Source organism: Mesoplodon bidens, assembly GCF_964165515.1.
Source record: "Mesoplodon bidens genome assembly, chromosome: 1".
Lineage (NCBI taxonomy): Eukaryota > Metazoa > Chordata > Mammalia > Artiodactyla > Ziphiidae > Mesoplodon > Mesoplodon bidens.
This window is the reverse complement of record NC_138176.1, coordinates 136666795-137243510: the sequence shown is the minus strand read 5'-3', so window position 1 is coordinate 137243510 and position 576716 is coordinate 136666795. Positions and strand designations below refer to the sequence as shown.

The window sequence follows — 576716 nt, the reverse complement described above, 5'->3', positions numbered from 1 at the left end:
ATCTCCATGTTACAGATGAGAAAACTGAGGCTAAGGTCTCATGGCTAGAAAGAGAGCAAGATTTGGCTCCAGGGTTTGTACCTCTTAACCACCACACAGTATTGTCTCTCTGACTTTATACTTCTGGAGAATAAAAAAACAACTTCTTACTTGGATTTCTGCCAGCTCTAGTCATAGGACTGCTAGCATTTATGAAAGCTTTACACTCTTACAAAACCACTGCATAAGAGCTTTAAGGGCATCATGTCACTTAACCTCAAATTCTGCTACTCCCAAGCCCACCCACAAGCCAGATGCAACCCCATTTTACAAATGTGGAAACTGCATCTCCAAGATGTTAAATTCCTTGGCTAAGGTCATAACATTAGTAAATGTCAAAGCCAGGCCACAAACCCAGTTCGGCCTAACACCAGAGTCTGTGCTCTAAACCACAACACTTTGGGTCCTATTCAAAGTGAACTAAATTAGGTTTAAACCCAACCCAACATCTAGCCACCTGGAACAATCACCTATGTTATTATGAAGTCAGAGGTTGCAAACGGATGACTTCTGGGTTCCAGGCCCTCTGGTGAAGCATGTAAGATCCAACAGCACAGAGTGCATGCTGCACGTGCACATGACCCTCAGATGGAGCTGAACGGTGACAGCTCCCTTGAATCATGCAAGCAAGTACTCAGGCCCCACCCAGTCCACTTCACCCAACTCTGCCAGCTGCCTGGCACCTGCAGGCACTTGAGTTCCCAATCCCTAATCTAGAGATGCTCAGGCCAGTGCTGGGTCTCATAAGACCATTGCAAACTGGTGCAGAATATGAAATAAATTCTTACAAATTGAGCATAGTTTTCTACCATATAAAGCAGACATTTGGAGTGAGGAAGTTCCAATTTTTATGCCCCCTTGTCATTAGGCCAACTCTATTTCACAATCCCACATCAAGGGTCTAAGAGATGGCTCTTGGCAACAGATGGGTGGCACTAACTCTGTTCTCTCGGGAAAATGATTCTCCTAACATAGGGCTAAAGTCAACCTCTATTTGCATGTGTGGTCTCAGCAGTCTTATTTCTCTCTCTGTAGATTGTCATCATACGGCTACATAAGCCTTCCAAGCCTTCTCTTTTCCTCAGGACCTGGAGGGTAAGGATAGTCTGTACTGTCAGCATGATTCATGTGTTAACATGGGGAGGTGCTCATCTGCAAAGAGAAACTTGGCTTCCAGGAGCTCCAGATAAGACATAGGATGTGTTGAGCAAAGGCAAAAGAGGGAGAAGGGACACCTAGTCTCTGCAAACAGAGATCCGCTGAACATGATAAGGCTGGACAGACAGGGGATTTCTACCCAAATGTTGGCTATCTGAACACCATGTGGCTGTCAAAAACATATTTGGGAGCAAGGAAAAGAATAATATGTTTCCTCATCCTGACACATTTTGGAAACTAGCCAATAGTCTCATCACTGAGATATTTTTCTTTTTTCGACACGAGGAAGATTAACAGAAGAGTCTGACATTTTATTTCTCTAGGCTATAAATTTATATACAGGTAGATTCTTCCTTTCTGGCTATAGAATACTTAGAATTCAAGTTATTACTGACTTAACAACAACAACAAAAGACTTTTTATTTGTTTAGATAACAAACATCCAAGTGGTTCTGGCTGTAAGTGCAGCTGGATCCAGATACTCATATGGTGTCATCAGGAATTAGTATCCATCCCTGGCTCTGCTTTCCTTTATGTTGGATTTCTTCTCTGGCAGGCTCCCCTCCTGTGGTAGCAGGATGACTTCCAGAAGCTCTGGGTGTGCGTGCTGCCAGTTTAGCAATCCCACGGATTTGAGCAAGAGGCTCAGGCTTGCCTCTGTCTGATCTGGCATTGGTCAAGGGCCAGCCCCAGAATTAGTTACTGTGACCGGAGGGATGTGGTGTTATTGGTTGAAACTGAGTTCCCACCAGAGCCAGGAGGTAGTGCCCTCTCCATCCAAACCATAAGATCAGGGTCAAGGAGATGTGATTTTCCCACAGAAAGAGATGGACCCTGTGGAGACGAAGGGCACTGGGCAGGCAGACCACAGATGGCCTCGATAGTATTCTTCACTCAGAGCTTGGGGAGGCTTCATTAATTCATTTTTCCCCTGGTCCTTTTTTCGGTATTGCGTTCCTTAGCTTCTCAGCTGAACCCACAAATAAACCAGAAAAGTAAAAATTATTATTTTCATTAGATCGCTCCACCAAATACAATAAAACAGGAGCCAGTATATCAACAAAGGAACTCTTTTCATGAGATTTCCTGGCTAGTCTTACAGACCCAGTAGTTATCTCCAGGTAATAATAAGCATCAAAACGTTATTCACCCAAACTCCCACATATTAATTCTGAGGCTCCACATTACTGGTATAGAGCCAACTCTTAATTATTAAATGCATGGAATATGAGAAACCATGGATAAAACCCAAAGCTTGCTTTAGCCAACAGATTCAGCCTCTTTCCCAGATAAACCTTCCCCCCAGCTGCAGGGAGCAACTGCGCTAATTTGACTTTCACATCTGGTGGAACTACTCCCACACATACCTAGATAGGTCATACACTCCTCTACACACTTCACAGAGTCTGATTAATTCCTATCAATTTACCCCAAATACAAAAGGGGAGCATTTTATCATTTTGGCAAAAAGACTCAATTAACCGAGACTCAAAAAGCCAATGGTGAAAATCAAGTCCAAAAGGTGACATTTTAAACTGAATTCCTTCCTGCCCTACCCCCATCTCCAAGTTGGCCAACATTCTCAACCCTCTTTCCTCCCATCCTCATAACAAAAAATCACTTCTTTCTCCTCTGTCCTTAATTATTCTCTAAGTTTCTGTAACCACCGAAGCATAAACAGATCACCGGGGAGAGGCTGTAGACAAGAAATGGCAAAGGTAGAAGATAGAACCTTGAAGGCAGGAGGATGAAGAGAAGCCAGCTGGTCAGAGATGCTGGATGGGCCGTGGAGGGGATTTTCTGAATGGAGGGCAACTTAGAAGGGGCTGCCTATGGCATCCCACTTAGTGGTCAATTTCATGAAATTCTCACCCCATTCACTCCAACTGCCAGATAACCTCGTTGTAATCTTCAGGAGCCTTCTCCATACTCTGTTTGGGAAATCTCTTGCATATTGAACCCAGTTTGATTGCTAACAAACTGTCCACTCCTTTTTTTATAAAATTAATTTATTTATTTTTGGCTGTGGTGGGTCTTCATTGCCGCGTGCAGGCTTCCTAGTTGCGGTGAGCGGGCGCTACTCTTCGTTGCGGTGCGTGGGCTTCTCATTGTCGTGGCTTCTCTTGCTGAGGAGCACAGGCTCTAGGCGCGCAGGCTTCAGTAGTTGTGGCACGTGGGCTCAGTAGTTGTGGCTTGCAGGCTCTAGAGCTCAGGCTCAGCAGTTGTGGCTCACGGGCTTAGTTGCTCCACGGCATGTGGGATCTTCCCGGACCAGGGCTCGAACCCGTGTCCCCTGCCTTGGCAGGCGGACTCTTAACCACTGCGCCACCAGGGAAGCCCCCAAACTGTCCACTCTTGATGTTGATTTGTGCTGCTGCCTCAGCTCCCTGCTAACATTGACTCAGGCCTCCTGTGTGCCAGGCACAATGTCAAATGCTGGGCATGAATTATTTGATTCAGTCTTCACAATACTTCCACAGAATGAGATACTCTTGTTATCCCCACTTTCCAGATGAGGAAATTTGGCTTAACTTGCCCAAGGTTAACCCATTAATAAGTGGCAGAGCAGTGACATGACACGAAAATGCAGAGAAGAAAGAAGGGACCTAGAAAATCCACATATTGCCTCATCTGTTGTCCCACGATCAGACTATGTTTATATTTTTAAGTAAAACTATGATCCTCTTTTTAGAACGTCCACTAAGCAAACACTTGATATAAAAATTGTATAGTCTGTATTCTTTGATGTAAGGCATGTTAAAACATGAGGAATAATTAAAACTATAGGGCGGACTGGATGAAGGTGGTCAAAAGGTACAAACTTCCAGTTATAAGTAAATACTAGGGATGTACAATGTGGTTAATATAATATATATATATTATAATGTACAACATGGTTAATATAATTAACACTGCTATATATTATATGCTGTTCTTAGCAGAAAATCCTAAGAGTTCTCATCATGAGGAAAAAATTGTTTTTCTTATTCTTTTACTTTGTATCTATATGAGATAATGGATATTCACTAAACTTGTGGCAATTATTTCATGATGTATGTAAGTCAAATCATTATGCTGTACATCTTAAACTTATACAGTGCTGTATGTCAATTATATCTCAATAAAACTGGAAGAAAAAATAACTTTAATTCAAATTTTATATAATCTATTCTTTGACCCAGCAATCCCACTTGTAGGAGATAACACTTCAGACAGAAAAGCAAAAGGACAGAAAGATGTATGTACAGAGGTATTTATTAAGCATTGAAATAACAAAGAAGAAAAAAATTGGAAAGGCTGACTAAGCCATGGTCCATCCATGGCACAGTGGCTGCAAATGTGAGTGGTAGAGTGAGCTGTGTGGGTGATAGAGCTGAACTGACTGAGCTGGGGTCCTGGCTGCACTAATGTTTATGATCCTGGGCAAATCACGCAGCCTCTCAAGGCCTCAGGCTCCTCCCTCTGTTAAATGGGAATGAGAAAAGTGGTTACCTCAGAGGTTGCTGTGAGCATTAAAGTTAGTTAATACTTGGAAATGCTTAGAAGAATAAATAGCACGTAATAAACTTTGTTAAATGTCAACTATTTTGTAACCATTTTTTAAAAAGAAAAATTCTAAGTGCTAATGTAGAGAATCAAGTAAAAAACAGCAAACTGCATCCCATTCTGTTTAAGAAAGCAGGTGTGTGTGTGTGTGTGTGTGTGTGCGTCTGTATAATTACACAGTTAAGAAAAGAAATGAGAGGAATATACACCTTGTTTGTTCACAATGTTACCTCAGGGACATGAAATGAGAGAGCTGAAGAAGATACTCTTCTTATATAATTTGTTGAAGTGGTAAGATTATGAATGATTTTTTTTTCTTTATCATCTTTAAATATTTTTCAAAGAAATAAAACGTTACTGTTACTTCAATCTCATGCTCCATTGGAAAGGGAACTTCTCCTTTCCTAGGAACCCCTACAAAACAGATGCTAAGTCTCCTGGTTCTCTAAAGGGTCTGAGGAGCTATAAAGAAGGGCTCCAGAGGGGTTTGTCAACATGTCACAAAGCCTAGGAAAAATCATGCATTCGCTGGTAAGAAGGCAGCTTAGCATACCTTAAGCATCGTGTGTCTCTTCTCCCGCCCCAGATTACATTAATTCAGCGTGATCACACGGATTACATCAGGCTGATGAGGCATTCAGAGGGGTAGTTTTATTTTTTACAAATCATGATTAATTATAAAGAGAAAAACAACTTGGCTTAATAAATGTTGCTAGTCACACGAAGTCTTTCAAAACGGAATTCAGTGGATTAAAAGATGGAAGACCGGGGCTTCCCTGGTGACGCAGTGGTTGAGAGTCCGCCTGCCGATGCAGGGGACACGGGTTCATGCCCCGGTCCGGGAAGATCCCACATGCCGCGGAGCAGCTGGGCCCGTGAGCCATGGCCGCTGAGCCTGCGCGTCCGGAGCCTGTGCTCCGCAACGGGAGAGGCCACAACAGTGAGAGGCCCGCGTACCGCAAAAAAAAAAAAAAAAAATGGAACACCAACAGGCAACAGGCCTGTGCTGTCTGCTACCATTTTTAAGACATTTCAAAAACCTCTAGGATGTTCCCTTTACCGAAGCAAATGAAAGCAGTCTCTCTTGGCTGTTACTGACTGATACTAAGAACTCCTTAAAGGCTTCGAGTCAGGCAGCAGTTTTTGCCAGTTAACAACGTGGTAGTCTCCAGGTCCAGTGTAACCTTGCCCTAATCTCTCACTTATTTCCACCAGATAGGGAGTAGTCAATAATACACTTCAGCTGAACTGTCCCTCTCTGAAGTTACCTCTGGCCCCTCTCTCCGCTGTGGCCATGGCCTCGGCCTCTGCCGGTGAAGCCCAGCATGTCTGAATGTTTAGTCATCACTTCAGAGCCACTCTTCCAGGAAAAGCCTATTGTTCCTGCACTTCCTGATCACTTACTTCCTGTCATTTTTTTTCCAAAAGGGAAAGAATAAAGACCCTTCTAAAATCACAGAAGGTTCTACTCAACTTCACAACTGCAGTTTATTGGATTATAATTATTTACTTGATTTGGAGGCATCTAAATATACCAGTACTAGCCTACCCTTATCAATAGTGTCCCTGAGCCATGGGCAACTTCTACATGAGTCCCTACAACAAGCGTCATCACCTTTTCACTCACAAGTCCACGCGGCTTGCAAATTATTTTGCTCCAAGACGTCAAAGAAAGCTTGTAAGGGTCTCCACCTTATCAGTACTGCCCCAGGATCCATTTGATGAAGAAGATAATCAGGTACAGAAAGGGTCAACCTCTCCCCTGGCTGGAGAGGAGGTGGCAGGCACATGAAAACCTGGAAATGCCTCCCCTCCCCTCCGCTCCTGCCCTTCCCTGACTCACACAAAGATAATAACTGGGTCAGAAAACTGAGTCTACTGCCTAGACAGACTGAGTCATTGGGAGGGGGAAAACAAAGAGGTGAGGGCTCAGGAAACCAAGAACCTGGGTTTGAATCCTGGCATGCACACACACATACACACACAAATGCACACATACATGTACATACATACATGTATACACACACACACATTTGTTTAAGGGCTTGCTGCGTGCCAGGCACTGTGCTATTTATATACACCACCTCAATTAATTTTGACACCCCCCCATAGGGTAGGTACTTTTAGTCTCCCAATTTTACATATTAATACACTTGTCCAAGTTCACATAGCTAGTAAGGTAGTTCACTCACGCTAGTCTGACAGCAAAGTTGCACCATTAACCCCTCTATTTGCTGTGTGATTTCTGTGAGTCACCTAACCATGCTGAACCTCAGTGCCCTCATCTGCAAAATGGGAATCATAAAGCCTATAAAATCTGCTTCCATACTGTGTTGAGAATTAAATGAATTTATGTATATAAAGTATTCACCACACACAGAGGTTCATTTCTCCTCCTTATCTCAGGTTCAGTTTGCTTCTAGGTAAAATGCTTGTATCACCAGGTTATTGTAAGAATTCAGTGAGGGGGCTTCCCTGGTGGCACAGTGGTTGAGAGTCCGCCTGCCGATGCAGGGGACACGGGTTCGCGCCCCGGTCCAGGAAGATCCCACATGCCTCGCAGTGGCTGGGCCCGTGAGCCATGGCTGCTAAGCCTGCGCGTCCGGAGCCTGTGCTCCGCAACAGGAGGGGCCACAACAGTGAGAGGCCCGCGTACCGCAAAAAAAAAAAAAAAAAAAAAAAGAATTGAATGAGGAAACATATGAAAATGCTTTGGAAATGATAATTTGCTACATAAAATTGGTAATTATTATTCTTAGATATATTTTAAACTAAGATACTTGAGCAGGTAGTCTAAACTAACCATAGAGTTTGCCAATTATCAGATTGGCAAAGATCCAAATGTTTGATACTACACGTGTTAGGGAAGTAAGGGGCATGTGCAAACTTACGGGTGTATAAACTGTAACATCCTCTTAGGAGAGAAACTGGACGACATTTGTCAAAATTAAAAATGTAAATAAATATTATTTGATCTAGCTTATCCAACTGCATCACTGTGATAATATAAAAGGCTATTTATTATAGCATCATCTGTAAAAAGTGGGCAGAAGAAAACTTGAAACAATCTAAGTGTCCACCACTTTTGGGCTGAAACATAATGCAAGCTGCAAATGTGAGCCACATATGTTAATTTAAAAATTTCTAGTTGTTACAAAGAAAGTAAAAAGAAATGGGTAAAATGCGCTTAAGAATATCCAAAATATTATCACTTCAACATGCAATCAATACAAAAATTATTTATGAGATATTTTACATGCTCTCTTTCACATGTCTTTAAAATATGGTGTGTGTTTTACACTTACAGCGCATCTCACTTTGGACTAGCTACCTTTTGTGTGTTCAGTGCAGCTATATACGCATCGGCACATACAGCAGGGTGTCCTTACTGGACATCGCAGGTCCTCAAAAAACTGATAACAACACAAGAAACTGATAACAACAACAGTTGCCTCTGGAAAGAAAACCTCTCTGGGGATGGGGGTAAAAGGGAGGATCAATTTTCGCTCTATTCCTTTTCATGTTCTCTTAATTTCATGCCTTGTGCATGTGTTGCCTTTTCAGAATAAAAAGAGTAAAATAATTTTGACGGCAACTCTTTACAGTAACTTCTTAATCACCTTGGCATACAAATAGAGGCAGATGATTCATACAACGTGAAGACAATTATCAGCGAGGAATGACCCTCCTATTCCCTCTACTCTTGTCATCGTTTAGTAACTTAAAGGATCTGTCAAGGAGGTGACAGTGGAGCCATGGCTTGCCACCAAGAGAATGGTGTCAGGCGGGGAAACATTTCTAAAGTGTGGAAATCAGTCAAGTTAGAAAGGGGGGGTTGTAACTAATTTACAGCTGAGTAAGGGGAATTCACAATGATCCTGCCTGGTGGGGATTCTCTCAGACATTCCCACCGTGAGCTCAGAGAAGCCTCACGGCAGGTCACAGAACAGGAAATCGCGGGGTGCACACGAAGGCAAAGACAGGAAGAGGGAACAGGAAGGACAGGTGAAGAAAGATGAGGTTTCCATAAACAGGAAACAACCGTACGGCCTCTTTGCCTCTTACATTTTATGTGGAGACAAGCGGAGAACCCCACTCCCAACCAGGAGAGAGGACCTGCCTTCTCCCATCTGGATTAATCCTGGTAAATATTCAACTAGACTCAAGTGAAGTAAATAATCTTCCTCTGATTCTTTCACAGTGGGGTAAGGTGGGGTTCCTGAGGGAGAAGAAGAGCAAGGTGGATTGGTTGGTTGAAGGGAAGGGGACAATGAATGTGCCATGGAGATTTTATGGAAGTCAGGGGGACATGGGATCCAGGAGAGCAGTAGCCAAGAAAACAGTTATGGCTGTGCACAAAGATTTAGCCACCAGGACATTTATCAAAGCATTGTTCATGATCCGGAAACACTGAAGACAGTCTCAGTGTTTTCATTTGGGGATTATTTGTGATATAAATCAGGGGAAAAGCAAATTATAAAACAATAGGACACTGTAATTCCACTCTTAAAAATAATTATACATACACACATATATACACCTACATGCACATGTGACCTCACTGGACGGGTACTTATTAAAATAAAAAGGGAAAAAGGTGGGACTCTAGATATTAATTTTTCCTTTTAGTTCACCTGTATTTTCCAGAGTTTTCAACAATGAACACACGTTCATTAGCAATAATATAGAGTGGAGTCAAAAATGTATCTCACAACCATTGGATACACAGAGAAGAGGTAATTTCCTTATTTGATCTGTAAGTAACCCATTCTTCTTTACAATAACCACTTATTAGAGGGAAAACATTATTTTTTCATCCTTTCTACTTTAAAACATAGTTCAATTCAGTACATTAAATAGCCCCTCTAATATATTCATTATCCAGTATGGTAGTCACTAGCCACTTGTGGCTATCTAATTTTAAATGTTAATTAGTTCATATTTAAAATTCAGTTCTCCACACAGCTGTATGATTCGATTTCCCTTTGAATTCTTTAAAATAATTCTCAAAAAACTACAAAACAAAGTTTATTTTCACTGCCCTTTACTCAGAAATATTTTAGCTCTCTTCCTAGATATCCTTAGAGATAAAATAATTAAAAGTTGATTTTTATCTTGAATGTGTTGATTTTAAAAATGTAAAAGTACATATACAAAAGAATAAAGACTCAAAGATTATATACAAATAACTTTATGTTAGGGTGTAAGGATTATGAGTGGTACTGTCTCCTATTTTTTTTTTTTTTGCGGTACGCGGGCCTCTCCCTGTTGTGGCCTCTCCCGTTGCGGAGCACAGGCTCCAGATACGCAGGCTCAGTGGCCATGGCTCACGGGCCCAGCCGCTCTGTGGCATGTGGGATCTTCCCGGACCGGGGTACGAACCTGCGTCCCCTACATCGGCAGGCGGACTCTCATCCACTGCACCACCAGGGAAGCCCCTGTTTCCTATTTTAGTAAATTCTCCTTTTATATTGTTAAATTGTTTTTTTACAATAAAAATAATGGTTAAAAATGAAAAAAAGTCATTTCCTCAGAGTCACTAGCCACATCTTAAGTGTTTAATAGCCACACGTGGCTCATAGCTACCATATCGGACATTTAGAACGTCCGCATCATTGCAGAATGTTCTATTGGACAGTACCGCTCCAGATAATGCTCAGTCTCAGATTTCTGAGCCATTCAGCTCCTCCCTGGCTGGACGGGGACTGGGTGAGGTCTGGAGGGGGTCTGCATGTGTGGAGAAAGGAGTGTGACTTCCCCTCCCCCAGGAGCCAGGTGGTCTGGTGCTGTTCTTCAGTGAGTTCAGGCTACGTCAGCTTTGGGGTCCCTCAGAAGCCTTCGGGTTCCCATACAAACATCCCTCCCTCAAATTCCTGGCTTCGGGGCCTTACAGAGGCCAAGTCTCTATTCCTTCCACTGACATGGTCCTCCAGTCCATAAGCAGGCCTGAGAGGGGTCAAGAGGAGGCCTGCCAACCTCCCACAGCCGACCACCTTCTGAGACCTACTCTGCAGCCTAGGCCCACCAGATTCTCTAGATTGTCCACCACTCCAGCCTTAGCACCTCAAGAAACTGGGAACCCTATTCTACCAGAAGCCTCCCTCAGATCTCAAGTCCGAAGGCCGCCCGGTTTTTCCAGAGTCTGATGCACTGAGGGCCTCTCTCAGGAGACTACAATTGTCCCAGGCTTTGCCCACAAAGCAGGGCAGGGCCCAGCCCTCAGACTCCCTGAAACTACTCTGGCTGCATTTAACACAAATCCTCCCTCAGAAGTTTCAACCCAGAGCAGAGCGGACAGGTTCCTGCTTCTCCCCCTCTCTCCCTTTTCTCTCTTGCTCACTTCTCTTCTTCCCATCACTCCTTGGGGTAGAAAGGAGTGGGATATTCATTTACTACCCAGTGTTATATGGCAGAGTTACTAAGCAGGCTTTCTCATCCCTAGTCAAAAAAGCAAGGCCTTTTCCTTTGTGCATTTTAGGGGGAAATGAAGGAATGTAGAAAAGCCCTCCTCAAAACAACGGCTCTCTGTAGACAGAATGCAATTTTATTTGCAATGTCAGGAGGGATTGTTACTTGCACCTTTGTCTTTGCACTTTATACATAAGATTTCTAATCTCCACACCCTCCCCTCGTGTTTTCCCACCCCACCCACCCAGGCAGATGAATGCTCTGCCTGTCCCACCAGAGTCAAGGTCACTTCTTCAGAAAGATGAATACTAAAAAGCACACGAAGAAGTTCCAAATCATCATACCAGCTACGATGAGGAGGAAAAATGTTAATTAAAATGTTTTATTATGATTGTTGGCTTTGACTAATCAGAGACTGTCTTTAGAGAGGAGGTAATTACCAAGGTCACATTTTTTGATGTAATGTGGGAGAGGTCAAAGATGCTTAAAAAAAAAAGGATATTAAAGACTTGACACCCCAAATCTTCACCACATTACTAGCTCTGTGACACTGAGTAAGTTGTTTTACCTCTCTTGGCCTCAGTTTCCTCATCCATAAAATGGAAACAATAATCATGCTATCATGCATTATTGTGAGAATTAAATGAGATTGCGTATGTAAAGCACGATGTCTACAACACAGTAGCCATTCAGGAAATATCCCATGATAATCCTACAACTAAAAAGAATAAAGAAAACAACATCAGCAGAGGAAATCTTATAACAAAGAGTAATAGAAATAGCCTAATTCCTGCTTTTTGGCCCAGAATTATGGTTTAAAATGGTGATAAGTGTAACCATTAGAGTAAACCTCAGATATCTCCAGAGAAGGGGAACTCACTACTTCCAAAGGCAACGAATGTTCTTTTGAGTACTGATGGTTCTAATTCTTTCCTTACATTATGTGTTACCTTCTCTCATTACAACGTTTCCCTCATTTATTCTTAAAATAAATCCATGATAATTCAAATAACACGAGTTTGTAATATAAAGTATTATGAAAGTTTGTAAAGAAAAACGTTAAAGTTCTCCCACTACAGTCCACCAAATTCTACTCTCCAAAGTATCTCCTCTTGACAGTGGTTTTTCCATTCAGCGTACTCAGACGTTTTCTATGTGTACACAAAGTTATATATGTGTGCATTTTTATATAAATGGGATCAGAGTCTATACATACTTCTGCCACCAGCTTTTTTTTTTTTTTTAATACTTTTTGCTGCGCTGGGTCTTTGTTGCTGCACGGGGGCTTTCTCTAGTTGCACCGACTAGGGGCTACTCTTCATTGTGGTGCGCAGGCTTCTCATTGCGGTGGCTTCTCTTATTGCGGAGCATGGGCTCTAGGTGCACGGGCTTCAGTAGTTGTGGCTTGTGGGCTCAGTAGTTGTGGCTCATGGGCTCTAGAGCACAGGCTCAGTAGTTGTAGCACACGGGCTTAGTTGCTCCATGGCATGTGGGATCTTCCCGGACCAGGGCTCGAACCCATGTCCCCCACATAGGCAGGCGGATTCTTAACCACTGCCCCACCAGGGAAATCCTAGTGACATATTTTTTAAGGAAAAAAAAATGTATCAGGGAAATAGGACCAAAATTCTAACCAGCACCTACTACGTGCCAGTCACCATACCAGGATTTTGTTTTCCAATTTTATTGAGATATAATTGACATACAGCACTATATAAGTTTAAGGTGTACAGCATAATTATTTAACTTACATACATCATGAAATGATTATGACAATAAGTTTAGTGAACATCCATCATTTCATGTAGATACATCATTAAAAAAATAGAAAAAAAATTTTTTTCCTTGTGATGAGAACTCTTAGGATTTACTTTCTTAATAACTTTCACATATAATGTACAGAAGTGTGAATTATCTTTATCATGTTGTCCATTACATCCTTAAATAAATGGGACCTAATTAAACTTAACAAGCTTTTGTGCAGCAAATGAAACCATAAAAAAGACAAAAAGACAACCCTCAGAATGGGAGAAGATATTTGCAAACAAAGCAACTGACAAAGGATTAATCTCCAAAATATACAAGCAGCACATGCAGCTCAATATCAGAAAAACAAACAACCCAATCAAAAAATGGGCGGAAGACCTAAATAGACATTTCTCCAAAGAAGACACACAGATGGCCAACAAACACATGAAAAGATGCTCAACATCCCTAATTATTAGAGAAATGGAAATCAAAACCACAGTGAGGTATCACCTCATACCAGTCAGATGGCCATCATCAAAAAATCTACAAACAATAAATGCTGGAGAGGGTGTGGAGAAAAGGGAGCCCTCCTGCACTGTTGGTGGGAATGTAAATGGATACAGCCACTTTGGAGAACAGTATGGAGGTTCCTTAAAAAACTAAAAATAGAACTACCATATGACCCAGCAATCCCAGTGCTAGGCATATACCCTGAGAAAAACATAATTCAAAGAGATACATGTACCCCATGTATTTACAGTAGTTAGGACATGGAAGCAACCTAAATGTCCATTGACAGATGAATGGATAAAGAAGATGTGGTACATATATACAATGGACTATTACTTAGCCATAAAAATGAAGGAAATTAGGTCATTTGTAGTGATGTGGATGAACCTAGAGTCTGTTATAGCAAGTGAAGCAAGTCAGAAAGAGAAAAACAAATATTGTATATTAACGCATATATATGGAATCTAGAAAAATGGTACTGATGAATCTATTTGTGGGGCAGGAAAAGACATGCAGATGTAGAGAATGGATTTGTGGACACAGGAGGGGAAGGGGATGGGTGGGATGAATTGAGAGAGTAGCACTGACATATATACACTACCATGTATAAAACAGATAGCTAGTAGAGAGCTGCTGTATAGAACAGGGAGCTCAGCTTGGTGCTCTGTGATGACCCAGAGGGGTGGGATGGGGAGGGGGTGGGAGGGAGACTCAAGAGTTAGGGGATATATGTATACATATAGCTGATTCACTTCACTGTACAGCAGAGACTAACACAACATTGTAAAGCAATTATACTCCAACAAAAAAAAAATAGAAAATATTTTTTCCTTGTGATGAGAACTCTTAGGATTTACTTTCTTAATAACTTTCACCTATAATGTACAGCAGTGTTAATTAGCTTTATCATGTTTTCCATTACATCCTTAGTGATTATTCATCTTATAACTGGAAGTTTGTACTTTTTGACTACCTTCATCTAAATCCCCTCCCCACACCTCCCCTGCCTCCTCTGATCTCTTTTTCTAGGGGTTTGTGTGCTTATTTTTGAAGTGTAATTGACCTACAACTCTATGTTAATTCCTGGTACACAACATAGTGATACAATATTTCTATACATTTCAAAATTATTACCATGCTATATCTCATTGTCATTTTTCATCATACAAAGATATTATACAATCATAACATAATTATTATTATATTATTATATATTATTATAATAATTATATATAATCATTACATAATCATTGACTATACTCCCCACACTGTGTATTTCATACCTGTGACTCATTTATTTTGTAATTAAAACTTTATGCCTCTTAATCTCCCTCACCTATTTCTCTCTTTCTCCCATCCTCCTCCCCTCTGGCAACCACCTGTTTGTTCTCTGTAACTCTAACTCTGTTTCTGTTTAGTTATTTTTTAAAATAAATTTATTTACTTTATTCATTTATTTTTGGCTGCGCTGGGTCTTCGTTGCTGCGCATGGGCTTTCTCTAGTTGCGGCGAGCGGGGGCTACTCTTCATTGCGGTGCGCGGGCTTCCCACTGTGGTGGTTTCTCTTGTTGCAGAGCACGAACTCTAGGCTCACAGGCTCAGTAGTTGTGGTGCACAGGCTTAGTTGCTCCGAGGCATGTAGGATCCTCCTGGACCAGGGCTCAAACCTGTGTCCCCTGCACTGGCAGGTGGATTGTTAACCACTGCACCACCAGGGAAGTCCTGTTTAGTTATGTTTGTTCACTTGTTTTGTCTTTTTGATTCCACATTTAAGTGAAATCATATAGTATTTATCATTCTCTGTCTGACATTTCACTTAGCATAATATTCTCTAGGCCCACCCATGTTGTTGCAAATGGCAAGATTTCATTCCTTTTATGGCTAATATTCCATTGCATATGCATATATATATATATATATATATATATATATATATATATATATATACCACATCTTCATTATCAGTCTATCAACTGCTGGGCACTTAGGTTGCTTCCATACTTTGGTTAATGTAAATAATGCTGCCATGAACATAGGGCTCCATATATCTTTTCAAGTTAGCATTTTTCTTTTCTTCAGGTAAATACCCAGAAGTGGAATTGCTGGATTGTATGGTAGTTCTATTTTAATTTTTTTGAGGAATCCCCACGCTGTATTCCATAGGGGCTGCACAAATTTACATTCCCAACAAGAGTGCACAAGGGTTCCCTTTTCTCCACACACACATATTTTTATTCAGTTAATATTAATTGAGCACTTACTGTATGTCAGCCACTGTGTTATGTGCTTAGGAGACAATCTCTGTCCTCAAACAGTTCACCAATTGATTGACCAACAAATTGGTGGGCTCAATATTCTCATCCTATTTCATGGTCTATGGGGATACATAGGAGGAAGATACATAGGCAGAAATGGAGGCTCAGAAAAGTGTATTTTCCCAGAGTCACAAAATGAGTAAGTAGGGGAGTAGGATTCTGATGCCCTGCCTTACACCCAGGAATCACACGACAACTGCTCTTCCCTAGTGTAGAGTTTGGCACTAAGAAGCCTTTCTCCTTACTGTTGCCTTGGAGGTGATTTAAACTACAAGGGCATGTTCCATTCATGGATCTCAGGCTGAGTCACATCACAGCAAACTGGCCGACTGACTACTCAGGTTTCCTTTCCTTGGTGTTTTCTTATCTGTCTCCCACCAATGGCTTAGCCTCTATGGGTGAGTGGGGTCAGGAAGTGGCATACAGTCTCTGTTTTTATTCTCTGTGTGGAAATTTTCTAATTATAGGTCACACGGAGAGTTTCCATTCTCCCCCATGGCACTTCACTCTGTTTATGTAACTTAATAAGCTAAGACCCAGAGCTTTTTTTAAAAAAAGACTTAAACCATGAAGCTTTTAATGAGGAATCAAACTCATTCCCTTATCTTTCTGATTAGTGAATAGCCATGTCTGTTATCTGCTTAGTCTGTAGCTGAAATTACGATCTCTCCTCTGGTCGGGATTTTATAGTCTGATTGCGCCTTAAGCTTCCTGTGTAAGCCATCAGGGGAAGTAAGAACATTAACTACTGCCACCAGCACCACCAAGAAATAGATTCACATACAGTCCTCTAAAACACCAGCCTTCATAGAATAAATAGGTGATAGGGCACAGTACCAAGAAACGAGTTATAGTTCAGGATGGATAGAGATAGCATGGCATCTGATGCAAGTGAAGGTGCCCATTTAAGAGCATAAAGGGGAGTGAGATTTCAAACAGTCGTTATGCTTTGGAGAACACATGCTAAAGGCCAACACTCAAACAGCTTTATTTTAATTATGTGGCCATTTCTTCCCTAATTTAACTGCCTAAAAAGAAATTCTAAAAGTATGCCATCTCAGTCTAGGATCTACTGGAAACGTATTCAGTAATAGTAACTTTTAGGCAAAACTTTTAGCAACAAATCGGTCCCACAGAACAAACTGAAAAAGAAGATCTCACAAAAACACATTTTTAAGCCAAATTTTTTTAAGTCAAAAAACAACGATGTAGGAAAGATTCTGCTCTCTCCCTGCCAGCAGTGTGTAAACAGAAATCTTTTTTGCAGAACCTCTCAACAATGGAAGCTGAAAAGGAAATATAAAAGAATTGGGATTTTGGTAGAAGACTCTGACCTTGAAGAGCTACACTAATATTAACTATTATAAAATTAACTTTTTAATTATCCTCTAGGGGCTGCAGAACACACTTAAATGAAGGGAAATGAATTTATGAAAAAGGCTGCCAAGTAGGATCAAAGAAGGTGCTTGCTTTTCAGGAAGCAAACAGCACCGAAGCAGGTATGTAGGTCCCAGAAAGACAAGAATTAACTGACCCCAGGAAAGTCACCGAGCTTGGCTGAAGTGGCAACAGTAGCAGTCTTACCACTAAAACTTTTCTTACCTTCCTCCTTGACAAGGTGAGGAGTGGATGAGGTACCATGTGGTATGTTCCTGACACAGAGCCTGGCACAAAAATCGATGTCATCACCATCATCATTATTGCTATTATTTGGGAATTCCCAATGTTCACTTAGAAGATAATTGAAACCAGATAAACAGACATTTTCCAGCCTTTGGTTTCTTTGCCAATTTTGTTTTAATCCATGTTCCATTTTGATAAATGGAAAAAATATTACCCAGTGTCTCAACCAGAGTTTATTTAGTATGTTCCCTGTATGGGAATAGCCCTAAGAATCCCTGAAGAGTCTATCTTCCAGGCAGGAAAATTTTGTTGAGTTTTACTTTTTTGTTGATTATATAATGAAAAGAATACACATTTTCTATTATTCCGTATAATACAGAATATTTCATGTACAGAGTCATATACTGCTTTATATATTACTTAATATATTTTCATACTGAACATGTTTTTCCCAAGCATACACATCTATTTTCTCCTCTCCTCAATGCCCCTCACCAAGCCCTTCATAAAAATCACTGCTTTAGAACTTAGCCTAGGAGAATTATTCCATCTGTAATACATATTGCAGAGTGGTTTTCTGAAAGAAGCGGGACTTCAGGAGCTTGCTAAATTCCTGTGAACTGAAGAAAAGTTGGAGGAGAGGAGGAGGATTATTATATTGATTATATAGACAGGTTAAAGACAAATAAGATGCTCTTTAGCCCTTCAACAAAATGAAAGTGGTCATCTGAGCCACCAAAGCCTGAATAATGGGTGAATAATAATAATATTCAAGTGAATATTAATAATGGGTGAATCCAAGTATATTTTAATGTCATTGCCAGGTCCACCACCATCCCACACAGTGCATTTAGGCAAATTAGGAAAGCGCACCCATTCCTCAAAGCACTACTTTCATCTTCTGAAAAATCATTGTAAGGTATTGATTTTTTTAAGAACAAGAAACTTAACTCCCATCTACTTTTGAAATGTCACGTAAATTTGCACAAATCTACAATGTCTGTGATGTGAATGATGCTCCATGAAAGGTCCTTTGTTCAGTCTACAACTCAAGCTCAATGACACACAGCTCTCCTGGGAATCACTTGTTTAAGTCATCACCCATCACCCCAACCATGAGGAGCTGTGTCTGTTTTATGTATGCTCAGTTCATCTAGCTCAGTTTTTCATCTAGCTCAGCTCCTGGTACATAGTAGGTTCTCAATATATATATCCACTGAATGATTGATTGAATGAATGAATGAAAGTTCCTCCTTTAATACAAGAATCTACTACAGAAGTGAAAACTAAGGGGAATGTATATTGGTACAGCTGCTGTGGAAAGCAGTATGGAGGTTCCTCAAAGAACTAAAAATAGAACTACCATATGACCCAGCAATTTGATTCCTGGGTATATATCCCCCCCAAAATGAAAACACTAATTCAAAAAGATACATGCACCTCAATGTTCATAGCAGCACTATTTACAATAGCCATGCTGTGGAAGCAACCTAACTGTCCATCGACAGATGAATGGATAAAGAAGATGTGGTACATATATACAATGGAGTACTACTCAGTCATAAAAAAAGAAGGAAAATTTTCCAATTGCAATAGCATGGATGGATTTGGAGGGTATTATGCTGAGTGAAATAAGTCAGACAGAGAAAGATAAATACTGTATGATATCACTTAAATGTGAAATCTAAAAAATAAAACAAACTAGTGAATACAACAAAAAAGAAACAGACTCACAGATACAGAGAACAAACTAGTGGTGACCAGTGGGGAGAGGGAAGGGGGAGGGGCAAGATAGGGATGTGGATAAAGAAGTACAAACTATTATGTATAAAATAAATAAGGATATATTCTATAACACAGAATATAGCCAATATTTTATAATTATAAATTGAGTATAACCTTTAAAAATTATGAATCACTACATTATACACCTATAGCTTATAAAATATTGTTCATCAAATATACCTCAACTTAAAAAAATCAAAAAAAGTGAAAACTAAGCATGGCTAATGTTCACTGACCACCTTCTCTGTATCAGGCCCTATGCTAAGCACAGACATGCATTTGTAGGAAAACCCTGTGAAGTAGGTACTATTTCTCTCCACACCCCCAAAGGCTTAAAGAGGTTAAGTAACTTACTGATGTCATTCCACTTATAAGTCACAAACCACATGACCACCATAATCACATTCCTGACCCCTCCACTGGCAAGTTGGTCTGGGGTCTGCATTGCCCCAAGCAGCTGCTACACTTGTTGGAAACATAGAGTTCCCTTGTGTGGCCAGTCCAAGGAAGAGAAGGCACCAGAGAATCCAAGGTCTGACTTCCTTTTCTGTTTATAGAGGCAACACTATGCTCTATATGCAACTCAGGCCAGTAAAGAGGTCACACAATATTCCTGGTCCTGGCCTGCATGCCCAAGACTCACCTTTGAAATCAGTTAGCAGCAATTCCTTCAGCTACAGAATAACAGGCCCTTTTGTCATCTGTGGGTGCAACACCCAGGTCCATAGCACATTCTGAAATGTCCTGGCCACTAGATGGCACTGAAACTCAAATGTCACAAAACTATTGAGAATCCTTCTCCCGCCATATTTTTTTTTCTTTTTTCTTTTTTTCTTTTTTTTTTTTTTTTTTGCGGTACGCGGGCCTCTCACTGTTGTGGCCTCTCCTGCTGTGGAGCACAGGCTCCGGATGCGCAGGCCCAGCGGCCATGGCTCACGGGCCCAGCCGCTCCACGGCATGTGGGATCTTCCCGCACCGGGGCACGAACCCGTGTGCCCTGCATCGGCAGGCGGACTCCCAACCACTGCGCCACCAGGGAAGCCCCTCCCACCATATTTTAATTGAGATAATAACAACAACATAGTAGCAGCATTATTAAGCACTTACTGTGCCTCTACAAGCATTATCTCATCTAATTCTCAGAGCAACTCCATGGAGTCGATCCCTTACTAATTCCACATTACAAATGAAGAAACTGAGCTTTAGAGAGGCAACTCTCTTGAACAAGGTCCCATGGCTAGAAAGAGACAGAGCAGGGACTCTAATGTAAGCAACCGGACTTTCCACGGTTCTTACCACTATCGTGCTTCCTCCCATGCTATCATTGTCCAGACGCTCAGCTGCTGAGCACAGGTTCAATACGACCACAGGTTATTTTGAAACTCCTCTTGGGAAATCCTCTCTCAAGAGGGAGGAAGAAAACCCCCATTCAACCCACATAAGCACGTCAGGCACAAGCTAAGATTCAAATGGACTGGAGCTGTTTACTCAAGGGCACAACCTCAAAAAGGCATTATCCTGGTGGTGGGAAAAAAGGGATCCGGCCTGTGGTGCAATGAAGCAAAGTTGGCTGGATGCCGCTACAGGGTCTCACATGTTAGAGGAGCCCTGGCAGATGGCCTGAAGGTGAGCCCTGGCTCTCCCTTACCATCACGGGATCTAGAACAGGCCCTTAGCTACTCCAGCTTTCGTACTAAAAGGGGTAAATAATGCATGTGCCGTCTCCTTTGCTGGGTAAAAATAAAAATGCGTAAAAGTCTTCACTCTTGATGTAGTTTAGTGGTAAGTACAGTATCATTCTAAGCCTTCTCGACTCCTTTTCAGCTAAGCAACCTCTTTTTTGACCTTCCTGAAGCCAGTCTTCTCTTTTCACAACCCAAGTCTGTTTCCAGAAAAGGATTCTTAAAGAACAGGTCTTAACCAGATCTGCTCCTGCCACCCCCAGCCACTGATTCTCTCCCCAGTTTCAAACACAGTGACCCAGGCCTTCCACTGCCCACTTCCAATCGGCCTCTCCTTCCTCATCTCTCCCACCTTAGGCCCCTCCTTTACTTTATGCGTTAGACAGACTAGATTCTCTGCGATGCTCAAACATGCTCCTGATTTCCCGACCTCTGTGTCTCAGCTGTTCCCTCCACCTGTCTGTGGTTGGCCTTCGATTAGAGCTTGTGATCTTCCTTTAAGGAATGACTCCCCTGGCACTGCATTGGCCAAGAGGTGGACACATGATCCAAGTCATACCTGTCAGGCCCTCTTACCTTGAAATTTGTACCTGGAGAGGAGTGACCCAACCCTATAGTGTTGGAGTTGACCCATCCTACAGAGCACGCACTGAAAAAAAATCGGCCACCAGTCTCCATACATCAATCCACAGTGCCTGTTCCCTTAGAGGTTCAGTTTTTATTTTAATTCGGGAGCTACTCCCACAATCCCCAATAGATTCCCCTCTTTTCCTTCCCCCCTTTCCTTTTCAATTAGCCATAGTCCATCTCTGCTGCTTGCAGCCACCAAACAATCCTTCAAGATTCTGTTCAAATGGCAACTCCTTCATGAAGCCTCATCTCAAGCACATTAGAGCAGTCACTTGTATACATTTTTATTTCCCCTCTAGATGATTTACTCAGATTCAAGGGCTGGGGCTTGTTCATCTTTGTATCCCCAACAACCCCCAAGTATAGTGCCCAGCACTTTGTCCTTTCTTGATAAACAGTATTTGTAGACTTGGCTGGCAAGCCATTTAAGGAGCAGAATTTAAAGCAACGGATAGGATTTGGTGGAATTTTAATTCTGTATTCCGTAGTGTTCAAACATGTTGTGAGGTAATTGAATTTGTTTTAATATAGAAATCATCTATCCGAATTCTACAATCATTACCACATTTTCCAGAATAGCCAGGGGCTACAGTGAATTTGAAAGTGCTGCTCAGACCCAGAGATTTCTGACTCTTTCGTCCTGTTTCTCTCCCTGCTGAAATGTCAGGCCTCTGGCAGCTGCCACCATCAAATCCCAAACAAGCATGTGAATAACAATGGGAAGTGTGACAATTCCCTAGGTTTTTGTTTTTTTTTTTAAACCTTCACAGGAAGAGCTTGACTATGAAGAAATCTATGTTTAGACTGTTGTCTTTTGTATCTAGTTTAGTAAACTGCATTTCAAGGCCCCTAGGATGCAAGTTATACTCATTATAGACAAAAACAATTTCCCCTTCAACATGATTTTCACGTCAGAATGATAAAGGGAAACCAAAAAGTAAGAACCATTGTAGTACGAAATGGACCCACAGTTAATATGAGTACAATTAAACTGTTTGTTGAAGTATGTGTGTGTGTGTGTGTGTGTGTATACTATTTTATATATAAATAATACAAAGCCAAGCATGATTTTTGCTATCACTATAATGAAATGGTGTTTCTTCTCTCTTTCCAGATTTGAGACCATTTTGAAGCAAAGGAAGAGGGAGGGAGAAAAGAAGTTGACAACAAGGTTTCTGAGCCAACTGCTCCTTCCCCTCCCCACCAAGAAGTCAGCTATGTGGGAGAAGTCCTGATGGCAGCAGCCATCTAGCAGAAGTGTAGGAAAAGTTTTAGATCTACTGTAAATATTAGATCACCCCTGCCCTAAGTTATGTCTTATCTACTTTCAATAATTACACTGAACATCCATCACAGCAAGAATGAAAAATCATCACAAAAAACTATTTCCCAACATACCCATATTTCAAAGGTTGTCCCATAACACAGAAAAGAATAAGGTTGAACCTGACCTGAGGTCAGTAAAATCCAAGGACATTATCCACACAAAAGCAAAATGTACAGTTTGGGAAGATGGCGTAGAGATACTTTTCCCTACTCCTCCCATTAACTATATCTAAAAAGCCAGACATTATATATAAAATAAATATTAAAAGACTCTGAAAGGTGAAGCAAAGAAGGCAGATTGAGAGGAAGGAAGGAAATAATAAAGATAAGAGTAGAAGTCAATGAAATTAAAAATGGAAAAAACAGTAGAGAAAAACAACAAAACAGAGAGCTAATGCTTTGAAAAGATCAATAAGATTGACAAACCTCTAGAAAACTAACAAAGAAAAAAAGACAGAAGACAAAAAATGCCAATATAAGTATCAGAAATGATAAAGGGATATCACTACAAACTTTGCAGACATCGAAAGGAGAATAAGGGAAGACTACAAAAAACCGTACACACATTTAACCACCTAGACAAAATAGACCAACTCCTTGAAAAACACAAACTACCACAATTCATACAACATGAAAGAGATAATTGGAATAGTATCCATATAACTATTAAGGAAACTGAGTTCACAATTTAAAAACTCCCAACAAAGAAATCTCTAGGCCCAGATAGTTTCACTGGTAGAGAATTCTATCAAACATTTAAAGAGTAATTAATACCAATTCTATAAAACCTCTTCCTAGGAAATAGAAAAGAAGGAAATTCCTCCCAATTCATTTTATAAAGCTAGCATTACTCTGATATCAAAATGAGAAAAAGACAGTACAATAAAAGAAAACTACAGACCACTATCCTTCATGAATAAAAGCAAACATCATTAACAAAATATTAGCAAATAGAACTCAACAATATATACGAAGAATTATACATCATGTCCAAGTGGGGTTTATTCCAGGGATGAAAGCCAGTTCAATACTTGAAAATTCATCAATGTAATCTACCATATTAACAGGCTAAGGAAGAAAAATCACGTGATCATATCAATCAATACAAAAAAGCATTTGACAAAATTCAATACATGTTAAACACTCTCAGAAAAATAATAGAGAGGAAATTCCTCAGCTTGATAAAAATCATCTATCAAAACTTGCAACTAACATTATACTTAATGGAAAGACAATGCTTTTCCTCTAAGATCAGGAGCAAGGTAGGATGTCCACTCTTAGCACTCCTATTCAACATAGTTTTGGAAGTTCTAGCCAGTGCAGTAAGGCATGCAAAGGAAATAAAGGACATACACACCATAAAGGAAGAAATAAAACTGTTCCTATTTTCATATGACATAATTGTCAACATAGAAAAACCCCAAGAAGTATACAAAAAATATCCCAGACCTAATAAGTGAGTTCAGCAAGGTCACAGAATACAAGATAAGCAAACTAAACTCAATCATACTTCTATATACTAGCAATAAACACACTAAAATGTTAAAAATATAGTTCCATTTATAATCACTCAAATAAAATGAAATGCTTAGGTATAAATATAACAAAACATGTACAAAACTTCCATCATGAAAACTACACAACACTGAAGAAAGAAATTAAAGATCTAAATAGACAGAAAGACATACCATGCTCATGGATTGGGAAACCACTATAGTCAAGATGTCAACTTTTTCCAAATTGATATACTGGCTTAACAAAATTCCTAGCAAAATCCCAGCCAGGTTGTTTTGTAAATACAGATTATTTTAAAATCTATGTGGAAAGGCAAAGGAACTAGAATAGTTAAAACAAATTTTAAAAAGAAGAATAAAGTGGGAGGTTTAGTGTACCCAATTTCAAGACATGATATAGCTATAGTAATAAAGACTGTGAGGTATTGTCACAGGGACAGACATATAGATCAATGTAACAGAACAGAGAACCCAGAAATAGATCCATATGAATATGCCCAACTGGTTTTTAACAAAGGTGCAAAAAGTTCAATGAAGGAAAGATAGCCTTTTCAAGATGCTGGATAAATTGGACATCCCAAGGGAAGGGAAGGGAAGGGAAAGAGAAAAGAAAAAAAAAATCTTAACCTAAGTCTCATACCTGATATCAAAAAACAACTCAAGGGCTTCCCTGGTGGCGCAGTAGTTGAGAGTCCGCCTGCCGATGAAGGGGACACGGGTTTGTGCCCCGGTCCGGGAGGATCCCACATGCCGCGGAGTGGCTGGGCCAGTGGGCCATGGCTGCTGGGCCTGCGTGTCTGGAGCCTGTGCTCCGCAACGGGAGAGGCCACAACAGTGAGAGGCCCGCGTACTGAAAAAAAAAAAAAAAAAAAAAAACCTCAAAATGGATCATAGACTGAAATGTAAAACATAAAACTTAGGAGAAAAGGAAGGAATTTGATACACAAAAAGTTGACACAGAAAATTAACTATTACCTTGGCATAATGCACCAATATAGCTGCTGAAACTCAGCCATCATGCCTCATTCTAAGAAGCAGGAAGGAGGAAATGGGCAAGGACAAAGGGAGTGTGACAGTTTCTATTTCTCTTAAGGAATTTTCCTGGCAATCCTAATCAATATCTTCTGCTTACATATCAGGTGGAAACTGTACAATTTTAGTTGGGAAAACCAGCAGTCTGCCAAAGTAACTAGTTCTAGATAATCTAGGCCCCAGAGTGACTCTTTATATTTATCCTGCTTGGGATCCATAGCACTTCTGTATCAGTGGCTTGACATCTTCCATCAGTTTCAGGGAACTCTGATCATTATTTAAATACTGAGTTTGCTCTATTCTCTCTTTCCTCTCCTGACAGTCCAACCATACACGTGTTACCTCTTCACATTACATCCCTGTCTCTCTTACATTCAATTTTGTATTTTCTGCTCTTGATTCTTCAGTCCAGATATTTTCTTCTGATCTATCTTTTTTGGTTTTGTTTGTTTGTTTTGCTCTAATGTGCTTTTTAACCCAACATATTGACTTCTTAATCTCCACTATTGAAATTTTCAGTTGTAAAAGTACTGTTTAGCTTTATTTCATGCTTTCCAGTTCTCTCTGGAAATTTTCCACCGTGTCATCTTATCTCTTGATCATATCATTTTAAACCCTTTGTCTGCTACATCAAATATCAGTCTATATTTATTGTCTGGAGTTTTTTCCCCTTGATTTTTGATAATTTGGTTTTGTTTGCTAGTATGCCTGGTAAATTGCCAGACATTGGGGATAAAAACCTATGGCGATAATTTGAGGGTCTGTGTGATATTACAGTCCTCCAGAGATGATTTACTTTTGCTTCTGGCAGGTATTCAGAGTAAGAACAGACCACTTTAATCCAACTGAGCTGGTGTGATAAAGGATTTTGTTTTTTGTAAAGGCTGTCTATTTCTACTTCATCCTTACTCCTAGGGTGCAATCTTTTGGGGATTCCAAATGAAAGCCTGGAATATTTTGTTTCAAGAGTTTCACCTTCTTGGTAGGCCCTAGATTCCAATATTGTTTCTCCAGCTATAACACTGGTAGAAACTCAGGCTCTTAGCCACCATTTTCTGTTCAGCTTTTTCATGTTTCATCTTCCATTTGTGAATTACCCAATGCCTTAAGAGAGAAACTGGCAACAAAAGTTGGGTTCATTTTTGTGCTTCTCTTCTTTCCAGCACCTTGGCCCCTCAACCTCTGTCTTGGTAACTCTCAGATGTCTTCAAATATTTATTTTTTTAAATTTTATCCATCATTTCTACTTGTTGTCAGTTGAGGAATTAATCACTTTACCAGAAGCATCCTGATTGATGAATTTTGAATAATTGCCCTAAAATGAATCATAATCTCTCATAACCTATATTTGTCAAATTGACCCACTGACTGCCAAATCTCCACCTCACTTTGTGCTAAACAGCCTTTCCCTCATGCTGCAAGGTGTTTTAGAACGTTGTGACATTCTTGAGTTAACAGAGAACAAGAGGTATTACAATATATGCTAAGTTGGTATGGTACATTAACTCATCTGAATTAATTTTCGAATAAGTCATTTTATCCTAAGTCTGAACTTTCATTTTACTTTGAGTCTGAGAACCCCACTTTGTTCTAGGAACAGAGATGCATATACTTTAAAAATGTGTGAAATATAAAACATTCTGTCTTCTAAAATAGCATTCAGATTACTTCATTTATCTAGTCCTTCTCACATGCAAGGCATTGTGCTTTTTGGGTTGTGAGAAAAGATTACAGACCACAGAACTTTAGATCTGGAAGAAACTCAGAGATTGTCTAATTAGACTCATTTATTTTGCAGAAGACTTATTTGTCCCGAAACAAGATCTCTGGCTTTTTAACTCCGGTTCAATGCTCTTTTCATGATGAAGTACATTTGTTGGTTCGAAAAAAAAAGATTCCTCTCTATTTCTCTCCCCTTATCCACTATGGACTCAAACTTTTAAAAAGACTTTACTAAATAAAATATAATTCTGAAATTATGATTCATGTAATCCTAATATAAGAAAAGCATATTTTTTCTATCAGGCTTTTAAAAGTTATGAACATAGCTCAAAAAACAAAAGACCCATTACTGAGGAACTTAGCAGTATAAGGAATTGTCTCTTCCTCATGGATGGATCTAGAGACTGTCACACAGAGTAAAGTAAGTCAGAAAGAGAAAAACAAATATCATATATTAATGCATACATGTACAATCTGAAAAATTTGGTATAGACGATCTTATTTACAAAGCAGAAATAGAGACACAGATGTAGAGAACAAACATATGGATACCAAGGGGAAAAGGGGGGGTGGGATGAATTGGGAGATTGGGATTGACATATATACACTATTGACACTATGTATAAAATAGATAACTAATGAGAACCTACTGTATAGCACAGGGAACTCTACTCAATGCTCTATGGTGACTTAAATGAGAAGGAAATCCAAAAAGGAGGGGATATATATATACATACAGCTGATTCACTTTGCTGTACAGTATAAACTAACACAATATTGTAAAGCAACTATACTCCAATTAAAAAAAAAAAAAGAACTTGTCCCTTCCTGCCAGAAGTTTACAATCTCTATGTAGAAAGACATATAAATGAAGGATCATACTCTAAGGCAGTATACATTTACTTTAGATATGTGATACACACATAAATCACATTAGTTATGTAACACAATCGTGTATGTGATATATATGATTAAGGTGGTCATGTTATGTCTGTCTTCCTTGATAGATTAAGAGCCTTTTAAGGGTAGGAATTCTGGCTTTTCACTGTTAGCCTCAGCTGAAGGTCTGCAACACAGCAAACTGTTAAATAAATGAGATCTTTTAAATCTATACAACTGGTCACAGGAGGATAGAAAATTCTGAACTGAAATCACTGAGTGAAAACATCATGAAGATGCAGGTTGAGGTAGACTTCCATCAACATTTGAGCCAAAGTGGATAGAATTTAGGTAGCCTGCTATCTGGGGTAGGATGCTGTATTTATTAGTCTCTAATTGAGGCTGAAACCAATGACCACAAACCTAGCGGATTAAAACAACACAAATTTATTACAGTTCTGAGGTCAGAAGTCTGAAATGAGTCTTCCAGGGCTAAAATCATTATTTTGGCAGAGTGCTGTTCTTTCTAGAGGCTCCAGGAAAGAACTTTTCCTTGCCTTTTCCATCTTCTAAAGTTCACCTGAGCTCCTTGGTTTGTGGTCCCTTCCTTCCTTCATCTTCAAAGTACATCCCTTGAACCTCTGCTTCTTTCATCACTTCTCCTTTTTCCGCCTTTGACCCTCTTGTTTCCCTCTTATAAGGACCACTGTGATGACACTGGGTACAGATGGATAATCCAGGATCATCTCCCCATCTTAAGATCCTTAACTAAACCACAGCTGCAAAGTCCCTTTTTTCATGTAAGTTAACATATTCACAGGTTCTGGGGATTGGGATGTGGACATATTCGGAGGCCCATTATTCTACCAACCACGGATGTTTCCACAAAGGTCTAATGCAGTGGCTTTGAACCAGCGGCATCAGCACCACCTGGTAATTTGTTAGAAATGCAAATTCTCAGCCCTCATCCCAGACCTACTGAATCAGAAACTCTGGTGAGGCCCAGCAATCTGGCTAGAGCAAGCCCTCCAGGTGATTCCGATGCACACTAAACCACTTTGAGAGACAGTCAGAGCGTCTGGGGAAAGGCAAAGCAGGTGCAGAGGTCTTGTGAGTAGACAGACTTCACGGGGACAGAGGATTCCTAGAGCATAAGAACATGGATGGACTCAGCATGCAGAACCTGGAATCTCAGGCAAAGGGTCACATACATGTAAATTTCTGTCTCCAGATATGAATTTGGTGGCCTTCCTACACATTTCACAAAAAGAAATAATGTACCTAACTGAAAATCCTCATTCATTTCATGAGGCATAAAATTAATCTGTTCCAATTCATAAATTTAACAGACTGACCTAGAAAAATAATTTTTTTTTACTTTTAAAAAGGTAAATCAAGGGACTTACCTGGCGGTCCAGGGGTTAGAATTCCACGCTTCCACTGCACGGGGTGTGGGTTCAATCCCTGGTCAGGGAACTAAGATCCCACATGCAGCACGGCCAAAAAAATGTTTTTTAATTAAAAATAAAATAAAATAAAATGTAAATCAAAAGTTTATTCTAAGAATTTCCAGATTAAAGACATAATTTCGTACATACCCAAAATAAATAAAATACAGAAATATTCGAAGGATTAGTTAATAATATTTTCATTCCAGAACGTCTTCCTCAAATTAGCTGTAATTCATCAGCAATTTTACCATTTTCATTTTTTCCTCTAACAAGCACACACAGTGAGGAATTCTTAACAACAGTGTTATCTCTAGAAGGCTGGGCCCTCCGAAGAATCGCAGGTGACTTCCCAGGAGGGTTGATTAAGAGCAGAGGACAATTGCCTTTCCAAAGGCAGAGAACCGGGGCCATTTCGAATTGTGCTCTCCCAGAGGCAAACAGGAAACAGGAAGCTCTCTGTCAGCCATTATTACCCTGCCCCAGAGCAGGAAAAGCAGTGGCAGGAGCCGTATCAGTTACTTTGACCCAGCCCAGGAAACAAGATGGCTTATTCGTCTGCAGACCTGGGCTGCTAGGTAGAGCGCAGACAGCACCTGCAAATCCACTGCAACTCTCCCTGACAGCCAGATAACATCCATTCAGTTTTAATACTGAGGAAATGAAAAGGAATGTATACTCAAAACACATTTATTAGGCTTTAAACAAAAGGGAAGGGCTTCCCTGGTGGCTCAGTGGTTGGGAGTCCTCCTGCTGATGCAGGGGACACGGGTTCGGGCCCCAGTCCAGGAAGATCCCGCAAGCCGCAGAGCGGCTGGGCCCGTGAGCCATGGCCGCTGAGCCTGCGTGTCCGGAGCCTGTGCTCTGCAACGGGAGAGGCCACAGCAGTGAGAGGCCTGCGTACCGCAAAAAAAAAAAAAAAAAAAAAAAAAAAAAAGGGAAGATAGTTTTGTCAACTGGCAGTAAACAAGCAGAAGATAAGCTATACACCTTCCATCTGCAGAAGTCTTTTGCTGGGCCTCAAACTCTCCGGATGAACACCACCCTAAATCAACATAGCACTCAACTATAAGAACTCAAAATGAGCAGAAACAGTAAGATGAGTTACAATGCCTCCTAGCAAATGTAGCAGTAATGAGAGAAGTTATCATGCTTCCACATATATAGTGCTGTACCTAGCCTTCTGGACTTGGCATAGTAGTGCACCCACGGCTTAAAACAGTAGTGTTAGCATTTCTTCACAAGATTTAACAATACTCCAGAATAAACCTCAGTTTAGAAATAGAAGAGAGTTAAGTGTTGAATGTGCCAAAATATACCAATATATAAGTATCATCATGATTAAACATTTTCAAACGAAAAGGATCTACAAAAGATCTACATCACACAGGCATAGTATAAGTGATCCATGCTTTGAGATCTATCTGTAGAAGAAAAAGGAGCAAAGTTCAAGTCATATAGCAGGTGCTGTTAATTAACTCAAATGCTGGTTCTGACTGGGGCCAAGTCAAACCAACTGGTCATATGATTTAAGATATTTCCAAATATGTTTTTTCTCCAACCTTCTCATTAGCAATGGCATCAGCAACCCAGGCACCCAAAAGAGAACACATTGAGCCATTCCTGTCTTTACCCTCTCCTTTACTATCTTCCCCACGCTCCTCATGCACACACGCAGTTTTAGTTACTTGAGACCCTATCTCATACTTCCTCTGAAATGCCCTCACCTCTGCCTCCCTCCATTCCCAGTGCCCTACTTTTGGCCCCAATCACCTTTCTCTCTGGACTACGAACGCTGCCTCTTGACTCACGTCCAACTCCTTAAAACCTTGACCAGAAGGGGCAAACCCCCTCAACATAACAGGCCAAATGTTCCTCACGTGTGCATCTCATTCTCCCAGGAAAAATCAACGGTTCCCTCATCAATGTTTCCATACCACTCTCTTTTGGTTTTAACATAATCATTGTATAAAATTATTTTATTGAGATTTAACTTACATACAGCAAAGGGCACAAATCTTAAGGGTACTGCTTGATTAATTTTTACATATGTGTACAACCTGTAGCCACCACCCAGACCAAGATATCAAACATTCCAGCAGCTCCTCAAAGTTCTCTTGTACACCCTCCCAGTCAATACTTTGCCACCTGAAGGTAACCACTATTCTAACATCTGTCACACTAGATTAATTGGCCTGTCTATAAGTTGTATATAAATAGAAGCACACAGTATGCACTCTTCTATGTGGTATTCTATTTTATGAACATACCACATTTTATTTATCCATTCTGTGAATGGATATTTGGGGTGCTTCAATTTGGGGGCTGTTATAATTAAAGCTGTCATGAACATTATTGTACATATCTTTTTTGTGGACTTATGCACTACTTCTGTTGGGTATATACTCAGAAGTAGAATTGCTAGGTCATAGCAATATATATATATATATATATATTCATATGTTTTACTTGAGCATGCACTGGTAAACAGTTTTCCAAAGTGTTTGTACTTAAAACTTTCTATATCTCTGAATTATTTCAATAGTTACACTATCTTATGGTTAGTTCTTTATGTGTCTATTCTCCAGTTACACTTGGGCTCCTTGAACATAGGCTCCAACATGTTCAATATATAGCTTATAGTTATAATTAAATATTTATATTACATACAATAAAAAATTAAATGCATTCATAAAGCATGATGGGGGAGGAGGGCTTAGGAATCTTATGTTTAGCTCCCTTCTGGACCCAGTGCAGGAGTGACACATGCCTATCCTAGCGCTGTCAACACCTCAGTCACCCAAAGCAAGGTGGAATATTCAAATCAGTTCCCAACATCCCCAGTCCCCACAGAGTTGCCCAAAAGCCCACTTGCATCTATCTGCCTGGTATTACTGGGTTTTAAACCTGCTGATATGTATTTTGTCCATGATTAAATTGCTGGAAAATTTAACAGGCTAGAAAACCTCCAACGTTCAACTCTCTTTTTCCCTGTAACTTTGTGCAGATTCATTCTGAAATATGCTAAGGAAACCGTATTCATTAACTATCCATCCTGCTTTTAAGGTGGAATTAATTGGTGGTGAAGTCCTCCACCTCAACCCAGAGATAGAAAAGGCCTCCCAGAGTAACACCCCCAAAAGGTGCACATCCCTTGATCTGTTTGCGCAGATGGCGGGTATTAGTTACACAAACACATGGAGAGAAGATAGGATTACGGTAGGAAGTCCTCCAGCTCTCCCTGAAAGTGAATTTCTTGTCCTTCCTGTTTTTGCTTCTGAGTCTCAAATTTTTCACTGCTCTTATATCTCTGAGAGTGTCATGGCAGGAACCACTTTCTACTCCTTCTCACAGGGACTATTTTCTGCATTTTGATGTCACTTTTAACAAAACATTGGTTCCAGACAGTTTCAGCAACCACATCCAAAAGAAGCCCTCTGCAAACCTGAAACCGTAACCCTCCCCGAGTTAGAAGTAAAACAAAACTCCTAAAGATAAAGCTCCATAAACTATGCAAAATGGAAGATATATATTGCTATTATTTTCCTTCACCTCAAGAAGTAAAATTAAAATGTTCTTTTGACTTTAAATAAGGATTTTCTCTTTTTAAAGCATTATTTAAATGCTTTTTATTTATTTATTTATTTATTTATTTATTTATTTATTTAGGCTGTGCCAGGTCTTAGTTGCAGCATGAGGGATCTTTAGTTGCAGCATGCTGACTTCTTAGTTACGGCATGCATGTAGGATCTAGTTCCCCCATCAGGGATGGAACCCGGGCCCCCTGCATCAGAAGTGAGGACTCTTACCCAATGGATGACCAGGGAAGTTCCAGGATTTTTTTTTTAATTGAGAGAAACTGGGTGTGTCTGAGTTAGTCGCTTATTGCTATCCTATCCAATAGGAGAGGTTTCATGGGAAAAATTCTGATCTGGCAGCAGGCAGACATTCTGTGCAATAGAGGCACCTCATTCGTCTAAAGAGATGCTTCTAAAATGAGTCCAACAACTAAGTATTTCTGAACACCCTAAGGCTTTCACCAGCCTTCACCTCTCGCTGCCCCCTTTCAAAATCACAGTAAAATGACAGCTACTAGAATTCACTGAAACCTGGCAAACACTGTTATTTACCCTGGGCCAGGGGTCAAGTTACCATGGGCAGAGCAGTATGCACAGTGTAATAATCTGGCTACTTCTTTAGGAAAACCTCAGGCAGTTTAAATAAAGTTATTTGTCCTGTGACATTTTTGTAGGTTTTACAAATGTCCCACCCACTCCTCCTTGACAAGTCATTAGGCCACTTACCCTCAGGACTCCCAATAGAGATGGCATATAATCTCCAACTTCTTTTATAACGCCTTTTTATTTAAATATCAAAAAATAGTGGGCTTCCCTGGTGGCGCAGTGGTTGGGAGTCCGCCTGCCGATGCAGGGGACACGGGTTCGTGCCCCGGTCTGGGAGGATCCCGCGTGCCGCGGAGCGGCTGGGCCCGTGAGCCATGGCCGCTGAGCCTGAGCGTCCGGAGCCTGTGCTCCGCAACGGGAGAGGCCACAACAGTGAGAGGCCCGCATACCGCAAAAAAAAAAAAAAAAAAAAAAAAAATAGTGGCAGGGGCTTCCCTGGTGGCACAGTGGTTGAGAGTCCGCCTGCCGATGCAGGGGACACGGGTTCGTGCCCCAGTCCGGGAAGATCCCACATGCCGCGGAGCGGCTGGGCCCGTGAGCCATGGCCACTGAGCCTGCGCGTCTGGAGCCTGTGCTCCGCAACGGGAGAGGCCACAACAGTGAGAGGTACGCAAATAGTGGCAAAGGAAATACAGATATTGAGGTGCTTTAATTATCATTTAAAACAAGATATGTAATTCACAGTTGTCTGAATGTTTCCTACAAATTCCAACCCAAGGAACCTTCCCCTCTTTAACCTCTTTTACCTTAGATATCACTTCCTTCACCTCTTACTTTTGCACCTACCTCTATCTTTTCCTCTCCCTCCTTCCCCCCAACATACACACACACACGGCACACACACATGCACATGCACACACGCGCACACACACACACACGCTTTCCTGCTTTGGAATGCTTGTCCCCACATTGCCAGGACACCACATGTAACTGATGTTGATCTGAACAACCTCAGGATATATAACTGTTCAACCCAACATGCTGGTCTCTTGTGAGAACCACCCTGTACCAGGCAAGTACCCCCTTTACATATCCCTTCTAGGTCCAAGGTACAAGGAGACAGCAGAGTTCACACTGTCATCCAATGACTCAGCCATGGAATAATTACAATTCTACCAGGCACCATATTTTTAAAAATAAATTTGACATAGAAATGTTAAAATCAATAGCAGCATTAAGTCTAGTAATGATGATTATAATAAATTACACATAATCCTACACCACTAATACTAATTTTACTTTGCATATTTAACTTTACAAAATTGAATATACTGCATGTGCACGTTAATTTTACATTCGTCTTTTTCCACTTAACATTATGCTAAACATTTTCGTATGTTTCCACAGTCTTCACATTTCATTTTTATAATGGCTGTGCAGTATTTTTACCTAAAATTCACCTAGTTTTGTCACCAGTAATGTCAACTGGATACCTTATCTATTCTAAGACTATACCACTAAGCTGCTTAACTTGATATACAATAAAAATAAATATATGAAAATATTAATAAATAGTCGCTCTAGGGGATGGGACACTGGGTAATTTTTCTTCTTTCTGCTTTTGTACTCCCTAAATTTTCTATAATGAACATGTATCTTTTTATTTGAAGACTTTATTTAATAATAATAACTACCACTTACCAAGTGTTTACTATATAGCAGGCACTCTTCTAAATCCTTTATACAATATTCCACCTTCTAACATTTAATCCTTATAACTACCCTAAAAAATAAATACTGTTACTATCCTCATTTTATATATGAGGAAACTGTGGCACAGAGCAATTAAGGAAGTTACACAAAGTTACAGAGCCAATAAGTAGAGTAGCGAGGATTTTAACTCAGGCAGTGCAACTCAGAGTCTACGCTCTTGCCCTATATGCTATACTTTAAAAAAAAAACACAAACAGAGTGTGCTTTCTAAATATATTTAAGGTGTAACCATTTTAAAATAGTTCACTGACTGGCTTCATGTTGCAATGGGACTTCGTTATGCTTTTTGGTATTTTGAGATTGCTACGTGCCCAGTGTAGCACCATCTGTTATCACCACCACCACCACGATCATCATCGTCATCATCATCACTATCAAACGTAATACTACCATCACTTAAAACCCTTTATTGGGCTTTCCTGGTGGCGCAGTGGTTAAGAATCTGCCTGCCAATGCAGGGGACACGGGTTCAAGTCCTGGTCCAGGAAGATCCCACATGCCACAGAGCAACTAAGCCCGTGCGCCACAACTAGTGAGCCTGTGCTCTAGAGCCCACAAGCCACAACTACTGAACCCACGTGCCACAGCTACTGAAGCCTGTGCGCCTAGAGCCTGTGCTCCACAACAAGAGAAGCCACTGCAATGAGAAGCCTGTGCACCTCAACAAAGAGTAGCTCCCGCTTGCTGCAACTAGAGAAACTAGAGAAAGCCCACAGCAACGAAGACCCAACACAGCCAAAAATAAATAAATAAATAAAATAAATTTAAAAAACAGAAACAAAAACCCTTTATTAAGGTTTTAGCATGTGCAGAACACTGTACCAGGCACTTGGGGAAATACAAAGTATGTAAAATACATGTTCTTTACTCTTGAGAATACCAGAGCTAGGCTGAGAACAGCTTCAAAATGAAAAGGCAGTAAGTAAGTATCCATGAAATATGAACTGAAAATTTACATAAATATCTGGAAATTATAGGCAAAAAATAAAACTTCTACCTAAAATACAAAAATAATTGCAGATAATGCAAAATGAAGGGCTTTTATTTATTTAGGATAATAGCTTCGGATCTCCTTTCCATCTTACATATATAAAGTTTTACAAAGAAAAAAAATGAAGATCAAAGTAAGCTGCCTAAAAATATACAAATCAATTTTCTCTGCAAAGTAAAGGAGCTGTTACAGTGGAGGATTACTGGACTGAATGTCAATACTATGACATAGTATGAGTGTGTTTCATGTTTGGTAATTGCAGTCATTGTTGCTTTTGTTGTGGTTATCCATTTACAATGCTTGGTGTCAATTGATTTATCTCTTGTAAAAATAATACACAGTCTGTGTGTGTGAAAAAAAATGCAAAAAAAAGGTAAGCTGCCTATACTGCACCATTCTTTATGATATTTTCAGCCTGGATCACAATATTCCCTAGTTCTATGTCAAATTAAAAATAACTATTTTCATATGTAATATGTAATAGTGTACAACAAGCTTAATGAAATAAGATTCTGACCCTTTATCTTCCAAAATATTCTAAATACCATTAGCAAAAGGAAGTTTCTAGTTCTAATCAGTAGGTTGCAAGTCTAAAATTAAGTAATGGCTCTGCCAGTTTATTCAAATGAATGTGCTTGGCTCATATAACCTATCTTGCATTTTTGAAACCCACTTGATTTATATGATATAATACGCTAAAAGTATATATATATTTTGAAGAATAAAAAGCTTCTACTTTGTACTAATTAATATTTTTAAAGATTTTATATATGTATATTTACCTTCAAAATAAATACTAAAGCCAAACTAATAAAAATGAGGTTTAAGCTGCATGGCACAGGGAGATCAGCTAGGTGTTTTGCGACCACCTAGAGGGGTGGGATAAGGAGGGTGGGAGGGAGATGCAAGAGGGAGGGGATATGGGGATACACATATGCATGTGGCTGATTCACTTTGTTATACAGCAGAAACTAACAACACCGTAAAGCAATTATACTCCAATAAAGATGTTAAATAATTAATTAATTAATTAACTAATTAAAATGAGGCTTAGAAGATGGCCTTAGGAAACTATTTTAGCAGATAATAAAAATAATTTGTCTGTAGTATATAAATTGTATATAAAATGTTTTTCTGAAACACTTGAAGGTGCTTAATTATGATTTGTACTCTCAAGCACTTTAAATATCTTCATGGCATCTTGTTTAGACTATTAAATTATCTGGCAATCCTTTTTTTCATAGATACAAAAGTAAACTTCCATGAATTTGGAACCCATGGTGTCCAATTAATGAGAATGTCTTCAGATTAGAGTAAAATCCCAATCATATTAGACTTCTCCATCATTTCTCAACTCTGACTTTGTAGATATCCTTGACCCTGGTTCTAGTGAAACCTCCTTAAGTGGAGCAGATTTATTTTACTTTTATATCAGCTGAGTATTCCTTTTGATTTTTCCTGACAATTTGTTTTTTGCTGTGACTTTAATCTTCACCAATCCATACAGCCAGCTTCTCATTTATTCCATTTATAAATCCCAACAAAATAATGTCTTTCAGGTTTTATACATATTAAAATTTAGTGGTGCCCTTAATTTAACAAGTTTCCTTTCTGTGAAAAACTGGAAGTTTTTCGAGAAATATCCAACCTCACATACTCATTTTTTAAAATAATTTTTAAACTTTAAAGGCTGGTGAATATGATTTCTCATATGGGAATAAAGCTAAAAAAGAAAAACAAAAAAGTCCTGGGTTCACAATTACCCTTTAGATAAAGTCTTAGTATTTTACTTAGTATTCAAAGTCCATAACTTGGCCCCTAATCTGCCTTCCTAGTCTTATCTTCCACTCCATCTCAAAACTATTCTCTTTGATACTTAAGTTCAAGCTATTATTCCAGGGTCCTCAACTGTAAAATGGGTTAATAATCTTTATTTCTGCTAGTTGTAGAATTTAACGTAAATTAAGCACAAATGTACCTAGCATGGAGACTAGGACATGGTAATTGTTCAAAAAATGGGAGGAGGCATGGAAGTCACACAGAGTTGGGCCTAAATCTCAGAGAACTGCTCATGGTAACACTACTCTTTCTGAGCCTCAGTTTCCTCATCTGTAAAATATAATTATACTATTAGATAGGGCTCAACATAAAGCACTTAGCACAGAAGCTGGCACAGGCTGAACGTAGACACACATCATGAGTGAATAAATGAATGCTACTATCCTCCAAGGAAAGCAAGAGAAACAGACATAGACTTCCAGAGATTCCCTTTAAATCCCCTGAGACCAGTTCTCCTCTCCAAGTCTGAGAACATGGGCCCTTGGAAGGCAGAGGCAAAGCAACTTCATTGGAATTGCCTTCCAAAATTTATTCTAGAGATTGGCTTTGCTCAGAATAGCTGATCTGAAATCTGGCTGCCTGTGAGTACTGAGTTTTGGCACAGTTAAAAACGAACAGTGAGATACCTTAGTCAAAGCTGGCCTAGACAATTACATGAAACAATAATCAGACAGATTAATCCACTTATAAAGTTTACAAGGGCAATTCTTATCTCTATCAGACCTTCTATCCTTGGCCACCTCTCCATGGAGAAGGAGAAATGACAAAGCTAAATAAAGTAAAAGGTACCTCCTTGTTTTTTGAAATAAATAAGAAACATTAAATTTGCCAGTTTTTAAGTTTAGAATCAAAAGCTTAAGAGTTTATGTAATAAACACAATGTACTCTTAAAATGGAAACTTCATTTCTCTATCAGAGTCCCAAGAGACAGACATTTGGTATCAAGAAGCAGGGGAAAGGGTAAGCAGCTAGTCAACTGAGGGCGAAGAGAGGAAAAGACAGCAACCGAGGGGAGGAGAAAGAGGGACTGAAGGAGGAAAAAGGGAAAAAGAAATGACCATGGAAGAAATAATAAATTCATCTAACAAAGAGGTGAAGTTCCGATGGTAAAGAATCAGATCCAACAGGGAAAGGAAAGAAAATGAAGTACCCGGGACCCAGAACTCAGTACTTTCACATTTGTAATTATGACTCTTATATTTCAGATGAGGAAAATAAACAGTGACTAAATCAACTTTACAGAGTGATTAGAACAAAAATTCAGCCAGTTCTCTCACAATGTAAGAAAAAAGAAGGCAAAGAAAACAAACCACTATATTATGTCATTTGACCCTCACTCATGGTCTTTATCTCAGCAGCAGTATGTCAATGAGAAGGGTTGTTTGAATCAAATACAGTTGTGGGAGAACATACCTCAGCTCTCCCATGTGTTGGCAAAGACAAGATCATTCTTTGTTCATCTTTGTTCTCTTGAACAGTGGCTTATACATAATAGCTACATCATGAAAGTTAGCTGAATTTAACTGAATAGATTATATATTACTAAAGAGTGTCCATATTCAATTTTTTATAACAACAAACAAAGGCTTAAGGCTTTAGATATGGCGAACTCTCATCTTCCAATCAAGGACCCCAGAAAATATCCAAACTCCTCTCCTGCCTCTGACTTCCTGCCATGAGTTGCTGATGCCATCAGGATGAATAAAGTTAACAGAATTCTTCTTATAAAAAATAGATGCAGGAAAACCACGCTCCTGGTGCATTTTATTATCTAAACCTTAGTTGCATGTTAGTGTTTTATATCCTTGGTTATTTGCCTATGATTCTATGTCTGGTTCTTCAAAATGAATTGTGGCTTTTTAAGTCTTTTTCCTTCCATGTATCCTCCAGGCAGACCGGCACACTCTAGGGGTTCAATAAATGCTTCTGGATAGTAACAGTCTAACGCAGAATTTAGAAAAGTCCTTCCTCTTTCTGTCTGCTTTTTAAAAAATTATATTATGACCCTCATTCTGCAAGTGTTTCTGGCAATCAACCTTTTTTAAACTAAAGGGAAGAATTGAGTAGATTAGGTTAATAAAATAGTCTCGAGTCCCTTTTGTTGTCCTTGTTTAGGCTCTTCTTATCTCTTGTTTGGATAAGCTCCTTACCTGGTTTCTCTGCCCTCGACTTCTTCCCTTCCACTCATCCTTTACATTGCTGCCAGGACAGTGTTTGTAAAACACAACTTAGTTCAGGTCGCTGTCCTCCTCAGAAAACTTTAACGGCTCTCTCTTACCTGCAGAATAAAAGTTCAGATGTCCTTGGTATAGTATTCAAGACCTTCCAAAGCTCAACACCAGCCTTCTTTTCCTACCTCAATACCTTAACTCTATCCATCTGCCCCATATTCCAAGTTCAACTGACCGTTAGCTGAATATGCTGCATTTTCAAGCCTCAGTATCATGTTCATTTCATTTCTTCAACCTAGATTGCCCTTCTCTATCCTTCATCTACCAAAGTCCAACTCGTCCTCTAAGACTCAAGTTAAGTTTCACCTCTCTATAAGACCACCACAGAGATCCCCAAGTAGAATGAATTATTCCTTTTCTGGGTTCCCACTGTATTATATGCCACAAATAAATACTGATTTTCTATGTATTTCTATAATGGTTGGTTGTGTAATGGTTGTCCCTGCTCCTACTCTAGAAGTTCCTTTGAAAGCTGGCATCAGGAATTTATTATTTTCATGTGTTTCCTTCACAGTGGTGAGCCCAAGGTCTTGCACAGAGATTGATAAATGAAAATGAATGAATGAGTGAACGACATAATGTAGTCAGGGAACCATCAGCAGTTCCTTAAGCAATGGAGTGAGACATTGGAAGTTTCTGATGGAACACTCGCCTCAGCCCTTTCAGAGACAAGAGAGCAAATCGGTGAGCTTAACTGACAATACACATTTGGCTCAAAATGACGGAAAGGCGTCCCCTGGTGAAGATGATGGCTCATCTTTAGGGCTGGTCTCCTTAAATATTAAATGAAAGAAGGCTGTTTTCCCCTCCTTTTGCCTCCACCTTGTGCTGTGGTTGCCCTTGGCCCAATTTGCTCAGTGCCCAGCAAATGGGAGGTGCTTAGTAAACACTTGCCCTAGCTTCTGCCTGGGCCTGAAGCCCAGTTGGCAGTGATGCTCAGACCAAGAGGTTCTGTGTTTTCCTCTGCAGGTCAGGATCCCAGTGCCAGGCACTGACACAGCTGCCACATACCAGAAGAAATGATGGACAGAAATGAAGGAGTCAGGAAGGTGGTGGAGAGTGTGGAGAAGACCAGGACAGGGGGCAGCAGATAGCAAAAGCTAACGGAGATTCCTTGCTGAGGGCTGACGGGCTGTGGAACTTTCCACTTGGAGGCTGACTCCTATGGCTGGCTCCTGAGCACACCCCTGTGGCCTCTGGTGACTCTTGGCAAGCCAAGGACTTGGATCCCAGCTTAAGCGAAGCCTCCCCTTGCTAGAACCAAATGTATTCGACACCATGTGGGAAATTAAGTTTGTTTTCAACCACTCACCATACCTTGTTGTTGTGAGCCTTGGTGAGCAAAAAGCGGGTTGAGGGGAAGGCTGGAGAAATGGGGTGTCTTTAACTCTCTTACTGTGTCAATATAGTGTGGTGTTTTTAAGAGTATTTATTTTAGCAACCTTAAAATTGATGTGACTTCAGAGAGGATTTCCAACAGGACAGTGCCAAGCGAAATCATGATCATATTAAGATCAGGATGGTCAGGGGATTCACAACAATATGGCACCATGGATAAGAAGCTTAGGCCCTCTGCCCCGTTAACCCAATCTGAGTGTAAAAGGGAAAGAGTAACTCCTGTTCTAGATTGTAGAATTTTGACCATAAGTAATTAAATTTACAAGAAACAAACATCCTATTAAACAGCCCCATGACTCCCTGATTATGGGGGAGTGGCTGCTCCTGCTTCCTCCAAACAGACCTGGAAAATAGATCCTCATGAGGCAACAGAAAGGAAGACGCTTAACAGAACTCATGATCAAAGTATCTAGCTGCCTGTTTGGGGAAGCTCTCCAGGCTGTGTTTACCAACTCCTTGCCTCCCTTCCTCCTAAACACAGAAGAAAAACAAAGTGGAATCCTGAAGTGCATTTCAGAAAACTCTGTGCAAATTTCAGGATTAAAATCAGGGACAGTCAGAGCTATACAAACCATCAAGTGACTAGGTCAAGATGGATGCTGACACAGAGGCGCAGGAAATGTGGGAGACAAGATCCGCTATGTAAGCGGAAAAAAAAATAGGCTTCTTAAAGCCTATTTTTGACTGATATTTCCCCAAAACCTTTGGGAGCTATAGTTATCTATTTAGATGAGTGTTTTCCCTCTCATTAAGGAAGACAAGTCATCTATAAAAATAACCAACAGGGGGAGGTAAGTTCTCTAAGATTTATATGTAATTTGTGTTTGATGCACAGAGGGAGAGACTTTCCTAGCTGGGGGAGTGAAGATGACTTCGTGGCAGGGGTAAGGGGGCACATGGACTGTATCTTCAATGATTTTGACAAGCAGAGGTGAGGAAGGGCATTCAAGGAGAAGAGAATGTGAATAAAGGCATAGAGACAGTTCAGATTGGCTGATGGGTAAGGTTTGTGATTTAGGAGAGTAATGCAGAATGAGAATGGAAAGGTGAGCTGGGACCAGATCATGAAAAGGCCTTTAGCACAATAAGCCTTGAGCACAAGAAGCTTGGGCTGTACTCAGGAAGCAATATGGAGTCATTGAAGGTTCATGGGCAGTAAAGCCATGAGTTTTTGATTGGTTGATTATTTGCTTATTTTCCAGGTGAGAAGGCAGGGGATAGATTGGACCAGGGAGGAGAAGGAGGCAGAAAGACCATTTGGGAGACTATTGCAATAATCTGGTGAAAGGGGATGATGGTTTGAACTAGAGAAATAGAAACATCTGATGATGCTACTGACACTGATGGTCTGGAATAAGCAAAGAGACCTTTAAAGTGATTAAATCAAGCAGAACTGTCAGTATGAGCATCTCAGTGGGACCCAAAATGCTTTTGCAGTTCATGGAACTAAAAGACAAAGTCCACAGTGATTGGTTTTCTGAAAGGCTAACATGGCTATTCATGGGGCAGCCAAATATCCACTCTCCATTGGGAAAACAGGCATTCTGGAAGCCACAGGCCTACAGGAGCATCTTTGAACATAAAACACAATAAACGTATTAAGAAACAGATGGTTAAATAAAGAACTGTCCTAGAATCCACAAAAGGAGAAGTACCAGTGACCTATAATATTTTTTAAAAATATAAACCTCATTGCCACCAACTCTGATTCCTCACTGCCTTCCAGAAGAGACCCAGGAATAGTGGTTTCCCAGCTCTGACCACAGCGGGTGGGTAGAGGAATAAGTAAAAGAAGAAGGGAGGAAAGGAGAATGTCCAGGGGAAAAGGGGGCTAAAGCTGACTCAGGTAGGCTAAAAGAGCACAATGAGAATAGTAAAAAAAAAAAAAAAAAAAAAAAAAAGAAGTTTTCATCATAATCTGGACTCTGAGAGTGTTTGCAGTCAGCTACTAGTAAGACTGTATTTTTTTCCTGGCAATGGACTGTGCACGCATGCCTCCTCAGACGTTACAGACTGTAACACAAGATTACAGGTAGAACGTGAAATAAACTGCTAAATGTTCAGAAAATAAAATCTCCTATTTTACACAGAGCAAAAAATATACATATATGTATATAAACCTCACTAACAACAAAGCAAAATAAATAAATATATAATATTTCTTACCTATCACTTTTTCAAAGATTTTAAAAACTCTTTAATACTCGGGTTAGTGAGAGTGCAGAGTCATTGGGCAAGAGTCTTGAAACTGTTCATACTCTTTGGTTCAACAATTCTATCTCTAGGAAATGACACTAAGGAAATAGTAATTGGGATTTGTAAATATTTTTGTTTATATTACTGAAAATTGGAAGTAACGCAAAAGTCCATAATTGGGGATTTCTTAAATAACTTTTAGTTCATCCATACAATGAAATACTATGTAGCCATTTAAAAGTATGCTGCAAAACATTATGTAGTGGCTTGGAAATTAGTCTGTTATACATTAATTGGAAAATTTGTGAGCAAAACAATATATGAAATACAATATCATTTTGAAAAATATATATGATTGAAAAACTATACGATATACCATGGCTAAAGTTAACCATGCATACCTCTGAAGGGTAAAGTAATGAGTGATAGTTATTTCTTTCTATCTTTTTAAGTAAAGTTTCTATAACAAACATTTACTACCATAATAAGAAAAAGGGATATTTTAAAAATAGAACTGGTCAACAGGCCTCATCACTATGATTATTGTAACAAATATTTGTTGAGCACCTCCTATGGGCCAGGCACTGACCTTGATGATCGGAAATCAGGCAATATCCCTGCTCATGTGGGACTTACCATTTAGAAGATTTCATTTTTATTGCTTAGTCAGTTAAAGTGGGGAAGGTTAAGTGCCTTTATATCAAGACTCCATTCGTTGCAAAAAACAACATCCAGTTCAAATTGGCTTTAGCAAAAAGGAAAATTCAGGAGTTCACAAAACTGAAGTCCATGGGTAACTGACTTCACACATTGCTAAATCATTTGGAATCTTCAGAACTTTATATCTCATGAAATTTCAGCCTGCTTTTCTTTGTGATCACTCCATTATCAGTAAGGCTTTCCTGATAGTGTTACGATGGCTGCCTACCACTCCAGACTTGTATCCAATGTCCCCAACAACCACAACAGAAATACAGATACTAGCTTTCCAACAGTTAAAAAAAAAAAAAAAAAAAGGATTGAGTCCAGTTGGTTCTAACAATATCACGTGGCAGCCCTTGAACCACTCACTGTGGCCCGAGGAGCGTAATGCCCTGATCAGCCAGTCCTAGGTTCATATAACCTCCGCTGGAAATGGACCGAGAGTAGAAGAGACATTGTCCCCAAAGAAAATCACAAGGCTGTTACCAGAACAAAATATGGATGCTGAGATGGTAAAACAACTGAGATGTCCACTATGGCCTTGCGGTAGAAGCCCAGAGGCAAGATGAACAGATCAGAGTCCTGGCTTCAAAGGATGAAACTTCCTCCGAAACGCCAAGCTGCCTTTTGACACTGTATCTGATGCAAGCAGATGATGTGAATGTCACCAGGAAAATTTACTTTTAGACTGACATCAACCTGATTGTAGATATATTTTGAAAACATATGTATATTTTGCTGTAAGAATTCTGATCTCATACACATTACAGATAAACAGAGAATCAAGCATATTAGAAATCTGCTCGTTTGACAGATGATGTGAGGGGGACCCAAAGTCTTGTTGCTACTTAACAGCAAGGCCAGGCTAGAAGCCTAACCCTTCTCTTTACTCCCAGTGTTTCTGCTGCACCTTGAGGACTCTACCCCACATAACTCCAGCCAACGATAACTCCTCAGACTTTTAAGATTTCACTGTGAATGAAGCACACTTAAACCTTTAATAGATCAGCTCGTAGACACCTCATTTTTGTTCTGGCTGAAGATTAAACAGTGCCTATCCATAGGGATAACTAGCTAAGTGGCAACATATGTCCCCCGTTTATTCCCAAAGCTCACTTTAAGTAAGTTCTTCCTTTATTAATTATTTTTCATAAGTATTTTAACATTTCAAATCTCGCACTTAATACTAAGAAACCAGGCTTGCCAAATACCCTCACAGTAGAAGATCTGTCACTGTATACCTAGCTCTGCCCGTTGCTAAACTCGTCTCTCCGTAACTGGGAACAAGACTAATATTCAAATCTAAGACTTGGTTACATGGAAGGCACTGGGTTTTGGGAAAAAGATCAAGATCCAGCAACTAGGATTGGGCACAAGATCAGAACTAGTCCGATAGAAAGTCTGATTTGATGCTGAGCGAGTGAATCTAAGTCACTGCCCTTAATAGCTTCCTTTCCACCTGTGCACTTGGGCAAAGATCCTATAAGCAGCTGTATCTACGATTCCACGGTTCAGGAACTTCCTCCAGCTTCCACCTCCCATTCTTTACTTTGAACCCTATTGTTTTGGTCTGGTTTCCCTTGTTCCTTCCTGTTTCCTTGAACCTGGATTTTCCCTCTTTGCCTATTCTCTTTGGGTTGATAACTGAGTTGCCTGGCTTGCCTTGCTCCATCTTGGACCTCCAATGATATGCTCTGTAGCCCTTGGCAAGTCCTTCCTACCCTTCCCTGAATGTGGCCATGGTGATTCCAGCTGGGCTGGAGCAGCCTGTGTCCAGTGACCTGGCCTCTTGCTTGGCTGGGAAGAGAGACTGGACGCTGAATTCTCTTGGATGGAGTTCCTGGTGTCCCTTTAGTCTAAGATGAGGACTGAATACAGCTTCATCAGGGGAACTCAGTGACAAATACTAATTGAGCACCTCCTATGTGCCAGGCACTACCCTATGTGCTGAGAATACAGCAGAGAATCAAACAAGGTCTCTGATCTCAGGGAGTTTAGAATCTAGATAGAGGGTGGGAAAGACAAGTGTATGAACAATTAAGACAAAATAATAATTACAAGTCGGGTTAGGATTATGCTCTAATGAAAATAAAACAGGGTGGCATAGACAGATTCTGGGGTGATTAGGGAAGACCTCTTGAGGGGAAATATGAGTGACAATAAGGAGGAAGCCTTGGGAAGATTTGGAAGAAGAGAGTTTTGTAGAAGAGGGAGCAACAGATATAAAGGCTTTGAGGCAGGAATGAGCTTGGCATCTTCCAGGGATGGAAAAAAGACCAGCGAGGTTGGAGTCACAATTGACAAATAAATAATTTGCTTTAAATATGAAAGTGGGCTCAAAAAGTCAGCTTAAAAACATGCCAATTTTTCCTCCCAATTCAACCAGATTTGCTACATAAATGTGATGAATAATTGTACACGTTTGTATGGGCACAAATCTTATTGGCAGTTCTGGTAAATAAATGTAGGATCAGTTGAGTCTCCTTGACGCCTATCACAACTGTGAACACGGCCTCTGATAACATTGTTTTGTCACTTTTCACTCCCACCAGCAAAGAAGACAGATAAATGGCTTCCTGAGACAAATGGTCCCACTTTCCAAGGCCTGGGGCTCTGAAGGAAGGAGACGTGAGCCTTGGAACATTTCTCAGGGTGCCTCCTTGAAAAGTTCATGGCCACAACCTCTCTGAGTCTGCTTCAGAAGGAGCTGCTGCGTTAAGTCTTCTGAAAAATTATATTTTGTTTGCAGTCCATTAAAATTTCAAAAGACTTAAGAAATGAATTCCAGACTATGCGCCATTGCAATCTGCAACAGAAAATACCTGATTATAGCAGTAATAGGAAGTTAAAGTGAAAAATACCTTATGTTTTGCCTGTATCTCACCACAGTGCCCTAGAAAAGGCAAAAAAGTACCCTTTCTGGGAGTGGATTCTTATGCAGTAATATTCTTTCCAGGTATAACAGCTGTGGAGGGTTGAATCGTAGTCCCCGCAAAATTCATGTCCAATCAAAACCTCAGAATGGGATCTTATTTAGACATAGGGTCTTTGCGGAGGAAATTATTTAAGATGAAGTCACACTGGATCAGGGCGGGGCCTAAATTCAATGACTGGTGTCTTTATAAAAGAAAAGAGAGGGAGATTCACACACACATACACACATGGAGGCAGGCCATGTGAAACCAGAGGCAGAGACTGTAGTGATGCAGTTATAAACCAAGAAACACCAAGGATTGCCGGGTAAGCACCAGAAGCTAGCAGAGGCAAGGAAGGATTCATTCCTGCAGACTTCAGAAGGAGCAAGGCCCCCTAACACCTTGCTTTCAGACTTCTAGCCTCCAGAACTGTGAGAGAACAAATGTCTGTAGTTTCAAGCCACCCAGTTTGTGGTAATCTGTTACGGCAGCCCTAGGAAACCAATATGCCAGTCATGGGCGCCTTTGCCCCAGCACTGGAAGAGAGGGAAACTACCAGGTATTGGGAAATTAACTGAATCTACATTAGCAAAGTAGAAAATTGAGTACTTATTTGATGAATTTGACCACCAACAATTTGGGAAAAGTGACTTAAATTGGACAGGGGTTAAAAGTTGGGGCTTTGGGGCTTCCCTGGTGGCACAGTGGTTGAGAGTCCGCCTGCCGATGCAGGGGACGTGGGTTCGTGCCCTGGTCCGGGAAGATCCCACATGCTGCGGAGCTGCTGGGCCTGTGAGCCATGGCCGCTGGGCCTGCGCGTCCGGAGCCTGTGCTCCACAGCGGGAGAGGCCACAACAGTGAGAGGCCCGCGTACCGCAAAAAAAAAAAAAAAAAAGTTGCGGCTTTGGAATCAGAAAGTCTGGATTGGGCCTTAACTGTATCCTTCACCTTGTTCAAGTTACTAAACTCTAAGCCCCAGCTTTTCATACGTAAAATGGGAACTTACCCCATAAGGTGGCTGTGAGATTTAGAGGGGACACCTCTGTGTAGAGTTTGGCAAGTGCCCATCCCATAGTAAGCCCCCACTAAAACGTAACTGCTCTATCATTATTATATTGTTATCACTCTTCCATATTCAGAAACACCTCCTATCCCTGTTTTTTTTTTTTTTTTTTTTGAGGTACGTGGGCCTCTCACTGTTGTGGCCTCTCGTGTTGCGGAGCACAGCCTCCGGTCGCGCGGGCTCAGTGGCCATGGCTCACGGGCCTAGTCACTCCGTGGCATGTAGGATCTTCCCAGACTGGGGCATGAACCCATGTCTCCTGCATCAGCAGGCAGACTCTCAACCACTGCGCCACCAGGGAAGCCCACACCTCCTATCCTTGAAGGAAGGAATGAGTGGTTATAGTCAGATGTGCTTTTAGAGTCCAGTCCTCTTCTGTCCTTTGTTCAGCTACTACTCAGCAGGACCCATCTACAAACTAAAAGCACTCAGTGTTCACCAGCTCTGAATGAGAGACAGCCTTGCTATGTGCACGGTGAACCCAGACTCCCCCAAAACATATTTTTAAACAATTTCTTGCCTGTCTTAAGATATATTTTTCAAAAACATGGGTTCTCAGGACCACAATATATTCAACAACAATATTTATTGAAAGCTCATCATTTGCCAGGCATTTCCTAAAGGTCACCTCATGTAGACCTTACCACAGCTCTGCAAACCAGGTGATAATCATCTGGTTTTACAGATGAGGAGGCTGAGACTCAGAAACTTCTGAGGATTCCAGACTGACTCGAAATCAAAGCAAGAAATAGAAGAAATGTTGGAGAAGAAGTGGGGCGGTGGGCAGGGCTGCTGTCGCAAACACTCATCTTTCCAAAAGGCAGAAGGAAGTACAGACAGAAGAGCCAGAGCTAGGCACCGCCTGGGCTCTGGTCTGGGCTCCGGTCTGGGCTCCACCCTCACCCGGCGGAGTGAAGCACTGTTTCTCTCAGGGCCTCAGTTTCCCTACCTGTGAAACAAGGAAAGTGAACTAGATGGTCTCTAATAACACATTCTGCTGTTAACCAAAATCAAGATTTTTTTAAAAAAATCAAAATCATAAAATAAAAATCTTCTGATATGCAGCCTCACGAATCTTAGGCAATTTTTTTTAAGGGACGTAACGTGGAAAAAAGATGAAAGATGCTGAGGTTGAAGTTTTCCAAACGAATTCATAATATTTACAATATGGTATTGTAATTTTAGTTTTCATAACACTGATCCTACTCCTTTATTTCTGTAGTTAGCTCATATCAAAACAAAAGCTGGGGCATTTTTCACTAAAATCCTATTTTTTTTCTTTTTTGGTAGGAAATTCTGAGTAATAGAAAAAATAAAAATAATAATTCTTCACATTTAAATAGTATCTTTGATCTGAGGCCTTCCTGTATGGTATTTTTATAAGCCATATGTGTTATTATTTTTTTTGGTAGGTCACATTAAAGTCCTAGGATGTCTAGACCACTGATATTATGGGAGCTCTTCAAAGTAACACAATGACATTTAATAATAAACTCAGCTTTTTCTTCAGTTGTACCTTACATCCAGGAAGTGCTGAACCTTTTAGTTTTAAACAATGTTTCATCACCCTATGTATTTTAGTTTTTCAGCTAGAAAAACTGAATCCAGGCAAATTCTAAAGAAGAATCCATATATTTGTGATGTTTATTAGTAGCAGAAGCAAGTAATTATGAGGTGTCTACTCTGTTCTGGTCATTGTTCCAAGTGTATTACAAGTGTTAACCCATTTAAGCCCCTCAACCCTATGAGGTAGGTTATGATGCCCCCATTTTACAGATGAGGAAACTAAGGCAGAGAGAAGAGAGTAACCTGGTTCAAGAGCTGACCACTGGTTACTCACAGAGTTGGGACTTGACTCCAGCAGTCTGGCTCCAGAGCCCACAATCATCACCTCCACCCTCATGCGGGGAAACTGAGGCTCATTAAAGGTTAGTAACTAGAACATTTTCCAAAAATTCCCATATACTCACTCCCCCATGGTAACATTCCATCAGCATGCCCACTCAAGAAGGAAATAAAAAGCTCTCTCCATCAGTATTGTTGACTGGCTCCACTAACTTGCATTGGTCTTCATTTTTAGTGAATACCAAGCTGGAGATTCCACTAGACCACATTACTCTTTTGTACCTGATAATAAATGCTTCAGCTATCAGATACTGGATCCTCACATATATTAAAACACACAGCAAGAAAGAGCAAAGTGTATGCTAGTCTTGATTTCTGAGCAGATTGAGTTTCACATCAAATATTTCATGTTCTTCCAAGATATAATCCAATTACTTCCAAATCCCCATTATTATTTTCATTGTATATTCATGCATTGCAAGAAATTAAAAACAAAAACAAAAACACCTGAAAAAACCTTCAGGAATGGGTCAAATCCATTTCTGAACCACTTATTGCTATTTTTTATTGGATTACTCGAGGTCACATTGGTTAAAACTGCTATCATCTGTGAAACATTTTAAATCCCTTGACTCAGAAGCACACTGGTCAAACTTGATTTTTAGTGAGTTCTTTTACCAGACATTACCTTACCCCTACGATGTCAACTCTAGCTCAGGGAAACAGACTTCTTTTCTCCCCCAGAGGAAGATGGAATGACCTCTGAAGCTGATGTAACCGCAACTGAGGAGCAGTGATAATGACTGCTCTAGAATCATTCTTTATGAAACTTGTAAGGACACAGAGTTTAGCAGCAAAGAAAGCTTCTGGGGTATTTAATTATTTTAAATTTATTTGATCACTTATTTCTTTATTTCATGCCTCGCTCCACCAAGGATTCAAAGTTCATCCTTTTTTTTTTTAAGGTATGCTGCTTAAGAATTTTTATCTTCCAAGTGACAGATTTATTCATAGCTATAGGCAATGCTTCCCTTATTTTTCTGACGTTCTTCCACTCTTATGACAGGTAAGATCTTAGATCCCCCAAAATATGAATGTTCCTCCCAACAGTATCCCTCTCCAACCCTGCCTCCCCACCACCAATTTCCTAGGCATCTCTTTAAAGGAGTCCAGAAATTAAATTTAGAACTATTACGCCAAGCACAATAAAACAACAAAAAAGCTTATTTAGTGTGTGGAAATTGGCTTTATCTCTCATGCATTTGCTTCTTTTATTAAGGAATCCATGAGGCCTACCTTCTCCCCATCTGCCAAAAAGGGCTGACATCAGTTTGAGGCATTCAAAGTTATCAAGGGGTGTGAGGGGAGGAGGGGCGCCAGGAGGAGGGGGCGGACCGGCGGGCTTGCAGAGCCCGGCCATGTCATAAGCATTCTTTCCAAAGGAAACCAAGCTAAAAGGCTGATAAACCCCAATCTCTCTTCACAGCTTGCCTTCGGAGCCCCTTAATGCAACTCCCTCATTTGTTCATCAGCACTTTATGAGAAAATAAACAAAAACACGGCCTGTTTCCTCATTGTCAGCACATCGGAACACTTCCTGCTCAGAGAGGCCACCAACCCACCCAAAGAGTCAGGGGACCACTCTCTATTTTGCCTCAACTTTTTAACAGCTCGTTTTCTAAGCTGAATTCCAAGGGCCTAATCAAATCTGAAGCCCCCTCTGGGTGGATTAGATGTCCTAGATTCCAATGCTCTGAAGGACAGGAGGCTCCCCTGGAAGGATCAGTGGGTGAGCTACGCTGAAACCACGAGGTTGCTTCCTGTTTCTCCATTCTTATTTTACCTTAAAAAAAAATTTTAAAGTGGGCTAAGGAAAAGGAGAAACGCTTAAAATAATTAACTTTTCACCGAATCACCAGTTCTATAAGGTACGGTAAATTCTATAGCTGTTGTAACATTCCCCAATCAATTCAATCCTTCCAGATTTTTCACTCAATCTGACGGAAAAAAAGCAAGCAGGAAAGAAAGGGAAAGGAAGGAGAGGAGAGGAGAGGGGAGGGGAGGGGAGGGAAGGGGAGGGGAGGGGAGGGGAGGGAAGAGAAAGGATAGTCACTGAAAATATAAGAGCTGTTGGGTTATGACTCTTATGTTTAAATTCCCGACGGGATAAACAGTGCCTGAGATAGTCCTAGCACTGATATCTCCTTCTTGAAAAGATGTGAACATTTGAAAAGGAGAAGCACAGACAGTCTAGCTGGAGGGTGCAGCCAAGATTCCGGATGGATGTTGGAATGCTCCAGTGGCTCGGAGGTGTGGTGGGTTCCCACCATGCCAACTTTTAGGGGTCTGGCATTTAAAATGCATGAGTACTGTGGAGCTGCAGTTCAGGCCATGGGCTCTGGAGCCTGACTTCTTGGGTTCACACTGTAACCCCAGCACATGCTATCTCTGAGAACTTAGATGAGTTTCTTAAACTCTCTAAGCCTCCCTGTCTGCCTCATAGGGTGATTATGACGATTAAGTGAGGTGGTGGATGGAAAGAGCAGGGGCCTGGGCCACTGGGCTCAAGAAATGTTTACTGTTAAATATCAGATGACACGCATGACTTCCAACATTTCTTACACTGTGCAGATTATGGGCATAATCCTAAGGGGCTGTTTTTCTTTAAGAAAGAAAGAAAGAAAGAAAATACAGACACAGTGGAAACTAACTTTAATATATTTGCTAAGGAGTAGAATTCAGGGTAAGTTGCATCTATCTTAGAACCCACGCAATAGGGGCTTTATTATCACAAAACAAAGGCTTCGTTTAGAAACAAAGCAAACTCTTGGCATGAGCCTGGGGCCCTAGCATACTTTGGAACCAAAATCCTAGAGAAATAAGTGAAGATTGCCACTGACTGTGTAATCATGTGCTCTTGGACAAGACACTTAACCTCTTGGTGTTCTCATCTAAAAAAAAATGAGCTGGATGAAAAGGTATCAAAACTCCTGAGAGGTCTCATTTCACCCTAACGTTCTATAATTCTACTTAATGCCATGAACTGTCTGAAGTGGAATAAAACCAGATGATGAGAGTAATAGCCCCCAAGCTCTCACACCCTAGGATAAACAATTTAGCATTATATCATTTAGACTATATCATTTAGACTCCCGTGAATATGCTATTGTTGAAAGTCTTTTAGTCTTGTCTCCCCATCTAGGTTAAAAACTTTGAAGACAGAGATCATGCATCATTCTTCTCATTCCTCATTGTCCTCTGCCCAGCATTAAATACGCAGTAGCCATCAGGAATGTGCGTAAGTAGAGCCTAATTCCAAAAGCCACCCATGATATGACTTCATAGGCATAATTCCATAATCCATCCATGTTATAACTTCACAGTCATGCTGGATACCTGTTGCTCAATCACAGCAACTTAACCCAAAACAGGCATCAGTGAGAACAGCCAGGCATGTGACGCAGTAAATCATATTTCTAGCCTTTTATTTGTTCACAAATATTTATTTAATAACCGTGATTATCAGGCCCTGTGCTAGACATCAGGAATGCTCTACACCCCCATCACAGCCCTGAAGGTTCTCACGTAGACAATGCAGAAATCACAAATGTGCACCAGTGGAGCATAACTAGAAACCAAACAGGGTCAACAACGCTTTTTTCTCAAACTATGCCCCCCGCCCCGTGCAGATGAAGGGGCTTCCCAGTTCATCCCTGGAGTTTTATTAGTATTTACTATGTCAACAGGTACAGTATTCCTAAGTTTAAAGAAAAACAAGCATGCATCTACAGGGCTTTGTACAGGTCTAAAACCTAGTGTTTATCAACAATATTTTGATCTTTCTTAAAGCGGAAATGTAATACTGCAGACTGGTGACTCTTATTCCTAGAAGCCTTCTGAACTTAGCATTTCCTGCTGCTGTGTTTCTGGTCTTAAGTACATCAGCAAAATACTCTGTGGTCTGTAGATTATCTGTAAACCAACTGACAGGTATCCAATGCAGACCATGCAAGGACATTACTTCACCCCTATCGCTGCCCTCAGATGATGTTGTGAAAAGTAAAAGTTCATCAGATGCGACCGGGTTCACGATAGGCCCGCACTGTGAATTCCTAAGGCTGAAAGGCCGATTGCAATTTATCACTCCTCCTGCTTATCAGCCATAGAGTGACTTTCCTCCATTTAAATAGCAGCCGGCTTCCCTCCTATGGCTCCATCCCTGTTGCCAAGGTTCTCTAAATGCTAATGAGGAGATAGAGAACACTCTGTGATCTTGTAAAGTGCTCACCCAGCAATTTGGCAAAAACAGAGTGTAAACATCATGCCTGGATACCTGCATTTGTTGGTCAAGGATCAATACAGAAATGACCACCACAGAGGCTGTGTTTGCCACCACAAAAAGAAACAGAATATTCAAATGTTTTTCTAGAAGTTTCAGATGTGTTGAACATAATACTAGGAAAACCAATATACTTATATCGATGATTATTTGTGGCAATAAACAAGGACAGGGGATTGAAATTATAATTCTCACAAACTTAAGCATATTATATAAAGACATAACTTGGTTCTATGGAAAATATTTGAGATAGGAATACGTGAACGGATCCAAATGATGTGAATAATAGCATCTGGATGCTCAGTTAGCAAATAAGGGAATCAGCAATACTATGTTTGACAGCTGCTGTGGTTTCCTGGATAGGAAAATCAACTTGGAATTGAGAAGTCTCTGTTTGATTCAATAAATGTTCATTGAGAGCATTCCCAGCTTCATCACAAATACAATGAGTGAACATTATAAAGTCATACCTAATCCCTAAAGTCTTCAGTGAAAGGATCCAGGCTGAATAGGTTTCTTAAGGCTCTGAGTCATCAGCAGTATTTATAAGAAGTATGCAAGATAATCAACCAACAGATTATTCACTTGAAAGCTAGAACAGAATTGTGTGATGACTTCTTTGAAAACTCACCTGCAAATTTTAGATATACCTCAAGTGTCGCAGAATCTCAGAGCTGGAAGCATCCTCAAGAGGTCACAAAATGAAGTAACACTTGACATATAGCCATATATAAGTAAATCCACCTAGACAGAACAATTAGGAAATCATAAGGGACCCGAAACTGCGCAGAAATCAAGATGAGATGATTCCCAGAAGGAAGCAACAAAGATAAAATGCTGAGCTAGGATTACAAAATCAAAGTTAACCTCAAAACCATCAGAGAAATATGTCCTCTTGGGAATGCTTGTAATTTCAATTCAGCATAACTTCTTTTGAATTTTTATTCATTAATGTCAAGCCTGGTTTTAAACTTAATGGCTAAGGGTCAAGTTCAGACACAAGAAGCATAGGCGTGCAAGTAGATACAACCTGACGTGTTTATCTTTTCAGCGCACACTTTCTGCTGCAGGCGTGTGCCAGATGTAGCAGCAGCTGTAGGAAGTTGTTTATCTACCCTCTTGACCTTTGTGAAGTGTTAGGAGATGGTAAAAATCATGTTTTTAAATTATAGGCGTCTCCTTTTAAACCAGCGTCTTCTTAGCATCAGTCAAAACACATCAATAAAGGCATAAGAAGGTCAAGAAGATACGATTGCATCCCAATGATATCTGTAAAAACATACTTCTGCAATGATTTACAATGCAACAAGGGCTCTCTGCTTATTTCCAAATTCAGTTCATTTATTCAACATTCAGTAAATATTTATTGCACTCCTACTGTCTGCCAGGCACAATTAAAAACTGCAAATCAAATGAATTCTAATACCTGTAATATTTGTGTCTTGCCTGAGTTTTTACAAATGTCATCTGTGCTTTGCAAATTTATCCTTTAAAATTTTCAAAATCTATTCATATTCCAAGGATGAAAGATGCCTCAAAATCTTTAGGTGTACTTATTAAGAAAACAGTATTGGGGGGCGGGGGCAGTTCACAGCCAAATGTAAAGATGTCAGAGGCAAATGCCACATCCTTCTTACAGAGAAGAGCGCTTTGGCCAAGCTTCAGGGCCACACAGCTTCTGTACTGATGGGTCACCACTCAGGTCTGGAGGGATTACACTAAATGCAAGTGGGACTGATCTATCAACCTAATCACTCATGAGAAAAAAATAACAATGTCATTAGCTAAGTTTCCAAAACAACCTAGTTCCTGCTTGAAAGTCAATCCCTCAGAAGCATGCTAAGACTTACTTTTGTTATGACATTTGGATGAAGTCACAAAAGTTCCTTTGGTCTTTCTCTGTCAACGTCAACGTCCTCTGGGGAAACCAGTGTGGTGATATCAAAAAACAAAAGGAAACAAATCAGAGTCTCCAAAGAGAAAGACGCAAACAATAATTATTTTTAAGAAACCCAGTTAGGTTTTCATTTTGGCCAAGGAATAATTAGAAAATATACTGCTTTCCCCAAAAGGTCAGCTTACAACCAAAATCAAAATGTATTCTCATACTTCTTTCAATCACGGCTATTTATTTGCCAGAATTCTCCTAACCCAATAAAATATTTGTGAACATGGACATTCACATTAAACTATATTTAGACATATTTAGTATGTGTATATAATTTAATTATATAGGTACAGATAAATTCTTTGGGACTCTAAGTTAGAGAACTGACACAAAATTTTATTTGTCTTTGAGATGTGTACACATACGTGTGTCTATGCATGGCTGCGTGTGTGTGTTGGCAAGGATTGCCAGATATGGCCCTTGCCTTCAAGGAGCTCTTAATCTAGTAGTTGCATGTTGAAGCTGGTTCACTTGACATGATTTTCTCTGACAATCTTTGTTTATACAGTAAAAGGCCATTCGTTCACTGAGCAGTGATAGGGTGTAAGATTTTGACTTTTCATCTTTCACAGTGGGCTGTCTTGTTTTCCATTCAGTTAGCCTTAAACTGAAATCAGCCTTAAAACTCTCTGAGACTCAACTTTTTGCTATCACTTCAACTTGCCTTAGAGAGATGACATAAGTCTTTCAAAACAACAATTTTTAAGCACTCTGTGGCAATGACAACCTGTTGGACTGAATTTCCAGTTGCGCAAATCGTAGCTGCTCCATCTGAGGGAATGACTGTGGTAGAACTAAAAGAAACATGAAATAAATTCTGAAAATATTTTCAGATGTCAAAGAATGAGACTATCATTCGATCATTCAATAAATATGGCCTAGATATCTACTTGGTGCTAGTTGTTGCACCAGAAAATTGCTTCCAAATGTCCTCTTCACTCACTTCAGAGCCACAGTAAATCATGATGACCAAGTCTTGGCCGTGGTCATAGAAAAACAGCCCAAATTGCTGTCCTATGAATTTTTTCTTAGGATTCCTATGAGTGTGTTGATGGGGACAATGTTGAGTGTTACTGAAGGCAAAAAATATGTGTATGACTGGAGTGATATATAGACTATTCATATGGTGTGATTTATATAAATATGGTGTGATTTTAGAAAAAAGTTAATGGTCCCTATGACACCAAAAGCACAGACAACAAAAGAAGAAAATAAATAAACAGGACTATATCAAAAGTCCAAACATCTGTGCCAAAAGACACAATCAACAGAGCGAAAAGTCAAACCATGGAACAGAAGAAAATACCTGCAAATCATAGATCTGATAAGAGGTTATTATCTGGAATATACAAATAAATCCTACAACTCAACAACAAAAAACAAACAACCCAATTAAAAAATGGGCAAAGAATTTGAATAGACATTTCTCCAAAGGTGATGTACAAATGGCCAATAAGCATACGAAAAGATGCTCAGCCTCACTAACCATTAGAGAAATAGAAATCAAAACCACAATGAGATACCACTTTATACCCATTAGGATGGCTATCAAATAAACAGAAAATAACAAGTGTTGAAAAGGATATGGAGAAATTGGAATCTTTGTGCACCACTGATGGGAATGTAAAGTGGTCCATCCCTTACAGAAAATAATATGGTAGTTTTTCCAAAAAATGAAAAATAGAACTATCGTATGATCCAGCAATTCTACTTCTGGGTATATATTCAAAAGAATTGAGAGCAGGGTCTCAAATATTTTTATACCCACAACCATAGCAGCATTATGCACAATAGCCAAAATGTAGAAGCAACCCAAATGTCCATCAATGAATGAATGGATAAATAAAATGTGGTATATACATACAATAGAATAGTATTTAGCCTGAAAAAGGAAGAAAATTCTGACCGATGTTATAACATGGATGAACCTTGAGGACATTATGCCAAGTGAAATACACTAGTCACAAAAAACAAATACCATATGATTCTACTTATGTGAGGTATCTAGAGTCATAGAGACAGAAAGCAGAATGGTGGTCTTCAGGAGCTGCGGGGTAGAGAGAAAAGGCAAGTTGTTGTTTAATGGGTATAGAGTTTCAGATCAGCAAGAATAAAGGAGTTCTGGAGATCTGTTTCACAATAATGTGAATATACTGAACACTACTGAACTGTACACTTAAAATGTTAAGACGGTAAATTTTATGCTACATGTATTTTATCACAATTCAAAATAATGATAATAAGTGAATGATCCCAATGCAATTTTAGAAAGTTGATTTCTTTAAACAAATACTGTTCTCAATGTTTTTAAAATCTGCTATGTATCAACTGGAGTCAACAGAGGGCCATCAACCCAAAGGGAATATGGAGTCCTAAATCTAAGACAAAGTCAGCAAGCATCTCTCCTCACAATTGATAATAGTAAAAATACCACAGGACAGAAGGGATCTGGGAACAACTGATAATTGAATTATTCAGGGTCCACCAGAGAAGCAAAACCAATAGGATACATAAAGAGAGATTTACTTTAAGGAGATGGCTCACAACTGGCTCATAATTGTGAGGCTGGCAGGTCCAGAATCTATAGGGCAGGCTGCAGGCAGGAAATTCTGGCAAGAGTTGATGTTGTAGTCTTGAGTCCAAAGGCCAGAAACTTGGGCAGGGTTTCTATGTTACAGTCTCAAGGCAGAATTCCTTCCTCTTTAGGGGACCTCCATCTTTGGCTTTAAGACCTTTGACAGATTAGACGAGGCCCACCCCATCACAGAGGACAATCTGCTTATTCAACTGCTACTGATATAAAATGTTAATCTCACTTAAGAAGAATAATCTCATTTAAATGTTAATCAGTTAAAACTTAATGTTCACCTCATCTAACAAACACTGTCACAGCAACATCTACACTGGTACTGGACCAAACAACGGGTACTGTAACCTAGCTAAGCTCACAAATAAAATTAACCAACACAGTTATGACAGAGATTTTCTTTTAAATGAACCTATCTGCATTTGTATAAGGGAAGTTTTAATTCCAAGTAGTGAACTTGGGAAATTATACACTATTTCACTGATGCTTTCTTTGTTCTCTTTTGCTAAGTCTCTGTACAAGGCAGAGCCAAACCCAAGCAAAAAAAGAAAATTAATCTCTTTGCTTATAGTAATTTTTAAAAATAGCCAAAATGCTATTATTCAGTTTATTGAATTATTCCGTTAAAATAACTTTGTTCCAAAGAAGTTGGGACCATTTTTAAAAATCAAATTCACGGGCTTCCCTGGTGGCGCAGTGGTTGAGAGTCCGCCTGCCGATGCAGGGGACACGGGTTCGTGCCCCTATCCCGGAAGATCCCACATGCCGCGCAGCGGCTGGGCCCGCGAGCCATGGCCGCGGAGCCTGTGTGTCCGGAGCCTGTGCTCCGCAACGGGAGAGGCCACAGCAGTGAGAGGCCCGCATACAGCAAAAAAAAAAAAAAAAAAAAAAATCAAATTCACTTTCAAAGTTGAAAATTTACCACCCTTGAGAATTTTTAAAAGCATGTGTCACTAGAAACCACTGCACAGGTGGCATTTAAAAAACTGATTCAAATATCAGCATCACTGGATTTAGTGTAGCGCTCCCAAAGGTAAAATCTTCCAAAAGCTGCCCTCACTCTTCCAGATGTATAAGCTCTGGTCATTTATACTTAAACCTTTGAGCTAAATTGTAACTATGAAGTTGCAGTATTGGGAATTGTGATGTGCAAGAATATCATAATAACAAATATAAAAGATCTCAATCACCCTGTTCATGATAGGGAAAACTATCTATAGGAATGTGATTAAACAAATGATAGTACAAACTTAAACTGGATAGAATACTGTGTAGCTGTCTAGAATGGGATAGGCAGGGACAGGGAATGTACAGTCTCTATTCAGGCAGTGAAACTTCTAAGATTTATATGCAACTTTTGCATGCATGTTCACTTTTCTAGGGCAAGAGAGCCTAACTCTGAATCAATGTGTTATAATCCCCCAAAAAAGTTAGGAAACAGTGTAGCAGAAGAATATTTAATGCAATGGTAAAATGTTCAAGTTATATTGCTAAGTGAAAAGGCAAAATATTAAAGAGCTCATACAGTGAGCTCATACAGTACTTAAAACATTTTGATGTATGCTTTATAAGTAATAATGGAAAAATATACACCAAAATGTTAGTAGGAATAATCTCTGAGTAGTGGGATTACGTATAATTTTTGTTGTTATTGTCTTATTTTGTTTTGCTGTTGGCTTGTCTGTATTTTCTCAATTTTCTACAATGATATGTATTGCTTTTATAAAGAAGAAAAAGTAAAAATTTAAGTTGGAAATGGAAAGTTGGAGAATGATTTGTCAGTATGTCATCAACACAGATCAGACTACATGAGTTCTAATCCTAGTCAACTGATCCTTGTTGATATTAATAGTAGCTGTAATAATAATAAAGTAGCAATTATAATGATAATAATAACAAACCATTTTATAACAACCTCTGTAAATGATCCCCCTGTTACTTGATTGGGCCTGGTATGTGTATAAATATAAATCAATTTGCTGGCATTTGGGTTTATAAATTAGTTTAGTGTGAATGTAGTTGACACAAATCAATCTCCCTTGGTCAGTTCATCCATGTGTAGGAAGAAAATCAAATTTCTGAACTTGCAAAATTAAAATACCCATATAGTTGTACCTGTGATTCTCTTGTGATCCCTCAAGTTTGAAAAAGGTATAAGATACAGAAAATAATGGCAGTCTCTCTCAAAAGAATCAGATTCATGAATAGATTAACTCCATTGCTTTTTTTTTTTAGTTTCTGCTTTATAACAAAGTGAATCAGTCATACATATACATCTGTTCCCACATCCCTTCCCTCCTGCGTCTCCCTCCCTCCCACCCTCCCCATCCCACCCCTCCAGGTGGTCACAAAGCACCGAGCTGATCTCCCTGTGCTATGCGGCTGCTTCCCACAATCTATCTACCTTACGTTTGGTACTGTATATATGTCCATGCCTCTCTTTCGCTTTGTCACAGCTTACCCTTCCCCCTCCCCATATCCTCAAGTCCACTCTCAGGTAGGTCTGTGTCTTTCTTCCTGTTTTACCCCTAGGTTCTTCATGACAGTTTTTCTTCTTAAATTCCATATATATGTGTTAGCATATGGTATTTCTCTTTCTCTTTCTGACTTACTTCACTCTGTATGACAGACTCTAGGTCTATCCACCTCATTACAAATAGCTCAGTTTCGTTTCTTTTTATGGCTGAGTAATATTCCATTGTATATATGTGCCACATCTTCTTTATCCATTCATCCGATGATGGACACTTAGGTTGTTTCCATCTCTGGGCTATTGTGAATAGAGCTGCTATGAACATTTTGGTACATGTCTCTTTTTGAATTATGGTTTTCTCAGGGTATATGCCTAGTAGTGGGATTGCTGGGTCATATGGCAGTTCTATTTTTAGTTTTTTAAGGAACCTCCATACTGTTCTCCATAGTGGCTGTACCAATTCACATTCCCACCAGCAGTGCAAGAGTGTTCCCTTTTCTCCACACCCTCTCCAGCATTTATTGTTTCTAGATTTCTTGATGATGGCCATTCTGACTGGTGTGAGATGATATGTCATTGTAGTTTTGATTTGCATTTCTCTAATGATTAATGATGTTGAGCATTCTTTCATGTGTTTGTTGGCAGTCTGTATATCTTCTTTGGAGAAATGCCTATTTAAGTCTTCTGCCCATTTTTGGATTGGGTTGTTTGTTTTTTTGCTATTGAGCTGCACGAGCTGCTTATAAATTTTGGAGATTAATCCTTTGTCAGTGGCTTCATTTGCAAATATGTTCTCCCATTCTGAGGGTTGTCTTTTGGTCTTGTTTATGGTTTCCTTTGCTGTGCAAAAGCTTTGAAGTTTCATTAGGTCCCATTTCCATTACTCTAGGAGGTGGGTCCAAAAGGATCTTGCTGTGATTTATGTCATAGAGTGTTCTGCCTATGTTTTCCTCTAAGAGTTTGATAGTTTCTGGCCTTACATTTAGGTCTTTAATCCATTTTGAGCTTATTTTTGTGTATGGTGTCAGGGAATGATCTAATCTCATACTTTCACATGTCTCTGTCCACTTTTCCCAGCACCACTTATTGAAGAGGCTGTCCTTTCTCCACTGTACATTCCTGCCTCCTTTATCAAAGATAAGGTGACCATATGTGCGTGGGTTTATCTCTGGGCTTTCTATCCTGTTCCATTGATCTATCTTTCTGTTTTTGTGCCAGTACCACACTGTCTTGATTACTGTAGCTTTGTAGTATAGTCTGAAGTCAGGGAGCCTGATTCCTCCAGCTCCGTTTTTCGTTCTCAAGATTGCTTTGGCTATTTGGGATCTTTTGTATTTCCATACAAATTTTGAAATTTTTTGTTCTAGTTCTGTGAAAAATGCCATTGGTAGTTTGATAGGGATTGCATTGAATCTGTAGATTGCTTTGGGTAGTAGAGTCATTTTCACAATATTGATTCTTCCAATCCAGGAGCATGGTATATCTCTCCATCTATTTGTATCATCTTTAATTTCTTTCATCAGTGTCTTATAATTTTCTGCATACAGGTCTTTTATCTCCTTAGGTAGGTTTATTCCTAGGTATTTTATTCTTTTTGTTGCAATGGTAAATGGGAGGGTTTTCTTGATTTCACTTTCAGATTTTTCATCATTAGTGTACAGGAATGCCAGAGATTTCTGGGCATTAATTTTGTATCCTGCTACTTTACCAAATTCAGTGATTAGCTCTAGTAGTTTTCTGGTAGCATCTTTGGGATTCTCTATGTATAGTATCATGTCATCTGCAAACAGTGACAACTTTACTTCTTCTTTTCCAATTTGGATTCCTTTTATTTCCTTTTCTTCTCTGATTGCTGTGGCTAAAACTTCCAAAACTAAGTTGAATAAGAGTGGTGAGAGTGGGCAGCCTTGTCTTGTTCCTGATCTTAGTGGAAACGGTTTCAGTTTTTCACCATTGAGGATGATGTTGGCTGTGGTTTTGTCATATATGGCCTTTATTATGTTGAGGAAAGTTCCCTCTATGCCTACTTTCTGCAGGGTTTTTATCATAAATGGGTGTTGAATTTTGTCGAAAGCTTTCTCTGCATCTATTGAGATGATCATATGGTTTTTCTCCTTCAACTTGTTTATATGGTGTATCACATTGATTGATTTGCGTATATTGAAGAATCCTTGCATTCCTGGGATAAACCCCACTTGATCATGGTGTATGATCCTTTTAATGTGCTGTTGGATTCTGTTTGCTAGTATTTTGTTGAGGATTTTTGCATCTATGTTCATCAGTGATATTGGCCTGTAGTTTTCTTTCTTTGTGACATCCTTGTCTGGTTTTGGTATCAAGGTGATGGTAGCCTCATAGAATGAGTTTGGGAGTACTCCTCCCTCTGCTATATTTTGGAAGAGTTTGAGAAGGATAGGTGTTAGCTCTTCTCTAAATGTTTGATAGAATTCACCTGTGAAGCCATCTGGTCCTGGGCTTTTGTTTGTTGGAAGATTTTTAATCACAGTTTCAATTTCAGTGCTTGTGATTGGCCTATTCATATTTTCTATTTCTCCCTGATTCAGTCTCGGAAGGTTGTGCATTCCTAAGAATTTGTCCATTTCTTCCAGGTTGTCCATTTTATTGGCATAGAGTTTCTTGTAGTAATCTCTCATGATCTTTTGTATTTCTGCAGTCAGTTGTTACTTCTCCTTTTTCATTTCTAATTCTATTGATTTGTGTCTTCTCCCTTTTTTCTTGATGAGTCTGGCTAACGGTTTATCAATTTTGTTTATCTTCTCAAAGAACCAGCTTTTAGTTTTATTGATCTTTGCTATCGTTTCCTTCATTTCTTTTTCATTTATTTCTGATCTGATCTTTATGATTTCTTTCCTTCTGCTAACTTTGGGGGTTTTTTGTTCTTCTTTCTCTAATTGCATTTGGTGCAGGGTCAGGTTGTTTACTCGAGATGTTCCCTGTTTCTTAAGGTAGGATTGTATTGCTATAAACTTCCCCCTCAGAACTGCTTTTGCTGCGCCCCATAGGTTTTGGGTCGTCGTGTCTCCATTGTCATTTGTTTCTAGGTATTTTTTGATTTCCTCTTTGATTTCTTCAGTGATCACTTCGTTAGTAAGTAGTGTATTATTTAGCCTCCATGTGTTTGTATTTTTTACAGATCTTTTCCTGTAATTGATGTCTAGTCTTATAGCATTGTGGTCGGCAAAGATACTTGATACAATTTCAATTTTCTTAAATTTACCAAGGCTTGATTTGTGACCCAAGATATGATCTATCCTGGAGAATGTTCCATGAGCACTTGAGAAAAATGTGTATTCTGTTGTTTTTGGATGGAATGTCCTAGAAATATCAATTAAGTCCATCTTGTTTAATGTATCATTTAAAGCTTGTGTTTCCTTATTTATTTTCATTTTGGATGATCTGTCCATTGGTGAAAGTGGGGTGTTAAAGTCCCCTACTATGAATGTGTTACTGTCGATTTCCCCTTTTATGGCTGTTAGTATTTGCCTTATGTATTGAGGTGCTCCTATGTTGGGTGCATAAATATTTACAATTGTTATATCTTCTTCTTGGATCGATCCCTTTATCATTATGTAGTGTCCTTCTTTGTCTCTTCTAATAGTCTTTATTTTAAAGTCTATTTTGTCTGATATAAGAATTGCTACTCCAGGTTTCTTTTGATTTCCATTTGCATGGAATATCTTTTTCCATCCCCTTACTTTCAATCTGTATGTGTCTATAGGGCTGAAGTGGGTCTCTTGTAGACAGAATATATATGGGTCTTGTTTTTGTATCCATTCAGCCAGTCTATGTCTTTTGGTGGGAGCATTTAATCCATTTACATTTAAGGTAATTATTGATATGTATGTTCCTATTCCCATTTCCTTAATTGCTTTGGGTTCGTTATTGTAGGTATATTCCTTCTGTTGTGTTTCTTGCCTAGAGAAGTTCCTTTTGCATTTGTTGTAAAGCTGGTTTGGTGGTTCTGAACTCTCTCAGCTTTTGCTTGTCTGTAAAGGTTTTAATTTCTCTATCAAATCTGAATGAGATCCTTGCTGGGTAGAGTAATCTTGGTTGCAGGTTTCTGTCCTTCATCGCTTTAAGTGTGTCCTGCCACTCCCTTCTGGCTTGTAGAGTTTCTGCTGAGAGATCAGCTGTTATCCTGACGGGAATTCCCTTGTGTGTTATTTGTTGTTTTTCCCTTGCTGCTTTTAATATGATTTCTTTGTGTTTAAGTTTTGACAGTTTGATTAATATGTGTCTTGGCGTATTTCTCCTTGGATTTATCCTGTATGGGACTCTCTGTGCCTCCTGGACTTGATTAACTATTTCCTTTCCTATATTAGGGAACTTTTCAACTATAATCTCTTCAAATATTTTCTCAGTCCCTTTCTTTTTCTCTTCTTCTTCTGGAACCCCTATAATTCGAATGTTGGTGCGTTTAATGTTGTCCCAGAGGTCTCTGAGACTCTCCTCTGTTCTTTTCAGTCTTTTTTCTTTATTTTGCTCTGCAGCAGTTATTTCCACTATTTTATCTTCCACCTCACTTATCCGTTCTTCTGCCTCAGTTATTCTGCTATTGATCCCATCTAGAGTATTTTTTGTTTCATTTACTGTGTTTTTTTTTTTTTTTTTTTTTTTTTTTTTTTGCGGTACGCGGGCTTCTCACTGTTGTGGCCTCTCCCGTTGCGGAGCACAGGCTCCGGACGCGCATGCTCAGCGGCCATGGCTCACGGGCCCAGCCGCTCCACGGCATGTGGGATCCTCCCAGACCGGGACACGAACCCGCGTCCCCTGCATCGGCAGGCAGACTCCCAACCACTGCGCCACCAGGGAAGCCCCTATTTACTGTGTTTTTAATCGATGCTTGATTCATCTTTAGTTCTTGTAGGTCCTTGTGAACTGTTTCTTGCATTTTGTCTATTCTATTTCCAAGATTTTGGATCTTGGAAATAGAATCTTGGATCATCTTTACAATCATTATTCTGAATTCTTTTTCAGGTAGACTGCCTATTACCTCTTCATTTGTTAGGTCTGGTAGGTTTTTATCTTGCTCCTTCACCTGTTGTGTGTTTTTCTGTCTTCTCATTTTGCTTATCTTACTGTGTTTGGGGTCTCCTTTTTGCAGGCTGCAGATTCGTAGTTCCCGTTGTTTTTGGTGTCTGTCCCCAGTGGCTAAGGTTGTTTCAATAGGTTGTGTAGGCTTCCTGGTGGGGGGGGGGGACTAGTGCCTGTGTTCTGGTGGTTGAGGCTCGATGTTGTCTTTCTGGTGGACAGGTCCACGTCTGGTGGTGTGTTTTGGGGTGCCTGTGGCCTTATTATGTTTTTAGGCAGCCTCTCTGCTAATGGGTGGGGTTGTGTTCCTGTCTTGCTAGTTGCTTGGCATAGGGTGACCCGCACTGTAGCTTGCTGGTTGTTGACTGAAGCTGGGTGCTGGTGTTGAGATGGAGATCTCTGGGAGATTTTCTCCGCTTGATATTATGTGTAGCTGGGAGGTCTCTTGTGGACCCGTGTCCTGATATTGGCTCTCCCACTTCAGAGGCAGAGCACTGACTCCTGGCTGCAGCACCAAGAGCCTTTCATCTGCTATATATCAGGCATTGTCCGTGACACTTGAGATCCAACAGCAATCCAAAGAGACAATGACGCTCCCCCAAGTGGCCTGGTATTCTCTCCAGGGTCTGAAGCTCCGGAGTAAGGTTGGAGATCGCCGCTAGCCTGCTGGCCTGTAAGCCGGGGCTCCCAGCCTTCGCTTTGCCTCGCCTCGCCTCGCCTCCCCCGGACTGTGTAGCTTAAACCCTTAACTCCATTTTTAAACTGTGTATCTCTTTCTAACTTTTTCTTAAAATGTTGGTATTATCACCTATCTGCTAGCAAATATTAGCAGCTAACAAAACAAATGATAAAATGGCAAATAAATATTAATAAACAATACCTAGTTCAATAGCTCATTGTTATTTTTTCACAGACAATAATGTTTTAGGTTCTGCATCAGTTTGGGACCTCCAGGAAATGGGACTTCCAGGAAACAGAAACATAACAGATTTACTGGGGGAAATGTTTATGAAGGACAAAGGGGAGTGGGGGCAGGAGTAGCCCAAGAGCGACTCAGACCGTGTTTCTAGAGAGGGAGGGAAGGAGGACATGGTCCAAGAGCCTCAGACTGCAGTGACCTTTGTGAAGGTCTCAGCCAGACTTGTGGGCGCCTCAGAGAGACTACTGCCCATTAAGAAGTTTCACATTGAACAAAAATAGCCCAGCTCTAGTACCTCCATTATGCCCAGCCATTAGCTGGGGAAAACGTGGCCTCAGGGTGAAGGCCAGAGCAGACCCCAAAGGTGCAAGAGCTGACGGCTCACCGTTTCTCTGCAGCAGGCTCTCTCTCGAAGGGAGAGCTGAGTGTCATATTTAGGTCGTTGCCACAGGTTGATTTGTTTTATAATCATACATGTAGGTTTATGTTTTGCTACTGAAATTGTTCTTTGTTCTTGTGTTGGAATTAAATATACCATTCTGCCCCCATGTCCCAAAAAAGAGCATGATATTTCCTAATTGAAGTCTACAACAACTATGATTTCCAGGTGTGTTACCACTTTAACAATTTTCAGACTCTATTCTGATTTCAAGTCAGAAGATTTGGACTCAAATCCTAGCTTCATCACTTTCTACCTATAATGTCTTGAGCAAGACACCTGACCTTGCTGAACCTCAGTTTCCTTATCTCTAAGGTGGGAATATCCATGCCTTACTCCAGAGGATTGTTTTAAAGACTAAATATAATAACATATGTGAAACCCCCTGGCACAGAGAAAGTGCTCAATAAATGTTTGTTTTTAGAATGGAAAACAACAGCACTAACCGGTACTATTGCATGTAGCTTGTCAACATTACCTTACTTTACCTGGACAAGTTACCTAACTCTTACAAGCCTCAGTTTCCTCATCTATAAAATAGAATAATAGTTCTCCCTATGGCACTGAGTTACTGAAATGATTAGATGAAATAATGTAAAGAGAGGATTTATCACATTACCTGACACACAAGAAGTCCTCAGCAAATGGGATTAGTAAATAATTAGGATTACTTACTATCAGTAATTCATTTTCATTTTGAAGTTCAGAAAAATTCGATTTATTATATTATAAATTACATGACAATCTTAGTCTCATGGGAACTAATAATGTCTCAATTGTTATTCTCAGACTTGACATTTCCTTTGAAGTAAGTGCACACAAGTACCCCTACTGTCGGCCCTTGGTATCTGTGGGTTTCATGGATTGACTGAATCCACAGATCAGAGGGCTGACTGTATTAACTGTATGACACTATTTTATATGTAAGGGACCTGAACATCTGAGGATTCTGGTATCCACAGGGACCCCTGGAACCAATCCCCCACAGATACTGAGGGACACTGTACTTGCCAAAGATGACCCAGTGCTGTAAGATAATAACTAGACAGAGATAACAAGCAGCCTTCCTTTCTTGATCATCTGTTTTCAAATTCACTCCTCTGACAGAAAGACATGCTTGGCTTTTTCCACATAGATTTTGACATCTGTTAGTCATGGATTGTTATTATTACCATTAAAAATAATAACAACAATGATATATTTTTTTACCTGAAAGCCTCAATTTCTTTTAGGTATTTTTCTCTAGTTTTGGAGCTTCAGCTGGACGTTTAAAACATAAATTGGATCTATTTTTCCTTCTGTTCATCTATCAATTTTCCCCTGCCAGTTTATCACTTGAAACTTCAGAGAGTTAGGGACAGGGGAATATTGGGGGATAGGGGACAGAATGGTTTAAAATAAAGACTATAGAAACATATATTCTATAATCACTTGAAAGTAGGATGAGGATAGAACAGGAAATAGCAATGGAAGCTTCCAAAGCCAGAACTACAAACTTTCACGTTAACCACTGAGTCCTGGAAAATGAAAGATGGTTATAGATAAGTCATGTTTTTTTCCATGTATTTCACAGATTGACAGTTCCAGACTTCACATGGCTAGTAGACCAGACGAGGCTAGTCTCTAGACTCCAGGGGGGAAGCCTTTCTTTCAAAATTGGAAAAAAACAAAAAACAAAAACAAAGGAAATCTCATTATGTTCAGTCTTTAAGCTCTTGGGTAAAATTGTCAATAAAACATGCTTGTTCCTGATAAGGAAATCAATTTGATTAAAAGTGCACTAAGACCATAAGTTTTTCCCTCCTAGAGCCAGTAAGCCATCACCCCTTAGTGAGTAATGATTTTCCACACTAATCAACAGAGCTTAAATACAGCAACTAACTCAGACATAAGCCTTTTATTAAATTAGTTATTGATTCAAAAATCTATTACTCAAAATCTAGATTTTCAAATTTTTATTCCAAGTGTATAATTTTCCACCATCACACACACCAAGAATTCAGAAATATGGGTCACCGTTGACAAACATGCAACAGAATTATACCATTACAAAGCATAGATAATTTTTCATGAAGTAAGAGTCAGGACTCGTCTTTCATTCCACACCACAGTCTATGAAATGCAATTACCTGGCCCTCTGTCTCAGATAGATAATAAGAATGTGGGCTTTGTCTCCAGACATAAAAAAGAAAAAGAAGCAGCTAGAACTACAGAGGTTGATGCAAGTTTAAAAACACAAGCACAACTCGTGATAGAAGTCGACTTGATGAGCAGAAGAAGCCACAGTTGGTTTGAGTGACTGCCAGATGTGTATCATTCCTTCATTCTATTATCAGACATTTATGGTATGCCAACTGTATGCCAAGCTCATGTGGAGCCGGACAGTGTTAACCACAGTGCAGAGTTTCAGGCAACCCCCAAAAACTATCATTCAAGTAACCAGTGTGCTGCTGATAACTAGTTTGATTCATGGTAACTGGTCCCTGGGATTTTTCTGCTGTAAAGTGTCAAAAAATAGGTCACTGTCCCCCCAGCCCCCCCATATCTCAGATGATAAAATTTACTTCAAGATTTCTGTGGTTTAGATTTCTTTCAGGTACAAATTGAAGATCTAAACCAGATGTTTTTCTATCAAGGACAAAGAAACAAAGCTAAATGAAATATAGCAATCTTTCTCCTTATCTATCTCACCCCTACATGCAGATTCCTAGTGTGCATAAAATTCCCAACATAAGTCACTTGACCCTCTCTTCTAAGTCATGTCCTGACTGTAAAGAAAAAAAAAAAAAAAGAGCAAATCTAGTGAGAGGTAGGAGGTAGGTTAGGTACAGAGCACACCACTCAGAGAGCTAAGGATTCAATGCAATTTTGTTGTTGAAGCTTGGCATCTACAGTACAGGCATGGGAGGAGGTAGGATTCCTGGTGGTCATGGTGCACCCCCAGGTCCCAGCATGAACATAATTACAGGAGCTGTAAAGTCACAGGAAAACGCTTGCTATTCTGGAAAGCCTCGCTCATCTTGGCATTTCAACAAACCCTAGTATATGTTTGCTTCCCTTTTATGGAAACAGCATAATGCTCTTAGCCACAAGTCATTAAGAGACCACAGAGGACAATTTTAGTGTCAGTTTTCATTTTCATCCCAATGACCCTCATTCTTGTCATCTTTATACATCAATTACCCACTCAATTCCTTCTGCCCGTCAGATCAGGAAAAGCAATTCCCTGGAGGAAACTGAAGGGAAAGCAAAACTGATAGGGCATTTGAAGAAGAGATGAGATCAAAATGGGTGAAGAGAAGGTTCATATTCCCTCAACCCAAGAAATAATCAGGTCAACTCAGAAAATCCGCCCTTCGGTTAAAATCTGTGGCAAAAATAGTACAAGGCAGCTTTGCCACAAAGTTTGCATGACTGGCTTCCAGGGGACCTGGTAGGTTAGGACTGGTAGAAAAAAGACTAAGATAAAAATAAAGAAAAATGTAATTAATGACTGTGTTTAGAAGAAATTTTCCATAAAACCACTAATTTCAATAATTATTTAGTCCGTGCTTAGTAAAAGCCAGGTACCACATTAAGTCCTTTACACAGATCGTCACATTTAATTCTCACAGAAATCCTATGAGGAATGTACTATTATTGTCTCCATTTTACAGATGAGCACACTGATATACACAGAAGGGAAGGAACTTGCACGAGGTCAAGACGCTAATAAGTTCCAGATTCTAACTCCCAAGCTCCAATGGTCAACTCGAGCCTAGGAGTCTGGCCTCTCCCCAGAGGAATTGTTCCAGTTATCTTCTGCTATGTAATAAACCACCTTAAACATAACAGCTTAAAACTCTATAATTTATTCTTCTCTCTCATTGTTCTGTGGGTTAAGTGAGCTCAGTGAGGCAGTCTTTGCTTAAAGTCTCTCATATAGTTACAGTCGTATGTGATGGTTGGGCCAGAAGTTATCTGACTGCATTGGCCATTTAAATGATGGAGCTGGGCTGCATATCCAAGATGGTGCACTCACATGGCTGCCAGGTGATGCTGGCTGTCAGCTGGGAGGCCAGGGAGGGCTATTGGCAGAGCACCAATACATGACCATACACGTAACTTAGGTCTTTCATGGCAGGTGGGTTCCAACAGGGAGAGTTCTGAAAAGGGAGCATCCTAAGAACAAGGATTCCAGAAAAACCAAGCAGAGGTTGCAAAGTTTCTTATGATCTAGTCTCAGAAGTTCTGAAGCATCATTTCCACCAAATTCTATTGGTCAACAGTGAGTACAAGGCAGAGCCAGATTCAAGGGGAGAATACTACAAAGGATATGAATTCTAAGAGCTGTTGGGTTGATCTTTGGAGACTCACTACTATTGTCATATCTGTGAAGCACAAATCTTTATGTTGCCCTCTTGGGAAGAAGCAAAAGAAGGGAGTCTGGCCCCCATGAGGCTCTGGGAATGGGGACGTTCTTACAAAGATGTTAAGCCAACTACATTACTAAGAAGCAGACACGAAAACAATAACAAGAAAAGCAAACACCAATTATAGACACAAATTTTAAATCACACAAATAATGAACTCCTCAGTATCTTCCCCAAAGCACTGCCATAAGGATAGTCTTCTGAAGGCCTCATATGTTTTGTGGAATACATGTAATTTCGTCTTTTTTAACTTATCCTCCCTTTACGTATCCTACTGACTTAGAGGCATTATGGTGTGAGTAAAAAGGTAGGCTTTAGAATCAAACAGCCCTGAATTCAAATTCAGACTCTTACCAGTACTCTGAGTCCTTAGGTAAGACTTAACCCCTCTGACATTCTGTTTCCTCATCTAAATAACAGGAATAATAATATCTGCATCTATAGCTGAGTATACGCATATCTCTCTACGTCACTGATACACACAGTCATTGTATAATTCAGATCCTTTTCTCTAAAGCTCACAATTACCAAATAGAAAAAAATCTGAATTACATTTATATCTCATTTTATAAATTAAAAAAACAAAGAGGAATTAAATTACTTATTAAGAACTTCAGGAGCTCAGCAGCCTCAAAACTCTAGCCCCTAGGGATCTTCCCTGGTCCACTTTGCTCAGTAACGGGGCCTCTGCCCGGCAACGTATCTAGGAACACATGGTCCTAATAGTTCTATACCTAGACAGGAAGATCATATGAGGCAGGATAGAAGGAGAGAAAAGTCATAGCACAAAGATTATTTTCATTAGTAATGAAAATAATTAAGTACCTGTCTCAGAGTAGACATATAATAACACCGGTTGGGTGGATGGGTGGGTAGATGGATGCACAGACAGTTGGAAGGGTTTTAGTTGTAAATGTTTTTCCTCCTGTGGTGTCAGAAGATGGAATCTCACTTCCACCTCAGGAAGCTCCCAGCCATTCCATACTCCTTAAGCAGAGAGAGCAGCAGACCATCTCTTTCTTCCCCGCAAATGGTCTCTCTACCTCGATTTGTTCTCTTGACACATATTTTCTTCTTTCCTTCTCCACCTGCCATAGAATATTTAAAAGAAGAGACCAACAGCCAACGGAGATAATTGTGGGCTCTTAGGCTATGGAGGGGGAGCTTTCCTTTCCTCTTTGTTTACTTCTGAGAATGTGGTCCTATCCTCCAGTTTCTACATCTGGCATCAGGCCTAGTGTCAAAACTCTGGAACTTTTCCCCTAGCAGGCTGTTCTTATATCAGAAGACGTTGAGTAGGACTTTTCCTGTTGCCCTGGAATAGGGACAGGGTTCATGGCCGAGGACAAAAAAGGACCTAAATACACCACCCGTTAAAGTGAGCTGACAAAGGGCTTTCTGAAAATCGCCAGAACTACTAATTTTCTACTACCATTACCAACATCACCCCAACCTCCCCACCCCCTGCATGCACAGAACCTTTTTCAAGGTAATCTAAAAGAAAGAGAGGGGATACAGAGTTGGAATTGAGGTCTACCAACCTCATGGGTTCTTGGGGAGAAACATTTTTAGACTATACTGGAGAGGTGTGCTTCCTCATAAAGCCAAGAGATGGGCAGGTTGCAAGATAATCACGTTTAGAGACTGAGGGTATATGAAAAAGGGGAAGCTGGCACCTCACCCTTACAATCTTAAGTCCCATACTGGGATTGCCATCCAAGTAGAGTGTTGTAAGGTGTCTCCTGGGAGAGCTTGATGTACCTGACATGCTTCCCCTAGAGTTTGGAGACATCCATGAAAGTAGAGCTTGGTGTCTCACGCTCTTCTGGAGATTTATGAAGGCAAAATCCTTGCTAGGAAGAAGATGGAGACAACCTATGAGAGGTTTCTCAAGCGTGCTCTAGAGGTTCCCACGGCTACTGCACAGGACATAGAGTTACAGGAGCATGGAGTTAGATGGAGGAGCAGAATTTGGGGGCTGCTCAAAGGGCTTTCAGGCGAAGGGAAGTGAACCCATTTACCCTAGGGCTACCCCTTCCCCTGAGAAAGTGCTGGAAGCATGGATCACTTTGCTGGGAGCAAAGGAAGACACAGCTACCCTCTCTAAGTTCATCCTCAACAATAGAAAGGTCCAAAAGAAGATGAACAACAGCCTTAGATTTTCAATCACAGCGTCTTTTACAGAGACTGACGCACAGAAGCAGAAAGATCCATATGAAGCCAGACCCAACCAGAAGACAAGCAAGGTTCCTTCCCACCCCTGACTCAGGCCCAGGAATCTAAGATCTTGTTCCTCCGTCTCTTCTCCTTGGCCCCAACCTAAGAAGGTTCCAGTGGTTCTCAACCAGGGCAGAATGGCTCCTGTAGGAGGTGTTTGGGAAAGTGTTGTATGTCATAAAGACTGAAGGGTGCTATGGGAATTTGTGTGGAGGTCAAGGGGGAAAGTGTTAAGTATTCTGAAACGTACAGAACAGTTCTATGCTACGAATTGTCCCACCCCCAAATGACAAGACGACTCCCTATAGAAAAACATACTGGTAGACCCAGGAAAGGGTCAGACTGTAGACTGTAGACTGTAGACTGTTTCTCCTCCATTGCCCCCCTACTCCTGCCTATCAGCCCCCTCTCTATTCCAAAGTGCTGGATTTGTGGGGAAGTGAAAAGACAGTTTATACACTCCTGCCCCAGATCTCTCAAGCCTCAGCTCAAACCCGTGTTTGGGACGAGGGAGGAGATTAGACTTAAACGGAGTCTGAGATTCTGAGATTGACACTTTAAACCACAATGGACTGAAATTTTTATTACCGAAAGAGAGCAGAGAGTTATGGAATCTGCCAAAGATGCTAAAGGGTGGGGAATGGGAATTCAGCTGAACACTTCAGAAATCAGTCACTAGAAGAAACACAAACACTTCATGTTTATACCCCACTTCGTTACAACTCCTCAGTTGCCTCCTCCATAAAGCGGGGTAGGGTCCTGGTTTTCAAACACGCAAAGGAAGGAAGGTCACAGAGAATGTTTCTGTCTGCCTCACTGACCACTGCAGATAAGCCATTGCTGCTCACCCCACTTGGAAGCATTACATCCTGTTTCCGCCACGGGATCTGGGTGGAGCCCAGGGGTTGCCATCTAGGGCTGTGGCAGTTGGATGGAAAGCACATCGGAAGCCTGGTAGGGGTGCCGGCCCACGGCACAGATGCTGCACTCCTGCTAAGGTAACAATGGGTAAGGAATAATCATGAGATGGGTTTTCCTCTCCCCCTGCCATGGCAGGTGCTTGATGTCAGAGCCCACTGCCAAATGACCCAAGAGGGAAATGCCCAGGTCAGGAGAGGCTGGGCTGGGATGAGGAGGCCTGGGGAGCATGTGCCTCTCATACACATCAGACATTGCTCTGTCAGGGCTGTCTCAGCTCGCACAAAATGTACGGCTCAAATCCCATCTTTCCTTAGGATTCTTCCTAACTCCCTTCCTCTCACTCCCTTTCATCCACATTTAGAGAAACAAATAATTGGAAAGTGCCCCTATTAATACCACATCAAAAATACCTCACCTAATAAAAAATACCAGTTGGTATAGACATTTTCAGGACAATTTAGCAATATCTATTAAATTTTAGTTGTGCTTACCCTCTGACCCAATGCTTCTTCTAGGTATTTATCCTGTGGGCGTGTCATTCTATATAGCTGTATTCCCTGTGCTTAGAGCCCTAGAACTCTACCAGGTATATATATGTTGAGCAGTGGATGCTCGATTAAAATGTGTTAAATATTAAACAAATGAACATACCATTAAAAAAAATTGGCAAGCAGAACAATACATAAGTTATGTTTCACCTAGGCTTATAAAAAGCACAAATTATATTTTCCCTGCTGTTTAAGAAAAAATGTTGTGAACTTTTTCAGTTCACAGCACATCATCAGAGGTACAGAAGTTGGCATGCTCTCTGAGCACCATTGTCTCTTACCTTATTCTATTGTGCCTCTTCTTCCCCATCACATCCTCACTCCCATTCCCTGCCCACTCTAATGTGTATAGTAAATCTTTGCATCTGTATGTATTCCTGAAAGGTAATGTTTTTACATATGTATTCTTATTTTTCATATTGCAAGTGATATTGCATAACTCTTATTCACTTTCTTCCCTTTTTCACTATGTTTTAAAGTTCAATCCATGTTAAACCATAGGTACATCTAGTTCATTGAATTGTGACTGCTATATAGTATATCTCCCATACTAGATGTCCACCTTGGTTTACTTACTCATTCTCATTGCAATAGACAGAGTCCCTTCCAACTGCCTACCACCACAAACGACTGCCAAAAAAAATAATTCTCCTATGCCGTCTCTATAGAGCTGTGCAAGAGTCTCTCTGGGGCCTATGACTAGAAAGGGAATCGTGTAGTAGAGAATATGTATGCTTCTCCGTTTCACTACGGAGCCATAGACTGGTTTTCAGAATGGCTGTGACAACTCACCTTCCCGTCAGAAGCACATAAAAGCTTATCTTTCCCCGTGTGAACCTGTCTGACCAACACTTGGAATTACCAAGCCTTGCGATTGTTTGTTCATTTTATCACTGTAAAGTGGTATCTCATTGCTCAATTTGCAGCTCTCATTTCAAGATGCATGTTCCTTTGTATGTGATCTGCTTTCTCTTTCTGGAAGATCTTAGAATTTTTTATCCTAGTCTCAGAGGAGCTTTACTTTCACTCTTTTTTTTCCTTTGGCCACGCCCTGCATGCTTTCGGGATCTTAGTTTCCTGACCAGGGATCGAACCCACGCCCTCGGCAGTGAAAGCACGGAGTCCTAACCTCTGGACCACCAGGGAATTCCCTTTTTTTTCTTTTTTTAATTTTCACTTTAATATATCTGATTGATGGGTGTCCTATTCTCAATGATCTTGAAGAGTGATAAGTGGCCGAGATTATCCACACATTTATTAACGGTGAACAGATAGATCTGAGAAGGCATTCATCTTCCATGCAAACTGCTTGCCTTATGTTGAAATTCCTTCTACAAGACCTTAGTCCAGCACTAACAGGGTCTCTGCTTGGTATGTCCAGTTGCCCACTCTGAGGGAATTCCTACCATAATGATGGACATTTCAGCTTTTTGCCCATCTTCCTTAGGTTGAGTTCAAATACTTGTCCCAGCGCAGCGGCTGGTACACAGTAGGTCTCAGTAAATAAGTGCTTCCTTCCCTTCCTATTTTTCTATCTTGGGTTACAAATCTTCTGTCTTGGGTTACAAATCCTTTACATATCTGAAAACAGCCACCATGTATCTCTTAGTGTTCTCTTCCTCCAGCTTAATATCTGCTGCCCACAATACACCTCGCGCATCAGATTTTTTAAACCACCAGCTTCCTATTGGTTCTTTTAGCAAACACACTGATTTGAAAGTCTCCTAGTATCACTTGAAATACGGTGACCTGGACCTCCAGGTAAATTCTAAACAGAACAAAGCACAGTAGGTCTATGACCTCCTACAATTCCCCTGTAATTCTATTCTGCCACGTAAGAACACTTTCCCTTCTTAGTAGCAGCAGCCGCCTGATGACTCGCTGAACTTGAGGTCAGCTCAATTCCCCAGGCCTTTTTCACATGAACGGTTGCTTATACCCATGGAATTTAGTTTGGGGACTGCTTAGATGGCTCAGAGTGCAAAATGGAATCAAAATCTGTGGCAAGTGTTCTCCTCCAATTTAATTAATTTAACATCTGACTTTTCTCCCTTCTTTCCTCCTTTCAGCTGCTGTATGGTTGATCAAACTATAGAACTAAATAGACCAGGGTTCAAATCCTGCCTCTGCCTCTTCCTAATCCTGTAGCCTTCGAAAAATGCTTTATTCTCTCTGAATTTTTGTTGCTTTGATTGCCTTGGAAATAATAACCTTTACTTCATAGTAGTGTGAAGTGCTATAAAAGTTAAATGAGATCTAATATTATAAAACATCAGACACATAGAAGCCCCTCAGCATTCTAGTTTCCTTCTTCACACTCCTTGCCTTTCCTGCCTGGATCTCAAAAGGGAAGAGAAAGCACCCAATTCCTCCCAGATAGTCTCGACTCCTGATTCCCACAACAAAACATACCCATCTGCTTTCATACTCCCTCAACTCTGTGCACTCTGGTACAAAACATATTAACTGACCCCAGAGGATGCAGGAAGAAGTCCCAGTGGATCGAGGTGTTCCTCTTCCAGGTGACATTTGCAGCTTCACAGAAGTTTCCCAGATTCTCAATGCCTTAATGCTTTTAGGATCAAAGTCAGAGTGTTAGGGTACAAAGTCAGGCAGACGGGATTCTTCCCAACATCATTGGTTTGATGTTGGCACAGTGTGGCCGTGATATGGCTCAGTGGGAGACGGCAGAGATGGGGGCAGCAGACTGAAGAGCCACACTGGGCCAGTGGCCACCACAGATGTGAGGAGCTCTGTGGGGCTCTCCCATCAGCTACTACTGCACAGGCCTCTGGCCACATGTTTGCAATCACACATGAGGTTGCCCTGCACATTATCAGAAACTCTTGAGGGGGAGATGGAGGTCTGCAGCAAATTGTTTCTGCAGTCCTTGACACTCCCTTCAGCCCACCAGATTCTGTACAGTTCCGTGCAACGCCAGATTCCAACTCAAGCTCCTATTAAAGCATCCCCAGCTTTTCTGCTCAGGGATTTTCTCCAAAACCAAGGAAGATGACTGAGCCTGCATGTAGCCATAGCCCAGAAGAGAAAGAGAAATAACACCTCCCAAAGCAACCCTCAACAGTTGGGGCCCCAGGGTCAGTGGATAAATGCCCCAGCTTCCTGCCCATTAAAAAATTATTCTGAGGTGCTTTCTACAAATTTCTTCAGAGCCCCAGTTGCCCACAGCAGCAATCAGCTCAATAAAATACCTGTACTAGATTTTCTTCCTTTCCTGTCTCATCCTCCCTACTTCCTCACTGTGCTTCCTGGGATCATCTCTCCCAAACTACCTGTACCATGGTTTGTGTCTCACTCTGCCATTGGAGCTACTCAACCGAGGTCTTACATCAGCTAGAGCAGGGGTCCCCAACCCCCACCCCCCCGGCCGCGGACCGGTAGCAGTCCACGGTCTGTTAGGAACCGGACTGCCCATTAGGAGGTGAGCGGCGGGCAAGCGGGCAAAGCTTCATCTGCCACTTCCCATCGCTCCCCATCGCTCGCATTACCTCCTGAACCATCCCTCTCTGCCCCCTCCCCCCCGCCCCCATCAGTGGAAAAATTGTCTTCCACGAAACCGGTCCCTGGTGCCAAAAAGGTTGGGGACCGCTGAGCTAGAGAAATGGTGACTTTTTTGTTCCTGATAATATGATGCCACTTTGTCTTCAGACTGCTGTGGCCTGAAAGATATAGAAACTTCTTAAATGGTATACTTGGTTATTCTGTAACCTCCCTTCTACTGCCAACAGAATTAACTGTTCTTCCTTCTGCGATCTTCATCATCTTGTATGTGCTTTTATTACTCCCTTTCAACACTGCAACACACAGTTACTTGTTAAACATCTGTCTCCTTCTAGATCTAGAAACACTAGATCTATATCTGAAAAACTATATCTGATTCCAGTTTGTACCTCTAGTGCCTAAGCCAGCACCTGGTATATAGTATGTGTTCAACAAGTGTTGGTGAATTAATAAACTCCAAAAGATAGTGAGCTTCCAGTTCAAGACAATAGGCTAAGAAAAGTTATTTCCTCTCCTTTCTGGACTCCATTAAAATGAAAAGAAAAAAGTATTAAAATGATATAAGCTCGCAATAACCAAAGAACACTGCAAAGATCATGAGCACTCAAGAGAGTTCAGCAAAAGTCTAGAAGATGGAAAATACACGGAAGTCTGGTGATTGAAGAAGGAGAGAAAAGAAGCCACAGTTTGGGATTTATGCTACAGGTGGGGTGGGAGCAACCCACCCAGCAGAGCTCCAAGGAGACTCTGGATTTAAAGAAGGCAGGTACCAGGATGATGGAAGTGAGAAGTGCCACTAAAAACAGCTATGACTAAAGATCTATATAGAGAACAATTCACACATCCCCACTCTTTTCCTGCCCCTTCACAAAGAACTGCCCATAGCTAAACCCAGGCAAAAATCAGAACGTTCTTCTTCAAGGAAATCGGACAAACTGTCCCGGGAGAATTAAGTTGACTAGCTCAAGCATTAGTGCTCCAAAATAAAGGCCTCCCAGAGCTGGCATTTACTCTCCACCCCTGTACTGGCTAGCTCCCTAGGGACTTGCTAGAGCAAAGCATGACAGTCAAAAAGCCATACTGATATAAAAGGAGCCTTTCTGTCTCCAAATTTGAGAAAAGTCTGTACCATGACAGAAAAATATTACGACAGACAGAGGGAAAAAAGAGAGGGGGAGGGAGAGAAAGAAAGAGAAGGAGGGAGGGAGGGAAAGAGGGAGAAAGCGGGTAGGGGAAGAGGAGGAGAGAAAACTCAAGAGCTAATAAAAGAGACCTTTTGTTTGTTTGTTTGTTTTTGCAGTATGCGGGCCTCTCACTGTTGTGGCCTCTCACTGTTGTGGCCTCTCCCGTTGCGGAGCACAGGCTCCGGACGCGCAGTCTCAGCAGCCATGGCTCACGAGCCCAGCCGCTCCGGGGCATGTGGGATCTTCCCGGACCGGGGCACGAACCCATGTCCCCCGCATCGGCAGGCGGACTCTCAACCACTGCGCCACCAGGGAAGCCCCGAAGAGACCTTTTTTTAAACGTTGGCACCTTTTCAGATTTTAGAAGAGACTGTATCTTTATAAAAAGAACAAGATGCTATTTTTCAAAGTATAACTAAAGAATTAGTAGAAGCCAGCGTTTAAAATATAATTGCCAATATAGAAAGTTCAATAGAAGAGTTGGTAGGTAAAGTTGAAGAAAATTCTCAGAAGGTAGAGAAATACAGACATGTACAATACACATAAAATATGAATACATATGGAAGAAAATATGAGATGGAGACCAAACCAGAATGTCCATTACCCAACTAATACAAGTTCCAGAAAAAGAGAACAAAGAATACAAAAAGGATGTAATTATTAAAGAAAATCTTCTGTAAGTCAAAAAATACACAAGTCTTCAGACTGAAAGGAGCACCACATTCTCAGAAGGATGACTGAAAATAGACTGATTAACTAGACATATCCACATAAAATTTTTAAACACTAAAAATAAATATATATTTATATAAGATAAACAGATTTATACATTTATATAAAGATATTTTATATAAATATATAAAGATAAATATATTTTTATATACATAAATTTCAGAGAGAAAAAGCAGGTCACCTACAAAGAAATGAGAATAAACATAGTATCAGATTTCTCATCAGCAATACTGGATGCCAGAAAACACTAGGGTAAAGCCTTCCAATTTCTGAGGAAAGATGATTTTCAACCAAAAATTTTATACCCCACCAAATAACCAATCAGAAAAGAAAAATAAAAGCCATATTCAGTCATGCAATGATACATCAAAGAAAGGAGCACCTTTACTTAAGAAGTTATTTGAGAATATACTCCCATAAAAGAAGGGAATAAAAAAGAAATGAAGGTTTTGCTTTTGAACTTGAATATAGATATACAACTATATTGAGAGGAGACGAGGCATGCATGAGGTAGGTGGTGTAAATGAGTTAAATTATCAACAATAGAAAATACTAAATTGGAATTAAGAACTATTTCTAGGAGTACATTTTCTAGGTTCATGAACACACTGCCCAAAAGAATCCAAAATATAAACTGTTGAAAGCGATTGCTTCTGGAGAGTGAGAATGGAGTAGAGAGAAGTAGACAAGAGAAGTACAAGTAGACTTTTTATTATAAGCTCCTAGTTCTATATTAATTATTTAGCAAGTGCATTGAACACCTTGATGAAGTTATTTTTAAATACTTTCAAGATTTAACAGTACCTCAACTATGAACACCATTCATCAATATGCTGATAAATGGCTGAAGTACAAGTTAATGAGTCATTCCAACAATTATATTGCCTCAGTTTCTACGTCTCTAAAATGAGGATAATAATGCCTACTTCACGGGGATGCTGCAATAATGTTTGAACTGCACGTAGCATGATGCCCGGCACATTATCAGCTCTTCATTGAATGGTAGTTACTAGAAGACACATGATACAGTTGTTGATACTAATCCCATCTCTGCCACTAACTACAAGCTGTGCAGGCTTCTATAAGTCTTATTTTCCTTATCTGTAACTTGAGAATATGGTAGCCCTGCCTCGAGTCAAAGCATGTAAAATGCTTATCACAGTACCTGTACTAAATAGATACTCAATAAATGGTGGATTATTATTATTAAATAAATCTTTATTGTGATTATTTCATTTTGATAGTTTTCCTCATTAGGTGCGTCTTAAATGACAGGGCATCTCCAGATGCCCTCAGATCCACAAGAAAGTGCCTCCTCTGTTAATTCCCTTACACTCAACATACTCTACTCTGCTTCTTGGACTAATCACCAAACTTAATATTCTGTTTATCAGTCTTTCCCATCCCAAATTTAACAACGAACCAAGAAGAAAACCAAGTAAATTATCTTCCGTGTATTCCCGTGGGCCCCCAGTGTAAGGAGGAAGAAGAGTAAAGGGGAGAAAAACTTGATAATGCCCCAACTTCCGTTATCAAGGATGGGAATGGGGATAAGTAAAAAGTGATTAAAAACATGCATTACTGGGCTTCCCTGGTGGCTCAGTGGTTGAGAGTCCACCTGCCGATGCAGGGGACACGGGTTCGTTCCCCGGTCTGGGAAGATCCCACATGCCGCGGAGCGGCTGGGCCTGTGAGCCATGGCCGCTGAGCCTGCACGTCCAGAGCCTGTGCTCCTCAACAGGAGAGGCCACAACAGTGAGAGGCCCGCGTACTGCAAAAAAAAAAAAAAAAAAAATGCATTACTGCTTAGTGGGAAACCTTGCTCTAGTACATGTGATACAGGTATTTCATAAATAATGCCATAGAATATGTTATTTAAAAAGCCCACGAGAGCATGCAACAACAATTAGTTGGACATTTTCCCTTAGCTCCTGAGCAGGATTTTTTCTGAGTGCTCAGAATGAGAAAGATTCATCCTCTGTCAGAGAGGCATACATGTGATAACTAACCAGAAACAGGAGGAAGAGGGCACCAACAGTTCATGTGTGCTCCATGCTGGACACTTACAATTACCTCATTTAATGCTCACAAATAACCCCCTGATGGGCGTATGTTGGACCAATGAGGTAAGCAAGGCTTAGAGATATCAAATAACTCATCCAAGTTCATGCAGCTAGTAAGGGGTAGAACAGAGACTTGAACCCATAACTCCAGAGTCTATACTCTTTTCACCAGGCCTCCCAAGATGTCAACCAGACCTCCGCCACCTCTCAGGGTGCCCTGGTGAGGGAATCTGGAGACAAGGGTTTAATTCCTGGCTTGACCAACCAAGTAATTTAGGCCAATTTATCCTTTTAAGGCTTTTTCTGACTCCACTCAAAATATAATTGTACTCTACATAGCATCATAAGAACTCAGAAAGAATGAATTCATGTTTATAAAGTACTATGTAAAGCCTAAATATACTCTTATTTTTAAAATATTCTTATATACAGATAAAAATTATACTCTCAAAAAGACATTCTAGCACCCCAAACTAAGATTAGATTTCAGTGTCTCCATTTCTTGACTAACCAGACACCAAATAATGTCATTCCAAACAGCATAGATAATGGTTTCTTGGAGCCTAGAAAATAAATGTCAATACTTGCGGTAGTTTCTGAGAATTTAAAAGTGCTAACCCCAAAATAAATATATATAAGGGGGAGAGGTAATACAACCCAGGCCAATAAATATTCATCAAAAATGCTCACATAGAAAACGTGTAGGAATCTAAGTGTGTTGATTCAAAAGAAAGAAAATAACTTGATGCTAAGATTGAGCTGTGATAGGACTTTAACTTAAGCCCGTCCTGACTGCCTGTGATGACACTGTTCATCTTTGCTCAGAAAGTCAGGGCCAGGCCGGAAACTCACACGTTCGTAGGGAGATGGAAATGCACTCCCCATGTCTGAAACAGCCTTCTTTTTACGATCATGATAAATTGGAGGTGGGTTGCACTAATATAGGTGCTACAACCACAGTCGTGTCATTCTATATTCCCAGAAACATTAAATATGCCTGGAGGGCCTCCCTGGTGGCGCAGTGGTTGAGAGTCCGCCTGCCGATGCAGGGGATACGGGTTCGTGCTCCGGTCTGGGAGGATCCCATATGCCGCGGAGCGGCTGGGCCCGTGAGCCGTGGCCGCTGGGCCTGCGCGTCCGGAGCCTGTGCTCCGCAACGGGAGAGGCCACAACAGTGAGAGGCCCGCATACCACAAAAAGAAAAAAAAAAAAAAAAAAGATGAAAAATATGCCTGGAAACTATAGCTAATCCATAATCTTCCTTATCAAACCACCACTAGAGGTCTGGTTCTAAAGGTCCTAAGTGTTGGTAATCCAAGCCTAGAATGTTCCAAATTCACCAAGCGCTGAGTCACACTTCCTCCCGTGTCAGCAAGGCTACCTGCAGTGTATGCTAAGAACCTGCCACAGTCCTTATTTTCTGAGCCTTAGTGTGATGGTTAGTTTTAGGTGTCAACTTGGTGAGGCCATGGTAGCAAGATATTTGATCAAACAGTATGCTAGATGTCTCTGTGAAGACATTTTTAAAGCAGAGATTAACAGTTAAACCAGGAGACTTTGAGGAAAGCAGGTTGGCCTCCACAATGTGGGTGGGCCTCATCCAATCAGTTGAAGGTCTCAATAGAAAAAGACTGCCCTCCCCAGAAGAACAGGGAATCTACCAGCAGACTCAAATATACCAGTCCCAGACTTGAGTTTGGATTCAAACTGCAACTCTTCCCTGAGTCTCCAGCCTGCCGGACTACCCTGCAGATTTTGGACTTGCCAAACTCATGTGAGCCAGTTCTTTAAAATGAATCTTGATACGACGATAGACAGATGGATGGATGGATAGATAGATAGATAGACAGACACACATCCTATTGGTTCTGTTTCTCTGAAGAACCCTGACTAACACATTGGTTAGAATCACAGAACAGACAGTGACACTAAAAGGGCCTGAAGAGCATTTGCAAAGTGGCTTGTCTTCCAACACCTGCAGGATTTGGCCACACGTATCTCACAGATATCTCAAAGGTAATAGGTCCCAAACCAAGAGGCAAGGTTCAAATTCTGGCTGTGCCATTTCTTAGCTGTGTTACTTGAGGATATTACCTGACATCCCTGTGTCTCAGTGTCCTCTTCTGCCAAAGAATAATAGTACTTACTGTGTAAGGCCATCATAGGGACAAAATAAGTTATACATGAAGCATTTAGAAGCACACCTGGCATAGTATAAGGGCTCATTAGATGTTGTCATAATCCCCTCTCAAACACCACTGGGCAATGCTCATTATTGCCCAAAAAGTCAGGGCCAGGCAGAAAACTCACTTACTCCTAGGAGGATGGGAACGCACTCCACAGATCTGAAAGAGCCTTCCTGTTACTTTCCCTTGTACTCCTGCCCTAGTAGGAGCATCCCAACCATACAGACACAACACCTAACTCCTCATCTTATCTTCACCTTCTCCCTTTCTCTCACCAAAGTCCGCTCAGCCTCAGAACTTATTGAGTCTATGTCCCCAAGATCTTTTCTGTCTGTGCTGTGTTTATTCATTCTACAATCATCTACTGACCACTATTTCTGAGCCTGATACTGGTTGTGAATACAAAGATAAGTAACCAAAGGCTGAGTACTGTACAGTGGAGGGGACTTTGCATCCCCATTGCCCCTGCCTTTGGTCATTCTCAACCCTCCTCTCCCTTGGATTATCAATAGAGCTTCTTCCTAAGCAGGTTTCCAGTCTCTCTCCCTACAAGCCATCCTTCACTGTAACACTTCCCAAAACTCAAGTCAGTTGCTTCTCTTGGCCTCGAGAATAAAGTCCATGACTGTCCCCAAACAATCTTTCTTTCATCATCTCCCAAGATTATTCTCCACAGTGGGCTCTGACCACTGCCCCAGAACACTGTGCTCCTAGGTGCCTTGTGACCTGCTCCTGCAGCTGGCCCTCACTCTGATCACCTGCCCAATGCCTTCCTTGACTCTCCCAGTCAGAAGCCCCTGCATTTAACATTCCAGCTGTCATTTATGTAGCTGAGGCCTGGCTTGAACCCAGGCCATCTTCACTCCAGGATAAAGACAGGGCCTGGGCAAGTCTGGAGGGCCCCTGGGATAGGTCTGCCAAGGTTCTAGTACATGAGGGTCTGGGGAGCCTCCTGGGAAATGAACTCATCCTCATGGGAGAGAGGCCAAGTCACACAAATCCGTTCCAAGGACAGTCAGCCAGTGTCCGAGGAGGGGCTCAATTTGAGTACAGCAGGGTGTCTGCCACTCAGCTTGCCCTTGGCCAAGATCACAGGGACGCATGCCTGAGTCACGCAGTAATCCATTTGCACTTAACAAACATTTAGTGAGTTCCTACTCTGAGTCAGGCGCTGGACTGGGCACTGGGAATACACAAGTGAGCAAGACAGACCCATTTCCGACCTTCGGGAACTTAAAGCCTAGTGGGAGTTCTAAATAAAGGGGAGCTTCAATGTCAGAAGTGGGTGGTTTTTGTTTGTTGTTGTTGTTGTTTTTTACAGTTTTTTATAATTTTGATTTTTATTTGTAATTTGAATTCCTGTAGGACTCGGAGAATAGAAGGCACCTCTGATTTGTGGTCTATCCGTGAGAGTGTAACAGAATTAGGGATAAAGGATGATTTTCCCTCTTGATGTGAAAGTTGGGGAAGGCTGAGGCAAGAAATGGCTCAATGGTGTGAGACTGGAGCTGGACCAGCCAGAGGAGAAACAGGAAATGGCATTATCGTCCGCAGCATCCAAGCATCTGGGGTGACCAGCAGCCCACCTCCACAGCAGGAGCAGAGGAAGCAGCATTGGTAAGGGGTGTGTCTGGAAGCTCTGTGATCCTGTGCAGGTCAGGACCCTATTTCCCCCTCAAGAGCACGTCTCAGGGAAATCAGCATTTTTTTCACTTCTCATCCACCAATTTGTCATTTCTGTAAGGGCAGGTACTGTATCCAATTGTTTGAAGAATCAAATCAGTAACTAGCCAAAGTAGGTATGGAACAAAGTTTTGTTGAATTAAAATGAATGTGAAGGATGTTCATAGCAGCACAATTTACAGTAGCCAAGATACGTAAGCAACCCAAGTGCCCATCAACAGATGATTAGATTAAGAAGATGTATTGTATACAGAGAATGGAATATTACTCAGCCATGAAAAAGAATGAAATAATGCCATCTGCGGTAACGTGAATGGACCTAGGGATTATTAGGCTTAGCAAAATAAGTCAGACAGAGAAAGACATATACTTCAAATACTCTACAATATCACTTATATGTAGAATCTAAAAAATAATACAAATGGATCTATATGCAAAACCAAAACAGACTCACAGATACAGAAAAAAAAAACCTAGTGGTTACCAAAGGGTAGAGGGAAGTGGGGAGGGCCAAATTAGGGGTACGGGATTAACAAATACAAGCTACTATATATAAAATAGATAAGCAACAAGGATATACTGTAGAGCACAGGGAGCTATGCCCAGTATCTTAAAATAACCTATAATGGAATACAATCTGTAAAAACACTGAATCACTATGCTGTACACCTACAACTAACACAATATTGTAAATCAACTATACTTCAATTTTAAAAAAAGAAAATAAAATGAATACAAAGAACTTTCATTTAAATAAAATAGCCAAGACTATACAAACATGTAGAGGAAGAAATGTAGAGAATAATTAGAATTACGTGGGGTTTTCCACCCATTATATCATAAAGCAAATTTTGCACTCATTCTTCATTCCACTTTGGAGGCTCAAGTCAGAATTAAAATAGAGTCAATTTGTTGCTGGCCATTTTACATTAGCTCTTTGTTGTTACTATAAGAATAATACATTCTCATGAGGAAAAAATTAAAAGTCTGGTGAAGGATGGAGTGGGGACAGTAAAAGTGGATGCCACACAAATCCAGGGTAGAATATTCGTGGTGGGATTGAATAGAATTATATCATTTGGAAGCCCCAGAACAACATTTCTCCTACTTCTCTATACTTCAGGTACAGTAATCCACCCCCATCACCTGGGACAGAGACGGAAATAGGAACAAAGCGATAAGGTGACTTTCTCACAGTCTCACAGTTGGCTTCAAAAAGTGTAAGACTAGTTCAAGAGTCAGATTGATTTCCAGACAAAAGGATTTGAACATCCCCGGTTTAGCACCCAAAGCCTTGGCCCTTCTGAAGTCACTCATCACAAATTCCAGACATAACCTGCTGGAATTTGTCAGTGAGAATGAAGGTTGCAACAAGAGCCAAGCTAGTCAACGGGGATGCCAAGTTCATTTTCGTTCATTGTTTCCTGAGGAAGTAACAAAACAAAAACAAATTATTAAGATGGAGCATGGTCTTTTTTTTTTCTTTTTTCTTTTTTTTTTTTTTTGCGGTACGCAGGCCTCTCACTGTTGTGGCCTCTCCCGTTGCGAAGCACAGGCTCTGGACGCGCAGGCCCAGTGGCCATGGCTCACAGGCCCAGCCGCTCTGCGGCATGTGGGATCTTCCCGGACCGGGGCACGAACTTGTGTCCCCTGCATCGGCAGGCGGACTCTCAACCACTGCGCCACCAGGGAAGCCCGGAACGTGGTCATTTTTAACCATTCTCTTCTTGTACAATGATAGAGAAAAAGGGTGCTAGAGTGAAAATAGAACAAGGAGACAGAAATACTAGACCTGCTTCACTGCTTAGTAGCTGGGTGACCTACAGCAAGTGGTTTAACTTTCTAAGCTGTTGTCTTGTCTTTGGCAAAAAAAGAAGCACTAAGTCCTACCCGGCCTAGCTCATTCATGAAGCTGCTGTAAAGACAGATGGCTTTCTGTTTTTGAACACTCTAAAGAGTGGTAGAAATGGAAGGTATGAAGCCTACGTCACTCTGCAATATTATACCAAAGGGTCTTAGACCTTTCTCCCCTGTATTTTCCCTTAGAGGCTCCCCAACATGCTCCACCCTAAACTTAACCCCCACTGCTTCCTACTATCACAGCATCCTCCCTCTGGCAGGATTCTCTTATTGCTGGAAAAAGCGCTCAGTACCCAAGGATCACTCAACACAAGGTCAAGAGCTGACTATCAGCAAAAAAGAAAGGCAGACCAAAGAAACGAAGACCTCATGAAAAGAAAACATTTTGCTTTCAAGACTTTGCCTATACAGTCCACAGGAAGGTGAGTATAACATTAAAAACTCTGGCTGCTAGAGTTAGGATGGTGGGGGGGTGCAGGATATTTGCTAGTGTGACACAGAGTCCAGAGGGGAAGTTGTCCCAAGAAAAATCCAGGCAGCTGTAATGCATTGGCCCTAGAGCCAGACTACAAGGGTCATTTAACACTATGTGACCTTTAGCAAATCAGAGCCCTTCCATGCCTTAAAAGGAAGATTATAGGGCTTCCCTGGTGGTGCAGTGGCTGAGAGTCCACCTGCCGATGCAGGGGACACGGGTTCGTGCCCCGGTCCGGGAAGATCCCACATGCTGTGGAGCGGCTGGGCCCGTGAGCCATGTCCGCTGAGCCTGCGCGTCCGGAGCCTGTGCTCCGCAACGGGAGAGGCCACAACAGTGAGAGGCCCACGTACCGCAAAAAAAAAAAAAAAAAAAAAGGAAGATTATAATAATGGCACCTACTCCTTACGGCTTCTGTGAGGATTCAGTGAATGAACATGGATGGGATACTTAGCACTGCAGCTGAGCAAGTTAAGTGACATGTGTTGATGGTGCTGATGGTGGTGGTGGTGGTAATGGCGTTGGTGGTGGTTTTGACCACACTGGCCCTGCTCCCATGTAAAGCTAAGAGACAGAGTGGAGCAGAGAAAGGAGTGCCCCAGGAAGAGGAAACCAGCCTCTGCTTTCTGCAGAGGGCACACTGAAGGAAACCAGATGTCTTAGTCCATTCAGGATGCTATAATAAAAATACCGTAAACTGGGTGCTTAAACAACAAATATTTGTTTCTCACAGCTCCAGAGGCTGAAAGTCCAAGATTAAGATGCCATCAGATTCAGTGTCTGGTGAGAACTTGCTTCCTCGTTCATAGATGGCTATCTTCTCATGTGATGCAAGGGGCCCATATGTGTTCTCATAGGTACAAGGGTGAGGGAGCTCTCCAGAGTCTCTTTTATAGGGCACTGATCTCACTCATGAGGACTCTGCCCTCATCGCCTAATCACCTACCAAAGGCCCCTCCTAACACCATCGCCTTAGGAGTTAGGGATTCAGCATATGAACTGGGGGGAGGGGAGGACAGAAACATTGAGTATAGCACCAGGCTTCCTCAAGATTAGGGCAGGCAGAGGTCTTTTTTTTTTTTTTTTTGGCTGCACTGGGTCTTCGTTACTGCATGCTGACTTTCTCTAGTTGCAGCAAGCGGGGGCTACTCTTCATTGTGGTGCGTGGGCTTCTCACTGCCGTGGCTTCTCTTGTTGCGGAGCATGGGCTCTAGGCACAGGGGCTTCAGTAGTTGCAGGACGCAGGCTCAGTAGTTGTGGCACACAGGCCCCAGAGCGTGCGGGCTTCAGTAGTTGCAGCACATGGGCTCAGTAGTTGCAGCACACGGGCTCTAGAGTGTATGGGCTTCAGTAGTTGCGGCTCGTGGGCTCTACAGCAGAGGCTCAGTAGCTGTGGCACACGGGCTTAGTTGCTCTGTGGCATGTGGGATCTTCCCAGACCAGGGATCGAACCCGTGTCCCCTGCATTGGCAGGCGATTCTTAACCACTGCGCCACCAGGGAAGTCCCAGGCAGAGGTCTTAAAATAACAAATTAGAAACAACAAGAACCCAGGTTATAGAAATAGGGTCTTTTTAGACTGTGAGCTTTGCACAACTTCATTCAGACAGACTGAGAAGTCCTGGTGATTTCCACTGAAACCCTGATAAAGGGAAGAGCCCATTCCGATGCACACAAGCACAGGGTACAGAGGAGTCTGGCTCAGAGAAGAGCCTCTGGGACAAGGAAAAGCCAAAGCCAAGAAAGAAAATAAACCAAGGCACATGGAACCAGGGAGAATGATTCGCCTGACTTCTCTCCACTGAAGGGGTTCCTGCATTCACAGTGAGGAGAGACAAGTTAATACCAGGCCCATACTCTTCACATACTTAATATTGTTCTTTTGTTTTATTAGGACATTTATTTAAGCTAACTGTTTAGTAAAGTGTTTACAGCTTATCCCATAGTTTGGGTTCTTTCATGAATTGCTTTCATTCGTTCATTCAGCTGGTATTTATGGATTGCTACAGAATTCCATACCCTGTGCTCAGGAATGGGAGTACAGAGCCTACAGCTTAGCAGGGGAGATAGAATGGTAAACAACATTTACAATGCAGACTCAAGTTCTACATGGGTACTAAGTACCCGGCTAGGGAAGCACTGGAATGCTTAGAAGGGTACATCATGAAGGGCCCTGAAGCCTGATTAAGGAGCTTACACTTTATTCTGGTTAAGGGAGCCATTAAAAGATATATTAATTAAATGTTCCACCAATGTAACATTCTCACATTGGGTGAACCCCAAATACCTCACCTAGATTCTGGCACTCAGAATGAACTAAATTAAAACCTCCCCCTTGAAAACTCACTACCACCCAAAGATTATGCCTTTTGGGGATAAGTTACATTATCCTCACCCAACAACAGTACAGAGCCAGGCAACGGCTACCCTGAGATCCCTGAAACAGGTAAAACTTCACTCAGGTAGACTGAAACCCAGAAAAATTATCTTTTTTAAAAAAACAAGAATCATATTCAGGCAAGCAAAGCCTTCATTTACTGTAAGATTCCCAAGATTACCCAAATCATAAGATCAGAGATGCCCAAGGCCAGGGCTTTGAATAAAAAAAAAAAAAAAAAAAATTGACTACTAAAATTTTGAAGGCAAAAGGAAGGAATTTGAGTCATTTTAGTAGTAAAAATAGAGTATGCTGGATGGAGGCCAGCCACCCATTGTAATAATCAAGACATTACTCTTTCAGTGTTTGAGGGATCATGTCAAAATTCATGCTAGAAACGTTTATTTTCTAAAATCCTATGAAGGAGTCTTTCTCAACTACAGAGTTTCTACAAAGAAGGGGCTTAAGGCCAATAACCTGCTTGGAAGAGATTTGTCCTGAAGCTACATCTGTGTAGCTAGGACACTGTTTTTATTCAGATTGTATGTTTATTTGTAATGGCTTGGAGATTAAATAAAGGCAGCTAGAATACTCCTAAACTACCCTCTTGTGATGTCACCACCACTCAGTAAATGTGGTATCTCCCACTGAGGGTAATTAACCTGTGAGGCTAATAAATATGACTGATGGGGAAATTAAGGCTGTTCCTGGAAGAACATGTGACCATACTGAAGTCATTTTGTCCATTGATACCTTCTTTCCATTCTATGGGGATAATCTCTGCATCTAGGAATGAAATGAAAGAACAAATGCCATTAGCTGTGGGTGAGACATTCAGTGTGAAGTAAATGTGAGCAGCACTGGGAGAATTCACTTCATCTCATTCCACCCCCTAAGGTCTGCCTGGTGCTGAAAATTCCCACATTTTTAAAAACTTTTTTGAGTGAAGGTATTAAAAGCTACTATGGAAATGCACATTTTATCTGGGAGGGGTGGCACATTGAGTCATTAGTAATAACAATTACTCAAATGACTTCATCAAGTTAAACTACCGTCCAATTACTGGGCAGTTTCCAGGGTAACAGTAAAGATGCCTTTTGATCCTGGGGAGAAGGCCAGAGGATGTCTGTCTGAAAGACAGACTCTGGGTGTGGGTCCAGGAACACATGAAAAAGAACCTTACTGCTTCCCCATTTTGCTGGGACTGGCCCAGTCTCATTGTTTGAGTGGTTTGGGCTGAGATCATGAGAATAATTCTGGCTAGAGCTAATTGCTTTATTGTAAACTTCAGGCCGCGTGAAGAGACTGGATTAAGAAGTGCCTGGGTTACACATTCACCAACTATGTGAATTTATATGTTTTACTTAAAGTCTTAGAGCCTCAGTTTTGCATAAAAAGTGGGAATAATAATATAGGCCTCACAACTTCAGAGAGCTCCTGTGAAAATCAAGTCAATTAATGAATGTGAGAGTACTGTGCAAATAAAAGAGGGTTAGTCAAAAGGCCATGTTTGATCCGGCAATCACCTTCCTTGGTATTTAACCCAAGTGAGTGGAAAACTTATGTCCACCCAAAAACCTGTGCACAAATTGGCAATCATGAAATTGCCAATATTCGGAAGCAACAAAGACGTCCTTCAATAGGTGAATGGATAAACAAAATTTGGTACATCCATACAGTAGGATATTGTTCAGCAACAATATCCTACTGTATGAGCTATCAAGGAATGAGCTATCAAGCCATGTAAAGGCAGGGAGGAACCTTAAATGCATATTGCTAAGTGCAAGAAGTCAATCTAAAAAGGGTACATACTATACGATTCCAACTATCTGACATTCTGGAAAAGGTAAAACTAGGGAGACGGTAGAAAGGCCAGTGGTTGCCAGGGGTTTAGAGGGAGGAACGGATGAATATGTGTAGCACAGAGGATTTTCAGGGCAGTGAAACTATTTTGTATGACAGTGTAATGCTGGATACATGTCATTATGCATTTGTCAGAACCCACAGAATGTACAACACAAAGAATGAACCTTAATGTAAGCTACGAACTTCAGTTACTAATAATGTATCAAAGGACCATGTTACTCCTGATTAAAACCCTTCAGTGGTACCCCATTGCCCACCTAAGAAAGCCCATGCTCTGCACAAGAGCATCCAAAGCCCTCCATCATCTGGTCCCTTGCTCTACCCATCCAGGATTACTAGTTCCCTAAATAAACTCTCATGTTCATCTGATGTTTTTGCCTGCCTGCCCAACATCCACTTTTTCTTCTTCTGCTAACATCACCCATTTTCCTTCAGGAAACAGCACTCAATCCATCCTCAGTTTATGTGGTTTGCTAGGAGATGCTCCACCACACTCATATTCTGCGTTGGACATATGTCCAATCAGAGGTCATCTAGACATTTTAACTGGAACCATTAGGGAAAACAAGCTATCTTTTCATGGGGCATCTCAGAAACTAGATTGAAACCTGAATTTTTGTTGCCATCTCTGCCAGGATCTGGGAAGATCCTGCCTAAATGAAGCCAACAGAAAGAATGAATCCTGGAGAAAGCAAGAACCTCAGGCATAATGGCATCCAATGAGTGCCTGGATCCAGCTGCTTCTGAAGCTGGCCCTGCATTTCCCACCCCTTTAGACTTTTCAATTGTGCAAGCCAACAAATATGCTCTTTATGTTTAAACCCATTTGAATTGGTCTTCTATTATCTTACAACCATGAGTCACACAGGGAGGATGCTTTTCTGTGTTTCATTCTGTTTCGTCTCCTCATCACACCCTTGTGGTCTGATAAACACCTTTTCACTCTTCAAGATTAAGTTCTAGGGAATTCCCTGGCAGTCCAGTGGTTAGGACTTGGTGCTTTCACAGACGTGGCCCAGGTTCAATCCCTGGTCAGGGAACTTAGATCCCACAAGCCGCACAGTGTGGCCAAAAAAAAAAAAAAAAAAAAAGATTCAGTTCCAGCACCACCTCTCTATGAATCTTTCTAAACCAGTCCTCATTTCCACTCTAGTTAGAAAAAGCTCCTCAATCCCTGGAGCTTCCACAGTACCCTGTGCTGACTTCCAGCAGAGTATGCTATCTCTTATTTACACTAATCATGCTTCATTGTCTATGTGACTGTAAGCCCCTCAGTCCTTCAAAGGGAGGTGTCATAGTTTGGCATCCCCAGCACTTTCTGAATGCTTATTGAACGGAAAAGACATTATCAAAACAGGAGTTTGTGGGAAGAAGGGCAACAAAAAGGAGTGAAAAAGAACAAGCAGGAGAAATTGTGTCCAATCATCTAGTTTAGAAGAGAAACTGAATCTAAATAAGATGGAGGAGGGGTGATATACAGGCAAATGTGATTTACACCCCTAATACTTTCATTGCTCTAGTAGCAGTACTTACACTCTCTTTTTGCCCCATTATCACCCACACCTGGGATCTTTTCAAGTTTACTTTTTGTATTAAAAAGAGACAGCTTTTTAATGTGGCAGAGATAGCTAGTTCTCCTTCAATATCAGTTCTCCTCTTCTTCTATAGAAATAGAACCCCTGATATTTTTCTGGGAACAGGGAGGCCCAGAATTAGAACTACATACCCCAGACTCCCTAGCAGCTATGTGTGGCCCTATGATTATTTTCTGGCCAATGGAATATGAGCTGAAGTGGTGCATGCAACTTCCTAAAGAGTAAACAGTTGCTTTCTTCCCCATTTTTGCACTCCCACAAGCTGGATGCATGAGCCATTCTGGACTCTGAGGATGAGAATAAGATGAAAAGAGGATGGGTCCCTAAAGCCACCACATCAGTCCTGGACCATGAACGTGAGAGAGAACCAGAACCATTACGTGAGAGAGAAAACAAACTTCTAACTTATTTAAGCCTATGATTAGAGGGTCTCTATTTCAACTGGCAAGTTCATATCGTTATACAACTTCTTGGTCTCTCCTGTGTTTTTTTCCTTTTGCTTCGTTTGTTTGTTTGTTTTTTAATAAATTTATTTATATATTTATTTTTGGCTGTGTTGGGTCTTCACTGCTGCACGCAGGCTTTCTCTAGTTGTGGTGAGCGGGGGCTACTCTTCGTTGCCTTGCGCGGGCTTCTCATTTCTCATTGCGGTGGCTTCTCTTGTCGCGGATCACAGGCACGAGGGCTTCAGTAGTTGTGGCTCACGGGCTCAGTAGTTGTGGCTCTTGGGCTCTAGAGAGCAGGCTCAGTAGTTGTGGCACACAGGCTTAGTTGCTCCACGGCATGTGGGCTCTTCCCGGACCAGGGACTGAACCCGTGTCCCCTACATTGTCAGGCAGATTATTAACGACTGTGCCACCAGAGAAGTCCCCTTCCTTTTGCTTTGAATTGAAACTATTAGAATTCAAAGTTCCCAGTGGCCAGAAGGAGCCGTCACAAGTGAAATCCATGATGGTGCTCCATCTCCCAGTCTTTCAACTGTCTTCCAGCAACCACATATATCCTCTGAAAAAAGCCCCAGTGCTCTTCATGATCAGATTGGTTTCAAAAGTGCATTTGCCTAAAATACATTGATAGGACCATCAGACTTGGATACGAGGAAACCTACAAATACTAACACGTTGTTCATGACGATATACTTTTATAGTAGTTAAAAATCAAAAACACCCCCAATATCCAACAACGGGGAAATTGTCAAGTAAATGTAAGTACAGGCAATTCCTACCTTACGATGTTTCGACTTTACAACGGTGCAAAAATAGGCAGTCAGTAGAAACTGCTCTTCGAATTTTGAATGTTGATATTTTCCCAGGCAAGTGATTATGCTGTACCATCCTCTCTACAAATCACTGTGCTGGGCAGGGCAGCAGCTCCCGTCAGCACACGATCACGGGGGTGAACAACTGATTCACTTACAACCACTCTGTACCGTTACGACCATTCTGTTTTTCACTTTCAGTACAGTATTCAGTAAATTACACAAGATAGTCAACACTTTATTATAGAATAGGCTTTGTGTGAGATGATTTTGCCCAACTGTAGGCTAACGTTAAGTGACCTGAGCACATTTAAGGCAGACTAGGCTCAGCGATGATGTCTGGTCGGTTAGGGGTATTAACTGTGTTTTCAACTTACAATATTTTTAACTTAAGATGGGTTTATGGGGACATAACCCCATTGTAAGTCAAAGAATGTCTGTATATTTCCTGTGTTTAATACAATGTAGCCATTAAAACTAACATTTACAAAGAGTGTGTAATGGTACAATGAAAAGAGATAAAAGACAGGATATGAAACTGTAAACACAGTATGATCTCAAATATGTAAAAAAGACTGAAAAGAAAATAATAGTCACAACAGAATACTATCATGTGTTAAGCACTTACTGCCTTCCAGGCACTCTGCTAAGCACTTTACATGCATTTTCTCATGTAATCCCCAAGGACCTATGAGGTAAGTACAATTATTATTTCAATTTTATTAATGAGAAGACAGACTTGATGAGATTAAGCAACTCTCCCCGAATTTCACAGAACACAAACTCCAGTGTATCTGACACCAAAGGCCATGCTCATTATCCCTCTTGCCTGCAAACTTCTTCACGAGGTTTTAAAATAATTTTTAAAGCATCTTTCTGCTTTTCTTTCGTTTCTGAATTCTCTAAAAGCAGTATTATCTTTCTAACTGCAAACATACATACGAAATGCTTAACTTTTTCAAAAAAGGAACAAGCACCCAAACACAAACAAAACGTTTTGCTTCTTCCTAAAATGGACTGTTTGAGTGGCACTGCAGAGCCTCAGAGAAGAGCCAGGATAAGTGAGCTGAAAACTGAGTGGGGTCAGAATTCTCAAGTTTCTTCATTCACCTTTCACCAAAGTCCCATTACCATAAACAAGGAGAGTCAATAGTACTCCACCTTTGAGGGGTCATGACTCCTCTGAGAATCTGCTGAAAGCTGTGGACCCTCTTCCCAGGACAATGTGAAAACCATGTGCATGCATCTGCACACACCAGGGCTTCCCTGGTGGTGCAGTGGTTAAGAATCTGCCTGTCAATGTAGGAGCCCTGGTCTGGGAAGGTCCCACATGCCACGGAGCAACTAAGCCTGTGTGCCACAACTACTGAGCTTGAGCTCTAGAGCCCAGGAGCCACAACTACTGAGCCCATGTGCCACAACTACTGAAGTCCATGCGCCTAGAGCCTGTGCTCCGCAACAAAAGAAGCCACCGCAATGAGAAGCCCTCACACTGCAACGAAGAGTAGCCCCCGTTCGCCGCAGCTAGAGAAAGCCACGTGCAGCAACAAAGACCCAATGGAACCAAATAAATAAATAAAATATGGAAACACTGAAAAAAGTCCTAGCATTTCAAAACAGCCACTGGTTACATTTTTTAAAAAAAAATTGTGTGCACACATTCTGCACACAATTTTAGTAGATCGACAGATGCAACATGCCTATGGGTGTGTCCCAGGTAAAGGGTCCCTAACGTAAGGTAACATAAGAAGTCCACTTTGTTGAAACTCTGCTCCAACCCTTGCATCGTTGTCCACACAATAAACTGTGGATGGCGGTGTTGATTACCAAGATGCCTTACCATCAGTAGAGATGTGCTCTGAGGTCTTTTGTTGGTGGGAAGAGGAATTTCAGCAGATATATCTACATTCTTGACTGATTCCCTGATAAGTGCCTGGGCGTGATGCAGAGGAAAACTAACAGGCCTACACGGATATGAACTCATGAGGAAAGTCATGAGAACACCACAAGGGTACCTCTTAGGGGTATATCCCTTTACAGTTAGAAAGTCTTTTCATACCCTAGATCTCAACTGACGCCCAACAGTCCTATGAAGATAAGATCATTAGCCCTGTTTTATATATAATGGTGGTCTCTACTCTCAACTTCATCTACAAGAGCTGACTATACTTTGGCCAAACCCCAAGCTTGATACAAACACAATTCCTTCACCATTCCAAACAGAAATCCAGTTGATTTAACCAAACATATCATATTTCTAGAATTATCAGATTCATGAAGCCCCTCAAGGGTCATCTTACACAGTACACAGCTCTGCAAAATCTCAATTAGACCTCTCCTGAGTCTCACCTCATGCTCCACTCATCAGATCTTCCCCCTGGAAACTTTCCTTTCCCTCCTGTATTACATAGAATAGCTTCCTTCTTTTACATGAAGAACAGGCTTATTAAAGCAACTTATCAACAAAGCTAAAGTAGTAGATATTTGTGGAGTTTTAAAATTTGTTTTGTTTTGTTTCCTTATCTTGCCACCCAGCATCCACTTCCCTTTCTTGTGGGACTAGCCTTTATTTTAATTTGGGGAGCCATTTCTCCCCAATTCCCAGTGCATGTGGTCCCAGAAGAGCTGACACCATAATCATATGACTCAGGCCAAACCAATTAGAGCCTCACATTCCCCTGGTCACAGTGACAGGTTTGGGAACAGATGAGTGACTCCTCAGATACAAGGAGACTTTCACTGACACTTCTGGGAGAAAGGATTTGATTTCAACAGATATGAAGCAGAGAGGATATAAAATCTAGAGCTGCTGCCATCATCTTGCAATAAATGGAGCCTGAGACCAAAGCCACACACCAAAGATAGCTGAACGATGGTACGAAACCAAGTCTTGATGATGTAATTTGGGCCTGATGTCAGCAATGTCTGAAGCCAACTCCAATGGGCTGAATGGTGGCCACAAAGATATATCCACCTTCTATTCTCTGGAACATGTAAATGATACCTTATATGGCAAAAAATTAGTATTACTTTATGAGGCAAAAAAACCCTGTCGTTAAGTTAAGAATCTTGCAAGGAGTTTATCCTGGATTATCCAGGCCCTAAGTGTAAGCCCACGCATTATTGTAAGAGAGAGAGAGAGTAAATGCAGACAGAAAAAGAGAAAGCAGACACAAAGAGGCGAAGCTGGTATGAAGATGAAGGCAGAGATTGGAGTGACACCGCCATAATCACTCCAACTGTGGTTCTAGTTGTGGTTCCAAGGAACACCAAGGAATGCCAGGTAGCCATCAGAGGCTTGAAGAGGTAAGGTCTTCCAGCGTGTCTGGAAGGAGTGCAGCCCTGCCAACACCTTAATTTGGGCTTCTGCCCTCCAGAACTATGAGACAATAAACTTCTGTTATTTTAAACCATCAAGGTTGCAGCAATTAGGAAACTAATTCATGAGCCATATCACTGGACTTTTCATTTACTGAGTCAAAAGAACCCTCCCTTTTTTCCTTAGGCTTTTTTTTTTTTTGTGGCACGTGGGCCTCTCACCGTTGTGGCCTCTCCCGTTGCGGAGCACAGGCTCCGGACGCGCAGGCTCAGCGGCCATGGCTCATGGGCCCAGCCGCTCCGCGGCATGTGGGATCTTCCCGAACAGGGGCACGGACCCGTGTCCCCTGCATTGGCAGGCGGACTCTCAACCACTGCGGCACCACGGAAGCCCCCTTAGGCCATTTTAAGTTGAGCTTTTTTTGTCACTTGCAGGAGAAAAACTTAAATGACACAGCTGGTCATTAAAATGAATTCCCATAACAGCCATTAAGATGATAATTTTTCTCTATCTCATTACATACATATGAGGAAACTTTTCAAAGAGATGAAATACGACAAGCATCACAAGCACAAAATTTAAGATATCATAATGTGACTCAAACCTAGTTCTGACTCCATAAGTCATGTTTTGTAGGATGTACTTTGCTCATACTTAGCAAGTATAGTAATGACTACACATATGGCTCCACCCTCAAACAATGAGGCAGACGATAGTATCATCACCAGTGTTATTCCCTTACACTCTTTGCTCCCCAACTCATATCGAAATAGCCAAAAATTGAAGTACAAGAGACCATTTGAAGAGCTCTAGTTCTTCCATTCTGTTAGAATCTCTAAAACTCCAGGCTTAAATAAAGCCAAATCCACAGAACATTTCTTAGTTGGACCATATCACCTTAGGCCCTTTCACAATTTACCTTCACTGTATTGCGTTTTAAGGTCATGTCCTTAACTTTTTTTTTTTTCATGTCCTTAACTTTTATGAAGAAATATCTATTACTGCTTTTACCACAAAAACATTGTTAGGATCATTATGTACTACCCATTTGAGTATTCCCTACATAAAGCTCATTTGAAGAATTTATTATATAAGTACTAGAAAAACCTTTTTTATTTCCCCTTAAAGGACTGCTATGCTCCCACCATTCTGATAATGAGGTTTATGTCACTGATGGTGTGTCCCTTTTTGCTTTGGCTGCCAGAAAGCTCACAAAGCTCAAGTCCTATTCCAGCATCTATAGTAATCCTTATAGTAAGTATGCATATTTACATGCTTTTTCCTGGATATGGTCTTTTCCCTACATTCTTTTCCCCATCTTCTATTTAGAGTGGAATGCTAAATAGAGTATGTAATGGTTAATCTTTTGTGTCAACTTAATTGGGCCATGGGGTGCCCAGATATATGGTTAAACATTAAATTTGGGGGTATGTCTAGGAAAGTGTTTCTGGATGAGATTAACATTTGAATTGGTAGACTGAATAAATATTGCTCTCTCCAATGTGACTGGGCCTCATCCAATTCATTCAAGGCCTGAATAGAATAAAAGGCTGAGTGAGAAAGAATTCTCTCTCTCTGCCTCACTGGCTTCAAGCTGGGACATCTGTTTGGATCTCCTGGGTCGAGACTGCTCAGACTCCTTAATCACATACATACAAAATGTGATTTGATACAATATATGAAACGATATATGTATACGAAATCAAGAGATTTGTTATAAGAAATTGGTATATATATATATCTCCTATTGGTTCTGCAGTGGAAGCGAGGAGTCTTAACCACTAGACCACCAGGAAAGTCCCCCAGTTTCCTATTGGTTCTGCTTATCTGGAGAATGTTGACTTATACAGGGTATAATGGATAAATCATATAGGGTAAAAGTGACCTGAAAAAATACCTTATATTGCCCTAACCTGCAGTACATAATAAAGTACATACGTAAAGTTTTACAATATGGTTACTATTTCATTCATATCCTTGAATTCGTGTGTGTGTATACTTTTATATGCCATATATTTGTGTGTGTTTGTGTGCATGTATTACCACATAGTTTTTTTTTTTTGAATTTTAGAATTTTATTGTATTTATTTATTTATTTTTTTGCCGTACGTGGGCCTCTCACTGTTGTGGCCTCTCCCGTTGCGGAGCACAGGCTCCGGACGTGCAGGCTCAGTGGCCGTGGCTCACGGGCCTAGCCGCTCCGTGGCATGTGGGATCTTCCCGGACCAGGGCATGAACCCGTGTCCCCTGCATCGGCAGGCGGACTCTCAACCACTGTGCCACCAGGGAAGCCCTATTGTATTTATTTTTTTTATACAGCAGGTTCTTACTAGTCATCAGTTTTATACACATCAGGGTATACATGTCAATCCCAATCTCCCAATTCATCCCACCACCACCACCACCACCCCACGGCTTTCCCCCATTGGTGTCCATACGTTTGTTCTCTACATCTGTGTCTCTATTTCTGCCCTGCAAACCAGTTCATCTGTACCATCTTTCTAGGTTCCACATATATGCGTTAATATACAATATTTGTTTTTCTCTTTCTGACTTACTTCACTCTGTATGACAGTCTCTAGATCCATCCACATCTCAACAAATGACCCAGTTTCGTTTCTTTTTATGACTGAGTAATATTCCATTGTATATATGTACTACATCTTCTTTATCCATTCGTCTGTCGATGGGCATTTAGGTTGCTTCCATGATCTGGCTATGGTAAATAGTGCTGCAGTGAACACTGGGGTGCATACCACATAGTTTTGATGTCGGCTGCTAGCCACATCTCTTTAAAGATGATTCCTTCCAAAAGAATTAATATTTACATAGCACTTTACACTTGACAAAGCTTCCATACCCTCAAACTTTATTTTAATCCTCACATTTTCCATTTTCAAGCAAGGAAAACGAGGCTCAGAAAGTTCAAGGAATACTCCCAGCCCCCTCAACTAAAAAACATCAGCTCTGGAGTCTGAACCAAAATCTTCTGAAGCCAAAAGATCCTTGGACTGGTTGGAGGAAGTACTGATCCAAGAGAACAGAATGTGATCCTTACCTTTTAAGGGAGCCCCTTGATACCACCTCAAGTACAACAACCCTCAATTCGAGTATTACATGTGCTTGCATAACTGCCCCTAACAGAAAATAATAAGATCTTTGAACCTCTGGTCACTTTCTGGTTCCACAAAGGAGCTCAGCAATGAAGCCAAGGGGCCTTCATTGCTCATCCCTCCAGGGCCACACTAGCGTAAGTGGAACTTTCCTGAGAATTAGGAAGGCTCTCAGGGACTTGAGGTGCCCTGTGTACTGGTCTACTTAGCTGGTGAGTAAAAGCAGGGTGATCTCAGGCCCCACGTGCCCCAGCCAGAAGTCTTTGCTAGTGCTAGGCAGCCTTGACATTGAACTTCACCACCCTGAGCCCCTTTCATTCTCTTCCTCCTTCCTTTCATATTCTTTCCCTTTCTCCTCTCTCATTGTTTCCCTTCCTACTCCCCCATCTACTTTAGGGTGGTCCTTCCAAGGCCACAGCTAGGCGTGACATCCAGTTGTCTCTCTGACCTTTATCTACTATGCTCACCCTGGAATTTAGAGCTTTCTTCTGAGGGTGGTAATCCCAGCACAAGCATCTTAGTCTCAAACATTGAGTCCTCCCTTGAGAATGCTGCCAAAATTATAAGCAAAATAAGAGTCTTCACCGGCTCTCCTAAAAGCTAGCCCCTGGCCTGTACAATCCACCTCCATTCTTTTTTTTTTTTTTTTTTTTTTTTGCTGTACGCGGGCCTCTCACTGCTGTGGCCTCTCCCGTTGCGGAGCACAGGCTCCGGACACACAGGCTCCGCGGCCATGGCTCGCGGGCCCAGCCGCTGCGCGGCATGTGGGATCTTCCGGGATAGGGGCACGAACCCGTGTCCCCTGCATCGGCAGGCGGACTCTCAACCACTGCGCCACCAGGGAAGCCCTCCACCTCCATTCTTGATGCACTGATTGGGAACCACTGCTTTCAGCCAACTGATCCAAAGATATAATGGCACTTTTAAGTGCCAACAAATATTGGGAAATAAGTCTTAATTGTTAAAATAATTGCTGCCAGGAATCACAGCGCCAGTTCATAAAGCTGGAGCTTTCAGAGCACTTTCTATATAATAGCATGAAACCATCTGTTGTGAAGCAAACCATTTCAATCATCGCTGTGTGTTCAGAGTCAATTAAATAAACCAAGGATCAAGAAAGGAAATAAGTAGCAGCCAACAAATAATTTTCACAATAGAACTGAAATGAATCAGAGCATTTAATTCAACATTCCTCCTATCCAACTGTGAAAAATTATGCAGCCTCGTGCATTTACCTTAGCCATAATATGAAGAATAAGCTTCTGTGTTTATGGAAGAAGAACTCTCCCCAAGAATTCGGTGTGCATAATTAACAGCCAGTTGACTCTCCCTTTGGCTGCACTGGGGAGTGGGGGGCAAGAAGGAGTCTTTGTCTCCCCAGCTGGCACAGTCTGGGAGCTCAGCAGAAGGGCTGGGACACCGGGCAGGCTCCGGCTTCTGTGAAACTTGGAGACACTGCTCTCCTACATCCCATCTGGCCACATGCTAGACTTCTTCCCAGGGCCTCGGGCTTCTGCTTAGGTCATGCTCTCCAACACCAGTTGTGGAAAGGGTTTGCGTTCTTGCCAGTTGGGGTTCTCGGCCCTTGTGCAAATTAGGTGTTGTCCCTGAGCAAACTGTGAGATAGTAATGAAGTTACCTTATCACTCAGGATAGTTTAAGAGGCCTGTCTACCCTGAGGACACACACAGACCCTCAGGGTCTGAAGTCCCACTCAACCAAGAGAGCCTCATAAGATTGATGAGCTTTCAGTAGACATATGAGAGGAGTAATCACCTCATGCCAGCTTTAAATGGTAAGTATAAAGATATATTCCAGGGGGCTTCCCTGGTGGTGCAGTGGTTAAGAATCCATCTGCCAATGCAGGGGACCTGGGTTCAAGCCCTGGTCCAGGAAGATCCCACATGCCACGGAGCAACTAAGCCCGTGCACCACAACTATTGAGCCTGAACTCTAGCGCCTGCGAGCCACAACTACGGAGCCCACGTGCCACAACTACTGAAGCCCGTGCGCCCTAGAGCCCGTGCTCCACAGCAAAGGGAAGCCACCACAGTGCGAAGCCCGCGCACCACAACAAAGAGTAGCCCCCGCTCGCCGCAACTAGAGAAAGCCTGCATAGAGCAATGAAGACCCAACACAGCCAAAAGTAAGTGAATAAAATAAATCGTTTTTAAAAAGATATATTCCAAATGAGCGACACAGGAATACACTCATAAACAAAATAACAGAGGAAATAAAGAGAAAACGACCTCTCTGAGTGGTGAAAAAAATGAGTATAGGAGACACTTGTAAAATCTGGGTAGAAGACTGATATGCTTCTATCTGAAAACTTATTTTCTTCAAAACATGTATTTTCACCTTAACCATCGTTGCCTTTGAGTGAAAGATAGTTTTATACTTCTTTATACTTCTTTGAAACTTTTTCAGGTGTTAAATAATGCACATGCAGTATTTTCATAATCAGAAAATATATGCGTACTGTTAAAATGCCACAGTGCATGTCCCCATGTTTAAAAACAACTGACGTATTAGGTATAAAATATAACACCTACAATAGGTAAACAAACAACACGGAGAAACTGAGCATGTGATCATCTTACAGCATCTCTGAAGAACTTCTAAACACAGCCTAATAGTCCAGAGCTGGACTGGGATGCTATGAGAATTTCCAATATAGAATCCAGAGCCCTGGGAGAGAGGAGGTTGTGTGTGGAACTCTGGACCTCACCACTGCTCCAGGCACTTTCTCTAGCCCATACCTAGGGGTGCTGGGATGGAACAGATCTAGGGAAGGGACTCCCCACTGCTTAATGAGGATGTAAGAATTCCCTAAGGAGGACATTTCTGCCATACAAGAAAATTAGGTCAAAAATGCAAATTAAAACAATAATAAAATGTCATTTTCACCCATCCCATTAGATTGGCAAAATGTTTAATGTTTGAAAATATCAGGTGTTGGTGAAGATTTAGGAAATGGGTTTTCTTGGACAGTGCTAGCAGGAGCATAAGTTAATTATAGCTATTTGAGAGAGCAATTTGGATGACACTATTAATTCCTTAACTGCACACACATAAACACACACACAACTCAACCATGTCAAGTGCAGAGCTGATTATTGTAAGAATGATGCAAACAACAGTTTCCAGTCAGTCTGTTATATCACAAAAGCACAAAAATAAAGATCATGAAAATTATATCATACGAAACTGACAATCTGCTGAAATGAGAAAATGCAAAGTGATCATCGTTAAGCGGTTTTTAGTTGACTGCCTTTTGAGAATAGGAGTTAGATGGAGGATGGAAGCCAATCAACCAATTTCATTATATTCAGATTCACATTATAGTATCTACCCTAGAGCAACACTCACATATGAGTACAAGATTGCTCATTGGAACACTGTTTGCAATAGAATGGAAACCACCTAAAAGTCCATCAGTAGGGGAATATTTAAATTACCAAGGCTTCATACTATGAAGCAGTAAAGAAACAAGGCAATTCCTGAAACTAACACAATATTGAAGTATAAATTAATTATACTTCAATAAAAGAAAGAGGTAAATACATATGCCAGACATAGGTTATCTCCAAGATATGTTATTGAATAAAAATTTTTAAAACAAGACACAAGATGATAAGTACAACTGATGCCACGCATGTAAAAATAAAATACATAAATATTTGTGGCTAAATATGCATAAGTTAATTTTTAATTTAATTTTAGAAAAATATAATTTAAAATTATATATATAAGATATAAAATATAAAATTAATTTTTATAAAATTAAGAAAAATAATTCAATTTAAATATAATTTTTATATACAATTAATTTTTATCAGTTTTAGAAAAATATATACTAAAATGATAGTAATAGTTACATCTGGGATAGGAAATAGGATAAAAGGCATCAAAAGAGAGTTTAACTTGATCCATAATGTTCAACTTTTTAAATTTACAATAAAAATGTATTCATGTATTTCCTGTGTAATTAATAGGAACAATTTTTTTTTAATGTAGTTATGTTTGATTTGGTCTGTTTTTTTTTATATCTTTATTGGAGTATAATTGCTTTACGATGTTGTGTTAGTTTCTGCTGTACAACAAAGTGAATCAGCTATATGTATACATATATCCCCATATCCCCTCCCTCTTGAGCCTCCCTATCCCACCCTCCCTATTCCACCCCTCTAGGTCGTCACAAATCACCAAGCTGAGCTCCCTGTGCTATGCAGCAGCTTCCCACTAGACGTCCAGTTTACATTTGGTAGTGTATATATGTCAATGATACTCTCTCACTCTGTCCAGCTTCCCCTTCCCCCCCCGTGTCCTCAAGTCCATTCTCTACATCTGCATCTTTATTCCTGCCCTGCCACTAGGTTCATCAGTACCGATTTTTTAGATTCCATATATGTGCATTAGCATGTGGTATTTGTCTATCACTTTCTGACTTACTTCACTCTGTATGACAGACTCTAGGTCCATCCACCTCATTACAAATAACTCAGTTTTGTTCCTTTTAATGGCTGAGTAATATTCCATTGTATATATGTGCCACATCTTCTTTATCCATTCATCTGTTGATGGACATTTAGACTGCTTCCATGTCCTGGCTATTGTAAATAGTGCTGCAGTGAACATTGTGGTACATGACTCTTTTCGAATTATGGTTTTCTCAGGGTATGTGCCCAGTAGTGGGATGGCTGGGCTGTATGGTAGTTCTATTTTTAGTTTTTTAAGGAATCTCCATACTGTTCTCCATAGTGGCTGTATCAATTTACATTCCCACCAACAGTGCAGGAGGGATCCCTAGGAACGATACTTTTAAAGCAAGAAGCTCTTACAGAGACAGGCATACACCCATGTAGGCTGTACACACCACAGAAACTCCATGTATTCAAGAGTTTACTTCTTTGGCGCTTTCCCTGAGGACTCTGGAAAAAGCCACATTTAGCAGAGTTTCTACTCCTGCTCACCTGTATTTTCATTCCTTTTTAAATTTCCTGTGTTTATTTAGTAAAGAAAGCTTCATACCTCAAGAAGGAGAAGACATGGGGAAAAGGAAGAGAGGGAGGAGAGAGGAGGATGATAAGGAGGAGAGGGAAGATAAGATGGGGAAAACTAGGGAAAACCACACTTGTCCCTGTGCTCTGTGGGGAGAAAAGAGCTCCTGCCTTAGAATCCTGGCCCTCCCACTTAACAGCTGTGTCAACTTGAGCAAGTGTCTTCATTACTGGATCCTCCATTTTCTCTTCCGCAAACCAGTTAGTAACAAAGCCTAGGTAAGTTGTCTGGCTTGGGGTCTGGTACACAGTAGGCAGTACGGAAACATGCTTCTAGTCAGGGCTCTAGGGCAAGAGAGCCTGAGGGCAAGGTGTTGGCTGGCTCTTCCACGTTGGAATATGATTAATTCCATCTGATGGAGGCTGACCAAGTCCTCCCACCTGTTATTTGACAAAGATAAGGGAAGGAGATTTCATCAGTGAACCTGAACCTCAGATCTGCAGAAACCCACAGACATGAGATTCATCAGTTCTGTGGGTTGTTGTTATCACTAGACTACATTTGCAGCACTTGATAATTTGCACAGCACTTTCCTCTCCATTACCTAATGCGATTCTCACAACAACTTGGTTAGGTTATTGGGAAAGATATTATTTGCATTTCCAGAGGAGGAAATTGAGGCTCTGAGAGCTGAGTGACTTGTCAGGCTCAGGAGTAGAGCTGGGGTTCACACTCACTTTCTTGTGCTGACAACGCCTGCACTATTGATACTGCGCTGCACCTCTGCACCGTACCCTTGGCCGTTCAATAATGCAAGGTTGGGGGTGGGGTAGAGGCTAAGGGAGACCATTTCTGGATTGTCTCCCACCACCAGTTCATCACACGTCACTATCTACTTCAGAGCTGCTCCACAGAAAGGACAGCAGATCCCAGCTTCCTTTGTGGGAAAATTCTCTCTCAGTTCAACCTTGTATACAATTCTAATCACCATGCTTGAATCTTCCTTATCCATTTTAAGATATCATTCACGTCTGGCCATTGTCTGCCTTTCTCCTTGATAAAGTTTTCCTTCTTTCTCCAACTCTCCACTCCTTTCCCAAACACATGACACAGGGAAACTTTTATACTCCATATTTGTTTGGGCACCTTCTGAGTCCTTGGAGGATATTCTGAGATCATCTGTTCTATCCGTGAATCGTTTTTTCCAAGATCCCCTTCTAGTGTAAGAAGTAGATTGTCTCTGAATCTTCAGGGGATTAAAACAGATTTTTCTTCTCCTTATGTGTGAAGTGAACTGTGACCACTTGGCTTAGGTGGCTTTGTTCCTGACCAGCAACAGAAGAGGGTATTTAAGGAGGAAAATCATTTGAGTCTGTTTTCAAGAATCCAGTGTAATGTTTCAAGATTCGTATGTTCTTAGATGCAGTCATACACACGAAGGAGGAGGAGGAAGAAGAAGAAGAAAGAGAATAAAGAAAAGAAAAAAAAAGAAAATAATTCCTTTTATAAAAGGAAATGCTGACATTTTTAAAACAATGTATTTTTTCCACCTGTGAACTTTAAGCACTGCATCCAAATCAGAACCTAAAAAGTCAGCCCAGAGTAACGTTTCTGTAGTGTCTCTTTGCTTCAATAATATGCTAAAGTAGTTATAAATCCTTTGTCTGAAAGATGGGAAGGAAAGACCAATTTTTCATCCAGGCAACTTGGATAAGATAGGAAGCCAAATACCATAATGTCTTCATAAGCCCTTCAACAAGATGACTTAAGAGAGTGGTTTTCATTGTCAAGGCAATGTAAAGAACTAAAGCAGTTTGCTGCATAAATTAGATGAACTTGGCCCAATTTCATAAAAAGTTGAGAATTGGGGGAATTGTGGGGAGTAGACTTTCTTTGCCTGGGGAGTAGCCTCACTGTGCTGCTCCATTTGTTAGCAGATATCAAGTTCCTCTAAAAAGTAAAGTAAGCAGGTATGGATGTAGCTTGCCAATATTTCTATCTCATCATTCTATAAAATTAACATTGTTGAGTATTAACTAGACTATATGCTATACATGCTATATGCTATATATGCTAGAGACTTTGCATATACCATCTCACTTAATTCTCATGACGCATCCTCAGAAAAAAAAATACATCAACCCTGATTTTCAGTTGGGGAAACTGATGTTCCAAGAGAGCTTCACTAAGTTGCCCAAGACAACAGAGCCAGAGGGTGGCAAAGAAAGGTTTGAACTCAATTATGATCTCTCTCTCTCTCACACACACACACACACATGAGCGTGTGCACACATGCCATTTTGTATTATATGCATCAAAAAGAAAGCACAGGGCTTCCCTGGTGGCACAGTGGTTGAGAGTCCGCCTGCTGATGCAGGGGACACGGGTTCATGCCCCGTCCAGGAAGATCCCACATGCCGCGGAGCGGCTGGGCCTGTGAGCCATGGCCGCTGAGCCTGTGCGTCCGGAGCCTGTGCTCCGCAATGGGAGAGGCCACAACAGAGAGAGGCCCGCGTACCGCAAAAAAAAAAAAAGCACATAACTGTTGGGAAATCTATGTATGAAACAATATAATGAGTATATTTTTACAATGGTTAAGTGGGAGGAGTTTATATTTGTGACATGAGTTGTCATGAAATCATGTAATGAATTCAACCTATATATCCATGAAAGAGACTCGCCATTCATTCTGTCTTATAGAAAATAGAGTTTAGGTGACGTGGTATAGAGAATCACAAGTCAAATGAGAACTAAGACCAAAGATACCTGAGCTTTTGGCTCTCTGACCTTGTTTTAAACTTTTATGGCTTATCATTATAAAACACAACCTCATTATAAAAGACAACCTCTCAGATATTATAGATTTGGATATTGTAGACTGTACTTTTTATTGACTGATCAGCAAACTCAGCTTAAGACAGAGGAAGAGAGCCTCCCCAATAAGTATGGTAGGCAAGGGAATGAACTTGAGGGTCCAACAGACCGGATGTGAGTTCACACTCTGTCTCTTCTTAATGGTCATGTGCCCAGGACAGATTATTTAATCTCTAGAGCATCCATTTCCTCACTTGAAATGTGGGGGTAATAAAAGTATCTACCTCATTAGTTTACTGTGAGGATGGGTTAACACATTTACACTACTTGTTTGTGATATACCTGACATTTTAGTTATTAGAGCCACAAGCAGACAAAAGAAATAATACCAAGCTTTTAAAAAACTTGGGCTTTGGACATACCTTCTTAAAACTAAGTCTGAGTGTTAAAATTATTCTTCTAGAAAATGTAATCTCTAAGTATATAGTATGCCTGGAGTATAGGCAAAATTAGAGTTGAAATAGAGAGTTTTATATTCATCATTTCCCTTCCAGAAAATTAAACACCTAAATCACCGTACAGAGCACCAGTCATCCTGTATTAGATAAAACTGAAGGAGGAGAAAGATTTTCCTCCTCTTCATAAAACAACCATGTCACAAAGTTATTATTTAAAGCTTTTGTATACTAGTCAGCAATTTTCCTGTTTCTACGTTTGCTCTGTTAAATAGCTGGTCACCACCCTGTGTCTAAAAATATTATATAATCAGGGATCAACTTTATATAGCACCTCCCCCCAAGAATGGATCACATTCCTAAAAATGACTTTAAGCATTCCTTCTGTAATTTACTTTGGCATAATTAATGATAATTTATTGCACTTTATTGGACAAAGTTATTGGACAAAGTTACAGAGAATATAATATACTAACCATTAGTACAGCCTGTAAATATATATTATAGGATGAATGAATTAAGAGAAGGGACTAGATGAGTAAATAAGTAAATATATTAAGTGACCTTTCGTAGAGCTCTCACCCAAGTGGAAAAAAATAATTTTTTCCCCAGGGATGAAACAAAGAACGTTAGCGCCACCTGGAGGCAAGAGTCAATTTGAAACGTAAGGAACATAACTTTATCAGCACTTAAACTGGCAGCAGAGATGGTCTAGCCTTGCATGGTCCTAAACGGTAGCACATGTGTGGCTACTGAGCAGTTGAACTGTGGCTAGTCCAAATTGAGATGTGCCATAAGTGTAAAATACACACCTGATATTAAAGACAATATGGAAAAAATAATGCAAAATATCTTGTTCATAATTTTTATATTGATGACATGTTAAAATATTTTTTATTATATGAGATTAAATAAAATGTTATTAAAACTAATCTCACCTATTTATTTTTACCTTTCTAATGTGGCTTCTAGATGTTTAAAATTACATACATAGCTCACTTTATCTTTGTATTGGATGATGCTGCTCTCACCCTTACCACTCAGTATGTGGGCCATGGACCAGCAGCAGGGGTGTTCATTACCTGAGAGCTTGTTAGAAATGCAGAATCTCAGGCCCCATCCCAACGTACTGAATAGGAATCTGCATTTTAGTAAAATCCCCAGGTGACTGTTATTTATATTAACTTTGAGACTTGCTGCTGTAATCCAACTGGGCAAACTGAGACCCACAGTGGCTTGTTCATGGTTACCTAGCTGGTTACCTAAAGCCTGATTCTCCAGCGGTATTGAAACTGCCAAATACCGCACCCCACACTGCATCATCCTGAAGACCCTTCTATCTTGTAGAGTAAAAATAAAACAGACTGCTGCTTCACTAGCAAAAAACAAAACATATTATTGCAAATATATAAAAAACAGATGGTGATCTCAGGAATATTCTAGGGTATTCAGTCCTTGAGCAAGTCAGTCACTGTAAGTCACTACATAAGATTGTAGAAAACCTGTGCTTTCTTAACTATTCCTACAAATAACATCCATGACCATGAAAAAGGGTCAGAGTTTAAAATCAATAATGTGCATTCCAATCACTGAGTCAGTTTTGTAACCCACCTCCTTGCAGGAGGGTCTTATTCATTCTTTGAATGTCCAGCTCCTCACAATATGTTTAGCTCATAGCTTTGAATAAATGTGTTGAAGGAACACATTCATTTCTGTTGCTTAGGTTCTACACCTCAGGAAATGTTCCTTTCTTTACATTGTCTAACAACAATGTAAAGAAATTTAGGAAAACACTTAAGTTGGAACCGTAGCTAAAATCAGTCGTGCTTTTATGCCAAAATCCCTTTGTAATTAAGCACATTGTTAAGAAAAAATTCAAATAGATACTAACTTTGGTCATGAAAATGTAATTCATCGTATAGAAAGAGGAGGTTCCAGGTAAAACAAGATAATATTGGTAAGGAATTCCAAGGAGCAGAAGTTGTTAAAATATTTTCACTCATTTTCGTAAAGATTTTTGTAAGACAGATTAATCAGACCTAATCAATTTCCAGTGTACCGTGTGTATGACCAAAATGTTTTCTCTCATAAGAAATTACTTTTTGTGTATGCCAACTGGAAACTGTAGATTTAACTAAGGAAATGAACTTCGGTGCTATACGAATTGACTATACTAACTAGAATAGGAAGCACATTAATGAAATGATTTTTTTAATGATGTAAGTCATATAGGAAGGAAAGTTTAACTCCCACTCTCTTCCTTTCAATTGTCCCATTTCCTCATGTTTTATCCATTACTCATGTCAGGTTTTGTTATTAACCTAAATAAAATAATAGGACATCAATCTTGCCTGTTATATATAATAATGAACAGATGACTGTTGCATATAATTATTGGAATGGTAATAACAATAAAAATAATAGGCAATTTGCAGCAACATGGATGGACCTAGAGATGATCATACTAAATGAAGTCAGACAGAAAAAGACAAATACCATATGATATCACTTATATGTGGAACCTAAAGAAATGATACAAATGAACTTATTTACAAAACATAAACAGACTCACAGACATAGAAAACAAACTTATGGTTACCAGAGGGGAAACTGGGGGAGGGATAAATTAGGAGCTTGGGAATAACAGATACACACTTCTTTATATAAAACAAACAACAAGGTCCTACTGTATATAGGACAGTATATACACACAGAGAGCTATATTCAATATCTTGTAATGACCTATAATGGAAAAGAATCTGAAAAAGAATATATATATAATAATAGGCAAAAATAGTATATAAACCATTAAATTACATATCATTAATATCCAAAAAATGTATATATCATTTATTTGGCACTGCGATGTGCACTGCCTTACAACATTTCTTTTACTGAAGTCTTGAACAGATATAGAATGATTCATTCATTCAACAGTATACACAGGGAATAAAATAATCACTGCCCTCCTGGAGCATTTGTTCTCAAACACACAAGTAATGAAATACATGGTACATCATACTGTAATGAGTGATGCGGGGATCATTAAGGGTGGTCTCTCTTAATTTTGGGTGGGAACCTGTAAGAAGCGAGGGAGGAGGTCATGTGGATATCTGGGGGAGAGCTGCCTGATCAAACGGGACAAAGTACAAAGGCCATAAGGCAGGAGCATGCTTAGTGGGTTGAGGAGCAACGTGGAGGCCAATGTTAGGGGAGAGGAGTGGACATGAGCAAGACTAGGAGGAGATGAAGTCAGAGAGGGAGCAAGGGCCAGATCAGGTAGGACACTGTACACCATCGTAAGCACTCTGGATATTCCTCTAAGTATGAGGAAAAACAACTAGAGGGTTTATCATGACATGACATGATCTGACTTAACCTTTAGAAGGACTCACTCTAGCTGCTGTGTTGGAAATAGACCTTAGCGGTCAAGGTAGAAGCGGGAATTAGAAGATTATAATAATAATCCAGGCAAGAGATGATGATGACTTGGTCCAGGATGATAGTGAAATGGTATAAAATTCTAGACATATTTTGAAGGTAAAACTAGCAGGATTTTCAGGTGGATTAGACATGGTGCATGAAAAGACAAGATAAGACCTCAAGTTTTTTGACCAATGGAGATACCAGTTCCTGGGAAAACTGAGAAGTGAGCAAATTTGGTTGGGGAGAGGCGGAGGGAGGGAGATCAGAGATTGATTTTAGAGATGAATTTAAGAGGACTTTTAAATATTCATTTTTAAAAATTAGACAGACTAGAACAGAATTCAAGGGAAAGGTTGAGGCTGGAGTCCTTGGCATTATTTCAGTCCCAAGATATGGGATCAACAAAGAAGAGAGCGGAAATGGAGCCAACAAGAATTTCAGAACTGAGCTTTGGAATATCCTACACTGAAAGGCGCTGACTGCTGCTTAACTGTTCAGATGGTTAGTGTTGTCATCCCCCAAACAAAATGCTAGCTCCCTGAGGCTGCAGCCCAGTCTTTACATTTTTCATTATGCACTTTGCCTATGGTGGGTGCTCAATAAATACCTGGTGAATGAACGAATAAATGAATGTACCATGCAATGTTTAGAGGGGTTGCCAAGACAAAGGAAGAAAAAGTATAGGAGGACCATATCTGGCATATTTCTCCAGTCCCCATCACTCACTCCTCCCCATGGGGGAAAGAATGACTTACCTACTTGATGCATCTGGGAAAGGAAATTGAGACTGGGAGGCTCAGCAGTTTCTGGGCTCTTACTTTTCCAGGGAGAGTTCTCAAGTTGTAAGATTACCATCTGGGGGCTAGGAGAGGGAGAGGGGAATGATAAATTATCCCCTCTTCAAATCTCAGTGTATTGCTATATGGTCTTTTGTGATTGGTTTCTTTCACTTAGCATACATACTTTTTTCAAGGCCCATCCATACTGTAGCATGTATCAGTCTTTCATTCCTTCTTATGGCCAAACATTATCCCATTGTAAGGATGTACTGAATTTTGTTTATCCATTCATAAGCTGACAGACATGTGGATTGTTTCCACCTTTGGCAATTATGAATAATGCTGCTATGAACACTCGTGTACAAGTTTTTGTGTAGATATATATTTTCGATTCTTTTGGGCATATTCCTAGGAGTAAAATTGCTAGATCAAAGAGTACCTCTATGTTTAACTTTTTGAGGAGCTTCCAGAGTGTTTTTCAAGCTACATGCTCACTTGTACATTCCCACCAGTAGTGTATGAGGGTTCTGATCTCTCCCCAACACTTGTTACTTGATCACAGTGGTCCCACTGGGTATGAAGTGGTATCTCATTGAGGTTTGGATTTGCATTTCCCTGATGGATCACAATGTTGAGCATCTCTTGATGTACTTATTGGCCATCTGTTTATTCTTCTTTATTCTTTCCTCACCACACAGACTGGTTTGGATCCTATTTCTATTGTACTGGTTAACCTTACATTTTTTTTTTCTTTTTGAGCCTTTAAGTCAAATATAACAGCTCTTATCCTTCTCCCAAACACAAAGACCTTAAAAAAATTTACCACTTCATCCCATTTTCACTGTTATATAGTACCTTACTCCAACTTTATTTCTTATACCTTACAAATTTGTCATTATTATTATTTTACGAAGTCAGTGCTTACTTGGTAATCTAACTAAACACTCAAATTTGCTAATTACATTGTTTACCATTGTTTACTGCATCTCACTCTTTCCTTCTGGGTTCAATTTCCTTCTTCCTAAAGGACATGCTCAAGTAATTTTTTCAAAAAGACTCTATGAGTATTAAATTATATTTCTTCAGTTTTTTTATTTTCTTATTTTTAGATAATAGTTTATTTTGTATAGTTTCTAATTGACAGCTACTTTAATATTTTAAAATACGATTCCATTGATTTCTAGATTCTATAATTGCTGTTGTTGGTCTAGTTATTACTCCTCTAGATAAATGTCTTCCTCTGTCTATGGAAATAATCAATAAACCAATCTATAATAGGAATAGAAAAGAATTTTATTTGAGCCAAACTGAGAACTATAGCCTAGGAGACACAGATTCAAGAAGCACGTGAATTATGTTCCACTGGACTACCAAATGGGGGAGGCTTATAAAGGCAAAAACCACAAAATTACGTAATGTGTTGGTCAAGAATTATAACTGTAGCTGGCAAAAAATAAGGGTGCTTGTTAAGTAAGGATCAATTGGGTGCAAAATGGTTGCATAGTTACAAGCGGAGACCTTCAGACCATAAGGGTGCAGCTGGCAGCTGCTAGCAGATATTGTTTTGAGAATAGTTGGTGGTGTCCTTGAGTCTGATACAGTTCAGAAAATTCAGGTTCTTGGTGACACAGAACATGTCTGAAACCACATCCACAATGGCCACCCAGCTCCATCCTGAATGCCTGAACCACAGTTACTCCATTTTGATTTTTTTAATGCATTCTTTTCTTTAATGGTTAAAGCAGATGAGCAATGCATACCTAACAAGCCACAAAACAGCCTGTTGAGGTTACCATAAAGTTTAAATTAAATCACATACAGACCAGAGTGACTTCCCCATACCTCAATATGTGAAAATTTCTTCCATCACTTCTCTAATTGCATTTAAGATTCTGTGTGTGTGTGGTTTGCCTCTGATATTCATTTTTACCTGTGTCTAAATGTCTATTTTTATTTATTCTGCTCAAGTTTCATTATGTTTCTTAAATATAAAGATGCAAAATTTTAATCAAATTGGAAATTTTTTCAAACACTACCTTTTCAAACTTTATCTCTTCTGCATTTCCTCTTTTCTTTCCTTCTGGCATCCTTGGTTATATGTTGGCTCTCTTTCTTCTGCTTTGTTCTTTTCTTTCATTTCCCATCTCTATCAATTTTTGCTGCTTTCTGAGTATCTACCCTAGATTTACCTTCCAGGTTTCTTGTCAGCTATCTCTAACTAGCTATTTATCACTTTTCTTTCCTTTTCTAGAAGTTCTATTTGGTTCTATAAAACTTGCCTGGTCTTTCCCTAACAGTGCATTCTTTTCTAGGATTTAAGCCCTTCTATTGTGTCTTTGACCACTGCAAACATATTTATTTTATATCTTTCAGACTGCAGTTCAATTATCTCAATTTCTTATTGTTCTGTATTCCTGACTTTTGCCACTCATAGTAGATTGCTTCCAAATGAGCTCTGTCTTCTTTTAGGACATCTTTAGTGTGAGTTCTTTCTCTGACAATTTCTTCCAAGTGTTTTGGCATTTGCTATGCCAGGCAGAAGTATCAAAAGCTTAGATCAATTTTTATATTACTTGCTCACCTAAGAAAGACAGCTAAAGGTAAGACAGAACACCTAGAAAGCAGACAGGTTGACATTTTTCCTCCCATCCAAAACCCAAACTACTACATACAAGCTTTTTTTCATCTATTTCTGCCAGTGGGTAGATTTTTTTGTCTAATTCATCTTTATACATTTTCACCATAGAAAGCTACAGAGAAACTTTATAAGCTACTTGTTGTTGGTTAGGTTGTAAACGATAGCAGCAGGCTATTACTCCTGCCACAACAAATAGAAAAAATGGAAACAAAACAAATATCTCATTTTAGACATATTTCAGACACTGAAAGGTTGTAGAAACAAAGTCTAGATGAATTTAATTCCAGAGAAGGAAAAGTCCATCCAGGCAGTCGTTTCTCTCCTGTCATGATCGAATAAAGGGCAGGGTTTCTCTGAAGGAAAACACTGACTTCAATATCTATGGCCCTTTTATAGGCACACCCAGGTCACCCACTGCCAAGGACAAGCTAGGCATCCTAAGGAGTTGCTCTCTCATACACAGGATGGGTGCTAACACCACTTCATAGAGTCATGGTGCTGATTAAACCAGAATGCACTTTAAAAAAAAGTCTGATATATAATTAAAAATTGTAAAGTGTGAAGCACATAAAATGTGAACTACAATCAAAAGAAAAATACACAATAGAAGCAGACACACAGATGATTCAGTTAAATAGAAAGACACAATAATCCTTAATGGGTACATACCTAATAACATAGCTTTAAAATACAGAAAGAAAATTGACTAAAAATAAAGAAATAAAGGGAAATACAGGCAAATCCAAAAATGCCCCTATATATTAACACATCTCCTTCAGGAAATGATAGAGCAAGTAGACAAGGACATATAAAATATTCAAATACTGCCAACCAATTTGACCTAATTGATATTTATAAAATACTATGCTCAACTACTATAGAACACACTTTCTTCTCAAGTACACTTAAACATTTACAAAATACCATGTACTGGAACATAAAGTAAGCCTCAACACATTCCAAAAATTGAAACCACACAACAATGTTCACTAGCCACAGCAGAATTAAACTAGAAATAAATGACAGAGAGATAACTAAAGAATTGAGGGAAGAAGTCATAATGGAAATCGGAAAATATTTTTAACTAAACAATAACAAAAAATAATGTATCAAAATTTGTGGGATGCAGCTAAAGCAGTGTGTAGAGGCAAAGTGACAGTTTAAATGCTCATTAGGAAAAAAAAAATTTAAATTAAGATCTAAGTTTCCATCTCAAAAAGCCAAAAAAATATTAGCAGTTACATCCAAGAAATTAGAAAGAAGGAAATAAAGATAAGAACAAAAAATCAATGAAATAGGCCTGCCGAAGATGCAGAAGAGTAAGACGCGGAGATCACCTTCCTCCCCACAAATACATCAGAAATACACCTACATGTGGAACAACTCCTACAGAACCCCTACTGAATGCTGGCAGAAGACCTCAGACCTGCCCAAAGGCAAGAAACTCCCCACGTACCTGGGTAGGGCAAAAGAAAATAGAAAACACAGAGACAAAAGACTAGGGACGGTACCTGCACCAGTGGGAGGGAGCCGTGAAGGAGGAAAGGTTTCCACACACTAGGAAGCCCCTTCGCAGGCAGAGACTGCAGGTGGCAGAGGGGGGAAGCTTCGGAGCCACGGAGGAGAGCGCAGCAACACAGGTGCGGAGGGCAAAGTGGAGAGATTCCCGCACAGAGGATTGGTGCCGACCGGCACTCACCAGCACGAGAGGCTTGTCTGCTCACCCGCCGGGATGGGCGGGGGCTGGGAGCTGAGGCTCGGGCTTCGGTCGGATCGCAGGGAGAGGACTGGCGGCGTGAACACAGCCTGAAGGGGTTAGTGCGCCAACGCTAGCCGGGAGGGAGTCCGGGGAAAAGTCGAGCTGCCGAAGAGGCAAGAGACTTTTTCTTCCCTCTTTGTTACCTGGTGCTCGAGGAGAAGGGATTAAGAGCGCTGCTTAAAGGAGCTCCAGAGACGGGCGTGAGCCGCGGTTAACAGGGTGGACCCCAGAGACAGGCATGAGACGCTAAGGCTACTGCTGCCGCCACCAAGAAGCCGGTGTGCGAGCACAGGTCACTATCCACATCTCCCCTCCTGGGAGTCTGTGCAGCCCGCCACTGCCAGGGTCCCGTGATCCAGGGACAACTTCCTCGGGAGAACGCACGGCGCGCCTCAGGCTGGTGCAACGTCACGCCGGCCTCTGACCCGCACTCCATACCCCTCCCTCTCCCTGGCCTGAGTGAGCCAGAGCCCCCAGATTGGCGGCTCCTTTAACCCTGTCCTGTCTGAGCGAAGAACAGACGCCCTCCGGTGACCTACACACAGAGGCGGGAACCAAATCCAAAGCTGAACCCCGGGAGCTGTGCGAACAAAGAAGAGAAAGGGAAATCTCTCCCAGCAGCCTCAGGAGCAGCGGATTAAATCTCCACAATCAACTTCATGTACCCTGCATCTGTGGAATACCTGAATAGACAACGAATCATCCCAAATTGAGGAGATGGACTTTGAAAGCAAGATTTATTACTTTTTTCCCCCTTTCCTCTTTTTTTGAGTGTGTATGTGTATGCTTCTGTGTCAGATTTTCTCTATATAGCTTTGCTTTCACCATATGTCCTAGGGTTCTGTCCATCTGTTCTTTTTTTTTTTTTTTACTTAAAAAATTTTTTTTTCTTAGTAATTATTTTTTATTTTAATAACTTTATTTTATCTTACTTTGTTTTATTTTATTTTATTTTATACTCTTTCTTGCCTTCTTTCTACTTTTTCTCTCTTTTATTCTGAGCCATGTGGATGAAAGGCTCTTGGTGCTGCAGCCAGGAGTCAGTGCTGTGCCTCTAACGTGGGAGAGCCAACTTCAGGACACTGGTCCACAAGACACCTCCCAGCTCCACGTAATATCAAATGGCTAAAATCTCCCAGAGATCTCCATCTCAACACCAACACCCAGCTTCACTCAACGACCAGCAAGCTACAGTGCTGGACACCCTATGCCAAACAACTAGCAAGACAGGAACATAACCCCACCCATTAGCAGAGAGGCTGCCTAAAATCATAAGGCCACAGACATCCCAAAACACACCACCAGACGTGGACCTGCCCACCAGAAAGACAAAATGCAGCCTCATCCACCAGAACACAGGCACTAGTCCCGTCCACCAGGAAGCCTATACAACCCACTGAACCAACTTTAGCCACTGGGGACAGACACCAAAAACAATGGGAACTACGAACCTGCAGCCTGCAAAAAGGAGACCCCAAACACAGTAAGATAAGCAAAATGAGAAGACAGAAAAACAGCAGATGAAGGAGCAAGATAAAAACCCACCAGACCTAACAAATGAAGAGGAAATAGGCAGTCTACCTGAAAAAGAATTCAGAATAATGATAGTAAAAATGATCCAAAATCTTGGAAATAGAATAGACAAAATGCAAGAAACATTTAACAAGGACCTAGAAGAACTAAAGAGGACACAAGCAACGATGAACAACACAATAAATGAAATTAAAAATAGAAGGGATCAATAGCAGAATAACTGAGGCAGAAGAACAGATAAGTGACCTGGAAGATAAAATAGTGGAAATAACTACTGCAAAACAGAATAAAGAAAAAAGAATGAAAAGAACTGAGGACAGTCTCAGAGACCTCTGGGACAACATTAAACGCACCAACATTCGAATTATAGGGGTCCCAGAAGAAGAAGAGAAAAAGAAAGGGACTGAGAAAATATTTGAAGAGATTATAGTTGAAAACTTCCTTAATATGGGAAAGGAAATAGTTAATCAAGTCCAGGAAGCACAGAGAGTCCCATACAGGATAAATCCAAGGAGAAACACGCCAAGACACATATTAATCAAAATGTCAAAAATTAAATACAAAGAAAACATATTAAAAGCAGCAAGGTGGGCTTCCCTGATGGCGCAGTGGTTGAGAGTCTGCCTGCCGATGCAGGGGACACGGGTTTGAGCCCCGGTCCGGGAGGATCCCACATGCCGCAGAGCGGCTGGGCCCGTGAGCCATGGCCGCTGAGCCTGCGCATCTGGAGCCTGTGCTCCGCAACGGGAGAGGCCACAACAGTGAGAGGCCCGCCTACGCCCAAAAACTAAAAAAATAAAAATAAAAAATAAAAAATAAAAAAGCAGCAAGGGAAAAACAACAAAAAACACACAAGGGAATCCCCATAAGGTTAAAAGCTGATCTTTCAGCAGAAACTCTGCAAGCCAGAAGGGACTGGCAGGACATATTTAAAGTGATGAAGGGGAAAAACCTACAACCAAGATTACTCTACCCAGCAAGGATCTCATTCAGATTTGATGGAGAAATTAAAACCTTTACAGACAAGCAAAAGCTGAGAGAGTTCACCAGCACGAAACCAGCTTTACAACAAATGCTAAAGGAACTTCTCTAGGCAAGAAAAACAAGAGAAGGAAAAGATCTACAATAACAAACCCAAAACAATTAAGAAAATGGGGACAGGAACATACATATCGATAATTACCTTAAATGTAAATGGATTAAATGCTCCCACCAAAAGACACAGACTGGCTGAATGGATACAAAAACAAGACCCATATATATGCTGTCTACAAGAGACCCACTTCAGACCTAGGGACACATACAGACTGAAAGTGAGGGGATGGAAAAAGATATTCCATGCAAATGGAAACCAAAAGAAAGCTGGAGTAGCAATTCTCAGGTCAGACAAAATAGACTTTAAAATAAAGACTATTACAAGAGACAAAGAAGGACACTACATAATGATCAAGGGATTGATCCAAGAAGAAGATATAACAATTGTAAATATTTATGCACCCAACATAGGAGCACCTCAATACATAAGGCAAATACTAACAGCCATAAAAGGGGAAATTGACAGTAACACATTCATAGTAGGGGACTTTAACACTCCACTTTCACCAATGGACAGATCATCCAAAATGAAAATAAATAAGGAAACACAAGCTTTAAATGATACATTAAACAAGATGGACTTAATTGATATTTCTAGGACATTCCATCCAAAAACAACAGAATACACATTTTTCTCAAGTGCTCATGGAACATTCTCCAGGATAGATCATATCTTGGGTCACAAATCAAGCCTTGGTAAATTTAAGAAAATTGAAATTGTATCAAGTATCTTTTCCGACCACAACGCTATGAGACTAGATATCAATTACAGGAAAAGATCTGTAAAAAATACAAACACATGGAGGCTAAACAATACACTACTTAATAACGACGTGATCACTGAAGAAATCAAAGAGGAAATCAAGAAATACCTAGAAACAAATGACAATGGAGACACAACGACCCAAAACCTATGGGATGGAACAAAAGCAGTTCTAAGAGGGAAGTTTATAGCAATACAATCCTACCTTAAGAAACAGGAAACATCTCGAATAAACAACCTAACCTTGCACCTAAAGCAATTAGAGAAAGAAGAACAAAAAAACCCCAAAGTTAGCAGAAGGAAAGAAATCATAAAGATCACATCAGAAATAAATGAAAAAGAAATGAAGGAAACGATAGCAAAGATCAATAAAACTAAAAGCTGGTTCTTTGAGAAGATCCACAAAATTGATAAGCCATTAGCCATACTCATCAAGAAAAAAGGGAGAAGACTCAAATCAATAGAATTAGAAATGAAAAAGAAGAAGTAACAACTGACACTGCAGAAATACAAAAGACCATGAGAGATTACTACAAGCAACTCTATGCCAATAAAATGGACAACCTGGAAGAAATGGACAAATTCTTAGAAATGCACAACCTTCCGAGACTGAATCAGGAAGAAATAGAAAATATGAACAGACCAATCACAAGCACTGAAATTGAAACTGTGATTAAAAATCTTCCAACAAACAAAAGCCCAGGACCAGATGGCTTCACAGGCAAATTCTAACAAACATTTAGAGAAGAGTTAACACCTATCCTTCTCAAACTCTTCCAAAATATAGCAGAGGGAGGAAAACTCCCAAGCTCATTCTACGAGGCCACCATCACCTTGATACCAAAACCAGACAAGGATGTCACAAAGAAGAAAACTACAGGCCAATATCACTGATGAACATAGATGCAAAAATCCTCAACAAAATACTAGCAAACAGAAACCAACAGCACATTAAAAGGATCATACACCATGATCAAGTGGGGTTTATTCCAGGAATGCAAGGATTCTTCAATATACGCAAATCAATCAACGTGATACACCATATTAACAAATTGAAGAAGAAAAACCATATGATCATCTCAATAGATGCAGAGAAAGCTTTCAACAAAATTCAACACCCATTTATGATAAAAACCCTGCAGAAAGTAGGAACAGAGGGAACTTTCCTCAACATAATAAAGGCCATATATGACAAACCCACAGCCAACATCGTCCTCAATGGTGAAAAACTGAAACCATTTCCACTAAGATCAGGAACAAGACAAGGTTGCCCACTCTCACCACTCTTATTCAACATAGTTTTGGAAGTTTTAGCCACAGCAATCAGAGAAGAAAAGGAAATAAAAGGAATCCAAATTGGAAAAGAAGAAGTAAAGCTGTCACTGTTTGCAGACGACATACTATACTTAGAGAATCCTAAAGATGCTACCAGAAAACTACTAGAGCTAATCAATGAATTTGGTTAAGTAGGAGGATACAAAATTAATGCACAGAAATCTCTGGCATTCCTATACACTAATGATGAAAAATCTGAAAGTGAAATTAAGAAAACTCTCCCATTTACCACTGCAACAAAAAGAATAAAATATCTAGGAGTAAACCTACCTAAGGAGACAAAAGACCTGTATGCAGAAAATTATAAGACACTGATGAAAGAAATAAAAGATGATACAAATAGATGGAGAGATATACCATGTTCTTAGATTGGAAGAATCAACATTGTGAAAATGACTCTACTACCCAAAGCAATCTACAGATTCAATGCAATGCCTATCAAACTACCACTGGCATTTTTCACAGAACTAAAAGAAAAAATTTCACAATTTGTATGGAAACACAAAAGACCCCGAATAGTCAAAGCAATCTTGGAAACGAAAAACGGAGCTGGAGGAATCAGGCTCCCTGACTTCAGACTATACTACAAGGCTACAGTAATCAAAACAGTATGGTACTGGCACAAAAACAGAAATATAGATCAATGGAACAGGATAGAAAGCCCAGAGATAAACCCATGCACATATGGTCACCTTATCTTTGATAAAGGAGGCAGGAATGTACAGTGGAGAAAGGACAGCCTCTTCAATAAGTGGTGCTGGGAAAACTGGACAGGGACATGTAAAAGTATGAGATTAGAACACTCCCTAACACCATACACAAAAATAAACTCAAAATGGATTAGAGACCTAAATGTAAGATCGGACACTATCAAACTCTTAGCGGAAAACACAGGAAGAACACCCTTTGACATAAATCACAGCAAGATCTTTTTTGATCCACCTCCTAGAGTAATGGAAATAAAAACAAAAATAAACAAATGGGAGCTAACAAAACCTAAAAGCTTTTGCACAGCAAAGGAAACCATAAATAAGACCAAAAGACAACCCTCAGAATGGGAGAAAATATTTGCAAATGAAGCAACAGACAAAGGATTAATCTCCAAAATTTATAAGCAGCTCATGCAGCTCAATAGCAAAAAAACAAACAACCCAATCCAAAAATGGGCAGAGGACCTATATAGACATTTCTCCAAAGAAGATATACAGATTGCCAACGAACACATGAAAGAATGCTCAACATCACTAAACATTAAAGAAATGCAAATCAAAACTACAATGAAATACCATCTCACACCAGTCAGAATGGCCATCATCAAAAAATCTAGAAACAATAAATGCTGGAGAGTGTGTGGAGAAAAGGGAACCCTCTTGCACTGCTGGTGGGAATGTGAATTGGTACAGCCACTATGGAGAACACTATGGATGTTCCTTAAAAAACTACAAATAGAACTACCATATGACCCAGCAATCCCACTACTGGGCATATACCCTGAGAAAACCATAATTCAAAAAGAGTCATGTACCAAAATGTTCATTGCAGCTCTATTTACAGTAGCCAGGAGATGGAAGCAACCGAAGTGTCCATCATCGGATGAATGGATAAAGAAGATGTGGCACATATATACAATGGAATATTACTCAGCCATAAAAAGAAACGAAATTGAGTTATTTGTAGTGAGGTGGATGGAACTAGAGTCTGTCATACAGAGTGAAGTAAGTCAGAAAGAGAAAGACAAATACTGTATGCTAACACTTATATATGGAATCTAAGAAAAAAAATGTCATGAAGAACCTAGGGGTAAGACGGGAATAAAGACACAGACCTACTAGAGAATGGACTTGAGGATATGGGGAGGGGGAAGGGTAAGCTGTGACAAAGTGAGAGAGTGGCATGGACATATATACAATACCAAATGTAAAATAGATAGCTAGTGGGAAGCAGCCGCATAGCACAGGGAGATCAGCTTGGTGCTTTGTGACCACCTAGAGGGGTGGGATAGGGAGGGTGGGAGGGAGGGAGATGCAAGAGGGAAGAGATATGGGAACATATGTATATGTATAACTGATTCACTTTGTTTTAAAGCAGAAACTAACACACCATTGTAAAGCAATTATACTCCAATAAAGATGTAAAAAAAAAAATCAATGAAATAGAAGACAAGCATAAAATAGGGAAAATCAACAAACCCAACAGTTCATTCTTTGAAAACATTACTAAAATTGATAAAACTCTAACAAGACTGGTAAAGAAAGAAAATACAAATTATCAGTATTAGAAAAGAAAAAGAGGACATCACTATAGATCCCTGTTGATGTTAAAAAGGATACAAGATTATTATAAATAATTATAATTAGTAAATATAATTATTCTGAATAACTATACAACTTAGAAGACATGGACAAATTTATTTCCTAAACTGATACAAAAATAAACATAATTCTCAGTCCCAAGGAAAACTCCAGGCCCAGATGGTGTCACTGGTAAATTCTGTTAACATTTAATGAAAAAATAAACCATTCCTATACAAATTCTTTTAGAGAAAAGAGGAAGAAGGAACGATTTCCAACTTGTTTTATGAACTAACAGGACACTGGTACTAAAATTTGGCAAGGACATTACAAGAAAAGAAATTTGTGGACTAGTATCCCTCATGAGAAAAGACATCAAAATAATCCTTTTCAAAATATTAACAAATCAAACCCAATTAAATATAAAAGTATGCCAAATTGTAACCAAGCAAGATTTATCCCAAGTATGTGAAGTTGCTATATTTTTCATAAATCAGTGACATTAATTACATTAAGAGAATACAGTTGACCTTCAAACATGGGTTTGAACTGCAAGGGTCCACTTATACTCAGATAGTTTTCAACAGCAAACAGTACAGTACTATACAATCTGTGATTGGTTGAATCCTCTGATATGGAGGAACAGCAGATACAGAGGAACCCTGAATACAGATGGGTTGACTATAAATTATACGTGGATTTTCAACCTCACAGAGGGTTGGCATCCCTAATCCCCCGTGTTGTTCAAGGGTCAACTGTAAATGGAAAAAACATATGATTATCTCAATAAGTGCTTAAAAATTATATAATATTCAGCACCTTTCATGACTTAAAAAAATTCTAATAAAACTTGAAATAAAAGGAACTTTTTCAACCTAACAAAAGGTATTTATGTAAAACCTACTATTAACATCATGTTTAATGATGCAAGACTGAATCCTTTGCCCTTAAAGTCAGGAATAAGGCAAGAATGTCTGGCAACAAGACAAAGATGTTTCCTCTCACCACTTCTATTCAACATACTGGAGGCTTCACCCAGTGCATAAGGCAATAAAAATAAATAAGAGCATCCAGATCAGAAAGGAAGAAGTAAAACTCTCCTCATTCACAGATAACCCAAATGGAAAATTCTAAGGTAGCTACAAACTCATGGAATAACTAAGTTTTGCAAGAACAAAAGTTTTTATTTTACCTTCGCTTAATCCTTTTTAGATGCTCTTCACTTCTTTATGTAGATCCAAGTTTCTGACTTACATTGTTTTCCTTCTTTTTAAAGAATTTTTTTAACATTTCTTGCCAGGTAGGTCTACTGGTGGCAAATTCTCTCCATTTTTGTTTGTCCCAGAAAGTCTTTATTTCCCCTTACTCTTTTTTTTTTTTTTTTTTTTTTTTTGCGGTACACGGACCTCTCACTGTTGTGGCCTCTCCCGTCGCGGAGCACAGGCTCCGGACGCGCAGGCTCAGCGGCCATGGCTCATGGGCCCAGCCTCCCCGCGGCATGTGGGATCCTCCCGGACCGGGGCACGAACCCGTGTCCCCTGCATCGGCAGGCGGACTCTCAACCACTGCGCCACCAGGGAAGCCCTCCCCTTACTCTTGAACAATAAGTCCATGAATCATTTGAATGAAATTTTGTGTATGGTTATTAGGTAAAGGTCAAGAGTATATGTTTTCCTATGTGGATGGCCAATTGCTCCAGCACCATTTACTGAAAATACCTTTTTCTTCACTGTATTGCAAGCGGCCTTCATCATAAATCAAGTAACCAATATATGTTGGTCTATTTATGGAATAATTTTTATTACATAAATCTATGTATCCTTACACCAATACTACACTATCTTAATTACTATAGCTTTATATTAAGTCTTGAAATATGATCACTTAAATCCTCTACCTTTTTTCTTCTTTGAGCTTATCTTGGACTATTTTAGATCCTTTGTTTTCCATATACATTTTAGATTCATCTTGTCAGTTTCCGCAAAATTCTTGCTGGGATTTCAATTGTAGTTATGTTGAATAATTAGATCAATAAAGGAGGAATTAACATCTTAACAACACTGAATCTTCAAAAACAGGAACATGATCTATCTCTCCATTTATCATGTCATATTTGTTTAACTCAAGCTCACATGGAACATTCACTAAAATAAACTGCATTCTGGGCCATAAAACACCCCTTAACAAATTTTTAAAAATAGGAATTATATAATGTCTGCTCTCAGATCACAATGGAATTAAGCTAGCAGTCAATAACAGAAAGAAAACTGGAAAATTTCAAAATACATGGATATTAAACAACACACTTCTAAATAATACATGGGTCAAACATGAAATCTCAAGGGAAGTTTAAAAATATTTCGAACTAAACAAAAATGAAAACACAACTTATCAAAATTTGTTGGAAGCAGCAAAAGCAGTACTTAGAAGGAAATTTATAGCATTGAATGCATATATTAGAAAAAAAGAAAGATCTAAAATCAATAATCAGGACTCCCCTGGTGGTGCAGTGGTTAAGAATCCACCTGCCAATGCAGGGACATGGGTTTGAGCCCTGGTCTGGGAAGATCCCACATGCTGTGGAGCAACTAAACCCATGCGCCACAACTACTGAGCTTGCACTCTAGAGCCAGCGAGCCACAACTACTGAAGCCCGTGCACTTAGAGCCCGTGTTCTGCAACAAGAGAAGCCACCACAATGAGAAGCCCACACACCGCGACGATGAGTAGCCCCTGCTCTCGGCAACTAGAGAAAGCCCCCATGCAGCAATGAAGACCCAGTGCAGCCAAAATTAAATAAATAAATTTATTAAAAAATTTAAAAATTAAATCAATAATCTAAGTTCCAACCTTAGAAAACTAGAAAAAGAATAGCAAATGAAGCCCAAAGTAAGCAGAAGAAAAGAAATAATAAGAATTAGAGCAGAAATCAATGAAATTGAAAACAGGAAATCAATAGACAAAATTAACAAAATCGAAAGCTGGTTCTTTGAAAAAATTAATAAAACTGATAAGCCTCTATCCAGGCTAACTAAGAAAAGAAGAAAGAGAACACAAATTACTAATATCAGAAATTAAAGAGGGGACATCACTACAGATCCCATGGACATTAAAAGGATAATAAAGGAGTATACGGGAGTTGTCTATACTTTGCTCATTACTCTATAAACCTAAAACTGCTCTAAAGTCAAGTCTATTAATTAGGAAAAAAAACCCTGAGGCATGTCCCATCAGCAGGGTTGAGCACGGAAGGGTGGGGAGAAGAAGATTATTCTTAATGGATGGGGAAGAGGGCATATGGTAACAAAAAGTGCTTGTGCTTGAAAAATATATTGAATGAATAAATATGATCTCCAAATAATGTTACATTCTGAGGTACTGAAGGCTAGGACTTCAACATACAAATTTTTTGTGGGACACAATTCAACCCATAACATGGGATGGAATGGAAGGCATAAGACAAAACTGGACATTAGGGCAGGAAAGGCATTGACCTAGAACAGCTGAGAGCAAACAGGCTGAGGGAATGGGAAGCCATGGGCCCCAGGCTCAGTTACTGGGAAATAAAGCCAGAGACCTTCAAGACTCTGGCAGAATGCTGATAAGAGGTAAAGGAGCAAGCCCAGCAGCTGTGCCACGATTCAGGCAGTCAGATTATAGTCACCTGCTCAGGCCTGATTGGCAGAAAGGAGGTAAAGACAGGTGTGGCCATCAATATAACCACAGGTGCATAAAGTGCAACCCAAAGACCTTTTTTGTGAAGTAGGTATTCAGATAACCTTCTGAGAGTAAAGGGTGATACGGCAAAGTGCCAGGTGATTTGGATGGAGAAGGTTGTGAAGACTCAGTGCAGGATGATGGGCTTGGAATTTGACAAAAAGCAAATGAAAGGACCGTCAGGTGGCTCAGGTTATCCCATGAGTTCAGGTCATAATCCTATAATGAGCCCATCCTGCTCAGTAGCTCTGATACAAAGTGGGTGATTGGGTCCACACAGGGTTGGGGATTTGCAGGGCCACTGCAAGAGAACAGGAATGAGAACTGATGTGTGTGTGTGTGTGTGTGTGTGTGTGTAATAGGAAGTAGAAAAAAAGCACCAATAGGGGCTTCCCTGGTGATGCAATGGTTAAGAATCCGCCTGCCAATGCAGGGGACACGGGGTTCAAGCCCTGGTCTGGGAGGATCCCACATGCCGCGGAGCAGCCAAGTCCGTGCGCCACAGCTACTGAGCCTGAGCTCTAGAGCTCACGTGCCACGACTGCTGAGGCCTGCGTGCCTGGAGCCCGGGCTCTGCAACGGGAGAGGCCACCATGGTGAGAGGCCCGCGCACCACAGCGAGTAGTCGTCCCTGCTCTGCGCAACTGGAGAGGGCCGCGTGCAGCAGTGAAGACCCAACACGGCCAAAAATAAACAAATAAAATAAATTTATTAAAAAAAAAAGAAAAAAAGCACCAATAGAGCGTGAATTCAGGCTAGGAAGGAAAAGCAGCAAAGCATACATGTCTCAGAAGCATTCACTCCTCACACCCCACGGGCACAGTTTTCCTTTAGGCCACAACAAAACTTTTACAAAGGCTTCTACCTGCTCTCCTGCCTTTCATCTCACCCACCCTTGCCCCCAGCCTATCCCCATCCATTCTCCACCCTGCTGCCCGAATGAACTGAAAGGTCTAATCATGTAACTCCTTTGTTTAAAATTCAGTCACTGTCCGCTGACTAAATACAGCAGACATAGTGTGCTGTACACCTAGGTCTTCTGTTCAGCAGGGGAAGCCAAATCATGTAGTCAAAGAAGCGGTGGCACCAAATCAGAGACACTTGCAGCTGATGTCAACACTGCATCTGCTTGCAAAGGTTGAACAAAAAGGTAACTTTTTTCACTGGGATTTGATGTACCACCACCACCAAAACAGGACTTTGTTGATGCCATTTCCTTAGTCTAAAAGGTTCTCTTTCCCTTTTGGCTCTTCAATTATTAGGAACTCTCACCATTCTTCAAGATCTAGCTTCCTTCAGGAAGACTTCACTGACCACAGCAGTTAGAAATGACCCCTCCACCCATTTAGCCCTTTTTCTCTTCTTCATTGTGGTTATTTTTTCAAATGTATGTGAAATTAGCATTTTTGAACATCTGTGTGACAGGTGGTGCGTGGGGTGTTTTCATTTGGAAGAATCTTATTGCATCTCCTTAAGGAAGATTGAATCGTGCCCAATGTACAGATGAGGAGAATGCAGAGAGGTGTTAACGCTTGTTGAGGACCTATTCTGTGTACAAAGCTTTCCATACATAATTTCACTCAACCTGCACAACAACCCTGTGCTTCTATTTTAGAGGTGACTGTAAGTTACACAGCTGATTGTAAGTAATGGAGCAGTCAGTCTAATGCAAGTGTGTCTGCTCCAAAGCCCCCAGGTTTTCACTCTGATATGCTGTTCAAGGAGCCTATGATCATGGCCCTGTGGACCCCACCCCATAGTTTACTGTATAAAACATTATGCATGGTGGAGGCTCAGTAAGTTTGTTCATTCATTCAATCATTCCACAGATAATTACTGAGCATACCCTATGTACCAGGAGGTACAAATGTGCTTCCTAAATTAAGAAATGAATGCATATGGCATGGCATGGCATGGCAAAGGCTATGGAGAAATATAAAGGGAGCGTGGGAAGCGGGGGGGAGGTTCTGTTTCTGGACACTCCAATATGCTCCACTGTCTTTTTGTCTATCCCTGCTTCCACACCACACTGACATAACTACTACAACTCTGTATTAGTCTTGTTATCTCATGAAGCAAGTCCTCTTTTTATTTTCAAGAGTACCTTAGCTATCTTTAGCCCTTCCTACTTTCATGTAAATTTTAGAATCAGCTTCTTAAGTTCCATAAAAAGCTGGGGTCTGATTGGTACTACATTTATTCCATAATCAGCTTGGGGAGAATTGTCATTTTAACTATATTGAGTCTTCTGATCTGTGAGTTTAGTATATCTCTCCCTTTAAATGTCTTCTTTAATACCAGTAACATTTTATTTTCTTTGAAGATTTACATACCTTTTATTAGATTTATTCCTAGACACATAAGTTTATGTCACTGAAAATGTTATCTTTAAAGCAATTATTTTCTGTTTGTTGCTCAGAAATAGAAATGATCAATATTTAGAAACTGATTTTTGTATCCAACCTTACCAAACTCTATTAGTTCTAATATGTTATCTGCAGACTCTCTTGGAGTTTCACATTACCTTCAAATAATAACAGCTCGTTTCTTACTTTGTAGTCTGTGGACCTGTTATTTCTTTCTCCTATTTATTGAGCTAGCTAGTGCCTTCAGGAAAGCACTGACTCCAAAGGTGATTGAATTTTGGTTTCATATTTTGAAGGTAGAGCCAACAGGATTTGCTGACAGACTGTATTTAGCAAGAGAGGAATCAAGGCTGAGTTCAAGGTTTTTGGCCTGAACAACTGGAAAAACGGCATTGTCATTTACTGCAGGCCAAGCCAGAGGTTTGTTGATTATACAGTGCAGGTAATTAAATGAAGAAAGACAAAAACTGATTGATACTTCTTGGCCATGATCTGTCTAACAGGCTTTAGCCTGGTTTTCCACTTTTGAAATAACTCACTCCAGTAAGGATTTAAACATTTACAAATCCTTACAGTCGGGTTTGACTTGTGGCTTCCTGTTCAGCCACTGCCCTCTACAGGGGGCTTGTCTGAATATGAGCTGTGAACTCTAAGTAAAATTTAAGCCAGAAATTATGGGATAATTTTTCCCTCCAGCTTCAGTCTTTCCTGTTTCCAACACACACACACACACACACACACACACACACACACACACACACACACACACACACACACACACACACACACACACACACACACACACACACACACACACACACACACACACACACACACATCTTGTTTTGTGATCCTTCCCCAGATCAGGTAACTAGAAACCTCCCACTCAGGAAGATCCCTGCAATGAACTTCCAGGTAGCTTGTCTGGAAAGATATTCTAGAAAGTCCAGCACCATTTCTATGGAGTTAACCTAAGAACAGTGAAGAGACAATGAAGAGGTGACCCCTGCAGATGAAACCCTGGGTCATACAAAGAGACCTCACTGTCCCAGCTGGAAGGCCAATTTGACTAGCCTTTATCATGTGTTTCTCAAGTCACTGGTAAAGGCTGAAGTGTCCTTGAACAAAGAACCAAAAGTCTTAAGAAGCTGGCACATTTAACATTCCAAAGGACTGTTCAACCACAGTAACCTTCCCACCCAGTTCCCTGTGGCTCATTCAACACAAATGTAGGGTATCACACTGGGGTAAGGACGGCCTCTCCCCTCTCCTACCCCTCACCTGCCACCCAACCTCAAGAACCCAAGCTCCAGAAGGGCAGGGACATTGTCCTGTAAACGTCTCTGTCCTCGGTGTGCAAAACAATGCCTATCATATAATAGGCATGCAATATTTTCTGGCACTGACATTTTCAAGGCTTTAAAAAAATTACCTAAAAGTTAAATTTACATTTGTCCTAACTGAACACCAATGTTGTTTAAAATTGATGAGTCAATAAAAATAGCAGTCACTACACGGAGTAAATATCAAAGAAACGGCAGATGGTGTTAAAAACTTTGCCTCTAAGAAGTGGAACTCTAGTAGGGAGAGGACTGCAGTTTTTAAAATAGAATTCTTACCACTTTCATTATTGTATGTGCAATTGCCTTGACTTTCTACTTTACGTGTTTAAATTATACACATTCCTAACATCCTAATACGACTATTCATTTTCTTGTATGACCCGCCTTCTTCATCCATATATTCATACATTCATATTAATATAGTTGTTCGCAATCATAGCTATATATTTTAGTCTTTTTTTCGCTTAACCTACAGTTTCAGTTATCATAAACAGTTTTCCGTGTTTCGACCGTCTTCATAATTATGTTAATGGATTCATGATACTCCAATGTTATTGTACCATAATTTAGCTAGGTACCTTAACGTGGAACATTCTGGATTGTTTCCACTTTTCCAGTGAAAACAGTGCTGCAGTGAAGACTTGCAGACGTGGTCTTGCTCGTTCCGCTGCTTTGAATCATACTGTTGAGTCGTATTTCTGGGGTTCCATATAGGAACCCCCGACCCAGACTAGTGATAGAGCGACCACCAAGCTCCAGCAAGACCCAGACCAAGAATCCCGCGCGGCGGGGCGGTGCCTCCTCCCGGGAGGCGTGTCCTGGGCGGGACCGAGCGCGTCCCAGCCCTGCGCTGCGTCACGCACGTCCCGCCCGGCTGAGCCCGGCGCGCCGCGCTCGAGCGGCCGTTCCTCCGCCAACGGGTGCCGAGGGCCCGGGGAGCGCGGACGCCGGGCGTGCTGGCCATGGCTCCCTGGGCGGGGGCCGAACTCTCGGCGCTGAATCCGCTGCGTGCCGTGTGGCTCACGCTGGCCTCGGCCTTCCTGCTGACCCTACTGCTGCAGCTCGTGCCGTCCGGCCTGCTTCCGGGCTGCGCGCTCTTCCAGGACCTGATCCGCTATGGAAAAACCAAAGAAGGGGGGCCGTCGCGACCGGCCGCCTGTCGGGCCTTTGATGTCCCCAAGAGGTAACCGCGCCCGGGCGCGAGTCCTGGCTGCCTAGGCGCGGAGAGCCGGGGGCGCCCCGCTCGTGCAGCCGGCAGGGGGCAGCAGAGGCGTGCGCGGGGACGGCGGGGCCGGCGCGGCCGGCGCGGACCGGCCCGGGAGGCCCAGGCGAGCTCCTCGACGCGGCGCAACGCCGGCCAGCCCTCCGGCTCTGCCCGCGTCCGCTGCGTGGCCCTGGGGGCTGAATGCCGCGAGTGTCCGCCGACACCGAGGGTGCTGAGCCTCGCGCACCTTCGGAGGCGCAGAAACGTGAACTTCTCGCCCCAGGAACGTGAACTTCTGGCCGCACGTAGCCTTTCCTTCGGGGGAAATGGCAGCGCTTCCCAGTTTAGGCCCGGTCACCAGGCGGTAAATTAAAGTTTCCTTTGTCCCAAAATTCTCCTCTTTCCCCTCCCCTGCACGCTAGGGGCTCATAAGCTAACTTGAGGTCGCCGGAACTCACTAGAAATGAAGGCAGGCCCTCCTTTCGCGCCTCTGTGTCCCCTGTTTGTTTCCCAACTCTCAACAGTTAGGATGAAGGGTGAGACGCGGGTCACCAACTGGCGCCCACCTCCTTCGATCGCACTGACGCTCCTTACCCGCATCTCGGCAGGTGCCCCTGGAGAAATGTTGCCCAAGCTGGCACATTTTAGGCAAGCTTGGTCCCTAAGCCCCATTTGACTTTCAGCAGATTTCATAACTAAGTTCAACGAGATATTAAATCGTTAGGACTTCAATAGAATTCTTTCAGAAATTGTAAGGCTTGTTATAGTTTCGGTTTTTTGTTTGCTTTTCTTTAAATTCAGAACATTACCGGGAAGAGTCAGCCAAACACTGCTAGACGGTAGGAATATAGCAGTGGCTTTTCTTGGAGATATAGCCTAAGTTGGCGTTTAGGAAGGAATCTGGAGAAATGTGATAGGGTTTCTGATGTATTAAAACACCTTGGTTCTCACTTAAACCTCGCATAGGCGGTGCCCCAGGTCTGCAGACAAGAAAGGGTCTAAATAAACTTGGCTTCCCACTTTTGACTGTTGGAGAAATATTCATCAGGTATTAACACTGAGAAGCGAGCACTAGGTCATTCTGAGGAGAGGTAACGGGAATGAGGCTCTGGGAAGAAGTAGACGATTCACACACAGTGATTAAGCCTCCTATTTCTTAGAAGCTCTTTGTAAGCTAAAATTTCCGGTCATCCTATTTTTAATCAGGTTTTGAGTGTAGTACTTTTGTATTTCATAGCAGGGACATTCCTAGATTGTCTTTTTTTTTTTTTTTTTTTGCGATACACGGGCCTCTCACTGTTGTGGCCTCTCCCGTTGCGGAGCACAGGCTCCGGACGCACAGGGTTAGCGGCCATGGCTCACGGGCCCAGCCGCTCCACGGCATGTGGGATCTTCCCGGACCGGGGCACGAACCCGTGTCCCCTGCATCGGCAGGCGGACTCTCAACCACTGCGCCACCAGGGAAGCCCCAGATTGTCATTTTTTTAGTGTTACAAGGTGAAGAAAAAAATTCTTTTGAGAGTGTGAGTTCTAACAATTTATTTTCTAAATTTTAAAAAAGGTACTACTGTTTCTGGAGTAGAGGGCACATTTCAAATCATTTCCTGCACTTACCTGTTTCTTTGGCTCCTATACACTAGCTGTTACTACTCCGGTCTGTCATTATATTTGACAGCCAAGAAACAGATTTTGTACCTTTCCCTTACTCTTTACTACAAAATTGGTACTCTTTGGGCTCCTTGTAATTTCTACTATATTATGAAAGAATTTATGTGTTTTTCTTCTTCCAGAATTCTAGAACGGACCCTCCCATGGTGTTTTGTTTGGTCTTTTTTCTAAATTTAAACTAAATTTTCTTTTCATACTAGAGAAGGTGCAGCAAATCCAGACCAGTCATGAAAGGCAAAAATGTCTAGATGCTATATTTAAATATTTTTCCTTGTTCAGAATTCAGTAGTACTCTTAAAGGTGAAAATAACCTGTAATTTTTACACTTAGAAATAGGCAGCTGTATATCACGCTTCTGCACCCAAGAGCTTAGGTGAATTTGTTTGGGATTATTTTTTCCTAAAGAGGAAAGAATTAAACCTTAATTGAGTTCATGGAATGTTTGATTCCATTACCTCTGCCTGGTAGATTTCTTTTTTTTTTTTTTAATTAAGGTGATAGTTGCTTTTCTCGTTTTCTTTTGGTTCCTGGAGTTTTGTTTTTTGTTTTAATTTTTTTAAAAAATTCATTCTTTAAATTATTTTTTGCTGCATTGGGTCTTCGTTGCTGTGGGCGGGCTTTCTCTAGTTGCGGCTACTCTTCGTTGAGGTGCACAGGCTTCTCACTGCGATGGCTTCTCGTTGCGGAGCACGGTCTCTAGGCCTGCGGGCTTCAGTAGTTGTGGCACGCGGGTTCAGTAGTTGTCTCTTGCAGGCTCTAGAGCACAGGCTCAGTAGTTGTGGCATACGGGCCTAGTTGCTCCGTGGCATGTGGAATCTTCCCGGACCAGGGCTCGAACCCATGTTCCCTGCATTGGCAGGCGGATTCTTAACCCCTGTGCCAGCAGGGAAGCCCTTCCTGGAGTTTTGCTTTCCCAGTAAGTCTGAATAAATACATGACCTCGAACGTGAGTCACAATGCTCTTGACTTGCATAGTGTATATGGAAGTACTTCTGTTTCTAATATTTCAAAATGTTATAGAAACATTGCAATTGAATTGAGCTGTAGAGACAGAGAGAACCATCCAGACTTTCCCTACTAGGGTTCAGGGGTCCTAACCAGCAGTCCAGGGGATCTGTGGATAGAATTTGGGGCAAATTGGATTGGAAAAAATTACGTCTTTATTTCACTAACCTCTAGCTGAAATTCGGCACTTTCTTAATGATGAATGTAATCAACAAACCACAGTAGAATTAGCAATTCCTTCAATTTTGTGGCAAGTTTTTTAATGTTATATTAAAAATATTGAGGAGACCTCAAAACGTTATTTTCATCACTATAAGAATACTGTATTATCCTCCACTCTATCTTGTTATTTAATACATTAATTAAGAAGCACATATATCACAAATGTTTCTTAGTGGTTGTGTTACCTATATTTCAGCATAATTGGTTTCGTTTATCCCTATGTTTTTTAGGCATGTAGCCTTCACCAGACTGCCAAAGGAGTCCATGGAAGAAAAATGTCAGGAATCCCTGCTCTAGACTGTAAACTCCATATGTTTACATTTGTCTTGTTTGTTGCCATATCCTGGGCTCAATGCCTGATAATAATAAGGTCCTCGATCAGTGTTTTGAATGAATCAAAAAAAAAAGGTTTTAGGTTTAATTGGTTTGTTGATTAACTTGACTGCTTTCTCTGAGAGTAACTTTGGATGTGGTACCTTCTCTTTCATTCATTTAACCATTGTTTATAGAGTACTTACTATTGCCAGGAGCTATTCTAGGTTCCTTGGAGCCTTTGTTTTTGTAAAAAGATAAATATGTAAACAAATCTTGTAAAACAAGCAAAATAATTTCAGATGGTAATAAGTGCTTCAGAGGAAATCCAACCTGGTTACTTGATCATGAGCAAGATGGGGTAGCCAATGACAACACTGGAAAGGATGATCAGAAAGGGGCAGGGCCGGAGATGAGTTCATTTTGGGAGGCCAGGACAGACAGCGGGCCTTACAGACCATAGTGGAGGTTAGATTTTATTCTGAGTGTATGGAAAGCAGCTTTAGGATGGGGAAGGGGGCATGGCATTATGTGATTTATGTTTGAGAGGATGACTAGCCATTGTGTGGAGAAGACTGGGTAAGAGGCCGTAATGGTGCTCCAGGCAAGAGGTGGTGGTATGGATTAGAGTGTTAGCATAATAGCACCTGTTCTTCATACAGGTGGTGATGACATTAAAGCACTTGGCACAGGGCCAGGCCCCTCGTCAGAACTCAGGAACCATTGGTTTCCTTCCTTAGTTAAAACCTATAACTCCCCTTACTGGTCCTGGGATCAGTTCTTGCAATCAGCAAGTAGTGTTAGATCAGATATCTCCTGTCTCAGAACCATCTAGTGGCTTCCAGCTCACTCCCAGGAAGAGCCCAAGACCCTGTACAGTCTTGTCCCCACCACCTCACTGAGATCCTATCGTTTGCCCCCTTTGTGGCTCCAATCCAGTTTTCTGGGTCTCTCTGCTTGTTTTCTGTCCCCTCAGGGCCTTCGCCCTGTAGAGGCCTTTCCTCTACCTGGAAAGCTCTTCCCCCAAATAGCTAGATGGTTTATGCCCTCAGTTCCTATAATTCTGCTCAGGTATAACCTCCTCAACGAGCCCTGCCCTATCCACCCTGTTGAAAAGTATACTACTACCATCCCCAGCACTCCTTCGTCTCTTCCCAGCTTTCGTTTTCTTGTTAGCAATTATCACCTACTGACATGGTGTAAATTTTACTTCTGTGTGTAACCGTGAGTATAAGCTCCATGAGGACAGGAACTGTTGTCTTTTGTGTTCATTGCTATATCCCCAGAGCCTAGAGCAGTCCCTGGCTTATACTAAGCACCAAAATGTTTGTTAAGTCAGAGGAGTGCTTGCTCGGTGCCCAGCCCTGAGCTACCATAAGGGTCCCCATATCCCTGCTCCCAGGGGTTCACTTCAGTTAAGCAAAGTGCCAAGGGAGGAAAAAGAGGGTGAGCGTCTAGAAGAGAAGGAAGTAGAGTTTTCAGATCTGCTTTTGAGGCTAGAGCTGGGTCTTTTCAAAAAACAGATGTAACCACGAATAAAGAGTAGGACACGTTTCCTGTAGCAGGAAATCAGGCAAGCAAAACAAGAGATAGAATGTGCAAAATGTAGGAATAAGAAAAACAATCTTCCTGTGAATCAAAATCCCATCGCACAGCAAAATGTGGCTTAGCATCTTATATCAAACATTCTTGAGTAATTTGGTTGACTTATGGTTTGGTATAAATTGATACATGTAACATAGGGCTGGAAAAGCAGGTTCAGGCAAGTTTAGATCACATGAATAGGAGCACAGCCATGTGATTTAACTTCAGAGTCATCAGGGCTGAGTGTGGAGCCAAACACTACCACTTACTGCATGACCTTGGATAAGTAACTTAACCTTCTGAGCCTTAGTTTTCTCAGCTGCCGCATGTAAATATAATGCAAACTTGACAGTATTGTTAGGAAGATGAAATGAAATACTCTTTAACTGGTCTCCCCACAACTGGACGATTCTCTTTCCTTACCAGGGGGATTTTTTTTTAACTTAAAAAAGACCCAAACGAATGAACAATGCTCTCTCTCTCTTTTTTTTTTTGATTGTGATAAAATCAAATACATGACATACCATTTTCCACTTTAACCCTTTTTGCGTGTACAGCTCAGTGGCTTTAAGTACATTCACATTGTTGTGCAACCGTCACCACCGTCATCATCTCCAGAACTTTTCCATCAGCCAGAAGGATTTTTAAAACATAAAGTATTACTTCAGGTTGCTGTGTTCAGATGCCTTCCCATCCCACTTAAAAGCCAGTGTCCTTACAGGGCCCTGTAGGGTCTGCCCTTCCTTTTCATGCCTTAGCACCCTCCACACACGTGTCCTTTGTTGTGCCTCAGGGCCTTCGTGGTGGTTGTTTCCTCTGCCTAGAACATTCTTTCCTCAGAAATTCACAAAGGTTACTCATTCTAGCCAAGTGTCACTTCCAGAGAGGCCATCCTTGACCACTCACCCAGAATGGCCTCCCCTCTGCACCGTCTCTGCCCTCTCACCCAGCACTGGGCTAGATGTCTACAGGTTCATTTGCTGACTGTCTGCCGAAAGATAAACTTCATCATGGCAGTCACCTGCTCGGTTTGCTCCCTGCTGCGTCTCCAGCTCCAAGAACATCACCTAGCACGTTCTAAGTGCTCAGTAAATTTTTTTGAAAACATGAAGTAGGTAAAGCGGCTTAAAGTTGCTCCTCAGAAGCCGGCCCCTCCTCTTTCCATGGGAGCCTGCAGAGCACCTTGCAGCTGCCATTCTGCTCTGCTGGCTCAGACCAGAACTGGGCTGAGTTCTAGGAAGTGTGTCTTATGGAAGACCCTGGGAGGCAACCAAAGACCAGGGGCCCGGGGGTGGGGACAAGGGGGTAGACTTGACACTCATGCATGAACTTTATAGGAAACTAAGCTCTTGAGCCTAGAGAAGATGAATCCAGAATAACAGGACATCTCAGAGAGGACAGATCCAGTGATAGAATTTGTAACAGTAGTGGGGAGAATAAGTGGGTTGCTATGGAATGGTCAGCTTAGATCGGTGTTTGTCAGACGGGTTGTGGGCATAGTCTGGGGGACTGTGGGGTCTGGTACATACAAGCATATTCTGAATCAACTGGAAGGGTCCCTGAATCTACGTGTAATCCTATTGACTCCAGGCTGTCTTACTGCATCACAGATTAATGAGACAAGGAGGGCTTAATATAGATGTGATGCATTGAAGACCAGGGAAGGCCAGGTGACCTCCAGGCACCCTGCAGAGTCAGAAAGATTTTGCATCGATTTGATTAGAGAAAAATAGTAGAGGTATAGGTAAAGAGACCTCAAAAAACATGTTAGGCCCTGGTGCCATATTAGGTGATTCCTTTGCAGCAAACCAGCATAATCTTTCACGTTAAATTGACATTGCTAATTGCTAATTTCAACTTTTATTGGTTTTGTGGTTTTATTTATTTCATCCGTTACTATGTTGATTGCAAAATATGTATTGTATTTGTGTGAGAGCGGTAACCATCAGGAGTTGATAGCTAGTTTTATGAGTTAATATTTGTCATGTTATTATAAAAGTAATTTAGGTCAACATAATTTAAGAAAACACTGAATCAGAAGACCTTTAAGGTTTCTTGCAACCCTGAGAGCCTGTGGCTGTGCAAATCTTATGTAACAGTTGTATGGCTATTGCAGCAATATCACTTGAGATTTAGAAATCTTCCACAGATTTGGCTAGTGTTAGCACAATCTAGGCTGTCTCTGCCAGGCCCTGGGGCCCCCTATTTTTGAGTTTGAGCCCAATCCTGTTACCTGGAGATAAGAGAGAGAGCTAATTAACCCTACATCTAAGTTTAACAAGGTCATTCATGTTCTTGTTAACCTTAGGAAGCCTCTTTTTCTTTTTAGTTAACCAGCCCCATCATTTGAAAGGAAATTTCAAAAATCTGAACATCTGTAGGATTCAGGTTCTATTTAAAAAGCAAAGCTATACTTGCGGGATGGAGGAAAGAGGATAGGGAAACTAAAAATAGTCTTCCTGTATAAAGGCTTAAAGTGGATCCACTCTGATTATTACCTAACTTGTTTTCCCTTCGCAGGTATTTTTCTCACTTCTATATCATCTCAGTGCTGTGGAATGGCTTCCTGCTCTGGAGCCTTACTCAGTCTCTGTTTGTGGGAGCACCTTTTCCAAACTGGCTTCATCATTTACTCAGAATTCTTGGGGCTGCGCAATTCCGAGGTAACAACTCCTCTGGCTAATACCAACCATTGCATCCTGTTCCTGTCTGTCCTGCCTGCGGGAAGGTGTTCTCGGTATTTCATAGCCACTCTCAGCTTCTTGGCGGGACTGGGACGTGAAGGGTGGGGCAGAAAGGGTTCCGCGTGGATCACAGCCAGATGGCCAAGGGGAAGGCCCCAAGTCCTTCACTGAGATCATGGCAGAGCTGAGAGTCAGCTCTTCATCCCTGATTTCCCAGCAAGTGCTGTGCTGAACAGGACTGGCTGTTCTCCCTCTGATATTTTTAGTACTTTAGGATCCCTCAGGTTTGCCTTGAAACATTTATCGTATATATAGTTCCAACCACAATCATGCCTCTGGACTCTAGAAATTTGATAGAAAATTACTTTTTGATCACAGGTTAAAAATATTTGTTATGCTGTGAGGCTTTGGTTATATAAAAAAATTGACTGTAAATAGTTGTTGATCAGATGATTACAAAATAGCATTTAAATTTGCCTTACTGTGCCTTGAATAAAGGATACATAGAACAATTTAAAAGGTAAGGAATTGAAGGTAAAACCCATAAAGTGGCCTCAATTAATGTCAGGCATCAGGAGAGGGGCAGAATTAGAAACAAATTGTTCTGGTGCTATCTCTGTCCTTCGTTCCAGCAGCCAAACCGCTGGCTTCCTAGGAACAATCCTTTTCTGTATAACCAGAGGAACTTGTTGCAAAAGATGACAGAAAGAAAAAGCTATGCAGATCCTACTTGGGAGGGGAAGATACCTCGGCGAATCCCACTTCACCCATTAAAGCTTTACCTCTTCATTTGCTTACTGGGGGGCTGGCTGGGGTTCTAATATTTGAAGGGTGGTTGTGAGGAGTTGTATTTGGTTGTTTGTTTTATCCTATTCCTGAAGAGTTAGAACTAGGTTTCACTACATTTAAAAGAGAAAAGCAGGCAAAGCCAATCTGTGTGATAGAAGTCTCCATAGAGCGTACCCGTGGGAGGGTGCGGGGAGGGGCAGTGTCTAGAGGGGAGCACGAGGTGCTGGTTGTGCTCTGTTTCTTGATGTAGGGGCTGGTCGTACGGGTGGGATGGGCTGGTGTACTTTGAAAAAATTCATTAGGCTGTGTCCTTACTGTATTTTTATGATGTGTGTGATAACATTTTTTTTTAAATTCTAGATTTTATGTCATTTTAAAAACCAGCATTTCTTCTGACTTCTCTTGAGGCAGAGGGGTGAGAGGCAGATAGGAAGATAGATCTCAAGGCTCACAGTCCCCCAAAAGTATAATCTCTCTTTTTTTTTTAATATGGAAAGAAATGCATAACTCTTCCTGTCTCTGTTCCCATCCCCCTTTCTGCTTCTGTATATGCCTGTGTCTCTTCTCCCCTGCTGACCTCAGGGATCCCACCAGGAGTCCTTGCTCAGAGGTCATCCAGGAACTCTTCCTGACTATCTTCAAATGGGGATTAGTGCCAGGGACCAGCGACCATGGAGTTTGGGTTCTGAGAGCACGGATCCCTTCACAGCCACGTAACCCAGAAGGCTTCCACATCACAGAGTAGAGTCAGGAGGCCTGAGTCTGTCTCGGCTCTGTCACTAGCTTACTGTGTAACTTTGAGCCAAATGCCTTGACTTCACCTGGCTCACTCCCTCATTGCCAAAAAAAAGGAGGTGTTAGACTGGATGATATCTACGGCCCTTTCCTAGCTCTGATCTTGTTTAATACCCTGTTTAACAGTAGGGGAAATCATAACTTTGGATTAGTCCTGGAGAGAGAGATGCTGAGTGTGTTCCATTCTGAATTGTAGGGGATGAGCTCGTGCTGTCTGCGTTCTTAGTACTAGTATTTCTGTGGCTACACAGCCTACGAAGACTCTTCGAGTGCTTCTATGTCAGTGTCTTCTCCAATGCCATGATTCACGTCGTGCAGTACTGTTTTGGACTTGTCTACTATGTCCTTGTTGGCCTAACTGTGTTGAGCCAAGTGCCAATGGACGGCAGGAATGGTGAGTGGTTGCTGGGGTCTGTCAGCTGAGTCACTGGGTATATGAGGGACTCTGGGTGAAGCATTCCACCAAGCATTATGGAAGTTAGGAAGTAGGAGGCCTGCCCAGTTCACTTTGCATTTGAGGAGTTTGGGCTCTGATTGTAGCTTTAAAAAGTCAACATGCCCAAGGGTGTCTAGGAGATGCACATCACATTAACCATAACTGCTAAAACCTGAGAGATACCAACGTAAGCAGCAATGCCTTCAGTAAAGGGAATAAAGTGCAAAGTCTTCAGGAGGCCTGGTTTAGGGATGAAGAAGTGGGATGTGGGGTTTCCATCAATGGGATTGAAGTCAGTGAACTTCTGCGGAGTTAGTCTGGAAAGAAAGAAGCAGTGTGGTCAAGAGTAGAACAGGAAGCAGGGGAACACACTGGAACAGGAGAAAGGGTCAGCAAGCCAAGCTGCCTCACCAAAGCCTCATCATCCAGGGGTGGAGGGGTGGAGGGGTGAGGGATGAGGGCGGGGAAGGGAAAGTTGTTGTGCAGGGTGAAATCATGGAATACCAGAGGAGGAAAGGGTGGCCTGAGCTCTTGGTGAGTAGTTGGGATTTGAAGAGGAGGTAGGGAGCCATTTTGTTGCTATTTTGTTTTTGTGATTGTTCCTGTTGTAACAAAGCTTATTTCAAGTGAGGCAGCCTGAGCGGAGAGGACAAAAGAGTACTGTGGTAAATCAAAATTGTGCCTTAACACTTCTGAGCTCTCACTAGCCAGGAAGAGGGAAGCAAAATCATGACTTTGTTTATGAGGAGGAAATGAAATGTGATTTGGGGGTTGGGGGAGAGGGAGGATTGGATATCTGACATATCTGACCATCGTTTTTGTAAAAACAGTGCATGCTTATCATAAAGAATTCAAGTCATTTTGGGTGATGGAAATGAGTTTTCTAGTGCTGAGCTTAACTTCATCTCGCACCCTTGGTATCCGTCAGCCCACACGCTCTAGAGTAGGTCCTTCACAGCTGTTTTCTCTAAGCCCAAGTCTCCCTGTTGCCTAAAGCTGCCCTATCCCTCCTTGTAAATTGAGCCCATGGTCTGGATATTTCCAGTACTCAGTGAGTGAGCTGTCTCCTCAGGTTTGATTTCAGTGTCAAGTGCCCCTTGATTGGCCTGCCTCTCTGTTGCTGTAGGACAGCCCGTGGCCTCCATGGCGCAAGGAACGATTTTAAAGTATGACTTATTGACACTCTTTCTCAATTCCTGAGTTGTTTATTGGCTCCAGCCACTCGGTTAGCATCTCTCCATCTAATTTCTCTGAACGTAAGTCAGTTTTTCCTCCCTGAGCTTTCGGCTGTGGCATCCTTGTGCATCCCATGTCACGGTTTGAGCCGTCATTCCTGGAGAACAGTCCGAGGTTTTTACCCAAAGGAGCTTTCCAAAGCACTTTGGTAACCCATTAGCTTGCAGTCTGTTAGCATTACATATCTCTCCTGGAGTTTCCTCTGCTGGCTGGACCCCAACTTCCACCTTCCTTCCTGTATAAGAAGTCAAGGAAAGGCTGCTGAGACACCCACAAAATAGCTTCTGGACACTCCTTTCTGAAGTTTTCTGAAACTTGTGTTTCACCTACCTGTCCTTCAAGAGGTCATCTGGGACAGTATGGGGAGGACTTGTTTCAGGAATTCATTGGAAGAGAACACACTGGGGCATTTGCCAGCTGCAGAGTCTGATAGAAATGACAGGGGCTTTGGCGTCAGATGGGCCTGAGTCTGAATTCTGGCTTATTAACTTCTCAGAGCCTCAGAACCTTCATCTGGAATTAGGGACATATACTGATTTCAGAGGGTTCTTGTGAAAGTGGAAAGAAAGTGTATCTGTAAACTACCCAGATCTTCACATCTCCTTGCCTTCAGAATCTAGAGGGTCCACCCCCAGTCCCTCTCCATTACATTGTTCTGTTGTTTTTTCTTCAGAGTACCATCTGTACCTTAAATTATCTTGGTTATTGATTTTTTTACTTGTTTCATCTCTTGCTACTAGAGTGTGAGTTCATGAGGACTGGGATCTGACCTGACTTACCCACTGCTTTATCCCTCGTGAGAGATGCCACGCTCAGTAGACACTCAATAAGGAACGAATGAATAAATGAATAATTAAATACTACACAGATTAGACCCTCAGTAAAAAGCCTTCCTCCTGCCTCCCCTTTCCTGTATCATAACTTACTCTTAAAATTTTTTTTTCTCTGCCTTTAGAGTAGGTGACTTGGCTGTAACATGAACTCTCAGACACTTGCTTCAACTTTTAATCCTGTGGTGACTTGCTCTTATAGCCCTCTGATTTAAAACTATTTTTCATATTCTGTTTATTTTTAACTTATAAAATTATAACTACTTAGTTAAATGGCTAAACTTAGTCAGCATTAAGAGACTACGGTAGATTATTTAGAGAAAGCAAGTTTTTAAAAGAAATTAACACAATTAGATTTTGGTGGACTGTCATTAGTCATTAGCTGTCATCAGCTGAGTCCTGCCTCCAGGTACCCATATGGAATAGCTTGATCCTTGGTTCTCCTACCTGAATCAAATTTATAGGGGCTCCCTCTTGGCTGCAGAGCCTCCGGCTCTTCCCCGTTGTCAATGGACAGCTTTGTTTTTTCAGTCAAATCCCTGACTAGCCTCACTGCTTCCTGCTCAACATAGAGAAGTCCTTAATTTGTTTTTCTAATGCCAGTCCTTAGAAAACCTGCATTCTTCCCGTCTTCTTGGTAGCTGGAGAAGAAAGAAGATGAAACTTTTGAGTGTTTCTACTCCTGAAACGAAATCTCTCTGACTAGGTTCTCTTTAATCAGAAAGGGATACTGTTTTGGTCTTTATCTTGCAGTTTCCATTTCTCCTCTTTTTGAGAAGTTCCACTGTTAGCCTTTACTTCCAGTGATTTTCTTCATTGGCCCGAGCCAGTCAAGTCAGCATTAAAGGTTTCCTTAGAAATGGCTCGGGATGAGATCCTTTAGGAAGTGTTTTTCTGACAGACTGTAAGAAAGAGGACATAAAACCAGGCTTAGAAATAAACATGTGAAGTAGTCTCACTACACAAGAGTACATCACCAGAGTGGGAGACAGGGCTGACCCCTGTGCTTGAAGCACTTGAAGAAGGAGCAAGAGAATGTGTTGATACGGAATTCTCTGCCAGGGGCCCCTGAATCTGCCCCTGGCTGAGGAGCACACCTCCCTCATCCACAGGGATGCTGTTCTCCCCTCTGTACTTGGGAAATTGTAGCAGGATGATTTTCTAGTCGTGAAGAACAGAATAAGTAGGTAATGGTGTTCTACTGATTATATGATTTTTTTTAATGCTCTGAGCCTCTGAAATTTTGCAGATTTGGCTAATAAGATAATTCTTATTTCTGTAGTCTATGTGATAGGGAAAAATCTCTTGATGCAAGCTCGGTGGTTCCATATCCTCGGAATGATGATGTTCATCTGGTCATCTGTCCATCAGTATAAGTGTCATGTCATTCTCGGCAATCTCAGGAAAAATAAAGCAGGTGAGATATCTTTTAGAACCACTGCATGTGGATTTTAGCCCTCAGAAGTTAGGTGTACATATTCCTTCTCTCTTTTCTTTCCCATCCTAATTAGTTGACTAATGTATCAAATGCTCTTTTTTTTTCTTGCGGTACACGGGCCTCTCACCATTGTGGCCTCTCCCGTTGTGGAGCACAGGTTCCGGACGCACAGGGTCAGCGGCCATGGCTCACGGGCCTAGCCGCTCCGCGGCATGTGGGATCTTCCCAGACCGGGGCACGAACCCGTGTGCCCTGCATCAGCAGGTGGACTCTCAACCACTGCGCCACCAGGGAAGCCCTCAAATGCTCATTTTTGACAAGACTCTCTGGGTCTTGATCTTCCCATCTGTAAAATGAGAGCATTTTACTGAAAGACCTCCCTGGCACCATCTAGCCCTGACATTCTATGACTCTATTCTGTGCCCACGTTTTGGGGCCTACACTGCATATATGTGTCTAACCAGTATGTGAGCCCTAGTATTACTGTGCCAAGTTAGTATCATTCCAGCTAAAGCAAAAAAACCTTGACTCTTTAGTTAACTTGTGTTGACTTATCACAGGTACAGTTTTTATTAGACTTTTTGAAATATTAAAAATGGAATAGTACTATGCACCATTTATCAAGTGCTTACTTTGTGCCGGCCCTGTTCTGAGTGCTTTATATGTAACTTCACAGTACTCGCTTTAGGCAGGTACAGTCTTATCCTCATTTTATAGATGAGGAAAGAGAGGCACGGAGAGGTTAAGCAACTTATCTAAAGTTACACAGCTTGTAAGTGGCAGAGCTAGGATTTGAACTCATGCAGTCTGACTCTGGAGTCTGAGCTCTTAATAGCTTGGAGGATTGTTGGAGAAACTTACTTACAGTTGTTAGTATAACCTCAGCATGTGACTTTTTAATATGTAGTAGAATGACAATGGAGGTGTGACAGGATGGTGGTTTGTACAGGTCTGTGACACCTTTTCCTAAATAAGTTTTATAAATTATTTGGAGGGTGAAGTGGTAAAACTTTGTTTTGGCAACTTCAAATGTTCAGGGTATCTTCTTTTTCCATTTTAGGAATGGTCATTCACTGTAACCACCGAATCCCTTTTGGAGACTGGTTTGAATATGTTTCTTCCCCTAACTACTTGGCAGAGCTGATGATCTACATTTCCATGGCTGTCACCTTTGGTTTCCACAACTTAACTTGGTGGCTCGTGGTAACATACGTCTTCTTCAACCAGGCTCTGTCTGCTTTCCTCAGCCACAAATTCTACAAAAGCAAATTCGTCTCCTACCCGAAGCACAGGAAAGCTTTCCTTCCATTTCTGTTTTAAGATAATCTCAGTTATGAGGAATGCACACCAGGTGACAGTTCCAATTCCCAAGGACAATGAAGTCTAGAAACCAAAGTACAATTTCTGTACAACTGTTTGAAACTCTCTGGTCCATTTCTGTTACCAGAAGTCTTCAGTGCATGAGCAAAGCAATACCGCTCAAGAAAATGAGTCTTGGGACTTCCCTGGCAGTCCAATGGTTAAGGCTCCGCACTTCCACTGTGGAGGGGCATGGGTTCGATCCCTGGTTGGGGAACTAAGATCTCACTTGCTGCTCAGCATGGCAAAATAAATAAAATTTTTTTAAACAATGGAAGAAATTGAGTCTTCAGAGAAGAAATACTTCTGGCAGACCTAGGAGTGCTATGTCTGCTTTCTAAGATGCTTTATAAAAGGAACCAAGTGCTAAAAAGTAGATGAGACTTTTCCAAGCTGCTTCAAAAACAAACTAATCAAGAATATACAAACAGCTTCAAACAAACACTTACACACACAATGGAAGAGATAAGGTCATCTGTGGCTTTGTTTTTGCTACAGACAAATGAACTAGACTACACAATAAGCAATACAGCAGATGCTAAGTAACTGCTTGTTGCATATCAGTCCAAGCTGAATAGCCTCTGAAAATAACAACAATGTATAATTTCACACCAATGGATTCTGGGAAAAGTGAGTTTATTGAAGTTAGCTTATACTTATTACCACAAAGATTTCCGGCTATGTAACCATCAATAGTCATTTCACTCTCAAATCATAGCCTAACAAAGTTTGAAACCTCTTCTATTTAATATTTTTGACATCCCTTTATAGGGAGTACCTTAAAAGTGTAAGCATCTGAAATGAAATATTTTTATATTTATGCATAAAAAACCTTCATGAATGGAACCGACTTACACTCGGTATTGGATAGTGCTGTAGCCTCATTCATATGTAGTTATTCAAATTGGATTAATGTCTGCCTGAGTGTATTTTAACTAATAGAATGAATCTGAAGATATTTAAAAATGAAGTTTACACTTAAGATAGCTTATGTTAAAGAAAATATCCATGATTAAATCAAGTGGATATAACTGCATGGTGTGAAAGTAGAAAAAAATACTATAGCCTGAGCAACGCAGTAAAAAACTGCACATTCATGCAGCGTAAGATTTACTGGCTTATTGGCTGAGGTATTAACTTTTTTCCTTTTATACAGATATCTTCTTATAGTCTACTAGGTACTAAAGTTTTACACTAAGATGTACCATGCTATGGGGGAAAGCACCTCATTATTAACCAGACACGCATGGAAGGCACAGTCTAAGAATATCCTCCCCACCTGCATCTCTGGAGTAGTAAACCGAAGCTGGTAAACAGATTCTTTTTAACCCAACTTTCAATATATGTATATCAGCACATTTTCTAAAGTTCTTAAATTTCTGAAGTAGCATTTTCTCCCCAATAAAATACCACTTCCATCAGCTGTTCCATCTAATAAATGGCATATTCATTTCATTTATCATTTAGATTTGCCATCCTCAGGACCGGGACTCAGGAACAAAACTTTCTACACCAGAAATGTAAAGCATATTGCATTTTGGTCTTAATTTCCACACAAATGGCATAAATAATTTTAGCATATTATTGGGGGAGAAAAATGTATTTTGCTTTAGCATATGGTTTTATACTAGGTTAGACTAGGAATTTGTCTGCTGTTCTGAAATTTCATTGTACTTTTAAGTAAAATAATGAGTATTCCCTGTGAAGAAGCCTGTCGGGCCATGAGAGAGGGTTCCCAGTCAGCTCTGTGCTCCCCATGTTCTTGCCATCCTTCTCATGCTTCTCCTGTCTTCTACTCTCCCTCCCCCTTCCTTGCCCAAACATTGCATTTCTAGGTGAAGACAGAAAAGGAAGTAGTGATGTCCTCAGAGGGGCTCCGAACAAAGTTGTGTGGTCTTTGAAGAAAGCTCAGTCGTGGAGAATAATTGAGAATTGTGCTTGCAAGATCACCGTCAACGTTGCTCTTTGTGCTGGTAAAAATAGCCCATGTGCCTAAAGGGAGAACACCAGAGAGAGTCTGCAGATTCTTCACATGGATAATCCAGAAATAGCTTGGGGCTGGAGATTCTTGATTTTCCTATTGGCTTAGTTGAATAGCTTTACCCTTTAATTTTCTGTTACTATTAAGTTCGGGAAAATGATACCGAACTACCTCATGACCGCATTCCCTGGATTAGCTACTGACTGTAAAAGTGTGCTGAGGGCTTCCCTGGTGGCGCAGTGGTTGAGAGTCCACCTGCCGATGCAAGGGACGCGGGTTCGTGCTCTGGTCCGGGAAGATCACACATGTCGCAGAGCAGCTGGGCCCATGAGCCACGGCCACTAAGCCTGCGCGTCCAGAGCCTGTGCCCTGCAACGGGAGAGGCTACAACAGTGAGAGGCCTGCGTACCGCAAAAAAAAGTGTGCTGAAAATAGCCTTTATTTTTAAGTCTCCAAGTTGTAGCTCATCCTCTATACTACATTTGCTTTCAGTAGCATGGATTATTTTGTCTCCACAAAGCTTTGTTCTGTATTATGTTTTTAAGTCAATGAGTGGTTATTGCTAGAATTCCTATCCCCAAAAAAGCCTTTGCTGGTACTTAATGGGAGCTTAATGGATAGTTTAAGGAGACTGTAAACATTTGCATAACTGAAGTTACCTGAAAATTCAAAGACCATTGATAAGTAACATATCTCAAAATGAACTGTTGTATTAAAGGTCTTAAAATAGTAAATGAGCAAGTATAGGGCTTCCCTGGTGGCACAGTGGTTGAGAGTCCGCCTGCCGATGCAGGGGACACGGGTTCGTGCCCCGGTCCGGGAAGATCCCATATGCCGCAGAGTGGCTGGGCCCGTGAGCCATGGCTGCTGAGCCTGCGCGTCTGGAGCCTGTGCGCCGCAATGGGAAAGGCCACAACAGTGAGAGGCCCGCGTACCGCAAAAAAAAAAAAATAGAAAAATAGTAAATGAGCAAGTAGAAATTTTTTACACCTATCTAAGCAATTTCTGTCCACTTGCTTACATTGCTTATCAGAAAAAAAAATATTCAGCTGATTTTTATCAGTGTCTTACATTAGTCTAACTTTCTAAGATTTTTCTGATAAATGGACAAGAAACAGTGGAGGTGGCAGTGACCCCTAAGTAATTCACGTGATGCATACTTCATCATTTTTCTCAAGTACCAATGATCTAGAAAGCCATATATTGGTTTTGGGGAAACAGAGAGCTACTCTGCACATAATATCAGGTCTCTTCCTTCAAAAAGACTCTGAACACTTGAAATGCTTAGAGGACAAAAGAACACGAGATTTCTCTACAGAAAGACAAATCTGCCTCCTGAGCCTAGCCCTCTGGGTAAAGCCTCATAGCACATGTGCAGTTTTTATCAGGGCTCCTTGGTCTACATAGCATCTTCGTGTGAATTAGATAAGTCGTTACTCTAGAACATCCCCACAAGAGCAGAGCATGAACCTTTGTGGACACAAAAGGCAGCTGATGATAGGACTGCAGCTCAGTGAGCAGAGCTTGAGCTGGATCTCAGCCCACTCACCCTTTAGCCTGCGGTCCTTTGTGCAGTGCACAGACTGCACAACCTTCCAGAGAGACCCTGCTCATTGTGCTGCCTGTCTGTCTGCAGATTCTGTTCACTCTTGAAGAAAACAAAACTTGATTTCATGGAATCATCTCACTGAGAAAGACCATAAGAATTAAACTAGGAGAAGGGGAAGTAAGCACTCCATGCGAAACATCTCTGCTTCCACACACTAAAAGAGGAGTCTGGTGGTTAACAGGTAAGTGACCCTCAAACAGTAGAATGTCCAGATGCTAGGATGCTGGCCCCAAGTAGAGAGAATATTTTGCTTCTCTGATTACCAGCTCCTGTCTTGCCAGCTTATTGTTCTAGTACAGCAACTCCAAGTCTTTCCACCCCATTGGGACCTCCAGTCTGTCGATAGAACGTCGTCCTTCACCTTTTCTAAGTCATATCTCCTTACCCTGCTTAAGTGGATCACTCTAATCATTCTTTGTATATATTCCCAACTCTCTTGCCTCCCCACATTTTGCTTCTTCCTGGTGGTTTAACCAAGGCACACCCCTGGTTAAATTCAACCCTCCTTCCTTGGTGTGTGCACCTATGCAACCGAACTGTGGCTGGAGAAACACTGTCCACCAACATCCCCCTTCGAATTCATGGCCGTTAACCTCAAGTGGTGTTCACTGCTGCAGTCATACTAAACTTCCCCAGTCCGTTCACTCTCCCACTCTGCTGACCGTCACATCCCTGTCCTCAGGAAAATGAAGCTGCTGGAAGACAGCTTCCACCATTACCACCACTACCTCCACCCACCTAAGCATTTGTGTATTTATGTTGTCTGCCCTCGTTACTATTGAAGGATACTTTCTTTTTAAAAGAGGATGTGTAATCATGATTCTCACACAAATATAAAATGAATGCGTGCCAGAGATTTTATTGAACTCATAATGAAGGAACTAGTAAGATGTTAGAACCAGTACCGAGAGTCTTACAAAGTTCACTTTGTAAGACTTTGCAACTTTGTTACAAAGTTGCAAAATAGCTCAAAGATGAGGTGCAGATAACCTGAGGAGTGTGCTAGACAGGGCACCAGTAATATTTTTTGCTCATTTCAAACTCATTTACAGTTTTTTCCTGAGACTAAACAATCTCTCTGGGTTTCTACTCAAAGCTAGGCCCTCTACTTGGGCACTAGAGTCTACCTAAGGACATTGGTTAGCCATTCTTCCTCCTACTAAATCAGCAAAGTTTTGCCATTTCTCAATTTTCCCATCAGCAGAAAAATACCTTTTTAAAACCTAACCCCATTGCCCTCACCAGATACCACCTGATTTTTCTGGTGGCTTTGCAGCAAAACTAGAAAGAGTTACTTTGTTCTTACTAGCTCCAGTTCTTTTTCTCTCACTGCTAAACCCATTCCAGTCACTCTCCAGACCTCATGACTCAACTGACACTGCTCTTGAAAGTCCATGCTAAATCCAGCGGTCACTTCTCAGTATTCATACCAACACAGCAGTGGTGCTCTGCCACTTCACCTTGATACACTTCCTTTAATTGACTCCAAGACTCCACACACACTGAGTTTTCCCCCCTACCTCTCTGGCTAGTCCTTCCCAGGTTTCTCTACAATTCCTTCTCTCTATCCTGACTTCTGAATGTAGGAATATGCCAATTCCCAGTTCTTGGTCCCTTGGTGCCTCTATCTTTAGATGGTGATCTCATACAGTCTCATGACTTTAAATACTTTTTGTATACTGACAACTTCTAAATATATATATCCAGCCTAAACATCATTCCCCAACTCTAGACTCTCATGTCCAATTTCCTGCTTAATGTCTCTACTTGGTGTGTAGTAGATATCTTGATAGATGTGATTAAATGTGAATTTCTGATTTTCCTCATCCCCACACCTGATCCTCCTACAGTCTTCCCATTTCTTTATTACTCAGACCGAAAATGATGAGGTCTTCCTTGACTCTTCTCTTTCTCTCATGCCCCGCAGACCAATCAATGGTTCTACATCCAGAAGTCATCCCTGTTACATTAACTCTATGAGCTACCATCTTGATTGTAGCCGCCATCATTTCTTGCCTGATTTACTGCCCAGACTCATAATTGGTGTCCTAGCTTTCTCCCTTATTCTCTATGGCTGCTTCTCAGCACAAGCCAGAGTGATCTTTCAAAAATGTAGATCATGCCACTACTCAAAACGCTGCAACAGCTCCTAATTTCTCTCAGATTAAGGCCCAAGTTACTCCGATAACCTACTAGCTTCCCATATGATCTGACCCCCAGTCATCTCCCTTACCTCATCTCCTATTCTTACCCTCATTCCCTCTTCCTACACACTGGCCTCCTTGCTGTTCGTATACATATCCGTCGTGCTCCTATTTTAGGGCCTTTGCACTGGCCGTTTCTTCTGCCTAGAGTGCTTCTCCTCCAGAGAGCCACATGGCTGACTCCCGCACCTCCTTTAAGTTGTATCATCTACTGCTGTGTAATGACGTACTCCAAATCTTAGCAGCATAAAACAGCAAACATCTCTCGTAGTTTCTGTGGGTCAGGATTTCAGGTACAACTTAGCTGGGTGCCTCTGCCTCAAGAATTCACTGCAGCCAAGATGTCACCAGGGCTGAGGTCCCATCAGTAAGTTTTATTGTTGTTCTTGTTTTATATAAGAGGGACATAGGCTTTTATTAACCCAGATGAATGTTATTTGTACTCCCTGGAGCGCATGCTCTGGAATGTGTGGTAATTTAGAATTGGAAGCGCCTGATAGTATCAGGGTGTGTCAGTATGAATAAGTAACATCTGAGTGTGCCATTTTGGCATGCAAACTAATAAATTTTGCTTATTCATAGAGTGTAGACTTATCAAGATCGACAGGAATTTTGTGCTGTGGATAGACCTTAACACTGGTTAGTAGAGATTGGCAAAGGGCCTGGCTGTCTGTAGACTGAGCACTTATTGCAACTGCCCTGCAGAATCCAGGCCTATCTTCCATTTTCATGCCTCAACGAAGTCTGTTTTTATTACCCTAAATTCAAACTTTTATACAGTAAGTGAAACAAGGAAGCCTCCAAGCCAAGTACTTGTGCTACTTGATGGAGCAGCACCCTGATTTGCCTACTATAGAAGACAGTTTTTAATAAAAAGTTACAGGCAGAATTATAGACTTTGCTCCTTCCCTTCATCTCCCACTTGCTGATTAGGTTTCCCTAGTCAGCAGTCTTTCATCGTTAGGTGTAAGACAATATTTACAAAATCACCTTTGGAAACTCTGGGTAAAGAATAATGCCATCTTAATCTTGGGTCTGGAAAAGAATTAAGTCCCCTCAGGAAACAAAGGAGAAAAAAAGTGGAAATCAATTATGAGATTCTCTTTAAGTCCAGGGAAAGGCAGAAAGGTTCCCACCAAACTCAGGAAGTTTACATACAGGCACATTTAGAGAATCGGTACAGGAAACACAATGCTTACTAACAGTATTCCTCCTCCTGGATCAGACAATCAGATCAGAGTTTTTTTACACCGACTTTGATCAGTTTAGTGACTTACATAAAAAGATCATCTATCTGTGACCAGGTCTTTAGATGTTACCCCTCTGAAAACAGAAGAATAGCAATTTATCTATTCAACCAAATTCATTTAACATCTGCTATATCCAAAGCATGGAGGTAGGCTCTGTGGTGTGTACCGGGTTATATAAGACACAATTCTTGCTCTCAATAAGCACGCATTTCAGTATGAGGATGACAGATTTATCAACAACCTATTTCCTTAAGTTAAAGTCATGGAGGGAATCCGTCAGTTTCATCATTTCCCTACCACCTCATGTTCTCCTTCCAGTTCAAATCCTGACACTTGACAGACTATGCAACCATATGCAACTTCATGAGCATATGAGCTGTGCAGTCTCACAGGGCCCTTCTCTCAGAAGGACCCCATGCATGGTTTAATCCTCTGCTGTTCCTGTCTTGAACTTCTTAATAATTTTATTTTTGAACTTGTGTTTGGTAATTGAAGTCTGATAGGACAATAGAACATGCACGTGAGCAGTGGAAACATGACCAGAGGTTATGCTTGCACGTGCGCAGAGAGCTGTGGCAACGCAGGCAACCCAGCATGCACACACACGCCTCCGAGCAGCTCGCTGCAGCCGGGCAGGTTCCTGGGCCTGCACGGCAGTGGGGATAGTGGCGGCAACAGCAGAAGCGGAGGCAACAGCTGTGGCAGCCCTGGCTCGACAGGTGGGAAGGGGCTTTGCACGGGGGCAGCACCAGGACTTGCAGTGGGAAGCCAGCTTGCAAATCCCTGTCATCCGCACAAATATGAACTCACCAGCCTGACCCTGGGACAGGAACTGCTGGCACTCAGGCAGCAGACTTTATCAGTAAATTAGTACAAAATACATGAACATTGCAATAAAGCCTATCAGGGAATTATTAGAATTCTTAAAGGATTTAGAATCTAGTTTTGAAAACTGCTGCAACATGGTGAAGCAAATAACCACACATGTAGAAATAGAAATTAAATATAAAGATCATCACGTTCTACAGAAAAGAACACTAGAAAGATGTGGTACATATATACTGGAATATTACTCAGCCATTAAAAAGTATGAAATTTTGCCATTTTAACAACATGGATGGACTTGGAGGGTATTATACTTAGTGGAATAAGTCAGAGAGACAAATACTGTGTGTTATCACTTATATGTGGAAACTAAAAAAATAAATGAATATAACAAAACAAACTTGCAGATACAGAGAACAAACTAGTGGTTACTGCTGGGGAGAGAGGTAGGAGGAAAGGCAATATAGGGGTAGGGGATTAAGAGGTACAAACTACTAGGTATAAAATAAGTAAGATACAAGGATGGAAAGTACAGCACAGGGAATATAGCCAGTATTTTACAATAACTTTATACAGACTATAACTATAAAGATATCGAATGACTATGTTGTACACCCAAAACTAATGTTACTGAAATCAACTGTACTTCAGTTTTTAAAAAACACTATTTTCATTTGAAGGTTTGAATGAACCAATTGTTAATGAGGAAGGCAATTAAATCTTTTTCCTTGCAATTGAAGTTAAACAACAGAAAGCATAAACAGGCCTTTTGATTTATACTCAAACCATAAAGTCACTTTCAGTTGCTTGTAAGACCTCCACAAGTTTCAGGAAACATTTCCTCATGTCTGAGGAAACATTAAAATGCCATTATATAAATTTATACTTTAAATTCAGACTTACATAAAATGAATTCATGTGAAAAATCTGTTTAGAAAAATAGTTCCACAAGAATCAACACTAGAATAGACTAGAACTACTAAAATTTATATCTCAAAATGTTATTAGAAATTTATCTGTGTTGTCTCAGCCTATAAAATTTTCTTAACAGTTGCATCAGCAGAAAGATCCTTTTCAGAATGCAAATGGTCATAATTTGTGATCTTGCATTTGCCGAGCATGACTGATACTTCTTTCAGTCATATCTCTTGGGAAAAAAAACTGTGAAATGAATTTCTTACCTGTTGAAAATGAAAATAAAATGACAAGTATAAATCTTAATTTGCAGACAGGTGAGCCAGAAAAATTTTCATAATCGAGATATCACATTAATATACTGTTGTTTATGGCATTGTATAGAATATTGACCCCCCCAAATATTATTTTTGCAATTTTTAAGTTCACTGAGTTACCCGTTTATCACCATTACCCCTATTACACTAGTACCTTTAACTGCACTTTTTTCCCTGCTTTTGAACAGGGGTCCCACATTTTCATTCTGCACTGGACCCAGCAAATTATGTAGCCAGCCCTGGTCAGGTCAGAGAATGACAAATTTTCATCATAAGCCATTATTTTTTTTTTTTTTTTTTTTTTTTTTTTTTTTTTTGCGTTACGCGGGCCTCTCACTGTTGTGGCCTCTCCCCCTTGCGGAGCACAGGCTCCGGACGCACAGGCCCAGCGGCCATGGCTCACGGGCCCAGCTGCTCCACGGCATGTGGGATCCTCCCAGGACCGGGGCACGAACCCGTGTCCCCTGCATCGGCAAGCGGACTCTCAACCACTGCGCCACCAGGGAAGCCCCATCATAAGCCATTATTGAAGACAGTTTGTGCTATGAATGCTTAAGTATAGAAAAGAGCAAGATATGCAAGAAAATGCATGTTCTTAATGTGTTCCATACAAAAATCTTATCAGCTGGTAGGCATTTTACCTACGTTAAGAGTAAAACAATGTAATACTATGGGCCAGAGTGCAGAATTTGGCATAAGGAAAAACCTGTATTTGATCCAAAACGGACGTCACAAAAGAACAGTTGGGGACAATGCCTCCAATGGGTTGGCATCCTGATTAAAATTACAGTGTTTGCCATCCAGAGCATGAGATTAACAGGGATAAACATCCATTCAAATGAGGGTCAAACTCATACTTTATAAGCAGTAAGTCGGTCAGATGGTCCTCTCAGCATTCTGTGATTTTCAAGTACGAAGAGCTATTTTTCCCAAAATCAGAGAAATGGCACCACAATATGGGCCCTCCCCTTCTAGGATTCTTCAGAACTGACGACTTCTAGTGAACTTTACCGTAGATACAAAATCACCATAGAGATGACTTACATTTGAAAATGAAACATCAGGGAAAAGCATTTAAACCAGATAAACCAAATTTGCTTCCCATAAGGCTAATAAAAAAGATCCACTTAATTAAAATTATTTTTGTGTGATGATTGTTACATAAAACAACTTTAAGAGAAGATGCACATTTACCCAAAACAAATTTAGTTCTGTCTTTCTGACTTAATGAAGTTAAGGATTTCTAAGTGATATAATTTGTGTATCAATGTTTTTAATGGGTCACATTTCTAGTACCTATAATAAAATAGACTGAGAAAAGCTGCAAGCATGTACAGAATTACAGAGAAAGGCATCATAAACAGTGTTTACAAAATTAGGAAAAACAAGTGCAGTACATATAAAAAAGAAATACTCATGTAAAGTCCTCTTACAAATTAGTGACAAAATAAGTTCCTGAAGGCATTTGAGCTTGCTATTCCCTGACATAGATGATGGGGTTTTACTTCTACTGTGTGATAGGCCCTTGCACAGACTTATTTTGTCCTCTTAGGCTGTTTCTCCAGCTACTTTTTTTGGAGAATAGGAAGGATGGAAAATCATGGATGCCAACGTTATAACTTAGTCTTTCCTCTCTGCATCATTTGCAGCAGGAGCATTCCCAAGTTGGTATAGTCCACAAAGGAAGATGTGTCTAATGCAGGTGGAAACGGGCCTTCCTCTGCCATTTGAGATACTGCCTCATAGTCCTATAGGCCTGCCCACAGGAGGAGCGGGACAGGTCTCAGTGTGTGCAGACTTCTTATGGTGGGGAAGCTCTACTCAAGGCTTGGGAGGAGGAATACAGGGGGTCTTCCACTCCATGGCTGCAACAGTCTTCTCATTTTAAAGACCTTCATCTAGTCTAATGAATTTGTATTCCTGTAGTCCACATAATTTTGACCCAGTTTCTCACTAATATACTCAAGTTTTATTTTAGTGAAAGTGTATCACCCCCACCCAGTTTCCAACCATCTTTGCCCTTTATAGCGTCACCAAACTTCCTGCATTGACTTGACATGGCCTAAGAGGATTCCCCCTAATTTGGGGGAGGGGATGGAGGTTGGAGGCCCAGTTGCTGTCAGACCTAAATGGACCTGGCAATTATTTGGGGAGGAGAGATGTTCTGACTTGAAGGGTTCTTGGTGAAGTAAAGACTGATTCTTATCTTTGGCTATGAATGAACTCAACGACACTAGGATGTGAGGAGAAAGTAGGATGAACTCTGTCTCTCAGAATCAGGCTAAGGACAAAGAAGGCATAAAAGACCCTTCAAAACTGCTCAGGCCTTTTGGGTGTGGAATGAGCTAACCTTCAAAGGGGAAGCTATGACAAGATTAGGAATCTGTGTTTTCAAGCCAAACTATGTCTATGTCTATATCTAGATTTGTCTTTGCCTTTTCTTTTCATTCTCAGAATTTCGTTAAACTAATGATTCATTTATATCTGAGTGTCTTCAATGGGCAGGCACTGTTTTAGACCTTGGAAATACAGTGAGCAAAACAGGTAGGATTTGTGCCCTGATGGAGCTTTTTAGTTGAGGGATACAGATAATAAATATAACAAGTAAAATATTAGATAATCAAGGTAATTTCAGATAGTGATAAGTGCTATGAAAAAACTAAAAAAAGAGAAAACCCAACTTAAGAAAAAAAACGGTGAGAGAGAGTGACAAGGGGGAAGGGAGCAATCTACTTTAGATGGGTGGGCAGGCTCAACGGCCATGGCTCACGGGCCCAGCCGCTCCGCGGCATGTGGGATCCTCCCGGACCGGGGCACGAACCCGTGTCCCCTGCATCGGCAGGCAGGCTCTCAACCACTGCGCCACCAGGGAATCCCCCAGGAAGTTCTTTTTTTAAGGAGGTGATATTTACCCTGAATGACCCAAAGAAGATCTGAAAAAAGAGTAAGAAGAGAAACAGCAACTACAAAGGTCCTGAGGTAGAAGAAAGCTTGGTTGGGCATGACACATGAGGTAGAGAAAGCCAAGAGATGAAGTCACACAGAGGGCAGGGGTTAGATCACATCGAACTTTAATTCAGACTTGGACTTTATTCTAAGGGCATTAATTGGACTTAATATAAGGGCATTTAGAAGCCATTAATATTAAGCAGGGGGATGAAATGACTTATATTAATTTTGAAAGCTCTCCCTGGATGCTGGTTAGATTATAGATTGGCAAGAGTGCAAGCAGGGAGGCCAAGTAGGCGTCATTTTAACAGTCCAAATAAGAAATTACACCTAGTTTGGACAAGGTGGTAATAGTGGAGATAGAGGGGAACAGATTCAGGATCTGCTTTAGAGGTAGAGACAACAACTTGGCAAGTGGATTGGATATGGAGTAGGAGAAAATGAGAGGAATCTAAAGGGGTTTGCTGCTTCCACCTACTGAGATGGAAGCCTGAAGAAGGAACAGCTTTTTGGAAGAAAATCAAGAGAACTCTTTGTCCCATGCTTTACTTGAAATGCCTGTGAAACAGCTAGATAGAGATGGTGAACATGTTGGATAAATAAGAATTCATGGAGACATATTTAGCATTCTTTTTGGAATTTTCAGCCTGCTTGTGGAAACCTAGGAAAGTCCAAGAATGACCCTAAAAGGGCAGTTCCCTTTTCCTCTGGACCAGTGGAGGTGCCCTACAAGGTCCAGATCCCCATCATCTAAAGGGTTTTAGCATACCTACGGGTAGCGATAGGCTTCATTTCACATAGAAGTGCTTTAAAGAGTTGTGCAGGTCCAGCAACTTGTAAATTGCTCTCTGTCATTCACTTACATTTCAGTTTGCCAAGCACCTTCTCCTTAATTTTGAATGATCATCAGTTGACTGTTAGCAGGAAGTTTCTGGTTTCTGCTTCCCCCTCTCCTTTCTCATCACTCCGTGCCCTGGCTTTTCTAACCGGCCTTTCCTCTGTAGACTGTTTCAAGTTAAAACACTTAATGTTCACCCTTTGATGATACTGGAGTGTAGGGAGAGGTCTCTAAGAGAGCTCAGAAAATAGCTCATCACCTCTTCCTTACTTCTGAAAAGCTGAGGAAGAAAACAAAGAGTGAGACAGGTCCCCAGGAGTGACTTTAGGTCTGGGAGCCAGATGTGCTGAGCTACTACTGAATTTCAGAATTAAGAGCTGTCCCCATCCAGTTCCAAGCAGCTCTGAACTGGGAGCGGGCAGACTGCAGGGAGAGCAGCAGAAACTTGTTTTTCCCTGTGGGCTGCACCTTCCAAGAGAACAAAGGTGGCAGAACTGGGCCCAGTATGCTCGGTTACTCTGCCCAAATTTACTTTCCATCATCAGAGGTGAAATGGTTAAGCCTCAGAAGCCAGGAAACAATCCTCCTCATGGAAACCTGGAGTAGAGAAAGGACATTCTCCCCTAATGATAACGGAATTGTTCACCATTAATTGGCTGGTTTTATATGTTTGGCTCTTTAGTAAGTAGGACACAGTTAAGTTCAACAAGCAATATCAAGCACAATTCTGCCACTTATGAACTCTGCAATTTTGGGAAAGTTACTTGAGCTGTCTCAAATTTCTCATTTGTAAAAATGAGTTTAAGAGTACCTGCCTTGGGGGCTTCCCTGGTGGCGCAGTGGTTGAGAGCCCGCCTGCCGATGCAGGGGACACGGGTTCGTGCCCCGGTCCGGGAGGATCCCACATGCCGCAGAGCGGCTGGGCCCGTGAGGCATGGCCACTGAGCCTGTGCGTTCGGAGCCTGTGCTCCGCAACGGGAGAGGCTGTGGCGGTGAGAGGCCCGCGTACCGCAAAAAAAAAAATGAAGAGTACTTGCCTTGAAATAGAGACACAGATGTAGAGAACAAACGTATGGACACCAAGGCGGGGAAAGCAGGGTGGGTGGTGGTGGTGGGATGAATTGGGAGATTGGGAATGACATATATACACTAATATGTATAAAATAGATAACTAATATGAACCTGCTGTGTAAAAAATTAAATTAAATTAAAAAAAAAAAGAGTACCTGCCTTGTGAGATCATTCATGTAACACATTCAGTGCACTGCATGGATCAGAATAAGCACTCAGTAAAGATTTCCTGCTACTATTACTACTGTAATGATGGCTATCACTATTAGTAGGTTAGGAAATCAGCTAGGTGCCAGGGATATAAAAGATAAAAGACATAATCTTACCATCTGAAGCTCAGTAAGGATAAAAAACATTAAAATACAGTGTAGGGCTTCCCTGGTGGTGCAGTGGTTAAGAATCCACCTGTCAATTCAAGGGACACGGGTTCGAGCCCTGGTCCAGGAAGATCTCACGTGCCGTGGAACAACTAAGCCCGTGCGCCAAAACTACTGAGCCTGTACTCTAGAGCCCGCAAGCCACAACTCTGGAGCCCGAGTGCCACAACTACTGAAGCCTGCGTGCCTAGAGCCCGTGCTCCACAACAAAGAGAAGCCACCACAGTGAGAAGCCCGTGCACTGCAACAAAGAGTAGCCCCCGCTCACGACAACTAGAGAAGGCCCGTGCGCAGCAACGAAGACCCAATGCAGCCAAAATAAATAAATAAAATTTATATTAAAAAAAAATCCAGTGTAATGCACATGTAGTAGGGTTTCTTACCAGAAGGGTGCCTACCAGTGATTGCATTTAGTGAGACTCTATCTATGCAGGCCAGGACAGAAAAAAAAAAAAAAATCATCTTGGAATTGCTGAGCCTCCTACATCCTTACTGGTTGGGGTCAAGTAAGTACCTCTGTTTGCAAGAAAGGTATCAGGAAACTGCCTGTGTTTTTAGTTTTTTTGCTTTGTTTTGTTTTCCAAAGGAGTTAGTTACCAGTGAGGAATAGAACAATGATAGCTCTAAATCCTCAAGGTGGTGAAAGCTAGAACCAGCCCTGATGTAGCACTCCTGGGCATGGAAAGAGCTGATCACTTTGCAATCTGACACCTGGAGCCTAAACTGGCTGAGGAGCCTGAGGGCCCTTGGATCAGGGTGCACTGGAACAGCCTGGAAGAGCCCCACTCTGGCCAAGATTCTGACACTGACACTGACCCCACTGTGCAGGTCCCCCCTGAGGGCAAGGCTTTATGTCTGTTTACATCTGCTAAGAGCTTTGCTGCCTTGCCCTTGAGCCACCCCTCACTCAGTGGCTGGTGCATAGGCGTCCTGCAGCTCAACCTGTAAGTCCTCATTGCCACATCTGCCGAGGTGGCTGGGAATTTGGCCATGAGTACTTCCTGTTAGAGAGCTCTGGAGTGTAGGGGCCCATTCCAGAAAATAAGCCAAGCACCTTCCAGGAATCCAGGACACATGGCCAGTGTTGCTGCATTCACCCTTCTGTCGCAGTCATTAGACTGAGCCACCAGACTTCCTTTCATTTACCTCTTAAGCTCAGCAAATGCTGTAGGCGTAAAGGAGAGGGTGTTGGAGGGAGGATAGTTCACACCTCTGGGTTCTCTACTAGTTTGTGAGACTCAAACATTTGCATCCTAGGGATGAACTGGGAGGCACAATAGTTGTATGCCAAACTGTACGGCATCCTAGTTACTAACACAGTAATAGAAGCATGCATAATCTACAGTAGCATGAAGCAAGGAGTGATGAATTCTGTAAGAGGAGGTGTTGGGGGAAGACTTCTGAGTGGTCAGGCCTGAACAGGTTTTGGAAGTATGAGTAGGAGTTTACAACGACAGAAAGGAGGAAGTTAGTTACAGACAGGAACAGCATGGACAAAAGCTTTACTAACCCATGACATAACATGTATCTTCAGTGAATTCAAAGTAGGTTTGTCCACTCTTCCACAGTTTGTTTTGTTGGATTAATTTCTTGTTCCAGTATTTACTGATAACCTTCCTTAATTCTTCACAAAGTACAGGCTTAATATATATAAATATATATAAAGTATTTATAATAGCGCCTTGGCCTCAAGGTTAGCACAACCTTAGTCACACTTCTGATAACTAAATAGGTCAACTTTTTTTTTTTTTTTTTTTTGCGATACGCGGGCCTCTCACTGTTGTGGCCTCTCCCATTGTGGAGCACAGGCTCCGGAAGCGCAGGCTCAGTGGCCATGGTTCACGGGCCCAGCCGCTCCGTGGCATGTGGGATCCTCCCAGACCAGGGCACGAACCCGCGTCCCCTACATTGGCAGGCGGACTCTCAACCACTGCGCCAACAGGGAAGCCCAATAGGTCAACTTTTTAAAAATAAGATGTAAAACTATTCTCAAGCAATCATCCTTTCCTATTTCCTATGCTTGCCCACCCCAATCCCCATCCTTCAAAAATCCTAAACACTCAATTTCAAAAGCCAAACATATTAAGAGGCCAGTCTAAGATAGGTGTGGCACAAAACACGTAAAACGAAAAGGCGTTACAGGAAAAGGGTAATGTTAGATGTTTTTGGTCTGGGGGCGATTATAGGCAAACAACATCTAAAACAAGGCTTGAAATTTTTCTTGTTATTTCCTAAGTCTCATCTCGGAGGTTTGTTTTAAATAATCGCATCCTGACGCTCTAAGCACATTGTCCTCAGTAGGTCGCCGGGCCGGAGGCGGCACCGAGAATCGGTGAAGGAGTGCGGAACCCGGCTAAGCTGTGGCAGCTCCCTCAATTGCCACGTAGCCAGGGCGTTCGAACTAATTTGACATCTAGGAAAGGCTAAGAGACAGGCTGGACTGGATATTAGGGCAAAAGACTCAGGAGGGAACAAGAAGTAAAGAGCCGTGCGGTTCTGGGACGGTGGGCAGACAGATGGGAAACGGGTCGTGGGTGGAGCGCGAGAAGGATGCGAGGCGAGGAAGGTCACGCAGCTCCCTGTACCTCGGGAGCGCCGGGTCCAATGGGAAGAGGGCGCGAGTCGCACCTCAACCTGCCCGAGGACGTCACGACGCCGAGGCGGACGCCGGGCCAATGGGAGGCCGCCACAGGCAGGGGCGGAGCCCGGAGGAATTGGGCCGGGCTGCGCTGAGACAGTTGGCGGAGTCTTGTGGCCACCGTGGGCGAGGAGAGGGCGAGTCTCCGGCTACGGGCGCCGGCCTGACCTAAGCCTCACGTCCGCCCTGGCCACTTCCCGCATGCTGCAGGCTCCTCCCTGAAAGGCGGCGGCGAGGCGTGGGGGACGCGCCCGGGGACGGCTCGGGGTCGAGGCTTCCAGTCGCCCGCACTTCCTCTTGAGGCGCCCGTGCGCGGCTGTCTCGGCGGGCGGGATGGCGGCGGCGGCGGCCCGGGGTAGCGGCCGCGCATCTGCGCCCCGGCTGCTTCTGCTCCTGCTGTTTCCGCTGCTGTGGGCCCCGGCCGGGGTCCGGGCCGTACCCGACGAAGACCTCAGCCACCGGAACAAGGAAGCTCCGGCGCCTGCCCAGCAGCTGCAGCAGCAGCCCGCGGCCGTGCAGGGCCCCGAGCCGGCCCGGGCCGAGGTGAGCAGGACGAGCCGGGTACCAGGCTCGCCGCCGCCGGAGCGCCGCCCTTGACGCAGGCTGCCAGCGCGGGGAGGGGCGCCCGGCCCCGGCTCCCTGGGGTGGAAGACCGAGGAGTGCTCTTTTCCCGGGTCGGGCCTGGCCTCGCCCGGCTCCTTATGCGGGGAGGGGAGAGGAGGGGAGAGCAGAGCTGGGAGTCCACTGTAAACCTAATTTAGCTCGGGAGGATAAAGATGCTGCTGAGGAATGGGCGTCTTGTTGATCAGATGTATTCTAGAGAGATGGAAATACTCATCCCAAGTAGAAAGTTTCAACGGAGGGCAGCTGGGAGGCTTTTCGTATTCTCTGAGAATAATAATATGGGCCATTTCATTGTTGAAACAGACTATCCCAAATTGTTTACCAAATTCAGCTTTGCACGATTGTGATTTTTGCCAAATGTATATGGATAACGAAGCGTGACTCTCACTTTTTAAAAAACGTGCTCTGGCTTGCAGGAAGTAGCCCTTAGGAATGCAGAGGAACAGTCAGTCTTTGACAGTAAGGAGTGCTGCAGCGTTGTGGGATGCCAAGACTAAAGTCATAAGTGTACCAGAATCCTGCATTTTGGCCTTCACTAAGTAGATATTAATTAACATCTTAATTTATGTTAATAGAACCAGTCACTAGTGTTCAAAATCTCTGCAGCGGTTTTAAATTTAGTCCCAGTATGGGTCCTGGACTTTCTCCTCGTTTCCAATTTGAATTCCTGAATCCTGGCCCTCTGTAGTGTCTTCTAGTAGGGGACTGTTTGGCACTCAGCCCTCCCGTTTCCACCCCAGGCTACCTTCAGCATGTTCCCACGTAACTAATCTTCCTAAACATTGAATTCCATTTTCCTTCTCAGAAATCTTCAGTGAGTTTCCCGGCATAATGATTTCAGTCCACCCTCTTCAGCAAGATGTTCAGGTTTTTTGGTGATCCGGCTCCAGTCAACCTCTCTAGGCTTTTTAGTCCTCACTCCCTTGCTCAATCATATGCTGTACTCAAATCCAAGACATGCCATGTGCTCTGTTGCTAGTCTCTCCAACAAAAGGCCTCTAAATAAAAGGGCTTTTTGAAGCCTACTGATTAGAACCTTTCCCACCCTTCAAGAACCAGCAGATATCTCCTCTCCGTGAAGACTTCCCTAAAATTTCCGGGCAAAAAGTTATTTCTCTCTCCTGCCTGTCACTCGTGGGCTCAGCTGACCCGGCTCACCATTTCCACTTCTGAAATTGAACTGAAATGGTGATTCATGAAATTCATTCTTAGTGTTCATCATTTAGCTTTCTGTCACTTAACTCACTATCAGAAGTTTATTTTAAAGCGGTAAATATTTTGCGTTGTGTAACTTTCCAGGCCTTGCATTAAAGTTTTAGTCATATAGTGGTTTTTGAGATACAAATAATGGTAGGTATGCTTATTGATACCTTTTTAGACAGCTAGGAGAAATAAATATAGCCGTGTAAAAAAAAAAAGGCAGCAGTATCCAGTGACCATATTTAAGTGTCTTAAGGATGCTTGTCCTTAAAACTGGGGACGTGGAGGGAAGGGACAGGCACAAGATAGTATGATTTTTGTCTTTACTATTTTGATATATTCTTGGTGGTTCTTCTTAGATAGGAATTTACTCTGTTTGTTCTGTATTGTAGTAGAATCTAATTATCTTGTTTTAATTATATTTTCACGTAACTTTTTGTTATGGCTCAAGTGTCTTTTTCCCTCTACGGTATTACAGTATATCGGAAGAGATTTTTCTTTCACATATTTTCTAAGCTATGTAATGTAAGTATCATTTGCTTTTTTTGTCCACTTGGCAGAAGTAAAATATGGCCAGAGTTCAGTTTAATAGCCACGTAAGCAAGGATTCAGCATCGCTGCATATCCGAAAGTTTCAACCGTTTTGCTTTGCAACTGCATGGAGCAGATCTTTTAAAAGGGTAGGATGTTTAAATACATGCTTTCATGCCACTGTGTGAGTGTGGACTTCTGAAAATGGAGAGGAAAAAATGTATTGGTAAGCTTTCAAATATAAGATGTATTATAAAAATGTAGTTGTATCTTTTTTTTTTGCGGTACGCGGGCCTCTCACTGTTGTGGCCTCTCCCGTTGCGGAGCACAGGCTCTGGACGCGCAGGCTCAGCGGCCATGGCTCACGGGCCCAGCCGCTCCGCGGCATGTGGGATCTTCCCGGACCAGGGCACGAACCTGTGTCCCCTGCATCGGCAGGCGGACTCTCAACCACTGCACCACCAAGGAAGCCCTGTAGTTGTATCTTATAGGGTGCTTTAAAGCAAGCTTACTGAGATCCTTTCGTTTATGCAGTTTACTTCTAGTGACATACTCAGCTTTTTTCTTATTCCTTCCTTGGGCAGAGTATGTAGTACAAGAAGCATTAAGTCCCTTTAGTTGGGGGAAATCAGCTAGATTTAACAGAGGTAATTTATAATTTGCTGCATATTCTGGAAGGGCCAGTGAAGGACTGCTCTGGTTGTGAAGCACTGTTGATAAAGCCGCAGAAGTCTATCACTCAACCCAGTACACATTCTCCTTACTGTATTTCTGCTTTACTGTTTCTTGGCATTTCTTTTGTCTATTATCTTTTAACACCAAGGCCTTCCACACAATATTTTAAGCTTTCTTCCATTTTCATTAAATTGCAGTCCTGCTCCACACAGTCCAAACTCCCAATTCTAGCCTCCTTACAGCTAAGACTGATTCCAAGGGTATGAAGACCCTTGTCTTACTCATGATTGCTGTGTCAGAATGAAACGATCATGATGTTACTGCATTTATTTGTTGGTGTTCTGCTATCAAAGCAATTCATTAAAAAAAAAAATCAGTGAAATACACTTAATACATTTCAAATGTCAAAATTTATAGACATTATGAAACAGTAACATTCATAAAAACAAAACTGTTTAAAGATTCATTAAAATAAAAATGTATTTAGAAAAATGTAATTGTTAAATATATTATTCTAATATGAATTAACAGTAACATTCGTAAAAAATATTATTTTAAAAACAACAAGCTAGGGCTTCCCTGATGGTGCAGTGGTTAAGAATCCGCCTGCCAATGCACAGGACACGGGTTCGAGCCCTGGTCTGGGAAGATCCCACATGCCACGGAGCAACTAAGCCCGTGCGCCACAACTACTGAGCCTGCGCTCTAGAGCCCGTGAGCCACAACTGCTGAAGCCACGCGCCTAGAGCCCGTGAGCCACGTCTACTGAGCCCGTGTGCCACAACTACTGAAGCCTTTGCGCCTAGAGCCCATGCTCCACAGAGAAGCCCGCACACTGCAAGGAAGAGTAGCCCCTGCTCACCGCAACTGGAGGAAGCCCGCGCACAGCAATGAAGACCCAACCCAGCCAAAAATAAATAAATAAAATAAATTTATGGAAAAAAATGTTAAATATCCACAAATAAAAAGGTGATAATGAAAATTTATAATAAAATGTAATTTTCTTTCTTTTTTTTTTTTTTCTGTACGTGGGCCTCTCACTGTTGTGGCCTCTCCCGTTGCGGAGCACAGGCTCCGGACACGCAGGCTCAGTGGCCATGGCTCACGGGTCCACCTGCTCCGTGGCATGTGGGATCTTCCCGGACCGGGGCACGGACCCCTGTCCCCTGCATCGGCAGACTCTCAACCACTGCACCACCAGGGAAGCCCTATTTCTTTATTTTAATGCAATCTTTTAAAACCAAGCTTATCCATGATGTCATTGTTTAAGTTACACGTGTATTTTTGTGCACATTTTTCCAATTTCTGAAAGGTTTTTCTGACTTCATACAATAAAGTAATGGCAAGGAGACAGTTCTAAGACAATTCTAAGCTTTTTCCTTCTTTATCTTCAAATAATCTAACCTCTTGCGTGGTAACTTTTGTTGAGGGACTTTGTTTTCGCAGGGACATCAGTCATTTTCTTGGTAGCAGGCTCTAGATTTTGTTCCAAAGAAAGCATCTTCATCTTCTCTAGTTCATCACGTGTAGATGATTCTGATGCAGGTATCTGTATCAATATCATTACAGTCACGTATGTGTTCATTTGAGCCCTGGAACTAGAATAGGAATTATTTTTTCATTGTTAATTGTTATTTTCATCTCTTGAAGAAAATGAAAGAATAAAAGGATACTCTCTAAATGAGGGAGCTTTTTAACAATTTTTCAATTTGGAACTAATTTTAACTTAAAGAGTTTTATTCAGTCAGTTTTTTGGTTTTGTTTTCTAATCATAAGTTGTTGATTCTGCTATCAGGATGTAAATAATTTGGGTTTCAGATCCAAATTAAATGATCTGAGTTTCAGACCCAAATTAAAATACTGAAAGGGTGGTATTTGTACTAAGGAAAACACTGTGTTTCATTATTTTAACACTGTGTAACTGACTAGTGGAATGCCAAAATTGGAATTATAGTCACTGCTGCATGTGACTGTCCTTTACTAATCTAAATATTTGCTTCTATGCCAGTACTTTCTGCCTTTCTTCTGAATTGGACAAAACTATCGCCCTTTCCATATTTCTTTCTGTCCATGTGCCCATTCTCCTCTGACCTCCAGTACTTTCCCTTCACTATCTTTATTCTCTCCTTTTCTTTGGTTCCTTTCTGTCTGCTTACACATGCCCACAGGTTTCTCCTGTTTGGAGGAAAAAAAAAAAAAAAAAAGGCCAATGATTTAACTCTACTTGGCTGCATTAGTTTCTGTTCTTCAGTTTTGTAAATGAAATTTTTAACTAGGGAATTAGCTGCTTTTTCACATTGCTTTAGTCTTCCGTTATCTGGCATCAGCCCATGCCTTTACATTGAATTTTCATTTTTGAAGGATACCTGTAACCTCCTTAATTGCTAAATCCAGGGCTCTTTTGCAGTTCCCGTTTGACACTATTATCTATCCACTTTTTTAAGGCTCCTGCTCTATCTTGGTTTGTATGAACTTGAGGAAATGGTTTAACTCTATTGTTTCTCAGCTTCTCCTTTTGTGTTAAGTTGGGATAACAGCTTTAAGGTTTTGAGTATCAAAACAATGTATATGGAAATCCCTGGCCTTTAGTTAGCAGCTCAGTGAAACGGTGATTGCCCCTAACTTGAACCATCTGTGGTCTTCTCCTGCCTTTGCCTCTAAATATCTAAGACAATTTTGTTTTCTCTTTTTCCCCCCCTCCACACCTTCCCTAAATATAGACATTGTCTAAGGTTCATTTTTTCAATGTAATCTCTGCCTTTGCCCTTAGAAATCTAGTCTTGCAAAGCTCTAGCTGATAAATTCAGGTTGCCAGCAACCAAATACATAACTTGAGGCTGTGCTGGCCTAAACTCAGGTTTTCATTTCTGATGACTTCTTGGAAAGCTTTATTTGAAATGCTTTTTATCCTCAAATTGAACATGTGTGAAACTAAACCCCTTATTTTTAGTCCTCTTTCCTGTATACCTTATGGGAATATGAATAGCGTCTTTGATTCTTTGCCTTTTAAAAATTCTATTAATTTTTCTTTTTCATCATGTGCGGAATATTTTCCTTTATTTTGACTTCAACATTGGTCTTGTGCAGCAGACCTCCTACTCCTAATTAATTGGTCCAGTGGCCTATATTCTCTATATTCTCTACTTTCTGTCCCGATCTGTTAGTCACAGTGCCTTAATTACGTTTGTGTCTTCTACTCAGAAACTTTAAAGGGCTTCTCGCTTGCCTCTAAACTGGTCCATAAACATACAGGCTTTTCGATCCGAGCCCAGTTTATCTTTCTTATCTTACCCCGACCATTCATCTGGTGGCTTACTCCCTGTTATCAGAATAAAGCCTGTATTTTCTCAAATTGTCAGTCCAGGGCAGAAGGTGAATGCATGCACCTGATGCATTTTGAAGTTAGCCACTCCACGAGTGACTAGTATGAATTCTGCTGCAACTTCTGGGAGCCTAATGTAATGAACCTCAGAATCGGTTCCTCTGCATTGGTCAGAGGTTGCCCCACAGGGGTTAACTCCTGCATACTTCTGGGTAGTGTAGTGAGTAAGTATGTGCACCGTGCTTACTTTCTGGTTGGATCTGCCTAAAGCTAGTTACAGCCTGCAAGGAATTGGTCCTCCATAGCTGGAGTAAGAGATGGGGTCAAGCGATTTTTGAAGTGGTGCATAATAGGTGTCTTTAATCATGTGCATGGTGAAAAATCCAAAAGGTACAGAAAAATGTAGAATGAGAAGTGTGTCACCTCCCCTTGTATTCTAGCTCAGGGGTCAGCAAACTGTAGTTTACCACTGACTGCCTGTTTTTGTAAATAAAGTTTTGTTGGAATAGAGCCAGGCCATTCGTTTAAGTATTACCTATGGCTGATCTCAGGGTGTAGCCTCAGAGTTGGGTAATTACCAAAGAAACTTTACGGTCCATGAGGTTAAATATTTGGCCCTTTAAGTAAAAGTTTGCCAACACCTGTTCTAGTCATCCTGGTTCCTTCCCTGGCCACTGTGTCCTGAGATTTCTGGTTCATTAGCAACTGTGTAAATACTTTATATACCTACCTAACTCACCGCCCCATAACATACATACAATAACTATGTACATAAGACATACTTTTTTCAACTTAAAAATGTCTTAGTGCTTTTTTTTCTTATTAGTATATATAAAACGTTCTTATTTTTAGCCCCGTAATATTCCAGTATATGGAGCTACCATTTTTAACCAGTTCCTTATGGATGGACATTTAGTTATTTTTGTCTCTTAATTATTACAAATGATAACATTACATTTATACGCATTTCTAGGACAAAACGGTTAGCCCCCTGAGTGTTCCTACCTCAAACTTTGTTCCAGTCATGTACTTGCCATGACTCATTGCCCACAGTATGCCTGCAGTTTGAGGGAAGTGGGATCCTTAAGGGGCTGGAGTTGTTGAGGTACGGCTTGCTCAAGAGGCTCTACATAAGTTGGGTCTTGAGGAATGTGGATGAATAGGGGCATAATGATAGAAAGGTAGGAAGGGAAGCAGGACTGCGTGACTGAAGGCTTGTGTTACCCCAAAACTTGAAGTGTTCTTGAGCCACACTGCCCAGTACTACAGCCATGAGCCATGTGGCAGTTTTTAAGCACTTGAAAAGATGTGGCAGGTCCAAACTGAGGTGTGCATGAGATGTGTGCAATGAGTAGATACACACCGGTGTTTGAAGATTTGGTAAGAACAAAACAAGAGGGTTAAATACTGATATCTCATTAGTCATTTGAAAAATATTCCTAGAGTAGTATTTTGGATATATTGGGTTAAATTAAATAATATTAAAAATAATTTTATCTGTTTTTACTTTTTAATATCTGACTACTAGAAATTTTATTTTATTTTATCGTTTTGGACTGCACTGCGCAGCTTGCGGGATCCCAGTTCCCCAAACAGGATCGAACCCGTGCCCCTTGGAGTGGAAGCATGGAGTCCTAACTCCACTGGACCGCTAGGGAATCCCCTAGAAATTTTATTTTATTTTTAAATTTTTAAAAAATTAATTAATTTATTTATTTGGGGCTGTGTTGGGTCTTTGTTGCTGCGCGCGGGCTTTCTCTAGTTGCGGTGAGCGGGGGCTACTCTTCGTTGTGAGGCTTCTCATTGTAGTGGCTTCTCTTGTTCCAGAGCACGGGCTCTAGGCGCGTGGGCTTCAGTAGTTGTGGCTCGTGGTCTCAGTAGTTGTGGCTCACGGGCTCTAGAGCGCAGGCTCAGTAGTTGTGGCGCCAGGGTTTGGCTGTTCTGCGGCATGTGGGATCTTCCTGGACCAGGGATTGAACCCATGTCCCCTGCATTGGCAGGCGGATTCTTAACCACTGCGCCACCAGGGAAGCCCCCCTTAAGGATTTTAAAATTACATTATGTGGCTTGCATTATTTTCTGTTGGACAGTGCTGCTCTGGCTCATCCTTCATTAGGGAGGTTCACTAAGGTTCACTTTGGGAATTGGTATGTGATTAGATGGGACGGACATGTTGGATAGTTACCAGAATTAAGTATTTGCATTTTATGTTCTAGGCATAAGAAAGTCATGATGAAATTAGTTTTAGGAAGATTAAACTGGTCACGTTGTGGTGTGCTATAATAACTGACTGAGTGCTTACTGTATATTAGGCACCATCCTAGGGGCTTTATGTGTAGTAATTCATTTAATCCTCACAACCACCTTGTAAGGTATAGGTACCCCTCATCTTAGAGATGTAACTTGAATCACAGGGAGGTAAACTTACTGGCGCAGGGTCGTACAGTAACCAGTAATACCTTGGCTATGAACCCTGGAAGTCTGATTCCAAAGCCCACCTATTAAACCAGTACATTCTGTCACTCTGAAGGTGAATTAGAAAAAGGAGATGATCCTTGTACACAGTAATCACTTGGGCAATTGATCGACAACAAATGAATGAATGGTAATTGATCATTTTCTGCCCCTATTTATTAACACTTCAAGTTTTTTAAATCTTCTATCTTCATAATACCCTAGTACTTTTGTTTTAAATTCTTATCACACCATGTTTGGTGGCTGTTTAACACTGATTTTGGCTATCCAGGACCAGCTCAATGTATAACAAAAACTGTAAGTTAATTTTTCTTGTGCTTTGTATATAGAAAGGTTTTAAGAATATGTAGTTTTGGGCTTCTCTGGTGGCGCAGTGGTTGAGAGTCCGCCTGCTGATGCAGGGGACACGGGTTCGTGCCCTGGTCCGGGAAGATCCCACATGCCGCGGAGCGGCTGGGCCCGTGAGCCATGGCCGCTGAGCCTGCGCATCCGGAGCCTGTGCTTCGCAACGGGAGAGGCCACAACAGTGAGAGGCCCGCGTACCACACACACAAAAAAAAAAAGAATATGTAGTTTTGTTTTGCTTTGTGCTTGCAAGGCAAGTTTTATTCTCATCATTTCACAGAGGAACAGAGAGGCTAAGTAATGTGGCCACGGTTTTATGGCTGCGAATTATAAAACGATGAGAATTTGTGGTTTTGATCATTATTGTTTGTTTTTAAAAGTAAACATTTTCTGTTTGAGCTTGCAGCTAATTGGTTGTAAATAAATGTTTTAGGAATATTTATTCCTAAGAAATTTTCTTGGATTTCAGGTCCTAAATATTTTGCAATGAATTTTTTTCATTCAGAAGGTATTTCCAAGAGGAAAATGTTGCATTAGTGAAAGCTGAATGAAAATGCTTATATTTTTTATGATGCTTAATGCTCATAGGGTATTGGAAGAGATAAGAAGATCAGCATAGTTGGAATTAAAATGATAATGGAGAGAAAGCTAGAATCCCTTAAAATGGTACTTGCTTAATCAAGAGCTAGCTTCTGAGGCTGCCCTTTTGATTTAGCCCTCACACCACGTATTTTCTAAATTGTTAAATTTCCCCAATTTTTAGCTCAGAGGTCTAGTCTGAGTAATGCTTAAAGTTTTCTGATCTTTACCGTGGAATTTGGGAGTCAAGTTTATGTCATGTGTTAAGGAATGACATGCACACTAAAAATTTAGCATTTTATTCTTATCTCTGACTGGAGCCTTTGTGAATAAAAGTACTTCTTTTTATACTCTGTCAAAACTCACATACATTCTTGGGTTTCTTTTTCTTTTTTATCCCTCAGGTTTCTAGAGACTCGTAGGCTTTAAAAATTAATTAAAGATAAGGCAATTAGGATTGGAAGAGACCTTTAGAAGTGATTCCTTTAGTCCAGGGTCTCTCCCCCTAGGAACTATTGATATTTTGGATTAGATAATGTTTTGTTGTGAGGAGCTGTCCTACGCATTATGTCCTGTGCGTAGCAGCAGTTCTCGCCTCTACCCACTAGATACCATTAGTTTCCCTTCAGCTGTGACAAAAAAAATGTTTCCGGACTTTGCCAAAAGTCCCCTGGGAGACAAAATCGCCCTGGTTGAGAACCTCTGATGAGCACACTTCCTGTAGGTGGTAGTTCTCTTCCTTGGAACTCTCACGTTGAGGAGGGAATTTGCTACCCTCTCTAGAAGTCCATTTCAGCTTCTGGGGGCTCCTGTGGAGTAGAAATCTTTTCTGTGTGTTAAGCTACAACCTGCCATGCCACCTATAACTTTTTAGTTCTATCTCTTGGGACCATATAGACTTTCATCAGACTTTCTCAATTATTGGAACGTAGGCACCCAGTGCTTCCTGGTCCCTTATGTGATTGTTTTAGAGACTGAGTTGGCAAACTTTTTTTTGTCATGGGCCTGATTATAAATATTTTAGGTTTGGGCCACGTGTTTGCAGGCTACTTAAGGTCTCTGTTGCATAATTTTCTTTTCCTACTTCCCTCCATCCCTTTCCCTCCCTCCCTCCCTCTTTCTCTTTTTCTTTTTTTTTTTGCAGACCCTTAAAAAACATAAAAATCATTCTCAGCTGGATTTACTCTTAGCTGTTGCTTGCCTGTCCCTGGCTTTAGAGTCTCTTTTGTCTGCAGTAATCTTCAGAGGGCAGTGCCTTCTTAAAATGTGGTGCCTCAGAGCCAGTACAGAACTTTGGGTAAGGGCTCTGCAGCACAGAAGATGGGCTTGTCACTGACTCTTTAAAGTGCTTAAAGTACTTGCTGCCTTTTTGGAGCTTTGTCACATTTTCAACTCAAAATGACCTTAACACCAACTGAGACTCTGGCTTATCTTTTTTATTAGGCCACATTTCAGCCTAGGATATTTTTAGTGTAGGACCAACCATATATCCAGCTATATTAGATCTCATCTTAGCTAGAGCCAACTCTTCTTCTAGCCTGTTGAGAGCTTTCCAGATCCTACTTTGTTCTCGTAAGTGTTCATGAAATTTCTCTCAGCTTCCTGTTAAATGTTTGATAAGCATACCTTGGGTCTTACACCCAAGTTATGAATAAAAACTTGAATGAGACATAGCTAAGAACTAAATCTCAGCTCACACTTAGAAAACAAGGTAATTTTGATGTGTGGATATAGCTGTTCTCTACTCTTTTTTTTTTAATTGTTTTGTAGACTTGTACTTGGATTTCCATTGTAGCAGGCATCAATCAGAGGTTTCTCTCATTGCTAATGGCTTTCAAAGTGATTAGACAGTAAATAAGTCTAATGACCATGACAGAAAAACAATCTTAGTTCACCTACAAAATAAAATAATTTAAAATAATGACTTTTTTCAAAAAAGTAGCTGATAAATATGTATTTTTTTAATTTCAGAAAGGATTTACACCAGCTGCTCCAGTTCATACCAATAAAGAAGATCCAGCTACCCAAACTAATTTGGGATTTATCCATGCATTTGTGGCTGCCATATCAGTTATCATTGTATCTGAACTGGGTGATAAGACATTTTTTATAGCAGCCATCATGGCAATGCGCTATAATCGTTTGACAGTGTTGGCTGGTGCTATGCTTGCCTTGGGCCTAATGACGTGCTTATCAGGTGAGTGCTTTTTCCTCCTAATGAGTTTATTGAATTAAAGAGAAAGCATGGTGGTATTAAGTCACTGAATCATTCAACTAGTTATATTGGAATTTGGTTCATGTTTCAGAACTTAGTAAGCAGAAAATGTTTACAGTACATAAATTCCTAAAAACGATATTGCACTTTTGAAATTAAATTTTTAGCTATTCAGAGCCAGGATACATGCTCCTCATTTATTCACTAGCTTTTTGATCCTTGCTTTTGCTATGGCTATCCTTGCTTTTTTTTCTTTTTCCTTTTTAAGTCCAGAGAAATTTATATCTGATACTTTAGAAACAGGACGCAAGCAACCACAGAGAATTGCATATTTTCTGTTGAAGGGCATTTGGTAATCAGTAGTGAGGGGTAATGTTCAGGGTATTGTGTTCTGTTAAGCTATTCTTAACCTCTTACCCCAACAGTAGGGAATGAAACATTCTTAGATTCCCGGTTTGTATTACTATTTGAGTTACTATTATATAGGCTTCAATTTTTCAAAGAATTAAGACCAGGAGAAAGTAAACTTAACACTACATAATTAAACATAGTTTAGTCTCTGATTCAGAAGCTACCTTGAGCCATGTAGTTGGATGGAAAATAGCGAGTTTTCCCCTTAGAGCCAGACTTGGATTGGAGTCTCATTCTGCTGTGTATTAACTTAATGGTAAGTTACTTAACCTCTTTGAGTTTCAGTTCCCCATCTGTAAACTGGAGATAGTATCTAGCTGCCTCACAGGGTTGCGGTTTGTATTAAAATGAGATCTTATATTTCAGGTGCTCAGTCATTCACTCCTCTCTTTCAGCATGCCTTAGATTTCTCCTGAAACACAGTTCTTAAAGTATAGGACAGGTTCTATTTCTGGATGCTTGGATGCTTGTTAAAGTTTGTCTTTTTAAACCTACCATGAGTATTTTATTGAATAAAAAAATTGACTACTTTTCACATTTGGATATTAGCATTATTCATATTTCACATACACAAAAATTTTCTCTTCAAAAGCAAATTTTGATTCTAGGAAATAGTGGAGCAGGTTGTAAATGGTGAAGTCACTTGTTTGGAATGAGTTTGAATAATATCAGAGAATTTTAGTTTTGAAACTTCCAGCTTTGAGGATAAAGTAGAAGGCTGTCCTCTCTCCGCCCATTCCCTCCTCAGAACCTGGCTCCATGCGCTCCCCCAACTCTTTCTATGGATTTAGCTCCCTTCCCTCAGCGGTGAGTGGGGTTGGTCTCTTTCGTCCTGACCCTTGGCCCACCTCCCTCTGGCTGCTGGTACTGACAGCTCCTCTCACCTGGACTATTTGAAGGAATGGGCTGTATCACTGGTCTTCAAACCTCTTCCTTGTATATCTCTAAAATAATTTTGAAAAACTATACCCCCTCTCACTTTTCATCGTAAGTTCAAGGAGTTTCAAAGATCTAATTTTTGGTATATTGTGTAGAATTGTTATAGTTGGTATTCTTTTTTTTATGTTTGTCTTATAAGTGTTTTAACATTTGTTACACAATATTTAAATTTATATTACATTTGCAAACTGATTAAAAAAGAAATTTCAGACATCATACATTTTAAACACAGCCTTTCGAGATAGGTTAAACACTGCTTCCCCGGTCAAATCCGTTGACCCCGTTTGTTTTCCCATCAGCCTGGTCACACTGTACCCATTCCCCCTAGATGGTTGAGTTCAGTTCCGGAGGGAATTTCAGCAGTCTGTAAGCGTGGCAGCCATTTCCTTTGCAAAATTTCCATTTGCCAGTGTTATTTCTTTCTTGTTAGCATTCCAGATTCGCTCCTAAACTGGCTTGCTTTTGGGTCCTGAGGCCTTTCTCTATGTTCTATTTAGGAGCGTGGAGCTGCTGGGGGGTGGGGGGCAGGAAAGGCACGAGACCTGACGTCTTGAGCCTGGGGCTGAATCTAGTCTCTACTGCTTGCTCATCATGCAGACAGGAGCAGGTCACACGGCTGCCATTTGCTGAGTACCATCTGTGTGCATGATGCTTCAGGCCCGCTTCAGGACAACCCTTTGTCCTGCTACAGATGGACAAACAGAAAGCAGAGACGTATTATGCACTCATGTCTCACAGGCAGTGGAGCTGGGATTCAAAGGCTGTGTCTGTCTCTGAATCCAGGGGTTTCCGATGGTTTTCTTCAGGGTAAGAGGTTCTGCAGGGGGAGGTGGATGAGGGCTGGAGGCTGCACAGTCAGGGTGGCTATGAGCCCCCCAATCCTTCCTCTGAGAACAATTTACTGTCATCTGTTTGCTAATTAAAATTTTATTGGGAAAAGGTTTGAAGCTTAAAAGTCATTGGGAATTAATTATATTTTTACTCCATTATGACTTTCTAAGTTATTTAAGCTTCTGGAGAATCTTTGTCTGCTGTAAACTCAGGATACTGATAGTAACAGTCCTTACAGAATTGTAAGAAAGATTAAATGAAGTAAAACAAGCAAACCATCTTGTATAGGATGGTTAGTTCTGTAACAGTTAGTTCTCTTCCCCCTTATCGTAAAGAGGCTTTGCATCTAGGTATGGCTCACCTGTGCCCAGGGCACAACTGAACCATTTATTTGGATATTTTCACATTATTTACAAAAATGGCTAATTAGTTCAACAAGTACTTGTTTAGAACCACCTGTGTGCCTAGAAAAGTGTTGGGTCTGTGGCCAGGCATGCGTGGTGGAAGCGGGGGTGGGCAGCCAGTAGTGCGGAGGCTGTGAGAGCCATCTCCTCCTGCCCCGTCCCACCCTGAAGAGAGCTTGATGTCTGAACAGCCTCCATCGGGCATTCTTGTCTTTGGCTGTTTTCAAAATTTCTCACTAAAATTCAAAGCCGTCAAGAGGGGCAACTTCTCGGGCTTCCCTGGTGGCGCAGTGGTTGAGAGTCCGCCTGCCGATGCAGGGGACGTGGGTTCGTGCCCCGGTCCGGGAGGATCCCACGTGCCGCAGAGCGGCTGGGCCCGTGAACCTATGGCTGCTGAGCCTGCGCGTCTGGAGCCTGTGCCCCACAACGGGAGAGGCCACAACAGTGAGAGGCCCGCGTACCACAAAAAACAAAACAAAACAAAGAGAGGCAACTTCTCAGTTTTTGTGAGTTTGTTCCTTAGGAGGAGTGACTATGGAGAAACCCAGGGCAGATTTGGAAGAAGGCCTGAGAGGAAGGAGAGGGATCAGCGGGGAGGTAGGAGCAGCTGTGAGGTCAACATTGATTTCCTTCCCGACTCAGCCAGGGTGGGCCTGCACCAGCTGTCCCAGGGCTCGGGCCTACTTGGCCTGTTCTTGCAAAATACACCTAATGGAATCTAAATACCATTAGCAATTTGATACTTAACATCACTGCCACCATCATTCCTTTAAAAAAACGTTAGTAGGGCTTCCCTGGTGGCATAGTGGTTGGGAGTCCGCCTGTCGATGCAGGCGACGCGGGTTCGTGCCCCGGTCTGGGAAGATCCCACATGCCGGGGAGCGGCTGGGCCCGTGAGCCATGGCCGCTGAGCCTGCGCGTCTGGAGCCTGTGCTCCGCAACGGGAGAGGCCACAGCGGTGAGAGGCCTGCCTACCGCAAAAAAAAAAAAAAAAACGTGAGTAAATTCTGCTTTAACATTTGGAAATTTACATTGTTCTTTTTCCTCCTTAATTCTTACTTTCATTTACTTTCCTCATAGAATTTTACTCTAATGATGATAAGTTTTTTGCTTGAAAATCTTTTATGGATCACACTGTCATTTTTCTGCAGCAAAAATATGCATTTAAATTGAACTTTACAAGATGGTGAAATTTCCTGTTAAGTCCCTAAATGTTAACAGTTATCGATCGAGTTATAGTTACTAGCACACAGTTGATCAAAGCAAAATATATCACAAATTTAAGTAAACATTTTTTAAAAGTTGGAAATGCATCTCTTAATGAGATGATAGAACTGTTCTTTTAAAATTAGTTTATATGTCCATGGATGATAATTATTGCTAGAATGAAGCTAGGTTTACAATCAATTCTGGTCTTTTTTTTTTTTTTTTTGCGGTACACGGGCCATCAAGTATACCAAAAAGTGTTTTTCTGAAATTCATCAAATGACTGTTCTTATACATGTTTAGTCTTTTACTTAGAAGTATTGGATTGGCCAGAAAGTTCATTCGGATTTTTCCATAACATCTTGGGGAAAAGCCCAAACAAACTTTCTGGCCAACCCAATACCTTGTTTAATTGGATATATTTAGAAATGGTTGAGAAAATTGAAATATTTTTAATTTCACTGTACTTTCACCAATAAAGGATTTCATCTTAAAAATTGTATCAGATCACATGTTTAAAATATATTTTTCTGGAGCCTTGGAGCCACAGATTTAGCTCATTCAATTTATGGAAAATGTCTACCACATTGCCTAATTGCCATGGCAGTTGTTCCATAGTAAACCATCTAAGTCACGCTTATTTTCTGTCAGAAGACATTTACTTGGTTGTTGAATTTAATAAACATGATATACGTTCCCATGGCAACCAGCTGTTTAGAATTCTAATTCTAAAATGGTTGGCTGGCCAGATTGGGCCTGGAACCCAGCTCGGTGTGAGCTGCCTGGGGAAATAAGCCACTGGGATTTAGTATCTTTTCTGATGCTCTCTTTGCTGTATCAAGACTCTGCCTTAGGGAAAAGCATCCCCCTGGTTGGAGGATGAAGGAAGCACAATTTCTAAGTAAAAAGTATTCCTGCTGAGGTCCAAATACCCTATTTCTCATCCATGACCATTATTTCCAGTGCCTAAAATGCCATTATTTCTAATGCTGTGGCCTTATAGGAAACTTGTATAAGACAGGGAAGACCCAAAGCCCCGTCTCTGGTTTATGATGCCTTGACTGGGCATACCAGTATTTCAGACCCTCTCTTTGGTGCCCTAGGATATCTTTCCATACTGTGGGAAACGCACCATAGGTGCTGGGTGAAAGTCATCTTTGTAGAGTGAGCAGAGGGCAGCTGTGAAGAAGGGACGTGAGAAAGGAGAACCCGCACAACTCCTCAGCTACAAGCATGTTTTCAGGCAGATGAGTTTTAGGGAAAAGTACCCATGGAAGTTGAACTTCTGCAAATAGATTCTTTCACAAACTGTTCATCCGTGTCCCCTGGAAAGTCTGTGTTTTAAAGGCTTCAGTGATCAGCCTTCGTTATTACAGAGTTCAGTTTTCATTTTAATGAGCCCCTCAGGCCACATTCATGGGCATTCTCATCCTTTTATTCTCTTGGCTTCTAAGACGCCCCCTGCTTTGAGTTATAGTCTTATCCCTCTGAGAAAAAAAAAACAACTGTATCATAAATATTGATATTCCCCAGTTTTATCCTTGGGCCATTTTTTCCCCCTCACACTAATGTTCTTGTGCCAAGTGTTTTCAGTTTAATTACTTGTAAATCAGTGGTTTCTGACTTGATGCAAATCACTTGCTTAAAGAGAAATAACCTCTCCTTGTTCACAGAACCAAAGTACTTGAGTGTCTGAGGAAAGGCTTCCAAAGAAAGGAAATTGAGGGACAGCAACCAGGGGAAGAAGAACAAGGTTGTAGTGCCAGATCGTTTTTTTCTCTCTATGGAAATGTCAAGGCAGAAAACATGGGATTGTGTCAGTAAATAGTTCTTTTAGATTATCTGAAGGTAAAAGGAAAGCCAAATTTAGGAGATTTTAAAAGGTTTGCTATGTCGCTTTTTAAAATTTTTAAAACCTTTTATGGAAAATATTTTAAATTTACAAAGTTGCAAAAATAAAATAGTATAAGAACACCTATATACCTTTTATCCAGATTCACCTGTTGTTAACATTTTACCACATTTGCTTTAGCATTTGTGACCTATCCCTTGATATCTGAATAAAATTATATGTATACACACATAATTTATATATCTCTAGGTGTATAATATATGTACATATACGCACAGTTTATATATCTATAGAGGAATAAAGTACATAAACACATATATCTTTATAGACATAGATTGATACATTACTCTGTCATCCATATTTTAATTTTGTCAGTTGATCTAAAATATTCTCTCTAGGGCTTCCCTGGTGGCGCAGTGGTTGAGAGTCCGCCTGCCGATGCAGGGGAAGTGAGTTCGTGCCCCGGTCCTGGAGGATCCCACTTGCCGCAGAGCGGCTGGGCCCGTGAGCCATGGCCACTGAGCCTGTGCGTCCGGTGCCTGTGCTCCGCGACGGGAGAGGCCACAGCAGTGAGAGGCCCGCGTACCGCAAAAAAAAAAAAAATTATCTCTAGCAGTTTTTTCCTTCTTGTAGAGAATCTAGTCTAGGTCAGGTGGTACATTAAGTTCTTTTCAGTCTTTTAATCTGAAATATTTCTATAGTTTTTCTTATGTGTTCTATAATATTTTTCTAAGATACATCCCCCTCCCCTTTAACGGGCTGTTCCTCATTTTGTGTTTGTGTGATGTTTCCTCATGACTAGATTGAGGTTATGCATTCTTGACTAGAACACTGTATAGGTGATGCATGTCCCTCTTAAAAGAGTAGCACATGATGTCCATTTGTCCCTCACTGACGATGTTAATTTTGATCACCCTGTCAGGATTTCTCTTTGTATACTGTTTTTTTTTCTTCCCTTGCAATTAATATGTAGTCTTTAGGCAGACACTTTAAGACAATACAAATACCCTGTTCCCCATAGTTTAGCATCAGTTGATGACTCTTACATGATCTGAACTTCACCTTGATGCTTGCAAAATGGTGGCTAATTCCAGTACCCCATCCACGTTTACCAGTGGGCCCTGGCATGCTACTCTAAGATAAAGAGCTCACCCCACCTCCCATTGGTTTGTCTGTTTATTATCAATATAAATTCATAAACTCCTTCTTTTCAGCGGTTTATAATTAATTACTTAACTATATTGTTCCTTAAATTGTCCCAGATGTGGCAGCTGGGAGCCCCTCCAGCCTGACTCCCGTGTCCTTGTGACATGCTATTATGTGTTTTGGTTCTTCCTTACATTCTAGTATAACAGGATAGTTCGGGCTCATCTTGTACCTGCTCTGCCCAGTCCTGGAATTAGCCATTTCTCTGAGGAGCCTTTTAGTGGGCAATGTATTAGAAATCAAGATCTGGGTGCAAAGTTGGCTCATTGTCATTGAGATGTCTTGGCTTCTTGGCCTTTTCAGTGGACAGAACTAGAAAATATATGTCTGTATTATGTGTGTGTGTGCGGGTACATATACACATGTACCTATGTAACTTGGATATAGATATGCACATAAGCATAGGTTTACATTTCTAAACATGATATTAAAGTCTTTTTCATTTTGTAATATAATGAAGCAAGGAATGCTTTACCTATGCAGTTATATTTTTGATGTTCAGGCAGTTTTGTAAGTGTTGTGCCCATTTTATAAAAAGAGCTGGTGAAGTAAAGAGTAATTGCATTTGTTATATATGCAGATACCCTCTGGCCCTTCCATAGTTTTTAATTACTGACTTCATATTACCAATGTGAATGTGTTTCACAGTTAGGATTTAGGTTCTTGATATATTGATAGTTCCAAGTATAGTTTTTTTGTATAATTTATACAATTGTCCCTCTGTACTTGATGATAGGAAAGCATAGTACTGAATAAGTTTGTCTGTTATGTTACATATATGTGAGTTTGTATGGCTATATATGTATATGTATAGATATGGAATTATTCGTTTTCTTTCATAAGATATACTTATTTTTAAATAGTTGCAAAGAAGCAGAGTTTGAATAATGCCACATGAGTATCCTGTCGTGATTCTTCACTACAGAAGTTTGTAATTTAAAGATTTGTGATGAAGAAATATCACATAGGGCAGTGGCATAGCTTCCAGGTTATTAGATCATGGGATCAGTAGAGGGCATCACAGTTAACCTCCTAACTAAAGTTCTGTGCCCTGCACGACCCGTGGCGAGCCAGCCCCTGGCGGGTGTCTGAAGAGGAGATGATCATCTCGTGAGAGAGACGTGTGGAAGCCCTGCCACCTCAACCTGCACCACTGATCTCTTGCTAAGCTGTGATGAGTCATTGGCTAAGGGTTCGATATTGGTGGAGGAAAAGACGTAGAGTTTAAGGTTATTATGTAATAGCTGAGCTTCTAATGTGAACATTTCCCCTTTAAAACAGTGGTAAATGATGACTTCTGAACTGTTTCTTTGGTTGGTGTATAATATGCTAATTAACTAATACACTGTTGCACTTTCTTGCAGTTTTGTTTGGCTATGCCACCACAGTCATCCCCAGGGTGTATACATACTATGTTTCAACTGCATTATTTGCCATTTTTGGCATTAGAATGCTTCGGGAAGGCTTAAAGATGAGTCCAGATGAAGGTCAAGAGGAACTAGAAGAAGTTCAAGCAGAATTAAAGAAAAAAGATGAAGAAGTAAGTCAAAGCACCGTTAAACATCTGGACCAAAAAGGCACTCAACTATTAAGAGTAAACACTATCCAGAGGTTTTCCAGTAGTCATCCATATCTGTGATGTGTGTGGGCTACACAGAAATAGCTTATTTTGTTTAGTTTCCGTTCTTACATCTGGCTGTGATAGGACTGGGTTAGTGTGAATGTGGTAGAGAAAGGACTCGGGGATGAATACTGAACACCTGTAATCAAGTTCCTTAATTAGATTGACTATAAGCTCCTGAAAAACAGGAACTGTAGTTTATAATTTTACCTGTTTCTTTCCACAGCATCTAGGATAATGAGTGATCAGTTAATATTGTTTATTTCATTGGGAAGAAATGGAAGAATTGAGAATATAGCATTTGTTGCTATGTGAGACCAGTGGTTCAAAAGAAAAGTTTGGGGTTACATAACTTTAGTTTCTCAGAGCATATTCCTATGGAATTTAAACACTGTTTAAAAGAAAGATTAAGTAATTTTGTGCTCTATTGACTTGGTTCCTAGAATTAATGTCTTTTTTTTTTTTTCTTGAAATTTAGTTTCAACGAACCAAACTCTTAAATGGACCAGGAGATGTTGAAACGGGTACAAGCACAACAATACCTCAGAAAAAGTGGCTGCATTTTATTTCACCCATCTTTGTTCAAGCTCTTACATTAACATTCTTAGCAGAATGGGGCGATCGCTCTCAACTAACTACAATTGTTTTGGCAGCTAGAGAGGTGAGTGGTACTTGGAGACTGCTTCTGTATTAAAACTAAGCATAACTAATGTTACTTTGCTCCAGAGGTCACGGGACAGAGTCAGGGTGGGTCAAGGGATGACTTCATATACTAGACTGTTTTAGATCTAATAACGCTACTGCTCTTTAAAACTGACCTTCTCCCAGTTTCTACAGTCGGTCAGATTACTCTCTTTTGACTCCTCTTCCCTTCAATTTTGCCAAAATGATGGTGTGGCAGTTGTTCTGGCTTAGTTTTTTCTTTTCTCAGAAACTTCCTTTGTATACTTTATGTTGAGAACATAAATTGGTATATTATTATTGAAGGCCAATTTGGCAATAAATACCTAATGCCTTAAGAGTAGATATCTTTGGCTTCTTCTGTTCCTTGTGCTAAAAAACTAATTTGAGTGTTGCAGAGGTTACTTAGAAAACTTGTTAAGTCTTAGCCCGAGGTTACTCAGTCCTAGGATGTTAAGCCAGAAGAGACTTCAGATTATCTTGTTCTAGCCTTTGCTCTACAGATAAGATCCTGAGGCCCAGAGAGGCTGGGTGACTTGTCCGAGGACATAAGCTAGTTGGTAGCAGGGACAAGGACTAGAGCCGAGGCTGTCTGCCTTCTAGGCTTTTCTGCTGTATCTTGTTCATAGTTGTCAGATGCCACTCTGTAAAAGATAACTGTTTGTTGAGAAAATGTTTAACCCTCATTTCTTTTGAGGGGAGTAACGTTTTACATGAGGTGTCTGTTATTGTTCACACTGATTGAGGTCTACTGAAGAGATGGTTGTGGGATGGAAGGCTGCTGCTGCTTTTCAGCTCTTCTTGATCTTAAGTAATGCTATTTCTTATATTTTTATATCTATGAAATTACATTGTTTTTAATCAGATGGTAAGATTTTTAGATAGCAAGCTTGATTTGAATTTATTTTTAACTCCTAGGAGATATCTACCATAAAAGAACAAGTTCCTCAACATAGGCTGCAGTTCAGAATATAAAACAAGAGTTGAAAGCCAGGGCTAAGATAGTTGAGGATGGGCTGTTTTGTCCGAGAAGCCTCAAAAATGCGGAAAAAAGGAACTCGATTTTTCATTTGAGTCCCGTATTTAAAAATAAGCTTTCTTTTAAAATGTCATTTTAATGGCTTTGACCTATATTTTTCTTGGTCTCCAGCCTTTTTTATTGGCATTCAAATTGTCAGAATTGGGACTTGAAAGCAAGTGATCATTCTGTGGCGGTTGGTTCTGCCATGTGAGCTGTCGTGACGGCAGAATCATTGCATTTTTCTTAATACTGTCGTCTAAGCAGCACGAGCGACCTGGGACAGGCTCGAGACGCCCTGAGCCCCTGGGGTCTGCTCCCTGCCAGCAGTGCGGCACCTGCGGCCTGGGGTTGAGTCTCTGGCCGTGCGAGCACCTCACTGCAGCGTCTCCTTCCAGGGTGGCTCTGAGCTGAAACAAAGTGATGCACATGGGGTCCCCACCGTGGGGAGCACTCAGTGTCAACCACCTTCCACGCTGCAGCACCACAGGCACATGGAATGGGCTCTTCACGAGCACCGATGCAGTTGTCTATCTTTGTTACCTTAATCTTCCTAATTTTTTTGGTAACTTTTTTGTATAACCCATGCAGTAGTCTAGTCCAGTCCATTTTAGTCTGAACTTCATTTCTGCTCCTAGTAGAATTCAGTGTTCTCACTTTGGATGTCACAGAATCCTAGTATCCTTTGAGATGTTAATGGGTACTAAAAAAAAAAAAAAAAAAGAGGAAAAAGTTTCCAGGGTCAAATAAATTTGGCAAATAATATATCGTGGGTTTTTTTTTTTGTTTTGAAGATGGAGTATACAAAACACCAAAGACTCTGAAAAATCCTGTATTAAAGGAACCATTTAATTTTATTTAAATCCAGTGATTTTTCAAGTGTCACTTTCAAATAGAATGAAACCATCTTCTGGGATATTAGTTTTAGAGGTTATAACAGAATTTAGGAAACGTGGTCCCACTCTTCCATTCCTCACAGACAGTGTTTCCAGCTCTCTCCATTTCCCCAGTCCACACACACACTGCCCACCCCAGCAAACAGGCCTCCTGCCACTTCACAGAGGAAAGCAGAGGTCATTGTTTCTTCACTGCCACCCATCACAGTGGGTCCTTTCCCGCCTGTATTCTGGATTCCAGCCCCCGGTGCTCCCACTTACAGCTTAAATCTTGGCCTTTCTTCCAGCCCAATTTTGTGAGCATATGCACAAGTTTTTCTCATCTAAAAAAGTTTTACCCTTTCCTCAATTCTGCTTCTCTTCCAAATATAAGCCTCTTCCTCCCCCACTTCCCTCAGTTTCAGAGGGTTTGGCTGTGATGGGAACAGGAGTTGGCTCTACTTCCTTGCTTACTAACCCCACTGGGCTCTAGTTTCTGACTCACCAGTTGATTTGGAGCTTTAAGTTCACTGCAGCCACCAGTGGGGCTTGCCGTGGTCATCTTGGGAGGCTCATTGCTTGGCCACCTGTTCAGTCTCCCTTGGGCTCCTCTTCCCGTCAGCTCTTCACTGTTGCTTTCCTCATGATCGTATCATCAGCACTTTCCTACATTCTCTCCTGGGGTTATTATATTCAGTCCCATCACTTCTCCATTGAACTCAACTGATTCTTGAACTTCTCTACTTTTAACTCCTGTTGGCAGCCACAAACCCTTTCTCCCTTGCTTCCTCTACCTTTTAAATCACATTGGTATTGCCATAATTCATCTAGAGAATTATGGGTGAGGAACTCGAGTGTCAGGCCTGATTTTTTTCACTCCTGTCATTCACTTATCACTAAGGTATATCAGTAGTGCCTCAGTTTCTCTCGAATCCATCTGCCTTTCTCTGCCTAGTCTTCCCACGCCAACCCAGGCCAGCATTGTCTCTTCCCAGGGCTATTGGCAGTAGCCTCTCAATTGATCACTTTGCCTCCAGTCTTCTTCCCCTCCAGTTCACTCTCTCGGCTCGACTTTTAAAGCATAACCTGTCTGTCACTCCCCAGATAAAAACCAGTGTCTTAAAAAGTCTAAACTCTAAGCTTATACGGGTCCTTCATGACCCAGCCCCCTCCTACCTTGATGGGACTCCTCCTCTTGTGACTCACTGGTTCTCTCTAGAAACACTCAAGTGCTCCGCAGCTGCCTCTTGCTGCTGGCCTGCTGCCAGGTCAGGTGCTCCCGCCTGTTCTTCAGGGCTGTCTTTTCTGGAAAACTTTCACTGGTCTTCCCAATCTGAGTGCCTCCAGTTTGCTTTGGTGGCAGGTGTTTACTGAATGAATACTGTGTCCTGACACTGAGCTAAAGCACTGGGACGCAGTGGAGACTGAGAGGCAGGGTCTCTGTTCTTAGGAAGCACAGTCAGACTACACTCTTACGTAGTTTCTAGACAGTATCAAATACCGCCTGAGGGAAGAGGTGTCTAAGGGTAGGTCTCCTTAGCACTTGTCACTTAAGAGCTAAATAGTGCCTGTGAAGTAAGTTCAACAACTGCTGAAAGGTTGAATTAGGTTACTTTGATCTTACACATTGATTTGAGTTTATTCTCCTTTTATCTCTAGTCCTAGGTATAAATGGAATATATTCCTCCAAGCAGCCATAACACTTTTCATAAATTATACAGCTGAATTCATAGAATTGTTTTATGTTTTTGTTGTTGTTACTGACCTCTATTTTCATTGCTTGATAGTTATCTTTCTCAGGTAGCAGTTTCAACCTTGGTTTTAAATTAGTGGTATGTTTCCAGGATCCCTGTGGCGTAGCAGTGGGTGGAACAGTGGGACACTGCCTCTGCACTGGACTGGCCGTAATTGGAGGAAGAATGATAGCACAAAAAATCTCTGTCAGAACTGGTAAGTCTTTTTTTTTCTTTTTTAAATTAGAAAGAAAATTCCATTTATTTTAACTTTTAGAATCACTGAGGTTAGAAAAGAGAGTGTGTTTCTTCTGAAGTAGACTTGGTCTTTGCTACGATAATCTCTTAGAGGTCCAACGTACTGGCTCTGCTGTGGCAAACATGGACTGTTTTTCACTTGGAGGTGTGAGTAAAATACAGAACCATCTCAAAGCATTACTGGATTCATAGTAGCTTTTTGTCAACATATTTAAGTCAGTGAATCAACCCTGTGGAAATACGAGAACTATTTAGCTTTGAAAATGTGTCTTCGGGATTGGGAATCATAGATGGAGACCATATTTACTGATTCAGCTGAAAATTTCCTACGTAGCTGATAGATCTTAAAGATGGAATAAAAATAGTCTCTTTGCTAGTCAGAAGTTGTTGAGAATTCTCTTTTATATAATTGGGTTTTAAGATGAGTTATAGTTCTATTGTTGCTTGTCAGCACTGTTTCAATTTAATCATTCTGTTAGTAAAAGAGTGCTGGAAAATAAACTGATTCTTAACTGTTCACAGTCGGGCATGTTAAGTATTTTGCTGTAGAAATGAGATTGAAGTGTTTCTAATTTGTTCAAGTATTCCTAATTTGTTTTTAATGTTAGTTTACTAGATTAGAAGAATAACAGGCAACATCAGGGCTTATTTAGAGGAATTTTGCCTTAAACTTTTTTCTGTTCTCTTACAGTGACAATCATAGGAGGCATCGTATTTTTGGCGTTTGCATTTTCTGCACTATTTATAAGTCCTGATTCTGGTTTTTAACATGATACTGTTCGTTTATATTTAGTCTAAAATAGGTGACCTATGTACATAGTGTATATTATAACTAAAGGTGATGGAAAATACTGTATTTTGTAGCAATGATTTGTGAGTTTGACCCACTTAATGAAGGATTATGTCCGAGAGAAATAATCAGGTTCTATTTGCAAAATGGATTTTTTTTAAAAAAAACAACTGATATCTAAGTGTGGATTTTTTCTTTTCTCCAGCATAATTATGTTAGTATGGTCTCCTTTTCTTGGCTGGGGCGAGGTGAGGGTAGTATATAGAGAGCCATTGTTCGGCAGGGGGCTGCCACTTGATTCTCTTTCAGCACTGACCCCTTCGTAAGGAATATGAGTTTTGTCCTGAATAACTGAGGTTTTATGACGTTTGTTTACCTTAAAGTTTTTCCTGGGGGAAAGAATGAATTAATTTCTATCATCTATCTATCTATCTATCTTTTAAAACATTTTCCTGAGCCAGTAAGCAGTGGTTTATCGGAATAATCAGAAGTCTTTTCAAAATTAGGTTTTTGGGGCTTCCCTGGTGGCGCAGTGGTTGAGAGTCCGCCTGCTGATGCAGGGGACACGGGTTTGTGCCCCGGTCCGGGAGGATCCCACATGCCACGGAGCGGCTGGGCCCGTGAGCCATGGCCGCTGAGCCTGCACGTCCGGAGCCTGTGCTCCGCAACGGGAGAGGCCACAACAGTGAGAGGCCCGCGTACCGCAAAAAAAAAGAAAAAAGAAAAAAATTCGTTTTTTTTTTAATTTGTGTTTTTTTAAGAGCAAGGGAAATGTATTACTGTTAATAACATGACAAGAATTGTCTGCCAGGTCCATTCTTCCTCTTTTTTTCAATTGGGTAGGAAACCCAATATAATAACAGTCAATATTTGACCATGTGGAAATACCAAATTAAAAGAGAATACTGTGAGTGTATTCATATTTTTTCTATATTGAATAAACAATGTAACAAAGATACAACATAAACAAGTGATATGACCAGTGCTTGTTTTTCCTTGTGTGTTATGCAAGTTCATAACTTTGTAATTTATCAAATCATTAACATTTATAGACCAGTTTCTAAAGTTGATATATAAAAAACAGTAGCCAAGCATTGTTCTAAAGCACTGTCTTAACCTTCACACAGTTCAGTGAGGGAGTAGCTACTAATAAAAAGTTAAAAAAAAAAAAAAAAGGGTTAACTCATCCAGGGTTACATGGTAGAGCAGGGAGTCAAGCCAGACAGTTTACTTCTAGAGACCATAATCACTGATTATGGTGAAGGGCACCTCATGTTATCATAGCAACTTCAGTAATCACTGTCATTTAAGTAAGTCTCTTCTAACTTGAGTACTAATTGTTCCGTCCAAGCAGCATAACTGTTTTCTCCCAGCCTCATATGCTCTATTACCATATGCAATAACACTGCCATCAGAAGCCTCTAGAGACCTGAGGGGACAGTTCTATAGAAACTCCCACATGTTTCTTGTGTGAAGTAATAGCAGACCCAGAGCAAGTCAGGTTTACTGAGCTACTACAAAGTTCACAATGTACAGTCATTTGTAACTTGAACAGATTGTGAAATAATCTCGTTAATCACCCAGCATTCTCAATACAGCAGTCATTCTGCAGTAGGAACCATTACTGTGAGGAGATCTAAAAGTGTCAGTTAAAAAGCAGCAGTTCACATATTTCTGAAAAAGTCATTTTTAGAAACTTTTAAGGAGTTCTCTACCATGAAAAGTGTGTTACAGGGTAAAAAAACCACAATGTCCATGAGTTAAGATAAAGCACTTCAAAGAAATCTCAGGTTAAATCCTGAAACTACACCAGAATTCTCTGTAGTTAAATACCCCTAATACTGCCTTAGATTATTACAAACAGAGTAAGTGAGGAATTGCATTATTTCTTTTCCAAGAATAGAAAGGATAATTCCTTGTTAGAAAGTAGCTGGTACCATCATAGCCCATACCTGGAAGTGCAGGCCGCCTGGTCCCAGCACCAGCGTAACGGCGAATAACAGCGAAGCTTTCTGAGGCACCACAATCTTGTAACAGGACACAACTTACTCAGAGAATTTGGCAGCTCAGACCTTAGCTACAAGGTAAATATTGCTAATGCAGTTACACTTCATTGCTGAATAAAAGAGGAAAATGTCATTGGTAGTGCTTTTAAAATATTTAATATTCTTTAAAATCCAAAATAATGTGATTCTTACAAGTTATGTGCCACATAAAGCAGGTGTTATTTCTTTGAGAAATGCAGGTGATACTGGAAAACATAGCACTGAGGTATTTTTTATTTTTAAAACTGAATAAGGAAACAAAGTCTGAATCTAATTAATTTTACATTTATAAAAAAAACTCAATGCTACTGCTTGGCTCTTTTGCTATAATTTTAGGTTCTGAATACATTACAAGAGTATGGGAAAGAGCATTATAATAGTACATACAGTTTTTAAAAACTGTGCACATCATAACCTGGAAAAATGATCATACAGCAAGAGGCCTGGGTGGAGGTAGGCTAATAACACTTTACCTGTTCTCAAAGGACAGCTTTGAGAAGCAAGTGTAACCAATTGTAATACCAAATTAAAAAGGCAATATTACACAAGTAACAAAATGATCCGCATTTTATATAATATTGAATTTCCAAACATAGCTCATGAAAATCAGCAGAGAACCTATTATAGCACCGTTGAAACCATTCATTATCCCATTGTGCTTCTGTGTAATTTAGGATTTGGGCTGAAGATATTACTTGGAAAATGTCAGTCTTGTTTTTGTAAATCAATCTGGATTTCAATGAAATGTTTGCTTTAGGAAAAAAAGGTATTCTTAGCCATTTATAGCTCCACCCTTTCAGAAGGAAAAATGACAGGCTATATCTAATTTTAATTTAAAACCAAGAACCAAGCAGTAAGGACACATCAATGTCAAGAGTAGTACACTAAGAACCACACAGAACATTAGAAAGAATTTGGTGTGTGTTTTTACAATTACCAACTGATGTTAAATTAACAATTAAAAATTTACAGAGATAAAACTTTCTCTTTTTTTTTTGCACTAACTGGTTTCAGTACAGCACTGAATTTAACTTGTCTTTGGGCTTCAGTCTTTACATAGAATGAATGTGCAAGTGCCATACTGAGCACCTTCCCCAACTTACACCATGATAAAACAGATTTCAGAGTAATTCTAGGATGATCTAAATTACAGCTGTTCTGGCTGACATCTATAAAGGAAAAGGACATTTCCTGGCCAAATTCTTTTTCTTTTTGCTTGATGGTGATTGTCTGGTTACATAATACATCAGTCTGAAGATAACAGAGCTTTCCTAACATTTTAACTCTTTAGTATTAGTACAACCATTGCCAGCAGTGAATCTGTACCAGTATAGGCCAACTCAAAATACACATTATAAAACATCTGAATGTAGTTTTTAAAGCAATGTTACTGTTTGTTTCCTCAGAAACTAAAAAGCATACATTGAAAAACATCATATCTCCAATTTAACCCTTAGAGTCAAGAAACATTTTTATATCATTAAATCCAATTTGTGGTTGACCTCCTTTAATTTCCATTCTCTAAGGGATCCCAAAAGCTAGAGTGTGCTCTGGACCTGGGCTGTGGGACTCAAGAACTACTCTGGGAGCCCTAAGGTGGGGAATTCTGTTCCAATACAGACCAGCAAGAAGTATCCTCAAATTTCTAGGCCTCAAATGTTCAAACACTGCTTTATTGGACAATGCTGTGTATGGAGGTTTGGTGTGGCTTTGTTTTTAAAGGACCAAGCAACATTACACTATGTAAACACAGCAAATATTTTTTGTAGAAGAGTTTGCAGTATTCCACCTGTATTTAAGGACTTTAGATTTTAATATGGATATGATAGTGATGGCCATTAGAAGATGCTGACTGTTTTAATAACATTTTCCCAAATGGGCAAAACAGGCAGCGCGTGTTTTGGGTTCCGTCATACTGGCGTTTGGCTGTGTTGGGGAAGTTATATTAAAAGTGCCCATAAAATAGAAAAGGCAGCAAGTGAAACTAGAAAAAAGTTGGAGCTATATGAAGCAGATTTGAAAGGAGTTACCTTTACTGTTTCCTATCTAAGTTGAGAACAGCAGGGAAGCACAGGGGCATCTGGACTGGGGCTCCACTGCTGTCCTGAAGTGGAACAGGTTCCGATCGCCATGAAGAGGCGTCGCGAGGGCTAAGGACTGCACCCCAGATAGGAAGAGCCAGTCCTCCACATAGAAGATTACAAGGCAAAACAAAACAAACCACAATTAAATACGCTGTGAAATCACTCTGATGAGAAAACAGAACACAAAGATATTTAAAAATATAAATAAATACATTTAGCCATTTTTATTCAAGAAACCCAGAGAACTGCTTTCAAAGCAATTGCTTCTTTAAAAACCACTTTCTAAATTCTCCCATAAATATTATTTTGATTGTCACTTAATGCAGCACCTCAGTATTTGCTGGTGGTGGTGGTGATGGACTTTCACTTAATACTTCTTCATAAACTATTTCACTAAAGAACGTTTCCCTAGGAAAACTCAGGCAGCTTACAAAATATTGTTAAATACTCAAAAACAGAACCTGCAAAGTATTATTTTATTTAACAAAAACAAGGAATGTAGTGTTAAATTATGACATGGGGAAAAAGTATGCAAAACAGTCACATGGAAAGAAAGTTTTAATTTTTAATATCCACGTTTGCTTAACTTCTTGTGAGCTGTTCAATACTGTTTCAAACATCCTGAATTAATAACTGTACCAACAAAATTCATCCCCAGTGTTTCCACAGGAGACATTAAAATATGACCAAATTATTATTATGTTTTCTTTTCTTCAACCAAAGTAGTCTTTCTCAGTCCTTTCTGTGCAAAAATATTACAAGAGCAATTCAAATGGAAACACTGAAATGACATGCCAACATTTCAGAGCACATTTAAAACACCCAGAATAATTCTTGAAATTACTGTATTCTAAAATATGACTACCAATCACTTTTAGGTTAGTTCTATACATCTATTCACACTGATGCAATTCTCCTAGACCTCTGAAAATAAACAGGCTCATTGGTCTCTTTTGGTGTCCACACGATAGGCAAGATAGGTTTACAATAGTGTCTAAATGGAGCTAGGCATCCACAGTCTCTTGACTCCACCACATTCAAAACAAAAGTCAAAGTTCATTTGGCTACCATGAAATCACTCCCATAAACCTACTATGGTTCACTGGATCTAAACATTTCTCAGAAATGTGTCATTTAAAAATTTCACCTAAGTGATGATTTGGGGATCCTTTAGAAATGGTAATATCTAAGATAATAAACTTTATCAAAATGAGTAATTGCAATAAAGTGCTTGTTACCTTTCAAAATGATGCTTTTGGACTGTGGTGTGTTGTCTGCGAAGTGTGTGCTATTCCTATATAAAGGATCCCCAGGCATGAGAGTTGGGTCTTCTCACCTGTCTCAGAAAGCAGCAGCACTATCTTTTGGTAGGCTGACAATAGGCACATTCCCCATGCGGATGAGGCTAAGCTAGAGCTATGGCAAAAGGGGAAGTAAATTAGAAAAGTGGGGAGGCATGTGAAGGGTTCCTATTATATTCATAGTTATATACAAATATATTAAATATGCTATAAAAATAGTCAACTCTTTTCCTTTGCAATTACTTCAGAAGCTCCTTTTAGAAGAATGCTCACCCACCCCAAACAAAAGACTCTTTTCCTCCAATCACTATAAAATGGCAAGTGCCTTTGTGCTGTTTCTTTTCCTCTGTTTAAAAGTTCCAATCAGCTTATTCCTGGCTAGACTCACTCAGCAATAATAATATCCAGTGTTTATACCTTCCAACACTGACTCCCGAGGGACTAAGAACAGGGTCACAGACATTGGAAAGGTTATAGACTTGAATGAGTTTTACACAAATGTTTCTCAACAAACTTTCAATTACCAGAGAAATATAGGAAAAGAAAAAAAGTAGAAATGAGCAATACCAGAGCAAAATGCTATTTGCAGTCCACCAAAAAAAAAATAGGCTACCTCAATGTCGTGGAGACATTTTAAAACACGTTGAGCAACTTCCAGTTTAAAATAATTTTCACCTGTCTGTGTAGAGCCGGCAAATAGAGTACTATTTTAAGGGGCCCCTTCCTAAGGCTTCTTGAACAAGGGTTCAACAAACAGTGTCCTTAACTAACTGCAAGCAGACCGCTTTAAGGCAATGACCAACAACCCAAGCACTTCTGAAGAATTACAACACTTTCACGAATCTACACTGAGAATTCTACAACAAACTATTCAAAGTCACTGGCATCCTTTTATTACTAGTACATTCCTATACCAGATTTACGTGACAAAGCAGAGCACAGGACGCAAATTACCCCCTCAACTTGGGACGGAGTTGGGAGACTGAACTGTAGTATTCACTCACACGCTACCCCCATCTTCCCCCATATTTGCTTTTCTGCCAATATTTTCACTCAAAAACTGAAGTGCTTTTGAGTGTCTTGGTTCTGGTCTGACGCCACTCGCAGCAGCAACTTCATGAACCCTGACAGTCCTCACTGGTACTTGTGAGAACAGTGACTCACCCAGTGCCACAGCAGTCCAAAGAAGATAACACCTAATGACTGCCACCCAGAATCAAGTGTTCTTTAAGAAAAACCGAGTATCTATGAGAGTAAAGCAGAGGGAAGATAAGATTTTTAAGTAGTTGAAAGGTGTTCCTATTTGGTACTTTTTCATGACTTAGATTTGGATTTTAATTAACAACTTTGGCTACAGAAATGAATGAAGAACAGGCAACTGCTGAATCTTCATCAGAATGCTCAAGTCTCAATTCATGGAGGAGGGGACAGGGACTGCTTTGCAGTCCAAGTTCCAGGGAAGCAGGAGGAAAACAAAGTTAAAGGAGGAGCTGAGAGGCAGTTACTAGCTCTTCTGATCCAACATTTCATTCTGACAGCAAAAGAAAAGCTGCTCCTTTAAGTGTAGCAACCAATTCTAAGCAGGAAAAAAATGAGCTGTGAGGAACAGCAGGAATTATAAAGCAAAATCTTGTCTAATTTTCTTTCCCAAATATTTGTGAAGATGCAAAAATGCTTGAAGGGACTGGGGGAGGAGAATGTGCATAAACAGTCTACAGATTTACCTTGTGGCTTGTCTTATATTTTGCTTGTGTTAACCTAAGTACACAGTACTCACGGTTCACCATCTTTCTTTTTATATATGGGACTTAGAAAATAAGCCTTAATAGTTCATCATATCTTTTGTTTGCTAAATCTGTATCACTACATATTGCCAATAAATAAATGAGGCACAACTCAGATATATATGGAATGGCATGATAAGGTTAAGAAAGGCAATTTGAAAGGGGAAAAAAATACTGTTGCCATACTCTACAACATCAATGTTGTCCACGTGTACATATGCTCAAGTACACAGATATTCTGACATTTATTCTTGACATTCATGAGAAAGTCAGATGTTCATTTAGCTAGAAGAGGAGCTCCTTGATATGTTAATTACTGATTGGCATCTAGTAACACTTCTTTTGTAGAAGGGTAGGTACCAAGTCTCTTTGGTTGTTTTCAACATTAATTTTCTAGTTTATGTGTGGCCAGGCATGGTTTGCTACAGAAAGACAAAGTATACCCCTTAAGGATGATAGCAAAGCTGAGAACAGAAAAGTCTTAAGAACTGACTGAGAGTTCCCCTGACTCCTTTATCTAGCAATTCTGTACTAGATTATTTTCATTGCTGAAATCTTTTCTATTTAACAACCTCAATCCTGTTACACATTTTCTTTTAGGGTCAATTTTGATTTATTATAGCTTGCTGTCTTCCCTTTCCTCAGTAATAATTTTTGATATTCTAATAGGACATTTTCCCATTAATTTTCCTTTGTTCTGTAGTTATAAATTTAATTATTAGTACCATAAAATCTATAAAATGCTTTTTTTAATGTATGTAATTCTGGTTGGAACTTACTACCTTAAGAATGTATTAACAAATGAAATCTTAGTTCATGTTTATGAAGCATGTGAGCTACAATATTCTAGTGCTGTAGTGAAGGCAAAGCCAATTCCTACCCCCCCTTCTTTTTTCTTCACAGGATTTTAAGATCACATAGAGCAAATATTTACTGGTAATTCCTAAATGACTACATAGCTTTAAGGAAAATGATGATTTAGCAAAACAACTTTGTGATTACATTAGTAACTCTGATGTATCATTAGGATGTCATCTTTTATTTCGAAATTATTTGTACCTCTAAACCAAGAGACTCAAAGCAGTCTTCATTAGAAACTTAATGGCACTGACACCCACATGCTATTAAAAATGTACCAAGATTTCAAAACTGCTACTGAAACCAGACGATGAGTTCAAGATGGTGAGTTATCACCTGAATCAAAATCAAGGCACAATGGGTTGTTTTTTTGTTTTTTGTTTTTTCCTCAAATAACCCTGAATCATTTCTGACTAAAAGAAGCACTGAAATTGTGGGGATAATAAAAAGGTTCCAACAAATCCTAAAAGTTAAAATTCCCACCAGTGAGAATGTTAAAAAGTGCCTAAAATATTTTGTGTGCAAATTCACTCCTATAACTGAAACATTCTTGAAATTACTTTCAGGCTTGTTAAAAACCATTTACACAACTATTTCCAACTATGAACTAGATCAAAATATGTGATCAAAACTCCCAACCATCTTAAAATAAAGCAGTGCAAATCCTATTTTCAAACATAATTGAAAAATAATGAAATGAGGGATATTTCTGAGTAACTTGAAAATCCTGTTTCAAATAATTTAACCTGAAAAAAAAAATTCATTCCCAGCAGCACATCATACCTCACTGAACAAACTGTGACATCACAGCCAAAGTATGAACAAAAAAAGACTTGTGCCCCGGAAACTGAAGAGGAGAACACTACGGTATGGTAAACAAAAGAGAAGAGAGGATGTATTAGTTTGCACATGGTGTCAGAATCTAAGGAAACGTACTCATATCTAAATGAGATAATGCTTTCATGCAGCATACAAAATGTTTTGCTTTCTCTCCTTTTATCCAGACATATACATAATATTATTTTTACAGCATCTGTACATAGAGAATTTAAACTCATACAACATTCTGAAATTAATTACTATTCCATCATTATCCAAAAAGGGAGAGGGGCTGGGGAAGGGGGCCTACTGAGTCTACTGGACTGTCTTCATGGCATCATTGTAAGCAAACCCCTGACATGGCAGTGGTGTATCCTCTGTAACACTTGAAAACAGGCACAGAACCACTCAAAGTTACTAACATTGTTAGTGCCTTTCTTATTCACTGGAGGTCACGTTTCATAGCTGAGTTTCTTAACATTTGGCAATATACTCTTTTTCCATCAAAAAATATCTGGGCAAGTAAAACACTGTCAGAATTGGCTATGGCCCTATGATCATCTCCTGCTGGCTGGTATTTAATGCACATCCGCAGCACGAGGCAGCATTTTCTCTGCTAACTAATTCCAGGAACTAGAACACTCCATACTGCATCTCATGAAACCACTGGAACTTTTCATCCTATCCTCAGATCATCCGAGCAACTCTTTTATGGGCCACCCCCTTCCTCCCTTGAGGGCAGAAAGGAAGCGTGTGTGCTACTGTGGTTGAACCTTGGAAGGATCAGTCAAACTGTCAGTCCTGCGCCGATTCAGTTGCTGCTGTTGCTGAGACTGGTGTTGCTGGTGATGTGACTGAGGGAAAGTGCTCTGCTGTAGTGGAAATGCAGCAGAGAGGATAAGCTGAGTTGAAGGGTTCCCGTGGAGCAATCTAGAAGTCTAAAAAAACAAATGGATTATGCAACACTGCTTTACCCCCACTATACTGTCTACATTAAGATTTAGTCAACTTTTCCACTCTCCGCAGGGACAAAATCTGTACATAAGTTTTGCTTTCTCATTTAAAAATGGTATTTTGGAAAATGCTAATGAGGATTTCCCTCTTCCTGAAAGTATAACAGAATTTCATTTTTTAAAAGGAAACTGAGCTAGAGGTTTTATGGTGCAGAAAGCAATCTATGCTCTGAGGCAAACCACACATGGTCTTTCACTTTATATGTCCTCAAGACCACATTTTAAACAGATGATACAATTTAAGCATCGCTAAGAGCATATGAAGCATGAACATTCTGAGGTCAAACGGACAACACCTTCTGCACAGGCTTTTTGATTGGTGAGAGCAGCAGTTCAGTGGCCAAGAGCATGGGCCCTGAGGTACACTACCTGGGTTCAAACTCTGGCTGCCCCATTTACCCGATGTGTAACTTGGTCAAGCTATTTACATCTCTGGGCCTCAGCTTCTTCATTCACAAAATAAGGATAATCACAGTACCTCCCACAATGGTTTTTTGTGAAGATTAAATATAAACATTATTATTATTTAAAAGTACCATAAAAATGAGGGCAGGCAAAGTCAGAGACTTATGTCCTATAGGTAGCAGTATGATGTAACAAAGAAAAAGCAAAACAAAAAACGAGCGGGCAATCTGAAGTCAGAAGCCCTGGCTTTGAGTTTTGCTCTGCTATTTATTAGCTGTGTGGCCTTGGGCAAATGTCAAGTCCATGAACTTCAGTTTCTTTTGCCTAATTGCTCCTTCTAGAGATATAAAGGAAACTAGCCAAAAGAAAGTGAAAGTCTTTCCTCACTACTGACAATACATCTTGATGCAGGGTTCATAATTTTAAACTGCAACTGTGATGGGTGATTTCTGCAAATGTATACGAAGGACACCTGCACATGCACACAAAAGGACAGATCTTTGAAACTTTAAGGCCATTAAGCTTTGCTAAGGACCTGGAGACATTTTCTTTTTCCCTTTGTTATTAGGAAAAGCTTTTGTAAGATAAAGAACTCAGGATATTTATGAGCCTTACAGGGTTACAACAGAGGTACACTTTGGAACTAGGTGTTATATAACCAGAAAAGACAAATTGTGTATTTCTATCTACATATGAGTGTATTTCTAAAGGGTATTGCCTATCTTATTTCTTTAGTGGTCCCATGTCTTTGGAATGTTTTTTAGAAGTGGAAGAGAATGTTCATTCTTTTAAGAGCCCTCGTTCCCTGAGAGACTTAGAAAACTGAGCTCTTAAGGCAAGTCTTCTCCCTTTCTAAGCTTTTGCTTAATTTTCATTGAATACATTTCCCCTAGAGAATAGTTTATAACTTATTATAAATTCTTGTCATTAATTCATTTGTAACAATAGCTAACCCAGTCATTAATGGCTGCACTGTAGGCTTAAGGTCTAAGGGGTTGTATGATTCTCAGAGATATTTAGGGAACTAACCTCTTTTAGTTTAGCACATCACCAAGTTCAGAATTATATTTGTACCAGAACACCAATGGTGATAAATTAACACTGTATTTATGTCTGAGTATACAGTATAACACTGAATCTTCTAATCATACCATGTGCTGTATAACTTTAAAACTGATGATATGTACTTGGCATACATGGAATGGTATCCAGCACAAATCTAGGTTTAGCCTACATTCAAAATCGCTGGCCTTTTAGACCAGGAAGGAAAAAGTTGGATTTCCAGGTGTCATAGTATGCTACTGTGTACCCCCAATGAGGGTACTGAGGTCCAGAAATTTGTCCTGCTGATTTCTTTGCTGAGGATCCCGATCTAGGTGACTTTGTTCTGCACCCTTTAGATAAGTAGCTTCTGTCTGATAAACCCACATGAGATCTGTGTCTGCATTTTGGTTAATCTGAGTGTCTATTAATATATTCATCAAGACAGTGGTCGTCAACTAAAGCTAGTTATGTGCCTTACACCACACTCAGTGATTTGCATGCTCCTTTTACCCATGAGATATTAACTACTAGCACCACCATATTACAGATGAGGAAGCTGAATTGTAGCAAGTTGAGTAACCTGCCAAAGGTCACGAAGTATGTGGTACAGCAGTGACTCAATCTCAGCACAGCCTATGCCTCCACAGTATATCCCCTCTGATGTTAATATATTACCAAAAAGTCACTATAAAATTTAATCCAATAAAATAATTTAAGATAATGCCTAAACTAATTAAAAAAAAAAATCCCTTTCAACACCTCTGCCCTGTAGAGAGTACAGCTTGATGGGCCACTAGGAAAACAAGAGAACAGAGAAAGGTGCCTTTGCTTGAATTCCAGAAACTCTAGCCAGAGAAAGCTCTATGTAAAGTACCTTGATATGGGCAAGAAGCAGCCACTTACTCTATCCAGCGGTTCAGACAGTGGGGTATCTCCACAGCAAGGTTAAAGGTTTTCCAAAGACAGAACAAGAGAAGAAAAAATAGCCAACTGGGATAAGCTTTCTGTCTTTATATAAATTTAAGTCGTACAATGAGCCTTTATGGACTTCTCAGATCATTTAAAAAATGTTCCTTTAATCCCTAATTTCACTCCATAAAAGTAAACAGGTCTGGGACAGCTTCCCCACGGGGAGAATTACCTGTAAAAACTGCTGCGGCGGTTGAGCCAGCTGCGCCTGCGGTGGCTGCTGCACTGCAGGGAGTTGCTGTTCCTGGGAACTCTGCTGCTGCTGCTGCTGCTGCTGTGGGACCGGCAGTGTCTGTGACTGCGGCGGTTGTGGAGCAAAGGTAGGGTAGGCAGTCACCACCTGACCCATGAGCATAGCGCTGGGCACCACGACCGCCCCGCAGGCTACAGGAGCAGTTACTAACTTGGTCACAAGCTGCTGACCTTGAGAAAATCTGCTAGGAGGAAAGAACGGGAAAGGGAGTCAGAAGTACAAGGTATACATTATGAAAGGCGTTGGGCTGAACATTTCTCTAAGATAATACCCATGATATTGCCAATGAACTGATAGGGTATAACTCTAAGATAATCCCCTTTTAATACTGCCATATTAAAAGCTGTACGTTCCAATTTTGTTTCATGTTTTTAAAGATTCCCTTTGGGATATCAGTGAAACAAAAATGTGTAGAGCAAAATGAAGTGATCACAAACAAAAATACAAAACTTTTTTTTGATATCCACATGCAAAAGAATGAAATTTGACCTTTACGTCATATATAAAAATTAACTCAAAATGGATTAAAGACCTAAACATAAATGTTGAAACTATGAAACTCTTGGAACAAAATATAGGGGGAAAGTTTCATGACACTGGATCGGGCAATAATTTCTTGGATATGACACTAAAAGTACAGACAACAAAAGAAAAAATAGATAAACTGTACAACAAAATTTAAAATGTTTATGTATCAAAGGACACTATCAACACAGTGAAAGGGCACTCCACAGAGTGGGAGAAAATATTTGCAAACCATACATCTAATAAGGGGTTAATAACTAGAAAATATAAAGCAATCCTACAATGTAGCAACAAACACACACTCTGATTAAAAAAAGGCCAAGAGTCTTGAATAGATATTTCTTCAAAGACGATATACAAATGGTCAATAAGCACTGAAAAGAGGTTCAACGTCACTAATCATTAGGGAAATGCACATCAAAACCACTAGGAGATACCACTTCACATCTATTAGGATGGCTACTATCAAAGTGTTGATAAGGGTGTGGAGAAATTGGAACCTTTGTGCACTGTTGGTGGGAATGTAAAGTGGTTCATCCACTATGGAAAACAGTATGGTATTTTTTCAAATATATTAAAAATGTAACTACCATATGATCCAGCAATTCCAATTCTGGACATATACTCAAAAGAACTGAAAACAGGGACTCAAATAAGTACTTGTACACCCATGTTCATAGCAGCTATTCAAAACAGTCAAAAGATGGATACAACCCAAGTGTCCATCAGTAGATGAATGGATCAACAAAATGTGATATATACATTACAATGGAGTATTACTTAGCCTTAAAAAGGAAGGAAATGCTGACACATATTAGAACATGGATGAACCTTGAGGACATCATGCCAAGTGAAATGAGCCAGTTAGAAAAGACATATATTATATGATTCCATTTATATGAGGTATCTAGAGTAGTCAAAGTCACAGACTTATGTGCTTAGAAAGTAGAATGGTGGTTCCCAGGAGCTAGGGGGAAGAGAAGTGAGGAGTTATCGTCCGATGGATACAGATTTTTAGTTTGAGAAGAAGAAAAAATTCTAGTGATTGATGGTAGTGATTGTCACAATGGTGCGAATGTCAATGAACTGTACATGTGAAAATGGTTAACACAGTAAATATTATGTATATTCTACCACAATAAAAAAAATTTAACCTGTTAAAAATATCAACTTTTTTCTTTCTATAAAATTACTAGGTACTTGGGAGGTAGGTATATGTGACACATGATTTTGCTAATCAAAAGAAACTTAAACTAATCAAAATAAAGCGGTCATAAGGGAATTTTTAAAAAACTCTCTAGGTTTACAGATGTCTACTTTGCAAGCTATATCTTATAAACATTATTCAAAACTAAATGATATCCTAACAGTACATAAAAATACACTCAATTTATAAATTTATCAAGAAGCAGAGTGCCCACCGTGTTACAATGCACTAATATTCCCTCCCACCCACCTTCCTTCTTCCACAGTCTTTAATAAAAGGACAACAACAAAAAACGATGCCTCTTCAGGGAACAATATTATTTCTATCTGCCTTTTCTGTGAGATGAAGTTAGTTTCCAACACTGGTCATCACGGTGATGAAATTGAGACATGACTCTACCGTCGATTTAGCATGACACAGCTGCAATTACAAACTGTTCAAAGCACATAACTACGATTAAACTTAGCACATATACATACTTTATATGCTCCACAAGACAAAATAAATCTATTCTGAATCCATTCCAAATCTTAAAAATAAAATACTGTATATTATATACTTCAGGACCAAATGCATTATTTAATGCAAAAACATATGTAGTAAAAAATTTACCTATAAAGAAAGCACAAAGAAACAAATAACATTACAAAGTGGCTTAATCATAGAAGTGCTAAGCACTAATTTCTCTGTAATCTTAAAAGTAATTAGTATCTGAATTGTCCAATTGCCCACTGGTAAACTATGAGACTACCTCATCCCTCTCTGGCACTAAAAGAGTCTGCAATCTACTTTGGCTTAACTTCTGTGGCTTTGTATATACTCCTACCTTTGCCTAGAACACCCTCCTGGACTCCTTGCCACATGCATATCCAAAGCCAAGCTCTTTAAGACTCAGGTCAAGTATCTCCTCCCTGAAGCTTTCCCTGACTACACTCTTCTCTTCACCTGCTTGCCTCAATCCATAAAACTGCTCACTTCCTCCTTTCTAAAGACCTAGTAAGGATTTATCACATCAAACAATACTGATTATTTACCTTTCTATGGCTTTGACTAGTCTGATCTTTCTCCTGGGATAAAGAATGCGCCATACTCATCTAAGTAGGCACTCAAATGTTTGCTGAAGTATGTTTTTCCCCCTTCAAAAAACAGTTGTCTACAAATAATTGCTAAATTGTGTCCTCCCAAATGCATGTCAACATTCTACGTTAATGGATTTTCCCTCAGGCTTTAAAACTAGTCCTCTATATTTCTGTGAAGCATATTCATAATACTTCCTTTCAGAAGTCAAAGCTGAAAGCTGGACTTTTTAACTTGAAAGAACTGAGTTCCAAAGAGAAGAAATGAGTTTCTCTCTGCTCTTATTGCTTCTGCAATCCTGCAGCTTCTTTACTCTCTGGAAATTATTAATAGGACTTTAATAAAATCTATTACACAGTCTAATACAACAGCAAGGTTTTATTATAAAAGCAGCAGTCTACTTATATTGTACTAAAATAAGTAAAAAATAAAATGTATTTAAAATATAATTAAGACTAGAAATCCTATAGTTGTTGAAAGACTCCTTCCTAATATTCGAAAAGGGTATTTCTTCATAATATTTGTTTCTAAGTCAGCTATTTGGATGACTAAAATAAGTCACAGATGGCGGTTTTTCTAGAAGTGCCCACAGAACTTTAGCATAGTATATGTTAAAGCACTTGAGCTTTGAAATCAGACACCCAGGCTTGAATTCAGATACCCTTCTTCACTCCCTTAACAGCTACAGACCCTTGACCAAATTATTAAAAACTCACTTTATTCTTACCTGGGAAATAAAAGACCCTAACACCTATTTTTTAAAAAAATAAAAATTAAATGAGATAATATATTTTGAGCATGTAGTACAGTACTTAACAAAAATCAAGAAAGGTGAGCTACTCTTACTCCATAACATATATAAACTATGGGAGCAAACACCCTAACCATTGTTACTACACTGACAACTCACCAGCATCTGTACTGAAATGATAAAAGTTTTATAGTGATATAGACAAACCCTATTATAAAACTTGTGTAACAGTGTGCTGTAGAGTTTGGATTCTACAATATCTGTTAGCACATTTCTGAACAAAACAAAACTTGTTCTTACTCTTTTATTATAAAGTCAGTAAACAATGGATACATTCTGTGTTTTTATTTCAAATTCAAGAGTGAGCAACAAATTAAAATCACGTTTTTAAAGATCAAAGTATTGTTTTTTTTGTTGGTTTTTTTTTGCGGTACGCGGGCCTCTCACTGTTGTGGCCTCTCCCGTTGCGGAGCACAGGCTCTGGACGCGCAGGCTCAGCGGCCATGGCTCACGGGCCCAGCCGCTCCGCGGCATGTGGGATCTTCCCAGACCGGGGCACGAACCCGTGTCCCCTGCATCGGCAGGCGGACTCTCAACCACTGCACCACCAGGGAAGCCCAAAAGTATTGTTTTTTAATCAAACAATTTACATCTTTGGAATGACTAATGAAATATGACCACTACCTTATCTGTCTGTCCTGAGTGAATGTAGTTACTGCAGCACTCTGGGAACTGTTTTGTGGCATACTAGATGGAATCTGGACCATGCTTCCGGCCGTCGGCTGAGAAATCACCATAGTGTTATACAGTGGGGCTGTAAGAGTGCTCTGTGTCTGACTGGGAAGAGATGTTTGCTGACTGTGCCCGCTTAGTACATTCTGTTGATTCTGCTAGAAAAGAGAAGATTTTACAGATAGATTACCTGAAAAAATTTATTCAGGAAGTATGATTCTACTACTCATCATTCGAACAATAGTTGACATGACAGAAAAAGAAGTGGCAGAACATATTACTCTGGGAGAAGTCAAGGAATAACTTGTAGTCATTGAGAATGAATTAGCCTTCAGTATCTTGCTGGAAGGTAAGCTATGACTTTTGAAAAGGAGCATGATCTTAACAGGGATGATATGAAATATACATGAAGAATTTCTTCAAACACCCAAAGTAGGTGACTGACATTACACATTTTTATATATTTCATTTGAAGTCTTGAGATTTATAATCACAGATGCACACCAATTACCAAAATTTCCTAGAATGTTGATTAAGCCATCACTGCCCTAACAATACATTCTTCACCTATGGTAACATATGTCCTAGTCAGACACTTGCAAGTCAACCTTTTTTTTTTTTTTTTTTTTTTAACACACAGAACTAGTCCGTATGTTCATTTTAAGCAAACTGCAAAATTTTTAAATGTCAAAATACTGAAAGCATTCAATGTTCAACAATTAAGAACAATTTTGCTCAAAATATTTTAATTATCACTCTCAATACTATAGTTTCTAATTATTACTAGTGAAGTTTTAAATATGGTATTGTTCAAGATGAAGCTTTATTTTTGTTTTAGCAACACCATACATTTCAATCACTGAACACTCCACAGCCCACTGTACTCGATAACGTTACCTGACTTGATATACATTGTAAAGTCTGCTGTTGTATCATGTGCTGAGTTGTGCCAATGTGTCCAGTATTCATTCCACTTTGAATTTGGTTAGTCTGAACAACTTGGCTTTGCATATTTATAGGTGCAAGCTGCTGGATATTAGATGAATTTCCAGAAGAAAGTTGAACAGAACCAAAATTCAATCCAGGGGTTGACTGTTGTAAAAACATCTTTAAAAATAAAGATTACATTGAAATGATCTTTTTAAGTTAAAAAGAACGAGAGCATTAAAAAAAAACAGCTAAAAATTAAGTTTAAAACGCAAGTAACAAGAAGACTAAGTCATTCTGAATGAACACTGAGCAATAAATAATTACTGAATAAAACATGATACTCATTTTCATTCTTCCAGTCACCCTAACCCTATCATGTTTCTAATTGTCAGAAAAAGCATTATAAATTTCAAAACCTCCACTTGTTTGACATTTTTACATGTTGGGGATTATTATATCAGCTAGCGTTACCCTAACTCAGAGCTACTCAAAGGTCTGTGGACTGGCAGCTCTGCAGCACTCATCATTTATAATTCACGGCATTAGATAGAAGTAGTCTTCACTTAAAGTTTCCTTTTACCAAAGTCTTAGTCTCCTTGGACAGACATAACTTTAGAGTGGCCTTATTGGTTGACCAAATGAGACTAATTTGAATCACACCTACTAGTATGTTTTTAAAAAAATGATTGATGATTGATTCATAAATTCTGTACCTACATGTACCTAAAAGTCTATGTAAAGTATTTTGATGTTATGGGTTTAAAGCTTACTAAACATTAACCTGCTAAAAGATGACTCTAATCTGGAGAAACAAGGATGCTGATGGAAACACTCTTAGGAATGAATCATCTTTAGAGACTGTTAATACAATCCTATTGAGTAAATAATCCTATTGAGTAAATGAGTATTTATTGAACTAAACTGAGGAAATGAATCTTTTGCATCTCACTTTTAATTAAGAAAAGTCAATTTCCTAAGAAGCTAAAATGCAAATAGCATGCTTTGTTTGAATTCAAATGTAATAACTTACCTGAAGCCCTTGACCATGGACCATTTGAAGCTGCTCTTGAATTTTTCTTAGTTCTTCTTGTTGCCGATGAATGTTTGCCTCTATCATCCGAGTCCGTTGCTCCAACTGGTCTTTCAGATGCTGCATGGCTCCTAACTGAGCTGAGAACTGAAACTTAAGTATTGTGGATGGAAAAAGTGTAACATATTTTACAATCGCTTCTCATAACTGTAAAATGTGAAACATAAGCAGTACATCATGAGCTAAGAATGTTACGCCGGTTATTAATGTATTGCCTCTCAGCTCCTAATTCACCTATCTTTGCTCGGCTTTGTGATACTGGAGCTGGACCCTATAAATATATCTCCGTAGTCAGCAGGCACAAGCAGTCCTGTCAGTGATGATGCTGGAGGGATATTGCAAAGTGAGGTGCCTATCTTTCTGGTTCTGCGGCTTTTCCTTCTTGTTTTTATGCCAATGGGTAGCATCCTAGTGAGTGTCATCAGCGCTCCAGCAGGTGGCTTTCCAGCAAGTCTCACTGGCATCCTAGTGGGCAACTCCCCAGCAAATGTTACTGGTACCCCAGCAAGTGGCTTCTTGCTCTCCAGCCCTAGTCTGTGGCACCTCCATGAAAGTGTGTATCATCCAGTGGCTACAACCACACCTGCCCTAATGGGATCTGAGTCTCAGCCTGGCCTGGAAGAGCAGGAGTTCAGGAGGGTCGAGGGAGTCTTCCAAGTTGTTCCCCCTTGGCTACTCTCCCTTTCACTTACATTTAGTGGCTGCTCTCTACACCTGTTTTCCCTGTATTCTTTTTTTTTTTTTTTTTTTTTTTTTGCGGTAGGCGGGCCTCTCACTGCTGTGGCCTCTCCCCTTGCAGAGCACAGGCTCCGGACGCGCAGGCTCAGCAGCCATGGCTCACGGGCCCAGCCGCTCCGCGGCATGTGGGATCTTCCCAGACCGGGGCACGAACCCGTGTCCCCTGCATCGGCAGGCGGACTCCCAACCACTGCGCCACCAGGGAAGCCCCCCTGTATTCTTTTGAATTCTCTTAACTGCTTTCAGTAGTTAATCCCTGTTACCAGTAATTTGTTATACTACCCCTGTTCAAATTTCTGCTCTAGCTTCTGACTAGATCTTGACTGATTACAAGATGAATTAATAACACTGGCTTTAGAAGACCTAGGTTCCTACTGCGGCGCTACCACTTGGTAGAACAAGTCACTGAACTTCATTTCTACTCTTTAACAACTGAAAAAGTAGCCTGCACCGAGAGTTGTTCACATCAAATTGTCATCCCTAGAATGTCCTCTTTGTGCACTAGAAAGTTATAAAAGTTATAAAAATCTGACATTAGAAAGTTGTAAAAATCTGACAGATAACCAACCATGAAATTGTTCTCAGACAAGTACAAAACCTAGGCTTTTAAAGACTAAGCAATTATAAATGAATGCATGCATACATGAATGAAAGCAAAGATATGCTACCTACAGAGTAAATAAAGTTTTCAATCTTACTTATTTCTCTGTTTCACCTGAGTTATAGGCAGCTTCTATTTACTACTGTCTGAAACTTAGTCACATTTGTTGATTCACCACTTAAGCTTGTTTACTTAATTCCAGGAATATTCTGCACAGGATACAGTATAAGAGCAGAAAGAAATTCACTGTATTGGAAATCTGTCTTAATCTTAAAATAGTCTCCTACAATTCATGTAAAAGTGAGAAATGCCCCCCAAAAGCTTTTTCACTCTATCTTCAAAAGTTTGTATTGAGAACACTGAATATTACTTTTCAAAGTATACAACTCTGACTTCTGAAGTTGATAATACCAGATCAAATCATACATTAGATTACACTAGGTGTGAGAAAACATTACAAGTTTAATACCCTCATGCCTTAATTTTTCATTATTTGAAATTTTATATTTATGTCATACAAATATATTTTATCCTAACTAAAGTTATTTATACGTTTAGGTAAACATTACATTGTCACCACTTAAAGGATTTCTATTAAATACAAATACGAAAATAAAAATAAACACAGAAAGCAAAATAATGGGAAATAAAATCACAGAACTAAGAGGCAGTACTTGGCTTTATCACTGAATGAAATACGAGATTCGAATACTTATTAACATTTTTGACATAGTCGATACTATTTATTTCATGAAAATACTCCTTTACAATGTTAAGAAATGCTTATTCAGTATCTTGAGATTAATGAATTAATAATATTGAAAATATGTCAAATATTTACATAAAAATTCTGTTACCCTTCAGAATAAAAGGTTTTGAGGGCTCAGTGCTGATAAAAACTACTGCAACTCCAGATACTATTTAATAATACAGTGCTGTTATAAATACCTTACACAATTATATGTTGCTAAAAGTCAAGATGATGACATTTAGGTAACTTATAGCACTGTCAATATATTTGTACAAGTATCATAATATATAATAGCTACAGTTATATATATATATATAATTTAAATAACCACATATGATAAGGGTATTTTTAGAAAAACACTGTTTTTACCTATTGCTAACTATCATTATTTGAAACTAAGATACTGTTAAGATATCTTTAACACCAAACAGAACAGAAACTTTTGGATTATTTTTAGCACAACTTAGTAGTATTTTTAACGTGTCTGAGGCACTGAATGAGTGCAGTCATAAATTACAAGTTGTGAAGTTATAATCAGAAGTGTCACTTTTGCAATACCTCTCCTTTGTCTTGCTAGTTTTTATATTTAAGCCTCCTCTGGGACTCAGTCCAAGTAACAATTCTTCCAGGAAGTTCTCTTTCATTTCCTTAGGCTGCATTAAGGGTCCATCTAATGTGCTCACATATCAAGACTTCAGACCCTGAGCATAGACTATAGTACATTGTATTGTAGTTAACTGTCCTTCCTTCAAGATGTAATAAAGTCTCTTAGTACAGATATATTTACTGCCAGCACCCGCAATACCTGATAATACAAGGAACTCAATAAATGTCCTGTATATAAACAAATGGATGAATATATGAATAAAATTACTCAATTCTTCCACTATCCATAAGAAGAACAAAATGAACAGCTACATTTCATCTTTAATATCTTTCTGCCTATACTGTTTCTCAATAGAGATTAAACAGGATAGTTTTTTGTTGTGCAAAACTGTCACACACCCTAAAAGACAATTAGCACCCCTGGTCCTTGCTGACTAAAGGGTCAGTGGTACCGCAATATCACTGACAATCAAAAAATCCCCAGAAATTTAAGAAAAAAAAATGTCATGAAGAACCTAGTGGTAAGACAGGAATAAAGACACAGACCTACTTGAGAATGGACTTGAGGATATGGGGAGGGGGAAGGGTAAGCTGTGACAAAGCGAAAGAGAGGCATGGACATATATACAGTACCAAACGTAAGGTAGATAGATAGTGGGAAGCAGCCGCATAGCACAGGGAGATCAGCTCGGTGCTTTGTGACCGCCTGGAGGGGTGGGATAGGGAGGGTGGGAGGGAGACGCAAAAGGGAGGGGATATGGGAACATATGTATATGTATAACTGATTAAATTTGTTATAAAGCAGAAAAAAATAAATAAATAAAAGAGGGGAAAAAAAAATCCCCAGATATTCTAAATGCCCACAGTTGAGATTTACTGCACCTATAAGTATGTACTTTAAAAAATCTCTAGTAGCTTAAAAACAATTTATAATTTTAAAATACTTAACTGAAACAAACAGAAATACCTGGGAGATGCCTTGTGGAACTGGTAAATTTGCAGCTTGAGACATCACTGGCTGTGTTAATGACTGACCAACAGACTGGGAATTTATGGACTAGAAGCAAAATAAAAAATAACACTGGGGTGACAATCATTCCCATAAATGAGTACTTCCACCAGAAATATCCCCATGGCATCTTTATAACTGAATTACAGTTAGCCTCATACTTTTTTAACTGAGTATAAGCATGTCTTCCCCCTCTAAACTGGAAACGCCTATTCCCTATTTATCTTTTTGTCTTTCAAGGCATCTGCCACATTACCTTGCATGGGCTCCCAAAAAAAGCTGGCTGGACTTTACTGAAAGTGATTGGTATTTGAAATTAGATATAAAATGGCTCTAAATTATCAGTCTTCCATAATTGAAAAAAAAAATCTAACATTTTACCTGAAAAATAATCAAAAGGATTGGTATATTTGACAACTACTTCACAGAAAAATAAAGATCTTGAGTAAGTGTTATGTATCAACTATTTTGAATTTCATAGAAAGGGATAATGAATAAATGAATTTCTAAAGATTTAGATGATGTTTTTTTCCCCTTTAATAAATCTTTATTCAGAAGAATACTACCTGAAGAGTTTACCTGACTACTAAATGATGACCTCCTTTGTGCCATCTTTTCATGAGCTGGTAAATGCTGTCTGGGAGGAGTGCTAGTATCCGTTGGGATCTTTGTAGGTGTAGCTAAGGTTGGTCAACAAAAACAGAACAGCATTAGTACTTTATAAAATATAATTTTTAAAGATCAATCTCAAAATGCATTACAGTGAATAAAAGTGGTTTTTTAGTTATTTTTCTAAATTATTCAATAAAAGTGAAGTCTATGACAACAAGATGTTTCATTTTGATCACTTCTTTAAGGACAAAGAAAATATCTGAAATAGGAAAACTTCAAATATAAAAATGGTTACTACTCCTGTAACTCAATAGTAAAAAAACACAAATAACTCAATTAAAAAATGGCCTAAGGACTTGCACAGATATTTTATCCAAAAAAGACACAGAGATGGCCAGCCGATATATGAAATAATATTCAGTGTCACTAATCATCAGGGAAATGCAAAACAAAACCACAATGAGGGCTTCCCTGGTGGCCCAGTGGTTGGGAGTCCGCCTGCCGATGCAGGGGACGCGGGTTCGTGCCCCGGTCCGGGAGATCCCACATGCCACGGAGCGGCTGGGCCCATGAGCCATGGCCGCTGAGCCTGTGCGTCCAGAGCCTGTGCTTCGCGGCGGGAGAGGCTGCAACAGTGAGAGGCCCGTGTACCGCAAAAACAAAAAAAAACAAACAAAAAAACAAACCACAATGAGATATCACCTCTACCTGTCAGGATGGCTATTATCAAAAATATCACACTGTAAATCAACTATACTTCAATTTAAAAAAAAAAACAGCTTATAAACTGTTCAAAAAAAGAATCTGAAGACAAGTGTTGGTAAGAACGTGGAGACACTGGAACCCTTGCACACTGCTGGTGGGGATGGGAAATGTTGCAGACACCGTAGAAACAGTATGGATGCTTCTCAAAAAAATTAAAATTAGAACTACCACATATGATCTAAAAATCCCACTTCTGGGTATTTATGCAAAAGAATTGAGATCAGCATCTCGAAGAGATATTAGCATTCCAACGTTCACTGCAACACTATTCATAATAGCCAAGGTATGGAAACAATCTAAATGTCTATTGACAGATGAATGGATTAACAAAATGTGGTGTATACATACAGTGAAATACTACTGTTCAACCTGGAAAAGGAAAGACATTCTGCAATTTATGACTTGGATGAAGCTTGAGGCCATTATGCTAAGTGAAATAAGCCAGTGACAGAAAAAGACAAGTACTGCATGACTCCATTATATGAGGTATCTGAAATAGTCAAATTCATTGAATCAAAGAGCACAATGGTGATTGCCAATGGCCAGGAGCCAGGGAATGGGAAATTATTAATTAATGGGCATAAAGTTTCAAATAAGCACAATGAATAAGCTCTAGAGATCTGCAGTACAACGTCATACCTATAGTCAACAATAATGTATTGTACACTTAAAAATTTAAGAGGGTAGATCTCATTTTAGGTGTTCTTACCACAGTAAAATAATTTGGTTTTTAAAAGGAAGAAATAGCTACAATAAGGAAAAAAGTTTTTTCTAAGATCCCAGAAATTTCTATATTTAACCTCTTTTGATGTTCTACCCACAATGTTGAGTAGTTCAGACAACCCCCTTTTTCATTATATATAGTTTTAATACTCTGAGAAACAAAGGTGCTAGACTCTTTTAAAAAATTAAAAAGGATATTAATTTAATGACAATTATGTAAGTCTTCATAAAGTCTTCATAAAGACAAGATACACACAAAGCACTTTCAAAAAGCAAACTCAAAGAACACTACTTACTGGCTCTACCAATAAAAAAGGAATTACTGTAATAGTTTTGCTTTCTTTTTGAGGGATGATTAAAAATAACTTAACAAGACCAATATTACTACCTACATATTTTATAGGCTACTTTATAAACTTAACTCTTTGCTAAATGTGAGCAATGTGCCTCTTGCTCACTGAAAAGGTTAGTGTATTTCAGAAATGTAAACACTTATCATTTGAAAGTGGCAGTCGATGAAAAATGCTGATACCGGCAACATAAACAATTTAGGACTCTCTTTAAAGGAAGTCTGCTTTCAAGCTAGGGTACTCACAGGAAGGGTCTGAGACTGCAGTGTGAGATGATTTTCTTGAACTCCGGGAGGAAGCAGAAGGAGTTGGGCTGTGATCAAACCTTTCCAATGCTTCCTTGAGACTGACTGTATTTATACGATTATCAGACCCAGAATCTTGGCTCTAAGGAGACAAGAGTAAAATAAATGTTTTCTTGTGGTTCAGTTCAGAGTTCCCAAATTAGCAATACTGCTTGCTAATTCCTCCTCCCCAAAATCAGTTTTTACCCCATAACAAGGGAAGTGTACCTGTGTAATATTAGGTAAAGAAATGAAAAAAAAATTTTAATAGCCAGAAAGTTTTGGTTTCATTCTCTCTTTAAAGAAACAACAGATGCAAAGGAATGAAGTTGGACTCTTACCTTATACCATATATAAAAGTTAACTCAAAGCGGATCAAAGATCTAAATGTTAAGAACTAAAACTATAAAACTTTTAGGAAAAAAAAGGGAAAAGCTTTATAACATTCGATTGGGCAATGATTTCTTGGATATGACACTAAAAGCACAGGCAACAGAAGTGTATCAAAGGACACTATAAACAAAGTGGAAAAGCACCATGGAATGGGAGAAAACATTTGGAAGTCATTTATTTGATAAGGAATTAGTACCCAGAATATATAAAGAGCTCCTACCACTCAACAGCCAAAAAAACCAAAAACAAACAAAAAACCCCAAAAAACAACAAAAACAAAACCCAAAAATACCTGCCACAAAAAAATCCAGTTAAAAAATGGGCAAAAGTCTTGCAGAGACATTTTTCCAAAGAAGATATATAAGCAGCAAACACATGAAAAGATGCTTAATATCACTAATCATTAGGGAAATGCAAATCAAAACTAAGAAATACCACTTCAATCAAGATGGCTATTATAAAAAAACCAGAAAATAACCAGTGTTGGTGAGGATATGAAGAAATTGGAACCCTTGTGCAGTGCTGACAAGAATGTATAAAATAAAACAGTGCAGCTACTATGGAAAACAGTAATAACAGCTCCTGAAAAAATTAAATATAGAATTACCATATGATCCAGAAATTTCATTTCTGGGTATATCCTCAAAAGAATTGAAAGCAGGTACTCAAACACATATTTGTACAGCCATGTTCATAGCAGCATTAATCACAATAGCCAAAAGACGGATGCAACTCAAGTGTCCATTGATGGATGAATGAATAAACATAATGTGGTATATACATACAATGGAATATTACTCAGCCTTTAAAAGGAAATGCTGACACATGCTACAATATGGATGAACCTTGAGGACATTATGCCAAGTGAAATAAGCCAGTCACATACAGACAAATACTGTATGATTCCACTTACATGAGGTACCTATAGGAATCAAATTCACAGAGTCAGAAGTAGATTGGTGGCTGCCAGGGGCTGGAGGGAGGAGGGAATTGGGAGTTACTGTTTAATGGGTATGGAGTTTCAGTTTGGAAAGATGAAAAAGTTTTGGTGATGGATGGTGGCGATGCTTGCACAACAGTGTGAATGTACTTAATACCACTCAACTATATACTTAAAATAGGTTAAGATGGTAAATTTTGTTACATATATTTCACCACATCAGAAAAAAAAAAGTGAAAAAATACCCAACAGAATTAAGATGACACTTAAGTTAACAGACAAGGCACTAAAAGCATCTTTGGAACTCCGCATTTGACTGCTCAAAATCTTCCTTCTTCACACCAACTCTGACCTTTCTCCAGAATTCAATATCCATATTGGTGATTCATCCAACATCCTGTCCTGGCCTCTCAGCTTTCTAGGAACTCCTCGTCTCCAAGAAACTTTTTCCTCTACTCTACCGCGTTCAATCTCTACTCCTTTTCATCACCAGATACTCTAGCACCTCTAAGAGCACAAATTAAAATCTAACTTTAAACCATCCCTGTCCAACCTAGCCTTCCAGCTCACTTGTTCCTTTGGAGACAATTACAGTCAACCTAAAATGATCGCCAACCTAAAAAAGATACTCAACACTAAGCAGAAAATTAAGTTTTCTAGTGGGCTCATCTTCCTACTCTTCACAATTACTCCATATCTTTCCCATTGTTCCTAAACTTCTTTCTCCCCCTCTCAACTGATAGCTTTGTCTTATATAGATGAGAATACTTGCCACCACCAAATATGTAACTCTACCTATTAACATACCAGGTATATGAATATAACCATCTTCTCTTTCCTCCTCATTATAATGGAGGGAAATAGGTCCTTGTTGAATATCTATTTTATACATAGTAGTCTGCATATGTTAATCTCAGCATCCTAATTTATCCCTCCCGCCCACCTTTCCCTTTTGGTAACCACAAGTCCATTCTCTAAGTCTGTGAGTCTGCTTCTGTTTTGTAAATAAGTTCATTTGTATCATTTTTTAGATTCCACATATGAGGGGATATCATATTTGCCTTTCTCTGACTTACTTCATTCAGTATGATAATCTCTAGGTCCATCCATGTTGCTGTAAATGGCATTAATTCGTTATTTTTTATGGCTAATATTCCATTATGTATATGTACCACATCTTCTTGATCCATTCCTCTGTTGATGGACATTTAGGTTGGTTCCATGTCCTGGCTATTGTAAATAGTACTGCAATGAACATTGTGGTGCATGTATCTTTTCGAATTATGGTTTTCTCCATATATATGCCCAGGAGTGGGATTGGTGGATTATTGGTTAATTCTATTTTTAGTTTTTTAAGGAACCTCCATACTGTTCTCCATAGTGGCTGTACCAGTTTACATTCCCACCAAAAGTGTAGGAGGGTTCCCTTTTCTCCACACTCACTCCAGCATTTATCGTTTGTAGACTTTTTGATGATGGCCATTCTGACCCATGTGAGGTGATACCTCATTGTAGTTTTGATTTCCATTTCTCTAATAATTAGTGATGTTGAGCATCTTCTCATGTGCCTATTGGCCATCTGCATGTCTTCTTTGGAGAAACGTCTATTTAGACCTTCTGCCCATTTTTTTGGTTTCGTTTTTTAGTATTGAGCTGCATGAGCTACTTGTATATTTGGAGATTAATCCCTTGTTGGTTGCATCATTTGCAAATATTTTCTCCCATTCTGTGGGTTGCCTTTTCATTTTGTTTATGGTTTTGTTTGCTGTGCAAAAGCTTTTACGTTTAATTAGGTCCCATTTGTTGATTTTTATTTTCATTACTCTAGAAGGTGGATCCAAAAAGACATTTCTGTGGTTGACGTCAGAGTGTTCTGCCTATGTTTTCCTCTAAGAGTCTTATGGTATCTGGTCTTACATTTAGGTCTTTAATCCATTTTGAGTTTATTTTTGTGTATGTTGTTAGAGAATGTTCTAATTTCATTCTTTTACATGTGGCTGTCCAGTTTTCCCAGCACCACTTATTGAAGAAACTGTCTTTTCTCCATTGTATATTCTTGCCTTCTTTGTCATAGATTAATTGACCATAGGTGTGTGGGTTTATTTCTGGGCTTTCTATCCTGTTCCACTGATCTGTAAGTCTGTTTTTGTGCCAGTACCTTACTGTTCTGATGACTGTAACTTTATAGTATAGTCTGAAGCCAGGGAGACTGATTCTTCCAGCTCCATTTTTCATCTCAAGATTGCTTTGGGGGCTTCTCTGGTGGCTCAGTGGTTAAAAATCTGCCTGCCAATGCAGGGACATGGGTTCAAGCCCTGGTTCGGGAAGAGCCCACATGCCATGGAGCTACCACAACTACTGAGGCTGCGCTCTAGAGCCTCCAAGTCACAACTACTGAGCCCGTGCACCACAACTACTGACGCCTGAGTGCCTAGAGACTGTGCTCTGCAACAAAAGAAGCCACCACAATGAGAAGCCTGCACACAGCAATGAAGAGTAGCCCCGGCTCACCGCAACTAGAGAAAGCCCACGCACAGCAACGAAGACCCGACGCAGCCATAAATAAATAAATTAATTAATTAATTAATTTACAAAAATGATTGCTTTGGCTATTTGAGGTTTTTTGTGTTTCCATACAAATTTTAAGATTTCTTCGTTCTAGATCTGCAAAAAATGCCATTGGTAATTTGATAGGGATTGCATTACAATCGGTAGATTGCCTTGGGTAGTACAGTCATTTTGACAATATCAATTCTTCCAATCCAAGAACATGGTTTATCTTCCCATCCATTGGTGTCATCTTCCATTTCTTTCTTCAGCATCTTATAGTTTTCAGAGTACAGGTCTTTTGCCTCCTTAGGTAGGCCTATTTCTAGATATTTTATTCTTTTTGATGCGATGGTAAATGGAATTGTTTTCTTAATTTATCTTTCTGGTCTTTCGCTGTTAGTGTATAGAAATGCAACAGATTTCTGTGTATTAATTTTGTATCCTTCGACTTTACTGAATTCATTGATGAGCTCTAGTAGTTTTCTGGAAGCATCTTTAGGATTTTCTATGTACAGAATCATGTCATTTGCAAACAGTGACAGTTTTACTTCTTCTTTTCCAATTTGGATTTCTTTTATTTCTTTTTCTTCTCTGACTGCCGTGGCTAGGACTTCCAAAACTATGTTGAATAAAAGTGGTGAGAGTGGACATCCTTGTCTTTTTCCTGATCTTAGAGGAAATGCTTTCAGCTTTTCTCCTGCTGAGTATGATGTTAGATGTTGCCCTCACTGATTCCTAATTCCTAGGTTATCAACATTCACATATTTGACACCATGACTTCTTTATTCCTTGATGAAGACCTTGACATCCACTGTCCTCAGTCACTTATTCTTATAGTTAAACCCTAGACCTTGTCATAATCAATAAAAATAAGCACTCCATAACCTCAGTTTCAAACATCCTACTCTTTAATCACCTTTCCCCCTGTTTCTTCCTCATTCCCTTTAGTATCCCAACTCCAATAATCCTTCAGTGGAACCTAAAATACATTCTACCACATTTTCATAATCACTGTCTTCTCTTCCCTTTTTAACCAGCTTAAAATCATGGTTAATCATCACAAACACACCCTTGAGTGTATCATCAACTCCCTTGCCCCTATCTCCCTTCACCATACTCCCTTAGGAAAATACCAGTGCTGGTGAAACCCAATTTTTAACCTATTCCACATCTGTTCCTGCACAGCTGAACATGGCTGAAGAAACACACATGGTAACCATTGTTCTCTCTTTAAATAAATGACCAAGACCCTCAGTGAGGGCTTCCCTGGTGGCGCAGTGGTTGAGAGTCCGCCTGCCGATGCAGGGAACACGGGTTCGTGCCCCAGTCCGGGAAGATCCCACATGCCGCGGAGCAGCTGGGCCCGTGAGCCATGGCCGCTGAGCCTGCGCATCTGGAGCCTGTGCTCCGCAACGGGAGAGGCCACAACGGTGAGAGGCCCTCACTGTTGCGTACCGCAACAAAAAAAAAAAAAAAAAAAAAAAAGACCCTCAATGAGCCCTTAACCCTGCCTGCCAAACAGACTAAAATTCCCTTGTCCATTCACTTTCTCACTCTCTTAGAAAACCATTCAACACTTTTCCCTCTTTTCAAACCCCAAACTCCACTTCCTATTTCACTATAGAGAAATGCCACAGCTCCACTACAATATCAACCTTCCTACCAGCATACATACTCACGTATTCTACCCTTCTTCATGTTACTGTAATTCAGGGACCAGCACACTTTTCTGTAAGGGTCAGAGAGTCAATATTTTAGGCTTTGTGGGCCACATAGTCTCTGTCACAACAATTCAACTGTTGTAGTACAAAAGCAGCCATATGCAATATACAATTAAGGGTGGCTGTGAAATCTGATGATATAATCTTTGTGTGTCACAAAACATTCTTTTTTTTTTCAATCACTTAAAAACATGTAAAAAACATATTTGTAGCTTGTGGGTGTTACAAACCAAGGCAGAGGGCCAGATCAAGCCGAACAGCCATAGTTTCCCAACCCCTTCTGTAGCTGAAATAATCTGCTCCTCTGTCTAGCTAAGCCTAATCCATTCACTTGTCCACTAGATCCCATCTTCTTTCACCTACTCAAGAAGACTTCTCTAGCATTTCTACCACTCGCTCTCCTATCACCAATTTTTCTCTCTCCTTCAGACCATTCTCATCCGTATACAAACATGCTATTATTTCTCCCACCTTAAAAAGCAAAAGCTTCTTCTTAGCCCAGTGCTTCCTATTATTGCCAGATCTTCCTCCTCTTTGTAGTAAAACCCTTCCTTACTCACCATCTCTAATTCCCCTTGTCTCAGAAAATTCTCTCCTAAACCCACTCTAATCAAGCTTTCCCTCATATTACTATTCCACCTGGTCTGTTCTTACTCATCAACGAATACATGTTATTGAACTGAATGCTCAATTCTCAGTACTCATCTAATTTAACTTATTTCAGCAGAACCTGACAAAGCTGACTGTTCACTCCTCACTGACATGCTCGCTTTCTTTTCTTGGCTTTTAGGACAACTTAGTTTCCTGGTTTTATTCCTACCTCAGTGGATATTTCTCCTTGGTCTCCTGTGATTGGTTCTTCCTTGACCCCTTCACGTCTTAATGTTGAGTGCCCCAGTGCTTAGTGCCTGGTCATCTTCTCTCTACACTCATTCCCTTGGTGATCACATTTAGATTCCTGACTAAAACCATCCACACATGGACATTTCTGAAAAATATATCTCAAGTGGACCTCTTCCCTAAACTCAGGAGGATCATGGTGGTAACGTTAATGTGGGGAGAAAGTAGACATAGTTGGAGTGTATTTTGTAAGTAGGGCTAGCTGAATTTCCTAGGATTGGACATGGGCACAAGGGGAAAAAAAGAAGTAAAGAGAACAATCTCTATATGAATTACTTTGGTTTCTATGATAGTCCTTATTTCAAGGAACCCTAGATTTAAGCACTTTCCTCAGAAAATTTCTTTCACTAAAAACATGCTGGATCTTCCCCCCCCCTAAGCAGACAGAACCTCTTTGGAAAAATTCTTTCATGTGGGACCCATGAGAGCAGCAGTCATATTCTCAGCAGCTAGGGTGATGTCCAGTACTTCCTGGCATAGGGAAGACACTCTTCTTTTTTAACTGAAATATGGTTGATGCACAATATTGTTAGTTTCAGGTGTACAACATAGCGATTCAACATTTAAATATGAATATCATGGTAAGTCTGGTACCCATCTGTCCCCATACAAAGCTATTACAGTTTTATTAATCAGATTCCTACGTGACTTACTTATTTTACAACTGAAGTCTGTACCTCTTAATCCCATTCACCTATTTTGCCCCAGCCCACACCCCGCCGCCCCACTCTGGAAACCGCCAGTTTGTTTTCTGTATCTATGGGTCTGTTTTGTTTGTTCATTTGTTTTGTTTTTTAAATTCTACGTATAAGTGAGATCAGTTGTCTTTCTCTGACTTATTTCACTTAGCATAATGCCCTCAAGATCCATCCATATTGCTGCAAATAGCAAGATTTCATTTTTTACAGCTGCAAAGTATTCCACTGTATATATGTACCACATCTTTACCTAGGTTGCTTCTGTATCTCGGTTATTGTAAATAATCCTGCCATGAACATGGGTGCATTAATCTTTTCAACTGTTTTTGTTTTCTCCAAGTAAATACTCAGAAGTGAAACTGATAGGTCATCCTATTTTTAATTTTTTGAGGCACCTCCGTATGTTTTCCACAGTGGCTACACCAACTTACAATCCCACCAACAGCGCATGAGGGCTCTCTTTTCTTCACATCCTCGCCAACGCTTGTTGTTTGTTGTCTTTTTGATAACAGCCATTTTGACAGGTAGGAGGTGATACCTTATTGTGGTTTTGATTTGCATTTCCCTGATGATTAGAAAGGTGTTGAGCATCTTTTCATGTGTCTGGTGGGAAAATGTCTATTCAGGTTGTCTGCCCATTTTTTAATCGGACTTCTTTTTTGTTACTGAGTCCTATGAGTTCTCTATATATTTCGGATATTAACCCCTTATTGGATATATCATCTGCAAATATCTTCTCCCATTCGGTAGATTTCCTTTTCATTTTGTTGATGGTTTTCTTCACTGTGCATGGAAAGTACTTAATAAGGTTTGTTGAATGACTGAATGACATCCTCCCATTCTGTCCCCTGGCATGCTGCCTATTTTAACTCATTTTTTAATATACATTCTTGACCTTTTCATTCCACTTATTTTTCTACAGGTCAAAAATACTTGTTGTAGGCAACTCCTGATATGGCTCATAATGATTCCTACCTTCAGGTATTCATAACCTTGCATAATCCCTCCCCTTTACTGTAGGCTATATCTAGTGACTTACTTCTAATGAACAGAACAGACAAAAGTGATGGGATATCACTTCTGTGATTAGGTTACAAAAGACTGGCTTTAATCTTGCTGGATTTTTCTCTCCCTAGATCTTCTTGCATACTTGTTCTGATAGAAAGGGCCACCTGGAAAGGAACTGAGGATTGCCTCTGGCCATCAGCCAGCAAGACACCAAGGCCCTCAGTCTAACTGCCCATTAGGAACCCAATCCTTCCAACAACCACTAAGTGAGCTTGGAAACAGATTCTGCCTAGGTTGAACCTTGAGATGACTGTGGCCCCCAGTGATGCCTTGATTACAGACTTGTGAGAGACCCTGGGCTGAAATGTTGTGCCTCATGACCAATTCTGAAGCAGAGGGCCCAACTAAACTGTGTCTGGATTCTTGACTCACAGAAACTATCAGATAATATACGTGTGTTATTTTACATCATTAAGTTCTGCTACACAGCAATAGGTAGCTAATATACTACACTCCTACCTGATACAATGAAAAGAGAAACCAGAGTTCAAAATCTGACTGTAACTTGCCAGGCATGAGTCTTTAAGCTCAGTTTTAATATTTTCAAAGTGGGGATTATCACCTACTCAGATAAGGATGTCTGAGAAATAAATGACATTTTGTAATTTATATAAAAACCTAGCCAGAGCCTAGCACACTGTAACAAATGTTAGTTTAAATCTGAGATCATACATGTCTCTCATACAGTTATCACTAAATAGCAGCCCTTCAAATCTTTTTTAGAAGCACACAAGGTTGTAAGATATTAAATTTAATATAAAAATAAATAGTAAAGCATAGTTATAACCCTGTCACAAGTAAGGAAATGAAATATTTGTTGAGTCTTGTCTTTCACTGGGAAGAAATAAAAATAATTTAAAATAACTTTAGGATAACATACTTTGTCAGCAGCTGTCTCCGGAAGAGACTCTTCAATGCCAAGTTCTCGTCGTCTTTCAGCCCTAACTTCTGCATAACTACAAATGGTAAAAAATAGAATTTCAGTGTTTGATCATTCATTTAAAATACTGCAGAGGTGAAACCATTTAGTGTTTGTTATGTGTCTTACTTGTTCATCACAAATTCCAGACTATTTTCTATGCACCATAAAAACCTAAAACATATACATACAGTGTATATCTTAGTTCAAATTCCATTTTTCTACATATCTCAAAAGTTTTATGTGCTACTGTAAATGATCCATAACCACACAGAACTTAAATTAAGAGGAATTAAATAAAGGAAGAGTATGCTTTATCTACTCTAGTTCTCCTTTTACATGACTGACTGTGGTATATAAAAGACAGTTACAACATCTGCTCTAAACCATAAAATTTATGTCAAGAATTATATATTTCTACATATCCGTACTGTATTTCTTTCTATATAATGCCTATAAGTAAATGTAATAATAAACTGAAATATATATCAAAAATGGTGAAAAAATCACTTTGTACTTCATTAATAAGTTATACATAAAATTACATTCCAGAATCATTATGGATGTTTCTATATTCAGAAATTCTGTAAAAAGAATTATTACCTTACTACGGTGTGAGTACAAACAATGAACTCTGGTCTTGAATTCCACTGATGATAAGTGATATAATAATGAGTTTGAAGCCAAATCCACTGTTGTCCTTTGGTCAGGAACCTATAGTAACATGATTTGCCTTTCCCGTATTGCATTACTAAGAAGAAAAGAAATATGTTTTGATTCATATTATTAGATTTCTAGCCAAAGGTATCACCCACATTTATATCTATATATATAATTCTTCTTCTGGCTTTTCAATAACATATAGTACATCAATTATAAGAAAATGCTATTCTGTAGAGATAGCAATTAGCATATCTTCCACAGTGCCCAATTTACAGCCAGTTATTGCTGATCTTAGACACTTTTCACACACAATAAACTTCCAAATACTCAAGAATAAATTACTCACATACTGACTTTCTCCTGCTAAGACATACTGAGGGCAACAGCAATAAGTAATCACACCTGAGCTCCACCCACCCTCCTGGCCCCCACAAGTACAGCATCTTTGAGGCATTTAATTCTAAACCTTAACTAACCAAAATCAGAAAAACTTAATTATTTAAAGTAACTGACAATACAGTATTTCCCAAAACATTCTCTGTAGATTGTAAGTTCGGAAGCCTTTTAATGATATTAAGCAAAAAATGGGTTTTGTGGTTAAATTAACTTGGGAAAATTTGTTAAACAGGTCTTCTCAAAGCCTTGAGTATGCTAATATATGTCAAGATTCTGGTGGGGGGGAGATGGGGATTGATTATAAGCTGTTACCTAGTTTTCCTTGACCATAAAATTCTTTTTTTTTTTGTTTTTTGGGGGTTATTTTGTTTTTGTTTTTGTTTTTTGCGGTACGCAGTCCTCTCACTGTTGTGGCCTCTCCCCTTGCGGAGCACAGGCTCCGGACGCGCAGGCCCAGCGGCCATGGCTCACGGGTCCAGCCACTCCGCGGCATGTGGGATCTTCCCGGACCAGGGCACGAACCCGTGTTCCCTGCATCAGCAGGCGGACTCTCAACCACTGCGCCACCAGGGAAGCCCTAAAATTCATTTTTAACAGACTGGCATTCATGCAACAAACCTTAGGAAATGCTGGACAGGAATCGCTTGCTCTCTCTATTAATGAGGAAACCAAGTTCTACATACTTCAAACTGCTTGTCCAAAATTACCCAGCTAGCTAGTAGAGGTGTCAGATATTTTTAATACATCATGGAGCTTAGTGCCTGTTATCATTTGAAGTGAGGAATGTTTCTTCTGTGAAGTGACTTTACTCTGAAAATCTTCCATATAGCTGATGATATTATATAACATGCTTTATTTTCATAGAGAGAGGTTTATGAGACCAGCCTAAGACATTATGAAAGTATCTTAAATATCTAATTTAGAGGACACTCAAGAGGGAAGGATTTGGGGAGGAGTATCAGAGAAGCAAATAAAACCTATTAAAAACAAACTTCTGGGGCTTCCCTGGTGGCGCAGTGGTTGAGAGTGCGCCTGCTGATGCAGGGGACATGGGTTCGTGTCCCGGTCCGGGAAGATCCCACATGCCACGGAGCGGCTGGGCCCGTGAGCCATGGCCGCTGAGCCTGCGCGTCTGGAGCCTGTGCTCTGCAACGGGAGAGGCCACAACAGTGAGAGGCCCTCGTACCGCAAAAAAAAAAAAAAAAAAACTTCTGAAACAAGGAATGAATAGCACGTGGTAAAGGGGTAGGGCTAGACTCTAATCCTGTCTCTGCCACCAATGAGTTACGGGCTTGTAAGTAAATTAGTTAGCCTTTCTGCGTCTCAGTTTACTTGTGGAGATAATAGTAGTACCTACTTTCTACAATTGTGATGATGAAAAATAGAGAATAATGTACGTAAATTGTTTAGAACAGGGCAAAAAATGCGATGATAATGTTCCTTCTGCTAATATAACAACGGCAGGTAACATTAATGAAGCACTCACTATGAGTTTTCTAAAAGAGATTCTTTAAATGTGTCCCTACCTCCTGGGCCTGGATATCAAAATTTATGAAATAGTGTTCTAATATTTTGACATACTATTACAATTTTCAAACAAGTCTACTTCTCTTACTCTAGATGTAGAGCTTATATACTTCAAAACAAGGTTTATTAGATGCCATATTATAAAACTGTACTTACTACTATAGACTGAAATATGTAAAATGGGAAGTTTAATTTAGACTTGATCTAGGATTCCTACTGGAATTAGTTATATATACAAAGAAAAAATTTCTAATATATTTCAAAAACACAAAAATGGTTCTAAGTTGGTATTTCACCACCTTCTATTAATATGATAGTTATTTACAGATTAAAAAGTTATTATCACCAGAAATATTAAAATCTACTTACAGTGCTCATGACATTTTGCCAAATTTTCTAGGTCATCCACATGATAGTAATCATAGCCTGATGTTCCCAGAACTTCAAATGGCAAATATCCTATTATGGGTGGTGCCCTAAATTACATATAAAACAACCAATATTATGAATTTTTCCATAATAAAAAATACTCAACTAGAAATCAATTTTGGGAGGAATCTTTATTTTTTAAATAATGGATAATGAGTTTGAGCGTCCTGATGAGAAAAAGTTTGACCTTGAAATCCATTAATTTCAAGAATTATAATATGATTATTATCTTTTTATAGAATTGAAAAATGGGAGTTACCTGTGATCTAGAAATAGAAACTTCCATTCTAAACTATGTCTAGATGTAAACTCTTCATTAGGTTCTTCAACAGTGCACATTTCCTACAAATAAATTAATAATTAAAATTTAGAAATACTTTTCTGTGTCCTTAGCACAGTCCCAAACATTGTTAGCTGTAAAAGTCATTCTTAGCTAACTTTTCCCTAAACATTTTTTTAATACATTTTTATTTTCTAGTACCAAGGAATATGGCAATAAATAGATGCAGGCTTCTGGGGGAGTACTTCTCACTCGACACATTTCTCTATACACTCACATGCCCATAAACCCTAATTCTGAATTCAGATCTCTCTCTTGAATTAGAGTTCTCTATTTCTGTCTGGATGTTCCTGCACATCACAAACTCAACGTGTCCTAAAATAAACTAACTGCTTTACTCCTCATACCCAGTTACACAATGTTCCATCTCATTAACAGAGGCATACCTGTTGTTATGCCATTAAGTCTAGAAGTCTGATAGTCACAATACACTCATTTTCACCATTCACCATCTAAATGGCCACTACTAAATCCTTTCAATTTCACCTTCTAAGTTTTTAAGAAATCTGTTCGATCCCATCCAGCTTCAGGGTCTTAGTTTAGACTCTAGACCCTTGCCATCATTGGCTCACACTATTGCCAAAGTGTCTCCCCAAAAAAGTCTCCCTGTCCTTCAACTCATCTTCTATTCTGGCCACAATTACCTTATAAATACTCAAATATGATTGTATAACTTCCCTGCTTAAAAACCTTAATGGTTGCTCATTCCATCAGGATAAAATCTACACTCTTCAGCAAGGAGAAACAAACAACAAAGAAAGAAGCACATTTCATTGCCGGCACCTGCTTACTTTTCTAACATCATCTCTCACCATCCCTATCCACTCCTCCACACACAGTAACCACAGACTCTAGTCATACTCAACAATGTATTCCAACCTGCCTCTGTGTCCTTGAATAACCTTCTGTAGCACAGTGTAGTGATTAAGAGTTTGGGCTTTGAGAGAAAAAGAATTAGAATCAATCTCAGTTCTACTGCTTAATAGCTGTGACTTTGGGCAAGTAACTTAACTTCCCTAAGGCCACAGTTTCCTTATATATAAAATGGTGATCATAGCAGCATTTTTAAGAATTAAATGAGATAACTCATGTAAAGTATACAGCATGTGGTAAGCACTCAATAAACATTTTAGCCACTGCTAGTAAGATCAAAACAAGCAGAGTGAGACTGGTTCAAGATCCTCTAACTGCTAATTCAGTACTTTGTCCTATAATATGGTGTTTCCCTAAATTAAAAATCTTAGCCTAGCTTATTTCCAGCCACTTTCCAGTGACTGAAGTCTTTGATTTTCCCACTTCCCTACTAATCATCTGCTTCCTGGGTCCAGGATATAAAAATAAATTATTTAACTGAATTTCAAAACTGAAGAGGTACATGAAAGGCAGTAAAAAGCCACTTGTGCATTTCAAAAGAAAATTTCAAAACCAATCTTTTAAATTTATCTAGATTTTTGGCTTTTCCTCTTTAATGTAGTGTGAACCATACAAAAAAAGCATCTTAAAATTTTGCACAAAAGCAGGACAATGGTGATACATAACCACTGGTTAACTACAAAGGGTATACATTTAATAATTAGTTATATAATTTAATGAGTGCCTTGATAACTCATTATTTGCTTCAAAAATATCATGATCATGTATATTTAATGTCTCATGTCCATTACCACTTCAATGTTTACAGGAAGTATCTGGAAACAACAAAAAAATTACACAGACAATTCTCATAATATAAAGTGAAACCCCTTTGCAAAGTAAAATTAGAAACATACCTTGATGAACTGAGGTGTAGCTAATCTGACAGTAGCTACAAAACAAACTCTATCTTCATAAGAAGGCTTGTGTGTGCGTTGTATTGTTCCTTCAAAACCATTGTGTGCTGAAGTGGATACTAAAACAATAAGGAAATAAGTATCAACAGTTACTCCAGTAAAATCTAGTTTTTACTGATATTCAAACATCTGTCCTTAAGAGCTTAAAAGAATACCAAGTGAAATTACATTGCAAAAGAAGCATTTTAACTTACCACTGTTTAAAGATTTGAAATTTCCTATAAATTTCACATACTCATAAGTAGATGGCTCCTTTGGGTCTATTGTTCCTCGAAGCATATGACAACAAAATTCTAACTGATTTTTTGCTGAAATAAGAGAAAAAATATGACATATTTGTGATTTATCATAATGAATATCACATAAAGTAAGATTATAACAGTTGTATAAGTCTACATCATTATTTCCTCCAACAGAGGTCCTCAATGACATTTTGTTTAGTCCATAAAAGCAGAGTTTCTGGGCTTCCCTGGTGGCGCAGTGGTTGAGAGTCCGCCTGCCGATGCAGGGGACACGGGTTCGTGCCCTGGTCTGGGAAGATCCCACATGCTGTGGAGCGGCTGGGCCCGTGAGCCATGGCCGCTGAGCCTGTGCTCCCGGAGCCTGTGCTCCGCAACGGGAGAGGCCACAACAGTGAGAGGCCTGCGTACAGCAAAAAAAAAAAAAAAAAAAAAAAAAAAAAAAAGCAGAGTTTTAGATGATCTCACCTTGTCCTTAATAACGAAAACAGATTTTCTGATACAAGCCACTCCATGTTTCTCCATTTTTATTTGTCTTTCCTTCTCATTCTTCACTCTAATTTCAAAGAAAGGTTTTGCTTCCTATTCCAAAGTTAATACTTCTATCTCTACCTTGAACAGTCTTTCCTCTCTTCCTTCTCTAGGACCAGGGCCACACCACGGTATTCATTCCTTTAACATCCACACATGTTCTTCTTTGGTTCCTTACTTTCTACTTTTAAATTTGTTTAGGTCTTTCCAGCTCAAACATATAAAGAGTTTTCCATGCTACTCTTTTTAGTAACACAGATCTCCTTCCTTTTCATTATGTGCTCTAGTTTCCGTATGTTTACCTCCCTTAACTTTATGCATTGTGGCTTTTGCCCTCACACCTCTATAGAAACTCCTCTTCTAAAAATCACCCACGTCTGTATTAAGCTCAATGGTCTTTCCTCACTGTTTCTACCTCTTCTTAAAATTCACGTTTTCATTCCCATAGTATGAAACTTACCTTCCTACCTTACTGACTATTTCTATCTCTTCTGCTAATCAGTCTTCAAACTATGGGCATCACAAAAGTTCTTTTGATTGTAATCTATTATCCTTTACAAACTTACCAGCACTGACAAACTTATTTACTCCTAAATCTCTCTCCCCAACTATAACATTTTATATAAGACCAAGTCTCATATCACTCTTTGATTTCAGAACATCTCTACCTGATTGTCCCATCAGTAACTGAAACTCAAAATATTTGAAAGTGAATTTATCCCCCTTTCTTCCTAAGCCAGCTGTCCTTCCCCTTCGTCCTATGTATGTATGCTTATCTCCTTAGTTAGAAATCATATCAATTTGGTCTCTTCTCGTCCTATCACAAGTTCCCAAACTAATCTGTCATAGGATGTGCTGTTCATTTCACCAAGGAAGCTCTCATGAGTCATTTTTTCCAAATGAGCATCCAGTACCACCAACTTGGTACAGATGTAATTTACCCTGTACCTAGGTAACTGCAAAAATGGATTCTCCATGCCTCCACACTCTTCCCACTCAGATTCACCCTTGCCTATTACTCTAAGACTAACATCACTTTCATTATTATTATTTCAGCACTCAAGGACTAATAACACTTCTCTTCACTCACAGCATCAAACACATACTCTTCTGTTATTATCATGAATGGGTTTATCATCAAACTCAACAGGTTCAAACTCTAACTACCCTCTTCCTAAAACCTTCCCCACTGATGATCCCTAGCTGTTTGGACACCTGTGCCTAACACCAAGTCCTACTGAGTTTATCCACTCAACAATCGAATGCATGCTTTCCTCTCCATCCTTACTTCTACTGCTATCCTTTTAATCTCCACTCTGGTTATTTTTCAGAATTTTCCACCTGAGAGATTTCCTTTTCAGACCACAAAACCACCCAAATCCCCTTGCACTGGCTTCTCACTACGTTAAAAAATAATAACCAAACTGTTTAGCATGAAACATTAGGCCCTATTTCCTTCTCTAGACACAAATCACATCACCTGTACTACCTCACCTTCATTATGGCCCAAATGGCATATTTACAGAATCCTGAATTTTCCAAGCAATTTACCCTCTGTTTTACATCTCGTTTACTCCTTTGACATGAAACATCCTTTTCAAATACAAAAAAAGAAATAACTCTTTTTGTATATCAGTTCTTTAAGCAGGAGGTCTGCAAGTCATTTAATTAAGGCTTTTCTCTATTAAAAAGTATTCTTGGGGACTTCCCTGGTGGCACAGTGGTTAAGAATCCGCCTGCCAATGCAGGGGACATGGGTTTGAACCCTGGTCCGGGAAGATCCCACATGCCTCGGAGCAACTAAGCCCATGCACCACAACTACTGAGCCTCTGCTCTAGTGCCCGTGAGCCACAACTACTGAGCCCACGTGCCACAACTACTGAGCCTGCGCGCCTAGTGCCCGTGTTCTGCAACAAGAGAAGCCACCGCAATGAGAAGCCTGCACACTGCAACGAAGGGTAGCCCCCCACTCACCACAACTAGAGGAAGCCCGTGAGCAGCAACGAAGACCCAACGCAGCCAAAAATAAATAAATAAATTAAGTAATTAAGTTTTTAAATAAAGTATTCTTGCCTGATCTTGGAAACGGAAGCCTAAGATTAAGGTCTGTATTTCTGCCAAAGGCTTTCGTTCAGTTCTCCAGACAATGTTGCCCTTGTGAAGGTCTCTAAAGCAGACTCCTCTATTGTCCACCTCTTGCCATGGCCCAGGGTTCCATCTTTCTAATTTTTCTCTCCTTACTCTATATATTTACCTCAAGCAACGTCATTCAATCCGTGACTTCAAATACCATTTACAGGCCTATAACTGGCCTCTACATCATTATATCCAACCCAAATCTTTCTCCTAGGTGAAAGACTAGTCTCTTGGTCAATGTCATAGGAACTTGATTTTTAAACAATTATAAATAGGCTTCAAATGGATTCTCCTGGTCTCCAGTTTTTCTTCTTCTCAACTCCTTCTGACAGGCTATCTTATCAAAGATGTATGTTCACACATACTTACACGTGTGTGTGTGTGTGTATGTGTATCTCAATTCTTGAACGGTTAGGGTTCTATAGAATTTGAAGATTCAAAATATAAAGAACCTTTAAAATGATTCACGTCAGTATTACCGGAAAAGTCAAAACTTAAGAATCATGGAAAAAGTAGCTAAATAAGGCATCTAATCACTAATGGCCAAATGTAGTGCTGTAATGATTTCAGATTTTACACAGGATAATTTATGCAAGAAAATGAGGTATTCTGGTCAAATTAATTTGTCCAGTGAATCTAGGAGAAAAGTCAGATTACACCATGGTATTTTACACTTATTAAAGGCAGGGACTATTTTTCCCTATTCTTGGCACTTTTATGATATAGCACACAAATGTCTGGCACACTAGACATATCCAATAAATTACTGTTTAATTCTGTTTAATTAATAAAGCAAACAATTTCCTTTATTAAATAATTTTTTTAAATATAGAAGTCTTGCCCCATAGTTTCAGTGTTCAATTGGTTAGTGATGGTGAAAATGAGAATGTTTCATTTTCTCTCATTAAACACTGTAAGATTTTATATAAAAATTAAAAAGAATATACTGCAAGTTCCATTTTTGTGTAAAATACAGTTTTATGGCATATTATAACAAAAAGATGAGATTTCAATGTATTCTGGAAGAGTTCAGACTTCTAATATGGTCATAATTCCATCATATGTTAGTATTTTAAAAGGATCTAATAGGGTATTTGGAACGATGCTATATGTTAATTTGGTTAAACATACCTGGGTTTGTCACAAAATTACAAAAGTAAAGGATAACGCAACCAAATCTGTTTAAATTTTTGCTTAATAACTACTACTTACATTTTAAATATTCAGGGGTTAATGAATCACTTTCCAGCAGATGCGTAGAGAGTATTTTATAAACTTCTGAATGTTCCCCCTCTGGGATAAAATTAAATATACTTTGATCCACAAGATCTGACTGAAAAAGAAATTTTTAAAAATTAAATAATTATAGTGATTCAAGAGACATTTATTTTAAAAGTATATAATCACTCTTAAAACATCAGATGAGCATATGGTTAACGTTTAATTATCTGTAAAAACTGACAAATGTCATGTTACAGAGCACAACTCAAAAAACAAGACTGAGAAGGTGAAAGAGGTTAACGTGACCTCATTGCCTCTGAGACTAGTGTCATCAGATTCATGATCAATATGACCTCTGAAAGTCTGATAAGTTATCTGCAAAGGTGAGTTTCAAATTTGAACATGTAAAATATAACAGGACTAAGAAAGTTGATTAGAAGAATCTTAGGCTACCAGATGTAGCCTTACCACACATCCCAAATTCTGGTAAGTTATGGTGGTGTACACTAAAATAAAGGACCACAGGAGTGGCCACAGGCTACATGAAGAGGAGACTTGACTTTGGTGTCATTTCAGTTGTCCAATGTGTCCTTTCTTTTTTATTTCATCTTTTCCAGCCATCTATCCTGTATCCCATTGTCAAAAAGCCATGCTTTAAGATCACCACCCTCTTTCCCAAAAAGGCAAGTTATGTGTTGAGCATTATAATCCTTGCTAAAATATGGCTTTAATCAACAGTAATTTGACAAGCAACAGGTGGCCTACAATGTGCCATGGCTGTGGAATCAAAAGTGAATAGGACAGTGCCCATCCGTAAGAACCATCGACAACAAAACTTTAGTGACTTCACATTTCCTGCCAAATCCCATGCAGTCTACCTGGCTTCTCTACATTTTCAAACTGCCCTGTGGAATCCTGGGGTTACTGAAGTGGTATCTCCAAGACTATGGAGGTAGGCATGGAGGGCAAGGGAAGTGAAAAGGAGTTGTGAAAGCGGGCTAAGAGTTCCACTAAGAAATTTCACTTTTATTTTGTTTGTATTTCAAACACTGTAAAGATTGTTAAAAGCAAAACAAAAAAGCTTCAAACAGTAACCAAAAATAGCCACCGTGGATGGTAAGAGGTGGGAAAAGGGGTGTTTACCACTCTTGTACAAGCAATACATTTACACTCTTCCTTCTGTATCTTCTCTAGCCTTCAAGGTCCACCTCATGAAGTGGAGGACCTTTGCCCTCTCTCACCACATGTTTGTACCCTTCCATCTTGCAAAGACCAGTTCAAATTATTTCCTTCAAAAATATGTCCCTTAACTGCATAATCCACAGTAAAAATAATAAAGTTCCTTTAGTAATTACTACTCATATCCTTCATTTCCCATCAAAAATATTTAATTATATTTTAATCTCTATGTCCTACCGCTCTGTGGGTGAATTAAAGGGCCCTATCTCTTACACCTTTATCTCCTATCCTTCAAATCAAGACACAATAACACTGAGCTTTGCACGTAACGGTTATTAGTGCAGTAAATTATTTTGAATTAAGGAGTTACTTGATAAGCCTTAAGGGGTAACCACACCAAAAATATATCTGCATTTTAACAAGGAATTTTTCTGAATGTCTGAAAAGTCTCTAGAACAGAAGGAATAAACAAAAAATTAAGGCATGAACAACAAAAAAGGCTAGAAAATTGCCTTTTTTTCATAAAATAAAGTATTAAAATATAGGCATTGACATTAATGTAAAAAATAGTCTTGATAGAAAAATAAGATACCTATTTGTAGAACTAAAACTCATTTTGGAGATGATTACAGTTTCCTACAATTATTTCCTTTTACTGACATTTCTTCTACTATTTCAGTAAATTATGATCTGACCTTTGTCACCCTTGCTTTTTTATCTATAAATCTATAGGCTGTCTCATATGCCTAGAGAAAATAATATGACTATCTAGTATACAGAGTGGTGTAATCACAAGCACTACTTCTCCACCATTCTGCTTCCCCAGGCACTTGATAAACTGAAGTATCAGACTTAGTAGGCAACTAACTGATGTGTGATTTTCCATTAACCATTACACTTCCAATCTCTAAATGAAGTTGATCATATTTGATGTTGCCATACCATCCACTCAGTTCCCAAGCACAATTCAAAGGAAAGAGAAGAAAGTGACAGCTATCTGGATCCTTCTGTCTCCCTCAATTATTTTCATGAAGAAATGTAAATCCTGCTGATTGCCATATGATATAAATCAATAGGCTGTTTTCTTTACATTAGGTCAATGCAACCGTTCAGTGGAAATTATTAACTATCATCAATTATCTTTTCCTCAGCGAAAAAACTGACAAATACCTGCTATAGAGAGTAGCTGCTCAAAAGGGACTGAAAGCTCCTCCAAAAAAATGTCAGGTATATGTTGGATATAACATATTTTTCAACAACTATGTTCCTTATGTACAGGCATAAGGAACAGAGATTCTGGCCCTTTCAAGTAAGCTTTATTTGCTTATTTCAAATATTTGTTTTCTTATTAAAAGTATTTATTCACCAATAATCATATAACTATTGAAAAAATTCTAAATTGTTATTTCTGCATACTGCATTTACACCAAAGATGGTACTGACTTTCTTAGCACATTCTTCTGTTTATAATTCAAAATTACCAAGTTAAGAAGAGTGGAAAATGAAACGCTCATACAGTATCTTAATAGTGGCACTTTTAGTCCTGGACTCTATTAGGCTGTAACATGGTGAATCTTCCTCCCTATATTACATGGTAACAAATTTAATATACTCTCTTCTCAGGAACACATTTAAGCAAGTATGAGGAAAACAATCTTAAACTGTAGAATGTTACAAATTTTAAGTTCCTGGTAAAGAGACCCAACTTTATGTCTTGGCACTTCCACTAAATTGTACAATTAAGTCCAATTTCTCTGGGTTTCATGTATGCTTCTAACAAACAAAAAGGGGCTGGGCTAAGGACGTCTAAAATCCCTTCTGGCATGGAGGTGGTATGACCCCATAATTTTGTTGTAGAAAGCCACACCAGGAAAAAAAAATTTCATAAATTTCCTTTCCTGATTATTAGCCACAAATAGGTTAAAATGTACCTAAATTAATTTCATAAGTATGACATGACAAAGTTAAGAAAAAAATTTTTGCAGGACCTATAGAATCAGTCTTGCAATTTTACAGTCAAATTTAAATTAAAAAATGTTAAGTTACATTGACCACTGATTAAGATGGCAAATTTTAATTTCTCAACAGAACTGAATTATAAACACTAAAGTCTATATTTAGAGATTTGCTAATGTTTCTCCCCCTCTGGGCAAGAGCCAAAATTCCGTTTTAGACAAAAAGGTATGCATGTTCAAATACAAAGAAAGGCACACACACCATTGTTTTAAACCTTTTGTTTAGCATCTGTTACAGTTTAATTATTAATGGTAAGCCAAAACAGAAAATCACATACTTTTTTCCTTACTGTGTTTGATCCTAAACAAGTATTACTTCATTTTCTCAAAACACACTTGTGTTTTTGTTTTCAAACCTTCAAATAACATACAACATTGTCAGTGATGCGAAGGAGAGTACTGTAACTGGAGAGCGGTTAAAAAAAAAAAAAACTGTTTTAATAAAGGCTACTATTCACTCCGCATGGAATGAAATCGGTCTGCTGGATCAGCAGCGACCTCCTCTGCCCAAACGTTCACCTGCTACATGCTTTGGCTGACAAGACAATCAAAAAGATCCAGAAGATGTTACTAACAGAGGAAACTGAGTAGGGGACATATGGGACTCTCTGTACTATCTTCTCAATTTTTCTATAAATCTACAAATAGTTCTAAAATTAAAAGTTAAAAAAAAAATCCAGGAGGGAATGGTGATGAGGTTTCTCACTGAGGGGAGAATGTTAATGATCAAACACTTGGATTCCAACTAGATCTGTGGTAGACATGTTGTTATTTCAAAATGCAATTAAATATTCCCTCACTAAAGATCCAACACCAGTGTGCCATTAGGAAGGAGTTTTTAAAACATCTACATCAAATAATCTACTCACTTTCTTATACTCAATCAATAATTCCTAAGTGCCTCCCTGAGAAATTAGCCAGCACACATGGATACAGAGATGAAGTCCCTGCACTTAGGAAGCTTACATCTACCATTATCAAAATAAACAGAAAATTACAATTCATTATAAGTGTCACAGTGGCAGTACTTATAAGGTAACGTGATAACACAGAGAAAAGGAATCTAATTCTCAATGAAGTCCAGGAAAAGTGCCCAAGAAGCAGGCTTTTAAAAAGTCTGACCACATTGCAAATTATACCCTGACTATGCCTAAATTAAAGATTACATAGTTGCTATAAATACATAACCGAAAGAAAATCCAATAAAAATGTCTGTGGTTTAAAAGCATATATATAACTATACCTTTATGCAAGTTACTTAACCTTATTTTTTTAAATTGAAGTATAGTTGATTTATAGTATTATTAGTTTCAGGTGCACAATATAGTGATTCAATTTTTTTTATAGATTACACTCCAAAGTTACTACAAAAGTTTTTACAAGGTTATTACAAAAGTTATTTACACTTTAAAGTTATTACAAAATAATGGCTATATTTCCCTGTGCTGTACAATATATTCTTGTTGCTTATCTATTTTATACGTAGTAGGGGTAATCCCATACCCTTATCTCGCCCCTCCCCCCATCTTTCTCGCCACTGGTAACCACCAGTTTCTTTATCTGTGAGCCTGCTTCTGTTTTGTTATATACATTCTTTCATTTTATTTATTAGAGTCCACTATTCAATCTTAACCTTAGTCATATCTTAATCCTATCGAGGATTTCTTTCCCTGGCTTTTTTCACTATGTAAATATTTTTTTAATTAATTAATTAATTAATTTATGGCTGTGTTGGGTCTTCATTTCTGTGCGAGGGCTTTCTCTAGTTGTGGCAAGTGGGGGCCGCTCTTCATTATGGTGCGCGGGCCTCTCACTATTGTGGCCTCTCTTGTTGCGGAGCACAGGCTCCAGACGCGCAGGCTCAGTAATTGTGGCTCACGGGCCCAGTTGCTCCGCGGCATGTGGGATCTTCCCAGACAAGGGCTCGAACCCGTGTCCCGTGCATTGGCAGGCAGATTCTCAACCACTGCGCCACCAGGGAAGCCCCATAAACATTTTTTAAAAAAGAGTCCTCCAGAAAATTCTGTCCTTTTCTCTGCCCATAGTAGTTTACTTACATGTTGCTATAATCTCACTGTCTATTCCCTAACAATTTTTAGATGTTGGGCTAATCACCTATTGTTTGAGCTTACTTGTAAAGAAAGCCCCTAGAGAAGCAGTAAAGCCAAGTCATTTTCTGTGCGACCCGAAGGAATTAGCAAATTACTTACTGCCTGGCTTTCAGAAACAAAGTACCCTTTTAGAATCTGGCCTTTTAAGTATAGAGTCCATTCTCTTTACAAAGTAGCAGAGTAATCAGAGAGAAGGAGATACTGCTTTTCAACATCTCTTGAAAGAGATCCTTATAGAACAGTTGACTCTGTACTGTTACACATTTTCAAGAGACGGGCATTTTAAGAGTAATTTATAAGTAACTTCAAAATATTTACACCACAAGCCCCACTGTAAGCAGATAAGTTAGGGTGTCCCTGGAGAAAGAGAACCAGGAATAGCTTTCTTGACATAAGAGAAGCCATTTTGTAATCTAAGCCTGGCCACAATGCTTGCCCTGATCTCAGTATTTAATGATCTGAAGGGAACAAAGGAATGCAGGGAGAGAGAAAAGGCAGGCAAACAATACTGCAGGGATAAAGCAGAGTCCTAGTTCCTTCTCAAAGGATATACATAATAATACATCTGAGTTCTGTAGGAACCAAGGCCCCCCACCCCAAGTGGAGGATATAACGATGATGCTGACCTTTTCTGACTTCAGTCAAGTAAAGCTGGGACTCTGTCAACCTTTGCCCCACTTCTATGCTGAATTCTCCTCTGCTAAAGCCCCTTCCTGAATATGCATGTGCCCTTAGCTTAAAACTTCCCCAATTTTGCTGTCTGGGGAGACAATGTTTTGTGAAAGATCCCCCCCACCACCACCACCCCGTGCTCTCCTTACTTGCTGTGAGTTATGATAAATCCTTCCTTCTCCCAATCTTTGGCTTGGTTGGGTCTATTGGCTTGGCACCCACCAAGAGGCGAACCCAGTTTCTGGGTAACACCATCTTAGATAAGAACATTACATATTCAATAAAAACTTCAAATTCATAAGAACTGTCAATTGTAGCAGAGCACCTAGCATAGTACCTGGCAGAGCAGATGTTCAATAAATATATGTTAAGTAAAACAGCAAATACATAATTCAGGTATTCACCATTCTAATCAAAATTATAATTCTTTTTGAATTATCTACCCTTTTGATATTAATAACAAATTGAATATGGCCATTAAAATATTATCAACTCAAGCCACAGAGCACAAAAGTTCTGTATCTATTATTTTCAGTATGTTCTTATAAGTCATTCTTTTGAGAAAACTATTATTTAGCTGCAACAAATATCTCAGTAGAAATTTAGTTATTCTCAAGATAATTTCAGTGATTAAGCAATGTCTTCACCACACTGAGTAAAAAGTTAATACTGAAAACTCAGCATGATAATAAAGAGGGCAAGAAGAATAGAGGTTAGATAAAGTGGTAGTTGAATATTCAGTCACTATAGATTAGAGTTATGACTGACCTGAGAAAATACAGACATACTAAAACAAGAGACATATTTAGAGGTCTCATCCCCGCTCCAACCGCTGTTCAGCACTGCTCTGAGGGGTCCACTTCTTAGTGCTTTAAAACATTTAGAATAGGCATTAAATAAGAAGAAGATCACAGGAGTTTTATACTTACTGGTAAATGTTCAAGTAATGAAGTTACACTCTCAGACACATATATTATGCTTCCATCTGTCATGATTGCTAAAAAAAAACCATCAAGAGCCTGAAATTAAACATAATGGTCAGTTAAATGAAAAGAAAAAAGTATTTCACAGGACAGAAATAAAAATCTAAGATAAATGACAAAGGACTTAACTGTGGAAATTTCCAGAGCACTGTCAAAATGCTAGCTTTTCCCCTTTACAATACCTTAGTATCTATCTTTGTGCATTTTAAAATGCTTCTGGAAAAAAAAAATCACTCCATGGCCATTATTGGATGATTGGTTTCTAAAAGGTAGAAACAATGTTCTACCTTTATCATGTTATTATACAACAATGGCCTTATTTGAAGATGTTAATATCTCCGAAGCACATAGGCCACCAATAATATGTCTTTGGCACACAAAAGAACACATTACCACCTTCGGATATATTAACAGACAAATATTATGTACAGACTGAAGCACAGGGAGATACATGGGGAATAAAGTGAAAGGGAATAAGCTGAAAAAGTAGGCTGAGGTCAGATCATGAAAGGCCTTGAATACCAGGGCAAGACATATGGATTTTTTTCAAGAGCGGTCTGGAAGCAGTGTGTAAAATGGATTTAGAGGAAAAAGTGAATTAAGAGGAAAATCTCAGTGGCCTTCAGAATAGTTGGGGAAGTTAAGGAGAATCCAAATGAAATTAGCAGCAGTAAGAATACAGAAGGACAGACTTAGACAAGCATTAAGAAATGTGATGTTAGAGTTCAGGAGAGAAGTCAGCATAGGGGAACAATACTTAATAATAAGGCAATCCTGGGACTTCCCCGGTGGCGCAGTGGTTAAGAATCCGCCTGCCAATGCAGGGGACACGGGTTCGAGCCCTGGTCCGGGAAGATCCCACATGCTCCGGAGCAACTAAGCCCGTGCGCTACAACTACTGAGCCTGCGCTCTAGAGCTTGCAAGCCACAACTACTGAGCCCACATGCCACAACTACTGAAGCCTGCGTGCCTAGAGCTCATGCTCTGCAACAAGAGAAGCCACCGCAATGAGAAGCACGCGCACCTCAATGAAGAGTAGTCCCCGCTCGCCACAACTAGAGAAAGCTCGTGTGCAGCAACGAAGACCCAACCCAACTCAGCCAAAAATTTTTAAAAATAAATGTATAAAATAGTAATAATAATAATAAAGCAATCCTGTATTCACATATCACAAAGTTTTTCATTTGAGAATCCTAGGCACCAAAGTTGCAGCTGAAGAAATGAGATCTGCAAAAGAGAGAATGCCAGACAAATCCTTGGGGAATAATCTATTTATGGGAATGAGAAGGAGCAAAAGCACCAGAGAAAATGACAAAGACAGAATACACTGTTGTCGATGAAGTCAATGGAAGAAAGAATGACAAAGTGAATGAGGAGGAAGAGGGATGGTTCAGTATAACATAGAATCAAATAAGACAAGGAATGAGAAAATGAGGACTGAATTTTGGTGACTTTTAAGAGTAATTTCAATAGGAAGGTGAGTCACACTACAATGAGTTTAGAGATGGGTGGATGATAAGAAGTCTATTATAAATCACTCTTTCTTCCCTTCTAAAGTTCATGAAAGGACACATTTTGAGGGGACAAAATATCAAGGGAAGTCTTTTTTTTTTGCGGTACGCAGGCCTCTCACTGCTGTGGCCTCTCCCATTGCGGAGCACAGGCTTCAGATGCGCAGGCTCAGCAGCCATGGCTCATGGGCCCAGCTGCTCCAAGGCAGGTGGGATCTTCCCGGACCGGGGCACGAACTTGTGTCCCCTGCATCAGCAGGCAGACTCTCAACCACTGCGCCAGCAGGGAAGCCCGGAAGTCATTTTTTTAAAAAGTAACTGAAATATATTTGCAGGCTGAAGGAAAAGAAGATGCAATAGAAAAGATGTTGAAGATATACAGCAGAAAAGATACACCGTAAGAGGAGTTCCTCTTCTCCTATCAAAATAGTTATCACAGGGCTTCCCTGGTGGCGCAGTGGTTGGGAGTCCGCCTGCCGATGCAGGGGACACGGGTTCGTGCCCTGGTCCGGGGGGATCCCACATGCCGCGGAGCAGCTGGGCCCGTGAGCCATGGCCGCTGGACCTGCGCGTCCGGAGCCTGTGCTCCACGACAGGAGAGGTCACAGCAGTGAGAGGCCCACGTACCTCAAAAAAAAAAAAAAAAAAAAGTTATCACACCAAATTTGAATTTCTTGTTTAAGTATAGGGTTCTCTTAAAGGATACAATCTCCAGGGAGAACTATGTATAACTCCTCCAATACTGTATCTGCAGCACCTAGCATATGTGTGGCCCGTGGCAAGTAAAAAATAACCTGTATGTAATTTATGGATCTGAGAGTTAGAGTAACCTCTCTCCAAGTAACTGCTGAGGTACGTGTTGGAAGTAGGGAAAAAGGCATCCCCCACCTCCCCTTCCATTGAGGGAGACGTTTGGATATCAGAAAGTACTTATTTTTTGAGTAGATGCCTGTTTTCTAGAATGGCTCAAACTCATTCTTGGCTAATGTAAGAGGAGGGGGTGAAAATCTTATACTTTAAGCAAATTCATGAAATTTTTACAAAAACTCCTTGGTACAATAATGCTGGTATTATTTCCTAAGGAAAAGGGTCAAAATGATGTTAAGAAGGACATGCTTTTCTCATGTGAAGCTAGATTGTGTCATCTTTGAAAGCAAATTACATTTTCTATGATGATCTCTATTTGCTAGAAATTAGGATGCAGCTCTCATCTGTGAAGAGAATCAACTAAAATCAGAACTCTTAATGACTTGATCCCACTCCCAGAACCAGAGCCTGCTCCTTCCTCTTTCAAAGCAGGCAAAGATTCAGCAGAGAAAAGCCTCCACCAGCATCTCGCCAAGTCTTAACACAAGAAGGGATCCAGGGCTCAAACTTCTTTTGAGTGGAGGAATGTAATTTCCCAAGAAGGTAAGTAGGTACACCAAAACCTGAAGGGGCCTTGAGGAGGAAGACTCGAGAGATGTGGAAGGAAGATCAAGACAGAAGGACATCCTCATACCAAGACTGAAGACCTTGAAGGTTATCCCTTGCCCACGTTGTATGATAGGAGGGAAAGGGCTCATTAGTTAAAACTCATCTTCCTATTTGACATCTACTTTACCCACAACAAAAGGCCTGTGTAAACCTTCGCTGTTTCCTTAGTGGGTGTTTAATATGGGAAGACTGGATGGAAGTTCTAGGGAAGGGGACAGAACCACCTTGTGATGAGGCAGGCAGGGCACTGGCCCTTCCCTTGTACATTACTGGAGAGAGCTGCCAGCTGCCGAGGAGAAAGAACTCCTTACAAGGAGATGACTTCACACAGAGATGACTTTGCATAGAGGTCTGGTCAGGGTAAACTGCCCTAATTTCCTTGGCTACTCTCAACACCCCCAGCAAGGGTAGCAAGCAATATTCCTTAAGCAACAGAGACAAGACGGAGAGGGACGGGTGGCAACGGAAGAATGGAGAAAAACAGCCAACACATAAGGTATAAGTGAATTTTAAGATCTTAGTCTGAGTTCTTGAATTAATTAGCAATCTGACCAGACAAGCTGCAGCCTCTCCAGGCCTCATCCGTAAAACGAAGAGGTTGAGCTGAATGACCCCAACTCCTCTACTAGCAGCTCTAACATTCTACGACATAGCCTACAGCTGAAATTCTACTGAAAAGGGTATCCAGACTGCCTGCCTGTAATCTCATCAACATGACCAGCAAACAGTAACACAACTAGGTTAGGTGGACCCAGGTTACAGTACACACATTTATACATATCCTTCAATCTCGGCAATATGAACTTAAAATGCATATTTACTTAGTAGTTGTAAATATTCACTAAAAATCAAAAATATGCTTGACATATTGAAAATAAATAAATGTAGTATTTTTCAGGAATGTAATTTTAAAAGCAGTGAGGATAATCATGAGATAACTAATTTATATTTTCAAAATTAACATGTTTAAATTTTCTCTGTTGCATATTATATACAATGTTACAATCTCTAGACTCTATTTTTTAACACGTATCTACATATGCACTACATGGCAATTAATTTAAAAAATCTGTTCATTGTAAAGAAAAATTTGAGGACAATGCTTTCCATTTAGCTTATTAGTGAATAGGTAATTTACCTTGCTAAGATTCTTAAGTGTGGATATTACATCAATTTATGAATTTATAAAAAATTTTTCATACCAATAAAGCAGGGTACATAAATAGCTTATGATTAACACAGAAGATCTTATTAAACGACTACATTAAGAAATAATCAAAGAAAAAATTAAAGAGGAATTAAATGAGTTGATTTCTTTTTGTGGTTATAGACATTAGCTTGTGTGTACCCTGTCATAAATGTATTACTTCTATCTAAAGAGATAATTTCGGACAATGGCAAACTACTTCTAAGAGGAGAAAAAATTTAACAAAATTGGAACTATTATTTGGTTTGTAACTTAAGTGTCCACTAACTTAAAGAGTTGACTGCTGGTTACTAAGCTAAAAGTCCTGTGCCACGGCTAGCCTTCACTGAAAACAAGTCTCATGAGTGGCAGTGGGCACAAGGGCTGGGGCCACAGGGACCAGAGGCTAGTCTTCCTGCAGTGAGTCCTAGCTAAGCTAATTACTGTTTTATTTTGAGCAAATTTCATAATCCCTTTGTTCCTCAATTTCCTCATCTGAAAGTTAGAAAGGGATACTAATAGTTTATCTTCAGAAGATTATTGTGAGGATTCACAGAGGTAATATGTGAAAAGTGCTCAGTTATTTTTCAGATTTTAAGCACAGCTTTAAATATATACACAATGTATTTATACTCCAACAAATTTTCATATGGTAACATTTCTGCTGAATAGGTAAAGACTTAATTAACCCAGCAATTAACTGTTCCACCTAAAGTATAAACAGAAAAATAGTTCATTAATTTGCAAAATAATGTTGCTTTAGGCTTTAGTCAATATACAAAGAAACCTGAGACATGGCTATTACATATACATACACCACACAGAAAAATGCTTAAGTTCTAAAATAACAGACCCAAACAAACAGAATAAGAAATGTAAATTATTTAACAACCTCTATATATTCCTACCTCAACTGCTTTCCTCTACTTCTTCCATGTCTACCTTCTTCTGCATATGTATTTTTCTTGTCCTTAACTGTTACCACCAAAGTATACCACCTTTGTTTATTGTAAGTTTTCATGGAAATCTGATACTGAACTCCGTACTTTGTGTGCATAGATGATACCTTATTAATGTAAATAGGAAATGATTAAAAAGTAAAAAAGTAAAATAGGTATGAGTGACTCAAAATTTTTGTGGATTTTATAATTGATAGTATGTTATTAAGTTTTGCAATTCTAAGCAAATATGACCTGAATTGTTTTCAAAAATAATTTTGTCGCAAAAGAACATCTACTTATTTCATTTTAGAAGTTTCTATTTGAATTGAGAAGAGTTGCCTTTCAATGTATATTTATTATTTTAATATTTTCAAAATACTTCATTTATTACCATTTTATGTTGTGTTTAGGTGGATTTTAATTTGTTAAAAAAATCCTACTGTCCAGTAGAATACATTTCATAATAATATTTAGTATGTGATGAATAATATATTTTATTTTTCATTTGAATGTTACTGTGGTCCAGGTAGAGAACTTGGTAGTTATAGGTTTCTGACTTTTACTAAGCCTCTCAAAGATTCAGATGATTCTGAAACCACAAAGATTTGGCATTATTTTACCACATAGTACTATTTCCTTACAATACTTATATCAGTTAATTTTAACTGAAGAGATAGTTGATTGATTTACACTGAATTAAGATTTTTCAATATTAAATTAATATTGTTAAAACTATACTAAAATTGGTAACCCCTGTGATTTCTTTTTTAAGGAAAATAAAACTTTTCAAAAATTAAATCTGGACATACCTCCAGCATTAATTGTGTAAACTCTTCATTACTAAGGAATGTAGGTTTCCAGTCCTGTCGAATTTCACTAGCATCTGACTGTGCAGTGATTTCTGTAAACAGATTGACACATTAGCGGTATAGTCCAACCACAGGGAGAGGGTGGTGGTACAAAAGTCCTACAAGTTGCCTTCCCTTCTCCCACTCTAAACCATAGTCAATAACATTCATTGGTCTAGGTAGATTATCAGGAGGTCCAAGTTTGGGGATGAGGAAATATTTGAGCTAATGTAGCAAGTTATCTCCTTGGATTTGCTCTCCTGAAAATACCAGTCTCTTTGGATTTTCTTTGGGGAGCTCTGAGAACCTGTATTGCTGACAGGCCTGAGATTGCTTCCTGCTTTACACAATGACCAAACAAGAATCAGAACAAGCAGATTAGACCAAGCATTAGGAATATATTCTTTTTCCCCTTCCTTTCTTTGCCGTTCAAACAGTAGCACCTAGAGCAGACATAAGGATGTAAACCTGGAGGAAAGGAGCCAAGGAGATCAGTCAGTCTGCTTTTAAAAAAGAATGACTTTATTTCACTCCAAAAAAAAATTAAAAAAAAAGAATGACTTTAGGCCTGCCTATTGCCAGGCAGAAAGATTCTTTCTAGTCTAAGGTATTCTATTCTTAATTAATCAAGGAGACTAAAATAAAATTTTAGACAAATACTTTATAGTAATAAACCCAGAGTAATCCTGCTTAGTGTCCTCTGGTATGTTTTCTTAGTGGTAGGAAGCTGGTCAAAAATTTGCAGATCCCTGGCTTAAGGCACACATTTTAACACAATAATTATAGTTTATCTTGCAACACACTTCTAATGGATTTAGTTATGAGAAAACTGTTCATAAATGATGAAATGTGAACTATTTAGGTAATATTTTTTCATTTTTAAATGTGGACATATTAAAACAAACAAGTAAAATTAAAATCTATGTCATAGAGTTTACTCTACAAAATATACTCTACCTTGCAGTGAAAAAAATGGACTAAGTTGTTTTGATTTTTCTATTACCAGATATATAAATATAGCATATTAAATTGGCACCCAAAATTTGGCATATTGGAAATGCCTGTACTAGATATGAAGAGTAACTGAGAAGTATAGCTACTAATTCTGTGGAACATAGTCATGCTTTTCAAATTCACATTATATACATTCAGAAAAAAGGACTTAAATCCATAAGCAAATCCCATCAAGTTTAGTTAAACCCAGGTTTATTTTTAGAGTAAGAAGTATATAAGAATTACCTTTCAATTTAAGGTAAATTTTTTTGGTGTGAGAATCATATACCCAATTTTGAAAAAAATATCTAAATGCCAAAATGAATCCTCTATTGTCAGGGGGAAATAATTATGCATGCATATTATTTCATTTCATTCAACAATCATTGACTGAACTACAATGTCTGAGGAATGAGTGTGCTATCTAACAAGGGGCCCTGAAGTTAGTGAGAATACTATTTGTAGAGATAAAACGTAATGATAATGGTGGCAATAAAAATGAAGACCAGCAATTTTGAGAATAATCAACAAAACTGGCAACTGTGATACTGTACTACAGAAGATGAAAAAAATGCAAAACTCTTCTCAGGTTTGAGTCCCAGGGGATTGAAAGGGTAGTGGTGTGAAAATGGAAAAAGGAAAGCTGAGAGAAAGAGATGACTTGACAAATGAAAATGAATTCAACTTCAGATGCGTTGAGTCTGAGGACACATAAAACAAAGACCCAGAAGTTACCTGGAAAAAAAAAAACCTGAAAAGTTTGCATCTAAAAATATATATTTAGTAGTTTAAGAGAGAGGCAAAACCAAGGGAAGGAGCATAGAGAAAGCAAGGGCACAAAAGACAAGACCTTGAGCAATGTCACGTTCAGAGGGCAGAAAAAGAAAGAGGAAAGAAGTTAGCTGCTCAGTTGGGAGGGAGAGGTGAATGAAGAAGTACAGTGTATCTCAGGCCAAGGGAAAAGGAAGCCAGTGGAGGACGGATGAAAATTTCCAGTGCTTCAGAGATGCAGAATAGGATGAAATATAAGAAAAAGCTACCGATTTATTGGTAGCAGAGGGGGTGGGGGGTCATGGCATTAATTAAATTAACAAAAAATAATTTTAAACAGTGGTGGAGCATAAACCAGGCTAGTAATGTATCACAGAGTGAGCTAGCAAGAAATAGTGGCACTAGTTACAAATTCTCTTTCTGAGAAGTTCTGCAGTTTCATTTCCATCTGAAAAAGAAATGTCCTTTTACAAGTTTTTCACCTATTTTCTATTAAGTAGCATTTATTAAGTACCAAAATACTTAACATTCTTTAAAATTTTCTTTTCATGACTTATTTACTCAAAGTGATTTTCTTTGATTAACAAATAATCACTTTAAAACACAGTGTTTTTATTTCCTAGATATGCACTGAAGCAATCTTTTAAAATGACATATAAAGTTCTCATGATCTGACTCTTGCTTCTCTTTCAAATATACCCATAACTTTCCAACTCAAACTATGCTCCAGTTAAACTGAACTCTCGCTGCTTCTCTGGTTTTACACATGCTATTTCCTCCATGTGAAATGCTGTTTTTCTTAAGCTAACAGGAAGACTCAGTTGAAAAATAAACTGTTAAGATTTCCCTGACACATTCTTTCCTCTGTGTTCTCACACAAAGTTTACAGTTTACGAGCACTACTCACATTATAATTACTTGCATTGCAATTAGCGGTTTATATGTTTGTCTCCCTTGGCCTGAGTTACTTGAGGGCCAGGACTGTTACCCTGCACCACAAGAATCTAGGATATACTAGTAGGCACTAAATACATGTTTGTTGAATGAAAGAAAGAACATACCAGGAAATCTTTAAAAAGGCAATTATTTCCTTTTCTTAAAAATGGTTAGGAAGCATACAGTCTCAAGCCATCACTGCCAAGATTCCATCACATTATGCTTTAAGAGACAGTCTGTTATTATTCAAAAAAAAAAAAAATCCAGTTTACAAAGTTAAAAATGTACCTTTATGTTTTCGTAAAAAATCAATGCTCTTCTGTAGAACAGTAGATTTGTCCATCTTTCTAGCATTCCCAGGAAGCATGGATCCCAGTTCTTTAATGAGAACATTAAACTGATCTCTACGTTTCTTTTCAGATTTGTTTCTAGATACTCTGATGAAATAAAAAATTAAATAACCAGTTTTCAAACAGTCCATTTAATTACACAAATAGCTTAATACAGTGCTCAATACAGACACAACCACAGAGCATGTACTTCTGTCAATACAGATGGTAATAAATATTTATATCCTAGGTTACCAACAATATACAGTTAATCAGGGCAATAATTTTTCTTCTTGGTTTAAAGACACTTTTACATTTTAAGCATTCAGTATACATGTTTTTATGAAAATGTCAGTAAGACAAACTACATTCAAATCTCAGGTTTTATTTAATCTAATATTTACCAAGAATCTGTATTTTCCTTATAAGGTTATTATGAATATTACTGAGATACAGTTTCTGAAAGCACATATAATGTATAAGTCCAAATCATTAAAAATTATTGAATAGGAGAAAGTTATCCATCTCCTGTAAGTTTTAAATTATAAACAGAAATCTAAAAATGAAAATTTCCCTACCCTCAGGCTTACCCACACATTCTTCCTCTTTATTCCTCCATCCCAGCCTCCAACACAGAGCTGTAACCACTCTTTTGCATAGCTGTCTCGCCACTGGATTGTAGGCTTCTTGATAACAGAGCCCCAGTTTTTTCATCTAAGCACTTAAGCATAACACCTAACAAACAGTAAGTGCTCAAAATATATGTGCTAAAGGAATAATTCCCACTGTTCTATGTGAAGCAGGAACTAGAAGCAAATTCTTAGTTGCACTGAGAACTCTTGAGATAAATAAACACAATTATTTACAGAGCAATTAATCATTCCATAATACTTCTAATTACCTGCTTTGTGAAGTCAGATTTTAGAATTCAATTTTAGAAAGTACACTACTTTCCCAAAAGATCCCAAAAGGTCAGAGGGTAATTCTATTAATTTAATTTAATTTATTTCAGTAAAGAAGGAGCATTTATTCTGTATTAGTACTGGGAAAAAATACAACTGTTCAAACCTCTTAAGAAACATAACAGAAATTAACTGACTCCCTCACCAAACATTGAGTGCTTTGTTATAATGACATAGACTGTGCTAATAAGGACTAGGGATACTAGAGAAAGATAAGCCCTTTCAAGAAATTCACCTAATACCTATGGAACCTCCTAAGTGTGCCGAATTGAGTTATGAAGGCTAAGTGAGAAAGGGATGGTGGCGGGGTGTGAGCAGGGCATTCCAAACACAGGAAACTTGAACAAAGGTGAAAACCTTACAGGAATTCCCTGGCAGTCCAGTGGTTAGGACTCCTCACTTCCACTGTAGGGGGCATGGGTCTGATCCCTGGTCACGGAACTAATGTCCCTGCATGCTGTGCGGTATGGCCAAAAAATAAACAAATAAATAAATAAAGGGCCACACATCTATCACAAGTAGTTCAGCATGGCTCATGTAGCTAGTGTACAAGCTTTCTGTGCCCAGCTATGCTGAAGTTGGGGGAGGAGGGTGGGTGGCAGTTAGGAATAATAAGTACTGGAAGAAAAAATCATGAAGTTTTTATGCTACACAAAAGGATTTAGTTTAATAGTGAAAGCCATGGGAAGGCACTAAAAGGTTTTAAGCAAAGAAATGACTGACATGAACAGAACTCCTTGTTAAGACCATTCTAGCACTAGAGTAATGAAAAGATCAGTGCTCGGCCAGACAAATTCATTTAACAAATACTACTGGAAATTTACTGTATGCCAAACAAGACTGGAGGCCAGATGACCATTTAGGAGGCAACTGCAATATCCTAGGCTATAAACCATGGCAGTGGCAGTGTTAATAGAGCAGTGTGGGTCTGAGGGTTAACAGGCAGAACTAGCAATTCTAGGTAAGTCAGATTTAGTTTGGAGTGGGGAAGCAAAAGAAATATCGAAGAGGATTCCCAAGTTACTGATAATGCTGTTTATCAATGTGTAATATAACTTGAGATATTAGTTTTGGTAGACCAATGGTTTGGGGAGAATTTAAATATGGTGAAATTGCCTGTTTGACATTTTAAAGGACGCATACTAGAGGAAGTTAGACATACAGATCTAGTTACATTCCTCTAGAAAGGAGTAAGTAGGAAATAAGCATCTGAGAATTATTATATATGAAATATCTGAAGACATGGGTAAAATTTAGAGCCATTATTTGTTGTATATAAGTTACTACTGGAAATTGTATATAATTGTATAAATGTTGTATATACGGCACTACTGGAAACATACATGAAATTTCATTTAATTCCTACAAAGTAGACTTTACTATTTTTCATGTTACAAGTGTGACAACTCAGGCATAAAAGAGAATATGCCCAGGATCATACAGTTACCATGAAGTAATAATTCAAAACAGGCATCTTAACTCCAGCGTAAGAAATATACAGAAATCAAATATCACTGCCAATTCTACCAGTGGATCACATCCATTAAAGCAACTTAATTTCATGTTACATTCAGGTTGGACGTACTCAGCCCTTGTGATGACCTCAATAATAACAGGCCACAGATGTCAGCATTCAACATGGTCCATTTAATTCTGACAGCATTATTATGAGGCCTTCTCTTTCTCCAAGGTTTCCCACAGCCATAGCATTTTTGGTCCCCTAAAAACACGATCAAACCTTCAAAGTCTCTGCGAACAGAATACCCTTAGCTCACCTTATCCATCTCTAAACTTGGCCTTTAAATCTGTCCAAGTTAATTCCTCAAAGTTTTACCTCTTCATTCAGGCAAGACTGATTATTCCCACCCTATCAGTGACTTTCTCTCTACCCTGAAATATTTTATAAGAACCTTCCCCCACTAGATTGAAGTTAAGGGAAAGGAGTTATCCAATATATTTTTAGCTTCAAATTCAGGTCTTTTTATTTCCTTGAATAAAGTTGTATAGCTTTCCTCATAATCTTCTTCTCAGATATATTTTAATCATTCATTTAAGAATTTAGCAGTTTATCTGGTTATGTGAATATTCTTCTTATCCCAGTACCTTTTATTTTGCTAAATACAGACATTTAGGAACTACTACTTATTATATGTTTATCTTTTGTATCTGTACGTAATGCTACAACACTCTCTACCCTCGTGTCTAAGCACCCAAGTAGTTCAATGTGGCTGGGAAAAAACCATAAAGTATTTACTGCTTACCCTCAATGACTACAAACTTGGCTGCAATGCTCTCTGGACCCTCCCTCCTGATACTGTAATCATCATCAAGGCCCGTATCTAAGGTCAAGCCCCCACCATCACCACCATGGCTCTAGATTCCATCCTGTCACCTACTTGATGATACCTCTCCATCAATTCTCCCCCCCTAGCCCACTCTCCATCACCCACTTTCCCTTCTGTTGGAGAATGGAGGCATGTCAAAAGACACAGAAGCCCACCCTGAAAGACCTCCCAAAGGCCAAAGCTGGAACAAACCGAGCAACAGAATAAATAACATAGCACTGAAGTACAACCTAAAGTACAAAATAAATCATGAGTCCATACAAAATATACATGAGTCTGTAGAGATATAAATAAATGGGAAAGAGACTTTTTATTTTTACAGAAGAATTTCAAATATGTGTAGATATCCCTTCCTATGGGAGGTGAAGCTTAATTCCCCCATCCCTACTCTGAAGGTGTGCTATCCTAAATAAATTATTTCCAAAGAATAGAGTGGGTTAACAGAAAATAGTAACTACAATGGTAAATCTAGGCAAACCCTGCCTTAGTCGAGTGACGAAGGCTAACATCCCCCGTGATGTCATGTAAATATTATGTGCCATAATATGATGTGGTGAGAAGGGCACCTTTAGAGGATAATTTAATTTATAAACTACATACTGATACTCTAACCTCTTCCACCTTGCTAACATATCTAAGTTCTTAAGGCAGATAGATTTTGGAAATCACTGATTTACTATTACATTTATTTATTATTCATTTATTTACTATTTTACATCTGAAGTTGAACTACCTTTTTGCTTTGTCCTTGTCATCTTCTTCCACCAACCCATCAAAAATACTACCATCGTCTCTAAAAGAAAAAGAAAGTGGATAGAGAAAATAAGACAGCAGACTCACTAAGCAACAGCAATACTAAAACAACGTATGAATCAAATCAGTTATATCCTAGGATTTTTGTAGAGTTATGGATTGCATAAATTCAAACTCAGTAACTACTAACCTGTTTTCTAACACATATAGACAAACAAAGTTCAGCTATGTTTTACATTTTAAAAAGTTTATTACAATAAACAAGAATTTAACTTTACCAGAGGTTAAATATCTTATTCCAAACTTTTAGTAACCAGTGAAAATCTATGGAAAGTCAGTATATTTGCCATTATATAAAATGATTCACTTGAAATTATTTTTAATTATAGTATCACATTTAAAAAACATATTTTCTGAGACATTTACACAAATCACACAAATCACTCAGAAACATCACAATATCTAGCATATTAACTTATACTGATATATTTTCATTCAGTACTGATTCATTTGACAAATATTTGTTAGCACTCATGTACCAGGCTCTGTTCTGGACACGATTACAGAGCAGTTAATTAGACATACAGGTCCCCACTGTCATACAGCTTATTTTCTAGTAGAAACAAATCAACATGAAAATGTATGAATTTTATTTTTCTTAAAAGGGGTGATGTTTTAATTACTGGGTGGTTACTTTAGTCTGAGTGGTTAGGGAAGGACTGGCTGAAGTGGGGACGTTTGAGCCTGAGATCTAAGCGACAAGAAGGTGTTGGTTATGGGAAGACCAAGGGGAAGAGTATTCTAACAAATGAAACCAAGAGCACTGGTGGCTAACTCCTTAATATAAGGGGCAATAGTAAATAGTTGTAAGTGATATGAGCTTTTACATGAACTCACTATCCACTTCTTTAACCACATCTTTCTGTGGCCTATAAAGTGCCTACGAGCCCCACAACTGAGATCATCTACAAATCTCGTATCATAGAGGTTCATGAGTAGACTTTTGGGGTTCCATGTATACAATGAAATTTATAAAAAATTCTGTATGTAAACGTACATTATTGAGAAGAGAGTCCATAACTTTCATGATATTCACAGAGATAATGAACTCATATTAAGAACCACTGCCTTATGTCTGAACACCCAGATGTTGTCCCTACAGGTCATACTGTCTAGAATAGGAACTGACAATCATTCAGAAGCATAATGCCAAAATCATATTTAATCTCTAGGAGTAGTGAAGAAACATCCTTTCTGAGGAAAAGACTACACATAGATTCCACCTGAAACTATGGCACAGCCCACATCCATGGCAGTGGCAGGCAGGTCTCCCTGAGGAAACTCCTTGCCCCTTAAGTCTTAAGCTCTGATAGAGTACATACCTTCACTATTTACCTCATAGAAAAGGGAGGAAAGCTGTCCCTAGATGTCAAAGTTACTTCTGTGCACAACCCTAGCTACAAAACTCTTAAAGAATCCCCTATGGAAGAATCACACATTACACTATAATAAAAGCACAGGAACTTTAGGAACTTTAGTGTCAGACCAATACAGGTCATAACTCCACCTTATTACTTACTACGTGACCTTAAACAAGTTATTTAACCTCTCTGGCCTATAGACTCCTCATCTGTAAAATCTCATGGAATTATTGTGAAGTTAAATGAAGTAAGACATAAAAAGTGCTCTGTACATTAGCTGTCAAAGAGCAGGTATTTTTAAAAAGCTGGTACTGTATTTCATCAAATTTAAGACACCACTGACTATAGACTTACTATTTTATGTGCCACTATGAAAGAAAACAATGCCACCAATTAAACTATGATAAGCCAATTGTAAGATGAATCCCAATGTCAGACATGTTAAAATGTAAAAGAATAAAAAATAAAGTCTTTAAATCAAAGAAACAAGGAGGCCCATCCTTTTCCCAATAGTAAGATTTAAAGATTATAATTTCAACTAATGAAATCCTAATTATAGTCACCTCTCATGAGTCACAAATGCTAAGATGCTTAAAGGGCTGAAGTTAGAACCAATAGATAAGGAGACAGATGATTCCACAAAGCTCCAAGGAAACATCTGCAATTGTCATAATTTATTTCAGAGCAGTTCTGACCAAATCACCCAGAATTACAGTTCAAGATCCATTCAGAACACAAACCACATGCTGTTGACTTTGGCTCTAGATAATATACCTTACTTACTATTACATGAAATTTGCTCGGTACAGAAGGTAAGTGTAACAGTAATTATGGTTAAGCATAATACTCCTTTTATCAGTTTGATATAGACCATTACTCTAATAGTGAATTTTTAAAATAGCTTTATATAATTCAAAATAAACAAGTCTCTAAAAACATACCTGTCAACAAGTGAGCTCATTTTACTACAGCTTACGGTAAACAACATAACATATTACGTTTTCGTCTTGTAGTAGACATTTGTACTTCTCCTTGGGTGGAAAGAAAAATAAATGGTCATTAGTTTTCTTAAAAACTTATGTCTACAAACACAGTAATTTGAGAAACACTATGTTTTCATAGAGACCTCAAAATGTTTTTGTTTCTACTGAAGGCTATAACATTATTTTCAAGCAAATATACTTAGGTGAGGCACATTTGAGGCTTTTTTTCCTTTTAAAAAAAGGACTACAGGGGAACAAAAATTGAAGACCATAATTCATTTTCTTTCTATAACAAAATAGTGGAAATTAAAAAGCCACTCTTAATATTCAGTATATATATTAGACTACATAGGCTACATATGTAAGCCTATGTAAGTAGGCTATAATAACACCAGCTAGTGGGCAATAAACATTTGTTGAAAACCTACTTTCTGTTAAACAGAATAGTTAGCTTTGGAAATAGAAGGATGAGAGACACAATCACTATAGGTAAAAATCTGCAATTAAAGAGGAAGATGGATAACTAAATAATTATAATAAAAGGGATGATGAAGGTATATTGGTGGGGGGGCAGTCAGAGGAAATATTCTTGATGACAGTGAGTTTGTTAGGCAGTCTAGATTCTTGTTGCTGAAAATGTGCTCCAGAGACCATCACCATCATCTGAGAGCTTGTTAAAATACAGAATCTTGATCCCAACTCTAGTCCCACTGAAGCAAAATCTACATTTTAACAAGGTCTTCATGTGATTTGTATGACCATTTAAGTTTGAGAAATAACAGACTAAAGGACCAGGAAGAGGTAATAGTTGAAGGGATTCTAAGCCACAAGAAAAGCAATTTGCAAAGGCACAGGCGTTTATGAGAGAGCGTCATATTTGAGAAAGTTTTCTCTTTAGAGAAAGATGTAGGCATATTACAACTGAAAGTTTTAATTACTAGAGCATAAAGTGAGAGACAACAGGAGTGGTAAACCGGTGAAGGCAAGTCAAGCAGAAGAGCCTTATTATAAAGTTTCATACTCACATTGAAGGGATTAAAATTTACTGCTTTAAAACTCAGTCATAAGCCTAAAATTTCTCTCTATATTCTATACAGTTTTGCTAAAGTATAAAGCAGGTTTTACCCATATAAGATACTTATATCTTATAGTCATGAGTTAAATATTGAATAACCACCTTAACTCTAATAAATATCCTAACAGTTTTGAGGCATAAGAATTATTTTTTCATTAAAATTTAGAAAATAGTGTAAATTATTGTGTAACTCTAACTAAACGAGAGAATATTAAAGGACATGAGACTCTATAATACTCTATCATTGTTTTTAAATGTACATTCATGAGAGGAAGAGAGAATAACTCTGGATAAATGATGCTGGGTTGCCCATGTGGTTATGGCTGCAGAAGCAGAACTGTGAAGGGCTAACAGTTCTTAAAAGATAATGAGTGGCGGAGTCAGGAAAAATAAAAAGAACTAACTCCAGGATAAAATAGTGATTTTAAGTGTCTGGGTCAACATCAGCAGGTGGAACAGAAAATTAAAGAATTTTAGAGTTAGAAGAGACTTTAAAGATCATCTAAGTACAGCCCTCTGGTCTAACAGACATACTTAGCATCATGGTAATAACAGAGGTTGGTTCTATCACTAGAACAGAAAGAACAGTGCAAAGGTAACACAGCCAATTTGAGTGAATTAAAAAAAGAACAGTTTCAGTTTAAAGTTAGAAGATCAGATCTGAGCCTTATATGGCAGCAAGTATATGCTTGTTTAATTATCAGAAGGTAGAAATAGGGCAAACTAGAGGGAAAAAAGGACTCCAAGAATAGGAACTTATACTATATAGGAGAGGCCATGCTGACTATAAGGGAAATGAATCCAAAACGCTTCAGAAGATAGACATGCTTTATTAAGCTATTTTACTATTGTTGGTTAACAATATTTTTCCAAACACTATTTGTTGTCCAGCTAACCGAATAACATAAAACTATATTTTTGATAGTTCAGTCCAAGATCTTTCCTCTACTTTTCCAGCCAATTGATAGGCATGCTATATTTAAGGGAAAGATAAAGGAAGAAGTGAAATAGGCCCAATTAAGTACTCTAAGGCAACTGTTAGGAGATTCCTCTTGACTTCTTTACATGGTGTTAACTTTAACAAAACAAAGTGGTAATGTGGAGCAGCCAAAGGTCTTGTGTGGGGTCTAACCTAGGACTCACACTTTCAGTACAAAAGAGACTAGGCAGAGTCACACTTGCTCATGCTATGGATTCTAAGGAGTCATTTTTAGAAGACATGTGATGTCCCTACTCACAGCAAGGAATTTCAAGTAGATGGTCTAATACAGATTAAATATTATTAACAGTCTTTTTTCTTAAATACTGATATTAATAGACCACTATGGTATGAAATAATCTGCTTTTAAAAGGATCAGTTACAGTCATTGGAGCAAATTAAATGATAAAGGATCAAGTTACTACTAGGAATCAAATGCTCCTTTACTTAAGCAACTTGAGCTCAAAGTCATTCAATGATATGAATTCCCAGCTGAGTAAGCACCACATTACTATTTTATCACAGTGGAGGGCAGGATGGCATTTTTTTTTAATAAACATCATTTTAAAAACAAGTTTTAAAACATTTATCACATGGGCAGGTATTAACTAACAAACCTTCTAAGTAATTCAAACTTTGCAAACTATGGAAGCAGGTATGTTTTTTTTTTTTTTTTTTTTTTGCAGTACGCGGGCCTCTCACTGCTGTGGCCTCTCCCGTTGCGGAGCACAGGCTCCAGATGCACAGGCTCAGCGGCCATGGCTCACGGGCCCAGCCGCTCCGCGGCATGTGGGATCTTCCCGGACTGGGGCACGAACCCGTGTCCCCTGCATCGGCAGGCAGACTCTCAACCACTGCGCCACCAGGGAAGCCCCAGCAGGTATGTTTTACATTCAGCATGCAACATTACACATAATTAACAGAAAATCTCAGTGCTTGGCAGTCCATCTTTGGAAGAGAACCCTTACACACAATATAACACATGCTGCATTAAACATCAGTTAGGCAGTATCAGGACCTTGTCCTCCGAATCCCACCTGCTGTCACTTCTCAAAGCTTTCTATTTCTACATCACTAATTTCTCCCTCTATAACTGGAATATCCTGATCAACATCTGAGTATTTTACCTTAAAAAAACAGACAAAAACTTCCTCGACCCAGCAACCCCCTTCAGGGATGGCCCTCCTTTGCTGCTCCCTTTCACAGAAAAACCACTTGTCAGAGTTCTGTACAGCTGGTGTTTCAACATCTTTAATTCAGTCCGCTCTCTCATTTTATTTAGTTATTTATTGTTTGTTTGTTTTTTATTTTTATTTATTTTTATTTTTTTTATTAGTTTCTGCTTTATAACAAAGTGAATCAGTCATACATATTCATCTGTTCCCACATCCCTTCCCTCATGCATCTCCCTCCCTCCCACCCTCCCTATCCCACCCCTCCAGGCGGTCACAAAGCACCGAGCTGATCTCCCTGTGCTATGCGGCTGCTTCCCACTAGCTATCTATTTTACATTTGGTAGTGTATATATGTCCATGCCTCTCTCTCACTTCATCCCAGCTTACCCTTCCCCCTCCCCATGTCCTCAAGTCCATTCTCTACGTCTGTGTCTTTATTCCTGTCCTGCCCCTAGGTCTTCAGAACCTTTTTTTTTTTCAGATTCCATATATATGTGTTAGCACACAATATTTGTTTTTCTCTTTCTGCCTTACTTCACTCTGTATGACAGACTCTAGGTCCATCCACCTCACTACAAATAACTCAATTTCGTTTCTTTTTATGGCTGAGTAATATTCCATTGCATATATGCGCCACATCTTCTTTATCCATTCATCTGTCGATGGACACTTAGGTTGCTTCCATGTCCTGGCTATTGGAAAGAGAGCTGAAGTGAACATTGTGGTACATGACTCTTTTTGAATTATGGTTTTCTCAGGGTATATGCCCAGTAGTGGGATTGCTGGGTCATATGGTAGTTCTATTTGTAGATTTTTAAGGAACCTCCATACTGTTCTCCATAGTGGCTGTACCAATTCACATTCCCACCAGCAGTGCAAGAGTGTTCCCTTTTCTCCACACCCTCTCCAGCATTTATTGTTTCTAGATTTCTTGATGATGGCCATTCTGACTGGTGTGAGATGATATCTCATTGTAGTTTTGATTTGCATTTCTCTAATGATTAATGATGTTGAGCATTCTTTCATGTGTTTGTTGGCAGTCTGTATATCTTCTTTGGAGAAATGCCTATTTAAGTCTTCTGCCCATTTTTGGATTGGGTTGTTTGTTTTTTTGCTATTGAGCTGAATGACGCTCTCTCATTTTAAAACTTGAGTGTTTATTTTCACAAATGTATACTTGTTCAGAGTTTAAAGTATCCAGTTTTACAAGACTTTTTAAAAAATCAGAAGGCTTCTGATAGGCATTTCCTACTTTCAACCACTTTCACCTCTTTAACTGTTTCCCTTGGTCGTTAACTCCCTATCTCTAATAACTTTTACTTTATTACTTCTTGATTCTTTCTATTTTAGGTAGGATGCCTATACACTCCCAATTTATTTGAGCTGTCCCTAATGTAATTATTAAAAGTGCTTGCTGGGCCTTCCTGGTGGCGCAGTTGTTGGGAGTCCGCCTGCCGATGCAGGGGACGCGGGTTCGTGCCCCGGTCCAGGGGGATCCCACGTGCCGCGGAGCGGCTGGGCCTGTGGGCCATGGCCGCTGAGCCTGTGCTCCGCAAGGGGAGAGGCCACGGGAGTGAGAGACCCGCGTACCGCAAAAAAAAAAAGTGCTTGCTTTTGCTCTCTAAAGCGTCTTTTTTTTTAAGCCATCATCTACTGAATTCCACTATAAAAAATAATAATTTAGCTTTGACTCCCTCATCCTTACCTCATATACACGCACGCTTGCCCAAATTTCCAATACCGTGATTTTGGCTAGGCGGTTATATCCAGAGTTAACATTATTATGACTCTGTAAATACAATTCACAGTTAAGCCATATGGTATACTACAATTTTTTTTTGGAATAGTTTTCCCTAGAGTTAATCATTGTTTTGTTTGTTATTTACCTGGTTTTCTAAATACTTATCTACAATTCAGCCCTGAACTCTTCCTTGTCTAAATCTATTCTTAATATCTTCAAACACATTACAGATTCTACCAATTTAATCTTTTGCAGCTATTTCTCCTGGCACCTTCTGATCTACTCCTACTGGGAATGGATAACTATAATTGGTGACCAGCTGTAATCTTGGGATCACTCTTCACTATCATCCTGGTGATTTCCTGGGTCTCTACGTAAGTTGCATTCCCTGTTTCTTGTATCCTACGGCTTCATTTTTTTAGTTTACTTCTTTATTTTTGTTGAGTACCTCCTACATTAACTGCCCAAGAAAGGAAACATGGCAGATAAATTTTTTTGAGACATCACAAGTCTAAAACTAACATTGGTCTATCCTTTATCAACAGTCTAGCTAGATTCTGAATACTGAGTTGGAAATCATTTTCCCTCAGAATTATGAAGGGAAATCATTTTTCCCTTCCATCTTCAGTGGAGACACCCTTCTCCACTGTCTTCTAGTTTCCAGTGTGGGATCAAGAAGTCCAAAGTCATTCTGATTACTGATCCCCTATATGTGACCTATTATTTTTCTTATTCTGGAAGCTCTTCCTTTATCTCTCCCTTAAATATAGCATGTCTATCAACTGGCTGTAAAAGTAGAGAAAAGATCTTGGACTAAACTATCTGAGATGTAGTTTTATGTTTAACAAAATTTAACAGTTATATGCCCTATTTTGGACTACTTTTCATATCTGCATTGGTCCCTCTATGGGCTCTTTCTTTCTGGAAATGTGTGTCCTCTAATTTCTGGAGAGTTTTGCCGAATCATTCACTATTCTGTATTTCTCCCCTCTAGTCCCTCTATTCTCTTTCTAGAGCTCCTATTTTTTTTAACATTGGAGATCCTGGACATTGGCCCCAATTTTCTTATCTTTTCTCTCCCATTTTCTCTTTGCTTTACTTTCAACATCAGTATCATTTTTTAGCCCTTCCATTGAGTTTTCCATTTCTGATTTCATTTCTTATTTTTTTCTCTCTCATGTTCATGGATTTAGCATCTCCTCTTATTTCTCAAACTGTTAAATGACAGTTTTGTGTTTCTTTCCATTTTTACCTGCCTACCTGGTCTCCATTTCCCTTAACTTGGTATTTTCTATTTTGGTTTGTTCTTTGACTCTCACAAAAGAGGCTTTCCTAAAATGTCTAGTGATCTTTGGCTACAGCTCATATTTAAGGATGGGATCCTGTGAACTTTATTTTAAGGATATCAGGTTGGGACATTTCACTGAGGAAATTCTTTTTTTTTTTTTTTTTTTAATAAATTTATTTATTTGGTTTTGGCTGTGTTGGGTCTTCGTTGCTGTGCATGGGTTTTCTCTAGCTGCGGTAAGTGGGGGCTACTCTTTGTTGCAGTGTGGCTTCTCTTGTTGTGGAGCATGGGCTCTAGGCGCACAGGCTTCAGTAGTTGTGGCCCGCAGGCTCAGTAGTTGTGGCTCTCGGGGTCTAGAGTGCAGGCTCAGTAGTTGTGGCACACGGGCTTAGTTGCTCAGCGGCATGTGGGATCTTCCCGGAGCAGGGCTTGAACCCGTGTCCTCTGCCTTGGCAGCAGGATTCTTAACCACTGTGCCATCAGGGAAGCCCTCACTGAGGAAATTCTTAATGTCAGTATCTTCAAACCTTTTCTCTTCGGTTGGTTGTAATTCCCACTTTCCTGGGCAAGTGTCATTTCAAAGTACATTCCAAGATACAACCCTTTCATTACCTTTTGTATTTTGGGGATCTTTTGAACTGATTCTTCAGAAAACTGTAAGTTCAATGTATTCTTCTGTATGGCTGACCATCAGTCTCAGAATTCTGTTTAAACCAGAAAAAAATGTGTTAGATTTACTCAACTTATACAGGCATTTAGCATGAAAAAGGTTTCAAAATAATTTTGAAATATAACAAAATTTATAACTTTGTCACAAAAATATATTGGGTTTGCCAAAATGTTTGTTCGGATTTTCAACTGTAATATCTTATGGAAAAACCCAAATGAACTTTTTGGCCAAACCAATATATAACAAATGCTAAACTCTATAAATTGTCTCTAAAAGAAAATAACTTAAAAATAAAAATAAAAAAACTACAACAATCACTTTTAATTCTACTATAGAAGTTAAAAGACAAAAGTATAAAAATAAGTATAGCTATGAAAATATGTTAATGAATACACACGTATATGTGTTAATGAATGCTCATATATAATGAATATAAAAAGATGCAATTTGTGACAGATAAAGTGTGGTGGGGGAGAGAAGTAAAAGAGTAGAGTTTTTGAAGTTAAATTGTTATCAGCTTAAAATAGATTGTTAAATCTATAAGATGTTTTATGTAGACCCACGGTAAGCACATAGAAAACATCTATACACGATACACAAAAGGAAATGAGAAAAGAATCAAAGCATGTCACTAAAAGAAAACAATGAAACACAAAGGAAAACACAAGACAGGAAAAAAGTGACAAAAAGCTGCAAGACAAAAACAATGAACAAAATAACAGTAAGTCCTTCCCCGTCAGTAATTACTTTAAATGCAAATGAATTAAAGTTGCCAGTCAAAAGACAAAGTAGGTAAACGGATAAAAAAAACAAGATCCAACTACATGCTACCTACAAGACTCACTTTAGATATAAGGACACACAGAGACTAAAAGACTGGAAAAAGATATTCCATGCAAATGGTAACCAAGAAAGCACAAATGACCATACTTACATCAGACAAAATAGACTTTAAGTAAAAAACTGTCACAAGAGACAAAAAGGACATTATATAATAAAACGGTCAAATTTATCAGGAAGATATAACAATTATAGATATATATACACCCAACATCAAAGCACCCAAATATTTGTAGCAAAGACTGACAGAACTGAACTGAGGAACAGACAACAACACAGTAATAGTAGGAAATTTCAATACCCCAGTTTCAATAATGGACAGAACCCTAGACAGAGAAGATCAATAAGAAAACGGATGGCTTGAACAACACTAAAGACCAATGGACTTAACAGAATATTCCACCCAACAGGAGCAGAATACACATTTTCCTTAAATGCACAGGGAACATTCACCAGGATGGATCACATCAGGTAGCAAAACAAGTCTTAACAAATTTAAGAAGATTGAAATGCTTTATCAAATATCTTTTCTGACCACAATGGAATAAAACTAGAAATCAGTAGTACAAGGTCAACTGGAAAATTCAAAACATGTAGAAATTAAACACATTCTTGAACAATCAATGGGTCAAAGAAGAAATCAAAATGGAAATTAGAAAATATTTTGAGACAAAAGCACAAAACATCAAAACTTATGGGATGCAGCAAAAGCATCATTAAGAGGGAAGTTTATAGTGGTAAATACTACATTAAAAAAGAAGAAAGATGTCAAATATAAAGAACCTAACTTTATACCTCAAGGAACTAGAAAAAGCCCAAAGTTAGCAGAAGGAAGGAAATAATAAAGATTAAAGCAGAAACAAAATAGAGCATAAATAAAACAACAGAAAAAAAGTATTTTTAGCAAAGAACAACAAAAAGAGGAAGCATTACAACTGATACCAATAATATCAATACAATACAAAGGATCATAATAAACTATAATGAACAATTAAATGCCAATAAACTGGATAATCTAGAGGAAACAGATTCCTAGAAATATAGAACCCATCGAGACTGAATCATGAAGAAATAGAAAATCTTAGCATACCTATAACTAATAAGAAAATTGAATCAGTAATCAAAAACCTCCCAACAAAGAAAAGCCAGGACCAAACATTCACTGAAGAATTACACCAAACACGTAAAGAGTTAATTAGCACCAATCCTGCTCAAACCCCTCCAAAAAATTTAAGGGAAAGGAACACCTCCAAGCTAATTTTGTGAAGCCAACATTACCTTGACACCGAAGCCAGACAGACTCCACAAGTAAAAACTACAATATCCCTGATAAATATAGATGCAAAAATCCTCAACAAAATATTAACAAACCAAATTTAATAGCATATTAAAAGGATGATACACCATGACCAAGTGGGATTTATCTTTGGGGTACAAGGACAGTTCCACATACAAAAATCAGTTAATGTGATACACCACATTAAGGAACAAAGTATTAAAATCACACAATCATACCAATTAATGCAGAAAAAGCATCTGACATAATTCAATACCTTTTCATGGTAGAAACACTAAATAAACAAGGGATAGATAGTAATTTTCTCAAGATAATAAACGCCATATATGAGAAGCTCCACAGCTAACATCATGCTCAACAGTGAAAAATTGAAAGCTTTTCCTCTAAGATTAGAGGAACAAGGCAGGGATGGCCACTCTTGCTACTTGTATTCAACATAGTACTATCTAGAACAATTAAGTAAGAAGTGAAAGCAATCAAAATTGGAAAGTTTGAAGTAAAATTATCTCTCTTCACAGATGACATGATCTTATATGTAGAAAGCCCTAAAGAGTCTAGCAAAAAAAAAGACTGTTAGAGCTAATAAACATCAAATAGCAGGACACAAAATAAATATACAAAAATCAGTTGCATTTCTGTATACACTAACAACAAACAATCTGAAAAGGAAATTAAGAAAACAATGTCATCTATAACAGCATCAAAAGGATAAAACACTTGGTTGAGAGTCCGCCTGCCGATGCAGGGGACACAGGTTCGTGCCCCGGTCCGGGAAGATCCCACATGCCGTGGAGCGGCTGGGCCCGTGAGCCATGGCCGCTGAGCCTGCGCGTCCGGAGCCTGTGCTCCACAACGGGAGAGGCCACAACAGTGAGAGGCCCGTGTACCACAAAAAAAAAAAAGGATAAAACACTTAGGAAAAAATTTAATCAAAAGGTAAAATTTCTGGTGTGGAAAGAACTTCAGGAACTTGTCAGTTTCAGATAGAAATGTTTTCACTAACAAGGGAAATCAGGAATTGCTGTATTCTTACTATTTCTCATTGTAGAACTGAGATATCACTATATCATTCTCATTTTTAACATTCTTCTAAATCATGAGCTCCTTCAAAGCAGGAGTGAAGCCTCACTTATTCATCTATTATTAGGACCTGTCAGAATATTTGACAAGTACTAAAAACTCAATAATCATTGTGAATAACTGAATTAACCAAGACCAACCCAACCTTGCCACACCAAAGTTAATGCAAAACTTTCCCCTCATACTTTGCTTCTGACCCATCCAATGTCCATTCTAGAATTTTCTTAAAACACAAAGAATTTGCTATATATATAATATGACAGCAAGAAGGAGGGATATTTTTGATAGCAAAAAAAAAAGAGGGGGTATTTTTGAGTACAAAAGGGATTTTTTTGATGGCAACAACAAAAAAATCCCTGGAGATTACAGACTCAAATAAAAGTAAGAGGTCTGAGTCAAAAACACCAGAGCAATAGAACTTAATTCCTAAAATGTGCATGAAGCAAAATTCAGAAGCAGATCCTAGTGTCCTACTTGGTTTTAAGTACTTTGGGATGGAGTTACTCATCAGAATTAAAGCCAGCATGCTGGAGGAGTAAGTATAGAAGTTAAGACCATGAGTTTACAGTCAGAAAAGCATGGATGAAAATCTTTGGACAATTTACTTAGTTATCCTAAGCCTCAGATTTCTTACCTAAGGCAACTGTTGTGAAGACTAAAGGATATAATATATAGGGATACCAATTATTAACCAAATAAACACGAATGGAAACTCCCCCTTTAAAACCAAAATAAAAGGCTTAAATATTTGCAGCACTTCAAAAGGTTAATATTTTACCATATAAGGGTCTCTAAAAGTTATCTGAAAAAAGGTTAAAACCCAGCTCAAAACAAACAACAAAGAGTATAACTAAATAAGGAGCCACAAAGAAAACAAATGGCTAATGTAAAAATTATTCCTGGCTAGAAATCAAAGAAACTTAAATAAAAACATATTATAGTTAAATATTAGTGATTCCTTAAAAATTCTACTTCATATATTTATCATTCAGCAAATATTTACTGAGTACCAATACAAGTAAGTGTCCAATACGACGCTGACTGTAGTTTGGAAACAGTGAAATAGACACAGCCACTACATTTGAGGCACTTCCCAGAGAACCCACAAAGTGCTCTCTGAACACACTGGGAGTGACAAAGAAGTTAAAGAAGCCTCCTGGAGAACTGATACGTAAGCTGAGATCTGAAGAATAAAATAACAGTTCACCAGGCAAAGAGATAGAGAAATTTGATCTACGCCAAAAGAACAGTATATGCAAAGGTCTGGAGACATGAGAAGGAACTGTGATTTTAGAATACTACAAGTAGTTTCGTATGATTAGGGCAAAAACCTAAGGACAGGGTGTAACAGAGGTTGTGGTAAGAGATGATAATGGTGAGGTGAGTAGATCGTGAAAGGTCACATGAAGGTAACTCCCAACACCTCTGCCCCCTCAACAAAGACACTGAAAGGTTTTAAGCAGGAAAGTGACATTAATAGACATTTGTTCTTTTGAACCATCATACTGGCTACAACACAGAGAATGGAATGGAAGGAGGCTCGACTAGAATTAGAGAGACTAGTAGAAGTAGAGAGCATTATAATAGTTCAGGCAAAATAATACGGAAGCAGAGATTATAAAAAGAAATATAGGAATTTTAATAGATCCTGAGATGACTAGACAGAATCTGGTGACTGATTAACAGAAGCCGGGGGCAGGAAGCAGTCAAGAATATCACTCAAATTTTGGCTTGGACACATCTGTGGGTTGATAGGTAACACAGGAGGAGTAAGTTGGAGGGTAGTGTGAGGGAAAGATGTTGAAAGCAGTGGCTAACGTTTATTGAAATTTACTACGTATTGGGCATTCTTTAAAGTTTTCTCTCATTTAAGACTCAACAATCATATGAGGTAGGCTCTATTATTATCTCCATTTTACAGATGAGGAAACTGAAACACAAAGAGAACAGGTAAGCTGGCCAAGATCAGCAGTAAAGCTAAGATAGGAACCCTGACAGTTTAGCCTGAACTATGCTCTTAATCACTATGTAACAAATACCTCACAAACACTTTTAATGATGGATTCAGTTTTAGACATGCTATGTTTAAGATATCTATGGGACATGCAAGAGGAAAAGTGTCCAGTAGGCAGTTGGAAATGTGGGTTTGGCATTCAGGAAAGAACTGGGTAAAGATGTAAAGTGGGAGCCATCAACGTAAATAGGTAAATTAAAGATAATGATTAGATGGGCTTCTCTAGGAAAAACATATAAAATTAGGGAAAAAAAGGCTAAGACTGAAACCTGATGAAAATTAATATTTTACAGACAGGCAGAAGAGTAGCTAGTAAAATGGGGAGGAGCCAGAGCAACAATGTAAAGAAATGGCTCTAGAAACATTTCCTGGGTGTGAATTATGGATCAGCCCCTTTAGTAGCTGTGAGTCTGAGACTAGTCACTAAATCTCTGTGCATCATTTTTTTCATTTCTAAAATGGAGATAATAGTAGTACCTACCACATACAGTTCTTCTGAGGATTAACTATGTTACACGTTTGGACAGTATATAGAAAGCAGCAAATGCTCAATAAATTTTAAGTATGATTAGTGTTAATAATAGTATCAACTAGATAGAAAGGACCAAAGGTATAGAAGAAAGCCAGGAAGGATTATTTGTCACTAAAATTAAAGGAAAAGAGTGCTTTAAGAAGTTGACAATGTCAACACTTCACTGTGGAGAAGAAAATGACTCTAAAGTGTCTATTACATCTAATAACAGTTTGATAAGTTTGGTGATGGAGATATGAAATAGACACTGAACAATGCTTTAAGAGAGTAAATTAGGACTCCCTTTCTTAAAAAAAGTTTGGTGAGAAGTGTCAATAACTTCAAGCACTCACATCCTTTGACCTAGTAATTTCATTTTGAAAAAAAAAAAGGAAATAATCAGAGATGTAGCCAAAGTTTTATAGTCATTGCACTATTATTTAAAACAGTAAAGCTTGGAAGATTTAAACATCCAACAGCAGTTAACAGTGGCATTAAAATGTATCAAACATAAATCCAAATATGTTTAAGTACCAACTGTTGTTATTCCTGAGTAATTTGCTTATGGATTTTTTCCATTTTTAGTTTTTCTTTAGCACTTTCTAAAATTTTTCCAAGAACATGTATTAATTTATAATCAGAAAAACTTAACTTCTGCCTTTTTAATGTTTGTTTTCTTTTAATTGTCCAATACTAGAGCCCTGGCTACCATAAGAACGTAAGATACATGTTATCCATTCCAGAGAACAGAACATGAGTAACAAAGTAACACATTACTATTAAAAAACATGAGTAACAGAGACTATTTTCCTATGTACTGTTCATGTAACTTAAAGAAAAAACTTTAAATTTCATCTAATTATTGATAATTTTTTAATTATTCATTAAAAAGGTTTAACTCAAGAACCTGGGCTTAAAAATGGAAACCACAATAAACCCTTTTCTAACCTCATAACCTATTGACCCACTGACCTACTTTGGAATTTAGGTTAGTTCAATCTGATATCACAGATCTTTCTGGGACTGGTGGATCTATTAACATTAATTAAAAGTAGTGCTGAAATTTAACTGACTGGTATAATACAAAACCCAACAATCCTTAACTATATTTATCACCATTTATGAAAAATTCAAACTTGCTTCTGCAGATTACTGTTTGTATTATAGCTAAAAAGGTAAGTATTTCTAAGAAAACAATTTTAACTTGTAAAAAAAGACTGAAATACTTTTAAAATTAATTATTTAATGTATGAGTAAAGATGAAATTTAACAGTAGTTCTCAATTTATTCAATACTGAATGGGAACATTAGTCCACCTCTATATAAAATATTAGCAAAATGAAAAACATTCTTGACTCTACAGCAGTTTCTAAGACCAACTTAAATTTAAAATTGACAGTAAGAACAAGAAACAGACCACACACCAAAGTCTCATGAACCAGACCTCTTAGAACCAAAGAAGATGCTTGCTCAAGACAAACATCAAATGCTACCAAAATTCTAGACTGTCAGATGTCTAGACGTGAGGTATTTTTGAAGCCTCATTAAGTAAACAAAAACTGAAAAATTAATACAGCTCTTAGTGGCACACAAGACTACTGCAATTATTCAACTAATGTATTTCTTCATATAATGTCTGAGCTCCCTCTTCATGTGATGGACTGATCTGGTCCACAGAATACATGAGCACCTTAACCCTTTTCTGAGATGAGACTGAGGCCTGAGCCTGTCCCCAGCCTCAAATGAGCCCCATAAAAGATTTGAAGCTGCAGGAAGAGCCCAAGCCTGAGTCTCAATGTGAACTACACACTGAACCAGGTACCGTAACCCTGAACCTATACCACCCTGCACCAGGCCTCACACTAGTATCCACAGGAAGAAAGACGGGACCCTGTGGTAGGCAGAATAATGGCCCCACTAAATGGGCCACGCCCTAATCCCTGAAACCTGTGAATATGTTTCAAAAAAGGACTATGCAGATGCGATCAAGGTTAAAGATTTTGAGATGAGTAGTTTATGCTGGATTATCTGGGTGGTCCAATGTAATCACATGAGTCTTTAAAAGCAGAAGACCTTTTCTGGCTGTGGTCAGAGAGCTGTGAGACAGAAAAGTCAGAAGGATGCAGTGTTGCTGGTTTTGATGGTGAAAGAAGAGAGCCACAAGCCAAGGAATAGGGGCAGCTTCTAGAAGCTTGAAAACACAAGGAAACATTCTCCTCTGAAGCTTCCAGAAAGGAATGCAGCCCTACTGACACCTTGCTTTTAGCCCAATGAGACCCTTGTGGAACTTCTGAGCTGCAGAACAGTAAGATTATAAATTTGTACTGTTTTAAGCCATTAAGTTTGTGGTAGTTTCTAAGTTTGTGTTCGGTGACAACAGAAATTTAATACAGGTCTAAAATCTCTGGTTGCTCTTGATAAATCTGCCTTTCCCAAACCCTCTCTCCCTCCATATTTACAATAATCTACCCAAGAAAACCAGGACTAATCCCATTATGCCCTACTTTCCTTTTATATCAGTCACCAAGAGAGGCCCAAGACTCTCAGCTCACCCCCCGTCACCTAGACTCTTGTCCCCATATACTCTATATATCCCCACATTGACCCCTTTCCCCTTTCTTTCCCCATTTCCAAAATCCTTTCATTGTGTCCTCTGGAACTCAAAGTATACCATTAGCAAAATATCCTACTTCCTCAATACTGCTGTTGTACATGCTTCACGTTTCCTGCACCAACAGATCTCTTGCTCTCCTCCAGGAGTTCTGCTCTATCTCCAGGCCTTTCAAGTGATAGCTGTTCTTCTCTCCCATGTCTCATATGTCAAGGCCCTGGTGTGAGGGCCTCATTGTCATTTCTGAATTATTCTTTCTCTCCCTCCCTAAACCCCCCAGCTTTGAATCTCATGCCCCCAGACTATATCAGTTATTTCCATTTGCTTGTTGTAAGCATTCATAAACCCCCAGAATAAGCCCTCTTTCTCTGAGGGCTGTCGCTCTCCAATACCTCCTTTGTCATTGTTTTTGATTTTGATATCTACATAAATGATCCTCCCAACGTCTTGGCCAGTCAATTCCCTGATCTCCTCTCCAACAATCCTGCGCTTACCTCCCATTCATTCCCCTGGAGTTACTCTAGAATTCACCATTAGCAATAATCACACGCCCCCCTCCATATTTTCACTTTCAAGCACTTTATCCCTCTGAATCTCACACAAGGGCTAGGATAGCATGTGATCTGCTTGATTCAAACCCATCAGAAAAAAAAAAAAAACCACAAGCATTTTTTTCTAACTGGCCATATAGCTCTAATTTATTTATTTATGTCTATGTCTTTTTTTTTTTTTTTTAACCTGTCCTAGCCTCCTAATCTTTGCTGAGCATTTACAGTTTCTCATCCCATAAAAGGTACAAAGGAGCAAGGCAAGTTTATCTGAGCGGGTCAGGGGACATCAGAGATAGTAACAGTCTCTGTTGGTCAGGTTGTTCATTATTCCTTATCAGAAACACTTAATTCTTTTTCATGTTTGTCTAAACTCCAGGTTTCCTTTTTGCCACTGATTCCTTTGTATATTTAACATATAGATAAGCCATTCCATGAGCCATTCTGTGGCAAAATGCATCTTGCTTACAACTCTAATACAGCTAAAGTCAAGCTGATAATAAAAACGTCTTATAATTCCAACTTATTTACAGCATTTACTAATAGAGGCACAAAAATACAAATATTAAAGAACACGTGGAAGGAAACCAAGGCTTCTGAAGATCACTTGCTCTGCCACATTATAAGACCCCAATTTTCCTTTCTAGATTCATTCTCTCTCTCCAGCCTCATCTCCCACTCCACCTTCACTGTATACATACTCCTTGTTCTCTGGCCACACTAAACATGTCACCATTCCTGTGAAGTAGAAAATAAAGATCCCTTGGTACACAAAGGTCTGCCCATCAGTGTCCACCATATTATCAACACAAATGACTTCTTAATATACTAAACTAAAATTGATCTTTGCAGGAAATCACACTGTCATTCACATTAGGATTCAATTAATCAACATGTAAAATGCATGTTAGTGAAAAACTAAACAGAGGTACCATGTATTAGTTTCCTGTGGCTGCTGTAACAAATTACTACAACCTTAATGGAAGAAAACAACACAAATTTATTATCTCCCAGTTCTGTAGGTCAGAGTCCAACACAGGTCTTGCTAGGCTAAACTCAACGTGCCAGCAGGGCTGCATTTCTTTCTGGAAACTTGAACAGAAAAATCTGTTTCCCTGCCTTTACAAGCTTCTAGAGGCTGCCTGCATTCCTTGGCTCATGGATCTCATCCTCAATCTTCAAATCCAGCAGCAGACCAAGTCCTCCTCAGGTTGCCATCTCTTTTACTTCCCTCTTCCCTTATTAAGACCCTTCTGATTACAATGGGCCCACACAGATAATCCAAGACAATCTTCCCATTATAAGATCATTTAACCTAACATAGTCACAGTTTCTGGCAACTTAGGATATGGACATCTTTGAAAGGCCATTATTTTGCCTACCACATCCCATGACCCAAGAAATCTCTTTGGTGAACACAAAGTATCTTTTGGGGATAAACGTTAAATAATTTGATCTATCAACAGATAAAAGACTATATCACCATTCAGAAGTTCATAACTATCTGAACTATCTTTTCCTTTCATGTTTCTTCAAGGGAATTGAAAAATAATGTAGATGAGAATTCCAGTTGCATGAGTTCAACTGCAACTGAAGGTCAAACTTGATTGCTATAAGCAACAGGCTCTATGGATGCTTTTCTGAATGGCAAAAGTTTTAACGTCCAAATGAATATGAGAGCATACTTTCCTTTTTCGGACAATTATTTAATGTACACACTGTATACAAAAATGGCATAATTTATAAGTATCAAACAAATGTTGAAACAAGATTGATCAATCCCAGCCTTTGTGGAATGCTTTATTTTTTTAATTTTCTTTTTCAGGATTGAGAAGACAGAAGCGCCCCTTCTGGTTTTCAGAGAAGAGCTTGTTTTCTGTTCTGGCATTATTACTTTCTTGTCATTTCTTGTTTTTTTTCTAATTTTTAAAATTTATTTTTTTTTATACAGCAGGTTCTTATGGGTTATCCATTTTATACATATTAGAGTATATATGTCAATTCCAATCTCCCAGTTCATCCCATCACCACCCTACCCGCCGTTGCTTTCACCTCCCTGGTGTCCATACGTTTGTTCTCTACATCTGTGTTTCAATTTCTGCCCTGCAAACTGGTTCATCTGTACCATTTTTCTACGATCCACATATATGCATTAATATACGATATTTGTTTTTCTCTTTCTGACTTACTTCACTCTGTATGAGTCTCTAGATTCATCCACATCTCTACAAATGACCCAATTTCATTCCTTTTCATGGCTGAGTAATATCCCATTGTACACATGTACCACATCTTCTTTATCCATTTGTCTGTCGATGGACACTTAGGTTGCTTCCATGACCTGGCTATTGTAAATACTGCTGCAAAGAACATTAGGGTGCATATGTCTTTCTGAATTATGGTTTTCTCTGGGTATATGCCCAGTAGTGGGATTGCTGGGTAACATGGTAATTCTATTTTTAGTTTTCTAAGGAACCTCCATACTGTTCTCCATAGTGGCTGTAACAATTTACATTCTGACCAACAGTGCAAGAGGGTTCCCTTTTCTCCACACCCTCTCCAACATTCATTTGTTGTTTGTAGATTTTCTGATGATGCCCATTCTAACTGGTGTGAGGTAATACCTCATTGTACTTTTGATTTGCATTTCTCTAATAATTAGTGACGTTGAGCAGCTTTTCATGTGTTTCTTGGCCATCTGTATGTCTTCTTTGGAGAAATGTCTACTTAGGCCTTCTGCCCATTTTTGGATTGGGTTGTTTGGTTCTTTAATACTGAGCTGCATGAGCTGTTTATATATTTTGGAGATTAATTCTTTGTCTGTTGATTCATTTGCAAATATCTTCTCCCATTCTGAGGGTTGTCTTTTCGTCTTGTTTGTAGTTTCCTTTACTTTGCAAAAGTTTTTAAGTTTCATTAGGTTCCATTTGTTTATTTTTGTTTTTATTTCCATTACTCTAGTAGATGGATCAAAAAAGATCTTGCTGTAATTTATGTCAAAGAGTGTTCTTCCTATGTTTTCCTCTAAGAGTTTTATAGTGTCTGGTCTTACATTTAGGTCTCTAATCCATTTTGAGTTTATTTTTGTGTATGGTGTTAGGGAGTGTTCTAATTTCATTCTTTTACACGTAGCTGTCCAGTTTTCCCAGCACCACTTATTGAAGAGACTGTCTTTTCTCCACTGTATATCCTTGATTCCTTTGTCATAGATTAGTTGACCATAGGTGAGTGGGTTTATCTCTGGGCTTTCTATCCTGTTCCACTGATCTATGTTTCTGTTTTAGTGGCAGTAGGATATTGTCTTGATTATTGTAGCTTTGTAGTATAGTCTGAAGTCTGGGAGTCTGATTCCTCCAGCTCCATTTTTTTTCCCTCAAGACGGCTTTGGCTATTTGGGGTCTTTTGTGTTTCCACACAAATTTTAAGATTTTTTGTTCTAGTTCCGTAAAACATGCCACTGGTAATTTGATAGGCATTGCAATGAATCTGTAGATTGCTTTGTGTAGTTTAGTCATTTCCACAATGTTGATTCTTCCAATCCAAGAACATGATATATCTCTCCAGCTGTTTGTATCTTTCATTTCTTTCATCAGTGTCTTATAGGTTTCTGCATACAGGTCTTTGGCTCCCTAGGTAGGTTTATTCCTAGGTATTTTATTCTTTTTGTTGCAGTGGTAAATGGGAGTGTTTCCTTAATTTCTCTTTCAGATTTTTCATCATTAGTGTATAGGAATGCAAGAGATTTCTGTGCATTAATTTTGTACCCTGCAACTTCACCAAATTCATTGATTAGCTCTAGTAGTTTTCTGGTGGCACCTGTAGGATTCTCTATGTATAGACTCATGTCATCTGCAAACAGTGACAGTTTTACTTCTTCTTTTCCAATTTGTATTCCTTTTATTTCTTTTTCTTCTCTAATTGGCGTGGCTAGGACTTCCAAAACTATGTTGAATAATAGTGGTGAGAGTGGACATCCTTGTCTTGTACCTGATCTTAGAGGAAATGCTTTCAGTTTTTCACCATTGAGAATGACATTTGCTGTGGGTTAGTCGTATATGGCCTTTATTATGTTGAGGTAGGTTCACTCTATGCCCACTTTCTGGAGAGCTTTTATCATAAATTGGTGTTGAGTTTTGTCAAAAGCTTTCTCTGCATCTATTGAGATGATCATATGGTTTTTATTCTTCAATTTGTTAATATGGTGTATCACATTGATTGATCTGCATATACTGAAGAATCCTTGCATCCTTGGGATAAATCCCACTTGATCATGGTGTATGATCCTTTTAATGTGTTGTTGGATTCTGTTTGCTAGTATTTTGTTGAGGATTTTTGCATCTGTATTCATCAGTGATATTGGTCTGTAATTTTCTTTTTTTTTTTTTTTTGTATCTTTGTCTGGTTTTAGTATCAGGGTGATGGTGGCCTCACAGAATGAGTTCGGGAGTGTTCCTTCCTCTGCAATTTTTTGGAAGAGTTTGCGAAGGATAGGTGTTAGCTCTTCTCTAAATGTTTGATAGAATTCACCTGTGAAGCCATCTGGTCCTGGACTTTTGTTTGTTGGAAGATTTTTAATCACAGTTTCCATTTCATTACTTGTGATGGTCTGTTCATATTTTCTATTTCTTCCTGGTTCAGTCTTGGATGGTTATACCTTTCTAAGAATTTGTCCATTTATTCCAGGTTGTCCATTTTATTGGCACAGAATTGCTTGCAACAGTCTCTTAAGATGCTTTGTATTTCTGCGGTGTCTGTTGTAACTTCTCCTTTTTCATGTCTAATTTTATTGATTTCAGTCCTCTCCCTCTTTTTGTTGATGAGTCTGGCTAATGGTTTATCAATTTTGTTTATCTTCTCAAAGAACCAGCTTTTAGTTTTATTGATCTTTGCTATTGTTTTCTTTGTTTCTATTTCATTTATTTCTGCTCTGATCTTTATGATTTCTTTCCTTCTGCTGACTTCGGGGGGGGGGGTTCTTCTTTCTCTAATTCCTTTATGTGTAAAGTCAGATTGTTTATTTGAGATTTTTCTTGTTTCTTGAGGTAGGTTTGTATTGCTATAAACTTCCCTCTTAGAACTGCTTTTGCTGCATCCCATAGGCTTTGGATCGTCATGTTTTCATTGTCATTTGTCTCTAGGTATTTTTTGATTTCCTCTGACTTCTTCAGTGAGCTCTTGGTTATTTAGTAACGTACTGTTTAGCTTCCATGTGTCTGTGTTTTTTACGTTTTCTTCCCTGTAATTGACTTCTAATCTCATAGCATTGTGGTCAGAAAAGATGCTTGATATGATTTCAATTTTCTTAAATCTACTGAGGCTTGATTTGTTACCCAAGATGTGATCTGTCCTGGAGAATGTTCCATGCGCACTTGAGAAGAAAGTGTAATATGCTGTTTTTGGATGGCATGTCTTATAAATATCAACTAATTCTATCTGGTCTATTGTGTCATTTAAAGCTTGTGTTTCCTTATTAATTTTCTGTTTGGATGATCTGTCTATTGGTGTAAGTGAGGTTTTAAAGTCCCCCACCATTATTGTGTTACTGTCAATTTCCTCTTTTAGAGCTGTTAGCAGTTGCCTTATGTATTGAGGTGCTCCTATGTTGGGTGCATATATATTTATGATTGTTATATCCTCTTCCTGGATTGATCCCTTGATCATTATGTAGTGTGCTTACTTGTCTCTTGTAACATTCTTTACTTTAAAGTCTATTTTATCTGATATGAGTATTGCTACTCCAGCTTTCTTTTGATTTCCATTTGCATGGAATATCTTTCTCCATCCCCTCATTTTCAGTCTGTATGTGTCCCTAGGTCTGTAGTGGGTCTCTTGCAGACAGCATATATATGGGTCTTGTTTTTGTATCCATTCAGTGAGCCTGTGTCTTTTGGTTGAAGCATTTAATCCATTTACATTTAAGTTAATTATCGATATGTATGTTCCTATGACCAGTTTCTTAATTGTTTTGGGTTTGTTTTTGTAGGTCGTTTTCTTCTCTTGTGTTTCCTACTTAGAGAAGTTCCTTAGCATTTGTTGTAGAGCTGGTTTGGTGGTGCTGAATTCTCTTAGCTTTTGCTTGTCTGTAAAGCTTTTGATTTCTCCGTCGAATCTGAATGAGATCCTTGCCGGGTACAGTAATCTTGGGTGTAGGTTCTTCCCTTTCATCACTTTAAATATGTCATGCCACTCCCTTGTGGCTTGTAGAGTTTCTGCTGAGAAATCAGCCATTAACCTATGGGAGTTCCCTTGTATGTTATTTGTCATTTTCCACTCACTGCTTTCAATAATTTTTCTTTGTCTTTAATTTTTGCCAATTTGATTAGTATGTGTCTCGGTGTATTTCTCCTTGTGTTTATCCTGTATGGGACTCTCTGCGCTTCCTGGACTTGGGTGGCTATTTCCTTTCCCATGTTAGGGAAGTTTCGACTATAATCTCTTCAAATATTTTCTCGGGTCCTTTCTCTCTCTCTTCTCCTTCTGGGACCCCTATAATGCGAATGTTGTTGCTTTTAATGTTGCCCCAGAGGTCTCTTAGGCTGTCTTCATTTCTTTTCATTCTTTTTTTCTTTATTCTGTTCCACGGCAGTGAATTCCACCATTCTGTCTTCCAGGTCACTTATCCGTTCTTCTACCTCAGTTATTCTGCTATTGATTCCTTCTAGTGTAGTTTTCATTTCAGTTACTGTATTGTTCATCTCAATTTGTTTGTTCTTTCATTCTCCTAGGTCTTTGTTAAACACTTCTTGCATCTTCTCGATCTTTGCCTCCATTCTTTTTCCGAGGTCTTGGATCATCTTCACTATCATTATTCTGAATTCTTTTTCTGGAAGGTTGCCTACCTCCACTTCATTTGGTTTATTTTTCTGGGGTTTTATCTTGTTCCTTCATCTGGTACATAGCCCTCTGCCTTTTCATCTTGTCTATCTTTCTGTGAATGTGCTTTTTGTTCCACAGGCTGCCAGGACTGTAGTTCTTCTTACTCCTGCTGTCTGTCCTCTGGTGGATGAGGCTACCTAAAAGGATTGAGCAAGTTTCCTCATCCGGAATGTTTTGTTTTTAAAAGGCAAATGTATGTAAATTTCTGAGATGGATCTCCGGAAAAAGAGAGTGAATTATATCAACCCAAAAGAAGTACAGAATTTCATTAGTGGTATAAATCTACAGGGACCTGTTAAGAAATTTGATTAAGTAGTATTATGAAAATAATAGGTTTAGAGTCAGCTCATGAAATATTTAATAAATTACAATTAATATGTATAAATATAATGACAATGTTTTGACATACACCTCATCAATGAGGCCACCAGATCCATATACAACCAAAAAAATGTCAATTTTCAAGGCCACGAATATTCCTCTTCTTACAGTGTAATCACTTCATAAAAAAGACAGTCGTTTTGACCTATTAAAACTTGAGTAAACTGCCAGGTTGCTTTTGTGCAGCCAAGTAGGTCAAGCAAGTTCACAACCATCTGAAAACTAGTTCAAATACGTTTAGATGCATTCTGAACCACAGATTATTCAGAAAACTACCACCAAGAACTATTTTTTCTTCAGTAAAATTATTATAACTACATTTATATTTAAGATAAAATTCACTGTTTAAATTGTAAGATTTTGCAATATATGATTTATATATATACTGTCCATTCCCACTTTTCTATACCTATGTACTTTCAAAGTTTTCAAATGAATAAAAATACATGAGTATATTAAGTTCCTTAGTTGACTATTTTTTTTTTTTTAACACACTGACTCACTGCTTGATCCTTACCTGAAATGACAAGGTCTGGGAAAATCACAGGCCAAGATCCTATCTCAATCTGTGGAGTATCAAGGGAGATGGAACTCCCTTGATACAGACACATTTTATTTGCAGCATGCAAGTAAGAGTAATTAAGAATAAAAAAGGATATGTATATGGCATGCTCATTCACAGCCAGAAGGCCTATGACCAGGCTTCACAGGGTACAACCTGGACTTAACAAGTATTACAGAACAGAGACATACCCTTGATACAGAAGATACGATTTGAGATTTCTATTGAGATACCTTCAAGTCTGCTATTGAGCCCATGCGGTAAATTTGTATTGCATATATCATATTTTTCAGTTCGGAAGTTATCACTTGATTCTTTTATATGGTTTTTATTTCAGAGGAGAACTATCTTTCTATTCACTTCAAAAATGTTCACTTTTGTCTCATGGGCCATGGATATAATATAACAGCGGCTTTAAAGTCTTTTTCTGATAATTCCACCATCTGAATCATCTCCGGGTTGGCATCTATTTATTGTCTTTTCTCTTAAAAAAGTCAACATTTCCTGTTTCTTTGTATGTCAAGTAATTTTGGATTATATCCTAGGCATTCTGAATATTAGGTTATGAAACTAGATTCTATGAACATCTTCTGGAGAATTGGTATTCGTTTGCTTAAGTTTATACTACAAGTTATATATTGCATTCTAGCCGTGGCACTACCACTGTCAGCTCAGTTTCCAAAGTCTTTGCTATGTTTCTTGGGTTTATCCTCTGCATGCACTGCTCAGAGGCAAGTCTGGGATTTGAAAAGTGGTTTATATTGTAGGTCAGTCCTCTGTCTTTGCTGTGTTCCTTTGGGTCTGTACATGCATGTGTAGCTCATAAGTAAGGTGGGACCTCTGGGGGTCTCCTCTCACATCAGCTCTCTTCTCTGTGAGATTTCCCCAGCATGCTCCAGTTTCCAGGAGTCTTTTTCCCAAATCCTCTGACCAGAAAAATCATTTTCTCTCAGAGTTTTAAAGGGATTGTGCTACCTGGCAATGTAACTTTATAGGCAGAGATGGTCTCAGGGCAGGCTTGGGAGGGAAAAAAGGGGAACTCCTTTTCCTTGTCCTCTGGCTAGAAATAGGGGTTTCTCTAAACTGCTGCATCCACTGTGCAGTTCCCTAATTCAGCCCACCATTTGGTCAAAGCTGGGTCATGAAAAGGAAGAAAATGTATATTCACCATTATACAGGCTAGTCTTCAAGTTATGACTTTCCTTCTTGATTTCCTTATTATTAACTTTCAAAGTCTTTAGATAGTTGCTTTTAGTATTCTATTGAGAGTATTTAGTTCTAATCAGTCAGAGAGAGGCATACTCCATTTTGGCCTATTCATTGTATTATATCCATTTCTCAACAGACTTTCACCTAAAGGCTTTAGTAGTCATTGACTGATCATTATCTAGATCATAATTCTATTAGAAATTGCACTGTGGTGAGTTTCTAATCCTATCATTCTCCCAGCATTTGTTATTATCTGTGATTTTTCTATAACACTAATCTTTCCCTCTTAACTATTTGGTTATCCTGGAATGAAATCTGTACAGAAAATGAAGAATAAATGGTTGATTCTTTCATTTACCAGTGATTTACAGAGTAATGAAATGAGGTTTTTTTAAAGTATTATTATAAACTTCTGAATTCTTATATATTTGTGTTTCAATCTTCAGTTGTTATAAATATTTTTGAACCTATTTTTATGAAAAATTTCCAACATACACAAAAGTAAAAAAGAATAATTATTAACCCATATATTCATCACCCATTTTCAACAATTATCAAATCATGGTCAATCTTGTTTCATCTATTCTTTCCCTTCCCCATTCCTTCCCATCCTCCTTTGTATTATTTGAAGCAAATCCCCAAAATGTCATGTCATCTGTAAATACTCTAGTATGAATGTACAAATTATAAGGACTTAAAAAAAAACACACCACAATATCATTACCTTTCAAAGTTAATAAAAGATGTCTAAGACCTCTACACACAAAATATTTCTGAGAGAAATTTTAAAAGACCTAAATACATGGAGATATACTGTGTCTTAACGTATTGAAAGTCTCAATATGGAAAGGTATTTAATATATCCAAATTGATCTACAGATTCAATATTAAACTAGACAATAATAATATGAAATAATAAATAATATTTAACTTGCTTAATGTTAAGCAGCAATTTGTTATTTATTTACTCATTTAGGAAACTAACAGACTGAGTGTAAAATCTTTATTGAAATTCATAAGGACCAAGAAGAACCAAGGCAATTTTGAGGGACAAAAGTTGGAGAACTTAAAGCTATAATAACTAAAGGAGTATGGCACTGGTACAACAACAGACCAATGGAACAGAAACAGAGTCCAAAAACAGACCCACAAATAAAGCCACCTGCATTACAGCAAAGGCACTATTACTGCATTACAGTAGGAAAGGACAGTCTTTTCAATAAATAATGCTGGACCAAATGGATTTCCAAATGGAAAATAAAATAAACCATGAATTCTACCACATACCATGCAGAAACCTACATGTGAAAGTTAAAACACTCAAGTTTATAGAGGAAAACATAGCACAGTATCTTCTTGGCTTTGAGATAGACAAAGAATCCTTAAAACACAAAAAACTAACCATAAAAGAACACTTTGATAAAATACACTTTATTAAAATTAAGAAATTATCTTAATTAAGACACACTACTAAAAGAGTGAAGAAGTAGAAGAGATATCTTCAATACTTAATCCAACAAAAACTTATCCTAGAAATAAAGAACTTCTGCAAATCCATAAGACAGACAACACAATAGAAAAATGGACAAATAACATGAACAGGCATTTCTCAAAAGAGGATATCCAAAGGGTCAGTAAGCATATAAACATGTGCTAACCTTTTAAGTTATCAGGGAATAACAAATTAAAACTACAATAAAATTTTACTACATATACAGCAGAAGAGTTATTAATTTGAAACACTAATAATTTCAAGTGTTATTGAGGATGAAGAGCAACAAGAATTCATGTACACTGTTGGTGGAAGTGTAAACTGATTCAACCATTAGGAGCATCTACAAAAGCTAAACAGCCAAATACCCTGACCCAGCATTTTCACCACTGGATATTTATCCAACAGAAATGCATACATATGTGCCAAAAGAAATGTTCAAGAATGTTCACAGCAGAATTGTTCATAACAGCCAAAAACTGATAGTAAACCAAATGCTCATCAACAGTACAATGGATGAATTTTGGTATATACATATAATGAAGTATTACAAAGCAATGAAAAAGGATGAGCTACCGCTATATGAATCAATATGAATGACTCACATCAACAAGATGTTGATCATAAAAAGACAAAAGAAGTTCAAAAATAGACAACACTAATGAATAGTGAATCAAGCAAGAATAATAGTTACCTTTGGGAGTGCGTGATGACTGTCAGGGGGCATGAAGGAGGCTCCTGGATTGATGAAAATGTTCTATATCTTGATCTTGGTATTGGTTAAACGAGTGCTGACTTCATAAAATTTCATCAAAATGACACTCAGTATTTATGCACTGTACAATATGCATGTTTTAATTCAATATAAAACATTTTAAAAGTTAGCAATACTATATCAGTCTCTTGATATTTTATTTTTAATTTTTTGGTTATTTTACTTGGTGAAATTGAAGTCTAGTAGAAATAGGTTTCTACATCAATCTGTCCCTTACTTGGGTACTAAAAGTTATTATTTACTTTTTCCTGGATAATTACTGATAGTTTTGATATGTGGATCCTTCCCACATTATGACGGCAAAAGTTTACCTTGAAGTTAGACCTATCTCATGTTCACAAACTAGATAATTCGAAGATGACATTTTTTTCTTAATGTAAATATAATCAATTTTCTATATTAAGTTCCAGGTCACCAGTTCCCACAATTTGTATTTGGAAAAAAAGAAGAAAATTCAAAGCTTCTGAGGCTTAGCATCTAAGCTCAGTTTTAGCTAAACTTGAAAAAAGCAAATCAAGGCAAGGTGTAAGCATAAGGTTGTTGTGAAATATAATGAATTATTAAATGTAAAGCGCTTAGAAAATAAGGTGTACCACAAAGTAAATGCTCAAAAAAGGTCTGCAATTCTTTATACCAGTTTGAAAAACTCTATAACAGATCCTTACTCTTGAATTTCCTTCAAAATATGTAAGACAATAAAAACAGATCTCTTTTAAAAACAGACAAAGCATATTTATGGAGCTAAGGGAAAACTTAATAGATTTTTAATGAAACAAGCCAAAGTGAACATTAAAGAAAAGTATAGGATAGACGAAAATTTAATTAACTATACCTAAGGTTTTTTTTAAGTTCTAAGTTGTACTAATAGATATTTAACTATGATATTAGGATTAGAACTTCTACATATAATTTATCCAGTTTGCCAACTGTTAACACTTGCATCATTTTCTTTATATACCAATAAACATATTTTCTGAACCATTTGAGAGTAAGTTGCATACATCATGTCCTTTTATCCCCAATTACTTAAATGTGTACACCCTGGGAACAAAGACATTCTCTTAAGTAACCATAGGATAGTTACTAACTTCAGGAAATTTAACAATTATACAATATTAACGTCTATTTTTTTAAGAGAGCAAATAAAGTCCTTTAGGGCTCCTCTAGTACAGGATCCAGTTCTGAGTCATGTATTGGATTAAATATTTTATCTCCCTAGACTCCTTTAATCTGGAAGTTTTCTTTCAGCTAAATACCTTTTAAACTGTCTCATGTTTACAAGGTACTCTGCAAGATAAGATTTTAAAACTTGGGTTCTTAAGCAAACTATATAGGGAAGTTTCATTAAAAAAAGAGATTCAATGGAAGAGTTAGGAAAAGTTTCAGAAGACTAAGATGAGAATACAAAAATCTTCCTATCCAAGAGTGGCTTTAGTATATATACATTTTAAAGCTTTATAATGAGGAGGTTTCTAGGTTTCTTTGATATTGGTAATTCTTGGATTAGTGGTTTCGAAATCCTGTCCCTCAAGATGTCAAAAAATTACAATATATAATCAACTTAGAGAAATAAATCTGGCCAATGATTTGATAGGTATCTGTAAGGAATGGATCCAGAAAAAATTACTGTTTTCATCAAAATTCTCTCTCCTACAGTTAACAAAAAGACATGCAATCCCAGTAAGCAAACCTTTAAATGAACTGGAATTATTGTGATCATGCATAGATATAATAGCCATTTGAGATACGAGAGATCTTGTTCTTTCACTCAAAAAACATTGACTGTGTGCCAACTATGTGCCCGACCTATGATAGCTACAGGGGGATCCAACAGATAAAAAAAACAGTCATGGTACCTACCCTTAAGAAACTTATAATTTAGCAAACCTAAGATTCCTTTTTTCAGACAGGAAAAGTATTATGTTTTCCTGTTTTGAAAAGGAAGCAACTATGATGCAGTGTGAAAAAGGTGTCCAAAGACAAAACTATGAAATGTTCTAGAGGAACAAGAAAGGTAGATCCTGAAATCGTGATTTTTAATCTCCTAGCAGAGGACTTAACTTGCCTCTGTCAGACTGCAAAAGAGCTCCTTAAGAGTATCCTCCAATCTATCCATTGACTCCAAAAGGGACATGTACCGTCATCCCCAATGTAGGTACTAGCCTTGTTCCACTGAGTCAGTCACTGACTAGTTTCCAAGTAATGTACTAGTACTTTCACTTAAAAAATAACAGGTAATCTCCATACACAGAAAAAAACAGAAACTGTACAAAAGTTATATACTATTAGATACTTTTAGAATGGATGTGATAATAAATGTGGAAACAGAAGATGTGGCCGGTCACTGTGGTTCTTTAATAAGTAATTTAACTTCGTCGGCGATAGGCTGTAATAGGCCATATGGTCCAACGAAGTTTGGTCCTTTTTGAAGTTGTATATACCCTAATACTTTTCGTTCATTAGTGTGAGGAATGCCACAGCTAGAAGAATTGGGACAATAAGTGTTAGAATGTTAATTATAAACATTTTGTTAGGGAGAGGAGTTGAACAGCTGATAATAAATGTTTAAGTTTTACATAATTACTGGGCTCTGCCACCCTAACAAACCCTGTTCTCAGGCAGGGTGTTTTAATGAATTAAGATTATATCATTAATTAGTTTTAAGGTGCTTTTGTAAAGTAGACCTCATTCCTCTTGTCTTTTTATACTGGGAGGAATATGTAATAGATAGAAACTGACCTGGGTTACTCTGGTGTGAACTCATATCACATAGGACTTTAATTGTTGAACAAACTAAACTTTAATAGCAGTTACACCATTGGGATGTCCTGATCCAACATCGCGGTCCTAAACCCTACTGTACATGAACTCCAGAATAGGACTGCGCTATTATCCCTAGCATAACTTGCTCCATTGATCAATTTTTTGGATCAATAAGTGAAGATATTTTGACTAGTTGGTCTAAGTTTTAATCATTCAGAGGCTTTTTTGTTCTCCGAGGTCACCCCAATCAAAACTGTTAACCCATATAAAAGTTTTGTTATCCCTTGATGGTTTAGTTCCTTTTTTGGGGGGGGTGGTTATTAAAGCTCCATAGGGTCTTATCTTATTTTGTCAATTTCACTGATTAAAAGTAAAAGACAGTAAAAACCTCATGTGGCCATTCATACAAGTCCTTATTCGAGAACAAATGATTATGCTACCTTTGCATGGCCAGGATACCGTGGCCATGTGACAGATGTCACTGGGCAAGCAGTGCCTGTAATACTAGTTACGCTAGAGGTGATGTTTTCTGTAAACAGGCAAGATTTGTATTTGCCGAGTTCCTTTTACTCTTTTTAATCTTTCCTTAGGTGCATACCTGTGTCAGGTTAACAGTAATTTTAATAAATAATCTAACACTGACTTAGGTTTATTTGTTGTTAACTATCAGTGATATCTATTACTTATATAAGCGTATGCAAGGACAAATATTTCTTGTTACTCATATTAACATTATTGCTTCTATTAATTGATTAGTCCAGTATTAAACTAGGAGTTGACTTACTTATTGCTGGTATTAAGGTAAATGTGTTGTTGAACTTGAACGCTTCCTTAATTGATGGCTGCTTTTAAGCCAACCATGGTGTTATTTTTACTCTCTAGATAAGGTTGTATCCTGTTTCTAAAAAGCTGCAACTTTTTAGATTAGTATTTAAAAATACATTAAAATTTATGATTTTTTGAATAGTTTTTAAAGTTGAACTAAGATCCTTTTCCTGGACAACCAGCTATCAACAGGCTCGTTATGCTTGTCACCTCTACTTATAAATCTTCTCACAAGTTTGCCATGTAGATGAGTTCGTTCTAATAAACTGTACATAAGTAGCTCGTCTGGCTTTGGGGTATTTAACTTAAGTTCTCTTTGTTAAAAATTTCAGTTAAATCATTATACAAAAGGTAAAAGGGGAAAGCTTTACTTTTTATTACTTTTAATGCTTCTTGCATCATGCCCTTATGATACTTTCTCTATACTGCCAAAAAGTTTTTAATTTCTATCTCCTGTACTTTAAATTCTTGGGTGAATGATTTATTTAATCTGCTTATAATAGTTGAATTTGTGGGAGGTTTGGGCTAGATTTAGTTCAAAGTATCCATACACTATGAAATCTTCTGAGTGTAAACTAGGTGCTTTTGTTTAAGCTATACTTTGATTTATCCAAGCACAGTTTCCAGTATGCTTCCCTTGTTACGACTTTATCTCCTCTCATATGTTTGGTACTTGCTAAGAAGTTATAAGAGTTATTAATACTTGAGAAGGGTGATGGGCGGAGTGTGCGTGCTTCACGGCCTGACTCAACTAAGCACTCTATTCTTAATTTACTACTAAATTCTCCTTTGGTTTTTAGTTTCATCAAAACTTTTGTATAATAAGAAATACGTTCTTGAAATAGAAAATGTAGCCCATTTTTTCCCATCCCATAAGTTACACCTTGACCTAATGTTTTTATGTATAATAATTATGCTTACTGTTATTCCTTTTTAGAGTTTGCTGAAGATGGCGGTATACAGACTGAATTAGCAAATGTTGGTGAGGTTTATCAGGGTTTATTGATTATAGAGAAAACACACTCCTCTAGAGGGGAATGAAGCACCATCAAGTCCCTTGAGTTTTAAGCTATTGCTAGTAGTACTCCGGCGAATAATTTTGTTGTGATAGTTATTTGCATGTAGGGCTAAGCATAGTGGGGTATCTAGTCCCATTTGGGGTCTTAGCTGTCATGTGATCAGTAACTGTTAAAGTCACTTTTGTAGTTCATTTTTAAATAGCTATAGCTTTTTAAGGCTTAGCTAGAATTTAACTTTATTTTTTATTATTCTTTAACACATTTTTCACCAATTTTTCTATTAATTTGGGTTAATCGTATGACCACGGCGGCTGGCACGAAATTTACCAACCCTAAATAACATAACTTAGTTGAACTTTCATTTATGGCTTAATTTTCATCACTGCTGTTTCCTGTGAGGTCATCGCTAAGCAAAGCAGTATGAGCTACTATTTTAGTGTGCTTGATACCTGCTCCTTTTAATCCTTCATAATTTAGAGGATAGTCTGCTTAAGTTATTATGGTAACACTAAAACCTGGTAAAAAACTGAAAGTACTATACTAATTTTCTTTCTACAAATGTCCATTCATTTTAGAAGAAAAGTAATAGGAGAATCAACTTCTCTTATTTTCTATTTTAAAACAGTAACACAGGTCAGTCTAATAAGAATATGGATTATGCTTTCCAGGACACGAAAAAAGTGTAAGTCAGTCACTGAGAGCTGGTATCAACTCTTACCTCCCTTCTAATTTTCCCCCACTCATCCCTTACTTCGCACTCAATCTATAGATACTTCTCTACCCAGGTAGAGCAGGGGTCAGCTAACTTATTCTGTAAAGGGTCACAAAGTAAATGTTTTTGGCTTTCTGGGCCCTAACATCTCTGATGCAACTACCTAACTCTGCCACTATAGCTTGAAAACAGCCATACACAATATGTAAAAAATAAGAATGGCTGTATTCCAATAAAGCTTTATTCACAGATACTAAAATCTGAATTTCATATAATTTTCACATATCATAAAATAGTATTCTGCTTCCAGGATTTTTTTCCCCCAACCATTTAAAAATGTAAACACTATTCTTAGTTCACGGGTCATACAACAACAGGCAGCAAGCTGGATTTGGTGGTGTGCAGACCCCTGAGGGAGAGACTTGCTTTAAGGCAGAGATGCAGTAGGTGACTGGCCCTTCTGTACCTCAGTCAACTGCTTCTTTATCTCTAAACCTAAAACCTGACAGGAAATAATTCTTATTCTACTTTTCAGTCATTTGCAAATCACCTTTCTCTCAAAAAAAGACAAGTTATAATTCTTACTTTCAGGTAGTAACTTTGAAAAATTTCAAGAATTGCTGAAAGAAAATACATCTGGATATCAATTACCTTACTAATAAATAACGTTTCATTCCTCTGAAGAATAAAAAATCTAAAGATAAATAAAAACTATCAAAGAAGGTAGCAGATCATGTCCTAAATATTTTTATAATACTCTGTCCTATGTGCCTTGCCAGGAGATTGGAAACCTCACTGTACCCAATAATTATGACAGAAAAGGAAGGAAGGAAGGGAAGGGGAGGAGAGGGGAGGGGAGGGGAGGAAAAGGAAAAGGAAAAGGAAAGGGAAAAGAGAAAAAAGAAAAAGAGAAGGCATACTTCTGAGCTTAAAATGAAGACTGAATATATCTAGTGAAACTCACCAAGTTGTAAAGATTCATCTAAGAGGAATGCAGAATTTTCCAAAGGCATCTTACACTGTGACAAAATCAGCTTCTAAGTTTCAGCAGCTTTACAGGAAAAACAAAAAACAAAAAACAAAATCTGTAAAACAAGGGCAGCTGTGGAAATAATGTTAACCAAATTCTAAGTAACAATACCGCCAGTATTTTTTCCCATCCACATATACAGCATTAATTGGGGCTTCCTATGTGCCAGGAATAGGGGATGCAGCAATGAACATGTCAGATTCCATCAATTCCTCCGGGAGCTCAGTCTGTAGGCCAACTCCAAATGGGATGAAAGGCTTTAAGAATCATGATGGTGTGAAGGGAAAGCACGGCAGAGATACAAACCAGGCTAGTGTGAACTGGTTAGGAAAGGTTTCCTAAAAAAGAGGCAATTAATGCAAGCATGAGTAGGGTCTGACCAAATAAAGCAAGAGGGGAGGGGAGAGAAAGAACATGTTTCATTAGAAGGGAATGGCATGTTCAAAGGGCCAGATGTAGGAGAGGATATAGCATTTGTGTGCAAGTAAAAGAAATCTAGTATGGCTGCTCAGAGTTAAGAAAAGGGATGAGAAGGTCATTCTCTGAGATGAGATGCACAAGGCAGGAAAGTAAGAAGTGCAGCAATTTGCCCTGCGTCACTCAGTCACACAGGGCTAACAGGCAGAGACCATTTTAAACTCTCACCACTTGACTGCAATATATTAGCCATTCTGAAGTTCTTCCCAGCCCCCTAGCCTCAAGGGTCTTAGAGGTTGACCCCTGGGAAGGAAGGTGAGTCAAAGTCCTGTGGAGGTTGATCCTTTCAGGGGGCTTTTGCAAAGGCCTGAGGGAAAACTGCCAGCCTCCCTATGAATGGATGAATTGATCAACTGACCATCAGGGGCCCTCCTGCAAAATGATGGGGAAGAAGTCAGTTTCAGCACCATTCTTAGTTACAAATTAATAGTTGCCAAGCATTTTACTATGTGTGAAGTCCAGTTCTAAGTGCTTTACATGTATTAACTAATTCAATCCTCACAACATCCCTATGAGGTAGGTGCTTTAATAAGCCTTTATTTCCAGTATAGTTTTATGAAATAGCCCAATCATGGTCATTAATTTTTATTAACAATTAAAATTATCAGAAATGTTAATGATACTTCTTACCACAATATTAAAAGCATTTTAATTACCGTTAAATCAGAAAAGTACTATTTTAAAGATTAATTAACAAAAGCAAAAGACTTTACAACATTACTTTGGTTATTTCTCTGTTAGGGAAAGAGGTGGAAATTTTGTTTTGTGCTCATTCATTCACTTGCTATGATAGGTTCTAACATACCCAATGATTAGGGGAAAAACACACCAAATTCCTGCCCTCATGGAGTTTTAGTCATTGAAATACAATTGGCAATTATGTTTTTGTAATATATCCTAAGTTTTTTGAATGAATGAAGAATCAACAACCATACAGACAAAATCTGATGCACAGAGGAAAATTGAAACCTGAGGGGAGTGGACTGTGAATAAAAAATATATATACATGTTAAAGGAGGAAGAGGAAGAATAAAAAACTGCTCCACTAAAAAAGGGAACCCTCGGGCTTCCCTGGTGGCGCAGTGGTTGAGAGTGCGCCTGCCGATGCAGGGGACATGGGTTCGTGCCCCGGTCCAGGAGGATCCCACATGCCACGGAGCGGCTGGGCCCATGAGCCATGGCCGTTGAACCTGCACATCCAGAGCCTGTGCTCCGCAACGGGAGAGGCCACAACAGTGAGAGGCCCGCGTACCACAAAAAAAAAAAGGGAACCCTCATGCACTGTTGGTGGGAATGTAAATTGGTGCAGCCATTATGGAAAACAGTATAGAGGTTCCTCCAAAAACTGAAAATAGAACTACAATATGATCCAGCAATTCCACTTCTGGGTATCTATCCAAAGAAAACAAAAACACTAATTTGAAAAGATGTATGTATCCCTATGTTCACTGCAGCATTATTTACAATACCCAAGATACAGAAGCAACCTAAGTGTCCTTCAATAGATAAACAGATAACAAAGATGTGGTGTATACACAAAACACACACACACACACACACACACACACACACACGAATCATACTCTACCATAAAAAAGAATTAAATCCTGCCATTTACAACAACGTGGATGGACCTTGAGGATATCATGCTAAGTGAAGTAAGTCAGACAAAAAGAAAAAAAAATGGTTAAGAAGAACCTAGGGGCAGGACAAGAATAAAGACGCAGATGTAGAGAATGGACTTGAGGACACAGGGAGTGGAAAGGGTAAGCTAGGACGAAGTGAGAGAGTAGCATGGACATATATACACTACCAAAATAGATAGCTAGTGGGAAGCAGCACATAGCACAGGGAGATCAGCTCGATGCTTTGTGACCACCTAGAGGGGTGGGATGGGGAGGGTGGGAGCGAGACGCAGGAGGGAAGAGATGTGGGGATATATGTATATGTATAGCTGATTCACTTTGTTATGGGGCAGAAAGTAACGTACCATTGTGGAGCAATTATACTGCAATAAAGATGTTAAAAATAATAATAATAATAATAATACCAATACTGAATTATTTCACTCATATGAGGAATCCAAAAAACAAGAAAAATAAACAAATGAAACAGAACAGAAAAAGACTCAGATAGAGAGCACAAACTGCTGGGAGAAGAGAACGATGGATGAAACAGGTGAAGGGGATTAAGTGGTATAAAACTTCCAGCTATAAACTAAGTCAAGGGAATGTAATGGGAATACAGTCAGTAATACAGTAACAACTTTGTATAGTGACAGAAGGTAAGTGGACTTGTTCTGATTATTTCGTAACGTATAAAAATATCTCATCACCATGTTGTATACCTGAAACTAATGTTGTATGTCAAGTATAACAATTAAAAAAAGAAATCTGTTCCACTGAGGAACACACTCGTGAAGAATGAAAAAGAGAAAAGATAGCACAGCAAAGTACCGGTAATCAGCCCACAGTGATGAAGGTCCTTAAGGGACTCAAAACAGTTATAAAGATAAAAAGCAGATGAATATTACACAGTAGAGGATTCAAGACTATAATCTAGTGAAGAAAGATTATACCTTAATCCAGCAGTCTTCACACTAGGGACCAGATGGTTTTAGGGAATCAGTTTCCAAATCCCTCATGTCTATAATTACCAACCAGCTACTAGAACTAATATCAAGGTCAGAGCATCATACTGCTTTCTCCTTTCCTACAGTGTATTTTATATCTTCCTTCTTCCAGTTCACAAGAGAAGGATGTATCTCTTACACATCTAAAATTCACTACAATGTATTTCCCTGTAGAAACATCCAGAACACCAAAGGAATAATTTTAAATATTGATATCAAGGGAGTATCCTCTAATAGAAGTACCATATATCCAAGGTGGTCTTGTTTTTCCCTGTCCCATACACCTCTGTTAAGAACAATACATGACATTAAAAAGCAGATATTCTGGCCTGGCCCCAACGCACTGTTAAAACTTCAGGATGTGAGAATTAAAAAAACCTTCTGATTAAGAAGCTCACCTGAGAGAGAATCCAATGAAAACAGTGATGATAAATATTGAAGACAGCTAGAACTTAGTTCATCCGGGTTAAAAGCTTGTGGCCACACTCCTTACATAATTTATATAGAATTATTTAGAACTCAAGATCTGGAAAGCATCTTAAATTAGAATTCAAGATCTGTACTTTCACCATTCTCAGAGAAATGAGAAAGAAATTAGTACATTCTATCAATCACCTGTGTCTTGTGTCTGTGACATGAAGATATTTTACATGATTTCAAAGAGATGAAAAGACCCCTTACTTCAGTTAACATCATATCTTCAAGTAAACGTAACACACACCAAAGTTAAGTTAGTGTTTTATATTTTCTTGAACATTTATGGAGAAACATTTTTATTAACTTTTATGAAAAGAATACTGCACACAGTAAATCCATATTTTTTTTAAAAACTGGGACAAGTCTTTACACTGTCACATTCCACCGATTTCTCTGCTTGTTTTTCATTCCTATATGGACATATTACATATAGATTAGTTTAGCAGGAATATACTGTAAATCCTACTATAAATGATATGCTTAACAAAAGAATGTGTTTTGTAAACTTCACACTTATTAGTGACCCAACATCTTTTTACTATTAATTTCCAAGGAAACCAGTCTCATTCTAATATATACATAATATTCATCTATGGATACATAAATTCCATGAAAAGAAAAGTCCCCTCTGAAAAGATACATTTACATTTAGTAATTGTTTAATAATAAAATCAATAATACATTTATGTTATACTCGTAGTAATTATAATTCCAAAAAAAGTTTTTCTGTTAACACTTAGACCATTATGGTCATAATAAACATTCTGTATTTCAATTTCTATTCATATTTTTGATGCCCAGAAGCATTCTTCAAGTATTGAAAGAAAGGAACTGCCAACCCAGAATTCTATATCCAGACAAAATATCCTTCAGGAAAGAGAGGGAGATTAAAATATCCACAAATGACAGAAAACCAAGAGAATTTGTCATCAGTAGACGTGCCCTAAAAAAAGGAATGACTATAGGAAGTTCTTCTCAACAGGAAGGAAATGATAAAAGAAGGAATACTGGAAAATCAGGAGGGAAAAACTGGAAAGAGGAAGAATATGCGTAGATACAATAGCCTTTTTCTTCTCCTAAGTCTTCTATATTATTTTTGATGATTTAAACAAAAATTATTAACACTGTGTGATACGGTTCTCAATATATAGAGAGAAAATATAAAAGGCAATCACATTAGAAATGGAGGGGGTGGGTAAAGGGAGTTAACCAGTAGGCTGTAATAAGTTACCTATACATAAAGTACCTAGAACAACCACAAAAAAGCTATCCAAAGAGATACAATCAAAACATTATAAATAAATCAGGATGGGATCCTAAAGTGTTCAACTAACCCACAGGCTTCTTTTTTGCTCTCCCACTACCACTGAAAAAGGAGCTGAGTTAATGCACAAGATACTCTATCCCCAGGCAAGACAAGAGTGGAACAAGTTTGAGGACATTGATGAGTCACATACTCTAAAGGCAGAATTTTCAAAGCATTTATAATATCAGTTTTGGCATTACTCTCATGCACTGCTGGTGGGAGTAGAAATAGGTGCTGACTTATGGAGGACAATATATCAATATATTAACAAAATTATAAATGTTCCTACACTTTGGTCCAGCAATACAGGGGTTATAACAAGCATTTTTAAAAATGAAATGAAATAGAAAAAAAAGTCAAAGTACAGGACACCTAGTAATGGTTAGGATATTTCCTGAAACTGTTGTTTCAGGTATGTGTTTATTGAGTGTGTGGGTACTGGGTCACAACATAAAACATATTTCTTACTATAGGCTGTGGTCAAAGAAATTTGGAAGCCACTGTTACACCTCAAAAAGAGAGCCTGAGGCATAGGGACGAACTGACACTTTGGAAAGGGAGGGTTCAATGCCTGGATATGAATAAGTGAAAGGGAAGAAAGACATATAAGGAGACAAAGCAAACCCAAGGTAGTACGTTACCCAGTTACGCAGAGCCATGAGAAACATGGCCTCTTTGGGGTGAATGCAGAGGAGATGAGGAAGGGAGAAGAATTTATCTGACTGGAGCCAAAGAAGAGACAGAAGCAATCCATCAAAGTTTGTCCCCCAGAGTGTGAATTCCTAAAAGGAATTTCTTGCTTTCCTCAATGACACCGTTTTCTTTTTTTTTTTTTTACTTTTTATTTTATATTGGAGTATAGTTGATTAACAATGTTGCGTTAGTTTCAGGTGTACAACAAAGTGATTCAGTTATACATATATATGTATCTATTCTTTTTCAAATTTTTTTCCCAATTAGGTTGTTACAGAATATTGAGCAGAGTTCCTTGTGCTACACAGTAGGTCCTTGTTGGTTATCCATTTTAAATATAGCAGTGTGTACATGTCAATTCCAAATTCCCCAACTATCCCTCTCCCCTCTACTTCCCCCCTGGTAACCATAAGTTCATTCTCTAAGTCTGTGAGTCTGTTCCTATTTTGTAAGTAAGTTCATTTGTATAATTTTTTTTTAGATTCCACATATAAACAATATCACACGATATTTTTCTTTCTCTGACTTACTTCACTCAGTACAACAATCTCTAGGTCCATCCATGTTGCTGCAAATGTCATTATTTCATTCTTTTTAATGGCTGAGTAATATTCCATTATATATATATACCACTTCTTCTTTATCCATTCATCTGTTGATGGACACTTAGGTTGCTTCCATGTCTTGGCTATTGTAAACAGCATTGCAATGAACATTGGGGTACATGTATCCTTTCAGACCATGTTTTCCTCCAGGTATTATGCCCAGGAGTGGGATTGCATGATCATATGGTAGCTCTATTTTTAGTTTCTTAAGGAACCGCCATACTGTCCTCCATAGTGACCGCACCAATTTACATTGCCACCAACAGTGTAGGAGGGTTCCCTTCTCTCCACACACTCTCCAGCATTTTCTGTTTGTGAATTTTTTGATGATAGCCATTTTGACTGGTGTGAGATGGTATCTCATTGTAGTTTGGATGTGCATTAACAATGTTGAACATCTTTTCATGTGCCTCCTGGTCGTCTGTATGTCTTCTATGGAGAAATGTCTATTTAGGTCTTCTGCCCAGTTTTTGATTGCATTGTTTTTTTTTGATACTGAGCTGCAAAACCTGTTTGTAAACTTTGGAAACTAATCCCTTGTCAGTCACACTATTTGCAAATATTTTCTCCCATTCTGTGGGTTATCTTTTCGTTTTGTTTATGGTTTTCTTCGTGGTGCAAAAGCTTTTGAGTTTAATTAGGTCCCATTTGTTTGTTTTTATTTCCATTACTCTGGGAGATGGACTGAAAAAGATATTGCTGTGATTTATGTCAGAGAGTGTTCTGCCTATGTTTTCCTCTAAGAGTTTTATAGTGTCCAGTCTCACATTTAGGTCTTTAATCCATTTTGAGTTTATTTTTGTGTATGGTATTAGAGAATGTTCTAATTTCATTTTTTTTACATGTAGCTGTCCAGTTTTCACAGCACCATTTATTGAAGAGACTTGTCTTCCCTCCATTGTATAGTCTTGCCTTCTCTGTGAGAGATTAATTGACCAGAGGTCCATGGGTTTATTTCTGGGCTTTCTATCCTGTTCCATTGATCTATATTTCTATTTTTGTGCCAGTACCATACTGTTTTGATGACTATGGCTTTGTAGTATAAACTGTAAAAAAACACAAACACGTGGAGGCTACTAAACAATATGCTACTAAACAACCAATGGATTACTGAAGAAATCAAAAAGGAAATCAAAAAATAGCTAGAGACAAATGAAAATGAAAGCACAATTATCCAAAACCTATGCAATGCAGCAAAAGCAGTTCTAAGAGGGAGGTTTATAGCAATACAATCTTACCCCAGGAAACAAGAAAAGTCTCAAATAAACAACCTAACTTTACATCTAAAGCAAAGACAGAAAGAACAAACAAAACCTAAAGTTAGTAGAAGGAAAGAAATCATACAGACCAGAGCAGAAATAAATGAAACAGAGACAAAGATAACAACAGCAAAGATCAATGAAACTAAAAGCTAATTCTTTGAAAAGATAAACAAAATTGATAAACCTTTGGCTAGACTCATTAAGAAATAAAAGGGAGAGGACTGAAATCAATAAAATTAGAAATGAAAAAGGAGAAGTTACACCTGACACTACAGAAATAAGAAGAATCATAAGAGACTACTACAAGCAACTGTATGCCAATAAAACAAACAACCTGGAAGAAATGACAAATTCTTAGAAGGTACGATCTCCCAAGACTGAACCAGGAAGAAACAGAAAAAATGGACAGACCAATCACAAGTATTGAAGTTGAAACTGTGAGTAAAAACTCCCAACAAACAAAAGTCCAGGACCAGATGGCTTCACGGGTGAATTCTATCAAACATTTACAGAAGAGCTAACACCTATCCTTCTGAAACTGTTCCAAAAAAACTGCAGAGGAAGGAAAACTCTCACACTCTATGAGGCCACCATCACCCTGATACCAAAACCAGACAAAGACACCACAAAAAAAGGAAATTACAGGCCAATATCACTGATGGACATAGATGCAAGAATCCTCAACAAAGTACTAGCAATCTGAATCCAGCAATACATTAAAAGGATCATACACCATGATCAAGTGGGATTTATCCCAGGGAAGCAAGGATTTTTCAGTATGCACAAATCAATCAATGTGATACACCACATCAACAAACTGAAGAACAAAACCATATGATCAGGGGCTTCCCTGGTGGCGCAGTGGTTGAGAGTCTGCCTGCCGATGCAGGGGACATGGGTTTGTGCCCCGGTCCAGGAAGATCCCACATGCCGCAGAGCGGCTGGGCCCGTGAGCTATGGCCGCTGAGCCTGCGCGTCCAGAGCCTGTGCTCCGCAACGGGAGAGGCCACAACAGTGAGAGGCCCGCGTACCGCAAAAAAAAAAAAACACCATATGATCTCACTAGATGCAGGAAAAGCTTTTGACAAAGTTCAACACCCATTTATGACAAAAACTCTCCAGAAAGTGGGCACAGGGGGAACATGCCTCAACATAATAAAGGCCATATACGACAAACGTACAGCTAACATGATACCCAATGGTTAAAAGCATTCCCTCTAAGATCAGAAACAAGACAAGGATGATGTCCCCCCTTGCCACTTTTATTCAACATAGTTTTGGAAGTCCTAGCTATGGCAATCAGAGAAGAAGAAATAGAAGGAACCCAAACTGGAAAAGAAGAAGTTAAACTGTCACTGTTTGCAGATGACATGATACTGTACATAGAAAATCCTGAAGATGCTACAAAAAAGACTACTAGAGCTCATCAATGAATTTGGTAAAGCTGCAGGTTACAAAATTAATACATAGAAATCTGTTGTATTTCTATACACTAACAACGAAAGATCAGAAAGAGAAATTCAAGAAACAATCCCATTTACCATCACACCAAAAAGAATAAAATACCTACAAATAAACCTACCTAAGGAGACAAAAGACCTGTACTCTGAAAAGTATAAGACACTGATGAAAGAAATCAAAGACGACTCAAACAGATGGAAATAAATACCATGTTCTTGGATTGGAAGAATCAACATTTTCAAAATGACTATACTACCCAAGGCAGTCTACAGATTCAATGCAATCCCTATCAAATCAGCAATTTTTCACAGAACTAGAACAAAAAAATCTTTAAATTTTTATGGAGACACAAAAGACCCCAAATAGCCAAAGCAATCTTGAGAAAGAAAAACGAAGCTGGAGGAATCTGGCTCCCTGACTTCAGACTCAATGACACCATTTTCTTTGCTTACTTTTTTAAGGTAAATTTTAAATAATGCATGTGGCTTCATTTGTGGTTCACATTATATTTCTATTGGATAATGCAAGTGTAGAGCCTGGAGTGCTGCAATTTCTCTTTGCACTCAGCAGCTGATTTGTCAAAGAGATGTGAAACATCTTCTGCTGTGATTTTTCTTCTCTTTGCCATTATGGGCAGAAATGAAAGTTTCTGAATTCTCAACTGTGTTCAATGAAAACTAAAAGCAGCCTACAAAAATAGTGTCTCCAGGCTTCTTTAATAACTTCTTGAAAGATGATGCAATAACTTGGGCAATACAAAAATCAGACTGAAAAAAATGATTGCAATAGCGACAAACTTTTCCATATTCTATCACCCTTCTACACGATTCCATTATTCTTCTATTTTCATGTTATCTTTTAAGGAAAGATAGCAATAACTGGTGAGTCATGATAAAAGAAATCTTAAAATGTTGAAACACACAATGTTTAAAGGTAAGAGAATATAATTAATGAAAGATAGAGATTTATTCAATTTTTTTAAAGTACATTTTGTTTTGTTCTTTAGGAGACCTCAAAGAATAATAATCATGAAATACTAGTTCTTATAAATAGTTGGAATGCTTAAAAAATCAAAAAGTCTAGAATTAAATCCAATGGATACTGATGGTATGCTAAGGGTTAATCAAAAATTGGTAAGTAAAAGGTAATTGATAAAGCATTTTTCTTGTCTGTCTTATCAAACTATATTTGAAGGTAACCAAAGAGACCTAATTGGTGAGGGGTAGTCCTTCAAAGAATTTTAGCTAATAAGAACAAAAAGAAATTACATAAATAGATGGGCAACAATCATCAATGGATTTTAAAGCCATGAGGAGAAAAAGTGATAGTGAATTGCACAACAGATCATGCTGTCACCAAATGAGTGCAACTGATCAACCTTACCATCTCCAAAAGTGAGACAGACATTATGTACCTCCCAATGTAATGAAATATGTATTACATAGTACTACTTATAAAATGTTCTTGTGTAAAAGAGTCATGCTGGAATCTATCAAACCTTTATATCGTATATTCTTAACAGTAGCAATGTCACACCCAGGGGTGAAAAATATCTTCAACAGTAGTATATTAAAATGGTTTCTTGCCCTCCAAAGCACAGTGCTATATCTATTCTTGGGTTTCAGAGAGCAGACAATAAAGGAAAAAAAAATGTCTAAAAAGGGCCTTTAAAGGAGTAAAAGAAAAAAGAAAAAAAAGGTTGAGAAACAGTGCTTTAGATCAAACTTTCATTTTAAATACAGAAAAGGAATAAGTAAAATGACATCAGGAAGAAGCAATCAGATAAATCTAGAATGTGAAATATTATACAGAACAACTGACCTAGTTTCTTCAACATGGAGGGAAAAAAGGGAAAAGGGGGTGGGGGGTTGTCAACTGTCCTAAATTTTAAAAAGACTCAGAGCCTTTAGTTTCAGAAATATTTACATTTACATTTAGAAATATTTACAATGAATTATATGTGGAATATGCTTCAAATAGCTTTAGGAGAGGGTACATGGGTGAGGGTATGGACGAAACAAGACAGGTTCTGAGTTGATAGTTATTAAAGCTGGGTGATCAGGAGATTATTCTTATCTGTATACTGTTGTATATGTTTTCCATTACAACAAAGTATGTGTTATTTGAGGAAGATTTTTTCATTGTTAAGAAATTGGAGCATTACTGTGTAATACCCTGTGGCAAACATTTTCTATCAAAGGTGATCTACAAACTGATATCATTCTTCTTCCAAATAAATTGTATTCTTAAAAAAAAAGGACTCAAGGGCCTCCCTGGTGGTGCAGTGGTTGGGAGTCCGCCTGCCGACGCAGGGGACGTGGGTTCGTGCCCCGGTCTGGGAGGCTCCCACATGCCGCAGAGCGGCTGGGTCCGTGTGCCATGGCTGCTGGGCCTGCACGTCCAGAGCCTGTGCTCCGCGACGGGAGAGGCCACAATGGTGAGAGGCCCACGTACCGCAAAAAAAAAAAAAAAAAAAAAAAAGAACTCAAGAAACATTACAACCAATTGTTAATACCTCATTTGAATCCTGATTCAGACAATATCAAAAAGTAATTTTGAAACAATTGAAAAAATCTGAATAAGGACTATGCATTATATGATATTAAGAAATTATGGTTAATTTGGCTAGATGTAGTAATGATATTGAGTTTATGTAAGAAAATATCCTTATTTTTTAAAGAAACATAGAATTACTTAGGGGTGAAGTGACAATTTCTTTCCTTCTCTTCCCTCCCTCCCTTCCTTCCTTTCAAGAAAACCTGGAGAATGAAAGCGATAATGATGACAAACACTCAGTTTTGCCTCTCTTCCCTTTGGAAAGCCTACTGCTAAGACAGCGCAGAAGAACAAAAAGTAAGATCTATAAAACAATGGAGAAGGAAGTTATGAAGAGATGAAATGATACAGTAGATTTCTGGAGAGAAGAAAGCAGATCCAAGTGCATTAACAGGTTAAGCACATGCAAAACTCACACATAAAGGGACTACAGTGGAGTTCTGAGTCAATTGTCCTAAGACTCTAGGCTCTAGAGTTAGCAGGTACAGAGGCTGAATACAAGTGACCTAGGAAAAAGCTTTACCTGTTCTCCTTTCTCTGTATCCCTTCCCTGGCTAAGCAAGGCCCAGCATCACCCCTAGGCCCCAAACTGCACCACTCTTTTCTAAAGAAATCCAGCAGAAATTTAGCAAACTGCTCAGAAAGAAACTATATGGATGTTAGTGTCCACAGAGCTCATGTCAATATGACAACCAGAAAGCTCCTGAAAATAGCCATAGGTTCCCTGCTCTTAGGCTCTAAACCTAAACTTGCCAGCAGACAAGACACTCCATCTATGTACAAAGAATTACCAACCAGTCTTTTCAAACAGAGATGGCAATTGGAAAAAAAATCCACCTATACAACGAGAAAAAAAACCCACCGTAGCTACCTAAAATAATCAAGATAATCCTGTAGCAATATACATGAATCAACAATAATAATTTCTAGTCATATGAGGAAAAACCGCAGCTAGAAAAAGACCAAAATAAATAAGTAGATCAACTAACCCCAGAAGACTCATACATTATTCAGGGTACAGAAGAAAAGGATAAAAAACAAAATATCTTTAAGATACTCCTAAAGACACTGCATTCAATACAACAAAAACAGAATGCTACATATTTAACAAACAATGACACAGATTTTACTACACCAAGAACTGTTGTAAATGCTTTACAAATATGAACTCCTTTGCCCACAAAGTAGTTATTATCCTCATTTTATAGTTCAGAAACTGAGCACAGAGAGGTTAAATAACTTACCCAAGGTCACATGGTTATTAAGTGGTGGAGCTGGGATCTTAACTCACACAGTCTGGCAGTCTAGTTCCATTGTATATGCTTTTAACTACTATACCATTTTGCCTCTTGAAATGATATGAACAAAAAGTAAGCAAAGCTACTGGAATACTTACAATCTGGTTACAGACATTCACAGAAAAGTAGGAACATATAGTTGAAGAAATCTGTCAGAATATAGAATAAAAAGGCAATGACAGAAAACATGAGAAGAGATAAAAGACATAAGGATCAAACCAGAAAGCCAAAATTCTGCTGGTGAGCATTCCAAAGTGGGAGAACATAGAAAACCAAAAACTATTACCAAAAAAATAATGGAGAACATTTCCCATACCTGGAGGGAGACATCTGCCTTTCAACTGAAAGGGCCTACCTACCCCAGAGAGTTCAGATAGAATAATAAGAACAACTCATACCTAGACATGTAACTATAAAATTCCAGAACTACAAAGACAAAGGTAAGATACTAAAGCTTCCAAAGACAAGGGGAAAGGGTCATTAAAAAGTAACAAGACTCAAGAGTAGCACCAGACTTCCTACCATCTTGATCTAAACACAACAGAGCAAAACCCATAAATTCTAAAGGAATTTAATCTGAATCTAAATTTCTACACCCAGACAAACTATCAAGCAATTATGAACGAGGCGAAAAAGCCATGTTCAGGCATGCAAGAATGTTTACATCTTAAGTACCCTGTATACTGAAGTTAATTTAGAATATACTCCAGCAAAAAGGAGAATGCCATAAAAGACAAAGATGTGATATCTAAGAAACAGTAAGTCTAACCCAGAAATGCAGTGAAGGAGTATCTCAGAATGACAGAAATACAGCAGGCTTCCAACCCATGAAGACTGAAGGAGAAAGTAGGACAACTCTAAAAGGGATGTCTCCAGGAAAACCAGGGATTCCATCCAACAAATAACAGATATTGTGATTCAAGCAGGAAACATTTTGACCAAGGAGAAAAAGGCAATTACAGACTGTAGGGGGGAAAGATGAACAATATTAAGCAAACTAATCAGAATATAAAGTCAGAATATAAGGCAAACTAGTGGCATGACTGTGAAAAAAACTTATGAGCTGTAAGTAAAGATAACCAACCTTACCTTGATATCACATATTTTATGAGTTCCATTATTATAACTTTGTACCCATGGAAAATAAATAGCTCAATGATTAACTGTAATTTATTTTGTTCAGCTTTTAGAATCAACCTACCGAAAAGACTGAATGTCTTAAATCTCATTACATAACAGAACGTAAATGTTATGTGATCAACCTGGTCAAACACAAAAGAAAAGGTAAAATGGAAGTGAAGGAGTAGAAAAGACAAGATGGAGAAATGGATAAAGGCCCTACTATCCTTATCTTACACAGTAGGGATTTAAAATATAATGTCTAAGAAACATTTTATTTACAGTTGCAAAGATACTAATAAAAGAACTAATTACAATGTTTCAAACTTTGGGATGAAGAGATATGAGAGATTAATAACAGCATAAGTGAATTAAATCCTCATCTTAGAAGAATCAAGAGAATAATTTAAAGTCAATTAATCAAGAAATAAAAGATCCCAACAAAGAAAAGTCTGGGACCAGATGGCTTCATGGGAGAATTCTCCAAAACATTTAAAGAAGAATTAACACCAATCCTCCTCGAACCCTTCCAAATAATTAAATAGGAGGGAATATTTCCAATTCATTTCATGATGCCAGCATTATCCTGATAGAAAAACCAGAAAAAGACACAAGAAAACTACATACTATAATATTCCTGATGAACAATGATGCAAAAATCCTCAACAAAATACTAACAAGCCAAATTCAATAGCACATTAAATAGATTATATACCATGATCAGGTGGAATGCAAGGATGATTCAAAACATGAAAATCAATCAGTGTCATATACTACATTAACAGAATGAAGGGGAAGGAAATATCACCTCAATTGATGAAGAAAAAGCATCTGACAAAATTAAACACTCTTTCATAATAAAAACACTAAACTAGAAACAGAAGTAAACCACCTCAACATAATAAAAGCCATATATGAAATGGTCACAGCTAACATCATACTCAACAATGAAAACTGAAAGCTTTTCCAAGATTATGGACAAATCAAGGATGCCTACTCACATCACTTATATTCAACATTGTGCTCAAAGTCCTAGCTAAAGCAATTAGGCAAGAAAAAAAGAAGTCATCCAAATATGGAAGGAAGAAGCAAAAAACTACCTCTGTTCACAGATTACATACGCAGAAAATATCTATTCAGTAATAATTGATATGTTTTTTTATCTTTCGTTCTAGTAATGTGGTGTACACATTTATTGATTTGTGTATACGGAACCATCCCTGCATCCCAGGGATAAATCTAACTTGATCATGGTGTCTGATTCTTTTAATGTGCTGCTGAATTCAGTTTACTGGTAGGGTTTGTTGATAATTTTTGCACCTATATTCCTCAAGGATTTTGGCCTGTAGTTTTCTTTTCTTGTAGTATGCTAATCTGGCTTTGGTATCAAGTGTTTCTTCTTCAATTTTTTGGAAGGATTGGTGTTAAGTATTCTTTAAATGTTTGGTAGAACGTTTCACCAGTGAAACCAACTGGTCCTGGCTCTTCTTTGCTGCAAGGCTTTTGGTTACTGTTTCAATCTCCTTATCCATTATTGGTCTGTTCAAATTTTCTACTTCTTCATGATTCAGTCTTGGTAGGTTGTATGTTCCTAGGAATTTATCCATTTCTTCTAGATTAAGCAATTTGTTGGCATGATTGTTCATAGTAGTCTCGTATTTTCCTTTGTATTTCTGTTGTGTCAGTTGTAATGTCTCCTCTTTCATTTCTGATTTAAAAAAAATTTTTTTATACAGCAGGCTTTTATTAGTTATCTATTTTATACATATTGGTGTATATATGTCAGTCCCAATCTCCCAATTCATCCCACCACCACCCCCTGCCACTTTCCCCGCTTGGTGTCCATACGTTTGTTCTCTACATCTGTTTCTGATTTTGAGTCTTCTTTTTTCCTTAGTCCAGGTAAAGATTTGTCAATGTTATCTTCTCAAAAAAAAAAAAAAAAAAAAGACAAAAAACAGCCATTAGTTTCATTTATCTTTTATATTGTTTTCCTGCTCTCTTTCACTTATTTCTGTGCTAATCTTTGTTATTTCCTTCCTTCTGCTAACTGCTTTAAATGTTTTGGAGTATTTTCCTGTGAAGCCATCTGGTCCCAGGCTTTTCCCTTCTAGTTCCTTGAGGTATAGTTAGGTTGCTTATTTGTGATCTTCCCCCCCCCCCGAATCTAGACATTTATTGCTATGAAATTCCCTCTTAAACTGCTTTTGCCGCATACCATCTGTTTTGCTATGTTATATTTCCATTTTTGTTTGTTTCAAGGTATTTTTAAATTTCCCTTTTGATTTCTTCTTTAACTGATTGGCTGTTTAGGAGTGTGTTATTTAATTTCCACACACTTGTTAATTTTTCAATTTTCCTCTTATTGATTTCAAGTTTAACACCATTGTATGGAAAAGATAGGTGGTACAATACCAATCTTCTTATGTTTGCTAAGGCTTGTTTTGTGACCTAACATATGATCTGTCCTGGAGAGTTTCCATGTACACTTGAGAATACGTATTCTGCTGCTGTTGGGTGGAATGTTCTGTATATGTGTTAGGTCTATTTGGTCTAAGGTATATTTCACGTCCAGGAATGTTTTCCTTCATTCTTCTAGATGACCTATCCATTGCTGAAAGTGGGGGTACTGAGGTCCCCCACTGTTACTTAATTGTTGTCAATTTCTCCCTTAAGATCTGTTCGTATTTGCTTAATATTTTTAGGTGCTCCAATGTTGGGTGCATATATATCTGCAATTGTCATATCCTCTTGATGAACCAATCCCTTTTTCATTGTATAATGACAGTCTTCGTCCCTTGTTATCGTCTTTGATTTAAAGTCTATTTTGTCTAAGGCTAGCTACCCCTGCTCTCTTTGGTTTCCATTCGCATGGAATATCTTTTTCCATTCCTTCCCTTTGAGCCTACATGTATCCTTAAGGTGAAATGAGTTTCTTATAGGCAGCATATAGTTGATCTTGCTTTTTAATCCAGGCAGCTACTCCATGAGTTTTGACTAGAAAATTTTATCCATTTACATTTAAAGTAATTATTGATAGGTAAGAACTTTCTCATGCCATTTTATTAAATGTTTTCTGCCTGTTTTGTAGTTCCCTTGTTCCTTTCACCATCTTGTGATGTCTTTCTTTGTGAACTGATGATTTTCCATAGTGGTATGCTTTGACTCCCTTCTCTTTATCTTTTGTCTATCTACTGCAGGTTTTGTTTTTTGATTATCATGAGGCTTATATAAAACATCTTCTAGCTGTAACAGTCTACTTTAAGCTAACAACTTAGATCATATACAAGAACTCTAATCTTTTACTTTATGCTTTTGATGTCACAATTTACCTCTTTTAATATTGTGCATCCATTAACAAATTACTGTAGCTATAGTTACCTTAATATTTATTTGGCTGTGTTGGGTCTGAGTTGCAGCATGTGGGATCTTCCTCGTGGCACGCAGTATCTTTAGTTGCAACATGTGGGATCTTTAGTTGCGGCATGTGGGATCTTTAGCTGCGGCATGTGAACTCTTAGTTGCAGCATGTGGGATCTAGTTCCCTGACCAGGGATTGAACCTGGGCCCCTTGTATTGGGAGCGTGGAGTCTTAGCCACTGGACCACCAGGGAAGTCCCGTAGCTATAGTTACTTTTAACACAGTTGTCCTTTAAACCTTTATATTAGAGTTAAGTGATTAACCACCATGTTACTCTCAATACTCTCATAATATCTAATATTCTGAATTTGATTATATACTTACCTTTACCAGTATGTTTTATATGTCCATATATTTTCATGTTACTAATTAGCATCCTTTGCTTTCAGCTTGAAGAACTCCTTTCACCATTTCTCATAAGGCAGATCTAGTAGTGATGAATACCCTCAGATTTTGTTTGGGAAGGTATCTCTCCTTCATGTATATAAAACAACTTTGCTGGGTAAAGTATTCTTGATTGGCAGTTTTCTTATTTCAGCACTTTGAATATATCATCCCCCGTACTCCTGGTCTGCAAAGTTTCTGCTGATAATTCTGCTGATAGCCTTATGGGGGGTTCCCTTATATGGGAAGAATTTTTTTTATCTTGCTGCTTTTAAAATGTGCTGAATTTTACAGAGTTGTATTATAACATGTCTTGGAGAAGATCATTTTCAGTTGAAATTTTGGGGTGATCTATTAGCTTCAACTCTCATGAATTTGGATATCCATATCTCTCCCCAGATTTGGGAACTTCTCAGCCATTATTTCTTTAAATTAGCTTTATGCTTCTTTCTCCCTCTCTTCTCTTCTGGGATTCCAATAACGAGTAGATTGTTTCTTTTAATGGCAATTCCATTATTTATACAGGCTTTCTTCACGCTTTCTCATTCTCTTTTCTTTTCGTTTCTCTGATTGGATGGTTTCAAATGACCTGTCTCCTCATCCATTATTTCTTTCTTCTGCTTGGTCAAATCTGCAGTTGAAGATTTCTAAGAAATCTTCAGTTCAGTAATTGTATTCTTCAACTCTAGGATTTCTGTTTTTTTTACTAATGGTTTCCATTTCTTTGTTAAACCTCTGATTTTGTTCACTCATTGTTTTCCTACTTTCATTTACTTCTATGTATTCCTTTAACTGTTCAGTAAATTTCTTCAAGAGGATTATTCTCAATTCTTTGCCAGACAGTTCATAGATCTCCTTCCTTTAGGGGCAGTCATTGGAATTTTGTTAGTTTCCTTTGATGGTGTCATGTTTCCCTGATGATTCATGATCCTTGTGGCTTACACTGGAGTCTGCACATTTGAGAAAATGGGCACCTCTTCTAGTCTTTACAACATGCTTCAGCAGGCAAAGTCATTCACCAGTCAGCCCATCCAGAGATTCTGGGTGACACATAAGGTGGTTTCCACAGCAAGTTTACTGCTGGAGCCATGGGGTGGGCAGGTGTGGTGTCTGGGTCAACAGGTGGGCAGGCCAGATGCTTGCCTATTCAGGGACCATTCTGGTGCCTGGGTACAAGAGGGAGGACCTGATTCAGGGCCCACAGAAGCCGGTCTGGAGTCTAGTTCCACATGGGCCAGACTTGAGCTGGGGTGTGTCAGGGACCTGTGGTCATGGTAGTTGGCCAGGTGCTGAGCCCAGCTGGGAGTCTGCATCCACAGGCATTGATTTGGAACCAGGGGCCAAAGAGGCAGTTGGTGCTGGGATGTGCCATGACCTGGGTTCATGGGAAACTGCCAGTAGCCTGGTGCTATGGAAGATGCCCAGGGTCATGGAAGGCAGCTGGTGCTGAGGTGAGTCAGGAGCCTGCTGAGGGCCTGGTGCCACAGTAGTTGACCAGCACCGAAGTAACCCTGTAGCCTGGGTCCACAGGAGCTGGCTAGTGCTACAATGGATCAGGGGACTGGGTTTGTTGGAATTCTCATGACCTGGAGCTGAGGAGTCACAGGAGCTGCCTGGGGCCACTGGAGCTGACAGACACTAGGTAGAGATGGGACCTGGGTTTGCAGGAGCAAAATTGATGTTTTGGCAAGGGATGAGTGTTAGGAATCCCTATGCTGCCAATTTGGTCTGATGATGAAATCTCACATACTACTGCTAATCTTTAATAATTAAAGATTTTAGAAACTTAAAAATAAGGTTTTGAACATATGGTTTAAATCTTACTACTTAAATAAAATGTGTTTGACCAACTAAAGTTGTCAGAGCATTAATTTTCTTAAGTGGATGATTAGTAGACTATTATGAGGGAGAACTCTCAACTGGCACAAACCAGAGAATTTACACTTGGGCAGCTAAGTTATAATGTGGAATATTACTCCCACTCACAGTTTAGTATTCCAGTGGTGTGAAAGTTAATCTCAAACTCCTTAAGGAGCTTAGAATCTAACTGGATTATATACAACTAAATATTCTTTTAGATAGGAAGATAAATTGCAAGACTATCGTTATATACAATAATGTTAAAGTATTTGCTAAATATGAATAAAGTAATTATACATAAAAATATGGATACATCAGTTGTTTCTGCATTTACCTATGCTCAAAAAATACTGAGTATATACTATGGCCAGGCATTTTAGGTACCAGGGCTGTATGACTGAACAAAACAAAGTCCCTACAATTAGAAACTATGACTTATGTTAGCAATATAATATTTTCATTTTTATTCTTATAATATCTATGGAAAGCACTCACTAGTAACACCTTTAGAGAATTTTAAAATGTTAGGGCCTTCCAAAAAAAAAAGGTAGTGAGAGGCAGAGTGAGCCTAGCCTAAGGAAGAAGAGATACTCTCCTCTAAACATATACAGGCATATGGCTTGATGAGAGTTGAAAGAATAGAATAAACACTTGTTTCAGGTTGGGTATTGTTCCAGTGGTGCCATCAGACTCTTGATGTATACTGTAAACCATATGATTATAATAATTATTTTAGGGTTGGTAATCACAATGTAGTACAACCTAGGGTAAGTGACACACATATTTATAGAACATTTCATTACTATTGGATCTTTTAAAACATGCATTAATGTTTTAGAACAAAGACAAACAAGAAAATGTCAAAGATTTATTGAAAAGCAAAGTTTTAGATTGTGTCTAGAAGTCAGTAGATAAGTTCCCAATCTCCTACACCTTCAGCAAGTACTCTGTAATTGATTTAAGTATAACCATAAAGATCTTTAATTATTAAAATAATGTAAATTACATTCCAAGGCAGAAAAAATCTTAATATTATTTCTAAAATACTGAATTTTTAAATGTTGAAAAAGTATTTGGAGACCAAGACTTTATTGCTATAAAGATAAATTACTAACACCATATTCCGTAAATCTTCCACTACACTGGGGATTTACTTTCGGTCTTTTTGATGATTTGCTGGGTAATGCTGTTCCTCTAAGCTAAGTGTTTAGATTTAATCCCTATACGTTTAATTTTCTTATGTGTAAAGTTACTTGAATTATCAAACTACAATATACTGACAGTTTCAGAGTGTCAAGCTGTAAAAACTGGCTTGGCCAGTCAATTTGGGAAACTGGAAAACAAATATTATACACATTCAACAAATGACACTGTGAACTAGTCTGCCTATATACGTTTTCAAGTAATATTAAATCACTGGGCAAAACTTCTTTCTCTTTTGCCCTAAACCTTATCTATAGTCCCTGTCTCATAGTGAATCTGCAAAAAGATGTAATAATATTCTGAAAATAGATAATAACTACAGCAACAGGTTGTGAATAAATAAAGCAATATAAAGTGGCATCTTAAATAATAACTAATACCTTCACTATATAAGCAGTAAAATTTTCATATAGTTATTTGCCAGATGTCCTTGTTAAAGATGTCACTCTTTACTTATATTTAAAATATTCCCTAGAAATTAAAGAGAAATTACCTTTGAAATATATCATAAGTCCTCAGGGGCTGTGAGTATAGGCTTTGCTTTTTATTTCCTGACCCAAGTAAGTGCCCTTTTGTTGTCTGAAAGATGTTTATTTAGATTAAAATCTTAAAGTACTCCAAATATTTTATATGAATCTTTTACTCACTACTGAAATCAAATTAACTATTTCATTAATTAAAGATAAGAAGTATATGCCCAAAGTCACAGAAAGCTGCCTGCTATCTTCATTTGTAAATGGAAGAGAAGACTGGCAACTGGTGCCTGAAAAATTTTTTTAATACTTTCAGTATAAATTAATTTTAATCAATTATCAAAAAAAAACTACAGCATTTTTTACTTTATGCAAAGGAATAAAGTTACACTTAACATTTACTGGATAAGAAGCTATTGTGCAAAGACAGTTTATAAGCTTTTATTTTGTTTGTATATCCTGTTAGTCTCTTAAAACTTGCATATTATTGATGTAATACATGCACATGGTTTTAAAAAAACAAATAGTAAAAAACTGCAGTCCTGTTCGCTAGAAGCATTCACTTTCACCTATTTGTCTGTAGTTTTTATATTTATCTCTATAATTATATATAACATGTCTGTATTTCTTGACTAACTTCAAATTATGTCTACTGACTGCCTGCTGTGAAACAGGAAGATTTAGTTCACATATACTGTCTTCAATCTGCTTTCTTCTCTCCTCATTCCAATGGCAATCAATCCTATTTGAGCACTTGATATGCAGTTAGTAAGACTGAGAAACTGCATTTTAAATTTTACTCAACTTTAATGAATTTAAATTGCTAGATGTAGCTAGTGGCTATCATACTAGATGGGCAGTTCTAAATTATTCCTACCTTTAGGAATGTACAAAAGTTTTCTTTATGATCTAGTACTATAATCAATTTTTGTATATGTTCTATAAATGCTTGGAAAGAAGGTATAGTCTCTATTTTCAAGGTAGGATTCAGTTTATCCATCAAATTTTTCTTATTAATTGGAATATTTAGTTGTTCTATAGCCTTAATTTTTTGTTCGCTTGATACACTTTGGTCTAAGAGAGATCCATTAAAGTCCACCAGTAAAGTTTTTCTGAACAACTTTCCAGGATCACTTTTCCTTTCTGAATATTAATGCTCTACTATTTTTGAAGGTATATTTGGTATTTCTTCATTGTAAATTATAAACTTTACAATCAAAATACCCAACTTTGTCTCATTTAATTCCATCTTCTCTCTATATTTACATTTTACAGATAGTTCTGCTATTTTAATAAGGTTTTTTATTAAAATAATACTTTTATAATCATATCATATGTATTGAAGTCTGTCTTCCATTTCTTCATGTTACCTATTAGTTCTCTACTATAAGCTATGTTAAGATGTTACACTTTCTCATCATCAGATTTCAACCAAAAACATGATCTCTCTTATGGTCTACCTTTCTGCTGTTAGGTATACTTCTATTACTACACTTGTTGATTTTAAATGCTATGGACTTCTAGTTATTACACAGGAGGCAACTAGCATACTTAGCACACTTATTCAAGCTCCCACCTTCTTTCCCCTTTTCCTTCTGAATTGTTAGTTGATTCATTATTAGGGTATAGAGCAGACTAAGGTCTGTTTAAATATCAATTTCTCACTGAAGACCTTTCTGTCCACACAATTAAAAATTATAAATCCCTCTGTCCCCACCCCAACACTCCAGCCCCCTCCCGTGATTTGTTTTCCTCTATAGTATTAATCACCATCTAACATACATCTAAGTTAAGAGTTTCTCATCTGGTTTCCCCCAGTTGGAATGTAAGCTCCCCAAGGGCAGGCCTTTTTGCATTCTTTGTTCACTGCTGTAACACCAACAACTAGAACAGTGCCTGGCACACAGTAGATGTTCACTAGGTACTTGCTGAACAAATAGGATAAAGTCCACTACTAAAAGTATATTCAAAAACTGTTAAAAAGCTTTACTGAGAGAAATTAAAGGCCTAAATGAATACAGAAGTATATTATGTTTATGGTATTGGAGGACTTCCATTACCAGATTTAAAGCTATAGTAATCAAGACTTTGAGGCACTGATGTAAAGATAGGTATAAAGTTCACTATATAAAACAGAGTTCAAAAGAAGACCCACACACATATGATTAATTGATTTTTGACAAAAGTGACAAGCTAATTCAGTGGAGAAAAAGAAGAGTCTCTCAACAAATGGTGCTACAATAACTGTATATCTATGTGGAAAAAAAATTTTTTAAGAATCTCAACCCTTTTTCATATCATATATAAAAATCAACTGAAATGAATCATATACTTCAAAGTAGACAAACATTTCTTAGGACACAAAAATATGAAGCATAAAAGAATTAATCAATTGGATTTCACCAAAATTTAAAACTTTGCTCTTCAGATACCATTAAGAAAATATAAAGGGCAGCCATAGATTGGGAGATCAAATTTTCACAATTCTAATATCTGATAAAAGCCTCATATCAGAATATATTTACAAAAACAAAAACAAACCTCTTACATCTCAGTAAATGAGCAAACAACCCAATTTTTTAAATGGGTAAAAGATCTGAGCAGACACCTCACAAAAGAAAATATATGAATGACCAATAAGCACACATAAACATGCTCAATATCATGTCATTAGGGAAATGCAAATTAAAACCACAATGATATAACATTACATACCCAATAGAATGGCAGAAATTCAAAAATGCTGACAATACCAAGTGTTAGCAAGAATGGAGACCAACTGAAAATCTCACATTGCTGAAGGGAATGTAAAATGGTAAAACCACTTTAGAAAACGGTTCATCAGTGTCTTATGAAGTTAAACATATAATTACCATACAGCCCAGCAATTCTATTCCTACATATCTGCCCAAGTGAAATAAAAACACATGTCCACAAATGTTTAGCAGTTTTGTTTATAATAGCCAAAAACTGGAAGCAATCCAAAAGTCCAACAACTAATAATTATAAACAAACTATGCCACATCTCATAAAATGGAAAAGTATTCAGAAATAAAAAGAGAAAACTACTAACACAAATGAGTATCAAAAGCATTATGCTAAGTGCAAGCTAGACCCCAAAGACCATATACCGTAGTATCCCATTTATATCATATTGTATAAAAGGCGAAATTGTATTAACAGAAAACAGATTGGTGGTTGCCAGGGAGAGAGCACTTATCAGGTTGACAGGAATTTTCTGTATCTTGATTGTGGTAGTGGCTACAAAAATGTATACGTCCGTCAAAATTCAACATGTATACTTACAATGGATGAGTTTTAACATATATAAATTATACCTCAATAAATCTGATTTTTAGAAAGTATACTAGGTCAAAAACTAAAACCCACCTACCTAAAACCCAAAAGAATACTTAATACAAAATTGCTCAGGAAAACTGAGTATTATGTGAAGCTTGTAAAAACCAGTAGGGAGTTGTCCACATCCAAGTAAGATGAAACAGTTTCCAGGGGGTCAACATTCTTCTTGAGAAAAACTAGAAAAGCTAAATAAATTACAAAAAAACATATTTTTAAAGTCAGCATATAGATGTCTTTAAAACATGGGGGACAAGAAGGTCTACCAGTCCAGAGAAGGGGGAATCTTTTAAAGGTGTTTAGATGATCTGCATTTGCTTTCCCTGGGGGTATTTCCAGATTATGGGCTGAGGGTGAAGGCTGAAAACTTGAGATTTGGCCTGTACAAAACGTTGCTGCTGAGGAATCAAGAAACCAGGAGTGCTTTTGGTGTTCACACAAGGCTGGAGTAACAAAAATGGGAAACTGCAGGGACCTCAAGCTCAAGGCCAATATCTCTCACAGGACATCTGCTTAATTTTAAAATAGTACAGGGTAAGAGGCTAAATAATAATTGAAAAACTTTGAAAAGCAAAGTGAAATTTTCCACCTTTGGCTCTGCTAAGGGGATAAAGGCCCTTTGAAACGAAATGAAAGGTTTTGAAATGAAAGTCCTGGAAAAAAACACCCTACAAATAAAGGAAAGAAGAAGAAGAATACCACCAAACTACTCAAATAGCAACCTAGCCTCTGTATAAATTAAGGTGACTGGCTCCCTAGTCTACCTGCCTAGAAGAAAAGGTAAACACCCTCTGGCAGAACATACTTGGTGATGCTTATTTTGTTTTTTAATTCACAATGTCTGGCATTCAATCAAAAATTACAAGACATAAGCAAAAACAATCAACCAACTTGACCTAATTGATATTTACAGAACACTCCACCCAACAACAGAATCCATATTCTTTTCAAGTGCACATGGAGCATTTACTAATACAGATCATATTCTGGGCCATAAAACAAATCAATAAATTTAAAAGGATCCAAGTCATAAAAGGATATTCTCTCATCACAAGAGAATTAACTTAAAAATAATAGACAGGGGCTTCCCTGGTGGCACAGTGGTTGAGAGTCCCCCTGCTAATGCAGGGGACGTGGGTTCATGTCCCGGTCTGGGAGGATCCCACATGCCGCAGAGCGGCTGGGCCCATGTGCCATGGTTGCTGAGCCTGCGCATCTGGAGCCTGTGCTCCACAACGGGAGAGGCCACAACAGGGAGAGGCCCGCATACCACAAAAAAAAAAAAAAAAAAAAAAAGACAGATCTCTGAAAAACCCTCAAATTCTTGGAAACTAAATAATAATACTTCTAAATAATCTCAAGGCCAAAGAAGACATCAATAAGTAAATTAAAAAGTACTCTGAACTGGATGAATATGAAAAACATATATATATATTAAAATTTGTAAGCAATATTTAGAGGGAAATTTGTAGCACACATATAGTGGGGGAAAAGGTCACAGATTAATGACCTTCTACCTTCAGAAACTAGAAAAAGAAAACAAACCTAAAGTAAGTTAAAGAAAGGAATTAATGAAGATCAGAGCAGAAATAAGGAAACAAAATACAGGAGAACTAGAGGAAATCAGTTAAACCAAAAGCTGATCCTTTGAGAATCTTAATAAAGTTAATAAATCTCAAGCCAGACTGATCAGGGAAAACAGAGAGAAGACACTATTTCCCAATATCAGGAATGACACCAAATCTCTGCAGATTATACAGATATTAGACTCATGATATATTCTATAGCTATTTAAAGGATAATAAGAGAATATTATAAACTACTTTACTAATTCAACAACTCAGATGAAATGGACAAGTTCTTTGAAAAACCTAGCAACATATGAAGTGACAGAACCACACAACCACATGAAAAACAACAGAAAAACAATATAAGTAGACCTAATAGACAAGCATTTAATCAGTATGTTCAAGAGACTTGAAGTCTATTAAAAATGTATAAAATAGGACCAAATGGATGTTTTAGAACTCAAAGTTTCAATGTGAAATTAAGAACACAATAGATGGGCTTGGAGAAAAAATAAGATAGTTGTTGGTGTAAGGTAGGTCATTATAAGATACCCAAACTGAAATACAGAGAGAAGAATTTTTAAGAGACATGTGAAACATGATGACAGGGTGTAATAAATGTTTAAATTAAAATCCATAAAGGAGGAGGGGGCAGAAGCAACAATTGAAGACGTAATGACAGAGAATTTTCCAAAACCAAAGGCACCAAGCTACAGATTCAAAAAAGCTCTATGAACATAAAGCAAATACAAAGAAAAACACACCTCAACGCATCATAGTCAAACTGCTAAAAAACTATGACAGCAAAGAAGGCATTTTGACAAGTTTTTTGAAAAAAATAAAAGAATTATTAGCAAGACTATAAGCTGACACATTACCTTCAATAAGACTTTAACAGAAAGCCATAAGACAATGAAATAACTACTGACATACAATTCTATACCCAGTGAAAATATAACTCAAAAAAAGGTGAAATTAAGATGTTTTCAGATAAACAGAAATGGAAAAATTCACTGTCAGTAGGTAGGCCGGTATTAAAATACATACTACTAAAGGAAGCTATTCAGACAGAAGGAAAGTGATCCCAGACAGAAACAGAAATGCAGGCAGGAAGAACCCTGGAAAGGGTAAACATGAACAAAAACTCACTGTCCAAAACCATACTATCTTGTGGAGTTTAAAATATGTATAAATAAAATACAGAACAATAACAATGCAAAAAGGTTGGAGTATGAGTTAATGTGTAAGAAGCTGTCATTATTGGAGAATGATAAAAGTAATAGTTTGTATTATCTGTATTATATGTAATTTGTATTTTAAGTATGCTTGTTTTAACCTCTAGAATAACCACTAAAGGTATAATGAAAGAATATATAACAAATTAATAGGAGGAAAAACAGGAAAAATAATTAGATTAACACCAAAAAAAGAGCAAAACAGGAGGGATAAAAAGGAATGCAAAACAGATGACTCAAAGAAAAGTCAAAGTTGATGGTGGTTACAAACTTGGCTATTATCAGCAAAAATGTAAATGAATTTCAGTTGACCCTTGAACAACACAGGTTTGAACTCCACAGGTCCACCTGTACACAGATTTTTTTCCAATAGTAAATACTGGGTTCCCCAAAAAGTTCGTTCGGTTAATGATTACGTTGTTCAATAAATTTCTTGGTGAAAATGAAATACGTCTTCTATTTTTACTTAAAATCAAGCGAACTTTTTGGCCAACCCAATACTTCAGTAATAAACAATCCGTGGTTGGTTGAATTAAAGGATGCGGAACCCTGAATACTGAGGAACTGCATGTATGTGGAACCATGGAGGGACGCACTATAAGTTATACGTGTATTTTCGACCTTTTCAACCACAAAGAAGGTTACTGCCCCTAGTTGCCACAATGCTCAAGGGTCTACTGAAAACAAAGTAAAAGGCTAAGACTAGATAAAAATAATGAAAACTTTACTTTAGAAGTAAAGATATACAGAAAACGTGATGAGAGGAAAAAAGCAGTTTATAAAACTGCATATATTCCACTTGCTATAAAATTGTAACGTGTACATGTACATACATATACACGCACACCCACACCCATCCCAACTGCCTTAGAAAATGATGAAAAAAATATTAACAGAGCTTTATCCCTGAGATTTTGGGTGATTTTTTTCATCATAGATTTTCTTTGTAGTTTTTGGTACTTTAACTCTTTCCCAAGGAACAAGACTCATTTTTATAAAACCCACAAAACTATTTTCAAAAGAAAAAAGTCTTAAGTTTTAATAATGATCAGCCCCAACAAAAGTAAGAGACTTAAAGAAAAATCTAAGAATGTGATCAAGTCTAAAAAGAAGCTAAACAATGTAAGCCTGTTTCATACGATAAACTACTGGTGAAACAGACACCTTTATAATTACAGATACATTATATCATCACCATTTCTGATGGAGACAAAAATTACCATGTAAGAGTTGGAAATAGCATTTTCCATTAACTAATGTTTCTCTCATTTCTCTTCTTGCTTCTAATAAAATTTTGTGAAATTTCTATAGCACTACATAAGTTAAAGTTGTAAAATAAAATTTGAGTTCTAACATATTTCATTTTAATTTGTGGGTTTTTTCCTAAATAACTTCTAATATTATTTCAACTAAACTTTAAGTTTCGACATAGAAAAAAACAGTCACCGGTTTTCCATAACTCGATTTGGCAAAAGTATCTCAAAGAACTATGCAATACCACACACCTTGGCAACATCTTCTAATAACTTTTTCATTGTTCTGAGTCACATAAAAAGGTCAAGTACTCCCAAACTCTATATGTAGATACAAAACTCTAAGTAACTTATTGAAATTGGAACTCCCCTCCAAAAATTGATAAGAGCCATGTTTGGTACACACTATGAAAGTAACAAAACAACAGAAATAATAATAGCTAACATTTACTGAACAATTAACTCTGTGATAAATACTCATTATTCTAATTACTTTGCACATGTTGTTTAATTCTCACATAATATTATGAACTAGTATTATCTTCATTTTACAGATGAGAAATTGAGGTAATATTTGTCCAATCACTAGCAATAAAACCAGGATGTAAATGCCAAGCAGCCTAGCTATAGAGCTGGGCACTCTTCATCCCTATACCATGCTATAAACATAACTAATTAAGACCTTTAAAGTAGTTTGCTGTCTTCGTTACTAAATTTCAGGTAATAAATAATAATAAGCTTTATTTAGAATAAAATCAGATATTTTAGTAATCTGATCATGTCACTGAGAATAAATAAACACCCCCAAATTTCCTATTTTCATGACAAAAAAGCAAAAAGCAGTTGCTATCAAAAGTAATAGTCATACCCTAACACCATACACAAAAATAAACTCAAAATGGATTAAAGACCTAAATGGAAGACCGGATACCATAAGACTCTTAGAGGAAAACATAGGCAGAACACCTTTTTTTTTAAACATCTTAATTCGAGTATAATTGCTTTACAATGGTGTGTTAGTTTCTGCTGTATCACAAAGTGAATCAGCTATACATATACATATATCCCCATATCCCCTCCCTCTTACATCTCCCTCCTACCCTCCCTATTCCACCCCTCTAGGTGGTCACAAAGCACCGAGTTGATCTCCCTGTGCTATGCAGCTGCTTCCCACTAGCTATCTATTTTAAATTTGGTAGTGTATACATGTCCATGCCACTCTCTCACTTCGTCTCAGCTTACCCTTCCCCCTCCCCGTGTCAAGGCCATTCTCTACGTCTGCGTCTTTATTCCTGTCCTGCCCCTAGGTTCTTCAGAACCTTTTTTTTTTTCTTTTAGATTCCATATATATGTGTTAGCATACAGTATTTGCTTTTCTCTTTATGACTTGCTTCACTTTGTATAACAGACTCTAGGTCCATCGACCTCACTACAAATAACTCAATTTCATTTCTTTTTAATGCTGAGTAATACTGCATTGTATATATGTGCCACATCTTCTTTATCCATTCATCTGTCGATGGACACTTAGGTTGCTTCCATATCCTGGCTATTGTAAACAGTGCTGCAATGAACATTGTGGTACATGACGCTTTTTGAATCATGGTTTTCTCAGGGTATGTGTCCAGTAGTGGGATTGCTGGGTCACATGGTAGTTCTATTTTAGTTTTTTTGTTTTGTTTGTTTTTTTTTTTTGCGGTATGCAGGCCTCTCACTGTTGTGGCCTCTCCCGTTGCGGAGCACAGGCTCTGGACGCGCAGGCTCAGCGGCCATGGCTCACGGGCCCAGCCACTCCATGGCATGTGGGATCTTCCTGGACCGGGTCACGAACCAGTGTCCCCTGCATCGGCAGGCGGACTCTCAACCACTGCGCCACCAGGGAAGCCCTATTTTAGTTTTCTAAGGAACCTCCATACTGTTCTCCACAGTGGCTGTACCAATTTACATTCCCACCAACAGTGCAAGAGGGTTCCCTTTTCTCCACACCCTCTCCAGCATTACTGTTTGTAGATATTTTGATGATGGCCATTCTGACTGGTGTGAGGTGATACCACATTGTAGTTCTGATTTGCATTTCTCTAATGATTAGTGATGTTGAGCATCCTTTGATGTGTTTGTTGGCAATCTGTATATCTTCTATGGAGAAATGTCCATTTAGGTCTTCTGCTCATTTTTGGATTGGGTTGTTTTTTTGACATTGAGCTGCATGAGCTGCTTGCATAGTTTGGAGATTAATCCTTTGTCAGTTGCTTCATTTGCAAATATTTTCTCCCATTCTGAGGGTTGTCTTTTCGTCTTGTTTATGGTTTCCTTTGCTGTGCAAAAGCTTTTAAGTTTCATTAGGTCCCATTTGTTTATTTTTGTTTTTATTTCCCTTTCTCTAGGAGGTGGGTCAAAAAAGGATCTTGCTGTGATTTATGTCACAGAGATAGGCAGAACACTATCTGACATAAATTGCAGCAAGATCTTTTTCAATCCACCTCCTAGAGTAATGAAAGAAAAAAAAACAAAAATAAACAAATGGGACCTAATTCAACTTAAAAGCTTTTGCACAGCAAAGGAAACCATAAACAAAATGAAAAGACAACCCCCCTGTAAATGAAGCAACCAAGGCATTTATCTCCAAAATATACAAACAGCTCATGAAGCTCAAAAAAACAAACAACCCAATCAAAAAATGGGCAGAAGACCTAAATAGACGTTTTTCCAAAGAAGACACACAGATGGCCAAGAAGCACATGAAAGGATGCTCAACATCACTAATTATTAGAGAAATGCAAATCAAAACTACAATGAGGTATCACCTCACACCAGTCAAAATGGCCATCACCAAAAAATCTACAAAAAGTAAATGCTGGAGAGGGTGTGGAGAAAAGGGAACTCTCCTACACTGTTGGTGGGCATGTAAATTGGTCCAGCCACTATAGAGAAAAGTATGCAGGTTCCTTAAAAAAAACTAAAAATAGAGCTACCATATGATACTGCAATCCCAGTCCTGGCACATATCCAGAGGAAATCATAATTTGAAAAGATACAGGCACCCCAATGTTCATTGCAGCACTATTTACAACAGCCAGGACGTGTAAGCAACCTAAATGTCCATCAACAGATGAATGGATAAAGAAGATGTGCTACATACACATAATGGAATATCAGCCATAAAAAAGAACGAAATAATGCCATTTACAGCAACATGGATGGACCCAGAGATTGTCATACTGAGTGAAGTCAAAGAAAGACAAATATCATATGATATCCCTTATATGTGGAATCTAAAAAATGGTACAAATGAACTGATCTACAAAACAGAAATAAGAGTTATAGATGTAGAAAACAAACTTATGGTTACCAGAGGGTGGGGGGGTGTGGGAAGAGGGATAAACTGGGAGAGTGGGATTGACATATACACACTATTATATATAAAATAGATGACTAATAAGGACCTACTGTAACTCTACTCAACACTCTGTAATGACTTATACGGGAAAAGAATCTAAAAAAGAGTGTATATATGTGTATGTATAACTGACTCACTTTGCTGTATAGCAGAAACTAGCACATTATAAATCAACTATACTGAAATAAAAATTTTTTTAAAGTAATAGTCATAGGAACCTGATAAACTACATAACTTCCAAAAACAGGCAACAGAAGACACCTTAAAACTACTGCATTAAACTTTAAGATCATATCTATTTCCCCTGAAAATAGTTTAACCTAACAGTTTTTCTCCCCGATTTAAACTAGAGGATATAGATACCTAAGAGTTGAATAAAATTTCACAGAAATCCTATACACAGGTAATGTCAATTCTTTGGGTGAAAGTATTCTTTCTTGGTATTCAGACTTTCCTTTTAAGGGCGTTTTTTGGAGCAATCAAACAAACTCTCTGTTCTGTTGTAAAAAATGTTACAGCTTAAATTTTAATTGAGTGTGTGCAGACTGCTTCATAGATTCCTACATTACTTGAAGGCTTACTCAAGAGCACTGCTATCCAAATCATGTATGCTCATGAAATGCTAAGTTACTTTAATAGAATTCAAAGTTAAACCTACCTTAGAAAGAAAATATACCATTATAAAAATCTTGGAGTCTTCATTATTATGAATCAATATTAGATAATTTATCATATGCTTCTGGCATATTTTTTCAACCAAAAGCACAAAATTTCTGTTTAATCTTGACATTAATACAAATTCAGTATAATTCTACTTGAATTCTAATTCTTCTGAAGACTTTCCTATTAAAATTTTTTTAAGTATCAACTCTACCGGATGACTAATGCTGTCAGTTCTAAAAGTGACCATTTTTTAAATAACTTTTTAAAGTATTTATTTATTAATTATTTGGCTGCTCCATGGGGCATGCGGGATCTTAGTTCCCCGATGAGGGATCAAACCCACGCCCCCTGCAGTGGCAGCGCAGAGTCTTACCCACTGGACTGCTAGGGGAGTCCCACTGTTTATAATTTTAAAAACTGAAAACTTGCATCCAACAGAAATAGACCAGTAAGTAAATTATTGCACAAACATAAATGAGGATATCACATAGCTATTAAAAATAATAATGTTGTAGAAAAATACTGACATAAAAATGTTCAAGATTCACTGTTAAGTGAATAGAACAGTTTGCACAACAGTGGACGCATTATGAGACCATTTTGTAAACATCACGTCTATAAGTGTATATGTGATGTCTATAAGTATATGTACACTTACAGACATGTGATGTGGCTAAGCAAAACACAGGGAGAAGATATTTCAGAAGGTTAACAATGGCGTCTCGTGGTTGTGAGAATTCCAGTGGTATTTTCAAAATTTAATTCATGCTCTGCATGTTTCCCAAGTTTTCTCCATTAGGGATACACTATTTTTATAACTGGGGGGAAAGAGATTAAGAAAGAAATAAGCTATTTACGTTACAGCCATATTTTAATGCAAATGATAAATTCTTAGCAAGGTATATGGTTTAACCCTCATTGTTGCAACACCCATTTGTGTTTTATTTTTTAAACACAAAATTTTGAACATGAATCAATCTGTATATTCATTTTCTACTATTTTGGATGGGAATTAAAAATGTACATATCTGATTAAATGTGCCCTCTTTGAAAAAGATGGGAATTTTTGTCTTATTCTTGGATCTTATTAATATAAAAATGAGAAAATATTTCTGAAAAATAAAAGGTAAATCACATTCTAAACAGTATCCTATGAAAGTCAAAAATAATACATAAAAATTTATTTTTTACAAGTGATTTTTCTGTAGACTTCTAAGACTTAAAATAACAAGTAGACTTACATCTTTATGAAATACACACCTAAAATAACTAATAACTCAAAGTTGATACTATAGTTATGAGGAGTTTAGGTAATTTAACATTCGCATAATCAAAAACATGGAGAAAAACAGCAATCTCTTACCCACCTAATTCACAGGAGTTATACCTAACAGAGCTATAAAAATAAGTAACAAATGGTTGTAAAGCAACCTATAAATATAAATGCCATTATAAAAATCAATCAATTAGCAAGAATTAAATTGCTCTGACACTTAAAATGTATTCTATAATTCATACAATCCATCTAGAATTTTAGACTCAGAAAAGGAGAAAATACAATGTCCACTGGTACAGTGCTTACAAGAAACTGCACTTTAAAATTATTTTTTTACTTTATGCATCTGCAAAGAACTGGAAAGAGACACAAACAATAAAAGGTAGTTTTGCTGTGGAACTCTTGAGTTTTCACCATATTGTTGTTTGCTTTCATAGTTTAAAATGCATACAGCAAATAAATATTTTATTTGACATAGCACCAGAAGTAAAAATGTGGGAGAGAGGTGACATTAAATATGTGCTTTGAAGGAAAAAAAACATGATAGGAAAAAACAATTTACTTTTAATACTAACACTGCCTGACATATTAGATAGTAGACAATAGTTAACTAGCAGAATTAAATCTCCTATTCTAAAATCCTGAAATCTAAGAGAGGCTGTATTTTAATGATCAAATAAAACATCAAATGGTTCTTTCCAGTGGGAGAGAGTAAAAAGCAAACAAACAAAAATAAACTATCAATTAGTGTTCATAAGTGCCTGCTATGAGGATGCAATTTAACTCCTTACTTCCTTACCTTACCCCTTAAGACTTAAGATTTGAGCTTTATAAGTTTGTTCTATCCTTTCTTAACTATTAAAAACGTTGAGATATCTACTCTCCCTCCAAGCTCCATGCCCACAAAAATAAAAAGCTAGAAACAGTCTTACCCTTACAAACCTCATGTATGTTTTTCTTCTGGAATCTATCATTTCCCATCTTGTGTTATAATCATTACATACATGCTCTTTTAACCATACTAGATTTCAAACCCTCTGAGGGCAGGGTCAATTATACTGCATCTTTCTATGTATCTCACATAGCTTAGTAAAGTATCTTGACTAATACTCAACTTTCTATCACCTAAAAAGAATTAAGTCTTGGTAATTATTCGCAGCTTGGTTTAAAAAAACAAAACAAAACCAAAAAAACCACCACCTCTGGAACTATTATAAGGGCAATGTTCTCTCTGAGTGGAAGTATGCACGCAACTTGTCTGCTGTCAGTAAAGCACAAACCGGACCAAAATGCCTCTTCTCCCCTTTCCACTTCAAAGGCTGGATTCCATCCAAGGCTGGATTCCATCCAAGTCAATCAATGTCTCTTAGTTAAGGACAAAGCCTGCCTAGGTTCACTTCAGAGGACCAGGAGAGGCTGATGTAATCTAAGGGGCTTTCTGGTGGTCCGCAAGTACAGGAGAATAAAATCAAAGTTTAACCTGTGAGCTAATGACCAGGTCAAAACCCAAAGAAAACGCTAGAATGTGGACCCTAAAGAGTCCTATAAAAGCCATGGAATCCATGTCTTACAGGTGAATTCAATCTACATCACACAAAGCTCACACCAGTTAAGACCTCAGTACAAACTCTGTAAATGTACCCCAAACCAACCAGCCCCTCACAAGTGAAAAGATGAGAATGTCCTAAGGTGTATACTACACGTTAAACTTTCTCACATACTCCAGGTCATTTCCCTGTCCTGTGGGTTAGTAACAGCCCACAGTAGAGGCAAACTGGCAAAGCAGACGATCAATCAATATAATTCTATTTTCAAGATTGAAAAGTCTATGTTTGTAAATGCACAGAAAAAAGAACTGGAAGGTTATGTAACAGTGTTTAGCAGCAGTTATCTCTGGGGAGAGATATGACATAAAGTGGAAGTGTGCAAAGGGCGTTTTCTCTTATTATATATACATTGTATTGTTTTAATTCTTCATGAACATTGATTTACTTCTATAATGTTAAAAACAAAATTTTAAGTAAAATTTTGAAATGCGATTCTGTTTTTTCAAAAAGACTGAATAGACCCACATGGAATTCAACCGAAAAATAAATGCCATTTATTTGCAAAAGTTTGGCTACTAGAGACCTACAGATCAAACAGAAATAACACAATTATCCTATCCTACAAAATAAAAAGGAATGCTGGTAACATAACAAAAATGCCCGTAGCAACTGTCACTCAACATTCACTACTTTTCATTATACAACATTAGCCACCAGAGGAATTTTGAGTACCCACCTCCCAAAATTACATACTGCTTATAACAATCCATAAGTTGTAAGAAGTTTTTAGTGTTTTGCACCAACAGATCATTGACTTATCGGTCTAATTTTCCATAAGTAGTACTATATACATATATACAAATATAAATTTACATGTCACTGAGGTTCATGTCTGATTGCCTTGAGAAAACCATTTCCCAATCTGAAAAGCAAACTACCTGGACAATCAATTCTTTTATCATTTTAATGGAGTATTCATATTCTCCAACTATTTGTCATGACAACTTTGGAGTTAAAATAAGTAAAAGTAAAATTTTATACACCTACGATTCCTGGGGAAGAAAGGAAGGGAGGACAAACTATGCTCTGAAAACAGCATAATGCAGCCATAATGCCAAATGTAAAGAACGTCATACATTTTAGCAAAGCAAAATAAGACTAAACATCTTTAAGAGTTAAACTGGTGAGCTCAGCCTCTTAAAAACTGAAGTATAGATAGCCAAACTTATCCTAAAGTTTCTTTCAATTTTAGTTCATTTTCTAAAAAATTTAAAAGAAACCATATTGAAAATAGCCAAAAGTACCGTAAATTAGGAAGGAAAGACAAGCAACAGAAAAAAACCACATAGCAAATTATTTTGGAGAGGAGAAGTTTGTTTAACCTAGTTTATAAACCCATAATATAGTCACAGATATTTTAAAATATAAGGACATACAGTGTGCATGTCATTTCCCACTATCCCCTCATCAGGCTCTGCCCCATTATTGTTAGTTTTCCACTATCCCTCCAGATTTTCTTTGTACTTAGAAAAACAAACACAAATCTGTATTCTTATTCCACGGGTGCCCCCTTAACACACAAAGTAGCACATTATTCACACTGTCCTACATCTTGCTTTTTTTCGCTTTATAACATATTTTGGAGATCTTTCCATGTCATTACACAGAAAGCTTCCTCATTCTTCTTTTCACAGCTGAGCATGACTAGTTCTACCACAACTTCCATCCATCTTCTTCAGGCTAACCTTTAATGACATTCTGTTCAGTCAACTACTTAACACCTGAGTTAGTTTCTCCCCCCCCCAAAGATTTTTAAACAGAGAAAGCACCTCATTACCTAAATTTTATCCTTTTTAGAACGTTTATTTTTCAACGGGGTAGAGGGAAAACGCCGCACAATTTTCTCCTCATCACTTAAAATGAAGCTACAAATTAGAACGCAGACTTAAGTGAAATTACCTTTTTTTGATTCGGGGGATCAGCATAATAGCCAAATCAACAATTACTGTAAAAGTTTCTTTACTTCTTGGGCTTTTCCTTCACTGTAAAAGAAGACATTGGGGTTTCTTTCTTTCTTTCTTTCTTTCTTTCTTTTTAAGGTTAGAAAGGCTTAAAGTCGTAGAGCGTGGCATTCTGATAGCAAGAAACCGCCACCTGATTCGATCTTTCATTTGCCAGGTCAGAGGCCGAGGCTTTTACCTTTCAGGATTCTGCTCACTATTACTAACAGGACGACTTCTACACCGGCGAAAAGGCACTCAAGAATATAAGCTCTGCGGCGCTACGCGTTGCAAACTACACTCCTGGGGCCAGAGCTCCAGGACGAGCTATACGGCTTCGCCGGCGGAAAGGCAGCTAGAAGAGCTAGCTGCCGCGGTGACAGGGAGCAGGCGGGAGCGGGTGGACGGAAGGAAGGAGCGGCGCCGCGCGGGGAACCCTCGAACCCGCGCAGTCGCTCGAGTCGGACGCGCGGAGCCGCGCGCTCCCCGGGGACCGAGGCCCAGAACCGCGACCACTAACGGAACCAGCCCACGGGCGGCGGTGGCCGCTGCATGGACTGCGGACCGCGGCGCGAGGGCCGAGGGCCGGCAGGGCGGGGGTTCCCCGGAGGAGCTGGCCGTCCTGGCGCCCCATTGGGCTCCGCTCCAAACGTGCCCGAGTTGTGACAGGAATAAAGTGGGTCACAAGGCCTAACGGGTCCCCAGCGAAAGCCCTCTCCGCACCCGGTCTCCGGCTTTCCCGGCCGCTCTGCCGCTCGAATCGGCCCCAGCCCAAGAGCGCGCTCCAGCCACCCGGCCCCGCCGTGCACCCCAATCCCGCCCCTGCCCCGCAGGTAACCCCAGCTTTTCCGGAGGGCCCCTCAACCGGGGCGGGCCTCCGTCCCAACTCCCGAGAAAAGACACACTAGGGCGACAGGCAAAACTTGGGCTTCAGCACCCGCCCGCCCCTCCCCTGGCCGCCGCCCCCCGGGCCCGTACACACCGCCCCCCGCTCCCTCCCCTTCCCCGCGCCCTCACCGTGTGGCTTGCGGCAGCTCCGGCTTCTTCCCTCCCCCACCCTGGAGCCTAGCTGCGGTGACTCGGAACAGCTAACCCGGCTGCGCCCGGAAGACGCCGTGGCTCCCAGCTCAGGCACTACCTGGGCTGAGCGGCGCCCCCCACCCACCCCCAAACAATTCCCCGCGACTGCCTCCCGCTCCTCCTCCCCCTCCCTTTCCTTCCCCTCCTCCACCAGCACCGGTAGCACGCATGCGCCACCCAGGCAAGCCTACCGGCGGACGTCACGCCCCAGGCCCACCCGGTGGGGCGCCACTTACCGGGAGCGCGCACGCGTCGGCAGCCAGCTTTCGTTCGCCCTCTCGGTCTCGGGTGTTTCCTTTTTTAAGCCGGTCGCCGCAAGCCGAGGCTGTGATTGCACTCCTTCTCGGCGCATGCGTCATCAGTGACCCCCGCGGGCTCCGACGGCTGGTGCTCTGCGTTCGCCCCTCCCCTCACTCTCCCTTTCCCCGGCGCGTCTCGGTGCGCATGCGACTTGCCTCGTTAGGCAGCCGTGAGCTGCGGAGGGATTCCCGGGCGCCGGAGAAGACTCCCGCTCCCTTGGGCCGCGCGTTTGCGCGATCCGCGGCCGCCGCCGGCAGTGCAGAAAAACCGAGATCTCCCTGGCGCTCCTTCCCCGCACCGGTTACTGGAAAGCAGGGGAGGCGGGGCCTGGTCGGCTGAGGGTGCGGCCGAACCCGGGAGTGTTAACTTTGGGTCAGGGCGGCTTTGGTTTTCACCCTGGATTCGAGGAGCGAGGAGGAGAGAAAGGGATCCAGAGGCCAAAAAGCGGACCCTCTCTCTCTTGAAAAGCAAATCATTTTGCCAACGCCAGGAAAAAACTTTCGGGTGTTGGCGGGCGAAAGACTTTTTTCCCCTTCCAATGGTATCACTTGCGTTTTGTCTCCTTGGACTGGAAGAGGGGATTTGTGAAGGTGACTGCATCTCCAGACTCTTCCCTTCCCCTCTCCTTCAGGTGCACTGCTTTAGTCGCTTCTGATTGGAGGCTGGGCCTGGGGAGACCGAACGTGAATCCTTGGCTGGAGGAGGGAAGCCAAAGAAGGTATGGACGTGCTCCTTTGGAGTTTTTACCTGGCCCTAAAGGCCAGGTGGCAGTATAAAGGAAGATGGGAGATGAAGCAGTGGGGATAAACCAGGACCCTAATTTGCACTGCTTCCCATGTTGGAAAAACGTGTGAATCTCCCCCTTATCTTAGGGGGAAATTACTTCCCTCGATGGTTAAGACACACTTGGTCCACAAGGGAAAGCACATTTCAGTAGCTGAAAATTATTGGAAAAGAGATCTTTTACTTTCCTAATTCCTAATAGTTTTCATATTTTAATGAATGTCCTTGGGGTTTGAAATAGAAGCTATTTTCTTGTTTCAAAAAATAAACAACTGTTGTGACTATAAAATCCTCCCTTCAAGGTAACATTCATCTTAGTAAACATTTCAAATTCTTGCAGTGTACTCAAGATAAAAGGAACATCAGAATCGAGGAACTTATTCAGATCCCTGATCATTCACCTGAGGATTTTTCTGTCGACAGTGGGAAAGCATGATGGAGTCATCATATGACAGGATTTTAGTAGACATTTTTTTTCCTGCTTAGCAGTCTTTCCCTATTCTGATCATTTCCTTTGGAGAACTATCCTTTCTTCACTCTCAGACCATATGGTTGGGGCAGGACTCCAGAGGAAAACATATTTGAGTTAATCCTCTGCCTTAGTTTAGATTTACTAAGAAGGGTGATCTCTCTTTTCCAATGGATTTAAGTCTGGAAAAATGGAAGCCTGAAGCCATCTTCCCACTCACAGATTCTGAGAAAGAAGGCAACATGGAAGAAAGATTCAAAAATGGAGATTTGGCCTGGAGACACGTTTGATGCCCTGAATCCATTGTGGACTAGATAATTATGGAAATTTCAGCTAAGTTACTCAATAAATTCTTTCATGTATTTATTGCTTAAACCAATGAGTTTTCTGTCACTTGTGATCATGAGTCCTAACATACTGGTAGCAAGAGATGAGGCAAGATTAATAATACTGATAAGGAAGGTTTCAACTAGACAAGAGGGTTTGAATGCTTTTCCTAGGATGTGGATGTTTGGATTTTATTCTAGAGAAAGTGATCTCATATTCTGCATCATCTAGAACCACATATCTTCAAAAATACCTTTGCAGGCTTCCCTGGTGGCGCAGTGGTTGAGAGTCCGCCTGCCGATGCAGGGGACAGGACACGGGTTCGTGCCCTGGTCTGGGAGGATCCCACATGCCGCGGAGCGGCCGGGCCCGTGAGCCATGGCCACTGGGCCTGCGCGTCCGGAGCCTGTGCTCCCCAACAGGAGAGGCCACAACAGAAGAGGGCCCAACAGTGAGAGGCCCGCGTACCGCAAAAAAAAAAAAAAAAAAAAAAAAAAACCTTTGCCCTTTTTAATGGTTCCATTGTCCTCTTACTCCCTAGGAATATATCATGTTCATCTTTGACTCCTTCCTCTCTTACTTTATGTATTTAATCATTTACCAAGACCTGTTGATAATCCCGTTTTTCTGCTCACTCCTCTGCCACCACTCAGACATTTCCTGTGGCTCAGTTCACAACTTATCTTTCTGCCCATATTCTCTCAAAGACGAAAACTGTATCAGATATTTTTAATCACATTTCCAACTGCCAGACTCCACTTTTCCCTAAAAGAAAAATCCTGCCTCATAGTTTCATAGACCCTAAATTGTCCCCCAGCCTAAATCCTCTCCTTAAACACAATTTATGTAATTCAAATATTGTTCATTTCTTCTTGTCCACCTTGCTATAATTTAAACTGAGCATTTCCAACTCCCTTCCCAACTGATCTCCACAGGTGATGTCTTGATGGAGGCAATATAGCTTAGTGGCTAAGAGTACAGAATTGGGAATTAAAGGCCAGGATTTATTCCAGCCCCACTACTTAATATCTGCATGACTCTGAGTAAGTTATTTATCTGTTCTTCACTTTCCTCATCTGTAAATGAAGGATAATAATCCTGTCTCATAGGATAATTGAGAGAAGATATAGAATATAGAGTGTGTGTGTGTGTGTGTGCGCGTGCATTGTACTACCTGGTACATAAGAAATCCCATATTGGCTATTATTAATGATGTTCCTTTTTGTGTAGGTCTTAATCTCTTGCTCAATTTCTTCCCCTAGTTCCCTGTGTCCTTATGTCCTTTCTGTTCTTTCATAATACCTCTCTCATCCATCCTTTCCTTGACATTCCTAGTTTTACCACTGTACTTTAAGGTGAATTGGAACATGGGAAGTTTGATATGCATAATAGGGAATATACTGTTAGGGTTTTTTTTTTTTTTAAGAATCCTTCATGGTTTAATCAATTACTCTTATCCTTTCTAGATCCTTTAAAATAGAGGGAAGTCAATAATATGAGGTGGTATTATAGACTTTGTAATCAAAAGTCTAGGCTTAAATCCTGACTAATACTAAGAGACACTGAGCAAGTTAAGTAATTTCTCTGAGCATCAGGGTATTTATCTGTAAAGTGAGAAGAAAAGCATCTCAGAATTGTGATGATCAAGTGTAAATTACAAACTACTGCAGAAAGGTTAGGTGATAAGGATGGGTGGTTTTAGATTTTTATGATTTGTGGTTGAAACCCTAGGAATGGTTGAAACAACTCATAGATTTGCAACTCCAGCCTACACCTCTCCTTTGGGTTCCAAACACATATCCAATTGTCTATCTGATGTCTCCTCTTGACTATCTCAAATATCTTAGATGCTCCCTTCAATCTGTTCTCCACAGAGCAGCAAGAATATTCTTTTAAAAATATAAATAAAATCACATGTTCCTACTTAAAATCCTTGTTTCCCATTATATCCAAATTCCTAATTGTGGCCATAATAACCTCTTTGATCTAGCCCCTGCTACCTCTCCAACCTCATGTCCTACCATTTTCTTCTTTTCCTGTAACACTTCCAGTTCCTTGCTAATCTCTCTGTATTCTCAGACTTTGGTACACGCTGTGCTCTTGCCTGGACCACCCTCCTACCTTTTATCCTGGCTGGTTCCTCCTCAATCTTCGTGTCTCAAAGATCTAACTACCCTATTTAAGAGGTCTTCCTCCTACCTCTCACCTGCCCCCTGCACATAGTACGCACAGTTATTCTCTATTACTGCGCTTTATTTGATATTTGTTTTCTTATCTCTTAACTAGCTTCCCCCTGTCACCACTACATGGTAAATTCCAGGAGGCAAGAACCATGTGTTTTCCTCACCACTGTACATGCAGCATCCATTTCAATGCTTGAGTTAAATGAATGATTGAATGAATGAATGAATGAGATGAAAGTTAAAACATGCTAGAAGATTTTTAGGATCATTCTTATATTCCAAATTATGATTGTAGGCAGATTATAGTCTTGTCAGGAGGTAAACTTAGCAATGTGTATTAAAGTACAAAGGAGAGGTAAACTGAAAACGGTTAGTGAAACACTAGTACTGTGTTAGTAATTGAGTATTTGAGGACCCACAAGAATATATAACACTATAATAGACACAGCTAACACCTGTATGAGAGGCTGCTGAATGAGGTCCAAAATAGGCAACAAAGAACATGAAGCACTCACCCTCTAAACAGCTGCTTACATTTGGACCCAGATACTTACTCCTTCAGCCAAGACTACAAGCTGGACAAAACTGGACCTAACATGGTCAAAACCTCCCACTCCCACTTTCAGGCCTATAAGCAGAACACATGAGAAGAGGGGGACGAGAGAACCATTGGAGCCACGTCTTACGAGGTTCCTGGAGAGCACTGTGGCTTTTCATTTCCCATTTATTCCCCACCACACTCTAAGTGAACAAGGCTCCAACAGAATCAGCTAGAGAAACTGCAGTGACTGTAAGAAGAGACTGGCATCTCATCTCTTGCAGGTTGTTGATATGCTCTGCATCCAACTACATGAACAGGAAGATAGAGACTTGGAGAGAAACAGCTAGCCAGGAAGTGAGCTGGAATAATATAACTCCTACAATCTGGCATGGCAGGGATATGTAAATTTCTGCAGGGTCCATCAATGCTGCGGAGAAAGTGCCGACCGGGTTTGAAACACCTTGACACCCAAGGGGAAAAAAGAAATTCTAGCAGCAAGAGACTGGTATACTTCTGGGAGTGGGAACTGAGAGAGATCAAAAGAGAAAGAGCTGCAGAAAGAACTGATCGCCCATATCAAGGAACCATGCAGTGGAGAGGCTGCCTCTGAGTTTCTAGAACTCAATGTGCCCATTAAAAAGTGAACATTTTGATGCAATGTGGATTGTATTTACCCAGTTAGGAGAAACTTATCCCTTTCTTCCTTAATCTCCTTCCCAGTCCCCAAACCACAGAGAATGGAACTTGAATAGAGAGGGAAGTAATTGGCTAAAAACAAACTCCAACTTCCATCTTCAGAGTTCCTGAGTCACAAGTTCAGCCAGAGAACACCTGCTTGGGACCTGAGATTGGAGTTTTAAACCAGACAGACTTTTCATAACCAAAAGTGTGAGCGAAGAGTTAAAGAATATGTTCAAGATGTCTTTAGGGGACTTGCTAACTAGTGCAGCTTAATCAAATGATCTCATTAACACAAAAATTCCAAATCAGCTAGTCTGGGATGGGGCCAGAGATTGCATTTCTAACAAGTTCCCTGGGGCTGCTGCTGATTCTAGGACCACACTTTGACCAATAAGAGACACGATAAAGTAGGGAAGGGAGTTTCAGTAGAGCATGGTTGGCAGCAAGGAATAGAGAAAAATATTATGTTGGCTATATGAAATATCCATTTTTGTAGGTCAAAATGTTTGAATATTGGCAATTTCAAAAAACCTTTTTAAGTTTGTATCCAAGCAAATAAAAATTCATTCAATAAGATGGGAAACACAATATTAAATAATTCCCCCACATTCTAACAATTATTTATTTATACCCTACTTAAGTGAGAATGCATAAATGAAGTAGGGTATGAAATAGTACTGACCTGTATTGGCAAGCACAAGTACTTGCTAGAAGAATGTATTTCTGTGTGTGTGTGCATTACTTGAAAAAGGCTGAGGCTGGAATCAAAACCAGCCACCTCTAACATGTTATAATTTTATGAATTTTACGAATGTTAACGTTTTCATGAGCTGTGCTTGTATGTAAGGACGACTGCCACCTGGTGGATTTGAGTTCAGAGTTAAAAGAAATATGGATTTTTGTATTCAGACATCTTAAATACTTTTAGTACTTCCTCTGTTAATTTTAACTTAAAAAAGGAAATATGGATTTACTAAAAAAGATTACATTTAGGGGAACCTTTTGCATTTAGTTTCAACTGGAAGGGAAATAATGTTTATACTTATATGTATTAGATGGCATTAAAGTTACATTTTAACTTTATGATAATATGGCTTTTCCCTTAATTTCCACAACTGTTTTATCCTCAATAGGAATTTTTTCCATCCATTTGTTAGAGAATTTCAGGAGTTGGGTCTTATAGGTAATTATGTCTCTGATATGTGTGCATAAAGCTATAATAAAGACCACTGTGTGCAACTCCCAACTTCCCTTCCCTTCATCCCAATATGTATGTTTTCAAAACCTTTCTTTGCTATCTCAGAAGGGGTCTTCCTGATTCTTTTCAAAGTTAGATCATTTAATTTTACCTTATCTGGTGAAATAAATTATCATTACCTTACTCAATCTGTATTTAACTTCCCTTCTACTTCATCGTTCTCTGCAGCCTCTGTGATCCCAACTCACCCCCAAGAAGAGCAAAGAGCCTTTTCTGATTCCGTGTTAAACTGCCTCAATTCTCACCAATTTATTTTTGTAATCTAATCATTTAAAGTCTAGATTCTCTCACAGATATCAGTGAATATCCATAATCAGAATGATGGGTCATCAATACAAAAATAGTAGAAGAATAAAATCTGTTATTGAGGGCTTCCCTGGTGGCACAGTGGTTGAGAGTCCACCTGCCGATGCAGGGGACGTGGGTTCGTGCCCCGGTCTGGGAAGATCCCATATGCCGCGGAGCGGCTGGGCCCGTGGGCCATGGCCGCTGAGCCTGCGCGTCCGGAGCCTGTGCTTCGCAGCGAGAGAGGCCACAACAGTGAGAGGCCCGCGTACTGCACAAAAAAAAAAAACCCAAAAAAAAAAAATCTGTTATTGAACTATTATTACATGCTGGATTTAACACCATTTTCTCTAAAAGTGGTGTTAATTATTAAGCCAAGATAAAACATCCTGCAGGTCTTCTTCAGTGTCCTCGTATTATATATTTTCTCATGATGAATTCTTCTATGATTACTATTAAAACATATGTAAGCCTCACAATATATTTTTCTCACTTCTCTTCATGATTTAGAAACTTACATTGTATGACTTACAATGTCATACAGTTCTAATGATTCTGTTGCCTAACTGTGAGTGAGTATACTTAGTAAGTCAATATTTTCTAACTTAATAATAGAACAACTATTAAAAACTACAATAATGAGTGGAGAAGTTTCTTGTGTACTTTTCAGAACCTTTTTTTTTTTTTTTTGGTGCCGTGACTAGGATCAGAATCTTTAAATTGCATTTTTTCTATTGATTAATTTTTTTAATAGGTAAGAGATTTCAAAGAAAAGTCTTATGGTCATAAGTTTAAGTATTTTCATTCAAAGCCCCTAAATAATAGACTTTAATATTGAAGTAAATTAAATGAAATTTCATGGTCCTCTTTCAACACTTTTATCCACAGGCCTCTTTGGAAGTGAGCAGGCAACACAGAGGACTTGTAATATTTTTGTTTTTGTCCAATAAGGATCCGAAAAAAAATAAATCACAGAAAAATATTAAGGGTTCAGTACAAATTCTAGTTTTGTTGGAGGCAATGAATATTCTAAAATACCTGAAAGTTTTTATAATGACATATAAGCTATAATTCTAATATAAAAAAGAAAAGAAACTTATTTATGAATTCTCTGATCTTTGATTATAAAGGCAGTGGCAAATAAAATATTCCATATATAAACACTTTAAAGCTACTTATTAAATATTTCTATTTGGTATCGTCATTATCACTGTTTGAGCTATTAGTGTCATCATAAATAGAAGTGTTTCTAATTGAAGATACCATCACATCTACAATGACTTTTTGGGGGTTTTCTTCCAAATCAGTCTGTATTGCTCCAACTTCTGCTAGCTTCCATTCAAGTTCTGCAATAAATAATCCATCAATAAATCAGATAAAAATCTTGGAACATCTATATGAAACAGAAGGTGACTCTAATAAAATTAATGTGGAAATGATGATATATTTAGAACTAGATTACAATGAAAGTACTACAATATCAAGATACACATTGGATACAGCAAAGTTATACTTAAAGGGAGAAATTATGGTTAATATGTTTATTTTAAAATGACTGAAAATAGTGCTTTGAAAGTACAAATCAAGAAGTTAGGGAAAAAAAACAATAAAGTAAACCCAAAGAAAGCAGAATGAGGCATATAATGAAGAAAAGACTTTAGCAAAAGTAGAAAAACAAAATCAGTAGAGGTGACCAACAAAATCAAAAGTTGATTCTTTGAGGAGACTAATAGACACACCTTGGGCAAAAATGATCACAAGTAAAGGAAAGAAACCAAATAGTATAAAGATTTTACATGGGGCATAACCAAGTAAAGATTTTAAAGCCATGAGACTACTATGAGAAAAAAAGTATGCCAGTACATTTGAAAATTTTAGTGGGAAAATTTCAACAAAAATGTGAATTACGAAAACATATTCAAGAGAGAAACTGAAAAGAATTGAACTGATAACCAAAATCCCCCAACCCTGCAAATTCCATATTTGTTAAATTTATTCCTAAGCACTGTATAAATGAACAGACCATTTGTGAGGAAAATTACAAAATACACTTATGAGGAAAATTACAAAATATATTACATTATGAAAAGTAATACAATTGACCCTCGAACAATACAGGTTTGAACTGCAGGGGTTCACTTATACGTGGATTTTCTTTCAGTAAATGTATATTATAGTACTACATGATCCATGGTTGGTTGAATCCACAGATGCAGAACCGCAGATATAGAGGGCCAACTGTAAAGTTATGTGTGGATTTTCGACTGCATGGGGTCAGTGCTCCTAACCCCTGTGTTGTTCAAGGGCCAACTGTAAATATATTATATTTATGAGGAAAATTACCAAAAAATGAAAGAAGACCAAAATAAGTGACATGCTATATCTTATTCATGGATAGGAACATTCACTGTTATTAGGATATCAAGTCTCCAACAATTAATCTATAAATATAATTCTAATAACTAACCAACAGTATTTCTCACAGAACTTGACTAATTCCAACATTTATATTAAATTTTGAAAAAGACTTGCTCTACTAGAGACAACTAGATTGTTAGAAAGGTACAGTAATTAACACAGTGCTGTATTGATTCAGGGATAGACAAACAGACCAGTGGAACATAGGAGAAATTTCAGAAACAGATTGAAGCTTTTTTTTTTTTTGCGGTACGCGGGCCTCTCACTGCTGTGGCCTCTCCCGCTGCGGAGCACAGGCTCCGGACGCGCAGGCTCAGCGGCCATGGCTCACGGGCCCTGCCGCTCCACGGCATGTGGGATCTTCCCAGACCTGGGCACGAACCCGTGTCCCCCGCATTGGCAGGTGGACTCTCAACCACTGCGCCACCAGGGAAGCCCTGAAGCATTTTTTTAAATCCTGAAAAATGACACTGGAAATATTAAAAGCCAGTGGGGGAAAAACACATCGCATACATTAGGATGGTTACTATTTTAAAAAATAAAACAGAACGTAACAGGTGTTGGTGTGGATACAGAGAAATTAGAACTCCCGTGTATTGTTGGTGGGAGTGCAATGTGGTGCAGCCCCTATGGAAAACAGTATGCTGTCGCTCAGAAAATTAAAGTAGAATTATCATATGATCTAGCAACTCTACTTCTGAGTATACACTCAAAAGAACTGAAAACAGGGACTAGAACAGGTTATTTGCACATCCATGTTCATAGCAGCATTATTTGCAACAGCCAAAGATAGAAGCAACAAATCTTTCCATCAACACATTAATGGGTAAACAAAATGTGCTATAAAAACATACAATGGAATATTATTCAGCCTTAAAGCCTTAAAGAGGAAGGAAATCCTGACCCATGCTACAACATGGATTAACCTTGAGGACATTATGCCAAGTGAAATAAGCCAGTCACAAAAGGACAAACACTCCTCACTGAGAGGAGTCAAATTCAGAGGTAGAAAGCAGAATGGTGGTTGCCAGGGGCTGAAGGGAACAGAGAATAGGGAGTTATTGTTTAAGGATATAGAGTTGCAGTTATGAAAGATGCAAAGAGTTCTAGAGATGGATAATGGTGATGATAGCAACACAACAGTGAAAATATATCAATACTTAATGTCACTTAAAGATATACTTAAAAATGATTAAATAAAATAACATTATTTATAAATTAAGTCCCAGGTATGTAATGTATACCACAATAACTACAGTTAATAATACTGTATTGTACATTTTTAAATGGTTAAAATGGTAAATTTCATGTTATGTGTATTTTACAATTAAAAATTTTTTTTCAAATATAAAAATTTTAAAAAAACATGGACCAGATAACACACTATTCATGATAGTGATTGCTTAGTGAGGCAGGGAGGGGAACAGGATTAGGAATGGAAATACAGGTAACCTCAACAATATCTGTACTGTTTTTTCAATAATAAACAAATAGCTGAAGCAAACATGAACAAATGTTCACATTTGTTATTTTTGGTAATGATTACATGAATAGTTACTATATTATGGTCTGTATTCTTATGTAGTTTTTAAATTTAGAGGATAAGGTACAAGCTGAAAAAACAAGGTAGTAAAACAAAGAGGGGCCTTAGAGACTGGGAGAAGGAAAATTCTGGAACAATCAAAATACTGGAGGTCTTAGTAAGGCCAAAAGCAGTTTTAGGGGAATGAGAGAGTGAAAGAAAAGCTGTTAAAAATAGCTATTCACAATGGCTTTAATACGATTGTCTGAGAGAAAGATTTTAATAATACAGGATTAAAGCAGTTCCAAGAAATGACTAACTGAAGAATATGGTCTTAGAACTAGGTTAGAAAGTAAACATTATTTAAAAAGGTAAAAATATAAAGTCCTGTGCTGTGTACTGTCAAAAAGAAAATAGTAGTAGGCATAGTCCTCGTACCTGTTAGGGAGACAAAACTCAAAGGGAATTGGTTAACCAACAAAATCTGACAGTATGTAGGTAAGTGGAAAATAAGTTGTATAGAGAATATATGCTATAGAAATTCAGTAGAGAAGATGAAAACAGATTATAAATTGGTCCAGAATCACATAATAGAATAAATGGTAACCTAGGAGACCCATGAAGGAATAGGGTTTGGATGGAAGAAAAAAGTAGGGTAGGGTATTTGGGGTATAGGGAAAGAGTATGAAACAAAGTATAAAGCCATAAATGAGTTAAGTGCATCTGAGGTAGTGGTTGAAGACCAGCCTGGCTGGAGCAGCAACTAGGAAGCACTGAGAAGTATAATTGTATAGATGGGCTGAAAATTTCAAGCATATAATTCTGAATTTTTAACTTATTTGAAACAAGGAACCATTAAGGATTTAAGCAAATGCGTGTTATGATAGTATTAATGTAGGAAAATTAATCTGGAGGCATCTAAGAAGAAAAAGAAGTAAGAGGAAATAAGAAATAAGAGGAAAAACCTTATGTTTTATGAAAATAAACTTTCATGATATATGTTATAGAAGTTGTTTTACAAATGAATTTAAAAGTAACATCATTACCTTCCAGCTTGAGATTTATCCCTCCACATTCTATAATTCCAATGAATTTGCCTTCTATCTGACCATTTTTATAAACAAAAATTGTTGGTAAACAATTGTCATGGCAGTGTTGAATACAGCTATTCACAATGGCTTTAACAAATTTAGTTTCAGGAAACTTTCTTGCTAGGAGACTAAGATGCTGGTTAACCAACGAACACATTGGGATGCTAAAAAGAGAAACAGTACACACAACGTTGTTAAAAAACAAGACTACTCATCTCAATCTAATAAAATAAGTGAAACATCTCCATGACAAAAATATATCTTTAGATATTCTTTTAATATAAGAGCATATCAATTGCTATCCTCTATTTTTACCTTTAATAAGGATGAACTATAGAGTTCTCTATTTTTAAAAAAATATATTTATTTATTTATTTGCCTGCACTGGGTCTTAGTTGTGGCACGCAGGAGCTTTGTTGCAGCATGAGGGATCTTTTAGTTGCAGCATGAGGGATCTTTTAGTTGCAGCATGCAGTTTCTTTAGTTGCGTCTTGTGGGATATTTAGTTCTGTCTTGTGGGAGCTTTAGTTGCACCTTGTGGAATCTTTAGTTGCATCTTGTGGAATCTTTAGTTGCATATTGTGGGATCTAGTTCCCTGACCAGGGATTGAACCCGGGTCCCCTGCATTGGGAGCATGGAGCCTTAGCTACTGGACCACCAGGGAAGTCCCAAGTTCTCTCATTTTTATTACAAACACCGTTATAGCCTGGGAATGAAGCTTGCTACCACGGGAATTTGCTGCCTAACTGAAGCTAACCACGTCTGACTTAGTATCAATTTAATTGAGCCAGTTCCTATTTTATAGCACATGATGGGGGGGGCGGTGGTGGGGAAGAGAAAGAAAGAAAAAAGAAAAGAAAAAAAAAGGACATATCTAGGGACTCCTTAGCGGCTCTGAATTGAAACAAGGGGATCCCAACTCTTCATCAAGGGTTTATTTCCACATGAGATCATCACATCTGAAGTTCTTATTTCAAGCTTCCTTGAATTCCTTTACTCCAACAAACTTCATCCATCCTTCTCTTTGACATGCCATATCCTGTTCCCCATCATCCAGAACTATTCTTCATCAGAAATTTAAAATTGATTGGAAATGTAACCAAAACCTACAATTCTTCCTGCTCTATCACTTAACTCTCATTACACTCACACTTTAATTAGTCCCTTTTCTCTCAGTCTATCACTCACTCACAGATTTATCAAATTCTTTCAAAACTAATCCTCTGCTTTATCCCACACTCTTTCCATTTCCTATGGGGCCTTTATTTGTTATTCTGCTTCCCTCTCTTCCTGTTTTCTTAACCTTTCCTTCTCCACTTTACATAAACATATTCAAATTACTAAATTTTTTAAAAAGTCCCTTCTTACTCTCCCTCTAATAAACTACTCTCTCTCCTTCTGGTCACAGCCTAGATGAAAAAGTTAAAAAAAAATCTCTATGTTCTGTTCACTTCCCTTGTTAAAGGGCTCTCCTTTTTTGACTTCTGTGATAACACTTTCTATTAATTTCCTTTTGACTCCTTTGACTTCCTTCTTCTGTCTATACCTCAAATGTAGATATTCCTAGTAATTATGTCCTAGACCCTTTTCTAATTCTAGACACATTCACTGGGCAGTCCTACCCATTCTGATATCAACAGCTGATGAACTTCATCTCCCCTCCTCCCTCAACCAAAAAAAAAAAAAAAAATCGGATCTTTATCAGTATTTTCTTAAAAAAAAAAAAACACTCCAATAAAGATGTAAAAAAACCCCACAACAACACTGAATTTCATACATGTATTTCTCCTTTGTATGCATTTTCTCATCATTCATATAGAGCATATTTGAAACAACAGTGTAGAGGAAAGAAATATTTGTGTGAACTGATGTTAATTAGGGAAAAGTTCTTTAAACAGACAAAATTAGTACTTTTTTCTCTTGTACTACACTTTATATGTCCTTTCAAAATATATATATAATGTTTAATTGGCCTCTTGTACTATACCATAAAAGCATCTTATTCCCCTTTGTATTCTCAACTCCTAAAACTTGTCACACCTATAGTTGAAGTCGAAGCTCTCTTAACTGAGTGGCTCATGCCAGGGCATACTGCATGCCCCAGGCAGGTGGTAACCCTTCTGGACTTTTGTCTGTTTTTTCCCTCTACACCTATTTATGCCCATTGAACATTTTATTATAATTAACAAATAAATAAAAATGGGACAACAAAAATCGTTGTAGTTCTTAAGAAAATCAAATGCATGCTTTGGAAAAACATGATAAAGCTGAACCACTAAGAAAAAAATTGCAGTTTAGTTCACTGTAAGCCAGACAAACATAAATGATAGAGGAAGAATAAGGATTTCTGCACTCAAATTGCTTCACATGTACTTTTGAGTTCTTGCTCCATTTTTAAACAGACACTGAAAACTGAAATCAATGGTAATGCGCTAGGTCTTATCAATATTTGGGGGAAGACTTGTATATTTTTTAATTTGGCTTTTCTTTACCAGTTTCTGGCCTTTATCCTCAATATATTTTGCTAAACTTGTCTCACAAATTAAAAAAAAAATCTCAACAAAGTGGGTATAGAGGGAATGTATCTCAACATAATAAAGGCCATATATGACAAGCCCACAGATTATGTCATACTCAACAGTGAAAAGCTGAAAGCCTTTCCTCAAGATGAGGAACAAGACAAGAATGCCCACTCTTACCACTTTTATTCAACATAATATTGGAAGTCCTAGCCAGAGCAATTAGGCAAGATACATAAATAAATAAAGAAATGGCATCCAAATAGGAAAGGAAGAAGTAAAATTGTCACTATTTGCAGATGACATGATATTATATGTGAAAACCCTAAAGACTCCATCAAAAAAAAACTGAATAAAAGAATTCAGTAAAGTTGCAAGATAAAACAAATCAATCCACAAAACCCAGCTGTGTTTCTATACACTAATAATGAACTATCAGAAGGAGAAATAAAGAAAACAATCCCATTTATAATTGCATCAGAAAGAATAAAATACCCAGGGATAAACTTACCCAAGGATGTGAAAGACCTGCATATTGAAAATTACAAGACATTAATGAAAGAAATTGAAAAAGAAACAAACATGAAAGATACTTTGTGCTCATGGACTGGAAATTATTTTTGTTAAAATGTTCATAGTACCCAAAGCAATCTACAGATTCGATGCAATCCTTATCAAAATGCCAATGGAATTTTTCACAGAAAGAGAACAAATAATCCTAAAATATGAATAGAATCACAAAAAATCCAAATAGTCAAAGCAATCTTGAGAAAGAACAAAGCTGGAGGCATCTTGCTTCCTGATTTCAAACTGTATTATAAAGGTATAGTAATTAAAATGTTACGGCACTGGCATAAAAATAGACACAAAGATCAGTGGAACAGCATAGGGAGCCCAGAAATAAACCCACACCTTATATGGTTAATTTATGACCAAAAAAAGGCAAGAATATACAATGGGGAAAGGACAGTCTCTTCAATAAATGGTGTTGGGAAAACTGGACAGCCACATGCAGAAAAATGAAACTTGATCCCTATCTTACACCATACACAAAAATTAACTCAAATTGGATTAAAGACTTGAATGTAAGACCTGAAACCACAGAACTCCTAGAAGAGAACATAAGCAATGACGTAGGTCTTGGTAATGATTTTTTGAATCTGACACCAAAAGCAAAAGCAAGGAAAGCAGAAGTAAATGAGACTACATTACACTAAAAAGCTTCTGCACACCAAAAGAAACTATCAATAAAATGAAAGGCAACCTACTGAATGGGAGAAAATATTTGCAAATCATATGCCTGATAAGGATCTAATATCAAAATATATAAAGAACTCATATAACTCAATGGCAAAAAAACCAATCTGATTTAAAAATGGGCAGAAGATCTGAATACACATTTTTCCAAAGAAGACATACAGACGGCCAACAGGTACATGAAAATATACTCAACATTGTTAATCATCAGGGAAATGCATATCAAAACCACAGTGAGATATCACTTCACACCTATTAAAATGGCTATTATCAGAAAGACAGGAAATAACATGTTGGCAAGGATATGGAGAAAAGAGAATTCTTGTGCACTGTTGGTGGGAATGTAAACTGGTACAGCCACTATGCAAAAAGTATAGAGGTTCCTCAAAAAATTAAAAATAGAACTACCATATGATCTAGCAATTCTACCTTTGGTTATTTATCTGGAGAAAAAAAAACACTAACTCGAGAAGATACATGCACTCCCATATTCATTGCAGCATTATTTACAATAGCCAAGATATGGAAACAACCTATATGTCCATCAATGGATGAATGGACAAAGAAATTGTGGTATATATACAATGGAATATTATTCAGCCATAAAAAAGAACAAAAATTTGCCTTTTGGGACAACACGAATGTACCTAAAGGGTATTATGATAAGTGAAATAAGTTAGACAGAGAAAAGCAAATGCCATATAATCTCTCTTATATGTGGAATCTAGAAAGAAAGAAAAAAAAAGCTCATAGATACAGAGCACAGACTGGTGGCTGCCAGAGGTGGGGGAAATGGATAAAGCAGGACCAAAGGTAAAAAAGTCAAAGCAGGGAATCACACAAAAATAATTTTAACTTAAATATTTTACTTTCATCTGACATATATAAACATACATTAATTTAGTAATCTTTGATACTGGCTCATGAGCTGCTCATCTATAGCTTTTCTCATCTAAACTATACCATAATACATTGTACCATAATACATGTGTATTTTCTCAGTGCACTCAGGCCAAAAAATCTCCCTTTCCTCTACAATATCTAATAAGTCATCAAGTTATATTGATTCTACCTCCTTATCTTATACCTATCCTCTCCTCTCTTTCTCTACTGCTTTCCTCCTTTCCTGTCTCATCTGAGCAACATCAGATTGTCCTAATTGGTCTCTGTGTTTCCAGTCATGGTTCCCCAAACCCATCCTAGACCCTACTGACAAAGTTGGCTCAGCAGGAAAATCTCATCATGCAACAAATGCCCTTCCCTCGATTGTAAAATCCTCCAATGGCTCCTCACTGCCTTCAGGATAAAGTCTGGGCTCCTCAGGGTAGCTTTCAAGGTTCTCTGTGGTCTGGCTCCTGCCTTTCTCTCCAGCATTATTGTCTGCCTGCCACCATATTACTCAAGGTCCTCTAAAGCAAGATGATCCCTCTTATTTCTGTACCTTTGTTCAAGCTGCATACCCCATCGGAAATACCCCATTCAGTCTGTCTACTTCCTCCAACTCTGTAAACTCGGGGAATCTTTTCTTAATTTTTGAGGTCAAGACCAAGAATTATTTCACAGAAAGTTCTGTACTTCCACCCTCTAAGAGTAGAACTTACTACTCCCTCTTCAGTGCCTTTACTCTACTCTGTATAGAATTCAATCATAGCACCTAAAAGATATTATTATTACATCTAATTGTCTCCCTCTACTGAAATATCTTTAATGGGAGAGATAGATGCCTTATATGCCTTTGCACCTTCAGCATCTACAAAATCCTCAGAAATCAGCTTAACACTAGGTGATGTTATATATGTATATGTATATATGTATATGTTACAATTTATGTAACAAAAAGCTAAGAGAAAAACAAATTAAATGCATTATATGTTTAATTTACATTTCAGAATATATGTATACATATGTATTCTGATAAGTATAACCTGCAACAAATCTAGATACTGCTTTATTTTAGTGGACAGCATACTAAAAGTAATATTAGAAAAACATGTACTGCCTAACTTAAATCAGTTTTCCACACAAAGCAATGACATAAATACTTTATAAGTTTCAGTTTCCCTCAAATAGGTGAAATGCACCCACAAATATCTAATTTAGAAGAATTTTATGATTACTATCACAATGAGAGCTGAGTCGGTGGTATGACCCACTTATGGGGTGGGTGGTGTTAATGGAGGAAGGCAGGTGGGCATTGGTGGTGGTGGTGAAAAGTATGGAATTAGGAGAGTATGGCACAACAGACTGCAGTGCAGGGAGAAGGTGGCTACCTGAAGGCAGTTCTGACAGCAAGCGGTAGGGAAAAGACTTGGTGTTGGGGTTCAAGGGCCAGAATTGAACCCCAGAAAATCTGTAAAAACTAAGGGAGACCTATGACATCCGAAAACAAGTTAAGGGCCTAGTTATGATATTTGAGGTTCAAAATATACAGTTGGGTACAGGAATAATGTAGAAGCCCCAAATTAGAACTTGGACACAGGCGTAAGATTGAATAAAATCGAAAACAAGGATGACTTGAAGTCAAGCCACTAGGTTCACTGGCCCAGAGTGAACTAGATCCCTTTAAGGTAACCTAAGCAGGCTGAGCCTATAAACTTAATGGCAAAGAGACATTAAAATTACAGAACTTAGGAATCTAGTTAAAAAACAAACTCTTACCCTCCTGTAAAATTTTTAGAAGGCAGCTAGAAGCACAAATTTATCAGTTATACTTTACATTATTAAAAAGTTATTAAAAACTAGACTTTTCTAAAGAACATGTTTAACAAATAATTGTTTTCTGCTTTATAACTTTGATTATAGATTAATTTTCTTAATTTTGTACTAACACATTAATACATTTTCTTAATGTCAAGAAAACTAATTTTATTTTTTCTTGGCTGCGCTGGGTCTTAGTTGCGGCACGCGGGATCTTCGTTGCGGTGTGTGGAATCTTTTAGTTGCAGCATGCGAACTCTTAGTTGCAGCATGTGGGATCTCGTTCCCTGACCAGGGATCGAACCCGGGCCCACTACATTGGGAGTGTGGAGTCTTAGCCACTGGACCACCAGGGAAGTCCCAAAACATGTATTTTATGTAACTATCTTAGATTGCCCCCCAGGAACTTTCTGAGAAGGTCATAAATACTTAAACTATTATGAAAACAGATTCTTACTCTTTGAGTCCATCAAAGCATAACAGTTTGAAACAGACTAGATGAGACTAAAACACATTCAACCTCTTTTATGAATTTTTGAAAATTATTGGTCAAAACTAGTTATTTATCTAGAAATCACCATTAAAGTAAATTTTATACTATGGTATGAGCATTCAAAACCAACATCTATTCTGCTAATCAGAATGCGTCTCAGAAAAGACATTCAGTGAATCACTTCAGTATATAACATTTATCACACACAGATCCCAGTATTATAAATGTCAGTGTTTCTCATACCTATTTGTGAAGAATGAATATCAGCAGCATTTACACGTTGGTTTTTACCATATAAGTGGTACAGGTAAAATGGGAATTGATTCTTTTTAAGGCTTTAAACTACTCAAAAATTAATTACCAATCTTTTTAGTTACAAGAAAAGTAATGTCTTCTTTTATGGGGCATGGTGTCCTATTAAAATTTGTTTGAGAAACTGGTGAGTTGGTAAACAGCAGGGTTCTAATTTGCCTAAGTTGCTCGGTTCAGAATTTCTCTGAGGATCTGAAGAGAGAAGAAATTTTTTATACAGAGAATGAGATGAGGACATGAGGGCTACTGTCATGACCTCTGTTCTTATTTGGCTTGGAGCCCAGGCAGAGGGGCTGGGACCAAAAGCTAGGGGGGCTATTTCCATGAGAGATGTGTGAAACTATGGGAGCTAGCAGCTCCTCTGGCCAGGAGTTAGGGAAAAGTCCACTCTTCCTGGTAACTGTTACAGCAGGCTGGTGAGGCCTGGGGACATATGGGTTATACTCAATACAACTAGGCACTCTAAAATTATCTGTTTTGGGGGAATAAGGGAATGCAAGGGAATTATTCAGTTAAAGGAGACTTAAGAGCTGAATCCCCTAGCAGTCCAGGGGTTAGGACTCAGTGCTTTCTCTGCCATGGCCCCAATATCTGGTCATGGAGCTAAGATCCTGCAAGCCACGTGGCTCGGCCAAGAAAAAAAACAAGAGAGAGACTTAAGAGACCTGATATATCCAAATGCACTGCATGATCCTTGATTGGACCCTTGTTCAAAAATATATGTATTTATGAAAGAGATTTTGAAGTCAGTTGAAGAAATTTGAGTAAGGACTGCCTGGGTATTAGGTGAGAAAATGGTTATATAGAAAAATGCCCTTATATTTTGAAGATGCATGCTGAGGTACTTCAGAGTGAAGCATCGCATAATTTATTTTGAAATGGTTCTACAAATACACACACATACACATATAAACAAAATGATACAAATATGGCAAAATGTTCATTGTTGAATCTACCTGGCTGGTATTTAGGGTGCTCATTTTATCATTCTTTTTACTTTTCTGTATGTTTGAAATTTTCTATAAGTTTTTTAAATTAACTGTCAAAGAGTACTTATTTTTCTAAGAAGTATGACAAGTTCTTTAAATTAGACATGAAGGGCTTCCCTCGTGGCGCAGTGGTTGAGGATCTGCCCGCTAATGCAGGGGACACGGGTTCGAGCCCTGGCCTGGGAAGATCCCACATGCCGCGGAGCAACTAGGCCCGTGAGCCACAACTACTGAGCCTGCATGTCTGGAGCCTGTGCTCCGCAACAAGAGAGCCCGCGATAGTGAGAGGCCTGTGCACCGCGATGAAGAGTGGCCCCTGCTTGCCACAACTAGAGAAAGCCCTCGCACAGAAATGAAGACCCAACGCAGCCAAAAATAAATAAATAAATAAATAAATAGACATGAAAATATATTAAAATACCTAATTTAATCCCTGAAGCCAGTGACTCTACACATATATTTTTATTTATTTATTTTTGGCTGTGTTGGGTCCTTGTTGCTGCGCGTGGGCTTTCTCTAGTTGTGGCAAGCGGGGGCTACTCTTCGTTGCGGTGCATGGGCTTCTCATTGCAGTGGCTTCTCTTGTTGCGGAGCACGGGCTCTAGGCACACGGGCTTCAGTAGTTGTGGCATGCAGGCTCAGTAGTTGTGGCGCACGGGCTTAGTTGCTCCGCGGCATGTGGGATCTTCCCGGACCAGGGCTCGAACCCGTGTCCCCTGCACTGGCAGGTGGATTCTTAACCACTGCGCCACCAGGGAAGCCCATATTTTTCTTTTTTTAACTGAAGTATGGTTGATTTACTTTATTTTTCTTGATTAATCTTTGTTATATGCTTTATACAACATTAAAACCAGAAATACGTATACTAAAAATTAGTATATTAGCCTTTTGCAAAAAGCTATGGTAATTACCTTGATCTGTATAGGTGAATTATAACCCACACATCCTTTTCTGCATTTGTGACTTCATTCACATACTGATTTCCAGAAATTTCTCTTAATTCCCCAAATTTTTGTTTTTTCTTAAGAGCTTTCCATTCCTGTAACCGCTTTTCTCTATTAAAAAAAAGAAGTTAAATTACATAAGAATATTGTTATATTCTTAAGGCCACCCCCATATACAGTAATAATTTAGAGCAATGAATGTAATGCTAGTACATATCAAACACTTTAAAGAGTAACTATTAACAGCTTTACAATGCCAGTTTCTCTTTTTATGTGGGTATTTGCTTTATCATGGGTATTGTAAAGTATAAGAAATTAGCTACTGACTTTATTTTTGTTTAAGACTAAGTCAATCATAGCTATAGAGAGTTTATTTAGACATTGGGCCAACAAATTCTCATATACGGCTTAAATAAATAAAGGGAGAGTATACATAATAACTAACATTTATTCAGGGTTTACTATGTTGCTAGGTGCTGTTTTAAGTGCATTAACTAATTTAATCCTTGCAAAAACTTTGTGAAGTTAGTACTATTACTATCTCCATTGACATGCTCTTAACTATCATGCTAAGCTGACTTTCAGTTCAAAGCCTTTGTGAATATATGCAATTAATTGTTATAAATGTATTGCAGGTAGAGAGGTGGTAGAGAAAGAGTGATTATGAGTATGGACTCCAAGGTCAGACTGAACTGGGTTTAAGTGCCAGCTCCCACTTACTAGTAGCGTGGACTTGGGCAAGTTATTTAATCTTTCCAAGCTTCAGTTTCCCCCAATGTGAATAAAACTAAAATCTGCTTGCATGGGATTGTTCGGGATTAAGTGTAAACACGTAAATTTTTTAGGGCAGTGTCTAGCACACCATGAGCCTTTCATAAATGTTACCTAGTTATTCATCTATAGAGAACCTTAAAACCTTGTTAAACAAATCTCAAAATTTACATACTTTGATTTAGCTGTTGAATACTTGAGTTTATGAAGCAAATCCAAATGGTTCTGACATATCTGCAAGTATGTTAAAAGTTACTGACTGTGTATCTCTAAGTACCTGGAAGTACTTACTCCCATTCTTTCTCTGTGTATTAACTATATTTTCTTGTTTTCTGTACAGTAAGTCCTCTACATACGAACGAGTTCCATTCTGAGAGCACATTCATTAAATCCAATTTGTTTGTAAGTCCAACAAAGTCAGCCTAGGTATCCAACTAACAATTGGCTATATAGTACTGTACGGTAATAAGTTTATAATACTTTTCACACAAATAATACATAAAAAACAAACACAAAAAATAAAACATTTTTGATCTTACAGTACAGTACCCTGAAAAGTACAGTAGTGCAGTACAATAGCCGGCATACAGGGGCACTTTGGCATCTTTGAAAGTTCTCAACTTGAAGGGGACTTACTATATTTAGCTCTGGCATCTGGGGTCTTCCTGATCCTAGAGAGACTGCCCCTCTCTGAGCTAGCTAGTTCCCAAAGATAGCAAACACTCACCAGAGAGCACAGTCCTCAAATGCAAACCAACCAATCCAGAGCCCAGTCCCTCAACTACTTCCTTAACTGGGCTGAGCCACTATCCCCAAATCATCCCCTGGGCTTGGTACCAGACAATTAGAGATAGGCACTACAGTCCAGAGCTTGTCAAATTTTTTCCAACTAGCCAATCCTAAATCTGCTTACCCTGCCTAGCTCGTCTTTCCCACAGAAACTACATAAAGGCTCATATCCATCTTAGCCTCTCCCTCCTCCTGCCTCTTGACCAACTGGTGCTTCCCTGTGTAGCCCTGCATGGTGGGGCATGCCCCCTACTCTTGAGACCTGTGAATAATAATGGCAATTATCTCCTGATCTGTTGGCTTCACCAAACCTGAATATATACAAAATCCTGGGTCTATTTTAAAACACTGTGTCCTTATTTCACATATTAGAAACATGTCCAGTGAGACCACTCACTTTATATAACAAGTAATCCAAGCAAAATTAAGCCTAGAGGAGAATGTCAAGAACAGTAATCCAAGTCTAGGGCCCTCTCAGTTTTCAAACTGAAGGTCTTCAATTTTCCTTCTACTGGCCCAGATATTCAGAACTTACAGTCACTCCAGAGAGCTTTTGGGAGCCCTATTTTGTTTGCATTGAGTATCTGGCATCACTAATGTCCCTCATTTGATCTCATTGGCTTAATATCTTTCAGAATTTTCAAGAAGTTTTTGTTCCAGTGATGGCACTATGCCCTACTTAATGGTGCAGCTATCAACTACTTTTCTTCTTCCTCCGCTCTTCCACCTTCTCCTCCTCATTCTTCTTTACTTTCAACAGAATTGGGCAGGGAAAGACATAAAAACCTGGGTTAGCTTTGCCATCAGGAAGTGACAGAGTGTTCAATGGCCTGCAGTTTTCACCTAACAGTCCTACCAGTTGTGATTCAGTCACCTAAACAGAAAGCCCTCTATAGCTATTTTAAGCAGCAAGAGGCTTAATCTGAGGAATTAAGTGCTTTACAAACTTAATGGAAGGATGAAGGAGGAGGCTCCAGACTGGGCTACCAGGAAGACTCCCAGAACAACTTTGCAAAATTGGTCTGCCAATGGAACAGCTTTCTCCACTGCAATCCAGAAACTGGGGAATCTGGAACTAACGTTCCAATTGGGCCCTAGTCTCCCCTACTCTGGTGATCAGAAAACCCCTGTAACAGTTGTCTCTAGGAACCTATCTCCTTAGCAGAGACTGGGAGAAAATATTTGCAAAAGTCGTATCTGAACTGGACTGTTATTTGAAATATACAAAACTCTAAAAACTCCACAATAAGAAAACAACCTGATTTTAAAAATGGGCCAAAGGTCTTAACAGACACCTCACTAAAGAAGATATACAGATGATAAATAAGCATATGAAAGGATGCTCCACATCTATGTCAACAGGAAAACAAAATTAGAACAATGAGAGGCCATTACACTCCTATTAGAATGGCCAATATCTGGAACACTGATAACACCAAATGCTGGAGAGGACTGGAGAAACAGGAACTCTCGTTCGTTGCTGATGGGAATGCAAAATGGTACAGGCACTTTGGAAGACAGTTTGGCCGTTTGGTTTTTTTTTTTTTTACAAAACTAAACATACTCTTATCATTTGATCCAGCTATCAAGCTCCTTGATATTTACCCAGAGGTATTGAAAACATGTCCACACAAAAACCTGCACACAGATGTTTACAGCAACTTTACTCATAATTGCCAAAAGTTGGGGACTTCCCTGGTGGCGCAGTGGTTAAGGATCCACCTGCCAATGCAGGGAGAACACGGGTTCGATCCCTGTTCTAGGAAGATCCCACATGCCACAGAGCAAGTAAGCCCGTGCACCACAGCTGCTGAGCCTGCGCTCTAGAGCCTGCAGGCCATGACTACTGAAGCCCACACGCCTAGAGCCCGTGCTCCACAACGAGAAGCCACCGCAATGAGAAGCCCACGCACCACAACGGAGAGTAGCCCCCACTCACCGCAACTAGAGATAGCCCATGCACAGCAACGAAGACCCAATGCAGCAATCAATCAATCAATCAATCAATCAATAAAATAAATTGCCAAAAGCTGAAAGCAACTAAGATGTCCTTCAGTAGGTGAATGGATAAATAAACTGTGGTATATCCAGATAATGAAATATTATTCAGTGCTAAAAAGAAATGAGCTATCAGGCCATGGAAAGACATGGAGAAACCTTAAATGCATATTACTAAGTGAAAGAAGCCAATCTAAGAAGGCTACATACTATATGATCCCAACTATATGACAGACTGGAAAAGGCAGAACAGTGGAGACAGTACAAAGATCAGGGGTTGGCAGGGGAGAGGAATGAATAGGCAGACCACAGAGGATTTTTAGGGCAGTGAAAATACTGTGAATGGTACCATAATGATGGATATATGTCATCATACATTTGTCCAAACCCAAGAATGAACTGTAATGTACATTATGGACTTCGGGTGATTCTGATGTATCAATGTAGGTTCATCAGTTATAACAAATATATCACTCTGGTGGGGAATATTGACAATGGGGGAGGTTATGTTATGTGTGAGGCAGGAGGTATATTATATAGGAAATCTATACCTTCCATCAATTTTGCTGTGAACCTAAAACTGCTTTATAAAAAGTCTTAAAGTTTTTTTTTGTCATTGCTCTTTTGTTTTGGCTTTAAATGAGGGATTTGCTTTAAATCAGCACTATCAAGACTACTACAGAATTTTCTCTTAACAATAAGTAAAATTTTAAAAGGCTACAGGTTCCTTTTTCCTTAGATCCAAAGTGACAGCAGAGATACTGAAATAATATTAGAATTTGGTGACCAGAATTAGAGTTGTACTTTTGATGTGGAATATGCAAGGGAAAGAACTTCTGTGTGTAATATCTCTTTAATCTCTGTGGCAGAGACTGTTTGGGTGTTCATCAGTATAGCTTCCTCTTCCAGGACTCACAGGAAGACTATATTTGTCAGCATCCTTGGCAGTTAGATTAGGGCCATGAGACTGGATTACGTCCAGTGGAACATGTGTGAAAATGATATGTACATTTCTATGACTTATCCCTGAAATGTCCCATACCATCTTTCATAATGTCTTCCTGGTCCACAAGCCTGGATGTTAAGGATTCTGAGATGATGAAGCCCCTAATGAAATGTTCATTGCAGCACTATTTACATTAGCCAGGACATGGAAACAACCTAAATGTCCATCGACAGATGAATGGATAAGGAAGATGTGGTACATATATACAATGGAATATTACTCAGCCATAAAAAGGAACGAAATTGGGTCACTTGTAGAGATGTGGATGGACCTAGAGTCTGTCATATAGAGTGAAGTCAGAAAGAGAAAAACAAATATCGTATATTAACACATATATGTGCAATCTAGAAAAATGGTACAGATGAACTTATTGGCAGAGCAGGAATAGAGACGCAGACGTAGAGAATGGACTTGTGGACACAGTGGGGGAAGGGGATGGTGGGATGAATTGGGAGATTAGGTTTGACATAAATACACTACCACATGTAAAACAGATAGCTAGCGGGAACCTGCAGTATAGCCCAGAGAGCTCAGCTCTGTGCTCTGGGATGACCTAGATGGGTGGGATGGGGTGGGAGGTGGGAGGGAGGTCCAAGAGGGAGGGGATATATGTATACATATGGCTGATTCTTTTCATTGTACAGCAGAAAGTAACACAACATTGTAAAGCAATTATACTCCAATTAAAAAAAAAAAAAAAAGAGCCCAGGTTCCTAGTCATCACCTGGAGAAGAGCTGCTCAGAAGAAGCTTGTAAAACATGCATCATCTGTGAGTGAGGCACTTTCTTGTGTGAAACCACTAAGATTTTGCATTTGTTTGTTACAGCAGCTAGCATTATCTTGATAAATTCTGCTGACGTGACTGTATCAATAGATTTGTGATTGTTGAATGATCCTTGCATTCCTTGAATAAACCTTAATTATTCACTATATATGATTATTTTAATACACTGTTTTATTTGCTAATATTTCATTTAAGATTTTTGCATCTATGTTTCAAAAGTGAGATTAATCTACAGCAATATTTATCAAGTTGAGGCATGTGGACATCCCACATGAGAATTACTTGGGAATGGCAGGTTCCACAGATGGGCATATTCCTGAGACTCAACCCAAAGTAACTGAATATTACCTCTTGGTACTGGTCTCAGGAATGTGTATTTTTAACTTCATATTATGGATGGTTATTAACACTTACAGTAGTAAAGCGACCCCAGATGTGTGCATCTTCCATCAATAATTTCTATGGCCAATTCTCTTTCATCTCAACCCCCACTAACTCCCCATTTCAAGGGCTATTTTGAAGCAAATATAAGACATCATGTCATTTCATCTGTAAATATTTCATTATATATCTCTAAAAGACGAGGATACTTTAAAATTTTTGATTCACATGGCATAATCGTATCTAAAACAATGGTAATTCCTTAATATATTCAGATATTGTTCAAATAATCCTATTTTCTCCATTTAAAATTTTTATTTAATTGTTATAAAATATCCATAACATAAAATTTACCATGTTAACCATTTTTAAGTATACAGTTCAGTAGCATTAAGTTCTGGCCCCATTTTTAAAGTTTGTTTATTCAAATGGGAATCCAAATTAGATTTATAGAGTGGTTATTATATCTCTTAAATCTCATTTAATACACAGATTCTTTTCCATCTATTTTCCCCCTAGAAATTTCTTTGTTGAAGGAAACTGGATTGCTTGTCCAAACTTTCCTACAGTCTGAATTTAGCTTATTATATTATCATGAAATCAATTCACACAAGAAATCAAAATTTTTAGTAGTAAAGCTAGGTGATTATTTTGACTAACTAACTTAAGATCCATGAGTCTATTACTTCCTGTCTGTACTAGCCTTGTCTGACTGTGATAGTAAGATTATATTATCAATAAATGTAACAATGTCATATGCAATTTATTAGTAAGCTTTTCATCTTAATGAAAACATAGGGATTATCTGTGCCTTGAAAAGTAGAGAAAAATCAGCTATACAATAAATTTTAGGAAGCAGGCTATCTTCTTAATTATGCTTTCCTCTCTCTTATTGTATCAATTTTGGAAACTATTTTTTCATTTTAAAAATGATGTATATGATCATGTATCAGATACTCTCCTGTGTCTGGCTTCTTTAATTCCATATAATGTTTTCAAATTTCACCAAAGTTTGTGTGTATCAGTAGTTTGCGTACTTTCTTACAGAGTAGTATTCCCTTTCATGAACACACTACAGTTTGTTTATTCATTCACCTTACATTCATTTATCATATCGATGGACTTTTGGGTTGTTTCCAGTTTCTGGCTATTATGAATATTCATGTACAAGTCTTTGTATTGACAGATACCTTCAATTCTCTCAAGTAAATATCCAGGAATTTAATTGATAGGTTATATGTTAAATGCATATATAACTTTAGAAGAAATTGCCAAACTATTTCCCAAAGTTATCATATTATGAGAATTCCAGTTCCTCCAAACTATTTAGTTTTAAATTGTAACATAATTCATATACAATAAAATTCAACGATTTAAAGTGTATTACTCAGTGATTTTTAAAATATTCACAAAGCTGTGCATCCATTACCACTATCTAGTTCCAGAACAGTTTTACTGTACAAAAAGAAACCCCATATCCATTTGTAGTTATTCTCTATCCCCCCCATCCCAGGCCCTGGAAATTAATAATCTGCTTTTTGTCTCTATAAATTTTCCTATTCTGAACATTTCATATAAGTAGAATCATGTAAAATGTGACCTTTTATCACTGGCTTCCTTCCTTAGCATAACATTTACAAGGTTCAGTCCTGTTGTAGCATGTAGCAGTTCATCATTTCTTTACATGGCTGAATAATTTTCCATTGTACGAATACACCATATTTTGTTTATCCACTCACCAGTTGATGGACAGTAAGTTTCTTTGTACTTTTTGGCTATTGTGAATGCTGCTACTATGAACATTCATGTACACGTTTTGTGTTTTCAATTCTCTTGGGTGTACATATCTAGGAGTGGAATTGCTGGATCATGGTAACTCTATGTTTAATATTTGAAGAAATTCCAGACTGCACCATTTTACATTCCCACCAGCAATGTATGGTGATTCAAAATTCTCCACCTGTTCACCAACACTTTTGTTATTTTTCTGTCTTCTTTATTATAACCACCCTGGTGGGAGTGAAATGGAAACTCACTGTGGTTTTGATTTGCATTTCCTTAATAACTAATGATATTAAGCATTTTTTCATGTGCTTATTTTCCATTTATATACCTTCTTTGGAGGAATGTCTATTCAAATCCTTTGCATGTTTTTTAATTAAGTTATTTGGTTTTTTGTTGTTGAGTTTTATGAGTTCTTTATATATTCTTAGTAATCCCTTATCGTATATCTAATTTGCAAATATTTTCTCCCATTCTGTGGGTTGTCTTTTCACTTTCTTGATAGTGTCCTTTGATGCACAGATATTTTAAATTTTGATGAAGTCAAATTTATCTATTTTTTCCTTTTTGTTGCCTTTTGTTATTTTCGGTGTCATCTGAGAAATCATTTCCAAATCCAATGTCATGGACATATTCCCCTGTGTTTTGTTTGAAGAGTTTTATAGTTTTAGTTCTTACATTTGGGTCTTTGATCCATTTTGAGTTAACCTTTATATATGGTATGAGGTAGGAGTCCAACTTTATTCTTCTGCATGTGGATATCCAGTTTGCCTAGCACCATTGGTTGAAAAGATTGTCCTTTCCCCATTGAATGTTCTTGACACCTTGTTGAAAAATCATTTGACTATTTATGAGAGAGTTTCCTTCTTGTCTCTCTATTCTATTCCTCTGGTCTGTATGTCTATCCTTACGTCACTATAACACTGTTTTGATTACTGTTGCTTTGTAGTAAGTTTTGAAATCAGGAAGTATTGGTCTTCCAACATTGTTCTTTCTCAAGATTGCTTACTTTCCAGGATCTGGATGTGTTTCTTTTTATTCATTCTGCCAATTTCTGCCTTTAATTTTAGATTACTTGGCTTAATTTAAAATCCATATACATTTAAAGTATGTAATGTAAGTGCCTGACATTAAGCTTTTGATTACTGAGGCACCTATTTCAAAAGACATCCATCTTGAAAACCATACTGCCAGCTGTATGACACAGCTACTAGCAAAACAACCAGATAAGGAATTAGGCTGCTCCCACCCATGAAAGTCTTTCTTTCAGAGAGCCCTGGGTAACCTAGATAACTGACCACTTGAGTGACCCCTCTTCTCCCTTCCTGTGCTCTAATTCCAGCTCTTATGCTCTACATTAGCCAATAAAGAGTGAACACATGAAACCTAGATACCCCATCAATGGACTCTAATAAAGGCACAGACGCAGGTCCCACTCCCACCCCTCCACCAGACCTGGCTGAGTGGCCCTCAGGCATGCTGTGTGTTCTTCAGGATTTCTGAGGAATAAATCTTGTTCCTCGAAGTTCTCTCAAAGTTTCTTGCTGAAGTGCATCCTACAGTCATAATACAAACCACAGGAACCAGTCCAGTCACAGCTATAAGTAATACAGGAGGTTAGTGCCTCAGGCATTCCTAGCCAATAGCATCACTATCGATAGGCTGGGACTGACACAACAAAGTAATTACTGAAAAGGAAGGACTTACTTCTGCCATTTAGCTATTTTCTGTATTTCTACATCTTATATGCTTTTTGTTCCTCAATTCTTCCATCATTGCTTCTTTTTGTATTTTTGTATTGTGGTATACCATTTTGATTTCCTTTCTCTTTCCTTTTCTGTATTCTTTTAGTTATTTCTTAGTGATTACCTTAAGGATTAAAATTAATTTCTTACAGTAACCTACTGTGAATAATGCCAACTTAGCTTCAATAGTATACAAACACTCTGCTCTTATACATCTTCATCCCTCCCTCTTTATATCATTATTGTTACAGACTACATTGTTATATACTGTGTCCATTAATATCGATTTATAATTATTGTTTTATAAACTTGCCTTTTAAATCATATAGAAAAAAGGGAGTTAAAAACCAAAAATACAGTAATATTGGCTTTTATATTTACCTATACAGTTACCTTTACCTATGATATTTATTCTTCGTATGGTTTTGAGTTACTGTCTAGTGCCCTTTAATTTCAGGCTGACAGACTCCTTTAGCTAATTTTTAGGGGAATTCTAGTACAGTAAGTCCCCAACATACGAACCTTAAAGGTGCAAACTTTAAAAGATGCGAACGTGCATTTGCATGTCCAATCACGTAAGTTAGTTCATGTGTCTGGTGTACATTGTCACATGCATGCATTCTCTACAAGTGGTTGTACTTTTGGTACTTTACTGTACAGTACTGCATACAGTACAATAGTACAGTAGTACAGTATCTTTATTTCAAGCCCAGGATGTCCAGAAACAAGTGTAAAAGCAGCAGTGATGTAGCTGGTACTGCTAAGAAGTGCCAGCTGTTGTACTATACTACTGTACTTTCCAAGGTTAAGATTAAAAATGTTTTATTTTTTGTGTTTGTTTTTTATGTTTTGTGTGAAAGGTTTATAAACCTATTACAGTACAGTATTATATAGCCAATTGTGTTAGTTGGGTACCTAGGCTACCTTTGTTGGACTTATGAACAAATTAGACTTACGAATGTGCTCTCAGAATGGAACTCATTCATATGTAGGGGACTTGCTGTAGTAAGAAACTCACTTAGATTTTATCTAGGAATGTCTTAATTTCTCCTTCATTCTTGTAGCATAGTTTTGTCAAATATGGAATTCTTGACTGACAGGTGTTTTTTTTTCTCTTGCAGCCTCTAAGATTTCTGAGGAGAAATTGGCTGATAGTCTTTTTAAGGGATGTGTCTTTGTGTGGGTCTCTGAGTTTACCCTACTTGGAGTCCATTGAGCACCTTGGATTTGTAGACTTATGTCTTTTGTCAAATTTGGGGAGTTTTCAGCCATTATTTCTACAAATATGATTTGTGCCTCTTTCTTTCTCTTTTCCTCTGCTGGGACTCCCATACTATATATGCTAGTTCACCTAGTAGTGTACCACAAGGCCAGTTAGGCTCTGTTCTCTCTTCTTTATTCTGAGACTCAATACTTTCAATTGTCCTATCTTCAAATTTTCTCTATCTTCTCTATCTTCATATCTGCTTTTGAAGCTCTAGAGTGTATATTTCGATTCAATTATTGTACTTTTTGGTATCAGAATGTCTTCTTGGTTCCTTTTTATAATTCCGATCTCTTTATTGTTATTCTCATTTTGTTCATATGATGTTTTCCTGTCTTTGTCCATGTCTTCCTTTAGCTCTTTGAGCATCTTTAAGTTGTCTTAAAGTCTTTGTCTAGTAAGTCTGACCCTTTGGCTTCCTCAGGTATATTTTGTATTGATTTATTTTGTTCCTTTGTCTGGGCCATACTTTCCTGTTTCTTTTGCACACTTCAGTTGTAGTTGTCGGAAAGCTCTATTTTTTTTTTTTTTTTTTTTTTGCATTACGCGGGCCTCTTACTGTCGTGGCCTCTCCCGTTGCGGAGCACAGGCTCCGGACGCGCAGGCTCAACGGCCATGGCTCACGGGCCCAGCCGCTCCGTGGCATGTGGGATCCTCCCGGACCGGGGCACGAACCCGCGTCCCCTGCATCGGCAGGCGGACCCCCAACCACTGCGCCACCAGGGAAGCCCCTCCTGTTTCTTTTTATGCCTGCTTTTTTTGTTGTTGTTGAAAACTGAATATTTCATTCAATTGGTAACTCTAGAAATCAGATGCTTCTTCCAACCCATGTTTTTGTTTTTGTTTTTATTTTTTTATATCGGGTGTGTCTGTGCCAGGATCAGCCTCAGGTGAAAGCATAAGGTCTTCTCAGGTCTTTTCTGAGCCTTCAACTTTCCCAAGGCTTTCTAAATTCCCCCATATATATGGTTGTTTTTGAATGTTAAAAAAAAGAAACCAGAAGTGGCTCCTTAAAATCTCCCGGAAGCCACGTGAGCCAGTGAGGGTTGACAGAATGACTGCCAGTCTCTGGGTCTGTACCTCTGCATTCAGAGCAGCAGTCTGCAATCAGATCACAGAATCCTGATATTTGAGGACAAAGTCCTTATTGCCTACCCTGGCTCCAGCAAGAAACACAGGATGCTGTTGAAACAGCTGCCTGCCATGGGGCTGGGGAGTGAGGGATGGATAGCTGTTACTACACTGAGGACTGAAATCAACCAATACTAACTGAAATTTACCAGACAAGCTTTATGCTGTAAGCTACAAGTGTTCAAATAGACTCCAGAGTTCCAAAGCCATAATTTCAGACCGTTTCTGCCAGTACAATTGCTACCTAGGTGGACAGATGGATTCTTGGAGCTTTCTACTTCACCTTTGCTGCTGTCCACTTGGCCAGTCATTTTTGGAAAATCCCTCAAATTTGGGTTTCTATTTAAACTTTCACCCACTCATTTTAGCATCTATCAGCAGATCTTGCCCATGGGGGATTATTACTATGGTGTTTTAATGGTGATCTTTCTATTTTCCTCATTCTGTCTACACTTATTAATTGGAATTCTTCAGTGAGGAAGAATTGTTACTTCTTCTGAATTTGTTCATGTATTCATTTACTTATCTATGTCACTACAGGATAAGGACTCAAGGATAATTACTTTATTACTTATTTTATAATTCAATATTATAGTAATTAATTTGGTTGTTCAAGTTGTTCCAACTCTGGCCAATCTGAGATCTTTTAGTTTGGCTCCTGTGCCTTGAAAAAAGTTTTTAGCACTTCCTTAACTTTCTGATACTACAAAATGCCCCAGACTCATACTGTTCTTTCTCAACTCACACTGTTGAATAAAGCAGTTCTTTAAGAATCACTGGTTCCGGAGGAGACCTTCAAGATGGCGGAGGAGTAAGACGTGGAGATCACCTTCCTCCTCACAAATACATCAGAAATACATCTACATGTGGAACAACTCCTACAGAACACCTACTGAATGCTGGCAGAAGACCTCAGACTTCCCAAAAGGCAAGAAACTCCCCACATACCTGGCCACATGGCTGACAGGGTCTTGGTGCTCCAGCAGGGTGTCAGGCCTGTGCCTCTGAGGTGGAACAGCCAAGTTCAGGACATTGGTCCACCAGAGGCCTCCTGGCTCCATGTAATATCAAATGGCAAAGGCTCTCCCAGAGATCTCCATCTCAACACTAAGACCCAGCTCCACTCAACGACCAGCAAGCTACAGTGCTGGACATGCCATTCCAAACAACTAGCAAGACAGGAACACAACTCCATCCATTAGCAGAGAGGCTACCTAAAATCATGATAAGGTCACAGACATCCCAAACACACCACCGGACATGGTCCTGCCCACCAGAAGGACAAGATCCAGCCTCATCCACCAGAACACAGGCACCAGTCCCCTCCACCAGGAAGCCTACAACCGACTGAACCAACCTTAGCCACGGGGGGCAGACACCAAAAACAATGGGAATTATGAACCTGCAGCCTGCGAAAAGGAAACCCCAAACACAGTAAGTTAAGCAAAATGAGAAGACAGAGAAATACACAGCAGATAAAGGGGCAAGGTTAAAAACCAACCAGACCAAACAAATGAAGAGGAAATAGGCAGTCTACCTGAAAAAGAATTCAGAGTAATGACAGTAAAGATGATCCAAAATCTTGGAAACAGAATGGAGAAATTACATGAAATGTTTAACAAGGACCTAGAAGAACTAAAAAGCAAACAAACAATGATGAATAATACAATAAATGAAATTAAAAATTCTCTAGAAGGAATCAATAGCAGAATAAGTGAGGCAGAAGAATGGATAAGTAACTTGGAAGATAAAATAGTGGAAAAAACTACCACAGAGCAGAATAAAGAAAAAAGAATGAAAAGAATTAAGGACAGTCTCAGAGACCTCTGGGACAACATTAAATGCACCAACATTTGAATAATAGGGATCCCAGAAGAAGAAGAGAAAAAGAAAGCAACTGAGAAAATATTTGAAGAGATTATAGTTGAAAACTTCCCTAACATGGGAAAGGAAATAATCAAGTCCAGGAAGCACAGAGAGTCCCATACAGGATAAATCCAAGGAGAAACATGCCAAGACACATATTAATCAAACTATCAAAAATTAAATACAAAGAAAAAATATTAAAAGCAGCAAGGGAAAAACAACAAATAACATATGAGGGAATCCCCATAAGGTTAGCAGCTGATCTTTCAGCAGAAACTCTGTAAGCTAGAAGGGAGTGGCAGGACATATTTAAAGTGATGAAAGGGAAAAAACTACAACCAAGATTACTCTACCCAGAAAGGTTCTCATGCAGATTCGATAGAGAAATTAAAACCTTTACAGATAAGCAAAAGCTAAGAGAATTCAGCATCACCAAACCAGCTTTACAACAAATTCTAAAGGAACTTCTATAGGCAGGAAACACAAAAGAAGGAAAAGACCTACAATAACAAACCCAAAACAATTAAGAAAATGGTAATAGGAATATACGTATCGATAATTACCTTAAACGTGAATGGAATAAATGCTCCATCCAAAAGACACAGGCTCACGGAATGGAAACAAAAACAAGACCTGTATATATGCTGTCTACAAGAGACCCACTTCAGGCCTAGGGACACATACAGACTGAAAGTGAGGGGATGGAAAAAGATATTCCACACAAATGGAAATCAAAAGAAAGCTGGAGTAGCAATTCTCGTATTCTTAGTTTCATTCTTACAATACTTCATTCAAAAACTCATAAATTATCCAAATGAATCACTGTACCTATATATTTCAATAGCTCTCATATCTTCATCATCAAATTCATCTTCATCTTCCTTCAACTGTGCAAGAGTCATCTTTTCATATGGTTTAACTAAAACAAAATAAGTTGTAGATAACTGAGTTATTTAAAAGCCAATTTTACTTTAGAGTCACATGTCTAGAAAAAACAATATATTAGATAAATGGAGATCAAGAATATCTTTAATGTTTCAGTTTCTCCAGCATATAAACTATATTGTGGCTGACTGCTTCAGGTTTGTTTAAAGTGCTATTACTCCCTCAGAGTTCACAGAACTACCAGGCTGCATTTAAAAGCAGATGTGAAAATCAATTAGACCTCATAAATTTAGATTTCCTCAAGTACTAGGAAATTTTAACAAATAATACATTTTATATAGAATGATCAAAACAGAAAGTAATCAGAAGGTAGAGAAATATGATAGAGGAAAAAAAAGCTCACTAGGTTAGATACCAGGGCATTTCAGCTCTGATATTAACTAGTATGTAACTTTCAACACATGAATTAGAAATTTTAGGTGTCAGCATCTTAATTTCAAAAGTATGGGTGGGATTTATATTAAATTATTTCTAATGTCCTCTCTCCCTCTAAATTCATGAAATACATGATCACTGTCATAACTGTATAATTCCCTTCACCCAGCCCACCAAATGCACAGCTATACCCATTGCTTCTTTCTGTAAACGTAAAACCATTTCTTCAATTTCATCTTTTGGCTCTTCTTTTGGAGGAAGAATGCCAAAATCTCTTAAAATTTCATTCCATTCTGTATCTTCATTTGGATCCTATATAAAAAAAATAAAAAATCTATTAGCACAGTTGTGCATTTTAATATATGTAAAATCGATTTCCAACCATGTAATTGTTCATGAACTCTACAGGTAAACTAGAAAATTAGTTTCAAAGAATAGAACAAAATGGCCTACTTTTTTCCCATTTCCCAGTTCTGTAATGCAACTACATACTTTGATAAAAAGAATACATCCTCTACCCTCAAAGTTACACTGAGATGTTTAGTAAAAAATAAACCTAAAAAACATATATCAAATGTTAATGAAGAAACTTGTAAGTCATGGAAAATTCTCTGAAGACTATTAATAGGCAAAACTAATTCACATCATGCAAAATACTGTTTTCTTTTTCTACATAAGCATTCAAGACCTCAAGGTGGACTTGCTTCTTTTCAGCTATATAACTTCATGGAATTCTTACTCCCAAGTTAAATCTTAGAAGAGGTTAGGAATCGTTTCATAATTCAATTTTTGTCTAACCATAATTTCTTTCTTTGAAACTTAACCTTGTTTTCCATGTTACTTAGGCTTTGATGTTTTATTTGCTGCTCTTCCTGAAACTGTCTGTCATATATCAACTATATTGTCTTTCTAGTCTGCTGTCCCTTTTCTCTGAGGTTTTCAGAGAAAAGGAGAACTTAATTATATACATGAGTAAATACTGCTGCAAACAAAGTAAAGGATAGCCTTGAATGAGCTCCACCTCTGGGTGTTCACATCCTGCATAATCCCCTCTCCTTGATTATGGGTGGGGACCATGGCATGCTTCTAATCAATAGAATATGGCAAAGGTAAAGGAATATAATTTCTTTGATTTCATTCCATAAGATAGTAACTTCCATCTTGCCAGCATTCTCTCACACTTGCTGGCTTTGATAAAGCAAGCTGACATACTGTGAGGTCCCCCATGGAGAGAACTATGTGACAAGGAAAATGTAGTCAACAATCAGCTAGACACTGAGATCCTCAGTCAAATAGCTCCAAAAGAACTGAATTCTGCCAACTACCATGTAAATAAACTTAGAAGGGGATCCTTCAGATGTACTCTGTTGTACCTTCAGATTCAACCCCAGCTCTAGCTGACACTTTAATTGCAACCTTGTTGGAGACTCTGAAGCAGATGGACCAGCTAAGCAATGCCTGGATCCTTGACCCATAAAAACTCTGAGATAATAATTGTGTTATTTTAAGTCACCAAGTTTGTGGTGATTTGTTATGCAACAATGGATAACTAATACAAGTATCATCTTATTTCTCCTCTTCATCCTATTCTTTGGGCAAAGTTTTGGGTTTTTATTCACACTGGTCTTTTACTGGTCTCTCTATCCACAAAATCTTCTGATCTCCATTCTTTCTATATGTCTTAAAACAATTAAGTCACCATCAGCAGGAGTTCTGCACTTGGTAATGGCAGACTAGATAATTTGGATCAAGCCTCTTACTGAGAACAGCTAGTAAAACTGGACAAAATAGATGAAAATTAATTTGAAGGCACTGAAGAATCAACAAAGCAGTGAAGAGAATTATGGTAAGAAAATCCTGGATGAGAAGTAGACCCAGAGAAAGAAGCTCTATGTTTGGGTCTATTCCCCTTCAATCAACTACCAATTCTGAAAGAGGCCAAGACGCTGAGAAATTGAATAAAGGTGCACAGATTCGAGCACAGTGACCAAAGACAGAAATCAATAAGAAAATGATAACTAGGAGATCATCATATATTTGGAATTAAAAAAAAATTCTAAATGACCAAAGGGTCAAAGAAGAAATCACAATGGAAATTTAAAAGCATTAGGAATTGAATGATAATAAAGCCACGTATCAAAAATATGTGGGCTATAACGAGAGCAGTTCATGAAAGGAATTTTACACCCTGAATTTAACATATTAGAAAATGGAAAAGGCTTACAAATTAATATATAAGCATCCAACCTAAAAAGCTGGGAAAAGAACATCAAAATAAACCAAAGGTAGAAGGAAGGAAATAATAAAGATGAAAACAGAAATTAATGAAATAAGAATTGAATATATAATACAGTGGGTTAACAAGGCCAAAGATTGGGTCTTAGAGAAGACTAATAAACACTTGCCAAGACTGATAAAGAAAAAAAGTGAGAAGACATCACCAGTATTAAAAATGAAAGAGGGGAACTCCTGACAGATAATACAAATATTTAAAAAGAGAAGCCTCTCTATTGTGTTTTGCTCATATTTTTTTCTACTTTAAGGTGGAAGCTTAGAGCAAACTATAAACCTTTTTTTTTTTCTTTTCAAGCACACATAGAATTTTATTTAAAAATTTTTTTAACATCTTTATTGGAGTTCTTTTCTAATTATAACCACTTAATCTACAAATATTCCTTTAACAAATTCTTTAGCTGCATCCTACAAGTTTTGGTATGCTGTATTTTTATTATTATTCAGTTAAAAATACTTCTAATCTTATGATTTTTTGCTGACATTTTTATTTGGAAGGATACTGCTTAATTTTCAAATATTTTGGACTTTTCTAGGTATCTTATTAATAATTTCTAAGTTACTTCTGCATGGTCGGAAAACATACTTTGTGAAGATTTTGATTTTTTGAAATGCATTTACTTGTTTTATGACCCAGCATATGGCATATCTTAGTGAATGTTCTACATAGTGTGAAAAGAATGTGTATTTTGCCACTGATGGGCTTTTTTCTCCACAAATCAATAGATTGTTGACAGATTTGTTCAGATCTTCTATTCTGCAATTTCTGTATCTAGTTGTTCTATCAATTACTAGGAGGAGGGGTGTTAAAATCTCTAGTTATGATGTGGATTTGTCTATTTCTCCATCAGTTTTTGCTTTATGTGTTTGAAGCTTGATTATGCAAATCCACAGCTATATTTATGATATTTTCCTGATGAATTTCTCCTATCATTATAAAATGTAGTAATCCTCATCTTGATGTCTATTTTGTTTGTTACTAATATAGTTTATACCCCTTATTCCTAAGTACTGTTTAAATAACATGTCTTTTTCAATCCTTTTACTTTAACCCATGTTTCTTTGTATTTAAAGTGTATCTCTTTTAGCAATATGTAGCTATGTATTGCTTTTTAAACTATTCTGATAATCTCTACTTTTTAAGTGTTTACTCCATTTATACTTACTATAATTGTCTTTTTAATTTTTATTGGAGTATAGTTGCTTTACAGTTTTGTGTTAGTTTCTGCTGTACAGCAAATTAATATAATTGTTAATATTAGATGTAGAGCTACTATTTTCCTGTTTTTAATTAGTATTGTTTGCTTTTTTGTTCCTCTGTCCCTTCTTTGCCTTCTTTCGGTTAATTAAATATTTTCTAGAATTATGTTCTTTGCAACTGGCCTTTTAGGTATACAACTTTGCATTACTGCTTTAATCATTGTTCTAGAAATTATAATGGTATCTTTAACATATTACAGTTAATACTGTAGTATTTTACATAAAATATGGGAAACTCACTTAGTATAGTTCCATTTACCACTATCCTATCCTTTGCCTTACTGCTGTTATATATATTAACATTTACAATATATTTGAACCCCTATAATACAATGTTACAATTTCTACCCTAAACAGTTATAATGTTTTTTAAGAAAATTAAGAGAATAAATATATTTAGTTTTTAGAATTTCCCCACATATTTACCATTTAAGGTGCTCTTCACACTTACTTTTAGATCCAGTTTTCCACCTGATGTAATTTCCTTTCAGTCTGAAGAAACCTTCTTTGCATTTCTTACCCTTCAGATCTGTGGAACCTAATTCTCTCAGTTTTCATATTTCTGAAAATGTCTATTTTTCCCAGTTTTTTTGATGGATAGTTTAGCTGGATATAGAATTTTGGTTTGAAAGTTTTCCCTCCAGCATTTAAAGCATTTTAAAAGCCTTCTGGCCTCCAATGTTTCTGATAAGAAGTCAGCTGTCAATCATATTGCTGTTCTCCTGTATATACATAACATACACATCTTTACATTATGTCTTTTCTCTGGATGTTTTCAAGATTTTATCTTTTGATTTCAGAAGTGTGTCTATGTGCTTGGTGTGGTTTTATTTGCATTTACCCTGTTTGGAGTTCCCTGAACTTCTTAGATTGTTAAGTTTATGTCTTCCCTCAAACTCTGGACAATTTTATCCATCATCTTTTTAATTTTTTCCTGCCCCCCCACCCCATCTTTCCTCTCCTTCTAGGATTTTTGACACGATGTTACATGTATGTTAACCATGTATTACAGTTAGATATTATGTTAACCAATTTAACAATGTCCCTTCAGTTCAGTGAATCTCTATTCACTTTTAATATTTTTCTCTCTGTTCTTAAAGTTGGACACTTTCTATTGATGAACCCAAGTTCCCTGACTCTTCTGCCATCTGCAATCTGCTGTAAAGCCCATTCAGTGAATTTTTTATTTCAGTTGTTGATCTTTTCAGTTCAAGAATTTCCATTTGTTTTATTACTGTTTCTATTTCTCTGTTATGATTCTCCAACTGTTAATTCATTTTCCTTTAAGTCCTTGAATATATTTATAATAGCTGCTTTAAATTCTTCATTTGCTAATATCAACATCTGGATAGTCTCAGGATTTGTCTCCATTGGTTGCTTTGCTTTTGAATATGAGTCACATTTTGAATATGGCTTTTCATTCTTTTTCTTTTCTGCTTATATAATTTTTATTGCATACTAGACATTCAGGATGATACATCATAGAAATTTATGATTTTTTATGTTCCTCTAAAGTATGTTGATTTTCATACTTGAAGGCAGTTAACTTGGTTGGACTCAAACATCAAACTACTTCAATTGAAATGGGCAGCAGCCAAAACCTCAGATCAGTTCAGTTCTTTGACCTTCTACTGGCTGCTTTTTGCCAGGCACCTTGGGATCTCCTATACACATATGGAGTTTGGATGACAAATAAGAATTTGTGTGGATTTTACATGCAGAATTTAAGGATCATCCCTTCTGATTTTCCTTTCTGAGACTTCCTCATGATTCTCCCACCACTCTACCAGCCCAGGACTTTGCCCTCCAACATCTCTATTAAAATGGTAGTTTTCTGCCACCCCATGCCATATGATTGTAAAACTCCCTCAACTATATCTAATCTTCTTTTTAAACTATTGTGATAATTTTAAAATATGTTGACAAATTCTTTCACGCACCTTTTTTGAGAGTTGAAGCTTAACCCACTTCCATTGAGTGTACGCTGAACCTGCTGTCTCACTTCTAATAAACTGAGAATATGATAGAAGTGACACTATGTGATTTCTAAGATTAAGTCACAAAAGGCACTGCTGCTGCTTTTTCCTCTCAGTCTCTCTCATCACTTGCTCTGGGGGGAAACCAGTTACCATGTTTTGAGGACACTCAAGCAGCCTGTGTTAGTCTGCTTGGGATGCCATAACAGAATATCACAGACCAGGTGACTTAAATAGAAATTTATTTTCTCACAATTCTGGAGGCTGGAAGTCTAAAATCAAGGTGCCAGCAGGGTTGCTACTGGTGAGAACTCTTCTCCTAGTTTGCAGGAGGCCACCTTCTTGTTGGGTGCTCACATAGCCTTTCCTCTGTGTGTGTGCAAAGAGAGAGAGCATGCTCTAGTGTCTCTTCCTCTTCTTATAAGGATACTGATCCTATCAGCAATGTTTTGTAGTTTTCAGTGTACAAGTCTTTTGCCTCCCTGTTTATGTTTATTCCTGAGTATTTTATTCTTTTTGATGCAATTATACATGGAATTGTTTTCTTAATTTCCTTTCTTATTGTTCATTGTAGTGTACAGAAATGTCTTCATCAAATTTTATGGTCACTTTTTATAGTCTCCTACTCTTTGAAGATAACTTCAATTCGGTCTTATGTTTTTTTAAACATAATAAGCATAGTTATTTTATATCTGTTTCTGATCATTCAGATAACTGAAGTCTCTGCAAGTCTGTTTTTGTTGGTTCATGCTCATAGTGCCCTGTTCCCTTGTGTGCTTGGTTACTTTTGACTGATTTCTGCTTGATGTCCTTGAAAACTTATCTCCATGAATTCTAACATAAAGATGTCTTCCTGCACGAGGATTTGCTATTTCTTCCAGGTATTTACGAGCACTACAGTATATAACTAATTTATATAAAATTCACAGTTTGAAGTTTGTTGGATCACCCAGACAATATGCCTTAGGTTGCAATCTATGTGAGAGCTCTCTTGAGCCACAACTTCTTGGGGATAGGTTTTATTGCTTTTCTTTTTCTCCCCTGCTCCACTAGGCATCAAGATGACCTTCCCTGAATTCCTCTAGACATGGGTTTATATCTGGTTCATACTCCTATTAGTTTCCCATGCTTTCATGGACCATACCCTTTGATTCCTTGTCACCCTGTGATTACACCCAGGAACGAACTGCAGATTGCTAAGATGGCCTTGTGGTAAAACCGGCTTTAAAACTCTGGAAATCCATTCACCTGCTTTTCCACTTTCCCTTTGATTTTAGTCTCACCGTTTACTATCACGTTATCTCTGATGCTTTTAAGGAGATAGGTTTTACATTCTAGCCAGCATTTTTACTTGTATTCAGCAGGAGACTTGGTCCAAATAACTGAGCCCTCTATTATCAGAAAATCCAGCAGTCACCTTTTAAAAAACCCTCCCTGCACTTTGCACCCCCTACCTATCTCTCTTTTCTCCTTCCTACTCAAACTTCTTAAAATAATTGTCTGTATATGCTGTAACCACTTGCACCTCCCATTCACTCTTCAATCTACTCCAAATTTGGCTTCTACCTCCAACACTCCTTTCAAAACTGTTCTAAGGTCACCTATGAGCTCCATGTTGTTATTTTCAATGGATTTTCATTGTATTTGATCTCTTAGGCAGAACTGGGGAGAGTTTGGCATTCTTTTCTTGTTAAAACACTCTTTCTTGATATTCATGATATCACATACTTATGGTTTTATTCATACCTCTCCATGACTGCTCTTCCTTAACTGATCTGGGAGTTAGTTGCAATGGGATGTAATAGTAAACGTTGTATACTCTGATCTTCCCTTCACTTTTAGAAATTATCTATGAAATTGTAATAAGAGAAATAGAAATAGGCACCTCAATCTATTTGATAAAGGTATTATGGCATTTATCATGACACAGTTATATCTGACTCTCTCATTCCCCCACAGTAAGCTCTTTTAGAACAAGTCCACAGCTACACATAAGCACTGAATAACTGGCTATTGAATAAATCAATGAATAAATAAATGAACAAAGATTAATATGCTGTCATCTCTACTCTCAATTACATTTCAGCCTATTTCTTGAAGAGCAGACAAAAATCAGGACAAATTTGCAATGTTTTTACATAGTGAATAAAATGCACTTGATAGGAATCTATTATTAACACAAAAGGAATATCCTTTAAAATTGTATGTAATTTGTGTTCAAAATATCCTAATAAATTATACAGCATAAACGATTACCAAAATTAAATATGTAAGACTAGAAAAATCGCAGTGGTTTTAATCTGGGATAGCAGGTGGGAAGAAGCTTTTCTGAAGTTGGAAATGAGAGTTTTACTCTGATTAAAAAAAGGAAATAAAAGCACAGCCTCTGCTTAATAATGCAGCTTTAGATAGAGGAGCAACCTTCTTACGAATTAATGGAAGTTTAACAGAGTTTTTGTGATCAGGTAGGAGAAACTCCAGGGACAGCTGGTCTTTCTCAAGACAGATGCGACTATTAGGGTTTCCTCTCTGACCTTTTTAAAATGTAGTGGGGCAGGATACTTAAATTTAATTACACTTGGGCTAAAGCTGATGGTCTATTTCTTAAGTCAGAAATAGCGAAGCAGTAAGATTTCCAGGATATAGGTGTGAAACGCAATCCAAAGGCTTTCTCCAGCGACAAACGGAAGTTTTTCTTGAGTGATGAAAAAACGGCGTTCTCTTAGAGGTAATTTGAATTTCTCTCCAATCGTGACAGAGACGCAAGCAAAATTTAGCTCTCACTGAAAACAAATGTTAGAACCTAACCCCTGTAGGCTGCCCTCCCCATCGTGCTCAGCCTCCGGCCCAGCCACAGGGACCCCGCTGGGGTGTCCAGGCTCGCCGGAGACCGCGACTCCCACCTGCATGGTGTTCCGCCTCGCCCCTCACACGCCGGTGTCGTCTAACTCCTGGCGGGGACTCCTGGCTCCGACGTCCCCTCGAAGCCACAAGCGAGCCCGCCGAGGTCCTAGCTGTTCCCACTGCCCACGGGGAGGGAGACGGGAGAACAAGGGCCTCTGACGCACGTGCGCCTGGCGCAGCTCTGTTACCAGGCAACGCGGAGGCGTGGCCTAGGAGGTTGCTGTGGGTACTGACGCACCTGGTCTTGGGCATTTATCCCAAACAGCGCCTATTCCGTTCGTGATACTGGGGTCGGCATTCCTCCCACCCTTCCCTCCACCACCTCCAAAATCACGCGTTGTTTCCGTGTCTATGGCACCCTTCAATCCCTGAGTCCTGTCTTCATGGAGAAGTAACAAAATCCTGGGGAGAGAACTCTTCAGAGTAGAAGTTCTTAACGTGGAACCCATAGCCTATATTTGGATGGACTTCAGGGGGTGCCTAGCCCCAGCCCTCGATGCACACATAATTGTGTTGTATGTGTAAATTTTGGGGGGTATTTAAGGACCAGAGCTTTCATCAGATTCTCAAATGGCTCTCTGCCGCCACCTTAAAAACCCATTGCCTTAGGAGACAGGAGCTCAGACTTTAGGTAGGAAACCTAGGCAGTTTGGTTCCTTGGTGTTTAGATGAAGGAAAAGGATGTTTACCGGGAGCTGCCAGGAACATGAGGAAAACATATGATGTTATTGCCAAAGAAGTTTATACCCATGGTCACAAAGATGCGAAAAGATTTGGAAAAGAAGAAAAAATGTTTTTAGTGACACAGTTTTAAACTCGGGCTCAGCATTGGACTACTCCATCTGTAGTGCCCAGTTAATACAAATCGTACACTCCTAATAGCCTATATGTTTTGTTTTATTTGTGTGTAAAATATTAATATTAAATATAAAATATTTTAAAACATCACACTATTTTTGTAACCATGTTTTGTTTTCTTCTTTTTCTCATTCCCCTCCTCCTCCTCTCCCCACACCCCCTTCCTCCCTCATTCCCCTTCTACTCCTCCTCTTTCTTCTTCTTCTCCTTCTTCTTCTTTTTAATATCAGGGGAGTCCCCCAAAATGTAAGTGGCCCAAGTCTCTCTAGATTTCTGACAGGCCCTGGGAGCTGCTGCTTGAATTAGCAGTCAACTCCCTTTCTTATTCTGACGATCTAAAATCCAGGCTAGTTGAATTACTGTGCATAGCACTAGCTAACACTGCCTATGCATTTAGAGCTTTAGAGCTCTTTTGTTACCGAATTAAGTCCTATGGACCCTGCTCAGCCCCTAGCTGGGCAATAGCTCTCTGCCTTGGCGGGGGGAGGGTTCTTTTTCCATTCACGTTTGAGCAGCCAAATAATGAAGCCAAAGCTGAGATCAACACAGCACAAGCTTTATTCAGTGGCCAAAGAATGGAGAAGCAGGAACTGAGTTCACAGATCTACTTCTTGCCCACGTGTCCAGAGGGCTTTAATTTTAAAGAGTAAAGGCAAAGGGAGGAGGAGTGAGGTTAATGATGGGGAGGCATACGCATTAGTCTACTGGGGAGGAGGCAGAGTTTTTTCCAAGGGAATGGAGTGCCACCCCTTTTTATCCTTTTTTGGTCCTTAATATCCAGTCTTGGCCACCAGTAGGTATGTCATTTAATATGCAAATGTAGTAAAATCAGCATATAATGAGATTCAGGGTCTGTTGGAGGTCAGATCTGTCACCGTCTTGGTCCTAGCTGGTTCCATCTGGTTTTTGTTTGTTTGTTTGTAGCTTCCTTTTTTATTTCTGGACCCTTTAACGATTTATGTTAACTCTTGCTGAAAGTGGGGGTTGGCAGGTTTTGAGCAAAGACCTGGAGCAGCTCTGGCAACATTCTCTCGTCTCAAGTCTGCATCGCATCAAGGTAATTCATTTTTTAAAGAAGATACTTTTTGTTCTCTTCTGCTCCTTCTTTCTCATGTTCTTCATGTGGGTTGACAAGAAGTGAAATTCAGGGACTCTCTTAGAAAAAAGCATAATTTAAGCTATAATCAGGGGTCATCATTAGTAAGACAAAGGCTTGTTAGATACTCTGAAGAATGTAAGAACTAATCCTATCCACACAGAGAGCCAGCCTTCTCTAATCAGCCAGCAACCGGCTGGTAGAGTAGGCGGTTATCCAAGAGGCCAGGTCAGAAGGGAAAATCCAGGGGAATCTGAAGGGAAAACCCAGGGGAACCTGAAGGGAGAGAATCTCAACATCCATATGAGGTTAACTGTGCCCACTAGACACTGATTTGATGTAAAAAGTTCACCCACTGTGTTCATGATTCTCTACTAGTAAGATTGCATTCTTTCTGGACAAGGCTGGTTGCCTTTCAGATGCTGCAAGGTGAAACAACTAGATAACTATTAAGAACCTACTGTATAGCATAGAGAACTCTACTCAATACTCTGTAATGACCTATACAGGGTAAGAATCTAAAAGAGAGTGGATATATGTATATGTATAACTGACTCACTTTGCTGTACAGCAGAAACTAACACAACATTGTAAATCAACTATACTCCAATAAAAAAAAAAGATAAACCTAATACTACTACTTGGTAGAAAAAGCTGGCCTCCTGTTTTGTTAGTAAGAATAAGACATCTATTTTACAGTGTATATATCAGAACTTGTTTATTGGACTATTGGATGGATCATGGTCAAATCCTCCAACTAGTATAGTTTTAGTTGGTATTCATGTTCTAAGATTGTTAGCTATTTGGCATTCTGGTATTTTGTAAGAGCTGGTGATTTTGTCACTGAAGAAATCCAAATAGAATAAACTAAAATCACTCATCAAAACTCAGCTCTACTAACTGCCTTTAATAAAAATATCAAAAGAGCATTGTGTATGAGTACCATCAACAGCCTCAAGGATCTAAGGAACATAATTATTCACAGCTTTATTATACACTATCTATCATTACAACACTAAGAAAAAACATTTTAAGATGCTTTTTTAATTTTCAACAAATTAAAACATTTACAATCTCAATCAACTTTTACTGAGAATGCTTACAACACAGGGATTCTCAAACATGTTAAACTTAGCAAGGGTTGTTTTTCAGAAGAAAAAAAAATGTCAGTACATCTTGTATTCCATAGCATTGTTTCTGCAGAAAATAGCTGGCATTCTGTTAAAAAAAATTGAATTTAGATTCAAGTATAAACGGGTATATGAATGTATGTATATAATGAGCATATATACAAGTCTATATACACTTCCTTTATATAGACATTTCTATAAATATTTTGTCATGTATGATAAAGTTGACATCTATTCTTCAACCTGCATGTTTTTAATTATCATTTAATCTCTCTCTGATGAAATGCTTATTCTGTATGCCAGTATTTTCCAAAGTTTTACAAAAATTATTTAACTGTATAAAAGTAGTTTCCTAAAGCTCATTGATGCCAACAAGATTTATGAATATGTTGCAGTTATTCCTCATGTATTTGTGACTAAATCATCCTATTTTATACCTAACCATAGTCTAAATAAATATAAGTCATCAGGACAGAGTAAGATCTCAGATAATCAGATGAGAAAAACAAAGAAAAATTATTATTGAAGTGTTTCTCTATTGACAAGATAAAATGAAATCCTGAGTGAATTAGTATATGTGGGCCCTAATCTTGGAAACAATCCAAATAAAGCTATTTTTCTCAGTTTCAGAGAGAATTTTTTGCTAACTTGATCAAATCATGGATTAAATTCCATTTCACATTTATGAGCACTCTAACACTTAGTTTAGTGTTAAAATCAGACATTTTTTCCATTTAGTATTAAACTATTTTTGTTCACATTTTATAAAATGCCTCAACATTTGTAATATTATAAAATACAGTTCTTTTCCATTAACTTTTTGTTCTTAGTTCCTTGAAACAAGAAAAATTAGGAATATGATTGTTCATATTCTTTTTTTAAATAAATTTATTTATTTATTTATTTATTTATTTATGGCTGTGTTGGGTCTCTGTTGCTGCACATGGGCTTTCTCTAGTTGGCTACTCTTTGTTGTGGTGCGCAGGTTTCTCATTGCGGTGGCTTCTCTTATTGTAGAGCACAGGCTCTAGGCACGCGGGCTTCAGTAGTTGTGGCACATGGGCTCAGTAGTTGTGGCTCACGGGCTCTAGAGCACAGGCTCAGTAATTGTGGCTCACGGGCTTAGCTGCTCTGCAGCATGTGGGATCTTACTGGACCAGGGCTCGAACCCGTGTCCCCTGCATTGGCAGGCAGATTCTTAACCACTGAGCCACCAGTGAAGCCCTGCTCATATTCTTGATGTGAACATAACAAGCCTTTGTTGAAACATGAGTTAATACCAAATATAGTTTGAAAATTCAAGTTCATAATTATGCCCCATGAGAACATAAAATTTTTTCTTCATTTTTCCGATATTTGTGTCTTTTATTTCTTTCTTGTCTGAGTTGGCTAATGTATAAGAACTACATGAAATAAAAGAGAACAGAGCATCTTTGTTTTGTTTCTGATGTTATAATAGAAATACTCTAAAATGTTTTACTATCAAGCCTTCTACTGACTTTGTTTCAGACCATTATATAAATATTGTTAATAAAGATTCATCTCTTTCTACAGGATCTTCTTTGAAAACATTAGAAATTGACATGGAACTTTACCAAAAGCATCTACAGGCATACCTCAGAGATACTGCAGGTTCAGTTCCAGTGAATATCTCAATAAAGTAAGTCATACAAATTTTTTAGTCTCCTGGTGCATATAAAAGTTATGTTTACACTATACAATAGTTTTAAGTGCACAGTAGCTTTATGTCTAAAAAGACCAATGCACATACCTCAATTTAAAAATATTTTATTGTTAAAAATTGCTAACCATCAACTGAGCCTTCAGAGATTCGTAATCTCTTTGCTGGTGGAGGGTCTTGCCTAGATGTTAATGGCTGCTGAGGGATCAGGGTATTAGTTGCTGAAGGCTGGGGTGACCGTTACAATTTCTTAAAATAAGACAACAATGAAGTCTGCCACATTGATTGACTCTTCCTTTCAGGGACAATTTCTCTGATAGCATGCAATGATGCTGTTTGATGGCATTTTACTCATAGTAAAACTTCTTTCAAAATTGGAGTCAATCCTCTCAAACCCTGCTGCTGCTTCTTTGCTTTTCTTTTTGGCTGCACCAAGAGAGCGGCATGCAGGATCTTAGTCCCCCACCAGGGATCGGACCTGCACTCCCTGCAGTGAAAGCGTGGAGTCTTAACCACTGGACCGCCAGGGAAGTCCCCCCGCTGCTGCTTTATCGACTAAGTTTATGTAATATTCTAAATCCCTGTCATTGAAATTGTTGTCATTTCAACAGTTTTTACAGCATCTTCATTGGTGTAGATTCCGTCTCAAGAAACCACTTTCTTTGCTCAGCCATAAGAAGCAATTGCTCATCTGTTAAAGTTTTATCGTGAGATTATAGCAATTCAGTCACATCTTCAGGCTCTGCTTCTAATTCGAGTTCCCTTGCTATTTCTACCACGTCTGTAGTTACTTCCTCCACTGAAGTCTTGAACCCTCAAAGTCATCCATGAGGTTTAGAATCAGCTCTTCCAAACTCCTGTTATTTTAACCTCTTCCTATGAATCAAAAATATTCTTAATGGTATCTAGAATGATGAACCCTTTCCGAAAGGTTTTCAATTTATTATACTTTGCCTAGATCCACTGGAGGAATCACTATCTATGGTAGCTATCACCTTACACAATGCATTTCTTAAATAATAAGACTTGAAGGAATTATTCCTTGATCCATGGGATGTTGTGTTAGGAGGCTTGAAAACAATCTCACTGTACATCTCCATCAGAGTGCCTGGATGACCAGATGCATTGTCAATGAGCAGTAATATTTTGAAAGGAATATTTTTTTCTGAGCAGTAAGTCTCGATACTGGGCTTAAAATAGTCAATAAACTTTGTTGCATAAGATATGCTGTCATCTAGCCTTTGTTTTTCCATTTTTAGAGCACAGGCAGAGTAAATTCAACATAATTCTTCAGGGCCCTAGGGTTTTCTGAATGGTAAGTGAGCATTGGCTTCCACTTACAGTCACCAGCTGCGCTAGCTCCTAACAAGAGTCAGCTTGTCCTTCAAAGCTTTGAAACCAGGCAGTGACTTCTCTCTAGCTTTGGAAGTCCTAGATGGAATAGAAGGTGGTTTTGTCTACATTGAAAATCTGTTGTTCAGTGTAGCCACCTTCATTAATTATCTTAGCTAGATCTTCTGGATTTCGCTACAGCTTCTACATTAGCATTTACTGCTTCAACTTGAACTTTTATGCTATGAAGACAGCTTCTTTCCTTGAACCTCATGAAACAACCTCTACTAGCTTCAAACTTTTCTTCTGCAGCTTCCTCAACTCTCTCAGCCTTCACAGAATTGAAGAGAGTTAGGGCCTTGCTCTGGATTAGGCTTTGGCTCAAGGGAACATTGTGGCTGGTTTGATCTTTTATCCAGACCACTGAAATGTTCTCCATATCAGCAATAAGGCTACTTCAATTTCTTATTCACGTGTTCACTGGAGTGGCACTTTTAATTTCCTTCAAGAACTTTTTCTTTGCATTCACAACGTGGCTGTTTGGCACAAGGGGCCTAGCTTTTGGCCTGTCTCGGCTTTTGACATGCCTTCCTCACTAAGCTTAATCATTTCTAGCTTTCAATTTAAAATGAGAAGGGAGCGGCGGGTTTTTGCCGAGCGCGGCTTCTGCGGAGAAAAACAGACGGTGCCCTGACGTTTGTCTGGCTGCTGCCGACGTGAGAGGCCCGGATGGGGTCGGGAGGACGCCTCTCCCTGAAACCCACAGTCTCACCGTCCCCGACCGTGCCCCCGGAGACCCGGATTCTCCCAGGTGCCTGAAGCTCCGTGAGGAAACCGAGGCGTCACAGGTGATGGCGGAGACGGGTGAGAGGAGCTTCGAAGCCGTCGCGCTCCCACCGTCCCAGCTTCCAGAGGAGCGAGGCGCCCCCCGCGCTGCTCCCGCAGATCCGGTCTGTGACGGTAAGCCCCAGATCGGAGGCGGTGGGGATGGCGGTTACGTAGCGCCCGAAGCGGGGCAAGAGCAGGCTCCGCCTCCCAGGGAGACTGGAAACGGCGTTTGTATCCCTGGCGACGGACGGCAGCCGGGGAAATGGCGGCCGGCGGGGAGCGCCGCGGGGCCCGGGTGGGGAGAAGCCCCTAGAAACCTGTGGCGCGGAGAGGTTCGGATCTGAGCTGATGGCGGAGGCGAAGGCTGAGGAAGTGAAGACTGAAGAGGGCCCCCTCTTCTCAGTCGCAGTGGACGAGGAGGTGGCGGAGAAGGAAGGAGTGAAGGAGGGGGAGGGAGTGGAGCAGGAGATGGAGATGGAGGAGAAGCCAGTAGGTGAAGAAATAGAAATGGTGGAGAATAGAGTGGTGGGGGAGGCAGGGCACCGGCCCCTGCGTCTGGATCTCCGCATGAACCCTCTGGAGGCCATCCAGCTGGAGCTGGACACTGTGAATGCTCAGGCTGACCGGGCCTTTCAGCAACTAGAACATAAGTTCGGACGGATGCGTCGACACTACCTGGAGCGGCGGAACTACATCATTCAGAACATCCCGGGCTTCTGGGTCACTGCCTTTCGGAACCACCCCCAGTTGTCCCCCATGATTAGGGGCCAAGATGCAGAGATGTTAAGATACATAACCAATTTGGAGGTGAAGGAGCTCAGGCACCCTCGAACAGGCTGCAAGTTCAAGTTCTTCTTTCGAAGAAACCCCTATTTCCGAAATAAACTGATGGTCAAGGAATATGAGGTCAGAGCCTCTGGCCGAGTAGTGTCTCTTTCCACTCCAATCATATGGCGCCGGGGCCGTGAACCCCAGTCCTTCATTCGCAGGAACCAAGAGGTCGTTTGCAATTTCTTCACCTAGTTTTCAGACCACAGCCTTCCAGAGTCTGACAGGATTGCTGAGATGATCAAAAAGGATAAATCCACTGCAATACTACCTGCTGCGTGCAGGAGTCCATAGAGCCAGACGTCGCCCAATAAGGGAGCCAGTGGAGATCCCCAGGCCCTTTGGGTTCCAGTCTGGTTAAACTTTGCCCTTGGTAATGTTCCTGCATAAAGTCCCTTTCCGCCCCTTGCTGGACCTGTGCTTGGGCAACAGAAATGGGTATGCCTTCTACTTTTTTTTTACTCCCCTTTCTTTTCCTGATATTTCTGCAGCCTTTTTCCCTTGGACATTCAGTTCCCTCAGCCTCAAGATTGAGAGTATCATGACCACGCTCCACCACTTCCACATGTGCATTAATATCACATGCTGCATTAATATCACATGCATATTCATGCTGCATGAATCAATCCATGATTCACACCACTCCTAAGCCAAGTTTGTGATGATGTAAACTGCACTGCCTTTATCTGCACTACTTGGACCCGTTTGTTCTCAGGGCCTCCGGTCTGCCTCTTATACCTGGAGTTCTAGATTTGTCTAGGAGCCCATTCTACCCGCTTTGCTCTGCAGTACAGGCATATAGCCTGTGGACAGTTGCGGGCCTTTAATGATATCAAGGGAGAACAGCAGTGGACCACTTGGCCTGTATGATTTACGTGACTCCATTGCTCTTCTTGTGCCTCTGGTCACCACCTGTCGCTGTCTGCTACTGGCTGTGCCCTTGGCTGCTACCTACTGGATGAACATCTTCTAGACCATTGTCAGCCCCACTCTGGTTTCTGGTCAACAGTCTCCAGGTTTCCTGCCGGCACACAAAAGACCTTCCATTCTTCTCCCCAAAAGACCTCTCCTCTATTCCTCACCCCCACCCCGCTTCCCTCCACTCCCATCATCCAGAACCCTATTAACTGTCAGGCAAGTGGTTGACGTGACAAGTTAGACTTGTCCTTGTGGCAGGATGGTCTAAGGCTGGTGTCCATTCAAAGTACCAGGCTTTCTCAGCCTCAACTCGTGAATTCAGCCCAAACCTAGGTACCTCTCTGTGCCTCCTTTTCTCATCGGGAGCGTGATTAAGTGCCAGGGTGGCAGTACACTTTCTCCATTGTCTCTCTCCTGGCTCTTAAAAGAAGTGATAGCTCATAAACAGCTGCAGAATCAGGTCTTTTAATTTGGCTCCCCATTATTTCCAGAGGCAGGTGTCTTGTGTAATAGACCACCAGAGCTCTTATTTCCCTCTGCTTTCTTCCCTATCCTCTACCCACTTTAGCAACATCTAGAGGGTTTAAAGGGAGGCAGATTTATTAGATTAAATGAAAAGCGATATCTAGGCCCTAATGGATGGAAGAACTAAAGATACTGTGATGGGTGCCCAAAGCATGGGAAACTAAACAGAAGACCACAGGCAAAAATGAGCCAGGAAAAATTGGGCCTAAGATTTAGACTGAGAGCCTTCAAGGAAGGTTCTCTCTGTCAGTGGTGATGAGAGAAGTTATTTTTCTCAGGATAAACATGGGAGAATTGAAGGGTGTTGGAATGTTAAATATGTTGTCTAGAGAAGAGATCTTTAAAGAAATGCAACACAACTTTGCTTTCTCTCGTTTTCATTTGACTGGCTTTATGAGGAGGATTAATACTGTGTCTTTTATTTCACTAGTATTTAGTAAATCCTGTTATGTTATTTCTGCTTACTGGGAAAATTGAGCTGTACAGGCTTTATTTTGCTTTCAGTTGGGAACATTTGCAACAGTCTTATTTTCCTATATGATATAGAGACTTAAATGAATATCTATAGTGGATTTCAACTTGTTTCTGTTAAAACCGTATCCTTAGAAATATAATTTGAATAACTTGTTCTTGTCATATTATTAAGACTTTGGAAATTGTTGTCTTCGTGGAAAAATAACTTACTAAAAATGTGTGGCTTAATTGTCTTGATAATTTGCCCAGTTAACAACTTAATAATTGATGTGTCTCTTTTCCTAAGTAGCATAAATACTTGTGAGGTTGCTCTGTCTCTTTGAAAGTATACCATTGATATATTGGTCTTTCCTTGTATGCATGATGGTAAAATAAAAGCATGTTACTCTGCAAAAAAAAAAAAAATTTTAAATGAAAGACGTGTAAATCTTCCTTTTACTTGAGACCTTAGAGGCCATTGTAGGATTATTAATTGGCCTAATTTAAATATTTTTGTGTCTCAGGGAATAGGGAGGGCTGACGAGAGGGAGAGTGACCATGGAATGGCTGGTCAGTGGAGCAGTCAGAACACACACATTTATCAATTAAGTTTGCCATCTTACATGGGCGTGGATCATGGCACCCCAAAACAATTTCAATTGTAATATCAAAGATCACTGATCACAGATCACCATAACGAATATAATGATAATGAAAAAGTTTGAAATATTTTAAGAATTACCAAAATGAGACATAAGACACGAAATGAGCAAATGCTTTTGGAAAAAACGACACTGATAGATCTGCTCAACACAGGGTTGTCACAAACCTTCAAATTGTAAAAAACATAATATTTGTGAGGCACAATAAAGCAAAGCGCAGTAAAATGGAGGTATGCCTGTATTGAGTTGATTGTATAATTTTTCTTTTAATGGTGAAAATATTTTCATAGACTTTCTGATATTGAACCATCTTAGTTGCTGGAATGTACTTCACTTCATGGGGTCATATAATTCTTTCAATGTATTGCTGAATACTATTTACTAATATTTCTTTTAAATGTTTGCATTGATATTTATAAACAGGATTGACCTACAGCTTCCTTTCTTATGCTAACTTTGTAAGGTTTTGATATTAGTATTTGCTGACTTCATAAAAATATTTTGAAATTTTTCTTCCTTCTCTGAGCTGGAAAAATCCGAAATTTCTTGTCCTAGTACTCTTGAGGGGGGAGTTTCTAGATAACATTCTCGATTTTTTTTCTAAGGCCATCAGTATGCTTAGATTTTTTTTTTCTTTTTTCTGAGGTCAATTTTGGTAGCGTCTACTGTATTATATATTCTCCATTTTATCTAGGTTTTCAAACTGATGGGCACAGAGATTTGAAAAGTACTCTTATGATTCCCATTTCTTCTGTATCTGTTTTAATTTCCCTCTTTTCATTTGTATTTTTTTATATTTATGGTTTCTTCTTTTCATTGATTAGGCTAGGAAAATTAGGATAGTTTATTTCATTTTTTATAAAGAATAAGATTTTGATAAAAATAAGATTTTTGGTTTATTTACCAATTGTTGTATTTTACTATTTTATAATCAATTAATTTCATCTTTCATTTTATAATTTTCTTCCTCTCCTTTCCTGAGGTTCACCTTGTTGTTCTTTTTAACTTAATGACAAATTCCTAATTCACTCACTTTTTCTTGCTTGATAGTGTTTAAAGCCTTAAATTTTCCACTAAATATGGTTTTGTCAGAGTCCCATAAGTTTTAACATGTAGTGTTTCCATTATCTTCATTTTCTAGATATTGTATAATTTTGGTGTTATCTTCTTTAGTTGGAAATAACGTGTTTTGATTTTCGTTTCTATGAGAAATTAAGAATTTTATATTCTTAAGCTAAATATGTATGTATTAAAGGGTTGAGATAAATTATATGAATGAAATATTTGCAAAAATATGTTCAGGCGCTAAACGGGAGAAGCACTGGTTTGAGAAAAGCATGGGTCGCAAGTACACATTGGGACCCTGCCATTAATGGAGGGGAAAAGCGGGGAGACGCCAGCAGATTCCATCCTGTAAGCTGGTAGGAAGCCTGAAGGCTTGATGGGATTCCAGTGTGATAGGAGGCAAGGACATGCTTCAGGACCCCGGAGGAAGATGGCGGAAGAGTAAGACGCGGAGATCACCTTCCTCCCCACAGATACATCAGAAATTCATCTACACGTGGAACAACTCCTACAGAACACCTACTGAACGCTGACAGAAGACCTCAGACCCCCCAAAAGGCAAGAAGCTCCCCACATACCTGGGTAGGGCAAAAGAAAAAAAGAATAAACAGAGACAATAGGATAGGGACGGGACCTGCACCAGTGGGAGGGAGCCGTGAAGGGGGGAAGGTTTCTACACACTACAAGCCCCTTCGCGGGCGGAGACTGCAGGTGGCGGAGGGGGAAAGCTTCGGAGTAGCGGAGGAGAGCACAGCAACAGGGGTGCGGAGGGCAAAGCGGAGAGATTCTGGCACAGAGGACCGGTGCCCTCAGGCACACACCAGCCCGAGAGGCTTGTCTGCTCGGCCGCCGTGGCGGGCGGGGCTGGGAGCTGAGGCTCGGGTATCGGCTTTCAGTCGGAGCGCAGGGAGAGGACTGGGGCTGGCGGCAGGAAGAGAGCCTGAAGGAGTTAGTGCACCACGGCTAGCCCGGAGGGAGTCCGGGGAAAGGGTCTGGAGCTGCTGAAGAGGCAAGAGACTTTTTTCCCTTTTGTTTCCTGGTGCGCGAGGAGAGGGCATTAAGAGGGCTGCTTGGGGAAGCGCCGGTGACAGGCACGAGCCGCGGGTAAGGCACGGACCTCGGAGACGGGCGTGGGCCGCCGCCGCCGCCGCCGCCCGCCCGCCGCGGCCCGCCGCCGCCGCCGCCGCCGCCGCCGCCGCGGGGCCTGTGTGCGAGCGCGGGTCACTGTCCGCCCCGCCTTCCGGGGGGCCTGTGCACCCCGCCACTGCTGGGGTCCCCGAGACCCGGGGACGGCTTTCCCGGGAAAGCGCACGGAGCGCCACGGGCTGCTGCAACGTCACGCCGGCCTCTGCCGCCGCAGGCCCGCCCCACACTGCGCGCCCCTCCCTCCCCTCTGCCTGAGTGAGCCAGAGCCCCCGAATCAGCGGCTCCTTTAAACCCGTCCTGTCTGAGCGAAGAACGGACGCCCTCCGGCGACCTACGCGCAGAGGCGGGGCCAGGTCCAAGGCTGAGACCCGGGAGCTGTGAGAGCAGAGGCAGGGAAATCTCTCTGTGCAGCCTCGGAGGCAGCGGATTAAAGCTCCACGGTCCATTTGATGTGCCCTGCGTCTGTGGAGTGCATGAATGGACAGCGAATCATCCCAAATTGAGGAAGTGGACTTTGAGGACAAGATTTAAGACTTTCCCCCCTTTTCCTCTTTTTACAACGAATTATTCCAAATTAAGGAGGTGGACTTAGAGAGCAAGATTTCAGACTTCTCGCCCTTTTCCTCTTTTTACAACGAATTATCCCAAATTGAGGAGGTGGACTTGGAGAGCAAGATTTTTGATTTTTCCCCCTGCTCTCTTTTTGTGAATGTGTATGTGTAATCTTCTGTGTAAGATTCTCTCTGTATAGCTTTGCTTCCACCATATGTCTCAGGGTTCTATCGGTCCGTTTTTTTTTTTTTTTTTTCAATAATTACTTTCTAATTTTAATAACGCTACTATATTTCATACTTTATTCTATTTTACTTTACCTGCTCTTTCTTTTTTTCCTACTCTCCCTTCCTCCCTCCCTCCCTCCGCTCCTCCTTTCCTTCTTTCTTTTTCTTTCCTCCCTCCCACCCTTCTTCTTTCCACTTTCTTTTTCTTTCCTTCCTCCCTCCCTCCTGTCTTTCTTCCTTTCCTTTCTCCCTCCCTCCCTCCTTTCTTTCCTTCTTTCTTTCCATCCTTCCTCCCTCCCTCCCTCCCTCCTTTCTTTCTTCCTTCCTTTCTTCCTTCCTTTCTTCCCTTCTTCCTTTCTTTCCCTCTCTCTTTCTTTCTTCTACTAATTCTTTCTTTCTACTTTTTCTCCCTGTTACTCTGAGCCGGGTGGATGAAAGGCTCTTGGTGCTGCAGCCAGGAGCCAGTGCTGTGCCTCTGAAGTGGGAGAGCCAACTTCAGGACACGGGTCCACAACAGACCTCCCAGCTCCACATAATATCAAGCAGCAAAAATCTCCCAGAGATCTCCATCCCAACACCAGCACCCAGCTTCAGTCAACGACCAGCAAGCTACAGTGCAGGTCACCCTATGCCAAGCAACTAGCAAGGCAGGAACACAACCCCACCCATTAGCAGAGAGGCTACCTAAAAACATAATAAGGCCATAGGCACCCCAAAACACACCACCAGACGTGGACCTGTCCACCAGAAAGACAAGATCGAGCCTCAACCACCAGAGCACAGGAATTAGTCCCCCCCACCAGGAAGCCTACACAACCTACTGAAACAACCTTAGCCACTGGGGTCAGACACCAAAAACAACGGGAACTACGAATCTGCAGCCGGCAAAAAGGAGACCCCAAACACAGTAACATAAGCAAAATGAGAAGGCAGAAAAACACACAGCAGGTGAAGGAGCAAGATAAACACCTACCAGACCTAACAAATGAAGAGGTAATAGGCAGTCTACCTGAAAAAGAATTCAGAATAATGATAGTAAAGCTGATCCAAGATTCTATTTCCATGATCCATAATCTTGGAAATAGAATAGACAACATGCAAGAAACAGTTAACAAGGACCTAGAAGAACTAAAGATGAATCAAGCATCGATTAAAAACACAATAAATGAAATGAAAAATACTCTAGATGGGATCAATAGCAGAATAACTGAGGCAGAAGAACGGATAAGTGAGGTGGAAGATAAAATAGTGGAAATAACTGATGCAGAGCAAAATAAAGAAAAAAGAATGAAAAGAACAGAGGAGAGTCTCAGAGATCTCTGGGACAACATTAAACGCACCAACATTCGAATTATAGGGGTTCCAGAAGAAGAAGAGAAAAAGAAAGGGACTGAGAAAATATTTGAAGAGATTATAGTTGAAAACTTCCCTAATTTGGGAAAGGAAATAGTTAATCAAGTCCAGGAGGCACAGAGAGTCCCATACAGAATAAATCCAAGGAGAAATACACCAAGACACATATTAATCAAACTGTCAAAAATTAAACACAAAGAAATCATATTAAAAGCAGCAAGGCAAAAACAACAAATAACACACAAGGGAATCCCCATAAGGTTAACAGCTGATCTCTCAGCAGAAACCCTACAAGCCAGAAGGGAGTGGCAGGACATAATTAAAGTGATGAAGGAGAGAAACCTGCAACCTAGATTACTCTACCCAGCAAGGATCTCATTCAGATTTGATGGAGAAATTAAAACGTTTACAGACAAGCAAAAGCTGAGAGAGTTCAGCACCACCAAACCAGCTTTACAACAAATGCTAAAGGAACTTCTCTAGGCAAGAAACACAACAGAATGAATATACCTACAATAACGAACCCAAAGCAATTAAGGAAATGGGAATAGGAACATACATATCAATAATTACCTTAAATGTAAATGGACTAAATGCTCCCACCAAAAGACACAGAGTGGCTGAATGGATACAAAAACAAGACCCATATATATGCTGTCTACAAGAGACCCACTTCAGACCTAGAGACACATACAGATTGAAAGTAAAGGGATGGAAAAAGATATTCCATGCAAATGGAAATCAAAAGAAAGCTGGAGTAGCAATTCTTATATCAGACAAAATAGACTTTAAAATAAAGACTATTAGAAGAGACAAGGAAGGACACTACATAACGATAAAGGGATCGATCCAAGAAGAAGATATAACAATTGTAAATATTTATGCACCCAACATAGGAGCACCTCAATACATAAGGCAAATACTAACAGCCATAAAAGGGGAAATCGACAGTAACACACTCATAGTAGGGGACTTTAACACCCCACTTTCACCAATGGACAGATCATCCAAAATGAAAATAAATAAGGAAACACAAGCTTTAAATGATACATTAAACGAGATGGACTTAGTTGATATTTATAGGACATTCCATCCAAAAACAACAGAATACACATTTTTCTCAAGTGCTCATGGAACATTCTCCAGGATAGATCATATCTTGGGTCACAAATCAAGCCTCGGTAATTTTAAGAAAATTGAAATTGTATCAAGTATCTTCTCCGACCACAATGCTATGAGACTAGACATCAATTACAGGAAAAGATGTGTAAAAAATACAAACACATGGAGGCTAAACAATACACTACTCAATAACGAAGTGATCACTGAAGAAATCAAAGAGGAAATTAAAAAATACCTAGAAACAAATGACAATGGAGACACGACGACCCAAAACCTATGGGACGCAGCAAAAGCAGTTCTAAGGGGGAAGTTTATAGCAATACAATCCCACCTTAAGAAACAGGAAGCATTTCGAGTAAACAACCTGACCCTGCACCTAAAGCAATTAGAGAAAGAAGAACAAAAATACCCCAAAGCTAGCAGAAGGAAAGAAATCATAAAGATCAGATCAGAAATAAATGAAAAAGAAATGAAGGAAACGATAGCAAAGATCAACCAAACTAAAAGCTGGTTCTTTGAGAAGATAAACAAAATTGACAAACCATTAGCCAGACTCATCAAGAAAAAAAGGGAGAAGACTCAAATCAATAGAATTAGAAATGAAAAAGGAGAAGTAACAACTGACACTGCAGAAATACAAAAGATTATGAGAGATTACTATAAGCAACTCTATTCCAATAAAATGGACAACCTGGAAGAAATGGACACATTCTTAGAAATGCACAACCTGCCAAGACTGACTCAGGAAGAAATAGAAAATATGAATAGACCAATCACAAGCACTGAAATTGAAACTGTGATTAAAAATCTTCCATCAAACAAAAGCCCAGGACCAGATGGCTTCACAGGTGAATTCTATCAAACATTTAGAGAAGAGCTAACACCTATCCTTCTCAAACTCTTCCAAAATATAGCAGAGGGAGGAACACTCCCAAACTCATTCTACGAGGCCGACATCACCTTGATACCAAAACCAGGCAAGGATGTCACAAAGAAAGAAAACTACAGGCCAATATCACTGATGAACATAGATGCAAAAATCCTCAACAAAATACTAGCAAACAGAATCCAACAGCACATTAAAAGGATCATACACCATGATCAAGTGGGGTTTATCCCAGGAATGCAAGGATTCTTCAATATACGCAAATCAATCAATGTAATACACCATATTAACAAGTTGAAGGAGAAAAACCATATGATCATCTCAATAGATGCAGAGAAAGCTTTCGACAAAATTCAACACCCATTTATGATAAAAACCCTGCAGAAAGTAGGTATAGAGGGATCTTTCCTCAACATAATAAAGGCCATATATGACAAACCCACAGCCAACATTGTCCTCAATGGTGAAAAACTGAAACCATTTCCACTAAGATCAGGAACAAGACAAGGCTGCCCACTCTCACCACTCTTATTCAACATAGTTTTGGAAGTTTTAGCCACAGCAATCAGAGAAGAAAAGGAAATAAAAGGAATCCAAATTGGAAAAGAAGAAGTAAAGCTGTCACTGTTTGCAGATGACATGATACTATACATAGAGAATCCTAAAGATGCTACCGAAAAACTACTAGAGCTAATCAATGAATTTGGTAAAGTAGCAGGATATAAAATTAATGTACAGAAATCTCTGGCATTCCTATACACTAATGATGAAAAATCTGAAAATGAAATCAAGAAAACACTCCCATTTACCATCGCAACAAAAAGAATAAAATATCTAGGAATAAACCTACCTAAGGAGACAAAAGACCTGTATGCAGAAAACTATAAGACACTGATGAAAGAAATTAAAGATGATACAAATAGATGGAGAGATATACCATGCTCCTGGATTGGAAGAATCAATATTGTGAAAATGACTCTACTACCGAAAGCAATCTACAGATTCAATGCAATCCCTATCAAACTACCAATGGCATTTTTCACAGAACTAGAACAAAAAATTTCAAAATTTGTTTGGAAAAACAAAAGGCCCCGAATAGCTAAAGCAATCTTGAGAACGAAAAACGGAGCTGGAGGAATCAGGCTCCCTGACTTCAGACTATACTACAAAGCTACAGTAATTAAGACAGTCTGGTACTGGCATAAAAACAGAAAGATAGATCAGTGGATCAGGATAGAAAGCCCAGAGATAAACCCACGCACATATGGCCAACTTATCTTTGATAAAGGAGGCAGGAATGTACAGTGGAGAAAGGACAGCCTCTTCAATAAGTGGTGCTGGGAAAACTGGACAGGGACATGTAAAAGTTTGAGATTAGATCATTCCCTAGCACCATACACAAAAATAAGCTCAAAATGGATTAAAGACTTAAATGTAAGGCCAGAAACTATCAAACTCTTAGAGGAAAACATAGGTAGAACACTCTATGACATAAATCACAGCAAGATCCTTTTGGACCCACCTCCTAGAGAAATGGAAATAAAAACAAAGATAAACAAATGGGACCTAATGAAACTTCAAAGCTTTTGCACAGCAAAGGAAACCATAAAGAAGACCAAAAGACAACCCTCAGAATGGGAGAAAATATTTGCAAATGAAGCAACTGACAAAGGATTAATCTCCAAAATTTATAAACAGCTCATGCAGCTCAATAGCAAAAAAACAGACAACCCAATCCAAAAATGGGCAGAAGACTTAAATAGGCATTTCTCCAAAGAAGATATACAGACTGCCAACAAACACATGAAAGAATGCTCAACATCATTAATCATTAGAGAAATGCAAATCAAAACTACAATGAGATATCATCTCACACCAGTCAGAATGGCCATCATCAAGGAATCTAGAAACAATAAATGCTGGAGAGGGTGTGGAGAAAAGGGAACACTCTTGCACTGCTGGTGGGAATGTGAATTGGTACAGCCACTATGGAGAACGGTATGGAGGTTCCTTAAAAAACTACAAATAGAACTACCATATGACCCAGCAATCCCACTACTGGGCATATACCCTGAGAAAACCATAATTCAAAAAGAGACATGTACCAAAATGTTCATTGCAGCTCTATTCACAATAGCCCGGAGCTGGAAACAACCTAAGTGTCCATCATCGGATGAATGGATAAAGAAGATGTGGCACATATATACAATGGAATATTACTCAGCCATAAAAAGAAACGAAACTGAGCTATTTGTAATGAGGTGGATAGACCTAGAGTCTGTCATACAGAGTGAAGTTAGTCAGAAAGAGAAAGACAAATACCGTATGCTAACACATATATACGGAATTTAAAAAAAAATGTCATGAAGAACCTAGGGGCAAAACGAGAATAAAGACACAGACCTACTTGAGAATGGACTTGAGGATATGGGGAGGGGGAAGGGTAAGCTGTGACAAAGCGAAAGAGAGGCATGGACATATATACACTACCAAACGTAAGGTAGATAGATAGTGGGAAGCAGCCGCAGAGCACAGGGAGATCAGCTCGGTGCTTTGTGACCGCCTGGAGGGGTGGGATGGGGAGGGTGGGAGGGAGGGAGATGCATGAGGGAAGGGATGTGGGAACAGATGTATATGTATGACTGATTCACTTTGTTATAAAGCAGAAACTAATTAAAAAAAAAAAAAAGAAATCTAGAAACAATAAATGCTGGAGAGGGTGTGGAGAAAAGGGAACACTCTTGCACTGCTGGTGGGAATGTGAATTGGTACAGCCACTATGGAGAACGGTATGGAGGTTCCTTAAAAAACTACAAATAGAACTACCATATGACCCAGCAATCCCACTACTGGGCATATACCCTGAGAAAACCATAATTCAAAAAGAGACATGTACCAAAATGTTCATTGCAGCTCTATTCACAATAGCCCGGAGCTGGAAACAACCTAAGTGTCCATCATCGGATGAATGGATAAAGAAGATGTGGCACATATATACAATGGAATATTACTCAGCCATAAAAAGAAACGAAACTGAGCTATTTGTAATGAGGTGGATAGACCTAGAGTCTGTCATACAGAGTGAAGTTAGTCAGAAAGAGAAAGACAAATACCGTATGCTAACACATATATACGGAATTTAAAAAAAAAATGTCATGAAGAACCTAGGGGCAAAACGGGAATGAAGACGCAGACCTACTTGAGAATGGACTTGAGGATATGGGGAGGGGGAAGGGTGGGCTGTGACAAGGCGAAAGAGAGGCATGGACATATATACACTACCAAACGTCAGGTAGATAGATAGTGGGAAGCAGCCGCAGAGCACAGGGAGATCAGCTCGGTGCTTTGTGACCGCCTGGAGGGGTGGGATGGGGAGGGTGGGAGGGAGGGAGATGCATGAGGGAAGGGATGTGGGAACAGATGTATATGTATGACTGATTCACTTTGTTATAAAGCAGAAACTAATTAAAAAAATGAATAAATAAACTTAAAAAAAAATGGAAAAAAAAAAAAAAAAAAAAAAAAAAAAAAAAAAAAAAAAAATATGTTCAGCATAGAATCTGCATTGAGGATTACATAAAGTTAGTAGAATATAGTTTTATTTCTGTGGTGTAAATTTATCAGTGTGCATTTGCATTTAATTTTAAAATTCATAGCCTAATAAGATATTAAGATTAACATATTTATTAAATGTGTAAGGCCATTCAACAGCTACTAAGTGTCTACTGTATCTCCAGCACTGAGGTGGAAACTCTGGGAGTCCCAAAGTAGAAGTCATACTTTCATGTCTTTCCACATTTTCTTAGTTCTCTGGAAATGGTAAATCACAACTCTTATAAAGAATCTTTGAATATAGGTCATTTGGAAGTCAGAAATGCATCCAGTCTGTAAGTTATGACCCACTATTGTGGACACTGATTACCAAAATAAGAACATGATCCCTGACACATTCTACTTGCACAGTAAATGATGATTAGGTCAGTGTCTGCAAAACTGATGACAACTATTGTGACACAGTGTGAGGAATGCATGACATGGGCAAAGCAAATCTGGCCCTAAAATACTAGCATTTTCCATCATATGAAGTCCTCACAGCCTCTATATTTGCAGTATTTATATAGAATATTAATGTACACATACAATCAAATAATAGAAATAAACTGAGCATAGGTTAACTTGTGAAGATCTGAAAATGACAGAAATTTTCAAACTGGGTTGAATTGTGATGGATGCACATACCATTTTAAATGTAACCTTCTGACCTTCTTCCATTGCGAGGCTGGAAAATAATAAGTGAGAAACAAATCAATGTAACTAAGGAGAGAAGTTAATTTTCATAGAAAGCAGCCTAGTGATCTCGTTGAGTGGTATTATTTCTTCCTTATCTATATCTGTTATTTTCCTCCTTCTTTCAGTCCATTCTCCTCCAATTTATTGTTAGAATTAGTTTCCAAAATGCAAATCTTACCACATAGCTCTCCTTAGACTTTATAATAAAGTTGTAATTCCTTAGCTAAATATTTCATTGGCTAATATTTCTTTAGCTAAATATTTCATTAGAACTTAAGGAGTAATACATCTTTCAGACACTCATTTCCTACATGAAATGTTATGGAACTAAACTGTGAAATAGGTGAATGTCATTTGGGGTATTTACAGACACGAGTAGTGGATTAGAGAAGAGATCAGAGATGCCATGATATTAAGGCAATAAGGTGGCGACAGAAGTGTATCTCAGATTGTAACACTTGCTGTCAAATATCTTTAGATAAACTACAAAAGTTAATTAAAACTTATGAGTTAATGTAAATAAATGCACAGTGAAAGTATTTTTCAATGTTGATGTTGATTGATTTTTTTTTTAAATATAGTATGTGCATACCCTGAATAAAAAGAATCCTCTGCTTTGGCCTTGGAATTCTCCCTGGAAGAGAAAATGAGGGCATTACAAATCAAACAACAGTAAAAATAAGTGCAAATGCTTCTTGAGAGTGTAGTTATTTTCAGCTATCATAATTAAATAATGAGCGAATCAAGGACTTGAGTATATAATTCATATCAATAAGTAATTTTTTTATTTCTACTGGAAGAATTTTCAGTGATACTAGCAGTATCATCAGCGTGTTGTATTTTAAGGTAATTTCCTTATTAGTCTAACAGATAATATTTTCATGAAATTTGTCAGTTGTACATATATTCATCGATAAGTAGGCAGAGGATATTTCATAGATAATTAACTATATTTAAAATCTCCCTTCAGCAGTTTGTTAGGATGAAATGATTTCTTTACAATACACATTGTATGTACTAATACATGAACAGGCAAAAATATAAAAGAGAATTGTGTCATAGCTAAAATATATAATATATCTATAGAAATTTAAATTGAGGGACAAATTTGGTAAACTATATTTATTCAATGAGACTTCAGAAGAGATTTTTCCCAATATAATTATATTAACAGAAATGGTAATGAAAAAAAAAAACCCAAATAGGAACAAACTGATCATTCATAATGGATGTATTTTGAAGTGTTTCTTTTCTCAAAATATTTCAATTCAAAGTTAATGGAAAAAAATATTTAACATTTTATGATTTCCATAAAGTTGGTTCTTATAGCTTCCTATTTTCAATAGCAAGTTATAAAAGTATCAGGCCAGCAATTATATGAAATTTGTCATCAAGACCTTTTTCAAGTATTCCATAATATAAGTACAATCACATTTTTAGATTCTAAGAAATGGCCCTGACATCTATTAAAATTCTAAAATCCCTTCTTTACAACAAATGTATCTTAAATTCTCAACATTCTATATCTAATTCTCATCCTGATTATTAAATCCCCCCAAATTGCTTTAAAGATTGAAAATTTTAATATTTAAAAATGTACACATAGAAACTTTATATGGTTATATAAGAACAGCTATGTGTTTTATATTACACAGAAAAAAAGAAAAGTGGGACAGATGTAACTTAAAATGTGCCCAAATTTAAAAATTTCAAACTCAGCCATACAGGTCTTTTTAGTCTTATTGGAGATAGAATGGTATATAAAAGAATTTGGGTGGTAGAGCTGAAAAACATGTGGGGATGGAAGTGAGGATGTCTAGCAAAGAACATGTAAGAAAAGGGTTTGAATGCACTAGAATCTGAAAACTCATTTTCTTTAAGAACCCAAAATATTTCACTATCAAAAATATGGTTTAAAATTAGGTGACTTAGGCCCAGCAAAAGTAATACTTTACTGTAATTTTCTAAAATTCATGTTTTACATTTTTTTCTCCTAGAGATTCCTAGAAAACCTGGCTTGCTGCAAAATACTTTTAAGAGCTATCATTTGTCCAACAAGATATTACAACTAAGTCAGAGTTCACACTTTTATATAGTTATTTGTAAACATGGAAAGTCTCACTCAAGGTGGAACATTTAGATAAAGTACCAAACCGCCCACAATACTGAGTAGCTTTGATTTTGCAAATACTAACGCTGAAGTGTTGTAGTAAACTAATAATTTGCTGGTGTATTTTAAGACACTGGATCTTTAAATTGAAATCTTACACTATTCATAAGTCAGGAAGACTCTTCAGAAAGTAAAAGTTAATTCAAAAAAGCATATATTACTTCTAGAAAGTTTGATGAAAACTGATTTGATTTTTTTCATATTGGAAATTCTAAAATTTTAAGGGGCTACTACAGTCCCTCTTACATTTCTCATTAACGTTGGCAGCAGTATTGTCTTCCATGATGGAAGCTTAGTTCAACGATGTGAAGAATTTAGGGAGGAAATAGTGATCATAAAAATAAATTTTGATGAATTTATTTGCCTAAACTGTATGTGTTTCTAAAAGTATTTGAAAACTTTTGGTAGTAGAAGAATAAAGTTAATATGGTATTCAAATTAAGAAAAAATTTAATAATAAAATAATAGAAATATTCAAGATTAGACTACAAAGGAAACAGCATAGTGAAAAAAAAAATTTGCCTAGACTGGAAGTCAAGAGATTGTTATAATCTCTAAACCCACTTACTACTATGATCTTGGGAAACTCCTTTAACTATTCTGAGTTGTCTTCCTTTTTGTAAACTGGGGATAACAATACTTGTTAAATGCCAACAGAGTTGTCAAAAGAATAAAATGAGATCCTATAAGACTAAAAACTATAAGGCATTCCAACAATGTAAGGCATTACTTAAAAATAACGCCTAGAAACTTTCATCATTGAAAGAGTTAGGATTCTTTTCAAAGGACAATAAAAATGCCACAGTTTCTAGTTTAAAAATGTGTTAACTCATTTATGTTCCTCTTAGTTATGTTCATCTTAAACATAGACACTGAGTTTGAGCCATATTTTTGTTAACTGTGGAAAAAACGAAATACCTACGTTTAATGTCCGATATATTTATAATACTTCATGAGCCTTACTCTTACTAATGCTTTAATACCTGGATAGAAAGCTTGTCATTCCAGCCATCTGCCGACCTGTACACAGAGGGGCAGTAAATGGTCCTTGATCTTTTCTCCTATTCCTATCTAATGACTAGGCACACTGCCATGTCCTTTCTTAAACCAAGAATGAATAGGTTTCCTCACTGGGAGGGGCACGGCCCTTGGAAGGAAGTCTAATCCCAGTTTTCCTCACTGCCCACAACCTGGCTTAGAAGGGACATATAATGGGGAGGAGGACAGTTCTCTTCCTCCTGAGTGTGAAAACACTTCTGCGAACAGATGCTCTTCTGTAGGCTACCTGGGTGTTACATGAGGCTTACCCAGAAGAAGATCTTATAAACCACCACCACAGGGAATGAACAGAAAGGGCTGCCACACACAGAGTGGCGAAGCAAACATGCAGTTTGTGTTACATACGTCCACTTTGAACCTCTTCATTCTTCTCTCATGCAGTTGTGGAACGAGCTGCAGCAGCGGATGCAGGACAGACGACTGAGAGACATGAACACACACACGTGATGAGCACAGAGGTTTCTCAGCATTGGGCATAAAGACGGCTTCCTATTTGTTTTTGTTTTTACCCACCATCCTTGCTCCAGACAAAAAAGAACAAGAAAGATGTGACCTAAGACAGTCCTTTGTGAGCATTTCAAAGAGCTGTGGAGAATAAACCAAGAGATGGAATAAAATTTCCAGTTTTATGATGGGACCTTGGTCCTTCTATTGACGATGCTCTTTCCTGAGGGCCTGAGCTCCATCTGCAGCAGCCAACAAGGAGAACACCCACCTGCATCTTTGAAAAGCAAAAAAGCTGTCTGTCTGTTTCCAGACTTACTCAGAATGATTTGGGACACATGAAACCAACTCTGTTACAATCAGTTTTCCATCATGAACATTTTTATCTGGAAGATTATACTGCACACACATCTAGTAATCTTCTTTATAAAATATATATTTCATTTAAATTGAACATGTGGAACAAGACAACAGGAGACACAAAAAATGGCAATGTGTCATTGCTAGTGAAAAATGTGACTAAGATACATTTTCTCAAGATGTAAAGATGCCGAGCAGAAGAAAATGAAAGCACATTTGAGACATGCGGCTGCCTGATAACGGTTTCATTTTAAAGGCATGACTTCAATTGAACCTTCTCACAAATATTAAATTCATTCATCAAATGGACTACTATAAGCCTCATATAGTGGTTATTTGTTAATCAATTCTACTTGTATTTCATTTGAAGCCAGTATAACCTAACTTTCAACTCCTCACATGTAAGAATATTCAACGGGATAAACATTTAAAACTGAGTTTATGGTTACAGTTACTTTCCCACAGGTAAACACATGTTTAAAATACACTATGCTCCTCGTTTCATAAATTGGTTCACGGTAGTGAGTCACAAGCTTAGAAAGAATATTATAGTCAAGTAATTATTAAGTATTCTAGATTGAAACACCAAAGTAGATTGGTTAGCATTTTAAAAATCCATGCATACAAAAAGAAAAACTACCACTAAAACCACACAATTTAGAAGTAAAATGAATTCAAGTTATTGGTATCTGGCTAATCTTAGTAAATTCTCAGATTAAGTGCCTAGTTACAAATAAGGAGCTCTTAGGAATACAAGTGGTACTTCTAGTTATATTTAAATACATTTTTGACAATCATCTTTTAAAATAATTCTTAAAATGACTTTGCATAAGTCTGTTTTTCCCTTGCACTAATCACCATCTAAAACAATATGTTTTACTTAATCATTTGCTTTTCTTTCCTCTAAAATGTAAGTTGCATGACATTTACTGCTATATTTCTAGTACCTAGAATTGTGCTTGGCACATAGTAGATACCCAGTAAATAACTGTTGAATGAATAAATGAATGAATTTAATGTACTTGTAGTTATTGAGATATAAAATAAATGTATAGTAAATATTGAATTCCATTTGTTCACGCACATGTAAACTTTTAAAGAAAAAAAACAAGAATTTTGATCTACTCTATAAGATAAACTGCAAAAACAGGTTTAAAATAAAATACTAGTGATTACTAATAAGAAGTAATTCTACAACTTACCACAGCATTTGAATTGCCCAACTTTCGTGTCTTCGAATAATGAAATAAGAACTGTTAAAAAAATAGTGAACTTTACTATAGATAATTAGTGGTTTCCTTTATTATTTTTTAATGTATATATTTATGGAAATAACCTTACCCTTTTGGTATTATCTTTTTCATCTGTTTCCTGTTGAAAAGAGAGATATAGAAATGTCATTATATTAGAAAATCATAATATGTATAATATAAATGTATAGTTTAAAATTTATAATTTATTATAAGATTATATTATATAATTTTTAAAATATATGACACATATGTTATACATAGAACATAAGACTGCAATTGGTTAAGCATATATTACTCTAAAAATAAATGGGCAATTAATCAAAAGCTTTATAAATAAAAGTATGTTTATAAATAAAAGTATGAACAAAGATCTTTATTACAGCATTATTCATAAGAGTGAAAAACTAGAAACATCCTAAATGTTCAGTAGTGGTGGAATAGGAAATACTGATATGATCACATGATAGAAAATTCAGGGAAAAAGACTAGAAGAAATCATATCAAAATATTTGTAGTTGTTATCATGAAAGAACAAGATTATCAGTTATTTTTGCTTTCTTCCATAAACTTTTTTATAGTCCTCTCTCCCTACAAAAATCTGTCTTTAAGAACAAGACATATCATTCCTTTTTTGCTGTTCTTTTTTTTTTCTCATTTGCTTTTAAAATAAATGGGAAAAAATACAGTTGTAAACACTTATTTAGTTTAAGAAAACATTTATGCTTTCAAAATACCAAGTTTTCTTTGAATTACCATATGTGAAAGTCATGGAAGTCAGACCAAACCAGTGATCATAGGTTAAACTGCTAATGAAGAATACATTCTAAACCTAAGGCTTTTATCCTTAATAAGGTAATTTTAAAATTAGTTTACCTATAAGATACAGAACATAACTGAGGTATGGTACCTCATGCCACTTTTCAAGTTCCCATTGCCTCACTTTGGGACAGAAAGTTCTCACACAAGAATCAAATAATAATTTTAATAAAAACTGAGACATCACAGTAAGAATATAATTTTCAAACCGACATTGACAATATAGTTTGCTTTTTTGCATTCTTAATGTCCTCTCTGACAAGGTACACTGTCCTAACCTCTGGGCTTAGAAAAATGCATCTGTTCTCCAATTATAGTATGACTCAGGAAGAGAGAAAGAGCCAAATGACCTCAAATTTCCCTCATCAGAACTAGAACACATCTTATATTTGAAGGGGACACACCATTTTCCAATTAGATGATTGCAAACTCCATTAATATAACCCTAAATTCTCAGGCGTCAAAGAAACTGAAGTATTTGTTTCTTATCCAAAGTCAATTTATGCTCTTCTAGCTCCTCTTGGCATGCTTCCTAAATTGGGCATATTTTCTTCCAGGAGGAATTCCAAGATACCACCGAGCAACTTTTTTGCCTACAAATTAAACACTATTTGAACCTTACCTGGGGCTTTGGTAGAGTCCCCATAATTATGAAGCAAAGCTCCTCCAATGCACTGGATGCCTAATGGAAATGAGAAGATATATAGGCCATGCTTCTGCTTTATCATCATTTGCATAGAAGAGATAACCATAAAATGTTAGGATCACAAGGACATTCCAACCGTTAGGAGAACCACTGACCGAAACTGCCCGCCCTGGCCAGGCACCACAGTAATCATTTGCATGAGTTATCTTACAACAGGAGGTCCTGGTAAGAATGCGGAACTAACAAGCTAGTACCAAACGGAAGAATTCAGGAAAGGTCAAAAGGAGAGAAGAGACTCCAGTCCATATGTTACTGAGTCCAAGCTCGCTCTGCTTGCCGCACAACAGGCCAATAAATCGGAGACGAGGTGCTGAGGCAAGGAATACGACTTTATCCGGAAAGCCAGCAGACCGAGAAGATGGCAGACTAATGTCTCAAAATAACCACCTCATCGGGGTTTGGATGCCAGTTTCTTTTATAGCACAGAGACGAGGAGGAGATTAGGAAGTAACGTAAAAAGGCCATACGTTTTGCAATGTCCCCTGGAATGGCCAGCCTCGGGGAGGGGATGTGTTAATTTCTTCTTTCTTGCAGCCATCCACAGGTGGACAGGGTCTGGATGTTTCCCTGAACAAAGGCACTTTGGTTTAACATTCAGGCAGAGGGGCAGGGTTCCCCGAGGCAGGCCATTATGTAGAGACAAGAACAAAAGCAATGGGAAGCAAAGGTTAAAGTAAAACAAACAGATCCAACATGTAGTCAGATTTGGCTCTTCCCTGTTACACATATGCCCTACCAACCTCTCAGTATCCTTCTCGCTGGAACCCATCTTGGCTGAGTGATGCGCGCGCCACCCGGAAGGACCCTGAGTCGGCGTGATTGGCCAGAGATAACCCGGAAACTAACCCCATTACCAGAAAACTCGAGACTGCGAGCCACGTGGCAGAGCAGTTCTCCTGGTTCCCTTACCCTGCTGCTCTCCGCCCGGGCTCCCCTTCCCAATAAAGTCTCTTGCTTTGTCAGCACATGTGTCTCCTCAGACAATTCATTTACGAGTGTTAGACAAGAGACCACTCTCGGGCCCTGGAAGGGGTCCCCCTTCCTGCAACACAACTACACCAAATAGAATCCTTGTGGCCCATTGACACTGTTGGAATCCCTTGATTTCTCTCATGACAAAAACTTGGCTCCTACAAGTAAAACCTTCCTTCCAAAGAGGAAAAAAAAAAGTTACATATTGTCTATATGCACTGATTAAGGCTTCCACTGTGGGTCCAGATACAAAATTCTCAGTATTTGCTAAAATTCTATGAAATTCTGTGACTGAGAGTAACTAAGGCAGTGCCAAAAGAAGGATTATTCTTCCCACCTTGCAGCAAAGTCTGAATCTACATGTCAAAGTGGTGAGCCTCGCTGAATAGTACTCATTACTGGCTAATTTGAAAATCCTTCAATTGCTCGCAAACAATGGGAGTTTGGAGAAGAAGCCATGTATGGTGCACCTAATATGAGTTCCCACCCTTCCAGGCTGCTGACTGCATACCCCAGGGTCAGGTTTTTCAAAGCACCTGAGCACAGAAGCAGGGCGGGGCTCTTGTGGTTTGCAGCCAGCTGGGTGTGGTGAGGAGGAGCCCAACTGGACAAGCAGGAGCGAAACCCACCTTGCACAGAATTCAGCATAGTCGCACCAGGAGTAATTGATTACTTAATAAATACATATGGGAAATAATGAGGAGCTGAAACAGTGTGGGAGTGGGGTAGGGCTGTGGAGTTGAGCGGCCTGCAACTCCAGAGCAGTGCAAATTCCATTTCTCTTCTTTATTAGCTGTGTGACCTTGGGCGGGTTACCTAACCTCTCTAAACTTCAGTTCCTGCAGCCATAAATCGGGGATGACAACATCAATGCAGAATTCTTGGAAGGATTACACGTAGGTAAAGCTCTTAGCATAGTGCCACATACAGAGCAATTAGTTAACAATAGTAGCGCTGAAAAATGTGTGACCTGTAAAGCTTGATTTAACAACTGCAGTTACTGCTAATTCAGAAGACGTGTCATAAAGGATTGTTAAGGCCAGTAAGATCCTCACCCTTTGAACAACAGCACATGTTTAACAGGATTGGCTATAGTTTAGGGATACAGTTGGAGTCATGAAACAGCTTCTCTGAGCATCCCACCTAGCATGTCAAAGGCCTGCTTTGTTCTCTTCTATTTGTTTGCCTGCCCAGTGCAAATTGTTGGGATATTTGTTAATAGTATTAAATGGCTCATATTTAAGTAGTATTTCAATAAATTATCAAACATTTTCATATACATAATCCACACTTTGTCTTTAAAACACAGCTTGACATATACAGGATGGGAATTGTTATTCTCACATATAAGGCAAGTGAGATTCTAAGAGACTGTCACTTGCCCAATACTACACACGGCTAGGTCGTCTGATCTATAGGTATCCCTGTGTTGCACTGGTATTGACTGTTAAGCCTACGGTTGGGAGTTGGATGAGAGAGAAAGCAGAGTGTGAACACTGATACATCTTTTCTCACTTCTTCTCTTCAGCATTGGGTATGCAGCTCACCCCAGAAAAATCTAGAAATAAATCCCTGAAACTTCCTCTTATGGCCCATCTAGAAATGCTGAAAAAATACAAAATAATTTGTAAAAAAATCTAGTGATACCATGTGTCTCTTAACTCAAAGAAGAATAAATTTAGATATATGAGTGTCCCCTTAGAAAACAGCTTCTAAGCCAGTTGAGGCTTGGCAACAAGACTGAAGTTTGACAGAAAAAGTTTCAAAACAAATTGCATTTTCTCCAGCAACTTTTTACATGAAGCCATTATTCACTGAGCTACAACTATTCTTTAAGGATCTTTCTCATATGAGATTTTTAATATTTTATTTTTTATTTGTGGACCTTTTAAAGAGCCTTTATTTTCTATTTGGTAACAATGTTTTGAAGAACTATTCAGATAATCACATACATAATATAATAATAGTTAACAGGAAATTAACGATTTTTAAAAAATGCTATCAGTTAGTGTAAAACGTTTCATAGTAAATTTACAAAGCTCTCCTCAAAAGGTACAGCCTCCAAATCCAACAAAAGCTTAGTTTACCTTGATGGTATTTAGATGAGTGCTTTAAAATTTATCCTTTTAATTTTGAAGACATAAAAGTGATTCTGAGGGTGTTCCTGAATTTCCAATGTAATGCAAAAGCTGGTGTGCTGATTAATATCCACCACATGTTATACATCCATCAATGCTCCTCAAGCAATTTGGAATATCATTCATAAATGTTGTCTATTGTGATTCTGGTCTTGCTTTACCACTTAATGCCTCTAACTTGCTGCAAGTGATCCTCTGCAGGCTGAGGAACCGGTCGAGGCAGGAGAAAGGCTGCTTCTCCACACCGGCCAGGATGACATTCTGGAAGGACTACGTGAAGGACAGGCATCGCGCCCTGGCCAGACCATGTAGGGGTTCACCCCAGGCACACAGCTGACTGTGTCAAGAAGCCAAGAGCCTCTGCTGAGCCCTCTCCTCTATTCAGGAGACTTAGTGATGCTGATTAAGAAAGTTAAGACACCAAGCCTAACTCTGCTACACCTGCACTCAGAGACAGAGCTGCAGACAGAGGGAGCAGCGTCCAGTAGAGACGTGTAAGAAGCACACACTTATTTCCCACGGCTCGTGTTTCTGAGACTGCTGGGACCTGGGACCCTTTGCTGCAGTGCTGCAAGTCTTGCACCTGGACAGACCTCTCCTTGACCAACAAAATACAAAGAAACCATGTGGGACTAAAAATAACTGAGTGTATGCACAGTTGGGGCAAATTATGAACCAAAAGATACAAACAGACCAAAAAACCTTACTGCCACTTCTGAAGAGCTGGGGGCCAAAAACAGGGTGTGGGGAGCAAAGGCAGGGTACAGAGCATGCTCCCTGCACTCAACACCACCAGAGGAGTGGCCCAAACACTTAAGCCAGCCCTCCAGCCTGACCGCTGGACACACCCCTACCCTCACCCCATATAAGGAACTAGCTCGTCCCCCCTCGGATAGTGAGCAAGGGCACCAGTTACCTGTTCTAGCTCCCCCTGCTGCAGCAGGGGCCCCAGTAAAGCTTTGCCTGAATTTCTTGTCTGGCCTCTAGTCAATTTCTATTGATTAGGGAGGGCCAAGCACACTGGTCTGTATCATTTCCAGGTACAGAAGCTAGACCACCACTCCTCTCTCCCCAGTCCTCTTAACCCTTTCCTGCGGAAACGGGAGTGAGTTACCTGACAGATGACTGAGAGGAGGAAATTGGGCACGCTCTGTTGAGCCCTTTCCTCTTAGAGAGCCAGCTCTCTGGCCAGTTGTTCTTGCCTGACTGCTGCCCCGTGGCAGAAAACCTGATTCTGGCAGGAGGCTTGAGTCACAGTCTAACCTCAGTTTAATTCTGGGGGTAGTTTTAGCAGACACGCTTAGCAGCAGATCTAAGGCCACATTCACAAATTGACTTTTCAGTTACAATGATATTTTGATCTCCTAAGTCTGACTCTGTAAGTTCATCTCTCCATGGGTTGCAAACTCTATTGAGGGCCAGGATATTAGTCCCCCAAGAGAGCAATGGATTCATTATTTTTAATCTAACACAGAATTTGATTTTGAAATTAGCATTTCAATTTCAAAAATATGGGTATATTATCTGCAAATCTATTTTTCTTAGAGATAAAAGCCCTAGCACTTTACACCATAAACTCAGAGCACTCATTATTACCTGCAGATGATGTAATAATTTCTAATATGTTGACATTTTAGTAAGTCCATAAAATAATGATGGGTCCAAAGGGAGAGATGGAGTATTTCAGCATGACACAAATGCTTACATCACTATGAAACACCTCCATTTGGAATTACCTGAGGCAGAGGATCCATGGACAGGAAAGACGAACAAGCATCATCTAGCTGTAGAAAACAAAAATGCCAGTTACATCTTGGAAACAGAGAGAAGATAGCAAAAAATGGAAAGCAGATTTTACGAAGTCAAGTTACCTATGCAACATTAATTAAAGTTCCATGACTGTTCAGGACTCTGGATTTGGGAGGCAGGAGCCTTTTAAACTATCCAAGGAAGTCCTGGAATTGGGATTTCCCCAAGATTCACCCCCAGGCACAGGGATATACATCCCCATTAACAGTCAGTAGGGATCATCAGAGCATAAAGATGCTTCAAACATTGAAGGGAAAAACTTCTGGTATTATTCAGCCTGAGAAACGTGAGTAGTGACTAAAGAATGGCCTCAAAATTAAGGAGCACCCTGCTATGTGGTTCTTTAAATCTAACCATATCTACATATAAATCTAATCACACCATCTAAATTAACATGATAATAGCATGTGTGCTAAATGACAAAGAGTGTAAGTAAAAAGTCTTACACAACATGGGCCATCTCCCAGTTCTCTACCAAGAAGCCAGCATGAGAAAATAGTTCTATTTTACAGTGAAGGTTTACTGAACTATGCTTGCCAACTAGCTGTCCTCGGCTTTTTTTTTTTTTTGCCAACTAATTTAATTTTTATTTTATATTGGGATATAGTTGATTTACAACATTATGTTAGTTTCAGGTGTACAGCAAAGTGGTTCAGTTATATATATATACATATATCCATTCTTTTTCAGGTTCTTTTACCATATAGGTGATTACAGAAGACTGAGTTCCCTGTGCTGTATAATAGGTTCTTGTTGATTATTTTATATATAGAAGTGTGTATATGTTAATCCCACACTCCCAATTTATCTTGAGGGCTCCTTTCTGTGGCGTTTTTTTTTAATTAATTAATTTTATTTATTTTTGACTGTGTTGGGTCTTTGTTGCTGCGTGCTGGCTTTCTCTAGTTGCGGCGAGCGGGGTCTACTCTTCCTTGCGGTGTGTGGGCTTCTCATTGCGGTGGCTTCTCTTGTGGAGCACAGGCTCTACGCGTATGGGTTTCAGTAGTTGTGGCTTGTGGGCTCTAGAACGCAGGCTTCGTAGTTGTGGCGCATGGGCTTAGTCACTCCGTGGCATGTGGGATCTTCCCGGACCAGGGATTGAACCTGTGGCCCCTACATCGGCAGGCAGATTCTTAACCACTGAGCCACCAGGGAAGTCCCTCTGTGGAGTTTTGATGAGATGTTTAGGAGGCCTTGCCAAAGACCTTGTTTCCACTGTTCTGCACACACATTTGTGAAGCACTTTCTGCTGAATGTTATTACAAAGCTCTGCTGGGGGTACACCAGATCTTGGTAATGGTCTCGTGGAGGTTGAAAAAAGGATCCATTTCTTCAATTTTTATTGCACATTTAGGGAAAAAGCCTTCAGAGAGAAAACTTGGACCCTCTAATGCCTTGATGTCCTCATAAGTAAACCTCACGGTGGGAACTCCAAGATGGTTGATGACGTAATCAGCATCATCTTGCATCTGTACAGAACTGATATTTGTTTCTGGGTACTGATCTCTTCTGGAACAGTTGAAATTATTTTTCTCAGCTACCAGATGCTGAAGAGATGGTGAAGCTACAGGGTAGAGACTTGAGTTACCGCTTACAGGACTGTGGAGACTAACATAAGCCACAACATTTTTCTGCAGAACCTTCTTGAAATCCTCTCCCCATTCATATGAGCCAATATTTCCAAAAGCTGTTCCACCCCATGAACAGAAAACAATAGTGCGGTCTGGTCTCCACCCTCTCTTGACTCTTAACATCAAGGCCCGGATTAAAGCTGTGATGATGGCAGTGCTGCTGGCCCATTCTTGTCCATTATAATTGTATGCGGTATGATGGTGGCTGCCAACTATGATATAACGGTCTGGAGATGTCGAGCCTTTTAAATATCCAACAACATTAGTCTGTTTCAAATTTTGTGACTGTCTGAATTTGCATGCTGACAATTCTTTCCTCATTTGGAAGTTCTAGAGGGCTACAGGCACTGTGTGTGATTCTATCTTTCAGCGAAGAGATGAGTTTTGCAACAAGATACGCTGAGATGGGGTGCACTAGTAGAGAGGTGAGGTTTGATCAGTTTTGTCTAAAGCTTCCATCTGCTAGTGTTGGAGGGTCTCCTGCAGAGGCGGGGGGCGCTTGTGGCTCACCGTTGGGACAAGGACACTGGCAGCAGAAGTTCTGGGAAGTACTCCTTGGTGTGAGCCCTCCCAGAGTCCACAGTTAGCCCCACCAAAGAGCCAGGTAGGCTCCCATGCTCTGTCCTCAGCTTTTATCCTTAAAAGAAACCTTGAAAGATCTTAAACTGTAGTATGAGATTTATACTAATCATTAAAAAACTGTGCTGAGAACTTAAGCACTAAGCTAGGTGTCTAGAGTTATCTATGGCATTTATTTCTTTGGTGGCCTTTTAAAATGGGACTAGAAAAAATGGTACTGATTCTTGTCTGTCTGGGATAACTTAGGTTGAGTCCTATTTATGACATAACATCTCAGGGACCCCCTTCTAGTTTCAGAATTGTTTGTTGAATTTAATTTAATTGCCATTCTCACACTAAACTGAAGGGGGATAATCATACCATTTAGTCATAATTTCTCAAGCTCCTCTGGTTTCCAAGTTGAACATGAACTAACATATATAATTCTGTAATTTAGAGAATAACAAAGGTATACGGTATGATAGAAAAGCATATGTTTATGTCTCCTTTTTATGTTCACAGAACTTATCCTCTCTATATATCACAAATACTAGGAGAATTGTTTTATTCTATTTGTCCCTTGTGTCCATCCACCTGCTCCCTCTTCCATGCCATATAAACCCAGAATCATGGATACAAACACACACAGACAGTGGTAAACTTCTTGAGGGCAGGGGCTACCTAACGTGCCCAAATAAGTGTTCAATAAATATTCTTTAATTAAATTGCATTGAGTTTGTGGGGGAAAAAATAAAGAGAAGTCAATTGAGAAGGGAAAGCGAAAAAAATACCCTTTTAAGCTTCAAATTGTGACTAATGCTTTATGTATCACTCCCAAATGCGATTTAATTTGCTCTAGTAGGGTAGGAGGAAGTGGTTCCTCTCGAAATTGTTGTGATGTTTAGGTATCTGAAGACTTTATATGCTCAAGGGGAAAGCTGTCCACCTCCAGCCCAGGCTGCTCATTTGTATGAGGTGGCCATGTCCACGGACAGCGGACCCTTTAACTTCAGGGCTCACTAATCAGTGCATCAATATGGCTTGAATAAAAACATCAGAATAAGAAAAAACACCAATTAATCAAATTAGGAGATAACTGCAAAGCTTTTCAGTCTTTGTTCTTTTTTTTTTTTTTTTTTGCAGTAGGCGGGCCACTCACTGTTGTGGCCTCTCCCGTTGCAGAGCGCAGGCTCAGCGGCCATGGCTCACGGGCCCAGCCGCACCGCGGCATGCGGGATCTTCCCGGACCGGGGCACGAACCCCTGTCCCCTGCATCGGCAGGCGGACTCTCAACCACTGCACCACCAGAGAAGCCCCACATATGGTTCTGTAGGAGAATATGTTTGGGCTACATATTCAGGAGAGGGCATGCTAGACCATGGGGATATCTAGGCGGCTTTCTGGATGGCTACACCAGTTGACACTCTCATCAGCAATGCATGGGGATTCCTACACCCTACATCCTTGCTAACGTTTGCCATTCTCTAGATTTCAATTTTTTTGCCAGTCTAACAGAAAGTGACAATATTTTTGTCTTAATTTTCATGTCATTGTTACTAATGGATTTGAGCATCTCTTTAGATGCTTGTTGGTCTTTAGGTTTCTTCTTTGTAAATTGTTCTATTCTTTGACTATTTTTACTTTGGACTCCTGTCTTTATCCAATTAGCTAGAATTTCTTAGATATTCTAGAAACGAATTCCTTATCAGTTTTAGGCATTGTCAATATCTTCTTTCAAAGGCTCTTACATTTTTTCAATGGAGCCCTTTGTTGAAAGAAATCTTAACTTTTAATGTAGTTCAAGTCATGAAGTTTTTGGCCTTATAATTTATGGTGGAAGTTTTTTATGGAAAAATCTATGGAAATTTTTTATGGAAAAGCTTATTAAAATCTGTGGAAAGAAGCCTTTCCCTGCTCCCAGCTCACAAAGATGTTTTTCTAATAGAAAAGATATTTCCTATTAGCTCTATAATTTTACCCTGTATGTTTAGACCTTTAATCCACCTGGAGCCCACCTTTGTATGGGGTGTTAATTTTATGTTTCTCCATACAGTGAGCCAGTTTCTCAACCCTCATTTGCTGAACAATCTGTCCTTTTGCCTCTGAATTTTAGTGTTACTTCTATTATAAGTTAAGTTTATGTGCACATGCATTTGTCTCAGGTTGTCTTAGGTTGGGTTCCCCCAGAAACAGACCTTGAGATAAGGATGTGGATATGAGTAGATCATTTGGAAGATAACCCAAAAAGCACTGGTAGAAGAGTGGAGAAGTAAAACAGGGAAGGGAAGGAATCCAATCAAGGGTATGTTATCAAGCAGGCTACCACCATTGTAACTGGGATCAATCTGCCTGGGGTACTCTGAGACACAATGCAGAATACATCTCAGAGTTATCCCACCTGAGGGGAGAGGCAGCTAAGGTATTCATCCACCAACTCTCTTGGGTCACCAACTGATGGCTATTCCTGTCGTGGGGGCATTTGGTCCCAGGCACTTCTGGTCTGTCCTGAGCACAGGCCAAACAGGCAGAGTTACAGGTGCTTGCAATTAGAAACAGTAAGTTTGGAGTGTGCTAGAATGGTGAATGACAAAGGGATATCACAGGGCACTGACAGTGTCTGCTACACTCTCCAAGCTCTAGTCTCAGTTCCACTGGTTCATTCATCTATTCTTATGCCCTCACCATACCTTTTTTATTAGTACAGTTTCTTAGTATATCTTGAAATCTGGTAGGGCAAGTTCTGGCTCTTAGCTCTTTATATTTAAAATTTCCTTAGCCATTTGTAGACCTTTATTTTTCCACATCAATTTTAGGTTAAATTTATAAACTTTCCAAAAAAAAAGTTAAGTGGAATTCTGATTGGGTTGCATTGATTTTATGGGCTTTACATTGACTAATTTAGGGAGAATTGATATTTTTATTACAGTAAATTAATTGTTCCCTCCAAAAGCAAAGAACGTCTCTCCATATATTCACATTATCTTCTAATTCTTTTATTAAAATTTAATTTTTTCTCCATAAGCCATTGTGTATTTTTGGTTAATTCCTAGATACTTATAGTTTTTGTTGCCATTGTGAATGATGTAATATTTTCATGTTACTTTTTCCTAGTGAAAAGAAATGTTATTGATTCTTGTATATTGGTATTATATCCAAAACTCTTCTGAATTCTCATTTTAGCTCTAATAGTTTAAGAGCGAGCAATTTATTAGTAATTCATCATGATTATAGATTAAAGGAGAAAAGGCATATTGCTTATCTCAATACTGGTGCAGATAAAATATTTGATTAAGTTCACATTTTATTTAGGATTAACAAAACTCTTAGGAAGATAGGAGAAGAATAGAAGTTCCTTAACTAGGTAAAGGTTATATAACAAAATTCTAGAGCAAATGTATACCCTATGGAGAAGCTTTAGTTACATTTATTGTGTAACATAGTACTGGAGGCCTTTGGCCAATGATTAGAAGGAAAGAAGAAATTGTTTCTTCAGTGCTTATTGTATTACTATAGCACCTTTTTGGCATCAGATATTTTTCTAGGAATTTATTCATTTCATCTAAGTTTTCAAAATTATTACCATATAACTGTCCATGATACTTTGGCAGGGGTAACAGCTTATTGAAATATAATTCAGATTCTCTACAAGTCGCCCATTTAGAGTGTACAATTCACTAGTTTTTTTTAAAGCTATTATCCCATTTATCTAGAAAGAAAATAACAGCTTGATATAATAGCCTTCTAGAGAATATATATGTACACACAGAAATTAGGCTTGGGGGTCAGGATAAATGTCAGAATTTAATCCTGATGGTAGCAAGAATTAGCTTACCTCAGATGAAGGCTATAACTCAACTAGTTAGAGCAGAGAATGCCTTAAGGTAGTAAAACAGCTGCTGCTTCCCAGTGCCCTTCTTTTCTCTCCCTGAGATATGCCCTAAATCTGTGGGTTTATGGGACTAATGCAGGATGCGAGTCCCACCAGATTAGAGGGGCACTGAGTCTCCTCAATCTGTTTTTTTCTTTATCAGTTTAGAGGGTGATGTCATTGATAGGTAAAGCAGTAAATCTAAACTCTAACTACCTTGTTACTGGACCTAAAGTTCATGTTTTGAATACAGACCTTCAAACTGAACCACAGAATATAGGAACTCTCTGGTTCAGAGCTACAAATAACAAGGGGTCTTTCCATAGGGCCTTTGCAGCCACGAACTTTTTTTTTTTGCGGTACGTGGGCCTCTCACTGTTGTGGCCTCTCCCGTTGCGGAGCACAGGCTCCAGACGCGCAGGCCCAGCGGCCATGGCTCACAGGCCCAGCCGCTCCGCAGCATGCGGGATCCTCCCGGACCGGGGCACGAACCCACATCCCCTGCATCAGCAGGCGGACTCCCAACCACTGCACCACCAGGGAAGCCCTCAACCATGGACTTTTTAAATTACAAGTCATGACCCACCACTGTCCATCCCTTAGTGGATAACTTTTGTCGAGACCAGTATGATGACTCCAGACCACATGACACAATTCACTAGTTTTTAGTGTTATTTACTGAGTTGTGCAAACTTCACCAGTCAATTGTCCATAATACTTATTTAAAACATTAAAAAAATTTTTTTCTGTTTTTATTTTTTATTAATTTTTATTGGAATATGGTTGCTTTACAATGTTGTGTTAGCCTCCACTGCACAACAAAATGAATCAGCCATACACATACAGATATCCCCTCTCTTTTGGACTTCCCTCCCATTTAGGTTACCACAGTGCATTAGGTAGAGTTCCCTGTGCTATTACAGTATGTTCCCATCAGATGTTTATTTTATACATAGTGTCAATAATGTATATGTGTCAATCCCAGTCTCCCAATTCCTCCCACACCACCACTTTCCCCCTTGGTATGGACAGATAAAGAAGATGTGGTACATGTATACAATGTAATATTACTCAGCCATAAAAAGGAATGAAATTGGGTCATTTGTAGAGACACGGATGGACCTATAAAGTGTCATACGGAGTGAAGTAAGTCAGAAGAAGAAAAGCAAATATCGTATAAAACATTTTTTAAATCTCTCTTTTTCTTGGTGATCTACCCTTTTTCAGTGTATGTCTTTTTTTATCTTTATCTTCTCCTCTGCCTTTTTAAATCAGTACTGCCAGTGCTTATTAACATTTTGAAAGAACAAACATATGATTTTGTTAATATTGTTGATTTGTTCTCTCCTCTCTCTTTTTAATATTTATTTCTGCCCTTATTTTTATTATTTACTTCATTCCTGTTTCTTTGAATTTTCTCTCTTGTTCTTTTCTCCCACATTTTTCAGTTGAATGCTACGTATATTTGTTTTAAAATTTTCTTTTTTCCTGATAAATATATATGAAGTTAAAATTTTTCTAGCTACTGTTTTAGTAGTAGCATACAAATTTTGACTCATAATATTTTTATGTCATTCTTTTTCAGTCTAGGGCTATTTACCAAAATTCCACTTATTTTCCTAACAGATGGGATATTTAAGTTATACTTTTGTTAATAGTTTCTAACTTTATTGCATTATGATTGGAAAACATTTAAAATGGATCCTGATGAAAACTTTCTTTGTCTTCTAAAACATGGTCTGTTTTTTTAAAATGCCCCAATTATTCTCAAAAAGAATGTTCATACTGTTTAGTACAGGTTTTAAAAAATATATCTAATAGTTCAAATTCAAATTTATTAATTGTACTGTTGGGTCTTTGACATATCTACTTGTGTGCTATTTGCTTTAACTATCAGGTTTGAGAGAGGAATATTAAAATCTCCAACTACAAATGTTCATTTATCTATTTTTTCCCTGAATTTCTATCAAATGTTAAATAAATTTTGAGATTGTTCTGTTAATATATATTAATGATGGCTGTATCTTTTTTGCTTTGTTGTTCTTTTATCAGCATATAAGATCCTGCTTTGTCTGTTAAAATGGTTTGTGTATTTGAATTCTATTTTATCAGATATTAAGACTGCTACTCCAATTTTCTTGCAGTTTATATTTGCTTGATATGTCATTTTCCATTCTTAGCCATTTTTTGTTTCCTGCTTTAAGTGTGACTCTTATAGAGATCATATTGCTAAATCTGTTTGTAAAATCCAGCCTGAGAATCTCTTTTAAGGAGTGTATTTTAGCAATTCATATTTATTATAATTACTCTATTATTAGGACATATTTGTGCCACCTTAATTTACCACTTACTGTATTTTTGGTTTCTTTTTCATCTTTCCTTCTTTCACTTGATAAAGAGAATAATTCTGAATTCAGAATGTCAGTAAAATCACAGTTGTCCCAAAGCTCAACTACATTATTTCACTTTACCATGATAATTTTAAATAGGGTAAAGTTTCCACTAGTTTGTGTAAGGATAATTCTTTACCTCATTCCGCAACTGTAATTCTTGTTCCAGCTGTAATCCTTGAGGCAATATTGGAGCACCTAAAAATAAAGTTTTGGATGATAAAGTTTTGATTTACTTTTGGATGATATTTCTCATTTTTCACTGTACATCACTACCCTCCTATTTCAACTAGATATTTCAACATCTGACTTAGTATAAAGAGACATAATTATTAAATAAACCTTAAAACATTACAAAGACATTACTCTCAAGAGTGAATTTCTTATATGTCTACACAAAAACTTGTACATGAATGCGCATAGCAGCATTATTCATAATAAGCTCAAAGCAGAAACAATCCAGATGTCCATCACTTGGTAAATAGATAAACAAAATGTAGTACATCCACACAATGGAAAATTGTTGGCAATAAAAAGGAATGAACTACTGATATATGCTTCAACAGAGATGAATCTCAAACATATCATGCTAAATCAAATAAGTCAGATGCAAAAGATCAAATACTGTATGAATCCATTCATATGGAATGTCCAGAGAAGGCAAACCTATAGTGATAGAAAGACTAGTGGTTGCTTGGGGCTGAGGGTAGGAATGCGGATTGCCTGCAAATGGACATAACAGATCTTTGGGGGGTGATGGAAAATTGTATTGTTGTGATAGCGGCACAACTTTTTTTTTTTTTTTTGGTGGAGATGAAACAATACTTTATTTGTTAAGGAGAAGTAAAAGTACAAAAAGGCTTATATGACAGAACATAAAAAAGTGAGAAATCCATTGTACTTAATTCAGAACGCTTGAAGAATCACCTATGCCACTATGTATGAATAATGCAGGGGCAGAAATTTATTACAGACACATATATTTTGGTTTGGATTTAGTGCTGGACCTTGTTTGACTTAAATCTTGTAAAGAATGATATTCAACTAACTGAAATAACATTTTTCAAGTAAGACAATGCCTCCAGGGTATTGCTAGTGTGATCCTGAAATAGAATTTGGATGATGAAGTATCAGATAAAATTTATGTAAATGGTATGATGTTGTAGCATGTTAACTATGATGAGTGAGGATCTTTTTCTTATTCTGTTTTTTTTTCTTCCCAGTTTTACGAAGATGTAATTGACATACAGCACTGAATAAGTTTAAGGTATACAGCATAATGATTTGACTTACAGATATTGTGAAATGATTATTACAATAAATTTAGTTAATATCCATCACCTCATATAGATACCAAAAAAATGTTTTTTTTCCTTGTGATGAGAACTCTCAGAATATACTGTCTTAACTTTCAATTATACCACAGAGCAGTGTTCACTACAGTCATCATGTTGTATGTTACATCCCTAGTACTTATTCATCTTATAACTGGAAGTTTGTACCTTTTGACCACCTTCATCCAAAATTATTTTACCATAAATTACAAATTAATTTAAATGAAAAGACAAATGAAAACTCCCAAAATGTATGAAACATATTTAATAAAATGTGATGGTAAATATCCTTATAATATAGAACTCTTTCAAATCAATACAGAAAAGAAAACCTTAATAGGCAAATGACTGCCCAACTCCTTAAGTCTACTTAAAAATCACTGAGTTGCAACATAATAAAGGCCATATATGACAAACCCACAGCCAACATCATTCTCAATGGTGAAAAACTAAAACCATTTCCACTAGGATCAGGAATAAGACAAGGTTGCCCACTCTCACCACTGTTATTTAACATAGGTTTGGAAGTTTTAGCCATGGAAATCAGAGAAGAAAAAGAAATAAAAGGAATCCAAATCAGAAAAGAAGAAGTAAGGCTGTCACTCTTTGCAGATGACATGATACTATACATAGAGAATCCTAAAGATGCTACCAGAAAACTAATAGAGCTAATCAATGAATTTGGTAAAGTAGCAGGATACAAAATTAATGCACAGAAATCTCTTGCATTCCTATACACTAATGATGAAAAATCTGACAGAGAAATTAAGGAAACACTCCCATTTACCCCTGCAACAAAAAGAATAAAATACCTAGGCTAAGGAGACAAAAAACCTGTATGCAGAAAACTATAAGACACTGATGAAAGAAATTAAAGATGATACAAATAGATGGAGAGATATACCATGTTCTTGGATTGGAAGAATCAACATTGTGAAAATGACTATACTACCCAAATCTATCTACAGATTCAATGCAATCTCTATGAAACTACCAATGGCATTTTTCACAGAACTAGAACAAAAAATTTCACAATTTGTATGGAAACACAAAAGACCCTGAATAGCTAAAGCAATCTTGAGAAAGAAAAACGGAGCTGGAGGAATCAGGCTCCCTGACTTCAGACTATACTACAAAGCTACAGTAATCAAGACAATATGGTACTGGCACAAAAACAGAAACATAGATCAATGGAACAAGATATAAAGCCCAGATATAAACCCACACACCTATGGTCAACTAACCTATGACAAATGAGGCAAGGATATACAATGGAGAAAAGACAGTCTCTGCAATAAGTGGTGCTGGGAAAACTGGACAGCTACATGTAAAAGAATGAAATTAGAACACTCCCTAACACCATACATAAAAATAAACTCAAAACGGATTAGAGACCTAAATGTAAGACAGGACACTATAAAACTCTTAGAGGAAAACATAGGAAGAACACACTTTGACATAAATCACAGCAAGATCTCTTTTGACCCATCTCCTAGAGTAATGGAAATAAAAACAAAAATAAACAAATGGGGGCTTCCCTGGTGGCGCAGTGGTTGAGAGTCCGCCTGCCGATGCAGGGGACACGGGTTCGTGCCCCGGTCTGGGAGGATCCCACGTGCCGCGGAGCGGCTGGGCCCGTGAGCCATGGCTGCTGAGCCTGCGCATCCGGAGCCTGTGCTCTGCAAGGGGAGAGGCCACAACAGTGAGAGGCCCGCCTACCGCAAAAAAAAAAAATAAAAATAAACAAATGGGACCTAATGAAACTTCAAAGCTTTTGCACAGCAAAGGAAACAATAAACAAGAGCAAAAGACAACCCTCAGAATGGGAGAAAAAATTTGCAAAGGAATCAACGGACAAAGGATTAATCTCCAAAATATATAAACAGCTCATGCAGCTCAATATTAAAAAAACAAACAACCCAATCCAAAAATGGGCAGAAGACCTAAGTAGACATTTCTCCAAAGAAGACATACAGATGGCCAAGAAACACATGAAAAGCTGCTCAACATCACTAATTATTAGAGAAATGCAAATCAAAACTACAATGAGGTATCACCTCACACCCGTTAGAATGGGCTTCATCAGAAAATCTACAAACAACAAATGCTGGAGAGGGTGTGGAGAAAAGGGAACTCTCTTGCACTGTTGGTGGGAAAGTAAACTGATACAGCCACTATGGAGAACAGTATGGAGGTTCCTTAAAAAACTAAAAATAGAATTACCATATGACCCAGCAATCCCACTACTGGGCATATACCCAGAGAAAACCACAATTCAAAAAGACACATGCACCCCAATGTTCATTGCAGCATTATTTACAATAGCCTGGTCATGGAAGCAACCTAAATGCCCATTGACAGACGAATGGATAAGGAAGATGTGGTACATATATACAGTGGGATATTACTCAGCCATAAAAAGGAACGAAATTGGGTCATTTGTAAAGATGTGGATGGATCTAGAGACTGTCATACAGAGTGAAGTAAGCCAGAAAGAGAAAAACAAATATTGTATATTAACGCATATATCTGGAACCTAGAAAATGGTACAGATAAACTGATTTGCAGGGCAAAAATAGAGACACAGATATAGAGAACAAACGTATGGACACCAAGCATGGAAAGCGGCGGGGGTGGGGTGGTGGGGGTTGTGGTGGTGGGATGAATTGGGCGATTGGGATTGACATGTATACACTGATGTGTATAAAATTGATGACTAATAAGAACCTGCTGTATAAAAAAAAATAGAGGAAACCTATTTATTAGGTTTATAGACATGTGTGCAGTTAAAAAAAATAAAACACTACTGTTACCTTGAGAAAAAAAAAATTGACCAACTCAATGAAACCTTGTGAATATAATGTTAAAAAGTATAACTATGAAGCATAAAATTTAATTTTAGTATGAAAAGATTAGAATGGCAAATTATATTGAAGCTATGTGGAATTATGTTTATAGACAACAGGAAGAGAAAATAAAAATGTAAATGTTGCTTGATAGGATAATGAGATTAGAGGTGGTCTTTAATATTTGTCATTGTTATGCTAATACAATACCTTTATAAAACCTAAAAATCGTCAAACAACACATTTTTAAAAAATTGTGGTAAAATACACAAAACAGAAAATTTATCATTTTAACCATTTTAAAGTGGACAGTTCAGTGATATTAAGTCAACAAAATTTTAAAACTTTCAGATGGCACCTGAATAAAAGATGTGTTGTCCATTGGTGATTTTTTTTTTTTTTTTTTTTTTTTTTTTTGTGGTACGTGGGCTTCTCACTGTTGTGGCCTCTCCCGTTGCGGAGCACAGGCTCCGGACGCGCAGGCCCAGCAGCCATGGCTCACGGGCCCAGCCGCTCCGCGGCATGTGGGATCCTCCCGGACCGGGGCACGAACCCGTGTCCCCTGCATCAGCAGGTGGACTCTGAACCACTGCGCCACCAGGGAAGCCCCCATTGGTGATTTTAATGTATCTGGTATAGAACTAAAGTCACCACAAAACTTCTTCTGGGAAATTGGCAGATCATAAACATAAAAAATTTATTTTGCTTTATATTAAACCTTATTGTTTTACTGTTTCAAAATTCAAATTTACTCACAAGAAAGAGTCAGTTTCATATTAGATTTGGTTTCACAAATGCTGCTCCTGCTATTCATTCTTATCACCAGAAAAAAATGACTATTAGTGACTAATGATAATATGTTCCAGAAAATAAACGGTCTCTTAGAAACAATACAAATGTTATCAGTAGAAGTAAATTATAGCAAGTTTATATATTCAGGAGAATGTGAAACTTATACCACTGATTGTTAAAGGGTTTTATAGCAAGTTTATATATTCAGGAGAATGTGAGACTTATACCACTGATTGTTAAAGGGTTTTAAAAGCTTTTTATTACATTTGGTAACAAAATTATAGGCTTAGTTGTAAAATCCAGGGTTACCTACCATTGGGAAAATTAACTATACATTACAGTAAACATTTAGAAAATGTTTTTCTAAAATGTTCAATCTAGGTCAATAAACTTGTCTGTAGAAGTAAAAAAAACAATAAAATAAAATAAAATAAAATGTATCATGTCCTTTAACCTTCATACCAACCTTTTAAGTTAGTTATTCTACTTATTCCCATTTTAAGATGAGGAAATTGAAGGAAGGAAAGATTAAGCAATTTGTCTCAGGTCACCAAAATATACACATAGCAGAAGCAGATTTCAAACCAGACTCCAAATCCTGACAGATTTTTTTTTCTAATTCTACCACCTTTCAGATGTCTTGCCTTGAGTGCACAAAAATTTGTGCTAGTATTTAATCTATGTTCTAATAATAGTAATAGTATTTCGCTACATTTTCTGTACCCAGCATTAGAAGTAACTTACAGGGGTCATGTAGTCCATAGTAGAGAGTTGATTTGTTTGAATCCCCTTTCATGGGACAGCTATTCAAGGTGGACAAATGAACTTACACACTTCTCAATTAAATATTTCCCACCCTAGCACAAATGTATATCCCAAAGTCACTGTTGTCTGGTGGATATTACTCTGAGCTGATTCTGTTTTCAGGAAGGGATAAAGCTGTGCTTCTCAAATTTTCATGCAAAACACCTGGTGATCTTACTTAAATGAGCTTTTGATTCAGTCATTCAGGGACAGGCCCAAGAGTCTGCATTTCTAGCAAGCTTCCCGGTGATACCGATGCTGCTGGTCCATGAATAACTGTGAATAGCCAGGGGGAGTGAGCACCGCATTGTAGAAAGAAACAGAGGATGCCTCTTATTTGACAGAACTAGGGAGCTCAAATAAACATTTTAGGTGTAACCTTTTTAATGAGTCTGAATATTTCCAAAAGGGGTATATGAATATTGTCATGAAAAAAGTCTAAAATCCATAGGCCCATTCCTTACAGCTTGGATGCATTACTCATCTGTTTTTACTAAGAGTGCGCAACTTTGAAAAATAGGAAGATAAAAGAAAGAGGGAGAGAGAAGTATTTGATTGAAGAGAACCAGAGTCAAGTATGATGCAGGGAAATGCACAAGGAATTCCACTTGTTGGATTCAGTCTTCACCTGCCTGTACTTCTGATTTCTCCACTCAAGATACCATGGTTAATCTCTGTTTGACAGGGCATTCCTGTTTAAAGAATACAGTTTCCTATTATTTCTTCTCCTGACCAACCCCCATCCTCCAGTAAAAGTGGAAGCTCCCCCTCCCCACTGCCTTACCAAGAGCATGGAGAGTTTGCCTCCTTCCATGTCCCCAAGCTTGCATGGGCCACACCAAAATTGCCATTATGTCTAACCTAGTCCCAAGCACTTATATAATCAAAAGGGGGTACTTTGTGGCTCTTACACAAAACACAGTCTCAGGGTAAAAAGGTTAGAGAAGCCAAAATTACAAAATGTTTATCTATAATTTATAGAAAACCATTAATATCCTATGACTGAATCCAAACATAAGGGAAAAATTTTCCCCCTTTGTCTATTTGTTAACTAAAGTTGATGTGATTTTCCTCTCAAGATACCCCAGATGTGGGCTTTATACTAATCAAATAGCCATACTAGATACTTTCGCAAGTATTGTCAGGGATGGTGCCACGGTCATCTACAGCCTAAAAACTGTACTGTTTTTGATCAATCAGTTTCAAGTTAAGTGAAATCTTTAGTCTTATACTGTACAATCTAACTAATGCAAATAATATGGATAGACAACTTGTGATCTGTAAATATACCATGTGTAAGTGAAAGAAAAACAGACTTGATTATTCTAAAAGTATCAATTTTCTTTTCTCTTTGCTAGTACTTAACTAGTGTAGTGTTTGGAAGTCAGAAACTGTTACTTCTGACTGAATTTTAAGAATTATTCCATGAATAGGGGCCTGAGTAGGAAAAGACACTTCTTAATTTAGTCTTAGGCACTTGATCACTTATTGTCAGAGGCCACATCAAGCGACAGTTTGTTGCAGATATACAAATGTGCCCCTCTTTCAGGAAATGTCCTTCTTTATTTTAGTGTTCTCTGAATAGTAAACCATTTCCAGCCACCGAGTCTGTGGCTGGTCTTTTATCTTCCCATTGTTATTTTATGCTCTGCTAACTCATTTTTGCCAAGGATGTTGCACTTATTGACATGATTTTTTCCCCTCTGGCATTGTGGCATTTGTTTTATTGTTTTTCAATACATCCACTTGAGTGTTGCGTAATGATTATCTTGGTAGATTATCTCCCAGTTTTGCTTATGTATGTCATGCTTCCCCTCCAGTGCTATGTTTAGGGTCTCAGGACTAGGGCAGATCACCAGGGCAGATCAGACTAGGAAAAATTCACCCTCTTCCCTCCCCATCACATTTTTAGAGAGATAAAATTAATTTTTTGGTATCAAGAGCAGATCTGAAGGGGAAAGAAGACGGAAAAGGGTAGTCTATGGGGTCTCTGTGTAGGGAAAGAGGTATTTCATCCCTTTGCTTGAGAAATATTGGGGATATTTATGAGATGATTGGTCAACCACCAGATATGCTCTTTTGAAAATAAAACCCAAGACTTGCCTTTTTAAGAAATCAGCTGCTGCTTTCTATAGTTTCTGCTCAATCACCAGAAGCCTGAAAATTCCCCTGCCTCCCCACCAAAACGAAGTTACCTCCCACTGATGCAAAAATCACTGCAAGCATATAGTACGTAACATGCATGGAAAGAACATTTGCTTTACAGAGGAAAAAAAATTAAACTATGATTATCTGCTTCCTTAATAAGGTAGATAAAAATTACCAAACTAATTTTACCAATAAAAGATTAATATTACTTTGCATGTCATGCTGTAGCACTGCTGAATATGTGATGGAGAAGGTTTAGGTCTCCTAGCTTCTGACTGCTTAGATTTCATAGTCAAATTACCTTGCTTTTCAAGCACGGGTGTCCCCACCTCCCTACATCTCCAGTTCCTTAAGGAAAGGGGGAAAACGATGAAAGGACAGCAAAAAAAAAAAAAAAAATTTGGAAAAGAATAAGAGTTTGAGTTCCCCCACCTCTACCTGAGGGCTGGGCTACATGCTAAGAAAGGTCCCTACAGTTATGGTTTCAAGTCCCTAACATTCTGAGCAATGATGAAACAGTCAGCCCTCCTTTATCCTACTGACAGGAAGGAGAGCAGAGGAAAACTAAGAGGACCTGCTGAGAAGCTAGAAAATTCATGATCTTAGTAGGTCAGTGGCTGGCACTGGAGGGGCCCTGGCTCAGAGCTGGGAGATGAGGGATGGTCCCCTCAAGGTACCTGGAAAGGTAACCTTAAGGGAACAGGGAAGTGATCTCTCCACTGGAACAAGTTGCATCTGCTCTACACTGTCTCCCAAGCTTCAGACACCCCTTCCTGACCTTGCTTTTGCTTTTCCCACACCTTTCCTCTAAGCAAAGCTCAGGAAGTCCCTACTGTTATCAAACCACATCTGCCTTCACTGGCTTTAGCTGTAGCACTGACTGAAAGCCCGGCTTGCACATTTGCTTCTCCAACTCCGCATTGTAAGAAGGTCTCTATTCCTTTTCCTGATCTGGTCCCTGAAAACCTATGAGGCACAGAGCTGACTCCCCTTCTATACGGCCAGAACGGGGCATGTTATTGCTCGGGATTATCTGAACAGACAGGAGCTCACTCACCAAGGAAGTCGAGCACTTTGCAAGTTGACCTCGCATCAGCAGGGGAAGTATCAAACCTGCTCTAGTTTTGCTTCACTGATTGCAGTCAAAGGAAAAGCATTTCCATTTTCACTGTTTTAACTCCCATTACCCGAGGGAGTCCTACAAGTTTCCACCGACCTCAGGCTGCCCGGCCTGGGAATTTAGGCCAGGCCCAGGTCTGCGCTCGAGCCCGGCCACTGGCACCTGCGCCGCTGGCTGCCTTGGGGCGCCGACCCGCTCCTGTGATTAAGAGCGAGAACCTGGGGAGCTCGGCGGCACGAGGGGGTGGCAAATCTCAGAAGCCAAGAGAAGAGGCAAGAAAGGGAGGGAAGAGAGCGCAGCGACCACAGCGGGGAGGAGCGACGCGGGACAAGGCGGTGGCGCGGGTGCCCTGGGAGGCGCGGGGTCGGCTTACCTCGGCAGCTGTCCGCGCAACAAGACAGCAGTAGTAGCAGCAGGAGCGGGGACGCAGCGGCCACCTGACCGGGGGGCGGCCCGGGGCGGCGGCTCGCGACTCGCAGCATCCCGGGACCCTGCACGGCACCGGCCCGCGCTCCAAGCGATGCTCTGGCTGAGCTTCTGCGTCCCTGGCGCGCTGTTCGCCCAGTTCGGCCGCCAGACTGGCCCACCCGCGCTCTGCCAACTTTTAAATCTCGCGGACACGTGGGCTGAGGCGGCGAGGTCCCCGCGCGCGTCATCTCCCCGCCCCCGGCCTCCCTCGCGTCACTCCCAACCCACTGCCGGCTCCCGCGCCCCCTTCACAAGTTTCTGACTCAGAGTACCACTCATTTTCGTCGCCCCCGCCCTAGGGTCTCTGGGATAGAGGAGAATGGAATTAAAACGAGGCAAGTCCCTTCCCTTCTTTGGAAGCAATGAATGGGAGCTGGAGGGAAATGGCAAGCCAGGCGGCCCGAAGAGGCTGGGACGCCGGTTTTTACGCTGGACGGTGGCGATGCTCTGCCTGGGACGCCCCTTATGCACCTTCCCCGGGAAGCCTTCTCTGCCCCTCCCTCCTGTCCTAGCGCTCCAGTCACCACCTCGGTGCAAGCACCTCTGTTCTGTTCCCTTGCTCATCCTCACCTCCTGGCCCAACGCCCGGGGCATGTTAGAGCAACACAAGTTCATGGTGGTGGTGTTCCCCAAATTCCTACCTGGTCTGAGACCTTTTAGGGAAAAGTGGTTGTCTGTTAAAGACGGTTAAGAAGAAAGGACTGCTGAGGCTTGACCACACTACATTTCTAACAGTTCTAGAAGGTCTCTGGCTGTCCTGTGGAATTCCAGTCCTAAGGTAACTCCCTTTCCTATGCATTTCTCCTGATGTCACTCCCTAGCTGTTGCATTCTGATTTCCAGACTAACCTGACTTCTGCTATCCCTCTCCATACTTTCCTTCCTAAGTCGAAACATCCACGAAGCAGCTTCCTCCAGGGCACCAGCTGATACAGTTTTAATTTCCTTCTCCAGAAAGATGGAAGACGGATCTTGTTTGACCTCCTTTTGAAAGGAATGCTGAGGAAAGGGTAGAAAAGGAAGTACATTAACATTTCTTAAGGGACATCTTTATGTCAGGCACTTTCCCGTGCTATTTCATTTAAAATGCACAGCACCTCTGGGATATAAAAGTATTATGATTCTCATTTGATGATGCTTAGAGATATTAAACAATCTAAGGGTATCAGAATGTGAGGGAGCCACTGGCCATTCTACTCTCTGAAGGTGCTTCTCCTTTAAATCAGGGATTTTAATGTATCAGACATGCACTGTGCAACCCACCACAGGCAAGACATGTCCTTAAGGATACAACTTTTAGTAATCTTCCTAAAGGAAATTACAATTTAATAAAGGACCCCAAACCCACACTCAAATAGCTGTATTACAAGGCCCATTGGGATGGTGCTCTGGCAGAAATACAGAGAGGCAAGAGAATAACCCTGATAGATAAAGTGAAAAAATAATGCCTACCACTTTAAAGTTCCTTGTACCCATGAAGCCTGTGAGCAAGGCCAGATTATAGAGTCTGGTCCAGGTTCAAAGGTGGATGAGAATAGATCTGAGTCAAGATTGTGTGTACCCTGATTTATCCCCAAAGTAGTAAAAAAGTAGTGCAAAGACTGTAAATGAAATAAGGATGTCGGTGGGGGAAGAAGGCTCTGGTTTCCCGTTGCCTTCTTGTGTCTCCTGGAGGCGCAGTGAAAGATCACTAGTCTCAGCCACTTGTGTGGAGTGAGCTGTCAGTGAGAACAGAAAAACCTGAAAATAGTGGGCTCGATGCTTTTTATACCCCCAACAGGTCAGGAAAAGAAATGACTTGTGTATTACAAGGTTTTTTCCTACATGAATCAGGCTGCTCTGGATGTTCCTGTACATGGCCCTTGGTGCACATATGTAAGAGTTTTCTGAGTTATATACCTAAGAATAGAGTTATTAGGTCATAGGGATATGACCTAAACTCTGGATTGTTTTCCAATATGTTGTACCAATTTACACTTCACTAGCAGTGCATGAAGTTTCCATTGCTGCACATCCTTGCAAAAACCTTTGCCACCCTGGTGGGTGTGGTATCTCACTGTGGATTTAATTTGCAATTCCCACTACTAATGAGGATGAGTATCTTTTCACAAATGTATTGGCCATTATTGTTTTCTCTTCAGTGAAATGTCCATTTATCTCTGTTGCCCATTCTTCCCCTTTGGGTTGTTAGTTTTTTTCTTACCCATTATAGACATGCTTCATGCATTTGGAGCTTTTGTTGGTTAACTGTGTGGCAACTATTTCCTCACTACATGTGGCTTTTCCTTTTACTCACTGTATATGAGTTGTTATTTTGAAGAAATGCTTAAGAAAAGACTTGCAGACAAATGGTCGTGCTATTGTGTGACTTGGATGATAAGAGAACATGGATGAGGCAATGAGGGAAAATAGACACTTTATTTACCTAGGAGCTAAGTGGGGCGGGGGTGGGGTGTGGAATTCCACAAATATCTAAATGGGAAGAAGCTGATTCCCAAGGTTCCCTTTTGTCCAAATATTCCAAAGAAGCAAGATCCCAGATCTCTACAGTGGAGGCTTAACAATTTAGTTAGAAACATTCCAATCTGTATTTAGTTCACAGTCATCTAACATGAGCTTATACATCAGTATCTACCACCAGGTATACTGCAGCATCTAATGCATTCCTACTTACTCTGTTCAAGACTGAAAGTTTGATTCTTGGTACTATGCTGATTCCTCTCACCTATTTCTCTCTTGCAAATTGGCAACTGGACTGTGCTTTCTGTTTACAACCTGCAAGAATGAAGGCTCAATTAGATCATGGACCTACAGATTAGTGCGACCTGCTAGCTTGTGACAGGGGTATCTAGAAAAGTCATCATGGAGAGCATTAGGAAGGGGAGGATGGTTGCATGTCAGGAGAATGGGAGAGTCAGCAACAGATGGAAACTCAGGCAGGCAGTAATTGGCAATAGCAAAGTCTAGTAAAGTCTAATAAAGAGACCCAGCTTTAGGAGCTGAGAGTAGGGGCAAGATCTGGAAGATTTAGGAGTTCTAGGCAAGATAGCCATGAATTCCTTCAAATAGTAATTGAGCACCTTCTAGGCTCCATTCTAGAAGTTTGGGATATAGCAGAGACCAAGTCAGTTAAAGTCTCTGCCTTCATGGAGTTGACAGATTTTCAAGGAGAGGTAGATAATAAGCAAGGAAAGAAAACAGAACAATTTCAGATAGCAGTAAATGCTATAAAGAAAACAGGGTAATGAAATGTTAGAAGGTGACTGGGAGTTGGGGGAAAGATACTTGACACAGGATTATCTAGGGTTGCCTCTCTGAGGGGATGACATGAGAGGCCTGAAAGATAAGAAGAAACCAGAAAGATCTGTGAAAAAAGAGCCTCAGGCAATGGGACCATCAAGTGCAAAGGCCCTGAGGCAGAAACTGAAAGAAATGCCAAGCCTGAAGTTTCCAGGAGCAGAAGGAAGCCAGTGTAACTGGCACAGAACTGGTACAGAGTAAGTGGAATATGCGGAGCTGATGTAGGGAAGTAGGCAGGATAGGGTCCTGATCATTGAAAGGTCTTAGAGACCATGGGAAGGAGTTCAATTTTTTTCTCTAAGTAAAATGGGAAGTCTTTGAAGGATTTTAAGTAGAAGAGTGAGATGATTCGATTTACATTTGCAAAACATCACCCTGGCTTCAGTGGAGAACAGACTGTGGAGGACCCCAGTAGAAGCAGGGAGAACATGGTAGAAGTCCACACCAGAGCCATAAAACTGGAGGAAGTACTGATGCATGCTACAACATGGATGAACCTTGAAAACATTATGTTAAGTGAAAGAAGTCAGACACAAAAGGTTTCAAATGGCATGATCCCATTTATACATAATATCCAGAAGAGGCAACTCCATACAGACAGAAAATAGATCAGTAGTTTCCAGGGGCTGGGAAGAAAGAAGAGTGACTGCTCATAAGAATAAAGGATTCTTTTTAGGGGCATTCCTTTTAGGGTGATAAAAAGTGTTCTGGAATTAGACAGTGATGATGTGAATATACTAAAAATCATTGAAGTGTACACTTTAAAAGGATAAATTTTATGGTATGTTAATTACATCTCAATTTAAAGAAAAAAAGAAAGAAATTCAGGCCCAATACGATGATGATGACCTGTGGCAGAGGATGGTGGCAGCCTCTGCAATTTAGCACAAGAAAAATTTGTCTATTTTTGGCATTAAATATCCAAATTTTGTTATTTAACAAATAACAGTACAAAATAACAAATTTTGTTATTTAACAAGTAACAGTCCTGGATGTTCTTGGTAACTATGAAATCCTCCTGTAGAACTTTGTGAAGGCATTCACCTAAGACATGTCTGTATCAATGACATGTCTGTATCATGCTATAGTCATTAACTAATTTTTTTCAGGGCAGAAAATATATACTTCATAAAACCCAGATGGAGAATGTTGGTCTTAATAGTCACTTTGATATAACTGTTATTTATGAATAGCATCATTATATAAATAATGGCAAGTGGATTTTGTGATGACCTGTTCTAAACAGTTTATAGGACACTCACTCATTCAGGAAGCATTTATTAAGCCAGTGTCACCTGTAAGATTTATAGAGGAACAAAATGCTGAAAACTCTGCATCTTGTTTTATCTTTTCTAAGACCACCTGCACCTTGTCATGCATCTTCCCAATTTTCTGTTATTTACTGCTTAAGTTCATGCAGGATGACCCACTTAGAAATACCACCCTAATATCAAATTTGAAATTTAGAGAAAAGTTTTTGCTTAAGGGTATCTAATACTGAAGAGTAAAGTTCTGATGAGATTATGGAAGTTAAAAGCAAACTGCTCCAAAGACTCAATTTAGCCTTTGGTCTTTAAATAGAATTCAGGGGAGAGGCCAACTGTGGGGTTACAGAGCACAGGTTCAAGGGGAGAGGGTCATTTGTGGCAATTACAAGAAAATGACCAAATGACTGGGGGTCTATTTGCTTCTGAAGATGGGTATCTATTATTTAGTGACAAGGATACTTTTCAGCTCTTTCCACAAACAACTTTGGCATCTGGATGAAATTCCCAGTTTATAACTTATGTTTGCCTTCTCTTTGAACAATAGTATTTCATACATTTTATAATAACTCCAATAATCCTAACTTTTCCTTTTCCCATCTGTGTCTTCAAACTAGGTAGATATCGACCTCTCTGCTTCCAGGAAAATCTCTTGACTCAGAACGACTTTTTGATGAACTACAGTGTACTGAGAAATCAACGCAGGAAAAACACTCTTTTAAGAGACAAGAAAAGAATAATTAATACAAGAAATGGAGGACCACAGACCAAATACATCTACATTTCTTAAGGCTTTCTGTTGTAGGATAATTAACTTTGCCCTGATAATGATGTAGCAGCTCACAAAATTTAAGAAATGCAACATCATTCTTTACGGGAGAGGGAAACTCTTCTTATTTTCTCTAATTATTTGATAAAATTTATTTTAAACAGTTTACAGGAATAAAAGTCCTTCCGCTTGAGGTTGTTTTTCAGGTTCATCCGATGCACATAATGAGTGTGATGTGGACTAATGGTGAATAAAAGATTTGTATGTTCAAGAGACATTCTTGCTAATGTCTTTGCAAAAGGAGCTAGATTTCATCTCTTCAATCTCTTGCATTCAGGAGGAGCTGTGGGTGGAGATACTGTTGGTGAATTCTCTAAGTACAGGCCAGAGAAGGTTGCCATGCAGCCTGAAAGCAGCATAGATTTATCACAGAGAGACTTTAGAGATAAATTCCTTTTGAGAAAAGTAATAAGAGAATTTCTTAAAAAGCAAAAAGTCAATAACTTTTTACAGTTAACACTGATGCCCACAAGGCTAGATTTTCACATGATAGATGTTCCGAGGGTAAAGCCATTATAGAAATGCAGCACTGTTATTACTAATTTGAAACATGACGTTAAAAAAAATTCCAATCCGTTGAAGGCAGAATCTTTCTCTGTTCCTTAAATTGCAATTAAAATATTTATACACACTAATGAAAGATTTATTAGATTTTCTTGACATGCTTATGAATCACATCGTGGCAAAGCTGGCAGCAAAACAGATACTTCCAGACATAGGAAGTTTTATAAAAATGGAACCTAAAATTAAATGACAGTTAAAAAATACAAGGCTAAAGTAAAATTTATTATTTCTACACAATAAGTTGTACAACCATTTTTTATCACTAGACTGGTTTTTCAATCTATTTAAAAATGAGTCAAAACGATTATATTTTCTAAAGACATCTGTATTTATGAAAAAATATGTAATTTCTTTACACAGGTGTGTTAAAATAAAATTTTTTACTGCATTTGGTCAAAGGTAATTGAAAGAAAGGAAAAGAAAATTGATATTATTTGATCTTTTAAAAAATGCTAAAATAAAATAATCAAAAGAGACCTGGAATGAGTTTCTGAATATAAAATAAGTGCCATTTCAGTTAGTATCATAAAAGGAGAAATCACTACTCATTTTATCTCTAGTGTCTCAAATACTTTTAGCTCTGATTTTTTAAGTGGACCATAACAGATATGAACTGCTCAATGTATACGGATGTATGTCATGTTGCTCTAAATTAAATACTAGAAATTTAAGACATTTCTGAGAAGAATAAAATTAGTCAATGTTGAGTAGTTCATTCTCTTTGTTCATCTATGAAGTGATCAAATCCCTTTTTATCAAAAATTAATCACAGGTCCTTTTTTCTGTTTTCACCCATTAGTACATATGTAAGCTACTTTCAGTCTTGAGTTTCAACCCTGATTTCAGAGTTTTTAAACAGCTTAAAGGGAAAAAGCAGAAGTAGGCAAAATAATAGATTTACTTCTTAGAGAAAACTGAAAAATAAAATTAAGGCAATCATTGCCTTAATTCAGTGTGTTTCCAAGCAGATCAACCCTGATATTCTCATCATGACATCCATATGTTTAATGGTTTAACTACCAACACTTGATTTTTGGCAATTGTAGTTGATCAATAAAAATAATTTGAGCGGGGCTTCCCTGGTGGCGCAGTGGTTGAGGGTCCGCCTGCCGATGCAGGGGACGCGGGTTCGTGCCTGGGTCCGGGAAGATCCCACATGCCGCGGAGCGGCTGAGTCCGTGGGCCCGTGGGCCGTGGCCGCTGGGCCTGCGCTTCCAGAGCCTGTGCCCCGCAACGGGAGAGGCCACAACAGTGAGAGGCCTGCGTACCGCAAAAAAAAAAAAATAATAATAATTTGAGCTTCTTTTTCTCATCCTTCTATCCTCCTGTACTTTTATTCTCTTTAAAAATATACCAAAGAATTGCCTTCAACTCCTTTCCTATCCTACCACATTATACTCTATCATACAATAGAGACCTTCAGGAATGTTGAGTAAATTCTATATTGGGCAAAGCACTCAAGGCAAATATGTTACATAATTGATGATGTCTCCCTTCCCTGATCCCTGGATAGTAAATAGCACCCTCTTCCTCTCAGCACCTCCCGTCTCCTTTACACACCTTTTTCTCCTTAACACTTATTACCACCTGACATCATACTAGATATTTCTATCTACAGAGTTGTTGGTTTGTTTTTTATTTGTCTCCCTTTGCTAGGAAAATACCAACTCAGGTTTTTAATCCTTTTATCCTTTTAAAAACACTTATAGTCACTTTCATATTGTTCTATAACTCAAGTTCTCAGTGTTAAGAGTACTTGGCATGCAATAAGCACAAAAATATATATACATGAATAAGGAAAATAAAAAACTGATCTATAAAACTTTCATTTATAATAGTATACAACCTTTAAGCATATATCTACTCTATAAATGGTGATACACCCTATAACTATATTGGAATGATAAAGCGATCTTTCATTGTCCTGGGTTCTGTTTCCTATTCTGACATAGTGAGTGTGGGAGACTTGAGAAGATGGAATTTATAAAGAAAAGAGTCAATCAGCATATGGTAGAAAATAAACATAAATATAGAAATGCTGTTAGACACTGGGATTATGTAACCAGGAGAGCAAGAATTCTTGGAGGCAGTATGACCTCATGATTGAGAACTTGAGCAGAGGACCTGGACAATCTAGCTCTTGATTCAGAGCAGCACCACCTACTAGCAGCAAGACATTGCGATACTAATTGACCTTTGAAAGATCCAGTTTTGATTATCTGAAAACTAAGAGTGCATAAATTTTTTTTGCCTGCATAACATCCCTTCCTTTGGAAAACCATTCCTTTTTCTGTAAGAATCTCACATGATTCAAGGATTGATCCCTGAATTTGCCTCAGAGCTATAACAAAGGCTTTCTCTTTCTCTGTGAGTCTGACATACATGGACCATGTAGGTTACCACGTGCAGAGAGGCTGTCTTGGAATGATACCAAGTAGCCATGAGAAATGGAGAGACAGAGAAAGAGAGAGAGATGGAAATTGTTATACATGCTGACATCTGGCCAGGCCTGAAGCCAGGTCATCCTTTGACGTTCAGAGTTAAGTAAATCAAAAATTTCCATTTTTCTTTTAAGTTGGGATTCTTACATTTGCAGCAGTGACTGGCATGAAATAAGTGCACAGTAAGTTTTACTATGTTGGTGATGACTAACAAGTGGATGAGGAAGAGAAATCATTAAATAGAAGAGAGGGTTTTGAAAACTTCTTCTAAAGTTTTACTCCATTTTTGTGTATTTCATAATGAAGAGTGTCAATGCTGAGAATAGGAAGAACAGACACAAGAATGAGGAGAATTCATTTACTTCCATGAAACTTTCAAGATCTAGACCCACCAATTTTCCAGGAAGGCAGAAGGAGGAGATGGGACAAATGACTACAATGGTCTTTTACCATCCAGACCTCTTACTAAACACACAGCCCAAGCTCTCATAAACTTCTTAACTTTTTATTTTGAAATAATTATAGATTCACAAGAAGTTGCCAAATAATTTACAGAGAAGTCCTATGTGTTCTTTGCTTATTTTCTCCCAAAGGTAATTTCTTGTATAATTATAGAACAATATCAAAATCAGGAAAGTGACGTTGGTACAATCCATAGAGCTTATTCAGATTTCACCGGTTTTACGTGTACTTGTGTGTGTGTGTGTGTGTGTAGTTCTATGTAATTTGTGGTTCTGTGCAAATCTGTGCAATTTATGAATTGCACAGATTCTTATAACCACCATCACAATCAAGACACAGAGCAATTCCATCACCACAAAGCTCCCTTGTACTACCCTTTTTTAGCCATACTCACCCCTCTCCTCATCCCTAACTCCAGCAGCCACCTGCTTTTCCTTTTATTTTGTTATTTTAAGAATGTTACATAAATGGAATCATATACTATGTTACCTTTGGAGAATGTCTTCCCCCCCCACCCGAGCATAATTCCCTTGGGATCCATTTAAATTGTTATCTATTACCAGGAGGTTGTTCCTTTTTACTATATTACATTTAACCATTCACCTACAGAAGGGCATCCAGTTTTGGGCTATTGTGAATAAAGCTGCTGTGAACATTTGTGTACAGTTTTTGTGTTGATGTAAGTTTTCACTTCCGTGAGATAAATGCCCTAGAGTGCAATTGCTGGGTCATATGGTAAGTGCTTATTTAATTTTATAAGAGATTGACAAACTATTTTCCAGAGTGGCAGTACCATATTACTTTCCCATCAGCAAAGAGTGATCCAGTTTCTCTGTATCCTTTCCAGCACTTGATGTTACTGTTATTTTTGTTTTTATCTCAGCCATTCTGATGGGTGTATAGTGATATCTTGTTGTGGGTTTAACTTGCACTTTCCTAATAGCCATTGATGTTGTGCATCTTTTCATTTGCTTGTTTGCCATCTGTATGTTCCCTTCAGTGAAATGTGTGCTAATGTCTTTTGCCCATTTTCTAATTAGATTCAGTTTTGAGAGCTCTTTCTGTATTCTAGATACAAGGTCTTATGTTGAATATGTGATTCACAAACATTTTCTTCCAGTTTGCAGCTTGGCCCTTCATCCTCCTCATAAAAAGCAAACTTTTAAATTTTTTTGAAGTCTAGAATATTTTAATTTTTATTAAAAATTTTCATTGAGGTATAATTGATGTACAATATTATATAAGTTTCAGGTATACAACATAGTGATTCACAATTTTTAAAGGTTATACCCCATTTATAGTTATTATAAGATATTGGCTATATTACCTGTGTTGTACAATATATCCTTGTAGCTTACTTATTTTATACATAGTTGTTTGTACCTCTTAATCCCCTATCCCAACTTGCCCCTCCCCTCTTCTCTCCCCACTGGTAACCACTAGTTTGTTCTCTATAACTGTGAGTCTGTTTCTTTTTTGTTATATTCACTAGTTTGTTTTATCTTTTAGATTCCACATAGAAGTGATATCATACAGTGCAAAAATTTTAATTTTGGTTAGATGCAATTTATCACATTTCTCCTTTTATGAGTCATGCCTTTGGTGTCAACTCTGAAAGCTTTTTGCCCAGTCCTAGGTTCTGAAGATTTTTCTCTTAAATATAAAAGTTTTATATTTTTGTATTTTATTTTTAATTAAGTCTGTGATTATTTTAAAGTTAATTTTTACATAAAGTTTAACTCAAGATTCTTTGTTTTTTTTCTTTCTTTTTTTTTTTTTTTTTTTTTTTTTGCCTATGGATGTCTAACTGCTCCAGCACTGTTTTTTGAAAAAACTCTCATAAGTTGTTCTTAATAGTTTTTTAAAAATTTATTTTATTTATTTGTTTTTGGCTGCATTGGGTCTTCATTGCTGTGTGCAGGTTTTCTCTAGTTGCTGTGAGTGGAGTCTACTCTTCGTTGCAGTGCGTGGGTTTCTCATTGCAGTGGCTGCTCTTGTTGCAGAGCCCCGGCTCTAGGCATGCAGGCTCAGTAGTTGTGGCGCACGGGCTTAGTTGCTCCGCGGCATGTGGGATGTTCCCAGACCAGGGCTCAAACCCGTGTCTCCCGCATTGGCAGGCGGATTCTCAACCACTGTGCCACTAGGGAAGCCCTATCATAAACTTTTAAGAATATTAAATTGCCTTTGATTGTGTTTTCATCCTTTTAGTATTATTTTAAAAGCTGTTCAGAAAGTGGGATAACCACTTTTTATTCAAAGTCAATTTAGGATAATATTGTTTGCTTTGATTAGATTTTACTGTATCTGCAGCCTCTGAAAGCCATTTTTGCTAACAGATCAATTGCATCTCATTACACCTCAGGAAAGGGAATAGCAGTGGCGTGCCCCCCACCCCCCCGCAAAAAAAAAAACAGAAATGCTGTGAACTTTTCCAGACTAGAGAAAAATGCTGCTTGTAAAAATAATAATATCCATGTCCCAAGGGTCCCATCATTTAGCCTAGTTTCTTCCTCTTCAACAAAACCTGGCATTCATATGGGAATTAATGCAATCGCAAGAAAAATCAACACCTCAAGCATTACATGGAAACTGTTTTCAAAAAGCCCATGTAAGGAATAAGTCAGTTTACTGTAAGTGTAGATCAAAACATATGCTGGGACAAGACTTCATTTTCAAGAAAACATACTCCATTTAGAACTTGAAAATGTCAAAGGAAAGAACTGTGTGATCCTTCCGTCAAATGGAAAACTATACTGGAAAGTGAGTATGGGTCTGGAGATGGATGGAATAATAGTCTCTTTTCCCCTGCATCCAACACAAAGACCTTTACAATCCTCGGGAAAATTTGTGCAGGTTTGTGAATACCCTAGAGAAAGAAATCAATCCATCAGAAGACAGGCGAATTACACACTGCTGCTGCACACATGTATGTCCTTTACCTAACTGTGGCTTAGATATGAACACGATGGAATGGCATCAGATAGTATGCTTGGGGCTTCAAAATCCAATATGGTTGATTTACTAAGATTTATAGCTGCAAATTTGACCATTTCCTCAGCAATATATGCCTGTGAAATGATGATGATGATGATGATATAGCACTTTATATATATTATTTCACTCAGAGGCGGTTGCAAAAAAAGATAAAAAGAAATACACCAAAATGGTGATTGTGATTATTTTTATTTTCTCTCAATTTCACACGTTTTACAATGTGGTCAATTTACCTTTTAAATTAGAAATACATGTTCATATTCAAAAGATCATCAAGCTATACACTGAACACTTTGCATTTTATCATATGTAAATTATTTCTTTAAAAAGTACTGAAAAAATGGAGTGAAGGAAATGCATGTGCAAAACACGCACTACCTATAAGTCAACTTTGTTACTTTTCTTGAGGAAAAAAAAGACTTAAGAGACATACCAGTTAAGGGCAATGTATGGAATTTGTTTAGATACTAATTCAAACCAATCAATTATATACAAATAAACAATTAGGGGATTCAGAACTGAATATTCTATAGTTTTAAGGGAAGTATTGTTATGACTCTAATGAATGTATAATTTGCATACAATAAAATGCACAGATATTAGGTGCTCAGTATGACCAGTTTTAATAATTGTATCTGCTTTAACAATTTGGGTAGCCACCACCCAAAATAAGATATAGATGTAGATGTAGATGTAGATGTAGAAAATTTCCATCACCCCAGAAAGTTTTCTCCTGTTCCTTTCCAGTCAATAACCCCCAACTCTTACCTCAGAGTAACCAATTTCTAGCTTCTAGCATAATAGATTAATTTCACCTATTCTTATACTTCATATAAAAAGATCATACACTAACATACTCTTTTGTATCTGGCTTCTTTACATATCATTACATATCATTAAATTCACCCACTCTAAGTATACAATTGAATGACTTTTAGTAAGTTTACCAAGATGTGCAACGATCATATAATCCAGTTTTAGAATATTTTATCACCCCAGTAAGATCTAGTAGGCTCGGGCTCCAGATGGCACAGTGGTTAAGAATCCGCCTGCCAATACAGGAGACACTGGTTCGAGCCCTGGTCCGAGAAGATCCCACATGCTCCGGAGCAACTAAGCCCGTGTGCCACACTACTGAGCCCACGAGGCACAACTCCTTAGCCCTTGTGCCACAACTACCAAAGCCCATGCGCCAAGAGCCCAAGATCTGAAACAAGAGAAGCCACTGCAATGAGAAGTCTGTGCACTGCAACAAAGAGTAGCCCCCGCTCACCACAACTAGAGAAAAGCTCATGTGCAGCCAAAGACCCCAATGCAGCCAAAAACAAACAAACAAATAAATAAAAAGAATCAGAGCAGAAACCAAAATTAAAAAAAAAAAAGATCCAGTAGAGTCATTTTCAAGTAATCCCCATTTCTACATCCAATCCAGGCAGCTACTAATCTATTTTCTGTCTCCACACATTTGCCTTTTCTGGACAACTCATATAAACTGAATCATACAATTTGTGGTCTTTGTGTCTGGCTTCTTTCACTTAGCATAATATTTTTAGGTTCATCCATGTTGTAGCATTCCTTTTTATTGGCTGAATAATATTCCATTGTACAGAGAGACCATATTTTATTTATCCGTTCATCTCTTATTGAGCATTTGGGTTGTTTCAAATTTGGGGCTAGTGTGAAAATGCTACTGTTAACACTCACATGTGAGTCTTTGTCCTCATATATGTTTTCATTTATCTTGTGTAGATAAGTAGGTGTATTACCAGGTCATATGGTACATTTATGTTTAACTTGTAAAGAAGCAGTCAAACTATTTTCCAAAGTGGCTATGTCATTTTACTCTCCCACCAGCAAAGTATAAGAGTTTTAGCTTTTCCATATCCTTGCCAATATCTGTTACTGTCTTTTTTTTTTTTTTTTTTTTTTTTTTTTTTTTTTTTGCTGTACGCAGGCTCCTCATCGCTGCGGAGCACAGGCTCCGGACGCACAGGCTCAGCGGCCATGGCTCACGGGCCCAGCCGCTCCGTGGCATGTGGGATCTTCCCAGACCGGGACACGAACCCATGTCCTCTGCATTGGGGAGGCAAACTCCCAACCACTGCGCCACCAGGGAAGCCCCTGTTACTGTCTTTTTGATTGCATCCATTCTAATGAATATATATCAAATAATGTTTTCGAGATCTATCCATGCTGTTGCATATACTAGTAGTTAATTTCTATTTATTGTTCAGTAGCATTCCATTGTATAAATATTCCACTTTAAAAACCATCCATTCTCCTGTTCATGGACACTTGGGTGGTTTCCAGTTTGGGGTATTATGAGTAAAACATTATCAACATTCTTGCACAGGTCTTTCTGTGCACTCAGATATTCCTTAACTTAGGATGGGGTTACTTCCCAATAAACCCATTGTATGAATATATCATAATTCAAAAGTGAATTTAATACATCCAACTTACCAAACATCATAGCTTAGCCTAGCCTACCTTAAACATGCTCAGAACACTTACATTAACCTACAGTTGGACAAAATCACCTAACACAAAGCCTATTTTATAATAAATTGCTTAATACCTCATGTAATGTATTGAACACTGCTTTGAAAGTGAAAAACATAATGATTGTCTGGGTACAGAATGCTTTTAGTGTATTGGTGGTTTACTCTTGTGATCACATGGCTGACTGGGAAATGTGGCTCACTGCTTGGCTCAGCAGCATGAGAGAGGATTGTACCACATATTGCAGCCCGGAAAATATCAAAATTCAAAGTTCCAAGTATGGTTTCTACTGAATGCATATCACCTTCACACCACTGAAAAGTCCTAAGCCAGGACTCTATATATGTTTTTGTTTCTTTGGGGGTAAATTCCTAGGAGTGAAATTGCTAGGTGATAGTGTAGATGTATATTTAATTTTATAAGAAGTTGTAAAGTAATTGTGCTATTTTACACTCCCAACACCAATGTATGAGAGTTCCAGTTGCTCCACATGCTCACCAACTTTTGATATCAATCATTTTTAATTTTAGCTTTCCTAATATTATTACTTTTTAAGGTGATGATAGGATTGGAGTTAATTTTTTGTGTGGCCTTATTTTTTAGTGATAATGCTGAAATTTTTACAAATGAAATTAAATGTTATCTGGAATTTGATTCATAATAACCCAGTGGGGGGAGGGGCAGGGAGTGAGGTTGAGTTAGATGGAACATGTTTTGATGGTTTTGTAGCTGGGGAATGAATGCCTAGGTGTTCATTGAAGCTTTCTCTCTAATCATGTGGTCTGAAATAGTCCTAATAAAATGTTAAAAAAATTAAAAATTTTAAAATATATGTATACATTTTAAAAAATGAACCAAGTATTTAAACTGTTGAACCAGCCACAATATTTCACTTGGGAACATCTAAAATTTGTTCCTTAGGTGTTACTTAGCAAATAACTGCCTCAGAGTACTAAAAGTTAATAGAGTATAAGTGCCTTACACACAACGTCTCCTTAAAAACTACCCTTCTTGTATAAAAGAATATCATTGTTACATTTAGTAATATAACAGCTCTATTTTCCCATGATTTGATTATTTCAGAGAGAAACAAGTTTTAATAACGAGGAAATGTTATTATTTAGAGCTTTTCTGACTAACATGGGTGATTCTCACACAGGCTAATTCTTGTGAAATCTTGATGGTATCAGTTGTACCATCTAAGAAAAATCTATTGGCGAGAAAATAGAAGCATTCATAATAACTTTTTTTCTCTGAGCACTTTGATTATCCTAGGAACATGGAAAACTATTTAAAGTCACTGTAATCAATGTAGTAAGTGCTCAATAAATATTTGTTGAATGATGTGCCACCCATGATTGACTGATGGACAATAAGATAGGTATAACAAAAACCTGCTGACCAAAGTTCAATTTCCTTAGGCCTTAAATTGAATGACCTGGTGTTGGGATCCTAGATACACCTGCTTTTCAAGTAAAGTTTCTTTTAGAGCTTTGTGTATGTCAGCTTGGAGTCTGTCATTTTGGGGGATGGTTACCCTGTGTGCCATAGTTTACTGTGAATCTGGGATGTGAATATAATCTCAGAGGGCTGTGAGGGATCATGGATTTAATTTTATTTTGTGTCTCTGTATATAGGGGAAGTTACAATACAATACATACTTTTTTGGTAACAGTTTAACACCAAATTTATAAAGATATTAACTTGAAATCATGGTTCCCTAGATTTTCTGGCAAAGTTTGGAAATCTTTTAATTAAGCTTTTTAGTGATGGAGTGTTTTCAGTCTGTAAAGTGTGATATTCAAGGTTAAAAGGAGTAAAACAGGTTGTGAGGCTTTGGATAGGTATAACTCTTCCTTCCAGTAAGACTTTCCAAAAAGCAAATTGGCTGTAAATGTTGGACTATGTTTCCTAAAAATAAACAAAAATTTATCAATTATCAGAAATATTGTTTACATGTAATTTATATTGTGTAGAAACTACTGTAAAAGATTTTCTCCTCAATATTTCAAAGAAAAAAAATCCTGGAAATGCTTCCTAGAAAAATTGTAAAAAGTACTACCACTTGCCCTTGACTTCAACTACATAAATCTATAACCTCCTATTGGATATGTTTTCTTACCTGTTTTGAAATCTCTTTGTAAGATTATTCACGTTTCTACTAAACAGTATTTTATAATAATAATCCTGACATTACATACCTGAAACTCCTGTATATTAGACTAAAAAATGTTAGGAACGCAATATTGTGATATAAAAAGATAGGCATTAACCGGTAAAATAAACGTCAGAAATTTTTCTCTTTAAATGTTATCTGTCATTTTAAGGAAAATGTTTAGAAGTGTAATTGTAAACATTAGAAAACTGTCAAAATAAAAGAAAATTGAAATCTAAAAAGACAATAAAGTCATGTAATCAAATTATTATTAAATCATTAGCATTATTTTCAATAACTTAAGGAGAATAAATAACTTGTCCAGATGACAGATGAATAAACGAGAAAGAAAATTACCTTTGGATATAGATTTCTAATGTATTATTTTTGTTCTTATTTGTTAGAAGTTAGTTATAATATTTATTGGTGATATCAAAACTGCCAAACATTAGCATTCTCATTTATAATGGTTGCTATCAGTAAGGACACACTCAAAAAGGACACCATCTAGACCCAGTCACACAAGATAACTGATCACTCTTATGTCAAAGGACAACTCAGAGAACACAGCTCATTCTAAACATCATCCCTAAGCATTATTAACAGTCTCTTGGGACAGAAGCAAAGAAGGCTCTCATTGCCTGTCAGTAGCTTTGACGGCCAGACTTTCATTTTCAAGCACACACTGTACTTATTTAAAACATAAAGATATCAAGTGGATAATGTCTCCTTTCTTCTCCAAGGTTTGATTGATGATTTCATTCTGTGACTTTCTACTCTGTGAGGATATGATTTCATGAGAGTCGTTTTAATTCCCCAAGAGAGAACTGAAGTGTTACTTTTTTTGTTATTAACTGTGAAATCTTAAAATTCATTTGACTCATTTTTGAATCTTATACACCAAAAAATGACACACTCCAGGCATCCTGAATTATTTTACTTTATCCTGTACAACTCTAGATTCATGAACCATACTTAATAAGCTCAGCTGGACTGTGATTATGGTAAATGTAAATGGCTCTAGAGATGCCCTAAATCCTGTATCTCCTCAAGTGAAGGATCCTTAAACATCATAAAACTACCTGAAAATTATATGCCTGTCATGAATTATATTAAAAATAACATCAGCAGAATGTCTATTTCCAAATGCCTTTTTTTGTACAGAAATACAAGTAACAGAAAAGTGAAAATTTAAAGTTTATAAAAGTTTGTTTTATGAACAAACCTTCTGCCAACTTAGGTATTTAAAGTGCCTTTGCTTTGGCAGCCATTATTGAAAATATATTTACTATTTTTTCTCAGTCTCTTGGAGAAATTTTCATTTCAAATTATTGAGTTATTTGATGTAAATGACTACTCTTTTCAACACTTTCCATGCACATTTTTTTTCTAGTAGTGACCTTCAAACAGCATTTTCTTTCATGATATAAAAAGTCCAAGCTAAGCCTCATATTTTTCTTTCATATTGGGATGTTTCTCGTGGATGTGTCATGCCCAAGGCACGATAGAGCTGCACATAAGGAACAAAGTGTGTCTCCCCATAAGTGACTAAGAGATGCTGCATTAGAGGCAGCTAAACATACCAACAACAGTCATTTTTGTTCCAACTGCCTTTTGAATAATCATTTCTTATGAGCTCCACCATCCAGACCTCCCCACTACTTGTAACTATCAACAGATTAGCTAGAGGATAAGCAACTGGTTTCAGTAACAATATACTAAATTTTGTGAGGGAATTTATATTATCTAGAGATATTCACAGGTTTGTAGTTTCATAAGTTCTTAAGATATATCATGGGAGAAGGCCAAGGGTCCACAGAGTTACTACACATATTTTATATATGAGAAAAAGAAAGTTCACGGACAGTAAGTGACTTTCTCAAGTCTGATTCATACCCAGATCTGTCTAACAAGAAAGCCTATTTCCTTCCGCCATGAGTAGGACCTTCTAAGCAGTGACACTGAGCAAACATTCTGGGTACAGGTGATATTTGCCCTTTTAAATCCAAGTTTGAGCTATGTAATGATAATAATAATAATAGAGTCCACAAACCCATAACTGCAATTTTTAAGTCACAAAAGCCCAAACTAGGTTTTATAACTCATTTGGCAGAGAAATCTGACATGACCTGAATTAATTTGGTGGCAAAACTTGGCCTGAAATGTAAAGACTACTCATAGCCCTTATTTATGCCATTTACTTTGAGTATTCAACATTTTGCAGCAGAGATATTTATCTGTTCATTACAGGATTCTTTCCCCAGACCAAATGGGAGTTTTTTTTGTAATTCATGGTAAACATATGATGTTATTTTTCAAAAGCCAAAAAATTCTGAATTCTGACACATCTGCTCCAAGGGTTTTAGGCAAGGAATTAGAGATCTGAATAACAACAGCAACAATAATATTAACACAGATAGTAAAAGTTGAATTTTACAGTTTTATCTCATCTTTATTTTTTTTATAAAATAATTTCTCATATATATATATATTTTTTATTTATGGCTGTGTTGGGTCTTCGTTTCTGTGCGAGGGCTTTCTCTAGTTGCAGCGAGAGGGGGCCACTCTTCATCGCAGTGCGCGGGCCTCTCACTGTCGCGGCCTCTCTTGTTGTGGAGCACAAGCTCCAGACGCGCAGGCTCAGTAGTTGTGGCTCACGGGCCTAGTTGCTCCACGGCATGTGGGATCTTCTAGACCAGGGCTCGTACCCGTGTCCCCTGCATTGGCAGGCAGATTCTCAACCACTGTGCCACCAGGGAAGCCCTCATATATATTTTTATTGCATTTGTCATCATAATGTGAAAACTTCCTAACTTCTTTGAATAGGTTTGTCCTGATTATCTATTTAGAGGGAAGAGAAAACATGACTCAGCTCTTGACTCCATGAAGTCTCTTGGTCATATGTAACCTGACATCAAAAGACCTGGCTTCTGTAAATAGTGCTGCAATGAACATCAGGGTGCATGAATCCTTTCGAATTATGGTTTTCTCTGGATATATGCCTAGGAGTGGGGTTGCTGGGTCATATGGTAGCTCTATTTTTAGTTTTTTAAGGAACCTCCATACTGTTCTCCATAGTGGCTATACAAATTTTTTTTATTAATTTTTATTGGAGTATGGCTGCTTTACAATATTGTGTTAGCCTCCACTGCACAACAAAATGAATCAGCCATACACATAGAGATATCTCCTCTCTTTTGGACTTCCCTCCCACTTAGGTTACTACAGTGCACTGGGTAAAGTTCCCTGTGCTATACAGTATGTTCCCACCAGTTGTCTATTTATACATAATACCAATAATTTATGTGTGTCAATCTCAGCCTCCCAATTCCTCTCACCCCACCCCTTTCCCTCTTGGTATCCATACATTTATTCTCTATGTCTGTGTCTCTAATTCTCCTTTGCAAATAAGATCATCTATACCATTTTTCTAGATTCCATATATATGCATTATTATATGATATTTGCTTTTCTCTTTCTGACTTACTTCACTATGTATGACACTCTCTAGGTCCATCCACGTCTCTATAAATGACCCAATTACATTCCTTTTTATGACTGAGTAATACTCCATTGTATTGGCTTCCCTGGTGGCGCAGTGGTTAAGAATCCACCTGCCAATGCAGGGGACACGGGTTCAAGCCCTGGTCCAGGAAGATCCCACATGCTGTGGAGCAACTAAGCCCGTGCACCACAACTACTGAGCCTGTGCTCTAGAGCCCGTGAGCCACAATAACTGAGCCTGTGTGCCAAAACTACTGAAGTCCATGCGCCTAGAGCCTGTGCTCCACAACAAGAGAAGCCACCGCAATAAGAAGCCCACGCACTGCAACAAAGAGTAGCCTCCGCTCGTCGCAACTAGAGAAAACCCACAGACAGCAACAAAGACTCAATGCAGCCAAAAATAAATAAAGTAAATAAATTTATTTAAAAAATATTCCATTGTATATATGTACCATATCTTCTTTATCTATTCATCTGTTGATGGACACTTAGGTTGCTTCCATGACCTGGCTATTGTAAATAGAGCTGCAATGAACATTGTGGTACATGATCTTTTTGAATTATGGTTTTCTCTGGGTATATGCCCAGTAGTGGGATTGCTGGGTCATATGGCAATTCTATTTTTAGTTGTTTAAGGAACCTCCATACTGTTCTCCATAGTGGCTGTATCAATTTACATTCCCACCAACAGTTTATGAGGGTTTCCTTTTCTCCACACCCTCTCCAGCATTTATTGTTTGTAAATTCTTTGATGATGGCCATTCTGGCTGGTGTGAGGTGATACCTCATTGTAGTTTTGATTTGCATTTCTCCAATAATTAGTGATGTTGAGCATCTTTTCATGTGCCTCTTGGCCATCTGTATGTCTTCTTTGGAGAAATGTCTATTTAGATCTCCCCCCCCACCATTTTTTGACTGGGTTATTTGTGTTTTTGATATTGAGCTGCATGAGCTGGTTGTATATTTTGGAGATTAATCCCCTGTTGGTTGCTTCATTTGAAAATATTTTCTCCCATTCTGTGGATTGTCTTTTTGTTTTCTTTATGGTTTCTTCTGCTGTGCAAAAGCTTTTAAGTTTAATTAGATTCCATTTGTTTATTTTTGTTTTCATTACTCCAGCAGGTGGATCAAAAAAGATTTTTCTGTGATTTATGTGAAAGAGTATTCTGCCTATGTTTTCCTCTGAGAGTTTTATAATGAAGATGTGGTACATACACACAATGGAATATTACTCAGCCATAAAAAGGAATGAAATAGTGCCATTTGCAGAGATGTGGATGGACCTAGAGACTGTCATACAGAGTGAAGTCAGAAAGAGAAAAACAAACATCATATAATATCGCTTATATGTGGAATCTAGAAAAATGGTACAGATGAACTTATTGGCATAGCAGAAATAAGAGTCACAGATGTAGAGAACAAATTTACAGTTACCAAGGGGGGAAGGGAGGGTGGGACAAAATGGGAGATTGGGATTGACATATATACACTATTGATACTATGTATAAAATAGGTAACTAATGAGAACCTACTGTTTAGCACAGGGAACTCTGCTCCATGATCTGTGGTGACCTAAATGGTAAGGAAATCTAAAAAAGAGTGAATATGTGTATATGTATAACTGAGTCACTTTACTGTAGAGCAGAAACTAACACAACATTGTAAAGCAACTATACTCCAGTTAAAAAAAAAAGACCTAGCTTTTAACTTCTTAAAATAGAAATGAATTCAAATCAGAAACAGAGAATGCTGGGGTGTGTGTGTGTGTGTGTGTGTTTCTTTTTTCTAAGTTTTTCATAAATAGAAGCCTCTCTGGTGATTTGATTTAAAGAGGAAAGGCACTAAATTTTTATTTAGTTGTCTTAATATAATTTGACCACAGTAACAAATTAGGGCTTTAGTGACCAGTGTTGTGAAATAGGGTTCTGGCAGATATTAAGAAAATGACAGGATATAATTCTCATATAAGCATAAAAAATGTTTCTTTGCCTCATAAATTATGGATGATCAGTTGTACATATTTAATCAAGATATTTCTTTACTCTCTAGAAAATTTTAAATTTAAATCAAGTTTTCAAATATTAGTGGTTTTCTAGATCAGTAGTTTTCAATCTTCTTTTTTCTGCCTCAAAACACAGAGGGATACAACATATTCCCTTCAGTAACAGCAATTCGCAAAATATCATTTACACAGCCAGCAACAATTCCTATGCCTGGAGACCAACAGAACAAGACAGTTTATCAGTTTGGGTTTTAATAAACATCCAATACATTTCATTTATTTCCTTTTACATGTTCTAGATGCTCACTTCTTATAGCTTGAACTTTGCTAGCCTAGGTTGCAGGCTTAGGGTGAGGGGAATCTAGAATGGATGATAGAGGAGGTAGATAACAAATATCAACTATAGCCTTGAGATCATTTGCAGCAGTAGGGACTGTAGCTTGTTCTATTAACTGTCCTGACTTAAGTCTTTTGTAGAGATTGTGGCCAGCCACCATCTTGAGGGCTCTGGATTGGACTCAATGTAGGGTCGGGCCTCAAGCATATAAAAATACTCTTTTCATTGCGTCTATTCTAAGGGATCAGAGGTTATCTCCTAGGAGTTAGTCAGGGGTCAGTCCTACAGAGACAGGTTTTCTTTGAAATGCACAGGTTTGGGGAAACCTAGACCTGCTAAGCTAACCTTTTACTGCACACATGTATTGGTTTTATCTTCCTAACTAGAGCACATGGTCCTCAAAGAAAAGGATCATATATTTACACAGTTTTACCTGGAGTGAATACATACTTGGTTGTCTCTTTGCCAGAATCAGAGCAAATCAGCATTTCAAAATTCCTGAACTTAGTTTTCTCCCAAGAACATGTTTCAGTATTACATTTTGAAAAATACTCTGGAACTGCTCTATGAAACTGGTTTGACACCCATGTTGATTGCATGCAGTTATTATTTACCTCCATGAAAAGCTCAAGGATCCCCACTCTTGTTGACTTTCTACTCCAAATGTGGATCAGGGTCAAGGGCAAGATTATTTTATTGGATTACAGTGCCAAGAAGGAATTTCATTGTTAATGCAGAGGAGTGAAAAGTCCAAGCTTTCCCAGAATCATGTCTTTCTGACTCTTCCTTTTTGGCTCTCTTCCATAAACCCCAAACCAATTAAATCAGAATATCTGGAATTTGGGACCAGGACCCCAGGCAATTGTAATGTGAAGCTAGGGCTGAGAACCAGTCATGCAGAGGGCCAAGATTCAGGTGAGGGCTCAGACAGGCAGGTGTGGAAGAATCCTTCTAACCTACTTAGACTGGTTCCAGCCTAGGCCTCACTAAAATGTGGTCCATGGATCAGCAGCATTGACTCCACCTGGAAGCTTGTTAGAAATGCAGAATCTTAGGCACTACCCAGCTAGATTAAGTCAGAATCTGAATTTTAACAAAATATTTAGGTGATTTATTGTATATTAAAATTTCAGAAGCGGTGACCTAGGCAAGAGGACTCCTCCTTATACCCCAGGGCTCCATATTGAAATTAGAGACCAAATCTCTAGCTGGTAAGTGTTCCTTGGTCTGGCACATTTCTTCTTCTTCTTCTTCTTCTTTTTTTTTTTTTTTTTTTGCAGTATGCAGGCCTCTCACTGCTGTGCCCTCTCCCATTGCGGAGCACAGGCTCTGGAGGCGCAGGCTCAGCAGCCATGGCTCATGGGCCCAGCCGCTCCACGGCATGTGGGATCTTCCCAGACCGGGGCACGAACCCGCGTCCCCTGCATCGGCAGGCAGACTCTCAACCACTGCGCCACCAGGGAAGCCCCTGGCACATTTCTTCTTGTAGATGGTTGGTGAAGGATGGAATCAGGTTCCTATCGTTTCCATCTCATTCAGTCTATCATCTTAACTCTAGTTAGAGTTATTTGCAGGGGGTAAAGAGAAGAATGCGAAGATGCCAGAAGCTAGTCCATCAATTATATCAGCTTATGTAATTAGGAGTTATGTTCACAGTGGGTTTCCACTATACTCAAGAGGCTTATTTTACAAAGTAAAGATAATAAGGTTTCAGAGAATTGGCTAAAAATCTTCTGTGACTTTTAATGAGTAAAATTTGGGAAAAGAGAAGTCAGTAATTAACATCCCATGGTCATTACACTTGGGCACTAAGCTACTAAATGGCAGTCTATGCCAGGCCTAGACCTGCCTTAAAGGAGTTTCAGCCAAATCCTTCCACCCCCAGGTGCTCTGAGCTGACCAGCCTTGTCTCTGGACCATTCTGCCAGCAACAGCCTTAGAGGAAGATTTGAGATTTTAAGATAATGGCTTACAAAACTCAGACCTTGAAAATGATGGTAATGAATCATTTTTGAGCACTTACTATGTGCTAAGCATTGTTCTAAGAGCCTTAAAAGTATTAATTCATTTAATCTTCACAACTGTTTGAGATACTATTATTATTCCTCTTATACAGGTGGGGAAACTGAGATACAGAGAAGTTATATAAATGGTAAAGCAGGATTCAAACCGAGGTGGCCTGATACCTCCAACACAAGGCAGTAGACCTTACTATATGGAGAATCAATATAGTAAAAGGGAAGGAGGCCATTGGACTCTCTCTTTTGCTCATCTGGGGAGTATCTCTAAGTTCTACAAACAATTAGGTAGATGCAGACTTCAAAATCTTACTTCAGTAATATTTTATCTCTCCAAAGCAACACCTTTCAAACTTTAATGGGCATATGAATGAGTCAGGAATCTTTTTTAAAATGCAGATTCTGACTCAGAATATCTAGAGTAGGGCCCAAGATTTTGCATTTCTAATAAGCTCCAACTTAACGTTAATGTTGCTGGTCCAGGGTCCACACTTTGAGTAGCGAGGCCACAGGATGCATAAATATATATTTTTTAATGCATAAAATCACAGTCTCACCTCTTGCTAAATAGATTATGTAGCAAGCATTTAATCCTACAAGTCTGTGAGGTTGTTCCAATCTAATTGTTAGTAGGACTTAGAAATTCTCCGCAGAGGGGCAAAGGGAGAGTCAAATGGTTTCTGATACTCCGTGGTGAGAATCTGAATTTTTGTACTCTTGTAATTTGGTATCACTGATATGTTTAGCATGAAGGTATTCTAAAGTATGTTTCTTACCTCACTGATGATAATAGTTGCTAATGTTATTTCTTTAGTTGATACTTAACCTGCTTAATGTTTCAAATTTTACCTAAAATAATAAACACATGAACCAAATAGATAGCAAAAAATAGTAATTTAATTTCCAGATTGTAGACACAAGTGAATTCTCTTTTATTGCACTTGTCATAGTGAAACAAACAATAAAAATGCTTTATATATATTATTTTGAAAAGATGCTGAAGTTTGGATTTAAAAAGTGGGCTACAGAATGTAGATCAAAAATATTTATTGCCGGGGCTTCCCTGGTGGCACAGTGGTTGAGAGTCTGCCTGCCGATGCAGGGGACACGGGGACTGGGAAGATCCCACATACCGCGGAGCGGCTGGGCCAGTGAGCCATGGCCGCTGAGCCTGTGCGTCCGGAGCCTGTGCTCCGCAACAGGAGAGGACACAACAGTGAGAGGCCCACGTACCACAAAAAAAAAAAAAAAAAAAAATGTATTGCCTACATGGCACAAGGGAGCACAAATTGCAAAATGATAACTCACACCTATCCTTTTAAATTTTAAAGTGAGGCAAATGTCAAAGATATTTGCATAATATGATGTATTATTCAAAAAAGAAAGTACACAGTTTTCAGACCAGCATATATAATTTGATGTCAATAGTACAGACAGACTCACACACATAAACACGCATACACACACTCAAGAAAGAGCCAAGAGAATGTACTGAGATTATCAATACCAGAAAATGGCCCAGCAGCTCCTTGTGAACATGAAACTTCTTAAGACTCAAGTTCATCATGTTTTATTAAGAAAGTTGAATTCCACCTCTTCTGCTTGCCTCAGGGTGGAAGACTCAGTGAAAAGGACAAAAATCAGGAAGGACATATTGAAGCAAGCAGTATAGTCATGCAATGGTTTTCTGAAAAAGTTACAATTAGTTCAAATTATGAATATAAAAAGTAAATCATAATATCAGTGCACTTCTCTCTTGTCAGACCTCATTTGTTTCCGGAAATTTGAAAGTTGATTTCTAATACAAAATGGTCATGGATGCCTAGAGCCCACATTCCTAATTCTGAATCTGCAATTTCATCAGATGTCTGGATAAGAAAGTTAATAACTTTTTACTCCACAGTCCCCATTGTCCCTCAAGATGTCATAGCTTCAGTTGGGACATTCAGAACTAGAACTTGGAGCTTCAGGAGTAAGGGCCTTCCAGAAGGAAACTCAGCAGCTCTTTCCCCAGACAATCAAAGCTGTGTGACTCTTCTCCTTGGGCTGGGCCACTTCTTACTTGCTCACTGGAGGCTCCACAGACAGACCCATAGACAGCAGAGCAGAACTTCCTTGGAGTCAGGTACATCAGACAGATGCTGCTCCAAATCCTGATACTGAAACTCACAGCTGGTTTTATGCTTTTTTTTTTTTTTTTTTTTCCTTCTAGGTTCTAAGACCTAGAACGCTGCTCAGGTGCCTTGACAGCTGAACAACTTATCCTAACTCCTTCAGCACCTCCACCAAAGGACAGCTCTCCACAGGCTCTGGTCTAGGTTGAACAGCTTTTTCAGTGGACAAAAATTCTTAGAGCTGTATAAGGGAAGTAAGGCTATGGAGTACTGCACCATATCAGCCTCCTACCTATCCTTCAACTAGGGCAAGTGCCTGCCAAAGATGTTGTTCGGTAATGTCTGAACTCAGATGTAGGGGAACTTAGGCAAAGCCATAGATTCCCTTTCATATGAGTTCTTCTGAGAGCAGAGGGGTGTATAATAATAACAACAGCACTTACCCAGCACCTGTTACCTGCTATGTACCAGGCAGGCACTGTTATAAGAAGTTTACACAAACTATTTTGCAAGGCAGCTACATAAAATATTGTCACAAAAGTAATATTGTATTAATGTAAAGTAACATTATCTCCATTGTATAGATGAGGAATCTGAAGGGCAAGTGACTTAATAATTGAGTACATGTAAAGGACTTAAAACTGTGCCAGGCACATAGTAGACTCAATAAATGCTACTTATTTCTTACTAAAGAAAGTCATCAAACCACAAGGGAAGAGAGAAAGGAAGAAGAAAGGAACAGAGAAGAACTACAAAAAACATTCAGAAAACAATTAGTAAAATGGCAATAAGTTCATATCTATCAATAATTACTTTAAATGTAAATAGATAAATTCTCCAGTCAAAAATCATAGAGTGGCTGAATGGATAAAAACAAACAAACAAACAAAACATCTATACGCTGCCTACAAGAGACTCACTTCCAAAGTAAAGACACACACACAAACTGAAAGTGAAGGGATGGAGAAAGATATTCCATGCAAATAGAAATAAAAAGAAAGCTGGTGTAAGTATATACTTACCAGACAAAACAGACTTTAAAACAAAGACTGTAATGAAAGACAATGGGCATTATATAATGATAAAGGGGTCAATCCAGCAAGAAGATATAACACTTATAAATATACATGCACCCAACATGGGAGCACCAAAATATGTAAAGCAAATATTAACAGACTTAAAGGGAGAAACTGACAGCAATAATAGTAGGGGACTTTAACACCCCACTTACATCAATGGATAGATCATCCAGACAGAAAATCAATAAGGAAACATTGGCCTTAAACAACACATTAGGTCAAATGAACTTAATAGATATATGTAGAATATTCCATCCAAAAGTAGCAGAATATACATTCTTCTCGAATGCATATGCAACGTTCTGCAGGATAGATATTATCAGAAAGACAAGAAATAACAAGTGTTGGTAGTAAAGGGAACCTTCATGCACTGTTGGTGGGAGAGTAATTTGGTGCAACCACTATGGAAAACAGTATGGAGTTTCCTCAAAAAGTTAAAAATATAACTACCATACAATCCAGCAATTCCACTTCTTGGTATCTATTTGAAGAAAACAAAAACACTAATTTGAAAAGATATCTGCAACCCTATGTTTATTACAGCATTATTTACAATCGTCAAGATATGACCACAACCAAAGTATCCACTGATAGATGAATGAATAAAGAAAATATGATAGAGAAAGAGAGAGAGAAATACTATTCAGCCATAAAAAAGAATGAAATCTTGCCATTTACAGCAACATGAATGAACCTTGTGGGTATTATGCTAAGTGAATGGCCAGACAGAGAAAGACAAATACAACATTATTTCACTTACATGTGGAATCTAAAAAACAAAACAAACAAAACAAAACATAACCCAGACTCATAAATACAAAACACAGATTGGTGGTTGCTAGTGCAGAGGGGAGTTGAGAGGGAACAAATGGGTGAAGGGGATCAAGAGGTACAAACTTCCAGTTATAAATAAGTCGTGGGGATGTAATGTACAATACGGGTAATACAGTCAATAATATTGTATTAATTTTGTATGGTGACAGATGGTAACTAGACTTATTGTGATGATCATTTTGCAATGCACACAAATGCTGAATTATTATGTTGTATACCTGAAACTAATATAATATTGTATGCCAAATATACTTCAATAAAAATCTTTTAAATGTTAGTTATTTTAATCACACAATTAGTAAGCAGCAGGGTTGGGATTCAAATAAAGGCATCCCCCACGTTAACCATTCACCTTCTACTGCCCCTTCTATGTAAACTGAGCTCTGAGAATAGCCTTAAGTATCCCATGGTTACTCCATATATATCTAGAAACAAGATATTCTAATACAAAAATATGATCATGTTACTTATCACTTGTAGAATAAGGCCAACTCTCCTTAGCATGGCATTTGAGGCTTCTTACCATCTCATCCCAGCCACTGTTCCCCAACACCCCTTGTTCCAGCCCATTGTTCCACTCACCATGGCAGTATTCCTGGCTTGTTCAAATCTCTCTCTCTCCCTCTCTGTATGTGTGTTCATGCGCCTCCTTCTGAAGCGCTCTCTTCCAACTTCCGTACCTAATACCACTCCATCAATAAAGCTTTCCCTAAACCCCTCTTTCACTCCTAATCCCATCCTGCGGAACTGCTGCCTCACATCTTCTCCTGCAGGAAGTTTCTCATACCTCCCTATAGCACTAACTACACAATACTAAAGTCTCATGGTTTATACATCAACCTCTCCCACTGGATTTGGCACTCCTTGAGAGGAGGACCACGAGCAATGATTATTTGGAAAGCATTCGTAAAACAATTATTATTCAGTACCAGGCTCTATGTCTACTATAGTTCATCAGCTGTAACTTCTGGATATTGATTTGTTTGGCCCTTTGGCTAGGGAGCTTCCTCTTCTCCATTACATCACGCCTCAGTTTGGGCTCAGAAGCAAATCCTGAGATAAGGATTGCAGTGAAAGCAGTTTGGGAGGTGCAGGAAGCACCAGCAGGCGATGAGGAACTAGGAAAGGGAAAGGAAGGAAGCAGTAAAGTAAAAAAACCCTAGAGGAAGGGTTGTTGGGTATTTGTATACCATATCCCATCAGTCCTTGGTTGAGGGTGCTTGGGGTATTAATTCCCTACTCCTTTCTTCTAGCCCTCCCTTTATAACTGAGAAAAGCATGTGGCTCTGGAAAAGCACTTAGTCAAAGAGGTGCAGATCCTGGCATCTGGAATGGGCTAGAGCATGCTGCAGTGGCAGGGGAGGAATCTAGGTGTGGTACTGACAGTGTCTGCTAGGAAGCCACTCTAAAACACCCTAGGGTTGGGAGAAAGGAAAACCCTGTACACTGTTGGTGGGAATGGAGATTGGTGCAGCCACTATGGAAAACAGTATGGAGGTCCAGAAAATGAAAAACAGAATTACCATATGACCCAGCAATTCCACTCTTGGGTATATATCTGAAACAAGAACACTAATACGAAAAGATACATGCACCCCAATGTTCATAGCAGCATTATTTACAATTGCCAAGATATGGAAGCAACCTGTGTCCATCAACAGATGAATGGATAAAGAAGACGCGTTATGTGTAGAATACTATTCAGTCATAAAAAAGCACAAAATTTTGCCGTTTGCAGCAACATGGATGGACTTGGAGGTCATGATGCTATTATGCTAAGTGAAATAAGTCAGACAGAGAAAGACAAATACTGTATGATATCACTTATATGTGGAATCTAAAAACAACAAACTAGTGAATATAACAAAAAAGAAGTAGGGCTTCCCTGGTGGCGCAGTGGTTGAGAGTCTGCCTGTCAATGCAGGGGACACGGGTTCGAGTCCTGGGGTGGGAAGATCCCACATGCCGCGGAGCAACTGGGCCCGTGAGCCACAACTACTGAGCCTGCACGTCTGGAGCCTGTGCTCCGCAACAAGAGAGGCCGCGATAGTGAGAGGCCCGTGCACCGCGATGAAGAGTGGCCCCCGCTTGCCACAACTACAGAAAGCCCTCGCACAGAAACGAAGACCCAACACAGCCATACATTAATTAATTAATTAATTTTAAAAAAAAAGTAGACTCAAACAAACTAGAGAACAAACTAGTGGTTACCAGTGGTGGAGGGAAGGAAAGGGTTGGGGAGTGGGAGGTACAAACTATTGGGTGTAAGATAGGTTACAAGGATATATCGTACAACATGGGGAATATAGCCAATATTTTGTAATAACTATAAATGGAGTATAACCTTTAAAAATTGTATTAAAAAATTTTAAAAAAGAAATCCCCCAAGGTTGTGGAGGAGGAACATGAGTTAGAATTCTAGAAGGTTTCCAGTCATTCTCACTTGATAGTAGTTTCTTTCTTTCTTTCTTTTTTAAAAATTAATTAATTAATTTATTTATTTATTTTTGGCTGCGTTGGGTCTTCATTGCTGCACGCAGGTTTTCTTTTTAGTTGTGGCGAGCGGGGGCTACTCTTTGTTCTGGTGCACAGGCCTCTCATTAAGATGGCTTCTCTTGTTGTGGAGCACAGGCTCTCGGCACGTGGGCTTCAGTAGTTGTGGCATGTGGGCTTAGTAGTTGTGGTGCGCAGGCTCTAGAGCGCAGGCTCAGTAGTTGCGGTGCATGGGCTTAGGTGCTCCGCAGCATGTGGGATCTTCCCGGACCAAGGCTCAAACTCACGTCCTCTGCACTGGCAGGCGGATGCTTAACCCCTGCTCCACTAGGGAAGTCCCAATAGTAGTTCCTTAACTCCTAGAACACAACACAAATTCCCTATCTTTGAACTAAAGAACATAGGTGGTTGGAAGCCTGAAAGTAATATGAGATTGAACCCATGGATAAAGTCTAATATAAATTGGTACCAGGATTATGTTTGCATTATAGATGAGGTTATAACTTCAAGAAATAGCTGAATATCCACTATACGTCAAGAAATTTTAAAAAATGTTTTAGTCAAAACAAGATGAGCACAAACTGCAAATGAAGAACATGGCCTTCAGTCATGGAGAAGTCAAATAAATATAAAGACATTTAAAGATCAAGTTAATAAAGAAGTCAGCAAATGGGATCTGGGAGAGTACACCTCAAAGGAAAAAAGGTATTAAGAACCTGAATAGCCATACAATGCAACTGTGCTTGTGGTCCAAAGATCTCTGGGTTTTCATAAGGGAGTTTTACGGAGAACAAACCAATATAGGAGAAAAATATAAATGGCTAGAATCTCTGATAATAGCTTATGGGGAGTAGTGCTATGTTATTTCTTTAATTTCCCCAAGCAGTGTTTTTACAGCTATCTTAGTAAGCAAAATGCAATTTTTAAAAAGTAACTTCTTACAAGGAGTTCTGTGAGTTACCCCCTTCAGATCAAGCCATGTCTGTGCAGGCAGTACAGTGTAGGTAGGGAAAGGGGGTAAAGAATGGACTTGACTGAAAAAAATCAACACATATGCCAAAGGTAGCCAAAATTTTTTAAAAACGGATTCTGGCTCAAAAACAGAAAAAGTGAATTTATCTGGGTGATATTAATATCTCTTAATAAGGAATGTTTCAATATGAGAGGGTGGTCTACATGAAAATATAGAAATGGGGATCAGCACAGCTAAAGTTGGCAGAGTTCATCCATGTAACATTGCTCAGGGGAAAAAACACTGACCCTAAGGAAAATAAATATGCTTACTAAAGGGCAGTGCCGTGCTCTGAGTTAGGAACAACTCACTTAGCTTCCTGAGGGTTCTGGCTATACAATCAACCTCCTTTGCTCTGTCTTTGTGCTCATAGAGCAACCACCTGATTTATGTCCATACAGGTTTTAAGATATTGTGAAACCAGGAAGAGCTTCCTGGAGGGCAGATGCGCACGTGTCATGGTGAATGAACAGCCCCCATCATAAACTGATAGCTTGGTAAGTGTTGTTAAGTTTAAGTCAGACCACTTGCGTCAGATGACTTTTTTGGTAGGCTGAGAAAGGGAAGTTCCTGGGTCACAAAGCTAAGAACCAGACTTGGGAGTCCAGTGACTTCACCAAGGTTAAGGTTAATCTATGACATCTTTCTAGACAACCAGTGAAGCAATCCTCACCCGGATGATCTCTGTACCTTCAAACTGGATAGTATTACCCACATTAGTAGTAAATGTGGAAAAACATCTCCAAAAGAGAACTTTCTCAATACACACGGGCAAAGAGGGCCAGTACAGCACGAAGAGGCCAGACTTTGGCGGGGGAGGATAACCAGGACACTCTGTACCTCTACCTTCATCTGTAAAATGGAAATAATTATAACATCTGCTCCTGCCAGAGCACCAGAACTTAAATAAACAAATAACTACTGTCTTCCAAATTCATCCTAAGCACCTCTATGTTCTTTGCAAAAAAAGTTACTGTTCAAAATGCTTTTTTGGAACTTTACCTTCGAATTTTCCCTCAGAGCCATTCTACAGGCCACAAAACAAACTCTGTCTCATTTACCAGGGTCAAACCTCAGTTCCCAACAAAAAACAACTTCTCCCAGTCTAATCACCCACTTAAGCCATCATACAATGCTGAGAATGACACCCTGGTCAGTTTACAACTGTGAACTTCAGACTCCCCGGCTCCTGGCTCCTTTCCCGCAGCCCAGAAGCACAACCAGTCTCTGCACTTTGTTTCACTAGCTCTAGCTCTATTTCTCTACCCTGCCACAAACCCTAGAAAGAGTAGTTTGCATTTCTCCTTCTTCATTCCTGCATAATTACTCACCACCGATGACCTGGCCTCCAGTTCCTCTACTTTACTAAATACCCTCATCAAAGATCACCAACGTCTTTCTACAAGCCAAACTCAAAAGCTCCTCTTGGGCTTCCCTGGTGGCGCAATGGTTGAGAGTCCGCCTGCCGATGCAGAGGACACGGGTTCGTGCCCCGGTCTGGGAGGATCCCACATGCCGCGGAGCGGCTGGGTCCGTGAGCCATGGCCGCTGGGCCTGAGCGTCCGGAGCCTGTGCTCCGCAACGGGAGAGGCCACAGCAGTGAGAGGTCTGTGCACAGCGATGAAGAGTGGCCCCAGCTCACCGCAACTAGAGAAAGCCCTTGCACAGAAACGAAGACCCAACACAGCCAAAAATAAATAAACAAATGTGGGGTTTAAAAAAAAAAATTGCAAGTACTGCAGAGACTGTTAAGGTCAGGTTAGTCATCCTCAGATTACTGTGAAGGGTGGGCATTTAGGCTCAGACCCTTTAACGGGGCAGAAGTAGAACATAATAGGAATGGGAGGAGACACCTTAGGAAATAGGAGGGAGAGGCCAGAGCTTTGTACTTCATAACACAGATAAGAGAGAGGAAACACCTTTTCTCTCCTTCTTCACTTCAGCACCTCATTATTGTTCCCAGTGTAACCTTGAGCAAGACCCTACGGGGACTTCCCGGGACAGACTTCTCCCCCATGTCCTCTGTTGTAGCTCCTCTCTGAAGTACCTACATAACAGTATCTGATACATACTTCCTGAGTTGTTTTCTAGATGCTAAAACCCCACCCAATGGAAGACAATGTTAACTACTTGGTGAGTATGAGCATGCAGCCCCCAGACCTACCGGAGCCTGAGGAATGACAGCATTAACCCCTGTGACGCTACCCTGATACCTCGCCATCAACCAATCAGAGAATTGTGCATGAGCTGATCACATACCCTGTGACTCCCCTCCCTCACCATGCCTTTAAAAATGCTTTCCTGAAACCCATCAGGCAGTTCTGGCTTTTGGAGCATTAGCTGTCCTGGCCTCCTTGTCTGGCACCTTAACAGTAAATGCTGCACTTTCTTTCACCACAACCCAATGTCAGTAGATTGGCTTTACTGTGCACGGGTGAGCGGACCCAGGTTTGGTTCCATAACACCAGGACCCAAATTGAGATGCATCCTATTAGTACCAATGCAGGGCACTGTATGATCTACATATGCTGTCATAGTTCGGAATTATGGGTTTCATCTTAAATTCCACTTCTTATACCATTTATTTGGGAAAAGGTGACAAAGTTCCAAAGAGTTGACTTATGAATACACTCACAACCCACTATTTGGAAATTTTCACTGATTCCTATCCATTCATGAAAGGTCTCCAGAACCTTTTATCTAACTCCGATAACTGTATGCACTTGAAAGTATTTTTTGATAAATTAAGATGAACTTTTCTCCACTGGATTGAATTATTTAGGTGACACATTACTATCACTATTGATAGCAATTACAATAATAAAGGATGCTAGCGTCAAAGCACTTCTACATTGCTTTTGAGTAAAATAAATATTTAGTATATCCATTAGCAACAGCAGAGTTAAATTTTTTCTTTGAAACAATTGAAAAATTAACTGCAATTGTATTATTTTAACCAGAATAAGCATTTGAACAGTTATTTAATTGGATATTTCCAACTCTTTTAGGTAGGTAGTTCAGATATAATTATCCCTAAAAAAATATCCTAAGTTTTAGTTGTGTTAATTTATTAAACTTTTGGGGACTGAAATTAGGGCAAAATTCTCCTGGTTTTAAGTTGTTCTCCATACCTGAAACTCTAGTTATAGTTTCTAAGAAAGTTGTGAACTTCCATAGAATCTGGGAGTGACTTACGACTTGAAGACAAAGGGTGATTATTTTAGCCCCAAATTCTAAGTGTAGGTCCTATGTTTGAATAAGGCAGTTGTTTATTGTTTTTTAGTGGCTACTGGTCACCTTGAAGAAAGTTATATTTGTCCCAAATACGTCCTCTTTTAGGGAAGGTTGGAAATGTGGGGAATGTCTCCAAAGGACAGAAACGCTCTGGGATATATTCCTTTAACCACCTCTGCTATTCATGGTTCTTCATTGAGGGATGACCCAAAATCATAAATCCTGGGCTCAGCTTTCACCCTGTAACTTTTAAATCACTTGCTAAGGAAAATCTTAAGATGCCAAAATTTCACTATAAATGTCATATTTTAAATGGAAGTCATCATATAGTGAAAGTCATAGCTACACTGGCCATCCCTGTTTAAAACTGAGTTTGAAGTGCATTTCAAACTTCAGCCTAATATGAGTACTTTCCAGTTGCCTTTGCTACACTAAGCAAATGTATGTGGAAGGAATCACAGCCACAAAATCACCTGCCAATTTTAATTTTGTTCTTAGGGACACTCTGTACAATGGAAAAGGAGAGGGATTCCCTACTAAGAAAGTGAAAGATAAGAGTACTAACATTTTTGAGTTTTTATTGTGTTAGAATGAGGGAAATGAAGTCAAGTAGCAGATCCAAGGGTCACAGAGCTGGTAAACAATAGTAGAACTGGAGCTTGAACTGACCATGGGGCTTCCTAAAGAACTGAAGATTTTTAAGGAAGAAGAAGGTACTTATACGGTACTTATGAGAACAAAGATAACAGCATCAGATTTTATCTTAAGAAAATGCCAAACTGAAAACTAACAAAACTGGGGATCCAAAATATAAAACATATGAAATATGAAGATCATATGGGTTAAATCTTTCATGAATTATTAAAATTAGGCACATACATGTATGTGCACGCACATGGGCATACACCCCAATCCCTGGGTTTCTGTACTCTTATAAATTTATTGTTTTTAATTATATGGTGACATACACACAGGATTATCAATTGCTATTTTTAATTTGTTAGTGATTATTAAACTTAAGAGACAATCTTTAATGCAGCAATGTAGCATATAGCCAGTTCTAGATAAACAGTTCCAGATTAGTTAGAATCTGACCAATAATATGAACACACAGAAATGGCAAAAATATGACGTGCTTGCTGGCCTTAATTTCAGTTGGAATTACTATGGATTTAATATAAGATAAATAACATCACCATCATCATCACTAATATTTATCAAGTCTATCAAATATGCCAGGAACTGTATACTCTCTCATTTAATCATCATTATTACTCTGTGAAGAGGTATATTGCAACTCCTTATCACAGATGCAATAACCAAAGCTTGAGGACTGTAGCAGATTTTTGTGGAGGATCATGCAACGTGCCCTAGTACACTTGATTTCAGCGTGTCTTGGATATACATTTCCATGCATGTGCCAGTGTCCCACATCAATTCTGGGCCTCAGCATCTCCCTGCTTTGCTGCCAGAAGTTTCTTTGAAGGCTTGGGAAGCTGCTCAGCTATGCAGAAATCTGGAAAGGGAGTGGGGAAATACTAATGACTCTCAGAGTCACTCTCAACCAATGTGGGCAAGAGTCAGCAGGTAAATGCACCAGGATTTCCATCTTGTGATGAGACAGTTCTACACAAGTCCTTAGAATGTCCCCAGCACAACTGGGTCCAGTTCCCCCAACAGCAACCAAATCATTAATATACGCTTTATTGGCTTTTCTTCCTTCCAAGTCCTATTTTCCCCACTTCTGCTTCCTGGGATCACCTCAGAAGTAAATTATCTTCACCCAAGTTCTTGTCTCAGGAGAACCCAAACTAAGGCAAGTAGATTAGGTAACTTGCCCTAAGCCAAACAGCAATTGGCAGAGCCAGGACTGGAACCTAGACCATCTGTTTCCAACACCCGTGGTCTTAGAGACATTCCCCACTGTGAGTTAACATTAACATATCTGTAAAACCAAGCCAAAAGAGAAAAAAGAAAAGGCAGATAACAAACACATTTTCTCCCAGCGCTTTAAAAAGTCAAGTATGCTTCTGCCATTATACGTTAAGCTGGCTGCTGAAAGAACAGCATGCACGTGCCCCCCACCCCGCCCCATCTTGAGGACCCTGGGGTCTAATGAAGACAGGCACTGTGCCATGGACACCAGTGAACCACATGAAGATGCAACTTACTAGGATTGCTGAGTCTAGTGATGAATGTGTGATATTCACACCTAAATCAGGGTCATGAAGAAGAACCCATTCAAGGTGGAAGATAAATACTATTGAAGTGGATATCAGGTTTAGTGGCAAATTTTAGACAATATTTGCAGGCTTGTGTTCTGGGTCTGACTCTACTGCTAAATACACCATGTGATTTGGGACATATTGAACCCCTCTGTTTCCTCATTTGTAAAATGAAGACAATACTTCTTGCCCTGTCTGCTGCACAGGGCAGCTGGGAAGCTCAAGTGAGATACGGTATCTGAAAGTTCTTTGAATCACACAAAGCACTTGGTAAATATAAACTACTATTACTAACACTTTGAATCATCACCATCATCAATGTTTATGATTACTTCTGCATTTGTTACATGACAGGCACCATGGACAAACTTTTCAAAGATATGTCAAATGTGAAGCATATGATCTTGCTGTGACATTAGCTACAATAGAGTGGAATTGAATACAGAGCAGATCTGATTTTGAAATGACATTTTACTAATAGGGGCTCCCATAAGATTGTAATATGGCTTTGCGAATAAAGCTATGGCAACATCCCAGCACACTGCAACCTAGAATGGATCCCAGGGCCAACATTACTTCCTCGGAGTTAACTAATTGGTTAAGGACATGAGTAAATTCCTCCAGACCACTGGGTACCAATTAGTGCTAATTTTGGCTATAATGAAGAATGGGCTGAAACAAACCTGAAGACATTTAATGGGATAAATGTAAAGTCATATTCCTAGGGACAAGGAATTTTGGAAAACAATAATTGGTTATCCTCTCATTGTTCGGAAGAGCCCAATAAATAGCACTGAGTGCTGAACCAATAGAGAAACAAGACAATGACATAAGGCCATTTGGGCAAGACTATTACTTTATTACTGATAAAGTTGATAATGAAGAAACTGACTTAAATCTGTAGACAAGTAGGCTTCACAGAGCCCCACTGGACTATTGCCGGCTCCCTGGGATGAAAACCCTTTGCAAAACTTACAGCATGGGGAGAGCAGGCCAGAGCACGTGCTTTCTGTGGGCCAGTTTGCTCCCAAAGAAAGAGAAGAGAAAAAGGCACTGAGTTAAGGATGTCCATTTTCTCCAACAGATGAAGTCACTCCTCCTTCCATCAGATGAAGCCACTTCTCCTTTGGGAAGATTGAGTGAGAGGAGTGGAGAGAGCCCAGGCCTGGTTCAGGAATGGGGTTCCCACCACATAGAAGGAAACATCAGGAATGGGGAAAGAAGTTTGCTCCTCTGTAAAGCATGGAGGCCCAGAGAGAATATGTGAACTTTCCAGGATTGGTGGCAGTGTCAGGGCTGAAAGCCAGAGCTGTTTTATTTATCTGTGTTTTAAAAAAACAAGAGCAAAAACAGAAAAAGAGAGACCTCCTGATTTATTAGCATTGCACCTGAAAAAGTTGGGCTTTGGGGTTGTTCCATAGACTATAAAATTAGCATGAAACTATTGGTCATGTGTGTGGCTTAAATATAGGGTCCAGATCACAGAAAACAACTAATCTGTTCTCCAAAACTTTCTGGAGGATCGTATTCAACTCTATGAACCACATTTTATTAGGAAGATTGATGATGCAGGAAGTACAGAAAGATACGATCAGGATACTAAGAAGCTGAAACAGAACTGGAATTTGGAAAGTCCTCACTGAGAATAGGGAGGGGACTTGCTTCTGCAGAGCTCCAGAAAAAAGACAGGACCAAGAGCAGTGAGAGAAAGTCATATGGAGGCAGTTTTAAGTCAATGGAAGGAAGAACTTTCTAACATATGCACACATACACACATACACCCCCCACAAACACACACACGTCTAGCAGTGAGTAGGATGCAAATCTGATCATGTTGCCCCCTTGTAAAAACCACTGGATGGTTTTCTAGTCCTCTTAGGATAATGTCCAAAGTTCTTAGTAGAGTTTATGAGTTCTTTGTGGATGGGCCGTTCAGTTGGTGTCCAGCCCCAGCTCATACCCACTCCCTGTCACTCCGCTGGCTGCAGCCACACTGACCTTCTTTAGTCCCTGGAGCACAGCAGGCTCCTTCCCACCTTTCATCTTGAATGTGCAGGTCCCTCTGCCTGTGTGGTCTTCCTTCTTTTCTATACCAAACCAACTCCGGTTCATCCTTCAGATCTCGGTTTTCCCATCTTCATGGAGTCCTTTCTACCTCCTGGAGGAGCTCATTCCACCCTCTGTGCTCCCCTTCTTAGTACTTGTCAGAGTTGTGGCTTTACTTGTCTTCTTTGGCCCTTTAATTAATGTCTGTCTCCCCTACTAACCCATGAATTCCACAAGGGCAGGGAATGTATCGTTACTCATGGTATCCCAGAGCCCAGCAAGGTGCCTGCATAGATCTACTCAGCACAGACCTCCTGAACAAGGAGGGGAGGGGAGGGGCAGAGGAGGAGGAAGAAGGGACTCCCCAGAACTAGAAAGATTCAAGCAGAGGATATGAAGGACCATCTTTCAAGCAAAGGGTTGAAAATATTCCTGTGCTGGTGGAACGATTGAACCAGCTCAAGCCAGTCAGCAAATATCTGCTAAGCACGTACTGTGTTCCAGGAGCTAGGTATCATTCTGAATCAATGCCTGCACTGATGTATAAGAGAATTTTCCATTCTAAGAGCTGGTGATTACCTGGAGCAAATCTGTTTAATACCATAATACAGAAAAAGAAAAAATGAAAATGTATGACATTCGGGACCAGGTTTCCATCCCAAACTGCAGTCATATCTAACTTCATTGAAGACATATTATGGACTTTGAATATTGGAATTACTCCTTTTTGATGAGCCATAGCTATAATTAACAAAGAATGGGAGAGGGAGAATTAAGTTAATATCTTGTGGGGAGCAACTGTGAGAACTAAAATAAGGAACCACCCCAGTGATTCCGATTAGCCTTTCTTAAGAGTAGACTAAACAAAGCCCAGCTGAGTCTGTTTCCAGCGAGTCCTTCCCAAGAGTTCAAATGTGTAAGGACAGAGATGAAAAAATTCAAATTCCCTTTTACCAGGATGTCACCAGCAGTGAAAGCCTCCATTTAGAATTCCTTGGGGGGGGGTTGTTTTGTTTTGTTTTGTTTTGTTTTGCAGTACGCGGGCCTCTCACTGCTGTGGCCTCTCCCGTTGCGGAGCACAAGCTCCGGAAGCACAGGCTCAGCGGCCATGGCTCACAGGCCCAGCTGCTCCGAGGCGTGTGGGATCTTCCCAGACTGGGGCATGAACCCGTGTCCCCTGCATCGGCAGGCGGACTCTCAACCACTGAGCCACCAGGGAAGCCCTAGAATTCCTTGTTTTTTTAAATGTAACTTTCACATTCTAAAACCATGTACCTCTGATGGAAGACTGAAGCCAGACTTTGGGCTCCTGCTGTCAGGAGAGGTGTGCAGAAGGGATCATGAACAAATAGAAGGAACAGAGGCTCATGAAGGAATAGCCCAGAGCTGATTCTGGCCTTAAGGAGAACAAAATGAACTCTTTACTCATTTAAATTTCTCTGTGCAACTTATTTTATTCTTTACTCTCTGGCTTAAGTCTTGGGAGATTCATCCATTGTTATTAAATATATATCTGTTCTCATTTTTCCTGGAACATGCTGCCCAGAGATGGCCATGTGAGAAGCAGCTTGAAGACAAATTAGTGCCACACTCCATGGCCTCTGCCCCTGGGACATTCAGCAGTCACTGCTTTCTCTGTCCAGGTGTCTCAACACCTAGAGTATGTACTCTTGCTCCCGTCTTGTGCATCTACAAGAGTTTTGTGCCTGGGAAGAGTTTTGTTGTATTTTAAGATAAGAAATATCATATCAGACTTGTTGACAAAACTGAAAAAAGTAAGAACATGGAGAAAGACTGAAGATACAATTGGCAAGGAGATAATTAATGAAGCAAGATTTTGGAAGAGGTGCGAGGGGTCTAACAAATGCTCATTCATCTGAAAAGTCATTTTAAGACTCAGTTCCAGAGGTCTGCTACAAAAGCTCAGAGTTCTCTAAATTGGAAACTATTCAGCTTTACAACTCCTCTACTGCTTATATTTGTTTCTTCTTGTCAAAGTAATATAGTAAAATAATAATAATTCAAAAAATTTTGCCATTCATAATACAAATTTAAACTGTATTGGCTTCATGGCACTGAAGCTGTTTGAGTTCCCATTAATTAAGGCCTGAATTGATTAGTAGATTTAAGAATCACATTTATAAATGTAGTTTTCTGAATGCCTATATAACAGAATAAGCAAGATATAAATAAACAATGTACTATTCAGCCATAGCCAATGGGTAATTTCCTGGACACAACAGTGTCAAGGTTCAATGCTTAAAAACCACGGAAAAGTGGCTGTCAAATTAATGGTGAAAGTACACCTCTGTGACCATCGGAATGTTAAGATTCATTTGACTCATTTTAATATTTTTCAAACCAATTAAATGACCCAACTCTGGGAAAATGTGACATTTACTAGGCATTTGAGAATGATTAATTTGGTATGTGTATCTTTGTGCTTTTTTCAAACTTTGTATTATGGAAAATTTTAAACATATGCAAAAAAGAGGACAGTATAATGAAACTTCATGTACCCATCACCCATTCCCCCTGCAAATAATTTTGAAGCAAAGTTCAGATGTCATTTTATTTCCTCTGTGTCTACGTATTACAATTCTAACTATTATTTTATATATGTATATTTTTATACATCTTTATTGGAGTACAATTGCTTCACAATGCTGTGTTAGTTTCTATTGTACATCAAAGTGAATCAGCCATATGCATAAATATACCCCCATATCCTCTCCCTCCTGAGTCTCCTTCTCACCTTCCCTATCCCACCCCTCTAGGTGTCGAAAAGCACCAAGCTGACCTCCCTGTGCTATGCGGCTGCTTCCCACTAGCTATCTGTTTTACATGTGGTAGTGTATATATGTCCATGCTTCTCTCACTTCAGAGTTGCATCCCCCTCTCCCCACCGCATGTGCTCAAGTGCATTCTCTATGTCTGCATATTTATTCCTGCCCTGCCACTAGGTTCATCAGTACCATTTTTTTTTATATTCCATATATATGCATTAGCATACAGTATTTGTTTTTCTCTTTCTGACTTACTTTGCTCTGTATGATAGACTCTAGGTCCATCCACCTCACTACAAATAACTCAATTTCGTTTCTTTTTATGGCTGAGTAATATTCCATTGTATATATGTGCCACATCTTCTTTATCCATTCATCTGTCGATGGACACTTAGGTTGCTTCCATGTCCTGGATATTGTAGATAGTGTTGCAATTAACATTGTGGTACATGACTCCTTTTGAACTATGGTTTTCTCAGGGTATATGCCCAGTAGTGGGATTGCTGGGTCATATGGTAGCTCTATTTTTAGTTTTTTAAGGAACCGCCATACTGTTCTACATAATGGTTGTATCAATTTACATTCCCACCAACAGTGCAGGAGGGTTCCGTTTTCACCAGACCCTCTCCAGCATTTGTTGTTTGGAGATTTTCTGATGATGCCCATTCTAACTGGTGTGAGGTGATACCTCATTGTAGTTTTGATTTGCATTTCTCTAATAATTAGTGATGTTGAGCATCTTTTCATGTGCCTCTTGGCCATGTGTATGTCCTCCTTGGTGAAATGTTTATTTAGGTCTTCTGCCCATTTTTTAATTGGGTTGTTTGTTTTTTAAATACTGAGCTCCATGAGCCATTTGTATATTTTGGAGATTAATCCTTTGTGCATTGTTTCATCTGCAAATATTTTCTCCCATTCTGAGGGTTGTCTTTTCATCTTGTTTATGCTTTCCTTTGCTGTGCAAAAGCTTTTAAGTTTCACTGGGTCCCATTTGTTTATTTTTGTTTTTATTTCCATTACTCTAGGAGGTGGGTCAGAAAAGATCTTGCTGTGATTTATGTCATAGAGTGTTTTTCTTATGTTTTCCTCTAAGAGTTTAATAGTGTGCGGTCTTACATTTAGGTCTTTAATCCATTTTGAGTTCATTTTTGGGTATGGTGTTAGGGAGTGTTCTAATTTCTTCTTTTACATGTAACTGTCCAGTTTTCCCAGCACCACTTATTGAAGAGGCTGTCTTCACTCTATGTTCTTGCCTCCTTTGTCATAAATTAGGTGACCATATGTGCATGGGTTTAGCTCTGGGCTTTCTATCCTGTGCCACTGATATATATTTCTGTTTTTGTGCCAGTACCATACTGTCTTGATTACTGTAGCTTTGTAGTATTGTCTGAAGTCAGGGAGCCTGATTCCTCCAGCTCTGTTTTTCTTTCTCAAGATTTCTTTGGCTATTCGGGGTCTTTTGTGTTTCCGTACGAATTGCAAAATTTTTTGTTCTAAGTCTGTGAAGAATGCCATTGGTAGTTTGAAAGGGATTGCACTGAATCTGTAGATTGCTTTGGGTAGTATAGTCACTTTCACAATACTGATTCTTTCAATCCTAGAACATGGTATATGTCTCCATCTGTTTATGTCATCTTTGTTTTCTTTCATCAGTGTTTTATAGTTTTCTGAGTACAAGTCTTTCACCTCCTTAGGTAGGTTTATTCCTAGGTATTTTATTCTTTTTGTTGTGATGGTAAATGGGATTTTTTCCTTTATTTTTCTTTCTGATTTTTCATTGTTAGTGTATAGGAATGCAAGAAATGTCTGTGCATTAATTTTGTATCCTGCAACCTTACCAAATTCACTGATTTATTTCTAGTAGTTTCCTGGTGGCATCTTTAGGATTTTCTATGTATAGTGTCATGTCATCTGCACACAGTGACAATTTTACTTCTTTTCCAATTTGTATTCCTTTTATTTCTTTTTCTTCTCTGATTGCCACGGCTAGGACTTCCAAAACTATGTTAAATAAGAGTCGCGAGGGTGGACATCCTTGTCTTGTTCCTGATCTTAGTGGAAATGCTTTCAGTTTTTCACCATTGCTTATGATGTTTGCTGTGGGTTTGTCATATATGGCCTTTATTATGTTGAGGAAAGTTCCCTCTATTCCTACTTTCTGCAGGGTTTTTATCATAAATGGGTGTTGAATTTTGTCAAAAGCTTTTTTTGCATCTATTGAGATGATCATATGGTTTTTATTCCTTAATTTGTTAATATGGTGTATCACATTGATTGATTTGCGTATATTGAAGGATCCTTGCATTCCTGGGATAAATCCCACTTGATCATGGTGTATGATCCTTTTAATATGTTGTTGGATTCTGTTTGCTAGTATTTTGTTCAGGATTTTTGCATCTATGTTCATCAGTCATACTGGCTATAATTTTCTTTTTTGTGTGATATCTTTTTCTGGTTTTGATATCAAAGCTACTCCAGTTTTCTTTGGATTTCCATTTGCATGGAATATCTTTTTCCATCCCCTCACTTTCAGTCTGCATGTGTCCCTAGGTCTGAAGTGGGTCTCTTGTAGACAGCATATATATGGGTCTTGTTTTTGTATCCATTCAGCCAGCCTGTGTGTTTTGGTTGGGGCATTTAATCAATTTACATTCAAGGTTATTATCGATATGTATGTTCCTATGACCATTTTATTAATTGTTTTGGGTTTATTTGTGGGTATTTTCCTTCTCTTCTGTTTCCTGCCTAGAGGAGTTTCTTTAGCATTTGTTGTAAAGCTGGTTTGGTGGTGCTGAATTCTCTTAGCTTATGCTTGTCTGAAAAGCTTTTGATTTCTCCATTGAATCTGAATGAGATCCTTGCTGGGTAGAGTAATCTTGGTTGCAGGTTTTTCTCTTTCATCACTTTAAGTATATCCTGTCACTCCCTTCTGGCCTGAAGAGTTTCTGCTGAAAAATCAGCTGATAACCTTATGGGGATTCCTTTGTATGTTATTTTTTGCTTTTAATATTTTTTCTTTGAATTTAATTTTTGTTAGTTTGATTAATATGTGTCTTGGTGTGTTTCTCCTAGGGTTTTTCCTGTCTGGGACTCTCTGTACTTCCTGCACTTGGGCGACTATTTCCTTTCCCACGTTAGGGAAGTTTTCCACTATAATCTCTTCAAATATTTTCTCAGACCCTTTCTTTTTCTCTTCTTCTTCTGGGACCCATATAATTTGAATGTTGGTATGTTTAGTGTTGTCCCAGAGGTCTCTGAGATTGTCTTCAATTCTTTTCATTCTTTTTCCTTTATTCTGCTCCTCAGCAGATACTTCCACCGTTTTGTCTTCCAGCTCACTTACTCGTTCTTCTGCCTCTGTTATTCTGTTATTGATTCCTTCTAGTGTATTTTTCATATCAGTTATTATGTTGTTCATCTCTGTTTGTTTGTTCTTTAGTTCTTCTAGATCTTTGTTAAACATTTCTTGTATTTTCTCAATCCGTGTCTCCATTCTATTTCTGAGATTCTGGATCATCTTTACTATCACTACTCTGAATTTTCTTTCAGGTAGATTGCCTATTTCCTCTTCATTTATTTGGCCTTATAGGTTTTTACCTTGCTCCTTCATCTGTGACATATATTTTTTGCCGTTTCATTTTTTTTTTTTTTTTTTTTGATGAGTGGGATTGTGTTCTTGTCTTACTGGTTGTTTGTCCTGAAGCTTCCAGCACTGAAGTTTGTAGACTGTTGGGTACAGCTGGGTCTTGGTTCCGAGATGAGGACCTCCAGGAGACCTCACTCTGATGAATATTCCCTGGGGTCTGAGGTCCTCTGTTAGTCCAGTGGTTCAGACTCAGAGCTCCCACTGCAGGAGGTTCGGCCCGACCTGTGGCTCATGAACCAAGATCCAGCAAGCCACGTGGGGTGGCAAAAAAAAAAAAAAAGAAAAAAAGAGAACAATAATAAAGAGTAAAAAATAAAATTAGATTAGGACACTAACAGATATGTTAGAATATAAAAATAAAAATATAGATGAAACAACAACTGGAAGGTAAAACAGAGCCACAATAGTAAAAAAGAGAAGGAAAAAAGAAAAAGAAAAGGCCTTGGTTGTGGGGGCAGGGCTTAGGCAGGGGCGGGGTTTAGGCAGCAGGTGGTGGGGGCTATGCTCAGGACCCACAGAGCTGAACAAGGCCTTCAGGGTGGTGTGGGGTGGAGCTTAGGCCCAACAGAACAGAAAGGGCCCAGGCGTGCCTCTGGTCTCAGAGGGTGAGGGACCTAGCCTGGGAGTCCAGCAGGCTTCCCTGCCCAAGTGGGTGGGGCAAACGCCCTCTGCTCCTCTCTCGCTCCTCCGGTCCTGGAGGGCCCCTCCTGGCCTGCCTCTCCTCTTCTCCCCCACCTCCCTCCTATGCCCCCAAGACCAACGTGGCCTGGAGGGGGCCTCTGAGGGTGTAGGACACAGCCTGAGAGCCAGGCAGACTTCCCAATTGTTCAGGGGAAACGCTGGGCTCACTCCCCCCATGATCTGAGCCTCCAAGGGTCCCTCCAGGCATGGGAACCCCTCCCCACTCCCAGCCACCCCTCTGAGGAACTGGTCTTGTTGGCCTCCACTTCAGTCCCCCCCCATCCTACCAGTTTGCTTGGGGGGTCCCTCCCGTCTCCTTGGGTGTCGAGGTCCCCCACCAGCATCTGGCAGGCACCCTAGTTGTGGGGAGACGCGAACTCTCCATCTTCCCAAGTCATCATCTTGACTCTGCCCCTTACAATTCTAACTATTATTATCAGTGCTTACTTCCTGGGATTGATTTATTTATCAGTCATCAAAGACACTTAATAACAACAACAACATCCACAAGTTTCTCAATAAATATTTGTTGATGCAATGAACAAAAGGGTAATATTTATTAAGCACTTACTGTGTGCCAGGCCCTGTGCTAAATGCTTTGCATGCACTGTCTCATTTAATGTTTGTAACAACCCTAAACCATAAATATCTTCACATTTCAGATGAGTAAGCAAGTGTAAAAAGGTTGAGGGGCTTCCCAAAGATAAATGCAAATTCAATGAAAATGAAATCAAACTAAATTATATTGTGAATATAGAATAACAGAAAAACATGAATGACACTTGATATTTTAATTAGGTTCAGAATCCAGGCCTTTGAGAATGAAAGTAAATGTGGTAAAACATTAAAAATTGGTGAATCTGGGTAGAGGTATATGGGAGCTCTTTACAGTATTATTGCAACTTTATGTTTTAAGCTATTTCAAAATAAAAAGTTAAACATTTGAAGTGGGCCCATTTGCAGGCACAATTTGCAGGTAGCATGGAGTATGGGTCTGATATTAATTATTAATCTTCCCTCTGTAGGACATAGTGCCTCTGTTCTGGTCCTAGTCCAGATCTTTCTTTTCTTCTATTGGATCAGATTCTATGCTTCTGACCTCTACTATACACTTCTATGTTCTAGATGGGTCTCTATGTGCCAGGGATAGAGTTGTGAATAAGAGACTGATCACCTTCTCAGATTAGGCTTCATTCTCTCTTCAATTATTCAAAAAATCTTCACTCTCAAGGTTCAGCAGGGTTATTTCTTTTGGCTTTGCAATTTTCATTCTTTTTAAAATTGCTATTGCCCAATGCCAATGTATCAGAAATTAAGGCCTCTTAAATACTTTCTGTAGCAGGATGGGAGTGAATTGGAATCCTCTAAAAATTTAAAAGAGGAAAAGAGAATCTTCTAGGTCGGATATGCCTGAAATGCAGTCTTATTATTTAAGTGGCTTTTCTTCTAGAGTTGTACCTCTGTTCCAACACAAATGTTTTCATTGCAACTGCCTGTTCTAGAGGACAGAGATGGCCTTATAGTGAACAGCTCTGCAGGCTAACTCTGCACTGGTTATGAATTTCAAAACTTCCTTGAATATTCTTACTTTATATTGTTTGAAAACTTTTGTGAATCTCAAAATGTTAGTAAAAAGCCTAAGAGTCTATCTACTCTTAGGAAAATCTGTAAGGTTTTAGTTAATATAGGATAAATCCTGAATACATATGACATGGAAAATGGCAGATCAAAAAAAGGTATTTACTCTTGGGGAAAAAAAAAAAAAAAAAACCAGTAAGACCAAGTAAAATACCAAGGCAAATTTAAAAAAAATTTAATTCTATTTAAATTGTTTCAATAATTCTGAACCTGAAGTTTTTGATTCCCATGAGATCATCCTCCTCTTTGGATTTCTACATTGTGGAATGCTGCTAGAAACCCTGTGCCTTGTCTGTGAGCTCCTGTGAGCTGACCAGATGGACAAAGCACATGACTTTGCTAAGAATGATTCAGAGACCACTTTGGAAAAAGGACTGCTCTTACTAGGCACAAATGAAGATCACATGAATTGTCCACTGTTTCTACCAAGCCCTAAAATTGTAAGAGAACTCAAGTCACTAAAAATCAAAGGTAACTCTTTATCAGTTAAATTAAGCAAGATACAAGAAGAGCCGAAGCAGAAACATGGATTTTGATTACTTCTGCTATAGCAATAGACCTACACATGGTTTTCCAGGAGTCAAATAAAATGGGAATCTAACCTATGTTTCCAGTACTCTAAAATCCATATAAAGCCAAGAACCATACATTTACAAAGACTGAGCCACACCACCAATTAAAACTTAACATATCCAAGGCAGATAGTCTATATTTATATTAAGCTTTAAGAAATTCTTCCTAACAGCAGAAATGAATGATTATTACTTTTTGAGTTAGTGGGACTTAAGCTGGAACTTGTAGGACAGAATAGTTTTCGCTCTGGAGGACACATGATCTAAATTACTTCCCATTTACTTAGTAACCAATATAACGAGTCTTATTTACCACCCCACCCATACATGATCCTCATTCCTTAACTCATGAGATTTTTACACATTTCTCTTAAGTTATGGAACCCAGAACTGGACCATTTACTGGTGAACAGCTGATCAACATTGAGTTTGCACTTCATACAAGAAAGTAAAAACTGGAAATAAGAAGGAACCTGCAAGCCAATCTGAGGATTCAGCACCCCAAAGCTAGGTGTTTCTAATGTCTCTGAAGCAAATGTTTGTGGAGGGAAAAACAGAACGTTTCAAAGTGTACACATATGTGATTATGTAACAAACAGTTTGGCTAGTCTAATACAGCTGTTATTAATTAAAATATTTTGGCCTTCAACAACTTAAAATTATTTTAAAATATTTTTCTGATCAAATATAGGTTTTGCCAGAAAGAAAATTTTATAATAATTCTTTCCACATAAAATATTACAATTTTCTGGAACATATGTCTGAATTTGTTTGGTGATGTTTTCTACTACCTGTGAACCTTGTTCTTACTTAAGTTTGTGAACATTGTTCCAGCTTATGTTTCCATATCTTTTGTCTCATCATTGGAAAACACTGGTTATAATTATAAGAGTAGGAGTTGGGGAATCAGACAGATAGACCCCATTATCAATCCTGGCCCTGCAACTTACTAAGGGACCCTGGAGCCTTAACTTCATGGAGGCCAGTTTTGTTTTGTTTTTTAATTTGTAAAACAGAGATAATAATTAACTTACAAGGTTTTTGTAAGGATCAAATGAGAGAACATATATGAAAGCCCTAGTGCAGTGGTTCCTGTATTAGGTATTCAGCAAATGAGAGACTTTTCCCTTTCTATGAGGGAGCACAGACATCCTCAATCTAAAATTATAGTTGTCTAGACTCTGAGGGAATATATAAATATTAGTTTGAAAATGACTGTTTTAATGACATCTATGCAATCTAAAAATTAAATACTGTATATATTAGATTTCCAATAGCAGACTCTGAGAAGACTGTAATTTAATCTCAAGCCTCCTTCCTCCAGAGATCATCAGGAATGGAGTCAGTATAAAAAGCCAGATAACATAAGGCCAAATGAACTTTGTTTCTGATTCTCTGCCTGGGCCCCATCCATAAACATGTAGCACGGTGACAACATGCAAAGCCCATCATCAGTCACCCTACTTCATTGGTGACCATCTGAAATTCCAGGAAAAGTCATTTCTTTGTTTGAGGTACATAGTGAATGATAATCCATAAAAGTTACTGAGAAGTATTTTATAAATACACATGCCTAATAAAAAATGATCAGTGGGACTTCCCTGGTGGCGCGGTGGTTAAGAATCTGCCTGCCAATGCAGGGGACACGGGTTTGAGCCCTGGTCTGAGAAGATCCCACATGCCACGGAGCAACTGAGCCCGTGCGCCACAACTACTGAGCCTGCGCTCTAGAGCCCGCGAGCCACAACTACTGAAGTCCGCACGCCTAGAGCCGGTGAGAAGAAGCCACCTCAAGAGAAGACCGTGCACCGCAACGAAGAGTAGCTCCCACTCACCGCAACTAGAGAAAGCCCATGCGCAGCAATGAAGACCCAACACAGCCAAAAATATAAATAAATAAATAAATAAAATTAAAATTAAAAAAAGAATCAGATTAGCTTTATCCACCTATTTAAAAAGACTCAAAAATTTAAATAAATGTATTACTGTCCTCTTACGCAATGCTTTTAATGTTGGCATTTTAAATTTAGAAGACAACACTCTGGAGAGGAAAAAGCATTAGATTAGAAAATCTGGATTTGATTTTTAGCCCCCAAATTACTGTGGTATGATCCTGGGCAGCTCATTTAATCACTTTAAAACTTGTAGGAATATTAATACCTATCCGACTCCATCCAGCCATCTACTCACCTACCCACCTACCTACTCATCCACCCACCCATTCATTTATTCAATGATTCATTCAACATACATTTATTGAGCATTTACTAAGCGCCAGTCACTGAAGACATTTTAGAGTTAAACTAGACTCATACTTTCCCCTCAAGGAGTCCACAGTCTAGGAAGAGAGACGAATATAAAGGAAGGCACAAAGGAGTGTAGTAAAATGTGGTGGGTGATGTCAAGAAAACTTGTTTTGGCCACAGCAGGCAGAAAGGAGACATCAATTCTACTTGGTGAGAGGTGGCTGGAAGGACATCTCACTGACACCATGCGAGGGGTAAGACAGGTGTCACAAAGTGACACACGAGCTGGCAAAGTACAAGTAATTTTTCCCAGTGAATCTGGGGTGTGATATTGGAAAGGGTGTTCCAGCTGAAGGGAACCACATAAGTAAATACTCAAAGGTATGCTATAGTGTGTTAGCCAGCAAACTACATGCAGCCTGATTTGGCTGAAACGTAGGGTGGAAGGAAGATGTTGCTAGAGATGAGGCTAGGGAGGATGGTCTGCCACGCTGAGGAGGTTTCATTTTATTCTATAGGCATTGGGAAATCTTTAAAAACCCCTAAGTTAGAGTGAAATGATCAGATCTGCATTTGAGAAAGACTACAGTTATAGAGTGGAGAATCAGTATGAGAATGTTATAAGAAAACAAGAAGACCCATTGTAAACTGCAGATCACTATATAAATCACTATATAAATGTTTGCTTTTATACTTAGTTCAATATAAGTCATGATCTGCTATATTATAGACCATGCATGATTGATAAAATATGAATTCTATCTAACTCTATGTACTTATTTAAATAAATAAACCTATGAAACAAAATACTTTTTCAATCAGAAATGAATTGTAATAATAAATTAAGGAGACTTGAAAAAATTTCACCTTGTTCCAGAACTCTTATCTCAACAAAACATATTGCTGGTGAGGTTCCCGAAAAAGAAAAAATTAAAATATTGATGATCTTTGAAAATAATAAGTATTGGCGAGGATGTGGAGAAACGAAACCCTTGTGCAATGTTGATGGGAATGTATGGAAAAGAGTATGGGAGTTCTTCAAAATATTAAAAACAGAATTACCATATGATCTAGCAATTCCACTTCTGGGTATGTATTCAAAAATTTGAAAGCAGGGTCTCAGAGAGATATTTGTACACCCACGTTTATAGCAGCATTATTCATAATAGCCAAAAGATGGAAGCTACCCAAGTATCCATCAAGGGATGACTAGATCAACAAAGTGTGGTACATACATACAAGGGAATATTATTCATTTCCTTTAAAAAAAAAAAAAGGAAGTTTTGACACATGCTACAACATGGATAAATCTTGAGGACATTGTACTAAGTGAAATAAGCCAGTCATAGAAGGACAAATACTGTTATGATTCCATTTATATGAGATCCCTAGAATAGTCAAATCCATAGAAACAGATAGTAGAATGGTGGTTGCCAAGGGCTGGGAGAGGGAGAAAATGGGGAGTTGTTATTTAATGGTTATAAAGTTTCAGTTTTACAAGATAAAAAATTTCTGGAGATTGGTTGTATAACAATGTGAATATATTTAACACAAGTGAACAGGCTTACCCTTGAACTGGCTAAGATGGTTAGTTCTATGTTAAGTGTATTTTGCCATGACTTTAAAATATACTGATGATATACTGATGATCTTTAATATATTAAAAACTGCATTAAAGGGCTCTATGAACAATGAACATGATATAAAAGAGTTAGTTTCAAAACATTTAAAGTGTGAGGGCGGACTTCCCGGGTGGTCCAGTGGTAAAGAATCTGCCTTCCAATGCAGGGGATGTGGGTTTGATCCCTGGTCAGGGAACTAAGACCCTACATGCCACGGGGCAACTAAGCCTGCACACCACATCTACTAAGCTCCTGCACCTCAATTAGAGAGCCTGCGTGCTGCAAACTACGGAGCCCATGCGCCCTGGAGCCTGCACGCCACAACTAGAGAAGAGAAAACCTGCACGCCACAACTAGAGAGAAGCCTGCGCACTGCAACGAAAGATCCTGCATGCCTCAACGAATATCCCAAGTGCCGCAACTAAGACCCGACACAGCCAAAACTAAATAAATAAATAATAAATCTTAAAAAAAAAAGTGTGAGGTGTTTCTTTTCTTAGTTTGTTTTTTGTTGGAGGGAGGTAGTGGTTCATAGTCAAAGAAATTATTATACACTGTATCTCCCACTTGATGCTAAATTAAACTAGTATATACTTTTGGAATATTAAGAAGGGAATCAAATGATTTTTTTCTATTACTTTTAATTAAATAGTAGCTTAGAAGAGCAGAAATACCACGAATTCTTTGTGTTTACAATCACTCAAAAATAAATTCAAGAACAGAAATTAAAGAGGACAATATTCAAATGAAGTCGCTGTACAAATTACATATTACAAGGCAAATCAACCTGTTATATAGGTCAAGCTCATTTTCTTTCAGTATAATGATGTAGGATTCACCTACTAAGTTTGTGTAGGTCTGCCTTACTTCTATGCTTTCAGCAGGATAGTCAGAGAGGAATTATTTCCAGCTCATTAACATGATGGTTTTCAAACCTAAGTGTGAGTAAGAATCACCTGGAGAATTTGTGAAACTTTGCAGATCCCTGGGCACCATCTGCTTCCACCAGATTCTGATTCAGCAGGTCTGGGGTGAGGCCAAGGAATGGGTATTTTAGCCACACATAGGGAGGGGTGGGGTGGGGGAGATCTCAGATGCTTGAGGTCCACAGACCATATACTTTGAAATAAACTACACTGCAAATGATTAAATAAAAACAGCCTAATCCACATGTAGCTTGAATGTCCAGATACTGCTGATAAATGGTGAATTCTAATTGGGAGATTCTTTTTAACAACAAAAGGAAAATTTGTATCTTGTAATGTTTGTAATGTTTGTCCTTTGAACACGATGTCCCACAAGCTGACCACAAGCCACAGGCCAGACTGGAGGTCCAAGATGGCTGTGACTATGACATGAACTTGAAGAGATGCCCAGCAGGTAGGAGTATTGCTCATCACCTCTTCAGTTGGAAACTTTTTCTCTGCTCTCCCCAAATTCACAAGAGATCATTTTAGAAAATTTATATTAGTTTGGGGATGCCTACTGGTGTCCTATGAAATGTAACCAAAGGAGACTGAGGAAAGAAGACAGATCTATCAATGAATTCCAGAACTAGAAGTGGATGCTTAGGGGGGTCTAACCTTCTAGACTTACAGATGAGGAGACAGGCAGGAATAATAAACAAAAACATAAGCAACTCACTGAAAACCACTTTCGTGAGGTTTCCCTGGACTCTACTTCAAATGATAGTCTCACTCCTTTAATTCCTACTATAATGATGGATTGCTATCCTTCCATACTCCAATTATATACAAGAAACAAACCAATTAGATGCACTTTTTCTATTGCCTGAATGGCAAAATTAATTCTTGCAAGGAGACAGCAAGCAATTTGAGATCTGGTATTCTGCCTTATAATTATGTCATTTAAAAATTTTAATCTGACCTCTCTTTTTACATGTCTTCACTGGTCATGAATAATGATAGAGATGCAAATTTACTAAAATTTCATGTCTTATGGGAATAAACCTGGTAGGTCAACAAAATACTGACAAATACTCTCACATTTGAAGAAAACTCGTTGATCTTTTTGCCAATAAAATATATAACTTGTTTTAGTTGCTCCTAGATTTTTATACTGTATCTATCAGAGCCAAAAAAAAAAAAAAAAAAAAACCCTGAAACTGTTAGTGGTGACTTGATAAATAACTAGCAACTGTAGCAATAGGTTAATAACAGTGTCATAGACAGGACGAAGAGAAGCAGCCATTTTATATTGTCAGTGAGAACCAGAAAGTAAAATCTATGCCCTTTACTGCAGTTGAATAGCAGATCACAATGAAAATGGCATAAGTACCAATAAAATGAGAAATCAATTGATCCCTAGACTCAAGGTCAGGTATTTCTCATAAGCCACCTCATACCCTTTTGTGAAATAAATCAAGTCATAAATAAATGCATGCTCACACACACATCCATACACATACATAGAACTTTTTCTCAAAATCACTTCACCATCATTTATTCAATTCATTCAACAAATATTTATTGAGTACCTACCAAGTGCCTTGTGAAACTGCTCATTCAGAGGGAGGAAGATAGACAATAAGCATGAGATCAAACAGAAATACAAGATGATTTCAGAAACTTGTAAGAGCTCTGAAAAGTTGATAAAGATGTGAGAGAGACTGGGTGGGAAGAGGTCATGTTATGGGAGGACCTCTCTGAAGAGGTGGTTTGTAAACCTGAGATGGGAACAATGAGAGGAAAGTGCATGGAAAGAGCATCCGGGCAGAGCAAACAGTAAGTGTAGTGGTCAGTCAGGGAGCAGCGGGCCTGGAGTCAAGCTGGCCACTGAGCACAGTGACTGGGCCGAGAGGGTGGGAGATGATACGAGCTAAGGTCAGCACGGGAGGCAGCTGTCAGATCATGCTGGGCTTTAGGGATTATTCTGATGCTGCATAAGCAATAAGGACTAGAGCTTGAATCTTCTAATTTACAGCTCGAGGTCCCTTTGCTCTCCCCCTGACACTCTGCTTCACTGGGGAACATGAGAGGTAATAGCCACTCACCCAAAGAAAACACATGCTGGCCCAGCTCTGAAAGGAATGGAAAAAGTGACTATGCCCCATCTCTCATTCTGATTTCCTGGATGTGGCTCCCTCTTGGGGTTCTCGTGCTTTGATTTCTATTGATTTCATCTCGTCCAAGTCCCTGAAGTATGGTGGTCTATACAAGGACAAAGCAATATCCTGTCCTTGTCTGAGATGAGCAAACATTTCTAAAGGAGAAATTTACTAAATGTGAAGGGGAAAGTAGCTTTCCAAAGTGTAGGTTTCTGAACACAAGATCCGTTCATCTGCATACTATCCAGCTTCAATGGACTGGCACAGATGCTCAAATATCTTGCCCTGCTTTTTTCTGAGCCTAGTCCCACCTGTCATCTGGCATTAAATCTTGGGGATCCTTCCTATTTCCTGATCCTGGGATGGGAGAGGGTTTACCTGTCCAGTCTGTGTTATTCTGAGACAAGTTCTCAAAAGAATCTAATTACACTTAATTTAATCAGGGAGACTATTTCCTTGTGGTATATAAAAGAAGAAATGCACCTGCCCTTCAGAGTTTACTGTGGCAATAATAAATTAGATTGACTCCATAGGCCTCTCAGGAAGATTGTTCTCATTGCCTTATACTCAACTTTGGTATTTAAATAAGTAAAAGGCAATTCAAGATCTTCTGAGTCAGGTGCCGAGTATGAGATTTAAGATCAAAATTATGAAAGTTCAGAGGTGAAAAAAGCTATTGTAGAGTAGACCAACACAAAGGTCTCACAGAGAAAGTGTATTTTGAGTTGGACACTTGTACTTCACTGGCATATATCTTAATGACTAAAAGAATTGCAAAGAAATCTTAAACTGCATTCAAGAATCTTACTGTTAATAGTTGTATCATTATTTTGAAAGTATTCCATATATATTGTAGGATAAAGCACATAAGTATCTTATAGTCATTAGGAACCAAGATTTTAACTGTAACATAAAACAATACAAGTATAAAATCAAACACATTAAATAATCTTAGACATGAACTAAAAATATCAGTATAAACCATAAGATTTTTTCCTCTTAAAGGAAAGCACATATTTTCTAGCTCTATATACTATAAAGACAAAGTGTAGAAGCAAAGACAACTCAATGTCAAAAACAGCCACAGTCCCCAGAGTGTGATTTCTAAATATTACTTCCCACTAAAAGGAACTAGATCTTCTTGAAGAAACGTCTAATTCCAGGTATAGAGCAGGAAACATACAAGATGAGACTGGGCTATCTTATTATGTCAGAAAGGAAGGAAACACTCAAAGATTACTGGGTCATCCCCAAAGGTGCAGGAATCAAAATGAAGGAGGAAAAATGTTTTAAAAAGGCTAAACATTTAGCCTTTAGGCAAAGTATAATGATTGTAATAGACTGACACACCACTATCAGAGAGCTGAGGTCATAAAGCAACCAGGCCAAAAGTATTCCAAAGTATAACAAGCCCCTGCAAAGAGAGATGAGCTGACAGAGAAGAGGTGGCTGCCCCAAAAGCAGACAAACAGAAAATAACTGAAATTCCAAAGAATTCTTAAAAGCTGAGTGTGGGATAGCATAACACTTTAGAATCTCTAGGAACCCCAGACACAAAAGGAGTCTGAACTTTCTCACCAGGTATTTCCATGGGCAGTCACTGGGTACTCACAAAAAGAACTGGGGTCAGGGTAGGAAAACTGAGAGAACCCCCCCACCAGGTAACTGACATGGAAACCCAGTTGCCTCAAAGACCCTTGTCTCATAAAAAGCAAAAAATATTAGATTCCAGGAGAAGAAAAGGAAACACTCCCACCCCATGGTCCCAGACAAAGACATGCTACCATTGGAGGAGGGGTAGGAAATCCTCCAATTTCCCCCATTCTAGGAGGATGCCCTTTTTCTTTTTTGTTTTTATAAATTTATTTATTTTATTTATTTATTTTTGGCTGTGTTGGGTCTTCGCTGCTGCGTGCAGGCTTTCTCTAGTTGTGGCGAGCAGGGGCTACTCTTGGTTGCAGTGCGTGGGCTTCTCATTGTGATGGCTCCTCTTGTTGTGGAGCACGGGTTCTAGGCGTGTGGGCTTCAGTAGTTGTGGCATGTGGGCTCTAGAGCACAGGCTCAGTAGTTTTGGCCCACAGGCTTAGTTGCTCTGCAGCATGTGGGATCTTCTGGACCAGGGCTCAAACCCATGTCCCCTGCATTGGCAGGCGGATTCTTCACCACTGCACCACCAGAGAAGCCCCAGGATGCCCTTTTTCACTGAGAAAGAGGTAGAAACAAAAGTTCTCTGCCACTGGAAGAAGGGAAGTAAACCTACTCAGGCCCAGGATCCCACACTAATACAAACCAAAGGCCCACATCTATTGAAGGGGAGGTGTGAAACTAGCTCCTGCCAAAGATCCCCCACCAAAACAAAGCAAAGCTCATTGACATGAAAGGACAGAAGGGCTGAGAAAGACATTAGCTCTAAGGCCCAGGCACACAGGGCTTATCCATCGCTGAAAACAGCAGGGGAACTGAGAAACCCCATGTCCCCACCGTAATTACTGCAGCAAGTAACAAGCAATAACAGTATACCACTGTTGGTGGGGCAGGGGTTGGGGGAGGACAAGAGAACCTCTTTGTGATACAAGTATGCAGAGCCCACTGAAGACTGAAAGTGGAGCAGGGAAACTAAGAAAAACTCTTTTTCACTCCAGGTTCCACACTAAGTACAGGTATCAGTAATCCACTGATGGAGGAATTTGAAGTCTATGTTATACTGAAGGCAAGTATGGCAACGAATAACCTAGCTAAACTACTGACTAACCTGACCGAAGAAAGAGCACATCCATTTCCAGGTGTAATTACCTTTTACCTTAGCCTCTGCTGTTCTTTTACACATTTCTAGCATTCAATTTTAAAAGTTGTAAGACACAAAAGGCAAATAAAGCCAAATCATTGTCACAAGTTAAAGCAGTCCATAGAAGTAGAACCAGATATGCCTCAGATGTTAAGATAGAGACTAAAATAATTATGATTAATATGTTAAAGTCTCTAGTAGAAACATCAGACAAATGGAGAATTTTAACAAAGAGATGGAACATATAAAAAACAGTCAAATTGAAATTCTAGAAATTGAAAAAATTGTAGTAACAGAGTTGAAAAATTCTTTCAATGGGCTTATTAGGCAACTGGTCATAACAGAGGAAAGAATCAATGAACTTGAAGATAAGCCAACAGAAATTATCCAGACTGAAACACAAAGTAAAAACAGAGTGAGAAAAAAACCCAAACAATAACACCAAAACTAGAACACCAGACAATATCAAATGGTCTAATATAGATATAGTTGAAGTACCAGAAGGAGAGAACAGATCAACAGAAATATTTGAAGAGGTAATGGCTGATAATTTTTCCAAAATTAGTAGTAGACAACAAACACAAATCCAAGAAGCTCAGAGAACACCAAGCACGAAAAATAGAAAAAAAATTTACACCTGACCACATTATAGTCAAACTGCTGAAAGCCAAAGATAAAGAAAAATTCTTGCAGAGAACAAAGATATGAATGACATCAGACTCTTAGAAACTATGCAAGTCAAAATACAATACAGCAACATCTTCAAAATACTTAAAAAAAGAAAGAAAGTCAACCAAGATTTCAAGAATTCTATATCTAGTGAAAATATATTTCAAAATGAAGGTGAGAAGTGGGACTTCTGGAATGATGAAGTAAGGAGCTCAACTGAATTTCCAGCAAAATAATTTAACAGGTGAAAAAATAATTTTATTTTTTTAAAGTCTGGAAATTGTCCTAGGGGCATACAGCAAATAGAGAAATACTCATTCAAGAAAATCTACTAAATATCAGTAAAAATAGTAGTATTTGAACCACAACCCACTCCACTATCTCGCCAGCTCCTCATTATAGAAGCTCTATTCATGTGCAGACAAGAAAATGGGAGCTCCATCTCCCCCTCAGCTACAGTCTGGGGCTACAGTTTCATCCCAGGAAGGACAGGTTGTTGACATTTCTCATCTATTCTAGGAAGCTCTACTATAGGCAGGCACAGCTAAGAACCAGGTCTCTCATCCTCTACCCAACCCCCCACTCACAGGGCAGAAGCTATACCCCAGGTACAGAAGGTCAAATATCCTGGGGCTCCAGTTACCCCCACCCCAGCTCATTCATGGGGTAAAAGTTTCCCACTTGGAGGCGCAAGCTGAGAAGACCAGGGGCTGCCAACTCCTCCCCACACCCACCTCAGTGCAAACTAATAGAGCAGGAGTGTCATTCCAGGGAAAGTGAGTCCTCCCAGCCAAATGTGGTAGAGTGGAAAGGGGGTTCTTCCCAAGATGAAAGGCAGTCCACATGATGAAGGTTTGTAGCTCTGCCTGAGAAGAATGACTTTATTTGGAACTAAGAATGAAGAACTCCATGCCTAGAGGCATTGCTGAAAAATAATGCCCATCTCAGCGGAGAACCATTAAGAGGTGGCTAGTAGTTCCTTGAATTAGCCAAACAGTAAAGCAGCTAGAAGTTTAAGAGAGAGAAACAGGAAAGAGATAGCCAAGAAGAGGCATCCTGGGATCAGAGTCAACTCTAGGGGTCAGGAAGCCTGGGCAGCCCCTACTCAGAAGCAATCACTGGGCAAAGTGGAAAGCATTCTCCAAGCTGGACACAGACCCATCAACCCAGGGCAGAAGGCTCACTGGCACAAGGGGCTTAAACACAACCTATGAGCAAATGCTGACTGGACAATAAGCTGCTCTGACTGCGGGGCAACTCCTAGGAAGCCAGGCTTAAAAAGAACACCACAGTCACCCCTGGCAGGCTAGAAAACTGTGTGCCTTCCCTTCCTTTTTCTCAGGTCATTTGCTTTAGAAAACTTATAATGGTAAGTACTTTCTCCTCTCTTTGAAATGTATATAAGTCCTTTCAAAGACTAGATTAGCCTTTTTCAGCTTTAAGACCCAGAACTGTCTTTTTCAAGGACGTGTGAGCCATCTCTTTGAAATGTAACGATCAGCGATCAGCGGAGACAGCACCTCTATCTCCCAGTGTCTGTGGGAAGGTAAGAGCCTGGGACCTTGTTCCAAGCTGCAAAACTACCAGCTGTCATAAAAACATGAGAAATTAGCTTTTTTTTTTTTTCTGGACAAAGCCAATTATCCAACACAGATGGTCACCCCAATTACCAGGTAAAGTTAGTACAAACTTATGTGTGACAAAATGTGCCATCAAGACCTCTTACTTGACTAGTCACTGTTTATCTTGAAAACATGCACGTGATGGGTTGTATCTGCTTGGCTGCCTAAGAGTGAGGATTTCTTTCTATCTTTACAATCTCTCAGTGATTGTCAGGAATGCACATCACATTCTGGTTTAATTCTTAATCGATAATAGAACTGTTTTCTTTCTCTATGATCTCTATGGAGAAGTTCTCTGGGTTGAGAGATTTTGTTTATAATTATATTTTCCCAACATACCTCAGGAGCAATCAGAGAAGAAAGCTCCAAGCTCCTGCTTCTGGCTATAAAGGTCCAACAACAAACACAACAAAAGTAAACTCTCTGAACTATGTAGCAGCCTCTGAGCTGCACACACATTCAATGGTAAAAGGTAAAAATAACTGGCTAAGGAGGTTTAAGCACAACCTTGACCAACTCTGCTCTTCTTTTTCAAGATTGTCTTGGTTATTCTGAGTCCTTTGAATTTCTAAAGGAGATTTTGAACATGACCTAAGCAAAGCACCTGTTAAGGGAGGATCCTATAACCTTAAATCTAACAGGGCATCAACAAATGTCACAATCTGTAGAGTAAATTTCAAAACAGTTTAAAAAAACTACCTGCTCTACTTATGAATGAGAAAATATTTACTCTCCCAGGAAGCTCTTTCTTCATCACCTAGCCAAACCGTTCCCATTCGTTAAGATTCGGTTCACATTCTATCTGACTAGTCCAGGCCATGCAACTGCCCTTCCCTAAACAGTTACCTACCTGCCATTTATATAAGACAATTGAGCACTTATTTGCATATGATTTTTTAAACATCTTTATTGGAGTATAATTGCTTTACAATGTTGTGTTAGTTGCTGCCGTATAACAAAGTGAATCAGCTGTACCTATACATATATCTCCATATCCCCTCCCTCTTGCGTCTCCCTTCCACCCTCCCATCCCACCCCTCTAGATGGTCGCAAAGCACCGAGCTGATCTCCCTGAGGTATGCAGCTGCTTCCCACTAGCTATCTATTTTACATTTGGTAGTATATATATGTCCACGCCCTCTCTCACTTTGTCCCAGCTTACCCTTCCCCCACCCCGTGTCCTCAAGTCCATTCTCTACATCTGCGTCTTTATTCCCGTCCTGCCCCTAGGTTCATCAGAACCTTTACTTTTTTTTTTTTTTTTAGATTCCATATATATGTGTTAGCATACAGTATTTGTTTTTCTCTTTCTGACTTACTTCACTCTGTATGACAGACTCTAGGTCCATCCACCTCACTACAAATAACTCAATTTCATTTCTTTTTATGGCTGAGTAATATTCCATTTTATATATGTGCCACATCTTCTTTATCCATTCATCTGTCAGTGGACACTTAGGTTGCTTCCATGTCCTGGCTATTGTAAATAGAGCTGCAATGAACATTGTGGTACATGACTCTTTTTGAATTATGGTTTTCTCAGGGTATATGCCCAGTAGTGGGATGGCCGGGCTGTATGGTAGTTCTATTTGTAGTTTTTTAAGGAACCTCCATACTGTTCTCCATAGTGGCTCTATCAATTTACATTCCCACCAACAGTACAAGAGGGTTCCCTTTTCTCCACACCCTCTCCAGCATGTATTGTTTGTAGATTTTTTGATGATGGCCATTCTGACTAGTGTGAGGTGATACCTCATTGTAGTTTTGATTTGCATTTCTCTCATGGTTAGTGATGTTGAGCATCCTTTCATGTGTTTGTTGGCAATCTGTATATCTTCTTTGGAGAAATATCTATTTGCTTATGGTTTTATTCTCAAATTGTGGCAGCAAAGCTATAAACTCCTCAAGGGTAGAGACAATGTCAGAATCCTTTAAAAAAAATTCCTACCTGTTATAGCTTGAAACTTAAATCAATATTATTTGTTTTTTGTTTTTCCTTTTTGGTAGTGTGCCATGTGGCATCTTAGTTCCCCCACCAGGGATGGAACCCGTGCCCCTTACAGTGGAAGTGCAGAGTCCTAACCACTGGGCAACCAGGAAATTCCCTAAATCAACATTTTTTTGATTGAATGCTACTCTTCACAGTATTTTTTCAAAGTAACTCAGACTTTGAAACTATATTTCAAAGATATATGACTATATCTTAAATAAATTAAACAAAAGATATATTTTCTTAATTAGACAATCTACCATAACTGGTCACAACAGTATGCAACTGACACCTTTGTTAAATTTAATTAAGAGATAAGGGGTTGCAATAATGTACTTAACAATTTTCTCTGTTCCAGGCAAGGATCTTGGTACTTCGCATGAATAATTTTATTTAATTAAATGGAATAAAATGTGAGTCACACATAAACATTATGCATTTAGGATGGATAAACAAGACATATTATTTTTATCAACTTAAAAATGCTGGTTAAACTAATTTAGCTACCCAAGAGATCATTCTTCAGAATCCTAAATTTCTGCCTTGACCCACCTCGTCATCATGAAAATGTCAAACTTAAAATATTCAGTATGCTTTATAACATTTTAAAGCATATTCTCAAATAATTTATAGCAGTAATCATGCTTTAAAAATATGCTTTACAGGGGCTTCCCTGGTGGTGCAGTGGTCGGGAGTCCGCCTGCTGATGCAGGGGACACGGGGTTCGTGCCGCCACATGCTGCGGAGCGGCTGGGCCCGTGAGCCATGGCCGCTGAGCCTGCGCATCCGGAGCCTGTGCTTTGTTCTTATTAGATTCACATGACTGTCAAAATATGTAACTGTGGATGCCAGAAATATTTTTCAGATCAGGGCAAACAGTTAATGGAAAAATGTACTATTTTTCTACTAAAATAGATACTGGAAAATATTTTCTAAAAATACCCATTGTGAAATGTGGTAGATTTATTTAATGTTGGAACGACATTTTAACTCAAATAGTCAAATATTGTTGACATCAGTGAGTGCATGAGTCATTTAGTGGAATAAAAAGGCATAGCCCTTATAATTATTGAAATATTAAAAAGGTTTCAGAAATATACTATTGTAAATAAAGAACATAGTATATTTATCTGTCTCATGATATTTGGCACAGAGTAACACTTAATAAATGGAACCTTTTTTTATTACATTATCACATGACATTTTCAATAATAAGATTTAATGAAAAATGGGGATATGTTACTTTTACATTAGTCTCTCGTAATGGTCCTCACTATCACATATTTTAAGTATTTTTTTCATTCATATACTTATTCCTAAAACATTCTTGACTACATGATATGGACCAGGTATTGAGGGGTTGTTTTCTACAACACATGGTGGATATGTGTAGATGTATCAGCACCTAATATACTCTAAGCTAAAATTTAAATATTATCTAATATTTACAGCAGGGAGTAATTATTAAATAATGTGTATATCATGCTTCTTTTATATTTCTAATTTTAAGTAATAAGCAGAGGCAAATTTACCATGAAATAATGAATCTTAAGCTTTAGAGCCACTCCCCTTCCAAAGTCTAGGAGAGGTTCCAGCAACATATTCACATGAACTTATATTTTTGTAAAATTTGTAGAAGTAAAATATTTTAATTATAACTGTTTAAGGTAGCTTTCTCTTTCCACTACAATCACATTTTCCATCTTGTTGGGTGGTATTGCAGTGACCAGAGGTATTCTAAAGATCCAGCTAAGTGGAAGTTGAGCTGGAGACACAGTTAACTTGGATTTAGTGGGATAAACTGATGCAGTTATCAGTCACTCTTCTATATAATTAGGTACTGCTAGCCTCCTAGGATATAATTTCTTCCAAGAACAATTCCAGTGTCCACTCTGACTCATCTTGCATCATGATATGAAGATGAAGGGCACTGACTATACTGTGTTATGAAAACTGGAGAAAAACAGCCAAAAGCTAGTCTGTGAGGAATTCTTCCAATTATCAGATGTATAAAATTGTAAGTTGAAGGTTTGACCTCATTGTCTCCTAGTCAAAATGGAATTTCTATTTTTTTCATATATATGCCCTACACTGCAATGTATACAAATATAAACACATCATATGTATTTTTTATGGAAATCTTATAAAAATTTTTACAATTCCTATGAATGTAGGGTACAAATTTACAGTAACACCAGAAACAATGAGTGTTTCTGTGAGCAAACTCACATATCTATGCATCTCAACACATCAGATCACATCTTGGCATGACTGACACATCTTGAAATGTGGCAACCCCAGGAGAAATGGCCTGTAAAATTCTGTTTCTTAAAAAGCGATCTCGGAGCTTCCCTGGTGGCACAGCTGTTGAGAATCTGCCTGCTAATGCAGGGGACACGGGTTCAGGCCCTGGTCTGGGAGGATCCCACATGCCGCAGAGCAACTAGGCCCATGAGCCACAACTACTGAGCCTGTGCATCTGGAGCCTGTGCTCCGCAACGAGAGGCCACGATAGTGAGAGGCCCACGCACCGCGATGAAGAGTGGCCCCCGCTTGCCACACCTAGAGAAAGCCCTCGCACAGAAATGAAGACCCAACACAGCCAAAATAAATAAATAAATAAATAAATGCCTACCTCCAACATCTTCTTTAAAAAAAAAAAGCGATCTCTAACTCATATAAGCTCCAAGTCCCACAAAACCTGGATTTGTCCCTTGTATGCAATTCTTCCTAGATTATCCTCACACAGTGAATCATAATATCTAAAAGATGATACTGACTTTAAATACCATGTAGCCTGGTAGGGGTTTCATATATTTTCTCTTAAGTTTCAACACCTTTTTTTTCAAATAAAAGATTATGTTATAAATGCAGTAGAAAGTCTTAGTGATCAATACTATGAGGAAAGCAGAGAATAATAAGCTAAATAAGAAATAAACATGAAACAAATAAGAAACAATAGGTGAAATTTAAAAATAGATGTGAACTCATAACCTTAAAAAAATACATCCTCTGGGCTTCCCTGGTGGCACAGTGGGTGGGAATCTGCCTGCCAATGCAGGGGATACAGGTTCGATCCCTGGCCTGGGAAGATTCCCACATGCCACGGAGCAACTAAGCCCATGTGCCACAACTACTGAGCCTGTGCTCTAGAGCCCATGCTCTGCAACAAGAGAAGCCACGACAATGAGAAGCCCGTGCACCACTCACTGCAACTAGAGAAAGCCCGCGCACAGAACAAAGACCCAAGACAGCCAAAAATAAAAACAAATAAATAAATAAATTTATTTTAAAAATCCTCTCCTCTGTTTCTGTTCAGAATAGCTCACTATTCAAGACACTGGGGTAGACAACGATTTCTTAACACAAAAAAGATATTAATCCTAAAAGAAAAAAATTAGATAAATGGGATCTCATCAAATTTAAAAATATCTGTTCACCAAAAGAATTCATTATTAAGATGAAAAAGCAAGCCACAGATTAACAGAAAAGATTTTTTAAAAATAGTAATTTTTAAAAAATGAGCAAAAGAGCTAAGCAGGCACTTCACAAAAGAAGATATCCAAATAACCAATCAGCATGCCGAATAGGTGCTCAATATCTTTAGTCATCAGGAAAATGCAAATTAAAACTTCAATGAGATGCCACCACATGCCTATCAGAGTAGCTAAAATTAAAAGATTAACAATATGAAACGCTGGCAATGATATGGAGCGATAAGAATTCTTATACATTGCTGGTGGAAGTATAAAACTGTACAACCACATTGGAAAACTGCTTGGCAATTTCTCTGAAAGTTAAACAGACATCTGCCTGCCCAATGACCTACAATTCTACCCCTCATATATTTATATAGTATATCCAAGAGAAAGAAATGCTTATGTCCACAAAAAGACTTACACAAGAAAGTTTGTAGCAGTTTTATTAATAATAGCCTCAAAACAGAAATAACACAAATATACATCAAGAGGAAAATGGACTAATGAATTGTGGATACTGATTCAATGAAATTCTGTATGATAAAAAAGAACAAACTACTGATACACTACCACTGATGAATCTCACAGGAGCCAATGTAAAAGACCTCTCACTGGTCAAGTTGTCATAATTTGGCCATCCATGGAAACAATAATTATTATTATTAATTATAATAATATGAATAATAGTAATTAGTAATTACTAACCTGGGTAATAAGAATTACATATCATTTTGGTTAATTGAAATAAATCAAGTCTATAAAAGACACTAGTTCATAACAACACTCTAAAGAAAAGAATTAATAGAAAGCAGTGACTTTCAGACATTTTTTTAAACCAAGGCCCACAGCTAGAATTACACTACACACACATACACATCACACACCTTAAATGCTACACAAAATTCTACTCACTCTTCTTATGTCTCATGAACTGTTTCTTTCCATTTTATTCAACTTTTTAATCAATTTAAGAAACTAATTGCATAAAGAAACAGTTAGTTGCAATCTATAGTTTATAAAACACTGATTAAAATTACAAAAAGTTAGTTGAAATGAAAAAGGATAAGGTTCCCTTTTACTGATTTTAAGGTTTTGATAAGTAGGAATATTCTTATATGTAGGCATTTTGTTTCACTAATTACATGTCTGCGTATATGTATACAAGATGAGTACTTATCTCCTTTTATGTATGCTGAGAAGAACAAATGCAGAGAAATAAAAGGTAAACTGAATAGTCCTAGAAGAAATAAGAATTGTACCAAGAAGAGAATCATGGTCCCTGACTTCAGACTATACTACAAAGCTACAGTCATCAAAACAGTATGGTACCAGCACAAAAACAGACACATGGATAAATGGAACAGAATAGAAAGCCCAGAAGTAAACCCACATACCTATGGTCAATTAATCTACAACAAAGGAGGCAAGAATATACAATGGAAAAAAGACAGTCTCCTCAATAAGCAGTGCTGGAGAAACTGAACAGCTACATGTAAAAAAATGAAATTAGCACATTTTCTCACACCATATACAAAAGTAAACTCAAAGTGGATTAAAGATGTAAATTTCAGCTCTGAAACCATAAAACTCCTAGAAGAAAACATAGACAGAACACTCTTCAACATAAATCATAGCAATATTTTTTTGGATCTGTCTCCTAAGGCAAACGAAACAAAAGCAAAAATAAACAAATGGGACCTACTTAAACTTAAAAGCTTTTGCACAGCAAAGGAAACTGTCAACAAAATGAAAAGACAACCTACTGAATGGGAGAAAATATTTGCAAATGATATGACCAATAAGGGGTTATTACCCAAAATATATAAACAGCTCATACAACTCAATATCAAAAAAACCCCTTAACAACCCAATTAAAAATGGGGAGAAGATCTGAATAGACATTCTTCCAAAGAAGGTATACAGATGGCCAACAGGCACATGAAAAGATGCTCAACATCACTAATCATCAGAGAATGCAAATCAAAACCACAACGAGATATCACCTCACACCTGTCAGAATGGTTATCAACAAAAAGACCACAAATAACAAATGTTGGCAAGGATGTGGAGAAAAGCAAACCCTTGTATACTGTTGGTGGGAATGTTAACTGGTGCAGCCACTGTGAAAAACTGTATGGAGCGTCCTCAAAAAACTAAAAATAGAACTACCATATGATCCAGCAATTCCACTCCTGAGTATATACCCAAAGAAAACAAAAACACTCATTTGAAAAGATATATGCACCCCAATGTTCATAGCAGCATTGTTTACAATAGCCAAGATACGGAAGTAATCTAAGTGTCCATCAACAGATGAATGGATAAAGATGTGACTGATACACACATACACACACATACAAATACACACACACACACACAGAGGAATACTACTCAGCCATAAAAAAGATTGAAATTTTGCCATTTGCAACAACATGGATGGACCTAGATGGTATTATGCTTAGGGAAATAAGTCAGACAGAGAAAGACAAATACTGTATGTTATCACCTATATGTAGAATCTAAAAAATAAAACGAATGATATAACAAAACAGAAACAGACTCACAGATATACAGAACAAACTAGTGGTTACCAGTGGGGAGAGGGAAGGGGAGAGGGTCAAGACAAGGATAGAGGATTAAGAGTACACACCACAAAGTATAAAATAAATAAGCTACAAGAATATATTGTACAACACAGGGAATACAGCCAATATTGTATAATAACTTTAAAAGGAGTACAGTCTATTAAAAATTTTTGAATCACTACGTTGTACATCTGAAAATAACATAATATTGTAAATCAACTATGTTTCAGTAAAAAAATAATAATTTAAAAAGAAATAGCATCAAAAAGAGAAAGGAGGGCTTCCCTAGTGGCGCAGTGGTTGAGAATCTGCCTGCCAATGCAGGGGATACGGGTTTGAGCCCTGGTCTGGGAAGATCCCACATGCCACAGAGCAACTGGGCCCGTGAACCACAACTACTGAGCCTGCACGTCTGGAGCCTGTGCTCCGCAACAAGAGAGGCTGCGACAGTGAGAGGACTGCACACTGCGATGAAGAGTGGCCCCCGCTTGCCACAACTAGAGAAAGCCCTCGCACAGAAACGAAGACCCAACACAGCCAAAAATAAATAAATAAATAAATAAATTTTTAAAAAAGGAGAGAGAAAGGATTGCCCAGCATGGGTAATCAAACAACATAATCAAGTAGAAAAGGGATCCAACAAACCCGTTTCCTAATGATAGATTAACCAAATGTTATAAAAACAAAAGTTAAATATGTGTACTCAATTTCTCATATCTAGGAATTGAAACCTATATGACACCAAACTAACCGTAATAAAACTCTAATACAACATATATAGTTCTTTTTTTTTGTTTTTTTTGTTTTTTTTTTTTGCGGTATGTGGGCCTCTCACTGTTGTGGCCTCTTCCGTTGCGGAGCACAGGCTCCGGACGCGCAGGCTCAACGGCCATGGCTCACAGGCCCAGCCACTCCGCGGCATGTGGGATCTTCCCAGACCGGGGCACGAACCCACGTCCCCTGCATCGGCAGGCGGACTCTCAACCACTGCGCCACCAGGGAAGCCCTAATACAACATATATAGTTTTAATTAATTTTATTCTTACCTAAATTTCAAAAGACAATCTATTCACATGGTTCAAATTTTAATATAAAATTATAAAATATTAATAGGTGTATTGGGACTCACCTGGTGGCGCAGTGGTTAAGAATCCACCTGCCAATGCAAGGAACATGGGTTCGAGCCCTGGTCTGGGAAGATCCCACATGCCGCGAAGCAACTAAGCCCGGGCGCCACAACCACTGAGCCTGCGCTCTAGAGCCCACGAGCCACAACTACTGAGCCCATGTGCCACAACTACTGAAGCCCGCGCGCCTAGAGCCCGTGCTCCACAATGAGAAGCCACCACAATGAGAAGCCTGTGCACTGCAACGAAGAGTAGCTCCCGTTCGCCACAACTAGAGAAAGCCCACGTGCAGCAATGAAGACCCAACAAAGCCAAAAATAAATAAATACATAAAATTAAATAAAAATTTTAAAAAGGTGTATATAATTCTGTGGTTTTTAAAAAATCTCTCTCTCTCACCTGTCTCGCATCTGCTCAGTTCCCACTCTCTCAGAAGCCCATCCCAATCTTGGTAACCACTGATAAGTGTCTTATGTCTCCTTACAGAATTTCTTTGTGCATAGTCAAGAAAATATGAACTATTTGCCTCCTTTAAAAAATTTTTTATTCCCTTCCAGAGGGTTTTTAAATTAAAATACAATTCACATACCATAAAATTCAAAAATGTACAAATTAAAGTGTACAATTAAGTGGGTTTTGGTTTATTCACAAGGCTGTACAACCATCACCACTATCTAACTAAAGGACTTTGTCATTACTCCAAAAAGAATGCCCACATCCATCAGCTATCACCACCCCACCCCCACCAACTCCCCTATGCCTAAGAAACTATTAATCTACTTTCTGAGTTCACAGATTTGCCTATTCTGGACATTTCATATATGTGGAATCATATGATCGGTGGCCTTTGATGACTGGCTTCTCACTTAGCATAATGTTTTCAAGGTTCATCTATGTTCTAACATGTATCAGTACTTCCTTCCTCTCTATGGTTGAATATTCCATTTTAAGAATACAAAATGGAAGTTTATATTAATTAATTAATTACATTAGTGGAATTTTAAATCCACTTTGTTTAGCTATTCATTGGCTGATAGACCTTTGTGTTGTTTCCACTTTTTTGGGCTACTATGAGTAATACTGCTAAGAGCAGTGGCATACAAGTTTTTGTGTAAGCATATTTTCAATTCTCTTGGGATATACCTAGGAGTAGAACTGCTAGTCACATAGCAACTCTATGTTTAATTTTTGAGAAACTTTCAGACTATTTTCCAAAGGGGCTGCATCATTTTACATTCCCACCAACAATGTATGCATGTTCCAATTTCTCCACATCCTCACCAACAGTTGTTACTGTTCGTCTTTTTGATTACCTCCATTTTTTTAACACAAAATAAGAGAGCATACCATGCACATTGCTGCATGATTGCTTTTTCCACACAGTATCTTAGAGATCTTTCCCTAACAGGAAAATAGAGAGGACATGTTTCTGGGGAAGCAGCTGGTACAGAGGAGGAGGGGGTGAGGGGAGTCCTGAACAAACAGACATACTTACTTATATACATACATAAATATATTTTTTTTCTTCACAGTTTTCTTGTATCACAAACACACAGGCCCCTGAAGGGCTCCCAGAACACCATCTGAGAACTACTTACCTATCTGGGTTACCCCTCACTTGACAGATGAGGAAACCAAAGCCCAGAGGGCCATTTGACCTCCTAGGCCTATTGTAACAAAGTACCACAAACTGGGTGGCTTAAACAACATTTCTGGAGGCTGGAAGTCCAAAATCAAGGTTGTTTCTTCTGAGAGCTGTGAGAGAGAATGTGTTCCAAGACTCTCCTAGCTTCTGGGGGTTTGTGAACAACATTTGGTGTTCCCTGGTTTATAGAAGCATCACCTGATCTTTGCCTTTATCTACACATGACATTCTCCCTGTGTGAGCACCCATCTCAAAATTTCTCCTTTTTATTAGGACAACAGACATATTGGATTAGGGCCCATTCTAATGATCTAATTTTAATTTGATTACCTTGGTAAAGAATAAGATCCTATTCTGAGGTCCTGGGGGGTGGAACTTCAATGTATGAATTTTGATATCCATTTTGAAAGATGTTATTAAGCTAGTGTAATCACTTGTAGGCATTAGTGTGACATAAATCTTCATACACACTGTGGCACTGTGGTAAGCTGACTGGAGGTCAGGAAATGCAGAGCCAAGTCCTAACTCTGACACTCACTCACTGTGGGACCATTTACCATCTGGATTGCCACTGTCTCTTCTCATGGATGAGTTGATATGATATCTAAACTCCAGAGGATTCTCTGATTCCTATTCTGTTTTGTTATGCTCTGTTTTGTGCTATTCTTTTCTACCTCCACACACAAATATGAACAACAGAGAGATAGGTGATGTAAACAGACAAGCATATTTATAACACCCATTCGTAGATTTACAGATTTTTAAACATGGAAGGCTTTCATCTACCGCTCTCATTTAATAGGCAAAAATATGGAAGCCTAGGGAGGTGAAGTGCCTGGTCCTAAGACACACACATCATTCCTTGCTTGAATAACTTCAAATAGGGGAGGGTTCTTAAATTAAGTCCACAGACCTGAAAGTCTCCATGAATGAACTTTAGGGGTCTATATACCTCCTGAGAGTTTGCGTGTAAAAGCTGGTGTGAGGTTGCATGTTTATATTTTATTTATTCTGTTGGAAGAAATCTTTAGCTTTCACCAAATTCTCAAAAGGATCTATTTTTGTTCAAATAAATCCTTAGTTCTTATGCCCTAAATGCTTGGCATATAAGAGATGCTCAATAAACATTAGTTGACTTATGTATATTGAACTCTTAACCAAGACAAAGTTAATAACCACTTGAGTAGAGTAAAATAGAATGTGATCATTCTCTAGAAAATAATCCTCACTGCTTCCTGCTCACAAAATGCTCTATCTGTGTGAAGTCTTTTGTCAGCCTGTAGTTCCCAGTCCTGGATGAATTATATTGTATAATGCTGTGCTTGTCACTTAAACCAATTAAGAAAAGATGTTTAAATCACAATTTCATCTCCTTTAGGAAATCATCCATCTTTTTATTTAACTTTACCATTTTACTTAATTAACAAGGGTTTAATGGCAGTTAATAAATGATATATTAATTAACTTATGAAATTACTTTGTCCTTATTAAAGTAATTCATATTTTTAAATGCTTGTAATTTTCATTAGTTTCATCAAATAAGACAGAGCACATTCAATTAAAGCTGAGTTACCTTACTTTTAGTCCAAGTCCCAGGGAAAACCTCTAGTGTATCTAGGACGTGTGCTGGAACAATGATCAAAACTGTGACTTTGACAGAGGCAGGGAAATGCCTTGGGCCCAAGACGTGGTATCATAAGCAGAGAGCAGTACCATAGAGTAGGCGCTCAGTAAATACCTGATGAATCAATGAAAGAAAAAAGACGTAGCTAGTGCTGCTAGGAGGACAGAAATCCCTCTTTGAATAGGGAGCCATTAACCTTAAGAAGAACTGATAGGACATCCACCAAATGGAGGAAGATGCAATGGTTAGATCCTCCTCTGAAAGAACATGTGTTTTTGTGGGACATTAAGGAATGGCATCAAGCTGAGATTATCAATGTAGATATCAAATACAACTTCTGACTTTAGTTATTAAACATTTCTTTATTGGTAATTTATTACTAAGGACTAGTAAATATGGAAGCAACCCAAAGTCCCAGGTATGGGGCCTCAAGACAGAAGAAGTATGAGACTCTGAAAGAAGCAGGCCAGGCCATTTATGCCATAAATATATGTATGACAATAAATTTTACATTTTAAAAAATGCTACAAATGTTATTTACCAATAATTTACATTCTTCAGAAGCATTTACAATAATAATTCACTTTGCCAATAGAGATGGAAAGCTCTCTTCTTTAAAAGATTCAGTCTTACTCATGCTTGTGCCCCAATTTCAGCAAAGAGTTGCTGCTTTATAAATGACTGTGGATTTATACTTTAAGTATGAGCAAGAACGTGATTTAAGTATAATCAAGGAAGATCCTACAAAATCTTGCTATTTATTTTACCTAGCTTGCTAGGCCACCCTATATCACAGAGAAGGAGTGGATTTCTCATCCAGAAAACTTCCTGAAAAAGAAATTATCAGTTTGACATCTAGGTGCTACCCAAGACTTAAAGAAACAAACATAGGAATTTGGGGTGCTCCCTTGGTGAGTACCAAGACAAGAGGGATCTTTCTATGTCTACTCTGCACCCCCTGGAACAAAGATCCTTGATACAGTCAGCCCTCCTTATCCACGGTTCCAAATCTGCACATTCAACCAACCACAGACTGAAAATACCCAGAAAGTTCCAAAAAGCCAAACATGAATTTGCCATGTGAGGCAACTATTTACATAGCATTTACACTGTGTTTACAACTATTTACATAGTACTTACATCATATTAGGTATCATAAGTCATCTAGAGATGGTTTAGAGTATACAGGAGGATTGCGTAGGTTATATGCAAATACTATGCCATAAGAGACTTGAGCTCCCTGGATTTTGGTATCTACTGGGCGTCCTGGGACCAATCTCCTGTATTTTAGAGAGGAAAGAACCTAAGATCCAGATCTTCAATGAGACATCAAATTTAAACCATTTAGGATAAAGAAGATGTGGTACATATATACAATGGAATACTACTCAGCCATAAAAAAGAATGAAATGCCATTTGCAGCAACATGGATAGAACTAGAGATTATCATACTAAGTGAAGTTAAGTCAGAAAGAGAAAGACAAATACCATATGATATCACTTATTATGTGGAATCTAAAATATGACACAAATAACTTTTATGAAACAGAAACAGACTCACAGATATAAAGAACAGACTTGTGGTTGCCAAGGGTGAGGGGAGGAAAGGGATAGAGTGGGAGTTTGGGGTTAGCACATGCAAACTATTATATATAGAATGGATAAACAACAAGGTCCTACTGCATAGCAAAGGGAACTATATTCAATATTCTGTGAAAAGGCATAATGGAAAAGAATATTAAAAAAGAGAATGTGTATATATATGTATATATACACATATATATACATATATATGTATATAACTGAATCACTTTTCTGTACAGCAGAAATTAACACAACATTATAAATCAACTCTATTTCAAATTTTTTTTAAGTGAAATTTAAACCATTTATCTTACCTGGAGCTGAGGTTTTTTTGTGTTGAGTGTTTTCTCCCTAGCAGCTGAGAATGAAGTCTTGGAAGAAACTGTGGATGGTTGACTAAGAGAAGATATTTTGTTTTAGTAAATTTTATTTTAAACTTATTCACATTATGATCCATTCATTAGGTGGAATACTAGGCACTTCTTAAAATGGCAGTATAGAACAATTTAATGAAAAAGTTAATGTTCATTAAAAATTTTCCTTCTTTCTATGGTATATTGAAAAATATTTCATGTAATAAAAATATAATAAAAATATACAAATTACATATATAATTCATATCATAAATTAATAAATATAATAAAAATAAATAAGCATATGGACCCAGAAATGATGAACTGCAACTCAGAAATAAACTTCAGTGTTTGTGCAACATTATTACACAGAAATATTCTTACTTTCTAAAATTCTTCCAGTTACATCAAGAGTTCCTCTTGGTGGAGGAATGGTGTGGACTTCTTTCAGGGTAGAAGAACCGGTCTTCATTACACAGGAACATACAGGTATTTCCTTAGAGTTCATCTGAGCAATTATCTGACAGTGACCCTGAAAAAGACTCTGAATAACTGAATATGAAAGAAACTTGGGGTTCTTAAATGCGTCATCTTCTATATTGACATATGAACGTTATTTAACTTCAAAACCGAGTTGATACTATTAAATCATCTAATGTCATCTGTGGTCAGGTTCAACTAGCCCCTTAGCTCTAGAGCTGATCACAGATATGAAAGTCATTTAACGGAAATAATTGTTGGTCATAGCTCCCTGCTGGAATTTTAACTGAAGAGTGTAATGCTCCTATTGTGTACTTACAGATGTGATCAATACAAGGGAGTGAGAGTTTAAGTTGTCAGAGACAATGGCTGTTCCAGCCCTGAAAGAAAAAGGTGGGGGGCTGGATTCAAAGACCACCGAGAAAAATTATTTATTCATACAAAAATACTCATTGAAACTACTGCGTGCTAGGCTAAAGATAAAAGGAACAAGAAAGAGACAGTGCCTCACTGTATGAAGTTTTATGTATTTTCCACTCACAAGCAATTCTTGAGCATCGTCTTTGTGCCAATATTATAGATTTGGGGCGAGGGGTTGGGGGGAGAGACAGCCCACAGTGCCTAGTCTTGAAAAGCAATACTATGCTCTATTTGTGCTCTCTTTGGAGATACTGAGGAAATACACCATTAAAAAAGGGCAGGGGGGGCTTCCCTGGTGGCGCAGTGGTTGAGAGTCCGCCTGCCGATGCAGGGGACATGGGTTCGTGCCCCGGTCCGGGAAGATCCCACATGCCGCGGAGTGGCTGGGCCCGTGAGCCATGGCCGCTGAGTCTGCACGTACGGAGCCTGTGCTCCGCAACGGGAGAGGCCACAACAGTGAGAGGCCCGCGTACCACAAAAAAAAAAAAAAAAAAAAAAAAAAGAAAGAAAAAAAAAAGGGCAGGGGGAGATATCATTCAAGTGAATGTGCAATGGTATAGGCAGAATAATTTGAGGTAAGATTATTAAGTAAGTAAAGTTTGACTTTGGTTCTCTGCTTCTGTTTTTATATATTTCCTTTCTTTAGGTATCTCTGAGGCTCCCTGGCACTTTCCTAAGGCCTTGATGTTCACTATCCACGGCCTCAAAGCTAATCCAAGGCCAAATAACTAATTTGACAAACTAATTTCTACTAAAGCACCTACTAAACTAGTTTATACTAACTAATTTGATGAACTGATTTCTACTAATTAATTTGGGTTATTTTCCTAAATAAACCTAGAATAACAAAAATACCATATATTCTCATTGTGCTGTTAACGTATTTACAAGCACCAATGCAAGGTACTGTGTGTTCAACGGTAAGGGGCTACAAAGATGAATAAGACATTAACCTTGTTTATAAGGGACCTTATAAGGAGGAGAGATCAATACATGAGCAACTTGAACCAAAGCAGTGAACAGCAGGGACGGCATGGGCATGAGGGCCAAGAGAGGGCTGAGCTTTCATCCCACACCGGCTGCCACTTATGGACTTTTGAGGTTCTGGGGTACAGCATTGCTTGAGGTCAATAGGTTCTTGCAGCTAAACCTGTCATCAAGCTCCTTTAATGAAGCCCAGCCTAGGTCTTCCTAGGTAGGAGAGGTAGAGAAGGGCAATCCCAGCCCTAACGGGAGGAATCAGTGAGATCTCCAAGGGAAAGATGAACCTCTAGAAAGAGAAGCCTGGGGTCTGAGGTCCAGCCACTTTCATTGCCTTGAAGGGTCTAGGGCCGATTTTTCAAAAGAGCTGGCAGATTTCCTTAAATACTAACAATACTTTTCAGAGATGGGAGGGAGGCTGATAAAAGGTTACTGTCCCACCCTACCAGATACAAAGACTTTCAAATGAGTTTTGTCTTTATGGTTTAACCCAGCAATGAACACTGGTAATTCCAGGTCAGGTTGGAGGAAAGACAGTGCCTTGCCAGATCAACAAAGATATAACTGTGGACAACTAGCCCCTTTAATCACCTCTCCAAGTCACACCCAGCACTGGAGTCCTACACTAAGAAGACAAGTCACAAAGCTGATCTACAAGAGGCAAATGTGTTCCCACCTCCTGGATCCTCCCTTCTTACATTTTCATTTCTGTGACATTAGATCAAGTTTTTCACACTCCCTAGGTTACAACAACAGTCTTCCTTGTCTCCAATAAAATCTGATGGCAATGCATCCTCTCTCAGCAAGGTCACTAGAATAATGCTTAAACACAGTTACGTCATGTCATTTCTATAAGCAAAGGCAGTTTTCTTCTACTGCCTTTGAGGTTGGCTAAAGTACTGCAAGCTTCCACCTACCTCCTCTCTCCTGAGTTATTTTCATCCTCCTTCTGTGCTACATGCACTCTCCACTCCAACCAAGAACCACACTTCAGGGTCCTCTGTAGGAACCTGCTGTTACGCTATCTGGGCTGTTTACTCCCCTGGACCCTCCTTCAATCCGTATCATTCAAAAGCAGGCTTTACACTTACTTTTCCAGGAAACCTCTGATCACTGACCTTAACTATTCACATCTCAAGCAGACACTTCTAGAACTAACTTGTATTAATAGTGACTTTCTTATTAATTTGCTTATTTTGATTTATTCTACTCCAAATATGTTATTTTGTTGTTTCACGTGTTACATGCTAACTTCCCAAAGAACTTTCAATCTCCTTAAAATCAGATACCATGTCCTCCAGTCTTTGTTTCTTGGTTTTTTGGTTTGCTTGTTTATTTTAGTTTTGGGGGGTTTTTTGGTACTCTTTTCATCCCATTTCCCCAGTCTCCAAGACAATACATTTTAAGCTATGGATTTCTATCAATTATCAGATCATGAAATCAGATTTGTAAGCCTCCTACCAACAACTTTTAAATGAAATAGAATAGTACCTCAGAGCGCCTCTTCCATGGTGAGGGCAAGGATATTTTTAAATACCTGACACAGGGCTGTGTGTGAATGTGCTTTAGACCATGATATAAAATGTATTTCTCACTAAGTTGTGATCAGAAAACCTTGAGAAATATGGCCAAAGATTGACTACATATTTATCCTAAGTGAGAAAGTTACCTTTTGCACATTTATTTGGATCCCCCAGCCGTTGCTCCTGGGCTCCTGGCTTATTTCCCTTTGCCTTTTTTTTTTTTTTTTGATTCCCTTTGGCTTTTGATGTCACCCCTGTTGGCTCCAAGCATCACTTAATGACCTCCCAGATTAAACCCTGCCTGCCCCGTGGATCGCAGGCTGACCCCTGCATGCCGCCATCCACTTTGACCCTGTGTGCCTTGGTCTCTACACTCTCCTCTCTCACGTCATACCAGATCCAAACTTGTCTCAAGAAAAAGCCCAGAGATGATGATGGCAAAGCTCCTGATATACATAAATGCACACAGCTGGCTCTTTTAGGGAGGAGAGTCTAATATCCTCTTTCCATGTTAAAGTAACTGACTTTATTATATAATGAAAAATAACACTGAGGAACATTTCTTGGTGCTCCCTAGGAGTAAAACTCCAATTCATGGAGGAATAATTAAACCCATGATCTTAAAATAACAACTTAGTTAAATTTTGAAAATAGAGCAGCAAAAATTCAGCATTAAAAAATTCTAATTACTAGTTATTGTCTGAGGTCATAGTTATTATAATAAAAATACTATTTTAAAGGTCAATTAGAATGACAATTATACCGCAGTCATACTTTTTCTTATTCTTGCTTCATACACAGAGATATAAATAGAAAATTAAAGTAAATATTCCTATAATTTTTTCAAATGTTCCCAGTGCAAATGCTTTGCTTTTAAAAATGACCTAGTAGGGACTTTCCTCCAGAATTATTTTGGTCAAAATATAGAAATTAGGTAGTGATTTGGGGGAAATTTATAGTGTTTTACATTACCATGGTAATAATCGATATCTCCACATATTTGTATAGTCATAACTTTCCATTCACAGTTTGCTCTGGAGCCAACAATGACTACATTCATGCCATCAGTTGCTCTCACAACATTTAAAAAATGATAATTGTTTCCTTATTTTATTTGCTGCCATTTAGCCAATGTAGAGAAAACAACATACAAATGAGGTTTCTTTTACAAAGGCAGCTATAACTTGAAAAACTGACAAGGAATCATTTTCCTACATATTATATGTTAAAGTACTTACAAGCTGGAATGGAAATTCCCCGGAAAAATTGAGGGATACCCTGTCTCCCCAGCATAATTATAGGAATGGTCTTACAATCTGGTATGCAAGCCCTTCAACCTTGAAGAAGGTTCAGGAAAGAGCTACCAAGATATCCGTGGAGTTAGAAAATAAGTCCTTTATTGAAAAATACTAGCACAATTGAGAATACAACGCTGACCGATTTCTGGGATGAACAATAGTAAGAAGTGGGTGCTTCAGGGAGAAATTGGGTAGGTAAGGGGCTAAATTTTTAACAGAAAACCTCTGGTGATGGTTTGAAGCTGGTGTCTGAGAGCTTCCTAGGGTTGAACTGGTCTATTAGTCACAGCTCTGCCCTGACTCAATTCTGCATTCCAGGAAAGCAGGGACTGTCTAGCATGTAGGACATGGCAAGTACCCAATAAATGTTTGTAACAGTTGGTTTTATCTCGTATTCCTATTTTATTTTCCCTTCTTACCATTTTATTTATATTTTCTTTCACAGGTTTCCTTCATGGAACAAGAAGGGTTATAAATAAATACTATATAAAGGTAAATGAAATGTTCTTGAAGAGCAAAAGGAAGAATGTAAACAGTGCCATGTGAATGAGTGTCATAAAGACTTACAAACCCAGGTGCTATGGGCTTTCAAAGGATGGAGAAGTCACATATGGATACAGAAGCCCAGTGAGGTTTCATAGAAGAGGTGATTTTGACACTCCTATAAGCATAGATAGGAGTGTGACTGGCAGAGAGGATTCTGATAGATGAAGAGAGCCTACTCTTCTAATTCGTTTAATAAATTTTACTCAAATATTTATTTACTGATTCTAAGAGAGAAGCTTAGGATACAAAATATAACAATATAACTGGTAGTATCGGCGTAACGAACAGTGAACCAGGAAGTCTATCTTTTTTTTCGGCCATGAAAAGAATAATGGGAGATTCCAGTTGAGAGGGGAAAACAAATTTATCAGAATTTAGGATTAAGGATACTCCAAGCTACTATTTGAATTTTTTAAAGCAGTTGTAATGTCTATTATTCATTCTATGATTGTCTCAGTCCATTCGGGTTACTATAACAGAATATCATAGACTGGGTGGTTTATAAACATCAGAAATTTAATATTCACAGTTATAAAGGCTGGAAAGGCCAAGATCAATCAGGAGGCCAGCAGATTCAGTCTGGTGAGGGTCCACTTTCCGGTTCACAGAGGCCATGTTTTTCCTATGTCCTCAGAGAGTGGAATGAGAGAACTCTGGTCTCTTCATCCCCTTATATAAAGGGCACTAACCCCATCCTTGATAACGCCACCCTGATGACCTAATCACCTGCCAAATGCCTCTAAACATCATCACACTGGGCATTAGGTTTCAACATGTGAATTTGGGGGGGTGGGGAACACAAACATTCAGTTTCTAGGAGTGATCGAAGTCAAAATGCACTACTTCCCAGGCTAACAAGTCCTACTCTTGGCCCAATAGAACCCACTAATCATTTCCTTACATCTCATGCTCACCTCTACCTGCCTGCTTTAGCCTCACCTGAGAGTAATGTCCAGCTCCAGAGCATCTTCCAAGGCTGCAGGAGACTAGGTTCTCTTGTGGGAAGGGTCTCCTCAGCTTCATAGCACTATTCAAATCCTCTCATATCCCTCTTTCTCTTTAGGGAGATCTATCACATGACCCTGATGAACTCAAGAGGGTGAAGCTTCAAGGACACCCAGACCCTTTTACATCTGGACCCAAAGAATGAAGGCTTGAAATAAATTGGTCAGGGACTATCCATTTTCCCCAATGGCTGCCATCCAGGAACAAGATCCTTTTCAAGAGAGACACCACCTGCTGCTTGCCCACAAGTGTGTGGCTTTACCCCATGGCCTCCACAGGCTATCAGACAGGAATACCACACAAGCCTAAATCTTTCATTTGCATCAAGAGGGCTGGAGGAGTTTTACCACCACACTCATCTGTGGCTGGGATGCTGGACTACTATTTTGTCTCTCAGGATCTCCTCTAGTTTCCAATGAGCACTAGAGCCCTGCCGTATGTAAGCAGATCAGTTCACTGGAGCCCTAATTCTAACACCCAGAAAGTAACAGTCCTATTTCTCAGGACTGCATCCTGTTTCCAGGATCCCTTCCTGACATACTCTTTGCAATATCCCTCTGAATCCAAAAAGCCCTGCTTCCCAGCCTTGTCCTGCCTCTTGGATAACAGAACTTGAATTCTGATGCCAGACTGCATTGGACTAAAGCAGCATTTTCCAAACTTACTGCCATAAAAAGTCAGGTGCACTCATGAAAAATACAGAATCCCAAGCCCTTCTCCTAGAGGTGCTGGTTCAGGACATCCGAGGAGGGCCTGACAATGTATTTTTAATAAGTACCCTAGATGATCCATCCCTAGGACTTTTTGCCACTTAGGGAAAAAGTGAATTAGAGTTTGCTATACCTTCTTAGACCTAGTGATTTGGACTTTTAGTCCCTTTCTAAAGGGGAGGTCAACGCTTTTGTCCCAGTTAATTCCCCCTGGTTCCAACCCCGGCCAGCTCTTAATCCAGCCTTTCTTTCTTCCACATTCCCAGCATGTCTTACAGACAGGGTCACCCAGACCATGACACTTCTTTTACCCAGAAGGACCTCCCTGACCCATGATTTTGTCACTTGCCTATAGAGGACCATCTCTACCTAAGAGTTCCTACCCCCACCTGCTGAGCCTCTTGGATTCATTCCCTTGAACAGAATTGCAGGCCCATACCAGAATGGAATTTTCTACATTCCATGGACATGGTGATTTTAATCTCTGGGCCTTCCTGAAAGGGCACCAGCTCTTTATACCCATTAGTTTTTCTTGGTCCTTATTGGCAGCTTCCTCTTTGTTGGACAGCCTATGATGTAAGCAGCCTATTTATGATCATTCTTGCTCTTCAAAACAACATATAAATATGGCATAAATCACACTGTCACGCATATGCCTATATTCCCAAATAATTTTTCCTTGTTGTCTAATACATACAAAATTAGTCTATAGAGTTTAACCATAAAACCAGCAATTATACTAACCACTGATTTAACACCTTTATTTATGCAAGCCATTTTATAAATAATATATTAAATTTTTTCTTTATATTTATTATCTCCCTGAGAATGAGGCCATACTCTCAACTTCTTCTTTTTTTTTTTTTTTTTTTTTTGTGGTACATGGGCCTCTCACCGCTGCGGCCCCTCGCACCATGGAGCACAGGCTCCGGATGCACAGGCCCAGCGGCCATGGCTCACAGGCCCAGCCGCTCCGTGGCACGTGGGATCCCCCCAGACCGGGGCACGAACCCGCGGCCCCTGCATCAGCAGGTGGACTCCCAACCACTGTGCCACCAGGGAAGATCCCTCAACTATATTTTTACTCCTACTTATCCTTCAGAGCACTAGAATGCACAGATACACAGTAAGCAAGAAACAACTGACTACAACATTAACAAATCAAATAAATGAGAGACTTAAGTTATATCACAACTGAGTGATAGTGAGAACGTTAATCAACCGCAAAGACTAGAATGCCTGAAAAATCATTTGTTAGAGGATTTCACGTATCAACCATGAATGTCAAGGAAGAAGAAAGGTCTGCATTTTTAGCTCTTTGGGCCATCCTAGACATCCAAGAGGGCCAAATATGAATGTATTGGATAAGTGGAAAATAAAATAGAACAAACAAAAACACAACAAAACCCAGACTTCCCCTCCTACCTGAAAATAATGAATGTGAACATTGGTGGAAATCTAGAAAGTGGTGCTTTCCATGTATATGTTGGTGTAGATCCAATGTGGAAGTTGATTTAGGGTTGGTAAAGCTGAGGAATACGAGAAGGAGTTAGTTCTACTGCCCAGGAATTCTTAGATGTCATGATAGCCTTCTCTGAAATGCTTCCTTTTAAATCAGTGGCATTCTGAAAAATAGAAAGCTGTAACAGGAAAAGGATGGGATTGATGGGAGTTAATGAAGGAATGGTCAGTCACTCACTAAGCCCTTCAGTACCTCCCAAGCTCTGTGCATGGTGCTTTGCTCATGCTATTTCAGTCTGGACAGCTTATACATGAGAAAACTGAAGCTCCTGGGAAGTGAAGTAACTTGTCATCCAGTGGCAGAGTTAGGATACTAACCAAGGTTGGTCTGACTCCAGAGATAAAGTTCTTTTCCCAACATCAAGTGACCAATTCAAGTCAACAAAAAAGCTATTGAGCACTTGTGTCGGTACCTGTTCTGACATCAGGAGTATTGCATGGAACACAGATAAAACCCCTGCCTTCAATGAATCTATATTCTAGGGATTCTCAAATCATCATTCGGGATATTTAAGATATCTTTAAAATGTCTGGAGAGACACTGAGAAAGGAATGACGATGCTATCTGGGTCCTAAATCAACAAGAACCCCATCCAGAGATATTCTGCAGTCATTTCTATAAGGCTCACTAGAACCTGGGCAACTTTTTTCTTTATTTCAAAATCAATGAAAGTCAGAGAAGACATACAGGCACTGAATGATATTAGAAAGGGACTAATTAATGTCTCATAAATGTTAATTTCATGATTCATCTGCAACTACTACTACTCTACAGCACCAAAATGTATTATATAGCCGTAGGTACCAGGGTCCACTTTGGTAGTTATTTGTGTCATATTTAATAAAAGAAGTCATATTCTCCATTCCACACAGACACTCCATGTAGCTGCAATTGTAATTCCTATTGTGGCCTCCCTTGACCTCAAAACGTCCAAAGGCTTTGGAGAAGAGTTTAGAGTGGTCAAAACTACAAAGGAAATTAAACTTAGCAAGCCATTTCCAAGAATCTCGAAAGTTTGTTTATATTACTGAGCAACGTAGAATCATTCTTGAATATCAAACAGAAATCTTCTTTTGTATCGATATTTCTTTTTCCTTTTAAGGATAGACTAAAAATCAACTCAGGATTATTGCCTTGAGATTTGGTACCATATTGACCTAAAGATTCAGGGTAAGCATCAACCTTAAAACAATTTTGGGAAAACTTACTTTGACCTCTGTAGTACGAAGAGGTCTTGCATTGGAATGAGAAAATTGGCAATTTTAAGCATGTTCTTATATTGCCAACATTTTGACCAAGGCCAATACTGCAGAAAATATTACCACCTTATTCTTGTTTATTCCAGTCCCTTCCCAAATGTCTCCTGAAGAACACTCGTAAAAGTGAGCCATCTAGGGATTGAGGGCAACTGGAAGTACCTTTATTCATTTGTAGTTTTTTTTTTCAATCTAAATGCATTCTTGCCATGCAAAGGAATAATTCAGAGGTTTAAATGCTGAGGCTCTTACCCTTGGTAATGTATAAAAAATAAGAATTTCTCTTCCCTGCCTCACCTATACCTGCTGGTCAAGATTCTTCCAATACCCCATCCTCTCTCCAGAAATACACAGAAATGCACACAGACTAGGGACCAAATTCATAACTATAAATGGAAATTACTGAGGGAAAAAGAAACTATGACTAAAAGGAAACATTATTTAGGAAATCATTACTGGAAAATTGCTACGGATTATTGCAAACCTTCCTTTTTTCCTAAAACACTTAATATCATTTCCATAGGTACTCAAAGAACATACACTCTGGCATTAAAAAGAAAAAAGAAATCTTTCATATATCTAATTATTTCCTTCCACTGATTTTTTAAAAATATTTTTTAAAAAATAAACTTTATCTTTGAAGTAATTTAAGGTACACAAGAAATTACAAAAATAGTAGAGTTCCCATGTACCCTTCACCCAGCTTCCCCAATAACAACATGTTACACAGCCTTAGCACATAGCCAAAGACAGGACATTGATGTTTTTCAATATTATTAACTCACCTTATTATTAACGTGTAGTCCTTATTCGGATCTCACAAATTTTACATACATTTTTTTCTTTTCTTTTTCTGGTCTATTGTTATATGAAATTTTACCACAGGTGTAGATTCAAGTAACCAACACCTCAATCAGGATATAGAACTGTTCTATAACCACAAAGAAACTCCCCAGTGTTATTCCTTAATTGTCACACCCCTCCCCCAGCACTGGCCTGGGCAAACACCCATCCATTCTCCATTACTGTAACTTTGTCATTTGGAGGCTGTTATAATATATAATCATATAGTACATAAGCTTTTGAGATTGGCTTTTTGTGTTTGTCCTTAAGATCCAACCTTTACATTGATTTTTAAAGTTCACTTAAGCAAAACTTAAAATAAAACCTAAAACACCTTGTGATCAGAACTTATCTAAGTTTTTTCCACTTGTACTATTCAGGGAAAAAAATTCAGAATAATTAGTGTTTTGTTTTTTAAAAGAGAGAGAATGATTGCATGTGCAATTTGGAATGAACTGCAGAGCTGCTAATGGCATTACTCTTTGGAGGAGGTTAAGAAGAAACGGCTTTGGCAAGTTGAAGCATCTTATTTTGGCCTCCCTAAAACTATGACATTGGGATCATTGGAACCACAAGCATTTTGGTTTGTTGCTCAAATAGTTGTTACTCTTTGTGGAGAGCAGACTAAAGTTTTGAACATAAAATCTGCATTAAGAACAAGTTTAGGGACTTCCCTAGTGGCACAGTGGTTAAGAATCCACCTGCCAATGCAGGGGACACGGGTCTGATCCCTGGTCTGGGAAGATCCCACATGCCGCAGAGCAACTAAGCCCTTGCACCACAACTACCGAGCCTGCACTCTAGAGCTCGCGAGCCACAACTACAGAGCCCGCGTGCCACAACTACTGAAGGTCATGCACTCTAGGACCCGCATGCCACAACCACTGAACCCGCGTGCTGCAACTACTGAAGCCCGAGCGCCTAAAGCCTGTGCTCCACAACAAGAGAAGCCACCGCAATGAGAAGCCTGCACACCGCAACGAAGAGTAGCCACCACTCGCTGCAACCAGAGAAAGCCCCACATGCAGCAACGAAGACCCAACGCAGCCACAAAAAAAAAAAAAAAAAAGAACGAGTTTAGCAGAACCCTGAACTTGATCAAATGCCAATTACTGCACTATTTCTGTATCTGCAATCAGGAATACTATCTAGGAAAAGGAGCAGATTTTCACAACCATTTCTATCATAAACAAAGTGGCACATTTGCAGAGTCTATTAAAATATGTTTGCTACTTCTCTCAGAATTTTAAATGCTTTTATTTTAAGACTTTAATGTAAAATCTGTGTGAAGCTAAATTTTAATAAGTTGAGTCAACCCTTCATGGCAGAAAGAGCATTTGTGGAGAATACAAAATAATTCAGAAAAGTGGACTTCCTAAAGGGCTCTTTGTAGCATAAAAACTGTTTCAGAAATATGGTAGCAAGCTGCATCCAGGAACTATTAAATTGGTTTTTAAATATATGTAAATGGGAATGCCCAGCTAAACCACTACTGTAACAGTCACACGTCTCTAATGGGTATTCCCAGCTGGCAGCTTTCCATTTCCAGGTTCCTATAACTACTTCAGTCAGTGTATTTGGCCTTGAGCCTGAACCACTTGCTCTGAGGACACAGAGCTTCTGAGCTCTTCATTCAGTCTTCTGTTGATAGCCTCCCCTCACTTTTCAGACTTCCTATTACAACCTTGGCAATGCTGCCTTGGGCTCCCTAGGTGGACTCCTGCCTTGAAAGGATTCAGGTTTTATGAGGGAGGAGACAGGTTTTATGAGGGACCCAGGGGGTCCCTTTGCAGATCCTCAAGCTGTACTACCAGAGGCCAGCAGTCTCTGTCAGGACATACAGACCACCCAATTCCAAGTCCAACTTAAAAATCATAACTTTTCTGCACACATCCAGGTGTGCAAGAGATGCTATGCACAGCGCAGCTGGACAGCTCTCTTCCTAAAGCATCAGGCCCAGTGATTCAAAAGAGGTCTTCAAAGTGGGTTAACTAGTTAGGGGGTTAACCCAGCAGCGGGAATGAGGATCTCATTGGGGGAAGGGGAGTGGAAAATGTACCCAGAGGGCATGGTGTTAGAGATAGTAGCCATTCCAGAAGGCAGGTAGACAACAGGCCACAAAGAGGTACAACAAACCACATCAGGTGGTCATCCCAGCAGGACAGAGCACAGGGCAATGAGCAGCTAGAAGAAGCAAGATGGTGGAGATGCAGCTAGTGGGCAGGGTCGGGAAAGTTTAGAAGCAGATTACCACGGCAGGAGTAAGGCTTCGGGGAGCACAGAACTGTCCTTGTTACTGGCACTGGAGTACAAATTTAGAGTTGGAGCACAGGTATAAGGTAAGGAAGGGAAAGGAAAGGGCACTGAAATTGATAGGCAGCTGACTAACCTAGGTGCTTTAAGCACATGATCTCATTTAATCCCCACAACCACCATGCAAAATAGGAATTATTATCCTCATTACACAGGAGAGAAAACTGAAGTTCAGAGAGGCTATCTAGTTTTGCCATAATCACAGAGGTAACATGTGGGGTAGCAGAATTTGAATTCAGGACAGTCTAACTCCAAAGATATTGTTGCTAAATTCACATTATCATTTATCATAGCTAAATTCACATTATCATTTATCATATTTATGATTACTTAATGCCAAATCTTTGAGAACACAGCCCCCAATGCATATTTGCCCAAAGTATATTTCTCCTCATGTCATGTGTTTTTTCCTCCTTAAATTATATGGTACCATAAATTAGAGACTTTTAAAATAGTCTGAATTCACTTCCAGGGGCTCTGGGATGGGGAGCAGAGTCAGACCTATCCTGGAATGGCGCTTGGAAACAGCCAAGAGGAAAGCAGGATGCTGGATGAACAAGCCAGGCCTAGGCTTCTGAGGGTCCCCAGAGGATACAGCTATAGCAACAGCAGAGACCAAAACGTGAAGAATGGAGCTGGGGTGTGACTGGTGAGCCCAGGCTGAACACAGAAAACTAGACTCCTCCAGTGAACTTTTCTCAGCACTCCACAGGCACGTAGTGGGGACAGACGACTCTAACAGGGGGCTGGCTTCAGCCCTAAGAAACTGGGAAGAGGCTATGTAAACATATTGATTTGGGGGGCACAGATATTCATTGTAATTTATAACAACATTTTTAATAGTGCTGATAATAACATAATTTAAATGGATTTCAAATTTTCCTCCTAAATTTCATCCTTCTACAAAAATACTTCATGTATTTTTATAATATAAATATTTTCAAATAAAGAATAATCAGACATGTATCCTTTCCAGTTTTGATAACAATCTGCACTGGAAAGTCCAGGCAATGTAATTTTTTAAAATTAAGGACCAAAATTTATTTGGTATTTCAGAGCACCACCTGGTGGATTAGTTAACAATAACAGCCCAGAACAAAAGTGAATCAAAATGGCTCTGAGGGGCTTCCCTGGTGGCGCAGTTGTTGAGAGTCTGCCTGCCGATGCAGGGGACACGGGTTCGTGCCCCGGTCTGGGAAGATCCCACATGCCGTGGAGTGGCTGGGCCCGTGAGCCATGGCCGCTGAGCCTGTGCGTCCGGAGCCTGTGCTCCACAACGGGAGAGGCCACAACAGTGAGAGGCCCACATACAGAAAAAAAAAAAAAAAAAAAAGGCTCTGAAACGAGTGCTGGAACCCTGTGAGGCTCATCCCTTCTCTTTTTCCTCTCTTTGGCTCTCATTCTTTTTCTCTCTCTTCCTCTCCCTCTTTTCATTTCCTATCCAATCTCTCCTGCCTCTGTTTACACTTTAAGCTTGTCCTGCTTCTGTGAGTACTGCTCAGTCCTCAGAGTGGCTAAGGAGCTCGCTTATGCCTAATTTCATAAAATCTAAGGGGGGCTTCCCTGGTGGCGCAGTGGTTGAGAGTCCGCCTGCCGATGCAGGGGACATGGGTTCGTGCCCCAGTCTGGGAAGATCCCACATGCCATGGAGCGGCTGGGCCCGTGAGCCATGGCCGCTGAGCCTGCGCGTCTGGAGCCTGTGCTCCGCAACGGGAGAGGCCACAACAGTGAGAGGCCTGTGTACCACACACACAAAAAAAATCTAAGGGGTTTCTAAATTTCAAGTATAAAGGCAAATATATTTGAAGTTGCAAAATTCAGTCTTCTTCCAGAGACTGAATCTTTCTGCTCAAGGATAGGTTTGTGTTTTCCAAGGAGGAGTTTTTGTTCATCTGTTTTACATAGAAACCATCATCCTGTTAGAACCCCTCTTTCATATTTTATTTGTAAATAATGACTAAAGTTGACTAACTTATAGTGTTTTAGGCAGTTGTCCTGATCTAGTTGCCCACTCACTTTTGAGAAAGAGAAGGTTGGTTTGGAGCAAACGTCTTAAATGTCTCTGATCCCAAATGACCCATTAGTAATATGAATGAGTGGAAGGGAACAAGCAAAGACATTAGGGAGTGGTGGAGACTGGGGACCTAGAGACCTCATGACTTGTCCACAGGGGTATACATTATTCTGATCCTGCCAGCTCTTTCTGTTTTTAAAGGGTAAAGAATCCACCTTCCAGTGCAGGGGATGCAGGTTCAATCCCTGGTCAGGGAACTAGGACCCCACATGCCATGGGGCAACTAAGCCAGCGCGCCACAACTACTGAGCTCGCACACCTCAGCTAGAGATCCTGCGTGCTGCCAACTACAGAGCCCACGTGCTCTGGAGCTCACACGCCACAACTACAGAGCCCACGTGCCCTGGAGCCTGTGTGCCTCAACTAGAGAGAGAAAACCCTGCACGCCACAACTAGAGAGAACCCTGTGCACCTCAACAAAAGATCCTGCATGCCTCAACAAAGATCCTGTGTTCTACAACTAAGACCCGATGCAGCCAAAAATAATTAAATAAATAAATAATAAAAATTAACAGAAAAATAAAGCGAAGCCGAAAAGCTTGATTTTTATGAGAGAATTTACCCAAAAAATGCCTGCAGGCCAGAAGTGGCCAATAGGCCAACCTCTGATTTGAAGTTGTGGGAAATTGGACGTCATTCACTGGATGATAGACTATGAATGAGTAAGCAGTCTGCAGCTAAAACCCAATCCAATCCCTAAACAGATCACTTTTACCATGCCCAAGAACCTCTACCACTTCACAATCAGCAAGTCTGTGTCATTATCCCCTGTTCCTTAACAAAGTCTTAATACAGGATCATGGAGAGTTAAAATGTCCTGGCAGTGGCCTTTTATCCCTGTGACTATCCATGTGCCTTGAAATAATCCAAGGTTCAGATTTCAGCTCCAACTAGAAACAGTTTGGCAGAGCTGGGAAAAGCAGCTGTGGAGCTCATGGGCTTGAAGTTTGCACTGCATTTCCAAACAAATTAATGTGCAAGTTTTAAAATATATTTAAGCAAAAAATATCTGAACTCAAATTTGGGCCATCTTACCTTACAACTAAGCTTCCCCATCCATACACTCTACTGGGGCAATAAGAGGCAACCAATCGCTAACTGACATAGGAAAGATGTTGACACCATTTACACATTTTAAAGAGAAAAATATTAGCTTCCTTCTTCAGAGCTCTCCAGGAGACAGTGCAGCATTTTTTGTTCTTTGTTTGGCATGGAAATAACTCATAGAGGACACAACCGTGATATTTTAAAAACCGTGATATTTTAAAAAGTATCATGGCAAAAAAGACAAAGGATGTCTGTCTGCTTGGGCTGCCATGACAAATACCATAGACTGGGTGACATAAACAACAGAAACTTATTTCTTCATAGTTCTGGAGGCTAGAAGTCCAAGATCAAGGTGATGGCTGACTCAGTTCCTGATGAGGACCCTCTTCCTGGCTTGCAGACAGCCACCTTCTTGCTGTGTCCTCACGTGGCCTTTCCCCACTGCATGCACATGGAGAGAGCGCCCTCTGGTGTCTTTTCTTATAAGACACTATACCTATCAGATCAGGGCACCACCCTTATGACCTCATTTAACTTTACTTCCTATGGAACCCCATCTCAAAACACAGCCGTGCTGGGTGTTAGGGCTTCAACATACAAATCTGGGGGTGGGGGGAGGGACACAAACATTCAGCCCATAACAAAAGAGCTGCACTGTACTTCTTTTTTTTTTTTTTTTTTTTTTTTGCGGTACGCGGGCCTCTCACTGTTGTGGCCTCTGCGGTTGCAGAGCACAGGCTCCGGACGCGCAGGCTCAGCGGCCGTGGCTCACGGGCCCAGCCGCTCCGCGGCATGTGGGATCTTCCCAGACCGGGGCACGAACCCGTGTCCCCTGCACCGGCAGGCGGACTCTCAACCACTGCGCCACCAGGGAAGCCCTGCACTGTACTTCTTTATCATTTGCAGAACTCCTCTTGAAACCAAAATATTGATAATTAAATCATCTCCTTTTTTAAAATTATAAGTTCTAATGTTGGATTCTTTATTTTAGCCAAATTACTTTCAAATCTCTTTACCCTGACCTACAATCTTTTCAAACTCTAATAGGTATATTTGCTGTTACCTTTAGATATTTGCTAGCCTTTCATAATGTTTCAACTTGGTCTCTGAAACAATCCTTCCTTTATTGCTAAATAATTTCCAAGTTTTAGCCTTCCTGGGACTTCAAAAAATAAACTTTATTGTTACTTATAATGTAAACAATAGGTACGACTTTTTTTCAGAATTTGCTTTAGAACTCTGGGAAGTCTTCAATTTATAATTCCTATCAGAAGATTGGATTTAATAACATTCTAGACCTCTCAATTTTACCTTTGTTCTTTGGGAAATGAGCTACCTGACCAAGCAAATCTGGTTTTGAAGAATAATAACTTGTCATATTTTCAGTTATTTATGATTTTTAAAAATAGAATCCCTTTAAATACTTTTTTGGAAAAACACTGCAAAATGCCCTCAGGTACTAGACATTAGTCAAAGGTCTTGCTCCTCCCATTTCGCCTCTGTAAGCCATGTCTGGCCTACCCCCTGGCAGCAGCTGATTAATGGACAACTGACCCAAGGCTGGACTGGCCTGATCAGATTTTTTTTTCTCACAGGAATTTGGAAGAAGGACGGAGAAAGCCTAAGGCAGTAAGATATTAAGGCTGGGTCTGAACAGACTTGTCAGCCAAGGGCACCATTTGAGGGCAGTGCAGATGAGTCACGCCCAGGACAGCAAAGGAAGCCAGCTCTCAGAAAGCAAGAGGAATGAAGCAGGTGCACAAAGCAAAGCAAAGAGAAGCAGCCCTGGCAACCTAGAAAAACCTTCTCCACAGTTCCCACTTCTCATCCTTCTGAGCCTCCACTACAGTTAAGTGGACTTAGAGCGGAGTCAGTTCCTTACGGTCTTAAAATAGAGTGTATTAATAGAAAAGTTGAGGTCTAGTTAGGCCAACAGATCAGGAGATGACTGCCATGCAAAGACAGTTCCCAAGAGCAGTGGGCCACAGGAGGAAGCACCGGGGTTGCTCATTAAGCAGAAGGAGAGGGGCACAGTGATCAAGAGCCTTTATTGTGGTTCCCACTGAAAGGGACAGGGGAGACAGAGTTAGTAGGTTTAGGATTGACAAGTTTGAAGAATTTCAGCAAGCTCTGGGGCACAGGAGCTGTCCCTAGTTGTTTGGTGCCTGGCCCTGGGGTCACTAGAACAAGTGTGCAATGGCCCAGAGTGTAAGAGCCTGAGACAGGAGATGGTCGGTGGTGTGAACTCTTGATTGGGTGGTCTGCATTTCAGAAGTGTGCCCCTGGTGAGAGGGCTCCTCCTGAGGGGGCCGGGAGGGAATGAGAGAGGCAGGAGGCCAAGAAAAGTGACTGAGGCATATTATTCGGTTGCCCAGAACAAGGGATGCCCAGTATATGCATGTAAGGCAGATGTGAAAGCACCAAGTTTATAAACGCCAGAAGCATATGGTTGACATACTTATATCCAAACAAACTCTAAAAGAGGGTCAGGAACTTGCCCAGAGCTGTCGAGCTAATCAGAGGCAACACCAGGACTAAAAAGCCCAGTTCCTTGCTAACATGCCACACTACTTCTATTGTACCTCCACAAACCTCCCGCTGGTCCGGGGACTCCAGTCTCTTAGTAGGATAATATGGGGTGTAGGACTCAGACTCCACAATAGCAAAAGCAAAAACCCCATGAAAAAGATTTTTTTGATCCTTCCTGGAAGGGAAAATATCACTTTTGGAAGCAAACTCCCAAGCTACAATAGTGCTGTTCCCTTCAAGCAATAACACAGAGAATTCACACCTACCCAGAATATCAATGGCTAATTTTTCACTTACCTGTCATTTAGAATTGATATTACATATCATGGTATGGTTAATCTTGTGCAAAGATACATAGCGGTTTTCCTATTTCTAAGATGCTATTAAGACTCTGATCTGAATATGCGACTGTGGGATCAGTAGCCCTTACCTCAAGATTGATAGGTGAAGCCTCTCTTGAAAATGCCCATTCACCTTGATTCTCCCTACCTTGATTTCTGAATTTGGTGTAGTTAGACACATTTTGTTCCCTATTATCTACTCTGATTTTCCCATTGTCTGTGCTTTACACAGTACCTTATTGGTACACTTACATGGTACCTTATTGGATTGAATGACACATTTTTGCGGCTTGTCTCTTTTTAGATTACAAACTTCCTATTGACAAAAGTATCCTGTGTCTCTTGTTCTTTCCTTTCTCTGAGCCATTATTCCCATGTAAAAGTCCAGGCTGTAAGAAGGAGGCATGAGCATAAATGAGCTATAAGAATACTGCTGTAACAAAACCAAAAATAAATGAAATAAGAAACCAGTTGAGCTGCTTTTAAGCTTCGTGGCTCTCAGTTCCTTGGTGATTATTAGTGTTGATTTTTAAAATGTTTCCACTACTCGTCTTGTCTTAATTCATGCACTTATTCATAGGTAATGTAACATACAGCTGGTCTGATATTGGTTGTGGGAAATGCATAAATCATATGTAAATTAAAAGTATGAAAATGTATTTACCTCATTGGGTGCATTGATGTCATGAAATCTGAAAATGAACAGTATTCTAAAGAACACACACACACAAATATGCTACTGGTTTCTGACAGATGACTGCACTGCCTGATTTGGTGGTGTTCCAGGAATAGACAAGCAGTAGAAGAGAATAAGGGATCCAGAAATAGATACAAACTCATATGGTTTATAGAACTGTTTTAGTATTTTTACCTATGCTATTCATTCATTCAATCATTCATTTATTCAACACATATTTATTGAACATGTGTCAAGCACTGTTCTAGGTATCCTGATTTAAACAAAGATCCAAAACAAGAATTCTGTCTTATTTTCTTAATCTATAGCATAGAGAACTGTACCATTATGTCCATTTTATATATGAAAAAAACTGAGGGTAAAAGATATATTACTTGCCCAAAGGCACATAACTAAGAAGTGATAACATTGGGATTCAGATCCAGGTCTGTGTGTCTTCAAGGCCCATGTATTTTTCAATACCCTTTGCTGCCTTCCACCACAGTAAACATTTATAGGAGATTGCCCTGAATTTCAAGTCAAAAATATCAGATGAATCTGTTAATGACTTGCCTTTAAAATTGTAAGAATTGTCTACAGGAAATGCATGCCTTAAAAAGCTGCAAGTTTCTTGATATTGTTCTTGTACTCTCTGTGCAAGAATACAATAAAAGTCCTAAAAACCAAAATAAAAAAGAATAAGTCTTTCTCCCTCTCTCCACACACACATACTACACACACACACATATACAAACACACACAAAACTATATACACACACACACCTATGAAGGAACCTTGTCAAGTCATCTGCTCTATCTTCCTCCAGTCAAGCCACAAGACTTGAATTTTTTTTAAATCTCATATACCTCCCCTGGGGTGCAGATTTGTTAAAAAAAATCATCATTTATTTCATGAAATAAATTTCAATGACAGTAATATTTTTAAAGTATTTCCACTTTCACTTAAAAATAAATGCACGATAGTTTCAGGTAGCCTTAATTTTTCTAAAGTAAATTTGTTAAAATAAACTTCTCCTTAATTTTTAAATTGCATAGTTTTTATGATATAAATTGTAGTGACATTATTAATTGCTTCAAACAAGCTAATCTATGTCATAGATGATATTTTTCCACAAAGTGCATAATACTACATAAAAAGATAATGGAGTACAAATGTATAAAATAATTTTTAAGACAATAATCAGTTTTATCATATCCCCTAGCACTAATATAAAAAATATATAGGGCTTCCCTGGTGGCGCAGTGGTTGAGAGTCCGCCTGCCGATGCAGGGGACACGGGTTCGTGCCCCGGTCCGGGAGGATCCCCCATGCCGCGGAGTGGCTGGGCCCGTGAGCCATGGCTGCTTAGCCTGTGCGTCCGGAGCCTGTGCTCCGCAGTGGGAGAGGCCACAACAGTGAGAGGCCCACATACCGCCAAAAACAAAAAAAAAAACAAAAAACAAACAAACAAACAAAAAATATATATATATATATAATTTGTGCAGTGAAGGTAAAGAAATACACTGTATTGCATTTTCTGCACACTGGGATGTGTACATGCCAGTTAAAAACCAAACTCCCACTAAAGACCAAAGCACAAGATACAGAGAAAAATAAAAAATACAACAATGAATAAAAAGGCATCTTTCTATTCTGTTCAAACTGAAACCAAAGATAGGATTGTTCCTCTGCTTTTTTCCTAAGTGTTTCAAACTTGGTTATTGATAGCAGCATTTGCATTTCACAAGTGAGCACTAATTTCCAGAAATATCTGAAGATGTTCAGGGTTTATCTGTGTATCATTCAGGCTAGGCTAGGCTATTCTGCAGGATCAAACAACCTGAAAACTCTCAGCAATATAAAACAACCTTTATTTCTCACTCATGTGCATATCCATCCTGGGTCAGCAATGGCCTTTGCTTGCTCAGTGAATCACAAGGGAGCCCAAGCTGACAGAGGCTCCATCCTAATGAAGACAGAGGCAGGGAAGAGAGAACATGGAGAAACATGGGCTGGGTCTTTAAGCTTCTGCCCAGAAATGACATATATATCACTTCCAGTCACAGGTTATTGGCCAAAGCAAGTCACATGACCAAGCCTGATAGCAACAGGGTGGGGATGAACAGTCCTTCCACAGAGAGACATTAAATGTTTATAAATAATACAGTCTTCTGCAAGCTCAGAAAGTACCCTATACCTAGGATTATAGTTCATGAAATAGGCTATCTACATCATCTCATTTGATCCTGATAACAGCCCCTGGTGATACAAGGTACAGGAAAAGTGGGAATATGCTGCAGAGCATTTCAGCTGAACGAACTCATCAGTGTGCACTGCTTCTGCTATTTCTGGTCTTCCACATCAGCCAATCAGACTGACACAAGGGGAGGGACCAAGCCAAGACCAAGGCCCCTTCCAAGCTTCTCTCATGCCCACCAGCTTCATCCATTCTAGTTCCCGCCTTCTGAGTGCTCCCAATTCCTTGTCCTCGCGAATAATCCCAGGAGTGGAGTGGGTGGGGCCAGAGGGGAGGTGAGTGACAGGACAGGGCTGTAGTGGGACCCAAGGAACACCCCCCCCGCCCCTACCCCAGGGTAGTGAAGCCTGGTCATCAGATCTGAGGACATGGAGCTGTGCCAGCGTGCAGCTGCATCCCTGAAGAGCGATAGAAATATTCATAATGAGAAGGCAGGGTGTCTGCTCCAGGTGTACCTTGTTGGATTAATGTTAATAAATAACATGATGGGATAGGTAATAAGGTAGGTGAATTCCCAGTTGATACAACTCAGCCAGGGCTCTTAGGGGTGTTAGGCCCTTTGGTGGCCAGAAGGGGCCCGCGGTGCCCCACAGATTGTTCCTGACCCAGATGTCAACAAGCTCACTGCTTCTGCCACAATCCTCACCTCTGGTCACCGCAGTCACAGCACCCTTCCCTCCCAGAGTGGCTGAAACGCAGGCAGTAGCAGCTTGCAGACTGAGTCCCTTTGTTCCCTGCTGGGCTGCTGCCACTGCTGGAGCCCCAGGTGCTGCATGTACTGCATTCCCTGGAGGGGGTGTAGTAAGAGGGGTTTGCAGGCTATAGTGGGTCCCGGTGCTTCTCACCTGGACTCTGCAGCCCCCTGCTTGGGGCAGAGTCACACAGCGGTTAAGCACACGGTGCTACCATCAGACAGACCTGAGCTCAAATCTGATTCTATCACTTGAATGTCCTCTGAAAACTCTTTGCTCCTCTATTAACTCATCTTTAAAATGGAAATGACACTAATAGAGCTGCTGAGAGTTATTACAGGGGTTAAATGAGTTCAGTTGTAAAGCATTTGTCATAATAGCTGACCTGCAGAAAGCCCTCACGTATGTTGGCTACTGCTGTTATGTTAATCACAATCGTGATAAACACGTGCCTTTCAGCTGTGCAGAAGGACACACGCACACACACACCTCCCCCACTTTGGGCCTGGGGCCACCAAGCACTGCTGTAAAACTGCCCTTTTTCTCCACCAGGAAAGTGGTTCCTGCCTGCTCTCCCTACGCCTGCTGAATAAGAAAACAGCATGCCTTGTCTCCCAGGTCCCAAACTCCTCTCTTGGAAGCAAAAAGTGCCATGCCTTGAATTCCCCCTCCACTGGTCCCTTTCATCCATGAACCTGCTGCTGAAGTGCCTCCTGGGTCAACCCCCAACCCCAACCTGCACTTTATATTGGGTTCTTCCATCTTTGCAAACCCTGCTCCCCCAGAGTCACAGGATACCCCACAAGCTGCCTGGGATGCACTTGGCAAATTAACACCCAACTGACCACTGAATATGTTGTAATGTGAATAAAGAAAATAAACGAGCTCACAAATGCTTAGAAAATGACATCTATTAAATGCAGAAGTTCACAAAATCCAAATCATCTCAACTCCCAAATTCTAAAGTTCCATTAAATTTGGTTTTTCCTCATAGTGTTCTGCCTGTTATCCATTATTCCTATTGAGCAAATGTAGAGCAAATTAATTTGTTTTTCATCTTTTGGCAGGTTTCACAGTATTAGAGGAAAATAAAAGTGTTTTGTTGATTTGATGGTGAATCTGAAAGGCTTTCAGATTTATCCTCAAGTCAATGAAGACTCTAAGGGAACAGATCATCAAAACTAAAATAAAATTTAAGGGCTAAAAACAGTGAAGAGAGAAAAGGAATAGCTGTCATGTCACTGGAATCCTCTGGAAAACAAACTAGTGCTAAATCTATGTGTAAATTTATAGCATAGTGTAATGTAGTACAAACAGCCCTAGAAACAGGAAGGAATCGGTTGTGTTCAAGGAACAGGGAAAAGGCCCCGTATGGCTGGAGCATTGTGGGCGAGGAGGTAACTGGTATGAGATGTCAGAGGACGGTGTGGTAAATTGAAATATTAGACCCAATCTACCTCTCTCTCCCTCTCTCTCTCATGTGCATGCACACACAAACACACACACACATGTCCATGCCTTTTGCCATGTCACTTTGCAACTCCTCTCACAAAAGAGGAAGTATTTCCCTACCCCTGGACTTCAGGTTTGCCATGACATTTTCTTTGGTCGATGGGATGTCAGCAGATAGGACACAAGAATTGTGCTCAGGTGCATAGGTAGCCCTCTTGCGCTCTGCTACCGCCCACTGGTGACTGATGCCAAGAGGAGAATGAGAGACACCTGGAGCAGACTGGCCCCGAGCAAACCTGCAGCGTGAAGCAGGGCTGCCCAGTCTGCAGAGCCCAGGTCAGCCAGCAACCCCAGCCCTCCCCGCCAACCTGCAGGCACATGGGCAAACTAGCTGACATCAGCAGATCCAGGAGAACGAGAGTTGTTTTAAGCCAGAGTTTTTAGGGTGGTTTGCTTCTCAGTATCACTGAGGCAATATCTAACCAGTCCCAATTTTGTGGGGCTCTGTATGCCAGAATAAGAGTGTTGGTTTTATTCCTGGGAGAGGTTTTTAAAGTCGGTCACATTATCTGATTAACAATGAAGGTATCATAAAACCACTGCAGCAATCCAGGCAAGAGAAGCTTGGACTAAAGCGAGAAGATTGAAGGTGAAGAGAAGCAGATGAAAACAAGAAGCTTTGTGGTTTGGAGGAGCAGAGAAACAAAGTGGGAGTTGGGGGTCTAAGGAAATGTAAAGAGAAGGGAAGGGTCTATTGGTTCAAGATGAAATTACTAGAGCAAGTCCGCCTGCTGAAGGGAAGGGCTGACATGTGAAGAACAGCTAAGGCAGACACAGCCTGTCCTATGCACGTCACTAAATTCACCTTTCATCTGCTTAAAAACTCTGCAAAGTATATAACATTAACACCGCATCTCACAGATGGGGCACAGGAAAGTTACATAATTTTCCTAAATGCACCTAGGAGGTGGCAGAGACGAGATTTGCCTGCATACTTAGCCACCAAGGCAAGCGATTACCACTGGAGTCCAGACCCCAAGACATGAATGAGAGGGGATATGGGACGGTCAACAAAGAATATTGCCCACCTTTCCAGTCCTACAAAGGTCAAGTCATTGGCCACTGCAGCCGCTGACCTACAAGGACACCCTGAGAGGAATTCAGGATGAAGCATTCTGTGTTTTGGATATATGGACCCCTCGATAGTTAAAATGCATATCTAAGGGAGAATTTCAATGAGCCCAGACTCTTGCATTTCCCATACATAGAAAAGCACTAAATTCATTAACTAAGATATCTGATCCTTGTGGCTAGCAGTAAGCTTTTGCCAAGATGTATGCTTGACTACATGTATTTCCCACCCTGGAAAATTCATATATACATCCTGGTTCCTCCCCTACCTCTTCAGAGCAGTTCCTCAGAGCTACTGAGAGGCTGTCTCCCGGGCTATAGTCCTCAGCAAGTTCCCAAATAAAACTGAAACTCATACCTCTCACTATGACAGGACCAGGGCACAACAGGAGGTTGATGTTCAATACACTCAGGAATGTCCAACATGGGGAATATGATCAATAATATTATAATAATCTTGTATGGTGACAGATGGTAACTAGACTTACCATGGTGATCATTTTGTAATGTATTAAAATGTTGAATTACTATGTTGTATACCTGAAACTAATATAATATTGTAAGCCAATTAGACTTCAATTAAAATTTTTTTTAAATAAAAAATACACTCAGGAGAGCTTCATCCACAGTAACAGGAGTGAATTGAAGACTGGTTACAGGTAGAGAGAAGCTGTTTGATGGAACCATGACAGAATGATAAGGGGGCTCCTGCTTTATTATTTATCTGATTAAGCAGTATAAAAGGCAAGATCAGGGCTTCCCTGGTGGTGCAGTGGTTGAGAGTCTGCCTGCCGATGCAGGGGACATGGGTTCGTGCCCCGGTCTGGGAAGATCCCATATGCTGCAGAGCGGCTGGGCCCATGAGCCATGCCGCTGAGCCTGTGCGTCTGGAGCCTGTGCTCCGTAACGGGAGAGGCCACAACCATGAGAGGCCCGCGTACCGCAAAAAAAAAAAAAAAAAAAGGCAAGATCATTGGATCAATGTAAGGGGGGAGAAGAATTCAGGAGCAGAAAATAACTGAAATAGTCACTTTAGGGAAAGCGAAAGCTAATATATCAAGGAAATAAAGTAGAATTATGGTGCAGTGGCCAAGAATTTAAAGATAGGCTGGCTAACATTATTTATTTAGTTTCAGGTTTAAGAGAGGGAGGGAGACAAGAAAGGGTACGGATATTTGCTGGGGTGTGATCACAGTGACAGAACAAAGAATCTAAGCTGGACATGGAGTGAACCAACAATAGGAGCAGAAGAATGATAGTAAAAGAAAAACAAAGAGAAAGAAAGGTCAATGGAGTAAAGGTCCAAATGACCTGAAATGTGAGGACTAGAAAAGGCAAGCTGGAAGCACAGAAGATAGTGGTCAAGAGGTGAATGCCCGCAGTAAAGATCTGGGAGGTAGTCCAGTTACTGGTGACAGAAAGGTCAAAGTTAGGACTGTAGGAGTGACAGAGGGGGAGAGAATCAAAGAAGCGAGGTGCTGGATGCAAATCTCTAAGAACAATGCCAGGCATCTCGTGACAGGAAGACAGTGAAGCAGTCTGGTCAGCAACGAATGCGGAGGACCTAGGGGCTGTAGATAACAGCAACAGAGATGGGAAGTAAAGTCTGAAGACACAAAATTCAAAGGAGCTGGGTGTTCTAAGGAAGAGAGAAGAGATATGGTCTGGAAGCTGCAATGGGGTGCTAGGAGGACACTCACCTCAAGCTCAAGGGCCTGTGGTGCATGCACTGTGACAACGACGACTACTACTACTACTAATATAATCATAATAGAACAGTGATAATAAGCCGCTTCCACTGAAGAGGGCTGCAGGGGAAGTAATGTCCATAGGAAGCACCTGGGCTTTGATTAGGTCAGGCAGGTGGTAAGGGCCTTCAGAGCACCAGTTTGCCCTGGCAGTCCATCAATTCAAATGGCACAGGGGAGTTTTGGGAGGTTAGAGAACAGCGGGAAATTGGCTCAGATGAGTGGAGGTGGTGAGCAGTAGCAGAGGGCATAGACAAGGTGGAAGCCTTGGAGGGGTGTGGGCTTCAGGTGGGATGTGAGGCTGAGGGGATCAGTTCTGATGAGCCCTTGGGGAGGCTGGGTGTCCAGGCCAAACTGAACAACACGGGGCCGCTGGGCAACAGTCCTCTCCCGCTGACCTTGACAGTGTGGTGGCCTGTGCAAGAAGCCAGGGGGTGAGGGCCTCCTTCACCTGTCTGTACACAGGGAAGGGCTGGCAGTGCAGGCACAACAGAACAGAAAGAAAGAACCAGAAAATTAATTAATCACAGTTCTGGTTCTATTGTTCAACAAAGAATAATCATTTACCTGCTTAAGTAGGACAGTTATTAAAGATATTATTTATGAGAAAGAATTGAATCAGTTTGGTTCTTGCTGTGAATTGTGAAACTACAAAATTCCAAGCATGCTTTTGAAATAAACTTATGGTCTCGACCACACTTGTAACACTAATGATTTGGCAAACCTATAATTTGAACACACAACTGATTTACTTAGATGGAATAAGCACAAACAAGATCCTTCTTCAGAGTTCTTTGCTGCTGTGAACATTGATTAGCATCATCAGAACAGAAAGTTTTCAGACTTGATTATGCTGAAAAATGCATTGTGACACTGGCAGGCACTCAATTGTTATTTATGACAGATAATCTTGCTATATTGCTTTGTTTCTAAATACAATATTTCATAATTCAAATGTCCATGAATGAATGGCTAGTTGATAAAATTCTAATTTTCTACATAATATACCATACAATATACCTATTAAAAACAGAGTACATCTTGGGCTTCCCTGGTGGCACAGGGGTTAAGAATCTGACTGCCAACGCAGGGGACAAGGGTTCAAGCCCTGGTCCGGGAAGATCCCACATGTCGTGCAGCAACTAAGCCCATGTGCCACAACTACTGAGCCAGTACTCTAGAACCCAAAAGTCACAACTACTGAGCCCGCATGCCACAACTACCGAAGCCTGTGCACCTAGAACCCATGCTCTGCAACAAGAGAAGCCACCGCAACGAGAAGTCCGCGCACCACAACAAAGAATAGCCCCCGCTCACCGCAACTAGAGAAAGTCCGTGTGCAGCAACAAAGATCCAATGCAGCCAAAAATAAATAAATAAAATAAATTTATAAAAATGAAGTACATCTATATATGCCAATAAAGGAGAAAAAAGGAAGATATAACATACAGAATGTATGTGTGTGTGTGGAGAAAGAGAGTATGCACACATGAAAAAGAGAGTTATATATGATGGATCATTTTTAGGGGTTACTTCTTGAGCGTAGAAACACTGGATTTCCATTTTGAAGTTTCTACAGTTTTTACATCTGTTTTAGTGTCCAGTTGTAGCACAGAGGAATGAGGGATAAATAAATAAGGTTCTATTTATCATGGCCAGCAGAGAATCTCAAAGATCAATCAAAAGGTATTAACATTCCTTGGATGAATCCTGTTTGTCCTTTAAGCTTGTCTGAAAACTCACTGTTGCACTGACTAGTGCATCTCTACAGCTCCTTCATTTCCTGCTGTTCAAGTAAACTGCATTTGCAGCAGGGTGTCCTGTGTCCAAACTGATTGTGGTCTACAGAACTGACGACCTAGTGATCCTTGGAGAAATCTATCAGCCTGAGTTGGTAATCAAAGGGGATCATTCTTTGACTGAAGAACCAGGGGCTTCCCTGGTGGCGCAGTGGTTGAGAGTCCGCCTGCCGATGCAGGGGACACGGGTTCGTGCCCCAGTCTGGGAAGATTCCGCATGCTGTGGAGCAGCTAGGCCTGTGAGCCATGGCCACTGAGCCTGCGTGTCCGGAGCCTGTGCTCCGCAGTGGGAGAGGCCACAACAGTGAGAGGCCTGCGTACTGCAAAAAAAAAAAAGAATCAGTTCTTTTCCGGGTTAGCAGGGGTGCCTGCAGGAAGAAAGAGAGGTAGATGGATGGGTGGAATAGGATGGAGTCTTTCCCTTCACCGTCCAAGGCCTTGGTCGGAACCGTGATGGAGAGAAGGTTTAACCATGAAACTGAAGGCCCTGGAGAAGAAGCCCACCCCATCCAGCAACAGACCGAAAGATCATAGTATAGAATTGGCTCTGTGACCAGAAACATTCCCAGGGCAGCAAAAGAACTTCAGTGCATAAGTTCCAGAACACAAGCAGATACCACCTTGGGGATGCCTGAAATACAGAGGGACATTTAAGGAAAGGATAAAATGGTGGCCAAGACTTACTATGATCTGGACAACAACAATAGGACATGTGCACTCAAGGCCCATATGGGACTATCAAACACGGTATCAGAAGTTAGTCAGCCTGTCCAAGAGTCAAGGTCCATAGCTTCTGCTCTGATGGGGGGTGGACAGGGGAGTAGATTATATATGCCTTACTTCCATGGTTTTGGTCCCTTAAAAAAACTGTGGCCTATAGGATTACATTTGAATTTAGGTCATAACTTCTTTAGCCTGTTGCTGAAGACTGCCAAAATACTTGGTTTCTCTTTTCAATCTCAAATTCCTCTGCGCTAATATCATAAAAATTCATGGAATCTTCAATTTACCTTTGAGTTCTGATCCGATTTTTCAGAACACATCTCCACCTGACATTGTGATGAAAACTGTCCTCTTTGAACACTTAATCAAACACTAATCACATAAGATTCGTTCTTCAAAGAAGAGCCCCATGAACTCAGAATCTTTGAAAACATACTTGATTTTAAGTTAAATCGCTAAGTATACCCACATAAGAATAGCAGGGTCGGGCTTCCCTGGTGGCGCAGTGGTTGAGAGTCCGCCTGCCAATGCAGGCGACACGGGTTCGTGCCCCGGTCCGGGAAGAACCCACATGCCGCGATGTGGCTGGGCCTGTGGGCCATGGCCGCTGAGCCTGCGCGTCTGGAGCCTGTGCTCCGCAGCGGGAGAGGCCACAACAGTGAGAGGCCCACGTACCGCAAAAAAAAAAAAAAAAGAATAGCAGGGTTAAGAAGAAAACCATGGAGGTCCAATGGCATTTACACAGGCCTCCATTCAGGTACTGGGCTGTACTTTTAGCAAAGCTAAGTCTTTAATTTAAGTATGTGCCATAGACTTTATTGGAAAGGACATAAATAATGGAACTAGAGCCTGGAAAATGGCAAGCTGGCTCAACCTCTTGGAGCATCATTTGTTAGATCCAGCTGCAAAAGCTAGAAGTTTTAAAAAATGCATGCAGGATTTCTTTCTCAGCATTAACACACCACTACTTTAAATGTCGGTTCTGACTGAGAAATTCCTCTCTGCAGGTGCTTTTTACCCCCATAAACTCAGCAAGCTGCCAGGGTCTCAGAAGACTGAACAAAATGCTAACTTAAATATTCATTATAGTATCTGCTCCCTTTCCAAGACATAAAATGTGCTCTATAATTTGCTCTTCTGAATCCTCAGGGACCTTAATCGCCAAGGCCCCGTGTGCTTGTATAACTCCATAGCTCATCCATTATTAATATACTGGACAGTTCATAAAAACGCATCACACCCAAAAGTCCTAAAATGGGTAGTGAAAATGCCACTAGCCAGCACATTAATTTTCCAGAGGTAAGCAATATCATAAGCGATGACAAAGATGATATCAATGCACTAGATTCCCACACGGGAAGTGTGAAGGGTTAAACTCTATAGTTTGCATTTACCAACAGATGGTTGCATATGGATGATGAAGTCCAGGGGCGTGAAGTCACTGTTAGAAGTCCATGAACAAAAGAAATTCAGTTCTCTCCAGCTATGAAAGATAATGTAAAATTGTCAGGAATATAATATAAAAGTATAAAATTTAAGTAGGTATTATTTTGAAAATATAAAGACATCTGGACAAAGGCCCAGACTTAGTACATATAAAACAGATGGCTGCTTACCTTATCACATTTCAAAGACTCTCATAAAAATGGCACATAAATCCAAAATGGTTATAACTCAAGTAGGTCCAGTCAAGACATTGCCGTCTAGAAAGGGCCTACAGGAAAAAGGAGGAGACTGGCATCCCGAAGCAGGGAAACTGACCCAGTCTCAGGGCAAAGTGGGATCCCTGAGAAAGTGATGAAAGAGTGAAAAGTGGGTATTTCTATTTTCAAACTAAACCCTTGCAGTCTAGGTCATGATGAAGAACCAAATCTTCTTTCCCTGAAAGCTTGGGTCTGAATTCAGTTCAAAGCACTTCCTTAAAATTTAGTCAATAGGCAAATACAGTAGAAATGGATTCAATGGATGAAGGAATAGAAAGGCCTAACCAGGGCTTCCCTGGTGGTGCAGTGGTTAGGAGTCCACCTGCCAATTCAGGGGACACGGGTTCGAGCCCTGGTCCGGGAGGATCCCACATGCTGTGGAGTGGCTAGGCCCGTGTGCCACAACTACTGAGCACACGCGCCCAGGGCCCATGCTCTGCAGCAAGGGGGGCCACCGCAATGGGAAGCCTGTGCACTGCAATGGGGAGTGGCCCCCTGCTCGCTGCAACTGGAGAAAGCCTGTGTGCAGCAATGGGGACCGAATGCAGCCAAAAATAAAATTAATTAATTAATTTTTTTAAAAAAACCTCATGGATTATGTAAGGATAATGTTTCTGTCCTAAAGAAATCCAGCACTTTTTTGAATGCAGTGATAAGTGGAGGGAGAGAACAATATAATTAGACAGAGATACAAGAAGAGTCCTAGAACTCTTAGAGTTTGGCTGGCAATCATAACCCATTACGGATGAGAGCGGAGTTAAGCAAAGATAAGAGATGGAATAGCTAAATTAAGAGTCTAGCTCAATCTTGATGATGCTAGCATATGTGATGAGGGAATGTGTCACTCAGAACAGTAATCAGCCTAGAACCAGAAGGAAAGAGGGCATAGAAAGGAAAGCGCAGTAAGGACCCATCGCTGGCCAGACACGACCTGGGGGGATAAATCGGTTCACTCTCCCTGTGCTCTCAGCTACGGGGTTTGGATTATACCAGGCATCTCCTTGGTCTGGATAAAACATTCCTTGAGACCACCTACATAACTTCACTTCAATTTTGTCTTCACTTAAGTATCCCTTTGACTATGAATTCAGCCCCTCAGGTACCCTGATGCAGAAAGGATTCAGAGAATGATAAAAATGAATATTTTTGTGGCTGGAAACAGATATTCTCCATCAAAATTAATAAATCAACATTTGGATTTATACCATTCTCTTATACATTAACATGAGTCTGTCTTCTCCTCTTATATCAGGAGGTGTTTCACGAGGCACTGGCATATAAACTTCTGGAACTACAAATCTAACATCAGACCCACATGACAGGAATTTCACCACCCTGTGGGGCATCTTAGCAGCCAGCCAGCTAGACCCCCTTAAGTGGCTCTACCCTCTCATGTTACAAAAAAAGAAACATGCAAGAATACATGATCCACTTAATATCCTGTGAACTTAGCACTAGATGATGGTGAATCAGAAATCAACTCTACAAATCAATAACTGATATCAACCCCATTAGATTGTACAAGAATAGACACCATATCTATTCTGTTTGTTTTGGGCCCTAATGCAGTGCTTGACATATATTAGGGACCCAAGAAATATATATATATATATATATATATATATATATATATTTTTTTTTTTTTTTTGCGGTATGCGGGCCTCTCACTGTTGTGGCCTCTCCCGTTGCGGAGCACAGGCTCCGGACACGCAGGATCGGCGGCCATGGCTCACGGGCCAAGCCGCTCCGCGGCATGTGGGATCCTCCCAGACCGGGGCACGAACCCGCGTCCCCTGCATCAGCAGGCAGACTCTCAACCACTGCGCCACCAGGGAAGCCCCCAAGAAATATTTTTAAATAAATAAAATTTTAAGAAAGGAAAAAGTAAGATAAGGAAAAAAAGAGAAAGAATTCAGGTTCTTTCCAGAAGGTTAAGCTGACTGTTAGGCCAAGTGCTTTCCATCCTTTTGAGTAGTTATTCATAAACATTTTCGGAGGACAGAGAAAACTGTGAAAACAGATCAGTCATGTAACTGGACTACTCATTACAACACAAGGCTGTGAAGATGCAAGTTGTCCCTGCTTTAATATAAACACAAACTGAGATTATTTAAAAACCATTTCCTATGTATTATCCAGCTTGAAGAAAAGAGACATCTGAAAGTCCACTGTATTTGTCTAGTACTTGACTCAGGTATAAATAGCCTACAGTGATGAGTTACAACCAAAAAATATGATCGACAGAAAAATAAAGAGAGAATAACAACTCGTACGTTGTCCTTATATCATCTGAGGAAACAGAGAGAGATAAGCTATAGCAGGTAATTCAGGACGCTCATATGTTTGTCATGGAGACTCAGCAGGACTTTGCACACACTCTAGACACTGCTTTGTCATATTATGCTGGGTTGAAACGTTATGAACTCCCTAACATTGAAAAGCTACTCCTACCCTGTTAAAAGGCTGGAGTTTAAGGCCCAAGCAGGGACTTCCCTGGTGGCGCAGTGGTTAAGAATCCGCCTGCCAATGCAGGGGACACGGGTTCGAGCCCTGGACCAGGAAGATCCCACATGTCATGGAGCAACTAAGCCCATGTGTCACAACTACTGAGCCAGTGCACTAGAGCCTGCAAGCCACAACCACTGAGCCCACGTGCCACAACTCTTGAAGCCCACGTGCCACAACTCTTGAAGCCCGCGTGCCCTAGAGCCCATGCTCTGCAACAATTGAAGCCACCTCAATGAGAAGCCCGTGCACCGCAACGAAGAGTAGCCTCCGCGCGCCGCAACTAGAGAAAGCCCGCACGCAGAAACAAAGACCCAACGCAGCCAGAAGTAAATAAATAAATAAATTTACAAAAAAAAGGTCCAAGCAAAAGACCTATTAAAATCTAGTGAGGACATTGTGTTAAGTGAAAAGCACCAGACACAAAAGAACTAATATTGTATGATTCCACTTATATAAGGTACTTAGAATAGTCAAATCATAGAGACAGAAAGCAGAAGAGAGGTTACGAGGGCCCAGGGGAAGGAGGAATGAGAGTTCTTGTTTAATGGGTACAGAGCTTCATTGGGGAATGATGAAAAGGTTCTGGAGATAGATGTGAACATACTTAATGCCACTGAGCTGTACACTCAAAAATGGTTAAAATGGTAAGTTTTGCATTAAGTGTATCCTACCACAATAAAAACAAACAAAAAAAAATCTAGTGAGGAATTAGTCACTCACTAGACTCAGAAGGCACAATGTGAATGGAGTGAAACCAGCAACCCAGACAGTGTAACCTCTTCTTCCCGCTCACAGGGCTGAGATATTGAAATGTTCTGAGAATTAATTTTCCATTAAGACCCCTGAGCAGACATAGTTAGAATGTCCCTCCCACCCCAGATGTAAATGAGTCTAAGAACTTAATAGCCATCGTTATCATTTACTGATGACCTGCCATGAGCCAGCACTAAGCCCTCTACACAAGGCATTTCATTAGAATGTAATTCAAGACCCTTGGGTTCCAACCCCAGGTTAACTCTCCCACCCCACTCTTCTCTGACTCCGTGCTCAACCCAGACAGAATCGTTTGCCTTTCCCCTGCAGCTCTATAAACACACACACACACGCACACACACACACACACACAGAGCTTTTCTTGTTTTACATATGGTTCACACCCTCTACATTTGGCCATTTCTGGATCATCCTGCAGGCTTCAGCCTCAAGAGTTCAGCTTCCTCTGATAACCCCCTGGATCAAAGCCTAAACCAGTGTTTCTCAAACCTGGCTCCACATCAGAATCACTGGGGGGACTTGAAAATTATTGGTCCCCAAGCTACAGCCTAGAAAGCTGATTAAACTGGTCAATGGTGTGTCCAGGGTATTGGTATTTTTTTTTAACTCTCCAGGGAATTCTAATCAACAGTCAAGGCAGAGAACCACTGAGCTAAACTGAGTTACTTATTTTCCCTGAGCACCTGAGGCCCCTCATGCTTCAAACTATCTTAGCCTGCATCTTGCTTTATTGTAATCACTCATTAGCTTGGCCCTCTCCTTTGAACACAAGCTCCTTGAAGGCAAGTTCAAGTTCACCACTGTATTCATAAGCCTGGAACAGCCCCTGACACATAGTAAGTGCTCAGTAACTACTTTGAGTTGCTTTCCTGAATTCATTTTGCACCCACTCTGCATGACAGGCCTTATCAACCCCAATTTAAAATCTCTGAGGCTTAGAGAGGGTAAGTCATTTACCCAAAGTCACACAGCAAGTGAGTGACAGAGCCAGGATTAGAACTTCACTCTCTCTGACTGCAAAACTCTGTTCACTACACTACAGTGCTTTCAGACTTCTTGAGTAAGTTGCTCATACTAAATGAGTTGTTCCAACTGAATTAGAAATAAAGTCAAGACTGGAAACTATAAGTGTGCTGTGAATAACTGGGTAAAATACATGCAAAAATCACTCAGTTTACTAAAGTTGTTGGGGACAAGCTTTTACATAACCTGGACCTTGGCTGAACAATCAGCAGCATGCTGCTGAAGAGGCTTCATTGCCATTCCCAAAGGAATATTCAGTTCTCAATAATTAGAACTCTCTTTTCTAGGACTCCAGATCCCATAAAACCTGAAATAGTTTTGATGCACTGAGTTTCTGAGCAAACAACAAACAAAACAAAACTACTAAAAGAAAACTGTGAGATTGTAATGTCCACTACAACTTTCTTAGGCAACCACACCAGGTACTGCTGATAACCACCCACTCAATTTTAGGTACAAACTGTAATGCATGTGTTCAAAATATAAAATGAGGGCTTCCATGTTTCCTGTGGCTACTCAGTCTCTGGCACAGTATTTGTTTTCCCCAAAAGGTAAACACTGCTGAGACCACCCCACTGCCTGACAAGAAAAGAATACTTGCATGGTACTAGATGTACCTGCATGAAACTTTTATCCCAAATACAGGGCAGTCATTGACTTCTGGGACATGCTTACGTCCTGAGATGAATTTCCATTGCTCAGGTTTCCCTGACTGCTCGGCTGCCAAGCGCAAAGTGGCCTAGGAGTGCCAGCTGCTTACTGCTCAGTACCCAGCATCACCTTTAATTAGGGAAAATTGGAAGTATATACAATAGTAAGTAAACATTTCTATCCATGATTCAACCAGATGGTAAGCATAGAGTGTACAAGTCTGTGACTAAGACAGTGAGTCAGGCCACAAAGCTAGGTTCATACATATGTTCTGGCATGTTATGGGATGGACTGCTATACAATAAATCTTTTTTTTTATTATTAGTTTCTGCTTTATAACAAAGTGAATCAGTCATACATATACATCTGTTCCCACATCCTTTCCCTCATGCATCTCCCTCCCTCCCACCCTCCCCATCCCACCCCTCCAGGCGGTCACAAAGCACCGAGCTGATCTCCCTGTGCTCTGCGGCTGCTTCCCACTGTCTATCTACCTTACGTTTGGTACTGTATATATGTCCATGCCTCTCTTTCACTTTGTCACAGCTTACCCTTCCCCCTCCCCATATCCTCAAGTCCATTCTCAAGTAGGTCTGTGTCTTTATTCCCGTTTTACCCCTAGGTTCTTCATGACATTTTTTTTAAAATTCCGTATATATGTGTTAGCATACGGTATTTGTCTTTCTCTTTCTGACTTACTTCACTCTGTATGACAGACTCTAGGTCTATCCACCTCATTACAAATAGCTCAGTTTCGTTTCTTTTTATGGCTGAGTAATATTCCATTGTATATATGTGCCACATCTTCTTTATCCATTCATCCGATGATGGACACTTAGGTTGTTTCCAGCTCCGGGCTACTGTGAATAGAGCTGCAATGAACATTTTGGTACATGTCTCTTTTGGAATTATGGTTTTCTCAGGGTATATGCCCAGTAGTGGGATTGCTGGGTCATATGGTAGTTCTATTTTTAGTTTTTTAAGGAACCTCCATACTGTTCTCCATAGTGGCTGTACCAATTCACATTCCCACCAGCAGTGCAAGAGTGTTCCCTTTTCTCCACACCCTCTCCAGCATTTATTGTTTCTAGATTTCTTGATGATGGGCATTCTGACTGGTGTGAGATGATATCTCATTATACAATAAATCTTGACACAAATGAATTAAAAGGCCTTTTATTTTTTTAACATCTTTATTGGAGTATAGTTGCTTTACATTGTTGTGTTAGTTTCTGCTGTATAACAAAGTGAATAAGTTATACTATACATAAATCCCCATATCCTCTCCCTCTTGCACCTCCCTCCCACCCTCCCTAGCCCACCCCTCTAGGTGGTCACAAAGCACCGAGCTGATCTCCCTGTGTTATGTGGCTGCTTCCCACTAGCTATCTATTTTATATTTGATTGTGTATATATGTCCATGCCACTCTCTCACTTCGTCCCAGCTTACCCTTCCCCCTCCCCATGTCCTCAAGTCCATTGTCTACATCTGTGTCTTTATTCCTGTCCTGCCCCTAGGTTCTTCAGAACCACCTTTTTTTTAGATTCCATATATATGTTAGTATACGGTATTTGTTTCTTTCTGACTTACTTCACTCTGTATGACAGACTCTAGGTCCATCCACCTCACTACAAATAACTCAATTTCATATATGTACCACATCTTCTTTATCCATTCATCTGTCAGTGGACACTTAGGTTGCTTCCATGTCCTGGCTATTGTAAATAGAGCTGCAATGAACATTGTGGTACATGACTCTTTTTGAATTATGGTTTTCGCAGGGTATATGCCCAGTAGTGGGATTGCTGGGTCATATGGTAGTTCTATTTTTAGCTTTTTAAGGAAACTCCATATCATTCTCCATAGTGGCTGCATCAATTTACATTCCCACCAACAGTGCAAGAGGTTCCCTTATCTCCACACCCTCTCCAGCATGTATTGTTTGTAGATTTTTTGATGATGGCCATTCTGAACTGTGTGAGGTGATACCTCATTGTAGTTTTGATTTGCATTTCTCTAATGATTAGTGATATTGAGCAGTTTTTCATGTGTTTGTTGGCCATCTGTATGTCTTTGTTGGAGAAATGTCTATTTAGGTCTTCTGCCCATTTTTGGATTGTTTGTTTTCTTGATATTGAGCTGCATGAGCTGCTTGTATAGTTTGGAGATTAATCCTTTGTCAGTTGCTTCGTTTGCAAATATCTTCTCCCATTCTGAGGGCTGTCTTTTCGTCTCTTGTTTATGGTTTCCTTTGCTGAGCAAAAGCTTTTAAGTTTCATTATGTCCCATTTGCTTTCGTTTTTATTTCTATTTCTCTAGGAAGTGAGTCAAGAAGGATCTTGCTGTGATTTATGTCATAGAGTGTTCTGCCTATGTTTTCCTCTAAGAGTTTTTATAGTATCTGGCCTTATATTTACGTCTTTAATCCATTTTGAGTTTATTTTTGTGTATGGTGTTAGGGAGTGTTCTAATTTCATTCTTTTACATGTAGCTGTCCAGTTTTCCCAGCACCACTTATTGAAGAGGCTGTCTCTTCTCCATTGCGTACTCTTGCCTCCTTTATCAAAGATAAGGTGACCATATGTGCATGGGTTTATCTCTGGGCTTTCTATCCTGTTCCATTGATCTATATTTCTGTAAAAGGCCTTTTTAATTATCCTGGAAATCAGGAAGTTTCACAACTATCTCTCCAAGCTTGCCAGGGCAATCTTTTGGAACTTTCTGGGAGACCTATATCTTTCACTGCTTCACTCCCTAGAAATAACTTAATGGACAAACTACAGGGGTTAGGAGCAGAGTTTTAGAGTCAGGGACTCTGAGTGTGAGGCTAGTAAGTCCTACAGCTTATTAGTCTTGGACCCTGGAACAACTTTTAAAAGATCTTTTAGCTTTTTTCCTTAATCTGTGAAAGGGAGTAAGAATAACAGCTAATAGAGTTATCATGAGACTTAAATGAATTAAACATTACTGCAAGTAATATACTTATCACAAATCCAATTTTTTTAAAGGTGTCCAATAAATGGTAGTGTTTGATGCTGTGAGTTACAGCTGTGTCAGTTCTTCTGATCCTCTCCTACTTGGGCTCGGCTCTATCAATGGCCTCTTCTTGGCAGCTGGCTCTCTGGGGTCCCACAGAGCCTCATGGCCATAGCCAACTCACTTACATTTCCTGCTCTAATATTCTAAGAGTCCATGGATGGCCAAGTGAGTTGTATAATCAAAGCAGCTCTAAAGTCAGAGGATGGTGAAATCACTCCAGCCTGAAGAGGCATGTGAAGGCTTGGTGCAGGAAATGGGACTTTTAAGCTAATTACTTTTTTTTAAGATTTATTTATTATTTATTTATTTATTTATTTTTGGCTGTGTCGGGTCTTAGTTGCGGCACACTGGATCTTCATTGAGGCATGTGGGATCTTTTGTCGTGGCACGCAGACTTCTCTCTAGTTGTGGTGTGTGGGTTTCTCCCTCTAGGTGTGGCACGCAGGCTCCAGGGCACATGGGCTCTGTAGTTTGAAGCATGTGGGGTCTCTAGCTGAGGCACATGAGCTCAGTAGTTGTGGCGCGTGCGGGCTTAGTTGCCCCGCGGCATGTGGGATCTTAGTTTCCTGACCAGGGATGGAACCCGTGTCCCCTGTATTGCAAGGCAGATTCTTTACCACTGGACCACCAGGGAAGTCCCTTAAGTTAATTATTTAATGTATTTATATCTTACCCCAATCCCAATATTGGTGGGGTGTTTTTAAAATGTACATAATCAATGGTGGAAATAAACAGTTGAGGGAATCAGAGGGTGGAGAGAATACAGCTAGGGAAAAACCAAGGCCAGCCATATGATTTCACTTGATTGTGTCCCAGATAATCTTGGGCTAAATAGGGACAAGTCTGGCTATAAATGTTCTGTTACCAAAACAAAGAAGGAAAATACAATCAGTTGCAAAATTCTTATATGTTAATATATGCCAGCCACTATTCTAAACATTTTACATGTATTAACTCACTTAGTGGTCACAACCCTCTATGAATTAGGAGTCTGTTGTCACTGTTTACACAGATGAGAACCTGAGGCTCTGAAAGATTAATTAAGTGGCCCAGTGCTCACAGAGGCAGTAATGAAATTGGAACCATAATTGCCTGGGCTCACAGCCCAGGCTCTTCAAGACTAAGCAATGCTGTTTTGATAGATAACATAAAACTAGTAATAGCAAACCAGCAGTTTAGAGGATGCATTTCCCAACACTGAGCTCTGAGCCCTCATAAAGACAAAACAGTTTAACAAAGTACACTAGCATCCAGATTTGGGGATTTCCCAGTTCTTTTTTTTTTTTAAATTTTGGCAGTGGGAGAATACAATGTACAGCTGGCAACCTCTGTTTTGCTTGTGTGTGTCAAGTAAGAACATTAAAACAACAACTACCAAGGACTGTCAACATTATTTCATAAAATAAATGATACTTAAGCACGAAATAGAAGAGAAAGGAAAGAAAGAAAGAAAGAAAGAAAGGAAGGAAGGAAGGAAGGAAGGAAGGAAGAAAGGAAGAAAGGAAGAAAGGAAGAAAGGAAAGGAAAGAAAGAAAAAGAAAGAAGAAGGAAAGAAAGAAAGAAAATCTAAAACAGGACCTTGTTGTTAAATTTTGAATAAATTCAGCTTTCTGAAAAGCATACCTTGTCCATATCTCTCTCATTTGCTCTCTGGCAGGTGAAGAAATATCAGAAAATATCAATGATGCATGAACTAGCATTTAAGAACCACTGACAGCCTCCCCTGGGCATCTCTCTGTGATCCCAGAACACCAAGGACCCAAAAGCAGAACTGAGACTTCATCCTTCTCCTGGCTGGATTCCAGGAAGTTCTCAAAATTAAGTCTCTTAAGATTCAGAAGATGTGATCAGATCAAAAAATACAGAAAGTCTGTGAGGAGTGGCCAGAATAGGAGCCCTAAATTTGTGGTTTTCACACAGGATGTGCATAGCACTCCCAAATAAGAGCACATGACTGCAATCTTTCAGATACGCCACAGTGACATTGAAGGCTGTAATTTCAGTCTTGAATGAAACTGATGACCATTACTTTAAAGAGAACATAATACACTTAAATAAAATATAAGATTAACTTCAGGAACATTAATAGATTTTCCTGATGCTAACACATTGGCATCATTTTTCTATTTTGTGTAGTAAAGAATATGAGTTGCTTATAAATTTATGTTGAAACCCACTGGATGCTTTCAGAGGCTAAAGTGAGCAGCCCACTTGTACAGGGAGTTGTATTTACAATACCTACTGTTCCTATATTTCCATTATAATGCAATTATCCTGTATGGGAAAAAATAAAGGTCACTGGGTTAATGGAGCTCACCTGCCTTTTTTAGTCCATAAATAATAAATCAAATATAATATTTAAAAAGAAAACCACATCCTGCACATCACTGTATTTCTGATGCTTTTTTCATAAGACATTTGAGTACCGGCACTTACTATGGCCATAATTGTTACAGTCCATCAAGTTCCCACAGCACGGGTTCAGTGAAGAAGTACACAGCATGTGTCTATTAAATTGATATTTATCAATACTAAAATGTTCACAAAATTTCCTATGACATTTTCAAATCAGATTATAGTACATTCCACTCTGAGTTCGAGGAGTGTATCACAGAATGATTTATCCTAGCAAATATACAGAAAATCTCATGAGCTTTATCTGCTAAGTATTGACAAAGATATCCATTTAAAACATTCTAAACAAACACAGATTCAAGAGCATTCCTTTGCTTCCAGATGGCTTACCAACAGAACTTGTGAGTACACAGTAGCCAGTGCTTGTGACTATGCTAAAAGTAATAAATGGCTCTAGGCAAGATTCTCTTGCCACTAGCTTCTCTAATGAAGAAATGAAGACTTTCCTGCCAGCTAAAGAGCTGAATAGGGCTCTCAGCCCAAAAAAGCCTAATCAATGCTTTCACTTCCGGCTTCCCAAGGGATCAACTAAGCAATCGCTCCAGTACCTGGCACATCAAGATTTATAGGCAGATTAGGAACACATGGCCTAAATAGTTTCAGAAAGCCATTTGTCTTGAGTAATGAATATTAAAAAGAAAAAACACAACTTATAGCAGCTGCTGTTGGATTACCAACACCCTGAAACTAATGCAACATCTCATGAGATTTATCTGAGAAATATTTTTTAAATAATAGGGAATGATAGTACACTCCGAAGCCTGCTCTAAGAACTGTTAAACACTTGTAAATCACTTTCCAAAAATAATGAAAATGAAAAACTCTGCTTTGCACTTGACACAGGCTTGTATAACAAAATGCACTTCAACTGCCAACCAAGAGAATCACACACAACTCCTGTCTCAGCAAGAATTTCAGCAGTATCACAGCACATCCCTGTGAATAAGCACTTTAAGTTCAAATTATAAACCTAGCAATGAACCAGCCAACCATCTTCATTAACAATGCAGCAGTTATAAGCACACTGTTTTGGTTTTGTTTTTGTTCTTTTTTTGCGGTACGCGGGCCTCTCACTTCTGTGGCCTCTCCCGTTGCGGAGCACAGGCTCTGCATGGGCCCAGCCGCTCCATGGCACGTGGGATCCTCCCGGACCAGGGCACGAACCCGCGTCCCCTACATCGGCAGGTGGGCCCTCAACCACTGCGCCACCAGGGAAGCCCCAGCACGCTGTTTTAAAGTTAATTTGAAGGGCATGTATCTATCAATAGCACATGATTGTTGTTATTATAATTAGTAACAACAAAAGTAACAACTACCACTTACGGAGTGTTGTTCTGCCAGGCACCGATCTATTATTTTATGTGCATTATCTACTTTAATCCCTGAAAAACCTTTATGGTCTGTGATAGGTGACAGAATATACCACCCCAAAATACACCAGTTTGGCATAAGAATTATTTAGAGCTAAAGACACTTAAAAAACAACATGTTAAGAAGGGCATTCTAAACTCCCTTTTCTTCCTGAAAATAGAATATTAAAAATTCCCATGTGAAAGATGCCCTCCTTGTTCCAAGAGAGAAGAAACATTCTTCCATGGGCAGTCAAAGCCAAGAGAATTCTGCACAAACAGACCTTGTTAAAATAATTCTTATCTTCCTTCAGCCTCCCCATGTATTTTAGTTACTTTCCCACAATTGCCTCTCTTTGTTCAGCCTCGTATAAACTATTTAGATTTTGTCACTTCTTTGTGTTTTCATGTCATTATGAGGGCTCCTGTGTCATGTAAACCTTATGGAAATTTGTATGCTTTTCCGTTCATCTGTTTTATGTTAGTTTAATTTTCAGGCCTAGCCGAAAACCCTAAGAGGATAGAGAGAAAATTTTGCCTCCCTTGCATCTGTGTGGTTTGTTACCTAACTAAATCCACTGACCCATCAGCACAAAGCATTAAGATCTAACATTTTTTTAAAATATAGACACTTAATTTGCCTTAGTATTCATTCTCAATGTAAATATTTTTGGCTTTGAAATTTATCTAGGCTTCCCAAGAAAGTTTCCTTAAAATATTAATCATTTTGCCATCATCAAAATATCTACAAACAGTAAATGCTGGAGAGAGTGTGGAGAAAAGGGAACCCTCTTGCACTGTGGGTGGGAATGTAGATTGATACAGCCACTATGGAGAACAGTATGGAGGTTCCTTAAAAAACTACAAATAGAACTACCATACACCCCAGCAATCCCACTACTGGGCATAAACCCTGAGAAAACCATAATTCAAAAAGAGTCATGTACCACAATGTTCACTGCAGCTCTATTTACAATAGCCAGGACATGGAAGCAACCTAAGTGTCCACTGACAGATGAATGGATAAAGAAGATGTGGCACATATATAAAATGGAATATTACTCAGCCATAAAAAGAAATGAAATTGAGTTATTTGTAGTGAGGTAGTGAGGTGGATGGACCTAGAGTCTGTCATACAGACTGAAGTAAGTCAGAAAGAGAAAAACAAATACCATATGCTAACACATATATATGGAATCTAAAAAAAAAAGAAATGGTTCTGAAGAACCTAGGGGAAGGACAGGAATAAAGACACAGATGTAGAGAATGGACTTGAGGACACGGGGAGGGGGAAGGGTAAACTGGGACGAAGTGAGAGAGTGGCATGGACTTATATATACTACCAAATGTAAAATAGATAGCTAGTGGGAAGCAGCCACATAGCACAAGGAGATCAGCTCAGTGCTTTGTGACCACCTAGAGGGGTGGGCTAGGGAGGGTGGGAGGGAAACGCAAGAGGGAGGAGATATAGGGATATATGTATATGTATAGCTGATTTACTTTGTTATAAAGCAGAAACTAACCCACCATTGTAAAGCAATTATACTCCAATAAAGATGTTAAACAAAAAACTCAAAAAAAACATTAATCATTTTTATGAATATCATCAAATACTTCTTTACTTATTACTAGAAGTTTTACACCTGTTCTACATAAAATTGAAGTAGGTCAATTTGCATTCATTAAAAGGCAAATTTCCTGAAAAATAAAAACAAATGCATATTTTGTAGAATAATTTCTGACATTATTTTTACAATGAAACTCTGGGAACATGTGAAATTATAAGTATGCATCATTGTAAGCAAATGATTTTTTAAATAAAACTTGAGCTTATAGGATTAATAAGTAACGACTGGCCTAGACTTTCACATGATCTATCAGCCCCAGCAGGATTAATTTGTAGCCCCCAAACTACATTATAAAAACAGAAGCCCAGCTGAATGAGTTCTTAGTTTGGAATATTTATGTGCTAAAACAACAGCATGATCTACAAACATGCACAAGGCTATATCCTAGCTCCACTCAATACTTTACTACTAAGAAAAGAGGGTGCTTTGTTCTGAAGACAGCAAACTTGGGGTGGAGATGCTGACCTGCATCCACGATGCTCAGTTAGGGGGGATGATGTTAGTGTAACTGTATACAAAAACTGTAACACTTTAATGATTATAATATTGAAAAGATTTAGCAGTAAAGAATCAAGGTGGGATTATCCTAGAGAAAGGGGAGTGGCAAGAATTTTAAATCTCTTTGCTTGAGCTGGAATATCCCTCTTCTCCTGCCTTGGACATTGGCATTCCTAGTTCCCAGGCCTTCAGACTTGGACTGGGCCTCATAACACTGGCCTTTTGATTCTCAGGCCTTTGGAATCCAGCTGGGACTTACACCATTGGTCCCCCTGGTTCTCAGGCCTCTGGACTCGGACCATATTCCACCACTGGCTTTCCTAGTCCTCCAGTTTGCAGACGGCAGATTATAGGACTTCTCGGCCTCCATGTAAGTATGAGCCAATTCCTATAATAAATCTCCTCTTATACATATCTATATAATATATTCTATTGGTTCTGTTTCTCTGGAAAACGCTGACTAGTAGAGATTTTGGCTGAGAAACACCAGTACAGATGATCTCCAGGTTTCCTCTCTTTAGTTGAAAAAACAATGGCTCTATTTAATCTGCACACAGTTGGGGCAGCATGGCGGAGTGACCAGAGCACTGAATTCAGGATTCTGCTCCCATTTCTGCCACTACCTGTGTCAACGTGAGCAATTCAGTGAACCACCCTGGTTCTCCATTCACTAAGGTGTAAAGTGAAAGGCTCTGTGTGGCTGACTTGTAAGGCTCCATCTAACACTACCAGTCGCTGATCCTGGGGAAGATCTTGGAGTCCACGGAGGATCATCAGGTTCTAAGAGTGCCTCCAAAGAGCCTCCAGCACTAGAAGGTCCATTCAGGCCCAGGCTGGCCAACCCTTAACCACTGCTCAACCTATCAAGAAATTTTTTACTCACCGATGATGATTCATAATTAATTTAACAGTGGGAATGCCATGGAAAAATCAGGTTTATTTTTTCTCTGCCCTTCTCATTGAATGTTACCAATAAAATATCTTGAATTCATCTCCTAATTAGTATCCCCACGATCAGTGCCTTGGTCCAGGGTCTGCTCACTGATATCCCAACTGTTCTCCAATTCCATGCTGTCCCTTCTCTGATAATACAGCCCCACATCATCTTACCAGTCATCTATCTAAATGTTAAGCTGATCCATCTCCCTCCCTAATTAAAAACCCTCAGTGAGCTCCACTGTCTGTACAATTAAGTCCAGACTCTTTAGCATTGTTTCCAATGTGGTATCTGACCTCAATCCCAGCAACTGCTCTCACCTCCCAAGATCTCTACACTTAGGGACTTTTGGATTCAAGGATCTCTAAATCCAATCTGCCCTTGACCAAATATAGAAATGAAGCAACTTTTACCATTACATACAAGCGTCTTTTCTTAGCCTAAATCTTATCCCTTTTGCATAAAATCTTTTGGAAGCATAAATTTCTTTAAAGAATCAAAAAGAGCTCCTTGAATCAATAAATGTTTTGGTATAATTTCTCTATTTTTTAATACCACCCTGCATCCCAAGCTACATGGTTTGTAACTTATTCATTTAACTTGTCATTCATTCATATAGCAATCATTTGTGAATTTTCTTGTGTGTCCTGTACATTGATAAACTATATAACAGGCTATATATTGGCTCTACAATGTTAAGGAAACATGTTTTTTCTAAGTACTTCAATTACTGAAATAATTTAGTACTCAAGGACAATACTATAGCATACTATGTTAATTATTTTAATGCAATGACACATAACTTTTTTACTAAAAAATTTAATCTAAAATTTAATTTAATCTAAAAAATTATAATGAGAGACTGAGAAATTAAGATAGTAGTTACCCCTATGAAGTCACCTTCTTCAAACTCACTTAAAATTTCAGAGTTGGTATTTTTGTTTGTGCTTGTATTACTTGACATGACCTTTAAATGTCCAGCAAGAAGCAAGTAGTGTTCTAAGGGTACGTATCCTTGTCTTAGAATCATACTTTCAGCTTCAAATCTGAGTAGAAAGAATATTAAAAACATCTCTTCTGTAAAATGGAAGTTTGAAGTCATTATTGGCTAACAAAATCCTGTCAACTTCATCTGTAAAGAATTTTACTTTTTATTAAGAAGCAATTATCATCCTCTTCTGGTAAAGACCTTGAAGCAGGGACCCTAGCCAACTTGTCCAGCTGTAGCATCAGAGCCTAGAACGGTGCTTGGCTCAGAACGTAGACACTCAATGAATATATACTAAGTAGATTTATGAATAGGCAAAATAGGGGTGTCACACAACCACAGAACCGAAGGTCTCCCTACAAATTAATTCATTAGATGAGCCCTGCTACTTCACAAAATATAGGTATTTTTTAAAACTACTACTGCTGAATTCACGATGTAAAGCCAGATTTTTCACTTTCTGGGAGACATAAATTTGGTGTTGATTGGCATTCCTTTTATCAATACTTTTTTAAGTACTATATTCAAGGTCAGTTTTGAAAATCTGCTATTTCCCCTATTCATAGGTCTTTAGCCAGAAATAGCAGTTTGTCCACCCTTAATTTCTAGAAACAACCTACCTCTAGTACTAATACATGGTAAACTTTAATAGACATAAAAACATGGAATATATAGCAGTGATTTTAATTATTCAAAAGGAAGATATTTTATAAAGTATTGGGATTTTGCCCTACTTCAATAAGTTTGATGCTGTGAAGGAGAGTTAGAAGCAGGAAAACTCCCAACAAAACAACCATACAAGCTGATAATTAAGCCTGTCACAGTTCCATAGATGCTGACAGAAGGCATGGGACTCTTGAGTCAGAGACAAAGGACTTTACTAGTTGCAGCAAAAGGAGTAACAAGAGTATCGGTATTGTTGCACCAGTCCCCAAATCCCTCAAGGCAATGTGGAGGGCCCAGTGGAGCCTGAATATGCAGTGGGGTGAATCACAGGGGAGGATCCTGTGCATAGGGAATCCGCTGCTTTTATAACAGGCAGTAAACAAGCTGGTTTGTCTGGAAGGCAACCAGGTGCCATGAAGAACAGCAATGCATTACTTTTCTCAGGACTGCCAGCTGCATAAACAATCTGAGAAATGGCCCAGGTAAAAGAACAGTCAAAGCCTTGGGATTTTGGCACATTCAGTAAGAAGTTTAGGCACACAAGAAGCTCCAAGCAGACTGTATCTCAACATACAGGGCATAATAATACAAATGAATGGAATTTTAAAATAAAGCTAGATGGTTACCTAAAGAATTATGATTCTAGTTCCAAAAGGGAAAAAATACAAGGAGAAGTTTTACAATGCTATTTTCACTGCCTTTGAGCAAAGGATCACGAGATTACAATGTGAAGACTCCTGACTTTCGATTACGTTAATAGCAATTTTTAAAAACCACTACTCAAACTCTGTAGACTTGAACAAAATATCAAAAATTCCTGAAGTAACTGCCACATCACAGAAATATCCTCAAGATAATGATTAGTTTCTATGAACCAAGAATAGGAGAATAGTCAGTAGGAGCATGGAGGAATCATGAGAATGAGGCCAGTAATAAGTATGTGATGGAAAAGGAAGGAGAAGGTGTGTGGATTTGAAAACTAATAAATTTAGGACAAGCACTTTAATGAAAAAAGTCTGGAATTCAACACTCAATTGGATTTAAAGCATCACAGAAAGAGCAGGAGGATTCCACATTCTGTTTTCTCTCTGTTATACTGTGCAAGTGCAGATGAGAGCCAGTCATTCCCAGCCAGGTTTTGAAGTGCATCATTTGGCTGCCAGATGCCCATTATACTAATTGGATCACCAGTTTCCTCTATATCTTGTTGACCCAAGGATTTCAGGGCTACCCATTTCTTCTGCAGCATTAAAATTTAAGAACGCCACACATACAGTAAACCATAAAATATTCACATGGGCCTGTACTCTACTTTTGTATTATACTGTAACTCTGGAATGATTCTTCAATAGCCTACATGAGTGATGTGAAGGAATGCCAATACTAAATAGGTTTCTCAGGCTTAAACATTTAATTTTATACTTCCGGAGCATTTGACACACTTGTGAATATTTACAATTTGATTCGAATCATCATCTTCCTCCAGCATTGTTTTCTTGTTTAGTATATAGCTACAACTGCTCCAACCTGACAAATATAGAAATCAGAGTACTTCTGTTAGGAACAGAAAAAGGAAGACTTAATACCCTCACAATCAAAAACTAAAATGTCCTCATTAATATACATATGGCTATACATGTATATTGAACTCTAAGAAGAACCTATGAATATTATTATTTATAGATACACTGATTCATTTTGGTTTTATTCTCCATTTAAAAGGGTAAATTTGAATAAATATTAATATCACTCTTCACTGAATGACCTGGTGCTTAATAAAAGTAACTCCCCATTAAAATTTCTAAATATCCATGATTTTTAAAATGAGACTTCATGTTAATACTACATTATTTAACTTTTTCCAAGAAAGACTCACATACACAATGGATCTTGTATTAAGAAGGGTTCTGGGTTCCAGACAAAAGAATCCACTCCGATGGGGTTAAAGAAAGAAAGGATTTACTACAGGTATTAGATAGCTTATAGAATCTTTGGAAAGGTTAGTGAAATAGTTCCTATGCCAAACTTACAGGAATAACTTTGATGAAAATGCTGGGCAGATCCCAGAACCACTTTGTCTCCACCACAGTCAGGAAACTGAGGCCACCACACCCAAACAAGGAATCCTGTGGGTTTTGCCAGTTCCTGCACCAGCAAAACGGATGTCCCACGTCCTACCCTTCCCCGCCCCATATATTAACTGCAAACCAAATGTCATGAAGATATATCTGTCAGAATCTAAACCTTGTACTGATACACTAAAAGAAAGTGAGGAGGGGCTGGAAAAGGCAGATTTTTGTTTTGTTTTGGTTAATATTCTATACTGAGATGGCAGGGTTTACATTATGGGGAAATATAAAAATGTAGAGCTTTTTCAAAAGATTTTGGGTAACCCCAGATTGCAAATGTCAACTTCAACTTTATCATAAAATTCAGGGTACCTTATCTAATATATTTGGCATGTTTTTCCTCTTTCTAGACAAATAAGTAGACTGTTATAGTAGTCCAGTCATTTTTTTATTGTTTTGGAATTTTGCTTATAAGTTTTGATCTTCATCCTATTTTCAATTCTAGTTTCCTTCAGGTTGGTTGGGAAATTCATCATTACATTACAGAGTTCAAAGCACAAACCCCAAATTACTACACATTTCTTTTGATCAATATTCAATTTGTAACATGTCTTTTGTCTCCAAAGTTTTGTTAAACTCTATTCACCATCTGTCACTGCTTTTCTTAGGGAATTGCCAAGACCCAAATGGAATATTTTCGTGTCACTCACTCTTGATAGATTGTGGTCTGGCAAAGTTGAAGCTGTACTTCATTTGGCAAACTGTGTAATGACCTATTCTTCTTTAGACATAGTTGAAGCTTTTAAAAAAAAGAAGAAGAAAGAAAATAAATAAATAATAGCGTAGAAAAGAGCTAAAGGAAAAAGATTATGATGCTCTGCAATTAGCTCAGATCCCTTCAACATTTCTGATAACCAAAACAAGAGTAGATTTTATGTGTTCCCCAAGGTCCAGCCATTTTTTATGTGATAGACATTGGTAATTAAAATCTTCCATATCTGGATTCATGAGAATTTGGTATGATCCTAACAGAGCAAAACTTTTCCTACGGAAGGGAAGGAGACATTGAGACAGTGAGGAGATGGTCTTCCCCAGTACTCATGAAGCTCCATGGTGTTGGCCCTCAACCTCTGTGAAGAAGTTGGTAAGGAATCCTTCAGAACCTAGTTTGCCCAGCAAAACAGTTAGGACAAACCAAGGACCAGAAAAGTAAAATTTGATGGTGTCCAGGAATCCTTTACTGGAAGACTTTGAGGTAAAAAGTTCAAGCATGACTTTTTTTCCTTTTCCAAAGTATTAGGTTTTTTTTTTTTTTTCTGTACGCAGGCCTCTCACTGTTGCGGCCTCTCCCGTTGCGGAGCACAGGCTCCGGACGCGCAGGCTCAACGGCCATGGCTCACGGGCCCAGCCGCTCCACGACATGTGGGATCCTCCCAGACCGGGGCACAAACCGGCGTCCCCCGCATCGGCAGGAGGACTCTCAACCACTGCGCCACCAGGGAAGCCCCAAAGTATTAGGTTTTAATATGCATTAATATTGCATGTGGCTGCTATCATTGAGAAAGAACTGTGCGGTGGCTACTAAATCTTTAAAATGTTTGCATTTCTAAAAGGTCTGAAAATAAAGATATGTTCATAACCCCTACCTCACACTATATACAAAGATTAACTCAAAAAGTGGATCAGTGATGTAAATATAAGATCCAAACATATTAAACCGGAAAATATAGGGGTAAACCTTCATGACCTTGGATTTGGTAATAGATTCTTAGATATAACACACAAGCAGCAATAGAAAAAATAAACTGGACTTTATCCAAACTTAAAACTTTTTGCATCAAAGGACATTATCAAAGAAAATGAAAAGAAAACCAACTTATAGAATGGGAGAAAATATTTGCAAGTCACATATTTGACAAGGGTTTAATACTCAGAATATATAAAGAACTCCCAACTCGGTAACTAAAAGACAAACAGGCCAATTTTAAAATGGGCAGTGAATTTGAATAGGTGTTTCTCCAAAGAAGATATACAAACGGCCATGAAATGGTACATGAAAAGATGCTTAACCACCTTAGTCACTTGGGAAATGCAAATCAAACACAGAATGAGACACCACTTCACACCTACTAGCACAGCAGTAATAATAACAGTAGTAGTAATAGTAGAAAATAACAAGTATTGATGAGGATGTGAAGAAATTGGAACCCTTGGGCATTGTTGGTGGGAATGCAATTGGTGCAGCTACTGTGGAAAACAGTATGGCAATTACTCAAAAAGCTACAGAATTATCATACGACCCACTCTTAGGTAACCCCTTCCTTGACACCTAATTCCTGGCAACCACTAATTGTTTTCTCTCCCTACAGTTTTACCATCCACAGTATCATATAAATAGAATCATACAATGCATTACTTTTTGTTTCTGGCTTAGCAAAATGCATTTAAGATCATCCGTGTCTTGTATGAATCAACAGTTTGTTCCTTTTTATTGTTCAGTTGTATTTCATTGTATGGCTATATCAGTTTGTTTATCCATTCACCTGTTGAAGGATATTTATAAGGATGATCCTTAAATTTCCCTTTTCATTACTAATTAAAATTCCATTTAATTCCTAAATGAGTATAGTTTTGTGTTAATATTTTATTTTAATTTTTTGAAATTTGGTGTTTATGATGTACAGACTTAATTTACTATTTATAAAAACACTTGGGGCTTCCCTGGTGGTGCAGTGGTTGAGAGTCTGCCTGCTGATACAGGTGACATGGGTTCGTGCCCCGATCCGGGAGGGTCCCACATACCGCGGAGCGGCTGGGCCCGTGAGCCATGGCCGCTAAGCCTGCACGTCTGGAGCCTGTGCTCCTCAATGGGAGAGGCCACAACAGTGAGAGGCCCGCGTACAGAAAAAAAAAAAACAAAAAACACTTGACTAACTAAAAGGCCTCATTTTCTGACCTGCTAGGTAAGTTTTCTGCAAAGGCAATTTGATAAAAAAAATTTGAAATTTTAGGGTGCTTAAAACCTTAAGTAGGGCTTCCCTGGTGGCGCAGTGGTTGGGAGTCCGCCTGCCGATGCAGGGGACACGGGTTCGTGCCCCAGTCTGGGAGGATCCCACATGCCGTGGAGCGGCTGGGCCCGTGAGCCATGGCCGCTGAGCCTGTGAGTCTGGAGCCTGTGCTCCGCAACGGGAGAGGCCACAACAGTGAGAGGCCCGTGTACCGCAAACCTGGTGATGCAGGGGACACGGGTTCGTGCCCCGGTCTGGGAGGATCCCACATGCCGCGGAGCAGCTGGGCCCGTGAGCCATGGCCGCTGAGTCTGCGCATCTGGAGCCTGTGCTCCACAATGGGAGAGGCCACAACAGTGAGAAGCCCGCGTACCGCAAAAAAAAAAAAAACCTTAAGTATCAACTTCTACATGTTATGACCATATCTTTAACATTTTTAACGACATTTTAACCATTTTTAAGTGTGCATTTCAATGGCATTAATTACATTCACACTGTTGTGCAACCATCATCACTGTTTCCAAACCTTTTCCATCACCCCATAGAGAAACTCTGTAACTATTAAGTAATGACTCTCCATAACCTGCTCACCCCAGTCCCTGGCAAACACTGTGGTACTCTCTGCTTCTGAGTCGGACTACTCTAGATACCTCATGTCAGTGGAATCATGTAGTATTTGTCATTCTGTGACTGGCTTATTTCACTTAACATAATGTCCTCAAGGTCATCCATACGATTATGTGTATCAGAACTGTCATTACTTTTGAAGGCTAAATAACTTTTCACTAGACAGATATACTACAACTTATTTATCCACTCATTTGTCAATGGACATTTAGATTATTTCCACATCTTGGCTATTGCAAATAATGCTGCAATGAACCCAGGAGTGTTGATATCTCTTCGAGGTCTTGATTTTAATTCTTTTGGAAAAATGTCAGAAGTGAGACTGTTTGATCATAGAGTAGTTCTATTTTTAATTTTTGAGGAAGCTCCATACTGTTTTCTACAGTGGTTACACCATTTTACATTCCCACCAACAGTATACAAGGATTCTAATTTTTCCACATCCTTGCCAACACTTGTTGTCTTTTGAATTTTTGATAATAGCCATCTTAACAGGTGTGAGGTGATATCTTATTGTGGTTTAATTTGCATTTTCCTGACCTTAAGCATCTTTTCACTTGTCTGTTGGTTTTTTGTATGTCTTCTTTGGAGAAATGTCTGTTTAGTTCCTTTGCCCATTTTTTAATCTGGTTATTTGTTTTTTTGCTATTTTGCTGTTGCAGTTTCTTACATATTTTGGATATTAAGCTCTTATCAGATAAATGGTTTGCAAATATTATCTCTCATTCCATTGGTTGCCTTTTTATTTTGTTGATTATTTCCTTTGATGTGCAGAAGCCTTTTAGTTTGATGTAGTCCCACTTGTCTATGTTTTTTTTTTGGCTGTACTGCACCACATGTGGCTCTTAGTTCCCCAACCAGGGATAACCCATGCCCCCTGCAATGGAAGCGTGGAGTCCTAACCACTGGGCTGCCAGGGAAGTTCCAAGTCCCACTTGTCTATTTTTGCTTTTGTTGCCTGAGCTTCTGTCATATCAGTGAAATAATTGCTAAGATCACTGTCATAATGGATGTCCCCTTCACAATAGCATCAAAAAGAAAATATTTAGGAATAAAGTTAACTAGGGAGGTAAAAGATCTGTACACTAAAAACTATAAAACATTGATGAAAGGAATTAAAGAAGATACAAACAAATGGAAAGACATCTCATGTTCATGGATAGGAAGACTTAATATTGTTTAAATGTCCATACTACACAATCTACAGATTCAATCAATCCCTATCAACTTCCAACAGCTTTTTTTCAGAAACAGAAAAAACATTCTAAAATTCATGTGGAACCACAAAGGACAGCGAATTGCCAAAACGATCTTGAGAAAGAAGAACAAAGCAGGAAATATCACACTTCTTGATTTCAAAATATATTACAAAGTTACAGTAATTAAAACAGTATGGTACTGGCATAAAGACAGATATAGATCAATTGAACAAAATAGAGAGACCAGAAATGAATCCACACATGTATGGTCAACTTATCTTCAACAAGGGTGCCAAGAATGCACAATGGGGAGAGGACAGTCTCTCCAACAAATGGTACTGTATAACAGATAATGACAGGTCTGTATCTGTGGGAGAAAGACGTTTCAAACAAGCAAAGGAGGAATGCTAGAATAAATCCTATGGTAACAGGCTGAAGTTGGAGACATCCATTTGAACTAATGTTTATTTTAATATATATACAGATGGATATATACAGAAATGAATATAGATAAATGGGTTAATATACTACAAACACTTGCCAGCTCTATGCACTGAGAGGGCCTAGAAGTAATGACTCTCCAGTTGTAACAAGAACACCTAGTGGACAGGTTTTGGTTTCTAAATACCATTCTCCAATAAAAGGAACTATACTTCTTAAAGAATGGCTGGTTCTTGGGCCAGGGCATAGAAAATACAAGATAAGCCTGGAGAATCTTACAGTGCCAGAAAGTAAGTTGGTGATAATAATTATTATTATAAATGAAATAAAAATAAAATAAATAAAAGACATGGGTCTGTCAAATGGACACATGAGCCACGCTTAAGAGGTCCTGATACCCAGAGCTGGAATAATTTAAGCAATATAATAAACAATGATAATAAAGAATTATAACCCAAAGAATAAAATAAATATCCATATGGCAATAAATATCTATGAGACCATCTGATATAAATACACAAGCAAATGAATGAATGAATAAATGAAAAGAGGCAATTCTTCCTTTCAGAAGAATTATAAATGCAAAAAGAATGAGGAAAACCGAGCATCACCACTAGAGTACCAAAGTAATAACTGCTGCAGGGAAGATCCACTGATGAATGCTAAAATTAGTGAGAGAAACAGGGTATCCACATTGCCTCCAAGTATCTCCCATAAAATATTTATTAATAACTGTGGAGGTTTAACATATGTCTACAATTTCTTAAATATTCCTCCCTCCAGAAGATGGACCTTAATTCCCCTGAACTGGGCTGGACTTAGTAACTCACTTCCAAAGGACAGAATACGGAAAAGGGAAATGGTAACTTTCCATGGAGAATCCTGGCAGATACTACCTTAGCCAACTGATCAAGGATAACATCACCAGTAATAAGACATTAATGTCATGCACCCAAAATCTATAACTTCAGTCTGATCATGAGAAAAAAAAGTAAACACAAACTGAAGGACATTCTACAAAACATCTAACCAGTACACCTCAAAACTGTCAATGTAATGAGAGATATGGAAAAAAATGAGGAACTGTCACAGATTGAAGGAGAGTAAGGAGACATGAAAACTAAAAGCAGTGTAGTCTCCTGACTTGAATCCTGGAACAGAAAAAAAGACAGTGGAAGCACTGGGGAAATCTAAATAGTCTGTAGTTTAATTTACAGTATTTGTTGAACCAATCTTAATTTCTTAGTTTTGGTCATTGTTCCATGGCTACATGAGATGTTAACATCTGGGGAGACTGGGTAGAGAGTGTACCAGAATTATCTGTACTATCTCTGCAATTCTTCTGTAAGCCTAAAATTATCAACATAAAAAGTTAAAAATTTTTTTAGCTTCAGCTAAACACAGTAATTTGAAATAAATGGGTCTCAATCCCAGGTAACTGAAGCCCAAAATAAAAGCAAATCAGCTGTATCCAGTTATTACTATTCATCCATGCAATCTGAATGTCCAAGTTTTCCAAAGTAAAATCTCTCATAGTACGCCTATGATTCATAAAGAGTGAGTAAATATCTATTTTTACACCTTCAGGAACACAATTCTGTATTTAAATTAGATTCTGTAAGAAAGATAAATTGAACTTAAATCATGTTTGTTTATACTCCTTTTTCCAAATTGTAAATTCACTGCTAAGTCGAGGACTGTCTGTAACCAGACAAGAATTTCAGATCATTATTACAGGAACTTACATGGCTATGATACCAGTGTTGGAATCTCCTGGACTAAAATGATATAGGTGGATTCAAGACAATGTCATAGGCACAGAAAACAGTGACTTTTAGAAATGTCTGATGCCAAAGATGATGAATACGTGTAATATAGCACTTTATTTTTTAGGCTACTCCGAAATGCTTTATACCTTAAAATGTTTAAAATCAATATCTCTTTTTACTTTAGAGCTGGTTTACAAAACATCCTTTAGAGGCTAAAAAACAACAAATGTAAATCCAATTTACCTAAGTATATTAAAATTTTAATAGAAGTAGAGAAGGTCCACCTAATATCTTAGGAACAGAAATTCATAGCTATATAATGGATTGCTTTGAAGTTTGTTCAAAGAATAGTAAATTAAAATTACAGAAAACATTTTAATAGGCTTAAATAAATTTATTTATATTCAAAATCAATGATTTATCTTAAACACATACCTCAAACATAACACACAGTAGGAACTCAATGATCAGTATTTCTTTAATTCATATATGAAATAAATGAAAGATTGCTTCACTAGACCAAAAGAAAATATAAATATTACAACCATTTTTATTTAATCCCCTTTTGTTTTTTAAAACCGTAAGATTAAGGCAAGGATTAGGAGAGTAGATGTGTAAGAAAAATAATTTGGCATGATGTTTTCATAGTGTTAACCTGTATTCGCTTAAAATTATAGAAGAAAAGCACTATTAATAACATTGGAATAATCATTATCCGAAAAAAAACGTTTTTAACTTCTTTACCTCTCTGAGATTTTCTTGGCTTCTTTGCTTAGGCTGAATGAACAACAATGTTTTCAGCTTTCCAAATTCTTTGCTCTGTAACACAAAATGTATTTACATTGAATGCATCCCACTTGTCCCCAAGGATACAACTTCTTTTAAAAATTTGGAAAGCATTTATAGCCTGGGTAACATACAGTGTTATATTTATGTAATAGTGACTTCTAACTTTGCACATAAACTTTGTTGAAATAACTTTAAGAAACAAATTTACTTAAAACAACTAAAGCACCAAGCATGGAATTCACTGGTCATGTTACAGATAGATGAGTTTGATTCTAACTAACAGGACCATTATAGCAAGTTGAGAGTTGTTTGCTTGTTACAAGTCACCCCATGAATGTAACTTACTCTCATGTCAGCTCAGTTGAATAGAGATCACATTCACCAAACAGACTCCATGAACCTACACAAATGTATCAAGAGTAACTGTTTCCTTTTTATCTAGGGAATTCAGATTCAAAACAGTGTTACTGACAGAGGGCTACACTCTAAGGTGAAATACAACTCAGTTTAGTTAAGTTTATTTATCCCAATACAGCGTCTTTCCTTAACTTTTTATTCCAGGTCTTAGGCATCAACATGAAAAAGCATGACCTCCAGCCAAATCTTGATATCAATTTACTCTTCATATCCCATAGGCAATGATGAGAAACTGAATATAGATCTAAGATACTCCTAGACGTATTCTGATAGCTTGTTTGTTCTTATTAATAGTAATAATAACAATTTATTAAGCATTTATTATGTATCAGGCACTGTTTCAAGTACTTTATATCCATTAACTCATATTATATTTTTTGACTTCCTATATAAGGAAGAAACTCTCTGGCCATTTAACATGCCTGTCAATGACACAGGGAATATGCTGACTTAATTCTTCTGGTTTGTAGTAGCTATTTTTAAAATGGAATGAATGACAACACTACCACAGTCTACCCAAGCGATATAGCAGAGATGATGCAACACATAATCCTTAAATCAAGGAACTGTGCTTCACTACATCTCCTGCCTACGCTGGAAACTACACTGCACAGTGTGACACACTCCCATCATGGCTGGCACTGTTATAATGGGATCTAGTAATATTATTCATCTGTTCTCATGAAAAGTGAATTTTTACCCATAATGTACTCATACAAATGCCAGCAACAAGAAGAAATTACTGATAGGATTAACATATAACAATTTAATTGTGCCAAATTAAAAACAGAGGCAAGGGAGTTGTTTCATTTGATGTCAATATATTCCCCAAATATATATAAGAATTTAACTCTATTAAGCATAATAAACTGTAATTTGGGGAATTAACTTTTACTCTGTGATAGATAGAAAACATATAAGTTCAAATTACTTTTAATACTGAATATATTAAAATTTAAAGCTGGCCTACAAAACACATATCATTATGAAAAGAGCTAATACATTCACATGCATATGAAGAATGGAGGGAAATATACCAGAATGTCATAATTGATGATCTGTCACCCTGGGTATAGAATTTTTAGTCATTTTTATTTTCTTCTTCATCTTTTTATTTTATTTTATTTTTTTATTTATTATTTTTTTTTCTTTTTGCGGTATGCGGGCCTCTCACCGTTGTGGCCTCTCCCGCTGCGGAGCACAGGCTCCGGACGCGCAGGCCCAGCGGCCATGGCTCACGGGCCCAGCCGCTCCGCGGCATATGGGATCCTCCCAGACCGGGGCACGAACCCGTATCCCCTGCATCGGCAGGCGGACTCTCAACCACTGCGCCACCAGGGAGGCCCTCTTCTTCATCTTTTTAAAACCCAAATTTCCTACACTTAACCTGTATTACTTTTATTTCAAGTTTTTAAAAATAGCTCAATTTCTTTCTGATTATGAAAATAATATATTTACATTTAAAACTGAAAATCTATTGAAATCCTACCAACCATAGTTATATTTTGATGCATTCTAGAGCTCTGTGTCTGTTTCTGTGTGTGTATATGAATATATATTTACATATATACTTATCTGCACACTAAAGAAACATACATAATTTTATAAAAATAAAATTATACTATTCTGTTTTTTGGCTTGATTTTTTTTTCTTCAGTGATATACTATTTACTTCTTTCCACATGTACACAGTTACTTTTAATAGCTGCATTGTACTCCATTATATAATTTATCAATTACCCCTCAGAACCCAGTTTAGACATCACTTAAGAAGCTTTTCACTTCCTCCCAAGTCTGGGTTCAGCTCCCCTCAGATGCATTTCAACCACAATCTATCTGTCAACACTGCACTCAATGAATGTCTAGTTGACTATCTTCTTTCCTAAACCATAAGGGACCGTCTATGTCTGATTAAATGTTGTAGCCCCATACCTACTACAGTGCCCAATAAACAGCTGTTGAAATATAAGTTGTTTCCTTTTTTTAAATAAAAACACAGTAATAGAATCAACATTCCTGCACACACAAATTTGTGCACTTATCCTATTATTCCCATGGCATAAATTTCTAAAACTGGAGTTGCAGAGACAGAGGTATGCACATTTTGAATTCTAATAAAATTGCCAAATTGCCCTCCAAAATCCTTGTAGAAATTTACATTCCCACCATCAATGGATAAAAGTGTCCATTTCTTTTCTTTTAAATACTGAGTATTGTCACCCTTTTTTAAACCTTCAGAGTGATATCATTATCATTTGTTGCTTTTACAATTAGAAAAAAAATTAAGACATTACAGGTTTTGCTATTCTTAAAACTAGATAGCTATTAATTAGGATGCAGTTAAAAAATACTAACCAAGTTATATTTAGGATAATTGCTCATGCTGAATAAAAGTTCATTAGCCGAATGGTTCTCTATGTTCAAGTAAAACAGTGCCCATCCTTTTGCTCAACTCTTTTCAAGGTACCTGAAGGAGAGACGATATAAATATACAGAAAATGTATATGATAAGTACTTACTTGATAGAGAAAACGTGCAGGAAAACCAGCTAACGTGGAGATGAACTGACTGGAGTAGTTTAACGTGCAAGTTAGGATGTGGGGAAAAACTCTAAGGTATAGATTCAAAAAACAAGATGAAATTGGGAACTTAATGTGGAGGTGTATATGTTGCTCTGACAAATGAAGCTGAAAGATGCTGTCTTGCTGTTCTAGAATTGCATTTCCAAAAGCTTATTGTCACTGTCCACAAGAATGCTTACCAGTACCCCAAACTCAGTGTGTCCAAAAGAAAACTCATATTCTTCCTCTCTTCCCCGCAGAACACTTAATTTTGGATCCAGGCCATGATGTTATATCTAGACTTGTAATGTGCAATACGTAAATATGGCTCATACAAAGTGAGATGTGCTGCAAGTATTCACTGGACTTCAAAGACTTAGTATAAAACAGGATGTAAAATATCTCATTATAATTTTTATATAGATTACTTGCTGAAATTATCATATTTTGGAAATACTGAGTTGAAAATATATTATTAAAAAATAATTTCACCTGTTTGTCCCCTCCCCTTTTTTAAAAAATTTGGCCACTGGAAGTTTAAAATTACATTGTGGCTCACATTATTATATTTCTGTTGGACAGCAATGACCTACACCATTGAGATCTAGACCACTGAGATCAAGGGCTAGATTATGAAGCTAACCATCCGTTGTTGTGCTCTAAGAATTCCAGAAAGGAGCAAAGAAGTGAGAGGAGGAAGGAGCTAGCTGTGAACTGGGTTTGGCTGGAACTTTGTGGAGTCAAGGAAGGGGATTTCCAGGCATGGGAGAAAGGACCATAAAGCAAAGATGAGAAAACTAGGTTCTAAATGCCAGATTTTCTAGAACTAAGGCTCTCACTGTGTTATCTCTCTGCTGCTTCTGCCAGAGCCTTCAGCAGTGCCTCAGAACACTCTAATCATGTCTGAGCTGGACTACGAGGTAGCAAGCTTGAGCCAAAGGGTTAAAATGGGAAAGTATGTCTCCTGTATCCAGGAGCTGCTAATAAGAGAACCAAGAGGACAATGAACTGGAAGGACAGAAATCAGCTGTTGAACTCCCCCCGCTGACCATGCCCCACCACCCAGGAGATTCCTTTTCCAGTGTCAGCCTGGGAGTTCTGAGTCTGGGTGGGGAGTTTTGTTTGTATGTTTTTACTTTGGTTGTGCATTTCAAAGATGGCATCACTCCCTCACGGAGCCTCCTTTAACCTGTAACAAAACCCCAGGCTGTCCCAATCCCAAAGTTTGCCTGAACCTCATAAAGAATTTGCCACATGCTACGGAATCTGTGCCTTGGATGCCAAAGTTGTCATCAGCGTCCAGCTTTGTATCCATCTCCTTTCCAATAAGCAGATGGCAGCCTGGCCCCAGTTACTTCAACTTCACTCATGTTCTTACCCCACGGAAATCCCTGCATGCCTTGTGCTCAGGCATGCCCAACTACTGAACACCTGAAGCTCAGGACCTTTTTCAACCTTATGTTACTAAAACAAAAAGCAGCAGTTGCCTGGAGCCAGAAAGGGGATGAAGAAACTTTGGGGAGTGACGCATATTTTCACTATTTTGATTGTGGTGATGGTTTATCGGTATACACATATTATCAAAATATGCACCTTCATTATATCAATTATACCTCCAAAAAGCTGTTAAAAACAGTATTAACATGTTTCCTTCTCATAATCAGTTTCATCAATCAAGAAATTAATGAATAAATACTTATCTATCACCTACTCTGGCTATCTCCATCCCTGGTAGAAATAATGTTTTCTTGGCCAAACGGCATCTAAAAGAAGCCATTCTATTATTTCCTTTACGCAAATAAAGTAGTATTTTAGCAGCATAGCTTCCTTAATGTATTTCATTGTGTTAACCAGAGGAAAAACTCATCTGAAATATGTTCGAAACTAGTGGGGTGTCTTTCCACAGAATTATCTCTAGGGAATTAAAAATAAAACTCTGAAAACTTCACAATCCAGTACAGGCATACCTCATTTTATTGTGCATCGCAGACACTGCATTTTGTTATGCTTTTATAAATTGAAGGCTTGTGTCAACCCTGCATTGAGCAAGTGTATCAGCTAAAAGATCACGACTTACTGAAGGCTCAGATGATGGTTAGCATTTTTTAGCAATAAAGTACTTTTAAATTAAGGTATGTACATTTTTTAGATATAACGTTATTGCACACTTAATAGACAACAGTATAGTGTAAACATAACTCTTACATGCACTGGGAAACAAAAAAAAATTCATGTGAATCACTTCATTGTGACATTCGATTTATTGCAGTGGTCTGGAACCGAACCTGAGGTATGCCTGTAGAGCACAGTAGCTGTCTTAGGTTGGGTTTCACAGAAGCCTGAGATGGGGATTCTTGTGCTAGTGATCTGAGGTTCTCAGGTGAAAACTATAAGGAAATGGGGCGTGCAAGACAGGGAAAGGGAAGAAGCAAAGCAAAGATGTGGGTGCCGCTGTAGTCCACCCCAGCCTGATCCCACAAGCAACTGTGGAGCAGGAATGACACTGCCAACTGGTTCCCCCTGGAGCAGGAAGGAGCCCTCCTAGCAATCATCCTTTAGCTACAGACCACACCTGAAAGCCTTGGGGTGTAACCACCTGGGCATGTTCTGGAAAGGCAGCTTCCATCAGCAAGGGCAGTTCTTGAGAGAAGGTACAACTGTGAGCTGTTGGCAGCCTATACTCATAGCAGCTGGAGAATGAGGTCACCTACCCACCTGAAAAACCCAGTGTTTCCGTTTGCTCATCTGTAAAATGGGACTAATGACATCAGCTACTTCATATGCTTAGAATCACACATAGCACATGCTCAATAAATATGTTATTGTTGCTGTTGTGTCTTCAGAGATGTCCACACTGGGCGTCTCACTGCCCAGGTGTAATCCAAACGCCCTACACAGCTGCACACCCAGGAGAGATTTTTGCCCCAACATTACTTAAGGGCAATCTAAAGATTTCACATTTAGGTGACTGCCTAGATAAACATATCCATTTTATGACATTTTCCCCAAGTTCAAAATCAAGCAAGGATATAACCTTTTCTGTTTCTCTTTAAAGAGTGGGAATGGTGCTATCTCAATATCAGCTGCTTTTTTTGGAAATAATTTATGTCTTTATTCATTTATTTTTGGCTGCACTGGGTCTTCATTGCTGGGCGCATGTGGGCTTTCTCTAGTTGTGGTGAGCGGGGGCTACTCTTCGTTGCGGTGCGCGGGCTTCTCATTGCAGTGGCTTCTCTTGTTGCGGAGCACGGGCTCTAGGCACACGGGCTTCAGTAGTTGTGGCACATGCGCTCAGTAGTTGTGGCTCGCAGGCTCCAGAGAGCAGGTTCAGTAGTTGTGGTGCACGGCCTTAGCTGCTCCGCGGCACGTGGGATCTTCCCAGACCAGGGCTCCAACCCGTGTCCCCTGAATTGGCAGGCGGATTCTTAACCACTGTGCCACCAGGGAAGTCCCACATCAGCTGCTTTTTACTTCTGTGGGAGATGCTCAGTAAATGGTCTTCATTTAGAGTGTGATAGGAAAAACAAAACCAAAAACACACCCCCCCCCCGGGCTTCCCTGGTGGCGCAGTGGTTGAGAGTCCGCCTGCCGATGCAGGGAACGGGTTCGTGCCCCGGTCCGGGAAGATCCCACGTGCCGCGGAGCGGCTAGGCCCGTGAGCCATGGCCGCTGAGCCTGCGCGTCCGGAGCCTGTGGCTCCACAAAGGGAGAAGCCACAACAGTGAGAGGCCCGTGTACCGCAAAAACAAACAAACAAACAAAACCCCTCTCTCACCTATGCTGCATGACCCCAATCATGAAACCAGTCTTCCTCAAGCAGCAGAGTTCCCACAGGTACACCCCATACTTGGAGCAACACTTAAAGTCCCAGGGGCTAATTCTCTGGTTCTTGCATTCTCCAGAAGCAAATACAGAGAAAATTTAGACTCTTCCTCTGGTTCTCTCTCCTAGTTTTGGAAACCAAATTGACATCTCTTATTCACAGATGACTAAAGAAAGTGGGATGGGTCAGTGGCGACTAGACTCGGTTCCCAGGAGAGGGAAGGAATGCCAGCGAATTCGAGGAGGGGTCGGGCCTCGCTGTGAGGTGGCTGGCTCGCCTCGGCTCGGCGGCTTTTGGGAATAAGCACACCAAGGGAACCCCTCGCGGGAGAGGAGGCCCTGGCCGCTGCGGACAGGCCCCTGGGCGGCTGTTACCTTTTCTTGCTCTGGGTGAGTCCGCAGACGTGCGCCAGGATCCGGGCCGCCCGCAGGAGCCTTCCCCTAGCCCCCGCCGGGCGCGGTCGGGAGGAGTCGGCGGGGCTCGGAAGCCCGGCCATGGCCAAGGCAGAGCCTTTGGCCTCCCCTTCCCCTGGACGCCGTGAGCTTCGCTCCCTACAGGGAGGCGGCGAGGGGCGGGGTCCGGGGAGGGCACGCAAACCTTCCGCTGCGGCAGGAACGGAAATGGGTGCGTGGAGGTGGGGAAAAGTGAACTTTTATTTTTATATTGAAACTAATGAGGCTAAGCTGTGGAAGTAAGTGTAACATATGCATGCGTTCTTAGAATAATACATGACTTTAAAATAAATTCAGCGAAGGGGAGGGAGACCCTCGGGGTAGCGATCTGCAGGGAGGCGCCCTCGAGGGCAAGGTTGAGAAACGCTGTCACCTACGCGGATGCTTCTTTCTGCAAACGAGTTCTTGCCTCTCGATGCGCGCCCTGAGCCCGGATCCAGGAGACGCCCTGTCCCGCGCTGGGCGTGGAGCTTCCCCGCGGCGAGCCCCTCTGAGAAGAGGACCGCAAATCCACCTCCCGCCCCCGGTCAAACTCGTTTACTGAAACATCGTGAGACCTGCTGCATCTGGACCTTCTTGGCAAAAACTGTAAGGACGGGCTTTAAATAGCCACAAGCAGAACTTGAGGGAACTTGAGCATTGAAAGCCAAGAGACTGGCTGTAGTGTAGATGGTACTGACGGCTTAAAGGGCCCTAGGAGGTCTTTTACTAGGCCGATTTATGTGATTACCCGTTTGGGTGGGGCAACTTAACAGCAGAATAGCCCCGTTTGCTTTAAGTTTCCTGGGAAACGAAGTTAAATACACTTTGGTTGTTTTCAAGTACTTACAATTTCGTCAAACACCTGCAATTTTGTCAGACACCTGCCATGTAACAGGTTCCTTCCATTACAAAGGCCTCAAACGGAATTATGCCAGTAATATATGGAATCTCTCTACAGCAATGTTCAGCTGGGAGAAAATACAGATGTAGAAGAAGGTTGCCTTTTTATGTTTTCTTGGAGAGAAAAAATAACAAGTTTACATTGTCTTTTCAGAGACCATCAAGAGTGGAGGGTCCTAGGAGAGAAACAGTGCATTGGAATTAACCTACAGTTCTCCTGCTGTGTCTTCCTTCTGTGTTTCTCCCTTGCTACTCACACAAAACACTTCACCTCTGGTCACCAAGTATATGGAGGTTTTTCCCACACCAAGCAATTCCCTACCGCACCAGCTGGGTACCCTACAATTTAACTCAAATCTAACACTATCTAGCTGGAGACAGTGTCAGATCCCAGAGGTTAAGGGCTCAGTCCTACAAGACTGCTCCCACCCTACTTCAGATACCAATCCCAAGTAGCAGGTCCCCAGGTTACCCACAACTTCGGTCTGATTTCCCACCACCACTTCCCCTTTGATTAGATTATTTGCTAGAATAGCTTACAGAACTCAGGGAAAAACTTACTGATGTTTATCAGTTTGTTAAAGGATAAGTAAGGGATACAGATGAACAGCCAGATGAAAACATACATAGTCTGAAAGGGTGCCACCGCCGAAACCCCCATCCCCGTGGAGCTGGGGTACATCACCCCTCCAAAGGTGAATGTATTCATTGGGCTGGAAGCTCTCCAAAGGGTACCACTGGGATTACGGAGGCTTCCTCACGTAGGCACGATCAGTTATTAACTCCATTTCCATCCCCTCTGCCCTCTCTGGAGAAATGGGGAGCAGGCCTGAAAATTTCAAGCTTCTAAGTATGGCGTGGTCTTTCTGGTAACCAGAAGCCCACTCAGAGTCACTGCAATAGAACAAAAGATGCTTCTAGTGCTCTTGCCACTTGAGAATTTACAAAGGTTTGGGGAGCACTATGTCAGGAACCAGGGACATAGACCAATATAGACCATAGACCAATATATATATTTTCTATTATCTCACACACAGACTCTAGACTGTACCATATTTGATGCATCTGATACACTAAATATTACATTGCATTTATTGAGGAATTTCTACTATGCTTTATCATTTCCAATAGTGAAGAATTAAATATTTAATTTGTAGTTTTATGTTGCCTCAGATCAGTTGCTGAACATGTTAGAAACAATGTTTTATCTGTCAGAAGTCTATTTCAATAAACTTTTTCACCTACTTCATTTTGTCCCTGATAGAAATATAAATTTTTATTCTCTTTTGCCATAACAGTAGTATGAACTGTTTAGAATGTATGATGTTAAGTGTACATGAAATACATAGCTCTTAAAAGTGCTTTATATTTTTATTAACTTTCAAGAAGAAATTTCAAGAAGAAGAAATTTCATTGTTAGAATGTGGGGAAATTGTGGTTATGCAAATGACAGATATTTTGCAAATACTCTAAGCTCTACAAATGTTTAATGGTAACAATTTCTTTGGCACACTATAGCCTTTATTAGTTGGTTTCCATTTTCATATTTTACAAGCCAATATCCTATATACATATATGCTATTGGCACCTTTAATGTGAAGTTGATCTGTATTATATTTTCCCAAAACAGCTGTGGAGAAGTTTCATTCCATCTAAAAATAAATGTTAAGACCCAGTGATGTATTTAAGAAACAATACAAATCCTCTCCACAAAACTGTATTTTTTCCCACTTTTCATTACAATGAAAGAACATGAAGATTGAAGTTATCAGTTTCCTTTCCTGTATGAGCGTCCAAGGATACATAGTGATTTCATTCCACCACCAAAGAAGTGGGTTTTCTTTTGCCCAGATTCCTCAACTGTAGGAACTTTCTGATGCCCATTATCCTCAGCTGTAAAATGAGAGAACTGAGTTATCTAAACTTCTTTCCAGCTCTATAATTTTATTATTTTTAATATTGTATGTTCTACAGAATGCCCAGAACAACCAACAGTAACATTTTCTAAAGATCATAAATATTAGAGGAAGGAATCAGTAAGCAAGCATAGTACATTGGGCAACTTTTTCCATATCATGCAACCATACCTGTTTTGAAAAGTTGTATAATTCCACTACTCCTTCAATCTTGTGCATTTTTAGTAGTTACCACTACCTAGAAAAATTGCAAATCTGATGATATAATACATATTTTTTTAAATCCCACGTTGGTATTTCCTTTTTATAAAGAAACTTGCTTGAAACAGTAAATGTATGAAAGCCACTGTTGCTTCTATAATTCAATTTAATGTTTTAAAAAAGCCATGTACACCATCAAGATTTTTTTAAATGGGAGAGGATACGGGGATGAGTACAAGGATACCCAAATCTCTTAAGATTGAACCTGATTCTGAACCTGATGTAGATAATGGTTATGAACATAGGTCTATCCAGTTAGTTCTAAACATACACTGAATTTTTGTGCAAAATCAGTTCTAATGAATCAGATCACTCACCTAGATAATGTAATAGACTTTTTTCCTGAGGCTGATCCCTGTCTCAGTGAATGGCACCACTCTGTTCACTTGTCCGAGAAAGAGATCTGAGAATCATTCTCGACTTCTCCCCCATTCCAGCCCCTCACAGATCCATTCTCCCCGAAGTTACCAGAATGGTCTTTATAAAATGCAAATTTTTACATGTGTCCCTCTCTTGCTAAAAACCCTTAAATCGTTCCCTACTGGCCTGAGGATAAACTCCTAACCCCCTCAGTAGACTTTCAAGGCTCTTTATAGTTCCCTCCCTTCCACCCGCCGACCCTCGCCTTCCTCTTTAGCCTCTACCCTTTTTGCCAAGCCCACCTCTCCATCTTCTGCCATGGCCGTTGCTCAGTTACTCTGAATTCCCCCAAGTACAGGAATGTCTCTTGGCCCACTCAGCCTGAAATGCTCTTTGGCCCTTTCTTCCCTGGCTAGCTCCTACTGTCCCATCAGGTCTCTGATTAGATGACTTCCTCCAAGTAGTCTCTCAGGTTCCCCTTGCACCGGCCCTCATAACACTACACTGTAACCCTACCACAGTCCTGATCACACAGTATTGTAATCACCCATTTTCCTTCAGTTCCACTAAGCTACTAAACCATGCCCTGAAGGAAGCTACATGTGGAAAGAGTCTGAGCTTTCAAATCAGAGAGACCAGTTCCTGCAGGTATAAGTTGTGTGTGCTTCAGCAAGTTTTGTAATCAGCCTGGGTCTCAGTTTCCTATCTGTAAACAAAGAGGACCATTATAAAGATTAATGAGACAACGTGTAAAGTATTTGCACACAGCTGGGCACTCAGTAGATGCTGAATAAAAAGTAGTTACAAATGGTAACATTTCTGCCCCCCAAATCTCCTCCATAGACTGGACTGACCTCAAGAGAGTGAACACCTTCTTATCACTACCAAGTAGAGACAGATGAAAGAGAAAACTGTGATTTTTCTGACCCCCTCCAAAAGATCCTCATTAGCTATATATACTTAAAGGAGGTTATCTGACTGGTCTTTCATGCCTCAGTTTCTTTATCTGAACATGCCATGTGTAATCAGTATAATCATAGGATAGGCATGAAAGTATTCTGAACAAATACAACATCTTGAAATGATACATCCCCTTGCTTATTATTTATTGAAAGAAATATGATTTTCTTTTGGCCGCGCTGCACGGCTTACAGGATCTTAGTTCCCCGACCAGGGATTGAACCCAGGCCACCTCATTGAAAGCTCCATGTCCTAACCACTGGACTACCAGGGAATTCCCCCAAAAGAAATGTGATTTTAAAACATTAAAATATTGAAACTAGGGACTTCCCTGGTGGCTCAGTGTTTAAGAATCCACCTGCCAATGCAGGGGACATGGGTTTGAGCCCTGATCCAGGAAGATCTCACATGCCACAGAGTAACTAAGCCCATGTGCCACAACTACTGAGCCTGCACTCTAGAGCCCGTGAGCCACAACTACTGAGCCTGAGTGCCACAACTACTGAAGCCCATGTGCCCTAGAGCCCGTGCTCCTCAACAGGAGAAGCCACCACAATGAGAAGCCCGCACACCACAGAGAAGAGCAGCCCCCGCTCGCCACAACTAGAGAAAGCCCGTGTGCAGCAACAGAGACCCAACACAGCCAAAATAAATAAATTAATTAATAAATCAAAGACAAAAACTATATATATATATATTGAAACTAATTGGAAGCTAAAAGACCATAAATAATGTAAAACAGTAAACCCTCACTTTTAGTTATGACCCGTAACATTTTCCTTTCTGTATTCTTTTTACCAGAAAAGACAAGTTGTAAAACAGGTTGCTGGGAATTTCACCACACTTTCTGCCCCCATCTACTATGACAGTAGTGGAACTAAGCAAGTGAGCGGCCAGCAGAGGAAGCCCTAGTAGTCAGGAAAAGCTATATTCTGGGCAACACATCCGTGCATAATTGAGATTAAGTTTTTTACAATTTGTCATCAATCTTAGACTAACAGGCTATTAGAACTAAAAAACACATTAGCATTCTGGGAAAAAAAAGAGAAGATTGAGCACATATATATTTCATTTCCTTCCTTCCAAATTTTTCAAAAATGACAGTAAAAAGATTGTGTTAAAACACACAAGATAAAAAGAATGAGAGAGGAAGCATAGCAACAAAATATTGTAAGCTGGAAAATAGTGAATGAGTGGTAATTGACTCAGATAGCTGACTTAGATTTAAATCCTAAACCTGCAGAGGGAAAGGTAAGAAGCAAACCAGTTCCACTACAGAAGCCCAGGAAGGTCTGGGGTTGGCAGCACCAAGTACCTCTGAAATAGGGCCAATATAGGCCTACTGAGGGATTGAGTTAATTTCTGTTTAAGCAGCAGTTAGACCCTCAGATCACTCTCTCCCACTCCATGCAGCAGATCAAATGTTTCTCTACCACCCAATCCAAATACTGGAAGTTTACTCTCTGGAGATAGAAAACAGTTTATGGACATTCGGCCCAGTTGAGAGTACTGAACCCAGAAGTATTAGCAGAATATTTATATAATGAATGTTGAGAAGACCTTACACACACCCCTCCTCAATCTCTTTTCTTGATGAGCTCCAGAATGAAGGGAGCTAGGGCTATATCTTCGAAGCAGGAAATTGGAAAATATTTCTCTAGAGAACATGAGTAGTCCAAAATAATATCTATAGATATGACAAAATTTTCTGGCCAAGTCACCCTGCAGTGAATCCTATCATCAACAAGCCCAGAGCTTCCAATAAGCTCAGAGCCCTTAAATATAAGCAGACGGCCAAAGATCACCAGATATCTGAAGGAAAGTCTGTATCACAAAAGACAGAAACTAAAACAAAGGAATGGGTGGCAGGGGGTTCAGAGGAGCCAACTTAGGAAAAACGAGACCACATAGGCAAAATAATGCCTTAAATAAATGTAATTAAAGTGCTCAAAGAGGAAAAGCTATTTTACCCATAGAAAAAGAAAAAGGCACTATCCAACTTCAAGACTTACTATAAAGTTACAGTAATCAAGACAGTAAGATATAGGTGAAAGAATAAACAAATAGATCAGTGGATCAGAATAGACAGCCCAGAAATAAACCCCCATAAATATAGTCAACTGATATCTGACAAAGAAGTAAAGACGGTATAATGGAGCAAAAATTGTCTCCTCAACAAATAAATGGTGCTGGAACAACTAGACATCCAGATGCAAACAAACAAACAAACAAAAAAGAATCTAGGCACAGACCTTACACCCTTCACAAAAATTAACTCAAAATGGATCATAACTTAAATGTAAAACACAAAACTATAAACTCATGGAGGATAACATAGGAGAAAACCTAAATGACCTTGGATACAGTGATGCCCTTTTAGATATGACACCAAAGGCATGGCCCATGAAAGAAAGAATTGATAAGCTGGACTTAATTAAAGTTAAAAACTTCTGTGAATCACAATATCAAGAGAATGAGAAGACAAGCCACAGAATGGGAGAAAATATTTGCAAAAGACATCTGATAAAGGACTGTTATGCAAAATATACAAAAACTCTTAAAGTTCAACAATAAGAAAAAAACAACTCAATTAAAAAATGGAACAAAGACCTTAACAGACACCTCACTGAAGAAGATATACAAGTGACCTATAAGTGTATGAAAGGATACTCTACATCATATGTCATAAAGGAAATGCAAATAAACAACAATGAGATACTATTATACACCTATTATTGTGGTCAAAATCTAGAACACTGACAATACCAATTATGAACAAGAATGTGGAACAACAGGTACTCTCATATACTGCTGGTGGGAATGTAAAATGGTACAGCCACTTTGAAAGACAGTTTGGTTTCTTACAAAACTAAACATATTCTTACCATATAATCCAGCAATAATGCTGCTTAGTATTTACCCAAAGGAGTTGAAAACTTATGCCCACACAATAACCTGCATAAGGTGTTTATAGCAGCTTTACTCATAAGTTAAAAGTTGGAAGCAACTGCAATATCCTTCAGTAGGTGAATAGATAAATGAATTGTGGTACATCCAGGCAATGCAATATTATTCAGTGCTAAAAAGAACTGAGCTATCAAGCAATGAAAAGATATGGAGTAATCTTAAAATGCATATTACTAAGTGAAAGAAGCCAATCTGAAAAGGCTACATACTATATGATACGAACTATATGATATTCAGGAAAAGAGAAAAATATGGAGACAATAAAAAGATCAGCAGTTGCCAGGGATTGGGGTAGGTGGGTAGGACGGGAGATGAATAAGCAGGACACAAAGGATTTTTAGGGCAGTGAAAATACTCTGGATGATATTACAGTGATGGGTACATGTTATCATACATTAGTCCAACCATAGGGTGTACAACACCAAGAGTAAACTGCAATGTAAACTATGGACTTTGAGTGATTCTGATGTCAATGTAGGGTTATCCTTAGTAAAATAAAGTACCACTCTGGTAAGCGATATTGATATTGGGAAAGGCTATGCATGTATGAGTGCAGAGAGTATATGGGAAATCTCTGTACCTCCCTCTTAATTTTGTTGTAAACTTAAAACTGCTCTAAAAAAGTCTTCTAAAAAAGGCACTGTTTAAAAAAAAAGAATAAGATGTCCTTTTAAAAAATAAACATTCAGGAAACCAAAAGTTCTTGGAAATTACATGTATAATAGCAGAAATTAAAACTCAACAGAAGGGCTAGAAGATAAAATTAAGGAAATCTTCCAGAAAATAGAAAGCAAAAACACATAAAGTGCTCACTTCAAAGCATATTTATCAAATTGGAATGATACATAGAAGATCAGCACAGCCCCTCACAAGGACAACACACAAATTGATGAAACTTTCCATATTTTTAAAAAAGAAAGGAAGAAAAGAACAAGAAAGAAAGTGGAGAAATTGGAATTCTTGTGTGCTGTTGGTAGGAATGTAAAATAGTACAGCTACTATGGAAAACAGGCTGGCAGGTCCTCAAAACATTAAACATAGAGTTCCCATATGATCTAGCAATTCCACCTTTGGGTTCATACTCAAAAGAATTGAGAGTAGGGACTCAAACAGATATTTGAACACGTGTGTTCATAGCAGCATTATTCACAATAGCCAAAAGGTGGAAGCAACCCAAATGTTCATTGACAGATGAATGGACAAATAAAATGTTGTATATACAAACAGTGGAATATTATTCAACCTTGAAAAGGAAAAGAAATTCTGACATACACTACAACATGGATAAACCTTGAGGACATGACACCAAGTGAAATAAGCCAGACACTAAAGGACAAATATTATGTGGTTCCACTTACATGAAGTTCCCAGAATAGTCAAATACATAGAGACAGAGAGTGGAATGGAGATTACTAAGGCCTGGGGGTCAGGGAGACTTACTGTTTAATGAGTATAGACTTTCAGTCTGGGATGACGAAAAAAATTTTGGAGATGGATAGTGAAAATGATTGTACAACAATGTGAATTCCACTTAACTGTATATTAATGATTGTACAACAATGTGAATATACTTAATTCCACTTAACTGTATACTTAACAATGGTTAAAATGGTAAATCTTATGTATATTTTGCTTCAGACGTGCAGGCTCAGTGGCCATGGCTCACGGGCCTAGCCGCTCCGCGGCATGTGGGATCTTCGCGGACCAGGGCGCGAACCCAAGTCCTCTGCATTGACAGGCAGACTCTCAACCACTGCACCACCAGGGAAGCCCTTACCACAATTTTAAAAACAAGCAATTTAAGCATATAACTTAGAGACACAGAGGCAAATACTAAAAGAAACAGCTCTAAGAGTTGGAAGTGCTTCCCTCTGAGGATGGGAAGTGGTGGGGGAAGGGATGCTGTTTTCAAACAAGCTTTGTAAAACTATTTATCTTTAAACTATGTGCACGTAAAATTTTGATAATACTATAAAGAACAATCATAACAAATTTGAAATAATTTTTTAATCCTTCAATTTTATAGATAACCAAATCACGAGAGAGTAGAATCCTTGGCTAAGGTAATCCAAAACAGCGAGTAGCAGATGAAGGAGTTGAACCAACCTGCTCTAAATCAAGTTCAGCATCTTACCATCACAACACATTGTACCTTACAACAGCATCTTCCTGAATATCTTAAACTTTTGGGAGTCCTGACTAAAGCCTTCTTAAATTACTTTTCTTCATGGTTTACTGAATATGTAATAATAATACAGATTTTCCCATTTTGCCTAGCATTATTTGTTAAAAATGAACTTTTTGCTAATCTGAACACACTTTTGAAATAACATGGCTTTCCAAATTTGCTCCTCTATTTTCATAATTCAAATTGAACAGGATTTTTGAGTCCTGCAGTGTTGCTCTGAATGGCTAGAAAGGCTTTGCTATTGATGTAAAAACCACTGTCCTTTACTTTTTTTTTTTAATTCAAATACAGGTGACGTACAATATTATGTTAGTTTCAGGTGTACTACATAGTGATTTGACAGTCCTTTTTATCTTGTGTGGAGTATTTTTTACTGAGTCTAAAACCTAACCATAGTAACCTGTATGGCAGCAGAAAACATTTCCATTTCAATTCAAGTCACCAGTTTAATATTAATTTTATGTTGATTTTTCCCATTAGAAAAATGATATTATTATAAAGAGTAGTTACACTAAGCAATGATATATAATTTACCAGGCTTCAGACTTTAGAATCAAACTCCATGTGAATGCTTCTTCTAACAATACTCCATTAGTTATCAGTTGAACACATAATAATGGGCACCTATAAAATAATTTTTAAGGACCTATCATAAGCATATCCTCCAACACTGACAAAGTACCTTTTCCCAGAATAATGTGCTTGATAGGTCATCAGTCTTACAACTCTAAATAAGATATATTGTGCTTTTAAGATATCACTCCTTATTACGATAGTGTAAATTATTGTGTACGGTTTCTAATCTTATGTGATTTTGTGCTGTCTGAAGGCAAGGTAGCACAGACTGCATACGTAATAAATGCTCATTAAGCATTTGCAAT

General features: G+C 39.1%; 8 protein-coding genes and 1 long non-coding RNA gene across 28 annotated transcripts; 4 read left to right on the top strand and 5 right to left on the bottom strand.

Annotated features, from left to right (window-relative positions):
- Nucleotides 1–55436: 55436 nt before the first annotated feature.
- LOC308621423 lies at nt 55437–135585 on the bottom strand. The gene is made up of 3 exons (XR_014016453.1): nt 135424–135585; nt 56633–56700; nt 55437–55526 (listed from the first exon to the last, which is right to left on the bottom strand). It is a non-coding gene; the product is annotated as an uncharacterized lncRNA (long non-coding RNA).
- Nucleotides 135586–135719: 134 nt separating this feature from the next.
- SRD5A3 (steroid 5 alpha-reductase 3) lies at nt 135720–150680 on the top strand. 2 transcript variants are annotated; one of them, XM_081227360.1, is made up of 5 exons: nt 135720–136028; nt 143361–143503; nt 145305–145502; nt 148893–149027; nt 150109–150680. In XM_081227360.1, exons 1-5 carry the CDS (start codon nt 135808–135810, stop codon nt 150366–150368), a joined length of 957 nt encoding a protein of 318 aa, XP_081083486.1. In that variant the 5' UTR covers nt 135720–135807; the 3' UTR covers nt 150369–150680. The 2 variants fall into 2 exon arrangements, with proteins under 2 accessions (XP_081083486.1, XP_081083487.1); XM_081227361.1 differs by lacking the exon at nt 135720–136028 and adding an exon at nt 136193–136413.
- Nucleotides 150681–167489: 16809 nt separating this feature from the next.
- Nucleotides 167490–194142, top strand: TMEM165 (transmembrane protein 165). Its single transcript, XM_081227263.1, has 6 exons — nt 167490–167924; nt 179104–179329; nt 187561–187736; nt 188296–188478; nt 192236–192341; nt 193074–194142. The coding sequence occupies exons 1-6, from the start codon at nt 167715–167717 to the stop codon at nt 193148–193150; spliced, it is 978 nt and encodes a 325-aa protein (XP_081083389.1). The 5' UTR covers nt 167490–167714; the 3' UTR covers nt 193151–194142.
- A 3861-nt stretch (nt 194143–198003) lies between these two features.
- On the bottom strand, nt 198004–331577 carry CLOCK (clock circadian regulator). 12 transcript variants are annotated; one of them, XM_081227145.1, is made up of 25 exons: nt 331429–331577; nt 330371–330453; nt 292823–292909; nt 286459–286502; nt 266286–266377; nt 259374–259463; nt 256992–257051; nt 252911–253059; nt 249884–249975; nt 243906–243995; nt 236991–237111; nt 233066–233179; nt 232812–232930; nt 230962–231044; nt 230643–230749; nt 228291–228438; nt 227649–227724; nt 218460–218601; nt 216344–216444; nt 215723–215812; nt 212000–212152; nt 210937–211146; nt 209992–210197; nt 205667–205931; nt 198004–203001 (listed from the first exon to the last, which is right to left on the bottom strand). In XM_081227145.1, exons 6-25 carry the CDS (start codon nt 259418–259420, stop codon nt 202822–202824), a joined length of 2553 nt encoding a protein of 850 aa, XP_081083271.1. In that variant the 5' UTR covers nt 259421–259463; nt 266286–266377; nt 286459–286502; nt 292823–292909; nt 330371–330453; nt 331429–331577; the 3' UTR covers nt 198004–202821. The 12 variants fall into 12 exon arrangements, with proteins under 12 accessions (XP_081083271.1, XP_081083272.1, XP_081083267.1 ...); XM_081227146.1 differs by lacking the exon at nt 286459–286502; XM_081227141.1 differs by lacking the exons at nt 292823–292909; nt 330371–330453; nt 331429–331577 and having other exon boundaries at nt 286459–286537.
- Nucleotides 331578–331659: 82 nt separating this feature from the next.
- Nucleotides 331660–333418, top strand: LOC308628103 (uncharacterized protein; the record flags this gene model as incomplete). Its single annotated transcript, XM_081254674.1, has 3 exons — nt 331660–332332; nt 332423–332509; nt 332915–333418. One exon carries the CDS (start codon nt 331660–331662, stop codon nt 332128–332130), a length of 471 nt encoding a protein of 156 aa, XP_081110800.1. The 3' UTR covers nt 332131–332332; nt 332423–332509; nt 332915–333418.
- Nucleotides 333419–339495: 6077 nt separating this feature from the next.
- Nucleotides 339496–367850, bottom strand: PDCL2 (phosducin like 2). The gene is made up of 5 exons (XM_081238750.1): nt 367591–367850; nt 366908–366998; nt 352529–352672; nt 343305–343513; nt 339496–339664 (listed from the first exon to the last, which is right to left on the bottom strand). The coding sequence occupies exons 1-5, from the start codon at nt 367619–367621 to the stop codon at nt 339507–339509; spliced, it is 633 nt and encodes a 210-aa protein (XP_081094876.1). The 5' UTR covers nt 367622–367850; the 3' UTR covers nt 339496–339506.
- A 9374-nt stretch (nt 367851–377224) lies between these two features.
- Nucleotides 377225–426609, bottom strand: NMU (neuromedin U). Of its 5 annotated transcripts, none has more exons than XR_014015270.1 (11): nt 426375–426609; nt 417097–417155; nt 408438–408485; nt 403508–403567; nt 402158–402187; nt 402019–402069; nt 400358–400432; nt 397376–397417; nt 396733–396772; nt 385833–385888; nt 377225–377844 (listed from the first exon to the last, which is right to left on the bottom strand). XR_014015270.1 is itself a non-coding variant. In XM_081227274.1 (10 exons), the coding sequence occupies exons 1-9, from the start codon at nt 426481–426483 to the stop codon at nt 396737–396739; spliced, it is 510 nt and encodes a 169-aa protein (XP_081083400.1). In that variant the 5' UTR covers nt 426484–426609; the 3' UTR covers nt 377225–377844; nt 396733–396736. The 5 variants fall into 5 exon arrangements, 3 of the variants coding, with proteins under 3 accessions (XP_081083400.1, XP_081083401.1, XP_081083402.1); XR_014015271.1 differs by lacking the exon at nt 377225–377844 and adding an exon at nt 378841–379003; XM_081227274.1 differs by lacking the exon at nt 385833–385888.
- On the top strand, nt 379837–385822 carry LOC308613560 (testis-specific Y-encoded-like protein 1). The gene is given in 4 exon segments (XM_081227253.1): nt 379837–382970; nt 382972–383776; nt 383780–383835; nt 383837–385822. Coding segments are annotated over 4 exon segments (1161 nt in total). The 5' UTR covers nt 379837–382779; the 3' UTR covers nt 383946–385822.
- A 129-nt stretch (nt 426610–426738) lies between the features above and the next one.
- LOC308613600 (uncharacterized protein) lies at nt 426739–566388 on the bottom strand. 4 transcript variants are annotated; one of them, XM_081227309.1, is made up of 7 exons: nt 566224–566388; nt 561985–562033; nt 559004–559078; nt 501984–502131; nt 501561–501642; nt 429143–429243; nt 426739–427467 (listed from the first exon to the last, which is right to left on the bottom strand). In XM_081227309.1, exons 1-6 carry the CDS (start codon nt 566343–566345, stop codon nt 429237–429239), a joined length of 483 nt encoding a protein of 160 aa, XP_081083435.1. In that variant the 5' UTR covers nt 566346–566388; the 3' UTR covers nt 426739–427467; nt 429143–429236. The 4 variants fall into 4 exon arrangements, with proteins under 4 accessions (XP_081083435.1, XP_081083434.1, XP_081083436.1 ...); XM_081227310.1 differs by lacking the exons at nt 426739–427467; nt 429143–429243 and adding exons at nt 468465–472532; nt 482945–483039; XM_081227308.1 differs by lacking the exons at nt 426739–427467; nt 429143–429243 and adding an exon at nt 462953–463123.
- Between the last annotated feature and the right edge of the window lie 10328 nt (nt 566389–576716).

Coding starts and splice junctions, on each gene's coding strand:
- NMU (XM_081227274.1), bottom strand. CDS start 426,483: ATGCTGCGAGTCGCGAGCCGCCGCCCCGGGCCGCCCCCCGGTCAGGTG. Junction 402,070..402,157: donor AAAAAGATAATACCAAAAGG/GTAAGGTTATTT, acceptor TTTTTTTAACAG/TTCTTATTTCATTATTCGAA. Junction 396,773..397,375: donor GAGGATTCTTTTTATTCAGG/GTATGCACATAC, acceptor ATTATTTTCCAG/CCTCGCAATGGAAGAAGGTC.
- PDCL2 (XM_081238750.1), bottom strand. CDS start 367,621: ATGGTTTTACGTTTACAGAAAGAAGCAATGG. Junction 352,673..366,907: donor AGAGCTATTGAAATATATAG/GTACAGTGATTC, acceptor TTTTTTTAATAG/AGAAAAGCGGTTACAGGAAT. Junction 343,514..352,528: donor ATTCACCTATACAGATCAAG/GTAATTACCATA, acceptor TTCTCTTTTTAG/CATCCCAATGTGTTCGTTGG.
- SRD5A3 (XM_081227360.1), top strand. CDS start 135,808: ATGGCTCCCTGGGCGGGGGCCGAACTCTCGGCGCTGAATCCGCTGCGT. Junction 136,029..143,360: donor GCCTTTGATGTCCCCAAGAG/GTAACCGCGCCC, acceptor TTCCCTTCGCAG/GTATTTTTCTCACTTCTATA. Junction 143,504..145,304: donor TGGGGCTGCGCAATTCCGAG/GTAACAACTCCT, acceptor TCTGAATTGTAG/GGGATGAGCTCGTGCTGTCT.
- LOC308613600 (XM_081227307.1), bottom strand. CDS start 566,345: ATGGCCGGGCTTCCGAGCCCCGCCGACTCCTCCCGACCGCGCCCGGCG. Junction 562,034..566,223: donor CTCACCCAGAGCAAGAAAAG/GTAACAGCCGCC, acceptor AAACTACTCCAG/TCAGTTCATCTCCACGTTAG. Junction 501,643..501,983: donor AACTGGAAGAATTTTAGAAA/GTAAGAATATTT, acceptor ATCTTCTCTTAG/TCAACCATCCACAGTTTCTT.
- CLOCK (XM_081227145.1), bottom strand. CDS start 259,420: ATGTTGTTTACCGTAAGCTGTAGTAAAATGAGCTCACTTGTTGACAG. Junction 216,445..218,459: donor TGCAGTCTCAGACCCTTCCT/GTGAGTACCCTA, acceptor GACCAACCTTAG/CTACACCTACAAAGATCCCA. Junction 212,153..215,722: donor TTCCACAAGGCATCTCCCAG/GTATTTCTGTTT, acceptor ACAATACTTAAG/TTTCAGTTCTCAGCTCAGTT.
- TMEM165 (XM_081227263.1), top strand. CDS start 167,715: ATGGCGGCGGCGGCGGCCCGGGGTAGCGGCCGCGCATCTGCGCCCCGG. Junction 167,925..179,103: donor CCGAGCCGGCCCGGGCCGAG/GTGAGCAGGACG, acceptor TTTTAATTTCAG/AAAGGATTTACACCAGCTGC. Junction 192,342..193,073: donor AAAAATCTCTGTCAGAACTG/GTAAGTCTTTTT, acceptor GTTCTCTTACAG/TGACAATCATAGGAGGCATC.